At 43.9% G+C, this 562,333-nt stretch overlaps 3 protein-coding genes, 2 long non-coding RNA genes, 4 other non-coding genes and 2 pseudogenes across 11 annotated transcripts; 6 read left to right on the forward strand and 5 right to left on the reverse strand.

Moving 5' to 3' along the window:
- The first annotated feature begins 76,487 nt into the window (after positions 1–76,487).
- LOC148164485 (small nucleolar RNA U3) lies at positions 76,488–76,700 on the forward strand. The gene has a single exon (XR_015768143.1). It is a non-coding gene; the product is annotated as a small nucleolar RNA U3 (small nucleolar RNA).
- Positions 76,701–100,181: 23,481 nt separating this feature from the next.
- LOC148164486 (ATP synthase peripheral stalk subunit F6, mitochondrial pseudogene) lies at positions 100,182–100,661 on the forward strand (annotated as a pseudogene).
- A 16,886-nt stretch (positions 100,662–117,547) lies between these two features.
- Positions 117,548–117,710, forward strand: LOC114204216 (U1 spliceosomal RNA). The gene has a single exon (XR_003608140.2). It is a non-coding gene; the product is annotated as a U1 spliceosomal RNA (small nuclear RNA).
- A 12,249-nt stretch (positions 117,711–129,959) lies between these two features.
- Positions 129,960–130,172, reverse strand: LOC148164487 (small nucleolar RNA U3). The gene has a single exon (XR_015768148.1). It is a non-coding gene; the product is annotated as a small nucleolar RNA U3 (small nucleolar RNA).
- A 52,975-nt stretch (positions 130,173–183,147) lies between these two features.
- Positions 183,148–187,271, reverse strand: LOC148164488 (putative NBPF family member NBPF5). Its single transcript, XM_088022916.1, has 4 exons — positions 187,094–187,271; positions 185,085–185,181; positions 184,230–184,444; positions 183,148–183,203 (listed from the first exon to the last, which is right to left on the reverse strand). Exons 1-4 carry the CDS (start codon positions 187,269–187,271, stop codon positions 183,148–183,150), a joined length of 546 nt encoding a protein of 181 aa, XP_087879042.1.
- A 31,251-nt stretch (positions 187,272–218,522) lies between these two features.
- On the reverse strand, positions 218,523–218,684 carry LOC114208123 (U1 spliceosomal RNA). Its single transcript, XR_003608974.2, has one exon. It is a non-coding gene; the product is annotated as a U1 spliceosomal RNA (small nuclear RNA).
- Positions 218,685–232,226: 13,542 nt separating this feature from the next.
- On the reverse strand, positions 232,227–445,571 carry PDE4DIP (phosphodiesterase 4D interacting protein). 3 transcript variants are annotated; one of them, XM_028101957.2, is made up of 39 exons: positions 311,786–313,321; positions 304,730–304,861; positions 303,650–303,769; positions 303,144–303,236; positions 302,791–303,003; positions 301,774–301,932; positions 300,768–300,881; positions 300,446–300,583; positions 299,374–299,553; positions 297,886–298,080; positions 294,907–295,071; positions 294,665–294,746; positions 291,039–291,130; positions 286,538–286,654; positions 286,018–286,155; positions 285,070–285,182; positions 283,796–283,923; positions 273,052–273,140; positions 267,129–267,361; positions 263,383–263,818; positions 262,354–262,546; positions 261,353–261,469; positions 260,222–260,732; positions 258,123–258,358; positions 257,049–257,100; positions 255,739–255,962; positions 254,930–255,082; positions 249,373–249,624; positions 248,231–248,362; positions 247,409–247,528; positions 245,563–245,752; positions 244,574–244,698; positions 241,158–241,382; positions 238,302–238,418; positions 237,506–237,732; positions 236,209–236,352; positions 235,033–235,171; positions 234,688–234,734; positions 232,227–232,342 (listed from the first exon to the last, which is right to left on the reverse strand). In XM_028101957.2, the coding sequence occupies exons 1-39, from the start codon at positions 312,908–312,910 to the stop codon at positions 232,301–232,303; spliced, it is 7,308 nt and encodes a 2,435-aa protein (XP_027957758.2). In that variant the 5' UTR covers positions 312,911–313,321; the 3' UTR covers positions 232,227–232,300. The 3 variants fall into 3 exon arrangements, with proteins under 3 accessions (XP_027957758.2, XP_087878439.1, XP_027957761.1); XM_088022313.1 differs by lacking the exons at positions 232,227–232,342; positions 234,688–234,734; positions 235,033–235,171; ... (18 more) ...; positions 273,052–273,140; positions 311,786–313,321 and adding exons at positions 333,102–333,219; positions 337,243–337,418; positions 337,605–337,728; ... (3 more) ...; positions 391,870–391,925; positions 445,339–445,571 and having other exon boundaries at positions 283,348–283,923; XM_028101960.1 differs by lacking the exons at positions 232,227–232,342; positions 234,688–234,734; positions 235,033–235,171; ... (34 more) ...; positions 304,730–304,861; positions 311,786–313,321 and adding exons at positions 337,239–337,418; positions 337,605–337,728; positions 340,282–340,358; positions 369,652–369,762; positions 369,995–370,033.
- Positions 345,692–346,171, forward strand: LOC114207907 (golgin subfamily A member 7 pseudogene; annotated as a pseudogene).
- Positions 445,572–462,735: 17,164 nt separating the features above from the next.
- Positions 462,736–484,915, forward strand: SEC22B (SEC22 homolog B, vesicle trafficking protein). Its single transcript, XM_028102017.2, has 5 exons — positions 462,736–462,954; positions 472,245–472,354; positions 475,284–475,444; positions 477,358–477,504; positions 482,977–484,915. The coding sequence occupies exons 1-5, from the start codon at positions 462,880–462,882 to the stop codon at positions 483,129–483,131; spliced, it is 648 nt and encodes a 215-aa protein (XP_027957818.1). The 5' UTR covers positions 462,736–462,879; the 3' UTR covers positions 483,132–484,915.
- Positions 484,916–489,884: 4,969 nt separating this feature from the next.
- Positions 489,885–514,537, forward strand: LOC114208046 (uncharacterized). The gene is made up of 8 exons (XR_015767956.1): positions 489,885–494,180; positions 499,439–499,564; positions 500,336–500,468; positions 508,648–508,821; positions 510,884–511,878; positions 512,150–512,266; positions 513,099–513,542; positions 514,094–514,537. It is a non-coding gene; the product is annotated as an uncharacterized LOC114208046 (long non-coding RNA).
- Positions 501,905–515,314, reverse strand: LOC114208045 (uncharacterized). The gene is made up of 4 exons (XR_003608966.2): positions 515,061–515,314; positions 506,022–506,220; positions 504,926–505,178; positions 501,905–504,390 (listed from the first exon to the last, which is right to left on the reverse strand). It is a non-coding gene; the product is annotated as an uncharacterized LOC114208045 (long non-coding RNA).
- Between the last annotated feature and the right edge of the window lie 47,019 nt (positions 515,315–562,333).

The following is a 562,333-nucleotide window of genomic DNA, read 5'->3' on the forward strand; positions in this document are numbered from 1 at the left end:
TCCTACAGGTGGGTAGTTTTAAGTCTAGTAAAACTTTAGCTCACATGTATTGAGTACTGACTATATGCTAAATGATTTGCTATGCATTGGGGATACAAATAGAAATATTATGAACGTGCACTGGTGCGATACAATGATTTATAATTATAAATATATATTTGGTTTTTCAGGCCCAGAGTTCCTAAAACCCTTGGAATTTCCTAAGTGTCTTTTGTTATGTTAATGAGATAGCTTTTGCACCTAAGAAGGGAGGGGCTGGCTGCCAGGGGAACCAACATTGTGATTCAAGGGTTGGGATGTTCAGTCCCACCCTCTAATCTCAGGAGAGGGGAGAGAGTGGAAGTCGAATCAATCACCATTGGCCAGAGAGTTAACTAATCAGGCCTATGTAATGAAGCCTCCATAAAAACCCAAAGGACAGGCTTGGAGTTCTTTTGGTTGGTGAACACGTGGAGCTGGGGAGAGTGGTGTGCTCATTGACAGCATGGAAGCTCCATGCCCCTTCCCATATACCTCACCCTATGCAGCTCATCAGTCTGGCTGTTCATGCATATCCTCTAATATCTTTGGCAATAAACAAGTTATTTATTTTAAAGATTTTATTTGACAGAGAGAGACACAGTGAGAGAGGGAAGACAAGCAGGGGGAGTGGGGAGAGTGGGAGAGGGAGAAGCAGACTTCCAGCAGAGCAGGGAGCCCGATGCGGGGCTCGATCCCAGGACCCTGGGATCATGACCTGAGCTGAAGGCAGGCGCTTAACAACTGAGCCACCCAGGTGCCCCTAAACCGGTCATTTAGTAAGTAAAATGTTTCTGAGCTCTGTGAGCTGCTATAGCAAATCATTTGAGCACAAGGAGGGTGTTGTTGGAACCTCCAGTTTGTAGTCCACCCAGGTTGGTCAAGTTTAACAACTTGGGCTTGTGACTGGCATCTGAAGTGGAGGAGGGAAGGGTGTCACACAGGACTGAGCCCTTCACATGGGGAATATGATGCTGTCTCCCAGTAGACACTGCCAGAATTGAGTTCAATGATAGGACACCACCCAGCTGGTGTCCTGGAGAATTGCTTAGGGGTGTTTTAGGGGGAAACCCCCCAACACAGACACTGGTTATTGGTCTCAGAATTGGGGTACAAATATATGGCTCCTGGTGTTAATAGATTCGGCCTGCTTATAACAGGTGACTCATCAGAATAAGTCAAAGGGGAACGTTTCGTGTTTAAACAGAGTTTTATTCCTAGATCTACTGATAGAGTGAAAAGGTTAAAAATATTTGATTTTAAGACTTTTGTCCTAAAGCACCTTAGTTCGAGAAGCACAGGTATAAATCTCTGAAAAGGGTAGTTTATTTCGTCTGATGTTATGTAGCATCAGGATAGTCTTTAATTGATGGCTTTTTTTTTAAAGATGTTATTTATTTGACAGAGAGAGACACAGCAAGAAAGGGAACACAAGCAGGGGGAGTGGGGTGAGTGGGAGAGGGAGAAGCAGGCTTCCCACGGAGCAGGGAGCCCGATGCGGGGCTCAGTCCCAGGACCCCAGGATCATGACCTGAGCCGAAGGCAGATGCTTAACGACTGAGCCACTCAGGCGCCCCCTTGATGGCTGTTTCTTTCTGTTTGACTAGAGACCAAGGTTTGCTGATGCTTCTGAATATCTAAAATGATTTCCATTTGGTATTTGGCTTGCTTATGTACAGAAATACATTATTTAATTGGGTTGAGAAAGACCAGACCATGGTGGTTCAAAAACCCTGGGGATGTGGCTTATGTTTGTTAGCACCCAGCTATCTCGGGTTCTTATACGCCAAGCTCACTGTCAACCTTCGACATAGAAGTCAGCAGGAAAATATTTACATGAGTGTCAAGACCATTGTCTTTTTTTTCTTCAAATTTTTTATTGTCATGTTAATCACCATACATTACATCATTAGCTTTTGATGTAGTGTTCCATGATTGTTTGTGCGTAACACCCAGTGCTCCACGCAGAACGTGCCCTCTTTAATACCCATCACCAGGTTAACCCATCCCCCCACACCCCTCCCCTCTAGAACCCTCAGTTTGTTTTTCAAAGTCCATCGTCTCTCATGGATCGTCTCCCCCTCCAATTTACCCCCCTTCATTCTTCCCCTCCTGCTATCCTCTTTTTTTTCTTAACATATATTGCATTATTTGTTTCAGAGGTACAGATCTGTGATTCAACAGTCTTGCACAATTCATAGCGCTCACCATGGCACATACCTTCCCCAATGTCTATCACCCAGCCACCCCATCCCTCCCACCCCATCCCCACTCCAGCAACCCTCAGTTTGTTTCCTGAGATTAAGAATTCCTCATATCAGTGAGGTCATATGATACATGTCTTTCTCTGACTTGACTTATTTCACTCAGCATAATACCCTCCAGTTCCATCCACGTCGTTGCAAATGACAAGATCTCATTCCTTTTGATGGCTGCATAATATTCCATTGTATGTCTTCTTTATCCATTCATCTGTCGACGGACATCTTGGCTCTTTCCACAGTTTGGCTATTGTGGACATTGCTGCTATAAACATTGGGGTGCACGTACCCCTTCGGATCCCTACATTTGTATCTTTGTGGTAAATACCCAGTAGTGCAATTGCTGGATCGTAGGGTAGCTCTATTTTCAACTGTTTGAGGAACCTCCATACTCTTATCCAGTGTGGCTGCACCAGCTTGCATTCCCACCAACAGGGTAGGAGGCTTCTCCTTTCTCCACATCCCCGCCAACATCTGTCGTATCCTGACTTGTTAATTTTAGCCATTCTGACTGGTGTGAGGTGGTATCTCATTGAGGTTTTGATTTGGATTTCCCTGATGCTGAGCGATGTGGAGCACTTTTTCATGTGTCTGTTGACCATTTGGATGTCTTCTTTGGATAAATGGTAAAGACCATTGTCTTAACATCTATGCCTGGTGCAGGGAAATCACGCATGTAATGGATCAGAAGACCTGTGCCAATTTAAAATTCTTTAGAAATGCCATTCTAATAAGCATTCTAACTACTGTGGATGATAAATTAATGTAAACATGGTCTTCCTTCTTTTTATTTACTTCCTTAAATCTCAGTGGGAGATTTTAGAATTGGTCCCTGTTGCTATCACATCAGGTACACAGATTTCTTTTATGTGTGGGGTGGAGGTGGGGATCTGATGCAGGGGCATTTAAGCCCTGTTTGACTAATGCAGATTTCCAAATTTGTGTTTACCAAAACTAAGACAAACTGCACTCCAGGAAGAAAGTTTTCAAGCAAATGGTTTCAGGACTAATCATTGGTTGCATCAGTACCACAGGACAACTCTGTGATCAAGGAAGTCTGGAGTCTTATCCAGTTCTCGAGGCTCCCAAAATATTGAAAAATAAAGGAACCTTGATTCAATATTATAAAAATTGGAATATATTTTAAATATTTGCATTGAACAATGCTTTTTTTTCAAAGCAACGTGCAATGACTATACATGACCTTCCTTGATGATGCATCTAGCAATTACTGGCTGGACATTTGTGAATGTGAGGCTGATACCATGAGAAGCAGAAGCACAGAGAGAGAGCTGGGTGCTTGAGTCCCTAATTGAATCACTGAGTCACACCTCCCCAGAAATCTGGTAGATGCCATGCTGCCGACTCTATATAGTTGAGCCAAACGATTCCTTTATTTTCTAAGTCAGGGCAAGCTGGGTGTTGGCTTGCAGCTGAAATTCTCCTCACTGATACAGACCTGGTCCACCTACTGCCCCTACCTTTCCTACTCAGCTCACACACAATACTAACACTATCTTTATTTAATTGAGAAATTAATTATAGCTGGAGGTCTGTTGTATAGTATGTGGTTGTTTTGTTCTCTGTAACTGTAAACACATTTGACAAGTCCTCTTACTGACTTGACTAAAGGGATGGATTGCTGATATGACATAATTCTAGCTATTAACTGTCAATCCTTTCATCTTTAAATAGGCTGTCTTCTCTCTTCTTTACATTGATTTGACAATTTATACAGCTTGAAATGTTTCCACATGCATTATTTCACCTGATCATAAAGCCTTGCTTAGGGCGTATAGAAGAGGCATTTCCTGCTTTTTCAGAGAAGGAAGCTGAGACAAGAACCTGCCCTGGGCCAGTGTGTGAATAAGGTCCCAGGCTTCCCAGGAAGGCTGTATGCCCTCTATGGTTCCTCATTGGTTGACCAATCCAATTAGTATCCATGCATAAGTAAAAGAACACAGGGACTCAGGCCAATCTCCAGAAGGACATTTATGAGGCTGCGCAACAGAAATCCAGAGGCAAATGGGATCTGGGCATGGACATCAGGAGCTTTTATCTGCATTTCTCTGGGCTCCCTTCCCTTCTGGGTATAGGCTTCATCCTCGACTGGACAGTGGCATGGCTATAGCTTCTTAGGCATCACACACAGACACAACAATGTCTGAAAAAAGAGGGACCGTTTCTTCCCCCTTTTCTTGGGGGTTTAGGGATTATTTTATATATATTATTTTATATTATTTATTATTTATATTGTGGTATTATTGTAGTGTATTTTTAAAAAATTTTTATGTTAATCACCATATATTACATCATTAGTTTTTAATGTAGTGTTCCATGATTCATTGTTTGTGTATAACACCCAGTGCTCCATACAGAACGTGCCCTCTTTAATACTCATCACCAGGCTGACCCATCGCCCCACTCCCTCCCCTCTAGAACCCTCAGTTTGTTTTTCAGAGTCCATCATCTCCCATGGTTCATCTCCCCCTACGATTTCCCACCCTTCATTCTTCCCCTCCTGCTTTTTTTTCCTTAACATATATTGTATTATTTGTTTCAGAGGTACAGATCTGTGATTCAACAGTCTTGAACAATTCACAGTGCTCACGATAGCACATACCCTCCCCAATGTCTATCACCCAGCCACCCCATCCCTCCCACCCCCCACCACTCCAGCAACCCTCAGTTTGTTTCCTGAGATTAAGAATTCCTCATATCAGTGAGGTCATATGATACATGTCTTTCTCTGATTGACTTATTTCACTCAGCATAACACCCTCCAGTTCCATCCATGTGGTTGCAAATGGCAAGATCTCATTCTTTTGATGGCTGCATAATATTCCATTGTGTATATATACCACTTGTCCTTTATCCATTCATCTGTCAACGGACATCTTGTCTCTTTCCACAGTTTGGCTATTGTGGACATTGCTGCTATAAACATTGGGGTGCATGTACCCCTTCGGATCCCTACATTAGTATCTTTGGGGTAAATACCCAATAGTGCAATTGCTGGATCGTATGGTAGCTCTATTTTCAACTGTTTGAGGAAACTCCATACTGTTTTCCAGAGTGGTTGCACCAGCTTGCATTCCCACCAACAGTGTAGGAGGGATCCCCCTTGTCTGCATCCTCACCAACATCTGTCGTTTCCTGACTTGTTAATTTTAGCCATTCTGACTGGTGTGAGGTGGTATCTCATTGAGGTTTTGTTTTGGATTTCCCTGATGCCGAGCGATGTTGAGCACTTTTTCATGTGTCTGTTGGCCATTTGGATGTCTTCTTTGGAAAAATGTCTGCTCATATCTTCTGCCCATTTTTTGACTGGATTATTTGTTCTTTGGGTGTTGAGTTTGATAAGTTCTTTATAGATTTTGGATACTAGCCCTTTATCTGATACGTCATTTGCAAATATCTTCTCCCATACCGTCGGTTGTCTTTTAGTTTTGTTGACTGTTTCTTTTGCTGTGCAAAAGCTTTTTATCTGGATGAAATCCCAATAGTCCTTTTTTGCCCTTGCTTCCCTTGCCTTTGGCGATGTTTCTAGGAAGAATTTGCTGCGGCTGAGGTCGAAGAGGTTGCTGCCTGTGTTCTCCTTTAGGATTTTGATGGACTCCTGTCTCACATTGAGGTCTTTCAACCATTTGGAGTCTATTTTTGCATGTGGTGTAAGGAAATGGTCCAGTTTCATTCTTCTGCATGTGGCTGTCCAATTCTCCCAACACCATTTGTTGAAGAGACTGTCTTTTTTTCCATTGGACATTCTTTCCTGCTTTGTCAAAGATTAGTAGACCATGTAATTGAGGGTCCATTTCTGGGCTCTCTATTCTGCTCCGTTGATCTATGTGTCTGTTTTTGTGCCAGTACCATACTGTCTTGATGATGACAGCTTTGTAATAGAGCTGGAAGTCCGGAATTGTGATGCTGCCAGCTTTGCTTTTCTTTTTCAACATTCCTCTGACTATTCGGGCTCTCTTCTGGTTCCATACAAATTTTAGGATTATTTGTTCCACTTCTTTGAACAAAGTGGATGGTGTTTTGATGGGGATTGCACTGAATATGTAGATTGCTCTAGGTAGCATTGACACCTTCCCAATATTTGTCCTTCTACTCCATGAGCATGGAACGTTTTTCCATTTCCGTCTTCCTCAATTTCTTTCATGAGTCTTTTATAGTTTTCTGAGTACAGATCCTTTGCCTCTTTGGTTAGATTTATTCCTAGGTATCTTATGGTTTGGGTGCAGTTTTAAATGGGATCGACTCCTTCATTTCTCTCTCTTCAGTCTTGTTGTTGGTGTATAGGAATGCTACTGATTTCTGTACATTGATCTTATATCCTGCCACTTTACTGAATCCTGAATGAGTTCTAGCAGTTTTGGGGTGGAGTCTTTTGGATTTTCCACATAAAGTATCATATCATCTACAACGAGTGAGAGTTTGACTTCTTCTTGGCCGATTTGGATGCCTTTGATTTCTTCTTGTTGTCTGATTGCGGTGGCTAGGACTTCTAATACTATGTTGAATAGCACTGGTGAGAGTGGACATCCCTGCCGCATTCCTGACCTTAGGGGCAAAGTTCTCAGCCTTTCCCCATTGAGAATGATATTCGCTGTAGGTTTTTCATAGATGGCTTCTAGGATATTGAGGTAGGTACCCTCTATCCCTATACTCTGAAGCCTTTTGATCAAGAAAGGATGCTGTACTTTGTCAAATGCCTTTTCTGCATCTATTGAGAGGATCATATGGTTCCTGTTCTTTCTTTTGTTAATGTATTGTAGCACGTTGATTGATTTGCGGATGTTGAACCAACCTTGCAGCCCAGGGATATATCCCACTTGATCGTGGTGAATGATCCTTTTAATGTAGTGTTGGATCCTACTGGCTAGTATTTTGGTGAGAATTTTTGCGTCCATGTTCATCAAGGATATTAGTCTAATTCTCCTTTTTGATGGGGTCTTTTTCTGGTTTGGGGATCAAGGTAATGGTGGCCTCATAAAACGAGTTTGGAAGTTTTCCTTCCATTTCTATTTTTTGGAACAGTTTCAGGAGAATAAATATTAATTTCTCATTAAATGTTTGGTAGAATTCCCCTGGGAAGCCACCTGGCCCTGGGCTTTGGTTTGTTGGGAGATTTCTGATGACTGCTTCAATTTCCTTAGTGGTTATAGGTCTCTTCAAGTTTTCTACTCCTTCCTGGTTCCATTTTGGTAGTTGATACATCTCTAGAAATGCATCCATTTCTTCCAGGTTATCTAATTTGCTGGTACAGAGTTGCTCATAATATGTTCTTATAATTGTATTTCTTTGGCGTTAGTTGTGATCGCTCCTCTTTCGTTCATGATTTTGTTGATTTGGGTCATTTCTCTTTTCTTTTGGATAAGTCTGGCCAGGGGTTTATCAATCTTGTTCATTCTTTCAAAGAACCAGCTCCTAGTTCCGTTGATGTGTTCTACTGTTCTTTTGATCTCTATTTCATTGATTTCGGCTCTGATCTTTATTATTTCTCTTCTCCTGTTGGGTTTAGGCTTTATTTGCTGTTTTTTTCTCTAGCTCCTTTAGGTGTAGGGTTAGGTTGTGTATTTGAGACCTTTTTGTTTCTTGAGAAAGGCTTGTATTGCTCTATACTTTCCTCTCAGGACTGCCTTAGCTGCATCCCAAAGATTTTGAAAAGTTGTATTTTCATTTTCTTTTGTTTCCATGAATTTTTTTAATTCTTCTTTAATTTCCTGGTTGACCCATTCATTCTTTAGTAGGATGCTCTTTAGCCTCCATGTATTTCAATTCTTTCCGACTTTCCTCGTGTGATGGAGTTCTAGTTTCAAAGCACTGTGGTCTGAAAATATGCAGGGAATAATCCCAATCTTTTGGTACTGGTGGAGACCTGATTTGTGACCTAGGATGTGATCAAGCCTGGAGAATGTTCCATGGGCACTAGAGAAGAATGTGTATTCCGTTGCTTTGGGATGGAATGTTCTGAATATGTCTGTGAAGTCCATTTGGTCCAGTGTGTCATTTAAAGTCTTTATTTCCTTGTTCATCTTTTGCTTAGATGATCTGTCCATTTCAGTCAGGGGGGTGTTAACGTCCCCCACTATTATTGTATTGTTGTCAATGTGTTTCTTTGCTTTTGTTATTAATTGCCTTATATAATTGGCTGCTCCATGTTAGTGGCATAGATATTTACAACTGTTAGATCTTCTTGTTGGATAGACCCTTTAAGTAGGATACAGTGTCTTTCCTTGTCTCTTATTACAGTCTTTGGTTTAAAATCTAATTTCTCTGATATAAAGATTGCCACCCCAGCTTTCGTTTGGTGTCCATTAGCATGGTAAATGTTTTTCCACTCCCTTTCAATTTGGGGGTGTCTTTGGGTCTAAAATGAGTCTCTTGCAGACAGCGTATCGACAAGTCTTGTTTTTTAATCTAATCTGATAGCCTGTGTCTTTTGATTGGAGCATTTACCCATTTACATTCAGGGTAACTACTGAAAGTTATGAACTTAGTGCCACTATATTGCCTGTAAGTTGACTGTTAGCTGTATATTGTCTATGATCCTTTCTGGTCCATGCTGGTTTTAGGTGCTCTCTTTGCTTAGAGGACCCCTTTCAATATTTCTTGTAGGGTTGGTTTTGTGTTTGCAAATTCCTTTAGTTTTTGTTTGTCCTGGAAGCTTTTTATCTCTCCTTCTATTTTCAATGACAGACTAGATGGATATAGTATCCTTGGCTGCATATTTTTCTTGTTTAGTGCTCTGAATATATCATGCCAGTCCTTTGTGGCCTGCCACGTCTCTGTGGATAGGTCTGTTGCCAATTTAATGTTTCTTCATTACAGGTTATATACCTATACCTATACTTCTTCTCCCGAGCTGCTCTCAGGATTTTCTCTTTGTCTCTGAGACTCATAAATTTTACTATTACATGTCGGGGTGTTGACCTATTTTTATTGATTTTGAGAGGGGTTCTCTGTGCCTCTCGGATTTTGATGCCTGTTTCCTTCCCCACATTAGGGAAGTTCTCTGGTATAATTTGCTCCAACATACCTTCTGCCCCTCTCTCTCTTTCTTCTTCTTCTGGGATCCCAATTATTCTAATGTTGTTTCGTCTTATTGTATCGCTTATATCTCGAATCTGCCCTCGTGATCCAGTAGTTGTTTATCTCTCTTTTTCTCAGCTTCTTTATTTTCCATCATTTGGTCTTCTATATCGCTGATTCTCTCTTCTGCCTCATTTATCCTAGCAGTTAGTGCCCCCATTTTTGATTGCACCTCCTTAATAGCCTTTTTGATTTCGACTTGGTTAGATTGTAGTTCTTTCATTTCTCCAGAAAGGGTTTCTCTAATACCTTCCATGCTTTTTTCAAGCCCAGCTAGTATCTTAAAAATCATGATTGTGAACTCTAGGTCCAACATCTTACTAATGTCTGTACTGAGTAGGTCCCTGGCAGACGGTACTACCTCTTTTGTTGTTGTTGTTGTTGTTGATTTTTTTCCATCTTGTCATTTTGTCCAGAGGAGAACAGATGATTGAGAGAACAAATTGCTAACAGGGTAACAATGTCCCCAGAAAGTATACTCAAAACAAATCAGAGAAGACCTGAAACCAGGGGAAAAGAAAGGCGAAGAAAGAAAAAAGAAACAGTGAAAAAAAAAAACGAAAAAGATAAAAACAAAAAGAGAACAAAACAAAACACAATATGATCAAATATGATCAGGCTGGTGCATAGATCAGTGCCACACACTAGATTTTGGGTGTATTTTGTTCCATTAGAAGAATGTGCCTTCCAAAATTTTAAAGAAAGAAGGACTTAAATATGTACAAAGGTTGATATGATGAAGGGATGGAATATGACTGTAATGAAAATATAAAAAAAATTTTAAAAGGAATTGATAAGAAGCTGTTTGAAAAAAGAAGAGGATTTAAAAAAAGAAAGAAAAAAGGGGGAGAGAATGTGATCAGGCAGGAGCCTAGAACAAAGGCATACAGTAGATATTTAGGGTATATTTTGATCTGTTAGAAGAAACTGTATCTCAAAATTTTAAGGAGAGAACATATATATATGCCAAAAATAAGGGTAACTACTATGAATGGATAGATTATGACTCTAGAAATTAAAAAGAATTTTTTTTAAAAAGGGATTGATAAGATGTTGGTTGGAAAAGGGAAAAAGTAAAATTAAAAAAAAAAGACAGTTAAAAAAATTAACACTGAAAGACTACAGAATCATGGTAAGAAAACCATGAATTCTATGTGCAGTATTCCCCTAGTGCTGGAGTTCTGCCATTCTCATTGATCGGTAAACTTGGTCTTGGCTGGCTGTTTTTGCTGATCTTCTGGGGGAGGGACCTGTTGCCATGGTTCCCAAATGTCTTTGTCTGAGGCGGAATCGCCCCACCCTTTTCTGATCAGGGCTAAGTAATCTGCTCGGGTTTACTCTCGGGGAGCTTTTGTTTCTTGCATGCTTTCCGTACAGCTTTGTTGGATGAGAGTGAAAATGGCAGCCTCCCAATCTCTGCCCCGGAGGAGCTGAGAACTCGGGGCCGCTCCTCAGTGCGCCCCCAGAGAAAAGCAGTCAGTCACTCCCGTCTCCCTGGTCTCCGGCCGCGCTCCGTGCTCACCCAGCCTGTGACGGAGCGTTTCTATCTCTGGCACCCGACCCCGTGTGGAGTTTCCAAACCCAGCAGATCCCTGCGGTGCACTCCCGCGCCGCTCCTCCCCGGGGAGGAAGGAGAGTCTCCCCAGATCTGCCGCTCGTTGGGTCCCTGCTGGAGGAGCAGTGGCCCGACTGTGCAGCGGATCACGGTTTATGGGAACCCCCAGCTGAGAGCCAACGCCTTGGCTCCGTCTTTGCAGCCGGCTTCCTCGCTCCAATACCTGGGAGCTCTGCCACACTCGGGCACGCCCGGTCTTTCTGTGACCCGAGGATCCCGAGACCACTCTGTCCCGTGAGGGTTCCACCTCCCGCTTAGCCACTGGAGTGACGTCACTCAGCGGAGCTGACTTCTAAATGTTTCGATTTTGTGCTCTGCAGCAGAAGCGGCCGACGGAGGCCCCCTCCCCCGCCCTCTATCCTCCCGAATATCGCCTTGGATTCACTTCTCCGCACGTCCCACCTTCCAGAAAGTGGTTGCTTTTCTGTTCAGAGTTGTTGCCATTCTTTTCTTCGATCTCCTGTTGAGTCTGTAGGTGTTCAGAATGGTTTGATCACTATCCAGCTGAATCACTGAGACCAGATGAAATCCAGGTTTCCTACTCCTCCGCCATCTTGCGCCACCCTATTGTACTGTATTTATTGTATTTCCTACAAATACCCCCAGCAAACATTCCCATTTTGTCCTGCACTGGGTCCATGCCCACCCCTCAACCAGCCGTTGGAAGCAGAAGGTGTGTCCATGATCTGCTTACAACAATCAGCAGACCACAACTGAATGTTAGATAGTAAGTGTCAGTACTACCACTGCATTGGTTTAAAATAAAACGATTTAGGAGCCCCTGGGTGTCTCAGTCGGTCAAGTGGCCAGCTGTTGATTTCCACTCAGGTCATGATTTCAGGGTGGTGAGATGGAGCCCCATTTTGGGTTCTGCACTCAGTGCAGTGTCTGCTTGAGATTCTTTCCCTCTGCCCTCCCCCACTCTGTATGCGCGCTCTCTCTCAAATAAATGAATAAATAAAATCTTTAAAAAAAAACAGTAAAATGGTTTGAATATATAGTAGTTCAAGAGAATTGGCCTGGCGTCTGGTGGGTTGTTCCCATCATGGTTCCCCAGTTGCTCATGCCTCCCTGTATCCATGCACGTGGGTAGTCCCGTCCCACACCAACTCAGAGCTTGGCTACAGGACTCGTTTCGATCAATGAGAAAACAGTGAATGCTACCTAAGGGGCTTGGCTTCTGGTTGCTCTTGGGACATGTGGCAGACTAAACTTTGTCCTCCCCAAATTCATAGGCTGAAGCCCTGAGCCCCAGTGTGACTCTATTTGGGGATGGGGCCTTTAAGAAGGTACTTAAGGTTAAATGGGGTTATAGGGGTAGGGTCCTGATCCAATAGGGCTGGTGTGTTAAGAAGAAGAGGAGATGCCAGAGCGAGTACATTCTCTATGTGCAGGAGGACACAGTAAGAAGGCAGCTGTCTGCAAGCCAGGACTCGTGGTCTCACCAGAAAGCAACCTTGCCAGAACCTTGATCTTGGACTTCTAGCCTTCAGAACATGAGAGAATGTTTCTGTTATTGAAGTCACACAGTTTGTGGTATTTTGTTATAGCAAACGGAGGGGACTAATTCAGGAACCCCCTAACAGTCATGACGGGAATAAGCCAGGGCTAGTCTTCTGGACAAAGAAAGACACAAAAGCTAGTGACTTTCATTGCCTAAACCTGTAGCCAGCAAATCTGCAGGCATGTGAGTTAGGCCACTGACCACCAATTGACCACAGATGCATGAATGAGTCCAGCAGGTGTAACCAATATAAGAGCTATGTAGCTGAGTCCAACCCAAACTGCTGACCCAAAGAATGAAGAGCCAAACAGGTGGATGTTTTAAGCTACTGAGTTTTGGGAAGGTTTTGTTACACAGCAATAGATAAGTGATCCACATGGGAAATACAGAGTTTTCAGTCACACGCTTTTTTTGCTCCACGGGAGGACTTGATTACACATGCTCCTGCTAGTCTGATTTGGAATACAATTTATTTATCCACCTTACAGGTTAGAGCCTATTTGCAGGGATCAGGCAAAGCAAATGAGCAAGGCAGACTGGATACAAAAATAATCACAAAGCTTGAGTTTTTTTTTCATCTTTGGATAAAGACACAGATACAGAAATACTCTCATACCATAAGAAAACAGGGTAGGTGGGATGCTTAATGACAAGTGCATGCACAGTCTCAGTGACAGGAACACTCTAGGGAATGGTGGGGACTGGGGAATTGGAGTAGGCATACCCTACTAAAAGGGATGGTTACTTTTCAGCTCTGGCCTTGTTGCCATGTGGGCATGTGGGCTCAGTGTTTTGTTACTAGAACTTCCAAGTTTTCAGAAGAAACCAGAAGTATGGATTTTTATATAAACTCTAATTTTAAAACATTGAATTAACGGTAAAACACTGTACAAGCGAAATAAAGCTCACGTTAGCCTGGACTGCCTCTTTAGACTGGTCTACACACACTAGCTAACACAAAAGTTAGAAATCAGTAAAATACAGCAATGTCATGAAACTCGTTTGACAAAACTTTTACTTTCCCATTGACTGGGACTTGCATGTGTGCAGCAGACACGTGCAAATGGAACAGTCGGCAGAAAAGGTGGTCCTGAATCCAAAATATAATAGAAGATGAAACAATGAAAAAGTTACAGTCTGTGATTGCAGGTCTTTCTGCCTCCAAGCTCAGAGAAAACAAAAACAACCAAAAACCTAACATGGGGAAACCGAGAACAGAAACTATTTCAAATTCAGAAGACAAATAAATGAGGGTTTGAGCCCCTGCATTTCAAAATAATTCTCCGCCAGATGGTGAATTTTTTGACATAAGGGGCCTGACTTTATCTTTGTTATCCTTGGAAGCTGGAAGCACCTAATCCAGGTTAGGTTAACAAACGACTATTCCTAATGGGTTTATAGGTGATTAACATAAGGGATGAGTATCAGCAAGTGGGCTCGTGTGCCTCATGAGCATGTAGTTAGTAGACCTGGCTTTTTTCTTGTCTGCTCTTCTGTTTTGAAAAGGTAGTTACCTAACTTCTGTTTCTTCATTCCTCATGTGTAAAATGAGGATAATAAAAAATACCTACCTCATGGTGTTACCAAGATAAAATGAAAAGCTGCTTGTAAGCTGCACAGCACAGCCTGAAATACAACATGGGTTCCCTGGATGTTGTTACCGAGCTTGATGGCCTAGTTAGCTTTAAACAGTGGATTACCAGGTGAGTTGATAGGAAGAAACGTAGCATATTTAACTCCTCAGGGACACAACTTTTGAATAAAGCAGTATGAATTTGGACTAGATTAAGTAAAAACGTTCTTTATATGGATTCTGGAGAATCAGCTCAGGTCACATCTTGGGCAGAGGCCTAAGGAATCTGGAAGGAAACCCAATGCTGTTTCCAAAGCATTTTCTACAGCAGAGGCCCAGATGCTGCCCTGGGGAATGATTCTTTGCTATAGAATTGGCCATTTTCAGCATCACACACTGATGTTGTAATGAGGGGGATAAAGCATGTGAGTCCACAGCGGCTGTTTATGGAGTACTCGGTATATTCTAGTTGTTCTTGAACGAGCAAAGAGAAATTGCATTCCCTACGCCGGTAGAAGCTTGTGGCTTTTCATTTTCTGCCTCTTTTTGGCTATTGTTGCTTTCCTTTTCACTTTGCCCTAATAAGGAATGTTCTCTCTAGAGCAAAATAGACGCCAATCTTAAGCATTTCTGAAGGAAGAGCTATTGTAGTTGGAAACTACTAAATAATTTTCAGAGTATTATTTTGCCATTATTACTAGGCTTTTACTATTATATCCCTGATGTTAGCTGGGACCTCCTAGTCCTCTGAGATGTGGGCAAGGTCAGTGCTGGCCCCAATCGCATACTCTGCAAAAGGAAAAAAACCCTCCTGTTGCCCAGCAGCTGGAGAGAGTGGTGAATGGGTGGGTCAGCGGTGGGGGTTGGGGGTGTTTATCCGGTGCCTTTGACGCCTAGCTAGCAGTTTTTGTGAATGTGGGCTGTTCTGCTCCATGTTGATCCAGACGGAAAAAAACAAACTTCTTTACCAGTTCCATAAACTGATCCTATTCACATACAGCATATGTGAATACAGCAAACTACTTTTGTTTTTAAATTTTTTTTTTTAAACTAGAGAGTGGGAAGAATGCGGAAGCCCTCTGCATCATAGAATAATTAAAAATAACTTCCAGGGGCCTAGACAGACGGTCATTGCTCTTGGAATACCCACTGACCACGCCACTGGTCACTGGGGGGTTCCCCAGACACTCTCAGTATTTCTTGCCCCGTCCTCAGATTTGTCCTGGAATTCCCCAGCCCTGGAACACCTGCCTTCTCTGCACAGCTCCCCCCACCCCCCGAGACCCCGCAGCTGACCCATCCGGAGCCAGCCGGCAAACAGGCACCCCTTTTTCCTAGGCACGCCTCCCTCGAACGGCAGCTGAGATTCCGAGAGTAGTCTTTTCCTTGGGTTACATTTTCCCGGAGGGCGGCGGACCCTCTGGCTGACGCGTGTTGCTCCTGGAAAGCCAGGGAGCCCCGCGAGCTGTCCGGACTGCCCTGGCTGGACAGACACGTCACCCGGCCACCCCGCGTCCTCGCCGTCCACCGAGAGCGGGGCCACCTGCGCAGCTCACGCGTGTCTAGCAGCCCCGTCAAAACTTAAAAGCGAAAAGGCCAACGTAAGTACTGACACGATGTTTTAACCCCATACGTCCAAAATATTACCACTTCCACATGTCATCAGTATAAACAGAATTTAAGGAGACAGCTTACCGTTGATTGGTCTTGGGAATCCAGAGAGTGTCTCCGCCGCGGCGCACCTGCTCTGGGTCCGCGGGCCTCAGGACTGCACCGGGAGGTTCGGGGGCGGGCGCCAGGCCGCGGTGCCGGGAGTGGGGGCGAGGCCTGAGGCACCCTGCCAGGCCACCGCCAGCTCGGGGTTTCCAGAGCCTTCCGCTCTCGCGTCAGGGACTCTGAAGGCACAGTGCCTCACACCTCGACCGCCGGCCAGCCAGCCCGGACGGCAGTGCCGTCGCGCAGGTGCAGAGAGTCACTTGGGCAGGCTGTGTCACGTGTCCAGAAATGGGCTGAGCTCATTGGCTCATCCGCGCTCCATCCGGGGATCTGGGGCGGAGCTTGTGGGCACGCGACGTCAGGAGTTGTCGCGGGAAGTTGCGGACGGGAGCACCGGGAGGGCTGGGAGACCCCGATACGGAGGCCAGTAGCCTGGGTAGGTGGCAGGGTAAGTAAGCAAAGGGACTTCCTTCTGAGGCCCAGCGTGGGCAGCCGGGAGATGAGGAGGTACTAACCCTGCCTGTGGAACCTCGACTTTACAGAGGTTCAACTGAGCTCGGGCACTACAGGGCCCACATGGTCTCCAGGCCACACGCTCTGTCACGTCTGAGTCCTTGGAAAGGCTCCCAGGGTGGGAAGGGTGGGTAGAGCCGCTTCCCAGGGACAGGGGCGGGGGGAGGAGCCTCAGATTCCCTGAGCGAGCATGGGGTCAGCCGGTGGGCGACGCCTCTCAGTGACCTCCCCCAGGACTGCGGGTGGGGGACTAGGCCACAGATGAAACTTGGGGTCCCCCGCGGCTCCAGCGAGCATTTGTAGCCTACCGTCAGGTTTACTTTTGAGCTTTGTTTTGGTTACCCATCCTCCTCTTTCAGACGTTTGTTTTATCTGCCCATTATTAAAGTTGCTATGAGGTCCTTCTGTGCCTCGTGAGGAGGGTGGGAGGATCCAAGACGGAGTCTGGGGCGGGTGGTGGGCGAGCCGTGAGGGCGGTACACGAAGGCACAGGTGCTGTGGGCGTTGTGGTGGGGGCGCCGGGTGGTCCTGGTGAACCCCGTGACCCTGGTGACCCCAGCGACCCCGAAGGCCTGGGCAATCCCGGAAGTCCCGGCACTGAGGGAGAGGCGGGCGCCGCTTCTGCCGGCGTGCCCCCGATGGAGCAGGCCCCCCGCGCGCCAGGGCCTGATGGAGCTGCGGCACCGGCGGCTGGAGGTCCTGGGGGCCAACCGCTCTAGATCGCCCTCACCGTACCTTTCCCGTCGCCCGTGGAGGCGGAGATTGCCCACTGGTTCCTGACTTCACATGCTGAACTCCGAGGGCCAGTTCGGCAGGAGCTCGATGTGAACGTCACCGTCCTGACTGTCCGATTGACTGCTGAGGACCCTGGCCAACTCCAAATGTCCATCACCTCCTGTCTTGACCAGGTTTCCCGGGTGATTCGGACCATGCAGCGCGTTGTGCCTCCCTTTTTTGCTAAGCCGCAGCAGGATAAAGGGGGCTAAACCCAACTGCCTGTCCCGTTCTAGGCACCTCGCTAGGGCACTGATGCCTGCAGTGGTTGCCACTTCATGACTAGGGCCTAATCTCTTGCCTGTACTGGCCCGTGGGTGCTTGGGATTCATGTGTTTTGTTTGGTAGTTAAATGTTTAATAAATACAGAAAATAAAACAAAAAAAAAAAGTTGCTATGACCAGTCTGCCAAGAACAGTTCTTAATTCAAATAATTTTTCTTTTTTTAATTTAATTTCTTTTTTTTAAGATTTTATTTATTTATTTGACAGAGACAGCGAGAGCAGGAACACAAGCAGGGGGAGTGGGAGAGGGAGAAGCAGGCCTCCCGTGGAGCAGGGAGCCCGATGCGGGGCTCGATCCCAGGGCCCCGGGACCATGACCTGAGCCGAAGGCAGACGCTTAACCGACTGAGCCACCCAGGCGCCCCTCAAATAATTTTTCTTTTAAGGTGTGTGCGTTTTCATTGTTCTTGTACGTATTCTTTTCAGTTCTTGACTCCACCGTGTCTTTCGTGTGTGAATGCTTCCAGATGAAATTCTGTGTTTTCCAAAATCACAGTTGTCTTCTGTATAAAATCCTGCTTCATTTGCAAGATTTTCACGTTTCCTTCAAAACCAATTTGTCTTATCCTTTTAGATGCTGCCAACATCTGCCTCTTAAGGAAGCAACTGGCTGAGAAAGACTTGGTGCAGTAGACAAGGGCAGGCGCTGAAAGTAAGTGGGCTGGGTTCCTTGAAAGGGGCTAATATTCTCCCAGTTGCTTGTAGGCGAATGTCTTTATGTTACGCTAACTCTCCCCGACACAACCTTGTAACTGGGGACTGGGTTAATGTATACTCAGCTAACAAGATCCTCTTGTATTCAGTTTGAAGTCTATTGCTGTAGAGAATCCCTGAATTTGCCACTGGAGGATCATCTTCCTACCCTTTAGCTCTTTGATTAGTGGTGTACATATGTGTGAAGGGGACAGTTGTCACTGAAATTACAGACAGCTGAATGGCGATTTGAATTGCATGAGCATTAAGGTCTTCCTTGAGAGCGATATGCAAAACCCGTGGTTAGAATGATTTTATTCACGCATCAGGAAGTATAGATAAATCCCCTAGACATCAACACAGCAGGGGACACTCTGAGAACCTAATTCTAATGAATATACATTTTGGCTTTTCTACTACGAGGGAAGTAGGGCAGAGGATTTATTTAGATCTTCGTAATTAATAGCCTAGTATATTAGTCAGGGCCATTACAGGGCTCTTCTGTTTCTCCAGAGAAAAAGAACTCGTAGGAGATACAGATGTATATATGTATGTATACATATGGTCACATATCTGTGTGCACAAAGAGTCACTGTAGGAATTCACTCATGTGATTAAAAAGTCCCACAATCTGCCATCAGCAAGGTGGAGAACCAGGGAAGCGGTGCAGTTCGGTCCAAGTCTGAAGGCCTGAGAACCAGGAGCACCAATGTCCAAAGGCAGGAGAAGATGGATGTCTCACTTCAAGTAGACAGACTGAATTTACCCTTCTTCTGCCTTTTTGTTCTATTCTGCCTCTCAGTAGAGTGGATGATGCCTGCCTGCACTGGCTAAGGCATCTTCTTTACTCGGCCTACTGATTCCCATGCTAATCTCTTCATGCGTACACAGACGGGCAAACGCGATTTTATAATCATGAAGAGGGAGGTAGAAATTGTTGCATTTTCTACTCCAGGATAAAAACACCTTCTCATGGTAAGCCAGGCATAAAAGCACATCATGGCAGGGGCATTGGGATTGTTCGTGTTCTGGGTGGAGTTGCACCTAGAGGCTTTTCAGATGCGATCAGAGCCTTGTCTGTAATGAAATGAGACATTTCTCTCGACTTAGTTCATTATCTTTGGGCAGCCTTTGACTATTGGGAAGGTCACTCCACTCATGTGTCAAGATATGCCTGTAGGGAATACAGGGAGGAGACTGGGCCCGTCTCAATCCCAGTGGCCCTGGAGAGGGGTTTGTGCAGGTAGTTGAGGTGTTTCCAACAGGAAGTCTCCAAAGGATTGATGTGGCAAAAGTGGTTGGCTAAGGAGATCCCGCTGAGCTCTCTGCTGACCACTAAGAGAACGTGCTGAGTGATATCAGATAGAACCCTCTGAAGCCATCATTTGTAGGTGGGTTTGTATGTCAGACACAGGGTTGGACCAGCACTTTCATCAGATTAAACTAATACTCTGTGGGAGTGTGATGTGCCCATGGTTGTTGCCAGCGTCCCTCGCTGTGTCTCCTGTGTGTCAGCTGGCGGGGTGGTGGCACCCCTGTGTGTGTCTGCGCTTACTGTCGCTGGTGCTGTCCGCTGTGCTGTACACGGGACTTGTGTGCACAAACGCAGGCCCACGAGAAATGTCATCTTTTAAAATTTTCTTTAAACAATTAAATGAGTCTGAGGCAATGTTCTGGTGGGCTCGAGGGAAATCCGATCACAGTTTGGGACCCCTTTACTCTTCTTTTGGGGCACAAAACTTGTGGAGGTTTAGGTGAAATCAGAGGCAACCCTTTCTCTTTGGTCCGTGGGCTCATTTGCTGATACTCTCATTCCACGTACATTTTTGAACCAACTTGTCAGTTTCCAAAAAAAAAAAAAAATCTGGGATTTTGATGAGACTGGATAGAATCTCTAACCCATACATCAGTTTGGGAAAATTGGTATCAGTCCAAATACAAATTTGGACTGATATTAGTCCAAAAACAAAACCAGAAAGGCACAGGTTTCCAACAGCTCCTGTTGTGTGTTCTTTCACAAACTGTAACCACCAAGGAGTGTGCTTTCACAAGTGATTTTGTGTGAACATTTCCCACTGTGTCCCCGCAGGCCTCCCGGTTGACCGGTGAATGCTAGTTTCCAGGCTGTGATCCCTGTCTGGGTTGTAAGCTCCTCAAGAGCAGGAGCCAGGCCTGTCTTATTCACTGCCGCATCCCCAGAGCCCACAACACTGCCTCGTGCATAGCAGGTGTTTAGTGAATACCTGCTGGATGAATGAGTCCACGGGAAAAGCCCCAGGGCTGACTCAATCAGGAATTCTGGGGTTTTAGGAATAACCTGGATACAGGTCCTTCTGGAATGGCTGGTAGCCAACTTCAGTGGAGAAAACATGTCTGAGACCCAATTACCCTTTTCAGTGGAAAGAGGCCAGAGGGCTGACAAAATACCGGAAACAAATCCTATAAAGAATTATCAGTAAACTTGCTGCATGTAGTACTTTTGTATAAGTTATTACCGAAAGTAGAAGAATAAGATCTCTTTTTAAAAATGAATTTTAGGGGTGCCTGGGTGGCTTAGTGCATTAAGCATCTGCCTTCGGCTCAGGTCATGATTCCAGGGTCCTGAGATCAAGCCCCACATTGGACTCTCTGCTCAGTGGGGAGCCTGCTTCTCCCTCTCCCTCTCCGTCTGCTGCTCCCCCTGCTTGTGCTTGCTCTCTCTCTGTCAAATAAATAAAATCATTAAAAAAAAAAGAAAAGACAGTTACTTTAAAAAAAATAAAAATGCATTTTATTACAATATAACATGCATCCATAGATGTCTATGAATGATACTTGTAGAGTTTCGTGAACCTTCCCAAAGCACTTGAAAACGCCTCTCCCATGCCCCCCTCCCCCCGTTACTACCTCAAATGGCAACCACTCTCAGAAGTTCTATCATTAGCGTTCTTTTGGATTGTTTTGAGCTTTATGTAAATGTAATCAAGGAGGATGCTTTCTTTTGTGCCCGACTCCTTTTACTCATCATTATGTTTTTGGGAGGCGGTCATGTTCTGTGTGGTTGTCGTGGGTGCTGCACTGTGAGAAGAAACTGTGATGTATCCATTGTGGTGTTGATGGGCAGCCGGCATGCCTATTCTGATGAGCACTGCCATGAACTTGCTTATGTGTCTGTGGTGCACCTGTGCACACACTTCTGTCGAGTGGATTCCACTGAGGAGTGCACTTGCTGATTGTTTTAGGTCACAGTGCCCAGGAACAGAGCCTGAGAGGGGGTTGCTGTGCAGGTGATTTATGGAAAGATTGTTCTGGAGGAGCCTGTGAGGGAGTGAGGGAGGAGCAGGGCCAGGGGAAGGAGCCAAGCCAACCTGCAGATTTGATTGGAGTCCACCTCAGTCTGACTCCATGGGGAGCTCTGGAGGATGAATGGCGCTTCCAAGTCACCCCTAGAGGACTTTTATAACTTGTGATCAGCCAGGCATTGGTTGTGGACCTTCCCCAAGGGGTGGTCATCACATTGTGGGCATTTGCAGACGAGATGGCTCCCATCAAAAAGTCATTCTCTGGAAAAGGTGTGAGCCTTCATCAGTCAACAGACGGAGAAGGTGGGAGATGGGTATCCTGGCCTATAAAGTGATCTGCATGAGTCACCAGTTGCAGCCCCTATCCCAGGTCGAGGGGCGGTGTATGATCAGCTTTGGTGGGCAGTGCCCGTATATACATCCTTTAGCATCTTATGAGTGTTTCAGTCCCAAATCCTCACCAACCCTAGGCGTCATCTGACTTTTCTGTCTTAGCCATTTGAATAGAACTACAGTAGTATCTCATTATAATTTTAATTTGCATTTTCCTGAGGACTAAGGAGGCTGAGCCCTTTTCTTACGTTTAGTGCCATGTGGATATTCTCTTTCAAGAAGTGTCTCAAGACTTTGGCCAATTTTTCTGTTGGGTTGTCTCCGTTTTCCTACCGTGTGAATTCTTTCTTCTGGCTAGCAGTTCTCGTCAGATATTTTTAGAACTATTTTCTCCAGCACAGTGGTTTGGCTTTTTACTCCATAACGTGCCCTGTGCTAAACAGAAGTTCTTACTTTTAATAAAGCCTGGTATACCATGTTTGCCCTCCGTGGTTTGTGCTATTGTGTGTCCTATTCAAGAAATCTTTGGCCCGAGGCTGTGAAAATATTCTCTTATGTTGTCATCCAGAAACTTTGTTTTAATTTCCACCTTTAACAGATCTATAAGTCATTTGGAATTGAGTTTTGTCTATAATATGAGGCATTGTTGCTTTTGTCATGAATCATGGAACTATGTATGTGTGGTCTGTTTCTCATTTTTAATGTAGTTTTATGGGCTCTTTTTGTCTACTCCAGTATTTCCTCCCTGGGGGTAATTTTACCACCCCTCCAGGACAATTTCTGGAGGCATTTTTTTGTTGCCGTGACTGTGTGTGTGTGTGTGTGTGTGTGTGTGTGTGTGTGTGTGTGTGTGTGTGTGTACTACAGGCATCTAATGGGTAGATACCAGTGATGGAGCGGAACACCGTGCAGGACAGGGGCAGCCGCATGAGAGTGTCCCCCGGCTCCAGTGTCACCTCTCCCGAGGTGGGGAGACCTGCACTGTCCCCACATTGGTGCCACAGTGTTGCCGTGACTCTGTGTGTGTGTGTGTGCCGTGACTCTGTGTGTGTGTGTGTGTGTGTGTGTGTGTGTGTGTGTGTGTACTACAGGCATCTAATGGGTAGATACCAGTGATGGAGCGGAACACCGTGCAGGACAGGGGCAGCCGCATGAGAGTGTCCCCCGGCTCCAGTGTCACCTCTTCCGAGGTGGGGAGACCTGCACTGTCCCCACATTGGTGCCACAGTGTTGCCGTGACTCTGTGTGTGTGTGTGTGCCGTGACTCTGTGTGTGTGTGTGTGTGTGTGTGTGTGTGTGTGTGTGTGTGTACTACAGGCATCTAATGGGTAGATACCAGTGATGGAGCGGAACACCGTGCAGGACAGGGGCAGCCGCATGAGAGTGTCCCCCAGCTCTAGTGTCACCTCTCCCGAGGTGGGGAGACCTGCACTGTCCCCACATTGGTGCCACAGTGTCTGAACTTCTTAGCTTCACCATGTTGCTACTCTTGGTCCTGTGAACCTACCATTTTCTGCATCTTTCCAAGTGTACCATGGCCCTTCTTTTGCTTTTGTTTTTCTACGTACATTTTTGAACCAGCTTGACAGTTTCCAAAAAAAAAAAAATCTGGGATTTTGATGAGATTGGATAGAATCTCTAACCCATACATCAGTTTTGGAAAATTGATATCAGTCCTAAAACAAGTCTTATAGTCCATGAATATGATATATCCTTCTGTGTATCTAGCTCTTTTAAATGTTTTGTATTTTTCTTGATAGGTGTCTTGCAAAGCTTTTGTTAGATTTATTCCTAAACATTTCATATTCCTACTGATATTGTGAATATTATAAATTCTTTCCATTTTAACTTCTAGTTACTCATCACTGGTATACAAAATGCAGTTGCTTTTGTATATTGGCATGCACATGGCAATGATGCTGGATTCTCTTAGTGGTTCTATTAGCTTGTGTATTTATTGATTTTTTTTTACTTTCTACATATTAGTATTAAACACGAGAGATTTATTTTTTCCTTTCTAATTGTTTTATTGTATTTATTTATTGCTGTTTGTCTTGGTTAGGACCTCCAGTACACTTTTGAATAGTGACTGTCATTGGCTTGTTTCCAGTCTTGGCAGAAAATTTTCTGTGTTTTGCCATTAATTTATCCCTGGTAACTTTTCTTGCTTTAAAGTCTGCAATGTCTGAAATTAGTATAGCTACTCTTGCTTTCTTTTGATTAGTATTAGCATGGTATATTTTTCTCCATGCATTTACTTTTAATTTTAATCTTAATTTTAAATGTCTTTATTTTAAGTGTCTTTGTTTTTATTTTATTTTATTTATTTATTTTAAAGATTTCATTTATTTATTTGACAGAGAGAGAGACAGCGAGAGAGGGAACACAAGCAGGGGGAGTGGGAGAGGGAGAAGCAGGCTTCCTGCCGAGCAGGGAGCCCAATGCGGGGCTTGATCCTAGGACCTTGGGATCATGACCTGAGCCGAAGGCAGACGCTTAACGACTGAGCCATCTAGGCGCCCCAACTGTCTTTATTTTTAAAGTGGAGTTCTTTAGACAACATAGAGTTGAGTCTTGTTTTTTGATCCACTCTGACATTCTGCCTCTTAATTGGTGTATTCAGGCCATTGGTGTTCGAATTTGTTGTTGATATAGTTGGATTAATACCGATTGTATTTGTTACTGTTTTGTTTATTACTTATGTTTTTGTTCCCATTTTTTTCTTTCACTATTTTTCGGCCTTTTTTGGTTTTACCTGAGCATTTTATATGGTTCCATTCTCTCTCCTTTCTTAAAATATTAGTTACACTTTCTTTTTTACTTTTGTCAGTGGTTGTACAAGAATTTGCAATGTACATTTACTACTAATTCAAGTCCACTTTCCAGTAACAGTAGATACTTCATGGATAGTGCAAATACCCTATAATGACAAAATAATCTCTTCTTCCTGTCCCCTGTATCATTCATTTCACTCATGCAGAACAGCACATAAGTATGTCTTGTGGAATGCATGATATATACATGAGTATACATAATTGAGGACATGTTGCTATTATTTTGAACAAACTGTTATCTGGTAGATCAATTAAAAATTAGAAAAATAAAAATTTTTATTTTACTTTCACTTATTCCTTCTTCATTGCTCTTCCTCCCTTTCTGCACATCCCAGTTTCTGACCTACATCATTTTCCTTCTCTCTAAAGAACTTATTTTCACATTTCTTGAAGGCAGGTCTACTGGCAACAAGTTCCCTCAACTTTGTTTGCTTTAGAGAGTCTTTATTTCTCCTTCCCTTCTGAAGGGTAATTTCACAGAGTGCAGAATTCTAGATTGGTGGGTTTTTTTTCTCTCAACATTTGAAATATTTCACTCCATTCTCTTCTTGTTTACACAGTCTTGGAGGCGAAGTTGGATGTAATTTCTTTTTTTTTAAATCATGTTTTTAAAGACTTTATTTATTTATTTGAGAGAGAAAGAGAGGGAAGGGGCAGAGGAGAGGGACAAGCAGACTCCCTGCTGAGCAGGGAGCCTAATATGGGGCTCCATCCAGGACCCCGAGATCACAACTTCAGCCGAAGGCAGATGCTTAGCCGACTGAACCACCCAAGCGCCATCCTTTGGCTTCTTTTAGGATTTTTTCTGTTATCTTTTATTTTCTGTACTTTGAAAATGACATGCCTACATATAGTTTTTTTGGCATTGTATACTGCTCAGTGGTTTCTGAGCTGCTTGGATATGTGGTCTTGTGTCTGCCACAAATTTGGGGGAAATTCTCAGTCATTGCTGTTTCAAATATTTCTTCTGTTCCTTTCTTTCTTCTTCTGGAATTCCCATTACAAGTATATTACACTTTTTTTTTTAAAGATTTTATTTATTTATTTGACAGAGAAAGAGACAGCGAGAGCAGGAACACAAGCAGGGGGAGTGGGAGAGGGAGAAGCAGGCTCCCTGCTGAGCAGGGAGCCCGATGCGGGACTCGATCCCAGGACCCTGGGATCATGACCTGAGCCGAAGGCAGACGCTTAACGACTGAGCCACCCAGGCGCCCACAAGTATATTACACTTTTAAAGTTGTCCTTCAGTCCTTGATATTCTGTTCTTTTTTTTTTTTTTTCAGTCTTCCTTTTCTTTGCTTTTCAGATTTGGAGGCTTCTATTTGAGATGTCCTCAAGCTCAGAGATTCTTTCCTTAGCTGTGTCCACTCTACTAATAAGCCCATCAAAAGCATTCTTCATTTCTGTTCCAGTGTTTTTTATCTCTAGCATCTCTTTGTGGTTCTTTCTTAGGATTTCCATCTCTGCTCATGTTGTCCATCTTTCCTTGCATGCTGTCTCCTTTATCGCCTAGCACCCTTACCATGCTAATCAGACTTACTTCAATTCCCAGTCTGATGATTCCAACATCTCTGTCATGTCTGGTTCTATGCTTGCTTTGTCTCTTCACATTGTGATTTTGGCTTTTAGTAGGCCAAGTAATCTTTTTCTTGATAGCAGGACAAAAAAGGAAAAAGGGGAAAGGAATTGCTGTAAATAGGCCTGTAGTAACATGGTGGTGGAGGTGTAGGGAGAAGGGAAGTGTTCCACATTCCTCTGATTGGGCCCTAGTCTCTCTGTGAGCCTGTGCATCTGAGCTGTGAGCTTCACAAGAGTTTTGGCCTTTTTTCTTCCCTCTTGGGCTAGAATGGGCTGGAGGTGGGTGCTTTCCTTCCCCGGGTCAGTGAGGCTCTGATAAAACCCGAGCAGGGTAGGCTCTGGTGAACTGATCTCCTCTGAGGGCAGACCGTGTTGAAGAACAGAGAGCTCTGAGCTCTAAGGTATTTCAGAATGCTGCCTTCCCCTCCTCCTGCCCGAAACAGGAATGCATTGTTTTGTCCAATATTTATTGTGAATGTCTGGTTGTGCTGGAGGTAAAAAACGTGCAGAGCCTACCATGGCTGGGTATCCCTATTGCTGGGCCTTCCCGGGGTTTTGGCCACACCAAACTTCCAGCAATTCCTTACTTACAGTTGAGGTTTCCCGACTCCAGGGCTGGTTCCCACAGAGCCCATGAGTCTTTGCTCTGGAAACCTTGACTCTGTAGTCACCAGTCTGTCTGCATTCTTGGAGGCAGCAGTTTGCCCCCGTGTCCTCCCCTGTCTTTCAGATCCAAGAAGAGTTGTTAATGTTTCAGTCTGGTCCACTTTGTACTGCTTGTTAGAATGGAGTGGTGACTTCCAAGCTCTTTAAACATTGAATCAGAAATCATAGATTCCCCAGATCTTTTCTAAGTCATGAATATTGTTGAATTTTAGCAAATATACATCGAGACAAGTATATAATGTTTTCCCCTTTAATTCTACTAATGGGGTCGAGTAGTGAAGAATTAACCTGACCCAAAGAGAGGTTTGCCCTCGGTTTTGGGGAGGTGATCTTGCACAACAGGAATATCCTTGTTTGCTGGGGGCTTTGGCCACTGGACAGTCCAGCGGTGTGATTTATGATGGGACCTTTAGGACACCTCATGTCAGTTTTGAACTGGGGGAACCTGCGGGCACGTGCGAGACTAGATGTCAGCCAAGTAAGCAGTGTGTGTTCAAGCCCCAGTTAGGACTCTGGACATGAAAGCTGGGGTGAGCTTCCCAGATTGGCTATACCCTGAAGCGTTGTTGTACATGGAAGCTTAAAGGGCCTAACAGTATTTGGGACTCCATGGGGAGAAGATCAGAAACTTTGCATTTAGACCCTCTCAGGCTCCACTTGATGTGTCCTTCCTTTTGGTTAGTTCTGATTTGTCTTCTTTTGCTATAATAAAACTGTAATTGTGAATGCAGCACTTTCCAGAGTTGCGTTGAGTCATTCCAGTGAATTACTGATTTAAGGTGTTTGTGGGAACTCCTGAATTTGTAGCCTGCAGGGCATAAGTGAGGCCCAGGGTGTGTTGGACATGCAGCTGTTGTCTGAGTGAGGGCAGCCCGTGGAAGACTGTCCCTAATGTGTGAAATTTGGCCCACCTCTGAGTAGTTGGCACCAGAAGTCATGGCAGGATGAATTATGTAGATTTGTTTTCAATGTTAAACCAACTTTGCCTTTCTAGAATAAATTCAACTTGGCCACAATGCATTATTTTTATTATCCTCTTTATGTTACTGAAAAGATTTATTAATACGTGATAAGTGTTGTACATCTATGTTCATAAGAGGGATTGGCCTGAATTTTCCTTTCCTATAATGTCCGTGTTAGGTTTTGTTATTGAGGTTTTTCTGGCCTTATACGAAAGTGTTAGGAAGTATTCTTTTCCTGTTTTCTAGAAGAGCTTGTGTAAGATTGACACTTTCTGCCTTAACCATTTGGAACATTTTTACCAATAAAACTTTCTGGACCTAATGTGTTCTTTAAGAGACGTGGGCTACTCATAATTCTATTTCTTATTCTGTCCATTTTGGAAAGTTTTGGCTTTTAAGAAAATTATCAATTTCATGTAAATTTCCATACTTGCAGGGTAAAGTTATTCATAATATTCTCTGATTAATTTTTTAGAGTCTGCAGGTTCTCTAAAGACATCATCTCTTATATTATTGATATTGGTAATTTATTTCTTCTTTATGTTTTTTTAGATCGATTTTTGTGGGAATTTACCAATTTTATTAGTCTTCTCAAGATACTAAACTTTGGCTTTGTTCGTTTCCCCTTTTTTTACATTATACATTTGTTTTCTGTTTGATTATGTTCTGCTTTTTCCTTTATATTCCTTTCCTTCTTGGAATTTTCTGGTTTTTCAAATATAATTTCTTGAGATTGATGATCAGACCATTGATGTTTTAGTGTTTTTCTTTCTTCCAGGTACATTTAAGACCATATATTTTATTTTAAACATGGCTTAGCTGCGTGCCACACATTTTCATTTTGATGTACGTACATGTAAAATGTCTCCTATATATTTGAAAAATATGCAGATTCTGCAGTTGCTGGCTGCAGTGTTCATGCAAATTAGGTCAAGTTTGTTAATCACATTGCCAGAAGTGTCTGTATCCTCTTTGGCATTTTGTCTGCTTGTTCTATTATTTCCTGAGAGAGGTGTGTTAAAATCTATCAAAGCAATTGTAGATTTTTTTGTTTCCTCTTTTATTTCTATCAATTTATGCTGTACATATTTTGAATATATGTTAATTAGGTGTATGCACATTTCACATTGTCACATCTTTGCGATAGATTCCTTTACCACCATAAGAGATCCCTGTATATTTCTAGTAATGCTTCTTTCTTTAAAATGACTTTGTACAGTATTAGTATAGTGTGCTGCCATTCTTTTGATTGGCGTGCGTGGATCTTTTCCTGTGCTTTGATGTCCAGCTTGCCGGCATCCATATGCAGAAAGCCGGTCTCTTTTACAGCATAGACTGAAAAAACCCAATCAGGCATTGTTCTCTTTAACTGCAGTATTTAGTCCATTCATATTTTATATAAGTACTAATAATATATTTGAGTTTATATTTACAGTTTTACATTTTGTTTTCTCTGTTGTGTGTTCACTTTTAATGTTCTATTTTTTCCTCTCTTGCTTTCTTTTATATTAATGAACATGTTTTTGTTATTTTATATTCTCCCTTTTTAGCTTATTATGCACTCTGTTGCTATTTTCATGGTCTGACTAGATATTCTAACCTGTATCCTTGAGTCATTACAGTGTATCTGCTCAACTTAATGAGCACTTTCACAGCTTCCCCGATGATTTAATTACCGTACAATACTTTGCCTGTTTGGCCTCTCTCACCTTCTGTGTTACTTGTATGGTTTATATCTAAATATATTTTAGATGCCACAGAGCAGGATGATGATGGTGATGATATGCAGGTTATCTAAATAACTCTTGAGATTGACACATGTAGTCACACATTTATTTTTGTTCTCACTTCTTCCTGAATCTGCACGTCTGTATGGGATCACTTTGATCTCCCTGTAGATACCTTTGCTGATTTGCATTTATTTGGAAAAGTCTTTATTTGGTCCTCACCTTCAAATACAGTTTCACTGGGCATAGGATGCTTGGTTGGATCTTGTTTTTTTAGCCCCTTTGAAGGTGCCATTCCTTATTCTGCTGGACTCCGCTGTCTCCGATGTCAGCTGTTACTGTCCCCGTTTGCTGCCGTGAAGGTAAGGCCTCTTAGCTCCTGGCAGCCTTGCTCTTTGTTTTGAGAATCTTGGCTTTCTTTTAATTTACCCTGGCTTGTCAATCTTGTTGTTACTTCTATGAAATAAGGTGGTTTATTTTGTCTGGTTGCTTTTAAGCTTTTCTCTTTGTCCTCGATTTCCTCCCTTCTTCCCTCCTTTTCTTTCTTTCTGTCTTGTAGGCTCCGTGCCCAGCGTGGAGCCCAGTGCGGGACTTGAACTCACGATCCTGAGATTATGACCTGAGCCGAGATCAAGAGTCAGACACTTAACCAACTGAGCCGCCCAGGCGCCCCTGTCCTAGATTTTCAGTGCTTTCATTAAGATGTCCCTGGCTGTGGCTTTTAAAAAATTTGCATTCTTAGGGTTCATAAAATTTTTGACAGATGACTCTGTATTTTGTATCAGTTTTGGAATATTCTTCCATTAATTCTTAAAATTGGGGTTTGTCTCTGATTGCCTACTTCATCCCGCTGAGACTCTAGGGAGATGTACGCTTAATCTTCCAATCACGTGTGTGATTTCGGCTTGTGTCCCTGTTCTCACGTCAGTCTGGGCATGGTCCCCATCCCAGCCACTTACTTACTCTCCGTTCTCACCCGTGATGGGTCTGTAGCCAGACTCATCTATCTATTCAAAAATGTAACTTCAGGTACTGCCTTTTTGAGTTCCAGAATGCCCATTTGCAAGCACTTTCTAGGTTCTAATTCTCCACTAAAATTCTTTGTTATTTTCCCGAATGCATTGTAGTTGTTTCCAAATCCATGCATTATGACTGCAATGTATAGATCACTGGTGGCTCTGTTTCCATTGTTCGTGTTTTCTCTGTGTCTTACACATAGTATGAATGCTGTTTTTAAAAAGTTTCTGATTGAATACTGGAGTAGAGCCTCTGTATGTTATTACAACCTCCAGAAAGGAATGTCACGTTTATTTTAGCTTGCAGTGGACAGTTGTGTCAGGGAGGGGCACCTCACGCCAGCCGGAATTTCTCTTACCATTCCAGGACCCCTGTTTGCCCCTTTCCGGGACTAGTCTGCGCTCATCTCAGCTGCACAGGGTGGCTGGAAGGGTGCTGTTTCTCTGGCATCGAGGACACTTTCTGCTTGTCTTCTTAGGCATTTGCGATCCCCACTTAGCAGTCAGCAGATGTCTCCGGGGAGCGTCAGAACGAAAGGTTGAACTGTCCGCGCTCCCTTTGTCTCCACCTGCATCCCACATGTAACACCAGCCTGTCTCTGGCTCTGTGCGCTCTGCCCAGCCCCCACTTCCTGCTGGCTTTCTGTCTGTGTTCTCAGCCCCCTGTCCACACTGCTGGCCTACTAGCGAGAACCTCAAGGTGAGAACATTGTAGAATATTGGCCTTCTCTACCTGTGTTTTACTTTTCTCTGGGACCTTGGGTCTTCCATCCTTGGTAGTTCTCTATCTTGAAAAACTAAGCTATTTATGTAAAATTCAGCTTTTCTTTGTGTGTGTTTTATATAGTTTTTCTGTAAAAGATTTTTCTTGCTGCAGATTAGTCATTTATACCTTTAACCAGATGATAAAATTTATCATCTTAGTCACTTGGTTGCCTCTTATAAAATAATATCCTATGTATCAGTCAAAACTTTTTTTTTTTTATAGTAAGAAGCAGAAACTGACCCTGGTTAACTTAAGGAAATCAAAACAAAAACTTTCCTCTGGGATAGGCACTTCCATCACCTTCGACGTGGACCTGAAGGTCTGAGGTTCCGGAAGGTCAAATAGCAGATCACACAGATGGTACATTGCAGAGCGGGCATTCAGACGGACGCTCTGGCTCTGAAATACTCTGAAACACCACTGTGTACTGCCATCCCCCAGTAATTACGTAGATTCCTGTGCAGTTGTTAAAATAATACAGAGAAATCCTTCCCTTCCTTCAGCTTCCCCCAGTGGTAACATCTTGAAAGGCTATGTAGTGCAACATAAGCCAAAGATACTGACATTAATACAGTCAACCAGCTTTATTCTTACTTAACTCAACTGTGTGTGTGCATGTCATCCTATGTGATTTTATCCCATGTGTCGATTCCTGTGACCCCCCAGCACAGTCGAGATAGAAAGCTTCCCACCCAAGGACCCCTCATGCTACTCCGTTAGAACCCAGACTGCACTCCCCCCAACCAGACCCTGGCAACCACTAACCTGTTTTCTGTCTCTATAATCTCTATAATCTTGTCGTTTCAAGAATGTTCTATAAATGGAATCATACAGTATGTGAACTTTTGAGATTGACTTGTATGATTCAGCATAATTCCCTTGAATCTCCTGCAAGAGTTTGCATGCACTAATAGCTTATTCCTTTATATTGTTTAGTGGTGTTGCACATGAATTAAAGTTTAAGGTTAAATTAGAGGTGGGGCGCCCGGGTGGCTTAGTCGGTTAAGCGTCCAAGTCTTGATTTCAGCTCACGTCATGATCTCAGGGTCGTGGGATGGAGCCCTGTGTTGGGCTCCATGCTGGGTGCAGAGTCTGCTTAAGATTGTCTCTCTCGCTCTCCCTCTGCTCCTCCTCTCCCTCTCTCTTTCTCTCTCTCTCCCTCTCTTAAAAAAGGAAAAGATATCCTATGTGAATTGCTTCCCACAGTGACTGCCACATAGCAGGACACCCCGTATTTGAAGCTGGTGCTATTTCTCTGTGCAGAAACATGATGTAATGTTTAAAACAGAGTACAGTTCCACAAGCCACGTTAGAAGTTTAAGTGATCCAAGCACACTTACACTGTCCTATGTGTTCAGGTGTGAACAGTGTTGGGAGGCCAGATTGAGGCACCGTTCTCATCCCCCAGAATTTAGCAATACTGGCCTAAGTTGGCCTCAGAAACAGAACACCACAGCCCGCTGAGGACGCTGGCAGGAGACTGGCTCAGCTGGCGCCTGATTGAATCTATTAACGTATCTAAGGAGAGTTTGTGCAATTCAAAGTTTTGCTCTGTCAGGGAAGCAGAGCTAAGCAGGAATCCTACTGGCAAACACTGGAAGTTTCCTTCAGAGCCTCTGTGAGGGGTAAGGAGAACTTAGCCTTTGGAGCCACTTCTGCCCAGAGTGACAAAGCCTGTCATGTAAGGCTGATGCATCTTCTGAGCCTGATGACATTAACTCTTCAGTACCCCTAGCTTTTCCAGGATCCCCAGGGTACTGCTGATTATTTCTGACGCCCCCGTGGGTCTGTCTGCTGGGAGATAATGCAGAAGTCATGGGGACTGTATGCCTTCTCTTCTCGGTCAGAGTTACTTTCCATTGTAAAATCCAACAAGTGATATTCTGAATATGATTTAGCGTCTGTGGTGAGAGAAAGCTTGGTCATGCAGAGGTGAAATTTTCCAATTACCGTGATAATTACAGGGCGTTTTGATGCCCTTTATTGAATACTTACTAGGTGCTGGGCTCCCTATGAAACCTTTTGTGTGCATTAGCTTGTGCTGATCCTTACTTCAACCCCACAAGTTCTGATTACCCAGATTTGGGAATCCAGGGAGCATTTAGAGAGGTTGTGTCTCCCCTTCATCCGCAGCTAGCAAGTGGCAGAGCTGGGATTTGAACTCCGGGTGATTTGACTTCAATCTGGGTTCTTACCCACAAAATTACAGAGCTGAATTACCATAGCTAAAACGTTGGCATTCGGGTCTTGCTCTTCCACTGTAAAAGCTTGGCTTATCTGAGTCTGTCCCTGGGAGAGGGATCAGCTCTCAAGGAGCTGGCCGAATCAGTCTTTGATCTATAAACCAAGGGCCACAGCCTGAACCAGAGGGAACTTGCAGGCTGAAGGGGACAGCAGGAATCATGATAGTAATAACAGTGAGAAGAGTGAGAATAAAGCTACCGATGCTTAGGGAGTGAGTATTGGGCCAGCTCTGCACTCTGTGCTTTATGTGTGTTGTCACCAGTCTTTAAAACAAGCCTTTGAGAGGGGCACCTGGGTGGCTCCGTCGGTTGAGTGTCCAGCTCTTGATTTCGACTCAGGTCATGATCTCAGGGTTGTGAGATGGAGCCCCTCATCAGGCTACAGCTCAGCGGGAATCTGCTTGAGATTCTCTCTCCCTCTCCATCTGCTCTGACCCTAAAATACATAAATCTTAAAACAAGCCTTAGAGATAATTAAGATCATCAGCTGCATTTCACAGAGGAGGAAACTGAGGCACACAGGGTTTAGGTAGCTCCCCCGAGGTCACACAGCAGTAACAGAGCTGGGTTCAAACTGGACTGCCTGCGCCCAGAGCACACGCACTTCCCGCTTACGTGCAGCCAGGACAGAACTGAGGCAGCTCGGCCTGCCCCGGGTTGGGGGCCCATCTAGGCATCCTGCAAGGCAGGCGCCTGCAACCTCTCTGGCAGTGGGTGGAGATGAGGCGCCTGGAGGTGGCCTAGAGGGCTTCCAGCTGTCTTTTCCCAGGTGGGAAGGAATCATTTAATCAGGTCATCACAAACTCCGGTTCTGCAGGAGAGGGATCTAGTGGGAGCAGGTTCCACGGGCTTACATACTCAGCGGGGAAGCTGGAGAACCAGGCTGGATAAGGGGCACCGTCCTGTGCAGAGCTGGGGTCTGGGGCACAGGAACCCCCATCAGGCCCCTCGGCTGTGTGCACCTGGTATGAATCAGGGCAACTTTCTCCCATCTCGTGTCATTCTGGTTAACAGAATAAAATATCTGGAGAGAGAGCTCACTGAGACTGTCCCAGCAGGCGTTCCAGTCCCCCCACCTACACCCCACTAAGCAGTGGCAAGGCACCTTGACTTAATGCCTGCAGAGGTAATTGCCCCAGACCTCAGAGAAGGGGACTCGGGCGTGGGGAGCCTCGTCTCCTGGTTGTGCGTGGCCTGCAGCCCCCACAGTGGAGGAAACACCAGAGGCAAAGAGCTGGGGAGGTGGCTGCAGGAAAGCGGAAACAGCCTGCCATGTTGCTGCCGGTTCCTCTGTGGAAGTTCGCAGTCTCCGTAGTGAACCTCGCAGGCCCTAGGAGAACTCAAGTTTCCAAAAATAATGTGGAAACAATGAAAGCATTTTACTAAACTTTGGGTGTATTAATTTGACTTTCTTTCAAGTAAAAAAAAAAAAATCCAGAATCATCGTTCATTTCCTCTTCCGTTATTTTTACTTTCCATGACCGTTTGTTCTCAAACGGGGTAAGATCCATCCAAGACGTCAATGAAGTGAGAGGGTCCTTGCTGGGTGTGTCTAATCAGACAGCGTCCCTTAAAATTGCCTTATCACCCAAGATTTTACCCTAAAAATTGGGATGTCTCTGGAAGTTTAAGAAGGAAAGGTTTATCAAAAAGAAAGGCAAAAGGAGATGAAATGCTTCAAAGATACTTCAAAAGGAAAGAGCTTCAGATGAGAAGTATCCAAATGATTCCTTTGAGCATGAAGAAAAGGCTATTTGTGGGGAGCGGTCTGCAGGAGGCACTTGGCCCCTGCCTCTGCTGTGTTGAGGCAAAGTGTAGTACCTAAGGAGAGATGAGGTCATTGTGCATATTTATACCCACCAAAGGCAAGACCAGATATTTTACTGGGAGCAGCTGCTTTTAATTTTTATAAAGGCTTTGAAATCATAAAAAATGGGATGCTTTGCCTCAACGTGAAATGTTGTAGCGAAATTTGTAGGGAAAGTGTTCCCAAAGTAAAGTTCCCAAAGAGGATGAGCTGGGCTGGCCTCTGTCCACCACCCTCCACGCCCCTCCCACCCCTGACCCCCGCCGGGAATTCCAGCAGGATTGGCTGGGGAGGTGGGAGGTGGCAGCAACTGTACTTGTGAGGCATAAGACTTCAATGAGTCTTGTAAAAAGAACTTTTAGTACATCGGTTTCCAGAAAAACAAAACAAAACAAAACAGTCCTGTGTAGTATTTTATTAAAAATGAATTGTCGGGGAAGGGAGCAAGATGGTGGAGGAGTAGGAGACCTGGATTTCATCTGGTCTTAGGAATTCAGCTGGATAGGGACCAAACCATTCTGAACACCTACGAACTCAACAGAAGATCGAAGAAGAGAGTAGCAACAACTCTCTGAACAGAGAGGCAACCGCTTACTGGAAGGTAGGACGTGCGGAGAAATGAATCCGAGGCGATATTCGGGAGGATAGACGGCGGGAGAGGGGGCCCCCATCGGCCGCTTCTGGCAAGTGCTAGAGCCGCGGAGCACAAAATCGGAACTTTTAGAAGTCGGCTCCGCTGAGGGACGTCGCTCCAGTGGCTAAGCGGGAGGTGGAACCCTTGCAGGACAGCGTGCTCTCAGGACCCTCGGGGTCCCAGGAAGACTGGGGGTGCCTGAGTGTGGCAGAGCTCCCAGGTATCGGAGCAGGGAAGCCAGCTGCAGAGACGGAGCCGAGGCGTGGGCTCTCAGCTCGGGGTTGCCATAAACTGTGATCGGCGACACAGTCGGGCCACTGCTCCTCCATCAGGGACCCAACAAGTGAGAGATCCCGGGAGACTCCCCTTCCTCCCCCGGGAGGAGCGGCGTGGGAGCGCATCTCAGGGATCTGCTGGGTTTGGAGACTCCACACGGGTCGGGTGCCAGAGATAGAAATGCTCGGTCACAGGCCGGGTGAGCACGGAGTGCTGCCGGAGACCAGGGAGATGGGAGTGACAGCTTTTCTCTGGGGGCGCACTGAGGGGCAGGGCCCCGAGTTCTCGGCTCCTCCTGGGAGGAGATTGGGAGGCCACCATTTTCACTCTCGTCCACCAAATCTGTACCGAGAGCTTGCAGGGAACAAAAGCTCCCCAAGAGCAAACCCGAGCAGCTTGCTTAGCCCAGACCAGGAAAGGGCGGGGCAATTCCGCTTCCGCAAAGACATTTGGGAACCACAGCAACAGGCCCCTCCCCCAGAAGATCAGCATGAACAGCCAGGAAGCCAAGACCAAGTTTACTGATCAAGAACGGGAGAACTCCAGCGCTAGGGGACTACTGCACATAGAATTCATGGCTTTTTTACCATGATTCGTTAGTCTTTCAAAGTTAATTTTTTTAAACTGTCTTTTTCTTTTAATTTTTCTTTTTCCCTTTTTCAACCAACATCTTATAAATCCCCTTTTAAAAATAAATTTTATTTTTCATTTTTAGAGTCATATTCTATCCCTTCATAGTAGTTACCTTTATTTTTGGCATATATATATAAGTTGTTCTCTCTTTAAAATTTTGAAATACAGTTTCTTCTAACAGATCAAAATATACCCTAAATCTCTAGTGTAGGGCTTTGTTCTAGTCTCCTGCCTGATCACATTCTCTCCCCCCCTTTTTTTTCTTTCTTTTTTTTTAATCCTCTTCTTTCTTTTTTCAAACACCTTATCAATTCCTTTTTAAAAATTTTTTATAATTTTCATCTTTACAGTCATATTCCATCCCTTCATCATATCAGTGCTTATTTTGTACATATTTAAGTCTTTCTTTCTTTAAAATTTTAGGAGGCACTTTCTTCTAAAGACCAAAATATACCCAAAATCTAGTGTGTGGCACTGATCTATGCACTAGCCTGATCATATTTGATCATATTCTGTTTTGTTTTGTTTTCTTCTGTTTTTGTTTGTTTTTATCTTTTTTTTTCTCTTTCTTTTTTTTATTTCTTTCCCTTTCTTTTCCCCTGGTTTCAGGTCTTTTCTGATTTGTTTAGAGTATATTTTCTGGGGATGTTGTTACCCTGTTAGCATTTTGTTCTCTCATTCATCTGTTCTCCTCTGGACAAAATGACAAGACGGAAAAAATCATCTCAACAAAAAGAACAAGAGGTAGTACCATCTGCCAGGGACCTACTCAATACGGACATTAGTACGATGTCGGACCTAAAATTCAGAATCATGATTTTCAAAATACTAGTTGGGCTTGAAAAAAGCATGGAAGGTATTAGAGAAACCCTTTATGGAGAAATAAAAGAACTCCAATCTAACCAAGTCGAAATCAAAAAGGCTATTAATGAGGTGCAATCAAAAATGGGGGCACTAACTGCTAGGATAAATGAGGCAGAAGAGAGAATCAGCGATATAGAAGACCAAAGGATGGAAAATGAAGAGGCTGAGAAAAAGAGAGATAAACAACTACTGGATCACGAGGGCAGAATTCGAGAGATAAGCAATACCATAAGATGAAACAACATTAGAATAATTGGGATCCCAGAAGAAGAAGAAAGAGAGAGAGGGGCAGAAGGTATATTGGAGCAAATTATACCAGAGAACTTCCCTAATGTGGGGAAGGAAACAGGCATCAAAATCCGAGAGGCACAGAGAACCCCTCTCAAAATCAGTAAAAATAGGTCCACACCCCGACATCTAATAGTAAAACTTACGAGTCTCAGAGACAAAAAGAAAATCCTGAAAGCAGCTTGGGAGAAAAAATATGTAACCTATAATGGTAGAAATATTAGATTGGCAACAGACCTATCCACAGAGACCTGGCAGGCCAGAAAGGAATGGCATGATATATTTAGAGAACTAAAGGAGAACAATATGCAGCCAAGAGTACTATATCCAGCTAGGCTGTCGTTGAAAATTGAAGGAGAGATAAAAAGCTTCCAGGACAAACAAAAACTAAAGGAATTTGCAAACACGGAACCAGCCCTCCAAGAAATATTGAAAGGGGTCCTCTAAGCAAAGAGAGAGCCTAAAAGCAGCACAGACCATAAAGGAACACAGACAGTATACAGTAACAGTCACCTTATAGGCAATACAATGGCACTAAATTTCTATCTTTCAATAGTTACCCTGAATGTAAATGGGCTAAATGCCCCAATCAAAAGACACGAGCTATCAGATTGGATTAAAAAACAAGACCCATCCATATGTTGATTGCAAGAGACTTATTTTAGACCCAAAGACACCCCCAGATTGAAAGTGAGGGGGTGGAAAACCATTTACCATGCTAATGGACACCAAAAGAAAGCTGGGGTGGCAATCCTTATGTCAGACAAATTAGATTTTAAAACAAAGACTGTAATAAGAGATGAGGAAGGACACTATATCCTACTTAAAGGGTCTATCCAACAAGAAGATCTAACAATTGTAAATATCTATGCCCCTAACGTGGGAGCAGCCAATTATCTAAGGCAATTAATAACAAAAGCAAAGAAACACATTGACAACAATACAATAACAGTGGGAGACATTAACACCCCCCTAACTGAAATGGACAGATCATCTAAGCAAAAGATCAACAATGACACACTGGATCAAATGGACTTCACAGACATATTCAGAACATTCCATCCCAAAGCAATGGAATACACATTCTTCTCTAGTGCCCATGGAACATTCTCCAGAATAGATCACATCCTAGGTCACAAATCAGGTCTCCACGAGTACCAAAAGATTGGAATTATTCCCTGCATATTTTCAGACCACAGTGCTTTGAAACTAGAACTGAATCCCAAGAGGAAAGTCAGAAAGAACTCAAATACATGGAGGCTAAAGAGCATCCTACTAAAGAATGAATGGGTCAACCAGGAAATTAAAGAAGAATTAAAAAAATTCATGGAAACCAATGAAAATGAAAACACAACTGTTCAAAATCTTTCGGATGCAGCAAGGCAGTCCTAGGAGGAAAGTATATAGCAATACAAGCGTTTCTCATGAAACCAGAAAGGTCTTCAATTCACAACCTAACCCTACACCTAAGGGAGCTAGAGAAAAAACAGCAAATAAAGCCTAAACTCAGCAGGAGAAGAGAAATAATAAAGATCAGAGCAGAAATCAATGAACTAGAAACCAAAAGAACAGTAGAACAGATCAATGAACCTAGGAGCTGTTCTTTGAAAGAATTAATAAGATTGATAAACCCCTGGCCAGACTGATCCAAAAGAAAAGAGAAATGACCCAAATCAACAAAATCATGAACGAAAGAGGAGAGATCACAACTAACACCAAAGAAATACAAACAATTATAGGAACGTATTATGAGCAACTCTATGCCAGCAAATTAGATAACCTGGAAGAAATGGGTGCATTGCTAGAGATGTATCAACTACCAAAATTGGACCAGGAAGGAATAGAAAACTTGAACAGACCTATAACCACTAAGGAAATTGAAGCAGTCATCAAAAATCTCCGAACAAACAAAAGCCCAGGGCCAGGTGGCTTCCCAAGTGAATTCTACCAAACATTTCAAGAAGAAGTAATACCTGTTCTCCTGAAACTGTTCCAAAAAATAGAAATGGAAGGAAAACTTCCAAACTCATTTTATGAGGCCACCATTACCTTGATCCCAAAACCAAAGACCCCATCAAAAAGGAGAATTAGAGACCAATATCCTTGATGAACATGGATGCAAAAATTCTCACCAAAATACTAGCCAATAGGATCCAACAGTACATTAAAAGAATCATTCACCACGACCAAGTGGGATTTATCCCTGGGCTGCAAGGTTGGTTCAACATCCGCAAATCAATGAACGTGATACAATACATTAACAAAAGAAAGAACAGGAGTCATATGATTCTCTCAATAGATGCAGAAAAAGCACTTGACAAAGTATAGCATCCTTTCTTGATCAAAAGTCTTCAGAGTATAGGGAGAGAGGGTACAAACCTCAATATCATAAAAGCCATCTATGAAAAACCTACAGCGAATATCATTCTCAATGGGAAAAAATGAGAGCTCCCCGCTAAGGTCAGGAATGCAGCAGGGATGTCCACTCTCACCACTGCTATTCAACATGGTATTAGAAGTCCTAGCCACAGCAATCAGACAACAAAAGGAAATCAAAGGCACCTAAATCGGCAGAGAGGAAGTCAAACTCTCACTCTTTGCAGATGATATGATACTGTATGTGGAAACCCAAAAGACTCTACCCCAAAACTGCTAGAACTCGTACAGGTATTCAGTCAAGTGGCAGCATATAAAATCAATGCACAGATATCAGTGGCATTCCTATACACCAACAACAAGACTGAAGAGAGAGAAATGAAGGAGTCAACCCAATTTACAATTGCACCCAAAACCATAAGATACCTAGGAATAAATCTAACCAAAGAGGCAAAGGATCTGTACTCAGAGAACTATAAAATACTCATGAAAGAAATTGAAGAAGACACAAAGAAATGGAAAAACATTCCATGCTCATGGATTGGGAGAACCAACATTGTGAAGATGTCAACGCTACCTAGAGCAATGTACACATTCAAGGCAATCCCCATCAAAATACCATCGACTTTTTTCAAAGAAATGGAACAAATAATCCTAAAATTTGTATGGAACCAGAAGAGACCCCGAATAGACAGAGGAAAGTTGAAAAAGAAAAGCAAAGCTGGCGGCATCACAATTCTGGACTTCCAGCTCTATTACAAAGCTGTCATCATCAAGACAGTATGGTACTGGCACAAAAACAGACACATAGATCAGTTGAACAGAATAGAGAGTGCAGAAATGGACCCTCAACTCTATGGTCAACTTATCTTTGACAAAGCAGGAAAGAATGTCCAATGGAAAAAAGACGATCTCTTCAACAAATGGTGTTGGGAAAATTGGACAGTCTCATGCAGAAGAATGAAACTGGACCATTTCCTTACGCCACACACAAAAATAAACTTCAAATGGTTGAAAGACCTTAATGTGAGACAGCAGTCCATCAAAGTCCTAAAGGAGAACCCAGGCAGCAACCTCTTCGACCTCAGCCGCCGCAAATTCTTCCTAGAAACATCGCCAAAGGCAAGGGAAGCAAGGGTAAAAAGGACTATTGGGATTTCATCAAGATAAAAAGCTTTTGCACAGCAAAAGAAACAGTCATCAAAACCAAAGACAACCGACAGAATGAGAGAAGATATTTACAAATGACATATCAGATAAAGGGCTCGTATCCAAAATCTATAAAGAACTTATCAAACTCAACACCCAAAGAACAAATAACCCAATCAAGAAATGGGCAGAAGACATCCAAATGGCCGACAGACACATGGAAAAGTGCTCAACATCGCTGGGCATCAGGGAAATCCAAATCAAACCTCAGTGATCTACACCTCACACCCGTTAGAATGGCTAAAATTAAGTCAGGAAACGACAGATGTTGGCGGGGATGTGGAGAAAGGGGAACCCTCTTACACTGTTGGTGGGAATGCAAGCTGGTGCAACCACTCTGGAAAACAGTATGGAGGTTCCTCAAAAAGTTGAAAATAGAGCTTCCATAAGATCCGGCAATTGCACTACTGGGTATTTACCCCAAAGATACAAATGTAGTGATCCGAAGGGGTACGTGCACCCCAATGTTTATAGCGGCAATGTCCACAATAGCCAAACTGTGGAAAGAGCCCAGATGTCCATCGACAGAGGAATGGATAAAGGAGAAGTGGTATATATACACAATGGAATACTATGCAGCCATCAAAAGAATGAGATCTTGTCATTTGCAACGACATGGATGGAACTGGAGGGGGTTATGCTGAGTGGAATAAGTCAATCAGAGAAAGACATGTATCATATGACCTCCCTGATATGAGGAATTCTTAATCTCAGGAAACAAACTGAGGGTTGCTGGACTGGTGGGGGGTGGGAGGGATTGGGTGGCTCGGTGATAGACATTGGGGAGGGTATGTGCTAGGGTGAGTGCTGTGAATTGTGCAAGGCTGTTGAATCACAGATCTGTACCTCTGAAACATAATGCAATATATGTTAAGAAAAAATAAAAGGTAGTAGGAGGGGAAGAAGAAGGGAGGAAATCAGAGGGGGAGAAAAACCAGGAGAGACGATGGAGTTTGAAAAACAAACTGAGTTCTAGAGGGGAGGGGAGTGGGGGAGCTGGGTTAGCCTGGTGATGGGTTTTAAAGAGGGCATGTTCTGCGTAGAGCACTTGGTGTAATGCACAAACAAATAATCGTGGAACACTATATCAAAAACTAATGATGTAATGTATGGTGATTAACATAACAATAAAAAAATTTAAAGGAAAATAAATGAATTGTTCTGTGGTTGGGTAAGGGAACCCGTGTCACCCCCGTGTAGATTTGTATTCATCAGTACCGTAAGGTCTCTTAGAAACCCTGCACGAAAGACACTCGTTTCACTTTCTGAAACCCAGTGTTTTTTGAACTTGTTGGAAACACATTTCCTTTATTCCAAGGATTGTACGTTTTGGAGATGCTCTTTTCCTGGGTTTTGAATCACCAGTTGGGCCCCCCATCTAGAGAACGGAGTGCTGATGTCTATGGCAGAAGACTTTCCAAATCAGAATTTTCTTCTCTAAGTTGCCGTCTTCTTAAGTGGAGAGACTTCACCGCTTTGTGGAAAGGAAGTGTTTCCCCAATACACCAAGTCTTTTGAAGACAGAGGGTTGGCGAGCTCACTGGGTCTCAAGCAGGATGGTATAATGTGGCAGAACACAGGCCACTGCACCTCCCTTGTTTCAGTCTTGACAATACCATCAAAGTGAGTGCATTTGGCAGGACTTTTTAGGCAAAACAAACAAATAGAATCCAGCTCAAACAGGATTAGGCCAAGACAAGGGGCCATAATCGTCCACAGGCCTGGCCAGCCCAGGCTTCAGGCCGCTTTTCTGTCTCTACCATGATGCTAGTTTCACTTCTGGGATGCCTCCTACTTGGGGGATCTCTCCAAGTCATAGTAAAGGTGCTGCTAACAGCTCCAGGCTCACATCCTACCAGCCCAGCACCCGTACCAGAAGAAGAGCATAAATCTAGCAAACCGTTAGAGGATGATGTTCATATGTAACTGGATTTAGTGATGCGTCAACCTCTGAACTAATTTCTGTGACTGGATGTGGGACAGGGGACGTGTTCCTGGAAACGTGGTATGGGTCAGTTCTGAGATTGGCAAATAGGCAGGATCTTAAAATGAGGGCACAGCCGGAAGGAGGGGAACACTTGCTTGGCTGTGGGCAGAGACCTCTATTACATTAACACTGAAAAATGGAGGATGAACATGGGTCCAGGTGGCAAGAGAAGCAGGGATCAAGATTAAGTTCTCCCTACTGCTATGCATTTGGGGTGTCCCTGGGCCGGTGCTTCATAAGTCTTTGTGAAATATATTAGATGCAAAAATGATCGTAGGAACAGCTGATGGCAAACTGTATTGTCTCTAGCAAGGTGCACAGACGTTGACCACCTTCCACCTCACTGGTTTGGAAGTCAGAGGCTTTGACACCTGGGCTCCTTGGAGAGGCAAGGGGGGCGGTGCTAGAGTCTGGACAGAGTAGGTACAGTTCCCACAGGATCTGCCACAGTCCAACACTGGAACCCCAGACTGATCCAACCTTTGCCTTTGGAATGCTGTGGCCCTACTGGGCTTGGAGGGGCCCCTGTGTCTCCATGGTTCCCACGGGCCATGCAGAGCCCTGACAAGGAGATGGCAGCATTTGCAGGAGCCTCTCGCCAAGGCTCACTGTGGTTCCGGGCAGATAACTGCCGTCCTGACAAGCCTGCCTTGCCCTCGAGCCTTTCCACAGCCAGGGCGTTGGCTGCTGCAGTGACCTGACTTGCTGTGGACACAAAGCATTTTTTTAAGTGACCTATGGACAAGCAGGCTTTGGGTCTCCCAGACTCTGCTTTTCACCTGCAGGTTGCTCTACCCGTAGGTTCTTTTCCATCACTGCACTTCCACCTAAATGTGTAGACCTGGATCCCTAGCTGGAAGAACCTGCTTTCCTGCTTCTGCTCTTCCCAGTCTGTGTTTGGCTAAAGGAATGACGAGATGTGGCTCAGGACGGAAGGAGGCCAGGCCCCCAGGTCAGTGACAAGTGGGCCCAAACCATAGCTTTGTTTGATGCCAACTGCTTGTCTTTGAGACAGACAGACTTAATTTTTTTTCTATTTGTTTTTGGTCTTGGCAAACCTTTTATTGTAGAATAGTTTTGATTTACAGACTGCTAAGATAGGACAAAGAACTCTCATCTACCCCAAACCCAGTTTCCCCTATTATTAGCACCCTACATCAGTGTGATACATTTGTTACAGTTAATGAGTCAGTACTGATACATTATTATTTTTTTAAAGATTTTTATTTATTTATTTGAGAGAGAGAGAATGAGAGAGAAAGCGCATGAGATGGGGGGAGGGTCAGAGGGAGAAGCAGACTCCCTGCCGAGCAGGGAGCCCTATGCGGGACTCCAGGATCATGACCTGAGCCGAAGGCAGTCGCTTAACCAACTGAGCCACCCAGGTGTGCACTATTGATACATTATTAAAGTCCATACTTTATTCAGACTTTACTAGTTTTTTCCTCAGGTCCTTTTTCTGGTCCAGGATCCCACCCAGGACACCACATCACATTGTATTCATCATGTTTCCTTAAGCTCCTCTGGGCTGTGACAGTTTCTCAGACTTTCCTTGTTTTTGATGACCATGCAGCTGGGGAGAACTAGCCAGGGCTTTTGTAGAATGTTCCTTTGCTGGGATTTGTCTCATGTCTTTCTCTCTCATGATTATACTTTCATTTCTGAATCCTGATTTCTTTTCGAATTGGCTGATGTTCAGGGAGCATTGCTATGAGCCAGCACATAGCAAATCCAGCCTTTCACCTGGATTATCTCACGTAATCCTCTCAAAACCTCACACCAGGTAGACACCATTGTTAAACCCATTTTACAGATGTGGAAAGTGAAGCATAGCAAGGACCAGTTACTTAGCCAAGATTGGCAGCCGATGGACATGCAGCTGGGTGCCGAGTTTTCCTAGAACCCCTGCTATGATGGAGAATTGACCTTAACACCCTAAAACTGCTCTCTAGACCTGCAAGGTGTATGAGCTCTAGGTTGAATTATGCCAGCTTCTGAGGTTCATACAAGGTGGTTTCCTCCAGGTGTGGAGGTGTGCTTGGTGGCCTGAGAACCTACAGCAAGGGGAAGGCCATCCTAGGCAAGGGGGCCAAAAGCTTTGTTGGCAAGATGGTGCCCATCCCGTGGACTGGGAATGGTGCCAAGCTGGTGGGTCCCAGCTCCAGGTGGAACGACGAGATGGGCCATTAAGGAGTGAGGGATTCCTGTTGGGGGTGTGGTGGGCTGGAGGTGGTGGTGGGCTGGAGGTGGTGGTGGGCTGGAGGTGGTGGTGCAGAAGGGCCGGAGGACAGCCTGAAGCCGTTTCATTCAAAGAGCCTCAGTACAGGCCAACCCCGTCTGGTCTCCTTGCCCGCCATCTGTACTTGGCCTTGTCATGCGGTGGGGCTCTTTGAGCTCCTTTCTTCTCCATCGGCTGGCTTCCTTGGGGTCCCAACAACAGGAGACAGCACACCTGAAGGAGAAGGGGACACAGTCCTTTGCACTCCTGTCCCAACTCACACCACCATGGCACCGTCTTCTCCCTTCCATGCCCCAGAACTGGCCTCCTGCTGCCCCTGCAGAGGCTCCAGCACCAGCTGGGCACGGCCCCTCCCCCACCCTCCCAGCTTCTAGGTTCTGATGGCGAACAAGGAACATTTACCAGTTTACTGTCGCCCCGAATCTAGTCGTCTGTGGACCACCTTTAGATTTTTTCCAAATCCTGTACCACAGGTCAATTACTTGTTAATTTCATTCAATCTAACCATTCTAAATTTCAACATATTTATTTTAAAAGAACATTTTATATCATTACCTTCAGTGGAAAATCTTGCCGTAATTCATTTTAAACAACGTATGAGAATTAAATGAGTGTTTGTCCTCAGGATACCTAGAACCCCTCTTCTTCCATGGATGGTGGGTGGCAGGCTTGGGGACACCCCTGGGGTATTCAGTCAAATAGTGCTTATTGTGTGCTTGTGGGTGCAGATGCTTTTGTAATTGCTCTGAGGGGTTTTACAAAGGTGGCCTGGTCCCAGAGCAGCATTAAATCAGCCTCCGTCCCCATCTCCTCTCCACCCACAATGACCACACACAGGTTTGGCATCCTTTGAAATGCCCCAGGCAGGTGGCTTCTTTCTCTAATGAGCGAGACTGGTATGAAGAACCGGGAACCCCCAGTGAGAGTAGAGAGCTGAACTTGAATTACTCACATCACACATTAGTTGAAAACCCCCCAGAAGTTTAAAAGGACATTATTTATTGTAATTTATGGAAATATATTAGAGAATTTCCTGATGTAACTGGAAAGGTCTCAATTATATTCAAAGGAGAATATTTAATGACATGTTAGAAGGTGCTATATTGGAAGCTATTTGTTAAAGTGCTCCCAATTTTGACAAACATTTGTAGAAGTGATTTTATTTTTTCTCTTGAGGGAACAGAAGTAATATATGGATAAAAACTTTGAGTAATATTCACAAATGACATTGGGAAAATAATTCAGCATCTGACGTGTTTTGCTTGCCTAATAAATCAGGCATCACTAGCTTATGTATATAATCATCAGAGCTCATTTTTATTAAACCAATAATGTTAAGTCAGGAATTTTTTTTTTAAGATTTTAAGTTAAACAGACGGTAAAAGACTCTTCCTTGTGCTGATTCATCTAATAAGAAACTCAGGGTAAATTCATCTAATTTCATAAGATCAAGGCAAATAGAATAACTGCTCTGTGTATGTACACGTCTAAGCCTGTTTATTATATACATATATGCAGAGTGTATCACATTAGGTGCATTCAGAACAGTGTGCAGCCGTCACCACCTCCATCTCCAGAATTTTTCATCATCCCAAACAGAAGTTGTGTCCCATTAAACAGCAACTCCCTTTCCCTCCCTCGCCCAGCCCTGGAAACCCTCCTGCTCCTTTCTGTGTGGAGCTGACTGCTGCCTACACCTCCTGTAAGAGGGACCATGCATACAGTGTCTTTCTGTGTCTCACCTACTCCACTTAGCTTGTCCTCAAGGGCCATCCCTGTTGTAGCATGTTCGCAATTTCATTCCTTTAGAGGGCTAAATGATAGTCCAGTGTATGCATAGCCCTTATTTTGCTTATCCCTTCATCTGTGGATGGACATTGGGTTGTTTCTACTGTCAGGCCATCGTCACTCAAGCAGCCATGCACCGTGGTGTGCAGGTGTCTGCCTGAGCCCCTGCTTTTCCCTCTTTGGGCTACACACCTAGGAGTCGACTTCCTGGATCATGTGGTAATGCTGTGTTTAACTGTTTAAGGAATGCTTTTGCCATATTTTCGTGCCAAATGAATTACCTGGGAATTGAATCTGCCTATCTGTTGTGAGAGTGTCCCTTACTTATTTCATTAAATAGCAGTGTTCTTTCCTCCTTCACTTACTCATTTTCATGGAGTGCCTCCTGATCGTCATCAGGCTTCTAGACAGGGCCCATAGCAGAGAGCAAGATGCAGCCCTTGTTCTCCTGGAACATGCATTCTAATGTGCAAACACGAAGCAGGCAAAGAAGAAGTAGATGATATCAGAGAGTGAGAAGGCCCTGCGAGGAAAAGCAGACCAGGAAGGGGGCTGGAGAGTGCACAGAGTTCCTGTGACCGCTGTGGGGTTTTGGGGAGGGCCCCTGTGGGGATGACATTTGAGCAGAAACCAGCAGTCATGCTGGGTGAAGCTGCAGGAAAAGGTGACGGAGCAGTGAGTGTGGATGCTTGGAAGTGATCCTGGGAGGGTGTCCAAGAAGCATTAGGAAGGCCACTGTGGTGGCAGCCACGTGGGGACAAGATGGGCTGGGGCACAGAGGGCCTTGTCAACCACGTTGAGAACTTTGGGTATCATCTTAAGAATGATGGGAAGCTCTCAACAGGTTTTGCGTTGGGAATGACAAGATCTGGCTCATGTTTTGAGAGGGTCTTTCTGCTTGTGGAGGGGGTTGGGGGATGGCCACAAGAGTGACCAAGAGTGGAAAGAAGGAGACTGACTTACTATGTGTGCCTGTGTACCAGTGACAGGGCGTTTCTTCCAGGCTTCTAGCGAATTCCTGAAGCACATGTTGGAAATGGGACTTTGATTTGACATTGAGGTTGCTTTCAAAGAAATTACACTCTTTCCATGTCTGTGTCAGAAGGGTTGTTTGGACTGTTCACCTTGCATTTTCAATTGCTTGTCAGGATCATTGCCCAGTGTATTCTCGAGATTATGCACAAATGACCAGATAAAGAGCAAATGGCATCAATGGCTTCTTTATCATCTCAACAGCTGATGTCTGCTTCTTGCCCAAAGACACCGAAGACAGAAGGCTAGGTCGGGATGCTCCTTCCTAAGCTATGACCCAGGAAAAACAGCCTGTGAAATGAATGCTTGCCTTTTTTTTTTTTTTTTTAATAATGCTTTCCTTCTGTGAGCTTCTCTTGTGCTGTCTGGAGAACACTGAATGTGAACAAGGAATTCAATAAGAAATCTGAAAGTCTCACCATGCAGAACTCTATGGCACGGCAACCAAACCCAACTTTTGGGTTTAACATGAAGATTACCTTGGGTTGTAATACAAAAGAAAAAACTTAGGCTTTGAAATACTTTGTTTATTTAGCAAGGTTTTATAAACTTAGGCTTCAGATGTTCTTTACTACAATTTATTGCTGAAGGAGGGGGAGGAAAAAAAGGAGGAAAAAGATTAATTGGTTCATTTTGAGTATATGTTTCTTTTGACAAGTGAAGAGTTATTGCCAAATTTGATATAAAATAAGTTGTTATGACCTGCCATTTATCATTTGGATTTATTTGAGTAACTTACTTCTCCAAATTCAATAATGCTAGGAAGCAGAATTAAGCTAGGTGACTCCATGAAGTGCCCTTTAACCCCATTGGGGGATGTCGACGAGAGACTCCACACTTGGAGGTCAGTGATGATGATCTTGTGCATTTTCTTGCCTTCTTCACATTGAGGAAGCTATATAACCACGGGGATATTATTTTTTTTTACATATTAAATCCCATTCTGTATCATATGGAAAACCCAAAAAGATATTTTAAAAACCCAAACAAGATAAAGAGACAGCAAGGGGCCAGAAAGTATTGAAAGATAGAAAGCAAATAGAATCAGACATTCAGAGAAATAAGACTAGAGCCGGCACAGAGGGAGGCAGCTGAGAAGGTAAGAAATGAGCTGAAGGTCCTGGAGATGCAGGGGGGGGGTGGTTCCTGGGATTGACTGAGGGTCTTAATTAGTTAATAAATTAGGTGGGGTGACCCTTCCCCTTCTCCGTGTGTTAGGTGGGAGTGCGCATTCCCTGAGGCCAGGGCAGTTGGTGAGGGCTCAAGGCCAGGGAGCTCCAGGCCTGGGGAGGGCCAGGGAGCCCCACACCCTGGCAGTAAGATCTTCAGCCTGCCACGCATCAATGAATGGGATAGACAACAATCCAGGGATTGACAGAAAGATAAGCAGATAATTGACACATTAGCACACACTCAGGGGAATGAACTCTAGGCACGTGTGGCTCCAAGGCACCAGGTAGAAAAGCTAAAACTAACAAAACAGGGGTCACACGGCAGAGGAGAACCCAGAATGAACCTGACTAGACTCACGGAGGGGTTCCCAGAGATGCAGCGTCTCTGATGTGAACGCCAACCAGAGCTGCACAAGTTACCAGTGAAGCTCTGAAATTGGAAGCTCCGTTGTGGGCAGCAGAGCCTGGGGGGATTCCAGCACGCAGCAGAGGTGTGGGACCAGGAGAGGAGGGGCCAGGGGTCCGCAAGTGTGGCCTCCAGCCAGAGAATTCTGGCAGCCCAGACCGGGGCCCAAGTCGAGGACAAGATGGAAATAGACGAATCCGTGGAAATCCCCGAGGTGAGAGCCCTGCCTGGACGACGCACCGCCCCCCTCCCCACCCCAGGATGTGCGCTGGACCTTTAGAAAACCAAGGAGGCGCAGAATGCCTGAAAGCCTGGACACAAAAATGATGTTTCCTGCTAAGGAGCAAAAATCAGACTGGCCTTCATCCTCTCACTTCCAGAGTGCTGTGCGGAGAGACCTGAGTAGCAGCCTCCCGGCTCCCGGCAAAGCAGACCACATGTGGAATCTTCAGCACGGGGGCAGTAGCATGGGGTGCGGGTGGAACGAAGGCATTTCAGATACGCAAGGATGAAGGTTTGCCTTCCAGAGATACTCAGAGGATCGCCTGGGTATGTCCTCGAGCAACACATAGAATAAATCCAAAATGAGCCTATGTTTGCAACACAGATAATGATAGAAACATGTCAAGTGGGAAAGTGAAATGTCTTCATTGTCCCCTTCTTCTAGGACACAGTCACTAGAAAGGGTATATTCTTCCACATACTTCCTGTGTATGCGCCAACAGTTCACTCATAGGTGTTATGTTCATGAACATGTAGCTTTACAAAAAGGCTGCGTTCCACATAATATTGGCAAAATTGTTTCCGTAACTTGACATTTTGCTGTGGAAATCTGTCCTGCTTTACCTGCGAAGTTCCCTTGTTCTTTGTAAAGATTGCTTGGCTTCTGTGCATTGGAGGGCCCTAGTTTATTTGAACAGTCCCCTTAGCAAGTGTTTAGATTGCCTTTACATTTCACTATGAAAGGAGTATTGCCACGGATATCCCTTGGACTTTGAGTCCAAGTCAGAGTATTTGCTGGACCACAGGGAGTGGGCAGCTAACTCTGCTGGACCTTGGTGCCCTCCGCCCAGCACCCTCCTCACCATTTGTCCTGTAGGTGAGGGAGCCCTGCATTTGCCCTTGGGGCAGGGAGGTGGGAGGGGAGGGGTGCTGCTACTGAAGCTGACCAGGGCTGTGATGTTTGTCCTGCAGGTGGGGCTGCCTTCTGGTGCTCTTGCCACTCGTGCCCACAGGGAAGCATCCTAATTATAGAACAAAAAGAAATTAAACTGCTCGCAGAAGCGGACTGCGGCGTTTTTAATGTTTATGACGAGACAGCCCAGATCTACGTTGCCTTACCTTCCAGACTGTAAAACTCAGATAACTTTGTGATCCACTATTCTTCAGAAGAAAAAAGCAAAGATTCTATTTGACCATCTTTTTTGAAATCTTTAGAATTTCATCCTTTGAAAATAAGTCTTTGAGAATTTCCAACAATGTGCATCCAGTCAGTGTATTTCAGGAGAGAAGAAATAATTTAGGTTTCAACTTTTAGTTTTTTTTTTTTCCCATCTCTTCCTTCCAAAAAAAAGAGGGGGGGGGAAGGAGGCGGGATCGCTCTTGATCCAAAAAGAACAAATGGAGAACTATATGATGATTTTGCAGAATTAATGAGCATTTCAGATGGCATTGGCCCCTATGGTCCTGTGCACACTGGTGCTTAATCTCCAGGGCTAAAGCCCAGTGATGATGGGAGTGAGGGGTATTCAGTCTGTTGGGCAAGGGAGGGAGGGTCACTCCTGGCCTTCTGGCTGTGTCTCCTCCAGTGTGCGGGGTGACAGATCCCGGTTGGTAGTGAATCAGAGTGCCTCTCTCCCCAGGCAGAAACTGGGGTGGCGTTGGGGAGTAAAGTGGGTAGGTTTGCACAGTCAGGCTCCTGAGCTGGGGACGGCTCCAACATGCTTGGTGGGAGTGGCCAACCCAGAGCAAAGGCGATCAGCACAAGGCACAGACAAGGCACAGCAGACCCGCTATGGCCCAGATTGCCCTCCCTTTCAGCTCAAAGCAAAGCACTAGGCCCTGTAGCAGGTTCCGTCTTCAGAGCACTGGTAAGCTGGGACTTGCTCTGGAAGGGGAGCGAACACCGGCAGGGAGGGATCAGCAGATGACGCTCTGCCTTCAGAGATTTTTATTTCATGCATCCTTTTAGAGGTGAAGTGCACTCACACGTTCCTCTCAGCACAGAGGGTTCGGGGATGCAGCAACCTTAATGGTCACTCAGGGGTAATGAAACCCAGACGGAGAGCAAGCCCCTGTCTGGTTGCCATCCTTTGGGGGTCTCTAAGTGGGCTGTCTCAACTTCTTCCTACGGAGGCTCCCCTGGTCTACAAGTACAGATGTGCGGTTGATTGGTGGTCCAGTGTACATCAGCCAGAGCTTTGCTTTGTCGGCATTATTAAAAGTTAATTTGTTTCTTTGTGTAAATGCTTATTCTACTGAAAGGGAGCTTCTTGGTTGTTACTATAGTCTTAACACAAGCAGAGGAAGCACTCTCAATACCTTGAAAACGTGATGCTTGATACTTCTGCTTGATACTAAACCTGTCAGAAAATCAGAGGGATTTTAAAGGGTGGGTGTTCCCAGAACTGACAGTGGCTGCAAGGTGCTGAGCAGGCCCTGTGTGTGTGTGTCCAGGGTGGTACTGTGTCTCATTTCAGACCCCCTTTCAGCCCAAGGTCATAGATGGCAAAGGTGGACTGATCTCAGAGTATCACCTAGAATGTGAGGTGCAGGAGGCAGGGTTGGCCCCATCTGAGGACCCTGGGCTGGTGTCCGGGAGTGGACAGCTTGAGGTCATGTCTGAGTTTGGCCAGAGGTCAGGAGTAAAGAAGTGTTTTAGGAGCCTAGATTTCAAGACCAAGGACAGCAAACTCCAGGTCTGGGAGGCAGGAGGTCAGCAAAGCAGGAAGGAAGGGGGTGTAGCCAGGTGATCCTGGCCAAGATCCTGGAGGCAGCCTGGTGACAAGGCCGGAGGAATGAAAGGGTAGGGTGATGCCACACCAGCCCTCACTGCTCCTGGGCCATGTGGCATGGGGCATCCCTCCCGGCTTCCCACGGTTTCCTTATTTACTGCTCCAGCATTGGCTGGAGTCCGAGCTCAGTGCTGAGGAGTCAGGCAGCCTTGACAAGGGTTCACAGCCAGGCCCGAGTTGGAACCCAGGCGCCCCGACTCCGGACAGGACTCCCATCCCAGCCGCCAGACCCCGAGGGGCCCAGGCTCCCAGCCTTGGCCGTGCTGCTCTACCCCTAAGCCTGGCACCCAGGCAGGTTCTCGTGTTCTCCTGCTCCGAGTTCCCAGTCCCAGGTAAGGCCTTTCCCGACTTCTGAATCTCCACCTTCAGTCACACCAGATCCTTCCCCTTCTGCCTCCAAAGTGTTCCCCGGCCTCAGCCTCCGTCCGTGCAGTGTCTGGCGGCTCCTGGGGCGATCTCGCTCATAGGAGCTGCTCTCTGCCTGCCTTCCCTGTCCTTCCTCTGCCCTACTTTCCCCTCTGCTGCTTGCTCTAACCCAGTCTCTCCATTGGCCAGATTTTCCAAAGCACTGACAAGCTAAATGCTCCTCTAAGAAGCAGCAGTGACGTCCCCTTTGCCCCAACTCTCCAATGTAGCCTTGCTTCCTGTCCTTGTTCCGGCTCTTGTTGGGGAGGCTGCTGGAGCCCCCAGAGGAGGAATCCCAGGCTGGGTCAGAGCTCCCTGGAGCCAGGCCATGGTTGACTGGTAATGCCTGCCAGGGACACAGACATGGCGAGTGGGGGTTGGGCCAGTCTATCCTTGTCTCTCTCGGACTACTTGTGGTCACTTGAATGTGCTGTGTGCTGTTGTGTGAGTTTTGCAAATGTTCCTTTCATTTCGTGGGATGCTCTTCCCTTATTGGATCGCCTTGCAAACTCTTACTTGCCCTTCGAGACTCTGTTCTGCAAAGTCACTGCTTTGAGACTTCAACTGACCCCACTAAATGTTTTATCCCGGTTGCTGCCATAAGCCTTTGTATATCTATCTCTTGGCCCTCCCTTCCTGTCTTATGACTGTCCCCCACCCCTCCCCGTAGTTTCTGTGAGTCTCAGAGAGCAGAGGAGGTTTTAGAAATTGCATATCCCCAGTACCTGGCACATAATCAATTTTCAAAAATGAGTGTTGAATTTTAGAAATCTATGTCATTTATATCTCCTTTAAAATCAGCACAGGTTGGCACAGTTACACAGAGTTCATAGCTCATTGTATAATTGCATCTTTTACCCGGCTCAACTCTTAGGAAAGACTAAGGGGAAAGAAATTAAAATAAAAGGAGAGCAGGAATTTGACTAAGGAGAAGTGAACTTCCAGGTAGGTTCTGCCCTTCCCTTGGCTTCAGCTCATCTGCGATTAGCAAGCACCTGCTGTGTGCCCACCCTGTGATGGTGGCTTCTGTTCTTCCGTGACACAGTGTCTTGGGCGACGAGCACTGATGCCTTGTCCTGGTCTCAGGGTTCCGGGGGTGTGGTGCTGTGGGAACGGGAGTGGGCTGGACCCCAGGTGACATGGGCATGAGCACCAGGCACCCCTAAACAGGTGGAGCTTGCTCATGCACAGAGTGAAGGAGGCGATGCAGGCACAGCTAATCCAGACTGGGCACTCACTGTTTTCACCCCTTTTGTCGCACACTTTCTATGGATTAGCCCATTTAATCCTCAGGACGGCTCCACCAGGGAGGCCTATTACTCTCCCCATTTTATGGATGCAGACTGAGGCTCAGGTTGGTGGAACTGCTCTGTCTTCTTTCTGAAATGCAGCATGTAGAATGGTTTTGGCAACCACGTGGAGGTCACTGTCATTCATTCATTCGGCAAGTCGTTACCAGTCAGCTTTCTTTGCTTGGGGGTCAGGTGCACAGGTCTCAGAGTCCAAGGGGGACAGGCGCTCAGGAAGTGGCCTCAGCCCTGGGCAGTTACTCCTATCTGTGCTCTCACACCTCCTCACAACCCCTCTATGTGTTTGCTCCAGGATTTTCCCCATTCTGCCTTAACACACACTTAATGCTGTGCACATCTGTCCTCATCATAGGGGAGAAAGTTCTTTGAAAACAAGGACTATATGCTTTTCATCTGTGTCTGGCATGATGCAGAATAGACCACATGTAGTTTCAGAATCAGATGACAAATTTAACTCTATCACTGCAGGTGTGATTTTGAGGGCATTTGGGGGAATACTGTCTTCTTCAGGAAGTAAATCAGTATCACATACATTTATTGAGCACCGGCCGTGGGCCGGACCCTGGGGTATACAAGGAGGTGAATATCACATCATCCCCACCCCTCAGAAGGTCACAGCTAGAAAGGAAAGCAAGTGCTTCTTTCTAGTCTGTGTTGAAGGATCTCTGTTTCTGAGGTGTTGGATGAATATGCATACCAGGCATCCAGGCAAAAGCTTCTACCGATTTTTCACGTAGTAAAGACCAAGTACCAATAGCTGGATCCTGGTCAGTAGATTTTGTAGCTGCTAAGGGGAGACTGTCTGGGGGAAGTTGCCGTGCGTGGGTAGGTGATGTGGGAGAGAAGGAAAGAGCTCGGATTATGATGGGTGGGGAGGATCCTGGATGACCAGACCCTGATCTTGCTTCAAGTGCTCAGGAGAATTTGCCGTGGTGCGGGGCTGCTGGGTGGGGCTGCATACCATGCTGACCAAAGTGAAGTGTGATTTTGAGTCCAGACCACAGGTGAAGCCTGTCTGTGCGACATTGGGTACGTGACTTAATCTCTCTGTGCCACAACATCCTCATCTGTAAAATGGGATTGGATCATGCTCCTACCTTCGGGGCTTAAGGAGATGCTCATGTGTGTGAATCCGTGGCTGGTGGTGGCTCAGTGGCTGACCCGTATCCAGACAGCTGTCCTTACTGATAGGCTACGGTGTCACTAGTGCCTGGCAGCCCATCATTCCCATAGCCGGCTGATCCTCAGTTACCTGGGGAACTTGGACAAGGTACTGATCGTCCACTCTGCAGCCGTGGTGGAAGTAGATCTCTGTATGCTAACATGGCGCGATTTCTGGAGTGTGTAACTGGATGAGGAAGCAAAGTGCCGTTGAGTGTGTAGGGGTTTCTACTTGTGCAGAATAGTGGCCAGATACAGGTACATGCTTGTTCATACATGTTCACACTGTTTCCGGAAGGATCCACATGGAACTGTCACAAAGGAGCCCACAGGAATAGGGGACTGGGATTGGGTTGGAGGGGCGGCTTTAATGACTTTACATTATAACTGAAGAGCTCATCTAAATACAGTCTCCTGGATCCTGTTTCCAGAATTCTGACCCTATCGTTTTCAAGTGGAATCTGGGAATGTGTTTTTTTACAAAGTTCCTTCCCTAAGTGGAGTGTATGACCCACTGGCCTCTGGAGCCCCTGCTTTAGGGGTAAGGGTTGCCGGATAGTGGTTTGGAATCAGCAGCTGCTCTTGCAGGTAGCAGTTTGCAGTCTTGTGTTTGTAGAAAGGAAACTGAGGCTGCTGCTTTAACAAACCTGACATCATTCCCAAGCCCCTTCTCCCTTCTCTGTCTGCCTCAGAGGCTGAAAAGGGAATGTGCACTTTCTCAGAATCCTAAGCATTTAGAAGAGGCCATATATAAGAAACACAAGTGTTTTGGGCAATTGCTGCAAAACTTTGGCTTTTGGGAGAGAAAGGACTTATTTAGATACTTCCCTTTCCTTTTCTTTCTGGCCTTGACCATCTACATGATGGCTGGAGTTGTGGCAGCCATTTTTTACTCATGAAGGAAGGCAAAGGAAATTGCAGAGACCCCAGCCCTGATATCCTTAGACCTGTGGAATGATGTCAGCAGTCACCTTTGTAGACTTCTTGTCGCGCAGGTAAAATTAGCCTTTACTGAAGTTGAGTAGGTTTTCTGCTATTTCTAGCAGATAGGGGCCTAAGATGTGGGCACTGAATTAGGGAAGCAGTAGATTTGGGTCCTCGCCCTGGTTATTTTGGATTTGCTGAGTGGCCTCAGGCAGGTTTTTTCCTCTCAACCTCTAAAGTGTGGCGGTGGGGACTTGAAGACACCACCCGTCCTTCATGACTTAGGCTGTTTGTAAAATAACTCAGGGGTGATGCTGCCCTTCTTCATCTGAGAAGCACCTTCTAGATCCATTAGGTTCACTTGGTGGCAAACAAGAGAAAGCTGCTTTGCCAGGTTAGGCAGGAAGATAGTTTATTTGAAGAATAGCAGGGACTACACTGAATTAATCGAGCCACCGTTGGAGGACTGACCTGGGGAAGGACAGACTCAGCACAGATGCGACGGTCCAGGGCAGGGGTTCAGGACCGAGGGCCAGCTGTCTGTGTTGTAAATACACTGGAAGAGAGCCGCCCCCATTTGTCCATGTGTGGCCAGTAGCTGCCTTCACGAGGGCAGAGTTCTGACGGGCACACCCTGCGAAGCTGGAAACAGCTAATCATTTGACCCTTTACTGACAAAGGTTTGCTACCCCTGACCTAGGGGGTTGAACCCACCCCTGAGTCTCAACAGGAAATGCAAAGGAGGAAGGAAGATCAGGCCCCACTCCAGTGCCCCCTCTGCATGCGGGGCCTGGGGGGGTCCACCCTGGGGCTCCCGCACGGCGCCCCCTCAGTCCCTGCCCCTTCTTACATCTGCTGCTGCTTTGTTGTCATAAGCCGACTGCTACCTGAGGAGACATGGTGTGTCCTTCTGTTTGTTCCCTGCCGCCCACTTGGAAGTGGCAAGGGCACCCGCCTGGCCCCTTCCCCCCTGTGCACCCTCAGCCCCTGGAATGGGTCTGGCATGGAGCAGGTGTCAGTGAGTACAGTGAATATTTGTTGAACAAATAACTAAGTTCTAGCTGTTCTTTAGCTACACTGCCCCATTTCCCACGACCAGGAGAGAGTCTGTCTGGTCTCATTCGGATCATGTTTGGTTTGCAAACCATCACTTTGGTTTACAAAGATGAGCACATCAGGAGAGAGACAAGTCCCCCGAGGAAGCTAAGTTGCTGTTATAAAGGAGGGAGCAGTAGGTGATGGATGCGGAGAGTCTGTAAAACGACAAAGATTGACGATAGAGGAACTTGGTCTTTGGGAATTGCTTGCACATGGCTGCCCTGTGACAATTTCTTATTGTGTTCTTAGGTAACCGGCCGTGAGGTGGTGTCTTCCTTCCTTCTAAGGGCAGGGAGGCTGGGTACCTACCTAACACTTCTTGGTCTCCCATGGTGGGGAGAACGCTCCGTGCCTAGCACACTGCCTAGCAGAGATGAGGGGCTAAGCCAATAGTTTGGGCAGAGATGAGGGGCTCAGTCAATAGTTTGGGCTTGGTGCATTTTAATAGTGACAGGATTGTGCATGCATTTATGTGTCAGCCTTTTGAGCTGAGAAGGCAGAGTTCTGGGGAAAACAACAGGTTGGAACCTCATTATAATCCAAGACATGTCTAGCTGGTGTATGACTCCATCTGCAATGACTGTTTTTATAAAAGTATTCCATACTGGAGGCTCCATTCTTTTTGAATGTACAGATTAATCAATACCATGACTATTTCCAGAAAGCTCCTTGCTGAATTTTGTAATGGTGTGTGTGGGCTTCACGGCTACAAAACATGATCTTCTCGGTGAAAGAAGATGAATAGCTTCAGAGAGAAAGGTATTTCTCCCTTCCTGCCCCTGGAAAACATGACCAGATGATGAAGAAAAATGACTCATGACCTGTCTCTACCTCCTGCGAAATGTTCCACTCCTTGAGCATTTTATTCAGCCAGAGTCAGCCTGGCACAGTGCATTAACACCACAAGCTTCTTGTGATGTTTTCTGGCTGATCATACTTTCCTCCTAAGTTCTCTGTAGAACTAAAGCAGTAACAAGGAAAACAGGGCATTTCTTTGCTCCTAAAAATGCTCTCACTGTCTGATTTCTTGAACTGGGCAGAATCTTCTTAGTTTACATGATGATCTCCAGGGAAAGGGTGGGATGGGGCATCTTAAAGCTCATGATTTAGACAGCCGGACTCAGAAAATTGGGTCGAGACCACGGGCCCAGCAATAGGCCGGAAGTCAGGAAACCTGGCTGCTCATCAGCCACAGGGCCTTGGGCACCAGCATCCTGTCGGTTTTCTGTCAGCGGAGCAGGGGTAGCATGGTTCCTTGTGTGTTGGGGAGCTGCGTCCCTGGCCTCTACCCACTGGCCAGTATCAACCCCCGGTTGTGACTCCAGGCATCTGCCGATGTCCCTGGAGCCGGAAGGCAGCGTTGGCCCAGCCGCTGACCTTGCAGTCGAGATGGTGTGGTGATAGGTGTAGAGGAGGGAGTTCAGGGTCTGTCATGCCCTCCATGTCCTGCAGCTCCTACTTATTTCCAGGGCCCCTTCGTCTCCACCTGAGAAGCCATCCTGTGTTCCTTCTGAGAGAGGCCACAGACGGAACATGTCCTTACCCAGCTTTGTGATGTCTACGTTTTCACTGACGAGTGACACACGGACAGAAGTGCACACATTGGAAGTTCACAGCGCGGTGAATTTTCACAGGGCAAACAACCCCTGTGAATGTAACTAGCACCCCAATCAAGCAGCAGGTTTGGAACAGGAGCAGCACCCCTCCACACCCCAAATTCACCACTGTCCTGACTTCAAACATCACAGATTGGTTTTGCCTGCTTTGTTGAACTTCATAACACGGACTCATAAAGAAGAATATGATGTTTTTGCACCTGGCTCCTTTCCCTCTACGGTACTTGTGTCAAGTTCACTCGTGTTATTGTGTGTACTTCTAGCTTGTTTGTTTTCATCAGCTAGCATTCCGTCACCTGAAAATACAGCAACTTATTGATTGATTCCATTGGCCGGGGGCTTTTGGGCAGCCTCCAGCTTGGGGATCATAAGTTGCGCTGTGAACATTTTATCCGTGTCTTTTGGCGAATGTGTGTAATTATTTCTGTTGGGTATGTACCCAAGACTGGAGTTAATGGCAGTATAAAAGCACATGACTAAACAAACAATCGTCTTACTGTTTAGTGTGGTGAGTGAGGGTGTCTGAGGCAGGATGCTTCACCGGTGGTGGTTATGGAGAATGTTGTCTTTGAGAAAGCCAAAAGGGCGAGCAGGAGACAACTATTCGTACACAGGAGCAATGCCAAGCAGAGGAGACAACCTGTGCAAAGGCCCTGAGGCAGGGCTGAGCCCACTGTTTTCCAGGAAGTGAAGGAAATTGACTGAACGTGTCTGGGAGAAGTACGTATGAGGGCCAGGTGATGCGGGGCTGTGAAGTGGGCAGGAGGGGCTTGGGAAGGGCAGTGGGGGATCATTGCAGGGTTTGAAACAAGGGAGGGAGCATAATGTGGCAAGTGTTTTAGGTTTGTTCCTCTTTCTGCAATGTCAAGACTATACTGGAGGGACTGGCGTGGAGGTAAAGGGACCATTTGGAGAATGTCTGAGAGGCTGGCAGTGATGGCAGCCCAGATGAGGGTGATGGAAAGGCAGTGTATGCATTAGAAGTACAAATACAGCAGTCATAAGAAAGCACTGTTATTACTATAGCAACTAGTACTTGTTGGTTCCCCACTGTGTGCGAGGCAATGTGCTAGCTGTCTCATCTGTGTTTAATACCTGATACAACCCCATGAGGTAGGTACCCGCTATCATCCACATCTTATGGCTCAGAAGACAGAAGCTTATAGAAATTACTGCTGCATCTGTCATTGATACAAGTGTTACTGAATCTGAGAGAGTCGGCCTTGCCAGCCTGTATCACTGACACGGTGGGATCTGGACTCATGGGGTCATGAGAGGCCCCATCCTGTCGCTTACCAGCGTCACGGTGCACGCGCCCATGGTCTCCCAGCTGCTTTTCCCCAGTGGGGCTGGGATTGGAGGTGAATTTGTTCTCAGGTCATATACAGTCTTTGTAAATGCAGAAGCAGTGCTCAAATTTGCATCATTACTAGAGAAGATAAACCACCAGTCCCAACAGACTCAGTGCAGTTTTCTTCTGGAGAAACAGGCTCCAGAACAGGAACGGGTGTTTCATCCAGAGACTCTTGTACCCGGAGAATCCCAGAGGGAGCACAACCAGGAGTTCCTTTTTCCTGAAACTAGATGGAACATCGCAGCTTGGGTTTGAGGTCTGCTCTGCCCCCCCAACCCCCGTCCATTATAGCCTCCGGTATATTCTGAGGCTTCATTAGTCATGGGGTACCGGCGGTGCCCAGATGCACCGTGCCCTTCCCACCTTCCTAGGGCGTTTGGGAAGTGAAGTGGCCACTCCTCATTCCTGCCTTCTCTGCAGACCTTGCCTTGACCAAAGCCACCCCTGATGTCTCCCCCACCCCGTCTCCTCCCTGCTTCTCCTCGTCTCCCTTTGTGCTCTGCCCGTGGATAATCGCCAGCATTTAGGAAGTGCTTACTCTGTGAAAACACTGTTTTAAGAGCACTGAAAGCGCTGCTTCATTGGGCCCTCCCTCACAAGACGAGTTGTCATCACGCTCCATTGCCAGACGAGGAGACTGAGGTCCAGAGAGCTTTCAGAAATTGGCCGAGGCCGTCACGCTGGCGAGAGGTGCCCTGGGACTGAGCCCACATCTGTCCACCCTGCTGCTGCCTGCCTGTGAGTTCATCTGCCTTCTCCGTGAGGTTGGGCCCCTTCATTCCTGACCCTCGTTAGTGTGGTGCTGGGCGTGTCGTGGGCCCCCGGTATACACTTGCTGACTTGAGCTGAGAGCTGGAGAATGTTTGGTTGCCATGGGATGTTTGAGCTCTACTGGAAATGACCCCATGGAATCCCATGACCATGACCTGATGTGGTGGCTGCGCACAGAGCTTAGAAAATTCTGCTTCTGACAATGACAGCAGTACGTCATGGCTGAGCGTTTTTTTTGTGCCAAACACTGCAGAGCGCTTTAGGGTCGTGTCCCCTACTCCTCATCCCAGTCCTCTGTGCAGCCGTCCCGCTCACCACAGCTCAGAAAGCTACAGTGAAGGGCATCGCCGGGTTGTGGAGGCTGTACCCCCCTGGCCTGTCAGCATTGCCATCGCGGTCTGCACCATCGAATGCCTGGGGAAAGGTCGCCCCCCGCGGCAGCGGCTGAGGATGGACCACAGATGATCCAGTCGTATGTGATCACTACCTTTCACTTCCCTTGTTCCATCATCAAAAAGGCAAGTGGCACTCTGGCCATTTGGTGTCACAAGTTCTGTTATCTTTCATTATTCTGTGTTTGAGTCCCAAATAAGAAGGAGGAAAGGAGCTGGAGGAAGCAGGGAAATGTGCTGAGTGGTCTCAGATCTCCAGATGTCCTCCTGGTTAGGGGGCTCACCAGGCTGGCTAGGGAGGAGGCAGGTGCGGTGGTTTGGGGAGGTGAGGTCTACCGGCCAGGATCTGCGGGCATGTCCTTGCATTAGAGTGGGGACGTTTCTAGGTCAGATCCCATGTGTATCCAAGGACTGGGGGTTTGTAGAGGTGGCATTGTCTGGGTCTGTGTGTGGGAGACACCTGTGTGGTCGTGAGTGTGACGGGAAGTACTCACTCCGTGGGCCTGGAACGTTGGTCTGGACCCAGCTGAGGGTCAAGGGAGTGGCCCCAAAACTCCACTTCCTCGCTGTCACAGGGGACTGGGAGCTGGAAGCACATGGACCACCAACAGGTCCCATGTAGGAACGGATTGTGAGAGCTCGCTCCATGCCCCTCCGCAAGCTAGCCACTTTGTAATGAGGAGCAGTACCCGGATGAAGCAGCTGGGAAGGGGCAGTGGCCTCTGAGCCCGACCTTGGAGCCAGCCTTGCGTGGCCTCTGTCTGTTGCCTGTGTCTGTTCTCCGGAGCATCCAGGGTGTGCCGTCACCTGCTGTTCTGGGCTGATGTGAATCTACAAAGCACTGCTGTATCACCCCTGACTGGAAGGAGCCCCAGACCTGAGGCCAGCCAGGCCCTGGGCTGCACGTGGAGATTTACCCGTTCAATGCTGGCATGGCCTTCTTTGTCCATTGGCCACTCCCCCGCCCCCCTGCCCCCCTGCACCTGCTTTGCTGCCTCACCACTGTGAAGTAGAGGCAGTTTGGTCCTGGAATGGACCTTTGACAGCTGTGGACTGCAAGAGTTTGGTGTCAGACTCCACATTGTTCAGTAGGAACCTTGGGTGAATTACTCATCCTCTTTGAGCTCCAAGGCTTGTCTCTGCTGATTCGTGAGGAAGCTAGCATTGCTGAACTGGGGATGAAGAACATGATCATGATGGTGACTCTAGTAAGTGACATTTAGTTTAGACTCACTATGTGCCAGGCACTCTGTTAAGCACCTTTTATATATTTGTGTATATATACATACACGTAACCTGAACAGACTTTCAGAATCACCCAGGAATTGATATCCTAATTTTCTAGATAAAGAATCAGTGCTAAGAGGGGTTCAATACCTTGCTTCTGTCACTAAATACTAGAAAGAAGCTATAATGAGTTAAGTGGTAATCCTCCGGAAGGTATGGCCACCAGGAACCTGGGAATGTGACCTTAGGTGGGTTTTTGCAGATGTCATTGAGTTAAGGGTCTTGAGATGAGATCATCCTGAACTATCCAGGTGGGCCCTGAATCCAGTGACCCCTGTCCTAATGACAGAAGAGAAGGCAGAGAGACACACAGAGATGAGGGCCACATGCAGGTGGAGACAGGATGGGAGTGATGCAGCCACCAGCCCGGGGGCCTGGAGCCACCAGAAGCTGGGGGAGAGCAAGAAGACATTCTCCCTTGGAGTCTGCATCCCTGTTGACATCTTGATTTCAGCCTCCAGAACTGGGAGAGAATACAATTCTATTGTTTCATACCACCCTGTCTATGGTCCTTTGTTGCAACAGCCTCAGGAGACTAAGACAGAGGCACAGCCAGGACTGAATCTCAGACCATCTTCTTTTGGGAGGTGATGTACATCTGTCAGACATGTAGCTCATGCTCAGTTATGTCTCAGTCTCTGTGCGTGAGTCTTGCTAGTTGTCTAGGGAGACTTCTCCCCTTGATGTGCTCTCTGATGCTCTGGAAGACTGGGAACTCTTCCACAATGAGATGAATCCTATTCGTTGTCCATTGCACACCTGAGGTCACAGCTGTCGGCACACGAGGAGACCCTGTGTGCAGAAGTGGGACATGGAGCGTTGCCGCCAGGAGACCTGTTTCTGTCTCCACCTTGACCAACCCAGAGACTTAGGTTTGGAGGTTTCATCTGGGTTTTTGGTCAAGCATGGCCGAGAAAAGTGTTTGTTGGAGTCAGCCAGACCTGGCTGCTGCTTCTGGCAAGTTCTGAGATGCTCCTTGGTGTTAGGGAGTGGGCCTTGAGGTTGTGCAGGTAAAGCACTGAGCACAGAGCCCAGAATAGGAGAAACAAAAGTATTTAATAATATAGTATATATTCACATATTTGTGTGCATATAAAAATATATGGGTATTCATAACATATAAATAAATATGTAAAGCAGAAGAGTATTGGAAACATTGATTTTAAAACTTTTTTTAATTTTTTATTGTTATGTTAATCACCATACATTACATCATTAGCTTTTGATGTAGTGTTCCATGATTCATTGTTTTAAAAACTGTTTTTAATCACAAAAGTTACACTGTTAATAATGAAGATTTAAATTTTTGAAATAAGATATACAACTAGGAGAAGGGTACATATAAAACTAGTTAGAAATAAACACAGTGAATATTTAGTGTATAGTTTTTGCATATTTTCTCTTTCCTGTATTTTTCCTTAAAATGTGGATCTTATTGAACATAATGTTTTGAACCCTTCTTAAACAATGTACTGTGAATGTTTTCCCCCGTGGTTAAACATTTGTCTTCAAAGTGGTGTTTAATGGCTCATTATGTTCTGTGTGGGAGTTTCTGTGGGGCTCCGATGGACTGACTGATGCCTACCGATGTGGGGAGAGAGAGAAGGCTTTTTGATGGCAGACTGTGCAGAAACTGTCTAGCGGAGATGGTGAGAGGTAGGGTGGGCGAGCTCCCAGCGGCTCCCCCAGGATGCACAGCTGCCAAAGCGTTGCTCCTGTTCACGTTCCCATATTCCCCTGGCATGGTGTCAGACTGCCCTCGGCTCACGGCTTTTCCGGCAAGGTACTGTCGAAGTACACATTTTGCTGACCTGACTGTGGGGAAGTTATATCTTATTACTTCATTTGCATTTTCCATGTTGCTCAGAAATGTGAGCATAGTTCTCCCGCTTCCCCTCTGTCACCTGCTGGTGTTCCTATTGGCCTGGGTGCATTTTTCTCATTAATTTTTAGTTCTAATGTTTTTTAGATTTTATTTATTAGAGAGAGAGAGAGAGATAGAGCAAAAGTGGGGAGGAGAGGGAGAAGCAGGCTCCCCGCAGAGCAGGGAGCCCAACATGGGACTCGATCCCAGGACCCCAGGATCATGACCCAAGCTGAAGGCAGATGCCCAATCGACCGAGCCACCCAGGCGCCCAAGTTTTAGTTCTTTGTGTAGTCTAGATGCTATTTTTTGTTCACTGTGTTGCATTCCAAAGACTTTTTTTTTAGACTACAACTTGTCTTTCATGTGGCTTATGGTGTCTTATGTCAAAGATTTTGAAGTTAACCTAGTCCCACTTACCCATCTTTTCTCTTATGGCTTGTGCTTTGGGTGTCTTGTTTATGAAGTGCATACCTGCTCCCGCTCTGTAGAGTCCCCTGTATTATATAGAGCACTGTGCTGGTAGGCCACAGTACCTAGCGACTCTGTGACTTGGGTGAGACCTCTCTCTGGACCCCACTTTCTCCTTTATAAAATGGGGATAATAGTGTTGGCTTCATTGTTTTTCAGATTTAGTGTAATCTCCTTGAAAGAGTGCCCAGTGCCTGAAAATCACCCAGGAAACATGAGGTGATCATTGTTGTCCCAGAAATTTTGCTTTTCCTTTTAACATTCACGTGTTAAGTCCATGTGGAATTTAGTTCTGGTGCAGGATGGACATCCGTATGGCTGGCTTGCTGTCCCTGCACCAGTAATTGACCAATCCATCTTTTCACCCTGAGATAGTAACACTACTTCTGTCCCGTAGCAGCTTCCCAGATGGTCGTCTCTGTGCTCTCCTGTTCCAAGGTCTACTTTTCTATCCTTAGGACAATAATGTGTCTTAAGTTAGTGTGGTCTTAACTGATGAGGACAGAGTTCAGTACCTCCTTTACATTCTTCCCCAAAATTGTCATGGCCATGTCGTTTATTTATCCATGTGGATTTCAGGAACAGCTTATTAAGCTTCACGAGGACCCTAAGACTAACATGCGACCACAGGACCTTTTCTCCCAGACACACCACACGGCTCCTATTAGAACATTTCCTGGGCATTTCTGTTTGTGTAATAAGTTCTTGATTTTGAAGATGTTCAGTTTAGTAAACCTTCCTGTGTATCTACCCCAGCAGCTGCGTGTTTCTGGTGCAGACACTGAGGCTGTGCTCTGAGGCCAGCGTGGTTGACCCTTTCAGACCGTTCCTGAAGTTCACCTTCGCCAAGGAATTTTAAAGCTTTGGCTTCTCAGAGGTGATCTCCAGTTTTGGAGCATGTTGGGGACTTCCTTCCAGGCCAGGCCATATGTGGCTTTGCCAACAATCCCTGGTTATCAGCGGGGTTCTTTTTCGGCCTAGTCTCAGGTTGACCACTGGGCCTTTGTCTTGCTCAGCCACGTTTCTGACATTTTTCTTCTTCCCATCTTTTCACATCCATCTTTTCTGATGTTATTTCAGCTCCTTTAAGCAGCATATGGGTGGATGAATCCTATCTCAAAATCTGTCTTTTAACTGTAGTATTTTATCCGTTTGCATTTACTGTGATGACTGATGAATTCAGACCTAGTTCCAACAACAGTATTTTGTACTCTCTATTTATTGCAGTTTTCTTTGACATTTTTTTCCCTTCTTTTCAGTCTCCTAGCACAGACTGAGTAACTGATCAAAGTTCCTTTATTCCCTTTACTTTTGCTGCTGGTATGGAAGTCCCCCATTCAAGTGCAGTTCTTTTCATGGCCGACCGTAAGCTTTGACGTGCACACTTGCTTTAGTGAACTCTGGACCTCAGGACTGTGCCTGCTACCCCCCCGCCCCCAACAGCGTGAAGACATTGAAACCTTGCAGTTTGACCACTTACTCTATTTTCCAACATGCTGTTTTCAGTATTTTACTTTGGCCTTATCTTTAAACCTCCCTAAATTAGTAATCCTGGTTATTTTTATTACAAGAACTAGTTCTCCATATGTTTACTGGTATTTTGATCCCTGCCTCTTGATTCTCTGCCTTTGCTACTCATTTCTTATTGGTCAACAGCTTCTTTCCAAAAGTCTTTAATGCTGTGAGTGGTAACATTTCTTTCAATCTTTATTTGTCTGAAAATGTTTTAATTTTGTCTTTACTTTTGAACAGTAGTTTATTGTAATGTAGAATTTTAGATTTTCTTTCCTCATTGGTCCGTAAAGATATCGTTCCATTCCCGTGGGCTTTTATTATGGCTGAGGAGAAGTTGCTCTCTGCTCTGATTATTGTTTCTTTGTAGAGAATCACTTGCTCCTCGGCTGCTATTACACTTTTCTCTTTTTCTTGGGCAATATTCATTTTACTGTGTTGCATCTGGTAATGGGTACATTTCACCTGTTTTCTGTGTTGAGTTTGTGTACATCCCGGTGGGTGTAGACTTGGGTTAGAATTTCTAGCAAGGCTTCCTTTCTTCATTCACAGCCAAGCTACACTAAGCTCTCTTGCTGTTTCCCTGGCCTAGCAGAAGTGAAATTGCTGGAGCAAGGTGTCTGAGGAAGTTCAAGACACATTGTCACATTGCCCTCCAATTAAAATACTACTCTCACCAGGAGTTCATAAACACAATTTCCCAGTTTTCTTGTTAACCTGGACAAGTGGTTTTCAACTGGGGGCAATTTTGCTGCCCAGGAGACATTTTGCAATGTCTGGAGACATTTTTGGTTATCTCAACTGGGGATGGGGTACTACTAGAATCTAGTATGTAGAAAAAAAAAAAGAAAAAAGAAAAATAGGGATGCCTGGGTGGCTCAGTCGGTCAAGCATCTGCTTTTGGCTCAGGTCATGATCCCTGGGTCCTGAGGTCAAGCCCCCCATCAGGCTCCCTGCTCAGTGGGAAGCCTGCTGTACCTTCTGCCTGCCACCCCCCCGGCTTGTGAACTCGTGCTCTCTGTCTGGCAAGTAAATAAATAAAATAATTTAAAAAATTAAAAAGTTAAAAATAGAGCTACCTATTAAGCTTCAATGTATTTATTTAAAAAAAAGGTATTTATCCAAAGGATACAAACATAGTGTTTTGAGGGGCACCTGCACCCCATTGTTTATAGGAACAATGTCCACAACAAACTATGGATGGAGTTCCGATGTCCATCGACAGATGAATGCATAAAGAAAATGTGGCATGTATACATACAACGGAATATTACTCAGCCACCAAAAAAATGAAATCTTGCCATTAGCGACGACATGGTTGGAACTAGAGGGTATTAATCTAAGTGAAATAAGTCAGCCAGAAAAAGACAAAATGCCATATGATTTCACTGATAGATGGAATTTAAGAAACAAAACAGAGGAATATAGGGAAAGGCAAGGAAAAATAAAAGAAGAGGAAAACAAGAGAGGGAGACAAAGCATAAGAGACTCAACTATAGAATACAAACTGAGGGTTGCTGGAGGGGAGGTGGGTAGGGGATGGCGTAAACTGGGTGATGGGCATTAAGGAGGGCATTCAATGTAATGAACCCTGGATGTTATATGCAACTGACAAATCACGGAATTCTTCTGGAAATTATTTTATTTCTTTATTTGAGAAAGACAGCATGAGAGAGTGAGAATACAAGCAAGTGAGAGGGGTAGAGGGAGAGGCAGGACCAGACTCTGTGCGGAGCAGGGAGCTGGATATGAGATTTGATCCCAGGATGACCTGAGCCCAAGGCAGACTGACTGAGCCACCCAGGTGCCCTGAATCACTGAATTCTACCTCGAAACTAATAATACAGTATAAGGTAACTAAATGGAATTTAAATACAAAATTTTAAAAGAAAAATATATATATTGCCTTGTTTTGTATGTTTGATTGGGATATAGAATGTAAACTGATTTTCTTTCCAGTGGATATAAATTGGTCTTTTTTGGTGGTTGCGGGGGGCAAGTCTGTAGCTTCAGAGGAGTTTTCTTCATTTCTTTAAAATCTATTAGTTCTGGGGCACCTGGGTGGCTCAGTTGGTTAAGCAACTGCCTTCGGCTCAGGTCATGATCCTGGAGTCCCGGGATCGAGTCCTGCATCGGGCTCCCTGCTCAGCAGGAGTCTGCTTCTCCCTCTGACCCTCCTCCCTCTCGTGCTCTCTCTCTCTCATTCTCTCTCTGTCAAATAAATAAATAAAATCTTAAAATAAAATCTTTAAAAAAATAAAATAAAATCTATTATTTCTATGAGGATAGGTCTTAGTGTTGACTCCTCTGGTTCCGTCTCCCGCAGGCATCCAGGAATTTCTCTCTGATCCTATCTCAGTATCTTCTGTTCATTATCTGGTCTCTTGGCTGCTTTCTTTTCAGTATTCAATGTCCACTATAATTTTGCACCAGTGTTGCCCTTATGCATCTTGTGGATCAGCCTCTTTTCCCGAGAATTTTTCTTCAGTTTTTTCCCAGTTTTTACAATTCTCGTTTCCCATTTCTTGTTTCTTGCCCACTGCTCTTTAGAGTCATATGTTTAAGGGAACTTGTACCTTTTCACGGCTACAAATGCTTGTTCGTACATTTCATTCAGGTCAGGATGTCATTTTACAGTTTTCCTATGTTTTGTGATTGATTTCAGGGGGGTTCTTTACTGAGCTGAAATGTTTGACTCTCTATTTCTGCTTGTTTTGTTTTCTTCTGTCACCTTGGAACACCGGTCTGCTCTATCATTTTCCCTTTAACACACCTGGGTTTGCTGGAATGAGAAACAAAAGTTCCACATAAGAACGAATGAGTGCTCTGAGTAGCTTCGTGGATGCCTGAGGTCTGGATCCCTCTCTTTGGTGTAATTATTCCAAGAGATGTAAATATCTGGGGATGGGGCCATTTGTCTTCTGCTCCTGGGATCCTGTTTTCTTCCAGTAGGTCCTTTCATTTCTACCAGTGGCTTCATTGTCTTTACCACAAGCCTCCAAAGGACACTACCTTCATCCAGGTCTGGCCCTCCCCCGAGGGCCGCCTCTGTCCTCCACACCATGCAGCCCCTTCCTTTGGATCCAAGTAGCTGAAGCTGGAGTCAGCAGGTCTCAGGCACCCTCTGAGCTCTTCCCACTCTCTTTCTGCCATCATTCACCTGTGTTCCCCGCTGAGAAGCCCTCCCTGAAGTCCTCTCCTCTAAGTGCCTGCCTGGTCTGTGCTGACTCCCCTGCTGTCTCTGGCTCCCAGACCCGGCTAAGTACTAACCATCTGGAGTCCACACTTCTCTCTGGCCCCTGGCTGTTTGGGGACAGGGTTATGAGCTGTGTTACTGACTCTCTAGGTTAATCCCTAACCCTTCAAAGTCATGTGTTGAGAGATTCAGCTGCCATTATCCTCAGTGGACTTGTACTCTTTATCACTCTTTTCTAGATGCAGACTGTCAGTAGCACACACACGTAGACAGAATTGTAGAACAGAACATCCCCGTCCTCACCAGCCAGGTTCAACAGTTATCAACTTAGGGCTGAACTTGTTTTAATACAATCCCATCCACTTACTTTGTCCTGTATTATTTAAAGCAAATCGCAGACACCATATTTCATTTGCAGTTGTATCTGTATGTTTCCCTAAATGAGAACCCTTTTAAGGTATTATCATCATAACCTTGTAAATATTCATAAATTAATTTAAAATATGTAATATAAAATACATAGTGTTCAAATTTCCCATTGTTGTTTTTAAGTTGTTTTCTCTGTATCAGGATCCAAATAAAATGCACACGCTCCCATGAGTAGGACCTGCCTTCAAGCCTCCTAGCAATGTGTAGATTTCTCCTCAGGTTCTCCCTTTCTTTACATCGAATGCCCTCCTCCCTCCTTCCCTCCCCCTCCCTCTGGCTCTCACTCTCTGCTTCTCCCTCTCCAGCTCTTGTTCTCTCCTTTTTTGTTACTCATTTTTGAAAATACTTAGGTGTTTGTTCGGGAGCATGCCCACAGAATGCATTATAGCCAGATATACTTTAACACAGTCCATCATACTTCCTCTCAGTTCGTGGAGGAATCTCCACTGTTCGTGGAGAACAGTGCTATTACAAAGAAAATGCAAGCCACACATGGAATTTAAGATTTTCTGGCAGGAACGTTGAAAAGTAAAAAGTATAAGCGCAAAACAATCAAAAATAATTTTGCATCTTGCCGCTTAATACTTCACATTAAGGGAAACCGAATTCTGCCAGAGTAATAAAGATGCGATTAATAGAAAAAGAGTCTGTATTTCTTCAGGTTTTAAGTTTACATTTAAGTGCGCTGTAAATGAAATATAATTAAAATGCACTTCTAAGGAAAGAGGTCCTGCTAACTGCATTCCAAATATTATCGGAACGACTGCTGTGTCGGACCTGGCAGATATAGAAACTGATCAGTTTCAGGTTTGACATGTTGGCAAGACTTCCTCTCAAGTGCTGTGTGCTCTTCCATCTGGAAGCACCTCAGGTCGCCTTATGTTCAAGGCCCATCCATCCATTGATTCTGTGGAGCAAAATGATGATACTTCATCATCATGGTTTGGATCCTAGAAGCCTTGTATGAACACCTGCAGGAAGAGAAATTTCCCCCCAATACTATACACCTGGCGGTACAGTTTGTAAGGAAACCCTGGTCCCCTAGCATCTCTAACGGGAACCTGTAAGTTCCTTTCTTTTCCTCTTCATTTTCTTATTTTTACTGTGTTAATATGAAAGCAAGGCTTCAATCATATCGAAGTGTTTCAAACCACTGTATTATGGACTTATGAGTGCTCCATTTATCCTCTCTTTTAGCAGTGAAAGTGATTTCGGGTTGGCTTCCATATCCTTTTGATAAGACCCTCATAATTTTGAGAACTTTCCTAATATCAGTATGATGAGGTGTTTGTGTCTCATGTAGAAGTTTTGCTGCGTCTGGCCTGGTCTCAGTCATTTCTCTAAGAATCTATGGTTTTGTTTCCTGGGAAGGCATAATCCCAGATCAAAATGTGTCTCCTTGGGCTTCTCATTGCAATTGGTTTATTTTTAGGCCTTTCCAGTGGACAGAGCGGGGAAATGGCTTATTTGTATTCATATATATTCATACATTCACATACACTCACAACCACTGCCAATTCCAGACTGTCATGATCTTCCTCTTTGTGTCTTCTTTATTTTTTTTCTCTATCCATTAAAAAGTATAGGGCAAGAGGCAGAGTATTACACTAAGTGAATAAAATATTAATTTTTCAAAATGTTTTGTCCTGACTCTCTCAATATTCTTCTGGCTGTATACCTATGTTATGAGACGTCTTATGCCTTACTGGGACAGCATTTGTGGCTTTTCAATAAACTGATATTGATATCCCTATGTCCCAGACTCCTCCACTATGTGTGAACTGTTTTCTTTGTTGTTTTTGTAATGTCACTAAACACCACATTTTATGTCACTTAGGGATTCATTCGCCTCTCACAAGAGATCTTTTGAAATTGTCAAATGAATAATTTATGCATTAGTAAGATGCATAATATATATAGTGACCACTAAGTTTGGACAGATTGTAACCTCGATGCTATGTTGTTGTGTTTATTTGGTTCACCCTCGTATTTAACAGAAGAGAGATAAAGAGCCATTTTATGACAATCAACCAAAGTAGAAGGCAACGTACTGAATGGGAGAAGATATTTGCAAATGACATATCCAATGAATGGTTAGTATCCAACATATATAAAGAGCTTATACAACTCAACACCAAAAGCCACAAATAATCCAATTTAAAAAGAGGCAGAAGAAATGAACAGACATTACTCCAAAGAAGACATCCAGATGGCCAACAGACACATGAAAAGATGCTCGACAACACTCATCATCAGGAAAAAGCAAATCGAAACAATAAGATAGGGCACCTGAGTGGCTCGGTCCATTACACGTCTGCCTTTGGCTCGGGTGGTGACCTTGGGGTCCTGGGATCGAGTCCCACATCGGGCTACGTGCTCGGGGGGAGCCTGCTACTCCCTCTCCCCCTCCCCCCACTTGTGCTCTCTCTCCTTCATTCTCAAATAGGTAAAATCTGGAAAAAAAAAAAGAACCAATGAGATATCACCTCACACCTGTCAGAATGGCTAAAATCAAAAATACAAGAAACAACAAGTGTGGGCCAGGATGTGGAGGAAAAGGAACCCTCTTACAGTATTGGTGGGAATACAAACTGGTGTAGCCATTGTGGACAACAGTATGGAGGTTCCTCAAAAAGGAACGATTATGATCCATTAATCCTACCACTGGATATTTATTCCAAAAATACAGAAACAGTCATTTGCAGGAATACATGCGCCCTTTGTATAGCAGCATAGACAAATTATGGAAAGAGCCCAGATGTCCATCAACAGATGAATGATAAAGACAATGTAATACACACACACACACACACACACACACACACACACACACACACACACACACACACACCATGGAATATTATTCAGCCATAAAAAAGAATGAAATCTTGCCATTTGCAAGGATACAGATGGAGCCGGCATGTATTATGCTAAGTAAAATAAGGCAGTCAGAGAAGGATAAATACCCCATGATCTCACTCCTGTGTGGAATTTAAGAAACAAAACATGTAAGCAAAGGAAATAGAAAAGGGAGAGAGACAAACCACGAAAAAGACCCTTAACTATAGAGAACAAACTGATGGTTGCCCGAGGGGAGGGACGGTTGGGGGATGGGTGAGGTGATGGGGATTAAGAAGTGCACTTGTGGTAATGAGCACTGGGCAATGTATGGAAATGTTCAATCACCATGTTATATACTGGAAACTCATGGAACACTGTATGTTAACTATACTGGAAATATATTTTTTAAAAATTTGAAACAATTTTAAAAGGATGGAACATGGCTTGCTCGATTTCTTTGAGTTGACCTCATGCCATTGACCTGGGGTTGTATTCCTGGAAGCAAACATGGGCAGTTCGAGGTCATGGGTCATTGATGGATGAAGTACAGTGGTGTTCAGTGACATAGAAGCTGAGGTTGAGGAGAGAGAAACAGGCAGGCAGGGGAAGTGGTGCCTGAAGCACCTCTTCACTTCTTCAGCACAGGTTCCCCTCTAGATCTTAGGAGCCAGAGACTTAGGAGGTCGCTGTAGCACTGATAAAGGCAATTGTCCACCTTTAATATTTGTGGGTCCTGCACCTGGGCTCCCAAGAAAGCGATGCTTTCACATTTACCAAGGTCAAAATGAATCCACAAATCTCAATGCATGGGCTCTATTTCACCCCAAGCGCACATTGTACATCTGCTTTATGAAAGAAAAGAACCCAAAGGAGCATTCTGGAAAAGATAAGAAAAAGGAAGACACTTCCCTGGTTCCCATAACATTAAAGCCATACAGCCCTACATGTACTAGAAATTTAAGACCGGGAAATGCAGTGTCTTTCTACAATGTCTTTTGTATAAAAATTTGTAACTTTTTATGTAAAAAAAATATATTTTGGTATATAACTCTATATCAAATTTCCTTTGTCAGGACACTCTCTCCTGTGTAAAGATTGCCTGTCCCATGCAGCTGTACTAATTGGGGCTCAGGTAAAACTCTCACCCTTTTTTTTTTTTTTTTGAGTTCGAGAGCCATGTGGTATGCAGAGATTACTTAAAAAGAAAATAATTGAAAAGAAATAAAATTAAAATAAAAAAATTTTTTAAATGTATAGGTGTATCAGGAAATTTTTTACTCTCTACTCTCTCACATTGATTTATTTACATTGTGTTGCACCATTAAGAGCACCTTAATTACTATAGCTTTACGGTGATTTAAAATTTAGTAAATTTCTCCAATTTAATTCTTCAAGGTTGTCTTGGCTATTCTAGGTATGTTGATCACCATATATATTTGAGAATTAGGTTGTAAATTTGCCCCCAAAGTGCAAATGCAGTATGATTCAGAATAATGCTGATTTGATGTTCCAACAATTTTGAGTGGTCTAGTCCATACATGTGGATACATTTTTTTCTAATTATTTAGATTTCCTTTAATTTATTTCAGCAAGAGTTTTCAGGGATCTTTGTTACATGTGTTCTCATACATTAAATGAAGGTGGATGTGAATCTCCACTCTGTTTATTGAATTTCATTTCCTTTTTCTAAAAATTTCATTTTCTAAATGCTCACTGCTAGTATATGGAGAAATATAGTAGATTATTACATGAATGTTACTGAGGTATAATTTAGGTACAGTAGACTGCATCCCTTTAAAGTGTACAATTAAGGCTGTACTTTCAGAGATCGTTTCTTTTTTCTTTCTTTTAATTTAATTTTATTTTGTTATGTTAATCACTATACATTACATCACTGGTTTTTGATGGAGTATTCCATGATTCATTGTTTGCGTATAACAGCCAGTGCTCCCTTCAATGCTGCCCTCTTTAATACCCACCACCAGGCTAACCCATTCCCCCACCCCCTCCCCTCTAGAACCCTCAGTTTGTTTCTCAGAGTCCATCATCTCTCATGGTTCGCCTCCCCCTCCAATTTCCTCCCCTTCATTTTTCCCTTCCTACTAGCTTCTCTCTCTCTTTTTATTTTTTTATTTTTTATTGTTGTGTTAATCACCATATTACATCATTAGATTTTAATTTTTATTGTTATGTTAATCACCGTACATCAATAGTTTTTGATGTAGTGTTCCATGACTCATTGTTTCTGCATAACACCCAGTGCTCCATGCAGAATGTGCCCTCTTTAATACCCATCACCAGGCTAACCCATCCCCCCACCCTCCTCCCCTCTAGAACCCTCAGTTTGTTTTTCAGAGTCCATGGTCTCTCATGGTTCCTCTCCCCCTCTTATTTCCTCCTCTTCAGTTTTCCCTTCCTACTAGCTTCTCTGTCTCTTTTTCTTTAAACATATAATGTATTAGTTGTTTCAGAGGTACAGGTCTGTGATTCATCAGTCTTACACAATTCACAGCGCTCACCATAGCACATACCCTCCCCAATGCCCATCACCCAGGCACCCCATCCCTCCCACCCCCACCACTCCAGCAACCCTCAGTTTGTTTCCTGAGATTAAGAATTCCTCCTATCAGTGAGGTCATAGGATACGTGTCTTTCTCTGATTGACTTAATTTCACTTAGCATAATACCCTCCAGTTCATTTCTACAGTTTGTTACTAGAGAAGTTTCTCTGAACGTGTAGAGGACCTGAAACCTCAAGGAGGAGGCATATTGTTCTCTCCTGAGATGAACCTGGTTTTAGGTGTTGTTTCCACAGCTGCCCATTGCCACTGATGATCGTTCTTCTCCTCCTTTGGAGGAGTAAGAGAGAGAGGACGCAGTGTGAGTGCTTTCTCAACAAATAAAAATTAAAAAAGATAAACTGTACAACTAAATGCATTTTCACAGATGTACATACAATTGAAACTACTGCTCCATTCAGGACACAGGGCATTTCCTCTACCTCACAGCTTCCCTTGGGTGGTTCCATTGAAGTCTCTCACTGCCTTCACCCTCAGTCCCAGGCAACCACGGGTATCAAAGTCGGCTTGCATTTTTAACCACGTTATGGAAATGGAACTCTTTTATGCCTACATTCCTTCCTGCAGCCTAGGGATTCTTATATCTATCCATATTATTAATGGATCGCCAGTTCAGAATTTTTCATTGTTAAGGAGTATTCCTCCGTATGGATATATTTGGTCTGTACATTCACCTATTCATGGCCATCTATGCAGTTTCCTGGGTTTGGCCATGGGGAATAAAGCTATGATGAATATTCATGTGCAGTTTGCTGTGTGGCCATATTGTGTAAATCCTTAGGAGAGGAATGGCCGTTCACGTGATTGGTAAATGTTTACCTGTGGTTCAGTTTTTCTCGGTGGTTGGACCATTTTTCATTCCCACAAGTGTATGAAACGTCTAGTTACTTTACATCCTCACCACATATGTTTTCGGTCTTCGTAATTTTAGCCACGGGGATGGATGTGTAATGGTAACTCACTGTAGTATTAATTTATCTTCCCAATGGCTGAGTGTGCCGTCGAAAACTGACCTCTGTGCTTCAGAGCCAAAATATAAGACGAAGACAGAGTTTGGAATATTGAGGAACAATAGCTTTATTGCTTTTCGGGGCACAGGGGTCTAGAACAGGCCAAGGCCCTCAAAAAGTGTAAGTCCCTTCCCCCTGGAGGAAGGGGCAGGGGGGTGGTATATTTTCACAGAAATTGTGTGTCTGCTGCCAGCCTCCTTCATCATGTCTTTAGGGTGGTACCAGGATCCTGAAACAAAAGGCTTAGAAGAGAGGAGCAGAGGTTTGCAGAAGAGAAGGAAAAGGTTACTTAGTTTAAGATGGAGCCTTGCGGAGACATTCATGAAGCCCTTTTGATTTATGTTCAACTTCATGCTTTTCAATGGTTTCAAGTGGAGCATCTTTTCAAGTGCTTTTTGGCCTTTTGTGTATCTTCTTTTGTGAAGCATTTCTTCTTCAAGTCTTTTGACCAGTTTTCCTACTGCATTGTCTTATCAGACACAATACGTGTCAGAATATTACACTGAAAACTACAGAGCATTACTTCCAGAAATTAAAGAACTAAATACATGGGGAGATAAAATTTGTGGTGGATTGGAAGACTCATTATGGTTTAGAGGTCAATTCTTCCCAAATTGATCAACAAATCTAATACAATGCCAATCAACCTTCCAGCAGACATTTTAGTAAGTATTTCTAAGCTGATCCAAATGTTTATATGGAAATGGAAATGATCTTAAATTATCAAAGCAATGTTAAGAAGAAGGAGAAAGCGAAAGACTTACATTGTCTATTCCAGAATTACTGTATAAATCTTTTGTGCAATTTAAAAGTGATTTGTCCGATTATTATTCAGTATAAGAGTTTCTGCACATTCTCACTGCAGCTTGGAAGTTGTTTTACCCCTTTTTCACTGTAGCTACTTGATCGAAACTTTAGCCAATAGTTCCACAGTTTTTAAGTGGAGAGACAATACTGAAGCTAGAAAGTATTTCACTTAACAGAGAGAAAGACTAATCCCTGATCATTAGGGCAAGGATGACCCTACAAGTCTTAGTGAACTCGCCTCTATTTTCCAGTTGGCCAAGACAAAGTGGGGAGCTACCCATACCAGCAGTTTCCTCTGCAGACCTTCATAGTGTTGACTGCTTTGGGTTAACATGGAACCTAGGTGTTGGCTGTGTCCTGAGAGGCTGAAATTGAGTTGAGGCCCAGGGTCCCTGGGTCAGGACAGGTCATCCAGCTGTTGGAAAACACAGAGGGAGACCAGGCCATCCCCAGGCAGCACTGGCCACTTCCTCCAAGGAATCCACCACCACTACACTTTTCATGACTTCTGGTAACTAGACTGAGAGCCCCACGACAATTGGGATAATGTTTTACTCATCTCTGTACTCATGACTCCTAGGACCAAACCAAGCACTGAGGAAGCTCTCGGAGACGTTCCTTCACGGATCTGATAAAGGGGGTGGCAAATCTCTAATCTCAACTACATTCCTGTCCCAAATACCTGCACGAACGCTCTCTGCTTTCTTCCAGGAGGCAACAAATACCCTTCCTTAAAGTGGAGCCTGCCCTACACTCTCAATGCCCCATGACACTCCCCTGTGGTGAGCTCTGATGAAGAGGGACTGTCCTCTTGGATTCCTCTCAATGGTTCTGTTATTAGGAAGAGATGTCTTCGGCCTAGCTCCCTCCCCCCTCCATCCTCTGCACTGCCACCATATGCCAGGTTAGGAGAGCTACAACAGTTTTGAAAAAGATTTTATATATTTATTTGAGAGAGAGAGAGTGAGGGAGAAAGCAAGAGTGAGAGAGAGACAGAAAGAGAACAGCTGGGGAAGGGACAGGGAGAAGCAGACTCCACTGCTGAGCAGGGAGCCACCCCCCTCAATGGGGCTTGGTCCCTGGAGCGTGGGATCATGACCTGAGCTGAAGGCAGACTCTCGATGAACTGAGCCACCCAGGTGTGCTGAGCTACAAGATTTTGTTTGCATTCTTCCTCTCACTGCTTTGACCTCCTTAGTGAAATCTTATTGATGTCAGAATTCCAAGTTCTTAACAGAGACTAAGGAAAATGAAACACTCAACACACAGTCAAGACAAATGTGTGTAAAGTCTTTGACAACCATAAATTCAGAAGAATATAATTGGTATCACTGCCTCAGAGGCAAGGGTCTCCTACCCTGGCCCTTCCTGACCTTAGGGTAGAACTCTTGCAGTAAGAATGGACAAGTCCAACCTTTATCCATACATCACTGATCCCTCTAAGCCCACACTGACTTGGAGAACATCCACCATGAGGGCAGCTCTGAGGTCAAAGCTAGGGGTCTGGGGCAGAGGCTCATGGTCACATCGTCCTCCTCTTTTTTTTTTTAAGATTTTCTTTATTTATTTAAGAGAGAGGACATAGCGAGAGAGGGAACACGAGCAGGGGGAGCGGGAGAGGGAGAAGCAGGCTTCCTGCCGAGCAGAGAGCCCCATGCGGGGCTCGATCCCAGGACCCTGAGATCATGACCTGAGCTAAAGGCAGACGCTTAAGGATATAGCCACCAAGGTGCCACTCCTCCCCCTCCTCCTCTTGGAACTGGTGCTTCCCTGAAGTACAAACCAACCCAGATCCATTCTGTGGGGCTCCTCGGCAGGTGCACAGGTTCACCGTGGACGAAGTTACTCTCCTCGTTCTCCTTGCTCAGCTCAGGCTGCTCCTTGCAGAGTTGGATGCCGCTGTATGCATTCCTCAGTTTCCCCTGATTTTTCTGGACCCAACTTGTCCTTCTTCTTACCTCCTTTGGGCAACCACCTGCTCCACCATTGCCTTGTCCTTCTTTGCGTTATTCTCATCCTCCAAACCTGCTGATTTTCTGTCTCCCAAATGCTCCCTCTGTTCTCTGTTTTCAGTGTGGGCTCAGCTCAGGCTCCTGCAAGAGACACACAGTGAAGGGACCAAGTCAGGTCTCAGCTGCAGTCCCCAGGGCTGCTTCAAAGGCACCGCAGACCCTTGTGCACTCACAGAATCATAGCAGGAAGGGACCGTGGAGAATTTGATTAACAACCTTATCTTATATGTGAGGAAGCTGAGTGCAGAGAGATGAAGAGATTTTCCCAAACTCCTTCATCACTTGATGGCAGCACGGCCCCCACACAGGACTTGGTTGTGAGCTTTCCTTTCAAGGCTCCTAACATACCCTCTGGGAAGGCACATCCGAATTTCAGGGGACACTGAAATTAGAAGTTCAACTTAAAAATAAATAAATACTTTTCAGGAGACTTTGGATCAAATGTAGATATTTCCACTGTTAAAAATACCAGAAAGTCCTTCCTGGGGACAAATCTTTCTCCCAGGTATATAATTCTCTTACTTCTTTCCTTTACAAATCATTGGCTAAGATACTAGGATTACAGAAAGGGTATGCAAGGAAGGAGAAGTTCCTCTGTTACCTGTCCTGGTCTCCCAGCTTAAGTAAGAATTAAGTTTCACTGAGTCATTGAATACGCATGGAGAACGGATATTGAAATGGAGACCCTTAAAGAAATACAAAGTATTAAGGCAGACAGTTTTTATGCATTCTAGACAAGGAGAAAATACATTTCTCAGGGATTTTGGGGAGTTTTAATTTAGAGAGTGTCTAGACCAAATTTAGAACCTCTGCTTTAAAGGCCCTGGTGAGAAGGATGTCTTTTTACTTCTTAGTACAGGGGGTGCCTTTTTCATATGGGAGATTGGATTCCTGCTTTCAGGGAGACAGAGGAAGGTTTGAGTGCCCTTGCACCGGTTTCTTTTCGGGTAGCTTCAATTCAAGATAATCAGTATTGTCGACATCAGAGAGTCGGGGACCTGGGTTGGCGAAGGAACTGAGAAAAAGAGACAACAGTGGTGCCTGGGTGGCTCAGTTGGTTAAGCGACAGCCTTCCGCTCAGGTCATGATCCTGGATTCCAGGGAGAGTCCCGCATCGGGCTCCCTGCTCAGCAGGGAGTCTGCTTCTCCCTCTGGCCCTCCCCCCTCTCATGCTCTCTCTCTCTCTATCTCATTCTCTCTCTCAAATAAATAAATAAAATCTTTTAAGAAAAGAAAAAGAGACGACAGTATAGCGAGGCACAGGGGACCCCGAGCAAACAGCCCGAGATCCTGAGGTTTATTTTCCATAATCTAATATACCTTCTACAGTGATATAGATCTATAATGATTTACAGCAGGGGCTTAGTAAGGCGCACCTTCCACGTACACAGGATTTGTCAAGTGAAGTAATGGCAGTGGAGAAGGAATAAAGAAATCTGCAACTGGCTGTGATCAATTAATTGTAAACACCATTGTACTCGGACCTTAACACAGGATAAGAGAACAAAAAAGGGAATGCACAGTGTGTTGTTTATCGCTGGCTTCCTATCTACAAAACATCTTCTGCTGTGTACTTTAGAACAGACCACACACATCCCAAGGGCATTTCACTCTGATCCTTTCGGATTATTTTTAACCCTGCAATCTCGAGTTTTCTCAGAGATCTCGGAGTCTGAAGGAACATGCACCAGTGGTGGTTGTGGCATTCTGTTTCGCCCAAATATGCCATTGTGGTACATTTTGTGCAATTTGACCTTGGCGCCTATGGGTACCATGGTTTCTCTCAGCCTTGCTCATTACTCAGTGCCTATTTCAAAGAGAAAGCTAAACATATTATTCTTAGATATACCAAGGTGGCTCACTCGGTCAGCGTCTGACTTTTGATTTCAGTTCAGGTCATGATCTCAGGGTCATGCGATTGAGCCCCAGTTTTGTCTTCATGCTCAGTGCAGAGTCAGCTTGGGATTCTTTCTTCCTGTCCGTCTGCCCATCACCCCTGTTCTAAATAAATAAATAATATTTAAAAAAGAAATACAAAATAAATACCATGACCTTATGTGAAACTAATACAATGCCGTATGTTAAGTGCACCAGATTAGTTTAAAAATTATTTTAAAGCGCACCTGGGTGGCTCAGTTGTTTAAGTGTCAGTCTTTGGCTCAGGTCAGAATCCCAGGGTCCTGGGATAAGCCCGTATGTCCAGCTCCCTGCTCATTGGTGAGTCTGCTTCTCTCTGTTCCTCTTCCACTCCCCCACCACCGCTCCTGATCTCTCAAGTACTCTGTCTCAAATAAGTAAATTAAAAAATTTAAAAAATCAATGCAATGGTCCTCTCTGGAATCAACCCACTTATAAGCATGCTTTCTTTTTGCTGCACCCCTGTCCCCCCTTTCTCCTTATTACCTATCTGACCTACATCTTTCCCGCAGTGATGGAGATGGATCAGATGCACTGCTTAACCTGGTGATGGGGCCAAAGAGAAGTGCACACATGGTTAGAATGGGCTGCCTTGAGAGTCAGCCGTAACGTAGCTACAGGCAGTTAGAAACAAGCCTAAAGTACCATTAGGAATAAGCACTGCAACATTTAGCGGTACAGATTTTAGGTGTGGTATTCATATCAACTTCCTTGTACAAATGTGTTTAGACTCAAGCATGAGACTATGGGATCAGACAAAATGAAAGAAAACTCTGTCACGTGTGAAGATAGTAAGTTACCAAAGTTACTCTGAGTTGTATAATTAGTTTGTCCCTTAGCCCCTCATTTCCACCTGCAGAACCTAGAAGACGTGCAACAGAGTCTCCACTTGCCATCAAAGTCAATCTGAGGACACAATAATTTAAACTGTTAACCCAAACTTTCCATTTTTTCTTAACCTGTGTTGAATACCAGGCATTTCGATTGCCCATTCCCATTTTCAGGGAGACTGCAGTGAGGACAGAGAGTAATGTGTTGGATCCAGGTAATAGTCTGTTTCTTGGTCTGCTTCTGTGCTCAGCATGTCAACTTTTGTCTGCCAGTGGACCTCTAACCACACAGGGGAAACCCAACAAATATTAAAAGTGTAGGTTCTTTAGGTTGATGTACATTTAGGATTCTGTAGTGCTCAGAATGGCTCTTGAACTGCAAGGACCAAGGTAGATGCCCCCTCCTTACCTTAGGGGGAGTAATTCTGATTCCTGAGGCATGCACCTCTTTGTTTTCTATTTATTATTATTTTTTTAGAGTTCGGCTAGGCTCCATCACTAACGTGGGACTCTATGCATGACCCTAAGATGAAAGATGTACGCTCTACTGACCGAGGCAGCATGTGTCCCTCCAGCACCTTTGATGCAGGCACATACCATGATTTTCATGTTGAAAAAATAGTGCAAACTCTGGGACATGCCTTCAATCCGTTCCACTCCTTCTGGGCATGTTTCCTGAGTTCCGGCTGTGTGCGAATTCTCTTTCCCACCCACCCATAGAAGGACATATATATGGAAAATGTGCCCACCCATAGAAGACCCTCTAGGATCCCAACCCAGATCCGCTGGGATCCCTGTGGTCTTTTCTGTGTTATTCTCTCCTGCTCTCAGTGTGTTTCTGCTTCTAAAGACACCTGTGAGCAGGACTGCCCTGGGGCTCCTGGAGCTCCTTTGTACCCAGTCCCAGAAACCAGGGAGTACATGCTGTATATGACCACAGCCCCATTTATCTCCCCTCCCCAAAGGCACTCAGCCTTTCACTAACAGGTGCAGCACGGTGAAATCTCCATTCCTGGCCCAGGGGTGACTATCTCTGAAACACAAGTGTCCCTCAGGCTGTCCTGCACCTGTCAGGACAAAGCTCCCCCACAGCTGTTGCTGGAAATCACACCTTACACAACAATGAACTCAAAATGGTAACAGATCTATGTATAAGAGCCAAAACTATTGTGCAAGAGGAATACATGGGAGAAAATGGTCAGGAATTCACAGTAATCAAAGAGTTCTAAGTCACTACGGCAAGAGCACGATACGTAAGAGAAACCTGAAGATGAAGAACTTTTTTGCTACAAACTTTGTCACTGAGAAAAGGAACAGAGGAGCCACTGATTAGGAGAAAATATTTGTGGATTAAATACCCAATGAGGACTACCATTCACCAGAGACAAGAGGACTTTGAACTCTCTCAATGGGCAGAAGCAACACACTTGTTTAAGGCAGTATAAGAGTTGAATACACATGTACCAAAGGAGACACATAAAAAGGTAATCAATGTTATTAGTAATATGTTATTAGTCCTCAAAGAAATGCAAGGAAAACCAGGTACCATTTTACACCAACTAGTGCACTTATTTTCCAAAGACGATACCAAGTGTTGCTGAGGATGTGGAGAAACTGGACCCTCCTATATTGCTGGTGGCAACGTAAAATATAAGAGCCCTGTGGAACCCACCTTGAGAGTTCCTAAGAGTTCAGCACAAGCTTGCCATAGGACCCAGCCATTCCACAACTAGGAATCTATCTGAGAGAAGTAAAAACATATGTCCGCTCAAGTCTCGGTCAGAAATGTTCCGGGCAGCGTTATTCACAATGGGCAAAAACTGACAGCAACACAAAGGGCCATCGGCTGGTGAATGGACAAACCAAATGTGGCCTATCTGTACCATGGCATCTATTGGGCAACAAAAGGCACAGAAATCTGATCCAAGCTACAGCATGGAGGAACCTCAAAAGGATGCTAAGTGAAAGAAGCCAGTCACCAAGAACTACAGACTGTCTCCTTCGGCTTATGTAAAATGTGCAGAAAGGAGCAATGCACAGAGACAGAAAGCAGATCAGTGCTGCTTGGGGCTGGAGGAGGGAGTGGAGACTGTCTGCAGAGGGGCTGGAGGGAGTGTGGGAAGGTGAACAAGACTCTGAAACATACTAGGGCACTAGCTGAACAGCTCTGTCTTTGTTTACAATGGGTGAAACTTATTGTATGTCAGTTTCACCTAAAAAAAGAAAGAAGGCGACCGTTACACATCAGTGGGACCTGGGGCCCCCAGGCAAACACTGCCTGGTGAGGGGCCACATCCTGGGGTCCCAGCAGGTGGTGGCTCAGAGCCTGGTTTCTGACCTCCCAGCTGGAGTCAGGGATTCAGTGCCTGTGCCTTCAGCCTCAGGCCCCGGCAGTTCCCCTGGAATCCACCAGGCAGCAGACTACTTAAGGGAACAGACCTTCAGGTTGCCCAAGGACACCAGGGGGAAGCAGGCAAAGACAGGGGCAGCAGCTGGCTGGAGATACCTAGAGGAAGTCAGGGCTGCAGGACCCATGGAAGCCGCTGGCAAGATCTGGATGGATCTTAAGTAGGTTTGGTCCCCTGGGTGGGCTCTAAGCACTAACCTTTAGGTTAACATCCAAAGGTTCCCTTTGATGCTCCCTCCTGCACTGGCACTGAGGCTCCCCCCTGCCCCACCGCTCAGCATAGGGAAAAGAGCCTGTGCTGCTATTCACCTTCTTCTGAGTCTAAATGGAACACTTTGGGCTGGGTTTAGGGGAATCTGCCCTTTTCTGGCCCTCTATGTAGGGCTAGCTCCTGGGGACTGAACCATCCTTGCGGGGGCCTAGAAGAAACACTCTGGTCCTTCACATTGGGGCTGGGCTTGCAAAGAAGGGTTCCTGTTAACCCATATTTCCCTGGCCTTGGCTGAACATCCTGGTCCAAGATCAGGGGCTGCAGTGACCTAAAATAGGGAACTTCCTATATGTTACTGCCCCTCTCTGGCAAAATCCAAAGAAGGCCCATGGTAGTGGTGGGGGGAGGGGAGGGCATAGAAACCTACACTCTGTCAAAACATCCTCTACAGTGAAGATTTAAAAAAAAATGTTAGAGGACAGATCTCATATTACATAGTCGGAGGTGCAGTAAGAGATCTGCGTGGTTAGAGTGGGAGCTACACTAGTAGTCAGCCTAACATAATTTATAGAGTCGCCCAATCCCTGTGATGCCATGTGAAACTGATGTCACATGGGGAATCAGTTATGAATCAATTTTGAAAAAACCTGAAGGTGAGCGGAAAACTTACTCTCCTAGTTCTCTTTGCTCAGCTCAGGCTGCTCTTTCCAGAGTTAGATGCTGCTGTATGCATTCCTCAATTTCCCCTGATTTTTCTGGACTCAACTTCTCCTTTTTCTTACTTCCTTTGGCAACCACCTGCTCCACCATTGCCTTGTCCTTCCTTGGGTTATGTTCATCCTCCAAACCTGCTGATTTTATGTCTCCCAAATGCTCCCTCTGTTCTCTGTTTTCAGTGTGGGCTCAGCTCAGACTCCTGCAAGGGACACACATTGAATGGACCAAGTCAGGTTTCAGCTGAAGTCCCCAGGGCTGCTTCAAAGGCACTGCAGACCCTCGTACACTCACAGAAACTGAGCAGGAAGGGACGGTGATAATTTGATTAACAACCTTATCTTACACATGAAGAAGCTGAGGCCCAGAGAGACAAAGAGATTTTCCCAAACTCCTTCATCAGTTGATGGCAGCACTGCCGCCACACAGGCCTTGGCTCTGAGCTTCCCTGTTGAGGCTCCTAACATATCCTCCGGGAACCCGAATCTGAATGTCAGGGGACAGTGGTCAATCCATATTCCCACTGTTCAAACAACAATGTCCAGAAGGACTTTTCCTGGGAATACTCTTTTGTCACAATTATACAGTCATACTTGTATACTCAGTTGGTTTACACTCCTGGTTGAACTTCAGTCCACTCTCAAGATGGGAGAGCAGACAGGCCCTGGGGTGGCAGCTGCACCGGGGTTAGGGGTGTTTTTTCTTTTTATGTTTCATAGATTATGGGTCACAGCCAGGGTGGTTTCCAACTGAAGATGTTTCCAATCATCTAAGGGACTCAGCCTAATGGTTGATAGGGGGAGTTTTTGGCCCTAAGTAAGTTCTTCCTGGAACTGTCAAGGCCATTTTCCCCACTGGGGGATGGAAACCGCAATGTAAATATATTATAAGGAAGCCATAGGTTATTGTAGGACACACGCTGTTAAGGAGAGCACAAGCTCTGCACCTGCTGGTCTGGATCTGACAGTCCAGCAGGTGGGAAACCACGAAAGCACTGTGTACCACCCTCCTTGCCTCCAGCTCAGATCTAGCTGCCTACTCTACCAATTTAACACCTGGGACAACCCATGCAGGAACAATTCCTTTTGACCCATTTTGAAATGGGAAATGGAGCCACAGGAAATTCAAGATACTTAGTCCAAGTCTCATTTTCCCACTCAGGTTTGCAGCTACAGCTTGGGAGACCAGAGGGCTCTCTTTTCTTGTTCTCTGTTTTAGGGATTTCCAGGGACAAAGAACAATCCCAGCCTCCGATGCCCTGAACTGCTCTGGCACTCCCAGCCTGGCTGTTTTGTTCCCATGTGTGAAATAAATAATCTTACATGCAGAATATCAACCTCAGACAAGATTGCTTTGAGACCTTGATGAAATGGGACAAAACAAGGCTATTCGCAATACTGTTAAGACCTACATCCAAAAATCGACCTCCCTCCCTAAGGAAACGCATATGACTTCTTTACCACAATCAAAGAATTGTCCGTGCTGCCAGTGTTCAATATAGAACAAACCCTGCCTATTTCCATCCTTCCCCATATCTCCCAACTAAAGCCCAAATCCTATAAGAGATCCTCTCACTGAAACCTTGGCGTGTATTCTTTCTGGCTGTGAGGAATAAAAAAGCCAATCAGTTTAATCTGGCTTAAAGGAATTCACACCAAATTTCCAGGAATGAACAGGTGTAAAAACCCACTCTTAGGAAGAAAGGTCATATTGTCTATGAGATACCTAGGCTCTAGAAATCCAGAACTTGTTTTTATCCTAAAAAAAGAAAGAAAGAAAGAAAAAAGACTCTTTCTACCAACCCCCTAATAACTAAAAGGAACTTTAGGTGTTCAGGCAGGATCTTCCCACCTCTGATTTAAACTAGCGATTGCTGGGGCACCTGGGAGGCTCAGCCGGTTGAGCGTCTGCTTTGGCTGAGATCATGATTCCAGGGTTCGGGAATCGAGCCCCACATCGGGCTCCCTGCTCAGCGAGGAGTCTCCTTCTCCCTGTGCCTCCCACCATGCTCTCCTGCTCGCTCTCTCACTCTCTCTCAAATAATTAAATAAAATTGTTTAAAAAAATAAAAATAAACTTGATATTGCTCTTGATCTTGGGATTGTGAGTTCGAGCCTCACATTGCATGTAGAGATTCCTTAAAAATAAAATCCCTGAAACATTTAAAACATATGGGGCACCTGGGTGGCTCAGTTGGTGAAGCTTTCAACTCTTGGTTTTGGCTCAGGTCATGATCTCAGGGTCCTGAAATTGAACCCCAGGCTCAGTGCAGAGACCTCTTCAGATTCTCTCCCTTTGCCTCCCCCTCTGCCCCTCCACACCGTTTATAGGCTTGCAGGGGCATGCTCTCTCTCTCCTAAATAAATAAATAAATAAATAAATAAATAAATAAATAAATAAAACTTTTAAAGCTTTAAAAACAAAAATAAAATAGATACTGAGGATAAGTCAGGGAAGAAGCTAGCTAAGAAAGAATGTTTCGCACAGTATAGCTTAGTAAGGCCTCGGATCAGTTATAACCCAGTATTCCCAGCTGGGCTGGAAGCTCCAACCTTCAGTTCACAGGGGAGCGAGCTCTCTGATTACCCAGCCAGAGGCAAGCGCGGGTCCTCTCTGGGGGCTCTCTAGCCCTAAGCTGCCACTCTGGACTCTTCGGCCTTGTCTAACTGCATCGGCTCGGAACACATTGAGCCCAAAAATCATGTCACGGTATCCACAACGATGTGGTGTCATTGAATCGGAATCTTGTGTTGCCGACAAAATGACAGGACTCTCGCATGCCACATTCAGAAGGAAATGCTACTTTTCTTGTCATGGAACATGTCATCACCCCCCCACACACACACACAAACACTTAAATGTTAGCTGTTGGGAATGTATTTCTTTGGAATCTGTGGCAAAGGCCGAGCTCCCAGTTTTGGTGCCCGGCGGTCTCCGCCAAACGCATCCAGGACTTGGCCGGCTCTGTCGGGTCTCCTTCCACATCGGTGCCTGGCCCTGCCCTCCCTCGCCCTTCCCATGACCCTGTGGGGCGCTGGTCCCCACGCCTTCCCGCTGCTGAGCGGGACACTCACCTAACATCTCTTGCTCCACTTGAAATCCTGTTCCGCACATCTGGCCTTACCAGACACACCTTTTGGGTGTAGCTTCTGCTTTTGTTCTCTTACAGTTTTGGCTCTGATTTCCAGTACAGATCCTTCGCACGATTCTGCGAATCTATTTATTGTTGTTCTTAGTCCTACGATGATAGTTTTCATTTCCAAGAGATATTTTGCTACACTGCTCTCCCAACGAGGCCTGAGAACCCATAGGAGGCCTAAACCCAGGGAGTGTGGACGTCACTTCCTGTCCGGTCACAGGCTGGCCATTGCCCAGGAGGTGGGGTGGGTGGGGAAACACGTGGCGGGGCATGGATCAGAGGGCCCGTGACAAAGAAGGGAGCCACGCAACAGGTGTGTCTTCTATAGAAAAAGCAGGGACAGTGGCTCCTGTTTAGGCATCTGTTGCTCACGGGCTCTGGGCCCTACTGCTCTAGGACTGGCTCCTGATTTGATCACAAGTCCTATGTAGATGGACTGGAGGAGTGTGTGTGTGTGTGTGTGTGTGTGTGTGTGTGTGTGCGCGCGCGCGCGCGTGCACGTGCGCATCTTGGAGACCCTGAATGTGCAATGTAAAGCCTACAAGGCTCCAGGGCAGCCCAGGCTAGATTTCTGCATATGCTACCTTGAGTAATCAAAAATGCCCATGTTTTTTCAAGGTAAGATGGCTCTGCTCCGCTTCATATTTTCTTGTTCAGTCCTCTCCACTTGTCATGAAAGGTATGTTAGCAACATATTTGGTATAAAGGCTGCTGAATATTTAGCCCACCAAGGTCCTAAATCTTACCTAGTATGAAGTGTTCCTCACATTTTTGAGGGTAACATTGGGAGGCACGAGCAAACCAATGGCCAGTATGAGTCCTCAGCACTGTTTGCAAGAATTTTTTTTATTTTTTAAGATTTTATTTATTTGACAGAGAGAGACACACTGAGAGGGGGAACACAAGCAGAGGGTGTGGGAGACGGACAAGCAGGTGTTCTGCTGAGCAGGGAGCCCGATGCGGGGCTCGATCCCAGGACCCCAGTATCACGACCTGAGCGGAAAGCAGAGGCTTAACGATTGAGCCACCCAGGGGCCCCCTGACATTCATTTTGAGGAGGAAGTCTAAAATGCAGTGAGAAGAAAGGAGGGTGATTTTTTTCCCTCCATTTCCAAGCCCCAAAGCAGGTCTAATTTAGATTTAATGTCAGGGATGAACTTGAAAAGTTCGTTCTAATCAAGAGGAGACTCAAGAATCCGTCTCTAGGTATGGAATTCAATCCTCGGCCAAAATACTATTCAAAACTAAAAGTGAGAAAAAAGAGTGGGGAAGGAAGAAATAAAACTATGGTTGACCTTGTACAACACAGGTTGGAACAGCACGCGTACACTTATATGTGCATTATTTGATAAACACAGTATACTACTCCAAATATATGTTCTCTTCCGAATGATTTTCTTCATAACATTTTCATTTCTCTAGCTTACTTTATTAGAAGTATACAGTGTAGAATAAATATAACTTGCAAAACATGGGTTAGTGGACTTTATGTTATCAGTCAGGCTTCTAGTCTACAAGTGGCTATTAGTAGTTAAGTTTTGGGGGAGTCAAAAGTTATAACACAGGTTTTTGATCTTGAGAGTCACCATCCTTACCCCACATTGGTCAAGGGTCAACCTGTATCTCTATTTACAGAGGACATGCTCCTAAAGATAGAAAAACCTCAAATCATCCACACACAAAAATATTAGAGTCCATAGACTCATTCTGTAAAGTTGCAGGGTACCATATATACAAAATCAGTTGTGTTTCTATGCACTAGTAATGAACAATCTGAGAAGGAAATTTAGAAAGCAATTCCATTTACAATGGCACACAAAACAGTAAAAGTGTCAGGTGTAAATTCATTCAAGGAGAGCAAGACTTGTTCACTGAAAAGCATAAGAAGCATTGCTTCTGCAAGAGATAAAAGACCAAATGGGGGAAAAAAAGAACAACTGTATGCATGCATTGGAAGATTTAATGTAGTTCATATCTCAATACTACGCAAATAGATCTATAAATTCAATACAATTCTATCAAAAATTTTTCTTCTGCATTTTCTAAATTCTGTCAATCCCTTGTAGTACATTTGCTTTCAGACATTGTAGTTTTCATCTCTTAAAAATAGAGAGGGTCTTGTTTATATTTTCTATTTATCGGTTTAACATTTACAACTGATGGAAAACTTATACTAAAAGCTTTCATATCCTTCTCTGGCGGTTCTCACATGTGTCAGCTCTGGGTTATTTTCAGATGACTGATCTGGCTCCTTATTAGGAGTTATTTCACCTGCAAGAGCTCCAGGTCCTGCTCCCTCTACTGCTTTCAAATGATTGCCCCCTAACTTGGTGGCCTTTCCTCCCATGGAGGCCCTGAGCAGGACCTCACTGCATGCCACACCAGTGACCCTGCACAACTCTGGTTAGGTGACTTTCCTCAGACCAGCTGGTTTGTCCCACATCACCTTTCCCTTTTATTCCCCAGGAATCCCAATTTGGCTGGTAAAATACCTGGCGCTTTCTATTTTTTAGGTTAACCAGGCAGTGTGTCTCTTTGCCCGTTCCAGCTCCTAGAGGCCCCTCCTCCATGCTCAGCCCCAGCCCCAGTCCCAGCAGGCAGAGTCCTCCTCACACAGCCTCCATCTGACCTCTTTCTCTGCCTCTTTGTGTTTTAGGACCCCCTTGTCATTGCAGGGCGCCGCCTGGATAATCCAGGATCATCTCCCCATCTCAAGGTCCTTAACATAAGCACCTGTGTAGGGTCCCTTTTGCTGCAGGGTGGAACATGTGCACAGGTTCCTGGCATTAGCCTGGGCAGCTCCTAGGGAGGGCGCGTTATTCTACCCAGCAGCACACTATTGATCTCAGGTGACAACTAAAGTTGGACGCCCCCTCTCCACCCTCCAATCTTTTCTAATTTAAACATTCCGGGAAAAGTAAACCACTACCTCAAGGCGCAATCAAGACAAGGCAAATCAGAACCCTAGGGCGCTCCATCCATGACCATACAAGTACCCGAATCTCTTCAAAGTAGTTAGTCTGTTTAGTTTTCCAGACCTGGCTGTATTCCCTCCAAAGGCCGACCTTGACTGTAGAAATCCCCTCCAGGGGGAAGCGCCCAGCGGTGGAGGGAGGGAAGGCGGTGGCAGAGTGGGGAGCCTGGGACGACACTAAACCCCTGCTGAGAACTCTGAGCCTGGTCCAAGCAAGTAGAAGGGGTGGTCTCCTTTGGCCCTGCCCTCAACTGCAGGATCCTTGGGCGCCTCCCCGCGCGGCCACGAGGGGGCGCGCCGTCCCTGTCCTAGGAGCCCGCCTGGGGAAGAAGCGGGCCCCAGAACGTGTTCAGCGTGTGGGCTGTTGCGGGCAGGTGTCAGCCCGAGGACCCAGGGGTTGCGGAGTTTTGGTCCTCCCATCCCCCCCGCAGTGTCCAGGCCTGGGGGAGGCGGTGGGGACTGGTTTGAGCTGCACAGGTGCGGCCATGGCACTCCGTGTCCTCCAACCCGGTTCTGAAGAGAGAGAGCTAGAGAGAGCAAGAGTCAGAGATGTATCTGCGCTTCGCGGGCTGGTGGAAAGTCCTCCCTCATGTTTCTCTCTGGATGGCACAGCCTTCCCTGTGCTGGGAGGTGGGGGAGGGTTGTGTAGGGTTTGGGGGGGCCAGAGCTGCAGGGAGAGGAAGGAGGAGTGGTAACCAAATCAGGAGATGGAGGAGACTGGGCAGGTGAGGAAGGAAGCCAGGGCAGGGGGAGGGAGAAGGCGGGAAGGGGAGAGGGGGAAGGGGGCAGGGGTGGCTGGAGGAGGAGAAGGAGGAACACCAGCACTGAAATCTAAGTTGGGAGGGGAGCTGGGGGCAGGGATACAGGGTGGGGGTGGGGACTGAGGTGAAGCCCTTGAAGTCACGGACGGGGCGTGTCTGATGCAAACCAGGTAACGTTGCTGTGCGGTTCTGCCCCTTAGAATTCGCAGCACTGAGGAGGTAGCAGCGCTGTTACTTCCATTGTATTCAGAAGCGTCGTGTGGAGGGTGAGGGTGCTTGCGACAGGAGTGGGTGCCGAGGGTGTTGGGGTGCGCCTAGGCGAGTGAGCGTGTGTGTCTGGTGGAAGGCGGGTGAGACTGGTGTGGGGTGGAGGCGGAGCGATTCACACTTACCCAGCAGGGGAGATGGGGATCAAGCAGGTGGTTTTCCCCCCGCGAGGCCCCTCCATCGCACCGCGGACGTGCTGACCCCAGGGATTTCCCCGAGTGTGGACAACTCCTCTGCATTATTTGTGGCAGTGGCAGTGGGGGGCTGCTTTTGCTTTTTCACCTGTTGTTGGTTGTTTAAGAATAGCCTTTGTTTTCTTATTCATTTTTCTGTTTGTTTGTTTTGTCTTTTCCCTGCCTTTGGCTGATGGCATTGGCTGAAGAAGAAGCTCACTCAGGCGACACCAGGACGCTGAATAAAACACCTCTGCTTTTAAGGGCTGCTTTCTTGAGAATCTGGGTTTGGCTCTTTCTCAATCAAAAGCATGCAGGACAGTTTCTGTCCACTGGTCATATATCCCACCTTGGCTGTCGGGTTTCTTTTTCTGTTTTTCGCAGAGCAATGTCTCTGCTTATATTTCAGTGGGTGGTTTGCAGTCCCTGATCCAGCAAAGGTGCTTTCTTTTCATTCCCTGAGGAACATGGGTCAGCGTCCCTTCTCCTTCTTCCCTCCCCTCCCCACCTATCCCCCCAGGCACCCTGCAAAGCCTCACCCAATCCCTAGACTCCATATCCTTGATTAGGCCACTTGGTAGCCTACCTAGTTTAGCCTTGCTCCAGAGGACCCTTCCGAGACTAGAGACGGTCCAGCTTGATGTAGTTTATTTATTGTAAGTTTATTTGTTGAAGTAATCCCTACACCCAAAGTAGTGATAGGGGTCATGAAGCCAGATGGAGACTCCCCTGCTCTCCTGACTGAGCCAGCCAGGTGCCCCCTGACAGGCTTTTAAAGAGGCACCTCTGTCTACTCACAAAGAACCCGCTGGGTTTGGCACCACAGACCTTTCCCAAACAGCAGGTTAGCTCTAGGACAAAGGTCCTTGTGGCTTCTGCAGCTCTCGGGCTCAAGCAAAACTGTCCCTACTGATATACCTGCATTGTTTTGTCAATCCGAGCTTGAAGGGGTTTCTGGCTTCAGCTTTCACCAGAGCTGGTGTTTTTTTTTCTCTACTCCCTAAAGGCCTCTATTCAGAATCTACAACTGACGGTTTTCCAACTTTTTCTTTTTTAATTTTTTATTCTTACGTTAATCACCATATATTACATCATTAGTTTTTGATGTAGTGTTCCAGGATTCCTTTTTTTGTGCATAACACCCAGTGCTCCACACACAGTGTGCCCTCTTTAATACCCATCACCAGGCTAACCCATCCCCCTACGCTTCTCCCCTCTAGAACCCTCAGTTTGTTTTTCAGAGTCCATCGTCTCTCATGGTTCATCTCCCGCTCTGACTTACTCCCCTTCATTCTTCCCCTCCTGCTATCTTCTTCTTTTTCTTTTTTCTTAACCTATGTTGCATTATTTATTTCAGAAGTACAGATCTGTGATTCAACAGTCTTGCACAATTCACAGAGCTCACCATAGCACATACCCTACCCAATGTCTATCACCCAGCCACCCCACCCCTCCCACCCCCCACCACTCCAGCAACCCTCAGTTTGTTTCCTGAGATTAAGAATTCCTCATATCAGTGAGGTCATATGAAACTTCTGTTACACTCAAGATACACGGCATTTCCACTACCTCACAACTTCCCTTGTGCCCCTTTGCGGTCCATCACTGCCTCCAGCCTCACACCCAGGGAACCAACGATACTGGAGATCATTGCAGTTTTAACAACTTCATATAACTGGAAATACATATATATACTCTTTTATATCTGCTTTCTACCATACAGTGCAGTGCAATGATTTTAAAATTCATCCATATTCCAGGGCACCTGCGTGGCTCTGTCAGTTAAGCGTCTGCCTTCAGCTCAGGTCTTAATCTCAGCATCTTGGGATCAAGCCCCGTGTGGGGTTCTCTGCTCCCCACGGAGCCTGCTTCCCCCCCTCTGTCTGCCACCCCCCCACTTGTGCTCTCTCGCTCTATCAAATAAGGAAATAAAATCTTGAAAAAAATAAATTCATCCATATTCCTACATGCACCAATACTTCATGACATTTTTATTGCTGGGCAGGATTTCAAGTGTTTCGTCTCTGTTTATACATTCATCTGTCACTGGACTTTTGTGTCACTTCCAGTTTGGGGCAGTCATAATTGGGGCATAATAATAAAGCTATTACACACATTCATATGCTGATAATTCTGTAGACATATTGTGTAAATACCTAGGAATGGAATGACTATCCATAGGATTTGTATTTGTTTAATCTTATAAGTAACTGGAAGTCAGCTTTTCAAAGTGGTTGTACTATTTTTCATTCCCACAGCTATATGAGACATCCAGGTGTTTTGTGTGAGATTTCAGACTTTCTGACTTTAGCCATACCAACAGATATGCCATGATACCTCATTGCAGTACTGACTTTTTACCCTCATGACCAATGCATTGTGCATCTTTTCATGTGCTAATGAACCATTCCCATATCTTGTTTCCTGAAGTTTCTATTCAAATCTTTTGACCAATTATTGTATTGTGTTCATTATCTTATCAGACTATATGATATCTAATTCTAGAGAATGGTCCTTTGTAGGAGATAAACATACTTCTATACTGTGGCTTCCCTTTATGTCCTCTTAAGGTTGTCTTTCTTCGAGAGTTACATATAGAAAGATAAAGATAGATCAATTCATTTTCATATCCAAAGAAATAATTCATTGCCACTTTAAGCTTGCAAAAACATACGGTTGAACTTTTTGGAAAATATAAAATCATTTATTGAATTTCCGGGTATGAAATTTTTTGTTTTTATAATTTAAACTGTTTCAATGGGCATGTTGAGATATAATTTACAAGCAAGAAAGTTTATATAATTTAAGTCTAAAGTTTAGTCCGTTTGAACATATATATGCATCACCCACACAGTGGATATATCTATCACCCCAGAAAGTTTCCTTGTGCTCTGGCCAATTCCTCCCTCACATTCCCACCTCAGGAAACCACCGATTGGCTTTCTGTTACAATAGAATTATTTCCAATTCCTAAGGTTTTATATTTTGAAATCATATGCTATGGACATTATTTTGCTTGGATGTTTTTTTTGCTCAAAAATTATCTGAGCAAAAAATAAAATCTTTACCAATTTTGTTATGTATGTGAAGAGATTACTCTGCTAAACCAAGGAGTATTCCTTGAACTGGATATGCCACAACTTCTTTTGGTCATTTACCTGTGAATGGATTAGAATGGCAATTAAAAATAGAGTTTCTATCAATAGATTTTTATGAATATATCACTCTTTTTTTTCATTTGAGTGGAATGGTGGTGGCCTATGCCAGGGGGTTTGGTAGAGAGGTTTAATATTTTGAAGCAGGTCGCAGCTGTTGGGGTGCTTGGGTTGCTGAGTCGGTTAAGTGTCTGATTTTGGCTCAGGTCATGATCTCCTTGGTGATGAGATGAAGCCCCAAATAGGGCTCCATGCTCAGTGGGGAGTCCGGTTGAGATTCTGTCCCTCTGCCTCTCCCTCTGCCCCTCACCCCACTCACTTTCACTCCCTCTCACACAAAGAAATCAACCTTGAAAAGAAAAAAAAGATTTCCAAACTATTTCCTAGAGGAGTTGTAGAATTTAACATTCCTATCAGCAGTGTATGAGAATTTCAGCTCCTACACATCTTTGCCAATACTTGGAATGGAAATTCTTTTCATTTTTGCCATTTTAATTGGCAGATAGTGGTTTAAGTTTACATTTTTCTAATGACTAATGATGTAGATCTTGTCATGTTCTTACATGCCTTCCATATATGTTCTCGGCTGAACTGTCTACAAATCTTTTACCCAAATTATTTTCTTATTTTCTTACTTGAAAGAGAGAGAGAGAGCAAGAGCGGGGGTGTGGGGTGGGGTGGGGAGGGCAGAGAGAGGAGAAACACACTCCCCTGTCAGTGGGGAGACTGACAGAGGGGGGCAGGGCTAGATCCCAGGTCCCTGAGATAAAGACCTGAGCCAAAGGCAGCTGCTTCACCAACTGAGCCACCCAAGTACTTTTCTTTTACCCATTTTTAAATTGGATTGTTTGCCTTCTTACTATTGTCTTTGGAGAGTTCTTTCAGTATTCTATTAGGAGACCTTCATTAGATATGTAATTTATCAATATTTTCTCCCTATGTGTGACTTGACTTTTCATCCTCTCACCAATGTCTTGTGAAGAACAAAAGTTTTAAATTTTAACTAAGTCCAATGTATCCATTTGTTCTTTCATCAATCACAATTTTGGTGTCATATCTAAGAGATCATTGTCCCAGGGCTCCTGGGTGGCTCATTCTGTTGAGTGTCTGCCCTCGACTCAGTTCAGGATCCCAGAGTCCTGGGATCTAGCCCACCATCGGGCTCCTTGCTCAGCGGGGAGCCTGCCTCTCCCTCTCCCTCTGCAGCTCCCCTGCTTGTGCTCTCTCTCTGTCAAATAAATAAATAAAATCTTAAAAAAAAAAGAAATCATTGTCCAACTTAAGGTTATAAAGATTTTTTTAACGATTTATTTACTAGGGAGCCGGGGGAGGCTTGGTTCATTATGCATCTGCCTTTAGCTGAGGTCATGATCCCAGGGTTCTGGGATTGAGCCCACCGGCAGGATCCCTGCTCAGCAGGGAGTATGCTTCTCCCTCTCCCTCTGCCTGCCCTTCTGCTTGTGTTCTCTCTATCTCCAATAAACAAATAAAATCTTTGTTTAAAAAGATTCTATTTATTTAATTTTAGAGAGAGTGACAGAAAGAGAGCAAGTGCGGGACAGAGGGAGAGAGGGAGAGAAATTGAAGCAGACTCTCCACTGAGTGCACAGCCAACTCTGGGCTTGATCCCACAACCCATGAGATCAGGACCTGAGTCAAAATCAGGAGTCAGATGAGCCACCAACTGTGTCACGCAGGGGCTCCTAAAGATTTTTTTTCTATGTTTTCTTGTAAAAGTTTTAACATTTTAACGTTTCTACTTAGGCCCTTACTCTCTCCTAGGCTAATTTTGGGGTGGTGTGAGTTATGGATCCAATTTTATGTATTTACTTATTTTCATATGCACACGCATATGTCATATCCATATCCATGTGTTGAAAAGATTATACTTTACCACTTGCTGAAAGGTTATACTTTTTTTTAAAGATTTATTTCTTTATTTTGGGGTGGAGAGGCAGAGAGAGAGAGAGAATCCCAAGCAGAGTCCCTGATGAGGATGGAGCCAGAAGGTGGCTCGATCCCAGGACCCTGAGATCATGACCTGAGCTAAAATCAAGAGTCAGACATTTCACCAACTGATCTGATGTTCTGATCACAGAACACAAAAGTGTTAAATAATATTTACCATAGTCACAAATAAAAGGCACTTCGATGATTATCTATAAAATATCTGACTCCTGTGCTAAAGTTCTTTTTCCTGAGAGCTGGCACTGGGTCTGCCTGCTCACCCCATGTCCCCCGTGCCTCCGAGAGACTGCCAGGTGAAACATTCAGTAAATACTTGTGAAGCAGATAGATAAAAGTTACCAGCAATAACGAGCTTTTACTGATCTCCAGTCCCAACCATCTTTCCATTCAAACCCAATCCCGGTTCTGGGCCGAAGCAATAGAAGCACAGCCTTCAGAAAAGCATTCCAAGATGCCAATAGCAGCTTCACCACATGTCCCATATGCTTTCGTGGATCATTTAATTATCTCTTTGAGCATATTTATCTCGTGTATGATAGAGAATGTAGAATATAACTTCGAGAAGGCAGCATGGACCGCTGGAATGTTAGACGGGAAATGGGGTATCATGCAGCAGACAGGGGTCCCGTCCCTGGGCACCAGCTGCAGAGCTAAAGAACACCTTCATCAGAGTCATTGTGTGCCTCTTGGAATGCCCTGGGGATAAGGCCCACGAATCTGCATTTCTGACAAAAGCTCCAAGGAGATTCTCACGTATGGAAAAAGCCCGTTTTAAACAAAGGGCCGAGGAGGCAGACTCTGAAAGACCCAGTGCTCACACCCTTCAACCAAAGTGGCTTTCAATGGAGAATGGGGACATTTCTGGGAAGGGCTCCTACTTGATCTGTGTCCTGCTTCCGTGATTTTGGTTTTTAGGCCCTCCGTTTGCCTGTAGGTTTCCTCCTCTGCTCTAATTGCTGGGGAATGTCAGCCCTCATGGGGGTCATTTCTTTATGAAGACCTCTGTCATTTATTCTCCTCCTGGACAAGGGACAGCAGAGATCAGGTCTGGGGTTCCACAGTTCTAGCATTCCTCCTAAGCCACCTGGCTGAGCTGAAAGCATCATGACAGATCGAAATGAGGTCAGGGAAGAGGATCCCAGAGGAGTGAGATGCTGAGGGCAGGCCCTCTTCGGAGAGAGAACCACTACAAGGTCACTATCAGACCTGTTCAGGTGGGGGACGACTTACTGACCAATTCCGTGAGCAGAGAACCCACCCTCGTCATTCCAAACTCCTGAGCCAAAGGACTGCAAGATAACACATGTTGGTTGCTTTAAACCACTGCTTTTCTAATTGTTAATATGCATCAATAGAGAACTAGTTCAGATGCTTATCTCTACTTTCCCGGGTTTTTAATGTTTAGAAACATGTATGCTAATCTCTATCAAGGAAAAAAATTTGAGAATGCACTGGGAGGGCGGGTAGGCGGGTGGGGGCAGAGCCACGGCCAGAAGTAGAATAGTGGAGGCAGTGGAAGCTCTGGCAGCTCAGGACTGAGAGCAAATCAGAATTACCCTGATGCTTCAGAGGCTCTTCAGTTTCTCCTCTCTCATTCGGTCTGCAGTCTCAGTTCATTTGAGGAGCGACACTGGTGTTACCGCGGTGGCATTTAATAAAGAACTTGGTCCTGTACAGAAACTCATCGTGGACAAGATTAGAGAACACAGAACTAAACTATGGGCATCTGGAGGACCCGTTGATACTGGCCCAGAGCACCAGCAAGACCTAGGGAGGGAGCTTCTGAAGCTTAAATACACATATGTTAAAACAGACATGAATACGTTCCCAGACTTCACATTTGAAAATCCTAAATTTGAAGTCATCGAGAAGCCCCAGTCCTGGAAAACCCATGTAAAATTTATTTGGAAATTTCACCTAGATTAGTTGTACAACTGGATCAGAATAAACAGTTCTCAACTGTCAAATGTTCTTTTGAATTCTGATTCCAAATAAATTATTTGGTGATGTTGGATGTAGAAAAAAAAAACACAAAAATCCAATAACCACGGTAAACATCTGTTCGTCACCTTCACGTGATGTTCCCTAGCCCTTGTCACATGAAGGACACTGTGAAGGGCATTTCCTATCTACAATAGGTTCTTTCTAACACCCTCTTCCTGAGACCATGAGGTGTGTTCTTTCTGGCCGCAAGGAATAAAAACCCCAACTTGCTTCATGGGAGGTGTGTTCCTTTTGATTTAGCTTAAGGGAATTACTGTCAGCTAAGGTTATGCTAGGTCTCAGGGTTCGATTTTTCACTCGTGTGTGGTGGCAGATTTCCCAAAAATGACGTAGGTTTTCAAGGTAAGATTGCTCCCTGTACTTCATCTTTTCTTATCCCTGCTGTCTTCCTAACTATGGGAAATTGTATAAAACAAAATAGTGATATAAAACAATATACACAATATACACAAAACAATAGTGTATAAAACAAAAGATAGACAGGATTTGGGATTTAATAAGAGCTGTTGGGGCACCTGGGTGCCTCAGTCGGTTAAGCATCTTCCCTCAGCTCAGGTTATGATCCCAGAGTCCTGGGATCCAGCCCCACATTGGGTTCCCTGCTCGGTAGGAAGCCTGCTTCTTCCCCACCCTCTGCTGCTCCCCCTGCTTGTTTTCTCTCTCTGTGTCTCTGTCAAATAAGTAAGTAAAATCTTAAAAAAGATAATGAGAGCTGTTATAATCCTGAACTTCTGGGGAATTGATGACAAGGACCCCAGGGTAGCAGGGAACAATGGCTTTGGGCTTTTGGAGTTGCAAATGGGCATGTGCCAAAGAACAATACATGGTTTTGGGAGATACCTTAGCAACAATTTTGGCCATAATGGCCACAAAATCCATCATCCACCAGTCACTCTGTACACAGGTTATCCAGGTTTAATTTTGGCCAATGGCAACTATTTCAAGAAAGACCAGATAATTGCATAAGAGCACATCCAACAAATATGGGGATGATGTAAAAGGTTGCATTGCCAAATCAGGCCCCACTAATCATAAGTCTTACCCAGGATCAGGTTTTACTCACATTTTCAAAGAGAAATTGTGAGGTACCAGCAAAGCAACTGAGACCACTAACACTAACTGCAAGAACCGATTTCCCACATGAGGACATGCTCTGACCCAGGCAAAACATACATGGTCTCTAAATGTTGTGTGAGGTTACCACACAAAGTGGAACTCTTTGGGTTGATTTCCCATGGCTATGCTTACATAGCTGATGTGACTTTTTCTTGCGAATAAGGCCATATTAATCCACCGATTCTTAGTTTGTTTCCCTAAATAGTTCTATACACAGCAAATCACCCTCCTGAAAGCATGTCAGGGACGGGCCTTCCCAACATTCACCACCATTTGGGTGTTCACCAACAGATTCCTCACGAGATGTTTACAAGGAAAATTGACCAGGACACTTTCTTCCCTCCCTCCTTCCCCCTTTCTTTTTTGTCTTTCTTTCTCTCTTTTTCTTTCTTTCTCTCTCTCTCTTTCTTTCTTTACGTTCTTTCTTGCTTTCTTTCTTTCTTTCCTTCCTTCCTTCTTCCTTCCTTCCTTCCCTCCTTCCTTCCTTCCTTTCCTTCCTTCCTTTCCTTCCTTCCTTCCTTTCTTCTTTCTTTCTTTCTTATTTCCAGGCAGATCCACTGAAGGGAAATGACCAAATGAAAGAACACAGTTTCCCTTCTTTTCCACACATTGTTTAGGTGGAGTTTGTAAATCAGCAAGAATCCAATAATTTCCCTAGGAAAATATATGCAGGGAAGGACAAGTTCCTCCATTACCGTTCAAGGTCTTCCAGCTTACCTAAGAATTAAGTTTACCTGAGATATTGAATATGCATGAAGAACTGATATTGAAATTCAGACCTTTAAAGAAATAGAAAGTATTAAGGCAGACATTTTTTATACATTTTAGACAAGGAGACAATACATTTCCGAGGGACGTTTGGGAGCTCTAATTTGGAGTGAGTTCTATGCAGAATTCAGACCCTCTGCTTTAAAGGCCTTGGTGAGAAGGATGTCTTTTTACTTCTTAGTACAGGGGGTGCCTTTTTCATAGGGGAGATGGGTTTCCTGCTTTCAGGGAGACAGAGGAGGGTTTGAGGTCCTTGCACAGTTGCTATTCAAAGAGCTACAATTCAAAATAATCAATATGCCATTGTGGTACATATTGGGCAATCTGACCTTGGCCCCTATGGGTACCATGGTTTCTCTTAGCCTTGCTCATTACTCAGTACCTCTTTCAGAGAGAAAGCTAAACATATTATTCTTAGAAATACCAAGGGGCATCCAGGTGGCTACGTCGGATAAGCATCTGACTCTTGATTTTGGCCCAGGTCATGATCTCAGGGTCGTGGGAACCCCACGTTTGGGCTCTATGCTCAATGCAGAATCTCCTTGGGATTCTTTCTCCCTCTCCCTCTGCCCATAATCCCTGCTCTAAATAAATAAATAAATACATACATACATACATACATACATAAAATCTTTAAAAAAAACAAATAAAAAATAAATACCATGATCTTACCTGAAACTAATGTAACGCTGTATGTTAAGTATTCCAGAAATTTTTTAAAATTATTTTAAGGGTCACCTGGGTGGCTCAATTGGTTAAGTGTCAGTCTTTGGCTCAGGTCAGGATCCCAGGGTCCTGGGATAAGCCCCATGTCCAGCTCCCTGCTCAGGGGTGAGTCGGCTTCTCTCTCTCTCTCCCCCTCCCTCCACCACTCTGCTCTCCCAATCGCTCTCTCTCAAAGAAGTAAATAAAATAGTTTTTAAAAAGCAATATAATGGTCCTCTCTGGAATCAATGCACTGATAATTATGCTTTCTTTTTGCTGACTCCCAGTCCCCCCATTTCTCTTTATTACCTGTCTGACCTACGTCCTTCCCCCAGTGATAGAGCCCTCTCAGGTGCACTGCTTAACCTGGAGGTGGGGCCAAAGAGAAGTGCACACATGGCTAGAATGGGCTGCCTTCAGAGTCAGTCATAACGAAACTACAGGCAGTTAGAAACGAGCCTAAAGTACCATTAGGAATAAGCACTGTGATATTTAGTGGTATGGATTTTAGGTTTGCTATTGATATCAACTTCTTGTACAAATATGGTTAGAATCAAACATGACAGCAGGGCATCAGACAAAATGAAAGAAAACTGTGTCAAGTGTGAAGGTACTAAGTTACCAAAGTTACTCTCAGTTGTAAATTGCTTTGTCCCTCAGCCCCTCATTTCCACCTGCAGAACCTAGAAGACGTTCAACAGAGTCTCCACTTGCCATCAGATTCAATCTGGGGACACAATAATTTAAACTGTTAACCCAAACTTTCCATTTTTTCCTAATGTGTGTTGAATACCAGGTATTTCGATTGCCCATTCTCATTTTCAGTGAGGCCGCAGTGAGGACAGAGACTAATGTGGTGCATCCAGGTACTATTCTGTGTTTTGGTCTACTCTGTACTCCGTGTATCAACTTTTGTCTGCCAGTGGACCTCTGGCCAAACACGGGAAACCCAACAAATACTAAAAGTATAGAATCTCTGGGTTGATCTGAGGAAATATCAAGCAACTTTTAGGATTCTCTAAGGCGCAGAATGGCTCTTGACCTGCAAGTACTACTAAGGGAGCTGCCCCATCCTTTCCTTAGGGGGAGTAATTCCAGATTCCTGACGCATGCACCTGTATATTTTTTATTTATTATTATTATTTTTTTTTAATTTCAGCTAGGCTCCATGACCAACGTGGAGCTCTAACGCAGGACCTTGAGATGAAGAGTTGCACGCTCTACCAACTGAGGCAGCATGGGTCGCCCGAGCACCTTTGATGCAGGCACACACCATGATTTTCATGTTGGAAAAAATAGGGCAAACTCTGGGAAATGTCTTCAATCTGCTCCACTCCTTCTGGGTATGTTTCCTGAGTTCCAATTGTGTGGGAGTCCTCTTTCCCACCCACCCACAGAAGACCCTCTCGGATCCCAACCCAGATCCCCTGGGATCCCTGGGGTCCTTTCTGTGTTAGCCTCTCCTGCTCTCAGTGTGTTTGTGCTTCTAAAGACACCTGTGAGCAGGACTGCCCTGGGGTTCCAGGAGCTACTTTTTACCCCTTCCCAGAGAACGGGGAGTACAAGCCATATATGACTCCAGCCCCATGTATCTCCCCTCCCCAAAGGCACTCAGCCTTTCACTAACAGGTGCAGCAGGGTCAAATCTCCATTCCTGGCCCAGGGGAGACTAACTCTGAAACAAAGGTGTCCCCCAGGCTCTCCTGTACCTGTCAGGACAAAGCTACCCCACTGCCGTTGCAGGAAATCACACCTTACACAGCAATGAACTCAAAATGGTCACAGATCTAAGTATAAGAGCCAAAACTATTGTGCAAGAGGACTACATGGGAGAAAATGGTCAGGAATTCACAGTAAGCAAAGAGTTCTAAGTCACTGCGGCAAGAGCATGATACGTAAGAGAAAATTGAAGATGAAGAAGTTTTTTGCATCAGACTTTGCCACTGAGAAAAGGAACAGAGAAGCCACTGATTAGGAGGAAATATTTGTGGATTAAATACCCAGTGAGGACTCACATTCACGAGAGACAAGAGGACTTTGAACTCACTCAATGGGGCCGAAGCAACACACTCGTTTAAGCCAGTATAAGAGTTGAATACACATGTACCAAAGGAGACACATAAAAAGGTAATCAATGTTATTAGTAATATGTTATTAGTGCTCAAGGAAATGCAAGGACAACCACGTACCATTTTACATCAACTAATGCGCTTCTGTTCCAAAGACGATACCAAGTGTTGCTGAGGATGTGGAGAAACTGGACCCTCCTATATTGCTGGTGGCAACGTAAAATATAAGAGCCCCTGCGGAAGCCACTTTGAGAGTTCTTAAGAGTTCAGCACAAGCTTGCCATAGGATCCAGCCATTCGACAACTAGGAATCTATCTGAGAGAAGTAAAAGCATATGTCTGCTCAAGTCTCGGTCAGAAATGTTCCGGGCAGGGTTATTCACAATAGGGAACACCTGACAGCAACACAAAGGGCCATCGGCTGGTGAATGGACAAACCCAATGAGGCCTATCTGTACCATGGCATCTATTGGGCAACAAAAGGCACAGAAATCTGATCCAAGCTACAGCATGGAGGAACCTCAAAAGGATGCTCAGTGAAAGAAGCCAGTCACCAAGAACTACAAACATTCTCATTCGGCTTATGTAACATGAGCAGAAAGGAGCAATGCACAGAGACAGAAAGCAGATCAGTGCTGCTTGGGGCTGGAGGAGGGAGCGGAGACTATCTGCAGAGGGGCTGGAGGGAGTGTGGGAAGGTGAAGGAAGCCTCTGAAACACATTAGGGCACTAGCTGAACAACTCTGTCATTGTTGACAAGGGGTGAAATTTATTGTATGTCATTTTCACCTAAAAAAAAGAAAGAAGGTGACCTTCGCACATCAGTGGGTCCTGGGACCCCCAGGCAAACACAACCTGGTGAGGGGCCACATCCTGGAGTCTCAGCAGGTGGTGGCTCAGAGCCTGGTTTCTGACCTCCCAGCTGGAGTCAGGGATTCAGTGCATGTGCCTTCAGCCTCAGGCCCCGGCAGTTCCCCTGGAATCCACCAGGTGGCAGACGACTTAAGGGAACAGACCTTCAGTTAGCCCAAGGACACCAGGGGGAAGCAGGCAAAGACAGAGGCAGCAGCTGGCTGGAGATACCTAGAGGAAGTCAGGGCTGCAGGACCCATGGAAGCCGCTGGCAAGATCTGGATGGATCTTAAGTAGGTTTGGTCCCCTGGGTGGGCTCTAGCCACTAACCTTTAGGTTAACATCCAAAGGTTCCCTTTGATGCTCCCTCCTGCACTGGCACTGAGGCTCCGCCCAGTCCCCCCGCTCAGCATAGGGAAAAGAGCCTGTGCTGCTATTCACCTTCTTCTGAGTCTAAATGGAACACTTTGGGCTGGGTTTAGGGGAATCTGCCCTTTTCTGGCCCTCTATGTAGGGCCAGCTCCTGGGTGCTGAACCATTCCTGCGGGGGCCTAGAAGAGGCACTCTGGTCCTTCACATTGGAGCTGGGCTTGCAAAGAAGGGTTCCTGCTAATCCATATTTCCCTGGCCCTGGCTGAGCATCCTGGTCCAAGATCAGGGGCTGCAGTGACCTAAAATAGGGAACCTCCTATATGTCACTGCTCCTCTCTGGGAAAGTCCAAAGAAGGCCCATGGTAGTGGTGGGGGGAGGGGAGGGCATAGAAACCTACACTCTGTCAAAACATCGTCCACAGTGAAGATTTTAAAAAAATGTTAGAGGACAGATCTCATATTATGTAGTCGGTGGTGCAGTAACAGCTCTGCGTGGTGACAGAGGGTAGCTACACTAGTAGTCAGCCTAACATAATTTATAGAGTCGTCCAATCCCTGTGTTGCCACGTGAAACTGATGCCACACGGGAATCCGTTATGAATCAATGTTTAAAAGACCTGAAGGTGAGGGGAAAACTTACTCTCCTAGTTCTCCTTGCTCAGCTCAGGCTGCTCCTTGCAGAGTTGGATGCTGCTGTATGCATTCCTCAGGTTCCCCTGAGTTTTCTGGACTCAACTTGTCCTTATTCTTACCTCCTTTGGCAATCACCTGCTCCACCATTGCCTTGTCCTTCCTTGGGTTATGCTCATCCTCCAAATCTGATTTTCTGTCTCCCAAATGTTCCCTCTGTTCTCTGTTTCCAGTGTGGGCTCAGATCAGGCTCCTGAAAAGGACACACAGTGAAGGGACCAAGTCAGGTCTCAGCTGCAGTCCCTAGGGCTGCTTAAAAGGCACCGCAGACCCTCATGCACTCACAGAAACTGAGCAGGAAGGGACCGTGGAGGATTTGAATAACAACCTTATCTTACACATGAGGAAAGTGAGGCCCAGAGAGAAGAAGAGATTTTCCCAAACTCCTTCAACAGTTGATGGCAGTACGGCCGCCACACAGGCCTTGGCTGCGAGCTTCCCTGTCGAGGATCCTAACATATCCTCCGGGAACCCACATCTGAATGTCAGGGGACAGTGGTCAATCCGTATTCCCACTGTTCAAACAACAATGTCCAGAAGGACTTTTCCTGGGAATACTCTTGTTCACAATTGTACAGTCCCACTTGTATACTCAGTTGGTTTACACTCCTGGTTGAACTTCAGTCCACTCTCAAGATGGGAGAGCAGACAGGCCCCGGGGTGGCAGCTGCACTGGGGTTAGGGGTGTCTTTTCTTTTTATGTCTCATAGATTATGGGTCACAGCCAGGGTGGTCTCCAACTGAAGATGTTTCCAATCATCTAAGGGACTCAGCCTACTGGTTGATAGGGGGAGATTTTGGCCCTAACAAAGGTCTTCCTGGAACTGTCAAGGCCATCTTTCCCCACTGGGGGATGGAAACCGCAATGTAAATATATTGTAAGGAAGCCATACGTTATTGTAGGACACACGCTGGAAAGGAGAGCACATGCTCTGCACCTGCTGGTCTGGATCTAACAGTCCAGCAGGTGGGAAACCACGAAAGCACTGTGTACCACCCTCCTTGCCTCCAGCTCAGATCTAGCTGCCTACTCTACCAATTTAACACCTGGGACAACCCATGCAGGAACAATTCCTTTTGACCCATTTTGAAATGGGAAATGGAGCCACAGGAAATTCAAGATACTTAGTCCAAGTCTCAGTTTCCCACTCAGGTTTGCAGCTACAGCTTGGGAGACCTGAGGGCTCTCTTTCCTTGTTCTCTGTTTTAGGGATTTCCAGGGACAAAGAACAATCCCAGCCTCCGATGCCCTGAACTGCTCTGGCACTCCCAGCCTGAGTGTTTTGTTTCCATGATTGAAATAAATAATCTTACATGTAGAATATCAACCTCAGACAAGATTGCTTTGAGACCTTGATGAAATGAGACAAAACAAGGCTACTCACAATACTGTTCAGACCGACATCCAAACATCGACCTCCCTCCCTAAGGAAACGCCTATGACTTCTTTACCACAATCACAGAATTGTCAGTGCTGCCAGTGTTCAATGTAGAACAAACCCTGCCTCTTCCCATCCTTTCCCACATCTCACAACTAAAGCCCGTATCCTATAAGCGATCCTCTCACTGAGACCTTGGCGTGTGTTCTTTTTGGCTGTGAGGAATAAAAAAGCCAATTCCTTTAAACTGGCTTAGAGGAATTGACACCAACTTTCCAGGAACGAACAGGTGTAAAAACCCATTCTCAGGAAGAAAGGTCATATTGTCTATGAGATACCTAGACTCTGGAACTCCAGAACTTATTTTATCCTAAAAAAAGAAAGAAAAAGAAGAGACTCTTTCTAACAACCCCCTTAGTAACTAACATGAACTTTAGGTGTTCAGACAGGATCTTCCCACCTCTGATTTAAACTAGCGATTGCTGGGGCACCTGGGAGGCTCAGCCGGTTGAGCGTCTGCTTTGGCTGACATCATGATTCCAGGGTTCGGGAATCGAGCCCCACATCGGGCTCCCTGCTCAGCGAGGAGTCTCCTTCTCCCTGTGCCTCCCACCATGCTCTCCTGCTCGCTCTCTCACTCTCTCTCAAATAATTAAATAAAATATTTTAAAAAATAAACAAAAATAAACTAGATATTGCTCTTGATCTCGGGATTGTGAGTTCGAGCCTCACATTGCATGTAGAGATTCCTTAAAAATAAAATCCCTGAAACATTTAAAACATATGGGGCACCTGGGTGGCTCAGTTGGTGAAGCCTTCAACTCTTGGTTTTGGCTCAGGTCATGATCTCAGGGTCCTGAAATTGAACCCCAGGCTCAGTGCAGAGTCCTCTTCAGATTCTCTCCCTTTGCCTCCCCCTCTACCCCTCCACACCGTTTATAGGCTTGCAGGGGCGTGCTCTCTCTCTCCTAAATAAATAAATAAATAAATAAATAAATAAATAAATAAATAAAACTTTTAAAGCTTAAAAAACAAAAATAAAATAGATACTGAGGATAAGTCAGGGAAGAAGCTAGCTAAGAAAGAATGTTTTGCACAGTATAGCTTAGTAAGGCCTCGGATCACTTATAACCCAGTATTCCCAGCTGGGCTGGAAGCTCCAACCTTCAGTTCACAGGGGAGCGAGCTCTCTGATTACCCAGCCAGAGGCAAGCACGGGTCCTCTCTGGGGGCTCTCTAGCCCCAAGCTTCCACTCTGGACTCTTCCGCCTTGTCTAACTACATCGGCTCGGAACACATTGAGCCCGAAAATCATGTCACGGTATCCACAACGATGTGGTGTCATTGAATCGGAATCTTGTGTTGCCGACAAAATGACAGGACTCTCGCATGCCACATTCAGAAGGAAATGCTACATTTCTTGTCATGGAACATGTCATCACCCCTCCCCCCCCACACACAAACACTTAAATGTTAGCTGTTGGGAATGTATTTCTTTGGAATCTGTGGCAAAGGCCGAGCTCCCAGTTTTGGTGCCCGGCGGTCTCCGCCAAACGCATCCAGGACTTGGCCGGCTCTGTCGGGTCTCCTTCCACATCGGTGCCTGGCCCTGCCCTCCCTCGTTCTTCCCACGACCCTGTGGGGCGCTGGTCCCTACACCTTCCCGCTGCTGAGCAGGACACTCGCTTAACATCTCTTGCTCCGCTCGAAATCCTGTTCTGCACATCTGGCCTTACCAGAAACACCTTTTGAGTCTAGATTCTCCATTCGTTCTCTTACAGTTTGAGCTCTGATTTCCAGTACAGATCGTTCACATGATTCTTAGAATCTGTTTATTGTTGTTCTTAGTCCTAAGATGATAGTTTTCATTTTCTTTCTTTTTTTTTTAATTTTATTTATTTATTTGCGAGAGAGAATGAGAGAGAGAGAGAGAGAGAGAGAGAGAGCACGCACATGAGGGGGGAGGGGCAGAGGGAGAATCAGACTCCCCGCTGAGAAGGGAGCCGGATGCGGGACTCGATCCCGGGACTCCAGGATCATGACCTGAGCCGAAGGCATTTGCTTAACCAACTGAGCCACCCAGGCGCCCGATAGTTTTCATTTTCAAGAGCTATTTTGCTACACTGCTCTCCCAAGGAGGAGGCCTGAAACCCACAGGAAGCCTAAACCCAGGGGGCGTGGACGTCACTTCCTTTCAGGTCACAGGCAGGCCATTGGCCAGGAGGGTGGGGTGGGTGGGGAAAGACGTGGCGGGGCGTGGATCAGAGGGCACGGGACAAGGAAGGGCGCCGCGCAACAGGCCTGTCTTCTGTAGAAAAAGCAGGGACAGCGGCTCCTGTTTAGGCATCTGTTGCTCACGGGCTCTGGGCCCTACTACTCGAGGACTGGCTCCTGATTTGATCACAAGTTCTACGGAGATGGACTGGAGGAGTGTGTGTGTGTGTGTGTGTGTGTGTGAGCGCGTGCACGTGTGTGTTCTAGAAACCCTGAATGTGCAGTGTAAAGCCTACAAGGCTCCAGGGCAGCTCAGGCTAGATTTCTGCATATGCTACCATGAGTATTCAAAAATGGCCATGTTTTTTCAAGGTAAGATGGCTCTGTTGCACTTCATATTTTCTTGTTCAGTCCTCTCCACATGTTATCAAAGGTACGGTAGGAACATGTTTGGTATAAAGGCTGCTGAATATTTAGCCCACCAAGGTCCTAAGGCTTACCTAGTATGAAGTCTTGCTCACATTTTTGAGGGTAATATTGAGAGGCACGAGCAAAGCAATGGCCAGTCTGAGTCCTCAGCACTATTTGCAAGAACTTTTTTTATTTTTTAAGATTTTATTTTTTTATTTGACAGAGAGAGACACGATGAGAGAGGGAACACAAACAGAGGGTGTGGGAGAGGGAGTAGCAGGCTTTCTGCTGACGCGGGGCTCCATCCCAGGACCCCAGTATCACGACCTGAGCGGAAAGCAGAAGCTTAACGACTGAGCCACCCAGGTGCCCCCTGACATTCATTTTGAGGAGGAAGTCTAAAATGCAGTGAGAAGAAAGGAGGGTGATTTTTCCCTCCATTTCCAAGCCCCAAAGCAGGTCTAATTTAGATTTAATGTCAGGGATGAACTTGAAAAGTTCGTTCTAATCAAGAGGAGACTCAAGAATCCCTCTCTAGGCATGGAATTCGATCCTCGGCCAAAATACTATTCAAAACTGAAAGTGAGAAAAAAGAGTGGGGGAAGGAAGAAATAAAACTAGGGTTGACCTTGTACAACACAGGTTGGAACAGCACATGTACACTTCTACGTGCATTTTTCTATAAACACAGTATACTACTCTAAATATATGTTCTCTTCCGAATGATTTTCTTAATAACATTTTCATTTATCTAGCTTACTTTATTAGAAGTATACAGTGTAGAATACATATAACTTGCAAAATATGGGTTAGTCATCTTTATCTTATCAGTCAGGCTTCCAGTCAACAAGTGGCTATTAGTAGTTAAGTTTTCGGGAGTCAAAAGTTATACACAGGTTTTTTTTTTTTTTTTTTTGGCATTTTGTGATCAAATTTATTTTTTGTTTCAATTTCATTTACTTTGTTTTACTGTAATTTACACAAGAGACTGCCAAGTAAACTAGGTATTTTACATTCACCACGCATTCCCTCAAATCTCCACAGTTGTTAGGAAAACATTAGAATCCGTGCGCTGGGCATGGATTTCCATGTGCGCCCAAACTCCCAACGAAGCTACAGATGCCAGTGAGAGTTTAGTCCATTAAAAGGAGAGAGTGAGACTCTTTATTTCACAAAATTAGCAATAATCTTCCTTGCAGCAAACATTTTGCAGACAATGATTATGCTTTGACAACACCTGTCTTATAACACTGCCCAGAGAGTAAACATCAGTCTTGATCCTGAGTACACGGAGGACATATTCGACGTGGGGTTCGGAGCCAAGGCTAAGAGGGCATCGCGGTGCGGCAGTGATCCTCAACACCTTCGTCCGACTCACTGCCACCACCTCAGTGGGGACATGGCGTGTGGGAAAACGAGGAGCAGGGTGGGCAGGACTGTCAGCAAGTCAGATTACAAACGTGATAGGACTACAGGAGCCAGCGTGTTGCAGGAAGGACGAGATTAAAGGAGATAGTTTGTGACCGGAAGGCTCCAACAATATCATTCTGGTCAAGCTTCCAGGACTGACAGGAGAAAACCTGGATTTGGACAGAGAGAGCTGATAAAAATCTTACCTAGCTATGGTGCCTTTCTTAAAGAAGGAGGAGGAGGAGGACAAGGTGGCAGCAGCTGCTAACAGCACGTTCCTGATGCTCACTCATGACAGGTTCCAGTGGTGTCCTCCCCATGGGCGGTGGAGCACTGGCCTCTCAGCAGGGCCTCCCAGGCAAGGAGATCAGCCTGTGCTGCCTCTGAAATTCCACTATCTCAAAGGCAGCTTCTCCCCCTTGGGGTGTATTTCAATATGAAAAGCACAAAACAAAAACAAAACCATCACCACTATCTGTATTCTAGCCTGTCAGCTGTGAGGAATCTAGATCATTTGCATAGTTTCCAAGCTCTAATTTCAGAAAACAGTCATTTCAGAAACAAGACTCCATGGAAGTGCTCGACTTCCGGAAAGTTTCCTACAGCCTACGATGCTATTCATTTCTTCATCAATTTCTTTGTTTGCCTAAGAGTAGCCTGAAAATTGTATAGTGCTTATTATAAATCACAAACCATCATCTCCATTTTTGCTAGGTTTGATGTAGAAAAATATTGAAATTTAAAATACAAAAATCCAATAAAAACCAGAATTTTTTTTAAAGGATTTTTTCCCTCAGGGCAAACAGGTAAAAATTGGCTGGTAACTATACTCCTTACTAATAGACAGTGTCCAATTTGAATTTAAGATAATAACCATCCAGAAATAAATCATTATAAATACATTCAGAGTTCACATTCCAGATTCACTGGAATACCAAAAGATTTTGAATAAATTTTTCTGTGGGAGTCTGTTGCTTATGGGACTAAAATAAAAATTTGTAAGATTTAAAAGAACAGGAAGATTTAAAAGAACAGAAAAGTTATAAAAGGCTAAATATATTGGTCCACAATTTGACATTTATGAAACATACCAGCTAGTATTACATTGCAGTCAATTTGTCCATCAATGGTATTACTCTGATAATTATTAAAATCTGTTCCAGGTATATATATTGAAAATATTTTCTTTTGCATTCTTGAAGATAGGTACAGTACTTTGGAGAAATTGTACTAAACCTTTCAGTATGTTTGTATGTACATATATACACAAGTGTGTGTATCTTGATCTGTAGCTCTACATGCGTTTTATATGCAGCCACAGACACACACACACACACACACACACACACACACACACACACACACGTGGTTGGGAACCTGTGGGTATGTCATCACAAGTACACATCTGGGAAACGTCAGCACTGCCAGATACTGGTCAGATCCTTCTTCACTCATCACTGGCTGCACTTGTTCCCCTCACTTGACCTTGATTACGTAAACAGTTTGATATTGTCTCTGACCCTACACGGGACTCATCTAGACATCAGCAGCCGACGTGCCTCGGACGGAACCCTTCTTACGCATTGTTTCTAGTTCTTTCTGAGTTTCATCCTCCATTCTCCTAATGTCTTCCATTGTCAGATCATTCCACTTGTCAATCCAACAAAAAAGCTGGCGATGAACTTTGTAAATATCCTTTTCTCTTGCTTCTGAATGAAGTTTTCTACTTTGCTTTGCAGTCCCCACCACTTGAATTTGATGGTCACCAGCTTGTAGGCACACATCTGAGGACAGTCAGAGTTGTTTGCCAGCTCCTTCTTCCAGTTGGGTCCCAAAGGCCCTCTCTTGGTCTTGACTGACTGGAATAATGCTGGGTCTTCATCAGCTTTGTAGTCTGCTGGTTCAACTTGACTTCGATCTGCAATATCTATGCGGACAATTTCAACAGTTTTCCATGCGTTCGGATCTAAACCGTGTACATTTTCTAATGTTCCCAAGTCTGGTTTGTGCCATGTTTCAATTTTAATGAAGAAATCATCTTTCATATATACACTCGTTACAACTGAGGCATAATGGTTTGTTCTACAGTAGGGGTATGCGTTCCAGGCTTCCTCGTGAAACAGCAAGGAGCCCTCCGGAGCAATCATCCTGACGAATGCAGGAACTTTGCTCCTGAACAGAACATGGCAAAACCACACGGAATTCCTTAATCAGCACCATCTTCCCGGAATCCCCTCACAGCTACCGCCACTATCACCACCACCGCCGCTGCTACCGCCCCTCACGGCGCCTCTATACACAGGTTTTTGATCTTGAGAGTCACCATCCTTACTCCGCATTGGTCAAGGGTCAACCTGTATCTCTATTTACAGAGGACATGCTCCTAAAGATAGAAAAACCTCAAATCATCCACACACAAAAATATTAGAGTCCATAGACTCATTCCGTAAAGTTGCAGGGTACCATATATACAAAATCAGTTGTGTTTCTATGCACTAGCAATGAACAATCTGAGAAGGAAATTTAGAAAGCAATTCTATTTACAATGGCACACAACACAGTAAAAGTGTCAGGTGTAAATTCATTCAAGGAGAGCAAGACTTGTTCACTGAAAAGCATAAGAAGCAATGGTTCTGCGAGAGATGAAAGACCAAATGGGGGGAAAAAAACAACTGTATGCATGCATTGGAAGATTTAATATAATTCATATGGCAATACTATGCAAATAGATCTACAGAGTCAATACAATTCTATCAAAAATTTTTCTTCTGCATTTTCTAAATTCTGTCAATACCTTGTAGTATATTTCCTTTCAGACGTTGTAGTTTTCATCTCTTAAAGATAGAGAGGGTGTTGTTTATATTTTCTATTTCTCGGTTTAACATTTACAACTGATGGAAAACTTATACTAAAAGCTTTCATATCCTTCTCTGGCGGTTCTCACATGTGTCAGCTCTGGATTATTTTCCGATGACGGATCTGGCTCCTGATTAGGGGTCATTTTGCCTGGGAGAGCTCCAGGTCCTGTTCCCTCTACTGCTTTCAAATGATTGCCCCCTGACTTGCTGGCCTTTCCTCCCATGGAGGCCCTGAGCAGGACCTCACTGCAAGCCACACCAGGGACCCTGCACAGCTCTGGTTAGGTGACTTTCCTCAGACCAGCTGGTTGTCCCACATCACCTTTCCCTTTTATTCCCCAGGAATCCCAATTTGGCTGGTAAAATACCTGGCGCTTTCTATTTTTTAGGTTAAGCAGGCAGTGTGTCTCTTTGCCTGTTCCAGCTCCTAGAGGCCCCTCCTCCATGCTCAGCCCCAGCCCCAGCCCCAGCAGGCAGAGTCCTCCTCACACAGCCTCCTTCTGACCTCTTCTCTGCCTCTTTGTGTTTTAAGACCCCCTTGTCATTGCAGGGCGCCGCCTGGATAATCCAGGATCATCTCCCCATCTCAAGGTCCTTAACATAAGCACCTGTGCAGGGTCCCTTTTGCTGCAGGATGGAACATGTGCACAGGTTCCTGGCATTAGCCTGGGCAGCTCCTAGGGAGGGGGCATTATTCTACCCAGCAGCACACTATTGATCTCAGGTGACAACTAAAGTTGGACGCCCCCTCTCCACCCTCCAATCTTTTCTAATTTAAACATTCCGGGAAAAGTAAACCACTACCTCAAGGCGCAAGCAAGACAAGGCAAATCAGAACCCTAGGCCGCTCCATCCATGACCATACAATTGCCCAAATCTCTTCAAAGTAGTCTGTTTAGTTTTCCAGACCTGGCTATTTTCCCTCCAAAGGCCGACCTGACTGCAGAAATCCCCTCCAGGGGGAAGCGCCCAGCGGTGGAGGGAGGGCAGGCGGTGGCAGAGTGGGGAGCCTGGGACCCCACTAACCCCCTGCTGAGAACTCTGAGCCTGGTTTAAGGGAGCAGAAGCAGTGGTCCCCTTTGGCCCTGCCCTCAACAGCGGGATCCTTGGGCGTCTCCCCGCGAAGCCACGAGGGGGCGCGCCGTCCCTGTCCTAGGAGCCCTCCTGGGGAAGAAGCAGGCCCTGGGATGTGTTCAGCGTGTGGAGTGTTGTGGGCTGGTGTCAGCCCGAGGGCCCAGGGGTTGCGGACTTTTGGTCCTCCCCTCCCCCCCGCAGTGTCCAGGCCTGGGGGAGGCTGTGGGGACTGGTTTGAACTGTACAGGTGCAGCCATGGCACTCGGTGTCCTCCAACCAGGGTCCGAAGGGAAAGAGAGAGAGAGCTAGAGAGAGCAAGAGAGAGTTGTATCTGCTCTTCGCGGGCTGTTGGAAAGTCCTCCCTCATGTTTCTCTCTGGCTGGCACAGCCTTCCCTGGGCTGGGTGGGGGGGGTTGTGTAGGGTTTGGGGGGCCATAGCTGCAGGGAGAGGAAAGAGTGGTAACCAATTCAGGAGACAGAGGAGACTGGGCAGGTGAGGAAGGAAGCCAGGGCACGGGAAGGGAGAAGGGGAAGGGGGACTGGAGGAGGAGAAGGAGGAACACCAGTACTGAAATCCAAGTTGGGAGGGGAGCTGGGGGGCAGGGAGATGGGGTGGGGTTGGGGACTGAGGCGAAGCCCTTGACTTCACGGACGGGGCTTGTCTGATGCAAACCAGGCAACATGGCGGTGGGGTTGTGCAACTTAGAATTCGTGGGGCTGAGGAGGTAGCAGCGCTGTTGCGTCCATCCTATTCGGAAGCGTCGTGTGGAGGGTGAGGATGCTTGCTACAGGAGTGGGTGCCGAGGGTGTTGGGGTGCGCCTAGGCGAGTGAGCCTGTGTGTCCGGTGGAAGGGGGGTGAGACTGGTGTGGGGCGGAGGCAGAGGGAGTCACACTTACCCGGCAGGGGAGACGCCGGGATCAAGCAGGTGGTTTTCCCAGGGGAGGCCCTTCCATCATACCAGGGACATGCTGACCCCCGCGATTTCCCCGAGTATGGACAACTCCTCTGCATTATTTGTGGCAGTGGCAGTGGGGGGCTGCTTTTGCTCTTTCACCTGTTGTTGGTTGTTTAAGAATAGCCTTTGTTTTCTTATTCATTTTTCTGTTTGTTTGTTTTGTCTTTTCCATGACTTTGGCTGATGACATGGGCTGAAGAGGAAGCTCACTCAGGGGACACCAGGACCCTGAAGAAAACACCTCTGCTTTTAAGGGCTGCTTTCTTGAGAATCTGGGTTTGGCTGTTTCTCAATCAAAAGCATGCAGGACAGTTTCTGTCCACTGGTCATACATCCCACCTTGGCTGTCGGGGTTTTTTCTGTTTTTCGCAGAGCAATTTCTCTGCTTATATTTCAGTATGTGGTTTGCAGTCCCTGATCCAGCAAAGGTGCTTTCTTTTCATTCCCCAGGGAACAGGGGTTTGCATCCCTTCTCCTTCCTCCCTCCCCTCCCCACCTATCCCTCCAGGCACCCTGCAAAGCCTCACCCAATCCCCAGACTCCGTATCCTTGATTAGGCCACTTGGTAGCCTACCTAGTATAGCCTTGCTCCAGAGGACCCTTCCGAGACTAGAGAGGGTCCGGCTTGATGTACTGTTTATTTATTGTAAGTTTATTTGTTGAAGTAATCCCTACACCCAAAGTAGGGATAGGGCTCATGAAGCCAGATGGAGACTCCCCTGCTCTCCTGACTGAGCCAGCCAGATGCCCCCTGACAGGCTTTTAAAGAGGCACCTCTGTCTACTCACAAAGAACCCGCTGGGTTTGGCACCACAGACCTTTCCCAAACAGCAGGTTAGCTCTAGGACAAAGGGCCGTGGGCCTTCTGCAGCTCTTGGGCTCAAGCCAAAACTGTCCCTACTGATGTACCTGCATTGCTTTGTCAAACTGAGCTTGAAGGGGTTTCTGGCTTCAGGCTTTCACCAGAGCTGGTGTTTTTTTCTCTACTCCCTAAAGGCCTCTATTCAGAATCTACAACTGAGGGTCTTCCAACTTTGATTTTCACTTAGGGGAGCCACACCAACTGGGACTCAGCAACGGGTTACTCTTCTGCCAGAAACAATTAAACAAAAGAGCAACAGCGTCACACAAGATGCGCGAAGTGGAGATTTCCAAGATCCTGGGCATCAGGCAAAGGGGACAGCCATCCCGGACACAGGGCAACACAATGGTGAGCAGAGCCCTAGAGCTGCTCAGAGGTACTGGCTCTAGAGAGTTTCCAAGCAAGGCACTGGGGGGAGGGGAACTTGAATAGGAGCCCCATGGAGCTCCTGGAATTGAGGACACTGATCTGAGAGAACCCAGGACTGAGTCTCAGGGAGGACAGAGCTGCAGGAAGTCACCTAGCCAGAGCTGTGGAGGGGCCCTGGGGAGGCATGGACAGCAAGTCAGGGGGTAATCCTTTGCACAGGGCCTGGTGCTCACACGGTGCTGGGAATAGTGCCTGTGTCCAACAGATAGACTAAGCAAAAGTAACCCTCTTAATTTGTGACGAATAGGGTGGAAGACAGGGGGAGGGCTTGCTACAGTACCTGGAACTCATGGTGAGTCCTCCACGGAGCCCTGCTCTGGGCCACTGAACTATGCATTGAAGCAACAGCAGAAATGTTTCCAAGTAACTTCAGTGCATCCCTGAACAAAGCTCAATATTATAGAAAACACAAAAATATCCAGCAAACAGCAAGGTAACATTCACAGTGTCTGGCGTTCCATCCAACAGTTTGAGGTATGCAGACAAAGGGGGGAAATGAGCCCTCCTGAAGAGATGGATCACTCATCTGAAAATGACCCAGAGCTGACAGCAAGATGGGAATCACCAGAGCACAAGAAAGCATTTGTTCTAACTGCATCCCATTGGTGAAAACATTCAGCAGATACATGGAAAATGTTAAAAAAAAAAAAAAAAGGACCCAATCTCACATGAAGAGATGAAAACCACAATGTCTGAAAGGAAATGTACTGCAAGGGGCTGATGGTGATTAGGGAAGGCAGAAGAAAAACGTTCAATAGGAATCCAAAAGAATCTGCAGATCCTGCTGTTGCCTTCTGAACCACCTTAACCATTCCAATCCATGAACACAGGATGTCTTTCCACTTGTTGAGGTCTTCCTTAATCTCTTGCAGCAATATTGTGTAGTTTTCAGTGTACAGGTTTTGTGCCTCCTTGACTCAATTATTCTTCGATACCATTCGGGTGGGTGCTGTTGTCCATGGAATCGTTTTCTTAATTGACTTTCCCGGTGTCCATTCCTAGGTTATAGAAACACCTGATTTGTCTGCCTTGTACGCTGCAACTCTGCTGAAATAGGTTATGGACTCTAATAGTCGTGGTTTCTGTGTGTGTGTATTTGGTATTTTTCTGTATACAGGAGTATGTCATTTGCAAATCCAGATACAAATTGTCCCTTGAAGAACCTGGGGGTTAGGGGTACAGAGTCCCACAATTGAAAATCTTTGTATAACATTTGAGTCCCAGAAAACATAGCTACTAATAGCCTACTGAAGTCTTACAGATAACAAAAACGGTTGATTAATACATATTTTGTGGGTTACTTGAATTATGTACTTTATTCTTTTGATACAGTGAGTTAGAGTGAAAATATCATTGAGAAAATCATAAGGAAGAGAAAATGTATTTCTACATTTGTACTAGACTGTATTTGTAAAAAAAAAAAAAATAATCAACCCATGAGTGGACCGACATTGTTCACTAAAATTCAAAGCCATGTTGTTCCCCAGTCAACTATAGTTTTATTGCTTCGTTTTCAAATGTTTTCCCCTCACCTTCAGGTTTTTAAACAATTGAGTCATAACTGATTCCCCATGTGAGATCAGTTTCACATGGCAACACAGGGATTGGACGACTCTATAAATTATGTTAGGCTGATTACTAGTGTAGCTACCCTCTTTCACCTCGCAGAGCTGTTACTGCACCACCGACTACATAATATGAGATCTGTCCTCTAACATTGTTTTTAAATCTTCACTGTGGATGATGTTTTGACAGAGTATAGGTTTCTATGCCCTCCCCTCCCCCCACCACTACCATGGGCCGCCTTTGGACTTTCCAGAGAGGAGCAGTGACATGTAGGAAGTCCCTATTTTAGGCCACTGCAGCCCCTGATCTTGGACCAGGATGCTCAGCCAGGGCCAGGGAAATATGGATTAGCAGGAACCCTTCTTTGCAAGCCCAGCTCCAATGTGAAGGACCAGAGTGCCTCTTCTAGCCTCCTGCAGGGATGGTTCAGCACCCAGGAGCTGGCCCTACATAGAGGGCCAGAAAAGGGCAGATTCCCCTAAACGCAGCCCAAGTGTTCCATTTCGACTCAGAAGAAGGTGAATAGCAGCACAGGTTCTTTTCCCTATGCTGAGCTTCCACGGGGGGAGCCTCAGTGCCACTGCAGGAGGGAGCATCAAAGGGAACCTTTGGATGTTAACCTAAAGCTTAGTGCTTAGAGCCCACCCAGGGGACCAAACCTACTTAAGATCCATCCAGATCTTGCCAGCAGCTTCCATGGGTCCTGCAGCCTTCACTTCCTTTAGGAATCTCCAGCCAGCTGGTGCCCTATCTTTGCTTGCTTCCCCCTGGTGTCCTTGGGCCACCTGAAGGTCTGTTCCCTTAAGTAGTCTGCCGCCTGGTGGATTCCAGGGGAACTGCCAGGGCCTGAGGCTGAAGGCACAGTCACTGAACCCCTGACTCCACCTGGGAGGTCAGAAACCAGGCTCTGAGCCACCACCTGCTGGGACTCCAGGATGTGGCCCCTCACCAGGCAGTGTTTGCCTGGGGACCCCAGGACCCACTGATGTGCGAGGGTCGCCTTCTTTCTTTTTTTTTTAGGTGAAATTGACATACAATAAATTTCACCCATTGTCAACAATGACAGAGTTGTTCAGCTAGTGCCCTAGTTTGTTTCAGAGGCTTCCTTCACCTTCCCACACTCCCTCCAGCCCCTCTGCAGACAGTCTCCGCTCCCTCCTCCAGCCCCAAGCAGCACTGATTTGCTTTCTGTCTCTGTGCATTGCTCCTTTCTGCACATTTTACATAAGCCGAATGAGACAGTCTGTAGTTCTTGGTGACTGGCTTCTTTCACTTAGCATCCTTTTGAGGTTCCTCCATGCTGTAGCTTGGATCAGATTTCTGTGCCTTTTGTTGCGGAATAGATGCCATGGTACACATAGGAAACATTTGGTTTGTCCATTCACCAGCCGATGGCCCTTTGTGTTGCTGTCAGTTTTTGCCCATTGTGAATAACGCTGCCCGGAACATTTCTGACCGAGACTTGAGCGGACATATGTTTTTATTCTCTCAGATAGATTCCTAGTTGTGGAATGGCTGGGTCCTATGGCAAGCTTGTGCTGAACTCTTAAGAACTCTCAAAGTGGCTTCTGCAGGAGCTGTTATATTTTACGTTGCGACCAGCAATATAGGAGGGTCCAGTTTCTGCTCATCCTCAGCAACACTTGGTATCGTCTTTGGGACGTAAGCACACTAGTTGGTGTAAAATGGTACCTGGTTTTCCTTGCATTTCTTTGAGAAATAATAACATATTACTAATAACATTGATTACCTTTTTATGTGTCTCCTTTGGTACATGTGTATTCGACTCTTATACTGGCTTAAACGAGTGTGTTGCTTCTGCCCATTGAGTGAGTTCAAAGTCCTCTTGTCTCTCGTGAACGTGAGTCCCCATTGGGTATTTAATCCACAAATATTTTCTCCTAATCAGTGGCTTCTCTGTTCCTTTTCTCAGTGGCAATGTTTGATGCAAAAAACTTCTTCATCTTCAATTTTCTCTTACGTATCGTGCTCTTGCCGTAGTGACTTAGAACTCTTTGCTTACTGTGAATTCCTGACCATTTTCTCCCATGTAGTCCTCTTGCACAATAGTTTTGGCTCTTATACTTAGATCTGTGACCAGTTTGAGTTCATTGCTGTGTAAGTTGTGATTTCCAGCAACAGCTGTGGGGGAGCTTTGTCCTGACAGGTTTAGGAGAGCCTAGGGGACACTTGTGTTTCAGAGTTAGTCTCCCCTGGGCCAGGAATGGAGATTTCACCCTGCTGCACCTGTTAGTGAAAGGCTGAGTGCCTTTGGGGAGGGGAGATACATGGGGGCTGTGGTCATATACGGCATGTACTCCCCGTTCTCTGGGAGTGGGTACAAAGGAGCTCCAGGAGCCCCAGGGCAGTCCTGCTCACAGGTGCCTTTAGAGGCAGAAACACACTGAGAGCAGGAGAGCATAACACAGAAAAGACCCCAGGGATCCCAGCGGATCTGGGTTGGGATCCTAGAGGGTCTTCTATGGACGGGCACATTTTCCATGTATATGCCCTTCTATGGGTGGGTGGGAAAGAGGACTCGCACACAGTCGGAACTCAGGAAACATGCCCAGAAGGAGTGGAGCGGATTGAAGGCATGTCCCACAGTTTGCAGTATTTTTCCAACATGAAAATCATGGTATTTGCCTGCATCAAAGGTGCTGGGGGGACGCATTCTGCCTCGGTCAGTAGAGCGTGCAACTTTCATCTCAGGGTCATGCATTAGAGTCCCACGTAGGTGATGGAGCCTAGCTGAAATTTAAAAAAAATAATAATAAATAGAAAACGAAGAGATGCATGCTTCAGGAATCAGAATTACTCCCCCTAAGGTAAGGAGGGGGCATCTACCTTGGTCCTTGCAGTTCAAGAGCCATTCTGAGCACTACAGAATCCTAAATGTAGATTAACCTAGAGAACCTACACTTTTAATATTTGTTGGGTTTCCCCTGTGTGGTTAGAGGTCCACTGGCAGACAAAAGTTGACATGCTGAGCACAGAAGCGGACCAAGAAACAGACTATTACCTGGATGCACCACATTATTCTCCGTCCTCACTGCAGTCTCCCTGGAAATGGGAATGGGCAATCGAAATGCCTGGTATTCAACACAGGTTAAGAAAAAATGGAAAGTTTGGGTTAACAGTTTAAATTATTGTGTCCTCAGATTGACTTTGATGGCAAGTGGAGACTCTGTTGCACGTCTTCTAGGTTCTGCAGGTGGAAATGAGGGGCTAAGGGACAAACTAATTATACAACTCAGAATAACTTTGGTAACTTAGTATCTTCACACTTGACACAGTTTTCTTTCATTTTGTCTGATCCCATAGTCTCATGCTTGAGTCTAAACACATTTGTACAAGGAAGGTGATATCAATACCACACCTAAAATCTGTACCGCTAAATGTTGTAGTGCTTATTCCTAATGGTACTTTAGGCTTGTTTCTAACTGCCTGTAGCTACGTTTTGGCTGACTCTCAAGGCAGCCCATTCTAACCATGTGTGCACTTCTCTTTGGCCCCACCACCAGGTGAAGCAGTGCATCTGAGCTGTCTCCATCGCTGGGGGAAGGATGTAGGTCAGATAGGTAATAAAGAGAAAGGGGGACTGGGGTGCAGCAAAAAGAAAGCATGCTTATGTGTGGGTTGATTCCAGAGAGGACCATTGCATTGCTTTTTAAAATTTTTTAATTTACTTATTTGAGAGAGAGTACTTGAGATATCAGGAGCGGTGGTGGGGTAGTGGAAGAGGAACAGAGAGAAGCTGACTCACCACTGAGCAGGGAGCTGGACATACGGGCTTATCCCAGGACCCTGGGATTCTGACCTGAGCCAAAGACTGACACTTAAACAACTGAGCCACCCAGGTGCGCTTTAAAATAATTTTTAAACTAATCTGGTCCACTTAACATAGGCATTGTATTAGTTTCACATAAGGTCATGGGATTTATTTTGTATTTCTTTTTTAAATATTATTTATTTATTTAGAGCAGGGGTGATGGGCAGACGGAGAGGAAGAAAGAATCCCAAGCTGACTGCACTGAGCATGAAGACTAAACTGGGGCTCAATCGCATGACCCTGAGATCATGACCTGAGCTGAAATCAAGAGTCAGACGCTGAACCGAGAGAGCCACCTTGGTATTTCTAAGAATGATATGTTTACCTTTCTCTCTGAAATAGGCACTGAGTAATGAGCAAGGCGGAGAGAAACCATAGTACCCATAGGCGCCAAGGTCAGATTGCCCAAAATGTACCACAATGGCATATTTGGGGAAACAGAATGCCACAACGACCACTGGTGCATGTTCATTCAGACTCCAAGATCTCTGAGAAAACTCGAGATTGCAGGGTTAAAAATAACCTGAAAGGATCAGAGTGAAATGCCCTTGGGATGTGTGTGGTCTGATCTAAAGTACACAGCAGAAGATGTTTTGTAGATAGGAAGCCAGCTGTAAACAGCACACTGTGCATTCCCTTTTTTGTTTTCTTATCCTGTGTTAAAGACCGAGTACAATGCTGTTTACAATTAATTGATCACAGCCAGTTGCAGATTTCTTTATTCCTTCTCCACTGCCATTGCTTCACTTGACTAACCCTGTGTACGTGGAAGATGCGCCTTACTAAGCCCCTGCTGTAAATCGTTATAGTACTATATCACTGTAGAAGGTATATTAGATTATGGAAAATAAACCTCAGGACCTCGGGCTGTTTGCTTGGGGTCCCCTGTGCCTCGCTATACTGTCGTCTCTTTTTCTTTTTTTAAAAGATTTTATTTATTTATTTGAGAGAGAGAATGAGATAGAGAGAGAGTGAGCATGAGGGGGGGAGGGTCAGAGGGAGAAGCAGACTCCCTGCTGAGCAGGGAGCCCAATGCGGGACTCGATCCCTGGAATCCAGGATCATGACCTGAGCGGAAGGCAGCCGCTTAACCAACTGAGCCACCCAGGCGCCGCGGTAGTCTCTTTTTCTCAGTTCCTTCGCCACCCCAGGTCCCCGACTCTCTGAGGTCGACAATATTGATTATTTTGAATTGAAGCTACCCAAAAAGAAACTGGTACCAGGACACTCAAACCCTCCTCTGTCTCCCTGAAAGCAGGAAACCAATCTCCCATATGAAAAAGGCACCCCCTGTACTAAGAAGTAAAAAGACATCCTTCTCACCAGGGTTTCTAAATTCGGTCTAGACACTCTCTAAATTAAAACTCCCCCAAATCCCTGAGAAATGTATTTTCTCCTTGTCTAAAATGCATAAAAACTGTCTGCCTTAATACTTTATATTTCTTTAAGGGTCTCCATTTCAATATCCGTTCTCCATGCGTATTCAATGTCTCAGTGAAACTTAATTCTTACTTAAGCTGGGAGACCAGGACAGGTAACAGAGGAACTTCTCCTTCCCTGCGTACCTTTTTTGTGATCCTAATATCTTAGCCAATGATTTGTAAAGGAAAGAAGTAACAGAATTATATACCTGGGAAAAAGATTTGTCCCCAGGAAGGAATTTCTGGTATTTTTAACAGTGGAAATATCTACATTTGATCCAAAGTCTCCTAAAAAGTATTTATTTTTAAGTTGAACTTCTAATTTAAGTGTCCCCTGAAATTCAGATGTGCCTTCCCAGAGGGTACGTTAGGAGACTCCACAGGGAAGCTCGCAGCCAAGTCCTGTGTGGGGGCCGTGCTGCCATCAAGTGCTGAAGGAGTTTGGGAAAATCTCTTCATCTCTCTGCGCTCAGCTTCCTCATATGTAAGATAAGGTTGTTATTCAAATTCTCCAAGGTCCCTTCCTGCTCAGTTTCTGTGAGTGCACAAGGGTCTGCGGTGCCTTTGAAGCAGCCCTGGGGACTGCAGCTGAGACCTGACTTGGTCCCTTCACTGTGTGTCTCTCGCAGGAGCCTGAGCTGAGCCCACACTGAAAACAGAGAACAGAGGGAGCATTTGGGAGACAGAAAATCAGCAGGTTTGGAGGATGAGAATAACGCAAAGAAGGACAAGGCAATGGTGGAGCAGGTGGTTGCCCAAAGGAGGTAAGAAGAAGGACAAGTTGGGTCCAGAAAAATCAGGGGAAACTGAGGAATGCATACAGCGGCATCCAACTCTGCAAGGAGCAGCCTGAGCTGAGCAAGGAGAACGAGGAGAGTAACTTCGTCCACGGTGAACCTGTGCACCTCCCGAGGAGCCCCACAGAATGGATCGGGGTTGGTTTGTACTGCAGGGAAGCACCAGTTCCAAGAGGAGGAGGAGGAGGAGGGGCACCTGGGTGGCTACATCTTTAAGCGTCTGCCTTCAGCTCAGGTCATAATCTAAGGGTCCTGGGATCGAGCCCCGCATGGGGCTCTCTGCTCGGCGGGAAGCCTGCTTCTCCCTCTCCCGCTCCCCCTGCTTGTGTTCCCTCTCTCGCTATGTCTCTCTCTGTCAAATAAATAAAGAAAATCTTAAAAAAAAAAAAGAGGTGGACGATGTGACCATGAGGTTCTGCCCCAGACCCCTAGCTTTGACCTTGGAGCTCCCTCACGGTCGATGTTCTCCAAGTAAGTGTGGGCTTAGAGGGATCAGTTATGTTTGGATAAAGGTTGGACTTGTCCATTCTTACCACAAAGAGTTCTACCCTAAGGTCAGGAAGGGCCAGGTTAGGAGACCCTTGCCTCTGAGGCAGTGATACCAATTATATTCTTCTGAATTTATGGTTGTCAAAGACTTTACACACCTTTGTCTTGACCGTGTGTTGAGTGTTTCATTTTCCTTAGTCTCTGTTATGAACTTGGAATTCTGACATCAATAAGATTTCACAGAGGAGGTCAAAGCAGTGAGAGGAAGAATGCAAACAAAATCTTGTAGCTCAGCGCCCCTGGGTGGCTCAGTTCATCGAGAGCCTGCCTTCAGCTCAGGTCATGATCCCAGGCTCCAGGGATCAAGCCCCATTGAGGGGGGTGGCTCCCTGCTCAGCAGTGGAGTCTGCTTCCCCCTGTCCCTTCCCCAGCTGTTCTCTATCTTTCTCTCTGTCTCTCTCTCACTCTTGCTTTCTCCCTCACGCTGTCTCTCAAATAAATATATAAAATCATTTGAAAAACTGGTGTAGCTCTCCTAACCTGGGGTATGGTGGCAGTGCAGAGGATGGAGGGGGGAGGGGGCTAGGCCGAAGACATCTCTTCCTACTGAGAGAACCATTGAGAGGAATCCAAGAGGACAGTCCCTCTTCACCAGAGCTCACCACAGGGGAGTGTCATGGGGCATTGAGAGTGTAGGGCAGGCTCCTCTGGAAGGAAGGGTATTTGTTGCCTCCTGGAAGAAAGCAGAGAGCATTCGTGCATGTATTTGGGACAGGAATGTAGTTGAGATTAGAAATTTGCCACCCCCTTTATCAGATCCATGAAGGAATGTCTCTGAGAGCTTCCTCAGTGCTTGGTTTGGTCCTAGGAGTCATGAGTACAGAGATGAGTAAAACATTATCCCAATTGTCGTGGGTCTCTCAGTCTAGTTACCAGAAGTCATGAAAAGTGTAGTGGTGGTGGATTCCTTGGAGGAAGTGGCCAGTGCTGCCTGGGGATGGCCTGGTCTCCCTCCGTGTTTTCCAACAGCTGGATGACCTGTCCTGACCCAGGGACCCTGGGCCTCAACTCAATTTCAGCCTCTCAGGACACAGCCAACACCTAGGTTCCATGTAAACCCAAAGCAGTCAACACTATGAAGGTCTGCAGAGGAAACTGCTGGTATCAGTAGCTCCCCACTTTGTCTTGGCCAACTGGAAAATAGAGGCGAGTTCATTAAGTCTTGTAGGGTCATCCTTGCCCTAATGATCAGGGATTAGTCTTTCTCTCTGTTAAGTGAAATACTTTCTAGCTTCAGTATTGTCTCTCCACTTAAAAACTTTGGAACTATTGGCTAAAGTATAGATCAAGTAGCTACAGTGAAAAAGGGGTAAAGCAACTTCCAAGCTGCAGTGAGAATGTGCAGAAACTCTTATACTGAATAATAATCGGACAAATCACTTTTAAATTGCACAAAAGGTTTATACAGTAATTCTGGAATAGACAATGTAAGTCTGTCGCTTTCTCCTTCTTCTTAACATTGCTTTGATAATTTAAGATCATTTCCATTTCCATATAAACATTTGGATCAGCTTAGAAATACTTACTAAAATGTCTGCTAGAAGGTTGATTGGCATTGTATTAGATCTTTTGATCAATTTGGGAAGAATTGTCCTCTAACCATAATGAGTCTTCCAATCCACCACAAATTTTATCTCCCCATGTATTTAGTTCTTTAATTTCTGGAAGTAGTGCTCTGCAGTTTTCAGTGTAATGTTCTGACACATATTGTGTCTGATAAGACAATGCAATAGGAAAACTGGTCAAAAGACTTGAAGAAGAAATGCTTCACAAAAGAAGATACACAAATGGCCAAAAAGCACTTGAAAAGATGCTCCACTTGAAACCATTGAAAAGCATGAAGTTGAACATAAATCAAAAGGGATTCACTAATGTCTCTGCAAGGCTCCATCTTAAACTAAGTAACCTTTTCCTTGTCTTCTGCAAACCTCTGCTCCTCCCTTCTAAGCCTTTTGTTTCAGGAGCCTGGTACCACCCTAAAGACAGGATGAGGGAGGCTGGCAGCATGCACACAATTTCTGTCAAAATAAAACACCCCCCCGCCCCTTCCTTCAGGGGGAGGGGACTTACAGTTTTTGAGGGCCTTGGCCTGTTCTAGCCCCCTGTGCCCCGAAAAGCAATAAAGCTATTGTTCCTCAATATTCCAAACTCTGTCTTCGTCTTATATTTTGGCTCTGAAGCACAGAGGTCAGTTTTCGACGGTACACTCAGCCATTGGGAAGATAAATTAATACTACAGTGAGTTACCATTACACAACCATCCCCGTGGCTAAAATTACGAAGACCGAAAACATATGTGGTGAGGATGTAAAGTAACTAGACGTTTCATACACTTGTGGGAATGAAAAATGGTCCAACCACCGAGAAAAGCTGAACCACAGATAAACATTTACCAATCACGTGAACGGCCATTCCTCTCCTAAGGATTTACACAATATGGCCACACAGCAAACTGCACATGAATATTCATCATAGCTTTATTCCCCATGGCCAAACCCAGGAAACTGCATAGATGGCCATAAATAGGTGAATGTACAGACCAAATATATCCATACAGAGGAATACTCCTTAGCAATGAAAAATTCTGAACTGGTGATCCATTAGTAATATGGATAGATATAAGAATCCTTAGGCTGCACGGAGGAATGTAGGCATAAAAGAGTTCCATTTCCATAACGTGGTTAAAAATCAAGCCGTCTTTGATGCCAGTGGTTGCCTGGGGCTGAGGGTGAAGGCAGTGAGAGACTTCAATGGATCCACCCAAGGGAAGCTGTGAGGTAGAAGAAATGCCCTGTGTCCTGAATGGAGCAGTAGTTTCAATTGTATGTACATCTGTGAAAATGCATTTAGTTGTACAGTTTATCTTTTTTAATTTTTATTTGTTGAGAAAGCACTCACACTGCGTCCTCTCTCTCTTACCGTCCAAAGGAGGAGAAGAACGATCATCAGTGGCAATGGGCAGCTGTGGAAACAACACCTAAAATCACGTTCATGCTCAGGAGAGAACAATGTGCCTCCTCCTTGAGGTTTCAGGTCCTCTACACGTTCAGAGAAAATTCTCTAGTAACAAACTGTAGAAATGAACTGGAGGGTATTATGCTAAGTGAAATTAAGTCAATCAGAGAAAGACATGTATCCTATGACCTCACTGATAGGAGGAATTCTTAATCTTAGGAAACAAATTGAGGGTTGCTGGAGTGGTGGGGGTGGGAGGGATGGGGTGCCTGGGTGATGGGCATTGGGGAGGGTATGTGCTATGGTGAGCGCTGTGAATTGTGTAAGACTGATGAATCACAGACCTGTACCTCTGAAACAAATAATATATTATATGTTTAAAAAAAGAGAGAGAGAGAGAAGCTAGTAGGAAGGGAAAAATGAAGGGGAGGAAATCGGAGGGGGAGATAAGCCATGAGAGAAGATGGACTCTGAGAAACCAACTGAGGGTTCTAGAGGGGAGGGGTGGGGGGATGGGTTACCTGGTGATGGGTATTAAAGAGGGCACATTCTGCATGGAGCACTGGGTGTTATGCACAAACAATGAATCATGGAACTCTACATGAAAAACTAATGATGTAATGTATGTTGATTAACATAACAATAAAAAATTTTAAAAAATAATAAAAAAGAGAGAGAGAAGCTAGTAGGAAGGGAAAAATGAAGGGGAGGAAATCAGAGGGGGAGACGAACCATGAGAGACGATGGACTCTGAGAAACAGACAGAGGGTTCTAGAGGGGAGGGGGTGGGGGGATGGGTTAGCCTGGTGGTGGGTATTAAAGAGGGCAGCATTGAAGGGAGCACTGGCTGTTATAGGCAAACAATGAATCATGGAACACTACATCAAAAACTATTGATGTAATGTATGGTGATTAACATAACATAATAAAATAAAATTAAAAGAAAGAAAGAAAGAAATGATCTCTGAAAGTACAGCCTTAATTGTACACTTTAAAGGGATGCCGTCTACTGTACCTAAATTATACCTCAGCAACATTCATGTAATAATCTACTATATTTCTCTATACTAGCAGTGAGCATTTAGAAAATGAAATTTTTAAAAAAAGGAAATGAAATTCAATAAACAGAGTGGAGATTCATGTCCACCTTCATTAAATGTATGAGAACACATGTAACAAAGATGCCTGAAAACTCTTGCTGAAATAAATTAAAGGATACTAAATAATTAGGAAAAAATATATCACATTCATGGACTAGACCACTCAAATTTGTTGGAACATCAAATCAGCATTATTCTGATTCATACTGGAGAAGGCAATTTGGGGGCAAATTCACAAGCTAATTCTCAAATGTATTTGGAAATCAACATACCTAAATAGCCAAGACAACCTTGAAGAATTAAATTGGAGAAATTTACTAAATTTTAAACCTCACCGTAAAGCTACAGTAATTAAGGTGCTCTTAATGGTGTAAGTAACACAATGTAAATATATCAATGTGAGAGAGCAGAGAGTAATAAAATTTCCTGATACGCATATACATTTTTAAAATTTTTCTTTTAATTTTACTTCTTTTCAATTATTTTCTTTTTAAGTAATCTCTGCATCCCACATGGCGCTCAAACTCAAAAAAAAAAAAATAAAAGGTTGTGAGTTTTACCTGAGCACTGATTAGTACAGCTGCATGGGACAGGGAATCTTTACCAGGAGAGAGTGTCATGACAAAGGAAATTTTGATAAAGGGTTATATACCAAAATATATTTTTTACATAAAAAGTGACAAATTTTTATACAAAAGACATTGTAGAAAGTCACTGCATTTCCCGGTCTTAAATTTCTAGTACATGTAGGGCTGTATGGCTTTAATGTTATGGGAACCAGGGAAGTGTCTTCCTTTTTCTTATCTTTTCCAGAATGCTCCTTTTGGGTTCTTTTCTTTCATAAAGCAGATGTCCAATGTGTGCTTGGGGTGAAATAGAGCCCATGCATTGAGGTTTTGTGGATTCATTTTGACCTTGGTAAATGTGAAAGCATTGCTTCCTTGGGAGCCCAGGGGCAGGACCCACAAACATTAAAGGTGGACAATTGCCTTTATCAGTGCTACAGCGACCTCCTAAGTCTCTGGCTCCTAAGATCTAGGGGGGAACCTGTGCTGAAGAAGTGAAGAGGTGCTTCAGGGCACCACTTCCCCTGCCTGCCTGTTTCTCTCTCCTCAACCTCAGCTTCTATGCCACTGAACACCACTGCACACATCTACTGTGGACATCATCCATCATTGACCCATGACCTCGAACTGCCCATGTTTGCTTCCAGGAATACAACCACAGGTCAATGGCATGAGGTCAACTCAAAGAAATCTAGCAAGCCATGGTCCACCTTTTTAAAATTGTTCCAAATTTTTAAAAAATATTTTTCCAGTATAGTTAACATACAGTTCCATGAGTTTCCAGTATATAACATGGTGATTGAACATTTCCATACATTGCCCAGTGCTCATTACCACAAGTACACTTCTTAATCCCCATCACCTCACCCATCCCCCAAGCCCCCCTACCCTCGGCAACCATCAGTTAGTTCTCTATAGTTAAGGGTCTCTTTCCTGGTTTGTCTCTCTCCCTTTTCTATTTCCTTTGCTTACATGTTTTGTTTCTTAAATTCCACATAGGAGTGAGATCATGGGGTATTTATCTTTCTCTCACTGACTTATTTCACTTAGCAGAATACACTCTGGCTCCATCTGTGTCCTTGCTAATGGCAAGATTTCATTCTTTTTTTTGGCTGAATAATATTCCATGGTATAAATAGATAGATAGATAGATAGATAGATAGATGATAGATAGATATAGATATGTGTGTGTATATATATATATATACACACACACACACACTACATTGTCTTTATCATTCATCTGTTGATGGACGTCTGGGCTCTTTCCATAATTTGGCTATGCTGCTGTACAAAGGGCCCATGTATTCCTGCAAATTAGTGTTTCTGTATTTTGGGGATAAATATCCAGTGGTAGGATTAATGGATCTTAATCGTTCCTTTTTGAGGACCCTCCATACTGTTTTCCACAATGGCTACACCAGTTTGTATTCCCACCAATACTGTAAGAGGGTTCCTTTTCCTCCACATCCTTGCCCACACTTGTTGTTTCTTGTGTTTTTGATTTTAGCCATTCTGACAGGTGTGAGGTCATAGCTCGTTGGTTCTTTTTTTCTATTTCCTGATTTTACCTATTTATTTGAGAATGAAGGGGAGAGAGCACAAGTGGGGGGAGGCGGAGAGGGAGAAGCAGGCTCCCCACTGAGCAGGTAGCCCGATGTGGGACTAGATCCCAGGACCCCAAGGTCACCACCCGAGCCAAAGGCAGACGGGTAACGGACCGAGCCACCCTGGTGCCCTATCCAATTGTTTCGATTTGCTTTTTCCTGATGATGAGTGTTGTCAAGCATCTCTTCATGTGTCTGTTGGCCATCTGGATGTCTTCTTTGGAGTAATGTCTGTTCATTTCTTCTGCCTCTTTTTAAATTGGATTATTTGTGGCTTTTGGTGTTGAGTTGTATAAGCTCTTTATATATGTTGGATACTAACCATTCATTGGATATGTCATTTGCAAATATCTTCTCCCATTCAGTACGTTCCCTTCTACTTTGGTTGATTGTCATAAAATGGCTCTTTATCTCTCTTCTGTTAAATATGAGGGTGAACCAAATAAACACAATATGGCATCGAGGTTACAATCTTTCCAAACTTAGTGGTCACTATATATATTATGCATCTTACTAATGCATAAATTAATCCTTTGACAATTTCAAAAGATCTCTTGTGAGAGGTGAATGAATCCGTAAGTGACATGTAATGTGGTGTTCAGTGACATTACAAAAACAACAAAGAAAACAGTTCACACATAGTGGAGGAGTCTGGGACATAGGGATGTCAATATCAGTTTAATGAAAAGCCACAAATGGTGTCCCAGTAAGGCATAAGACGTCTCATAACATAGGTGTACAGCCAGAAGAATATTGAGAGTCAGGACAAAACATTTTGAAAAATTAGTATTTTATTCACTTAGTTTAATACTCTGCCTCTTGCCCTATACTTTTTACGGATAGAGAAAAAAAAAAAATAAAGAAGACCCAAAGAGGAACATCATGACAGTCTGGAATTGGCAGTGTATGTGAGTGTATGTGAATGTATGAATATATATGAATACAAATAAGCCATTTTCCAGCTCTGTCCACTGGAAATGCCTAAAAATAAACCAATTGCAATGAGTGCCCGAGGAGACACATTTTGATCTGGGAGTATGGTTTCCCAGGAAACAAAACCACAGATTCTTAGAGAAATGACCGAGACCAGGCCAGACGCAACAAATCTTCTATATGAGACACAAACACCTCATCATACTGATATTAGGAAAGTTCTCAAAACTATGAGGGTCTTATCAAAAGGATATGAAAGCCAACCTGAAATCACTTTCACTGCTAAAAGAGAGGATAAATGGAGCACTCATAAGTCCATAATACAGTGGTTTGAAACACTTCGATATGACTGAAGCCTTGCTTTCATATTAACACAGTAATAAAAGAAAATGAAGAGGAAAAGAACGGAACTTACAGGTTCCCGTTAGAGATGCTAGGGGACCAGAGTTTTCCTTACAAAATGTACCGCCAGGTATATAGTATTGGGGGGAAATTTCTTTTCCTGCAGGTGTTCATACAAGGCTTCTAGGATCCAAACCATGATGATGAAGGATCATCATTTTGCTCCACAGAATCAATGGATGGATGGGCCTTGAACATAAGGGGACCTGAGGTGCTTCCTGATGGAAGCGCACACAGCACTTGAGAGGAAGTCTTGCCAACAATTCAAACCTGAAACTGATCAGTTTCTACGTCTGCCAGGTCCGACAGAGCAGTCGTTCCGATAATATTTGGAATGCAGTTAGCAGGACCTCTTTCCTTAGAAATGCATTTTAATTATATTTCATTTACAGCTCCCTTAAATGTAAACTTAAAACCTGAAGAAATACAGACGATTTTTCTATTAATCGCATCTTTATTACTCTGGCAGAATTCGGTTTCCCTTAATGTGAAGCATTAAGCGGCAAGATGCAAGATTATTTTGGATTGTTGTGCGCTTATACTTTTTACTTTTCAACGTTCCTGCCAGAAAATGTTAAATTCCATGTGTGGCTTGCCTTTTCTTTGTAATAGCACTGTTCTCCACGAACAGTGGAGATTCCACCACGAAGTAAGAGGAAGTATGATGGACTGTGTTAAAGTATATCTGGCTATAATGCATTCCGTGGCCATGCTCCCGCACAAACACCTCAGTATTTTCAAAAATGATTAACAAAAAAGGAGAGAACAAGAGCTGGAGAGGGCGAAGCAGAGAGTGAGAGCCAGAGGGAGGGGGAGGGAACGAGGGAGGAGGAAGGAAAGGGAGAAACTGAGGAGAAATCTACACATTGCTAGGAGGCTTGAAGAGAGGTCCTACTGATGGGAGTGTGTGCATTTTATTTGGATCCTGATACAGAGAAAACAACTTAAAAACAACAATGGGAAATTTGAACACTATGTATTTTATATTACATATTTTAAATTAATTTATGAATATTTACAAGGTTATGATGATAATACTTTAAAAGGGTTCTCATTTAGGGAAACATACAGATACAACTGCAAATGAAATATGGTGTCTGCGATTTGCTTTAAATAATAAAGGACAGGGGCGCCTGGGTGGCTCAGATGGTTAAGCGTCTGCCTTCGGCTCAGGTCATGATCCCAGAGTCATGGGATCGAGCCCCACATTGGGTTCCTGGCTCAGCGAGGAGCCTGCGTCTCCCTCTGCCTCTCTCCCTGCTCATGCTTTCTCTCTCTCTCTATCTCTGTGTCTCAAATGAATAAATAAAATCTTAGAAAAAAAAAAAGAAAGAAACCCCAACCTTTAAAAAAATAATAATACAGGACAAAGTAAGTGGATGGGATTGTATTAAAACAAGGTCAGCCCTAAGTTGATAACTGTTGAACCTGGCTGATGAGGACGGGGATGTTCTGTTCTACAATTCTGTGTACGTGTGTGTGCTACTGACAGTCTGCATCTAGAAAAGAGAGATAAAGAGTACCAGTCCACTGAGAATAATGGCAGCTGAATCTCTCAACACATGACTTTAAAGGGTTAGGGATTAACCTAGAGAGTCAGTAACACAGCTCATAACCCTGTCCCCGAACAGCCAGGGGCCAGAGAGAAGTGTGGACTCCAGATGGTTAGTACTTAGCCGGGTCTGGGAGCCAGAGACAGCAGGGCAGTCAGCACAGACCAGGCAGGCACTTAGAGGAGAGGACTTCAGGGAGGGCTTCTCAGCGGGGAACACAGGTGAATGATGGCAGAAAGAGAGTGGGAAGAGCTCAGAGGGTGCCTGAGACCTGCTGACTCCAGCTTCGGCTACTTGGATCCGAAGGAAGGGGCTGCATGGTGTGCAGGACAGAGGTGGCCCTCGGGGGAGGGCCAGACCTGGATGAAAGTAGTGTCCTTTGGAGGCTTGTGGTAAAGACAATGAAGCCACTGGTAGAAATGAAAGGACATACTGGAAGCAAACAGGATCCCGGAGCAGAAGACAAATGGCCCCATCCCCAGCTATTTACATCTATTAGAACAATTACACCAAAGAGAGGGATCCAGACCTCAGGAATCCACAAAGCTACTCAGAGCACTCATTCCTTCCTACATGGAACTTTTGTTTCTCATTCCAGCAAACCCAGGTGTGTTAAAGGGAAAATGATAGAGCAGACCGGTGTTCCAAGGTGACAGAAGAAAACAAACAAGCAGAAATAGAGAGTCAAACATTTCAGCTCAGTAAAGATCCCCCCTGAAATCAATCACAAAACATAGGAAAACTAAAATGGTTAAAATGACACCCCGACCTGAATGAAATGTGCGAACAAGCATTTGTAGCCGTGAAAAGGTAAAAGTTCCCTTAAACACACGACTCCAAAGAGAAGTGGGCAAGAAACAAGAAATGGGAAACGAGAATTGTCAAAACTGGGAAAAAATTGAAGAAAATTTCTCGGGAAAGAGGCTGATCCACAAGATTCATAAGGGCAACATTGGTGCAAAATTAGAGTGGACTTTGAATACTGAAAAGAAAGCAGCCAAGAGAACAGAAAATGAACAGAAGATAGTGAGACAGGATCAGAGAGAAAGTCCTGGATGCCTGCGGGAGACGGAAACAAAGGAGTCAACAATAAGACCTATCCTCATAGAACTAATAGATATTATTTATTTTATTGTTTTTTAAAGATATTTTTTAAGATTTTATTGATTTATTTGACAGAGAGAGAATGAGAGAGAGAGAGCATGAGAGGGACGAGGGTCAGAGGGAGAAGCAGACTCCCTACTGAGCAGGGAGCCCGATGCGGGACTCGAACCCGGGACTCCAGGATCATGACCTGAGCTGAAGGCAGTTGCTTAACCAACTGAGCCACCCAGGCACCCCAGAACTAATAGATTTTAAAGAAAAAGAAGAAATCTCCTCTGAAGCTACAGACTTGCCCCCCGCCAACCACCAAAAAACCCCAATTTATATCCACTGGAAAGAAAAACAGTTTACATTCTATATCCCAATCAAACATACAAAACAAGGCAATATATATATTTTTCTTTTAAAATTTTGTATTTAAATTCCATTTAATTACCATATACTGTATTATTAGTTTCAGAGGTAGAATTCAGTGATTCAGGGCACCTGGGTGGCTCAGTCAGTCTGCCTTGGGCTCAGGTCATCCTGGGATCAAGGCTCATATCCGGCTCCCTGCTCCACAAAGAGTCTGCTTCTCCCTCTCCCTCTACCCCCTCACCTGCTTGTGTTCTCACTCTCTCATGCTCTCTTTCTCAAATAAAGAAATAATTTACAAAAGAATTCCGTGATTTGTCAGTTGCACATAACACCCAGGGTTCATGACATCGAATGCCCTCCTTAATGCCCATCACCCAGTTTACGCCATCCCCTACCCACCTCCCCTCCTGCAACCCTCAGTTTCTATTCTATAGTTGAGTCTCTTATGCTTTGTCTCCCTCTCTTGTTTTCCTCTTTTATTTTTCCTTGTCTTTCCCTATATTCCTCTGTTTTGTTTCTTAAATTCCATCTATGAGTGAAATCATATGGTATTTTGTCTTTTTCTGGCTGACTTATTTCACTTAGTATAATACCCTCTAGTTCCAACCACGTCGTCGCAAATGGCAAAATTTCATTTTTTGGTGGCTGAGTAATATTCCATTGTACGTATATACGCCACATATTGTTTATCCATTCACCTGTCGATGGACATCGCAACTCTATCCATAGTTTGTTGTGGACATTGTTCCTATGAACATTGGGGTGCAGGTGCCCCTTCAAAACACCATGTTTGGAAGAAAAGGTGAGTATGGCAGAGGGGGAGACGAACCATGAGAGATGATGGACTCTGAAAAAGAAACTGAGGGTTCTAGAGGGGAGGGGGGTAGGGGGATGGGTTAGCCTGGTGATGGGTATTGAGGAGGGCACGTTCTGCATGGAGCACTGGGTGTTGTGAATAAACAATGAATCATGGAACACTGCATCAAAAACTAATGATGTAATATAAGGTGATTAACATAACAATAAAAAATTTAAAAAAAACACCATGTTTGTATCCTTTGGATAAATACCTTTTTTTTTAAATAAATAAATTGCAGCTTAATAGGTAGCTCTATTTTTAACTTTTTAATTTTTTAAAATATTTTATTTATTTACTTGCCAGACAGAGAGCACGGGTGCACAAGCAGAGGGGATGGCAGGCGCAAGGTACAGCAGGCTTCCTGCTGAGCAGGGAACCTGATGGGGGGCTTCACCTCGGGACCCAAGGATCATGACCTGAGCAAAAAGCAGATGCTTGACCAACTGAGCCACCCAGGCATTCCTATGTTTCACTGCTGGAGGAAACGTCAAAGTGTTTCCCAGAGTGGCTGCCCCAGTTTGCATTCCCACCAACAGTGTGAGAGGGTTCCCCTCTCTCCCTCTTCTTGCCAACATCTGTTGTTTCCTGAGTTGGCCATTTTAGCCATTCTGACTGCTGTGAGGTGGTATCTCACTGTGGTTTTGACTTGAATTTCCCTGAGAAAGCACTCTATTTTTAAAGCTCAGTCAAAACTCATTGTGCCAGTACTTTCTAATCAGCTAGATGTCCATGTACACAGGCAGGAGAAACAGTGTCCGATACGCAACCCCCAAGGAGTCCTGATTCCATCCCTAGGAGACCTTCGAAGGTGAACTTCACTTGACGAGAGATGACTGAGGAAATTTCGACTTTCAAACAGCTGATCACTGTTGAAGCTACTTAACTGTGGATCTAAAACCAAAATCTGGGGGTGGAGCGTGTGGGAAAAATAGGATGTAAATGGCATCTGTTTGGCTGGTTTCCACCCAGTGAAAACAAGAGCATAAGAAGAGGCAGGTGAAGACAGAAGGAAAGAGAAAATAGAATAATGTCAACGGTTTGAGGTTAAGAGATCACTTAAAACTTAGAGACTGAATGTGAAAAGTTTCAGAAGCTAATAAGGAACCAGACATGTCCAAAACCTTTGGGTGCAGGGCTCAGCCCTACCTACACAACCTTCCTAAACCCCAGACTCACATATAGACACACATAGGTGCACACACAGGAAAGAAACCCCGTACCACAGAGAGACAAACACAGCCAAAATTAGTTCCCCGTAGGGTACGTTTAGCCCAAAAGAGACAGAGACTCAGCATTAAATATGACGAAGAGAACCAAGAATATTTCCATTACTGTGTATCCAGATCCACCAAATCACCACGATAGGAACAGATTAGAGCATCCAATGTAAAAAAATCATGAGTCCATGGGATTGTCAAAACAAAAACTTTAATGATAATGAACAGGGAGGGAATGTTCTTTTCCACATCACATTGCCAGCAAATACGCGTTGTATAGGAACGGCACAGTTAGAATTCTTCCAATGTACAAACACACACAGGGTTAGGACACACCGTCAGGATCCTTAAAGGATGGCGACGTTTTAGAGAAAGACTGTAGAGAAGAGGGTCTGCATACATTCTCAGAGTATCACTTACCAAATCACTAATTTTATAAAGAAAATCAGGTGTCTCGCTCTGCACAGATCTGATAGGCCCTTCCCTAGCAAAGTAAGCAGTGCTGCTATCACAAGAATGGTGGTGGGCCCACGGGACACTCGTGCTCTCGGGGTAGGCTGAGCTAGGACACACACAGCAGGAACTATGCAGTGTCCTGGCCAAAGGGTTAGGCTGAATTTAATCAGGAGGACATGATCAGACAACTTCAGGATGTAGGCCATTAAGCTGGACTTTTGGCCTGTCCCCTACAAACAAGGGAATGTCACCATCACCACAGACAGCCACCTAAAGGTGAGGAGATGTTTTGCGTTCAAAAGGACTAAATAAATACAGTCACACGTTCTTTTTACTCCTTTGAAACCCAAAATATCTCTTCTCCTTTTGGTTGTTTCTTATTTGTGGTGACATTGACTGTTTGAAGACACAGGCCGGTCATCTTGTTCAGTGGTCTACATTCTGAACTTGTCTGATAACTACCTCGTGCTCAAATTCAAGCTAAAGCTCTCCAGCAAGAACACTGCATCGTTCACGCTGGCTCCTCATAGCGCAGCCCATCTGGTGGCCCAGAGTGTCCAGTCTGACATGTGGTCTTTTTCCATGGTGCTCCTGACTCTGATTCTCTGTAGGATGAAATTTAGAGCAGCGAGACTTATGGTCTCTCAAAACTGTGTGTGATCTACTCAGGCATTGGTCTCCTTCGCTATCGATCGCAACTGCAGCTGAAGGGCTAGAATTTCTCTCCTCAAAGCGGTCTTTTGTAGCCAACGTCATACAGAATGGCTTGTGATCGTGCTGTTGATTCTCAGCAAAGGATCCCTCCTGTGCTCTGTCTGGCCTTTAACTTGATGTGCTGCTCTAGATTTACTTCATCAAGTGGAAAATATGGGGTTTTATGATGGGGTTTTATAATGGGGTTCCATTCAAGTGAAGAATCTCTTTTCTTCATTTCTGAAGTACTTGGTATCTGAGAGAGGAAGAGAGAGAGAACTCAACTGTGAGTCTTGCTCAGATCCTGCTGATAGCTGAGCCTGGAGGGGTGGCTACATGGTGACAGAGGCCAGGTGCAACTTGAACCCTTGTCCAGAGAAGAAGCTGAAGGGGGAGCCGCAGGTAGGCTGAGCGGGAGAGTGAGAGCCACAGGTCAGAAGCAATACCTCACCAAACTGACAGGCAGCCTGTGTTGCAGGATCCAGGGACCCCTGTGCTCCCCCAGCGGGAGCCTGGTGATATCACAGCTCAAGGCTGCTGTGAGCTTTTGCCAGATCCCAAGTACCTCTCCCTCAGCAGCCACTTCACTCTTGAGCCCCCTTCATCAGAAGCCAAGTGATGGCTTTCTCACGCCTCCCAGGGAGGGATGCACCTAGCACCCACACATACGTTCAAACACAGAGTGCTGTAGGAAGGAGGGGACCCTTGGCAGACAAACACACCCCCTTCTCACCCTTGTCCCGGTCTCCTGAGAAGAAGTCCAGGCTACGGAATGAGTCCCAGACTGTGAGAGCCAATAGGGGCCTCTGAATATCTCCAAGTTCCTTTCTGCCATGTGCAGATGAGGAGCCGTGGTCCAAGGACTAAGGACCCCCTAAAGCCATGTGACCTGTGACTGAAACCCCTGGACTGGAACTCAGGCTCAGGCCCTGTGCAAACATGTGGGTGAAGGGAGAGCAAAGCCTCTGATCTGGAGTCGTGGGCCGGCAGGAGACACTGTTGGTCACTTGGCTGGACAGGAACAAGGCCAGAGGGGCTGAGGGAAGAACCCAAGAATGAGAAACTCAAGGGCGAATCCACAAAAAGAGAGCAGGGGTGTAACCATGGCCCTAGTCATTTTCACTCAGCGACACCCACATCCTCGGAAGGTAATCTCAGCAGGATAGACCTCAGGGCATTTCTAGGAATATGCTCGTTACCTAGACTCGCAAACGCGGAAGTGAAAATGAGAAAGCATTAGTTTCAGCTCTCTAGGGCCTCATCCCTTCTTTTCCAAACTTTTCCGAAGGAAAGAGCCTCTCAGTGTTCACTAGTGTAAAGAAGGGCCTGCAAATGGATTAATAGGGGAGTGAGACCTAAGCTTCTTTACTGAGATGGTGGAAAAGGACAAATTTGGAATAAAATATTGTCTTTCAGTCTGCACTGAACCTGTCAGGGGCTGTGCAATCCACTCAGTGACCAGGGAACTGTCGTTTGCATTGTCGTAGGAGGAAAGAAAGCACTCAATTCCTTCACCTTTGATCAGGGAAGGGATTAGGTTTTGGACAGTGGCTTTTTATGCAATATGTAATTCTCCTGTATCCTATATTATAGGGGCTGAGGAGAAACCTGACTCCAGCGGGTCCAGTGTGGCACTCCCAGCTGTGACTTGGGTTCTCATTTAGACTTTGTAAGGGGGGCTCTTTCTCCTCAGCTTTAACACTTCTTATTCACATGGAGAAGTTGAGGGTTATTTGTCCTCCTAGGTCAGATTTCCCGATAGACCCCCGAGGAGAATCCTTGTGCAAGGCACTCATTAAGACAATGCTCCTGGGAGAACAGGGCCTTGGAGTTGGGGAAGCAGGGAAGGAAGGCAGAGGCCAAGGAATTATGCGATTTCCCGCAAAGTCCCACTTGCGCGGCGACCTGTGTCAATGATGCCGCTCGGCTGAGGACGGCCAGCTGCAACCAGGTGATGGAGATGGAAGGGCCTTCGGGCCACTGGTTTCTGATGAAGGGGGCTCAAAGGCGAGGAGGCAGCCCCGTGGGAAACAGAGGTGGCACTAGCTGTGAGAGTGTCCAATCGAGGAAGAGAACAGTGTGTGTGTTTGGGGGTGGGTGGAGGTAGAATCAGAAGGAGAGCAATAGGAATCCATGCCCCAGAGCTACAAATGTGTGATTACCTCTGTGCCCTAGCGTGAAGGCCACGGAATATGCATGCGAGCCTCCACTTGCGAAACTGCACTTTTCTCTTGATAATCTTCCGTTTCATGGCACCGAGGGCTTTCATTGGGCTAAAGACTTGACACGCACACTGGCTGTCCTTCGATCCCTCTGTAGTATCACCGTCCGGCATGGGAGGGTTCTTCATGCAGATGGAAGCTTCCAAACCCAGTTCTGAAAAGAAAAGCACATTAACAGGATGCGCTGTTATTCATGATCTTTCTGAGCCTCCACCTGCACTGATGCCAAAGAAGGACGGTGGGCAGAATGAGAAAGGCCATCCGACAGGACAGAAGAAAGGAGAAGCCAGTGGACAGACTTTGATTATTTCCTGTTTTCTTCTTCTCTCTCACACTAGTCTGTAAGGATAAGAGTGCCACGAGGCCAACGTGCTCACAATCGACAAAAGTGAAATCGAGCGAAACAGAATTGGTAAAGAGAAGTAGTTCCGGGGAAGAGAAGACAAAGGCAAGGAAATCATGCTGGAACGAGGCTGTACAATTGGAGGGAAGAGATTATAGAGACCATCCAAAGACCAAGTTGAAAGGAAGCCTTTGGGGAGCAACCAGGGAAGAGAAAGCTGGGGAATTTACACAGCACGCCCCAACGTGTGGTACATTTCCTATAGGAACACCGGGTATAATATATGTCATGTATGTGACTAAAGATATAAAGGTGTGTGTCTGTATGTACGTATGTATCTAATGGAGAAAATGATTAAATAGGGGTTGGGGGACATGGAACATGACATTCTAACCCCCTTCCTGGTCAGCTGAAAGTGGAAAAAATACACAAATTCAAGAAGAATGAGAAAAGCAGTGGTGAGAAACAGGTGACCTGTTCAACACCATGGATGGATTTCAGGGGGAGCAGGTGGGAACAAAAGAGAGTAAAACCACCTGCCACAGAGAGATAGTTTGTATTCACCCCCATTTCATGGGTTGAAACCTATGTGATGTGATTGTAATGGGATGGTGTTGTGGGGTGAGACTTTGGGAGACAGATCATCCCATAAACGGGACTCATGCCCTACAAAAAGGCCCCACAGAGCTCTCTGTCCCCTCCGCCCTGTGAGGACAGAGCAAGAAGGTGGCCACCTCTGAACCAGGAAGGCAGTGTCAACAGCACCGAATATGCACCTAGGGGGATTGTGGATCTACCGCGCCTGCAGAACTGCGAGCTATTGATTTCTGCTGTTGACAACTCAGCCTGTCTGTGGCATTTCTGTTATAATCGCCGGAAAGGACAAAGAACCTCGCATGGAGCCTGGTTTCCTGCTCAGGCCTCTGTGGAAGGTGAGTCACCGAGAGAGGGACTGAGCCAGCAAGGTGAGTCGGGACCCGGACCGTGGGCGACAAGGAGAAGTGACAGAGAGGCTCAAGGGGGAAGACGGTAAGTAGGTCCCGTTCAAAGGCCCTTGTTGGGGCTCTGCATCCCCGAAAACTCACTGAGCTCTTTCTCAGGGGCCTCTCCCTGGTGCCACCGAGCTGCTGCTTATGTCTCCGCCACGTGGGAACGGCGCCTCCCCATTTCTCAGGTAGTTCGGCGCCTGACAGAGGAGTCCCGGGCCACCCCAGGCTCCAGGAAGGGACACTGAGTGTGGGAGGGTAAGGAAGACACGACCCAGGGGAGGGTGGAAAAGCTCAGACGTCAGGAAATCCGAGCAGAGGCGGATTCTGATGAGCAGGAAGCTGGGAACGAGGCCCCAGAGATGAGGGGAGATGACGAACTAGACGGAGGATCAGAGGAGAGAGTGACGTGTGCACTTTATGTAAGAAAGTGGCCCCTTATTTGTTTAGAAAAGGGAAAAAACAGAAATAAGCCGGAGACCAGTATTTCTATTGTGAATGTGAGCGCCAAATAGGGAAGATGGGCTTGGAGATGCTGACGGAGAGAAAACCGGGCACAGGAGCCTTCCTGAGAAAGCCAGGGGAGATGGGGTCCGTGGAAGTGGGGCCAGTAGGAACCGCTCCAGCCCCATGAATCATGCCCTGACACCATTTTCCAAGTGTGCAAGCACCACAGAGACCCCAAAATTAGACATGACAAATTCACAGATGTTATCAAGCAATTGTTGTTGAATCAGCCCCCCTAGAAACGATGTGGTTTGATGCTCCCAGCATTGATGGAACGGAGATACCATCTGCACAGGTTCTGATGAGGGGACCGAGGGGACAATACGTAAGAAGATGACTAAGTTCAACAGCCAGGAAGTCGCAAGCCCAGGCCCTGGGACACAGCTGCCACTAAACACAGGCTCTTGCTCACCTCGCTGTATTGGAGCATCGTGGGGTTTGACCTCACCCCACTGCGGCCTCCAGCCATGAGCCGGTGATGACCAATGCGGGGACCAGAACGGCCTACTCCTGTCCCCACTCACCTTGGAAGGGCGGCCATTGGTTCCCAGGACCCAACTCGGCGTCCAGGCTCCCGAGGGTGCAGGAGAGGCCGAGCCTGGCTCTGTTGTCACCACAATCCAACTGCTGGTCCAACTGCAGTGGCAGAATATTGGCCACCTGGGTGCTTGGCTGTGTCCGTGCTCCTGAAGTCTGCACCTCTGCCCTTTGGAAAGTCCAGTTTCCGCTTGATGGCCCTTGGTGACAGGGAGCCTGCATCGGAGCTGAAGCAAGAAGAGATCTCAATGGGCTCAATCCCCGGGCTCCTTAGCTGAGCACTCCCAGACCACCCATGTCTGATGTCCCCGTCTGCCTTTAAGACCACACTGTGAGCAAGCACAAAGGCACACATGATATGTATGAAGGAGATGTCACCATTATGCCCCAGCCTGGGGATGCTGGGATGGCAGGTTCCAAGCCGGCAAAGTCCCTGAGGTGAAAATACCCCCTTGACGCCACCGGGCCTTTGGATGGGCACATGAGTTCATGCCTATCATTCAGTTAGTAGTAACCTTGGTCCTACAGCCTAGGGAGAAGATCCTAGAGAGGCCTCAGGGCATGTGGAGAAGGAGTTGTCGGTTGTTTCCCCCTCAAGAAAACGAACAGGGAAACAAGTTCGACCTCCAGGCTTCAGGTACCACGAGAGAAGGGAGTTGCGAAGGGTACCTCTAGATGCTTTAGGTACCACTAGAGACGGGACCACGGACCAAGTTATGGGAACATTTCACAGCTCTGGAGCCTTTTGAGGTTTCTTATCTGCAATATCTGATTGCTTTCCCCCCACCCACACATCTGTATGCGATATATTCTATTGCCATTGGAGGAGGGGCTAAGAGCTCTGAGTAACGTAGCAGCGGTCTGAGTCCCTTTGGAAACTTCCAGGCCAGAAGTACTACAGGATCAGACTTGTGGGTCTTCAGGGAGGGCATACAGCACCCAGTCCTCGCATCACACACCCCTCAGTGAGGTGTGGACCGCACTCCGTAATCAAACCCGCTCAGATTGCTACTGTGAAGGGAGTCCGTGTTCTCAGAAAGGGGGCTAACCAGAGACGTGCCACAGCCTCTCGCCAGAGCAGGTCAGCCTCAGCGGGGCCTGGCGGCTCCCTGCCATGATTCCTGGTCCCTTGTGTGCATCTCATTCTCCCTAGTCTTTTCATCTGTCACTACAAACGATTCCATGAGTCTGTGACTGTTTAGCCTCCCTGGCAACGCCCTGTATCTCCTCTCACCGTGCGTTCTCCCACCTCCTTCTATCTGCTCTTTCCTGCCTGCGCTAGCAACGCCCCCAAGTCCTGTCCTCCCAAACGCCCACCGTGCTGGGGAACGCTCAGTCTCCTCTCTGCTGCACATACTCTCCACTCCTCACCCTGCCTCTGGGGTCGCTTGGTCCTCTGGTCCCTCTCTGTCCTCCAGAATCACTTCTCCCCACCCCACACCAGATGCCTCCCCAGCTCCCAGGGCTTCTGCCCCAAGCACGTCTCTCAGATGGGTAGGCCTTCCATCATTCCTCGAGGCACACTGTCACCAGTCATTGTTAAGCACAATTTAGGACATGTCATATGACTTTATGATACTTCCTACTGGGGGAAAGGCTAAATCATCTGCAATTAGCAAATCTGGTTGGAGAAGGAGTTGTCAAAACCAGGTTCCCCATTCTCAAATGTTATCTTGAATGAAGGTCTAAGTGTGCTTAAAGTTATGACTCCTAATTTCCTCACGTTCTTTTATGGCTCTTTTCTCAACTACCAGGGTTCATTTAATCTACTCCAACAATGTGCTTTGCACATGCAGAAGAAAGGGAAAATATTTTATCAAACTCTGAAGGACCGTCCACTATTTTTAGTTTGGCTAGTGGGGAAAAGCCCTGGATGAAAGCTAAGGTTGGCACTTCCATGAGATTGGCCTGTTTCTACAAGGGTTCTCCCTGTGCAGGCAGGATGGGCCTGAGTAGCCCTCCTGCGGCCCTGTTGCTGGAATCACAGCCTATGCACACTGATCACACGCTGCCGTCAGAACCCCTACCCTGGACGGGCCGTGTATAATATAGACGCTGCATTCACTCATCTCAGCCCATCCACGTGGCTGAACGTTGCCCCCATGGTCCAGGGTGAATGGAAGGCCGTATCACACACACCTGCCTTCTGAGACATGTGTCTGAACCTTTCTCATCCCACTGCCCATGGGAACCCACACTTGGCCGTCAGCATCTCTGAGGGAATGTGCAGCCTTACAAGGGTGACAGGCAGCCAAGTGAGGAGCCTCCATGGGACCACTGGTGAAAACAGAAAAGCCTGGGGACCTCTCAGCCCTGATTGCTTTGGGATGGAGAGCCTCTTTGAGACCTTGATCTCGCAGAGGGGCTGGACGAGCCGCTGGTTCTGCTTACACCACAGAGTGACACACAGGGTAGGGGTTGGCAGATGCATGGCTGAGTCACAGGGGTCTTTGGGGCAGTCTTGCAACATTTTTGTTTACATTCACAACTGTTTCAAATAATTTGGTACAAAAGCAGAGATGAAAGTGTGAGCTCCATCCCCACCTACACCCTGACAGGACTGAGTTGAGATCAATGGACAGCCTGATCTGGTGAGTCTGATGTCCCACTACCCACTGGCCAGAAGTCTTGAGCAAGTGACGTGACCTTGCTGAGGCTCAGCACCCTCAGCTGTCACAGGAGATGCCACATGGACTCGAGAGTGTCCCTGTGAGGACCCGATGCTTCCAGAGAAATAGAGGTGCTGCTGAGTGGGCACGGGAAGGGGCATGGTAGAGCACAAGAGTAAATAACTCTGTGTTTCATTTCTGCTTCCTGAATTGCTGTAACCCCTAGGAAGCCTTGGCTTCCTTACCCCTCGGAGAGGGATAGGAAACAGGGGAGAAAGTGGTCCTAGTGTGGAAAGGCTGTTACTGACCAAATAAGGTGAGGGACAAATCGTTTCACGGCCAATTTCACTATACAACATTGACACGGCAAGGAACATCTTATACTCCTTGCTGCTCCTTCAAAGTGATTTGATGAGCAAAGAAAGACTCCTAAAGATGCCAATGCTTCTCCCAGAAGGGAAGGCCGAAAAATACCCTGAGTGGGAAGAAAGGGAAATTGGGTTTTAGCCTGCACTCCTGTGAGAGTGTGGCCCCAAGGGGGTCTTGCTCAGCAGGCAGCATTTTCTGAAGAATCTGGAGAGGGGAACAACTCTGCTTTGCTCCTGAATGAGGCCACGCCCACGTCAGGTGCACGGGCCATTGATCATTGATAGGACATTATGCCACTGAGCAGACACTTGACTGAAAACATATCCACATGGGGGAAAAGTCACTGACCCTGCAGGAAGGGTAAAAAGCACGCCATCCGTGGAGGATGGAAAACCGGGGCTAGGGCTCTGGCTTCACTGAAACCATGGTGTACAGACAGGATTCGAGGCTGAGGATTTTCGATCTATATGCTCCAGAGGAACGTAGGCACCCCAGGAGCAAAAACATTAAAATCAGCAACAAATGCTGATTTCCGATGCTACAAATATGGAGCTGACTGGAAACCTGTGTGGAGAGCCAGAGACTTTGCAGGAAGCACACAGGAAATATAACTGGCAACAGAATTTCATGGGTAGCACAGAATTCTTCTTGCAAGAAATAAAAAGAGGTCTGTGACCCAGATGTCTCCAGGTGAGATAGTGGTGGCTGAGTTTTTGCCCTTTTCCCTCCATTTCTCCTCTCCAACCTGACTTGGTACCAACAGCCTGCACTTGTGAGGGGGCCAGGTGACAGAGGGTAGTCTGAGACAGAAGGAAAGGAAATTTGTCTGATTCAAAACACACTTTTTTTTTTTTTTTGAAGTAGGCTCCACAACCAGTGTGGAGCTTAAACTGGGGCTTGAACTCACAACCCTGAGATGAAGATCTGAGTGGACATCAAGAGCTGGATGCATAACCAACTGAAACACCCAGGTGTCCCAGTGTTTTCAAAATTAACTCCAAGGGCAAAGTTCAAACCAGTTTGAGTCTACAGGGCCTGTTGCCACGGGTGCATGTCTCAGCCTATTTAGGTGGTTGGATACAGAGAAGACAGGCTTCCTTGGAGCCCCCGCCCCAGGAACCTTGTGCCCCTCACGTGGGAGTACTTACCATCTACATCCAGACCCAAGAAAGTTTCCAGAGTATCAAATATGGATGAGGCACTTGTATACGGCCTCCAGGTGTCTGGCAGGTCATGGCCAACTGAAGAAGTCAAACAACATTCGTCCAGTGAGTCCTGTGGGACTTCATTCTCTTCTGCTACTGGCAGCTCCCTGGGGAACCTGGTGTTACAGGGAGGACAGGAGATGCAACGAGAAGGTTGAGTCAACACGGAGTCCCAGCTGGTTTTGGTGGCAGGGAGGAGGGACTGGTCACAGGAAACCAATGGGAAGTCCCCATCAAGGGAGATGAACCATTCTGCCTCTATCTGGGGCCAGAGTGTGGCTGCACTGGGGATAGATCACGGAGGCGGGGAGGGAGCGAGAGCAGGAGGTGCTCAGAGCATGGACAGAATGGGAGCTTAAGGGAAGGAGCCTGAACCAGCCCTGTGCACAACAGTCACAACACATAGCACACTCAGAAAACAATAAAACCGGCATCAACACTTTTGCATACATTTTGTTGAAATTTACAGAAATCACCAAGACAACCCCAGATTGGCAGCATTGTAGATTCCTAGAAAGCTCGTATGTCCAAGGCCTACTTGTCTAAATACTGAGACATGAATTTTCGTTTTCCTAAACACTTCCCTTGCCATGAGTTCCTGCCAACATCATAATGCGAAACCAGCAGCGACAGATGGGCATTTTGGATGGATCCAATACAAAGTGTCCCTGTGACTGCTTAGGATACCTGCATCAATGGACAAGAGGTTCCTGCTTTTAGGGGGGATTAAGAAAGGGGCCTCTAGAAGTACCACAGTGAAACAGAGAACACTGCTAACGGAAGATTTTGTGGGTGGCTGAATGGGTAAAATAGGTACGTTTAGCACTTTCTAGATTTGCCTAGATCTGAGATCACGAGATGTCACCATTGAATTAAAGCCCATGATTCTTCAGAGTTACCTGGGGCATATCCGGTCTTGGTCTTCCTCCAAAAGATCATTATGATTTTCTACAAACAAATACAGACCGGTCCAGTCACATAAACAGAACATTTGTACGTTAAAATTAAGTATCCAATACAACTAGTGCATGGGCATAATTACCCTTAGTGGGGCAGCAGGATACTCTGAGAGATATCCTCCTGGAGGCCTCAGATAGTACCTTGGGATTGTGCCTTGGTTTGCTTTCCTATACCATTGGGCATGAGCTCCCTAATGTGATAGGGGCACATCTCAAGTGTCTGTGTACAGAGTGAAACATCTGTTTTACCACAGATTCTGGGGAACAGCTTACATGCATTCTAAAACCTTACTGCAACAATCTCTCATTCCCTTATAGTATAGTATGAGATGCTCTAGGTGTGAGGGTTTAAGGGAATTTAGACACAAAGACCAGGCTGATGGATGGAATCTGCAAACCCTCACAGCAAAAGGAATCTATTGTGTACAGTCCTTTGTGCTACACAGACATATGAGCCATGCATGGGGAGGGGCGATGCCCAGGCTCAGCTTTGCTTCGAGGAAAACATACAAGGAGGCTGATGGTAGAAGCGTTGACGTGCAATACTCCGACGATGACTCAGTGTAGACAGACAACACAGAGGATACAGACACTGGGGATCGGTGCAGTGAAAGCAGGGAAATGACAAATCCAAAGATACAGGTAAGGCTGACAACATCTTTGGACAGGCACAAAAATTCAAGGGATGTTTTTCGGGTCTACAAAGGAGAGCAGTGCAGATAAGGAGAGGCATTTAAAGGAAATCAGGAACAAAGACAGACACCTCTGCATATGCAGCTCAAGTGAGAGTGAGTTCGTCACATCTGCCTTGACTCCAATGTCCTAACTTCTGTCAGGAGCCGTAGGCATGGCCGGAGATGAGGAACAAACGGTAGGTCCCTGACTCACCTGATGTCTATGGTGAAAAGTCTATCCTGGGGCCTGACTCAGATCCCTATGTCTAGCGGGCTTCTACACAGCGATGACACATCTCAACGGAACCAGAGGTTGGATACCAAAAATAGTGGGGCAACTTGAGAGGCCAGTTGGAGGTTTATCACATTGACAGTGGAGGACTCACGAGCGGCTTCCAGAGGAGAACAGATGTCCAGATTTTGGAAAGAGTGAATGTCAGCCCTCCTAGAATTCCCGTGGGGGTCAGACAGGCCAGGAAATGCTGAGGAAATCATATAGCATTCATCCATTGAGTGCCATGGGTTGTCCTGCTCTTCCACCACTGGCAGCTCCCTGCTGAACCTGGTAGGGTGGGGAGATCTGAACATTAAGACAAGAAAGGTGGACCTCCCACCATCCTAACCGTTTTGATGGGCAGCTGGGAATTACACTCATAAGAAAGGGGCACACCAATTTTTGACAGCAACAACTCTGCTCCTGTTTCAGGCGGCAGTGTGGTGCTGTGGGGGCAGTAGATATAGAGAACGGAACGTGCTCAGGGCAGTGGCCACAGAACTAAGCTTCTGAGCAACAACCTGAACTAGTGTGGAAAGGAAGTCATGACTCACAGCCTGCATGGATAATCCTAAAGGTGACTTCAACACATTTACGTAAATGTTGTCGATACTACCTTCACTGACCAAGTGAACGCGGGTGTTAAAAGGCATCTTCAAAATGGAGACATCTTGTGTCTTCAGTGTCTCTTTCTCTAACTACTGTGACAGGAGGTGTTCTTTTCCTATAATATATCCTCAATGTGGTAACACCAAATAGTTAGAGGCAGATATGCCTCTCACTCTGGTTTTACCAAAAAGAGAAGAGGGGAATGCGGAGAATCCCTGTGAAGGATTAGTTCACAAAGTTCAACTGACTGCAGGTTATTGAAATGGAGGGGTCAATAAAAGGAACGTAACCGTGTTACACGGTGAAGACATACATCAAAGTTAAAAGAGATACTTTGTAATTGAAGAATGGATGCAATAGATATGTTCGGCCATTTCTGTTTTTTCCTCGAGATGCAATCCTTCAGTTTAACCACTGAAATAACAACCCATGATTCATCAGAGTTACCTGGGGCATGCCTGGTCCTGGTCTTCTTCCTCCTCATGGTGGAATTGATTTTCTGTAATTATATAGAGACAGGGCTGGTCATGAATGAGATCCTTCTCGGTACGTTAATAATCCAGGGTCTCATGTTACCCACACACTCAGATACGTTCAATGTGAGAACAGGTTCAGTCAGAAGAATATGTCAGGGTGCCTCCGATATTGTCATGTGATAACTGGCTTGATTTCCCGGCCTGAGCCATTTGGAAAAATTTATTCTATCTAGGAGATTAACATCACAGTCTCCCCTGTCGTCTGTGCAAGCACTTGAACTTCTCTCTTTGACACAGATTCTGGGGAGCCAGCCTCCCTGCATTCTAAAAGGATCGCTGCAGCATTCACCCTTCTCTCGTCAGATAGCCTGGTTGTTGAAGGCTCCGTGGAATTTGTACACTGAGACTGAACAGATGGAATGCAACTACAGACACTGAAATTCAAGTGAGTCTTTGGTGCTACTCAGAACATTGGCCTGATTCATGTGGTGGGAGAATGCCAAGGCACAGCTCTGCTTCTGGAAACACACAATCAAGCTATCAGTAGAGACACTTAGGGTGGGTTTTCAGACAACTGTTTAGGAAGACAAGCCAACCTAAAGGAGACAGAGAATGGGGCTAAGAATAGCAAAACCAGTTAACCCTGGACAAGAATGCCAAGTGACTGCGGCAGGCACAGATTCTTAACGGACCCACCTCCGAGATGAAACATAGAGCTTATTAGAGGTGAAAAGAGACATTTCATCCAAATTAGGTCTGACAGACAGGTTTTATGGTCGTGTTGCTGAGGTGAGTTGAGCTTGTCGTGCCTGCCTTGGCCCAACAACGAAGTGACAGAGAAATCAAGGTAACATGGGCATGCCCTGGGACTAAGAAGAGAGCAAATGTGCCTCGCCCACCTGATGTCTGTGCTTAAAACTCAATCCTAGAGCCCAGTGCAGATCAGTTTGTCTCTACAGGGCCTGCCCACAGGGATGACCTCTCTCGGCACAGCAGAGGTCTGGGGTACAAAGAACAGGAGATCTTTGTGGGTGTCCAGGTGGAGCTTGATCACCTGGTCAATGGAGTACTCACTGGTCACTTCCAGAGAGGAACAGACTTCCAGTTCCTCGGGTAGGAAGATGTTGGTGCTCCTGTAAGGCCAGTAGGAGTCAGACAGGTCGGGAAGAACTGAGTATGTCAAGTAGTGTTCATCCTGAGAGTCCCTTGAGACGTCCTGCTGTACCACCTCTACCAGCTGTCTGCTGAACCTGCAGGGTAGGGACAAGTGAAGATTAACCTAAGAGGGATCTGAAGTCATAAGTCCTGTCAGGCTTTGATGCAAGGCGGAAGGGAGTGGTCAAGAAAGCAAAGAGGGGAAGGACCCATTAAGAAGAGAAACGATTCTTGTTTTCGTGGGACACGTTGTGTTTCACACAGGGGCAGCTGTTCGAAAGGAAAATAAGTGCTCGTGCATGGGCCATATAGCAAGCTTCTGGCGAAAGAGACTGAATTATCTCTGTGCCGTCCACTTATGACTCATACCACATGAGTCCCACAATGGTGGCCTTTCCCCTTCCATGCAAATGGCATTGAGTTCTGCATGTAGTGGCCAAGCACGGGCAGCTCTGGGGGCAGTGGACTGTCACAGAAATCTCATGCCAGGAAGCCCTCTTTCTCTCAACCTTGTGGCATCATAGAACATGTTTGTCTACTTGCTATGATATTTTAATATTATGAACACTTGTCCACACGAAATCTAAAGACAGAGAGCAGATGTGTATGGCTCTCTAAAGCACACAAGAATGAGCAAGCACCGTGGTCCCTGTGACATATTCGTTCACCCGGGTCAGCGGACTGTGGCTTACTCAACTCGAGAAGTCATTAAGAAATGGGAAGCAATCCCAGTACAACGGTGAAGACAGAGAACATTGTGAAACTGGTAATTTGTCTTTGAACGCATGGATAATACCGTGCTCGTCAGCACTTTCTGCTTCTCCCCGGGTGCCACTTTTGAATCCCCAGCCCCCGAGTGTCCAGAATTACCTGGGGGCAGCCGGCTCTTGTCTTCCCAGACCCTCCTGATCAGTTCGGTCTTCTGCAAATAATGAAGAGAAAGAATTACGTTAAGCACATTCGCCTTCACAGATGCCCACTCCTATATCCTGCATAGCACAGGACAGACATATAAGCACAGCAATACCAGGCAACTGTGAGTGTAAACATCCAGGAGCGCTTAGGTAAGGCCTCGCGGGCAAAAATTGGGATGGTACTCTTGAGTCATTAAACCAATATCCCTGATAAAACAAGCCATCCTCATAGCATCCTAAATCTTGAGTCTAGGCAAACAAACCGATTCTGTTTCTCAGAGATCCTGGGGGAACTCCCTGGCTGGTTCCTAGACAGTTGCTGCAATATTGAGGCTTTTTCCATCTGAAATTCCAACAGGTGAATGGTTTAGAGGAATCAGCCATGTAGATTAAACCAATGAATGGATTCTACACGCCATCAAATCAGAACAATCTTGAAAGCTACAAAGAAACAGGGGACACTCATGGGGTAGGGAAGTTTCAGGACCCTGCATTGCTCCAGAGAAACATACACTGTCCCAAAGCAGTGGTCCAGTTCGGGTTCTCAGCTGACTTGAGATAAGACAAATGAAGACATAGACGAAGTGAAGAGCGTGAACCAGGGGAGTGCCATCTCCAGAGATATAGAAAAGGCTGCCAACAGCCTTGGCAGGCATCCAAATTCAGGGGCATGTTTCAAGAATGGAAATTAGAGCCTTGCAAGAGAGGACACGAGCTGAATTCATAATTAGGAGGTCTGGCAGTGACCTCGTGGGCCTGGGCTGGAGAGGTGTATGAGTCTGGCAGGGTGTGAGGAACAAGGAATATGGACACCACCTGGGGGACCACGTGGAGTTATAGCCCCTTTGGAATGGGAGCATTCATAGGCCATATCCAGAGTAGACCCAATTTCAGGTTCATCAAACAGGAATTTGCCATCACGGTAAGACTGGCCACTGTCACGCCTTTCTTGCACATTTGAAGGAGCCAAAACACATTCATCCACTGTGTCCTGTAGGAATTCCTTCTTTTCAACATCCTGGGGCTCCATGCTATGCCGGGGGAGACAACAATGATAGAAGATCAAACCAGGAGGATCAGACACCATGGCTTCCTAGCTGGGGTTGATGGGTGTGATAGCGAGTGGTCCCAGAAAGCAATGTGCCTGTCCCCTTGGAGGGAAAACACTATCCCCCTATATAAGGAGCAGAGTGTGGCCTCCGATATGAGGAGCAGTGGGAGACAGAGCAGGAGATATTCTGTGCACTGGCCTCATAACCAGGTGACGGAGGAGGTGACTAAAACATCCCTGTCATACTCATGTCATAATTATGACTCCCAGCACACAGAGTTTATCAAAACAAGTGGCTTCAACCCTTCTGCATACGTTGCATTGACTTGTACATGCAGTGTCTAAGGGACTAAATATCCTGAGGCCTTACTGCCTCTCAGACATTCTGACTCCAAGGAATATTTTCTCAATATTTTGATGGGACATGCATTTATTCTTCAATTTCCTCTCTTGCTATCCAAAATCCTCCAACATGATGATGTCAAACAGACACAAAATTAATACACATCTCACTTTGGTTTTAACCACACAGGAGAAAACAGCTGATTACCGGAATCCCTGGGTTTGCTCAATTCATGTGTGTCCACTCTCTGTAGGTTATTCAACATGAAAGGGAGTAAGAAAGTGACACCTACACAACTACCACATGAAAATAGATGACATGGTTAAAGGGCATATTCTGCTATTGACTGAATGGATGGACTAGTTCTAGGCAGCACTTTCTCTCTATCCCTGGATGTGAGCCAGCGAGGTGAGTCGGGACCCGGACCGTGGGCGACAAGGAGAAGTGACAGAGAGGCTCAAGGGGGAAGACGGTAAGTAGGTCCCGTTCAAAGGCCCTTGTTGGGCTGTGCATCCCCGAACACTCACTAAGCTCTTTCTCGGGGGCCTCTCCCTAGTGCCACCGAGCTGCTGCTTATGTCTCCGCCACGTGGGAACGGCGCCTCCCCAATTCTCCGGTAGTTCGGCGCCTGACAGAGGAGTCCCGGGCCCCCAGGCTCCAGGAAGGGACACTGAGTGCGGGAGGGTAAGGAAGACACGACCCAGGGGAGGGTGGAAAAGCTCAGACGTCAGGAAATCCGAGCAGAGGCGGATTCTGATGAGCAGGAAGCTGGGAACGAGGCCCCAGGGATGAGGGGAGATGACGAACTAGACGGAGGATCAGAGGAGAGAGTGACGTGTGCACTTTGTGTAGGAAAGTGGCCCCTTATTTGTTTAGAAAAGGGAAAAAACAGAAATAAGCCGGAGACCAGTATTTCTATTGTGAATGTGAGCGCCAAACAGAGAAGATGGGCTTGGAGATGCTGACGGAGAGAAAACCGGGCACAGGAGCTTTCCTGAGAAAGCCAGGAGAGATGGGGTCCGGGGAAGTGGGGCCAGTAGGAACCGCTCCACCCCCATGAATCATGCCCTGACACCATTTTCCAAGTGTGCAAGCACCACAGAGACCCCAAAATTAGACATGACAAATTCATAGATGTTATCAAGCAATTGTTGTTGAATCAGCCCCCCTAGCAACGATGTGGTTTCATGCTCCCAGCATTGATGGAACGGAGATACCATCTGCACAGGTTCCGATGAGGGGACCGAGGGGATAATACGTAAGAAGATGACTAAGTTAAACAGCCAGGAAGTCGCAAGCCCAGGCCCTGGGACACAGCTGCCACTAAACACAGGCTCTTGCTCACCTCGCTGTATTGGAGCATCGTGGGGTTCGACCTCACCCCACTGCGGCCTCCAGCCATGAGCCGGTGATGACCAATGCGGGGACCAGAACGGCCTACTCCTGTCCCCACTCACCTTGGAAGGGCGGCCATTGGTTCCCAGGACCCAACTCGGCGTCCAGGCTCCCGAGGGTGCAGGAGAGGCCGAGCCTGGCTCTGTTGTCACCACAATCCAACTGCTGGTCCAACTGCAGTGGCAGAATATTGGCCACCTGGGTGCTTGGCTGTGTCCGTGCTCCTGAAGTCTGCACCTCTGCCCTTTGGAAAGTCCAGTTTCCGCTTGATGGCCCTTGGTGACAGGGAGCCTGCATCGGAGCTGAAGCAAGAAGAGATCTCAATGGGCTCAATCCCCGGGCTCCTTAGCTGAGCACTCCCAGACCACCCATGTCTGATGTCCCCGTCTGCCTTTAAGACCACACTGTGAGCAAGCACAAAGGCACACATGATATGTATGAAGGAGATGTCACCATTATGCCCCAGCCTGGGGATGCTGGGATGGCAGGTTCCAAGCCGGCAAAGTCCCTGAGGTGAAAATACCCCCTTGACGCCACCGGGCCTTTGGATGGGCACATGAGTTCATGCCTATCATTCAGTTAGTAGTAACCTTGGTCCTACAGCCTAGGGAGAAGATCCTAGAGAGGCCTCAGGGCATGTGGAGAAGGAGTTGTCGGTTGTTTCCCCCTCAAGAAAACGAACAGGGAAACAAGTTCGACCTCCAGGCTTCAGGTACCACGAGAGAAGGGAGTTGCGAAGGGTACCTCTAGATGCTTTAGGTACCACTAGAGACGGGACCACGGACCAAGTTATGGGAACATTTCACAGCTCTGGAGCCTTTTGTGGTTTCTTATCTGCAATATCTGATTGCTTTCCCCCCACCCACACATCTGTATGCGATATATTCTATTGCCATTGGAGGAGGGGCTAACAGCTCTGAGTAACGTAGCAGCGGTCTGAGTCCCTTTGGAAACTTCCAGGCCAGAAGTACTATAGGATCAGACTTGTGGGTCTTCAGGGAGGGCATACAGCACCCAGTCCTCGCATCACACACCCCTCAGTGAGGTGTGGACCGCACTCCGTAATCAAACCCGCTCAGATTGCGACTATGAAGGGAGTCCGTGTTCTCAGAGAGGGGGCTAACCAGAGACGTGCCACAGCCTCTCGCCAGAGCAGGTCAGCCTCAGCGGGGCCTGGCGGCTCCCTGCCAAGATTCCTGGTCCCTTGTGTGCATCTCATTCTCCCTAGTCTTTTCATCTGTCACTACAAACGATTCCATGAGTCTGTGACTGTTTAGCCTCCCTGGCAACGCCCTGTATCTCCTCTCACCGTGCGTTCTCCCACCTCCTTCTATCTGCTCTTTCCTGCCTGCGCTAGCAACGCCCCCAAGTCCTGTCCTCCCAAACGCCCACCGTGCTGGGGAACGTTCAGTCCCCTCTCTGCTGCACACACTCTCCACTCCTCACCCTGCCTCTGGGGTCGCTTGGTCCTCTGGTCCCTCTCTGTCCTCCAGAATCACTTCTCCCCACGCCACACCAGGTGCCTCCCCAGCTCCCAGGGCTTCTGCCCCAAGCACGTCTCTCAGATGGGTAGGCCTTCCATCATTCCTCGAGGCACACTGTCACCAGTCATTGTTAAGCACAATTTAGGACATGTCATATGACTTTATGATACTTCCTACTGGGGGAAAGGCTAAATCATCTGCAATTAGCAAATCTGGTTGGAGAAGGAGTTGTCAAAACCAGGTTCCCCATTCTCAAATGTTATCTTGAATGAAGGTCTAAGTGTGCTTAAAGTTATGACTCCTAATTTCCTCACGTTCTTTTATGGCTCTTTTCTCAACTACCAGGGTTCGTTTAATCTACTCAAACAATGTGCTTTGCACATGCAGAAGAAAAGGGAAAATATTTTATCAAACTCTGAAGGACCGTCCACTATTTTTAGTTTGGCTAGTGGGGAAAAGCCCTGGATGAAAGCTAAGGTTGGCACTTCCATGAGATTGGCCTGTTTCTACAAGGGTTCTCCCTGTGCAGGCAGGATGGGCCTGAGTAGCCCTCCTGCGGCCCTGTTGCTGGAATCACAGCCTATGCACACTGATCACACGCTGCCGTCAGAAACCCTACCCTGGACGCGCCGTGTATAATATAGACGCTGCATTCACTCATCTCAGCCCATCCACGTGGCTGAACGTTGCCCCCATGGTCCAGGGTGAATGGAAGGCCGTATCACACACACCTGCCTTCTGAGACATGTGTCTGAACCTTTCTCATCCCACTGCCCATGGGAACCCACACTTGGCCGTCAGCATCTCTGAGGGAATGTGCAGCCTTACAAGGGTGACAGGCAGCCAAGTGAGGAGCCTCCATGGGACCCCTGGTGAAAACAGAAAAGCCTGGGGACCTCTCAGCCCTGATTGCTTTGGGATGGAGAGCCTCTTTGAGACCTTGATCTCGCAGAGGGGCTGGACGAGCCGCTGGTTCTGCTTACACCACAGAGTGACACACAGGGTAGGGGTTGGCAGATGCATGGCTGAGTCACAGGGGTCTTTGGGACAGTCTTGCAACATTTTTGTTTACATTCACAACTGTTTCAAATAATTTGGTACAAAAGCAGAGATGAAAGTGTGAGCTCCATCCCCACCTACACCCTGACAGGACTGAGTTGAGATCAATGGACAGCCTGATCTGGTGAGTCTGATGTCCCACTACCCACTGGCCAGAAGTCTTGGGCAAGTGACGTGACCTTGCTGAGGCTCAGCACCCTCAGCTGTCACAGGAGATGCCACATGGACTCGAGAGTGTCCCTGTGAGGACCCGATGCTTCCAGAGAAATAGAGGTGCTGCTGAGTGGGCACGGGAAGGGGCATGGTAGAGCACAAGAGTAAATAACTCTGTGTTTCATTTCTGCTTCCTGAATTGCTGTAACCCCTAGGAAGCCTTGGCTTCCTTACCCCTCGGGGAGGGATAGGAAACAGGGGAGAAAGTGGTCCTAGTGTGGAAAGGCTGTTACTGACCAAATAAGGTGAGGGACAAATCGTTTCATGGCCAATTTCACTATACAACATTGACACGGCAAGGAACATCTTATACTCCTTGCTGCTCCTTCAAAGTGATTTGATGAGCAAAGAAAGACTCCTAACGATGCCAATGCTTCTCCCAGAAGGGAAGGCCGAAAAATACCCTGAGTGGGAAGAAAGGGAAATTGGGTTTTAGCCTGCACTCCTGTGAGAGTGTGGCCCCAAGGGGGTCTTGCTCAGCAGGCAGCATTTTCTGAAGAATCTGGAGAGGGGAACAACTCTGCTTTGCTCCTGAATGAGGCCACGCCCATGTCAGGTGCACGGGCCATTGATCATTGATAGGACATTATGCCACTGAGCAGACACTTGACTGAAAACATATCCACATGGGGGAAAAGTCACTGACGCTGCAGGAAGGGTAAAAAGCACGCCATCCGTGGAGGATGGAAAACCGGGGCTAGGGCTCTGGCTTCACTGAAACCATGGTGCACAGACAGGATTCGAGGCTGAGGATTTTCGATCTAAATGCTCCAGAGGAACGTAGGCACCCCAGGAGCAAAAACTTTAAAATCAGCAACAAATGCTGATTTCCGATGCTACAAATATGGAGCTGACTGGAAACCTGTGTGGAGAGCCAGAGACTTTGCAGGAAGCACACAGGAAATATAACTGGGAACAGAATTTCATGGGTAGCACAGAATTCTTCTTGCAAGAAATAAAAAGAGGTCTGTGACCCAGATGTCTCCAGGTGAGATAGTGGTGGCTGAGTTTTTGCCCTTTTCCCTCCATTTCTCCTCTCCAACCTGACTTGGTACCAACAGCCTGCACTTGTGAGGGGGCCAGGTGACAGAGGGTAGTCTGAGACAGAAGGAAAGGAAATTTGTCTGATTCAAAACACACTTTTTTTTTTTTTTTTGAAGTAGGCTCCACAACCAGTGTGGAGCTTAACCTGGGGCTTGAACTCACAACCCTGAGATGAAGATCTGAGTGGACATCAAGAGCTGGATGCATAACCAACTGAAACACCCAGGTGTCCCAGTGTTTTCAAAATTAACTCCAAGGGCAAAGTTCAAACCAGTTTGAGTCTACAGGGCCTGTTGCCACGGGTGCATGTCTCAGCCTATTTAGGTGGTTGGATACAGAGAAGACAGGCTTCCTTGGAGCCCCCGCCCCAGGAACCTTGTGCCCCTCACGTGGGAGTACTTACCATCTACATCCAGACCCAAGAAAGTTTCCAGAGTATCAAATATGGATGAGGCACTTGTATACGGCCTCCAGGTGTCTGGCAGGTCATGGCCAACTGAAGAAGTCAAACAACATTCGTCCAGTGAGTCCTGTGGGACTTCATTCTCTTCTGCTACTGGCAGCTCCCTGGGGAACCTGGTGTTACAGGGAGGACAGGAGATGCAACGAGAAGGTTGAGTCAACACGGAGTCCCAGCTGGTTTTGGTGGCAGGGAGGAGGGATTGGTCACAGGAAACCAATGGGAAGTCCCCATCAAGGGAGATGAACCATTCTGCCTCTATCTGGGGCCAGAGTGTGGCTGCACTGGGGATAGATCACGGAGGCGGGGAGGGAGCGAGAGCAGGAGGTGCTCAGAGCATGGACAGAATGGGAGCTTAAGGGAAGGAGCCTGAACCAGCCCTGTGCACAACAGTCACAACACATAGCACACTCAGAAAACAATAAAACCGGCATCAACACTTTTGCATACATTTTGTTGAAATTTACAGAAATCACCAAGACAACCCCAGATTGGCAGCATTGTAGATTCCTAGAAAGCTCGTATGTCCAAGGCCTACTTGTCTAAATACTGAGACATGAATTTTCGTTTTCCTAAACACTTCCCTTGCCATGAGTTCCTGCCAACATCATAATGCGAAACCAGCAGCGACAGATGGGCATTTTGGATGGATCCAATACAAAGTGTCCCTGTGACTGCTTAGGATACCTGCATCAATGGACAAGAGGTTCCTGCTTTTGGGGGGGATTAAGAAAGGGGCCTCTAGAAGTACCACAGTGAAACAGAGAACACTGCTAACGGAAGATTTTGTGGGTGGCTGAATGGGTAAAATAGGTACGTTTAGCACTTTCTAGATTTGCCTAGATCTGAGATCACGAGATGTCACCATTGAATTAAAGCCCATGATTCTTCAGAGTTACCTGGGGCATATCCGGTCTTGGTCTTCCTCCAAAAGATCATTATGATTTTCTACAAACAAATACAGACCGGTCCAGTCACATAAACAGAACATTTGTACGTTAAAATTAAGTATCCAATACAACTAGTGCATGGGCATAATTACCCTTAGTGGGGCAGCAGGATACTCTGAGAGAAATCCTCCTGGAGGCCTCAGGTAGTACCTTGGGATTGTGCCTTGGTTTGCTTTCCTATACCATTGGGCATGAGCTCCCTAATGTGATAGGGCCACATCTCAAGTGTCTGTGTACAGAGTGAAACATCTGTTTTACCACAGATTCTGGGGAACAGCTTACATGCATTCTAAAACCTTACTGGAACAACCTCTCATTCCCTTATAGTATAGTATGAGATGCTCTAGGTGTGAGGGTTTAAGGGAATTTAGACACAAAGACCAGGCTGATGGATGGAATCTGCAAACCCTCACAGCAAAAGGAATCTATTGTGTACAGTCCTTTGTGCTACACAGACATATGAGCCATGCATGGGGAGGGGCGATGCCCAGGCTCAGCTTTGCTTCGAGGAAAACATACAAGGAGGCTGATGGTAGAAGCGTTGACGTGCAATACTCCGACGATGACTCAGTGTAGACAGACAACACAGAGGATACAGACACTGGGGATCGGTGCAGTGAAAGCAGGGAAATGACAAATCCAAAGATACAGGTAAGGCTGACAACATCTTTGGACAGGCACAAAAATTCAAGGGATGTTTTTCGGGTCTACAAAGGAGAGCAGTGCAGATAAGGAGAGGCATTTAAAGGAAATCAGGAACAAAGACAGACACCTCTGCATATGCAGCTCAAGTGAGAGTGAGTTCGTCACATCTGCCTTGACTCCAATGTCCTAACTTCTGTCAGGAGCCGTAGGCATGGCCGGAGATGAGGAACAAACGGTAGGTCCCTGACTCAACTGATGTCTATGGTGAAAAGTCTATCCTGGGGCCTGACTCAGATCCCTATGTCTAGCGGGCTTCTACACAGCGATGACACATCTCAGCGGAACCAGAGGTTGGATACCAAAAATAGCGGGGCAACTTGGGAGGCCAGTTGGAGCTTTATCACATGGACAGTGGAGGACTCACGAGCTGCTTCCAGAGGAGAACAGATGTCCAGATCTTGGAAAGAGTGAATGTCAGCCCTCCTAGAATTCCCGTGGGGGTCAGACAGGCCAGGAAATGCTGAGGAAATCATATAGCATTCATCCATTGAGTGCCATGGGTTGTCCTGCTCTTCCACCACTGGCAGCTCCCTGCTGAACCTGGTAGGGTGGGGAGATCTGAACATTAAGACAAGAAAGGTGGACCTCCCACCATCCTAACCGTTTTGATGGGCAGCTGGGAATTACACTCATAAGAAAGGGGCACACCAATTTTTGACAGCAACAACTCTGCTCCTGTTTCAGGCGGCAGTGTGGTGCTGTGGGGGCAGTAGATATAGAGAACGGAACGTGCTCAGGGCAGTGGCCACAGAACTAAGCTTCTGAGCAACAACCTGAACTAGTGTGGAAAGGAAGTCATGACTCACAGCCTGCATGGATAATCCTAAAGGTGACTTCAACACATTTACGTAAATGTTGTCGATACTACCTTCACTGACCAAGTGAACGCGGGTGTTAAAAGGCATCTTCAAAATGGAGACATCTTGTGTCTTCAGTGTCTCTTTCTCTAACTACTGTGACAGGAGGTGTTCTTTTCCTATAATATATCCTCAATGTGGTAACACCAAATAGTTAGAGGCAGATATGCCTCTCACTCTGGTTTTACCAAAAAGAGAAGAGGGGAATGCGGAGAATCCCTGTGAAGGATTAGTTCACAAAGTTCAACTGACTGCAGGTTATTGAAATGGAGGGGTCAATAAAAGGAACGTAACCGTGTTACACGGTGAAGACATACATCAAAGTTAAAAGAGATACTTTGTAATTGAAGAATGGATGCAATAGATATGTTCGGCCATTTCTGTTTTTTCCTCGAGATGCAATCCTTCAGTTTAACCACTGAAATAACAACCCATGATTCATCAGAGTTACCTGGGGCATGCCTGGTCCTGGTCTTCTTCCTCCTCATGGTGGAATTGATTTTCTGTAATTATATAGAGACAGGGCTGGTCATGAATGAGATCCTTCTCGGTACGTTAATAATCCAGGGTCTCATGTTACCCACACACTCAGATACGTTCAATGTGAGAACAGGTTCAGTCAGAAGAATATGTCAGGGTGCCTCCGATATTGTCATGTGATAACTGGCTTGATTTCCCGGCCTGAGCCATTTGGAAAAATTTATTCTATCTAGGAGATTAACATCACAGTCTCCCCTGTCGTCTGTGCAAGCACTTGAACTTCTCTCTTTGACACAGATTCTGGGGAGCCAGCCTCCCTGCATTCTAAAAGGATCGCTGCAGCATTCACCCTTCTCTCGTCAGATAGCCTGGTTGTTGAAGGCTCCGTGGAATTTGTACACTGAGACTGAACAGATGGAATGCAACTACAGACACTGAAATTCAAGTGAGTCTTTGGTGCTACTCAGAACATTGGCCTGATTCATGTGGTGGGAGAATGCCAAGGCACAGCTCTGCTTCTGGAAACACACAATCAAGCTATCAGTAGAGACACTTAGGGTGGGTTTTCAGACAACTGTTTAGGAAGACAAGCCAACCTAAAGGAGACAGAGAATGGGGCTAAGAATAGCAAAACCAGTTAACCCTGGACAAGAATGCCAAGTGACTGCGGCAGGCACAGATTCTTAACGGACCCACCTCCGAGATGAAACATAGAGCTTATTAGAGGTGAAAAGAGACATTTCATCCAAATTAGGTCTGACAGACAGGTTTTATGGTCGTGTTGCTGAGGTGAGTTGAGCTTGTCGTGCCTGCCTTGGCCCAACAACGAAGTGACAGAGAAATCAAGGTAACATGGGCATGCCCTGGGACTAAGAAGAGAGCAAATGTGCCTCGCCCACCTGATGTCTGTGCTTAAAACTCAATCCTAGAGCCCAGTGCAGATCAGTTTGTCTCTACAGGGCCTGCCCACAGGGATGACCTCTCTCGGCACAGCAGAGGTCTGGGGTACAAAGAACAGGAGATCTTTGTGGGTGTCCAGGTGGAGCTTGATCACCTGGTCAATGGAGTACTCACTGGTCACTTCCAGAGAGGAACAGACTTCCAGTTCCTCGGGTAGGAAGATGTTGGTGCTCCTGTAAGGCCAGTAGGAGTCAGACAGGTCGGGAAGAACTGAGTATGTCAAGTAGTGTTCATCCTGAGAGTCCCTTGAGACGTCCTGCTGTACCACCTCTACCAGCTGTCTGCTGAACCTGCAGGGTAGGGACAAGTGAAGATTAACCTAAGAGGGATCTGAAGTCATAAGTCCTGTCAGGCTTTGATGCAAGGCGGAAGGGAGTGGTCAAGAAAGCAAAGAGGGGAAGGACCCATTAAGAAGAGAAACGATTCTTGTTTTCGTGGGACACGTTGTGTTTCACACAGGGGCAGCTGTTCGAAAGGAAAATAAGTGCTCGTGCATGGGCCATATAGCAAGCTTCTGGCGAAAGAGACTGAATTATCTCTGTGCCGTCCACTTATGACTCATACCACATGAGTCCCACAATGGTGGCCTTTCCCCTTCCATGCAAATGGCATTGAGTTCTGCATGTAGTGGCCAAGCACGGGCAGCTCTGGGGGCAGTGGACTGTCACAGAAATCTCATGCCAGGAAGCCCTCTTTCTCTCAACCTTGTGGCATCATAGAACATGTTTGTCTACTTGCTATGATATTTTAATATTATGAACACTTGTCCACACGAAATCTAAAGACAGAGAGCAGATGTGTATGGCTCTCTAAAGCACACAAGAATGAGCAAGCACCGTGGTCCCTGTGACATATTCGTTCACCCGGGTCAGCGGACTGTGGCTTACTCAACTCGAGAAGTCATTAAGAAATGGGAAGCAATCCCAGTACAACGGTGAAGACAGAGAACATTGTGAAACTGGTAATTTGTCTTTGAACGCATGGATAATACCGTGCTCGTCAGCACTTTCTGCTTCTCCCCGGGTGCCACTTTTGAATCCCCAGCCCCCGAGTGTCCAGAATTACCTGGGGGCAGCCGGCTCTTGTCTTCCCAGACCCTCCTGATCAGTTCGGTCTTCTGCAAATAATGAAGAGAAAGAATTACGTTAAGCACATTCGCCTTCACAGATGCCCACTCCTATATCCTGCATAGCACAGGACAGACATATAAGCACAGCAATACCAGGCAACTGTGAGTGTAAACATCCAGGAGCGCTTAGGTAAGGCCTCGCGGGCAAAAATTGGGATGGTACTCTTGAGTCATTAAACCAATATCCCTGATAAAACAAGCCATCCTCATAGCATCCTAAATCTTGAGTCTAGGCAAACAAACCGATTCTGTTTCTCAGAGATCCTGGGGGAACTCCCTGGCTGGTTCCTAGACAGTTGCTGCAATATTGAGGCTTTTTCCATCTGAAATTCCAACAGGTGAATGGTTTAGAGGAATCAGCCATGTAGATTAAACCAATGAATGGATTCTACACGCCATCAAATCAGAACAATCTTGAAAGCTACAAAGAAACAGGGGACACTCATGGGGTAGGGAAGTTTCAGGACCCTGCATTGCTCCAGAGAAACATACACTGTCCCAAAGCAGTGGTCCAGTTCGGGTTCTCAGCTGACTTGAGATAAGACAAATGAAGACATAGACGAAGTGAAGAGCGTGAACCAGGGGAGTGCCATCTCCAGAGATATAGAAAAGGCTGCCAACAGCCTTGGCAGGCATCCAAATTCAGGGGCATGTTTCAAGAATGGAAATTAGAGCCTTGCAAGAGAGGACACGAGCTGAATTCATAATTAGGAGGTCTGGCAGTGACCTCGTGGGCCTGGGCTGGAGAGGTGTATGAGTCTGGCAGGGTGTGAGGAACAAGGAATATGGACACCACCTGGGGGACCACGTGGAGTTATAGCCCCTTTGGAATGGGAGCATTCATAGGCCATATCCAGAGTAGACCCAATTTCAGGTTCATCAAACAGGAATTTGCCATCACGGTAAGACTGGCCACTGTCACGCCTTTCTTGCACATTTGAAGGAGCCAAAACACATTCATCCACTGTGTCCTGTAGGAATTCCTTCTTTTCAACATCCTGGGGCTCCATGCTATGCCGGGGGAGACAACAATGATAGAAGATCAAACCAGGAGGATCAGACACCATGGCTTCCTAGCTGGGGTTGATGGGTGTGATAGCGAGTGGTCCCAGAAAGCAATGTGCCTGTCCCCTTGGAGGGAAAACACTATCCCCCTATATAAGGAGCAGAGTGTGGCCTCCGATATGAGGAGCAGTGGGAGACAGAGCAGGAGATATTCTGTGCACTGGCCTCATAACCAGGTGACGGAGGAGGTGACTAAAACATCCCTGTCATACTCATGTCATAATTATGACTCCCAGCACACAGAGTTTATCAAAACAAGTGGCTTCAACCCTTCTGCATACGTTGCATTGACTTGTACATGCAGTGTCTAAGGGACTAAATATCCTGAGGCCTTACTGCCTCTCAGACATTCTGACTCCAAGGAATATTTTCTCAATATTTTGATGGGACATGCATTTATTCTTCAATTTCCTCTCTTGCTATCCAAAATCCTCCAACATGATGATGTCAAACAGACACAAAATTAATACACATCTCACTTTGGTTTTAACCACACAGGAGAAAACAGCTGATTACCGGAATCCCTGGGTTTGCTCAATTCATGTGTGTCCACTCTCTGTAGGTTATTCAACATGAAAGGGAGTAAGAAAGTGACACCTACACAACTACCACATGAAAATAGATGACATGGTTAAAGGGCATATTCTGCTATTGACTGAATGGATGGACTAGTTCTAGGCAGCACTTTCTCTCTATCCCTGGATGTGAGCCAGCGAGGTGAGTCGGGACCCGGACCGTGGGCGACAAGGAGAAGTGACAGAGAGGCTCAAGGGGGAAGACGGTAAGTAGGTCCCGTTCAAAGGCCCTTGTTGGGCTGTGCATCCCCGAACACTCACTAAGCTCTTTCTCGGGGGCCTCTCCCTAGTGCCACCGAGCTGCTGCTTATGTCTCCGCCACGTGGGAACGGCGCCTCCCCAATTCTCCGGTAGTTCGGCGCCTGACAGAGGAGTCCCGGGCCCCCAGGCTCCAGGAAGGGACACTGAGTGCGGGAGGGTAAGGAAGACACGACCCAGGGGAGGGTGGAAAAGCTCAGACGTCAGGAAATCCGAGCAGAGGCGGATTCTGATGAGCAGGAAGCTGGGAACGAGGCCCCAGGGATGAGGGGAGATGACGAACTAGACGGAGGATCAGAGGAGAGAGTGACGTGTGCACTTTGTGTAGGAAAGTGGCCCCTTATTTGTTTAGAAAAGGGAAAAAACAGAAATAAGCCGGAGACCAGTATTTCTATTGTGAATGTGAGCGCCAAACAGAGAAGATGGGCTTGGAGATGCTGACGGAGAGAAAACCGGGCACAGGAGCTTTCCTGAGAAAGCCAGGGGAGATGGGGTCCGGGGAAGTGGGGCCAGTAGGAACCGCTCCACCCCCATGAATCATGCCCTGACACCATTTTCCAAGTGTGCAAGCACCACAGAGACCCCAAAATTAGACATGACAAATTCATAGATGTTATCAAGCAATTGTTGTTGAATCAGCCCCCCTAGCAACGATGTGGTTTCATGCTCCCAGCATTGATGGAACGGAGATACCATCTGCACAGGTTCCGATGAGGGGACCGAGGGGATAATACGTAAGAAGATGACTAAGTTAAACAGCCAGGAAGTCGCAAGCCCAGGCCCTGGGACACAGCTGCCACTAAACACAGGCTCTTGCTCACCTCGCTGTATTGGAGCATCGTGGGGTTCGACCTCACCCCACTGCGGCCTCCAGCCATGAGCCGGTGATGACCAATGCGGGGACCAGAACGGCCTACTCCTGTCCCCACTCACCTTGGAAGGGCGGCCATTGGTTCCCAGGACCCAACTCGGCGTCCAGGCTCCCGAGGGTGCAGGAGAGGCCGAGCCTGGCTCTGTTGTCACCACAATCCAACTGCTGGTCCAACTGCAGTGGCAGAATATTGGCCACCTGGGTGCTTGGCTGTGTCCGTGCTCCTGAAGTCTGCACCTCTGCCCTTTGGAAAGTCCAGTTTCCACTTGATGGCCCTTGGTGACAGGGAGCCTGCATCGGAGCTGAAGCAAGAAGAGATCTCAATGGGCTCAATCCCCGGGCTCCTTAGCTGAGCACTCCCAGACCACCCATGTCTGATGTCCCCGTCTGCCTTTAAGACCACACTGTGAGCAAGCACAAAGGCACACATGATATGTATGAAGGAGATGTCACCATTATGCCCCAGCCTGGGGATGCTGGGATGGCAGGTTCCAAGCCGGCAAAGTCCCTGAGGTGAAAATACCCCCTTGACGCCACCGGGCCTTTGGATGGGCACATGAGTTCATGCCTATCATTCAGTTAGTAGTAACCTTGGTCCTACAGCCTAGGGAGAAGATCCTAGAGAGGCCTCAGGGCATGTGGAGAAGGAGTTGTCGGTTGTTTCCCCCTCAAGAAAACGAACAGGGAAACAAGTTCGACCTCCAGGCTTCAGGTACCACGAGAGAAGGGAGTTGCGAAGGGTACCTCTAGATGCTTTAGGTACCACTAGAGACGGGACCACGGACCAAGTTATGGGAACATTTCACAGCTCTGGAGCCTTTTGAGGTTTCTTATCTGCAATATCTGATTGCTTTCCCCCCACCCACACATCTGTATGCGATATATTCTATTGCCATTGGAGGAGGGGCTAAGAGCTCTGAGTAACGTAGCAGCGGTCTGAGTCCCTTTGGAAACTTCCAGGCCAGAAGTACTACAGGATCAGACTTGTGGGTCTTCAGGGAGGGCATACAGCACCCAGTCCTCGCATCACACACCCCTCAGTGAGGTGTGGACCGCACTCCGTAATCAAACCCGCTCAGATTGCTACTGTGAAGGGAGTCCGTGTTCTCAGAAAGGGGGCTAACCAGAGACGTGCCACAGCCTCTCGCCAGAGCAGGTCAGCCTCAGCGGGGCCTGGCGGCTCCCTGCCAAGATTCCTGGTCCCTTGTGTGCATCTCATTCTCCCTAGTCTTTTCATCTGTCACTACAAACGATTCCATGAGTCTGTGACTGTTTAGCCTCCCTGGCAACGCCCTGTATCTCCTCTCACCGTGCGTTCTCCCACCTCCTTCTATCTGCTCTTTCCTGCCTGCGCTAGCAACGCCCCCAAGTCCTGTCCTCCCAAACGCCCACCGTGCTGGGGAGCGCTCAGTCCCCTCTCTGCTGCACACACTCTCCACTCCTCACCCTGCCTCTGGGGTCGCTTGGTCCTCTGGTCCCTCTCTGTCCTCCAGAATCACTTCTCCCCACGCCACTCCAGGTGCCTCCCCAGCTCCCAGGGCTTCTGCCCCAAGCACGTCTCTCAGATGGGTAGGCCTTCCATCATTCCTCGAGGCACACTGTCACCAGTCATTGTTAAGCACAATTTAGGACATGTCATATGACTTTATGATACTTCCTACTGGGGGAAAGGCTAAATCATCTGCAATTAGCAAATCTGGTTGGAGAAGGAGTTGTCAAAACCAGGTTCCCCATTCTCAAATGATATCTTGAATGAAGGTCTAAGTGTGCTTAAAGTTATGACTCCTACTTTCCTCACGTTCTTTTATGGCTCTTTTCTCAACTACCAGGGTTCATTTAATCTACTCAAACAATGTGCTTTGCACATGCAGAAGAAAGGGAAAATATTTTATCAAACTCTGAAGGACCGTCCACTATTTTTAGTTTGGCTAGTGGGGAAAAGCCCTGGATGAAAGCTAAGGTTGGCACTTCCATGAGATTGGCCTGTTTCTACAAGGGTTCTCCCTGTGCAGGCAGGATGGGCCTGAGTAGCCCTCCTGCGGCCCTGTTGCTGGAATCACAGCCTATGCACACTGATCACACGCTGCCGTCACAACCCCTACCCTGGACGGGCCGTGTATAATATAGACGCTGCATTCACTCATCTCAGCCCATCCACGTGGCTGAACGTTGCCCCCATGGTCCAGGGTGAATGGAAGGCCGTATCACACACACCTGCCTTCTGAGACATGTGTCTGAACCTTTCTCATCCCACTGCCCATGGGAACCCACACTTGGCCGTCAGCATCTCTGAGGGAATGTGCAGCCTTACAAGGGTGACAGGCAGCCAAGTGAGGAGCCTCCATGGGACCCCTGGTGAAAACAGAAAAGCCTGGGGACCTCTCAGCCCTGATTGCTTTGGGATGGAGAGCCTCTTTGAGACCTTGATCTCGCAGAGGGGCTGGACGAGCCGCTGGTTCTGCTTACACCACAGAGTGACACACAGGGTAGGGGTTGGCAGATGCATGGCTGAGTCACAGGGGTCTTTGGGACAGTCTTGCAACATTTTTGTTTACATTCACAACTGTTTCAAATAATTTGGTACAAAAGCAGAGATGAAAGTGTGAGCTCCATCCCCACCTACTCCCTGACAGGACTGAGTTGAGATCAATGGACAGTCTGATCTGGTGAGTCTGATGTCCCACTACCCACTGGCCAGAGGTCTTGGGCAAGTGACGTGACCTTGCTGAGGCTCAGCACCCTCAGCTGTCACAGGAGATGCCACATGGACTTGAGAGTGTCCCTGTGAGGACCCGATGCTTCCAGAGAAATAAAGCTGCTGCTGAGTGGGCACGGGAAGGGGCATGGTAGAGCACAAGAGTAAATAACTGTGTGATTCATTTCTGCTTCCTGAATTGCTGTAACCCCTAGGAAGCCTTGGCTTCCTTGCCCCTCGGGGAGGGATGAGAGAAACAGGGGAGAAAGTGGTCCTAGTGTGGAAAGACTGTTACTGACCAAATAAGATGAGGGACAAATCATTTCATGGCCAATTTCACTATACAACATTGACACGGTAAGGAATATCTTACACTCCTTGCTGCTCCTTCAAAGTGATTTGATGAGCAAAGAAACACTCCTAACGATGCCAATGCTTCTCCCAGAAGGGAAGGCCGAAAAATACCCTGAGTGGGAAGAAAGGGAAATTGGGTTTTAGCCTGCACTCCTGTGAGAGTGTGGCCCCAAGGGGGTCTTGCTCAGCAGGCAGCATTTTCTGAAGAATCTGGAGAGGGGAACAACTCTGCTTTGCTCCTGAATGAGGCCACACCCACGTCAGGTGCACGGGCCATTGATCATTGATAGGACATTATGCCACTGAGCAGACACTTGACTGAAAACATATCCACATGGAGGAAAAGTCACTGACGCTACAGGAAGGGTAAAATGCACGCCATCCGTGGAGGATGGAAAACCGGGGCTAGAGCTCTGGCTTCACTGAAACCATGGTGTACAGGCAGGATTCGAGGCTGAGGATTTTCTATCTAAATGCTCCAGAGGAACGTAGGCACCCCAGGAGCAAAAACTTTAAAATCAGCAACAAATGCTGATTTCCGATGTTACAAATATGGAGCTAACTGGAAACCAGTGTGGAGAGCCAGAGACTTTGCAGGAAGCACACAGGAAATATAACTGGCAACAGAATTTCATGGGTAGCACAAGATTCTTCTTGAAAGAAATAAAAAGAGGTCTGTGACCCAGATGTCTCCAGGTGAGATAGTGGTGGCGGAGTTTTTGCCCTTTTCCCTCCATTTCTCCTCTCCAACCTGACTTGGTACCAACAGCCTGCACTTGTGAGGGGGGCAGGTGACAGAAGGTAGTCTGAGACAGAAGGAAAGGAAATTTGTCTGATTCAAAAGACGCTTTTTTTTTTTTTTTGAAGTAGGCTCCACAACCAGTGTGGAGCTTAACCTGGGGCTGGAACTCACAACCCTGAGATGAAGATCTGAGTGGACATCAAGAGCTGGATGCATAACCAACTGAAACACCCAGGTGTCCCAGTGTTTTCAAAATTAACTCCAAGGGCAAAGTTCAAACCAGTTTGAGTCTACAGGGCCTGTTGCCACGGGTGCATGTCTCAGCCTATTTAGGTGGTTGGATACAGAGAAGACAGGCTTCCTTGGAGCCCCCGCCCCAGGAACCTTGTGCCCCTCACGTGGGAGTACTTACCATCTACATCCAGACCCAAGAAAGTTTCCAGAGTATCAAATATGGATGAGGCACTTGTATACGGCCTCCAGGTGTCTGGCAGGTCATGGCCAACTGAAGAAGTCAAACAACATTCGTCCAGTGAGTCCTGTGGGACTTCATTCTCTTCTGCTACTGGCAGCTCCCTGGGGAACCTGGTGTAACAGGGAGGACTGGAGATGCAACGAGAAGGTTGAGTCAACACGGAGTCCCAGCTGGTTTTGGTGGCAGGGAGGAGGGACTGGTCACAGGAAACCAATGGGAAGTCCCCATCAAGGGAGATGAACCATTCTGCCTCTATCTGGGGCCAGAGTGTGGCTGCACTGGGAATAGATCACGGAGGCGGGGAGGGAGCGAGAGCAGGAGGTGCTCAGAGCATGGACAGAATGGGAGCTTAAGGGAAGGAGCCTGAACCAGCCCTGTGCACAACAGTCACAACACATAGCACACTCAGAAAACAATAAAACCGGCATCAACACTTTTGCATACATTTTGTTGAAATTTACAGAAATCACCAAGACAACCCCAGACTGGCAGCATTGTAGATTCCTAGAAAGCTCGTATGTCCAAGGCCTACTTGTCTAAATACCGAGACATGAATTTTCGTTTTCCTAAACACTTCCCTTGCCATGAATTCCTGCCAACATCATAATGCGAAACCAGCAGCGACAGATGGGCATTTTGGATGGATCCAATACAAAGTGTCCCTGTGACTGCTTAGGATACTGCATCAATGGACAAGAGGTTCCTACATCTGGGGGGGATTAAGAAAGGGGCCTCTAGAAGTACCACAGTGAAACAGAGAACATTGCTAACTGAAGATTTTGTGGGTGGCTGAATGGGTAAAATAGGTACGTTTAGCACTTTCTAGATTTGCCTAGATCTGAGATCACGAGATGTCACCATTGAATTAAAGCCCATGATTCTTCAGAGTTACCTGGGGCATATCCGGTCTTGGTCTTCCTCCAAAAGATCATTATGATTTTCTACAAACAAATAAAGACAGGTCCAGTCACATTAAACAGAACATTTGTACATTAAAATTAAGTATCCAATACAACTAGTGCATGGGCATAATTACCCTTAGTGGGGCAGCAGGATACTCTGAGAGAAATCCTCCTGGAGGCCTCAGGTAGTACCTTGGGATTGTGCCTTGGTTTGCTTTCCTATACCATTGAGCATGAACTCCCTAATGTGATAGGGCCACATCTCAAGTGTCTGTGTACAGAGTGAAACATCTGTTTTACCACAGATTCTGGGGAACAGCTTACATGCATTCTAAAACCTTACTGCAACAATCTCTCATTCCCTTATAGTATGAGATGCTCTAGGTGTGAGGGTTTAAGGGAATTTAGACACAAAGACCAGGCTGATGGATGGAATCTGCAAACCCTCACAGCAAAAGGAATCTATTGTGTACAGTCCTTTGTGCTACACAGACATATGAGCCATGCATGGGGAGGGGCGATGCCCAGGCTCAGCTTTGCTTCGAGGAAAACATACAAGGAGGCTGATGGTAGAAGCGTTGATGTGCAATACTCCGACGATGACTCAGTGTAGACAGACAACACAGAGGATACAGACACTGGGGATCGGTGCAGTGAAAGCAGGGAAATGACAAATCCAAAGATACAGGTAAGGCTGACAACATCTTTGGACAGGCACAAAAATTCAAGGGATGTTTTTCGGGTCTACAAAGGAGAGCAGTGCAGATAAGGAGAGGCATTTAAAGGAAATCAGGAACAAAGACAGACACCTCTGCATATGCAGCTCAAGTGAGAGTGAGTTCGTCACATCTGCCTTGACTCCAATGTCCTAACTTCTATCAGGAGCCGTAAGCATGGCCGGAGATGAGGAACAAACGGTAGGTCCCTGACTCACCTGATGTCTATGGTGAAAAGTCTATCCTGGGGCCTGACTCAGATCCCTATGTCTAGCGGGCTTCTACACAGCGATGACACATCTCAGCGGAACCAGAGGTTGGATACCAAAAATAGCGGGGCAACTTGGGAGACCAGTTGGAGCTTTATCACATTGACAGTGGAGGACTCACGAGCTGCTTCCAGAGGAGAACAGATGTCCAGATTTTGGGAAGAGTGAATGTCAGCCCTCCTAGAATTCCCGTGGGGGTCAGACAGGCCAGGAAATGCTGAGGAAATCATATAGCATTCATCCAGTGAGACCAATGGGTTGTCCTGCTCTTCCACCACTGGCAGCTCCCTGCTGAACCTGGTAGGGTGGGGAGATCTGAACATTAAGACAAGAAAGGTGGACCTCCCACCATCCTAACGGTTTTGATGGGCAGCTGGGAATTACACTCATAACAAAGGGGCACACCAATTTTTGACAGCAACAACTCTGCTCCTGTTTCAGGCGGCAGTGTGGTGCTGTGGGGGCAGTAGATATAGAGAACGGAAGGTGCTCAGGGCAGTGGCCACAGAACTAAGCTTCTGAGCAACAACCTGAACTATTGTGGAAAGGAAGTCATGACTCACAGCCTGCATGGATAATCCTAAAGGTGACTTCAACACATTTACGTAAATGTTGTTGATACTACCTTCACTGACCAAGGGAACACGGGTGTTAAAAGGCATCTTCAAAATGGAGACATCTTGTGTCTTCAGTGTCTCTTTCTCTAACTACTGTGACAGGAGGTGTTCTTTTCCTATAATATATCCTCAATGTGGTAACACCAAAGAGTTAGAGGCAGATACGCCTCTCACTCTGGTTTTACCAAAAAGAGAAGAGGGGAATGCGGAGAATCCCTGTGAAGGATTAGTTCACAAAGTTCAACTGACTGCAGGTTATTGAAATGGAGGGGTCAATAAAAGGAACGTAACCGTGTTACACGGTGAAGACATACATCAAAGTTAAAAGAGATACTTTGTAATTGGAGAATGGATGCAATAGATATGTTCGGCCATTTCTATTTTTTCCTTGAAATGCAATCCTTCAGTTTAACCACTGAAATAACAACCCATGATTCATCAGAGTTACCTGGGGCATGCCTGGTCCTGGTCTTCTTCCTCCTCATGGTGGAATTGATTTTCTGTAATTATACAGAGACAGGGCTGGTCATGAATGAGATCCTTCTCGGTAGGTTAATAATCCAGTGTCTCATGTTACCCACACACTCAGATACGTTCAATGTGAGAACAGGTTCAGTCAGAAGAATATGTCAGGGTGCCTCTGATATTGTCATGTGATAACTGGCTTGATTTCCCGGCCTGAGCCATTTGGAAAAATTTATTCTATCTAGGAGATTAACATCACAGTCTCCCCTGTCGTCTGTGCAAGCACTTGAACTTCTCTCTTTGACACAGATTCTGGGGAGCCAGCCTCCCTGCATTCTAAAAGGATCGCTGCAGCATTCACCCTTCTCTCGTCAGATAGCCTGGTTGTTGAAGGCTCAGTGGAATTTGTACACTGAGACTGAACAGATGGAATGCAACTACAGACACTCAAATTCAAGTGAGTCTTTGGTGCTACTCAGAACATTGGCCTAATTCATGTGGTGGGAGAATGCCAAGGCACAGCTCTGCTTCTGGAAACACACAATCAAGCTATGAGTAGAGACACTTAGGGTGGGTTTTCAGAGAACTGTTTAGGAAGACAAGCCAACCTAAAGGAGACAGAGAATGGGGCTAAGAACAGCAAAACCAGTTAACCCTGGACAAGAATGCCAAGTGACTGCGGCAGGCACAGATTCTTAACGGACCCACCTCCGAGATGAAACATAGAGCTTATTAGAGGTGAAAAGAGACATTTCATCCAAATTAGGTCTGACAGACAGGTTTTATGGTCGTGTTGCTGAGGTGAGTTGAGCTTGTCGTCCCTGCCTTGGCCCAACGACGAAGTGACAGAGAAATCAAGGTAACATGGGCATGCCCTGGGACTAAGAAGAGAGCAAATGTGCCTCGCCCACCTGATGTCTGTGCTTAAAACTCAATCCTAGAGCCCAGTTCAGATCAGTTTGTCTCTACAGGGCCTGCCCACAGGGATGACCTCTCTCGGCACAGCAGAGGTCTGGGGTACAAAGAACAGGAGATCTTTGTGGGTGTCCAGGTGGAGCTTAATCACCTGGACAATGGAGTACTCACTGGTCACTTCCAGAGAGGAACAGACTTCCAGTTCCTCGGGTAGGAAGATGGCGGCGCTCCTGTAAGGCCAGTAGGAGTCAGACAGGTCGGGAAGAACTGAATATGTCAAGTAGTGTTCATCCTGAGAGTCCCTTGAGACGTCCTGCTGTACCACCTCTACAAGCTTTCTGCTGAGCCTGCAGGGTAGAGACAAGTGAAGATTAACCTAAGAGGGATCTGAAGTCATATGTCCTGTCAGGCTTTGATGCAAGGTGGAAAGGAGTGGTCAAGAAAGCAAAGAGGGGAAGGACCCATTAAAAAGGGAAACGATTCTTGTTTTTGTGGGACACGTCATGTTTCACACAGGGGCAGCTGTTCGAAAGGAAAATAAGTGCTCGTGCACGGGCCAAATAGCAAGCTTCTGACGAAAGAGACTGAATTATCTCTGTGCCGTCCACTTATGACTCATAACACACAGAGTCCCACAATGGTGGCCTTCCCCCTTCCATGCAAATGGCGTTGAGTTCTGCATGTAGTGGCCAAGCACGGGCAGCTCTGGGGGCAGTGGACTGTCACAGAAATCTCATGCCATGAAGCCCTCTTTCTCTCATCTTGTGGCATCATAGAACATGTTTGTCTACTTGCTATGATATTTTAATGTTATGAACACATGTCAACATGCGAAATCTAAAGACAGAGAGCAGATGTGCATGGCTCTCTAAAGCACACAAGAATGAGCAAGCACCGTGGTCCCTGTGACATATTCGTTCACCCGGGTCAGCGGACTGTGGGTTACTCAACTCGAGAAGTCACTAAGAAATGGGAAGCAATCCCAGTATAACGGTGAAGACAGAGAACATTGTGAAACTGGTAATTTGTCCTTGACCGCATGGATAATACCGTGCTCGTCAGCACTTTCTGCTTAACCCCGGGTGCCACTTTTGAATCCCCAGCCCCCGAGTGTCCAGAATTACCTGGGGGCAGCCGGCTCTTGTCTTCCCAGACCCTCCTGATCGGTTCAGTCTTCTGCAAATAATGAAGAGAAAGAATTACGTTAAGCACATTCCCCTTCACAGATGCCCACTCCTATATCCTGCATAGCACAGGACAGAAATATAAGCACAGCAATACCAGGCAACTGTGAGTGTAAACATCCAGGAGCGCTTAGGTAAGGCCTCGTAGGCAAAAATTGGGATGGTACTCTTGAGTCATTAAACCAATATCCCTGATAAAACAAGCCATCCTCATAGCATCCTAAATCTTGAATCTAGGCAAACAAACCGATTCTGTTTCTCAGAGATCCTGGGGGAACTCCCTGGCTGCTTCCTAGACAGTTGCTGCAATATTGAGGCTTTTTCCATCTGAAATTCCAACAGGTGAATGGTTTAGAGGAATCAGCCATGCAGATTAAACCAATGAATTGATTCTACACGCCATCAAATCAGAACAATCTTGAAAGCTACAAAGAAACAGGGGCCATTCATGGGGTAGGGAAGTTTCAGGACCCTGCATTGCTCCAGAGAAACATACACTGTCCCATAGCAGTGGTCCAGTTCGGGTTCTCAGCTGACTTGAGATGAGATAAGACAAATGAAGACATAGACGAAGTGAAGAGCGTGAACCAGGGGAGTGCCATCTCCAGAGATATAGAAAAGGCTGCCAACAGGCTTGGCAGGCATCCAAATTCAGGGGCATGTTTCAAGAATGGAAATTAGAGCCTTGCAAGAGAGGACACGAGCTGAATTCATAATTAGGAGGTCTGGCAGTGACCTCGTGGGCCTGGGCTGGAGAGGTGTATGAGTCTGGCAGGGTGTGAGGAACAAGGAATATGGACACCACCTGGGGGACCACGTGGAGTTATATCCCCTTTGGAATGGGAGCATTCATAGGCCATATCCAGAGTAGACCCAAATTCAGGTTCATCAAACAGGAATTTGCCATCACGGTAAGACTGGCCGCTGTCACGCCTTTCTTGCACAGTTGAAGGAGCCAAAACACATTCATCCACTGTGTCCTGTAGGAATTCCTTCTTTTCAACATCCTGGGGCTCCATGCTATGCCGGGGGAGACAACAATGATAGAAGATCAAACCAGGAGGATCAGGCACCATGGCTTCCTAGCTGGTGTTGATGGGTGTGATAGCGAGTGGTCCCAGAAAGCAATGTGGCTGTCCCCTTGGAGGGAAAAACTATCCCCCTATATAAGGAGCAGAGTGTGGCCTCCGATATGAGGAGCAGTGGGAGACAGAGCAGGAGATATTCTGTGCACTGGCCTCATAACCAGGTGATGAAGGAGGAGACTAAAACATCCCTGTCATACTTATGTCATAATTATGACTCCCAGCACACAGAGGTTATCAAAACAAGTGGCTTCAACCCCTCTGCATACGTTGCATTGACTTGTACATGCAGTGTCCAAGGGACTAAATATCCTGAGGCCTTACTGCCTCTCAGACATTCTGACTCCAAGGAATATTTTCTCAATATTTTGATCGGACATGCATTTATTCTTCAATTTCCTCTCTTGCTATCCGAAATCCTCCAACATGATGATGTCAAACAGACACAAAGTTAATATGCATCTCACTTTGGTTTTAACCACACAGGAGACAACAGCTGATTACCGGAATCCCTGGCTTTGGTCAATTCATGTGTGTCCACTCTCTGTAGGTTATTCAACATGAAAGGGAGTAAGAAAGTGACACCTACACAACTACCACATGAAAATAGATGACATGGTTAAAGGGCATATTCTGCTATTGACTGAATGGATGGAATACTTCTAGGCAGCACTTTCTCTCTATCCCCGATGTGAGGTCTCCAGAGGTCACCAGGAAAATTCGTAGTCCACAGTCTTCACACTTACCTGGGGCACATTGGCTGTTGTCCATTTCCTTCCCTTCGATCATCTTGACTTTCTGAAAATCAGTTCCAAGACAGCAGGTGACACTAAGGAAATCACACTTCCCATATTACCAACACAGTGACCACCCACACTGCAAGGACATTAAGATTCTCAGGGCAAGACCCTAGTGTTCTGGCAGGGATATTCCAGGATGGCCAAGGTTAAGTCTTACAAGCAGTGCACAGGACTGCTCCCTGACCTGCTGCAGAAATTCACTTTCTTCTCCCCCACAAATTATCCCAATATCCTCCTCTGATGGGAGTCTGTAAAAAGAGTTCCGAATATATTTTCCCCAGAGGTCCTGCGGAGGAGTCCAAGCACTTTCTTGAAGTGTTGCTGCAAAATGGGGTTATTCCATGACATACCATGGCTCTTGATGCTTCCCAGGGAATTATTCTTGAAACTAGACTAATGAATCAACTGTAGAAAACCTCAAATCAAAAAGAATCTTTGAAAAAAGAAAAAGAAGAAGATAGCAGGAGAGGAAGAATGAAGGGGAGTAAGTCAGAGGGGGAGACGAACCAGGAGAGATGATGGACTCTGAAAAACAAACTGAGGTTTCTGGAGGGGAGGAGGGTGGGGGGATGGGTTAGCCTGGTGATGGGTATTAAAGAGGGCACATTCTGCATGGAGCACTGGGTGTTATGAACAAACAATGAATCATGTAACAGTACACCAAAACAAATTATGTAATATATGGTGATTAACATAACAATAAAAAATTTTTAAAAAAAGAATCTTTGGTGTTCTACCGACACAAAAGCCATTTGGGTCTGAGTGATGCCAGAGCCCAGCTTGGCTTCATAGGAACATACAGGCAAGGTAATGACACAGTTGTTTTCAGATGACCACTTGACTAAGTTGAACCCACATAGAGAAGATTGTGCCTGGGCCTGAGAGCAGTGAAACCAGGGAAAGCACCTTTCCTGATATGCAGGTATGTGAGCCAACAACATTGGACAGGTCTAGGCCCTCGAGAGATATTGATCCTAAAAAGAAAATGTCATTGCATGGAACAAAAGACAGTTGATCCACGTAGGGTATCTGACAAGACTTTGTGGATGTCCTACTGAGGTGGGTAGAGCTTGTCACCCATGACGTAGGTTCAATGGCCTGACACGGGGGCCGGGTTGACAGAGGCATGGCCGCTGCCTAGGATGGTTGAAGGCTCCCTGACCCACCTGATGTCTGTGTCTCCACATCCATTTGTCCTGATTTAAAGCAAAGTGTGTCTGTAACGCCCGTGTATAGAGATGACCTTCCTCGGTGTAGACAAGGTGTGCAGAACAAACAACATGGACACTACCTGGGGGACCACGTGACGTTTCATCCCCTTGGGTGTGGGAGCATTCACAGGCTAAATCCAGAGCAGAGCCAAATTCCTGTTCATCTAATGGGAATTCGCCAGCACTGTAGGACTGGTCATTGTCACACTCTTCTTGCAGAGTTGAAGGAGTCAAAACACACTCATCCACTGTGTCCTGTAGGACTTCCTTCTTTTCAACTTGCTGCTGCTCCATGCTGTGCCGGGTAGGACAGGAATGACAGGAGATCAAACCAGGAGGATCAGACACTGTGGCTTCCTAGCTGGTTGGATGGGAGTTATATGGAGTGGTCACAGGAGGCACAGGGCACCGGCTGGAGAGGGAACAAGCACACCAACCTACAAGAGGCAGAGTGTGGCTGCCCGGGGCTGGGAGAGCAGCAGCTGATCCTCAGAGCACTGGCCACAGAAGCACTGACTAGGAATGAGACTCCACCCTCCCAGCAGGATGCGGTCACAACAAGAAGCACAGTGGAGACCAGACCAGGGGCAACCACCACGGGCCTGAGTCAGGATGATTTTTACATAGATTGCTCAATTACTTACAGCTCTGGAGTACCTGCAGACTGCAGAAATGCGTGCCTTCTAGGCACTTTGTCATTAATAGTGTCACATGACACCCCAAGTTTTTGGAGTTTGGTTAGGTACTTCTCTTGGTTTTAATTTTGCTAGTTGTCTGTTGACCAATTCCTTGGTTAGTTACCTTCCTACCAAGGACCTTAGAGAACTGTGTAGGAAGTAGATATACATCTCCTCCCAGTGTCCATTTACAGGAAAGAATGGGTATTTTTGTCCCCACGGGGAATCCTAAGGCTGGTGAATTCATCTCGGTCTTACAACACCACAGAGACAACAGGCAACCAAGCCAAAACAGCCATCCTTTGGGGACCATCTGCAGTTTTGCTTAACCTTGCATCTGACATCTGTCACTCTCTTGACCTCACTTACTTTACTTTCTGAGACCCTGTCCATTTTGACCCACACATTATTGGTTCCAGAATTTTCATTGTCACCTGGGAGTGAGGGTTCCTTGTTCTTCTTCATCCTCCTCATCCTCATAATTTTCTGCAAATAAATTCAGAAATGTCCCATCAGCTATTTCCCACATCACCACTATAAACACAGCGGCTTCTATGTCCCTGGAGACCTAAGGGTCTATGAATGACTAGGTATTCTACTGAGTTTAGGGCACTGTCTTTAAGAACTGCTGTGGCATGGATTTCTGATGCGTCAGGCAGTGTGTCTCTGATTCTGAGGATCAGCATCACTGAACCTGGGCAACACGTTCTACCGGCTCTTGTTGTCCATATCAGGGAATGCTTGTCAGCTTCATTTCTGCACCGTGTCTTGCAGAGTGCCACAGGTCCCACCACAGCCACAGACTCTCCGTGGGTTCACAGCTCTCACATAGAGCCACCTCCTTGCCCTCAGGACAGGACAACCACTCTGTCCCACATCCCTCCACCAGGGACTTCATGGGGCCTCACGTGGGCTTCAGTGTTATCAAGGGGACATCCGTCTACGAAAAGCGGTCCCGTCTAAACAGCACTCCCACCTCCAAGTCCTACTGCATCAAGGACCTTATCCAACTCCACACAGTCAGGAGCATTATTTTTTCCTGACATGCATTCATGAATTTTCCCTATCTGATCACTACAGTATCAGCAGGTTATTTGATATACTTTCCAGATGAGGAGACAGATATGGAGAAAGTAAAACTCACTTTCTCACCCACAATTAATACAGACCACGCTGACTCTGGGAACCTCCCACTTAGTGCAGGGATCCTTGCACACCAACAAGCATCCTCCTGTCACATTTTGCTCTCTGGCTCAAAGACTGGTGGAGGCTGCCTCCTGCTCCAAAGGCTGCATTCCCTCAGGGAGGAAGCAGACACGTGGAGCACTATTACCTCCACACTGTGCATTTCTGCTCTCTGTTACCACCTTCCACTCCGGGTTCTCTCATGGCCCCACTTGCGATGGGGAACCCAGGAGGGCTGCTGCACATGGCGTGAGGCCAGGCAGGGAGTCTCTTGTGAGCCCAGGGCCTTGGCGCAGCTCCGGGCATCAGGGCCGGTGGCTGCCTTACCTGGGCTGAGCTTTCGGGCAAGGCACTTGGCCAGCCTGTGCCCCTCAGCCAGTTGCTCTTGGAAGCCCTGCCCTTGGGAATGCTCAGGGTCATCATGGGTGAGGAGGTCCTCGAGGAGCTTATTGAGCAGTTGGGAAACGTCTTTCCCTTTCCGTAACTTCTGATACAAACGGGTCAGCTCTTTATCCTGGTCTTTAATGAGGGTATGACATAGCCTAAGTCAGGGCAGAGAGAAAATTTTAAAATGCAAAGAGTTGAACAACAGACAATAAGATCTTTCGTGATGATTTCTGGCAGAATTTCCCCAAAGGAGCCGTGAACCCCGCACATCCCTTACACCTTTTCCTTCTGTAAACAGAGCCAGGGGTTCTCCTAAGCACACGCCAGAGAGATGTCCCTTCAGCTGCTAACTTTGGGGACACCCGTTTCCCTGGAAAACTACACACAGTGCAGCGTGCAGTGAAAGGACACAGCGCCAGACGCAGAAGCGTGTCCAGTAGAGCTGGTGTGAACTGGTGAGCTCAGGAGAATGGCAGGCTCAAGCTGTGGTCAGCCAGGTCATGACTCTGTGAAAGGTAAGTGAGGTGGTGATCTCGCAACACTGTGAATATGCTAAAAGCCACGAATTGTTCCCTTGAATTTGGGGACTTTGATATTTTTTTCCAAAGAGAGAGCGAGTCTTTGAGTCATTGGAGTCCATCATTTACCAATCACTGTTGTCTTAGTTGTTTTAGAAATATTTGGGTCACGTGCCTGCCATGATGTTTCTGCCCTTTCCTGGCCCAGACTTGTTGCTGCCCCAAGTCAGAGATGCCCACAGCGTCCCTGCAGCCTCCCACATGGAGCCTTCCTTACCTGAGCTTCTCAGCCACCGTGTCTGCCTGCTTCCCCTTCTCAAACTGCACCTTCTCTCCCAGCACGGATTCGATGAGGTCGGTGGACTCTTCACACTCTGAGAAACAGAGACGCCTGCCTCAGGGGAACGCTGGACATGCTGCTGTGCTCGCTGCCTTCAAGGGACGAGGCAGGGTCCATCCTAGGACAACTGGAACCCCGGCCACCTGGCTCTGCGCTGGGAGCTCCACATCGCATTCCTCAGCCTCCCAACTACAGGGCAGTCGATTACTCCCTGTTTCAGAGCCCAGGAAAGAACAGCCCCAAGGCACAGAGAGGAACTGGACACGGTGATGAACTGGTATTTGGTAGAGTCAGAATTCGGGTTCCCCTGATCATGGTCACTCTAGCAAGCCTTGGAGACTCCTAAGTGAAACACTAAGCAGGGACATGACGTAAGGCCCCCAGGGCTACTGGACTGATGGGTCCCCTGAGCTGGGATTTCTATACTGAGCAAGTATCTCAAAGGTAAAAATTCATCCGGTTACACTTGTGGAAACCACAATGCATAAAACCAGAAGCACCGGAGAGGAATATGGCCCAATCCTAATACAGTTTGTGTTATGAGAAGCAGTAGAATGATGAACAGAGTTACACAGTTCCAGGTTCTGCTCTTAGAGCGTTACAAGAAATTACTCAGTATTCATTCTGACTCAGAGAAGTAGGTCCCACAACACTAACAGGTTAACAAGGAGGAAACTGAGGCACAGGACATTGGGCACCATGGATTTAGCCCAGGCTGACTGACCTACAACCCATGCTTTTCTCCCCTGTGCTGTGTTACCGCCACCCCACGCCCTCAGGTGATATCTGTTTGCATCATCTTCACAACTGGTTTCCCACACTTATGTGATGATTTTCAGGAAAGTTGTAAACAAAACTGCTTGTCCTTCCCTGAAAGTTCATCATCTCTTCCCTTTCGTAAAAAGCATGCTTCAGTTTTTTTTTTCTCTGCGTCATTCGTTTTTAATTACACCTCCCCTTGTTCTATTGAAAGCAAATTGTGAGAAAATGACAAAAATGCGGGCTGAGAGTTGTCAGGATTCCTTCCTATCGCTCGGCTGTGCACGTGCCCCGTTCTCATGACTCCTTCTGCCAGCGCAGGCCCCTCCTAATGAACGGGCAGCTGAGCTCCCCATTTCAGGCTGACTGTGGGGGAAGGCCTGCCCCACACCCTGGCTTGGCTGGTTCCCGGGGCTGTGGTCTCCCCCACTCACCCTCCTTCTCCCTTGGCCACATGTCTCCTGGCCCAGGCCTGGACCTGCTGGCCATCCTGCATGTCTGAAGGTCCCCAGCTCAGGGAGAGACCGTGATGTTCCCTGAAACACCCTCACCCTTGCCACTGGGTATCAAATGGCCTCCGTGGACTCAGGAAGCAGAGGCTCTGCACCGGTTCCCTCTCACAAGGGGAGTCACTGCGTGGATGGCATCACTCACAGATACCACAGTTTTAGGGGGAAAGGAGACCTTCTTTCCACTTTCCACTTACCACTTCCATCTCCTTGAAAGCAGGTAATGTCACCTGCTACCCTCCCTCTCGCCCCCGGGTGTGCCATCAGGATGTTTCCCCAGTGTAACTAACTTGGTGCTTTACCAATGGGACCTCAGAGAAGCGGGACCTGAGAGAGTTCCTTAGTCCCTGACACTTAGGCCTGCAGTCATGCAGGATCTGATACAGCACAGAGACCATCCTGAGAGGACCAGGCATTTCTGTGTCTGCACCAGGAAGCAGGAACTGGGATGTTAACTCTAACCCCACCTGACATGTCACTGTTAACCTCTTTGTCTTCAGTTTTCCCATCCTCAGCAAACTGAGGATAAAATACCCACTTCTACATTTCCCGGATTGTGGTCAGAATGAAATTTATGTGACATTGGAAGAGAGAAGACAGCATCTGGAGAGGTTTTTAGTTTCTCAGAAGGAATACAGACAGACATGTCTTTGGTGGCCATGATCTTGTAGGACTTACTGTATTTCTGCAGCTGCTTGGCCAGGGAGTAGGCAGTACATTCGGATATAAGGAATTTCTCCTTGAGGTCTCGGAAGTCCTGCTTGCTTTTTTCCAGCTGGGATTGAAGCTCCTGGTTGATTTCCAGGAGGCTGATTTCTGCCCCTGGATCAGACAGAGGGCCAAGAGGTGCTGCCATGGTGACGTGTGGCCGAGGAGGTAGAGCTGGGGACTGAGGAGAAGAAACCCAAACACAGGATGGTTAAAAACCAGTGAAATCAAGTAGGTTTCATCAGGACTGAGGGGTGAGGATACAGGAAGTCTTTACTTACTGTTGGGAACAATTTGAACAACACCCCACAGCACCTGAGATTCAGGAACCACAAAACCAAGGTTCAAGATGCCACAGCTGAGAGCTGAAGGCACTGCCCCTAGCTCACACTCCAAACGGAATGACAGAGGGAGCACTCAGAATGCCAGGTAACGGTCTGCACTTGAAATAACAGAGTTGGAACGTCCGAGATGACATGGAACCTGGGGAGCTGCTGCCTTCCAGTTGCCAAGGCCGTGCTGATACACAAGACTGCCCGGTCCCCCCGAAGGTCCCCACTGATGGGAACCACCCCTCACTGGCCACTCTCAGTTGCTGTCTACCCTTGTGCTGATACCACAGTTCCCATCTCTTTCTAAAAAATTATCTCAGCATAGTTCTGATTGTTCATTCTTGTGTGTGTATAAATCACCAAGGCAGAAATAGTTTCCCAAGTAGTTTACTGTTTTGTTCATCTTCATTTATTTGAGAGAGAGAATGGGGGGTGGGTAGAGGGAGAGAGTGGGACAAGGCGCTCAATCTGACCATCCGTGAGATCATGACCCTAGCCTAAACCAAGAGTCAGATGCTCAACCAACTGAACTGCTCAGGCACCCCTCCCAACGGGTTTTCTTAGGGCTGTCATGAACTCATCCCACTTGCCTTTAAGGGCAAACAGATCTTAAGGCTTTTATAATAAGGGATAGATTCCAATGTCTTAGACTGTCATGATGTTCTTCCCTGTGTCTTTTAGTGTTTTATTTTTTCCTCTGTGCGTTCAAAACACAAGAGAAGCATGCTAGCACTTTCGTTATCTTTGTTTCCTTTGTATTTGACAAGCTTTTAAATTTATTTGGATCTTCCTCCATTTACAATATGTAGTAAAGGAAACTTTCTTTACAGCAAAACACACACACACACACCCCAAAACACAGGGGAAAAACCAAAGTTAATTTATGCAATTGATTATGAAACTGTTTTCTATTCTAACTCTCTCAGTATTCTTCTTCCTGCATCTATGTGTTATGTAGTCTTCTTTTCCCCTTATGTTCACATATATTTTCAATTTTCTTAGCTATATACCTAGGAGTGGAATTGCCAGATCATATGTAACCCTATATTTAACTTTTTGAGAAACTACCAAACTCTTTTTCAAAGGAAAGCAACTACACCATTTGACATTCCCACCAGGAAGGTGTAAGAATTCCATTTCTCTACAATCTTCCCAACGCATACATTATCTTTTTTTTTTTTTAAGTCATACTAGTGGGGGGAAGAGGGATCACACTGTGCTTTAGATTTGTATTTTCCTAATGACTAATGTTATTGAGCACCTTTTCAAGTATTTGTTGTTAGATTGGTCTTATCCTTTAGAGAGAGTCGACTCAAACTCTTCTTCCCATTTTTTTAATTGGCTGTCTTTTACTGATTAGTTGTAAGCGTTTTTTTTTTTTAATTTATTCTAGATAGCAGACCTCCATCAGATATACAATTTGCAAATTTCTCCCATTCCATGCATTGTCTTTTCACTTCCTTGATAGTGTCCTCTGAAACAAAAAGCTTGTAATATTGATGAAATCCAGCTTATCTATTTATTCTCGGAGTTGCTTGTCCATTAAAGAAACTGGCTTCTAGCCCCAAATCGTGAAGATTTCTAACTACATATTCCTTAAAACATGGCTTTTGAATGAGAACTTTCCTGGGTTGTAGTGGGGGTGGACATTATTTAATAATGGCTCTTGTGTGTTGATTGCTATTTCTCTCAATTGATATTCATGTGCCTGTTTTCTCTCCTATGGAGCATGCCATGACCTATACCAGAGATTTTGGAAATGATATCTATCAATATTCCAGCTTTGATTCAGGGGAGAGTCCTGCTTATAGAGTTGAGCTGGTCTGAACCTCACCCACAGTTTCACAAATTGCTCAGGGCTTTTAGAGGTAAGTAGTTGATTATCTTTCTGAGGAACACTTGTCCAGGAGTCCAGATCTTTCTAGGTCTAGAATGGACTTTCTCAGACCCCTCCAGACCAAGAAGACTGCAGGAGTTGGACCTAGTCAAGACTTTCATCTCCAGTCTTAATGTGCCTGTTTTCTCTCCTATGGAGCATGCCATGACCTATACCAGAGATTTTGGAAATGATATCTATCAATATTCCAGCTTTGATTCAGGGGAGAGTCCTGCTTATAGAGTTGAGCTGGTCTGAACCTCACCCACAGTTTCACAAATTGCTCAGGGCTTTTAGAGGTAAGTAGTTGATTATCTTTCTGAGGAACACTTGTCCAGGAGTCCAGATCTTTCTAGGTCTAGAATGGACTTTCTCAGACCCCTCCAGACCAAGAAGACTGCAGGAGTTGGACCTAGTCAAGACTTTCATCTCCAGTCTTAATGGAAAGTAGACATGCTTCAGGGTATTGGGAAAGTTGTTCAATACAAATTCGTTCCTCTCCAATTTTCTATTATATATATGATTTCTCTCTAGAAAAGGTGAAATTTTAGAACAACTTGTCTATTCCTTGCCAATTGTCTGTCTGTGCTTTTAAAGATGTATAAAGGAGAATTCAAGGTCAATACATTCTTAGCAAAAAGTACAGTTCATGTAAACTTCCGGGTGATCGTAAAGAATCCAATGAACTATCTTATTATTAAGATGCTATCATTTTCCTGATGAGAAAAGAAAAAAAAAAAGAACAAGAACTCAAGAAGATTACAAACCTCCCCAAGGCCACGTATCTAGTGAAGAGAGGAGGGTGCATTAGAAACCATTTCTGGGGGCACCATCCAACTCTTGATCTCAGTTCAGGTCTTCATCTTAGGGTTGCGAATTGGAGCCCTGTGTCGGGGTCCACTAAAAAAAAAAGAAAAGAAAAAGAAAGAAACCAATCTCGCAGATATCCTATTGGGTTTTCATATGCTTATTAATCATTTGGATATCTTCTTTTGGGATGGGCTTTTTAAAATATTTCTGCTCATTAATACACTAGGTTGTTTCTCATTTTCTTTGTGATTTATAAGAGTTCTTGACATATTTTGGATGAGTGTTTAGTCACATACATACATTGAAAATAATCATTTCTGGGCTGTAGATGGCCTTTGCATTTTAAAGAATGGATGCCAGGATCATGACGTGAGCTGAAAGCAGACGCTTAACCGACTGAGCCACCCAGGCGTCCCTTCATATACATTTTAAAATTGGTTTGTCATTTTCTTCACAAATATCTACAGCAATATTTACCGAAATAATGTTACTTTGTTATCCTAACAGAACTGAGTCTTGCAATCAATGAACCTGCTACCTATTTCTCTGTTTACTAGTCTTCTTCAATTTCTCACAGCAGTAGTTTTTAGGGGTCTTGGGTCTGCTTCATTTTTATATATTCATAAGCATTTAATAATTTAGGATGCTAATCTCTATTGCGTTTTACTGAATTTCATTTTCTCACTACTAATTGTCCCTGCAGAGAGGTACAATAGATTGTGAAATCAACTTACTTAAGGTATAATTTGGGTACAATAGACTGCATGGCTTTAAAGCATACAGTTATTTTTTTAAAATAATTTTTTATTGTTATGTTAATCACCATATATTATATCATTAGTTTTTGATGTAGTGTTCCATGATTCACTGTTTGTGCATAACACCCAGTGCTCCACGCAGAATGTGTCCTCTTTAATACCCATCACCAGGCTAACCCATCCCCCCACCCTCTCCCCTCTAGAACCCTCAGTTTGTTTTTCAGAGTCCATCCTCTCTAATGGTTCGTCTCCCCCTCCAACTTACTCCCCTTCATTCTTCCCCTCCTGCTATCTTCTTTTTTTTTCTTAACATATATTGCATTAATTTTTTCAGAAGTATAGATCCGTGATTCATCAGTCTTGTACAATTCACAGTGCTCACCATAGCACATACCCTCCCCAATGTCTATCACCCAGCCATCCAATGCCTCCCACCCCCCACCACTCCAGCAACCCTCAGTTTTTTTCCTGAGATTAAGAATTCCTCATATCAGTGAGGTCATATGAAACTTCTGTTACAGTCAAGATACAGGGCATTTCCACTACCTCACAACTTCCCTTGTGCCCCTTTGCGGTCCATCACTGCCTCCAGCCTCACACCCAGGGAACCAACGATACTAGAGATCATTGCAGTTTTAACAACTTCATATAACTGGAAATACATATATATATCCTCTTTTATATCTGCTTTCTATCATACAGTGCAGTGCAATGATTTTAAAATTTATCCATATTCCAGGGCACCTGCATGGCTCTGTCAGTTAAGTGTCTGCCTTCAGCTCAGGTCTTAATCTCAGCGTCTTGGGATCAAGCCCCGTGTGGGGTTCTCTGCTCCCACGGAGCCTGCTTCCCCCACTCTGTCTGCCACCCCCCCACTTGTGCTCTCTCGCTCTATCAAATAAAGAAATAAAATCTTGAAAAAAATAAATTCATCCATATTCCTACATGCACCAATACTTCATGACATTTTTATTGCTGGGCAGGATTTCAAGTGTTTCGTCTCTGTTTATACATTCATCTGTCACTGGACTTTTGTGTCACTTCCAGTTTGGGGCAGTCATAATTGGGGCATAATAATAAAGCTATTACACACATTCATATGCTGATAATTCTGTAGACATATTGTGTAAATACCTAGGAATGGAATGACTATCCATAGGATTTGTATTTGTTTAATCTTATAAGTAACTGGAAGTCAGCTTTTCAAAGTGGTTGTACTATTTTTCATTCCCACAGCTATATGAGACATCCAGGTGTTTTGTGTGAGATTTCAGACTTTCTGACTTTAGCCATACCAACAGATATGCCATGATACCTCATTGCGGTACTGACTTTTTTCCCTCATGACCAATGCATTGTGCATCTTTTCATGTGCTAATGAACCATTCCCATATCTTGTTTCCTGAAGTTTCTATTCAAATCTTTTGACCAATTATTGTATTGTGTTCATTATCTTATCAGACTATATGATATCTAATTCTAGAGAATGGTCCTTTGTAGGACATAAACATTTATGTTCTCTTAAGGTTGTCTTTCTTCGAGAGTTACATATAGAAAGATAAAGATAGATCAATTCATTTTCATATCCAAAGAAATAATTCATTGCCTACTTTAAGCTTGCAAAAACATACGGTTGAACTTTTTGGAAAATATAAAATCATTTATTGAATTTCAGGGTATGAAATTTTTTGTTTTTGTAATTTAAACTGTTTCAATGGGCATATTGAGATATAATTTCCAAGCAAGAAAGTGTATATAATTAAAGTCTAAAGTTTAGTCCGTTTGAACATATATATGCATCACCCACACAGTGGATATATCTATCACCCCAGAAAGTTTACTTGTGCTCCGGCCAAGTCCTCCCTCACATTCCCACCTCAGGAAAACACTGATTGGCTTTCAGTTACAATAGAATTATTTCCATTTCCTAAGGTGTTATATTTTGAAATCATATGCTATGGACATTATTTTGCTTTGATGTTTTTTTTGCTCAGAAAAATTATCTGAGCAAAAAATAAAATCTTTACCAATTTTGTTATGTATGTGAAGAGATTACTCTGCTAAACCAAGTAGTATTCCTTGAACTGGATATGCCACAACTTCTTTTGGTCATTTACCTGTGAATGGATTAGAATGGCAATTAAAAATAGAGTTTCTATCAATAGATTTTTATGAATATATCACTCTTTTTTTTCATTTGAGTGGAATGGTGGTGGCCTATGCCAGGCGGTTTGGTAGAGCGGTTTAATATTTTGAAGCAGGTCGCAGCTGTTGGGGTGCTTGGGTTGCTGAGTCGGTGAAGTGTCTAACATTGATTTTGGCTCAGGTCATGATCTCCTTGGTGATGAGATGAAGCCCCAAATAGGGCTCCATGCTCAGTGGGGAGTCCGGTGGAGATTCTGTCCCTCTGCCTCTCCCTCTGCCCCTCACCCCACTCACTTTCACTCCTTCTCACACAAAGAAATCAACCTTGAAAAGAAAAAAAAAAGATTTCCAAACTATTTCCTAGAGGAGTTGTAGAATTTAACATTCCTATCAGCAGTGTATGAGAATTTCAGCTCCTACACATCTTTGCCAATACTTGGAATGGAAATTCTTTTCATTTTTGCCATTTTAATTGGCAGATAGTGTTTTAAGTTTGCATTTTGCTAATGACTAATGATGTAGATCTTGTCATGTTCTTACATGCTTTCCATATATGTTCTCGGCTGAACTGTCTACAAATCTTTTACCCAAATTATTTTCTTATTTTCTTATTTGAAAGAGAGAGAGAGAGCAAGAGCGGGGGTGTGGGGTGGGGTGGGGAGGGCAGAGAGAGGAGAAACACACTCCCCTGTCAGTGGGAAGACTGACAGAGGGGGGCAGGGCTAGATCCCAGGTCCTTGAGATAATGACCAGAGCCAAAGGCAGCTGCTTCACCAACTGAGCCACCCAGGTACTTTTCTTTTACCCATTTTTAAATTGGATTGTTTGCCTTCTTACTATTGTCTTTGGAGAGTTCTTTCAGTGTTCTATTAGGAGACCTTCATTAGATATGTAATTTATCAATATTTTCTCCCTATGTGTGACTTGACTTTTCATCCTCTCACCAATGTCTTGTGAAGAACAAAAGTTTTAAATTTTAACTAAGTCCAATGTATCCATTTGTTCTTTCATCAATCACAATTTTGGTGTCATATCTAAGAGATCATTGTCCCAGGGCTCCTGGGTGGCTCATTCTGTTGAGTGTCTGCCCTCGACTCAGTTCAGGATCCCAGAGTCCTGGGATCTAGCCCACCATCGGGCTCCTTGCTCAGCGGGGACCCTGCCTCTCCCTCTCCCTCTGCAGCTCCCTTGCTTGTGCTCTCTGTCAAATAAATAAATAAAATCTTAAAAAAAAAAAGAAATCATTGTCCAACTTAAGGTTATAAAGATTTTTTTAACGATTTATTTACTAGGGAGCCGGGGAGGCTTGGTTCATTATGCATCTGCCTTCAGCTGAGGTCATGATCCCAGGGTTCTGGGATTGAGCCCACTGGCAGGGTCCCTGCTCAGCAGGGAGTATGCTTCTCCCTCTCCCTCTGCCTGCCCTTCTGCTTGTGTTCTCTCTATCTCCAATAAACAAATAAAATCTTTGTTTAAAAAGATTCTATTTATTTAATTTTAGAGAGAGTGACAGAAAGAGAGCAAGTGCGGGACAGAGGGAGAGAGGGAGAGAAATTGAAGCAGACTCCCCACTGAGTGCACAGCCAACTCTGGGCTTGATCCCACAACCCATGAGCTCAGGACCTGAGTCAAAATCAGGAGTCAGATGAGCCACCAACTGTGTCACCCAGGGGCTCCTAAAAATTTTTCTACTATGTTTTCTTGTAAAAGTTTTAACATTTTAACGTTTCTACTTAGGCCCTTACTCTCTTTTAGGCTAATTTCGGGGTGGTGTGAGTTATGGACCCAATTTTATGTATTTACTTATTTTCATATGCACACGCATATGTCATCCATATCCATGTGTTGAAAAGATTATACTTTACCACTTGCTGAAAGATTATACTTTTTTTTAAAGATTTATTTCTTTATTTTGGGGTGGAGAGGCAGAGAGAGAGAGAGAGAATCCCAAGAAGAGTCCCTGATGAGGATGGAGCCAGAAGGTGGCTCGATCCCAGGACCCTGAGATCATGACCTGAGCTAAAATCAGGAGTCAGACATTTCACCAACTGAGCCACCGAGGTGCTCCAAAAGTTTATACTAGGTCATTTATATGTTTAAATGAATTTTAAAATCAACTGGTCACTTCCTATCAAAGATACAGGCTGAGATTTTGAGAGAGATGGAATTGAATCTATTGATCAAATGGGGAAAATTGAAGTTTGTACAGTATTGAATCTTATAATCCACGAATAAGGAATTTCTCTTCATTTTCTCTGGTTTCATTCATTTCTCTGTGAAATATTTTGTGATTTTCAGTCAGATCTATCCCTCAGTATTTCATGCTTCATGCTATTATAAATGATATCACTTTTCACATTTCAGTTAGGGATTGCGATCACATAAAGCACAGTTGAGTTTTATATATTGGTGTTATATCTTGATACAAACAAATGCATTTCAGATTCAAGCTAGATCTGGCAGTGACCATATCTTTGGAGATTTAGGTATTTGCCAGGTGAGAAGGACATTTCTCAGCAGCCGAAGAAAAAGGAATAACCCAACCCGTATCAAGTCCTGTGGCTGGGCAGATTGTACAGGGTCTAATGGACCAATGCATGTGAAATGTTGTGTATGTTCAGTAATAAACTTTCCTTGAGAGTCACCATTCAGTTGGTAAGGCTCCCAGTTTAGCTTGTGTTTAGCTGCAATACCACAGTTGCAAAATTTAGAGGCCAATGTTCTCTCTTATTATGTAATTTAGTCTTCAATCATCTATTCCCAGCATGATGTACTGCCAGAAGATTTAGATCGCTGTGCAACGAAATATCCATCGAATACCATGAATTGTGCCCCAGTCTGATCCGTCTTATTTCTATGTGATCTATTATAAAGTGACACCGACAGCATTTAAACAATTAATAGTGGCAGACTGAGGGAGTTTGGTTGTCTGACTCAGTTGCCTTAGGAGACAATGGCTCCGACTCCAAATCGGAAGTAGGTGTCCACTCCCATCAGTCTGTAAGCCTCGGGTCCTGATTCTGCAACAGAATCTGTAGTCCTTTGTGTCAGCTTCATACCCCCAACAGAGAGGAAATGATCTTTGGTTTAAGTAAAGATTGGTGTGTTAGCATATTTATGTTAACTCTTTAGGCACTGAACTTAACATCCTGTCAGGTAAAGCTCGCTCATCTGTGTGACTCACAAGGTCACATTCCCAGTGGCTCAGGTGACATGTCTCAAAGAAACCAAAGCATCCATTCAGTATTAGGTGTCTCTCCTAAAGTTCACTCTTGATGGGCTAAAATGTGGCTCACAAACAGCTTGAAATGTGTTTGATATATGTTTGTCTAATGGTTTTCTAAAGTCCAATTACCCAAATGACTTTCAGGACGGTTTGTTTTTTTTGTTTTTGTGAATGCTCTGCCTTTTTGACAGGACCCACGAGTCAATATACACATAGATTTATTCCAATTTGTTTATAATGAACCAATCATTGTGTACATGACATATAATTCTATACATTCCTTCTTTTACCTGTTTACATTCAGATGTTGAGATGATGGGATGTTACTTGCCTCTTCCACTGACATCCTGAATTATAATTCTGCTCTCTGTTCAAAAAAAAAAAAAGCTGCTTTACCTTGTTATTCATGAAAGTCATCATAGGATGTGTTTAAATCTGCATTTGCGGGGGGCATCATTCCTTTTGAAAGATTTTATTTATTTTTGAGTGAATAAGGGTGAGCTGGGAGAACAGAGAGGAGGGAAAGGTAGAAAGAATCTAAGTAGACCCTGTGCTGAGCATGGAGCCGAATATGGGTCTTGACCCCACTACCATGACATCATGACCTGAGCTAAAACCAAGAGTCAGACCCTTAAGTGCCTGAGCCACTCAGGCACCCTTGGTGTTTCAAAGAATAGAAAAGTCATTTTTGGTTCAAGCAAGTAGTGGGTAATGTGAAAGAATGATTGCAGATCACGGACTAAATATTTAGTGTCCAATGAATCCAAAATTTTGCTAGACATGTTTTCCCAAGATTGTGTAAAGTTACTATAAGCCAGCTCGCCGGCAACTTCCATAGCCCCAAACCTTTTTCTCCAAGACCTAGGACATACTGTCACAAACTCAACCCAGCCCCTTCTTGAGCCACCTTTCAAGTGATCAGTTTTCTTGCATGACCCAACAGGCAGAGCAACTTTCCAGCTTCTTATGGGCATTAAGGGCCTCCCTTTTCTGTTACCAATGGAAGTAAGTGGTTTGCTTCGTTATTTGGCATCTAGAGCCATGATTAGGGTCAAGTTTGTCTCCCCAGAAGTCATTAGGTGCTGTTAAATGCAGTAACTTTCCTCCCACTACAATACGCTTGACCCCACTCATGTATTATATTCCCTAAAACTTCACTTTCTGAGTAGATCTTTATGCTTTTTATTCAAGGCCCACCCAGGCAGCATTAAGAGTATTATTTAAATCATGTGGCTTCAGATGCAAGGGTCCCCTACCCTGGCCCTTCCTGACCTTAGGGCACAACTATCTGCAGTAAGAATGGACAATTCCAACCCTTATCCAAACATCACTGATCCCTCTCAGTACACACTTTCTTGGAGGACACCTACAGTGTGGGTAGCTCCAAGTCGGAGCTAGGTGTCTGGGGCAGAGCCTCATGGTCACATCCTCCTCCTCTTGGAACCGGTGCTTCCCAGCAGTATAAACCACGACAATCCATCCTCTGGGGCTCCTCGGCAGGTGCACAGGTTCACCGTGGACGAAGTTACTCTTCCAACGTCTTTGCTCAGCTCAGGCTGCTCCTTGCAGAGTTGGATGCTGCTGTATACATTCCTCAGTTTCCCCGGATTTTTCTGAAATCAACTTGTCCTTATTCTTACCTCCTTTGGCAACCACCTGCTCCACCATTGTCTTGTCCTTCCTAGGGTTATTCTCATCTTCCAAACCTGCTGATTTTCTATCTTCCATCTGCTCCCTCCGTTCTCTGTTTTCAGTGTGGGCTCAGCTCAGGATCCTGCAGGAGACACACAGGGAAGGGACCAAGTCAGGTCTCAGCTGCAGTCCCCAGGGCTGCTTAACAGGCACCTCAGACCCTCCTGCACTCACAGAAACTGAGCAGGAAGGCACTTTGGAGAATTTGAATAACAACCTTATCATACAGGAGTGGAAGCTGAGGCCCAGAGACATTAAGAGATTTTCCCAAACACCTTCAACACTTCATGGCAACGGAGCCCCCACACAGGCCTTGGCTGCAAGCTTCCCTGTGGAGGCTCCGGAACACACCCTCGAGAACCCCACATTTGAATTTCAGGGAACACTAGAATTAAAAGTTCAGCTTAAAAATAAAAAAATAATTTTCAGGGGACTTTGGATCAAATGTTGGTATTTCCACTGTTAAAAACAAGGCCTTTCTGGGGTGCCTGGGTGACTCAGTCATAAAAGCGTCTGCCTTTGGCTCAGGTCATGATCCCCAGGGTCCTGGGATCGAGCCCCGGATCGGGCTCCTGCTTGGTGGGAAGCCTGCATCTCCCTCTCCCACTCCCCCTGCTTGTGTTCCCTCTCTCTCTGTGTCTCTCTTGGTCAAATAAATAAATAAAATCTAAAAAAAAAAACAAAAACACAAAAAAACAAGGACTTCTGGGGACAAATCTTTTCTCCCAATTATATAATTCTGTTACTTATATTAACTTTTCCATCACTGGCTCAGGGATTAGGATCACAGAACACAAAAGTGTTAAATAATACTTATCATAGTCACAAATAAAAGGCACTTAGGTGATTATCTGTAAAATACCTGACACTTGTGCCAAAGTTCTTTTTCCTGAGAGCTGGCACTGGGTCTGCCTGCTCACCCCATGTCCCCCGTGCCTCCGAGAGCCTGCCAGGTGAAACATTCAGTAAATACTTGTCAAGCAGATAGATAAAATTTACCAGCGGAGGCGGAGCAAGATGGCGGAGGAGTAGGAGACCTAGATTTCGTCTGGTCTCAGGAATTCAGCTGAATAGGGATCAAACCATTCTGAACACCTACGAACTCAACAGGAGATCGAACAGGAGAGTAGCAACAACTCTCTGAACAGAGAAGCGACCACTTACTGGAAGGTAGGGCGTGCGGAGAAGTGAATCCGAGGCGATATTCGGGAGGATAGACGGCGGGGGAGGGGGCCTCCGCCGGCCGCTTCTGGCAAGTGCTAGAGCCACGGAGCACAAAATCGGACCTTTTAGAAGTTGGCTCGGCGGAGGGACGTCGCTGCAGTGGCTAAGCGGGGGGTGGAATCCTCCTGGGACAGTGTGGTCTCAGGACCCTTGGGGTCACAGAGAGACCGGGGGTGCCTGAGTGCGCCAGAGCTCCCAGGTATCAGAGCAGGGAAGCCGGCTGCAGATACGGAGCAGAGGCGCGGGCTCTCAGCTCGGGGTTGCCATAAACTGTGATCTGCGGCCCAGTCGGGGCACGGCTCCCCCAGCAGGGACCCAACAAGCAGCAGATCCGGGGAGACTCCCCTTCCTTCCCGGGGAGGAGCGGTGCAGGAACGCACTGCAGGGATCTGCTGGGTTTGGAGACTCCGTGCGGGGTCGGGTGCCAGAGATAGCAACGCTCGATCACAGGCCGGGTGAGCACGGAGTGCGGCCGGAGACCGGGGACACGGAAGTGACTGCTTTTCTCTGGGGGCACACTGAGGAACGGGGCCCCGAGTTCTCAGCTCCTCCGAGTGGAGATTGGGAGGCCACCATTTCTGCCCTGGTCCTCCAAAGCTGTACCGAGAGCTTGCAGGGAACAAAAGCTCCTGAGAGCAAACCGGAGCAGCTTCCTTAGCCCGGACCGACAAGGGCGGGGCAATTCTGCCTCCGGCAAAGACATTTGGAAACCACAGCAACAGGCCCCTCCCCCAGAAGATCAGCACAAACAGCCAGCAAGCCAAGACCAAGTTGATCGATCAAGGAGAATAGGAGAACTCCAGCGCTAGGGGAATACTGCACATAGATTCATGGTTTTTTTTTTTTTTACCATGATTCATTATTTCATCAAAGTTAATTTTTGTTGACTGTTTTTTTTATTTTTATTTTTCCCTTTTTCAACCAACATCTTATAAATCCCTTTTTTAAAAAAAAAACAAAACATTTTTTATTTTTCATTTTTAGAGTCATATTTTATCCCTTCATAGTAGTTACCCTTATTTTTGGCATATATATATGTTGTTCTCTCTTTAAAATTTTGAGGTACAGTTTCTTCTAACAGATCAAAATATACCCTAAATCACTAGTGTATGGCTTTGTTCTAGTCTCCTGCCTGATCACATTCTCTCCCTTTTTCCTTTTTTTTTTTCTTAAATCTTCTTTCTTTTTTCAAACAACTTATCTTACCAAGTCCTTTTATAAGATCTTTTATAATTTTCATCTTTACAGTCATCTTCCATCCCTTCATTGTATCAACCCTTATTTTGTACATATATGTCTTTCTTCCTTTAAAATTTTAGGAGGCACTTTTTTCTAACAGACCAAAATACGCCCAAAATCTAGTGTGTGGCACTGATCTATGCACTAGCCTGATCATATTTGATCATATTCTGCCTTTTTTGTATTGTTTTGTTTTTGTTTTTATCTTTTTTTTTTTCTTTTTCTCTTTCTTTTTTCTTTCTTTCCCTTTCTTTTCCCCTGGTTTCAGGTCTTTTCTGATTTGTATACAGTATATTTGCTGGGGACGTTGTAAACCTGTTAGCATTTTGTTCTCTCATTCATCTATTCTCCTCTGGACAAAATGACAAGACGAAAGAAATCACCTCAGCAAAAAGAACAAGAGGTAGTACCGTCAGCCAGGGACCTACTCAATACGGACATTAGTACGATGTCAGACCTAGAGTTCAGAATCATGACTTTAAAGATACTAGCTGGGCTTGAAAAAAGTGTGGAAGTTATTAGAGAAACCCTTTCTGGAGAAATAAAAGAACTAAAATCTAACAAAGTCGAAATCAAAAAGGCTATTGATGAGGTGCAATCAAAAATGGGGGCACTAAATGCTAGGATAAATGAGGCAGAAGAGAGAATCAGCGATATAGAAGACCAAATGATGGAAAATAAAGAGGCTGAGAAAAAGAGAGAGAAACAACTACAGGATCACGAGGGCAGAATTCGAGAGATAAGTGATATGATAAGACGAAACAACATTAGAATAATTGGGATCCCAGAAGAAGAAGAGAGAGAGAGAGGGGTAGAAGGTATATTGGAGCAAATTATAGCAGAGAACTTCCCTAATGTGAGGAAGGAAACAGGCATTAAAATCCAGGAGGCACAGAGAACCCCTCTCAAAATCAATAATAATAGGTCAACACCCCGACATCTAATAGTAAAACTTACGAGTCTCAGAGACAAAGAGAAAATCCTGAAAGCAGCTCGGGAGAAGAGATATGTAACCTACAATGGTAGAAACATTAGATTGGCAACAGACCTATCCACAGAGACCTGGCAGGCCAGAAAGGACTGGCAAGATATCTTCAGAGCACTAAATGAGAAAAATATGCAGCCAAGAATACTATATCCAGCTAGGCTATCATTGAAAATAGAAGGAGAGATAAAAAGCTTCCAGAACAAACAAAAACTAAAGGAATTAGCAAACACGAAACCAGCCCTCCAAGAAATATTGACAGGGGTCCTCTAAGCAAAGAGAGAACCTAAAAGCAGCAAAGAGCAGAAACGAACACAGACAACAGACAGTTAACAGTCACCTTACAGGTAATACAATGGCACTAAATTCATACCTTTCAATAGTTACCCTGAATGTAAATGGGCTCAATGCCCCAATCAAAAGACACAGGCGATCAGATTGGATTAAAAAACAAGACCCATCAATATGCTGTCTGCAAGAGACTCATTTTAGACCCAAAGACACCCCCAGATTGAAAGTGAGGGGGTGGAAAACCATTTACCATGCTAATGGACACCAAAAGAAAGCTGGGGTGGCAATCCTTATATCAGACAAACTAGATTTTAAAACAAAGACTGTAATAAGAGATGAGGAAGGACACTATATCCTACTTAAAGGGTCTATCCAACAAGAAGATCTAACAATTGTAAATATCTATGCCCCGAACATGGGAGCAGCCAATTATATAAGGCAATTAATAACAAAAGCAAAGAAACACATTGACAACAATACAATAATAGTGGGGGACTTTAACACCCCCCTGACTGAAATGGAGAAATCATCTAAGCAAAAGATCAACAAGGAAATAAAGACTTTAAATGACACACTGGACCAAATGGACTTCACAGACATATTCAGAACATTCCATCCCAAAGCAAAGGAATACACATTCTTCTCTAGTGCCCATGGAACATTCTCTAGAATTGATCACATCCTAGGTCACAAATCAGGTCTCAATCGGTACCAAAAGATTGGGATCATTCCCTGCATATTTTCAGACCACAATGCTTTGAAACTAGAACTCAATCACAAGAGGAAAGTCGGAAAGAACTCAAATACATGGAGGCTAAAGAGCATCCTACTAAAGAATGAATGGGTCAACCAAGAAATTAAAGAAGAATTAAAAAAATTCATGGAAACCAATGAAAATGAAAACACAACTGTTCAAAATCTTTGGGATACAGCAAAGGCAGTCCTAAGAGGAAAGTATATAGCAATTCAAGCCTTTCTCAAGAAACAAGAAAGGTCTCAAATACACAACCTAACCCTACACCTAAAGGAGCTGGAGAAAGAACAGCAAATAAAACCTAAACCCAGCAGGAGAAGAGAAATCATAAAGATCAGAGCAGAAATCAATGAACTAGAAACCAAAAGAACAGTAGAACAGATCAACGAAACTAGGAGCTGGTTCTTTGAAAGAATTAACAAGATTGATAAACCCCTGGCCAGACTTATCAAAAAGAAAAGAGAAATGACCCAAATCAACAAAATCATGAATGAAAGAGGAGAGATCACAACCAACACCAAAGAAATACAAACAATTATAAGAACATATTATGAGCAACTCTATGCCAGCAAATTAGATAACCTGGAAGAAATGGGTGCATTCCTAGAGATGTATCAACTACCAAAATTGAACCAGGAAGAAATAGAAAACCTGAACAGACCTATAACCACTAAAGAAATTGAAACAGTCATCAAAAATCTCCCAAGAAACAAAAGCCCAGGGCCAGATGGCTTCCCAGGGGAATTCTATCAGACATTTCAAGAAGAATTAATACCTATTCTCCTGAAACTGTTCCAAAAAATAGAAATGGAAGGGAAACTTCCAAACTCATTTTATGAGGCCAGCATTACCTTGATCCCAAAACCAGACAAAGACCCCATCAAAAAAGAGAATTACAGACCAATATCCTTGATGAACATGGATGTAAAAATTCTCACCAAAATACTAGCCAATAGGATCCAACAGTACATTAAAAGGATTATTCACCATGACCAAGTGGGATTTATTCCTGGGCTGCAAGGCTGGTTCAACATCCACAAATCAATCAACGTGATACAATATATTAACAAAAGAAAGAGCAAGAATCATATGATCCTCTCAATAGATGCAGAAAAAGCATTTGACAAAGTACAACATCCTTTCTTGATCAAAACTCTTCAGAGTATAGGTATAGAGGGTACATACCTCAATATCATAAAAGCCATCTATGAAAAACCTACAGCGAATATCATTCTCAATGGGGAAAGGCTGAGAGCTTTTCCCCTAAGGTCAGGAACGCGGCAGGGATGTCCACTCTCACCACTGCTATTCAACATAGTATTAGAAGTCCTAGCCACAGCAATCAGACAACAAAAAGAAATCAAAGGCATCCAAATCGGCAAAGAGGAAGTCAAACTCTCACTCTTTGCAGATGATATGATACTGTATGTGGAAAACCCAAAAGACTCCACCCCAAAACTGCTAGAACTCATACAGGAATTCAGTAAAGTAGCAGGATATAAAATCAATGCACAGAAATCAGTGGCATTCCTATACACCAACAACAAGACAGAAGAGAGACAAATCAAGGAGTTGATCCCATTTACAATTGCACCCAAAACCATTAGATACCTAGGAATAAATCTAACCAAAGAGGCAAAGGATCTGTACTCAGAAAACTATAAAATACTCATGAAAGAAATTGAGGAAGACACAAAGAAATGGAAAAACGTTCCATGCTCATGGATTGGGAGAATCAACATTGTGAAGATGTCAATGCTACCTAGAGCAATCTACACATTCAATGCAATCCCCATCAAAATACCATCCACCTTTTTCAAAAAAATGGAACAAATAATCCTAAAATTTGTATGGAACCAGAAGAGACCCAGAATAGCCAGAGGAATACTGAAAAAGAAAAGCAAAGCTGGTGTCATCACAATTCCGGACTTCCAGCTCTATTACAAAGCTGTCATCATCAAGACAGTATGGTACTGGCACAAAAACAGACCCATAGATCAGTGGAACAGAATCGAGAGCCCAGAAATGGACCCTCAACTCTATGGTCAACTTATCTTTGACAAAGCAGGAAAGAATGTCCAATGGCAAAAATAACAGTCTCTTCAACAAATGGTGTTGGGAAAATTGGACAGCCACATGCAGAAGAATGAAACTGGACCATTTCCTTACACCACACACAAAAATAGACTCCAAATGGTTGAAAGACCTAAATGTGAGACAGGAGTCCATCAAAATCCTAAAGGAGAACACAGGTAGCAACCTTTTCGACCTTAGCCGCAGCAACTTCTTCCTAGAAACATCACCAAAGGCAAGGGAAGCAAGGGTAAAAATGAACTATTGGGATTTCATCAAGATAAAAAGCTTTTGCACAGCAAAAGAAACAGTCCACAAAACCAAGAGACAACCGACAGAATGGGAGAAAATATTTGCAAATGACATATCAGATAAAGGGCTAGTATCCAAAATCTATAAAGAACTTATCAAACTCAACACCCAAAGAACAAATAATCCAATCAAGAAATGGGCAGAAGACATGAACAGACATTTCTCCAAAGAAGACATCCAAATGGCCAACAGGCACATGAAAAAGTGCTCAACATCGCTCGGCATCAGGGAAATCCAAATCAAAACCTCAATGAGATACCACCTCACACCCGTCAGAATGGCTAAAATTAACAAGTCAGGGAACGACAGATGTTGGCGGGGATGTGGAGAAAGGGGAACCCTCCTACACTGTTGGTGGGAATGCAAGCTGGTGCAACCCCTCTGGAAAACAGTATGGAGGTTCCTCAAACAGTTGAAATTAGAGCTACCGTTCGATCCAGCAATTGCACTACTGGGTATTTACCCCAAAGGTACAAATGTAGGGACCCGAAGGGGTACGTGTACCCCAATGTTTATAGCAGCAATGTCCACCATAGCCAAACTGTGGAAAGAGCCAAGATGCCCATCCACAGATGAATGGATAAAGAAGATGTGGTATATATACACAATGGAATATTATGCAGCCATCAAAAGGAATGAGATCTTGCCATTTGCAACGACGTGGATGGAACTGGAGGGTGTTATGCTGAGTGAAATAAGTCAATCAGAGAAAGACATGTATCACATGACCTCACTGATATGAGGAATTCTTAATCTCAGGAAAGAAACTGAGTGTTACTGGAGTGGTTGGGGGTGGGAGGGATGGGGTGGCTGGGTGCTAGACATTGGGGAGGGTATGTGCTATGGTGAGCGCTGTGAATTGTGCAAGACTGTTGAATCACAGATCTGTACTTCTGAAACAAATAATGCAACATATTTTAAGAAAAAAGAAAAAGAAGAAGATAACAGGAGAGGAAGAAAAGGGGAGTATGTCAGAGGGGGAGACGAACCATGAGAGATGATGGACTCTGAAAAACAAACTGAGGGTTCTAGAGGGGAGGGGGGTAGGGGGATGGGTTAGCCTGGTGATGGGTATTGAGGAGGGCACGTTCTGCATGGAGCACTGGGTGTTATGAACAAACAATGAATCATGGAACACTGCACCAAAAACTAATGGTGTAATATATGGTGATTAACATAACAATAAAAAATTAAAAAAAAAATTTACCAGCAATAACGAGCTTTTAGTGATCTCCAGTCCCAACCATCTTTCCATTCAAACCCAATCCCCGTTCTGGGCCGAAGCAATAGAAGCACAGCCTTCAGAAAAGCAGTCCAAGATGCCAATAGCAGCTTCACCACATGTCCCATATGCTTTCGTGGATCATTTAATTATCTCTTTGAGCATATTTATCTCATGTATGATAGAGAATGTAGAAGATAACTTCGAGAAGGCAGCATGGACCACTGGAATGTTAGATGGGAAATGGGGTATCATGCAGCAGACAGGGGTCCGTGCCTGGGCACCAGCTGCAGAGCTAAAGAACACCTCCATCAGAGTCACTGTGTGCCTCTTAAAATGCCCTGGGGATAAAGCCCACGAATCTGCATTTCTGACAAAAGCTCCAAGGAGGTTCTCACGTATGGAAAAAGCCCATTTTAAACAAAGAGCTGAGGATGGAGACTCTGAAAGACCCAGTGCTCACACCCTTCACCCAAAGTGGCTTTCAATGGAGAATGGGGACATTTCTGGGAGGGGCTCCTCCTTGATGTGTGTCCTGCTTCCGTGATTTGGGTTATTAAGCCCTCCGTTTGCCTGTAGGTTTCCTCCTCTGCTCTAATTGCTGGGGAATGTCAGTCCTCATGGGGGTCATTTCTTTATGAAGACCTCTGTCATTTATTCTCCTCCTGGACAAGGGACAGCAGAGATCAGGTCTGGGGTTCCACAGTTCTAGCATTCCTCCTAAGCCACCTGGCTGAGCTGAAAGCATCATGACAGATCGAAATGAGGTCAGGGAAGAGGATCCCAGAGGAGTGAGATGCTGAGGGCAGGCCCTCTTCGGAGAGAGAACCACTACAAGGTCACTATCAGACCTGTTCAGGTGGGGGAAGACTTACTGACCAATTCCGTGAGCAGAGAACCCACCCTCGTCATTCCAAACTCCTGAGCCAAAGGACTGCAAGATAACACATGTTGGTTGCTTTAAACCACTGCTTTTCTAATTGTTAATATGCATCAATAGAGAACTAGTTCAGATGCTTATCTCTACTTCCCCGGGTTTTTAATGTTTAGAAACACGTATGCTAATCTCTATCAAGGAAAAAAATTCCAGAATGCACTGGGAGGGCGGGTAGTGGGGTGGCGGCGGAGCCACGGCTGGAAGTAGAATAGTGGAGGCAGTGGAAGCTCTGGCAGCTCAGGACTGAGAGCAAGTCAGAATTACCCTGATGCTTCAGAGGCTTTTGAGGTTTTCCTCTCTCATTCGGTCTGCAGTCTCAGTTCATTTGAGGAGCAACACTGGTGTTATCGCGGTGACTTTTTTTTAATTTTTTATTGTTATGTTAATCACCATACATTACATCATTAGGTTTCTTTTTAATAATTTTTATTGTTATGTTAATCACCATACATTACATCATTAGTTTTTGATGTAGTGTTCCATAATTCATTGTTTGTGCATAACACCCAGTGCTCCACGCAGAACGTGCCCTCTTTAATACCCATCAGCAGGCTAACCCATCCCCCCACCCCCCTCCCCTGTAGAACCCTCAGTTTGTTTTTCAGAGTACATCCTCTCTCATGGTTCTTATCCCCTTCTGACTTACTCCCCTTCATTCTTCCCTTCCTGCTATCTTCTTCTTTTTCTTTTTTCTTAACATATGTTGCATTATTTGTTTCAGAAGTACAGATCTGTGATTCAACAGTCTTGCACAATTCACAGCACTCACCGTAGCACATACCCTCCCCAATGTCTAGCACCCAGCCACCCCATCCCTCCCACCCCCCACCACTCCAGCAACCCTCAGTTTGTTTCCTGAGATTAAGAATTCCTCATATCAGTGAGGTCATATGATACATGTCTTTCTCTGATTGACTTATTTCACTCAGCATAACACCCTCCAGTTCCATCCACGTCGTTGCAAATGGCAAGATCTCATTCCTTTTGATGGCTGCATAATATTCCATTGTGTATATATACCACATCTTCTTTATCCATTCATCTGTCGATGGACAGCTTGGCTCTTTCCACAGTTTGGCTGTTGTGAACATTGCTGCTATAAACATCGGGGTGCACATACCCCTTCGGATCCCTACATTTGTATCTTTGTGGTAAATACCCAGTAGTGCAATTGCTGGATCGTATGGTAGCTCTATTTTCAACTGTTTGAGGAACCTCCATACTGTTTTCCAGAGGGGTTGCACCAGCTTGCATTCACTGCTGTGGCATTTAATAAAGAACTTGGTCCTGTACAGAAACTCATCGTGGACAAGATTAGAGAATACCGAACTAAGCTACGGGCATCTGGAAGACCCGTTGATACTGGCCCAGAGCACCAGCAAGACCTAGGGAGGGAGCTTTTGAAGCTTAAGCAAACATATGGTAAAGCAGACATGAATAGGTTCCCGGACTTCACATTTGAAAATCCTAAATTTGAAGTCATCGAGAAGCCCCAGTCCTGGAAAACCCATGTAAAATTTATTTGGTAATTTCACCTAGATTAGTTGTACAACTGGATCAGAATAAACATTCTCAACTGTCAAATGTTCTTTTGAATTCTGATTCCAAATAAATTATTTGGTGATGTTGGATGTAGAAGAAAAAAACACAAAAATCCAATAACCACAGTAAACATATGTTCCTCACCTTCACGTGATGTTCCCTAGCCCTTGTCACATGAAGGACACTGTGAAGGGCATTTCCTATCTACAATAGGTTCTTTCTAACACCCTCTTCCTGAGAACATGGGGTGTGTTCTTTCTGGCCGCAAGGAATAAAAACCCCAACTTGCTTCATGGGAGGTGTGTTCCTGTTGATTTAGCTTAAGGGAATTGCCGTCGGCTAAGGTTATGCTAGGTCTCAGGGAACAATTTTTCACTCGTGTGTGGTGGCAGATTTCTCAAAAATGACGTAGTTTTTCAAGGTAAGATTGCCCCCTGTACTTCATCTTTTCTTATCCCTGCTGTCTTTCTAACTATGGGAAATTGTATAAAACAAATAGTGATATAAAACAATATACACAATATACACAAAACAATACTGTATAAAACAAAAACAATATAGACGGGGTTTGGGATTTAATAAGAGCTGTTGGGGCACCTGGGTGCCTCAGTCGGTTAAGCATCTTCCCCCAGCTCAGGTCATGATCCCAGAGTCCTGGGATCCAGCCCCACATTGGGTTCCCTGCTCGGTAGGAAGCCTGCTTCTTCCCCACCCTCTGCTGCTCCCCCTGCTTGTGTTCTCTCTCTCTGTCTCTGTCAAATAAGTAAGTAAAATCTTAAAAAAGATAATGAAAGCTGTTATAATCCTGAACTTCTGGGGAATTGATGACAAGGACCCCAGGGTAGCAGGGAAAAATGGCTTTGGGCTTTTGAAGTTGCAAATGGGCATGTGCAAAAGAACAATACATGTTTTGGAAGATACCTTAGCAACAATTTTGGCCATAATGGCCACAGAATCCATCATCCACCAGTCACTCTGTACACAGGTTATCCTGGTTTAATTTTGGCCAATGGCAACTATTTCAAGAAAGACCAGAGAATTGCATAAGAGCACATCCAACAAATATGGGGATGATGTAAAAGGTTGCATTGCCAAATCAGGCGCCACTAATCATAAGTCTTACCCAGGATCAACTTTTACTCACATTTTCAAAGGGAAATTGTGAGGTACCAGCAAAGCAACTGAGACCACTAACACTAACTGCAAGAACCGACTTCCCACATGAGGACATGCTCTGACCCAGGCGAAACATACATGGTCTCTAAATGATGTGTGAGGTTACCACACAAAGTGGAACTCTTTGGGGTGATTTCCCATGGCTATGCTTACATAGCGGATGTGACCGTTTCTAGCGAATAAGGCCATATTAATCCACAGATTCTTAGTTTGTTTCCCTAAATAGTTCTATACACACCAAATCACCCTCCTGAAAGCATGCCAGGGACGGGCCTTCCCAACATTCACCACCATTTGGGTGTTCACCAACAGATTCCTCATGAGATGTTTACAAGGAAAATTGACCAGGACACTTTCTTCCCTCCCTCCTTCTTTCTTTCTTTTTCTTTCTTTCTTTCTTTTTCTTTCTTTCTTTCTTTCTTTCTTTCTTTCTTTCTTTCTTTCTTTCTTTCTTTCTTTCTTTCTTTCTTTCTTTCTTTCTTTCTTTCTTCCTTCCTTCCTTCCTTCCTTCCTTCCTTCCTTCCTTCCTTCCTTCCTTCCTTCCTTCCTTCCTTCTTTCTTCTTTCTTTCTTTCTTTCTTTCTTTCTTTCTTTCTTTCTTTCTTTCTTTCTTTCTTTCTTTCTTTTTCTTTCTTTCTTTCTTTCTTTCTTTCTTTCTTCCTTCCTCCTTCCTTCCTTCCTTCCTTCTTCCTTCCTTCCTTCCTTCCTTCCTTCCTTCCTTCCTTCCTTCCTTCTTTCTTTCTTTCTTTCTTCTTCTTTCTTTCTTTCTTTCTTTCTTTCTTTCTTTCTTTCTTCTTTCTTTCTTTCTTTCCTTTCTTTCCTTTCTTTCTTTCTTTCCTTCCTTCCTTCCTTCCTTCCTTCCTTCCTTCCTTCTTTCTTTCTTTCTTTCTTTCTTTCTTTCTTTCTTTTTCTTCTTTCTTTTTCTTTCTTTCTTTCTTTCTTTCTTTCTTTCTTTTTCTTTCTTTCTTGTCTTTCTTTCTTTCTTCCTTCCTTCCTTCCTTCCTTCCTTCCTTCCTTTTTCTTTCTTTCTTTCTTTCTTTCTTTCTTTCTTTCTTTCTTTCTTTCTTTCTTCCTTCCTTCCTTCCTTCCTTCCTTCCTTCCTTCCTTCCTTCCTTCCTTCCTTCCTTCCTTCTTTCTTTCTTTCTTTCTTTCTTTCTTTCTTTCTTTCTTTCTTTCTTTCTTTCTTTCTTTCTTTCTTTCTTTCTTTCTTTCTTTCTTTCTTTCTTTCTTTCTTTTTCTTTCTCTTTCTTTCTTTCTTTCTTTCTTTCTTTCTTCTTTCTTTCTTTCTTTCTTTCTTTCTTTTTTTCTTCCTCTCTCCTTTCTTTCTTTCTTCTTTCTAGGCCAGATCCACTGAAAGGAAATGACCAAATGCAAGGAACACTGTTTCCCTTCTTTTCCCCACATTGTTTAGGTGGAGCTTGTAAATCAGCAAAAGTCCAATAATTACCCTACGAAAATATATGCAGGGAAGGAAAAGTTCCTCCATTACCCTTCAAGGACTTCCAGCTTAACTAAGAATTAAGTTTACCTGAGATATTGAATATGCATGAAGAACTGATGTTGAAATTCAGACCTTAAAGAAATAGAAAGTATTAAGGCAGACAGTTTTTATACATTTTAGACAAGGAGACAATACATTTCCGAGGGATGTTTGGGAGCTCTAATTTGGAGTGAGTTCTATGCAGAATTCAGAACCTCTGCTTTAAAGACCCTGGTGAGAAGAATGTCTTTTTACTTCTTAGTACAGGGGGTGCCTTTTTCATAGGGGAGATGGGTTTCCTGCTTTCAGGGAGACAGAGGAGGGTTTGAGTGTCCTTGCACCAGTTGCTATTCAAATAGCTACAATTCAAAATAATCAATATGCCATTGTGGCACATTTTGGGCAATCTGACCTTGGCCCCTATGGTTTCCATGTTTTCTCTTAGCCTTGCTCATTAGTACCTCTTTCAGAGAGAAAGCTAAACATATTACTCTTAGAAATACCAAGGGGCATCCAGGTGGCTACGTCGGATAAGCATCTGACTCTTGATTTTGGCTCAGGTCATGATCTCAGGGTCGTGGGAACCCCACGTTTGGTCTCTATGCTCAATGCAGAGTCTCCTTGGGATTCTTTCTCCCTCTCCCTCTGCCCCTAATCCCTGCGCTAAATAAATAAGTAAGTAAGTATATAAATAAATAAATAAATAAAATCTTTTAAAAAAAATAAAAAATAAATACCACGATCTTACCTGAAACTAATGTAATGCTGAATGTTAAGTATACCAGAAATTTTTTAAAATTATTTTAAGGGTCACCTGGGTGGCTCAGTTGTTTAAGTGTCAGTCTTTGGCTCAGGTCAGGATCCCAGGGTCCTGGGATAAGCCCCATGTCCAACTCCCTGCTCAGGGGTGAGTCTGCTTCTCTCTCTCTCTCCCCCTCCCTCCACCACTCTGCTCTCTCAATTGCTCTCTCTCAAAGAAGTAAATAAAATATTTTTTAAAGAGCAATATAATGGTCCTCTCTGGAATCAATGCACTGATAATTATGCTTTCTTTTTGCTGACTCCCAGTCCCCCCATTTCTCTTTATTACCTGTCTGACCTACGTCCTTCCCCCAGTGATAGAGCCCTCTCAGGTGCACTGCTTAACCTGGAGGTGGGGCCAAAGAGAAGTGCACACATGGCTAGAATGGGCTGCCTTCAGAGTCAGTCATAACGAAACTACAGGCAGTTAGAAACGAGCCTAAAGTACCATTAGGAATAAGCACTGTGATATTTAGTGGTATGGATTTTAGGTTTGCTATTGATATCAACTTCCTTGTACAAATATGGTTAGAATCAAACATGACAGCAGGGCATCAGACAAAATGAAAGAAAACTGTGTCAAGTGTGAAGGTACTAAGTTACCAAAGTTACTCTCAGTTGTAAATTGCTTTGTCCCTCAGCCCCTCATTTCCACCTGCAGAACCTAGAAGACGTTCAACAGAGTCTCCACTTGCCATCAGATTCAATCTGGGGACACAATAATTTAAACTGTTAACCCAAACTTTCCATTCTTCCTAATCTGTGTTGAATACCAGGTATTTCGATTGCCCATTCTCATTTTCAGTGAGGCCGCAGTGAGGACAGAGACTAATGTGGTGCATCCAGGTACTATTCTGTGTTTTGGTCTACTCTGTACTCCGTGTGTCAAATTTGTCTGCCAGTGGACCTCTGACCATACACGGGAAACCCAACAAATACTAAAAGTGTAGAGTCTCTGGGTTGATCTGAGGAAATATCAAGCAACTTTTAGGATTCTCTAAGGCGCAGAATGGCTCTTGATCTGCAAGAACTAAGGGAGCTGCCCCATCCTTTCCTTAGGGGGAGTAATTCCAGATTCCTGACGCATGCACCTGTGTATTTTTTATTTATTATTATTATTTTTTTAATTTCAGCTAGGCTCCATGACCAACGTGGAGCTCTAACGCATGACCTTGAGATGAAGAGTTGCACGCTCTACCAACTGAGGCAGCATGGGTCCCCCGAGCACCTTTGATGCAGGCACACACCATGATTTTCATGTTGGAAAAAAATAGGGCAAACTCTGGGAAATGTCTTCAATCTGCTCCACTCCTTCTGGGTATGTTCCTGAGTTCCAATTGTGTGGGAGTCCTCTTTCCCACCCACCCACAGAAGACCCTCTCGGATCCCAACCCAGATCCCCTGGGATCCCTGGGGTCCTTTCTGTGTTAGCCTCTCCTGCTCTCAGTGTGTTTGTGCTTCTAAAGACACCTGTGAGCAGGACTGCCCTGGGGCTCCAGGAGCTACTTTTTACCCAGTCCCAGAGAATGGGGAGTACATGCTGTATATGACCCCAGCCCCATGTATCTCCCCTCCCCAAAGGCACTCAGCCTTTCACTAACAGGTGCAGCAGGGTCAAATCTCCATTCCTGGCCCAGGGGAGACTAACTCTGAAACAAAGGTGTCCCCCAGGCTCTCCTGTACCTGTCAGGACAAAGCTCCCCGACAGCTGTTACTGGAAATCACACCTTACACAGCAATGGACTCAAAATGGTCACAGATCTAAGTATAAGAGCCAAAACTACAGTTGAAGAGGCATACATGGGAGAAAATGGTCAGGAATTCGCATTAAGCAAAGAGTTCTAAGTCACTACGGCAAGAGCACGATACGTAAGAGAAAATTGAAGATGAAGAACTTTTTTGCATCAAACTTTGCCACTGAGAAAAGGAATAGAGAAGCCACTGATTAGGAGAAAATATTTGTGGATTAAATACCCAATGAGGACTCACATTCAGGAGAGACAAGAAGACTTTGAACTCATTCAATGGGCAGAAGCAACACACTTTTTAAAGCCAGTATAAGACTGGAAAACACGTTACCAAAGAAGACACAGAAGTGGTTCATAAGCACATAAAAAGGTAATCGATGTTATTCGTCCTCAGGGAAATGCAAGGAAAACCAGGTACCATTTTACACCAACTAGTGCGCTTATGTTCCAAAGACGATACCAAGTGTTGCTGAGGATGTGGAGAAACTGGACCCTCCTATATTGCTGGTGGGAACGAAAAATGTAAGAGCCCCTGCGGAAGCCACTTTGAGAGTTCTTAAGAGTTCAGCACAAGCTTGCCATAGGACCCAGCCATTCCACAACTAGGAATCTATCTGAGAGAAGTAAAAACATATGTCCACTCACGTTCGGTCAGAACTGTTCCAGGCAGCGTTATTCACAATAGGAAAAACCTGACAGCAACACAAAGGGCATCGGCTGGTGAATGGACAAACCACATGTGGCCTATCTGTACCATGGCATCTATTCGGCAACAAAAGGCACAGAAATCTGATGCAAGCTACAGCATGGAAGAACCTCAAAAGGATGCTGAGTGAAAGAAGCCAGTCACCAAGAACTACATACTGTCTCATTCGGCTTATGTAAAATGTGCAGAAAGGAGCAATGCACAGAGACAGAAAGCAGATCAGTGCTGCTTGGAGCTGGAGGAGGGCGCGGAGACTGTCTGCAGAGGGGCTGGAGGGAGTGTGGGAAGGTGAAGGAAGCCTCTGAAACACACTAGGGCACTAGCTGAACAACTCTGTCATTGTTGACAATGGGTGAACTTTATTGTATGTCAGTTTCACCTAAAAAAAAGAAAGAAGGCGACAGTTGCACAGCTTGTTTTCTGACCTCCCAGCTGGAGTCAGGGATTCAGTGCATGTGCCTTCAGCCTCCGCCCCCCCACAGTTCCCCTGGAATCCACCAGGCGGCAGACTACTTAAAGGAAGAGGCCTTCAGGTGGCCCAAGGAGACCAGGGGGAAGCAGGCAAAGACAAGGGCACCAGCTGGCTGGAGATTTGGGGAGGAAGTGAGGGCTACAGGACCCATGAAAGCTGCTGGCAAGATCTGGATGGATCTTAAGTAGGTTTGGTCCCCTGGGTGGGCTCTAGCCACCAACCTTAAGGGTAACAGCCAAAGGTTCCCTTTGATGCTCCTTCTTGCACTGGCACTGAGGCTCCCCTCCCCCGCTCAGCATAGGGAAAAGAGCCTGTGCTGCTATTCACCTTCTTCTGAGTCTAAATGGAACACTTTGGGCTGGGTTTAGGGGAATCTGCCCTTTTCTGGCCGTCTCTATGTCGGCCAGCTCCTGGGTGCTGAACCATCCCTGCAGGGGCCTAGAAGGAGCACTCTGGTCCTTCACATTGGAACTGGGCTTACAAAGAAGGGTTCCTGCTAATCCATATTTCCCTGGCCCTGGCTGAGCATCATGGCCCAAGATCAGGGGCTGCAGTGACCTAAAATAGGGAACCTCCTATATGTCACTGCTCCTCTCTGGCAAAGTCCAAAGAAGGCCCATGGTAGTGGTGGGGGAAGGGGAGGGCATAGAATCCTACACTCTGTCAAAACAGCAGAATGATGTTTTAAATCAGTGAAGATTTAAAAAAAATGTTAGAGGACAGATCTCATATTATGTAGTCGGTGGTGCAGTAACAGCTCTGCGTGGTGACAGAGGGTAGCTACACTTGTAGTCAGCCTAACATAATTTATAGAGTCGTCCAATCCCTGTGTTGCCACGTGAAACTGATCTCACATGGGGAATCAGTTATGAATCAATTTTTTAAAAACCTGAAGGTGAGGGGAAAACATTTGAAAAGGAAGCAATAAAACTATAGTTGACTGGGGAACAATATGGGTTTGAATTGTACTGAACAATGTGGGTCCACTCATGGGTTGATTTTTTTTTTTTACAAATACAGTCTACTACAAATGTAGAAAATACATTTTCTCTTCCTTATGATTTTCTCAATGACATTTTCACTCTAACTCACTGTATCGAAAGAATAAAGTATACAATACAAATAATATACAAAATGTGTGTTAACCAACTGTTTTTGTTATCTCTAAGGCTTCAGTAGGGTATTAGTAGTTATGTTTTCAGGGAGTCAAAAGTTATACACAGATTTTCACTTGTGGGAATCTATACCCCTAACTCCCAGGTTGTTTAAGGGACAATTTGTATCTGTATTTCCAGATGACATGCTCCTGTATACAGAAAAATCCACATCCACAGACACACACACACGAACTACTAGAGTCCATAACCTAAGTCGGCAGAGGTGCAGGGTACAAGACAGACAAAATCGGTGTTTCTATACCCTAGCAATGAACAATCAGAAAACGAAATTAAGAAAACAATTCCATGTACAACAGCACCCACCAGAATAGTATCTAGGAATAACTGAATCAAGGAGGCACAAAACCTGTACGCTGAAAACTACACAATATTGCTGCAAGAGATTAAGGAAGACCTCAACAAGTGGAAAGACATCCTGTGTTCACGGATTGGAAGGGTTAAGGTGGTTCAGAAGGCAACACCAGGATCTGCAGATTCCATAGGATTCCTATTGAACGTTTCTCTTCTGCCTTCCCTAATCACCATCAGCCCCTTGCAGTACATTTCCTTTCAGACATTGTGGTTTTTCTCTCTTCATGTGAGATTGGATCTTTCTTTTTTAACATTTTCCATGTATCTGCTGAATGTTTTGAACTGATGAACTGATGGGATGCAGTTAGAACAAACACTTTCTTGTCCTCTGCTGATTCACACCTTGGTGTCAGCTGTGGGTCATTTTCAGATGAGTGATCCATCTCTTCAGGAGGGCTCATTTCCCCTCCTTGTCTGCATACCTCAAACTGTTGGATGGAACGCCAGACACTGTGAATGTTACCTTGCTGGTTGCTGGATATTTTTGTGTTTTCTATAATATTGAGCTTTGTTCAGGGATGCATGGAAGTTACTTGGAAACATTTCTGATGTTGCTTTAAGGATTAGTTCAGTGGCCCAGAGCAGTGCTCCGTGGAGGACTAACCATGAGTTCTGAGTACTGTGGCAAGACCTCCCCCTATTCCTGCACCCTATGCCTCGGGAATTAGGAGGGTTCCTTTGGCTCAGTCTGTTGGGCACAGGCTCTATTCCCTGTGCTGTGTGAACAGCAGTCTCTGTGCAAAGGACTGCCCCCTGACTTGCTGTCCATGCCTCCCCAGGGCCCCTCCACAGCTCTGTCCTCCCCAGAATTCAGTCCTGGGGTCTCTCAGATCAGTGTCCTCAGTTCCAGGAGTGCACGGGGCTCCTATCCAGGTTCCTCTCCCCCCAGTGCCTTGCTTAGAAAGTTTCTGGAGCCAGTACCTCTGAGCAGCTCTAGGGCTCTGCTCACCTATGTGTTGCCATGTGTCTGCTATGGCTGTCCCCTTTGCCTGATGCCCAGGATCTTGGAAATCTCCATTTCGTGCATCTTGTGCGGCACTCTTGCTGTTTTGTTTAATTGTTTCAGGCAGAAGAGTAAACCAGTTGCTGAGTCCCAATTGGTGTGGCTCCCCTAAGTGAAAATCAAAGTTGGAAAACGGTCAGTTGTAGATTCTGAATAGAGGCCTTTAGGGAGTAGAGAAAAAACACCAGCTCTGGTGAAAGCCTGAAGCCAGAAACCCCTTCAAGCTCGGATTGACAAAGCAATGCAGGTACAGCAGTAGGATAGTTTTTGCTTGAGCCCGAGAGCTGCAGAAGGCCCACGGCCCCTTGTCCAAGAGCTAACCTGCTGTTTGGGAAAGGTCTGTGGTGCCAAACCCATCGGATCCTTTGCTAGTAGACAGAGGTGCCTCTTTAAATATCTGTCAGGGGGTGCCTGGCTGGCTCAGTGGGGAGTTCATGGGAGTCTCCATCTGGTTTCCTGAGCCTGATCCCTACTTTGGGTATAGAGATTACTTCAACAAATAAACTTGCAATAAATATCAGTACATCAAGCTGGACCGTCTCTAGTCTCAGAAGGGTCCTCTGGAGCAAGGCTGAACTAGGTAGGCTACCAAGTGGCCTAATCAAGGATATGGAGTCTGGGGATTGGGTGAGGCTTTGCAGGGTGCCTGGGGGGGATAGGTGGGGAGGGGAGGGAGGAAGGAGAAGGGACGCTGACCTGTGTTCCGTGGGGAGTGAAAGAAAGAACTTTGCCGGATCGTGGACTGCAATCCACGTATCGAAGTAGAAGCAGAGATACTGAAGGGCACTGGGCCTTGGGGAGCAGTTGGCGCACCGCTCCACGAAAAACGCCAGAAAAACCCCACAGCCAAGGCAGGATGTACGACCTGCGGACAGAAACTGTCCTGTGCGTTTTAGATGAGAAACAGCGAAATGTAGCTTTGCACGTAAGCCGCCCTGAAAAGCGGCGGTATTTTCTTCAGTGTCCTGGTGTCGCCTGTCGCTGGGGTGAACTTGGAAGTCGCCCGAAGACAAGGAAAAAGAAGAAAAAAAAGGAGAAAGCAAACAAAATCTTTTATTGGCCGCCACCAGGGGAGAGCGGGAACGCAGTCCCCACTACCACAAATTATGCAATCGAGTTGTCCACACTCGGGGAAATCGCGGGGGTCAGCACGTCCGCGGTGCGATGGACTGGCCTCGCGTGGGAAAACCACCTGCTTGATCCTGGCGTCTCCCCTGCCGGGTAAGTGTGACTCGCTCCGCCTCCGCCCCACACCAGTCTCACCCGCCTTCCACCGGACACACAGGCTCACTCGCCTAGGCGCACCCCAACACCCTCGGCACCCACTCCTGTCGCAAGCATCCTCACCCTCCACACGACGCTTCCGAATAGGATGGAAGCAACAGCGCTGCTACCTCCTCAGCCCCGCGAATTCTAACACGCAGAACCGCACCGCCACGTTGCCTGGTTTGCATCAGACACGCCCCGTCCGTGACGTCAAGGGCTTCGCCTCAGTCCCCACCCCCACCCCGTCTCCCTGCCCCCCAGCTCCCCTCCCACCTTGGATTTCAGTGCTGGTGTTCCTCCTTCTCCTCCTCCAGACCCCCCTTCCCCATCTCCCCTTACCCCCTTCTCCCTCCCCCTGCCCTGGCTTTCTTCCTCACCTGCCCAGTCTCCTCCATCTCCTGATTTGGTTACCACTCCTCCTTCCTCTCCCTGCAGCTCTGGCCCCCCAAACCCTACACAACCCCCCGCCACCCAGCACAGGGAAGGCTGTGCCAGCCAGAGAGAAACATGAGGGAGGACTTTCCACCAGCCCGCGAAGCGCAGATACATCTCTGTCTCTTGCTCTCTCTAGCTCTCTCTTTCTCCTCAGAATCTGGTTGGAGGACACGGAGTGCCATGGCTGCACCTGTGCAGTTCAAACCAGTCCCCACCGCCTCCCCCAGGCCTGGACACTCCGGGAGAGAGGGGAGGACCAAAAGTCCGCAACCCCTGGGCCCTCGGGCTGACACCAGCCCACAACAGCCCACACGCTGAACACGTCCTGGGGCCTGCTTCTTCCCCAGGCGGGCTCCTAGGACAGGGACGGCACGCCCCCTCGTGGCCGCGCGGGGAGGCGCCCAAGGATCCCGCTGTTGAGGGCAGGGCCAAAGGAGACCACCGCTTCTGCTCCCTTAGACCAGGCTCAGAGTTCTCAGCAGGGGGTTAGTGGGGTCCCAGGCTCCCCACTCTGCCACCGCCTTACCTCCCTCCACCGCTGGGGGTTTCCCCCCTGGATGGGATTTCTGCAGTCAAGGTCGGCCTTTGGAGGAAAAACAGCCAGGTCTGGAAACCTAAACAGAACTACACTGAAGAGACTAGAACTTGGGCAATTGTATGGTTATGGATGGAGCGCCCTAGGGTTCTAATTTGCCTTTGTCTTGATTGCGCCTGGATGTAGTGGTTTAGTTTTACCCGACTGTTGAAATTAGAAAAGATTGGGGGGCGGAGAGGGGGCATCCAACTTTTGTTGTCATCTGAGATCATAGTGTGCTGGTGGGCAGAATAATGCCTCCTCCCTAGGATGTGCCCATGCTAATGCCAATGATGAGGAAGCAGAAAGCTAGCTAAGGGACAAAGCACAAGCTGACACCCTGCAAACACACCCCCCACACATACACACTGCTGGGTGGGATAAGTGTGCCAGTTCCAGGAAGTTCCCAACTGTCTTAATGTTAATGTCCTACTAAAGGGAAAAACAACCTTAACTTGACAATGGCAAAGGCCTCCAGTATCTTGTAGTTGTCTTTAGCATATTAAAATTCTTTTGAAAACCTCCCTTTTTCCCTACCCCCAACTTCCAAGTATATAATGAGGCAGGGTGCACAACCCTGGGGCAGCCTCTCTTTCTGCCCATGGATTCTGTCCCTGGGCTTTAATAAAACCACCATTTTGCACCAAAGACATCTCAAGAATTCTTTCTTCATCATCGGGTCCGGACCTCACCCCACGAAACCTCACCTATATCCTAAACTACATCATGTGGTGCCCAAACGTGGGGCTTCGAGTCTTTTCCTCTGCACTCTGAGCTTCTCTGCAAACTGGGTGAGTACTTCCTCTCCTCTTCCTTTACTTTCATTCCAGGGGCTCTTGGAGGATTACGGTCTTACTGGAACACTTTGCTGTCCATTGCTTAGGCTGCAGTCCTCTCACCCGTGGCTACTCTATGGGGAGGAGAAAGCCTGCCTTTTGGCTGGAAGTTAATACCCTGGCGGGAATGGTAATGAGACCGAGAAACTTTTTTTTTTTTTAAGATTTTATTTATTTATCAGAGAGAGAGAGAGAGACAGAGGCAGGCAGAGGGAGAAGTAGGCTCCTTGCTCAGCAAGGAGCCCGATGTGGGACTCGATCCCAGGACCCTGTGATCATGACCTGAGCCGAAGGCAGACGCTTAACCGACTGAGCCACCCAGGCGTCCCGAGACCGAGAAACTTTTTGCCCTCTCTTTATTCCTGTCCTTATACAAAGTTGTCTTGGGCACAGGATAGCAACCTAAGTCACCAGGACGGCTGCCAATCTTAAGGCTCCCGTGTGAGGTTTACTCCTCATTGGTCTAATGTGACCCCCCCTCCCCCCCCCGCTTGGCGCCGGCCAAAACTAGTATCCGGTTGAACTAAAACCCACCCGGGGACCATTTCCCAAGAAGGAGGCTGTAAAGACTACCTGTGTTGCAATGCCGCTTAGAACCATGACGGATTTCTGTCTTCACTGTTTTCCGTCTGTGTCCTCTACTAACTACTTATGCTACAAAATTGGGTAATTTCCCTTTGTAAAACTTCTCGTGTTCTCCATGGGTTAAAAACAGTGGGTTCTTCAAGGCAAGGTAAAATAAGGTGTGAACAGGACCTTCTAGGCATGGTATTTCGGTCCATAGCTGGCACCCATCGAGTCCAGAATACGATGGGGAAGGGGGGAGGGCAGGCCTCCCTCCTACGGGGGTCTTTAAAGGTGATAGCGATCATAGCGAATTTGTTTTGGGGGACGCCTTGGGTCGCTTTGACACCAGGAACCTCTGACATATCCTATGTGTGGGACACCACCCGGGAGTTCAGGGTGGGGGGTGGATTTTCTTCAGTAATGGACCTTCTCCAGGCCTGGGAGCTTCTTCAGTCCCCAAGGATTCTCCCTTGAGATGCCTTTTCACCCAATGGAAACAATTCGGTTTGCAAAATTTAGGAAAGAACTGAGCTCCTCCAACACTGCCTGGCCTCAGTGGGATCTATCATTTAGATCTCTTGGGCAGGAAACGGGGCAAATTGACCTGAGCTAACTTCATTGCGTGTACCTAGGTCTCCATCGCCCTACCCCAGGGCCCTGACCTAAGGACCTCTTGCAGAATGTGTTTACCCGACTGTGTAGGCTAGTAAACCCCCTCCTGACATACTGGATGATAATTATCTAAATAGGCCTCCTCCAGTAAGCCCGGGTTGCTGGAGGAAACACAGGCCCTCCCAGACAAATGGGACTCGCACTCTCTCTCTCTCTGTCCCTCCTCCTCATAGAGTTGGGGGCTTCTCCCTCACTCATTTCCCGGGTCAATGGCTGTGACTGGAGCCAACTGTGATGAGTCTACCTGGAGGCAGGGACGTTAAGGAATCTTCCCAAGCAGCTGCTGAAACTCCCTTTGTGTCGGGGAAATTTCCCTGTCTTCTCTGGCCCAGCGTGGACTGCCTATCCTCCCCTGTGGGCGGGAAAACATGGCATCTGCTCCTCCAGAGCTGATGCGCTCTAGAACGGGAACGCTTGCTCGGCCTTCTGGCAGCGCTTCTCCGCTTCTGCCTCCCCCTCCCCCACCTCCTGTTTCTGCGCCGCCACCGTGGCTGCAGTCGCAGAACCGGCTTCTAGACCATCCTCCGTGCCTCAGGCACCAGGGCTCCTTCTCCCCTCGCCGTCAACGAGGGAAGAAGAGCGCCCCCTGGACCTACCACACCCGCTCCAGATTTCCCCACCAGTGTCTCGCGTAAAAATTGGCAATGGGGAGGATCCAGGTGGAACATAATTCAGTATTGAAAGTGATTTAAGTTTGTTGGTTTGATTAAGTCAGACACGTCTTTAAAGGTATCAGCCTGAAATGTGAAACTTTTATTCTCTTGAGGTTTGCTGAAGGGCAAAAAAGCTCCTGTTACCTCTGTTGCAATTACTTAGCAAAAAGATGACTTAAAGTGATGGTTCATCTTGTCTGTCTCCAAGTTCTCATAGGAACTTGTTAAAAAAGGTTTCGAAGTCTTTGGGAAACTTGATGGTAAATGGGATCGAATTCATTGGACATCTAGGTCTTTTCTCGGTGAGATAAAAATACCAAAGCCTTGATTACTGAATGTAGGTTTGTACTTTTGACTTCTTATTGCAAAAAACGAGGGACATTTGAATCTGTTGGTAAACATGCTTTGTGCTGAACTGGTTCACAAATTTGCCCTCTAAAGAGTTTTGGTGTAACAGTTCACAATTGGTTACTACCTAGTCTTCATTAGAGTAAGCTTTCTAAGAGTGCGAAATTCTGCTAAATGTAACTAAGACTGATGGAAATAAGGGAAACAACTCTATGTAGAAACATAGGAGATGTGTAAAAAAGGTATAAGGAATGGGAATGCATTTTTGTTGAAGGTCAAAGAAGGTAATTTTGTCCTAAATAAGATGGTTGTTTGGGGAGAAAGGGCTTGGGACAAAATTTAATTGCAAAAGAAAGTTGTAGAAGGTTTGTGAAGGGAAATCTTTGGAAAGGAATTTTAGGTGTGGTCAGGACAGACGAAGGTTGAAATAAAAGGATTTTATTTTATTTTATTTTAAAGATTTTATTTATCCATTTAGAACAGAGAGAGACACAGCGAGAGAGGGAACACAAGCAGGGGGAGTGGGAGAGGGAGAAGCAGGCTTCCCGCGGAGCAGGGAGCCCGACGTGGGGCTCCATCCCAGGACCCCGGGATCATGACCAAGCAGAAGACACGCCTAATGACTGAGCCACCCAGGCACCCTGAAATAAAAGGATTTTAAAAGTACAGTGGTATAAGATTGAATTTCTCTCTCTTTTCAAAAGACAAAATTTTCTTGAATTATTGGTCTGCTCTTAATAAGAAATTGTAAACAAACTTTTTTTCTTTTTTGTCTGCCCAGAAAACCAGGTTATGTTTTGTCGTTATCAGGTTTTTGATTACTTGGTTAAAACTTCTCAATGGGCGGCTGGGTGGCTCAGTCAGTGTCTGCCTTTGTCTCAGGTCATGATCCTGGAGTCCCAGATTGGAGTCCCCCTTGGGGCTCTGCGCTCAGCCAGGAGTCTGCTTCTCCCTCTGACCTTCCGCCACTTTCCTGCTTTCTCTCTCTCTCAAATAAATAAAATCTTAAAAAAAAACAAACAAAACTCCTCAATATAAAGGAGCTAAGTCTTGCTAGCAACTATATAACCCTACATATTTGCCTTTGGGATCTCTTATTGTCACCTTGGTTAAATAAAAAAATTAAGTTTTGTAATATGTAATCCTATTCAGGCATGTGCTTTAAAATGTTGAGGTTTTTTTAACAAACTTCCCAAGATTTAAATTGTAAATAAAGTCACTTTGACTCATTAGGCCTTTTTATTTGGTATGTTAAGTTACTCTGGAAGCTCTGTTAAGCCTTAGGTTACATTTGGGTAAGTGCTATGATTATTCTAGAGATGATATGCAGTTCCTAAAGTTTTAATATGTTCTGGTATAAGACCATCACTTAATAATTTGATTATTGAAGTCTTACGTGTCACAGAACTAACCAGATTACCTTGCCAGCCATATTGTAACCTCTCATCAGAGCTTTAACCATGTCCATTTTTGAGTCTTTTGTCACTTACAGATATTGTTCTTATTCTCTTGTATAATATTTCATCCTCAAGGAGATTCATATAAAGAACTTTTAGGACAAATACAGGTATTCAGTATCTTTAAGAGCAAAAAATTGAAATGTAAGAATTTCCAGAACTAATTAAAGCTGCATTCAAACTAAACAAGAATAGTAACATGGGACTAAGTAAATTGGGAAAAACGATTATAGGTTTGTTTTGTAACTCTTGGTTGAAACATTGCTGGTTCTTTAATATTTGCTTTTCCAGACTAAGGCAGTTTTCTCTTAAGACGTTAGTGATATGCAGAAATAATAAGACAAACCAAAGCATTTAACTTTTTTCTCTACGTGAACCCTCCAAAATGCAAAAGGTCTCTCAGTAACTATTCTTTCTTCCATGGCAATCATAGTCATTTGCATAAGTTCAATAAGAATCTGTTCTCCTTATAACAGGACACCATTGGAAACACTGGTTATTTTACCAAGGCTTTGACTGGAATGTCATATTTGAGAGAGACATGCAGAGACTCAGCTGTGATCAAACAGCTTTAAAGAACTAAGGTTGACTTTATGAAACATGGAGCTGTAAAGCCCCTTGGAAATGTTGGCCTGATACCTTGCTTACAGAGTTTTGGCGGAGTTTTGGCGGCCTCACTAGGTAAGTAAATGTCACTTCCTGGCAGGTGCAGGAACCTCCAGATACTTTGGGAAGCTCATGAAGAGGAATTTGCCCAAATCTATAGGTATTGCAGGCAATTCTGATGGCAAGTACTTGGCTTGGCTTCTGGCCTGGAGAGGCTACTAAAAGTTCAACCTAGAGATTCCTTATAAAAAAAGTTCCAGCAAAGCAGATTCTAAAAGATCAGTATGATCTATCACTATTCTTGCTGAGCTTCTGTAAATAATTTGGCCAAGTTTGTTAAAATTGGACTTGTTTAGTAAAATTAATTAGTCTTGATTTGGCTTTCTCTGGAAATGAGGGTTATCTTAGAGAGAAAAATTATGTTTCAATAACCCACCTTTATGAATATTAAATCTTAGTGTTGATTATCCTTAAATGTTGTTTGCCTAAGCTAGACAACTTGATAAGCTTTAGAGAAATTGACACAATAGTTCATGAATAGGCAATCTTCTTGCTTGTTATTCTGTGGGGGTAAATAATAACAGGACTCTATGGGATTATCATTAAACACCTGAAAAAAAATGGATTTGATTCTCCAACAATTGTATAATGCATCTAGCACCTTGACCAATTCTGTGTGGCTGGGAGGACAAAATCGCTCCTTAAAAGCCAGAGTGTACCCCACTCCATGGGGTTAACTGTGGTCTTGTGGAGATAATGGATGGCCCCACTTTCTTTATGATTGAATTAGATGGTACACTTGGGGATGCCCTTATCTCTTGAGACAAGTCTTCTCAGTGTTTCCTTATAATTAGGATATTGTTAAGGCTGGACCTCAAACAAAAGGGCCTTCTTGATGGTTTTATTACTTAGTCACATTTATCCTAGAAGCCACCTCTATTGAGGTACAATTGCAAACAAAGGCTTTAGCCAAGCTTACAACAGCCCTTCTGGTAAAAGGAGCCTCAGAGCTCACTATGGGACAGTCCCTGACCGTAATGACTTCACATCAGGCCCAGAGTGTCTTAGAGACCAAAAGCCACCAATGGTTGATGGGAAGCTGACTTATTAAATACCAGGCTATGCTTATCAATATGCCTGGAATTATACTTACAACCTGTCAAACTTTAAACCCAGCTACCCTTATGCCTGAGCCTGACCATTGAACTTCTATAAGCATAACTGTTCAGAGGTTACTGATCTTGTTCATTCTAGTTGACCAGATTTAAGATGCCCCTATTAAAAATGCAGATGACAGTTGGTTTACCAAGGGGACTAGTTTCATGGAAAAGGGAATAAGAAAAGCTGGGTTTGCCATAGTCAGTCTAACTTAAGACTGTTGAGGCCAAAGCCCTGTCAGCAAATACATCTGCCCCAACAGCAGTTAATAATGCCCACCGACGCTTTGCAGTTGCCAAAAGCCTTAAAAATCATTATTTTACTGACTCCAAAATATGCCTTCCTAGTCCCATATGCCCATGGAGCAATTTGAAGAAAAGGGGATTATTATCAAGCAATAACTCCCCAATCAAATGTGGGCCTAAAATTACTACACAGATTCACAGGATGGCCCTCCAAAACCGAATAGCCCTTGAAATCCCGACTGCAGTTCAAGGAGGCCCAAAACTAGATGGCTGGCTCCTAATGGACCCAATGGTTCTCTGTGTCCATAGCTTCCCCCAGGCTGGTTAGCCCCCTGTTCTCTGGGTTTTACCTGGATACACAGACACATTCTTAAAACCATTACCAACCCAGCCAACCTTCCAAATTTAAAACAATGGTGGACATGTTCTACGTCTCATTGGCATGACCAACTGACATCCATCTCTGTTCCCTCTCTGAGACTGGAGGATGTTGTTTGGCACATGGAAGCTGCTAATAAGTACCCGGTCAAAGCCCTAAATGACACTCAAAGTAGCATTTCTCTATTAAATACTGAGGTGACACAAATGTGTGATGCAGTTTTCAACATAGAATGGCATTAGATGTTTTAGCTGCTGCACAAGGTAGAACTTGTGCTATCATAGAAACAGAATGCCGTGCATACACTCCAGATGACCACAGAAATATGTCTCGGTTTCTAACTGACATGAATCCTCAAATTGACACTTTAAATGATCTGTCTTTCCTTTAGTGATTGCTTTAAACTTGGGTCTTTGATTCAGACTTCTTTTTCTCATTATAATATTAGTTGTCATTTCCAGAGTCTCCCTGCCTGGTGCCAAGACACTTTCATTGACGTAACTTCCTGCTGACAGATGATCTTTCCTACTCGCGGAGGTTCACATATGTCATCCGGATTGGATTCAGCTGCCCCCCCTTTCGTAACTCCCCTTTATGTTCCCCAACTGACCAATATTGACCCCTAGGTAAGGACATCTCTATGCCCCTATTCAGCAGGAAGAAGCTACAGAAGATGAGACCTTCCACCTTCAACAACCTTAAAGATTTAAGGGTCACAATTGTTCAGGGGTGAAATGATGAGGGAGCAGAAGGCTAGCTGAGGATAAAGCACAAGCTGACACCCTGAACCCCCACCCCCCAGTCCTGGGTGGGATACTTGTGACATTCCACCAGGAAGCTCCCAATTGTCTTAATGTTAATGCCTTGCTAAAGGGAAAGACAACCTTAACTTGACAATGGCTAGGCCTCCCCTTTTCCTGTGAGTCCTCTCTAGCATTTGAAAGTTCTTTTTTTTTTTTAAGATTTTATTTTTTTATTTGAGAGAGAGAGAGCATGAGCAGAGGGAGGGGCAGGGGCAGAGGGAGAGGGAGAAGCAGACTCCCCGTTGAGCAGGGAGCCTGATGGGGCGCTTGATCCCAGGACCCCAAGATCATGACCAGAGCTGAAGGCAGACGCTGAACCGACCGAGCCACCCAGGTGCCCCTGTAGTTCTTTTGAGAACCTTTTCCCCTACCCCAACTCCCAAGCATATAATGAGTTTCCACTCACAACCCGGGGGCAGCAGCTCTTTCTGCCCACAGGTCCTGTCCTGTGCCGTAATAAAACCACCATTTTGCACCAGAGACATCTCAAGAATTCTTTCTTCATCGTTGGTTCTGGACCTCACCCCACCAAACCTCACCTGTATTCCAAAACCCCATCACAAGTCACCTGTGCACATGTTCCATCCTGCAGCAAAAGGGACCCTGCAGAGGTGCTTATGTTAAGGACCTTGAGATGGGGAGATGATCCTGGATTATCCAGGCGGCGCCCTGCAATGACAAGGGGGTCCTAAAACCCAAAGAGGCAGAGAAGGAGGTCGGAAGGAGGCTGTGTGAGGAGGACTCTGCCTCCTGGGGCTGGGGCTGGGGCTGAGCATGGAGGAGGGGCCTCTAGGAGCTGGAACAGGCAAAGAGACACACTGCCTGGTTAACCTGAAAAATAGAAACCGCCAGGTATTTTACCAGCCAAAATGGGATTCGTGGGAACACTAATGCTCTTTTAATATTATGCTTGGGAGTACAGTGTTGCCTTTGTGTAAATCTGACATCCAAAAGAGGGAGTTGTACATCTGTTTTATTCCCTGTAATAAAGGTGATTTCTGGGAATTGTTTAAAAAAAAAAATGGGATTCGTGGGGAATAAAAGGGAAAGGTGATGTGGGACAAACCAGCTGTGGCAAAACCGTAGGCGAGTCTGGAGAACAGGGGGAGGTAAGCTCTTCTTTTTGGAGAAAAGGGGTCAGTTGGGAAGGCTGTTATAAAAGTCCATCGGGGTGAACTGTGAGTTGGAAGTGTGCTGGCGTCTCCCTGGGGGACAAGGCTAGCGTTTCTTACTCTGGCTGGGTTAGTGGAGGCCTATCCATGTGCAATGTCAAGTCCCTGTAAGGTCAGATCAGTCTCTTCCCCTGGGGGCTGCAATGCCCTAGGAGGTAAGGAGGGTGAAAGAGCTCCCTTGCTGAAACCTCAGGACTGCACTTTAGTGAGGTTTCCCTTGACTTATTTCCACCCTCTCCTAGAGCCCCCAGAAGGGAAGGCAGCCCTGTGGACATTTGATTTGAGTCCAGTGAGAGCCCTGTTGGGACTTTGCACCGTCGGAACTGTAAGATAAAACATGTGTGTTCTTTTAAGGTGCCATGTTTAGGCGACTTGGTACCACAGGAATAGCAAACTGATGTAATCGTCTAGCTCATTCACCTCAGCGGTAATGAGATCTGGGGGATGCGATAAATTCTGTACAAATTCTGCAGGCTGTCTGTCCTAGGTCGACAGGTCAAGGGCCGGTTTTATTCGTGTTCACGTGCTACGTTTAGGTACCTGCTGATGGGATGTGGGCCTGGAGCGAATGGCCAAGGAAGAATTCTTGAGGCGTCTTCGGTACAAACAGGTTTTATGAAAGTTCAGGGACAGGAACCCCGGGCAGGAAAAGCTGCCCTGAGATTGTGAGGAGTGACTGATGATGTACTTTACATTGGGGGTAGAGGGTAGAGATAAAGAAGTCTCCAAAGGATTTTTAGGTGTTAAAGGAGACTTCCAGGATCCTGGAGGTCTGGCTATTTTCTAGCTAAGGTGCTTTTTCCTCTGGCGAAGCATTACCCTTAAGGCGGTTGTGAGCTCCTGGAGGAATGTCTTGCTCCGCCTGTCTCAGGTATGTATCCATGGACTGCAGGTTGTAAGGACATTTACTTTTACCGACATTTCTTTTGCTTTGTTCTCATCACTTGCCATCTTTTCTCTTTCCATTCTTTTCCCTGGGATTCACAGTCTGTTCCCTGCAGGGGCTCAGCAAGGTTCTTATAGGAATTGGTGGTCACACAGAAAGATTTTTAATTTTTAGGAGTGGGCTCTGTTACTTGCACGGGGAGGGGTAGGACACAACTTACAAAAAGGTGAATATTGGACAATCCTCCCATCAAAGGTACGAAGGAGCTCATTTTTGTTGCAATGAGTTCTCTTAAGGCACAGCGCTACTTTTCAACCTTTCACAAAGGGTGAAATAAAGAATGGGCTTTAGGGCCTTTCCTGGAAAGAGAGCTGTGCCTGGATCCTGAGCAGAGTGAGGTTTATATGACACCATGTGCTATTGCTTTCCTAAATGTTATGTACCGAAAATGAATTTTGTAGCAGCAGTACCTGAGTTGGCCACTGATTACTGACTATCCCGTCAGTGTGCACCAGCCCTGGTGGCACAGGGATGGAGGACAAATTGCTGGGATGCTGGAATCACCACAGGGCAACATGGTCCTGCCCTTGGTTTGTCTTTTTTTTTTTTTTTTTAAGATTTTATTTATTTATTTGACGGAGAGAGGGAGGCAGGCAGAGAGAGAGGAAGAAGCAGGCTCCCCGCTGCGCAGGACCCTGGCATAATTTCTGAGCCAAAGGCAGATGCTTACCCAACTGAGCCACCCAGGCACCCTGCTTTCCTTATCTTAATAGCTAACTGACTTTCATCCATTCTGCTGATTGGGCCAGCGAGTTCCTCTATATCGACGGCCAAAGGCCTTCATGGAAACACTTGAACAGCAGAGCGTGAGAGCAGATGCGCGGTCACCTCCATCGACTATAAAAGTAGGGGCAGCCCTACCTTGGGTGCGAGTCTTTTCTTGGGTCTTTTTGTTACTGGTGGTGGTGGTGATGGTTGTGAGGATCGTTTCTGAGGGTTTTGTTTGTTGTTATTGTCTGTGGTTTTAACTCTGTCTAGGAAATAATTGTGGAGTGATAGCTTTATAGTAATTCTTGGAAGGCAAAAGGACATAACTAAGGACTCTTCCCAAGGAATATTTGCAGGTCTCTATGCCACCATTTATGGAAGGACTTATACACTTTTCAACTGAGGGGTATCAGTGAAAATAAAACAACTAGGGGCACCTGGGTGGCTCAGTCATTAAGTGTCTGCCTTCTGCTCAGGTGATGGTCCCAGGGTCCTGGGACTGAGCCCCACACTGGTCTCCCTGCTCAGTGGGAAGTCTGCTTCTCCTTCTCCCTCTGCTTGCCGCTCCCCCTGCTTGTGCTCTCTCTCTGTCAGATAAATAAATAAAATCTTTAAAGAAAACTATTTATACTTTTGGGTCAGTGTTAGAGAAAAACAGTTTTCAGCTGTGGTCTGCAGCCCACCCGCATCAGAATCACCTGGGGTATTTATGTAAGAAATGCACATTGTGGGGCCCCACACCAACGAAATCTCTTGGCATTTGGGACCAAGGAAGTGGCTTCTCTGATCTCCACAGCTGATTCTAAGGCTCTCCAAATCTAAGAACCACTCTCTTCTATTTTCAGATTGGGGATTTTTACAAAATGAAGAAGGCAAGACTTCCTCTTTTAAACTTAGACTCCAAGTCTTAGACTATGACCTTCTTAGGGACAGTGTGCCTTTCCTACTCTTACACACTCAGCCTAGAGACTGGTGCCGAAATCAGAAACAGAGCAGGTGAGGAAAAATGATTTTTTTCTTTATACACATTTTCCTTTCAAAGCCACCAAAAAGACCGTGTTTCATTTCCTCTAACAGACCCTGTCCACCAGTTATGTTGCCCTCAACATATCACTATAGCAACATATATAAATATCTATGGTACATTTATACACACGTACATGCCTTCTAAAGCACTGTCAGGACACAGACTAGGCTTTCCCACAACGGGGGGCTTCTCAGGTGCCACTTCAAAATGATCACTGGTTTGTCTTACACATGACTTTCACTGGGCTTGGCCTGGCCACGAGTCCCAGTTCCCCAGAGAGGAGTTAGGGTGATGCAAGGCGACAGCATATTCAGAGCGAGGTGGCCACACTTTGGAGATCCTAAAAGAAGGGAACTAGGAGGTGCTAGGCTAAGCAGATGGTGCGTGGGAAGCCAGCGCTTTGGCCATGTGCATTCAAAGCACTCAGGAGCCGCGGTGTAGACTGACACCCAGCCTGACGGCGACCCGGCTGAGCTGGCCCCGGGGAAGCGTGGATCTGGGAGTCGTGCTGGCTGAGCCCCACTGGCCCTCAGGGCACCGCTGTCACTCGTGGGCTTTGGAACGGGCCGAAGAGCTCCCGTGTGGGGACCAGGTGTCCCATCTGTAGGCAGCAGGGCCCTGTGTCCCCTGAGCTGACCATCTGAGGACGGGCGCTGGAGCGAGAAGTGGCCGTTGCCAGTCCCCAGGCCAGTGCGGCACTAAGAAGCAGTGTCACGAGCTCCTCTACAGACTGTGCGTGTTTGCTCAGTGCGGGGCTGAGCAGCCCCTGGCGGATGGTGTCCCTTAGCCATAGGAGAGGCTGTCTGCTCTCCGCCCTCCTCCACCGGCCCGGCCTCTTGACTCCTCCTGGACCCTCCAGCAGGTGTGGAGGAGTGGGATCCAGGTCTCCTCAGTAGATTGGCATCTGCACCAAAGGGGGGCAGGCCCATCCTTCCTGCTGTTGGCAAGACCTCTGGCGGCTCCTCTTCTTGCGTGGCTCCTGGAAGGCAAGGGTCACAAGACTGGGGTGTACGGCAGAGCCCTTAGGGACTTCACCTGGAGACAAAAAGAACAAGGTGAGAGTCCAGGATCAGGGCCTGCTGGTGGCTGCCTGAGCTGCAGTGAGCACTGGGCGGTGGCAGAGCCGGGAGCTCAGAGAGAGCCTGACAGAAGGATGCGCCCAGGGCAAGGGGCGCCGTCCCGAGGTGCCACCAGGTGAGAGGGAAAGTTCCCCACCACCTCGGGCGGGTGATGGCCCTGCTCAGAGCCACTGCACACCAGGTGCCCAGATCCCACATTCCCTCTTCACGGGCCAGTTCACTCCCCAGTTCACTTGGAGCAAAATGATGGCTTTTGTGACCTCCCAGGAGCCAATGTGCTTAGTATGAAACATGCCCATGTAGAAACAGCCTGTGGATGGAATATTATGCAGCCATCAAAAGGAATGAGCTCTTGCCATTTGCAACGACGTGGATGGAACTGGAGGGTGTTATGCTGAGTGAAATAAGTCAATCAGAGAAAGACATGTATCATATGATCTCACTGATATGAGGAATTCTTAATCTCAGGAAACAAACTGAGGGTTGCTGGAGTGGTCGGGGGTGGGAGGGATGGGGTGGCTGGGTGATGGACACTGGGTAGGGTATGTGCTATGGTGAGTGCTGTGAATTGTGCAAGACTGTTGAATCACAGATCTGTACTTCTGAAACAAATAATGCAACATATGTTAAGAAAAAAGAAAAAGAAGAAGATAGCAGGAGGGGAAGAATGAAGGGGAGTAAATCGGAGGGGGAGACGAACCATGAGAGACGATGGACTCTGAAAAACAAACTGAGGGTTCTAGAGGGGAGGAGGGTTGGGGGATGGGTTAGCCTGGTGATGGGTATTAAAGAGGGCACATTCTGCGTGGAGCACTGGGTGTTATGCACAAACCATGAATCATGGAACACTACATCAAAAACTAATGATGTAATGTATGGTGGTTAACATAATAATAAAAAAAAAAAAACAGCCTGTGGTAGGAAGGAGAGAATGTTGTGCAGGGAAGTCCCCTGTTAAGTTCATGTCCCACTTACTTAATGAGGAGAGGGAGGGGCCCCATCAGCAGGGAGCTCAGAACTGCCCCCCCCCACGTCTAGTGCCCCCTCTTACAGATGAGGGCCGGCGGGCTCACCGACACTGAGGGGGCCAGCCACAGGGCCAGTTAGTGACAAGCCTGGGATTAGAACCCAGGCCTCGGGCCCTTTCCATTGGCCTCTGGAAAGTGCAGAGGAAACTTCCGAACAAGGGGAAGCCAGTGGGTGTGTGGGACTATTGGGTTACCTTTGCTGGGACAGGAATAAGGCTTTACAGAGGCCATCTTGTATGTGTTCTTCTAAACAGGCTCAGGAAAGAAAGGAATCATCAGAGAAGAACAAAAGGGAATTCGCCCCCCAAAAAAGGAGGGTGAAGTCATGAAGTCATTTTCATACTGTGGGATCAACATTCTCTCAGGTTCCATCAGGAACATTCCTAGGAATTGGCCCAATTGCTTACGGCAGAGCTTTAAAGTCCAAGTGAAGGGTTTAGTTTCTTTCTTTCTTCCTTTTTAAGTAATCTCCATGCTGAGTATGGAGCCCAACACTGGGCTTGAAGCCACAACCATGAGATCAAGACCTGAGCCACGATCAAGTCAGATGCTCAACTGCCTGAGCCACCCTGGTGCCTTACCTAAAGGTTTAGTTTCTGATTTACAAGCCATTTGCCACACTTCAGCTTACTTGCTAGGGAATGGGTTAGTATTTGAAGTAAACGTACAGAATAGCTGCTATATACATAAAATGTTTCCCTTCAAGTTTCATTTTTATTTATTATCAAATTCTCTTTTAGTTCAAGAAGACCCAATGGTTTTCTTTGGAAAAAGAAAGATCAAAACTGAATTGCTGTTCTCTGCCGCTAGAGTGTGCAGTGGAATCAACCGATTCGATCGCATCTGGGGTTTATTTTTTCATGAAGTGAAAAGAGCTACAGGAAACACTAGAGCTGGTCCCAGAGCCCTTTCCTGGAAGCTAATTCAGAGGTGGACTCCCCATGTCCTCTGATCTTGGGAATCAACTCACTTGCTTTCCTCGGACTCCTGACTTGGCCTAAAGGAGGGAAGAAGTGGGGTGAGGAGAGAAGAGGGTGACAATGTGACAAGGAGAGGAGATGGCAGGGGACAGACTGGGGTGGGAGAGGTGATGGGGCACGAAGCTACAAGGACACTTAGTGAGGACCTGAGTCCTAGGAGTGGACCAGAAATCCTCTCCGGGAAGGTCAGAGTGGGTCCGGGATCGTCGCAGACTCTGAAGGTAGGTGGGGATGGATATGGGATGGGTTGGGCCTGGGTTCTGTGGCTCTGGCGGGTGCAATGGTCTCCTTACCTCCAAATTAGTCCTTGCCTTCTTCAAAACATCATGTGTCCTGGTCACTGAAACAACAAAACAGCACAACAGGCAGAAGTGACCAGCTGGGCCCATACTTGCCTGGTGTGTTCTAAAGGGTATCCTTCTGGTCGCCCAGCTCAGGGTCTTCTGCTGCCGCCACCCAGTGCCCCTTCCTCTGCATCTACAATTACTCATGGCACAGGACGTTTGGTGACATTACATCGGTCTGCATCACCCCCCCCCAGTCTTTCTGGTCACGGTCCATCTGTAGCACAAGTGGGGAGTCTGGAAGTCCCCCCACCCCCAATTTCCTCTCCCATCCCCTGGCTCGGGGACACCCACACTGGCTGAAGATGAACTGCTCCATGCTCTCCTTCTGCTGGTTGGCAGTCTTCAGACGCTCCACTGTGCTCTGAAGGAGACTCTCCTGTTTGGACAGTTTGGTTCTCAGTTCCAGAAGTTCCCTTTTCATGAACTGTCCCTGGGGAAGGGAAACGGGCTCTCTGTCAATGGTCAGAAGGCCTAAAGCACCCCATGCTTTGCTGCTCTTGAAAATCAAAAGTGGGATTCTATAATCTTCTCAACTATTTCTGGACTGGAGTCCCTCCATGAAAGCCTCTAAAACCCTCCAGCTGAGGCCCGCTTAGAATGAGGCCATTAGGTTGGAACCCTGAGAACCTGGGAGCCTCCATGCAGATGGACACAGGCCTCCACCCCTGCTGCTGAGGAGAACTGCCCCAGGACCCCCAGCGGTGGTACAAGAGCTCACATTTAGCGCTGACACCAGTTCTAGTGCCCTGGCACCTCGGAGAAGGCTTGCTGGTTGGGAATGTTGTGCCTGGGGAGACAGTCTGCGATTTTGTAGATCTTTGGACCAACTTCAAGATGGCAAAACACCCTCTCCCTCAGAACTGGCATAGTTTGGGCCCATAAGGTGTCCGTGACTTTAATCTGGCCTTAGAATCCTGGGGAGGGCGGTGGGGGGATAAATTGAGAAACCTTCCTGGCCAGGCTCCCACTACCCAGAGTCCAGGCCTCAAGGCTGAGGGCACCTGGCGGGTGGGGAGGCTGACTCTCCCAGGCCTGGCCCAGAGATGTGGAGGGGCGCTTTGTATTGGAATGACGCAGTGGGTGGCTCAAGGAGGCTGGTCATATTCTGTGGGGGTGGCATGGGGAAAGGAGTTTTCGACATTTGCACAGGTCCCTAAATTTTTCAGCTCAGCTAAGTTCCAAAAGTGAAAGAACCTGAACATTCCTGGTCACCGGGGTTCTCATGCCTCTACCCTCTCCCTGTTCTGTCCTTCCCTCTTTGCTGGGGGGGTGGGGGGGGTGGAGAAGGGATGTCCCCCGAGCTGCACTGCCAGCCACCACCACGGATGACAGGTCTTCCCCCGGGGACGCTCCCCTAAGGCCCCTCAGTCCCAACTCAGCTGTCTAGCTCCTGACCTTTAGGACTTGTGGAACTAAGGAGGCAGAATGGCATTTAGGGCAAAAGCGGTGAAGGAGGCCACCACTCACCGTGCTGCCAGACAGGGCAGGGCCGGGGGAGCTGGGCAGGGCCGCTCGCCAGAACATGGTGAGGAGGGAGGCCGACTCCTCCAGCGTGTGCTGCAGGGCCTGGGCGCTGCTCCCAAGTTCATGGATGCCTTCGCTGCCGGGCACCTGGGCGAGAGGGGATATAGCCCTGGGCACCACCGAGGCTGAGAGATCACTCTCTCCCGCCCCCCCCCCCCCCCCGAGCACAGGGCTCAGGTTTCCTTCGTGAGTGAGGCACAGTCACGGGCCTGCTTGACCCTGTGAAACCCTTTTTTAACCTGGAAGCCGGATCTCCACCTCAGCAGTGACCTCCAACTTGCAAGAATCACTAGATTCCGGCTTCTGTCATACTCTCTGTAAGCTTCTAGTCCTGCTCCGTGCTCTCGGGTCTAAGGTCCCTGATTTTTGCCCTGGCACCCCCGTGCACATCTCTAAATCATACCTTCTGCTTCAGCTGGGCTGAACTATTTGTAGCTCCAAGGACTGAAATGCCATTCCCTTTACCTGGAATGCTACCCTCCATCACCTCGAGAACCTGCGTATCCCCCTAGTGGTTCCTCTAGGCCCCTGTGACTTTCCTTGCCTGGCACAATGACCCCTTCTGTGTTCGTGCCCTCACAACTCAGAGGATGGCTTCTGATCCTGAGCCCAGGGCCCCTGTTGTCCTTATTTACTTGGATGTGTGGCCTTCTCTCTGGGTTGGGGGCTCTGGGGGACAGGGCTGTCCCTGCATGTCCATGCGTCTCCAGTGGCTCGGAGAACACAGCAGCTGGTACCTGTCCTCTGAACAGGGAAGTACTCTGAGAAGGCACACTGCCCGTTTCCCTCCCCTGCTCAGTCTGAGCAGAGAAATCCCACGGCTGCCAGGCCTCTCACCCCTTCTACAACATGTGGCCCATTTGGATGCAAATCTTGAATTTCCAGCCACCTGATTAAGTGGTTTTACTCTGCCCACAGATGACCATGTGCCAGGGTGACTGGACCAGATAATAAGCGAACAAAGGGTGCTCAGTAGAGCACCACACATAAGCCAATACTCAGCAAATGTTCTACAGATGAGGATGACAATGCTCCTCAAGCTCTTCTGTGTTTCTGAGAGGAAAAATCAGTCAGAGCGGAGTTTATAGTGAAAATAGGGGATGGAGAAGAAAGGCCTGGCTGGGCATAAGCAGAAGATGTAGCCTCAGCTGTGGGAGATGTGCAGTGGGAGAAGGAGCTCAGATCAGAAGGAGAAAGGGCACGAGGAAAAAGGAACACCTAAGATCTATAACGTGATTACCTCTGTGCCCTGAGTTTCAAGGCCTGGGAAGGTGCAGGCTGATCTCACAAGAGCTGCTATCTTTTTGACCAGCAGTTTGCCCTCCCCTATCTGCTGTCGTAGGGCACTATAGTCATCAATGTGGCCAATGACATGGCGGCCATGTTTACTGGCAAAAGAACCATCAGTAGCTTCGCCCTCCAGCTTGGGAGGATTCTTCATTACTGCCGAAGCATCCAAATCCAGCTCTGAAAAACAAAACCAGAACAACATAGAATCCACAGTGATAAGCATATCCTCAGTCCAGTCCATTCTAAAATAGACATCAATTACTGAAAGAGGCCAGGAACAGGAAAGGCACTCTGGGAAAGTACAAGCGAGGTATGAAGTCCATAGATTTCTGGGTTCTACATTTTTATAATCTTTCTTACATCAACTCATAATGATAAAATGGCCAGGAGGCAAATTTTATCCTTATTGACAAATGAAATATCCAGGACAAATATGATTTTAACAGAAAGTTTTTAATTTCCGGTTGAGAAGACACAGACAAATTAAGCTGGACACAGAGAGCACTTTCAAGGAGGGAGAGAGCACCGTACAATGAAGTACAACAGAGCAATAGGAAAAACCACAAGAGGAAGAATAATGGCAAGAAAGGTGGCCACAGAAGGTGGAATGAGTAGGGCTGAAGACCTTGGGACTCGGGGGGAAAAAAATCTCTACAATCAGATAATGTGTCCATTAGTAACCAAAAGTTACTTGCATTGGTAATTTTATATCATCAGTCCCTGAATCCTTCAGTTGCCATAGTTACCATTTGTCTTATTGAAGATGGCGGTCTCTGAGCCAGGAGCAGCGGGAGAAGGGCCAGGGAACACGAGGACTGGAGAATTCATGCCAACATCTCGTACTGGAGGGGAAGCAATGGAGTCTAGGGCGTAAAGACAAAAACAATTTTCAGGAACCCTGGAAGAACCCTGGAACGCACTGCTCACCAAACCCATGCACAGCCTAGTCTTCACCAGCAGAGATCTAAGGCAGTGTGGTTTGTCTCTTACATCATCGTCACTTCCAGACCATGATTGTAAGCAACAGCAAACACATCCCTTAGTTTGGAACAAGAACATGTTCCTTTAATGTGTTCCATGAGAAGCAACTTCTGGTCTGAAGAATTGTTAGGTGCATTTTTCTAACCTGCATTTTGAATATAATTATGTGTGCAATTTCTAATACACTGCCTTGTAACTAAGTATAAATATGCACACCTATGATGTGGAGAACAAAGGCAAAAGGAGATGTAGATAACGTTAAATGTCCTTACACCCTGCAGCCCAGGGACAAATACTTGAGGCGGGCAGAGTAAGACGTTACTTCAGGAGCTCCCAACTGTCTTAATGACCTACTAGAGGGAAAAACAGTCTTAGCTTGACAATAGCCAGGCCTCCAGTATCCCCTGAGTCTTCTTTAGCATATTAAAGTCCTTTTGGAAACTTCCCTTTGCCTCTGCCTCCCCCAACTCCAAAGTATATAACCGACGGCTCCTCACAACCCCAGCGCAGCTCTTCTGCCCATGGGTCCTGTCCCCGTGCTGTAATAAAAACACCTTTTTGCACCAAAAATGTCTTAAGAATTCTTTCTTGGCCATCAGCTCTGAGCCCCAATATTTCCACATCCCATATGCATAGTATATGTGTCAAAAATACTGAATCAAAGGATGAATGGACTTGTGGGCAATTAAACTAGCGTTCCAATCACGGTTCTGATGAGTTAGCGCTAGAAAAAATGCAGTAGGATGAGAAGGTGTGGCGGGCGAGAGACACCCTCCTGGAGACCAGGCAGCAATCCTACAGCGGAGGAATTGGAAAAGAGAGGAGACAGGGACAATCCTGCTCAGGAGGTGGCTTAGAACCAGCTCTCTAGCTCAGGCGTCTTGGGCGGATGAGCAGCAGGAGCAGTGGTGGAGTTGCTGGGGCTGAGTCCTGGCTGGGGTCGTGGGGGCGCCGGGTAGGAGGGCAGAGTGAGGGGTCATAACAACACTACAACCATCACGGCAGCCCGGGTGGAGCCCGGCAGTTCCTACGGGCCACAGTCCACGTGACACCTTCTTATCTAATGGCCATAACACAGGATCTTGGAAGCATCACCTTCATTTGACAAGTGAGGTCATTATCTCATCAGTGAAAGTCTCGCAGGCCCGGGGCGGGGGGGGGGGGGGGGGGGGGCGGAGCTAAGGATTAACATGCCCCAGGAAAAGCAGGCAGGAATGTGTTTGAAAGCTCAGCTTTAGATAATCCTGAGCAGAAATGGCTCCTGTTGAAATACAATTGAAAATAGGGCCCTGGAGGTGAGAGGAGTTGGTGAATTAAAAAAAGAAGAGAAAAGGGGCGCCTGGGTGGCTCAGTCGTTAAGCATCTGCCTTCAGCTCAGGTCATGGTCCCAGGGTCCTGGGATCGAGCCCCGCATGGGGCTCTCTGCTCAGCGGGAAGCCTGCTTCTCCCTCTCCCGCTCCCCCTGCTTGTGTTCCCTCTCTCACTATGTCTCTCTCTCTGTCAAATAAATAAAGAAAATCTTAAAAAAAAAAAAAGAAGAAGAAGAAGAGAAAGAAGACGAAGTTGATCTGAGTGTGTCAAGATTGGGGGTGGCAGTATTAACATTCAGATAGAAGCTAGGCAAAGGGGGCTGGATGAAGGACTTTGAGAAGAGAGGGAGAGAGCAGGCAAGCAGGAGAGGGGATGACAGCCTCCAGGACAGGAACGGCTTCCACTCAGCTGAGTTCCCCTCCCACCAGGGAATGGGGATCTGGAAGGCCAGCGACACCGAGACAGAGCATAATGAGGAGGAAGGACGGGGGCTGGAAACCGAAACATCTGGTTCGAATTCTGGGTGGGGTCTCAGCTGTCGCAAACCTTGGTGTGCGAGTTAACGTCTCAATGCCGAAGTTTTCCCACGTTGAAATACGGAGAGTAAACCCTCCCTTACCTCTCGGATGAAAGACTTTGAAAAATTGTTTGAAAACGCATGGTAAATTTTATTTTTTATTTTTTTTAAGATTTTATTTATTTGAGAGCGAGAGAATGAGAGAGAGAGAGAGAGAGCATGAGAGGGAAGAGGGTCAGAGGGAGAAGCAGACTCCCTGCTGAGCAGGCAGCCCGATGCTGGACTCGATCCCAGGACTCCGGGATCATGACCTGAGCCGAAGGCCGTCGCCCAACCGACTGAGCCACCCAGGCGCCCTGAAAACGCATGGTAAATTCTAAAGCACTCCACAAATACAAGGAAGAGATACTAACATACACAGCTGTTAACTGCGGAGCAATCCTTATCGTGTCAGGCACTTGTAAATTATTCCCCTTAATGCTCCAAATGGCCTTACAACATATATATGATTATTATCCTCATCCTGAAGATGAGAAAAGTAAGGCTTAAGTACCCGAGGACTTCAAACACCTTGCCCAAGGCAAGCAACTTGCAGGCACAAACTCAGAGTCTGGAGCCCTAGCGAGCTGGGACCCTCAACCCCGCCCCCTCGCCCCAGGCTGGACACTGAAACGCCTGCGATTTCACCCGGACCCTAAGGAGTGTGGGAGAGGGAAGCCGGTCCCTTCCACCACAGACGTCCTGGCCCCCGCCCCCCTGGCTACGGCTGTCCCGGTCCCCTTGTCATTCCCACCATGGAAGAGCGGTTGCTTGTTTCCAGGGTCCTCCTGGTTGGCGGAGGAGGGGCTGAGGCTGGCGTTGCCCCCCCCACCGTCCAACTGCTGCTCCAGCTGCTGTCGCAGACCGTTGTTCACCTGGATGCTTCGCTCCAGCTGCCCTCGCAAAGCTCGGATCTCTGCCACCAGCTGGCTCAAGTCACTGCTCGAAGGGACCTGGTGCCCGGCATCCCGGGTGGAAGCTGAAAGAAGAGAGAGGAGGGGTCTGGTCTGGTGGCTGGGATCCAAGCTTTCCAAGCATTTGTCAGAACACTCCTCTGGGACACTCCTTTTGGCTCGGGATCCCGCTGTCCTCTCAGGGTCCCAGGCAACACATCTGGGACGGAGCTGCCCCTTTGCCCGCGTGGGGCCTGGCACGCAGAGTGAGACAGACTGCACACGGGAATTTCCCTGAGGCTCATGTGACCCACCTGCATCTGGAGAGCCTTGGATGAGCAGGTGGGGTCAAGGCCTATTATTAATCCACTTCCACAGGAACCCTAGTGCTACAGGTCAGAGAGTGGGGTCTTCCGAGATAGGGGGTCAGCACCGCGCTACAGAAGGGCAGGAGATGAGGGAGAAGGAGAGTTGATGCCTCCATGCTCAGGAGTCACCTCGGAGAGGAGAGGAGGCACCAGGCCTTTGACAGCATGTAGGAATGGGAGTCTCTGCTAGAGGCTGGGGGTCACAACTCAAACTGAACTGTTCTACTTCGCCATGTTTTGTTTTGTTTTTTACCTCCATTTGCCACACACAGTCTGTTTCTTCATACCGGGGATGAAGACAGCTAAGCAATATTTTACAAGACCACATATCTTATCTGAAACCTTGAAGCCAAATATATTTCAAAAAATAGAATTTGTTTTGGTGTGTAGGAAGGCAATAGGATCCATATACCATCTATCATGTAGTGCATGCATAGGGTTGCATCTGAGCCACAGGCCTTTAGTCAAACACATTCATATATATTTTTTGAAGATTTTATATATTTGACAGAGAGAGACACAGAGAGAGAGGGAACACAAGCAGGGGGAGTGGGAGAGGGAGAAGCAGGCTTCCTGCAGAACATGGAGCCCAATGCGGGGCTCGATCCCAGGATCCCGGGATCATGACCTGAGCCGAAGGCAGACACTTAACGACTGAGCCACCCACATTCATATTTCTGTGATGAGCCGGGTGAACATTATCACTGAGTGGGGAAGTGAAGACTGTGAATACCCTTTCGGTCAGTTCAGATAGGTTTTGTGACCAAATGAGTATCTGAAAGAGATATCACAGAATTCATGGTTCTCACAGGATTACAGAATTAAGGATAAGAGACTATGGGGCTTTAGTGGTAGTAGCTTTGAAATGACCCCTAAAACACCTATAAGAAGGGAGAAAGGCATGAAAGAAGATGTAGGCAGGATGAAGTGGTTTCTAGATACTAACCCCAAAGCTCCATGAAGCTCTTTCCTATCTTTCTTTCCCTACATCCAAATTCTCACAAAGTTTTGCTTATTTTTAAAAATTGTTGTCCATCTATCCATTCCTCTTTCTCTTCCCAATAGCACTTTATATCAGACTCTCCTCACGTAAATGCCCTATAACTGCCCCCATTCAGTGGGTTTCCCTGATTCGAATGTCTCCTGACTCCAGTGTGTCCCACCAGTCCTACCATCTGAGAGTTCTGTTCCCATCAAGTACCTATTTTGCTTGGAAAAACACTCATTTTCCATGGCCTGCTATGTAGAATGTAAACTTTCATCGTACTTCGTTGGTCCTCTACATACCGGCAGCTGTCTCATCAACTGACCTGACTTCTCACACTCCCTGATACAAAGCTCTCCCACAGGCAGGTTGGACCCGATGCTCCCATGAGCGCACATAAACTATTCTCTCAGGCTGCGGTGCGCCTGATACTTCTTCAAGTTCTGGTTCACCTTCTCATCAGCAAATTAGGAAATCCAATCAGGTTTTATGAAAATGCAAATTTGGCTGAATGTTGAAAATTCCATATTGCTTAAGGAATTTTTAAACATAAAATAAAAAAAATTAGAACTGCAAGGCTGAGAGAGCCAACATCCCATCCAAAGCAAGAGCTGTTTCTATGGGATCCTTGACAAGTCATCCCTTTCTGTTTAAAGAGGGCTTGGATGGGAAGCTTATTCCTTCACAAACTAGCCATTCCATCACTCGAAGGCTCTAGGGGTAAGGAAGACATAAATTATGTAAGTCCAAATTCCACTGCCCTTCATCCTTTGACTCTTGTTCAGCCCTCTAAAAGGACACCAAACACATCAGCTCTTTTTCACCTGATAGTTCTTCAAATATTTAAAGCCAGTTCTCTTCTCCTTGTGACCTTTTCCAGGCCTAAAATTGGTTAGTTTCTCTGACAGCTCAGGATTTCTGGTCTCCCAGCATGGTGGTCCCTGTCTTCACTATGTTCCCTGGTTTGCCAATGTCCCTTTTACAAGATGGTGCCCCACAATCTAACAGTATTTCCGACATGGTCACTTCATATGGACACCACTCTTACCCTACTGCGGTCTCAGGTTGAATTGGCTTTTGTAGCAACCTTTGCCTACAAGTTCCTTGTCCCAGTGGGTTTCTAACTAACTCCCCATCCTCAAACTCACGAATGGCTAGAGAGCCAGGCCTTCCCATCCTGTACCTCTACCACTGATAATTTTAATCAAGCTCAAGGTTTTTTGGTTTTTTTTTTTTTTATCTTTTCTAAATTTATCATATTGACATCAGTCCTCTGTTCTAGCCTGGTTGGAGTTATTAACTTGATGTTTAGAATACGCTCTCCCATTTGTACGGCAATGGGGAAATAGAAGAAGATTCTCCAACATTAGATCAGTATTTTAGCAGGTGGCAAAAGTCCTCAAATAAAATGGTTTAAAATTTAAATCCAGGCTTGAAATTTAGATTCTAATAGAGGTATTTCTGTAAATGTTTTGCATCTTTTAATTTTCTCCCTGGGGAATGGGTCAGGGTGGGAGCAGGTTGCCCACTGTACTGGCTGCATGGGTGGTCAATCTGTATTATTCACAATATTCAAGACCTTCTCACTTGATGGTGCCATCAAGACAGTTCTTTGAATTAAAAAAAAAAAAATCACTGTATAAGCTGGACTTCTATCAGCTTTTCCCTGGCCATCTAGGTAGGCAGAGTTGGACTCTTGTGGCCTACTTTTAAGGATGTCTCAGCTGGATCTTGCTCATGTCACCAACCCCTGGGCTTTGCGCATGAGAGAACCCCTCTGTTCTTATTGGCAGCCCCAGACCTGGCTGGGAGTTTCCGAGGCAGAACTCTTTCCAGAGCTCTACAACTCCCAGGGTAAAGACCTCACCAGGATCCTAAGCAAGGGCAGGGAGCTCATGGGGGAGGGGGGACGGGAGACACATACCTTTCAGCCCCTTCTTGGAATTGCCATAAAGCGCCTCGTAGATCTGTAGCTCCGACCGGAGGGACTGGAAGAGCTGCTGTTTATCTTCACACTGTTGCTGCAGGAGGGCCAGCTTACGCTGCAGCCTGCAGGGGGGAAGCAAGGGCCTGCTGAGTGGCCAGCGCCCCTCGGCCGCTCCAGGGCACCTGCTGTCAGCCTGCCTTTGCATCATGGTGTTTTAGCCCGACATGTCAACCCAGGGGCCATGAAGACCTTTCCTTTTATTTTACAGATGTAGAAACAAGCTCTGAGAGGTGAAGTAACTTTGCTTGAAGTCATGCCATTAGCTACGTTAGCTGGGAGCAGACACACAGCTCCGTATTCTTACTGCCCCTACAGTGTTCTTTTCACGGTGACCGGCAGTCACAGGGTTTATGTCGGGGATGTGCTTGACGGTTGGTGAGGATGCTTCCTCCATTACGGTGAGACTAATATCCTTAAACTAACTGGAAGGATGAGAACATTTTTTCTCCAGGATCTGATATGCTGAAAACCTTTTTTTTCTTTTTTTAAGATTTATTGATTGATTGATTTGAGAGAGACGGAGAGTGTGTGCGTACAAGTGGTAGGAGGGGCAGAGGAGAGAGAAGAAGAGGGAAAGAAGCCCAGGCAGATTCCAAGCTGAGCGCCAAGCCCAACACGGGGCTCGTTCTTAGGACTTGGAGATCACGATCTGAGCCAAAATCAAGAGCCAGACACTTAACCAACTGAGCCACCCAGGTGCCCCTGATAACGCTGAAGCCTTCTAAAATAGGGTTTTACTCTCCCAACTTTGGAGTGAAAAAGGCATTCCCAGAGAAGTCATTCCTTCTGCTCAAAGTCATCCATAAATCAGGAATAGCAGAGGGGAAACTGAGGGTCCCAAAAGGCACCAATACCTGACTTGCCAATATCCCTTCTTCTAAATCTGAAAACAGGGCCACCTTCCTTCTTATTGGGCTCCCTCTTACCTGGAGTCTTTCTCCTGGAGGGACAGGCGCTCCTCCTGGAAATGCAAGATCTCCTGCTGCTTCTCCTTCAAGTCTTCCAGAAGCTGCTGCTGTTCCCCCTTTTGGTGCTCCAGCTCCATCTCCAACTCTTGAAGCCGGGCTCGAGAGGACAGCAGAGCCTCCCTCAGGCATTCTGTCTCCTGGGAGCGCTCTGGTGAGTGGAACACAGGAGGATTTATACTGTGGGGCCAGAGGTCAGCAGGAAGAGGAGCCCAAGCTCATCGATCCTGACACACAGAACTAAGGCAACATGAAGGCCAGCTAATTCTGCAGCTGCTTGGGGAGGCAGAGGGTGTCAGTTCACCACATCCACACGCCCTGGGGAATGTGGAGCCTCCATCTTTGCAATGCCCTTGATCTTCTGATTTCATAAGGTCTACAAGGTCTACCCTGCTTTTAGAGAAAATGCTGTGGTCTTTCTTTCTTCCCTTCCTTCTTTCTTCCCTTCTTCCTTCCTCCCTTCCTTTCTAAGATTTTATTTATTTATTTGAGAGACAGAGCAGGAGCAGTGGGGAGGAGGCAGAGGGAGAGGGAGAAGCAGACTCCCTGCTGAGCAGGGAACCTGACATGGGGGCTCGATCCCAGGACCCCGGGACCATGACCTGAACCAAAGGCAGATGCTTAACCGACGAGCCACCCAGGCGCCCAAAACGCTGTGGTTTCTAATGCTCACTATTTTCTAAGTTCATACACCCTCTGTGTGATAATCCATTCTTGAATTTTGCCAAAGACCAACATCAAGATTTCTTGTCTACGGTTTTTAGAATATATTATACTCGTCAATTTGAAAATGGGGACATCTGTTCTTTTCTGGGCTTGTGGCATCCCAATGATCTGCACGGTTTCTCAGAGACTATGGACAGGGACTCTGAGAATCGGGCTGCAGGTGCTGTCAGTCGTCCGAGGGGAGGCCCCGGGCCTGGCCGACTGCGCCTATTCACATCTTAGTGTCTTCTCCCCTGGGAGGTCTGTGCTAGTCTGTCCCGGCATGCAATGGGGGTTTAGCAGCTGTGCCTTCTCTCTTATCTGTGACCTCTCATTACTTCCCCATCAGTGACCTTTTCCCCTCACATCTTCCTGCTCTGGAGAGGCAAATTTAGAAATATCACTTGATGTCTCTCTTCCTGTTCCACAAGCATTCTTTCATTCTGGGCTTAATCCTTTAGGAAACTATTAGTCTTTTATGGCTAGTCAATAAATATTTGCAGATAAATATAATTTGTTATTGATCATATATTGATTTGATCAAGTCAACTGACACTAAGGTCAGCTGCTCCCAGGTCCCAGAGGAAATGATACCCCCTCCCCCCTTGGATGCCCATCAAATAGTGCTGGGAACGCTCTGGAGGACATTTGGCTGGTGCCTCCAGACACACAGTCCTGAGGATCCCTAAGCAGAGAGGAGCCCAGAGTGGGTAAGGGAGGGAAGGTAGTGGGAGACGGGGATGGCAGCTCAGTACTGGGGGAGACACACGAGGCTGTGGTAAAGTCTGGACAAGTAGAACAGACACCTAACTGGTATCCAGTTTCATAACTAATGACTGAATATCTGAACGTCTATGGGTTGCACAGAGGTGGTGGATTTCCTAGAGCTATCTTTGTCCCTAGAGCCTTGGAGCATGAGGGCCCATGGTTGGGACTTCTCAGGAAGTAGCCCCTTCTAGACTGAGAACAGCCATGGGACTTTGGGTTGGCAGATCTGGTTGGCTGTTATATCCACCTTCTTCTCTTGACTTCAAGGGGTGATTGGTGTGGCCAGGAGGAAAGGGACCCGGAATGAGCACAGTGTGTGGCTTTTACCACCCACCTCTGGAAACATGACTCAGCTGAGCCTGAAGGCTCCGGTTTTCTTCCTTAAGGACTCTGTTCTCGTTGTAGAGCTGAGGTGTGGGTTCCAGGCCAGGACTGTAGAAATTAGAGGTGGATCCTGTCCCAGGAAGTGCGGGCAGACACGTTACACATTTGGGTAACAGATGCTTTCAAGAAGCCACCTGTCCTGTACCTGCAGAAATACTGTTCCAACCCAGCAGGAGTGCCTGGGGGTACTCGAGGCCTGACCCCCAAGCCTGGTGGGCCGAGTGCCTGGTTTCTGTGGGCCTCCTACCCGTGGGTTCTGTGCGGGCCCCACCACGTGCCCTAGCTGCAACGGTTCTGGGGGCTCTTGCCCCGCAATAGCAGCAGGTGTGCTGCGGGCAGGACAAGGGCGTGTACGGGGAACGGCCTCCAAGCGACAGCAGCCTGAGAGGACAGTGTCGGGAGAAAGGCCACCTCGGCGAGTGGCTGGGGGAGGGCGCCCGCTGACCTGGCTCTACCACCTGCCGATCCCACGACAAGGCACGGAGAGGTCAGCAGGCACTTATATGAGTGGATTAAGGATGGGATGAGAAGTCAGACACTCTGCGGACACACCTTGTTAGTTCTGCCAGGAGTAAAGTTCTCTCTTCGCTCCAGTCTATCTACAAAGTGAGGATTAGAGGACCTGCCCCACCCGCCTTGCCAGGCTGTGTGGAAGGAGCAAGTAGAGGAAAGCCTAGCAGGTGCTTTGAAAAACGTGCCGCTCAGCCTAAGGGCCCTCCCTTCAGAAGTTCCCCAGTCGTGACAGAAGTGGCGGGCTCTGGGCCTCTCCTACCGTTCCCACGGGCTGCACAGCTGAGCCGGTGTTCGAGCTGCTCCCGGAGGCGGTCATTGATGCAGATGGACTCCTCCAGACGCTGGCGCAGGTTCCGGATCTCACCAAGATGTTCTTCTAGCAGGTCAGCCCCTGCAGCCATCCCGCCAGGACACGAAGGAGGTAGGAGATAGGGAATCCTGGTCACCAGTGGGGCCGAGGTGGGGATGGGGCTCGGCCAGTGGCTCCTCAGCAGGATCCCTGAACACCCCCATCCTTCCACCAACTGCATTCTCTCACGTGGGCACTCAGGAACACAGTGACTTCACTTAAAGAGTAAACTGGCTCTCAAACCCAGGACAGCCCAGTGCGAAGCATGCCCCCATGGCCTCCTCCTACACACAGTAAGTGTGACGGAGTTTTAAAATTTATTTATTTATTTGTGAGAGAGAGAGAGAGAGAGAGCGAGCGCATGAGCGGGGGTGAGGGGAGGGGCGGAGGGAGAGGGAGAAGCAGGCTCCCCGCTGAGCAGGGAGCCCGATGGGGGACTTAATCCCAGGACCCTGAGATCATGACCTGAGCCGAAGGCAGATGCTTAACCGACTGAGCCACCCAGGCGCCCCAAAGTGTGACGGAGTTTTAAATAAAAGTGTGCAGTGACCAGTGTAACTGGTGAGTGTGAGGGAGTTCCACATGGTTTAGAAAAATAACTGAAGCATCTGGAAAGGTGTGGTGACCTGAGTGTGACTTTCTCTCCTGAGTGTGTTAGGGAAGACCTCACTCTACCCTGATACCGTTCCTCTGACTGATTCTTGACTGAACATTCTTTAACGAGGCATCAAGCACTTCCTCCAGCCTCAGAGAGGAGGCATGAGGAAAAAGTCCATGAATATAAACTTCTCCTATGTGGTTAATGACATGAACGTGAGAGCACAATCGGGTCCCTGACTTTCCCAGTCCCCTGAACGGCAGTGAGGCCCTGGGCAGGGAGGCCAAATGGGGGCACTTAGAAAGGTCCAGCACGGATAGGACCCTTTCCTTTTACCCCCACTGTGTGAGCTGGGGACTAGAGAAATGAAAAATGCCCCTGTCCAGGTAGGAGAGGGGTAGACTCTAAATGAGATTGCATTTCACAGGCTGACCTGCCCGGCTTTGTGTTTCACCTGTGGGTTTGGAGTTAAGCTGACACACAGAGGATCCTGAGGACCGGTCGCCTGATACACTCCCTTTCTGAGGCCTCATCACATCCCACTGGCTGCTGCTGCCCAGGTAGCTGGGCTCCAGGCTTCTGCCCAGTTCTGTGCTGCCCCTCAGAGGAGAGTGGGGCTGGGCGGCGTTGAGATAGTGGGAAGAACTGGCTTCTAAATGGTTGCTTGGCAATGCAGGTGGGGAAGCAGGATGGCCGGTGCTGACACCTGGGCAGAAAGAAACCGGAGTGAGGAAGAGAGGATTAGAAGGGAAGGACCAGCCAAGAAGTGTGGGATTGTTAAGAATGGACACTAAAGGGGACATGTGCGATGTCGGAGATCCCAGGCCATTGCAGAATACCAATTAGATGAAGACCATAACCTATAGGCTGTAGCTTTCACCCCATGTATTTGCTGGCATGAGACACCAAGAGGCAGAGGATGGATAAAGTAGCTGAAAGTCACTGGTGTACACAAAGGAAAAGTCCAGTGGCCCCACTCCTGCCTTCTACTATAATTCCTTCTGATAGAGTCCAGGAAAGTTCCAGAAAGAGAACTCAGTCCTCGTTTCAGGGGATATAGCACATTCCTATTCACAGATGTGCTCAGTGCTAGCATCCATGGAGGGATGTAGGACCTTTCATTTAACTTAGGCTGACACTTTCATAGATCTTAGGAAATCACGGGCCTTCCCCTGAGCCAGATCATCTCTGCTTCTATGTAAAAAGAAGTTCAGCCCGTGGGAGACACAGAGAGAGGTGGGCAGGACTGTAGTTTAGTATATTCATATTCAGAAGACTGCTTTCTTTCAGGGATTATCAGCATGGGCAGCAGAGTAAACAGGTAGCTCGACCTAAGCACAGAGGAAGAGGTCATCATTCCCTCCAACCAAGCCAAACTCCTCTGAGGGGATAATGCAATTGGCACTTGTCAATTTTTATCTCCATTTGTAACTGGTTCTCAAATCTGGCTATATACTAGAATCACCTTGGAAAATGTAAGCAAACATATACTGATGCCTGGACCTCCGAGAGATTTTGCCTTAACTGGGGGTATAGCTTGGGCACTGGATGTTTTAAAATCATCCCAGGTGATTCAAATAGGCAGCAAAATTTGAGAAATACTGTCATGGGTCTCTCCTTCCCCAATTTGCAAAATACTAAATGTTCATTAGGATCATTGGGAGTTAAAGAGGGGGATGAAAAATGTCAGCATCTGAATTTTTTTTTAAGTAGGCTCCATGCCCAGCGTGGAGCCCAAGGTGAGGCTTGAACTCCCGACCCTGAGATCAAGACCTGAGCTGCGATCAAGAATCGGATGCCTAACCACCTGAGCTACCCACGGGCCCCTCAGCATCTAAATTTTAGTTGGGATTCAGTAAAGATGTTATTTCCTACCTCTTTCACACCCCCTTCCTCCCCAGCCCAACACAAGGCAAAGGGGGAAATCCGGGGCTGTCGATAGCTTACTTTTTAACCAAAGTCGTAGAAGGTTCCAAGTCTATCAGTAACAACGATCAGTATTCTCATGTTCCCAGTTTGCCCTGGCCACACAACAGAGAGCACATGCCCTGAACCATGCAAAGACACCAGACAGACTCTAGCACAAGGAGATCTTTGCCCCACAGTTACCTAAGAAGCCGCCATGCACCACTGTCCACGTGGAAGCTTGGTTCAAAGCAAACAAGGAACGCCGGTAAGCTGTATTTCCTCAGAGAGGACTGTGCTTCAGGACGGACGGACAAGACAGGGCTATAATCTTGTTCACCAAAGCTGGGACCATCCAAACTCTGGTCAGTGGCTCAGACTAGATAGGACTTCAACCCATATCATACCCAGACCCTTTTTCATGCACAGATATCTCCTTCTGTCTTTCCTTTTGGACAAAGGCATCACAGATATGGAAAGGTAAAGGAAAAGTAAGATAGAGCACACTCTTGCCATTTTGATATGGGACAAATTTGTTCTCCATCAACTGTTGGTTCCAGAATTGCTCAAATAATAAGTTCTAGGTCAGAGACATCAGTACCTTCTACTGATTTCTAAAGAGAAAGAGAAAAGATTGTTACGAGGGGCTTCCAGAATTTGTTGAGCTTAGCTCGGAGCAGGATGGTAACAAAACCATCCTAGACAGAGAAAGTATCATGGAAAACACAGGCCTGGGAGCAGAAGACCCGGATTAAGCCCATCTCTCCCTCTTACTAGTAACCTTCAACAAGTAGCTCCACTTCCCTGGGACTTAGTTCCCTGCTCAGGCTCTACCTATCACACAAGTGGCGTGAGGCTCAGGTGAGACCAGGTTCGTGCTGTTGGGTAAGCCTAGATAGCTACACCTGCGTAAAGCTCTGATACGCAAGAGGCAGTCTTCTAGACTTCACTGCCTGCAAAAATGGAAGATGTACAAACTGTCCTAAAAAGGGTCTCATCTAACTGGTTCTGGGAATCAAACTAGGACAGAGTAGACTAGACAGTGTATTCATTTTCAGGGGTGACAAAAGAAATAAGCTGGGGTAAATGACAACGGGGGCTTCAGGTATGTGAACTCTTGGCTGTGGTCCTAGGTCACTGGACATTGTGCCTGGTGACCCTTACCATCAGTCTTTGGCTTGCCTGAGTAGTTTTTTTTTTTTTTTCCAAAGGCACAGAATGTGGTTTTAAGGTAACATCAAACTGATTTCTAGGTTTGTTTTTTTTTTTTAAGCATTACTAGAGAGCAAATTCCTCATGTGAGGGTTTTATTTTTTTCTAAGCTATAATTGATCACACACACAGTTTTTATGATGAGGCATCCAGCTCCGACATATATTCCAAAAAGATGACTGTACATAGTCCGTCACTGACACGATCAGTGATCTCTGGGAAGTCAGAGGACTGAATTTACAATCAGGTAGCACAGCCCGTACTTCCGGTTCCAGCCATCCCCGTGTCACCTGTCCAGGGGTAAGAGTGACCCTTGCGCTGTAGGAAGAGAGGCTTAGTCACCTGAATCCTCAACCTGATGAGGTCAGGGTCTGAACTGGATAAAGAGCGTTTTTTCACAGCAGGAGAATATCACAGGGATGGAAAGGATTCCCGGAAAAGTGGCCACTTTGTCTCGCATAGGCAAGGCCCAGAAGCTCTCACCTGTAGCCTGCCCTGCCCACAAACACGTCACCGGCGTGTCAGGCCTTCAGCATACTTGGTGGCAACCCACACTGTCAGCAGTGGGAAAGGAGCAGGTCTAGGGCCTGAGGAACCGATGAGACACACACACACCAGAAAGACAACAGTAAATATATTTCCAAAAAAAGCAAGCAGGGCCATCCGTCAATCATCCCCTGGCGGTGTGCACACCCCATGTCATTTTTAAAACTCTGCCACCAAGCCGAAGCCATGCAGAGCCACACAGGGTGGGGCTGCCATGCCCAAGCACACACGTGCAGCAGGAAGTGCTCACTTTCTCCCAACTGTTTCTGCAGCATCTGCAGCTCCTGCTGAGCCTCTGCCAAGGAGACCATGGGTGTCTCACAGCAGCCAAGGAGGGGAGGGCCAGTGGGGCTGAAAGGCAGGAAGCTGGGTGGAGCTGAGGGCATTGGCGCCTGGGGAAGGCTAACCAGCGTGGGTATGGAGGGAAAATGAAGGCCTAGAAACACAGAGTTGGGAAGAAAGGGGACACGTCATTAGAAAGAAAGTGAGAGAAAGGAATGGGGAAAAGATGGAGAAGATGAAACTATTTCTTGTCCAGATGTCTCCCTGGGGGGTGGCTATTATTCAGCGTGGTGGGGCTGACAAGGCGAAGGGCAAGCATTGTTACCGAGTGTTAGCTGACCCCTCCGCCTTCTCCCTTGCCAGGGATATCCGGCATACATATTCTAAGGCATGGTGGCATAACTGTACCCCAGGCAGCTATCCCAGGCACGGATAGGTCAGGACGGCTGTGCCTCGATGCTCCCAAGCCCCCCTGGGCATGAGTCGGTCCTTGCCCCTCTGACAAGACTCCCTACACCTAGAACCCCTCTGAGAGCATGCGGGCTCACCCTGAGGAGGGCAGGAGTGGCTAGGACTGCGGGGAAATGTGCATTCCTCACGCATGTAATTCAAGAATCTCATGGAAACAAACCTCAGAATTGCAAATCCATGGGTTCATTCACCAAATGAAAAATAAAGGTCTTGGTGAAGTGACTCAGACACAGTAGCTTGCATGCCTGTCTGGGCGTTCAAATCACTTAGGAAAAATTCTTAATACATGCAGATTCTTCAGGCCCTGATCTACTAAGTCACAAACTTTGGGAGGAGGGCTTGGAAATTTGCATTTAAAATAAATCTTCACAGATGACCATGATGCAGGCCATCTACGGACAGGTCTTTAGGGACCCTGGGATGTTCTGATGTTTGAATCTGTCTCCTCTTTCCTAAAAACAGTTATATGGCAGGTAGCCTATGGAGGGAGCAGAAACCAAGACCGGCCTGCGGAGAATGCCTCCCGTAAAAGACAATGAATACATTCTAATCACATCCCTCACCCCGGGATGCTGACACGCTCACAGAACAGCGCTGCAAGGACCCCCACGTTGCCAAGCAACATAGGCCAGGCATCCTTCAGGGAAGTGTTCTGATTTTAAAACCCCTGGCCTTCTGCTCTGTTTGACCCCAAAGCATTTACAGATATGTCTATAGTGCTAGGCAAATAGCTTTTCCCCATGACTTCCTGGGCCAGCAGCTGCCTACTGTGGCCCAGAAACTTTAAACCCCAGCTCAGAGTCAGACACACCCCCTTCTTAAGATGTTGGTTGACTTGTTCTCTGGAGAGACGGGGGCAGCAGAAGGAAAGCACTTTGCTTTCTGCAGGCACCGTACCACCAACCACACTGAAGGCAGCCAGCCAGTGGTGGCAGGAGGTAGGAGGCGAGGACAAAGTTTGCCTTTGCCCTGCCATCACTGGTGCGGGGCTCTAACTGAACAGCACACTCCCTGGCGATTAGGTTGGGGCAGGCAAATGAAATGTACCCCTCCAATTGGCTGCAGGATACGCACTATGTACATATCAAGGGCTGCCCAGCTATTCATAAATCCACGAATGATCATATGTAATTGCATTACAACAACGTGAACAGCATCTTGTAGAACACTAAAGCATCCTGAGCTGCTGCAGAGGCTCACCACGCAGATAAAATGGGTAATGCCTACAGGCGAGCAGTAGGAGTGACTTTCTTTTTGTTCTGTGGCTACTATAATCCTGGGAGAAACATTTTGCCTCTTTGCTCCCCGGAGTGAAATGAAAGAAACAAAGGAAAATGTTTACTTTAAAATGATTCACCAACTCCTGGTCAAAATTGGTATGCAGATCAAAGTCTGTTGCAGATCTCTGATTTGTCTAAAATATTTAAAACAAAGAAAATGCAGACACAACTGGTGAACTAGGATGGCCTTTTGATTTCGTCTAGGGGTTGATGCATAGAAGCCCCTGACAGGGGAAACATTCGTCCCTGAAGAAAAGTCATACAGGCTGCTGAGAGAGAGGAGACAGAGCTCCTGCCATGTTGGCTGTCGCATACCTGGATGGGCCTGGCTGGCCTCCTGGGGGGGGTTCTGGGGAGCTGGCAAGCTGATGGGGTTGCTGCTGGGTTCGGCCTTAACCCCCCGAGGTGCACTGGTTGCTGATGGCTTAGGAGACAGGACAGCGGAATGACTCGAATGATGGATGGAATCTACAAAACCCATGAATGAAAGAAAATGTTGGGTGGTCAACAAAGAACTGGAATCTGGCCTTATATTTAGCCAGGGGTACCAAGGCAGAGCCGTGCTTTCTGGGAAAGCACCAAGCACAAGCACTGTGAGCAGTGTTCATTTCTTTGCTTGCAGAGAGCTTCTTGAGTGAGGCAAACTACCTTTGAGGTGAGAGTGGGGCCCAGACCCGGAAACCGTGAAAATGGCGTTTCCAAAAATACCAGGCGGGACCAACAGCATCTGCGACCACTGACAGATACTCAGGGGTTACTGGCTCAGGACACGCAGTGAGCAGGACCACTGCAGGAGGGAGAAGATGTCCCGTTTTAAGAAGGAGGTCAGTCAGACAGTCTGTGCTCATGAGGCAGCAGGGAAGAAAAGTCTGCTAGGATCTTCTCACTCTTCCCACCGTGGCTCCCCTTGGGTCTACCAGCATGCACATCCAGTGGAGACCCAGTGACACCTTGCAGAGTCAGGAGCAGAGCAAAGATCCTGAGCCACTGGGGCCTGTGCTTGGTGCTGGGTCCCACAGCCACGTTCAAGCCTGATATACACCAAGATGGATCTACAAGGTCTGGCTATGGACGTCTCCTCTCCACCTAGAGAAAAGTGGTACCGCTCAGACAGTGGGGGCTACCTGAGTGACCAGGCAGAGCCTTCTTCTCTTCATAGTGTGTGTACTCGCTGGCTACATCCATGTCAGAGCAGGCTTCCAGCTCATCAGACAGGAAGGAGGAGCTGCTGGGAGAGCGCTGGGAGTCCGACAAGGCATGGCTGCTGGAGGGCGTGAGGGACCGGGCATCCAGCTTGGCCTGCAGGACTTCAATCACTTTCTCCTTCTCCTGCAGCTCCCTGCTGAGCCTAGTGGGGTGAAGGGGGACAACAGGTGAAGCCAAGGTCACCGGACCAACTGGTCCTGACTGAGGTACACGGGAAAAGCCACAGAAGTCAAGGGAAACATTCCTGCAAAGGATGATCAAAACAATCTATCGCTGATTAGGGGCAGAGGGTAGGTGGGGTGCAGAGGGAGGAGGAGGTGCAGTCGCCACCCAGGGCACTGGCCACGGGCGATGCTGGGAACTAGTGGAGACTCAGCCAGCCCTCTGAGGCACAGCTGCTCCAAGTGTGGCCCCAGCAGAGCTGCAGTCCAAGAACTGTTGGTTACCAGTCTCCAAGAAGATAAGTACAGTAACTGAAGGTAAGCAGTGAGAAACATACAGCAGCTTGGCATTGCCACTGACAACCAAGAGCAGGATGTGTGGAATCATCTGGTTGACTGAGGGTACAGCCCATGTATGTGTCTGTGATGGATTGGAAATGGAAACAAAACCAAAACACTTTGCTCATCACCACAGTATTCTGAGAAGCACTATGTGGTCTAAAGCACACTTCCAACACAGAGGGGTCTGAACTAGGGGCTACAGTGGATTCTGAGCCCATATTTTACCGCACGTGATAAGATTAGATGCAGTGACTCATTGAAAACTGGTTCCTGAGACGCTGTGTAGCCCCCCAGGCATCTGCAACATCCAGGCCTTTCCCCTCCTAGGAACTGTACTGTGGTTCTTTGATTCTTCCCGCCCCCCAGCCCCCCAAGGAAATTGGACGATTATTAAACTAGCTGCCAACTCAACTCAGGGTAAGCCAACTTAGTAGCACAAAGGAAGAAAGCAGAGGAGAAACTTGGGGGTGCCAAGGACCCCTGGAACCTGGTTAGTTTACTGTTGGGTCAGACTGACTCTAGGTTACCAAGCCTGGAGAATAAATACGCAAATAGAAATCAACAGAATTACAGCAAAAGAGAGTAAAGAATTAGGCTAAGGTGTTTTACGAATAAATGAATTCATTATAATCCGCATTTCCCTGCCCTCATTTGTAAAGTTACAGTCACCCTGGACCCCTTGGGCCTTGTTCCTGATTCCTTTACCAGATGCTATTTCAAATTACCTGAGAGCCAGCGGTTCAATTCCAGCTTGATCTTTCTCACTTTTATGATCCTCTGTAAGCCAAAATCAGAAAGAAATGGTAAGAAATTAAACCAGTCCCACTTCCCACATTATAAACGCAAGAGCCTCTGTGGGTACAGAACGGTAACTCCTCTGTGTATGTCCAGGACATGTAGGAGAATTACTTGGGAAGGCTGCAGATTGTATCCTCAGAGGGGAGACCTGTAGGCTCTCTTGAGCTCACCAGCAGACCTCCCCTGACTGGGTGATCAGCATCATGACTTCCTCTGCCCTAAATCAATGCAAAGAAGTTTAAAAGGCACTTGCCTAGCTTCTCTCTGGAACATTCCAGCTTCCAAGCCTGCCACAGACTGACTCCCAGGTGCATGCTCTGTGTCCCATCACAGCATTCATGCAGAACCCACTCTTGCTCTGAGGAAATGACAAACGCCCTGTCCCACCTCTGCACCTGCCACCAGCATGTGGGATGGTTGGCCCCCAAGACTGAGCCTGCCTTCGGGTACTCTCAGGAAATGTTTTCTAAGTAAAGAGCTCCAATAATAACCAATATTCCTGGCCCTTGCACTATGACATTCAATGTCCAAATCATGTCCAAAGGAAGGGTGCTTTACCCATACTGGGATTATATTCATGTATGACACCACGCAATAAACAAAGAGACAGACACTGAAAGGCTAAGCCATTGCCCAAAGCAAGCTAATGGTGGCATCTAGGCCACCGCTTGGGTCTTGCAATTCTCAGGTCAGGCTCTTTTCACTATGATAAGGTCCTCCGATCTCTTCTCCCTTTCTCCCCCTTAGCACTGGATGGACACAGCCTGCTTCCCTAAAGGTCACTTGCCACAAGTGCTCCAGTTTCTGCCACTGCAATCATGACCTCCCCAACCCTGTGTTCCTCCTCAATGCTCCCCAGTCCTGATCCTGTAATGGCCCCAGGAAATGAAGTGGAAGCAGGACCCTGGGTTAAAAGGCCGTGCTGGAGCTGTGGTGGCCACCTGGGCCTGGGGCTGTGGGAGTGACCGAGTGTGTGCCAAAGCTCTGTGGGGCCAACTTACTGGTGCTGAGTTTGCTGGTAAGCCTCTCTGTCAGCTGGCTTCCCTGGGCAAGCTGCTCCCGGAAGCTCTGCCCCAGGTAGTAGTCAATGTCATTACTCCTAAGAAGGTCCTCAAAAGATTTTACTGTATCTTTTGCATGCTGGGTGAGAAGATAACAGATACCTCTCCCTTCTCGTATCTTCTGGCGTAGGTATGACAGCTCTCGGGCCTGATCCTGAATCAGGGAATCATATTTCCTAATACAGGAAACAAGAGGAAAAAGTAAGAATGAAAACGAGTGAATGTTAAATTATGGGCCTTCGGTAGAGATTTTCGTGAGAACATCTCTAAGGAGCTCCCCCAGGCTGAATTCTGGTACAGAGACCAAAGAAGGTATTTAAGAGTAAATCCCACTCTAATACATGACATCAATTTAGTGTGTCATTGCTCTTACACTGTTTTGTATATGTTAGTCAGACATCCAGGAGAATCCTAAGTCCTGTGGAGGTAAATACAGTGCCAAATTTTACATTCCTCACAGGACTAGGAGAGTGTAGATTCACAGTTGATACTCAAGAAACACTAAATGTATTTACTGAGTACTCAATAAACACAATAAATAAAAATAAATTCAGTGATTAGAATCAATCCTGGGACACCTGGCTGGCTCAGTTGGAAGAGCACGCGACTCTTGATATCAGGGTCAGGAGTTCAAGCCCCACGTTGGGTGGAGAGATTACGTAAAATAAATAAATACATGAACTTGGGCGGGGGGGGGGGGAAGAATCACTTAATCCTAAGTCTAGATAGGCTCTTAAATGCCTTCTATTTGGAAGACCATCTATATTACGGCAGACTGTATTTTGCCAAGATGACCGCTAAGCAAGTTCCTGTGCCACACGATGTTTCGCAATGTGCCTTTGCCCCTTCTCTCATTAGCAGGTAGAAGCTATTCTCCACCTCCTTAAATGTGGGCAAGCTCTGTGACCACTGTGACCGAGATAATGATGGAAGTGACACTGTGCGAAGAACGGGAGTAGCTCTTAACTGTCCTGGCAACATCTACTTCCTGTCTGTTGGAAGCCAGCTGTCGTGTAGAAGTAGAACTACCCTGAGACCACCATCCCATGAGAGGCCCATCCCAGGAAGAAAGACCCTGGAAGACAAGAAGCCACGGGGGAAAGAGAGAAGCCAAGGAGCACCACATCTCCAGACGCGTGAAGGAAGAAGCTATGTCCAGCGCCAGCCACCATCGGATGGCAGTTCCAGGAGAGACCCCACCCCCCAAGCGAGAGCCATCCTGCCGGGCCCCCTCAATCCACGTAAATTATTGTTTGAGGCCACTAAGGTTTTGGATGGTTTAATACTCAGTAGAGATAACAAGGACAGAGACCCAGATAGAAGTCTACCCAGTGTTTTTCAACACAAAGTATCAGTAACAGTAACAGTTATGTAAGTAGTACTGAGAGCTGAATGTATGTTAGACAATTATAAGCACTTGTACTAATTCACTTAAATCCAATAAACCACCCACTGAGATAGGTTCTCTTACCCTCCTCGTTTAATAGGTAAGGAAAGAGGCCCAGAGAGTCTAAGTAAGTTGTATGGCTAGAAAGTGCCAGAGCTAGGATTCAGACCCAGGCAGTCTGGCTCCAGTCTTCCTGCTACACCACATATCCGGTCGCTTTACTAATAGACTCCTGAGAGGAAATCCCAGAGACTGGTGTCTCCTAGCAGGGCCTACTGACCTTTCTTTGGATCTAGGCCTAGCATTTATTTATTTTTTTTAAAGATTTATTTATTTATTTTGAGAGAGTGAGAATGAGAGAGAGAGAGAGAGAGAGAGTACAGGAAGGGGGGGGTCAGAGGGAGAAGCAGGCTCCCCGCTGAGCAGGGAGCCCGATGCGGGACTGGATCCTGGGACTCCAGGATCATGACCTGAGCCGAAGGCAGTCACTTAACCAACTGAGCCACCCAGGCGCCCCTAGGCCTAGCATTTAAGTAGGTGCTCTTCTGATCGCCCCAATGGGTTCTCTCTTCTACCTGCCTGGGCTAGCTCACCTCCAACACAAACTTAGACGTCACCAACCAAATAAGGGTCCAAAGAGTGCCCCCCTTACCCAGGCCATGAGGCTGATCTCAGCTCCTCTGCCAGCTTCCCTTCCACTCCAGTTTTCAGGAGCTGGGCCTCCAGCTGGGACACTCTCTGGATCAGACTCTCCAGATCCTTTTTAGCCTGAAGCCCCGGGGGGTAGAAAGCTCCAGTGCCATCAGACAGCCACCCCTCATCCTCGTCAGTGACACTATGAGGTGAAGATCCCTGGAGGGTGCCAATGGCCTTCAGCTTTCGCGGTCTCTCCAGACTAGATGAATAGTCACTTGTAACCGAGAGGGACCGGACCCGGCTCTTGAGGTTTTGAATGATCTTGTTGGCATTCTGCAGCTGGGCCTTCAGGTCTCTGATGTCCTTTTGTAGGACAGAGATGTCTTCCGACTTTCCAGATGCCTGGAACTCCTCCTGCTTCCCTCGAGGGCTCTCCAAGGGCTTCGTTCCCGGGGGGCTGGCCGCTGGTGAGCCCAGGCGCCCCTCCACCAGGGCTGTTTCCCTGAGGCTGTCGTGCTCCTCACACTCTGAGAAAAGACAAAGACATCTTCCTGAATAAAGCTACACCTCTCCTGCTGCTGTAGCTGGAGGTAGCTTTGGTGCTGGGGATAGGAATTACTAGAGCAGAAGTTGAGGTGGTTACTTTATTCAGGCCCGTGCTTTATTAGCGTTCAAACATGGTATTTCTTATCCCCTCAACAGCCCTGCAGGTCAGGTACAGTCACCTTCTACTGCACTAAGTGTTTTCTCTTTTCTCCATTTCAGTTTGGTGGGTGTCCCTACAGTCAAAGTCCTTCTATGACGGAAAAACAGGTTTTTTAGCTTAGGGTTTGCATATCTGCAAAAGCTCATCTGGTCTCTTCATTAAAAAGTCAGCCTTAGATGATCATCTGTTGGATAAAACTTTTCTTCTTTTAATTAACAGCAGTATGTTGAAAACTAATTAGAGACGTTCCAACTCATACTCAGCCTCGTGTTGGACAAGAGTTCTCTGCCAAGCTTCCCGTGCCTCACTGGTCCTGGGTCCCCTTCAGTCTACAATAACCCCTCAGCCCTACTCCTCTTCAGGTGTGGGACTGGCCAGCAGCTGCTGGATATGAAGGCCGACTCCAGGGAGGCCAGGTGAGCCCTGCCCTTGTGTTCCTACCGGGACTGGTGCTCTCCTCCCGCTCAGCCTCATTCTCACTTCGGCCGCAGGTCTCATAGCCCAGATCCTGGAGGTCCACTTGCACCTGCTTGCTGTCCTGCTTCACCAAGGATTCACCTGCTCAGGAAGAGACAGAGGGTGTCACAGAGGCTCTGAAGGTCCCACATACCCCCTCAACCTCAGTGGCACATGCCTTAGCCCTCAGGGGGCAGGGAGGTCAAAGGCAGAGTGGGATGGATGCTTCTTTGGACTCAAGTGGGAGAAGAGACCACCCACTCCAGACAGGACTTCTTCCACCAGGATGAGCCCATGTCTGCCACTGATGATCTCACTACAACAACTGAGGTTTTGTGGGGACCAGACATCTTTAGGTTGGGTATTATATATATTATCATCCCTAGAAGCCCCAGTGAAACTAGCAAGGGCTTTATCCACAGAGGCTCAGTAAACACGTGAATGGAGCTGAACTAATTTAGAGTCCTAAAACATCGAGATCCATACTGTTCTATAAGATAGCTACTAGCCAAATGTGACTACTTCATTTTAAATTAATTAAAATTAGATAAAACTCCCAAGTTGAACTAGCCACATTTCACGTGCTTCATAAGCATTTCCATCACCGCAGGAAGTTCTATTCAAAAGCATGGATTCTAAACCAATGGTGAGGATGTATTTTTGAAGAATAGGATTTGGTGCCAAGAGGAAGAGAGAAACCATCAGTATATGTTGAGAGACGTAAAGCATTTTGCTGACTATACCAGAAATCAGCAAACCTAGATGTTAGCCCATTTCCTCCCTATATGCTCACTGCAAACTTGCTTTGTTCTTTATTCTTCTCTGCCAGGTGCAAACACTGAAGTTAAATATCCATTTCCACAGTTCTAGGACCCTGGTCAGGATTAAATTTGTTTTGAGGCTGGGGAAGAAAAGGGAAGTCTGCAAAGCATGTAGCTTCTCAGTGAGAAGACAGACGCCCTGGTGATGGTGAACCTAAGACTTACTAAGCATGACTCTGTATTTCTCCAGCTGGTTGGCCTGGGCAAAGACCGTGGCTTCTGATATCAGCAGCTTCTCCTGGAGATCCTGATAGCGTTGTCTGCATTGAGCCAGCTGAGAGCGCAGGTGCTTGGTGGATTCCAGAAGGCTGAATTCTGACTGAGGCCCAGGGTCTCGGGCCTGGGACCGGTTATCCAGCTGTGAAAAGAGCCAGCACAGGGACCAGGCAGTCATGGCCCCTTCCCTTTCTGAACCCTGTGGACTTTATTCATGGGTTTGTTACAGCATTCCTCACGCCATTTGGTAGTGGCTTGCTTTCCAGCTCTGAGCTCCTGCAGAGCTAGGATAATGTTTTATTCATCTCTGTATCTACAGCACATGGTACAGTGCCAGTAGAGTCCACTGAGAAGCTCTCAGTAAACACTGGTTCAGGGGTTGAAAAGAGGGGGGGTAGAAACCTCTCCTCATCTCTCCCTGTGCTCCTGCCCCACCCTTGTTCCCCACCCCCGAATCCTCTATAGTCTCCATTTACTCAATACTCAGCAGAGCCCCTCCCCTTACAAGGATCCCGATAGCCCTTCCTGTGGCTCAGGAACAGACACCTGGGATGAGCTGTGACGAAAATGGCAGTGATAAGGAGAGATGTCATAACACATCACTTGTCTGGGCTGCCTTAACCCCCAGGCATCCCTATAAGCATCCCATTGAAATGATCTGTTTTGTGCCATCTTTCCCCACCGTACCGAGTACTTATGGGGCAGAGACCAGGGCTTGCTGCCTTCTGCCCAATGCCTGGTGCGTTATCTGGAAAATTAAGCGCTGAAGAAATATTTATGAAAAATTAATTACCCAAGTAATATTTATGAGATAATGCTGTAAAAACTTTTCTAAAGGCTGAACGTGTGAGGACCATTATTACCACTACTTGGGGGGCAAAGGTGCCCTTGTCTCAGTCCCTTCTGACCCACGGGGGCAGAACTGTTACCTCCAGCCCTTCTCCACAGGTCTTTCATTCCATCTAATCCCACACTTACTTGGTGGCCATCCACGGTGAGGGGAGTCCCAAGGTCAAGGCTCTGGGGTCTGGGGCAGGGCCTTATGGTCACGTGCTCCTCTTCTTGGTGTTGGGGCTTCTCAGGAGAACCGACCAGCTCTGTGTTCATTCTGTCGATCTCCCGGGCCAGGGGCGCAAGGAGCTCTGGACTAAGCTTACTATTCCCGTCCTTGCTGCTCAGCACCAGCTGTTCTTTGAGGAGGTTGATGATGTTGTGAGCATTCTTCAGTTTTCCCTGGAGCTTTCTGAACTCAGCCTGAAGGCTATTCTCATTCAGACCCCCTCTGGCTACCACAGTTTCCACTGTCACCTCGCCCTTCTCCTTGTCTTCCTCAATCTCCCATCCATCAGACATTGCTTCTCCCATCTGCTCTTTCAGCTCTGCATTCTCAAGGCAAAGGCTCAGCATGGTGTTCCTGCAGGAAACACACACACACACACACACAATGAGGGGCTGGCTCCTCTCTCGGCCTCAATTCCTGTAGCTCCCATCTCGGTCCAGCAGAGACTCAGAGACACCCCAAAACATGAAGCAACTTCAGAGACCAACAAGGGCTCCCTTATTTTATAGACAAGGAAACCAAAACTCAGGAAGAGAGACTTGCCCGCACTACCACAGCTACTTGGTGGCAACACAATCCCTAAAAATCTTGGACTCAACACACCTTGTCAAGTTGTCTTTGGTCATTCAGCCTCATTTTTTTTTTTTTTAAGATTTTATTTATTTGAGTTAGAGAGAGAGAGAGCAAGAGAGCACAAGTAGCGGCAGGCAGAGGGAGAGGGAGAAGCAGGCTCCCCGCTGAGCAGGGAGCCCAACACGGGACTCAATCCCAGAACCCTGAGATCATGACCCGAGTCAAAGGCAGAAGCTCAACCGACTGAGCCACCCAGATGCCCCCTCAGCCTCATGTTCTAATTTTCAGTGGCCTCTGGAATAAACAAGGGTACTTACAGTGTTAAGAAAAAAAAATAAGGAAGACCTTGCCTGGGACAAATTTATTATGGGTTCTACAATTCTATTAATTATCATTGGTCAGTTTTCAACCCCTGGATGAGAAATTGGGACCTAGGAAAATAAGAAATAAATAATACCAATCAGAACTACAATCAAATGTACTTCTGTAATTATTTGCTTTATGTCTAGCTCTTGTGATAGATCATCTTTATGAGGTCAGGGACTCTCTGCCCTGTTCACCCTGTATCCCCAGGGCCTTCACAGTGCCTACCACGAAAAACATTCATATTTGTATAAGAAATAAAATGGATAAACAACTAATTTTCACCAAGACATCCTAGACTCCATCCTTTCTTCCCACCAAACCCTTCACCAGGGTTGGATGGAAGTGATTAAAAAAAAAACAAAAAAACATGGCTTTAACAAGGCAATTCATTTAAATAGACAGTTCACTTAACCTCTTTGAGCCTCCGTCTCCTTTTATATAAAATAAGGATAACCCGTACCTAGTGGAGTCACTGGATGCTTAAATGAAATTGCATATATGGCCGGTCAGCTCAGGGTCTGCGGCAGAGGATCATTTTATTCTGCTATACCAGCTGCAGACCTGAAAAGTACTAACATCAGAATCCTATGAGGTGCTTGTTAAAAAAAAAAAACAAAAAAACTTTAGAGCTAAGGCCTATGGATCTACATTTTACTTAAGTTCTGCAGCTGATCCTTAAGCATGCTAAATTGAGAACTGCTGACTAGAAGAGGCAAAGGAGACTAGTAATTCACACCTGGAAGGATTAGCAGGTGGGTATCTCCCTAGATTGGGTGTCTTAGAATCCTGAATTGGCTGGCTCAGTCAGCAGACCATGCGACTCTTGATCTTGAGGTTGTGAGTTCAAGCCCCACGCTGGGCATAGAGCTTGTTTAAAAACAACAACAACTTATGCTTTCACTTAAGTAGAATTTCACTTCAGTAGAAAGAAATATCATGGGAGTGCCTGGGTGACTCAGTCGGTTAAGATCTGACTCTTGATTTCAGCTCAGGTCATGAGCTCAGGGTTGTGAGATTGAGCCCCACATCAGGCTCCGTGCCAGGCATGGAGCCTGCTTAAGATTCTCTCTCCCTCTCCTTCTACCCCTCCCCCTCCTTGCATGCATGCTCTCGCTCACTCTTTCTCTTAAAAAAAAGAAAAAAGAAATATGATAATTCAGAGTAAAAAAAAAAACCCAGCATGAAGGATGATCACAAGAATATTTCCAAGATTGTTCGACAAAGTATACAGCATAGAAGAAAAGGCTTAGATATTAAAAATTGGGAGGCAGGGGTCTAGCCATAGACTAATATGCAACTTTGAGCAAGTTGCTAGAACTTTTTGGACTGGACTTTCCTTGACTGTGAAATAAGGATTAGGCTACATGCCAAGGTCCTTTTCAGCGCTAATATTATTCTATGACTTGGGGACGTTTAAGTGGCACCTAATAGGCAGGGAAACAATAGGGCATGAGTTAGAAATTGTACACTTGCATTGCTGTGTTCTAAACAACAGGCCCACAATGATTATGACCCTCAGGGATGAATGAATGAATGAACAGATTAGCCCTACATCATCAGCATGTTCTCCAAGCATCTTTTGAAAAAATGCCATTAAAAACAGAGTGGCCAGGGACGCCAGGGTGGCTCAGTTGGTTAAGCATCTGCCTTCGGGGGCGCCTGGGTGGCTCAGTCGTTAAGCATCTGCCTTCGGCTCAGGTCATGATCCCAGGGTCCTGGGATTGAGTCCCACATCGGGCTCCCTGCTCAGCGGGAGGCCTGCTTGTGTTCCTGCTCTCACTGTCTCTCTCTGTCAAATGAATAAATAAAATCTTTAAAAAAAAAAAAAAGCATCTGCCTTCGGCTAAGGTTATGATCCCAGGGTCCTGGAATCGAGCCCTGTGTCAGGCTCCCTGCTCAGCAGGCAGTCTACTTCTCCCTCTCCTCCCCGCCTGTGTTCCCTCACTATCTCTGTCTCTCTCTCAAATAAATGAATAATAAAAAAAAAAAAAACAGGGAAGTCTGGGTGGCTCAGTTGTTGAGCGTCTGCCTTCAGCTCAGGTCATGATCCCAGGGTCCTGGGATCGAGCCCCGCATTGGGCTCCCTACTCCGCGGGAAGCCTGCTTCTCCCTCTCCCACTCCCCCTGCTTGTGTTCCCTCTCACGCTGTGTCTCTCTCTGTCAAATAAACAAACAAAATCTTTAAACAAACAAACACAGAGTGGCCAATCTAACCAATGAATCAGCTATATGCCACTTTTGTAAAGTTAACAAAACAGCAGAGATGATGAAAATTGCTATTCCATGATTTAGGGATTCATGCTGTTAAGAGAGAGCTGAGGGGAGATGAAGGGGCCCCTGTATAAATCCTCCTCTCTCATGGACTATTCTGGTTCCACATGCAGCAGTGAAGCATCATGGGCAGTAGGACCTTCCTCAATATGTTCCAGTCAGTGCAAAAGAGCAATACCTTGGCATACAGCTGGGAGATTTTCACTCGTGACTATGTGGCTAATAATGGGCACTATTAGACCGAATTAAGACCAGATTTAAATCGTTTGAATGATCACCATTATCCAGTATTACTGAGTTGTCTCTAAAGAATTTGAACCATTAACGCATGGAGTTTGGCAGGTGGACTAAGAAGCCCTACAGCAGCACAAATGCCTTGACTGCAGTGGGGTGAACTCCTTGGCTCCAGTGGCCTCTCGATGGGCAGGCTCTCCTCCTCTGGGCAGTGTCCTACCTGATGTGGGCAACAGAGGAGAATCCTGCTTCCTCAATTTGAGCCTTTAGCTCCTTCAGTTCCCCCTCAGCTCTCCTCTTCTCCTCTAAGTGCTGGTGGATCTCAGCCCTCAGGTGGAGCATTTCCTCCTGAAGACCTCTGTGACTGTCCCCTCCTGTTGAGGAAGGAGGGGGAAGACATGCATTCTGGGTCTCCACGGCTGCCAGGCTCTTCTCCAAGGCCACCTTGATGAGCTGAAAGAAAATCATAATTTAAAGAAGTTAGGTCATGAAAGAGGATCCTAGAGGAACATCAGATTGCAAAGGCAGCCTTTTTTTTTTTTTAAGATTTATTTATTTCACAGAGAGCGACACAGAGAGAGAGGGCACACAAGCAGGGGAACAGCAGAGGGAGAGGGAGAAGCAGGCTTCCTGCCGAGCAGGGAGCCCGATGCGGGGCTGATCCCAGGACCCCAGGATCACGACCTGAGCCGAAGGCAGATGTTTAACAACGGAGCCACCTGGGCACCCTGCAAAAACAGCCTTTAATGGGAACAAAAAAGGCAGCCCTAAAATGAGCTCACCCTAAGGACTTCTCAGCCATAAGGGCCCTGGAGACTGGCCTGGGTGGGGAGGACACAAGAGAGCAGGGGTGATTGCCGCCATGGGCAGGAAGAGCAGCATCCAGATGTGGGTGAGAAAAACACACAAGCACATCATAAATAAAAACCCAATGCAAACACATGATGTTTACACAGGACTGGAGAGTGTGGATGCTGTGATTCTTCTCTTCCTGGGGGACAGAGTCCCCTGAGAGGCTTCTTACAAGACAGGAAACTTCCTTGACGCCACAACATCGGAGTCCTTGACTACAAAGATCTCGGTTTGAGACACCAGCTCTCAAAGCATAAGACCAAGCCTGCACCTCAGGCCCTAAAAAGGAAGACTAAAATGGAAGGCACTCAGCTACAGGTAAAACAGCAGCTTAATTTCACCGGCAGCAGGAGAATCCCGCCCTGTAACTACGGAGAAGTTAAGTGAGACCACCTGCCCACTTGTTGGCTATCACCCTCGTGCTGATGCTGCCAGGCCAACTCTCTCTACAAATCTCAGCACCTGAGAGGAAAAAAAGGTGGAAATAACTTCCCAACACCTTTCTATGTTTTGTGGATACTCCTGAAGTTACTCTTCCGTGCATCAACTCAAGCAGATCACGTAGCTTTTCCTCAAAGGAGAGTTTTTTAAAGACTTTATTGTTCATCTTGGGTTCCTCTCCAGGTTCCCCCACACTTATAAAAGTTTAGAAACCAAAACCTGGGTCTGAGAACCCACTCAGTGTATGACTAAGTATTTTAGTGCAAGCATTTCTTGTCCATCCGTCCAATATTTATCTTAATACATCCCAATGCCACGTTGCTTCTTTCTCCTCTCCGTTAACTGCACTTTGGGGTTCTACTTAGCTTCGGGTCCATTTTGATCCCCCAGCTTCCCACCTCTCTCCCACAGCTATTTCTGGCTCATGCGGTTTCTTCTATCTGTATTAATACTGTGACTTGGGGGCGCCTGGGTGGCTCAGTCATTAAGCATCTGCCTTCAGCTTGGGTCGTGATCCCAGGGTCCTGGGATCGGGCCCCGCATCGGGCTCCCTGCTCTGCGGGAAGCCTGCTCCTCCCTCTCCCATTCCCGCTGCTTATGTTCCCTCTCTCGCTGTGTCTCTCTCTGTCAAATAAATAAATAAAATCTTAAAAAAAAATAGTGTGACTTGTACTTGTCACTGGTAAATTCATTCTGGCTATCCAGAATCATTTCTCAATGATCCAAGTCCTCAAAATATTTTATGTGCATCTCCACAAATCAAGTAGTAGCCACTCAGTTGGGGATGATTTGTAGAATTAATTATATGCTTTATACCTTCATTCAGGTCACAAATATATTGAACAGAACAGGGCCCTGAGCAGCTTCAATGGATCAATGATCGAGAGAGCTGCTTGGCCTGGCACAAAGCCACAAACTTCTGCTTGTAACTGAGCATGGTGAGACCTAGGCTGTATGGGTAGAGTCGATTCACGGCATGGGTGCACCATATGTATGTGCCATGGCGTTTAGTAGAACAGCAGTTGAGGTTGCAAAGAGATAATGAAGAAAGATGCATAGACACAGTTGCTCATTTCCCAGGCATTCCTAGGGTTCCGAGCCTGACATTTGTCTCCCTGGCTCTGCTGCCGGGCTCAGTTAGACTGGCCTATCTCCGCGTGTGCCATCAAGCACTTGGGACAAGATAAAGAAAGGGGGACTGGATAAGACCACTTTTGAAAATTTTGGACCTCAACCCTTCATTTCAACCATGTGATGTTACCTTTCTGTATAAACCCTTTCCAACTAATTTAACTAAAATAAACATTGCCGGGGTGCCTGGGTAGATCAGTCAGGTTAAGTGTCTGTCTTCAGCTCAGGTCATGATCTCAGGGTCCTGGGATCGAGCCCCACATCGGGCTCCCTGCTCAGTGGGGAGTCTGCTTCCCCCTCTGCCCCTGCTTGTGCTCTCTCTCTCTCAAATAAATAAATGAACCCTTTAAAAAAAATAAATAAACATTGCCATCAGCTTTGAATATGGGCACTTTATTCTTCTCTAAAACCTAAGTGTTCCTTCTGTTTAAAAATAACATCTCACTTCGGGGCACCTGGGTGGCTCACTCGGTCAAGCGTCTGCCTTTGGCTCAGGTCATGATCCTGAGGTCCTGGGATTGAGCCCCATATCGGGCTCCCAGCTCAGCAGGGAAGTCTGCTTATCCCTCTCCCCCTCCCCCACCCCCGTGCTCATGCTCTCTCTCTCAAATAAATAAAATCTAAAAAAAAAAAAAAACTCACTTTAATGATGCCTATCTTTTTTTTTTTTTTTTTAAGTAGGCTCCACACCCAGCAAGGAGCCAACATAGGGCCTGAACTCATGACCCCGAGATCAAGACCTGAGCTGAGATCAAGAGCTGGATGCCCAACTAACTGAGCCACCCAGGTGCCCCCGCTATACCTATTTTTAAACTGCCTTCTGAATGTATGTTATCTTCCATTGATTTAAATATACCTAGTTTCTTTAAAAAGAAAAAATTAAGAACCACAGAATGTCAATACCAGAAAGGGCCTGAAGGTACACCTGGTCTAATTTCCCCCTTTAAAATTAGAAAATAGAGCTATGATTTGTTTCCAGGCTAATTTGGGTTCTGTGTCAAAGGGAGCTTACTTTAGGCTAACTTATCTTTAAAGTTGAAATGTAAATGCATGAAAAATGACTCAGAATCTAGCTTTTTAATCAGTTTTTCTTTCTCATCTATAGAAAGGTGATATTTCTATATTTTCCCCAAATAAAACCCCAGGGCTTTCAGTATGTGTGGTGGTAGTATGAATCCTTTAGGTCTGTTGTTAATTATATCTCTTACAGGTTCCTCCCCACTGGTCATTTCCTAATTAATCTGTTCTATTGCTTCCATGGTATAATTAAACTTTTTGTGTGTGTGCTGGGTTTCCTTTTACCCTACAGAAATCTATGTGCACATCTGATCTCTTGTTTGAATCAAGTTGTTTTGTTTTTACCCTATGACATATGTCTCACAATGTAAATCAGTTCTCACATGCGTGAAGGGCATTCATGATTTTTTCTCAAGTTCTTCACACTAAGTCTACTGACTTTTTTCTCTTTCATTGCATTGGAATCTTGATTCTTGATTAACTTTTTTTCCACTGCACAAGTTCAGATGAAGAAAGGCAATGCTTGATTCATTTCACAGGCATTTCCTAGTTATTTATTACAGACCTTACATTTGCTCGAGAATGGGATTTTGTGGAAGATACCTGGGGAAAATTACCAACATAGCCAGACTTGAGACTTCCTGATGTGAGTGAGTCTAAAAATAAGGATGCAGCAACTTGCTTTGGCTAAAAGATAGCTCTTGCCTTAGAAGGAACACAAAGTGGGATTTGTTTGTTAGGGGAAGTCTGTGTATGCCTGAGGTAGGAAGGTAGCCTGGTGTTGAGTAAAGTTTACCTTCCAAGGACACAGCAAGGAGGAACTCAGAGCCTAATTCCCCGGAAACCAGCAAACAGAGTTTTGAGAATCTGGACACAAAACAGTTATGGCAAAACAAGCTTTATTTATTTGGCAGCAGGAGAGTCACACCCTCAAACTCCAGAAAAGTTGAAGTGAATTTACAATGATTTCATACACCATGGTTCCTCCTACCCAAAACTGGAGACTGATTTTCAAGGAAAGGTGATGGAAAGAAAATGATGCTTTCCCAAGATAGTCTTCATCCAGCAGGTATATAAATTTGTCTATCATGAGTCAAGCCCTAATCCAAAGGTTAACTAATAATTTATTAAGTAATTCTGCCACATAATAGGGCAGCCATTGCAAGGGAAATACACATGCCCCAATGTAAAGGTTTATTCCAGGGTTGAAATGACCTTCTCAGTATGTGGTCTGGTCATTTGCTCCATGCTATGCTATAGGAAGGAATCTGGCTGTCTTCACATCTGTGTCTCTGGTTCACTTTTTCTGAAGCTAATCCTGTCCACAGCAGCAATAACCACCAGTGACCAGTTGACTTCCCAATCTAACTCTTAGAGTGGACATTTGTTTATCTTGCAGATCCCTCTCTTCTCCCCAAAGCTCCTCAGTGACATTAAGGAGTGCAAGGCAGAGGGATCTGTCTGGAGAGGCAGCAGTATACATAATTAAAGTCACAAGCATTGGTTAGAAGGAGTTAGAAGAAGCTGTTCAAGCAAAAGGAGAAGTGGAACTCATGCAAGAATTTAAGGGAGAAGTAAGGGTCAGGTATGGCTAGAGTAACAAAAAGTGGATCTTGGTAGAAGGTAAAGAAATGGTGTTGAGGACATGAGGTAGCCCAGACAACTAACTGCTCATGTCCTCAAGAGCCAAAGACTATGCCAAGTCCAGTGAGATTTGAGGAATGCTCATGTAGTTCTTTTTGTTGGTCTCCTCTTTTTCTTGTACAGGAGATAAAGAGGCAGACCTAGAAAGCCTCATTTTCCCAGCAGTTTTTCTAATAGCTCCAAGGAAGCTACCACTGGAAAAGCCCAGCTACTTCTGCAGAAGGATGGATACCAATGATCCACTTTCTCCTTAATAACTCAGAGACTCACATGTAGGAGATGTGATTGCTAAGTGTCACTATGCAAGGAGGAGACACATAGGAGGGCCAGTGAGTGCAATGGGATCACTGTCAGTGACTTAATCTCTGAGGTCCAGGATATTCAACTCTTGAGCTTTCGAACATGCTGGTTACACCTTCACTGACGGCTGGTGGGAACAGTGTTTCAGCCTTGGTACCAAGTTCTGAGGTTTGATGGGGGCTTGCTCTTGAAGTGTCACCTGCTGGTCACTGATGTGTCCCAACCTGGGTGGTCTGTCAGGTTGCCCAACAGACTTCTCTTTTGTGTAACGAGCTTTCACCAAGACAGATCCCTGCTTTGGAAGCATTCCAATCCTCTTGGAGGTTCTCAGAAAGCACTCTCCTGAAGCAGGTCTTAGGCCTGCCACCTCCCCAAGCAGCCCTCCGATGACTCCCTGTCTTCTGTGGTGTGTTTCAGATACAAAAACCCAAAAGGGGAACTGTCCATGTTCTTGTAAGTAAACCTTCTTCTGAAGCTATAGCTATAGATGGCACAGAGGGGCAAAGGTGGGAAGGAGGGGTAAGACAGAGAAAGAGTAAAAAAAAAAAAAAGTGGATTGGAGAGAAAAGTGGAATGAGGGTAGGGGTTGGCTGGCAAGGTGGCTGGGAAGCTCAGGGAGGGCGGAAGGAAGACTGGGAAGTGGTTTTTATAAAAAGATAGCTTCTTCCTCTAGGCTCACAAGGGCTGCAGGAGACCACCAGACCCCAAAGGGCTCTGAGCCCTCCACCCTGGGAACCCAGAACCTGACTTGGACTTACTTGCTGGTGGCTATTGTGGGCAGCCTCCTCCTCGATGCTGTCCGTGAACTCGGTGCTAGCATCTTCAGTATCGTCCCCTGCAGCTGCACCTGGAAGTGGGTCCAGAAGAGAAAGGTGATTCCCTTCACAGGTGACTTTCAGACAGCAGCTAAAATTACACTTTTTGCCACCTGCCTCTGATTTCTTCCTTTCCCCATTGGCATGGCCCCCTAGCCAGCAGGGCTGAAGGCAGAACCAGGGTGCCTAATCTGTAGAAAAGCCTTATATCACTGATGCTTTCTTACAAATATTTAAGCTTACGCCTTAAAACATTCGTTGGCTTTGACTGCACAGACCTGCACCTAAGGAGCTGGCTGTTAGATAGAGTGCTTATCCCTCTCACCTATTTCCAGAAAGCCTGAACCATTTCTTGTCCTGCCAGTCCAGTTATGTAACAACTTTCTCTTTTGAAACATGAGCCCAACATGACTAACCTTTTCCCCACCCTCGAGTACTGAGAGGGTCCCTGATTTCCTGGGGATAAAGGGAGACCTGCTTTCCTCATACTTCTCCATCTCTGGGATCATAGGGTGAGTGTATCTCGAGGAACACCCCTCTAGGGGCTCTGTGTTCTACAGAAGCTCAGGACTAGCCAAGGCTCAAGGCACAGAATGGTTTGGGTGTTTCCTAATTCCTTCCTTTAACCTCCCCATCTCTCTCAAACTCTTGCTCAATGCCAACATCTTTTGCCTGAAGAGTGTCTTATAATTCTTTGTCCACGTGAGTTTTAACACATTCTTTCATTCCTTAAAGATGGACACAGTCATCCGAGGGCACAAACATCTATGTCTTGCACTAAGGGAGGACAAATAGCTGCAGTTTGTGGTCTGGGCAAAGGTCTGAAACAGTGTTGACCAATAGAACTTTCTGCAATTCCATGTATGTGCTGCCCAATACAGCAGACACATGTGGCTACTGAGCACTCGAAATGGGCTAGGATGATTGAGGAACTAAATTTTTTATTTAATTTAAATTAATTTAAATTTAAATTCAACTAGCCACACATGGCTCATGGCTGCCATATTGGACCGAACAAAACTAGGGCATTTCTTCCTCTCCACATCTGTTACAATAAAAGACTGTCCATCCAATTTTAGGTTAAGACCCGTGGCCCACATTACTGATTTCTTCTGAAAATGGAGGAACTTATGATGGTTAATTCATTTTAACACCAAAGAAAATCTACCATGACACTCCCCGGGTCTACAGAACAGGTCTTATAGAACCTGCCCAAGTTAGAGAAGCTTGAGATCTAGTTCTGACCCTGGCCTCAGCAACCAACCTATTAAAACTCCTCTTCTGACCACTGAGTAACTTGTGCCTGAAAGAAATTTATGGTTTGTCCAAGGTTACACAGCTAGTCCCGACAAGAGCTGTGCCAAGGAGTCAAGTCTCTGGACTTTCAGACAGAGGCAACTTCTGGTGACAAATCAGATCTTTATCTTTGTTTCTTCCTCCAAGACCAAAGAAACTGCTCCTGAGTTCAGATATCCATGGATGAATAATGAGCATCCACCATCCTCTCTGCAGATAACGTGAACAGGGGCAGATCACACCTTCATTCCATCTCTTGGTATCTGCAAGTTCATGCTAGAGTATTTGCAATGACCCAGGCCAATCTTATTAAAGTATTAAAAGGTAGTAAGCATGTTGCCCTAACAACTTAATCTTACGACTCATTCCATGGATGTTGTATTAACTTTGGACGAAGTTCCTATGCCCTGTTCAATAAGGTCCTACCTACAAGGAGGTACCTCCACTACTCAGCATTCTTAGAAATTCCCTGGCAGACTGTGTACAATAGGGATTTCCAATACTTTTTCAAACCAGCCCCAGAACCATTTCATTCACAATACTGGTTGCAGAGAGATGGATAAACATACTCCCTAAGCTTTGACAACTCACTGAAATCTAGGATGCTAATTCACTTGTGGACATCCATATCTTACTATGCTTATTTTGGAAAATCTTTCCCTGTACAACAGTAGAGATCAGAATCTTTCATTTTTTCCTCGCAAAGAAAATGAATGTCCCACACAATGACAGATTAAGAAAACATAGTTTTCACATTGTTTCTCCCCTGAGCTTTGAGCTAGAGAATGATCCTGTGGTTGAAGAAAGCTCAGCTGGGTGAGCTGAACTCATCTCCATTATTATTCTTGGTGGCTTGTGTGACCATGCTGCCCCACATCTCCTGAGGATTCCTGTGCTAGGTTCCAGGAGTAAGGTAAGGGAGGATTGGAAAAAGTGCCTGTCACTGGTCTTGAAGGCTTTCATCTCACACGTACTGCCCTCCACTTACCTTCGTTTGCCTTTCTGATACCATGTCTGCATTTTTAGATAATGTTCTCTCTTTAAGTGACTCAGGGACACAATACCATGTGTTAAATGGAGGGTAAATGGAAACAAATTGGGAGTTAAATGGAAACAAAGTAAGAATGCCCATTTCATCCCAATATTCTACTACATAGGAGTTTTGCTTTCCTTGTTTATTTTTAGTGAGCTTAGTCTGCTGCAGTTCCTTCAGGGGAGCTTCAACAGGTGCTCAGCCTTTTACCAATGTGAATTAGAATGCTGAAGGCTGGGGTGGGGGGCAGTGGCTAGAATAAAGTTGAAAAAATTTTATAGAAAATACTGGCATGAATAAGTTATCCCACATAAAGCCCTGTAAGTTGACACTAGAGACCTTTCTGTTACCATTGTTTTTTTAATCAATGACAATAAAATAATTTCTCTTTGCTGAGGGAATACCCTTTTCTAAGCTTTTACAAGGCAACAAAACACTATCTTCCAAACTAACTTGTAATGTTCCAAATCTCTAATTTAAAGGTACTATACTAAAAAAAATAGGTACTATACTTTATATTGGTGAATCTACTGCTTATTATTTTAGATACTCTGAAAAGTAAGAGTCTGTCACTTCAAACTTAATTTTCTTCTCCAGGTTTTATCTCCAGGTTAAGTTTCACATGTTAGCCTAGAAATTTTATTAAAAAAATTTTATTTGAGGCTTTGATGGTGGTTTCCAAATTGTGGTTCTTGCAAATTTCTAGGCTCAGAGCCATATATAATATAGGTGGTGCCCCAAACTCCCTTTTAGATTTAGAAAATTATTTTCCACCAGCTATCTAACTTGATAAACTACACAGAAATAAAAGCCTCTAAAATACTGTAAATCCTTCCATGAAAACTTAAGTGTTATGCACATGTATTCTTTTAGTCATTGAAACAAAAATGGGATAGTTTTTGTGGAGATTTTTAAAATTGAGGATGGCATAATTATTAAGAACATGGACCCTGGAGCCCAACTGTTTAGGTTTGGTTTCTCCTTCTGTCATTAGTTATGTGACTTTAGGCAAGCCACCTTTGTGTAATTGTTTCCTCACTTACTAAGTAGGGTTAACAGTGATTTCCACTCCATACGTTTGTTCCCTAGTGAACTTCAAAGGATTCGCTGCGTTTAAAGTGCTTAGAATGGCGCTTGGCACGCAGTGTATACTCAATAAATACTGCCTTTAAGCAATATTATTATTGTTGTTGGTAAACTGATACGGTCTATGGGCTGAAAAAAGTTGGCCACAGAACCTAAGTGCAATCTGCTGAGAGGAATTTTATATTATAACTGGATGATCTTGATTGCATCTATCTGCACTTCCCTACTTCTGAGTATCTGTTTCCCCCAACAGGAGGCTTGAAATAGTACTTTTTGGTCTCTCTGCTTCACAGGACAGTTGAAAAAAACAGTTGTCAGTAAAGTAGGATGAATTCTTTTGAACAGGGGTTTTACAAATAGGATTCATCACTATTATATTACAACTGCCTTAAAACTCCATCATGGATGAATAAGCCTTAGAAGAAAAGTCATATAGTGTTAATTCTTCAGTCATGAACCCAAACTGGGTTACAAGACCCTTTTCCCTGAATGCCACTCTCCAGTCATTATTGTTTCCCCTTTAAGCTATTTATATTCAACCAACAGAAAAGGAGTGATATTTCCCACAGAGTTACTCAGAACACAGCAGGAGTCCTATTTGACTCATTTTGAAAGGGGATTCAAAGAATGAAAACTGTACAACATGAGTAAGCGTGTGGTGCCAAAAGCCCCCCGCTGGTCTTCCCCTCAGCACCAGGCTCTCGTACCAGATCCTCTGGGCCATCTCACTTTCACTCTTAGGCACCTGCCATGTGCTGATTATTACGAGAACTCTCACATGGTCGTGTCATGAACCAACTAAACTATCCCTGACTTAAATATTATGATGCTGTATGACAGAATCAAACAAAAAGCTCTCCTGTCAAACTCTGCATCCATTCCCTTCTGGACCATAAAAGAACTTTAAGATTTCATATAGCTCTCCGTAAGCTTCTGCTGAGAAATAAAACTCTTCCACTGGACACAAGGAAAGAAAACTGCTGTCTGCAGTCGAGCCCCTTTAGGCTGTATTTTTGTCCTTAGACTGCAACATCTCTTAGGCAGCTTTTCTAGCTTGTACTTTATTCAGAAAGCAATTTTCCAGGGACTTAAAGTTCTATAATGTCAAGGAGTTCTTCCTGTTTGTGGCCTCTTTTTTTTTCCCCTCAAAGAACACAAGCAGCAGGCCTTTCTTACCAGGAACATTTACGGGAGGAGAACCACCCACCAGAACAACTGGCTCCTCAAATCTCCATCCTGTTTGCTACTGCTCTCCCTCAACAAGGAGAACAAGAAAGAGTTATTAAGGTAAAAGAGTTCCATTCACATTTCTGGGGGAAGTGTGATGCTGTTTCTTTAGTCTCACTTCCTTGAGAGAAGAACAATCCAGGTTTCTTCCTCTTCCCTCCTCTAGTTAAATAAATTACAAAAGCATTCACTCAGGGGCACCTGGGTGGCTCAGTCGGTTAAGCGCCTGCCTTCCACTCAGGTCATGATCCCAGGGTCCTGGGATCAAGTCCCTCATTGGGCTCCCGGCTCAGCAGGGAGTCTGCTTGTCCCTCTAGCTCTGCCTGCAGCTCCCCCTACTGGTGCTCTCTCTCTGAAATAAACAAAAAAATCTTTAAATTAAAAAAAAAAAAAAAGCATTCACTCATTCCAGAGCCTTAACTTTGACCTGGATTTTTAGTACAATGATCAATAGACTGATTCTCCTATAAAGAAACAAAGAAAAAGACATGAGCTTTCTCTACTTCTCTTCTCATCAGTCTTTTCAAGAATGAAACCAAGTGGTTACTGTATGGCCTTTGATACTTTTATTGGATCAGTAACAATTTTTTGTGTCTCAACTAAAGCAGCTGAAATTCTAACACTTAGGTATTAAAAAGCACACTCTCCATTTCAGCACAAATGTTCACACAGTTTAACACAGCACAGTGCCATGAAGAAATGAATTTCCAGAGGAAAATATACAGCTTATTTTAGTGGGAAAATAGTCCTATAAATAATCTAATGCCAAGTTACTGGATCATTTAACATGTCACTTCCTTCATTTAAATTGTTATGAAATTGCTTTACTTTTTCTCGACAGCCCTAGGATCAAAATTTTAAGTGATAGAAGTAAAATTGCTTTTATTATCAAACTCAATACTTCATGGAAACAGAAATTCATGACTTATAGAAAATACTTGTACACACACATGCCTCAAATTTTACAGATTGAGATGCTGGTATTTTAGAGCAATGATTTTGATAATTGCAAAAGGAAGCACTATATACTCATGTTATATACTAAAAGCAAAGCTACATGCATGTGCTAGACAATTTTGAGTTTTTAAAGGGAACAAGGAAGCCGATTTAGTTCATCTACTTAACACCCCTATTCTTCATATTATTTTCTATTGAACATTTTCTTGCTGAACTTCCTATTTTATCCTTTCAGTTTTAGCAAAAGGAAAACAAATGCAAAAAGAATTAGTACATCACTTTGTAAGTTTAATCATTCTTTTTTGAAATCTGGTAAAATTCGTACTGTCAGCTTTACATGTTGTGTTTTCCTTCCACTTCTCATCCTCTACTGGAAACAAATTACAATGCAAATTTTTTATTTGGGAAACGCATCCTGGCTCATAGAAAGAAGTTGAGGACTTACCTTTTGTCAATACTCAAGACTACTTAAAAGCAACATGCCTGTCTTTTAATTATAATAAAGTTGTTTAACAAAGTTATTACTCTAAATGTCTAGTGAGAAGGTGTCTTAAATCCATATTCCAAAATGTAAAATGTTGTAAGACTCAAAAACTATTAACCTACAGAAACCACTCTGATGTATTGTCCCATTGACTCATTCCTTCTATTTTTTTATTACCAGGTTGCTTCATATAAGCTTCGTATTCCTAGCTACTCTTTCTACAGTACTGATGGTTCTTCATGACCAAAGGGAGAAGAAAAGCGCTCTAAATTTTAACCTTAAAAAAAAAGAGAGAGAAAATATTCTACATGCTTGGATCTCACAGGATGTTAGTTTCTGAAAAAGAAAGCTAATTTCATTTATTCTACCTCTAATACCATTTTACAAGGCAAGATGGAAAGTGGACTGTCAGGGCATGGGTTACTACTATTTCTTCCTAGCTTCATGGGACGATTGTCACATTTCCCTGCAGACCTGTGGAATTACTACGGAGGCCTAGTTGAACAGGCAACTTGAGTTTTTCAGGGACATCAAATGTGGAGATCCTATGACTTTTTCATATAAAAAGACCATGAGGGGCACCTGGGCAGCTGGGTTGGTTGGGTGTCTGCCTTTAGCTCAGGTCATGATCCCATAGTCCTGGAATCAAGCCCCAAGTCGAGTTAGGCTTCCTGTTCAGTGGGGAGTCTGCTTCTCCCTCTCTCTCTCTCCCCATGGCTTGTGCTCTCTCTCTCTCAAATAAAAATAAAATCTTAAAAAAAAAAAAAAAAGACCATGAAACCAGAAAACAACTTGATCCTAACAAACAGGAACTAGAGTTTGCTAATACCAGGTGCTCAAGGAAAGCAAAGGAACTGAAGTATTGTCCTTTTACGGTTTACAGTCTAAACGGAAGTGACTATAGGTAGGTCAACTTTTATCCTTCAAAGAAAAGAGCAATGTTTGGTATAGTCTGATCTGCTTCTCCTTTCCCTAATTAGAGAACCCTAGATCAAACTGGAAGAGAGACAGAACATCAATTTTCTTGAATTGCTTTGCATCTGTGAACCAAACTTCCCAGCACCAGATACCAAATTAGCATAAATTAGCATAAAAGTGAAAGGTCTTTTATGTATATCTGTGCCAGAGGTCACTTAGGTATAAACTGTGCAAGTAGAATATACTAAAGAACCCTCCAGGAAACTTTTTGTGGCTAGGATCTACTATCCTGTATAGGTCACAATTTTCTTAATCTTTATAGATCTCTTACTGTATGTAATGACATTGACACATCTTTTTAAAATATGAGTAAGGAAGTAGAGGTACCAAAAATACTGCTCTTGTCCACAGTGAATGAAGAGAAGTGGGTGTGGGAGAGGGGTGGGTGAGATTCAGGATAAGCGCATACCTATCAAAGCAAAAGGCTGACAACATTAAAATAGCCCAGTCATCCTTTTCAAAAAAAAATGGTCACTTGGCTAAATGGCTAAGAAGAAAACACCAGAAAAACACTGACTTTTACTAGGCACTAATAATCGTCAGACTTCTGCAAAAGAAAAGAGTTTAAGGGAAAGATCTATCAAAAGGACTTCCATTTCACTCATTAAATACATCTTCTTAAGGAGTGCCTGGGTGGCTCAGTCGTTAAGTGTCTGCCTTCGGCTCAGGTCATGATCCCAGGGTCCTGGGATCGAGTCCCTCATCGGGCTCCCTGCTCTGCGGGAAGCCTGCTTCTCCCTCTCCTGCTCCCCCTGCTTGTGTTCCCTCTCTCGCTGTCTCTCTGTCAAATAAATAAATACATCTTCTTAGAGGTCCTTTTCAGCTCTAAGAACTATAGACTTCATCTCCCCTGACTTCCAACCATTACTTCGGGTATTTGCTATCATTCAAAAAAGAAATGGATGTAAAAACAAATCTATCAATATGGATTTTTCTCATTTTAAGTTCTACGCTTCTAATTAATCATGGCCTGGCTTTAATTCATTCAAGATTTTTTTTTTTTTTAATTCAAGCACAAGGTTCTACAAGCCCATGATGCTTTCTCTAAAATTATTCTAAGGCTGAAAAATGCCCGGCAAAGGTAGAATAATCCAGTAAAAGAAAGGGTCTATGCTCCTGAAGAGAGAATGGAATCATACTGTATCGTGGTAAATAAAATTCTATGAATGATGTGGCCAGTCATAGCATCATCTGTCTGTGGGTTACAGAACAAAATTCATCAGTCGAGTTCTCTAATGAGATGCCAAATTATCACACAAAATTGTTACACTAGCAAGCTCTCTCCAGATAGCACTGTTTGCAAGCATCATTCCAGATTTTAGTCACATCCATAGTATCAGGATCAACCTCTTAGTTTATTCTTTGCCACAAAAATCACTTAATTATCTAAAATGTTTCCCAAGGACCAATATGAAGGGTGATTAACTGTAGCACAAGTTGGTCTGTCTCTTCAGGATCCAAATCAGGAACAGAATTCACTTACTTTCTCCCCACTAATCTATTTTGATCATTGTTCTTCAATAGGAAGTTGGGTTTCTCATTATTCATCCAGCTACCTTAATATTTCTAACACTTAGTAACATGTCAAGGTACCAAAGAGAAATTCCTACTCTTGGAGGATGATAGAAGCAGGAGTAGTAATTAGAAATTACTGTAATCACTATAAGCCTTTAGAACCTAAGAATCACCCATGGTTGATTCTTAACAGGACACTTAGAAAGCTTCCTTGGTCTGTTAGCAAAATTAAGGGAAAACACCTCCTAAATGCCCTGTAATCATATGACAGACTAGTCTTTGCTGGGTTGACATTTCTGTAAGTTCAATTACCCCTTCTTTCCTTCCAGAAAATTACAAAAATCTTTGTGCAGGGAAGGGTCTCTAAAGATTGGAAGACTAAGAAAGTAGATGGTTCTGCTTATACTTCCCAGCCCCTTCCTTAAATGACTCCCCACCCCAAAGGCCATGAAAATTGGAAAGCATTTCATTAAGAGGAAGGCTTACGGCTATCAATCTTTTGCAAAATACTTCATCAGAAAAATCCCAGGGTGTTTCTCCAGTAGAACATTTTCTTCCCTGTCCACTTCGGTTTGACCGATGCTCTTATCTGTTGTTACAGGCATGGCTAAGGTTACAGAAGCTGGACAGAATTTAGAATGTAAGGCAACCCATGTCAACACATGAACGTGAAAGAAATTAAAGTATCATGTGAATAATGGGGGGAAAACAGAAAACTCTTTGTGCTCCCCCTCGTTGAGAAAGAGTACTCAGTCACCTTTATGATGCTGGAAAGCCTCAATCCCTGTTCACCAAAGTCCATGTTTAAAACCTGCCATCTTAGCTTCTAATGTAGGAAATTTATAACCAGCAGAAATATGAAACCTCATGGTGTTGAACCCGCAAAGCTCCAAAGTAATCCTGATTACTTGTTATACTCTTGACATTGAAGCTAGCAGAAATACAATCTCCAGGGCCCCTTTCCTTAAGCCTGTCGCGTTGCCATAAGAAAGCACGAAGACAATGACCCAAACCTACAAACCCAGGTCTACAACCTTTCTTTCTAAACTATTCGAACACTTCGAAGCCTATTATTTTAATGGAGTAATGTTTAAGCACTAAAACATGAAAAACATAGGACTCTATCTCATGCCACTACCAAATGAAAAACCAGAAGCAATACTTTCCTCTGGCTGCAATAAGCAATTTGGTGAAATGCTGAATTTAAAGGGGGAACATTACATTTGAAATTTTCTTTTTACATAAAGAATCATGATTCTGAAAGACAACCCCTGTTCACCAAATTCCAAGTTTAAAACCTGAAATGAGTTTTTATTGAAATCGTGTTGACTACATAATACTCTTGTGGTTTAAAGGAAAAATATTAATGGAATTTATAATTTCATTAGATTCCACCTAATCTAATTTCACTATCACTATTATTCAATTATCAACTCTGAAACGCTATCAGAGGAGAAGGTTTACTGTAAACACTTAGTAACTGTCTTTGCCTCCTCTCTTCGACTTGACCCTTCCAATACTTGTAGTCTGCTATGGCAAGACATGGCTTTGATTACCTTCTGATAAGGATTATACCACTTTTGCAACGTCATTCTTATAGACATTTAATCTCTTTCATCTTGAGACGTTTATTTGATTAAAAAAAAATTCTCTCAAAGAGGAGTTGGCTGATGGCAAAAATAACACACATGCATGCATTTACGACATGATATGGAACATATGAAATGGATGGTGAGAGTGGGGGAGGGATAAACTTTATTGGCCCACGGGGAGAGATGGGGGAACAAGGACGGGCCTGGGAAAAGTGAATATGGGTGGGAAAACTGAAATGGAATGCTTTAAAAAGGTGCACATACACTTTGTAACCTCCACCGTTCAACTCAGAGATAGATATGTACAGTGCCATACAGATAGACTAAAGTGAGTTTCACTTTGTAGTTGATGCTACTGGTAACAGTTCTACCGTTAGCAAGTCACCATTTAATTCTGCCAGAGTCAGACAAGGCTCTCGGGTTAGTGCAAACAAGGTTTTCCATCCTGGGCTGCAGGCTGACCCGCCAGTGCTCAGAAGGCATGCTTGTGACGAACTCGCACACTTTCCAGTTCCCCACCTCCAATGGCGGCCAGGGTCTCCAGCCTGCTTAAACGCTCCAGACTTCTTCCAAGAACTTCTTCTAGCCGACCGCGTATCACCTGGGCCCCTTCTAATTCCACCTGCAGAGTTCGGTCTCTCTCTGAGCTGAGTAAACATGCCACATGGAAGGAAAACGGATTAGCCATCAACTGTAATGAGTCTACGCATACTTCCAAAGAGCCATGATACTTTCTAAAGGATGCTCTCTAGCACACAGTAAGTGGACACAGTTTTTGTTTGGGCACTGTTATCCTTCGCTGCGGGCAGATTAGCAAGGCCTGCTCCTTTCTTTAAAGCTTGCCTCTTTATGCTAGATTGTGAGCCAATGTCACATAAAATTATAGTTCCTAAGACTTATCTCATACCCCTATAGCCAACATAAGAGAAATTTTACTTTTTGATGAGTATTAGTTTCGAAAAACCAAAACCCAGGAAAAACTAAATGCAAACTGAAGCAATACTGAGCCAAGGAGGGTCGCTATTGAAGATCTGTGTTCTCTCATTTGGTAACCAGACTGGACAGAGCTCTGAGAAGGAATCCAGTTCAGAGAGACCAAAGATCCAGAGATTCTTTAAAAAGTAATACAATCAACTGATCCTATTGTATCTTTCCTCTGCCTTCATTTTCCTAAAGTAGAAAGAAAAACAAGGCTTAAACTGAACAATCAACTAGAAGAAAATGAATAGTAAAAAAATAAAAATTAGGAAAGAGAAAAAGGGACAAGGGCAGAGGCAGAATGAGAAAAAAAAAATAAAGGGAATATAAAATGAACAAGAATGATACACGTGACCCAAAAATCAAGAATACAAGCAAATATATTCACCATGATGGCTATCAGTGATCCTGGGTTGATATTAGCCATCATGGCAAATAAATTTTCTTCAATGATACTCGCTGAGTATCAATACCCTTTATATCCTCACTCTTGGAACAGAACAGCCCCTACCAGGACATGGAGCAGAGGAAGGAAAGGAAAACACTGAGTGTTTAGTATACACAAGGCATTATTTTAGACACCTGACAAGTCTTCTCATTTGATCACTGTGTAGCTATATGAGATAGGTGCTATTCCTGACTTAAGACTCAAACACTAGGCTCTGAGAGATCCACACACAACAAATGACAAACAAACAAATGACAAACTGAGTAGTCCTAATAATTGTCTCTGTTTTTTCCCTCCCTGCTTTGAGATCATAAGCATCCGCACCTAAAGAGGAATAGAAGGACAAACACTGCCGTTACTCCCCTACCTCTCTGGATGGGCGTGGAACTTCACCAGACTGCTATAGAGCTGTCTCTCTGCTTGCAAAGCCTCATTGAGCCGACTCCGTTCATCTACCAGCCCTTCGAGCATCAGCAGCAACTGAGGAAAGAGCAGAAGCAATACACAAACGGACATGAGACATGAAGCACAGCAGACCCTGAGATAGCAGCCAAAGGAATGTACTCGCATGCACTATGACCAAAAAAACTCACTATTTTACTACTTGCTTAAACTTTCTATTATATTTTACAGTTTTCAAATCAATGTCACATTACCTTTAATCTTTAAAACTCTATAGGGCAGAAGTCAAACATGGAAGCAAGAAGAAAGAGGAGAGACAGGCCAGAATCACAGGAAAGAGCTAAAAGAAGGGAGTGGAAGGGAAAGAGAGGAAGGGCCAGGAGACATACAGCAGGACTTACTGGTACTCTTCATTCACTCAGTAAAGATTTACTGAGCACATTCTATGTGCCAGGCTCTGTTCTAGGGCTAAACTTACTACCTAGTGGGTGGAGGAGACACCATCAATCGCAGACCTGTATCACAGTGAGCTTTATAGTAAGTGATGTAAAGAACATGAGCCATGATGTATGCAACCAGCAGAGAGGTCTGTTTAAGTGAACTGCTTGAGTTAAAAGCCAGGACTGGAGTGAAACGAGGAGTTAGTGAGAGAGAGGATAACAAACAGGGAGTACAGGCAAGAAGGTGTTTTTTAAAAGTCTGGCACTGAAGAGAGGTCAGCTATGGGGTAGTGGCTCGAAAGGAAGTACCAATGTTAGGGGCATCTCTTGCTGCTGCTGACCAAGGCAAGGCAACTTAAGAGCAGATTCTCTATGAAGTTCCATCAACAGACCCTTTCAGAGATCACTGAGATTGACAGCTTTTCCATTGTTTGTGTCATAGTAAAAATAAGGTTTATATTCCAAAGACTTACTTGTTGCCTTCGATTTCCTAAAGTTTCTTGACCCTGTGATTCTACTGAAGCAACTTTTTCCCGAAGAAGTAAGACTTCTTGCGTCAGGCGTTCCATAGCTGGTATGTCTTCAGGATCAACCAGTTGCATCTGTAGGTCCTGAAAGTCAAGGAAAAAAACTAGTAATAGGAATGCGGGGCGCCTGACTGGCTCAGTCAGTGGGGCTTGCAACTCTCGATCTCGGGGCTGTCCAGTGCTATTTAGCAGAGGGGCAAAGAAGCAGATGTCCCTGAAATAGTCTGCTCTACTTTCAAGTGGAATATTGATAAGCCATATGAAATAATACATTCTTTGTGAAATCTCAGCAACTCTAATACAAGTCAGAAAGAATATGGTGATATTAAGGGGCTCAAACTGACAGTGCATCAAGGAAATAAGGACTGGCCAAGGGACTCAGGGTATCCAAATGTCCTTTGAAGATGCCCTACAGGTATTCTGAGCTGTAATCATTTCCAAAAATCTTGAAAAAGCTGTGAAAGACCTTTATGAGGTCTTCTTTAATCTGTATGTTCCTGGTCAGGGACTCCATGTCGGCAGCCTGCACCTGTAGCTCTTCCTCTTGCACGGCCACCATGGACTGTAGCGCAGAAAGTTCCATCTGTGGAGAGAAGAGATCCTGAAGTCGGTGCGCAGAGGACGCAATATCTGTCACACTCCCATTTTAACACTGAGGCCGAGGTTCTTCCATATTGTATCACCATGAGCCAGTAATGCAAGTGCCAACTAGAAGATGAATAACAGTGCTCTAGTGGGTCAGATCAATTAACCACGTGGTGTGGTACCAAAGGGTGTTTTATGGGAAGCTGTAATGGTAGCTTTCAGGATGTCCTCCAGTTTAATTGGCACTGTAAAACATTTCAAATTTGTTTAATTAATGAGTTTATTATGCTGCTTAAAAAAATGGGTCACCATGAGCAGAGGAGTGAATCCTCCCAACAATCCTAGAGGATCACTATTCTTCCATTCCTCAGTTTACAGAGGAGGTGACTGAGGCAGAGAGAAATTAAGGAAACTGTTCAAAGTCACAGAGCTAGGAAGGGGGAGATCCAGAATGTGAACTCAAGGAAGCAGACTCAGAACACGGAGGTTATAATGCCTTTCCTGCAGATTCTAACACATCCATATATTCTTTATGGTAATGGCAAGTTATTTGTAAGTACACGTAGTAAGGAGGGTTTTTTTTTTTTTTTTAGATTTTTATTTATTTGTCAGAGAGACAGAGAGGGAGAGAGAGCACAAGCAGGGGAAGAAGCAGGCAGAGGGAGAAGCAGCCTCCCCACTGAGCAGGGAGCCCGATGCGGGACTCCATCCCAGGACCCTGGGATCATGACCTGAGCCGAAGGCAGACGCTAAACCGACTGAGCCACCCGGCGCCCCATGTAAGGAACTATTTGGAGATAATTAAAGGAAACAGGTGTGACCAAAAAGACAGATGATACACACCTAGTTTAAGGTAGAGCCAAGCTTCCTAAAGAAAGCAGCACCTGTTTCTTTAAGAAAGTATAAAATGTAAGTTATGAGTAGTAAAAATTTTACTTCAAATTCCATCAATGATGATAGTTCACTATGTGGGCTGGTGATGATTTATAACTACACAAAGTTATTTGATGTTCTGGGCTCCTTTGGCATGTTAGGAAGAAATGCCTCTCCTGCCATTTTCTTCCATGTTGAAGGACCTCAGTTTAACTCCTGACCCTTCCCCACCCTTTTAGTCAGCCCCAGGCAGGTAAAGGGACTTATCTTAATGGTACGTTGGGGAAGAATAAACCAGGCATGCTTGACTTAGCTCCATCTTTCTTCTTTTTGGGAGGTACCTGCCTGCAGGAAGCCTGTTTTCGCCACTGCTTCTCCAAGAGCGGACTCTTCCTCACCATGTAGAGTGGTCTGCCAAGGCCCAATGTCGTCTGTGACCAGGTAGATAAGTCTACCTAATTCTGGGGAATTGGCTAGCATGCCCCTAGGTTCTTGCATTAAGTTCTCTACCTAAGCCTTTATCAGTAATGCAGCCGACAAAATGCCAAACCATCTGCCACTACTTTAGTTTTCTCTCTCCGTTTGTTCCGATCTTGGGTAAGGGAAAAGGAGTGCTACTTAGGAGGCCCTCTTCAGAGACCTCTGTCATTATATAGCCAGGTATTTGCTCCATATTAGAAAAATTCAAACACGAGGAAGAAAACATTATGGCAGCAAGATAAATGTCTGCAGTCAGGCAGACATGGGTTTTGGGTTTTAAATCTTGGTATAATCTCCCTACAAGGCATTTAAACTGAGCTTCAGTTACCTCAATTATAAAACGGAAATAATACCTACTTTTTAGGGCTATGTGAGAGGAGACAAAATGTATTTAAAAGTGCCTGGCAGGCAATCAGTGAATGTTAACTATTACTACCACTATTACTATGATTTCAAGACAGTAGGGAGAATGCTTAAAAATTCAGGAAAATCGACATGCCTTTTGGTACATAACTAGTATCAAAGGGAATGTAATTAATGAATATATATGGCACTGAACTGAGAGGTTGGTAACTGATTAAGGGCACAAAAGTAAGCAATATAGCTAAATATCACTTACTCAAAATAACCATTCATAGCCCTAATTTGATGATCCCCCAAACAATACAGAACCAAAAAGTAACATTACTCTTGAATTAAGTATATATGAGAAAAACAGAAACAGCTTATGGAAACCAAAATCTCCAACATGAGTAATCAGATAATGGCTAGAGTGGAACCCCAAAAAAGGAGGGGAGCTAGGGGATTTTTAAAACTGGTATTTTTAAAATGCCATACAATTTCATATCCTCAAAACTTGAGTCATAGAATAGGAGGCTGGTTCTAAGAAGAAACAGAGTAATGAGAAATTAAGAGGTACAATAAGATAATTTTACCACAAATATGAATACAGGTTTTATATTCTAGATCTAACTCTGGCAAAGAGGTGGACCAAATCTGAGAAGCCAAGAGGCTTGGGAGGTTGGGAGGATTCACTCATCTGCTCATGGTGACCCATTTTTTTAAGCAGCATAATAAACTCATTAATTAAACAAATTTGAAATGTTTTACAGTGCCAATTAAACTGGAGGACATCCTTAAAGCTACCATTACAGCTTCCCATAAAACACCCTTTGGTGCCACACCATGTGGTTAATTGATCTGACCCACTAGAGCACTGTTATTCATCTTCTAGTTGGCACTTGCATAGACTAGCCAGGTAAACTTAATGTACTGCTGACCCTCTAAAACAGATGCCCTGGTCACATAGAGCCTTTTAGTTTTAGTTGGTAACTGTTCTGTGGCCCTAATACTTCTTCCACATCACAGCTGAACATAACAATCAGCTGTAAAGGGAGGGAGAAGGAGAAGGGATTCTGTAAGGCCGAGAGGCCTCGTCTAAGAAACTTCATGAAAACTCTACTGCTAGAAATACAGCCTAATGGAAAAATGATCTGCTCCAAGTAATGACTTCTTAGCAAGTATTTTGAGTCACAAAAGACCTGAATTTAATTCTTAGCTTTGGTATGTCTTAGTTCTATGGCAATTCCCCACCTCCATGGTTTGGTTTGGTTTGATTTGGTTTTTTGAGAGAGCCTGCTAAGCAGGTGGGCGGGGGAGGAGCAGAGGGAGAGAAAGAATCTTCAATCTCATGCCCCTGAGATCATGACTGGGCTGAAATCAAGAGTCAGATGCTTATCTGACTAAGCCACCCAGGCGCCCCTTCCTACCTCCATGTTAAAATAAATAAATAAGTAAATCTGCATTTCACCTTCTTCATCTATAAAATAGGTCCAATACCACTTAGTTTGAAGAGCTGTAAGCCTTAGTGTTAATTTAAGTACCCAGTAGAGTACATTGCATATAGCAAGTACTCAATGAATTTATTGATCATCCCCCAAATTCTTCTGTTCCATATTTCTAAAGCTAATTTCATGGATCTAACATCATAATTCTAAGCAGCAATTATATAGTATCTCATTTTTTCACAGATCCTTTATAATGATTCCAGTTAGCAATGGGCAGAGAAAGCAGCCTTTGTCTTTTCAGAACTTAAAAGTTTAATGGTCTCCATTTATAAAAATAAGAGCATCTTTTGAGAAAAGGTGTACATAAAGCAATTTCTATGTTTCTCCAGAAAGAAAAAAAAGCCTTCCTTTGCATTTGGACCTAGCTTTATACTTGGACAACTGTACTCTTTTAAAAATAAACTATTTTGGCATCTCGGCTCTTTCCATAGTTTGGCTATTGTGGACATTGTTGCTATGAACATTGGGCTGCATGTGGCCCTTCTTTTCACTACATCTGTGTCTTTGGGGTAAATACCCAGTAGTGCAATTGCTGGGTCATAGGGTAGCTCTATTTTTAATTTTTTGAGGAAACTCCACACTGTTTTCCAAAAGTGGCTGTACCAACTTGCATTCCCACCACAGTGTTAAGAGCCGAGATGCCCCTCAACAGACGAATGGATAAAGAAGAAGTGGTCCATATATACAATGGAATATTACTCAGCCATCAGAAAGGATGAATACCCAACTTTTACGTCAACGTGGATAGGACTGGAGGAGATTATGCTAAGTGAAATAAGTCAAGCAGAGAAAGTCAATTATCATACGGTTTCACTTATTTGTAGAACATAAGGAATGGCATGGAAGACATTAGGAGAAGGAAGGGAAAAATGAAGGGGGGGAAATCGGAGAGGGAGACGAACCATGAGAAGACTATGGACTCTGAGAAACAAACTGAGGGTGTTAGAGGGGAGTGGGTGGGGGGATGGGTTAGCCCAGTGATGGGTATTAAAGAGGGCACGTACTGCATGGAGCACTGGGTGTTATACACAAACAATGAATCATGGAACACTACATCAAAAACTAATGATGTAATGTATGGTGACTAACATAATAAAATTAAATTAAAAAAAGAAAAGAAAGATAAACTATTTTGGAAGAAAATAATAGGAATTTTGAAATTAGGCTCACTAGAACACTCACCCGACTTTCTCTTTCTTTTTTAGCCATGAGCTCAAGTTCCTCTTTGGCATTACTCAGTTCCTTTTCCAGCCCTGCAACTGTGTCCAAATCTCCTAAAAATGACCACATAGCACTCGTTTTAATCACTATAACATCATATGACCTCGGCCACTTTGTTTCTGAGGAATTTAGTCTGAATACACAATCTCACAATGACAACAAAAATATATGCACAGATTGTTCTTTGCAGCATTATTTGTAATAGCAAAATACTGCAATCAATCTACATGCCTATAAAAAGAAGAGTGAATAAACTACAGTATATCCATGCAATGAGGTACTATATACAACTCCAAAAAAGAATGAGAAAACTCTTTATGAACTGATACAGAATAATTTCTAAGAAATGTTGTTAAGTAAAACAAGTTGGGTACAAAAGAATAAATCTAGTGGAGTCTGTTTTACATTAGGAAAGGGGGAAATAAGAACACACACATACACATCACATATAGACATAGGATTGCTCTCTTACTTTGCAAAAAGAAACATAGGAAGGATAACCCAGAAATGAAATTGGTTGCCTTCGAGGGAGGGGTGAAAACCAGAGAGAAATGTCAGAGAAGTTGATGGGTCTCCTGAGCATACGTTTTTATATATTTGAGTTTTGAACGTTAATATTTATTTTCAATGTGTAAAGTTAGCTCAATAATAATGGGGAAGGAAAAGCCTAAAACTGAATATTAACATAAATAAATGAGCCTATATAATAAATAGATAATATAAGCACCCAGAAAATTAAAAAATTAATCCAAATAATTTTTTGAACTCACTATTCCAACTGTATACCCTCAGTGGGAAATAGTCTAAGGATTAAAAAAATAAAAGAAATCTTAAATATTATTTAATAGACTTATTGTTGGTAGTGATATTCATGTAGCAATTCTAAACTACTTTAGTGTATTGTGCGAATGGGTAAAACATATTCATGTTAGAGGTAAGCAGGTTTCTCAAGGTCAAAAAAAGGCAGATACAGGGCGCCTGGGTGGCTCAGTTGGTTAAGCGACTGCCTTCGGCTCAGGTCATGATCTTGGAGTCCCGGGATCGAGTCCCACATCGGGCTCCCCGCTCTGCGGGGAGTCTGCTTCTCCCTCTGACCCTCTTCCCTCTCGTGCTCTCTATCTCTCATTCTCTCTCTCTCAAATAAATAAATAAAATCTTAAAAAAAAAAAAGGCAGATACAAATACAAGATAAGGCAAAGAACCTGTGGTGTTAAATTAGAATTAGAGAAATCAGTATCAAATACACACACACACACACACACACACACACCCTTAGCTCTGAGAAATCAGTATCAAATACACACACACACATACACACACACACACACAGCTCTGTTCACCTAAAAGGCCCTAGAAGCAAATGACATACCTGTGACTATGAACCCATCTCATGCCCAGATATGAGTACCTAAGTGCTATTACCCACTTCAAGGAACCAGAGCTCCTTGAAGTAATGGGCAGTTCCAGGGCTGAGGCAGGGAAAGGGAAAGGTGATCACAGAACATCTTATTGCGCAGGAAAGTGTGGAAATGCTGAAAAACTGATGGTGACGTATCAAAAGGACAGAGGAGCAGCTTGAAGGGGCTCCAACTGGCCAAATCAGGGGTAGTCTGGGCATCAAATGGAATAATGACAGAAACAGATAATAAAATTATTATTTTTTTTAAAAAGAATCCATTAGAACACATTGATATAAAAAAAATGGAGTGGGGGAGAATAGGGAAAGGGCAGCTCCTTATGAAAGAACAGGTGCTAATACACAAGGAAGAAATTTTAGAAATAGAAATCACTTTTTTAAACTACCAACGTAATTGCTGCTTCGGGCAAGGCTGAGAGGATGCTAGAAGCCCTGGGTGAGTGGCTGTGGGAAGACGGTCAACCTCTCAGGGTGCTGGGCGGCAGGTCACCAACACAAAGGGAGAAATGCAGAGATCTGGCAGATACAATCTTAACTAAGGAAAAATACAAACTGCTATCATGTGCTCCTGACGTGGTGCACTGAGAAAGACCTCACCCTTGTAGTATTCTTGCCGAAAATGTTTAACTTGAACTGAACCATGAGAAAACAATCAGAGCCAGACTGAAGGCCATTCGCTGGCCCAGAGTTTTCAAAAATGCCAACGTCAAAAAAGACCAAAAAAGTCTAGAAAACTGTTCTAGACTAAAGGAGACTAACGAGACATGACAACTAAATGCATGCATGGTCCCGGAGGGGGAGACCCAACCACCAGGAACGTTCCTGGGACAATGGGAACTCTAGATATGAACTGTACATTAGGTACCAGGACTATACCAAGGTTAAATTTCCTGAATGTGATCATTATACTGTAGTTATGTACAAGAATGCCCTTGCTTTTAGGAAATACAAAATGAAGTATTTAGAAATGAAGTGTCATGATATCTAAGTAATTTTTAAAAGGCTTAGAAAAAACATTCCATCCGTGTGTGTGCACGTGAAGAAATAGTGCAAATGTGGCAATATGTTAATAGGTGGTGAATCTTAATAAAAGTTTGTATGTGTATTCACTGTAGGATTTTTGCCACTTTTCTAGAAGTTTGAAATTTGCAAAATAAAAAATTGGAGGTACTTTTTGAAAAAAGGTAGATAGGGAGTAAATTAAACAAATCAAGCATTCTTTACTCTTTGACTGACAAAGTTTTCCTGCAAAAAAATAGCTACTTGCATGACTTACCTATGGAATTCCATTAATACCTTACACTATAACACAGACACAAACTTTCTACATTCTTCTCCTTTCTTTTTTTTAAAAGTAGCTCCATGCCCAGGCCAGCATGGAGCCCAACATGGGGCTTGAACTCACGACTCTGAGATCAAGACCTGAGCTGAGATGAAGAGTTGGATGCTTATCTGACTGAGCCACCCAGGCGCCCCCTTACATTCTTTAATATCATTAAAAAAATCATGAGTTAATTCTCCAAGTCCACAACCTTTCTTATAGCATTACAATTACCACTATTTCTACAACTCACTGGGTAAATCTCTTCCTTGAAGCTACCCTAGATCCCAACCTTTTGCTCTGTGAAAGTCAGAGACTCTAATCCCCAGCACTCATTTAAGTTTTTCTCCTACTCTTCAATGAATTCATTTGTTTTTAGGGAGTTCAAGGCCTACAATCATCTCTTAGATGGCTGTGATCTTGGCAAATAACTTAATGTATACTGCCTCCCCCTCCCAACACTGTAATTCAGGTTATGTCAAGTTACTGTGAGTAGCCTCAGCCTGCTTGTAACATACCCAGGAGAAGGTGTCAGCCCCATTGTCCTGTTGTGTAGGTTGGGAAACACACCTCCTCCATTTCTGAACCCATGAAAAGCTATCTGGAAAGAATGATCAGGAGGCAGTTTCCCTGAGCCAAACTGTACCCAGAACCATAGTCTCAATTCAACACAATAAGGATAGTTCTTTCTAGAAAAGACAGGTCTTCAGCCTTTCAGGGGCAATCTAATTTTTTCCCCCTTATTTTTTTCCATTAAGGTAGGAAAAGAGAGTCTTGGCCAAACCTATTAACAGAGTTACAGAAAGAAAAGACAGAAGATTCCTTAGTGAAATTAAATTTGATACTTACCTAATGAGGACCTGGGTATACTGGTATCCCCTTTGGCAGTCAACGAAATGCTATCATCTTTGGAGGGTATATGCACTGAACCCTAAAAATTGGAAGAGTCAGGGGATTTAGAAAGGTTACAGGAACCATGATCATAATGACAAGGACTTCACACAATTTGGTATTAAAATGATCACTCATGCCTCAGACACAAAAAGAAAAGGCAGTTGCCATGAACATCTATACAAGCATGTAATTCTTACTTGGTCAGTCTGCTCTCTAAGATGGGGGCTGCTGGAGGTAACTTCAGTGAGTTGGTTAGAGATGAGTGCTTGGGACATGAAGTCTTTCCCTCCTAAATACTGGCGCAGGGCCTGTAATTCTGAATTTCTTTCCATCAGGGCTTGTACCATCTTCTCTGCAGTGGCCTAGTAAGGAAATCACACATACCATTAGAAAGATACTCTAGAAAACAAAATTTGTGTTCTGAAGTTATTCGTTAAAAGTCAACTGTTTATGAAAAGCCAGTGGGGCCCCCCAAAATAGTTTCCTTGCTTTCAGTTTACAGGGAAAAACAGCTGATGAGTGGAAAGAAAGTCTCTCAGAGAAAGAACACTGGAAAAACTGAATATAACACATCTGTTACAGATCAAACAACCTGAAACTGGCTCTGCCAGAACTTGATCAGGCAGAGGTATTAAGATTCTGGTTTGAAGTGGGATAGCAGATGTCCTTTACCCTGGGATACATGTGCCTTTGGGCTGGATGTTCTTTACCCAAACATTTGTTTGGTTTGCGCCCTTTACATCTTTGCCTGCTGATACCTTATCGGATTGGCCTCCTCTGTATATCCTATCTAAAACAGCCATCTTTTCTCTACTCCCAGTTCTCTTTGTCCTGCTAAGTGTTTACAATGCACTTACCATTATCTGATATATGTGCATTGTCTATCAACTGGATGTAAGTTTCCTAAGGGCAGGTTCTATGATGTTTTCTTCAGCGCTGAATCACAAGCACCCAGAACAGTGTCTGGCACATAGTAGGCACTCAATGCATATTTATTGAATGAATCAATTACACGGAAATTTTTATCAGACCATACAATCATGAGAATCTGAACCTCAAAACCACCAAACCCAGTTTATTTAATTTCAAATCCCAGTTTTCTAAGACAGATGATGGCACAATTAAGAAAAGATCTAGAACATTGTTTGTAACCATTACCACATAGGAAGTCTGCATTTAATCAGAAAATGTGGAAACAATAAACTCAGACTAAAATTACTGGGGATAAAAGATGATGAATCTGTACTGTATTAGCTGTATCAGCATCAACTGGGGACAATTACTACTGTTTTAATGAGAAACTGAGCTCTTGTCATAATTTCTAAGGTAAATAAAAGAATAACCTTACATTTTTAGTAAGTAAATTTTGGGATCTTCAAGGATTTGGACATAACCATCTTAGAGGTTAACACTACATTATTAGTTTGCCTGAATAAAAATCTGCAGAAGTTACTATGGGAAAAAACATAATAAATAACATACAAGATCTCTTCTGTATATGTATATATGATCTATCTGGCTTGGTATTCTTTTTCTAGCAGTGTTGTTTTTAGCAATGGTTCTCCAACGTGGCTTGTGGACCGGCAGCATCACCATCACCTGAAAGCTTGTAAGAAATGCAAATTCTCGACTCCTATCTATACCTCCTAATTTCTGTCCCCAGGAGGAAGCCTGGGAATCTGTGTTTCTAAAGAGCAATCCAGGGGGAATTTCTCCTGCATATAAAATTTAAAAAGCAGATCTAGAATACAACCACTACTCTTTTTCTTGAGTTAAATCAATTTTTTGTAGTTTAGTCATCTGCTAGCTTCTACTTCTTTACTATCAGGAGTGTATAATATTTCTTTCTGAGGTGAAATAAACTAATTCAAGTTACAAAGGGGTTAAAAAGAACACTCATATAAAGACTTCTTTTAGCCTCCTGCCAAAGACTTAAATAATTCAGTGATTTTGTTAGGTCTTCTCTAGAAGCAATTTCTGCAGCTCATGGCAGAATGTTTCTAAGGAAATGTATATTCACTTCAGTGGGCCTAAGGATTAGAAAAGAGGATTATAACCATCCCATGATATAAGGAAGCATTAGAGAATATTATGGTCAAATAACAAAGGCAAATGAAAAGAATCTAGTCTACCCTGAAACTGGCTGGGGGGGGGGGATTGTGGGTGACTGGTCCCTGAAATGCAGCACACATCTCTAGGCTTGAAGAGAAAGATACCTGGGAATGAGCATAAATTAAAAATTGACTTTTGAGGGGCACCTGAGTGGCTCAGTCAGTTAAGTGTCTGTCTTTGGCTCAGGTCATGATCCTGGGGTAGTAGGATAGAGCTCCCAGCTCAGCAGGAAGTCTGCTTCTCCCTTTCCCTTTGCCCCTCCCCCAGCTCCTGCTCTCTCTCTAATAGATAAAATCTTAAAAAAAAGTAAAATCTCTTAAAAAAAATTGACTTTTGAAATACCTGTGTACCAGTATTGTAAGATTAATATATCCCATGTTACTATAAATTATTTATTCTCATCATGGCCTTTGAAAAAAACACAATCTTTTTCCCCTTAAGATAATTCAGATTTTAGGGGCGCCTGGGTGGCTCAGTTGGTTAAGCGACTGCCTTCAGCTCAGGTCATGATCCTAGAGTCCCGGGATCGAGTCCCACATCGGGCTCTCTGTTCAGCAGGGAGTCTGCTTCTCCCTCTGACCCCTCCCCCTCTCATGCTTGCTTGCTCTCTCTCATTCTCTCTCTCAAATAAATAAAATCTTAAAAAAACAAGATAATTCAGATTTTATAAGAATTAAGAAAAAATATGTCAAGTGTAAGTTTTCCCATAACTTGGCTAAAAATAGAAAATATCACGAGTCTTAAGAATTTAGAATCAAAATCAAAACACTCCAGAACCCTGTATTCCCTTCTGTCAAAATTATCAGAATATTAAAGAAAGAAAATGTACAGAATGAAGTTAATGGGTACGTGTGTTGTCTGGGCACCCTTCTCAATGCAAAGTGCCTAAAAATCTTGCATGCTCTGATGACAGATGTAAAACCGTAGTCTAGGTAACAGACTAAAGAACCCCTAACAGAATGGACTGCAAAATGACACACACATACACACTACAATGTTCAAACGCTCCCTATTCCCAGACTATAAATGCACTACACTCTTCTGGTCTCTGCATTAGTCCTTACTTGGCTCTCCTGCTCCCTGGTGCTCAGAGACTGAAGCAGGCCTTGAATCTCGATTTCATGTTCCACTGCTTGCTTGTTTCGATCGCTCAGCAGTTCCTGCAGCATCCTTTCCTTTCGCTGTAGGCGCCGGCACAGGTCCTCTGCTATCTCACTCTGTCCCGGTCCGAGCTTACAGAGCAACGTGGCACTAAGATCCTAACACAGAAGGGACACTGTAAGTTCTGGGGGTAAAGAATTCCCTCTACTACGTATCAAGGGGTTTATAAGAATCTGGGTTTTTTTCTTTAAATTTTTTTATTGTTATGTTAATCACTATACATTACATCATTAGTTTGTGATGTAGTGTTCCATGATTCATTGTTTGTGCATAACACCCAGTGCTCCACACAGAACGTGCCCTCTTTAAGAATCTGTTATAGAGGGGCGCCTGGGTGGCTCAGTCATTAAGTATCTGCCTTTGGCTCAGGTCATGGTCCCAGGGTCCTGGGATTGAGCCCTGCCCGCATCGGGCTCCCTGCTCCACGGGAAGCCTGTTTCTCCCTTGCCGCACTCCCCCTTGTTTGTTTCCCTCTCTGGTTGTGGCTCTGTCAAATAAATAAATAAAATCTTAAAAAAAAAAAAAGAATCTGTTATAGAAGAAAGAGCTATGAGATTCTGGAGAACAAGTATCATGTTTTATTCACTTTTGTTTCCCCAGATCTCGCACAGGCCGGGTACACAGAAGGCTGTAAGTACATGCTCAACGAATGAGCACTTAACAATACAGAAAAATACTTATAATGGCAACTTACATATTGTTTTCTGAAGTAGGCCCTTTCCTTATTTGCTCAGGGTACATAATAATCAATATTAGATGAGATGAATGGACATGCAGTCCATGTATTTATTTTCTCCCCAGTATAACTTTTGTAGGGGAAACACAAAATAATAAGCTCTAAAAGAATAATGAGCACTATATTTCTCAGCATGGTGATGAAGTTCCTACTTCTATACTGAGAGGTTGTAGATGGTGGTTAAAACTGTGGAACCACACTGCCTGGGCGGCTTACTGACTCTGTCACTTATTAACTATGTTACTTTGGACAAGTTATTTCATTTCAGAAGTCTGTTCCCTTGTCTGTAAATGAAGGATAATAATATATACCTCATAGACTTGTCAGGATTCAGTGAGTTAACATTCATCAAGCAATTATAACAGTGCCTAACAAGCATAAGCACCATCACTAAATAAAGGTTAGCTATCACATTATAGGTGGATGTTTTAGTTCTCATTAATTCTCACATGATTTAATTGAGAAAGATAATTGTCACCTTGAGTTTAGAGGTAGAGGAAAAAAAGTCCCAGTGAAAGCCAATGACTCACCCAGGCACAGGATGGAATTTAAGACTTGGGTCACTGGCCCCCCAGACCTAAAGAGTCCCAATCCAAGACTGAGATTATATAATCACTAAACCAACTGCCACTAAACCAATTAGCTAAAGTCTTGCCTCCACTTCTTTGTTCCTGTCATGCAGAGATGTCTGTAACTGCTGAATGATACTTTCTTGTTCCTTCTGCCAATGGCTAAATTTGGTTTCCCTTTCTTCTTTCAGCCATTGGAGGTTTTGACAGGTGGCAGATAACTGCTCTACTTCCAGGCCTTTGGCCCTCAGGAGACTCTCCATACTCTACAGTAACAGAGAAAGCAATGCAAGTCAAAGGACCACCCCACACTCCCCAGGATAAATAAGAAACTTGATCCACCTTCAAATTATCTCCTAAAGTATCAATTTTTTGCAAAAGGAGAAAACTTAGTAACTAATCTAACAATGCCATACTAATCTTTTCTTTGGTTTTAGAAACTCTCATCTAATTTGTTTAGAGAAATAAAAATGAAGCATTTTTGAGGAGGCAGGCTGTACTACACAGGAAGTGAAGGACTTCTTTAAGAAGTGGAAGATGCCTAAATATATATAAGCTCTAAAATACATATCCAAAAACAGCCCACAGTAAATATTAATAATCAAGTGTTCTGTGGCTATACAAGGATATGCATGTAATATTAATGAGAAAACAACAGTATAACAGTCGTATCCTGGCAATGCTTATGTAAAAGTATACAGATATTGACAAGGATTAGAAACAAATCAGGTGCGCCTGGGTGGCTCAGTCATTAAGCGTCTGCCTTCAGCTCAGGTCATGATCCCAGGGTCCCGGGATCGAGCCCCACATCGGACTCCCTGCTCAGCGGGAAGCCTGCTTCTCCCTCTCCCTCTGCTTGCTGCTCCCCCTACTTGTGCTCTCTCTCTGTGAAATAAATAAAGAAAATCTTTAAAAAAAAATCAGAAAGGATAGCTAGAAATCCATATTCACTACTTCCCCCTACAAAGTCCACAGCAGAAGTACTAACATTTCTCACTTCCTAATCTACAATGATGATAACTATTTTTGTTATTTTCATATTTCTTTTTCTTATAAAGCAAATACCTTGGTTTTCAGAAAATGAAAGAAAGGGTTGATGCTTCAGGCTTAGCATCCAAGTGGGAGAGAGCTATCAACCATGGCAGACTGTGCTCTTACCTGCATGGTAGCTTCATTAGAGGAGAGAATACCACGCAATCTCTCTAAGTCATGATCTCGTTCTCGCACGGCGAGATGAAGTTGACGCAGTTCTTTTTCCTTCTCTTCCAGAGTGGAGAACTTTTCATCTATAGCCCGCTGCAAGGAAAGTAAGGATCCTAAAGCTCCTTAGGATTCACTATTGTGATCACACTTATTCAATAAAAATATAAAGGAAGGGAAGACCAACTCCAAAAGGTAGCATATTAAGTAGACACATATTTCCAAGTACCTATGTGAACAGAACAATCCATAGTGCTGTAAACAAAACTAAGTTGCGTACCTCTAGAGCAACATCTCGATCTTGTATTCTCTGCCGAAGTTTCTCAAGCAACATTTCATCTGCTTCAAGGGTTTTGTCTGACTTATCTCGATATTGCAGGAGCTCCCGAAATTCCTAATGAGACCAAAAGATATTTCCCTTTATTTGTTTATCCAATATGCATCGAATTCCTACACTTTGCTAAACAATTTGTTATTCATGATAAAAAAACAAAATGTTATCACTCTCAAGGAAAACACAGGTTAACAGAGATAACAGAAGACATACAAATTGTTATTGTACACATGTGTATACGTGTGTGTGTGTGTGTACACATTATATATACATGGGTGTGTATGTCTGCATAGCTAGCTAGCTACTAGTGGAATACAGGATGCACTGTCTAAATCTCCCTGAAGGTGTCACTAAAGATCTCACAAAAGAGGTTACATTTGCTCTGAGTCTTACAGTACTGGGAGTTTCCCAAGTGAAGAGCACGTGGGGGTATTTCTATCAGAGAGAAAATGTATGCACAATACATGCACACTATGAAAAAACTATGCTCATCAGAATGTAAGAGATTCAATAGGACTGAAACTTAGAGCAGGAGACTGATCACAGTCTTCTTCAGTGTTCCAAATTCTCCCTCCGACGTTCATTTTATCATGTAAGTAACTGGAAATTTCTATACAGATGTCTTCACCTACTAGACTGAGAACAGTGGTCATATCTTCTGTCTTCCCAGCACTAGCATAGTATCTGGTTCACAGAGGTGTTTAATAACTACTTGCTAAATATTTATTGCTTAAGTCTTTCAGGTCTGTATTTATTATTTCCTACACTTGCTGGTTAGCATTGTGGTTCATGAATTGTACTTTCTACTTATTTTGAATCCTCCTGGTTCCCACCTCTCAATGTTCTACATGTAACGGGTACTCAACACAGGTGGACTAATCTGAGATTACATGAACAGAACTTTCAGAGCTCTGTGAGCCCAGTTTCAGTTAAAATCATTATGTAGACTCACCTGAAGCAGCTGCTCTTTGTGACTCAGACTGTGGTTTAGGTGCTGAATGTGTTGATCATGGGTTCTAATCTCGTTGTGTCTTTCAGTCTCCAGGGTACGAAGCTGTTGGCTTTTACTCTGCAATTCTCCTTGGAGCTGCTGCAAGGCTTTTCGTAATTCCTGAATTAAACAGATTCCCTTTTTCAAACAATCTAAAATTTTCACCTGGTTAGTAGTGAGGCCTTAAAACTTTCAAGGCATACAGAATAAAATATAAAGTAGCAGGAAAGTGCCATTCTTACAATTCCTTTGGAAATATTATACATGAACCAAACAGGATATGGGAAATTGTGGGAACTGTGAATGGCAGTAAGATGTAAATTTCATATTATATAGTTCAATACTTACTCTCTAGTTTAAAAATGATAGCTCTATATAACTACTAAGAACTCTGTCCCACTGTAACCCTGGATAAGCTCAAGGACAGAATATGTCTATCATCCTTTCACATCTTAAAAAAAAAAAATGACAGCATATGCTCTAATGTAACAAGATAAAGGAACCACCTAAGAATTTTTTTTTAAAGATGTGGCTAATTGTGCATGCCATTCCTTTGAGTTGGGTTATTGGTTCCCACTATTCTGTCTTGCTAATCTTTACCCACCCTTCAAGAAGAACCCCAGATAGCTCCTCCTCCATGAAGCTTTCCCTGCCTCCCTTCCTCAACCCCTCCTATATATTCCAATAGGACCCAAACATACTTCCTTTACCTCATTTCAGTATTTACACTAAAATTCTGTTTATGTGACTGTCTCATACTAAACTACAAGTAACTTAAGAGAAGAGAGCCTGTGAGACTGACTCCTGTATTTCCAGAACACAGCCCAGTCTCTGGCACATGATATGAGGGCAATAAATGTCAAACTGAATTACTCTGATTAAGCAAGTGACTCAAGGATTCAACACAAACTGTCCTGATAAAAAGTTATTATCAGGGCAAAGTCAGCATCTCTGGCCACAGAACAACTGCCAATTTACCTGGTTATGTTTCCAAGATGCCTCTTTCTGCTGTTCTCTTTCTTGGGCAGCAGCCTCTACAAATTGCACACATCGTTTGGCATCAGCCAGTTGGCGTTCTTTTTGACGTACTACCCTCTGGAGTTTCTGTATTTCAAGCTGGCTGTAGAACAAAGCACTCTGAAGATCAAGCAGAGCCACCTGCTGCTGAGCTGGGGACGTACCCTCTGAGTTCTGAAAAAAGAGGAAAAACCACAATCACAAGGTGGGCAAGCACCAAGCAGCTGAGAAGACCAACAAAAGCAAAACTGTGACTGAACGTGGCACTTCCTCAACTGGAGTCTCGCCTCCTGTCCTATGCGACCCTCACATACATGAAGTTGTCCAAGCTGGCTTTGGTGCAGCATTTCTCGAAGCTTTGCCATTGTGTCATTTTGACCTTCAATCACCTGGTACAACTCCTCGGTCTGAAAATGAGACGGGGAGTACCGAACATATTAGTAAACTAAAAATAAATTCCGTTCTCACCTGTACAGATTTTAGAAATACCAATTTAAAGATTTTTTATTTATTTGACAGAGAGAGACACAGCAAGAGAGGGAACACAAGCAGGGGGAGTGGGAGAGGGAGAAGCAGACTTCCCGCAGAGCAGGGACCCCGATGCGGGGCTCGATCCCAGGACTCTGGGATCATGACCTGAGCCGAAGGCAGACGCTTAACTGACTGAGCCACCCAGGCGCCCCTAGAAATACCAATTTAGATTACACTACGATTTCTCTAGGCTAACATCTGTTAGTCTGACGATCTGTTTCTACAAAATATAGAATACGTGTCTAAAACAAATCATTTCCTCACAGGTCCCTGACTACCAAATATTTACCTCATTTTCCCTGCTCTTCAGAGTTTCCTTGAGGCTTTGAATTGTACCGTCTTGCTTTTGAGATGACTCCTGAGCAGACTTGAGTTCACAGCTCATTTCATTCAGTTTCTCTTGAAGAATCTGAATTCGGCAAAGAAAAACAGGTCAATTTCTTTTAACCTCTAAATCAACTAGAAAGTCCTTCCTCAAATCTAGGTTTAAAGGATTTCCTAGAGAATATTACCGTGTTAATTTTTCCCCACATGTAGTAACCATTAAAGCCCTAAATCACTCATTAAGACAAAGTAGCAGGAAATATGAAATACTTCATTCAATATTCAACTGCTTCAATTCTCATGTACTGTGCTTTCTCTGTAATGGGCAGCTGTACTGGGCACTTGTCCACATGAATCACTGTGGATTCTATTTTTTTTTTTTTGAGAAAGAGAGAGTGCATGCGCACGTGCACACTTGCAGACTTGGGGTGGGAGTAGGGGCAGGGAGAGAATCTTAAGCAGGCTACTGCCCTGCACAGAGCCAATTGCGGGCCTCGATCTCACCACTCTGAGATCATGACCTGAGCTGAAATCAAGAGCCAGACGCTTAACTTACTGAGCCACCCAGGTGCCCCTCACTGTGGATCCTTTATACAAAGACCAAGGAGTTCTGTTATCTCGGACAGGACGGAACACTACAAGAGTACATCAGGCCAGAAGCTCAACATTCAAATTGTGGGCACTGATAAAATTTTCTTCTAAGCAAATGTTAGACACCTTGGGCTCTAAAGGGGTAAGAAGTTAAGCTAAAATCAAAAGCATAAACCTCCTATCTTGGTGCCTTATAGAGTTAAAGACTACATTCAAGTTTTAATTACAGATCTAAAAGGCACCAGAAATTCTGATCTGTGCACAGCAGGCTAAAATCTTGATGAGAGATAAAGAAAGGAAAGAACTACATTTTTAATCAAAAATATTCCTTAGAGCAACAGGAATACACAGTATCCATCTCCCAAGTCCTACGCAGAGAGGTTAAGAGCCTCAGCTAGAGCCAGTCACAACCTCAGGAAGCCCTGTGATCTCCAAGGGCCTGGACTGATCATACCTTGTTGGTGGCCTCCATTTGCTGGATTTTTTCCTGGAGTTCTGCCAAGTGGGAATCAGATACAGACTGCTGAGTTATAATGGTCTCATCTGAATTCAGCTTTTGTTGTTTGAGTAACTCTTCAGTCACAGGCTTGGAAGAAGCAGCAAGAGAAGTAAGTTGAGTTAAATGTAGCCAACAATAAATTTTATCTTCAAATGTCTCTGGCATCTTTTGGCAGAGACTTAGAAAACCAAAATTGTTACACCGATTATCAGTACAAATTCCTGAAGACAGTTCTGTTCCTTATTGAGTACTGATTTACTTCCCCCCTTATGATACCCCCCTGCTCCCCTTCCTATCTTTCCCTGTGAACTCACACAAACACTATATATTCAGTTAAAGCAAATAATTCATAGTTTAAACAGAATTGAAGATTGAAAAAAGGAAATGCTTAAGATGACCAAATATGCATTTTATCCTATTTCTAATCAGGGAATTCAATCATCAAACCTCTACCAGCCCTTAGAGCTAGAAAAGGTACATTTCGACTATGCCCGTTCACATAACTGGAAAAATGGGCAGATTTTGAATATGGACTATACAGTATATTTTATCAATACCGTACTTCCTCAATTTGGTAATTATACTGTAGTTATGTAAGAGATGTTCTTGTCTTTAGGAAACATATGCTTATTTAGTATATAGACTCATAATATCTGCAACTAATTCTTAGATGGTTCAGGAATAAAGAAAATAATGTGTCTATACAGACAGTGGGAGTGAAACAGCAAATGTAACAAAATATCAGTAATTGGTGAATCTGGATAAATGCTAGCAATCTGTGAATCTGGGAGTTCCTTGTATTTGTCTCATGACTTTTCTATAGATTAAAAATGATTTTGAAATAAAAAGTAAAAAAAATTAAAAATAAATTTCAAAATCCATAATGGTCTGGGAAGGAGGTATGTTTATAGGAATATCAAGTCACCAAAAAGATTCAGGAGGAAAAAAAACACATATTGTTTATATAATGTAACAATAAATCAGGCTAAGATAAACCTACCGAACTGGACCTAACATTCATTATGAGCTAAGGGTACTAAAATAAAACTGTAGGAATTCACTGTGGCATTAAAATCCATCTCCTTTCTCCCTGACCCTTCCTACTCACCCCCCACACCCATTCCAATTAGGAAAAATATAAATCCATTAGGAAGGGAAAAAGGCAACTGCTGTTCATTTTCCCTTTCCCTCACACTTTCAAACTCTGACTACCACCTTCTAGGCAGTGGGATTAGAGCTTCCCTTAATGCCTTCCTGCCAACAACTGACTGAAAGTATAAAGCTTTCAGAAAAAAAAGTTTTTTATTCTTCCAATGCTATTTATCAATTTTTTAAAACATCTGTTAAGTATCATAATATGCAAAGCACTGTGGGAGTTGGGAGTGAGGAGCCATATAATAAAGGAATAAGGAAATACACAAAATACCAGATAGTGACACACCCTATGTTGTAAAACAGAAAAGCATTATAGAGTGGCAAAGTTACTGTAAGTTGGTTGACCAGTTACTTTGAACTGGTTAAATGGAGACCTGCAGGACAGAAAGCCAATCCTGTAGAACAATCTAGGCAGAAGGAACAGCTAATGAAAAAGGCTTACAGTGGCTATGAGCCCAGGACAGAAAGGTCTATGTGGTTAGAGTAGCACTTTCCAACAGAAATATAATGTGAGCCATGTATGCAAATTTAAAATTTTGTAGTACCTTCACTGACTAAAGTAAAAAACAGATGAACTCAATTTCAATAAAATACTGTATCTGAGCCAATATATTATATCCAAAGAATTATCATAGATAAAAATTATCAACCAAGTATTTTACTTTCCTTCATACTCAGTCTCTGAAATTCGGGGTGTACTTTATACACACAGCATATCTCAATTCAGGCCAGCCGCATTTCAAGTGTTCAACAGCCACATAAGCCTGGGGGCTACCTTGCTGTCTAGCACAGGGCTAAGGCCTACTGAGCACCGACAAGAGGAAGCCAGGGGCCAGGTCATTCAGAGCTTCTACAGCAGGGTTAAAGAAGCTGGAGTGCATTCTCATTGAAATGAGAATGGACTGCAGTGTTTTTAAAAAAGAAAAGTAATGCAATTGTATTTATATTTTTAAAAGATCACTATAGCTGTGGTGATTGGACTGGGGAGGCCAGTAGGAGCAGGGAGACCACACAGGAGACTGCTTCAGTACTGTAGGTGAAAGAGAACAGTGGCTGGGATGATAGTGGTAGGAATGGAGGGGGAGAGAAATAGATCTATTTGGACATGTTCTGAAAGGGGAGTCAACAGGGCTGGAGAGGGAGAAAGAGAAAAGAAGCAAAGATGACTCCTAGAAAAACTGAGATATTTGTTGCTGTGGGTATAACAGGCAGCCTTGCCCTGAAGCACTGTGAATTATGTCACGCCATGGGAGAAGTAACTGTATGAACAGATATTCACAACAATTCTAACTGATAAAGAAATAATTTTATCATTTATTTAATGATAAAACATTCTCTACAAAACTCGGCTTCTCAGTTCCTCACTGTAAAACACCTTTCCAGTGAAATCTATTATAAATATGTTTCAAATTTAAACCATAACAAGCAGAATTCAAGAAAATAGCTTCAAGTTTAAAATGGCAGGGAAGGTGGTCCTATTTATTCACTTTATTTAAAAGACTTTATTTGAGAGAGAGAGAGAGGGAGAGAGAGCGGGAGCACAGAGGTAGGGTGGGAAGGAGAAGCAGACTCCCCACTGGCAGAGAGCCTGATTGTGGGGCTTGATCCCAGGACCCTGAGATCATGACCTGAGCCAAAGGCAGACACCCAATGGACTGAGCCACCCAGATGCCCCTATTCGCTTTATTTTTTTTTTTAAGATTTTATTTATTTAATTGACAGAGAGAGAGAGACAGCGAGAGAGGGAACACAAGCAGGGGGGGTGGGAGAGGGAGAAGCAGGCTTCCCACAGAGCAGGGAGCCCGATGCGGGGCTCGATCCCAGGACCCCGGGATCATGACCTGAGCCGAAGGCAGTCGCTTAACCAACTGAGCCACCCAGGCGCCCCAACCCCTATTCACTTTAAACCAAAGAATCTCAGAACTGTGAAGGAAACTTTATAAACTATCTGGTCTAATCCCATCGTACATTGGAAGAAACGGAGACTTAGAGAAGATAAGCAATGTCTGAAGCTACACAGGAAATCAGGAAAAGGGTCCAGTTAAACCAGATGCACTGAAGCTGCGAATTTATCTTTCAATCTCTATAAACCCACTGGCTACCATATTGCCTGGAATGTTGTAGGGACTAAAAGTTTCTGTTTAATAAGAGAAGAACAAAAAAAAACACAAATAAAAACAGGCCTGTCTCCTAATGCCCAGTCCAATGCTCTAATCCTTCGGTGGCTCTTTAGAAATAAGACCAGATCGATAGATATTTAACAAAGACATTTCAACAGCAACTTTAAACCCAAAGAATGCCACAGAACAGTACATGACGAATGTGATTTAATCTGAACCCATCTTGGCATTAATAATCGCAGGAAATCTCTAAATCTGTAAATGTAATGTACTGACCTAAAGGCTGGAAGATGTCTGTTTCGTTTTTATTTATAACACTTTATTATTGAACATCTCAGAAAAATGTCCTTTCAGACAGCGGTGTGTCTGCCAAAAGACCACTTAGCAAAGTCCCCTGAGTTAATGGCTCAGAATGAATTCTTGAGAAATATCAAGTACATAAACCAATATCTCCTAAGACAATTTTATAAAACCTGAAATCAGTAATACTCAATTTGGCTGAATCAGTGTTAATTGCCAGACTACAGGTTACTAAAATCATGTTAACCATACTAATGTAATTTTAAATTAAACTGTCTTTGACTCATTTAGGACAAAAGCTTCCCAGCATCAGAAAAGAGAATTGCTTCCAGGCCTGATGTTGCATAAAATAAGACCTTTAGCCTAAAAAGGCAGTTATTTAGATCTGTGTTAACAGCATTTTTCTTGGCACCTCCTAGTCCTCACAATAGCCAAGTCTTAGATCTGGAACTGCTGTGGTTTTCTATCCTATTGTTAATAATGGGAGATACAAAAGGGCTATCAACTAGCATAAAATTAAAGGCCTAATCTTTGAGCAGCATCTAATGCCTACACCTTCCAAAGGGCCTGATCTAGGTTATGTAGCTAAACTGTGAGAGGGATAAATACTCCATAGCCACACAGGGGCAGACCCTGGTGTTGCAAGGTTTAGAGCAAAGATCTCTTGCTCTGTGAATTTAGATAGAAAAGGAAATTGCACATGAGCCAGAGCTGAATTGATGTTTACTAAGTGACCACACCCCTCCTATCATCTCTTCTAGTTCAGGGCCACACAATAAAGGAAATTACCAACTAGCATAAGGCTTCAATCTCTTTCTGTAGATATTTAAACTACCTTGGGTTTTCAAGCGTAAATTCTGTGGAAAGCAAATAAGTCAATTTGCATAATGCCAGAAAATTAGTAAGCAGGAGTACTGCACTGTTGCTATTTTTCTTTAATATAGAAGGAGCGCCTGGGTGGCTCAGTCGTTAAGCATCTGCCTTCGGCTCAGGTCATGATCCCAGGGTCCTGGGATGGAGCCCCGAATCAAGCACCGCATCGGGCTCCCTGCTCAGCTGGGAGCCTGCTTCTCGCTCTCCCTCTGCTGCTCCCCCTGCTTGTGCTCTCTCTCTGTGAAATAAATAAAATTTTAAAAAAAGAAAGAAGAGAAAGAAAAAAGCAATCAGAAGGAACTCTGATGATGACATTTAATAGTGTATAGAATAGGTACGTGGAGGATTAAACAAAGGAATCAAAATGACCTTACAGAACAATCTTGCTCTTTAGGATGGGAGCTGTTCTTTGTATTTGTAGTAGAATTTAACTAAAGAAAAAATTTTTTCTTTCATGGTTTTTTCTTTCTACAACCTAAAAACATAAGTACCAAACTAATTTACATTGATTTCTACTCTTTCCACATTTATTCAGAGAAACAGACAAAAACCAGTCTGCCTTTGTCCCAGTTAGCTCTGTTCGGACATAAACCACAACAGGCCCTAAGGAGCTTAAAAGTCAACCAGATTTTAACAACAGATCAGAGACCCCTAATACAGATTTTATTTACAAACACCCTGAGCCCAATTTAATCTATATCCCCCCACATCCTTAATTACTGGAGAAAGTGGCACAGCAATTAAATGCCATTATTCTTTAAGCTGAATGTTTTCTCCCTCCTCTCAATGTTTTATTACTCTACAAACAGTAAAAAGAATGTAAGCCAAGTGACAGCAGAAAGATTACACACTACAATTTAAAGGTCTATTTTTTCCAGTGTCCAAATGTAATGAAGCAAAGGAACCTGATCTAAAGGTACAGTTACTATAGTTTAAATGTGCTCATTAGGATGACAATTTTCTTCACTGACTCCCTAAAGAATCTCCTTGAAATCTTTAGGTTACAGAAAGAAGATTCTTTATTTAAAATATTATTTAATTCAATGTACATCAGGAAATGTGATTTCATATACAGAATAATAAAAAGGTTCTGGCTGAGAATGGTTAAGAATCTTTGACTCGCCTAAGTTATTTAAACCATGAGCTTTCCTCTAAACGGAAAGGCTGCATGAGACAGTCTTTAAAATCCTTCCCAATCATAAAATTTGTTGAGTCCAAGCACCAAATGATAGTATTTTTAATTAAGTGTGGAGAAACAAACTCTTGTTTTGCCTGTAATTTCCTAATTTTCCTTACCTTTCTACAATATTGGCCATATTTGAGGGGGAAAGGGGTTTATCTGCCATCTACCCTGTCCAGATTATCTGTAGATCCTAATATGAAAACACCATGTTTAATTTGTGACATCTATGTCTGGTTGCAGAAATACTGTTAAAACCCAAATTCAACTGTGAAGTTCCACTGAAAGAAAAGGAAGCAAAAGAAAAGAAGTATGGAGAATTAGGCATTCTAAACATTTTATACAAATGAAAACACAATTTAAAACTTTTTGTTATTTATCCTTTTTCATAATACCTCATATATGTTTCTGACAGTTTTATGTAAATTTAAAAATATTTCTCCCATTTTTCTGCTAAGTTCTAATAATCTGTATCAAGTAGAATATGCCAGATGTTTCACAAAGTTAAGTGAACTTAGCATTCACTGTTGCTGCAGAAACAAAATAGCACCTGTCAGGTCCCCATATATAGCTGAATTTAAAAGGTTGGTATGAAATCAACTGGGCAGAAATGAATAGCTCAAATTAAGATCAAGTGCCATCTTCTAGTCACTAAGAAATTCAAGAGTATAATGGAGGAAACCTTTCAAGAGGATGTCAAACATCCTCTTAACAGAGCTCTGTAGGCAAACTGGCTGTGAACAGTTTTTGCCTTAGTGTTTTAAATGACACTTGAATTCCCAGTTTCTTTTATGAGCAAGTCATTAGTCCTCAAATGACTTATTTATTATAAATATTGCCCAAAAAGTACAACACTTTGGTGGATTAATAGGTTTTCCCCAAATCTTTATCCTATGCCCTAATCAGTTGGAGACACACCTCTGGGATGAAACACTTGATGCTCTAGGGAGAACTAACTAGAGAACTCCCTCATGGACTGGGAGAAAACATCTATAAATCTAAAAATGAAAACAAAGCAAAAAAAGAAGGAGGTGGGAGACAGAAAAAGAGGCAAGAGGAAAGAGTTCTAGGGCCAGATATAAGATTAAATGTTTTTTTATAGGGTAAAAGTCAATTAAAAAGTCTTCTTGCCTAAAATTTCTGTGATTTTGATAATTAACAGAAGGCCAATGGATAATGTTACAAGGAGGACTGTGAAAAGCCAGTTAGTTGAGTGTGAATCACATTTACTAAAATGAGACACAAGCAAAGATGCCGCAAAAATGGGCTCAGTGATTAGTTCTCTCAAGTGTAGAATATTAACCTTCACCTAGGCAGAAATCATGTGAAGCCTGAGGCCAGCTAACTATAATCAGAAAGGCACTATGTAGCCATTTTGTATACCTGGACCCGAAGTGGCAAATAATCTTCACAGAGATCATCCCACAGCTCCTGGAGGTCTGAAAGCTCCAAGGGATAACTCACAGGTGTCTTGTAAAGGGGTTTCAAAGGCCGGTTATGGAAACCGGAACTAACTCCATCTGTCATGATATGGCCAGGCCTGGCTCCAGGTGGGCTGGATTTCACTGGAATAGGAAGCTTGCTCCCTCGGGGACTCTGGATAGGCTTATAATCGAGACCTTTAATCATGTTAAGAGCTAGCTCCAGCTTGTGGTTACATATATGCTGTGGAGCCTGTTCATCTGAACAACAGTCACACTTTGCAAGTTCCTTTGCACTTCTCTCTGTTTCCTCATCCTTTTGTTGTGGAGGACTAGCCTGGACACTTGCATCCAAAGATTCCACAGAGGATCCTGGTGTCCCTTCCTCCATGCTTTCTCCATCTGGGGGTACCTTTGTACTTGGTAAATCCGATGGCCCAACCTCAGACAATGCTGGTTCTTCAGTGCAAATGCTGGTGGACCACCTAGAAGAAGGACCACACGAGATACTTCTGGCCACCTTTCGAGGCACCTTACAAATGGCTTCATAGTCAGAATCAGCGACCCGCAAGGCTGCACAACCACGGCATCTCCTGGGTCGGTTTCCAGGACCTTCCGAACCATGGCAGCTGTGTAGCTCCTGAATCTGATCCTCGTTTTCTACCCAACACTCAAACCCTGAATAGGCAAAGTCTTCCTGGAGCAGTGCAGAGTATCTTACATCGGGTAAGCCGGAAATGTCAACCGTCCCAATCCCCGCCTTGGTTTCCGTGCTGGAGTCATCGTTATTCTTACGATACATGCTAGCAATGCAGAACTTGAGGCGGTCCTTCTCCAGCAGCAGTTTTTGCAAACGCTCAATAGAAAGAGCTTCGATCCGGGCAATAACGGTGTCGAATCTATAGATACGATCAAGCATGAAAGCACACTTGCTGCAAGCAAATTCGGCTTTGCCATCGCGGGCGACATCCTTGCCCAGGACGTGCGAAAGCAGAACCTGGAGGTTGAGCTTAGATGCCGTGTGGAAGATCCAGCGCCGCTGGTTTCCACACAGCTCCCGGGCACAGATCCTGCAAATCTCCTTCATCTTCTCTCCTAGCGATTGCCGAGCTTCCCTGAGGCGGCTGCTGCTTGGTGTTCAATCACTGACGCTTCGCTGCGCTCCGTCTCCCGCCTCGGTGGCCTCCGGCCGGCATGGCACAGTCCGGTGGGGTCCCCACTCTGCAGGGGCGCACCTCCGCCACCCGCGCGCTGGCTCTGGGTACCAGAGTGGGCAGCCCCGCCCCTCGGGAAGGGGGCGGGCGTAGAAACGCCTTAGGGGGATGCTGAGTGACAGCAGCGCAGGCCACGCTCGAAACCTGCCCTGTCCCCTCCAGCTGTCTCTCCCGCCTGCCGCCGCGCCCCCAACGTCCTCCCTTCTAGCAGGCTGGGTTCGCGGTACACTAGCAGCAGCCCGCTGCTGACGCAAAAACTCGGAGATCGAGGATCAGATTTCAAGATGGCGCCAGCGCCTCGGCGCCTGCGGCCAGCGGCGGGTTCCTCTGGGAGCTGTAGTCCGGGAGGCCGCTCCCCGCTCTGCGCATGCGCGGTGGCGAGAGTGTTCCCCTCACCCCAAATCGGGTCGCAGCTCCTCGCGGTGGAACCGAGACCTGGCTCCTTGTGGGTACCGGTGGACAGCAGGACGCGCGCTGGCCACTACCAGGCTCCTTTCATCTGCTAAGATTTCACCCAGCGAACGCACCAGTTCCCTAGTGGATCGTCCCTCCCGCCCTAACGGGATGACCCGAGGATCTGCGTGGGGAGGAGAAAGTTGAATCCCCTCCCCCTCTCTCCACGGCTAGTGCCACGTACTCTGGATAGAACAGCCTGGCAGCGCCACTAGGTACCGCTGCGCGTCGCCTCCCTCCCGCCAGCAGCCCCACCTCTTCTCCCTACCCAGTCGGGTGCCGGGATTAAAAGGCCCTGGGGCTGCAGCGGCGGGCGGGGAAACAGGGTTGGTAAACCAGAGGTGGTAGTTAGGACGGATTTTAAGAGGGTACATTCAACCTCTCCCTCGACAATTGGGAGTATCTAGAGAAGAGGACAAGTGTTTCTCTTCCTCGCAGTGCTGGGGGTGGGCGGTGGATTTAGCACTGCTGGACGATTTGCCCTTTTTTAGAAAAGAAAAGAGGACACAAAGTCACCTGAGAAAGAGTCCGGCAAATACCACGTGAGCGCAGCTGGTTAACCAAGATTTTTAAAACAGGGGAAAATGGGTTTTTTCAAGAATGTAGACACCTGAGAGCAGATTACCATCATCAAATTCTCTTTCAGGTTCAGGTGGACTGCAGTCCCTGTTTTGGGGGTGGGGAGGGTACGCAAAGTTTAGAACAAAAGACATAGCTTCTTTGAGCAAGAGTGCAGAGTGCCAGGGAGTACTGAGGTCTGCAGAATTAGGGCTGGACATTTCACTGACTACAGTTAAGTACCCTGTCTTATTCAACAATATACAGTTGTCACCCCATCCTTGGGTATAGAACTTAGAATGCACACAAACTGGGGGGAAGCTGGAGCTCTGAGTAGGAGGAATCCAGGTGTCAACTTCCATTTATAATAGAGAATTCCCTTCTTGGCTTGAGAGGCATGCAGACACCAGACAGGAAGTAAAACAGCCCCCCCCCGGCAATCACCTGGAGTCCCCCCAGAACAGGACATTTCCCAGTTACAAAAATGCTAAATTTCACTGGCTTGCCGTTGGGAGAGGTTAAGGCCAGCAACAGTCTGAAGTATTTCTCAACGTCATCTCTAGGACAGAGCCCATACTCCTAAGCAGGAAGACATTAAAATGCCTTCAATAAGAACCCAGAAAAAAACACCAAACTTCCTATGGAGAATTAAAAGAAATGATTTAGAAGTGTTTTAACAGTGCTTGGCTCATTGGATAATAGCTTATACTGTTATTTCAATATTATAATGGAATATTTTAAGATGATTTTAAAACTTTGTGGGGCTCTGCGCCCTTAAGATTGTATTGTTCTCTTATTTAATCACCAAAACAAAATCTTAGTAGCTCCATCTTGAGAGAAGAACAGTCCTTTGTATCTTTGGGTTTGGGAGGTTACAGAACTTTGCATATGTTATTTCACCTAAATATGCATGTTCTGGCCCTAAAACCAAGAATGTAAAATAGACTTCCAAGTAAAACTCACTACAGCTGCATTTTTGCCTGCCTCTAGGTATATGAACTTCAAAGTCAAAAGAAAGTAAACAATAATCTTTGAAATCTGTAGTGATCTATAGAGAGGTAAAGAGTTTCTGGACTCACCTACCAACAGACAGCGTCAGGACTATACCCTGCTGTACCCTGTCTGATGTGTAGTTCTAAAGAGCTGAAAGAACTCAAAAGGTCCATAGAAGTGCAAATTAAGTCCTCTTCCTCAATTGTCAATGCAAGCCGCATTTTCTTACTGGGGAAAAGGCTAATGAAATAAAGTAATTAATGAAACAAAGTGTTTTTCAGGAGCAAGTTAAATAATACTTTTTAGTATTCTCTATTCCTTAATAAGATTTTGCATCTGATTAATAGTTTCTAAACTTTAATGACAGTATATAGGTAGCTTGGTGTAGAAGTGCAAATGAGTATAAATGGAGAAAAAGTAGTTTTATCATTGAAGAATAGGTTCGCTAGATATAAGTAAAGATCAACATACAGAGAGAGCTATACATATCTAGGCTTCCAACAACAGATAGGAATAAATCACTCAACAATCACAGAACATTTGGAAATAGCACTCTACTCACTCCTAGAAAATATATTTTAAAAACATTATTTTGAAGTGTATAGTAAACTATTATAGTACTAGAACTGGTCCTAATATGATTATTTGGTATTACAGAATTTCATCCCAACTAAATTTCATCCCATCTAAAAGATCACTGGTGTATAGATAACAAAACTTGAACATAAAAATTAAAAAATAAAACTTACAGGGGCACCTGGATGGCTCAGTCGGTTAAGTATCTGACTTTGGCTCAGGTCATGATCTCAGGGTCCTGAGATAGAGCTGCACTGGGTTCCCTGCTCAGCGGGGAGTCTGCTCCCCCTCCCCTCTGCCCCTTCCCCTGCTCTTGCACACACTCTTTCTCTCCCTAAAATAAATGAATAAAACTTAAAAAAAAAAACTTAGAAAAATCAGGTGATAATAAATTCAGAACTTCATGGTCCTTATCAATATCACCTTGGTTAATATTTTGCATTTAGTTAATACTGGCTACCTATGGGGAGGGAAATAAAACTGGGGGTTGAATAGGAACATTTACTTTTTTTATATATATACTATGTGTCATTTGAATTTTTGGAAATAAATGTGTATTCATGTATTTAAATTTTTTTTAATTAGAAAATATTCAATAGTAAAAACTAAGACTTGTGCCAATTTAACACACTAATATCAGAGTCTAAGTGGTAACACTTAAACCTAAAATGAGAATTTTTTAATATATATGGTAACTACATGTATTATATATGTGGACAACTTATATAAACAAAGATTCAAAGGGGATATACAAGTTATTAAATAGTGATTATGTCTGAAGAGTGGAATTATGGATACTTGTTTTCTTCTTCCTTCATTTGTATTCTATAATTTTCTGTATTAAGCATGAATTGCTTTTGTGATAAGACAAAAAACTGTTATTAAGAAATAGGTAAGATAAACACATTTTGATATATTTATACAATACTAGTTGGCAATAAAAAAAAAATCTGATACCCACAACATGAATGAATCTCAAAAGCATGTTAAGTGAAACAAGCCGTATACAAGGCAGTACATTCTGTGTGATTCCTTTTAAGTCTACCAATGAGAAAAATTGAATCCACAGTGGTAGAAGTGCAGAAAGTGGTTATGAGGGATGACATAGGGTAAGAACTGGTTGCAGAGGAGCACAAAGGAATTTTCTGGGGTGATGAAAATGTTCTATATATTGTTTTCAGTGATGGTTACATGGATGTGTACAATTCTCCAAGTTCATTGAACTGAATGCTTAGATCTGTAGATTTTATATATGTTAGAATAGTTCAATAAAAAATAAAAAGGAAATAAATATAAAATATGTATTACCCATAAACTTTTAATCTGAGAGTTTTTTTTGTAGTTAGGAATTAACCCCCACTTTATCATAAGAATAGCTTTGAAAATTGGGAAGATAAAATATGGCCTAGAAAAAATTCTAATAAAAGCCCAACTGCAAATTCAAAACTTTATAAATACTATCCATAGGGGCTTTGAAAAACATTTTATATGCATATGCACACCACACATACATGATTGAAGCAAGGCATGCCGATAAGGTAAGACTTGGCGCTTCTGATGGGCGCCTGGGTGGCTCAGTTGGTTGGGCGACTGCCTTCGGCTCAGGTCATGATGGAGTCCCGGGATCGAGTCCCGCATCGGGCTCCCTGCTCAGCGGGGAGTCTGCTTCTCCCTCTGACCCTCTTCCCTCTCGTGCTCTCTATCTCTCATTCTCTCTCTCTCTCAAATAAATAAATAAAATCTTAAAAAAAAAAAGACTTGGCACTTCTGAGATGATTTAGAATAGGATAATTACTTCTAACACTTATCAAAGTTACATTTTAAGGGAAAATTGGACTGAGAACAGGTTTCATAGTATGATAAGCTGTTACGAATTAAATTGTTAATTTTATATATCAGCAGCTTGACCTCAAAATGTGTTGATAAATGCATTCACAGCACTTATTAGCTATATGTACTAGTTAAATCATTTATATCTGGCCTTTAATTTCCTAGTCTACAAAGTAAACTTGTTGAATTTAAACAGTAGATTTTAAATTTTGGCAGGCATCAGAATCCCCTGGAGGGCTTGATAAAACAGATTGCGGGGACCTACCTCCTAGAGTTTCTGATTCAGTTCGCCTTGGGGGGAGCCCAAGAATTTGGATTCCTAACAAATTCCTGGATCTTGCTGATGCTGCTGTCTGGGAATCACACTTTGGAAAATCACTGAATTAGAGCTATCCTAAACTGTATTCAGAAAAATCTCAGTCAAAAGATTAGAAGTTCTGCAGAGTAATAAAAAACCCCATCAATGAAGAACTACTTACAGATTGTCGAATTTAGAGAACTATATTCTCATTTGAATCAAAATTCCTAAGTAGTATTATGGTAAAGATCTTTTGCACTATCTCTATTTTGACCTCTAGATTTTGGGGCCTGGGAAGTATCTCTTAGAACCATAGCCACTTTTGTAACCACTATGTTGTAGAACTTCTAAGACCTAATTCTGGGGTGGTGAGTTATTTCCAAGTGAATTAGACGGAAAATTCCCATGTCCCAAACAGTTGTGTTAGGTTTCACTGCCCTAGTTATGACATTGGAAATAGTTGTTCTAATTACTAAAAACTATGCCTCCCCCCCCAAAAAAAAGTGATTTTGGCAGATAAGCTAAAGCAGATAAGGAAATGTAAGAATATTAAAGTAAGGCCAGTTAAGCTTTATGGAAACACAAGCATGTGCATGACTCCCCTGTGACGGTTGGAAATATTTAAGAAGCCAGAAGCAATCATGCTTTGCATTAATTAATAACACAGCATTTTGAAAGACTTGTTTTAAAACCAGGAGATTACCAGTTCAACTACAGATTGCAATATGGTCATCAGCAGAATCCATCTTAAAATAGTGAAGAGTCTTTCAAGTAATTAAATACCTATAGCTAAAATAAAAATAAAAAATAAAAATAAACACCTATAGCTGTTTAAGTGAATATTATTTTTTTATTTTTGAGATTTTATTTATTTGAGAGAGAGAGAATGAGAGAGAGCACATGAGAGGGGTTAGGGTCAGAGGGAGAGGCAGACTCCCTGCCGAGCAGGGAGCCTGATGAGGGACTTGATCCAGGGACTCCAGGATCATGACCTGAGTCAAAGGCAGTCGCTTAACCAGCTGAGCCCCCCTGGTACCCATTTTTTTAAATTTTTTTAAAGATTTATTTCAGAGAGAGGGAGACAAGCTGATTCCCCACTGAACGGGGAATCCCATGCTGGGCTCCATCCCAGGACCCGAGATCATGACCTGAGCCGAAATCCAGAATCTGAAACTCAACCGACTGAGCCACCCAAGTGAAAGGCACCCGAAGTGAATTTTAAAGTACATGTTAAGTAAACCAACCAATGAGCAAGAATTTGCACAAACTCAGTATGTCTTTTCTCTGTCTTTAGTGAGCTTTCAGTTTAGTTGAAGGGGAGAAAATGTGCATGCCAAAATTAGTGCAACTGACTGGCAAATGAAATGGTACTGATGAATTCAATAAGAGTGCAGAAAAAACTGAAATTAGTATGGGCTGAAATAGTTGAGGGGGACGAGAGTGGCACTTGAGATGGGTCTTAGGATGAAATAGTTGAGGGGGACGAGAGTGGCACTTGCGATGGGTCTTAGGATGTTGGAAACAAAGAAAGGGACTTCAGAAAAAGAAAAGGGCATCAATAGTCTTAGAAGTGGGTTGGATACATTGCTAGCCTATATAAAGGGAGATGTTGGGGATTTTGAGGGGCATCTGAATGGCCTGGCTCATCCTACTTTATACAACTTATCCTCTATAATTGTTCATTCAGAGAACACTTATGAAGAGCCAACTGTAAGCCAGACACTATGCTATGGTGCTGTGGAAGCTCTGGCAACTAGAATTTATGTTCAGCAAAGGCGAAAGAATTTGGACTTAATGTTATGGACTTGAACAAAGAATGGCATGGTGAAAACTTCATCTTAGGAAGATTAGCCAGACAACAGGATGGACTGGAATTTCTGGGAGAGATTTTGGGACGGTTATAGGAAGACCTGCTAAAAAGCCATTGCAGTTATTCATATGTGGGGTAATAAAAAAAAAAAAGTCTGTGGGAATGCAAGCTGGTGCAGCCACTCTGGAAAACAGTATGGAGATTCCCCAAAAAGTTGAAAATAGAGCTACCCAACACCCAGCAATTGCACTATTGGGTATTTACCCCAAAGATACAAATGTAATGATTTGAAAGGGTGTCTGCACCCCAATGTTCATAGCAGCAATGTCCACAATAACCAAACTATGGAAAGAGCCCAGATGTCCATTGATAGATGAATGGATAAACAAAACGGGACACACACACACACACACACACACACACACACACACACACACACACAATGGAATTATTTCGCAGCCATCAAAAAATGAACTGTTGTCATTTGCAATGACATGGATGGAACTAGTGGGTATTATGCTAAGTAAAATAAGTCAATCAGAGAAAGACCATTATCCATATGATCTCACTGATATGTGGAATTTAAGAAACAAAGCAAAGGATCATAGGGGAAGAGAGGAAAACATGAAACAAGATGAAACCAGAGAGGGAGACAAACCATAAAAGACTCTTAATCTTAGGAAACAAACTGAGGGTTACTGGAGGGGTGGGGAGTGGAGGGATGGGGTAACTGGGTGAGGGACATTGGGGAGGCTATGTGTTGTAATGAGCACTGGGTATTACATAAGACTGATGAATCACAGACCTGTACCCTTGAATATGTTAACTAATTGAATTTAAGTAAAAAACAGTCTGATGTAGAAATGGAAAGAAAGTGGTAAATATGAGAATCATTTTGAGGGAATGAAGAGCAGGACTTGATGACACAAACATAGGATGAAGGAAAAAAGGATTAAAGATGAAAATTAGGTTTTTGGTCTCAAAGACTGGTAGAAAACATGGTCCAAATGAACAGAAGTGTGAGAGTTGAGTCCATTTGCAAAAAGATAGCGAAAAATTTGATTAGGAACATGCTGAGTTTAGGTGACTGAAAAAACTAAGCGGGGGCGGGGGGCGGAACTAAGTGGTGCTCTTCTGCAATCAAAGCCCAGGTGAGATGGGGACAGAGTTTCAAGAATGAGAGGGACAATTAAGGTCAAAAGCTAGGGAGAGATTAGTAGGCGAGATAAGGTCAAGCATATCATTTTCTGTAACTGTAACTTGTAAACTTGTGACTTGCAAACTTCAGAGTTATTACCTTTAGTTCCTCAGAATCCTTCCCTATCAGGTTAAACACCAAATTTGGGATTCTTTTTCTGAACATCTCTAGCATGTTCAGAAATGTTGCTTTAGGGCGCCTGGGTGGCTCAGTTGGTTAAGCGACTGCCTTCGGTTCAGGTCATGATCCTGGAGTCCTGGGATCGAGTCCCACATCGGGCTCCCTGCTCAGCAGGGAGTCTGCTTCTCCCTCTGACCCTCTTCCCTCTCATGCTCTCTCTCTCTCTCATTCTCTCTCTCTCAAATAAATAAATAAAATTTTTAATAAAAAAGGTATTAAAAAAAAAGAAATGTTGCTTTACATTTTCACTACATATTCTATTTCCGATTCTTGAAACCTAAAACCTGAACCATGTCACTAGGTTTAGAAGCTTACCCCTCTAATCATCCTCCATACTATTTCCAGAACATTCATAGTAAAGATCCGTCGTTGTCCACTATAAGATGAAGTCCAAAACCCTCGGCTTGGCATTTCAATATCTCTACAGAAAATTCCTAATCTACTTTTCAGCTGCATCTCATACTCCCTCCCTAATCATATGGTGTGGTGACAGGACATAAACTGCTTTATTATCTGTATGACCCACCTCCCTCTTTTCTAATCTGATGGTCAGGCCCTTAGCATTATCTTAACTTGGGAATTTTTGCAGAGCAAAGAGCAGAGGCTTAAGTCAAATGCATTTCCTGACTTTAATAAAATTCTAAACCAAGTGAGAAGATTAAGCCAGGTGTCCCAGTGGGGAAGAGGAGAAAGAGGTCTTTGAGGTTAACAGAAAAGGAGGGGGTGAGATTTCACTCTGATCAGAAAGAGACTGGTTGGGCCGGGGGTGGGGTGAGGGGGGGTGGGGTGCGTGCCTGGGTGGCTCAGTCGTTAAGCGTCTGCCTTTGGCTCAGGTCATGATCCCAGGGTTCTGGGATCGAGTCCTTCCTCGGGCTCCCTGCTTAGTGGGAAGACTGCTTCTTCTTCTCCCACTCGCCCTGCTTGTGTTCCCTCTCTCACTGTGTCTCTCTCTGTCAAATCAATAAATAAAATCTTAAAAAAAAGGAAGAAAGAAAGAGACTGGGGATCAGAGAGTAACAGGGATCCACCTCCATTCCATATTAGTGCCCCAGAGAAGCAGTAGGACCTGAGGGGGAAATGCAATGGGTGACTTGGAGAGGCTGGACTCTATATCAAGGGGTTCTGGCTCCATAAAAGACTAACATAACAAGCTGTCAGAGTTGGCAGAACCATGCTTTTTGGGGAAGGGGTACTTCAGGGGTGGACCATTGGTAAGAGTAATCCCTTGATTCTTTGGCACCTGATAAAAACCATCACTTTCACATAACAGAGAGTAGGGAGCGATGTATGTACCAAATGGATGAAATTGAACTTCCTGCTAGCCTGATTAGGATAGGGACTCAGGGTAACATTCAATTGATTTAAAGAAAGTAAAGAAATGTGGTATTTCCTGCTTAACTGAATTTGTTTTGTTTTGTTTTTTAAAGATCTTATTTATTTATTTGACACAGAGAGACACAGCGAGAGAGGGAACACAAGCAGGGAGAGTGGGAGAGGGAGAAGCAGGCCTCCCGCGGAGCAGGGAGCCCGATGCGGGGCTCGATCCCAGGACCCTGGGATCATGACCTGAGCTGAAGGCGGACACTTAACGAATGAGCCACCCAGATGCCCCTTAACTGAATTTGTGAACAAAGGGTCATACCCACTGCGAACCTTCTGTAGGTGTTCACTGAGGCTCAGTCCTAGACCCTTTCACCTCACTATTTTTATTTTCTTTCAATATCATCTCATCCTTTCCCATCTTTATACCGGTAACTTTCCATTTATATCTTTATCCCAGAATTTCCTCTGAGTTCAAATCTGAAATAGCCAACTACCTATTTGTATCTGCATATGATATGTCAGAGACATCTCAAAATTACGCTCTTCCCCTTACCTATAATACCCCCCACACTCGTCCCTCCTAACTGTCTACTAGAGGTCAGCAAACTATGAACTGTGGGCTAAATTTGTCCCCCACCTGTTTTTTTAAATAAAGTTTTATTGGAACATACATGCCAACTCATTTATGTATTGTGTATGGCTATTTTTGTGCTACAATGGCAGAAACCTAATGACCTGCAAGGTCTAAATTATTTACCATCTGGCCTTTTACAGAAAATTTGGCTAATCCCTGCTCTTTGTTTTCTTCAAAGTACTTATTACAATTTGCAATTAGCTATTTGTTTGATTACTTGGTTATTTATCTATCTCCCTTATTAGATACAAGCTCCTTAAGGGGAAGAGCTCTTGCCTTTCTTCTTTTCAGTATTTTTAAAACATTTATTATTGAAATATAGTTGACATGTAATATTATATTAGTTCCAGGTGTATAACGTAGTGATTCAACAATTCTGTACATTATTCAATGTTCACAATAAGTATAGTCACCATCTGTCACATACAATTGTCCCTATGCCATACTTTTCATCTCTGTGACTTACTTATTTTATAACTGGAAATTTGTATGTCATAATCCCCTTCACCTATTTTGCCATCCCCTCACCTCCCTTATTTGGCAACCACCGGTTTGTTCTCTGTACTTCTGAGTCCGTTTCTGTTTTTTTTGTTTTGTTTTTGAGATTCCACATATATATATATGAAATCATACAGTATTTATATATATAAAATGTATACATATAAAATGCTCTAGGTCTATCCATGTTGTTGTATGGCAAGATTTCACTCTTATTATGGCTGAGTAATATTCCATTGTATATATATACTGCATCCTCTTTATCCATCCATCTGTTGATGGACACACAGGTTGCTTCCATATCTGGGCTAGTGTAAATAATGCTGTAATAAACAAAGAGGTGATTCATCTTTTCAAATCAGTGTTTTTGCTTTCTTTGGGTAAATACCAAGTAATGGAATTACTGGGTTGTATGGTAATTCTAGTTTTAATTTTTCAAGGAACCTCCATACTGTTTTCCACGGTGGCTGCACCAGCTTGCATTCCTACCAACGGTGCACAAGGGTTCCTTTATCCCCACATTCTTGCTCACCAACCCTTGTTATTTCTTGTGTTTTTGATTTTAGACATTCTGACAAGTGTGAGGTGATATCTGCCTGTGCTTTTGATTTGCATTTCCCTGATGATCAGTGATATAGAGCATCTTTTCATGTGTCTGTTGGCCATCTGTCTGTCTTCTTTGGAAAAATCTCTATTCAGGTCTTCTGTCTATTTTTTAATTGGATTATTTCGGGGTTTTGGTGTTGAGTTGTATAAGGTCCTCATATATTTTAGATATTAATATTAACTCTTTATTAAATATATTATTTGCAAATATCTTCTCCCATTCAGTAGGTTGACGTTTTATTTTGTTGATGGTTTCTTTTGTTGTGCAAAAGCTTTTTATTTTGGTATAGTCCCCATAGTTTTATTTTGCTTTTGTTTCTCCTTGCCTAAGGAGACATATCTAGGAAAATGTTTCAAGACCGATGTCAAAGAAATAACTGCCTATGTTTTCTTCTAGGATTTTTATGGTTTCAGGTCTCAGTCTTTAATCCATTTTGTGTTTATTTTTGTGTATGGCGTAATAAAGTGGTTCAGTTTCATTCTTTTGCATGTAGCTGTCCAATTTTCCAAGCATCATTTAGTGAAGAGACTATCTTATCCCCACTGTATATTCTTGCCTACTTTGTCATAGATTATCTGGACTCTCTATTCTGTTCCAGTGACCTAGGTGTCTATTTTTGTGCCAGTACCATACTGTTTTGATCACTCTACCTTTGTAACATATCTTGACATCTGGAATTGTGATACTTCCAGCTTTGTTTTTTCTTTTTCAAGTCCGCTTTGGCTATTCAGGGTCTTTTGTGATTCCATACAAATTTTAGGATTATTTGTTCTAGTTCTGTGAAAAAAACATTGTTGGTATTTTGATAGACACTGCATTAAATGTGTAGATTGCTTTGGGTAGTATGGATATCTTAACAATATTGGTTTTCCAATCCATGAGCATGGAATATCTTTTCATTTGTGTCATCTTCAATTTCCTTCATCAATGTCTTATAGTTCTTGGAATACAGGCACCCCCTTGGTTAAATTTATTTCTTGGTATTTTATTACTTTTGGTGCCATTATAAATAGGATTGTTTTCTTAACTTCTCTTTCTGCTACTTCATTATTAGTGTATAGAAATGCAACCGATTTCTGTATATTAATTTTTTATCCTGTGACTTTGCTTAATTCACTATCAGTTCTAATAGTTTTTTAAAGGTGGACTCTTTAGGGTTTCCTATATATATTATTATGTCACCTGCAAATAGTGAAAGTTTTACTTCTTCCTTATCAATCTGGCTGCCTTTTATTTATTTTTTCTTGTCTGATTGCTATGGCTAGGACTTCCAATACTACATTGAATAGAAGTGGTGAGAGTGGACATGTTGAGGTATGTTCCCTCTAAACCTACTTTGTTGAGAGTTTTTATCATGAATGGATGTACTTTGTCAAATGTTTTTTTCCTCTATTAAGATGATCATATGGTTTTTAATCCTTTTTCTTGTTAATGAGAGGTATCACGATTGACTTGCAAATATTAAACTACTCTTGCATCCTAGAATAAATCCCATTTGATGGTGGTGAATGATTTTTTCAATGTATTGTTGGATTCAGGTTGCTAATATTTTGTCAAGGATTTCTGCATCTATGTTCATTAGAGATATTGGCCTATAGTTTTCCTTTTTTTGTAGTGTTTTTATCTGGTTTTGGTATCAGGGTAATGCTGGCCTCGCAGAATGAATGGAAGCTTTCCTTCCTTTTTTATTTTTTGAGGTAGTTTGAGGATAGGTGTTAACTCTTCTTTAGTGTTCAGTAGAGTTCACCTGTGAAGCCGTCTGGTCCTGTACTTCTGTTTGTTGGGAGTTGTTTTTGTTTTTGTTTTTGTTTTTTTATTGCTGATTCAATTTCATTGCTAGTAATTAGTCTGTTCAAATTTTCTATTTCTTCCTGATTCAGTTCTTGAAGGTTATATGTTTCTAGGAATTTATCCATTTTTTATAGGTTGTCCAATTTGTTGGCATAAATTTTTCATAATATTTTCTTATAATCCTTTGTATTTCTGTGGTATCAGTTGTTACTTCTCTTCTTCTTTTCTGATTTTATTTATTTGAGTCCTCTGTCTCTCTCTTCCTCTCCCTCCCCTAACTCGTGCTCTTGCTCTCTGTCTCCTCTTTTTCTTTTCTTTCTTTCTTTTTTTTAATAAGTCTGTCTAACTGTTTATCAATTTTGTGTACCTTTTCAAAGAACCAGCTCCTGGTTTCATTGATCTGTTCTACTGTTTCTTTTGAGGTACTTTGGACAGTATGTTTCTAGATATCAATAAATAATCATTGAGTGACTAAATGAATAAGTCAATGCCTTTCCTTTTCATCTCTTATTAAAATCTTATTCATTTCTTACAGATCACAATCTTCCCTGCCTACCCCAGCTCATGACCTTTTGTTCTTTCTCTACTGCTTTATATTTTGTTTCCATCAGCGGCTTCCTTACCTTCCAATTAGACTATCATCTCTAGAAGGCAGAGACTAAACCTTATGCATCTTTGTGTTCTTTTTTTCCTTCATGTTAACAGTACTTTGTGCACTGGCTCAATAAATACTTTTCATGAAGCCGTAATGAAATCCCTTATTTTTCCACCTCCTTTGCTGCTCTAAAGGGTCAGGACTACAATTGCCTTAGATGATAAGGCCTTTTTCTAAGACATGTTACCAATGAAGGTTTTATCTGGGAGACAGTGAGGGTGAATGGGGGTTTATAAATGAGTCTGCACTTCAACATTCATCAGCTTAATGAAAAGGATACTGAAGAGCTGCTTTTTTTTTTTTAATATTTTATTTATTTATTTGACAGAGAGACGGTGAGAGAGGGAACGCAAGCAGGGGGAGTGGGAGAGGGAGAAGCAGGCTTCCTGCTGAGCAGGGAGCCCGATGTGGGGCTCGATCCCAGGACCCTGGGATCATGACCTGAGCCGAAGGCAGATGCTTAATGACTGAGCCACCCAGGCGCGCCTGAAGAGCTGCTTTGAAAAACATCTCCTTATATGAAGTTGGCTGGAGCTGCCCCAGCTACTAATCCCTGCAAGGTCTTCAGTCTCTGCCTGGAGCATTTGGAGTGTGTTCTTGCCTTAACCTCCACGTCAAAGCTCTCCATGGTAACACTGGAATGTTTGCTATTTTAAGAAATATGCCTCACTGCATGCAGTGCTGTTTACATTAGGTTCCAAACAAGGCATAAATGCAATAGTTTGAGTGTTTGCTGATTAGTGTGAGTGGGAATGTCCTGATTGCTTAATGGATGTCTCACCCTAATTCTGTTGTCCTGTTTCATTTTTTAAGGCAACCATACTGAAATTACATGTTAATAAATATTATACTTAGGGAAAACTGGACAATAGAAAAATGAAATAAAACAAGAATTCTTCCAGACTTTCCTTTGCAAGTAAGTACATCATTTCCCCTTGCGTTCACACCCTCTAGGTCTGGTTTCATTTAAAAGGCTCTTTGAAATGAAGCTTCTACTCTCCTGAAGAAGGGAATAATGTCAATAACTGGAACTATCACCAGCTTTTCAGAGTGCAGGTCTTTCATCTGCAACTTTGTGAATATACTCACGAAGGAAGAGAAAAATGCTTTGTAAAACTTCACTTTTATTAGATTTTCTTTTTACTAAAAGATGTGGACATGTTGCTTCAGCATGGCAGCTTTATCAGAAAGCTCCTGAGTGCTCTGATCACAACCACATGCTCTCGATCTGAATGGACATGGGGGATTGGAAGCAAACATGGAGTGATGTCGATCGGTGGCATGTCAAGTTTATGGCTTTCCTTGTTGCTGTTCTATGGAGTTAATTATATGATAGAAGGTCATAAGTATTGTGTAAGTATGGCTAAAATGAATGTACAATATTTTGGTGGAATGGAAAAGGAAAACAGCTTGAGCGATAGTAAAATCAATTAAATCAAATAATCTTGATCAAAACTGTCTCTTATTTGAGGGATGGAAGGCTCTGAAGTGAAACTTCCTATACTCAAGAGATTATACCCAGTCCAGACTTTCAGACTGAGATCACATGAGAAGTACTGATCTATGGGAAATGGGATAAGAGGAGTGTTTTCACTTGGACGAGTAAGGTCTGTGAATTCTCCTTCTTCTAAAGCCCAACTGTGGTATTCTCTCAGCTGTGAGGGGTCAGGGGAGGTGGAGGAAGTGAGTCAGTCTCCAGAACTCTAGGGATGGCTTTGCTGGAGATGAGGGAATTCTTAAGTCTCTCCAGAGCAGGCCCAGAGCTTAGAAAATGAACCTGTGCCGGATGCCTGGGTGGCTCAGTTGGTTAAGCGACTGCCTTCGGCTCAGGTCATGATCCTGGAGTCCCGGGATCGAGTCCCGCATCGGGCTCCCTGCTCGGTGGAGAGCCTGCTTCTCCCTCTCCCTCTGCCTGCCTCTCTGCCTGCTTGTGCTCTCTCTCTCTCTATCTCTGTCAAATAAATAAAATCTTTAAAAAAAAAAAGAAAAGAAAATGAACCTGTGCCTTCCACATTGTGGGGGTGTGGCTTCTGTGGTTAGAGATGTCATGGCAGACAAAGGTTGAGGATACAGTGGGAGTAAGATGCTGCTACTGTTGGCAGACAAGGATGACGCCCACAGCGAAAACTTCAAATGTCACAGAGAGCAAGAGTTGTCACACATTACTGTAGACAGAGGGGGGAGACAAAGTACTTTATAATTGGTTTTATAATGTTCTTTGCCTCTAATTCAAGAATGGACTAGATGAATAGTTAACTATTTATATATTAACTAGTTAATAGTTGTGTCAAACCATGATTTGCTATCTCATGAGATGACATCGATTATCTGCTCAGTCAGTCCTCAGTCTAAACAACCCCCAGGATTGCCTTTCTAAAATGCAAATCATATGCTTTTATTCCCCTTTGCTTAACTTTTTTTTTAATTATCTGTTTTTTATAACATGAAGTCCTTAGCTTGACACTTATGGGATGTCCCTGTTATGTATTCTATCATTTTCTAACACTTAGCATATATTTGGTAATACCAATTTCTCCCAATTCCTTAACTATGTTCCATATCACTTTATATACTGTTCCTCCTATAATACACTTCTGTTTTCTGCCTGGGGTCCTCAGCCTTTAAGGCCCAGGTCAAGAGTAACTTCCAGGTGAGGTTTCTTTGACTTTCAAAGGTAGAGTTAATCCCTGTCATCTGTGGGTTCCTTTTGCACTACACATAAATTTCTATCTCTTCATTTATCGTCCTGTATTTTAGTTCTTTGTTTACATGCCAATCTCTTATTGGACTATAAACCCTTTAGAAGCTAAAACCCCCAGACCAGTCGTTCTTACTGAGCAACTATACCATCTCCTAAAGTGCACTTTCCAAATTCATGGGGTGTTTCTTGTTTTTATTGTCATCACAATGATGACTGGAGCAATGGGTGCTACATAACTAGCAATGGGCAGGGCAAAGCATTGTTCCAAATTCTGAGTGACATCTATCTATCTATCTATCTATCTATCTATCTATCTATCTATCTATCTATCTAATTCCAGTTTATATGAAATGCATTAAATAAGCAAATTCATTAAGGCAAATTCATTAATTCATTTTAACAGAGGTTATCAGGACCTGGGAAAGGGAAGAATGAGGAATTATTGTTCATGGGTAGTTTCACTGAAAAATTCTGGAAATTTTGGTTCATTGATCTTCTGAGAGCTGGTTTTGAACTTTGTCAATAGATCTCATTTGGTCAGTGACACACGTGTACATTTGTGATACTAGCTCTTCAGAACAGCAGTGGTGAATATGGGTGTGAACCCAAATAAATCTATGTTCAAATTCTGCCTTAATAACTTGGGTTACGTCACTTAATCTAAATACTGGTTCCCTACTTGCCATGGGAGGTTTATACTACTTAGTTCAAAGGTTGTAATGAGAGTTGAAAAAAACTGCATGTTCAGTCCTCCACACAGTGCTTGGAGCAGGATCAGGACTCAGAAAAAATGGGTCCTTCCTCTTTCCCCTTCCTCTTTCCCTTCACTGGCTAGCAGCATGACACTGTTTCATGGACACTCAATAAAAGCTGGGTCTCCAGGGACACCTGGGTGGCTCAGTCAGTTCAGCATCTGCCTTCAGCTCAGGTCATGATCTCAGGGTCCTGGGATCAAGTCCCATGTTAAGCCCCACATCATGCTCCATGCTCCATGCTCAGCCTCTCCCTCTCCCATGGCCCCTCCCCCACTCTTGCACACGTGCACTTTCCCCCTCTCTTTCTCTCTCTCAAATAAATAAATAAAATCTTAAAAAATATATATTTTCACTGTAGGGGTCCCTGGATGACTCAGACGGTTGAGCGTCTGACTCTTGATTTCAGATCAGGTCATGATCTCAGGGTTGTGAGGTTAAGCCCTGTGACCTGCTTGGGCTAGATATGGAGCCTGCTTAAGATTCTCTCTCTTTCTCTCTCTCTCCCTCTCTGCCTCTTCCTCCCACCCCCGCTTGCACACTTGCACATGCACACACACACGCCTATACATTTTCTCTCTCTTAAAAAAATTCTTTTTTCACTTGCAATAAAATTATGTTGCTTTCCATTACCAACATGTTACCATTATGATTGTAGTAGGAACAGTATTAGTATTATTAGTAACTCTGTAGGATTAAAATGTGAAGTTTTGTTTTGTGCTTTCATTACTGAGTGACTTTTTTTTTTTTTTCATTACTGAGTGACTTTTAAATGTTCCATGGGGCACTGGTGAGGTAATATAACTTTATATAATCACCTGAACCTAGAACTGAGTTCTGCTATATATATAAACACAATGTTAATATACAGTGAGTTTTCCATGAATTGCTATGAAAATGAAGAAAGGGTTGATTTTTGTTTTGTTTGGAAATTTACCAAGAGTTTTTCACCTTGGCGTTGTCACCCTCATTTACTAATGCCATTCCCCTTGCCGTTTTTGAATTGCCAATATAACATGACTGTATCAGGCTACATTTGAAGCTATGACATTCACTTGATTTGCCATACAGATATAAGCACCTGACTATGTCTGCTAATATAATTGTGCCCATTAATTTATATATTAAAATAAACATTAGTTTATAATAAATTATTCTTGTTATGTCTCATGTGTTACTATACCTCACAGGGTTGTTTTGAAGCTTATATTAATTTGAGTTAATATATATGGTTGGTAGAGTAGCACCTGGTGCACAGAAAATGCTACAATATGTGCTGAAGTTACTACTATTGAAAAGTTGTTGAGTATTCATTGATAAATAGTTTTAAATTGCGCTTAGAATATGTATCTAAGAAATCCTATGAATCCATTTCTAGGTTTTATATTATAGTAATGTGAACCATTTGAGTGTAACTAAATGTTCCCAAGATGTTATAGAAAGTGCTTCAATATTTCTTTTTGTCTAGGAGGTTAAAGTGAGATATAATTCTCATTTCACCAGTTTGCCCTGTACCATTCACACTCTGTTGTGGTCCTCCTGGGGAGCAATCACAGAAATTGACAACTTTGAGTTGAGTCTTTGCCTATAAAACAGTCTTTCTAAAAAGAGACAAACAAAAAAGCACACTCTTAAATACAGAGACCAAAGTTGCCCGAGGGTAGGTGGGTGGGGGGATGGGTGAAACTGACAAAGGGGAATAAGAGTGCACTCATCTTGATGAGCACTGAGAAATGTATAGAATTGTTGAATCATTTTGTACACCTGAAACTAATATAACACTGTATGGTGATCACGCTTGAATAAAAGTCCCTTCAGAAACTTTACAGGTATTTCAAGATGTATCTTGTAAAAAGCCTATGAACTTTATTTTCCCCTCCTATCTGCCTAATTCCATGTTTATACATCATTTCCTGAATTTGTCAACCAGAGCTTTCTAACCAAAGTGAAGCCATAGTCCAAGAAGTTTACAAGTACAGCTGAGATAGTGATTTCTTCTGCCCTCATCGCAGCCCAGGCACCCAGACTGACCACCTCCAAGTAAGAAGCTCCATCCACTTACCACTGTACCTCACAAATATTATCATTTTCTATTGTGCCATGACACAGGGAAGATGGGAAGCTCTGCTTTAGGCTAATTCTTCTCCCTGTTCCTTTTATCCTGACTCCAACCTCTCTATATGTGAACCAATAAGTTAAACCTCACAGCCTGCTTGATCACTGGTCTAAGACCTGTAAGAATATCCAGTAATTGTTTATGCTGCTTGGGCACAGATGTATTCTAGGGTTCTTTTATGAAATACCTTTCTAGAAAATTAAAAGTTGAACAGAAGAGGGGAGTTTCCCCTGAGGTAACTCCCAAGAGCAACAATATAGACTAATACAATTATTTTTACCACGGTAAGAGTTCTTCAATATTAAAACCACAGTATGCACACCTGAAACTAATATAACACTGTTGGTTAGTGACACTGGAATTAAAATAATAAATAAATAAAAACAAAATTAACTGAGAAAGAACCCACATTAAACATCCTGTATAGTTATAAATCACTCAGGGTGGTGGGCAAAATTCTAATGGCCCCAATGCTTCCCAGCCCCTGATAGCCGCCGCATCTTTGAGTAATCCCTACCTCTAGAGTGTGGACAAGAACTGCAACTTGTTTCTAAGGAATAGAACATGGCAAAGATGATGGAATATCGCTACCCAGGTATGCTACGTTATGTGGCAAGTGAATGGATATTGCACGTACAGTTAAGGTCCCTACTCAGTTGATCTTCAGTTAACCAAAAGGGTTATAACTGTGGGCCTGACCTAATCAGGTGAGCCTCTTAAAAGAGTGTATAGAGGTAGAGAAGCCACGGACCCCCTCTTTCTCTCCACTGCTGGCTGTGAAGAAGCAAGCTGCCACAACCCCTACAGCCACCCAGAAATAAATTCTTCCAACAACCTGAGGGACTTAGAAGCCGATCCTTCCTTAAGTGAACCTTTGGATGAGAAAGCAGCCTGCTCACACCTTGATTTCAGACTTGTGAGACCCTGGGAAGAGACCCAGCAAAGCCATGCCTGGACTCCTGGCCCACAGAAACTGTGGGACGATGAACGTGTATGTTGTGTTAAGCCACTAAATCCGTAGTCATTTGTTACACAGCAATAGATGACGAACACCAAGGCAAACAGCTCAGGAAGCACTGCTCACACCTCACCTGCACGTCCATGCTGGTTGGGCCCTCCAACAGATGGAGCAGTTGTTGTTTCTCTCGAGACAGCTGTTCTACAAGCTTCGCCTGGGCAGTCAGGCTCTGATTCAGTTCTTCAATTCTTCTGGAGCAAAGAAAAAGTCAGAACAACACTTATGGTCCTGATACTATTATTGCCTTTATTTTTCAGGCCACTCCAAAGACAGCATGATCGAGTCCAGTCAGTTTTTACCTTTTTGGGTCATTGAACTCTGGTATTTTTTCTCAGACGGCCATGTATTCTCTGCCCTAGTGCCCTACTATGTACACAAAATGACTTTCTGCTTCCATTTTCACCAGGTTCACAGACTTCCTGAAGCTGACCCACGGATCTATAGATCATAGGTATGTAACTCTTGGAATAAGGGCCCAGAAGTTGTGTTTCTAGTTGTTACTGTTCCACTCAAGAAACAATTCCTGGGTAGCCATTATGTAAACTCAACACACCCCACCAAATGCCTGGGAATATAAAGTTAGAAAACACACAATCTCTGCTCTGTAGAAACTTTTTTTTTTTTAAGATTTCTTTATTTATTATTTTAGAAAGAGAGCAGGAGAGAGGGGCAGAGGAAGAGGGAGAGAAGGGGTTTCAAGCAGACTCCCAGCTGAGCGCAGAGCCTGATGCGGGGCTCGATCCCACAACCCTGAGATCTCACAACCTGAGCCAAATCAAGAGACAGACGCTTAACCAACTGAGCCACCCAGACAACCCTTTGCTCGTAGAAGCTTAAATTCTTTTGCTGTGTGTGTGTCAGGGGTTTGGGGAGTGGGGAGACTCAGCGACAAAGGAAACAAAAAAACAAAAAACAACAAGTAACAGGAATAGAATGTAGGGAGTGCTACCACGACAGAGGTGTCTACTATAGAGTACACTGAGTGCTGCCATGGAACTGTAGGAAAAAAGACAGAGTCATTGAGCTTGGAGCAGTCTGTGGGACGTTTAGGAGAAGAGATTTGGAAAACTGGACTATTTTCCAGGTATAGGGAGGAGCTTGAACCAAGGAACAAAGGCATAAAGATAAAAGATATTTTGGGGGAAGAGTCACTGGAACAAAGGATGGGGGGAAGAGGTGAGGGCTAGAGAAGAGGCTGGAAATTCAGCCTTGGCTTTAGGTTATCAGACTGTGCACACCGTGCTAAAGTGTACAAACCACAGGTTCCCATCAACAGCTATTCCTCATCTGCTATGTGCAAGGTATATCTTGCTGTTTCTCTTACGTCTTTAGAGTACTAGAGATACCTGTCCTTGGAAAACATGCTGGTACTAAATGAAGTGTTTCCAATTGTCATTATTATTCCTATGTAGGTGTGTAAGACAGTGATAGTAGCTTGGGAGGGAAATAGTTGGGAGAAAGGTGTGGGGTACCAGAAAGTCAAGTAGGAAGCACAAGGCATTTGCTTATAATTTATAAATTAATTTACAAATTATAAATTAATTAAGATTTGTGGATGAGAAAGAACTTTAAAAACTTAAAAACATCATGCAACTGCAAGCTGTAATGGTAATTATGATGATGAGGGGCGCCTGGGTGGCTCAGTCGGTTAAGCATCCAACTCTTGATTTGGCTCAGGTTGCGAGATCTCGGGGTTGTGAGACTGAGCCCGCCCCTCATCAGGCTCTGGGCTCAGCTGGGAGTCTGCTTGAAACTCCGTCTCTTTCCCTCTTCCTCTGCTCCAAGTCAGGGTCCACGCTGGGTGTGGAGCCTGCTTAGGATTCTGCTCCTCCCTCCTGCCCCTCTGCTTGTGCTCTCTCTCTCTCTCAAAAAAAAAATAGTAATTATGATGATGAATGTGGATTCCATATCAAATTCCTCATGGTATCTATGCTAGAACATTTCTTTTTTCTCAAGCCTCCAACTTTACTTATCCCTTTGACCCTGAGTCTCTACAGATGATCTATTCTCCTACTTTACAAAGTTGGTAAGGCCATTTGATATAAACTCCCTAGCTTTTTTTTTTTTAAGATTTTATTTATTTTTTGACAGAGAGAGAGACAGCGAGAGAGGGAACACAAGCAGGGGGAGTGGGAGAGGGAGGAGCAGGCTTCCTGCCGATGTGGGGCTTGATCCCAGGACCCTGGGATCATGACCTGAGGAGAAGGTAGACGCTTAACGACTGAGCCACCCAGATGCCCCTAAACTCCCTAATTTATTGGTCACGTGTGCATATGTTTTCTTTTGTTTGTTCAACAAGTGTTTATTGGGATATGGACATGAGACAAGGGTCTCAGGGAATCTAACAGGGAAAACCTGAAAACAAATACAATGCCACACTGAGAACTGTACAACAGTGGATGTGTATATAAAACATGGCAACAATACACAGACTTAATTCTGCTGTCATAAAAGCATTCACAGAAGTGACGATTGATGCCTGAGTGCGTTTTGAAGTATGAATAGGAGTTCACCAGGAAGGAAAAACACAGCAGATGTTTTCCACAGAAGGAAGAGCGTGAGCAAAATTTGGGAGACCCGACATAGCATCATTTGCTTCTGGAGGCGATGTGTGGATTCAAGGTTTAGATTCCGGCAATGCCTGCGGCCACATTACACAACTCCCTAAATGCCAGTTTCTTCATTTATAAAGTATAGTAATCCCTACCTCTGGGGTTGTTAGGAGAATTAAACAACATTATAGTACTCAGCTCAGTTGTATAGTAAGAGTGAAACAAACTTTAGTCATCATTACTATTACTAGTCATGCATCAGTGAAGTGTGAAGGGGTCATGGTGGGGATGAGTCTGGGAGAAATCAGGGGTCAGATCATAAAAGGCTTTGATGGCCATCGTAAGGAAAATGGACCTTACCTCCTGAAGGTGTCGTAGAGCATTTTATTTTATTTTTATTTTTTTAAAAAGATTTATTTATTTGAGAGAGAGAATAAGTGGGGCGAGGGGCAGAGGGACAGAATCTTCAAGTGGACTCCCTGCTGAGTACAGAGCCTGACATGGGGCTCAATCTCATGACCCATGAGATCATGACCTGGGCCAAAACCAAGAGTTGGACGCTTAACCAACTGAGCCACGCAGGCGCCCCTGGAGAGCATCTTAATGACTCTGCCATGTCAGTGATCAGATCTGTGTCTCAAAAAGATCACATTACTCATTGTGAGTACTTTGTGTGTTTTTCACCTATCCAGTTAAAAACTACTAAAGGCTTTTTATGCCACCATAGTACCATGCATCTAAGAGCCTAAATTATGTGCCAGTTTGATACTGATGAATTTTCCACTTCAAAACTTCTCTGAATTGTTAGATTGCAATAAAATAGAGAGGGCAGGTCCTGGAAGTAAAGAAATAACTAGGAAGTTGTTGCATTAACCTAGACAGGGGTGACCTCAACAATTGTCCAATTACCGTTAGAAGAAAATTCAAGCTCCTTACGGCATACAAAGCCAGCACAATCAGACCTTATTCCCAGTATAGCCTGCCTCCCTCTAGTCTTTCCCAGACCCTCTGCTCTAGTTATGTAGAACTATTTGCTCGTCTTGAAATATGCCTTTCCCTCTGTCTCCCTTGCATAGTTTCTCCATCAGCACAGAATTTCTCCCTTTCCCACCTACTTCCTACACTATTTCTTCAAACTCCTATTCATCCTTCAAAACCCAGCTCAGATTTCAACTCCCCCAGGAAACTTTCAATGGCACCTTGCTCTTTTAGACTGGAATAGATGACAATCCTCTATGTTCCAGAGGGCATCCCATGTTACTTCTATCAGAAAACTTATTGAAATCACGTAACATGTTTCTTACCAAGAAGACATGGGTCTTTCATCTTTGTAATCTTTGTGTTTAGGCCAGTGTCTGGCATGTAGCAGATGCTCAATAAACATGAATAAGTGAATCCATGTCTCTTGTTTGCCACCATTCGACCATTGTTCTACTTATACCTACTTGGGCTCCTTACGGCTCAGAAGTGAGTTCTGTTAATGGATACCATTGAAGACTTAACCCTAAAAAGAAAATCCTTGGTTATGGGAGCTATAAAGTCTTGGAAATTGTGAAGGTCTACTCTAGGGCCTTAAAAGGGAACAGCACAGCTGGTATATGCTTTTGTAGCCTCGAGAACAGGCAAAAGACAAGTGACAAACAGAGCACAGGAGGCACCTACTTGTCCCGCTGGGCCAGGGTCTCAGTGTATTGGTCAGGATTGACCCAGTCCGTTGGTACCTCGTCCCTGTCCTTGGTGACTCCCTTCAGTTTCTCTGAGAGCTCCAGGTTACACTCTTTCTCTGCTTCCACCAGAGCTGCCATGCGCGCAGCCTCATTCTTTGCTAGCCTGGATTCCTGCAAAAAGAACAACAACTGAGAGACGGTGAAGTCCCCGCCTAGGTTAGGAGCCCAAGACTGGAGATACTTGGATGAGTTGGGGAAGGAAAGTAGGGAGAGAAAAGGTGAATGCCAGGAGGCAGAGCAGTAGGGAAATAGATGGAAGGGGGCCCAGGCCCATGGATCTCTGGAAGTCCTGCTCACCTCCTGCAGAAGCTGGATCTTATTCTCCAGGAGCTCGTAAACATGCTCCGTCTCCTGCTGTCTCTCCTCAAACTGGCGCCGGAGCTCAGCTTCATTATGGCTGTTGAGATTCTCCACATCAGCCCTGAAACCACAGAGCATTCGCCAGTCAGAGCCAGCCATATAATTTAGCAAATGGACCCGTTAAGGTTGTTTCAATAATTCAGAGTCACAGTGATGAGAAAAAAAAAAAAAAATGAAGCATTTTTCCCTCTGCAATTATTTGTGGAACTGCTTTTTCCAAACTTTTCAGGTAATCTTTCAGGAACTCTATTTTTTTTTTTTTGTTGCTTGTCAATCAGAATATACTTGACTTCCTAGAGGAGGCTTCATTATTGCTATCGCTTTAAGAGGAAATTAATTTGGGAGGTGGGCAGTCATCAAATGGTTCAGAATTCAACATCCATGTTCATCTGTCCCTGGTCTCTTCCGTTTAGACTGTTCCCCCAGAGTGCTTTGCTAATTCCCTGTCTTTCTTGTTATTTGACTTTAAAGTGTTCCTTCCATTTAGGGTGCTGGGACAGAATATCCATTTGGACAGCCACAGAAATGCTCTCTTCCTTTATAGCTAGTAACCCACAGACTATCCTGAATCTGGGCTATCTATCCAGTTTTCCCATGGCCCCATGCAGAGAACAGAAATTTAATCTATGAAGCTCGGGGTTCTGGCCCAGCTTTGCTTCTCTGATGTCCTTAGGAATGAGTGTCCAGGCACTAGCATGAAGCGGGTAAGGTGTCACAAGCTTATTTATAGCTAACAACAGCTGCCCTTGATGTCTGAGGATTAACAATTTGGAGGCAGTATCAGGTGCTGAATGATCTTAATTCCGGTTTGGTTTTATTCCTGTTTTAAGCCATTTGTTGAGAATCATGGACCATCTTCTTGTTCTCAAGGCAGAGAACAATATTATGCCTTCATAGATTCATGATAAATCAGAGCTGCTCTATCCAAGCCCAGTCGCACTTTAATATTTGACCCAGAAGTCTGTGTCTATGAACACCAAAGGGGGCTTTCCCAAAGATTCTAGGATTCTTCCGTTGATAATGGACACTACTCAGCACCATCTCAGAGGCTACATTTTCTTGAGTTCCCATATCATTATACAGATTGGGGGTGGGTGTAGAGGGTCTTGGTTGTACAAGGGACACAACTCAAGAAAATAACTCAAGACCTGTAAATAGGCAGACCTCAGGAATCATCAACTTTGACTTCATATTCCTTGACAAATGCAACAGACAACAGCTAACTACAATATCTTGAGAATGGAAGTTATACATTTTCTGAGTAACTCGGCAGGGAATGCCTGATTTAATAGGCTACAGCTGTTGTAAAGTCATAAGGGCGTTGAACTTGATGCCAGAGATGTAGGCTCTGCCACTCATTTGAGAAGACTTTAATGTACCTTAGTTTTCTCATTTCTAAAAATAGGATAATGCCACCCAATTAAAAGTTGAACGGACATAAAACATGTTTTAAAAGCATTACATGAATCTCAAAATTTATTTCTCAATTGTAAGTTTTCCTAAAGTCTATTAGCTCATTTAATGACTTATTAAGTCTTTAGTAATATCAGCATCATGTGTACAATTGAGTCTGGTTTTGAGTATTCTGATCTTGTTGGACTGCCATCCTAAATATCAAGAAATACTGTAGAGACAGAAGGAATGCCAGATCAGATTAAATGTATACAGATCCCAGAACAGAATCTAAACATTATTTTTAATAGCAATTTTAACAATACTTGTCATTGAAAACGAAGGGGTTTTTAATGATAAAAACTATAAATTATAAAAGTAACCATTTTAACAATACAGAATTACATAAAGAAAAAAAGAAACAAGGCTTCTCCCCAACAAAAACTCTAATCTCATTTCCCTGATACAAGTAATATTGAAGAGTTTGGTAAATAGCCCTCTAGTTTTTTTTTTTTTTTAAATGCATAATCAAGCAAACACATGTAGACACAGAGGGGACTGTTTGTCTTTACACAAAGGGGCTTATACCATAAATATCACCCAGCACTTTTCCCCCTTGCTTAGTCTATCAGGGACTTCCCACCAAAATAATAATATAGAGCTAACTCATTCTTTTAAATGATTGCATAGTATTCCACAGTATGTTTATATCAAAATGTCTTCAACCATTGCCCTCTTGATGGATAGCTATTTCTAGTTTTTTGCCATTATAAATAATGATGCAGTAAACATCCTTCTGCATTTATTTTTGAGGGATAGATTCCTCCTAGAGAGTATTTGGTCAAAGGTAGTATGTATTTTTCACTTTGGTAGGTAGTGCCACATACCAAAAATATTGCCATAATTCAAACTCTCACCAGCAGTATATGAGAGTGCCCACTTTCCCCCAAATCTATGTCAACCCTTAATGTTATTAGCCAATTGTTGAATAGGAAGTTTATAATCTTAGGCCCAGTGAATTTCCAATCCACCTCAATGTCTGTCAGATTTAGTAATAGAGCCAAAGGGAAAGAAAGCACATTGTTTCAGTTTCTCAATTGGCCACAGCATTCACAGGCCAGAGTTAAGGTGAAGGAATTTGGTTCCAAATCTACTGTTCTCAGATTAATAAACCAGGCTCTGGAAAGAACGAAGAGCTCAACTGGTTCAAACTACAACTCACCATGTTTTATCTAGATGCTGTTTCTTGTCCTGGAGTTCTCGTTTCAGACTCTCTACTTCAACCTTCAGCTCGATGTTCTGAAAAGCACACAAGCGTTAATCGCCATTAATTGCCACAGACCCTCTATCCTGGAACCAGGTTCCTACTTAAGTCTTGCCTTGGTCCACAGCTTCTCATCTTATCCCAGACCTCTTCATGACCCATGACATAAATGAGATTCACATGGATCAGTAACCCAGTCAAGGATGAATGGACTATATAGCTTTGGGATGTCCCTGAAGCTACTTATCTGTTCTCCCAAGCCATTCATTCTTGCCCCTGGATGATGAACACCACCAAAGTCTGTTTGTTCTCTAAGGCATCAGAGGATAGCGTGTATATTAAAATAACTTTTTCTTACTCATGTAAGTCTGCTTCTGAAAGCCAAATTACTGTATATAGAATCATATCTTACATATAACTGGGGACTTAATTATTTAAAGAAATCTTGTTGCAAACGTTTTTGAAAACAATATGCTGCCTTTATCGTTAAATTGAATTTTCATAAATTGCATTTGCTTAAAGTGATAGGGGATTCTTATGGTAAATCTATGAAGGAGACAATTTTTGTCGAGATGAAACAGCAACAAATTACGACTTGACAAACACAAAAAGGAAATGAAAACATCCCAGGAGAAGTAAAGTATGAACAGAGATTTGGTGAAATGTTGTCCACAGAATGTCCAGTACAGCTTGAATGGCCTCGTGTATGGTGAAGAGTGGGAAATCAGCACAGAAAATGTTCACAACTAGTTTGTGAAAGCTATGCTAAGATGACTGAATAGTAGCCAGTAGAGAACAAGAACTCATCAGGGAGCTTTAGGCAAAATATTGCCATGATCAGGTCTGTGTTGGGGAAGGAGTTCACAGTAGATGTAAAAAAGATGAATGAGTCAGGAGGCCACTGCTCAGAATAGAGACAGGGACTGTCTGGGGTCAAAGAGGTACAGCGAGCAAGACTCAAAAGGCATTTCCAAGGGGGAATCTGTGGGGCTTGCTGATCTGTAAGAGAGAGAGAGGAGCAAAGACAATGCTGAGATTTCTAGCATGTGGGTGGTAATGCATACTATTAACTAAAATAGGGAAGAGAAAAAGAGGAGCAGGTTTGTAGGGGAACCTAACGAGGAGTCTAAAAATACTAGTCAGGGATTTGCTTTATTAAGGCTTAGAGCTGAGTACACATAGATGAGTTGGTCCCTTCCCTGAATACACAGTATGAAACAGGAAGAATTTCATCAGTACTATGTTATGGACTTACCATGTGCACCTCAGTCTTCCCACAGGTATGTTACGGTTGCTTTTTTTTTTTTTTTAATGAAGATAATAATGTCTACTCCACAGGGGGCTTTGTGCAGATTCAGTGGGATAAGGGACATAATACCCCTAGAAAACTTAGAACTCTGCCTTGCACACAGCTGCTCAACAACCTATGTTCACTGGCTAATGAATGCCAGTCAAGAGAGCTCCGCCCCACCAGGAAAAATATTTAAATCTAAAGGAAATAAAAATGGAATGTTAACCACACTGGAATTAAAAGAGAGAAAAAGAAAAAAGAAAAAAATGGAGGATGCAAATTCTGTGGGCTCTCTCCTAGATAAGAAAATGAAGTCAGTACTTGAATTAACTTGGCAAAAGTTTCCAGGTCCCTCATTTTAAAGGTAAGGAAATTGAAACTCGAAGACTTCCTCTAAGATAAAAACAATAATTGAATGCAGCATTCCATTTGTGCTCCAGCATTTCAGCCAGAGACCAGCCCAGGAAGCACTGCCAATTTTTGCTTGATTTAGTAGAATGTGGTAAATTATAGAATTAGGGAAGGTATTAGGCAGTTAAGTATAGCGGTCAAGAACATAGGCCCTGAAGGTGAGAAGAGGAGTTGGCAAGCCACCTGCCCTCTCTAAAAGCGTCAACCTCCTCCTCTATCAAAGGAGGATCATAATGGCACCTCTCTTATTAGGGTGTTAAGAAGACTGAATGAAATAATGCTCAAAACGTATATTGCGCAATCCATGACATGCAGTAAGCATTCAGCCAATGTTAGCTGTTATTAACTATAAAAACAAAAATGTACCCTCTCTGACTAGGACTGCTGAACTTCTCAACCAATCACATGTTAAGCTAATGTCACGTCATGGAAAGGAAAGAAAATTACTACACCAAAGGCAGGCTATCCCAGACACCTGCACACAAATACATGCCCAATTTGAACAGTCTGCAGGTGAGCTATATCCTTCTAAGATAAGTAGAAAAGACAAAAGAAAAGCAGGGAAAGAAAAGAAGAAGTAGGAAAGATGAAAAATAGAATTAATTCTCCAGGCTTTGGCATTTGGTCCACTCAATCAAACAGACAATAAAGTTTATGAGGCTCACACAGAACTGCTAAAACAGTCTCATTTCCACAAGATTAGATCCAAATCTTATGATCAGTTATTCCAGTGGATCAAAGTACTTTCACGGGTGTTAGAAAATCTACCACATGGAAATGCGAGTACATAACCAATTGACAGCACTGTAGTCTAACCCTTCTGTAACCTCTTTCTGCAGAAAAATCTCTGCATGGTTTATCACATTTATTCATTATCCATTAGCAAATATTCATATGTAAATTGTCCAATTCTAAGTACAGCTGGAGTGGATCCCAAATTAACTCCATCTGCTTATCACCAAGTCTTGTCAGCTCTTGGTCAAGATATCTGAGGAAATTTCTGTACTCAAGAAAGGGGCAGCTGGGCTGGCAAGGAAGAGAGCCTTTTTACATGTCCCCAGAGGAGTATTCACCTATCTAATTGAAGAAAAAGTTTCACTGATGAAGCTAAAATTAAATGACTGGAAATACAATAAACCTTCATTATGTTAATAACTTGAGCTTGAGAACTTGGCTAATGATGAGTTTATAGATTAACTGTGTTTCATCAGACTTTCTCTGTGTCGCAACTTGTCTTGTTTCCGGAAAAATCACGCCAGTGATAACCAATTACCTAACTCCTCCAAGGTTTCAATTTTAACTCTACAAATCGATCCACTGCTCATAACTTCATATTCATGCAAGTGTGTGTGTGTGTGTGTGTGTGTGTGTGTGTGTGTGTGTTTTAATTACTCTTCAAGCACCTTGAGGAGAGGAACTATGTCTTATTTTGTATCTCTCATAATTTGCTTCTGGGGTAAGTGCAGGCACTTAAAAGAACAAAAAGCTTGACAGCATACAGTCATTGATAAAATAAACAAGCAAAGTATGTGTTAGAGATTAAAGGTTGCTGGAACCAAAGTTCTTCCCATTGAAGTTCTTGACCTCAGGAAGTTCTCAGTGTAGTAAGATGTGAATTGGGATCAGTGAGTGAGGGAAATGGATATCAGGTCTTTGCAAGACAGTAGGTTATAAGCCAGAGAGGAGCACAGCCTTCCATAGAAGAGTCCTTATTTGACACAAAAAATAAATATGGCCAGATCTCACTTTAAATCAATTCTGTAAACTAAAATAATTCAAGAAGAAATAGGTTAGCAGGAAGAAGAGTCTCAAAATCTGTGAGCAGACCCTCTTATAATTTGTGATTATTCAAAGTGAAAACTAACTCTAAGTGGGTGAGTTATTTTAAAATCTTTTCTTTTTAGAATTGTATCCCTTCTAAGGAAAAGTATAGTTCGTAAATATTTTTTGCATACAGAGTAAATTTGTTTTCCGGACCTCTCTGATACCCCTGGGGCAAAGCCGTAGCTCTGTAAAACAGTGTGAAGTATTGACTATTTTCATAAGGAGTTCAATGTGTCCTGACCAAGGGACAAATGACCGGTCCCTACAAATCCCTAGAAACGCATTTTAGTAGCTTCCCAGTGAATTATTTGTAGATGAAGCTGCTTTCCATTCACCCAGGTTTTATTGTTTATTTATTTAAAAAAATTTTTTTAAAGATTTTATTTATTTGAGACAGAGGAAGAGAGCATGAGCAGGGGGAGAAGCAGACTCCCCGCTGAGCAGAGAGCCTGACATGGGACTCGATCCCAGGACCCTGAGATCATGACTGAGCTACCCAGGCACCCTCCATTCACCCAGTTTTAAAGGAAAAATAGAACTCTAGTGAGTCTAAATATTTGGTTCTGTCATTAACTAACTGTGTGACCTTGGACAAGTCATCCCCAAAGCTTTCTGGTTTTTATACAATTAATTTAAATCAGAGCCTCTCCCTCCTGCCCCATAAGAATTATAATCAAACCCCATTGCTCATCTCAGTTGATGTGAGACACCTAGCCAGAATGTGTTCAAATGCAAAACGTCAAGTCCTTGGACCATAGGGTAGAGGAAAGACTTTATTCAGTCCCTGTCTTTCTACTGTCATCCACTAGCACAGTGAAGCCCTAGATTAGACACACAGGTTGCCCCAACATGTGACAAGTGTCCTTCATTGTCAGGGAAAGGACAATAAGGCAGTGTCTTCAACTTCAATAACCAGAAGATTACAAGCCAAGGGCACTCTTCTGTCAGAGACCGCCTTAGTGTCCAGTCCCCCAGAGAGATGGAAAAAACCAAGCGGAAAAGTTTCAGCTTAGGGCGCCTGGGTGGCTCAGATGGTTAAGCGTCTGCCTTCGGCTCAGGTCATGATCCCAGGGTCCTGGGATCGAGTCCCGCATCGGGCTCCCTGCTCCTTAGGGGCCTGCTTCTCCCTCTGCTTCTCTCTCTCTCTCTCTGTCTGTCATGAATAAATAAATACAATCTTTAAAAAAAAAAAAAGTTTCAGCTTATACAATACAAAATACAAGGATCCACAACCAAATAACAAAACCCCTCCATTCAGGTCACTCTTTCAAGCCCTACCCGTGTCAGTCCTTACCAGAGGCCTGAAAACAATACCATTTCCTTCCTAGCCCAGTTTACCTTGGTTAGACAAACACAGACTGAATCCACACTGAGGCCGTGGATGGGTTCTCAGGTGATCGGGTATTTGGCCAGATGCAGCCAGCGTTCGTGTATGTGTGTGTGAAAGAGAGACAGAGACAGAAAGGGTGCTCATTGGGAAGACGACAGGGTAGCTGACTTGTGAGATTTGTATTTTCAGCCAATTCTAGTACTCTAATAGGTACTAGAAAGAGCAAGGTAGTCACAACCATGGTCCTCAGGGAATTTGCAGCCTATAAGGGCAATTAACCAGATTATAATAAAGTGTGATAAGCAGAGGAGACCTACGGGCACGGGGCTGGCTCAGTCGGTGGAGCGTGCAACACTTGATCTCAGGGTTGTGAGTTTGATCCCCATGTTGGTATAGAGCTTACTTAAAAATGAAATCTTTAAAAAAAAAAGAAAAGCATATTAAGTGACGCCGTGGGTGGTACGACTGCAGCTGGAGGGCAGAGGAGGCGGCGCGTGAGTCCTGTCCTCGCCATGAGGCTGCAGCAAGCGCCGGTGTCCGGGAAGGTATTCATTCAGCGAGACTACAGCAGTGGCACACGGTGCCAGTTCCAGACCAAGTTCCCCGCGGAGCTGGAGAACCGGATTGATAGACAGCAGTTTGAAGAAACAGTTCGAACTCTAAATAACCTTTATGCAGAAGCAGAGAAGCTTGGGGGCCAATCCCATCTTGAAGCCTGTTTGGCTTGTTTAACAGCATACACCGTCTTCTTATGCATGGAAACTCATTATGAGAAGGTTCTAAAGAATGTGTCCAAATACATTCAAGAGCAGAATGAGAAGATACATGCTCCCCAAGGCCTCCTCCTGACAGATCCCATTGAGAGAGGACTTTGAGTTATTGAAATCACCATTTATGAAGACAGAGGCATGAGCAGTGGAAGATAAACCATAGAATTAAAGATCCCACCTCCAGCTGGGACCCTCATCTATCCACTGGCCGATCGCAGAGTGTCCTCTCCAGAGCATCATTCCTTTGTATCTGCTGCCAGAGCCACGGTGCCATTTACTCCAGGGACTAACTTTCTAAAATTCCACACCTGGAGTGACCTCTAATCGCTCAGCATCCACTTTGTGTCTGCAAATTGTGTAGGACTCTGTAATCTTTTGATTCGTTTCTTAGAAAACACAATGACGCATTTCACTTTTTTTATTCAAAGCCATTAATAAAATAGGCCGTTGATTAGCCCAACATGAAGTTTCTTTCTTATCTGCCACCAGGATCAGTGGTTCTCTTCATTCCTTGGGCCAGCTTCCCAGGTGGCTCTCGACTTCCACGTCACATCTCAGCCAGTGTTCAGTCTTATTTCCCCGAAATTCATAAAATGCTTTCCTCCAGGATTTTGGTGAAAGGTAGCCTGTGTCTGTGGTTTTGCTAATGCATCTCCCAGATTTCAAGGAACTACCAGTTTTGCCATGACTAAAATCTTAAAGATCTGTTTCTGTTCAGTTTCTCAAACTGAAACTCATTGGAAAAATAATGTACAGTGTTATTTGTTTTATGATAGCAATTATTCCTAATTAAAGCAGTATTCAATGCAATTTCCAGTTATTTTTCTTTGGAGAATCTTGTTATTATTGCATTACCGCGAATGTTGGGAAGATGTAGTATGTGTTGCGTGTTCCTTACAAAAATAAGTAAGCACAATAAAGTGGATGCTAAACCATCAAACATAAATGTCCCTGCTGTGTCCCTGAATGTGTAATAAGCAAGTATAATACATATTTTAATTATAATTTTGTTATAAATATAACTTATGAGAAAAAAAATTGATAGGAATAATACTGTAGATTGCTAATTTTTAACTGTCCCTACTGGCAGTTCAAATCTTATGATTCATAGACTTTGCTCATATACAGTATTCAGTGCACAGAAATCTTATGATTGGTTCAAGTACAGTAAGTTCAGGGATTTCCAACTAAAACTTTCCAGTCTGAGTCAGTGTTTCTAGTTCTTTTGGCTGTATGTTCTTAGTATCCGGGTTTCTTATGCCCTTCCTTCATCTTTGGGGTTTGAGAGCACTGTTTTGGGGAGAAAGTTCAGAAATATATTAGGAAAGAATGAAACCGTTAAAAGTTTTACTTTCAGAGATACTGTAGGTGCTAATACTGGATTTAATCTTTCAGATTTAGCTTATTCAGTAAATCCCATTGGTCTGTGTAATATTTTAAGCGTATAAAATTCGTTTGTTACTTTAGAGCCTGTAATAGTGTGTCTGTCTGCAATAACTTTGCTGAAATAAGAACACATTAGTAAAATTTTTCTTAAGAAAAAAAACTAAACACAGAGGAGACCTAGCATCAGATAGCTGAACGGGAATGCACGCAGGTGGGAGGTATAAATGGCAGCAGATACACAATTCCTGTTAACCCCTAGCTTTAGCCTCCAAAGAAATTACTCCTAGACTCAACTCATGTACGTCATAACTTGGGTTGCCCTTCCTCTCAGATCCCTCATTCTAATCTTTCAGGGAGGAGGCCTATAAATCAGAAACTACAGAGCTGCCAAGGGAAAATAAAGGAGGTGGTACTCAGGGCAGAGTATGTCGAGGCCGCTGGTAGGCAATAGGCTCAAGTGATGGAATGTAGAAAGGGCCCGCAGCGACCCCCTGGCCAAATATAGACAGGCCCCTCAGACGACCTACCTCAACAGAGCCAGAGGCCCTCACTGACCGTGAGCTACGTACAGCCAAGCACAGTTCCCAAAAAAGGGAAGATTCCATAGGTTGCCATGCCTCCTTACCTTCCCCCTTTAAAAACAGCCCCGACCACTGCCTTCTTGCAGAGAGTCTCTCCTCTGCTGTCCTGCCCATGGCTCCCTTGCGGTGGAGTCAATAAACTTCTATCTCCTCTGTTCTGCCTCAGCTGAATCCTTTCCCCATCTGTGCCGCCAGCTTCCACCCAATCATTGCCCTACATCTGGAGGCTCCCGTCCGATCAAGAGACACCCATTTAGACACCACAGTGTAGAATTTAGAACTAAACTGTCCTGGGTTCAAATACAAACTCTCTCACATTCTATTAGGTTGAATCACATGGAAGTGCAAATATTCAACCATTTTTTACAGTTTCACGTAGTTTCACATAGTTCATCCTCTGCATTCTAGAGGTAAAACACGTAAGCTAAGTTTTAGTTGCTTCGGGTGCTAACAGCACTACCTTTCAGGGATATTGAGAAATTAAAGGAAAAGATGTAAGTGAAAATACTTGACATATGGTGGGTGTTCGATAAACATTAGTTTCCCGAAGGGAGTAAGATGCATGAATTGGGAAGGAGAGAGAGCTCTTTCTGGCTAACCCTGAGTTTAGGAACCCAAGAAAAGACAGATGAAAATGAGGTGTCTTGGGGCGCCTGGGTGGCTTAGTTGGTTAAGCATCTGACTCTTGATCTCAGCTCAGGTCTTGATCTCAGGGTGGTGAGTTCAACCCTGCATTGGGCTCCCTGCTGAGAATGGAGACTACTTAAAAAAAAAAAAGTGTCGGGGCGCCTGGGTGGCTCAGGCATTAAGCGTCTGCCTTCGGCTCAGGACATGATCCCAGCGTCCTGGGATCGAGCCCCGCATCGGGCTCCCCGCTCAGCGGGAAGCCTGCTTCTCCCTCTCCCGCTCCTCCTGCTTGTGTTCCCTCTCTCTCTGTGAAATAAATAAATAAAATCTTTAAAAAAAATAAAAAATAAAAAAATAAAAAAAAGTGTCTTTGGATTTTGATGGTGGGGGAGCCTGTGGGGGTGAAGGGGGAGTATATGAGAAACCACTGTACCTTCTGCTCATTTTTGCTGTGCACCTAAAACTGCACTAAAAGACAAAAGTCTATTTAAAAATATCGGGGGGGGGCGCGCCTGGGTGGCTCAGTTGGTTAAGCGACTGCCTTCGGCTCAGGTCATGATCCTGGAGTCCCGGGATCGAGTCCCACATCGGGCTCCCTGCTCAGCAGGGAGTCTGCTTCTCCCTCTGACCCTCTTCCCTCTCATTCTCTCTCTCAAATAAATAAATAAAATCTTTAAAAAAATAAATAAATAAAAATATGGGGGAAAATAGGAGAGGTGTCTCGGGCTTGTTTTATTTAGACTCTGAGCTCAGAGGTCCCAATATACACACTGCCTTGGCGTTCACACTGATCTGTAACTTAAACCTTTCTCAGCCACCCTTTAAAAATCTTGGTGGAGTCCCAGAAGCCTCAGTTGATCTGACCCAACTGAGCTGGCAAGTGAGAAAACATTCACAAATACCAATGATCTCAGTGATTATCTCCCCCTCCCAGCACATTCCTTAGCAGGACGAATCTCTCTCACTTGGCTGGAGCCTCTCTGTTCACAAATAGGCCTGGCTGGGCTTAATTTAGCAAAGTGCAGTCCTCTTGTGAAAGCCAGGGGTGAGGCTAGAGCCCCTGCGATCCCCAGGACACCTTGTGTAGAGACAGGAACGCAGCCCCACCAAAGCGACTGAAAGGATTATTTAAAATGATCTGTTTCCCTCAGCTATTCAGGAACAGGAGTCCAGGGGAGCCATCCTGTGCATTCTTTGACTTCTCTTTAGGCAGCAGGTACAGAATTGGGATAAGTAAAAATTTACCCTAGAGTAAAAAGTTTAAAAACTATACTAATTTTTCTATAGATACATTGGTGCACAGGACACCAATGGCTTACTAAGTATTTTAAAGTTATCCATGGCTTCTAACATGATCTGACATTCATGTCCAAATTCAGCTCTCAATTCTGGATTGACACTTGCTTTGATGTATTCTCCAAAAAGGATAAAGCCACTCATTGGTGTTCTGCAAAGTGCGGGATGGAGTCCATTTCTCACCCTGAAGCTTGCATACAAACTGGAATCGAAATTCTAACACCAGGCAGTCACTCCTCCGAAACCTCGCTGTGTCCTGAAGCCAGGTGCTCTGATCAGGCAACTCTTCTGAAATTATACCTCTGCTTGGGACCAGGGACAGTGCTTAGACTGTAGACCCCAAGCTGTGTGGTGCAGGATGGCAACCATGAGCCACATGGAGCTACTGTACCCTTAAGATGTGACTAGTCCAAACTGAGATGTGCTGTAAGGATTTCAAAGGCGTAATACACACTGGGTTGCAAAAACTAGCCACAACGAAAGCATATATAAAATCTCAATAATTTTTAAATATTGACTTCATGTTGAAATGATAATATTTTAAATATATCATTAATATTCATGTCATGCGTTTCTTTTTACTTTTTTTTGTAATGTGGCCACTAGAAAACTATAAAGTACGTTTATGGCTCCTATTACATTTCTTTTTTTTTTTTTAAGATTTTATTTATTTGTCAGAGAGAGGGAGAGAGAGAGCACAAGCAGGGGGAGCAGGAGGCTTCCCGCTGAGCAAGGAGCCCAATGCAGGGCTCGATCCCAGGACCTCAGCCAAAGGCAGACGCTTAACTGACTAAGCCACCCAGGCATCCCTCCTATTACATTTCTGTTGGACAGTGCTGCTCTGTAAGATGTTAGGTAAAAGATGTACTGGTTTCAAGTACATTGCATGAAGACATGCTCTGACCTGCATCACAGTTAGTTCTGCGGCATAAGAGCACCTTTCAGAGTTTTTATGGGTTATGGCATTCATCAACCAACAAAATACAGAAGTGACTCCAGCTAACTACAAGTGGAGCAAAACTATCTAGGGGGGTTGATAAGAGTAACTGAACAAAAATCAGATCACAGGGGCGCCTGGGTGGCTCAGTTGGTTGTGTTTACTTTTGGCTCGGGTCATGATCCAAGGCTCCTGGAATCTAGCCCTGAGTTGGGCTCCCTGCTCAGTGGGGAGCCTGATTCTCCCCCCCCACCCTCCCCTCTCTGTCCCCCCTTGTGCTCTCTCTCACTATCTCTCTCTCAAATGAATAAATAAAACCTTAAAAAAAAAAAAAAAGCCAGATCACAGTACTACCCAAACTACGTTCAGACAGTAAACAGCAAATGTCAGGAAGGCAGGGCCCCCTCTGTCTCCTCACAATTGTGTCCTCATCACTAGCACAGTGTCCATACACAGAGGATGATTATATATTCATCAAATGAAAAGATGTTGTTCAAAACAGAAATACAACCCACTCAAACAATTCTCACTGTCAAGAATTTCCTTGTCTTACACTTTCTCAGTTCGCTGGCTTTCCACTTCTGCCAACCCTCGGAGAGACTGCTCAGTTCTAGGACGTTCACCTGGAACACGAGCCTCTGGACCTCTCAAGGGGAGGAAATAGCAAAGGTGGTCCCCCTTCCACCTTTTCTGTACAGACGGGCCTCACCCGCAACTTCTGGGTGTTTGCAATTGATCAACAAACTTACTAAGTTTCTATGATTGGGCTCAGCACTGTTGAAGATTATGTTGAAGTTACAGAGGAAGTTTGAGATCAATCCAACCCACAGAGTGTTTCTAATCTAGAAGGAGATAAGAAATGCATACATGGAAAGATGATCACCAGCTGGGGATTAAATAACAGGTGCCAAATAATGCATCTGAACTGTAATTTCAGGAAGAGCAGAGAGAGTGAAAGATGATTTCAGGCAATAAGGATGAGGAAAGGCCCACCCGAGCAGATGTAATCTGAGTTGGACTCTGAAACCCAAGCAGGGTTTGGATAGGCAGAGAAAAAAGATACAGGTGGTCCAGGTGTGAACAAGGATGTGTCGGCAGGAATGAGCACACACGAAAGGGAGTGACTCACTCCAAGAACACGTTTGCAAATACACAGTGTGAGAATAAAGCTTGCTTCCTGCTTCATTAAGAATATTGAAACAACTGGAAGAAAACTGACAGTCTCCTACCACCACATCAATCCATCCACCAGCATCTGTGCTCACACACTCTTTCCACTTGTGACCTCGGATCGACTGTCCATGCTCCTGTCTAAAGCCAAACCTCCTACCTACGCACTAGGTCTCATTCTCCCTACTGCTCAAAAACAACATCCAGAAAGTCTCCCTTCTCTCCTCTACCAATATTTCAGTTTCTACTGGAAAATTCTGTTGGTATACAAATGTGCTGTTATCCCTCTATCTTTTAGAAAAATCTTCTATGGACCCCCATACTGTTACTAGTTACTGTCCCGTTTCTTTGCTCTCCTTTGCAACAAAACTCCTCAACATACTGGGTCACACTCACTGCCTCGACTCCTCCTCCTTGTTGTTAAACTAATGCAATCAGGCTTTTGCCTCCACTAGTCCACCAAAATGATGACTCTAATCAAGATCTCTAAGGGCATTTCTGTTGTTAAATCCAAACGTCAATTCTTACTCATCATATTACTTGACTACCATTGGCATTTCAAAAGGTTGATCCCTCCCCCCGCCCCCATTACACACTTCCTTCACTTGGCCTCCACAGCTCCAGACTCTTGGTTTTCCTCTCGCTTCACTGGTTGCATCCTCTCTCTCCTTTGCTGGTTCTCCCACCTTTCGCCCAACTGTTAACATTAGAATGACCCACGGCTTAGCCTTTGGTCTGTTTGTCCTCCCCCTTGGTAGGTCAAACTCCCTTGGTGATCTCATCCAGGCTCATGGCTTTAAATACCAACTCTGCTGATACCTTCAATATTTATATCTCCAGCACAACCCTTTTCCAACTGCTTACTTGATATTGCCACTGGCAATGTTCAACAACTATCTCAAACACAAAATGTCCCAAATTAACTCCCACTCTCCACCCTCAAACCTATTCTATACAGAGCCTTCCCTCTCTCAATTATAGCAGCTCCACCCTTCCATCTACTTAAGCCAAAGCCCTGGGGTCTTCCTTGATTCCTTTCCTTCTCTCATTGGCTCCTTTCACAGCCAATCCATCAGCAATTTCGTTGGTGTTCCCTTCACTGCTTATCCCCACAACTGCTATTATCTTAGTCTGATCACCACCAGCTCCTATGTTAATTACCGCAATGGCTTCCTAATCACCTGTGCTGGCCTGTATTCTGCTCCTTCCACAGCCTATTCTCATTACCATAGCCACAACGATCTTTTCAAAAGTCAGATAGGACTGTCATTCATCAAATTATTCCCCTGCTTAAAATCCTTTAATGGCTTCCCTTGCCACTTGGAGTAAAAACTAAAGTCTCTAAGATGATCTACAAGAGCCATTCTGATCTATACCAGCCCCTTTACCTCTGAGGCCTTACCTCCAAACATTCTCACCCTTTCTCGTGTTGCTTTGGCCACAATGGTTTTCCAGCACTTTGTGTGCCTGGAGTGTTCTTCCCCATTACCTGTTTGGCTAACTTCCTCATTTCCTTCAAGTCATTGCTTAAAAATCATTTCCAATGGCATAGCTACTTTGGAAAACAGTTTGGCAGTATCCTAGAAGTTGAAATAGATGCTTCTTGCGTGACCTAACAATTCCACTATGGGGTATTTACCCAGGAGAGATAAAACAAAGACTTGGACATGAAAATTCATAGCGGCTTAATTTATAATAGCCAATCACTGGACACAACCCATGCGTTCATCAACAGGTAAATGGAAAAACAAATTGCATTATATTCATATGATGGAATACTACTCAGCAATAAAAAGTGATGAATACTGACATAACAACATGGATAAACCTCAAAATCATGGTAAGCGAAAGAAGTCCAATACCAGAACATACACTGTATTATTCCATTTATATCAAATTCTAAAATAGCAAAAGTAAGCTATAGACAGAAAACAAATCCGTGGTTTCCTGCAGCTAATGGTGTGAGAGAATTGGCACCAGTGTGACATAAAAGCAAATTTTCTGGGTGATGGAAATGTTTTACATCTTGATTGTGTCATGGTTGTGGTATGGTTATATACATTTGTTCAAATTCACCAAACTATACACCTGATACAACTGATTAAACAAAAAGATCAAAGGAAAATAGAAATGATAAAGAAAGTGGCAATGCAAACAGCCAAGTGCAAAGGGTAAGCAAGGAGCTCAGCACAGAGACCACCAATCTGGGATGCCTTCATTGCCTCAGGTCAGCCTTGGGGACTATAAGTGTTGTGAGGGTAAAACCCACTAACATGTTTACTTCCCTTTCGATTTCCTCTCTGCAAAATAAGTGGGAAGATTGGACAGACTCTAACATGGTTCCCCATGATCCTTGTCTCCTGGTGTTCATGCCTTTGTATAATCCCTTCCTCTCAAGTACGGGCAGGATGCGTAACTTGCTTCTAATCAATAGAACATAGCAAAGGCGGGGCGCCTGGGTGGCTCAGTCGGTTAAGCGTCTGCCTTCAGCTCAGGTCATGATCTCAGGGTCCTGGGATCGAGCCCCACATCGGGTTCCCTGCTCAGTGGGGAGTCTGCTTCTCCCTCACCCTCTTCCTGCTGCTCCCCCTGCTTATGCTCACTCTCTCTGTCAAATAAATAAACAAACAAACAAACAAACAAATAAATAAATAAAAAGAACATGGCAAAGGTGACAGAATGTCACTCCTGTGACTATGTTAAGTTTTAAGACTCCGTTTTGCTAGCAGAATTGCTCTAGAGCCTGCTGATTTGATGAGATAAGTGACCATATGGGGCAAGCTCACATGGCAAAGAACAGAGGTGGCTTCAAGGAACTGTGGGCAGCCTCTAGCTAATACCTAGCAAGAAGCCAGGACCCTTTGTCCTAGCACCACAAGGAAATAAATTCTGCCAACAATCCACATGAGTTCAGAAGCTGATTTTTCCCTAGTCGAGCCTTCAGATGAGAACTTGGCCTGGCCAATATCTTGGTTGTAGCCTAGTGAAACTCTGAGCATAGAACTCAGTGAAGTCCTGCTCACACATAAATGGTAAGATAATAAATATATATGTGTTTTTAAAATCACTTTCTAAAAATGGCCTTCCCTGACCACTTTTTTTTTTAAGATTTTATTTATTTGAGAGAGAGAGAGAGCACAAGCAGGGTGGTAAGGGAGGGGCAGAGGGAGAAGCAGACTCCCCACTGAGCAGGGAGGTAGATGCAGGGCTCGATCCCAGGACCCTGGGATCACGACCTGAGCCAAAGGCAAACGCTTAACTGACTGAGCCACCCAGGCGCCCCCCGACCACTTTTTAATACTGCAACCTTCCCTCTACTCTTACACTTTTTGACCCCCTTACCCTGCTCTATCTTTTTCTTTTTTTCCCCAAGAGGGCTTATTACTTTCCAATATTGTACATATTTTATTTATTTATAATATTTACTGTTCTTTGTCTGTTTCCTCATGCCAGAATACAAATTCCATGAGGATAGGAATGCTAGTCTGTTCTGCTCATTGATATATATTCCAACCACCTCCAGTAGCATCTGCAACATAGTATGTGTTCAATAAATAGTTTTAAACGAGTGAGGCCTAATGCTTAGATTTCAACTAGGATCAATCTATTCTAATTGTCAGCAGAAACAGAGCACAACTAATCACCATCTGTCACAAACTGAGACATACCAAATCTACTGTTAGGTCACCTCTGAGTCTGTTCTTCCCCAAATTAAAAAATCCAATTCCATTGCCTTTTTCTCATAAGCCTCATTTTTCTGGTTTCCTCTGAACTCGTGGGGTCCCATACCAGACTCCGCACAAGCCTGATAGGACAGTGTACAGGGCTAAGGACAGTCTGGTTCCTATTACATTCTACATGGCAATTTGCACCTGTTTCACAAGGAAAAATGAGGTCAATGCCGCCTTTCAGTGTAGATACATCAATGAGACAATGCCACCTCTTCCTTTCACCACCTTGGTGAAAGCCACTATGAAAAGAGATGGCATTTTACTAGAGCTCCTTCTTTTCTCATTGGTCAGTCCTTAATACAATGTAGAGTGATTCACTAAGAGGCATCATTTGCATTTGAAAGAATGACTAACTTTAAATTCTAAAGAATGTGCCAAGGCCTTGCTTACTAACTGAGGAATCGGGCCATGGAGCTGCTGGGCTACCAGGTACACGCCCTGAGGCTATTCGATGCACAGCGGTCCTGTGAAAACTGGGGACAAGACACCAACTTCCTAGAGGTATAATATGGTTGAGATTGAAATATGTGTAAAATGCAGAGAATGGTGCCCGGCATGTAGTAAACACTAAATGGACATCCTCCTTCCCTGGGTTTAAATGGGAAGCATTTAGCATTTAGTTTCCCTGTGTCTGTGTGAATTTTGGGGAAAGTGGAGAGAGGATATGGGACAAAGAAGGACAGAAAGGGCCTAAGCGTGGGGAAAACACTGACACCAGAGACAGGACCAGACCCGGGTCTAGAAACTCTACCTAGAAATAGACAGAGGAGGAGTCCTCAGGCTGTTTTTCCTCATGACCACTTATTTCCCTCCAGCTTATATCAAGACCCCTAGGCACTGGGGACATACTCTGGCACTTTGAAGAAGTAGGGGAAACAGAGAAAAGAGGGGCGAGAGAAAGTAGGAAGCTAGCAGTTGAAGGTAGAGAAAGCCTCAAGTGGAGTTCCAGTTGAATCGCTAACTGTAGTGATTCACACCATGCCCCCTATGTGGCCCCTGCATACCCAACCTTTCTACAGCTAGAGGAACCCCTCTGCTCTCACCCCAGTTACTACTGTCACGACTCTGCCTGGGTCCTCTGAGGCTTGAACAGGTTTGGCAGCCAAGTTGGGCTTCTCCACAATCCCACAGCCTGGAAGGGATCAGAGAGAAAGAAGAAGACTTCGAACGAAAACTGTTCCCCACCTGTAAGAGATCTGCCTCCCTGAGCTCCTGAGGTACACTGTCTTCATTTGATTTCTATATGGGAAGACCCTAGGCTCCAGCTCTGGACACAGAAGTTCCTGACTTTGGAGTGGAGTGCCAGCAACACACCTTCTCATCGACTTGAGTTGTGCAGGTGGGCAGTACAAGACTGTTTATATTGAGCATATACTCAGCTTGACTAGAGAGAATCTGGACAGGGAGGCCCACTGCCGTAACTCTGAGAGGGGCAGCCTCAGAAAGAAGCTCTGAAACCTGTCAAGAAAGGTGCCCTAGAAGGATCTGCTTCCTTCTGGCCCTCAGTTAGGACCTAGACTCTCCTTATGCAGCTCCAGGCCATGGCTCCCCTGCAGGCAGCCTCCTTCCATTTCCCCAGGGCCTTGGAGGTGGGCTTCTCCCTGCCTCAAGCCTCCGTGCAGGCTTTCTAGAGCGCCGTGTGCCGAGACAGGTGGCTTCCTGCCCTTCATGGCAGCGGGGCCTGGCAGGAGATCGGGAGATGAAAAGCTGGCTTTACAAGGCAGCCAGGGCCTTGTGTTTGCTCCCAACCTCTTTCAAGCCAAGTTTCCAAATAACAGGGGTGGTAACTGCCCAGTGCAGCCCAAAGTCCATTCTAAAGATCCTTGGCAAAAAGCCACCTGACTATTACTAGCTTTCCACAGAACGGCATGTACCAAGTTGGAGCACTGTCTTTTGGTGTGTGGGTAGATTAGCTGCTATTTAACATGATAGGGCAGGTTACTTTCCAGGCTGCACCAGCCCCCACGATGCGCCTTCTCCATGTATAACAGATCCTTATTTCTCTGTGAGGTTGAACTTGCTTACATGAGACGGCAAAGGCCAAGAGCAGGAAGCAGAGCAAAAAAAAGTTCACAATGACTTTTGGAAACATAAATGACATAAATGAAACTCCTGGGGAAGGGGTATGTAGGCTGAGGAAATAAATATTTTCTTTTGGAAGCACACACAGATTACAGAATCACTTATCTGTGAATTGCTCTAGCTCCTGCTGTGTAACATTCTATTTTAGCCCAGTAGTGCAAAGGGGAAGAAAGTCTAAACTCGTGACAAGTATATAAATCCCTTGAACTTTTTTTGAAGACCAAGGAAGTCACTGTAAATACATGGACAGGGAGCAAGGCCTCCTGGATTCTAGCCTCAACTTGACCATTAGCTTGTTCTATGACCTTAGGCAAGTGACTTGACTGTTCTGGGCCTCAGTTTTCTTTCTCGAAAATAAATTAGGGAAAGCTAAGTGAATTATTATTTTTGCAACTTTTCTGTGAATCTACAATTATTTTAAAATAAAATCTTTCTGAAAAAGTAAACATGTTACCATGTGATCCAGTAATTCTGCCACTGGGTATATACCCAAAGAAAATGAAAACACTAATTCAAAAATTCAGAAAGATATATGCATTCCTATGTTTATTGGAAGCAGCCCAAGTATCCATCTATAGATGAATAGATAAAAAGATGCAGTACACACACACACTGAAATATTACTCAGCCATAAAAAAGAATGAAATCTTGCCATTTGCAACAACATGGATGGATCTAAAGGATATAATGCTACGTGAAATAAGTCAATCAGAGAAAGACAAATGCCATATGACTTCACTCATATGTGGAATTTAAGAAACAAAACAAAAAAAGGAAAAAAAAGAGATCAAAACAAACTCCTAAATACAGAGGACAGGGGCGCCTGGGTGGCTCAGTCATTAGGTGTCTGCCTTCGGCTCAGGTCATGGTCCCGGGGTCCTGGGATCGAGCCCCGCATCGAGCCCCTCATTGGGCTCCCTGCTCGGCGGGGAGTCTGCCTCTCCTTCTGCCTCTGCTGCTCCCCCTGCTCATGCTCGCGCTCTCTCTCTCAAATAAATAAATAAAAATCTTAAAAAAAAAAAATACAGAGGACTAATGTGGTTGCCAGAGGGGAGGTGGGTGGGGGGGATGGGTGAAATAGACAAAGGGGATTAAGAGTAGATTTATCATCATGAGCACTGAGAAATGCATAGATCCATCATTATATTGTACACCTAAAAGTAATATAACGCTGTATGGTAGTTACACTTGAATAAAAAAATTATTGTTAGAATTACATTGAATTGGGCGCCTGGGTGGCTCAGTCGTTAAGCGTCTGCCTTCGGCTCAGGTCATGATCCCAGGGTCCTGGGATCGAGCCCCACATCGGGCTCCCTGCTCCGCGGGAAGCCTGCTTCTCCCTCTCCCTCTGCCTCTCCCCCTGCTTGTGTTCCCTCTCTCGCTGTGTCGCTCTCTATCAAATAAATAAAATCTTAAAAAAAAAAAAAAAGAATTACATTGAATTTACAGACAAATCTATCTGGGGAGATATATCATAGTATCCAAAAATTTTTGATTAATCATACTACTTTTAGTTTCTAAGTACAGAATAATCAATTTTTGCTGTTAAAAATTATTATCAACAAAATGTTTTGTGATTGTTTATGCTGACAGTTCTCCAATTTTTCTGAAATTTCTTACATACAGCGTCTTATCCATAGTAGCAACTGAAAAACTGCCCTGAGGGGCCACAGGGGAGGGAATGAAAAAAAAGAAAAAGAAAAAAAGAAAAACTGCTCTTTATCATGTTACGTGCTAATAAAGCTTTCTCTATTATACTATATATTAGCTATTTATTCATTTTGTTTTTATTGAAAAAATGATTTAATTTTATAACGTATAAAAGAGATGGAGATTTTTTGGTTCTCCAACAAATAAAATAATAATTGGAAAAAAAAAACAGTAAAGGGGTTATATAAATTATCTCCAAGATCTTCTCTAGCTCCAAACTGTGATTCTGTGTTCTTGTTTATCTCCATTCAGGTGAAAATAAGTCTCTTTCCAGCTATCCAAAGATATTTGTGCCCACTCTTCCTACCTCAGACGAGATGTTGATTAGCCCCAGCTCAAACCTATTTTTTTGCTTTCAACATATCCCGTAGTCTAGGCAAAAACTGAATTCTCCAAAAGCACATTAAAAACAAACTGAGGGTTGCTGGAGTGGGGCGGGGAGGGATGGGGTGGCTGGGTGATGGGCATTGGGGAGGGTATGTGCTATGGTGAGCGCTGTGAATTGTGCAAGACTGATGAATCACAGACCTGTGCCTCTGAAACAAATTAATACATTATATGCTAATAAAAAATAAATAAATAAAAAGGAAAAAAAACACTCCATCCATATCCACTTTGTTCTTGTAAACAAGCAAATTCATCAAGCAGGGAAAAGCTGTTCCTGGCAGCCCATGCTCTCAGAATCTCAGTTTTCCCTAGCAACTGGGCTAATTATAACTCCGGCTACCTGGTAACAGCACTCGATTTCCCTGACATTGGCTGGCAGTTTTAAAGCCGTCTCAGCTCTGCTGGCCCCTCCTTTACTGAGAAGGCTTCGGGGGAGCTGCGAGACCAGGAGACGAATGCTAGGTGAGAGGCCGCTCAGAACTCCAGAACTTCAGCGCTGGGAGGGATGTTAGTGACCATCCCGGTCCAGCCCTCTGATTTTACACATAAGTAACCAGAGGCCCAGAAAAAGTGACTTGTCTTAGCCAGGAACCTAGCAGTCTTCTTGATGTCTTCCTCTTAATCTTTCCATCCCAACTATCACCCAGTCCTACAGATATTTTACCTACATATTTCACAGATCAGTTCCCTCCCCTCTATGCCTATTCCTGTGGCCCTCATCATCTCCTGTCTGGCCTGTCCTGATGACTTCCTGCCTTATCTTCCATCCTCCCCACCCACCAGAAGGATCTAGCGTGTTCCCTGCTGCTTAAAGCCCATCAGTGGCTCCTTATCATCCTCAGGATAAAGTCTACAGTTTTTAAAAATGGCACAAAGATTTAAGTCCCACAGACTCTTCAGCACCATTTTGTGTCTGGCACTTAAATTTAGCAACACAAAACCACTTATAATTCTCCACGCCTTCCATGTGGTTTCTTGCCTTTGGCATTTGCTTCTGGCAAAAGCCCTTTCTTTCCACCTCACCACCCACTGACTAACTAATGATTACTCTCCTTTTGAAGACAAAGCTCAGGCATCATCTCCTCAAAGAATCCTTTGTAAATTTTCCTTCCATCTATTCTATTCAGTTGGGTTAGAGATGCCTCATTTGAGTTTGCTTATACTCTGTACACATCTCTTTTACTGCTTTTTACCACACCCTATCACTTGTGCTTTACTCATCTCCGAAGCCCCAACTTCCAGCACAGTACTCAGAATACAGTAGGCACCCAATGAATGTTGATGAATGAGCAAATGGATAAATCCAAAGCTCCCCATGATCTATCCCTTTCTTATCTTTCCAATCTCGTCTTACTGCTGCTACAAGCCCCTGAGACCATGTTCTAGCCCTACAGAATGACTCCGAGCATGGCAAACACAAAATGCTTTTTCATGACTTTGTGCCCTTGTATGGTATATGCTGTTTCTTCTAAGATCCTCTCCCCATTCCTTGTTGTGTCCTTTTAAGATTCAGTTCAAACTTCACTAACTTGCAAAGCCCTTCCTGGTGGATTTTTGTCATTCTCCTTAGGACTTTAGAACAATCTCACATGCCTCTATGGTAGCCTTTTTTTTTTTTAAGATTTTATTTATTTATTTATTTATTTATTTATTTATTTGAGAGAGAGAGAGAGCACACAAGGAGGAGTGGAGGGGGAAGGAGCAGAGGGAGAGGGAAAAGCAGACTCGCCACTGAGAAGGGAGCCCGATGTCGGGCTCCATCCCAGGACCCCGGGATCATGACCAGAGCCAAAGACAGATGCTTAGCCAGCTGAGCCACCTGGGTGCCCCTATGGTAGCCTTTATTATGCCATTTTTATTTATTTGATATCTTTCTCCACCAGCATCTGGCACAGTTTCTGGCATATAGTAGATAGTCAATAGATGTTTGAATGAATGAATGAATGAATGCATGTGTGCAAACCTGAGTAATTGAATGGCCACGGTGATAAGGCAAACAAGGGAAACATTTGAGATAGGAATTTAGAATGCCTATTCTTTCAACTATATCATGCTATTTCTATCAGTGTGTAAACTTAGATGTACATAACCAATAGGAAGAGGAAATTGCTTTATAATAAGCTTATGTAGAAATATAAATTTTGTAGACATAGTTAAGGAGATGATTAGAAATGGATTAGAATTAAATTAGACTCCAGAATTTAGTTTTAGATTTATTTTCTGGTGATTGGAAGAAAAGGTCTTAAATATTCAAAGAAAAAAATTTTCTTTTTCCCAACAGGCAAGTATTAGGACTTCTAATGAAAAGCTCTTAAAAATGAGAAAATTGGGGGCACCTGGGTGGCTCAGTTGGTTGGGCGTCAGACTCTTGGTTTCGGTTCAGGTCCTCATGTCAAGGTCTTGACATCAAGCCCCTTGTTGGGCTCCACACTGAGCACAGAGTCTGCTTGGGATTCTTTCCCTCTTCCTCTCCCTTCCCTCTCTCACACATGCACTCTCTCTCTCTCAAATACATAAGTAAAATTTTAAAAATGAGAAACGTGGGGCGCCTGGGTGGCTCAGTCCCTAAGCGTCTGCCTTCAGCTCAGGTCATGATCCCGGGGTCCTGGGATGGAGCCCCGCATCGGGCTCCCTGCTCCGCGGGAAGCCTGCTTCTCCCTCTCCCACTCCCCCTGCTTGTGTTCCCGCTCCCGCTATCTCTCTGTGAAATAAATAAATAAAATCTTTAAAAAAAAAAAAATAAAAATGAGAAACGTTGTGTTAAGCAAAAACAGAAAATAAGTTGCTTTTGGTCAAAGCTTCCACAATATTTTAAAGTAACTGTAACAGTTATGGGAAAGTTGCTTAAAATTTTTTTTATTGTAGTAAAATATAAAAAACATAAAATTTACCATTTTAACCATTTTTAAGCATACAGTTCAGTGATATTAAATACATTCATATTGTTGTGCAACCATCCATCTCCAGAACCTTTTCCGCAACTGACTGTACCCACTAAACAATAACTCCCCAGGACGCCTGAGTGCCTCAGTCTGTGAATGGAGCCCCGCAGGGCTCCCTGCTGAGCAGGGAGCCCGCTTGTCCCTCTGCCTGCCACTCCCCCTACTTGTGCTCTCTTTCCCTGACAAATAAATAAATAAAATCTTTTAAAAAAATAAACACACAAACAAACAAACAAAAAGTTCCCCTTCCACACCCTCCCCCTGCCCCTGGCCACCACCATTCTACTCTTTGTCTCTATGAATTAGACTATTCTAGGTACCTCATTTAAGTGGAACCATATAAAAGTTGTTCTTTGGTGACTGGTTTATTTTACTTCACATAATGTCCTCAAAGTTCATCCATGATATAATAGGTGTCAGAAGTTCCTTCCTTTTTCAGGCTGAACAACATTCCATTGCGTGTGTGTACCACATTTTATCCATCTATCGATGGATAATTCAGGCTGCTTCTACCCTTTGGCTACGGTGAATAATGTTGCTATGAACATGGGTGTACAAATATGTTTGGGTCCCTGCTTTCTCTTCTTTCAGGTATATTCTTTCAGGTATATACCTAGAAGTGGACATGCTGGATCATATAATAATTCTATGTTTAATTTTTTTCGAGAATCATCATGCCATTTTCCACAGCCAGCTGGCCAACATGTTATTTTCCAGTTTTTTATTTCTTTGTTTTGTTTTTATAGCAGTCACCCTAATAGCTGTGAAGATTAAACACTTTTTAAACCAAGAACACAAATACCAGTTACAACTATTTAATGACAGAGTCTCCCTCCTTTCTTCCTACTTCTACTCCCAAAAAGAAGAGGAAATGGACAAGCATGCCTTACAGACCTCAGAAAGCTGAGAACGAGGAATCACACACACAGCGTGCGCAGACACAGGCTACATTCACACCAGGCTTCCAGAGAACTCTTTAAAAATAGTTTGGCCAAAGTTGTCCTGATTTCTCTTCTCTCTACTTATATATTTCTCCCTTCCCTACTATGCACATTTCTTAGACTTCACATAAGTAAAACATAGAGGGAGATAAAAACCTTAGCAGCTAACTAAACAAGGGTTTAAAGGTTTACTAAACTGTAAAAAGAAAACAAGAGTCAACTCTGTTAAATATAAGAAGAAAACCATTCACTGTGTCACAGCAACTGCACCATCCCTTTAGGCAATAACCCGAGAAGGTGCAACCGAGCTCTAGTAGGTGTCTCCAGGTATGCAGGATAGTAACAATCCTTTATGTTGATTTAACACCTAACACATTAAAACAGGTTTGCATATGGGAAGGAGGGCAGGGCAGGAATTTGCACCTCTATTTTAGGAAACAGAGGCTCAAAGAAGTTATGGACTTGGCCAAGGACAGACACGTAGCAAGGAATATTCAGAATTCAGGTCTTCTGATTGAATCCCAAAGTTGTCTACCTACATTTTGCCATCCCTCAAAGATAGTAGTCTTTCTCTAATAGCTTTCCGTTGCTTCAAGTCAAAGTTCCTAAATTGTATAGCCCAATGGAGTTCCTATATTCAACTAAAAAAAAAAGATAGTTCTTAAAAGCAAAAAAATAAGGGGGGCCTGGGTGGTGCAGTCAGTTAGGCATCCAACTCTTGGTTTGGGCTCAGGTTGTGATTCGGGGTGGTGAGGTCGAGCCCCACATCAGACTCCAATATTTTCTTTAAAAAACAAAACAGAAATTTAACAGACCCAACCTTTCCTATTCATTCTCTTTGAAGGAATATTTGTACTTGAGGGTGACAGTAAATTTGCTGCAATATGGACACTTGGATTATATTATGTTATTTACGGGCAAACTAAAATGGAGAATTAAGACAAATAGGACAAATGGTCCCAAATCCACTATTGAGGAAAAAAAACTGACTTAAAATAAAAAATGATTGGACTTATCCAATAATTGGACTTATCCGGGCAATTTTGTCATCTCTCAATTTGTCACAATAATGGCAAATATTTCTTGAGGGCTTACTGTATGATAGGCATTGTGCTGATTTCAACTAATTGGCTCATTTAATCCTCCCTCAGATCCTATAAGATAGGTGCTATTACAACACCCACTTCAGCTCAGAGACATTATAGTATTTTCCCAAATTAACACAGGTAGCAAGTAGTAGAACCAAGATTCCTTCTCAGGTCTGTTGGGTTTAGCTCTTAACTATTATGCCCAGTGATCACAGAATAGTAGAAATGATGAAAATTTAGGAGGCAAGTAAACTCAATAGGCTGTTTATCATGATTTTTAAAACCTGCAACAGAAGTACGCTATGTATAAACTTCAAAGTTAAAAAATAAATAAATAAACTTCCAAGTTTGCTCAGGAGAAATATCATCCAATCTCAAAGATGAGAAAGCACAGCTCAGAGAAGTCAGGAGGTTTAAGAGGCCGATATATAATGAAATACAACTCTTTCAACTCCTATCTAAATAAAGGCCAAAATGACTTTAACCTTCTAGTATCAATAATGTCATACTTTGGGCGCCTGGGTGGCTCAGTTGGTTAAGCGACTGCCTTAGGCTCAGGAGTCCCGCATCGGGCTCCCTGCTCAGCAGGGAGTCTGCTTCTCCCTCTGACCCTCCCCCCTCTCATGCTCTCTCTCTCTCTCTCTCATTCTTTCTCTCAAATAAATAAATAAAATCTTTAAAAAAAAATAATAATGTCATACTTAAACAGTGACTCTACCTGGTCCAGGAGGACGACATTCAGTTTTTCCTGATGGTTTTGTTATTGGATCTGGCCCTGTCAGATTTTAAATTACATTCTTAAAAGGGAGCCTTAAATTTTTTTAAGGCAACCTTGTTGGGGCCGGGGCGGGGGGGCGGGGGGTGGGTGCAAGGGGGCGCCTGGGTGGCTCGGTTGGTTAAGTGTTCAACTCTTGGTTTCCATTCAGGTCATGATCTCTCTCTCTCTCTCTCAAATAAAATAAATAAATATTTAAAAAAATAAAGCAACTTTGGGTAATACTAACTTCACACAAGTTTAACAAGTAGTCATCATGGGGCAAAAATACAGTTGATAGTGGTTTTATGTGCTCTTTGGGGACTGGATGTTTACCACACAGCAGTGGATTTCATAAATTCCAGGGTTGGGCATATTTCCAGTGGCAGCGCACTCAGTGATCATGAGAAGATGCAGGATTAGATAATCAACAACAACCAGGAAGTCAGCCAAGTTGCCACCCAGAAATTATTTACCAGAGCAGCTGCAGCCCAGAAATGCTCACAAGCCAGTCTCCCTAGGAGTGGGCCATACTCAGCTGTGGAACACTTACAGCATTTTCTCACTTAACCTTGTTCCAGAATCAGGAGCTATATGTATTACAGTGGTTTCTCCCTTCCCTGCTTCAGATCTTCAGAACAGTCTTCCCACAAAAGCTGAACCTACAATTAATATTTGCTACCAACAGGGGGCAGTGGTACCTGAATATGCCCCAGTTCCCTTGTGCAGAAGGTAAGCAGCCTCTTCCTGTCCTGTTTCTTTTTAAATTGCTTACAGAAGTTGAAGTTCAAAAAGATAAACACTCAACAGAAACGCCTCCAGTCTCACAGAACCAATTTTTATGTATAATTTAATACTACTTTATTAATCCATAGCTAGCATGAGTTTTAAGGTTATTTCTAAATTCTCTGAACAGCTCTAAAGAGAGAAACCCTTAACTCCTTTAATTTACTTGCTTTGAAGTTGATTCTTCTGGGTTTTTATGTAATTCTCTAACTCTTACACCTTCTCATACAATTAAACATCCTTATAGCTGCCATTACAACTAAGGACTATATGTATTTTAGTCTCTCCCTCACTCAACTACCTAACTGAGGACTTGCCACTTGGTGGGAGAAAGACTGAACCCTCTCTCCAGTCCGTTTCTCCTAAACTTTCCTATATTTCCCTTGCCTACAGTCATGGCGAAATGCTTGATTGTCTCTAAGACAGTAATATTCCATTCTTTAGTGCAAATATCTTAACAAAAATCTGCTGTAGCAAAAATACATAGAATGATAAAATAATTACTATTCACAAGAGACTTAGGTATGTTTCACAAACATTGGTTTTATTTAAAAGAATCATGCATCCAGCACCCAAATTAGTGTGGATTCTGACTTAGCTGGGTGTGATTTAATGGTTTTTACTATATTTAAAGAAGCGTCCTTCCAACGCTAAAGAAAAATCAAGCTAAGTGTGGTCACAGAACAGGGCTCTAAATTCCCATCTGAACCACCTGACTTACCATGTGATGCACTGCATGTCATCCCTAGGTGTCTCTTCACCCACACTGCTACTCATTCATTGTCCTAACCTTGTGGAACGCGAGGCATGTTCATGGGAATGCCTGCAGGTGAGATTAAAAGAGCCTCTTTCCCATTTTAAAATCTCATAGTAACTATTATTACTGGTAAACCTATAACTACTACCCCCTCATATACATAGGAAGCTATGAAGTTTACAAAGTGCTGTGATCAAAGTCTTCTCGTTTCATCTTTAGGGCTGCTATTTATTCACACGCTCAACAATCTTCAGTGCCTATGGAGTTGTGCAGTATTCTTCATGCCAATTCTACAGGGGCTGACATAGACTCAGAAAGGTTAAGTAACTTGCCTAGGTCCCCTGGTTGTCCAGGGCTCCCTGGCTGGGGTGGTTTTCTGATCCCTTGTCCTTCCATCAAAATGGAACTGCCCTTGTTTCTCTATCAAGCCCTCATCACTGCATAGTGTGATAAACTAATTTCAACCATGATATTAATGATTGATAATGGCTTTATGTGTTTTTCTTCCCAAATAAGAAGAGCATTTTAAACCTTCAGTGCTTCCCAAATAATCACAGCCAAATGGGATGAGTAATATGACAGATGGATTGAACAAAGATTTGGTAAGAAGGGAAAGGAGGGGACACAGTAGTTTGCGATTCCTTAAATCACAGAATGCCAGTGGGTGCCCGATGACTCTGGACTTAAGGCCAGGAAGAGATAGCACTTAGTGGCAATACTGGGCTAATAAAAGGGTTAGCAACCTTGGCATATGACAATGTCCTGTGACTCTCCCCACCCTGCCCCTCTAGAATCTTTTTTTATTTTTTAAAGAATCTTCTTAATCACACTTCTCTAGGAGTGTAATGGTGCCCTCCCACACCCCACCCAAAATGTTCCCTGAGGACAGTCTTGTTAGCCAGTGCAGAGCAGAGGGGGAGACCAAATGATTCAAGCAGTCAGTTGATTCAAGCTAAAAAAAAAAAAAAAAATTCCTTTCCCTTAAATAATCCAAGACATTGCCCCTTCCTTCTGCCTTGCTTTGGAGACAGCTAATGAAAAATGCTCCTCCCTCTGCACACGGCAGAAATTCATTCACTATTTCTACCCCGAGGCAAAGACTGCCATTCACCCTCCCCGCCTCTCCATCTCTCTGCATTACCAATCGCCACTTGATAATATCTTCCTTGACCTTGACCCCTGGCAACTCCATTCAGGCATGTTCACTCTATAGCCACGTAAGAAATTGAAGGTCAGTCTGGACCAATTTCAGGAAGATTCAGGTTAAAACATGGAAATCCAAGAAAGACAGAAAACAGGGCTAAATCCCCCAGATGTAGCTGCCCACATTAGTTGAATTTACCAAATAACTGTTTGGGTTTCAAAGACACCGGTTATTCCTCTGATCCAACATATTATCTGGCAGCCTGCAAAAGCTTCCCAACCTTCTTCTCGACAGGACAGGACACACATAGACAATGATAATATATTGTATAGTCTTCTGGTGTAAACAGCTAGAGATTTAGAAGCTCAGAAAAAATCAGAGGCGACCAGCTCCAGGTCACTCAGGCCACTTTAGAGCTTGTCCAGACACTAAGAAGGCTGAGGAAGCCAACATTGTGGTAACCAATTAGGAAGCTTCATCCAAAAGCCTTGTGTCCTCTTACCAACCAAGGTGCTGTCTCGTCTCACCCTCCCCTCAGCCAGCCCCCTCCCTCTTCCTTCCCCACCCCAATCACTCACCCATCAACCCAGACCCGCCTCCCTCTCAGAGAAGCGTCCGCCCCCTCCCACCCCTGAGGCCAACAGCACCCTTTTCTTATTCTTAGGTGAACTAGTCCTAAGCCTGAAAACCCCTAAGATTCGATCTTTTAAATGTTATCTGCATTATCATCTTCAAGGACAAACACAAATTTCTCAGGGAACAGAACTGCGCTTAGCCCCTGCTTCTTCCTCCATAGGCTCATTCTCTGCCGCCACCGAGCCAGAGCTAGAAGGGGCCCTTCTCTAGCTGAACATATGTCCTGGAAACAACCTGCTTCAGAGTCACCTTGGCAGCTTTTAAAAAATGCAAACTTCCAGTGAGCACGTTGGCTGACTCAGTCATAAGAGCAAGCGCTTCCTGGGGTCCTGAGTTCCAGCCCCATGTTGGGTGTAGAAATGACTAAAAAAAAAAATAAACTTTAAAAAAATGCAAATTTTAAGACCCCCTTCCCTTGCATTACTAAGTCAGAATCCCCCGGGGGTAAGGCAGGGAATCTACATTGTAAACCAGCTCCCAAAGGTGAACCTTCTGAACAGTTCCACGGCAGAGCAAATTCTGATTTAATCCAGCTCTGTCTCTTTACACATAAGGAAAGTACAAAACAGTCACAAAAGAGGTGAAATGAGCTGGTCCAAGGTCACCCCCGCATTCAGGTGGCCAGACCTGGCGTGGAACCCGCCTCCCTCCCTAGTTAGCACCGCCAGAGGTAGGAAGAGCCTGGATATCGGTGGGTGGGCCAGTAGCCCCCTGCCCAGGGCTGGAGCGCACGGCTCCTGCACTCACTCGCTTGTAGATGTCATCCCGGCTGGCCTCATACTTCTGCTGCATGCGCTCCTCCAGGAAGTAGATGCGCAGCTTGAGGCTGAAGTTCTCCTTCTTCAGGTCATTGAGATGCTGGGACAGAGTGCGATATCCATTAGACATGGTGGGCAACCCATGGGGAGCAGCATGCCCAGTCGCCCCCTCACCCTAGGAACATAGTGCAGCTGCACCGCGGCATGAAGCGAGCCGCTGGGACACTGCTGAGGCTATGGCGACATGACCCCAGTGGCTGGCGCTCTCTCGGGGACCTGGGACTGGGCTCACTGCTCTGGGTGCTGGAGCGCAGCGCACTTTCCTTTTTTACCTCTGGGAGATATTTGCGGAATTCCTGACAGAGGAACATGCTGTGTGAACTCAGACACAAGTGGTGTAACCCGACTCCAAGCCGGACCGGGCTGTCACCCTCCCCAAGCCTCGCAGGCCCAACTAGAGGCAGTTAACAGTTTCTTGGAAAAGAGAGAAAACTGACCCCCCAGAAGCTTCCAGGAAATGGGGAATGGGAATACTTAAAGGTGCTGGTGGGCTTGCACAAAAGAGAAGAAAATGAAGGGCTGTGTGTGTAAGTGGGCACTTAAGTCTCTGGTGGCCCATCTGCACAATAAAACACAAAGGGGAGGGGGCGCCTGGCTGGCTCAGTCGGTAGAGCTTGCCACTCTTGGTCTCAGGATCCCGAGTTCCAGCCCCACACTGGGGATAGAGTTTACTTAAAAAAAAAAAAATAAGCAAACAAACAAAAAACAAACCAAAGGAGTGTGGCCAGGAGCAAGAAATAGGTTGCTATAGGAAAGAGCACATGTCAAATATCCCCTTTCTGTCAGGTGCAGATCTTAAAGACCTATTAACAGGAGGGGAAGGCTCTCCAATTTCCTTTGATGATCCAGAATTCACCTCTAATCAGTTTCTTCCCAGTTTTGCTCCCTGGACTTTTCAAGTCCAGAAGCAGTTAAATAAATAGTCTTTACCACCATGTGCCTCCCACCCCCATACACACCAGAGCCACCCCCAAAGAAAGAGTAAATCTAGTTCCGTGGAAATCTTTGCGAGCTATTACCAGCTAGACAAGCTCACAGAGAGGCAGGGTCAAAGGCTCCTTCCTCCAAGGGATGAGGGAAAGAGAGGGCTGAGGGGGAAAGGGGAGGAGAGGAGGCGTCAGTCTGGAGCCCAGAGATTTCAGCCAGTCACTGGTTCTTACTCTGGCACCTGCCAAGTGGAGCCAGGCACTCATCACCAGATCCCGCTCGCAAAGCAATTTAAGATCCTTGAATGACAGCTGCAACATTAGCAGGAAGTATTATTTATACCACATCACACGGGACACTGAAGGTGACTAGGAGACCATCCCACAACACAGATATGAAACACAGGTTCCTAGTTCCAGTAATACCGGGTTGAAAAGCATTAATATTAACATCAAAGTAAAAGGAAACTAGACCTTTATACTTAAATCAAGTACTCACTTCTTCCCTAACCTACCTGTTCTTCAATCTTCTATCTTAATTCTTCATAATAAGTCTAACCAACATCTTCTGGGTATCCACCGGGTAGTATGTTGGGCATGACAAATACAAAGATGAAGATAGTCCCAACTCTCAAAGAGCTGGTGGCTATACAGATGGAGGGATGTGTTTTCCACTAGAATCCTCCAAGCTTGTGTTACTCAAACTTTTTACATTTTATACTGCAGTCCGGTACACACACACACCTACACAGACAGACATAACTGAAAAGTTTCACAAAGTAATGTTACCATCACTATGTGTCATGTACTCTGGTGTTTTTCTATTCTATTTTTCTTCCTGGGAGTGACCCGCTGAATTGATTTCATGACCCACTAAGACGTTTCATACTGAAGTTCGAAAAACACTGCATGTATGGGAACCCAGGAGAAAGAGTGATTCATTCTTACTGGAAAGATGAGAAAAAAGCTTCACTGAGACTTGCACTGCCCTTAAAGATAGAAAAAGTTTGAGTGAATAAAGTGGCCTCAGGAGGTCATCATTAGAACTGAGCATTCTCTCAAATAGATTTGGATTATATGTGGGCAACACATTTCTTACCATCAACTGTAACTTAAGACAAAATATTCCTCATTTCTAAAAAAATATACACATTCAAAATTTATTTAGCTCTTTTCATTAAATCTGTGCTCTTGGAATTAAAGAGTGTCATTTAGTCTTAGAGAGAGCAAGGAAGAGGGAAGTCTAAATAAAAACTCAGAAGATCCTTTTCTGGTCTGAAAATAGCTTGTATTTGTTACTAAATAGCTGTAAGACCTTGGAAATGCATTTCTCCAGAGGCCCAAGTGTCCTCATTTATAAAATGAAGTGGTTGGAAAGTAGGTGATTTTCAAGGCCCTTTTCTGGTCTAAGCTCCTAGAGGAAATAACCTACTTATTATCTACTTATTACCTACCTACTACCATTTTGCACAAGGGGAACCAGGCTGCCAGATTCCAGATTTGTGTTTAATCATGATTTCAATGTCTACTTAGATTCTTTTAGCACAAAAGATAGCTTAATAAAAGTTCATGGAATGTAAAATTGCATATGAATGCAGGGATTCTTACCCAACCTAGGTATTTCTTTCTGTACATAAATGCCCGATTCGTCTTATGCCCAGTGATACCTTGCTTTTCTATCTCTCTGGCCCTTTTTCTGTTTTTTTTTGTTTGTTTGTTTTTGTTTTTTTGCCAGCTCCTTAAGGTGAGTGCTTAAACAATGGTCAGTTCTTCCCCCTTCTGATGTTTTTCTCTCCATACTTTGCCCCTCGAGATTTTATCCACTTTTAGGGCTATCACTGTGGCCTCCCAAACAACCCCAAACCTTCACCTGAGCCCTCTCCCCCAAGAGCTAGCCTGACATACCCAGCTTTTTGCTAGATAGCTCAACTTGAATGTTCCATTCTCAAGGCAAACCTCATAGCAAAGACTTTTGCCACAGTCTATCATGTCTGCCAGACTTCACTCCAGACATCTGTCCTCCATATTATAGGCAGAGTAATACTTTCAAAACTCAAATCTTATCCTGACATCTCCCTTAGTTAAAATCCTTCACAGGCATCTCACCACTCTCAGAATAAGGAAAACACTATCACATCCCCTCAAGAAACACCCCGTCTTTTTTCAAGCCCTAGTTCCGTTCCCACCCAAACAAAGCCTTCTCTGCTACCCCAGGCCAGAAAGATGTCTCCCTCTTTTGAACTCCTCAGGCAAATATCAACATTCTGCAAGTGTTCATCGAGTGCCTCATGACATGGCTTATCTGTTGTCTGGAGGAGTTATTTACACCTCTTAGAGCTATTTAACTTTTCCTGTGTTTATGTCTCTCCAACTAGTCTGTGAGCTGCCCAATGAAAGGGTCAATGACTCACACATCTTTCTCTCCTCCTTCAGCTCCCACAACAGCCAGGAAGCCCTCCCCAGTGACAGGCATCCCCCTGTGGAGTCACAGCCGGCTTACAATCACCTCCCCCACACTGGAGTGTTCTGAGGGCCGACAAGGCATATTTGGTGTCTTGGCACACTCACTGCATAGTACTGAGGAAGCGATCCCTAAATATTTGTGGAATCAGTGAGTAGGTAAGTATTCCATATATATTTCACTTTTTGCTGATCTGACTTGTTAGATAGGGGCTAGCTTGCTTATATTATTCTCACAATTTTCCAATAATATAGAAAAGTTTGTTTTAATAGCTCCAAAGAGACTACATTTGCTAGGATGGTTACTGCAGGAAAATTTCTAAGTTTATATGCCTATCTAGCCCTTTCTCTTGACTCTGATATGTATCTAACTTCCTAGTAGAAATGTCCACTTGAATATAGACTTGAATACTTGTGGCATCTGAAACTGAACTCTTGAGCTTTCCCAGCACACATGTTCCTTCCCCAGTGGATCCAGTTTCAATTGGTAACAACTCAGTATTTGCAGTTGTTTGGGCCAAAACCTTCTGAGTTATTCTTTTCTCTTCTTTCTCCTACACATCATCTCATCTGTCTGTAAATCTCATTATTTCTACTTTCTTTTTTTTTTAAGATTTTATTTATTTACTTGAGAGAGACAGAAAGAGAGAGAGAGAACACATGAGAGCGGGGAGGGTCAGAAGCGGACTCCCCGCCGAGCAGGGAGCCCAATGCGGGATTTGATCCTGGGACTCCAAGATCATGACCTGAGCTGAAGGCAGTCACAACCAACTGAGCTACCCAGGTGCCCTTTATTTCTACTTTCTATAGAGAGAGAATCCATCCACTACCTCTGCACTGGTATCTTGGCCACTCTAGCCCGAGATGCTATGATTGAATGCTCCCCTAAATTACTGGACTAGCCCCGATAACTGGTCTCCCTGCTCCCACCCTTGCTCCCCTATAGTGTATTCTTAGCGCGGAAGCCAGAGGGACCCTTTAAAATACGTCAGATTACTCCTCTGCCGGAAACCCCCACTGGTTTTCCATCAAGTTTAGAGTGAAATGCTAAGTCATTTCATTAGCCCATTAAGGCCCAAGGCCCTAATCTAGAACCCAGCTCCTCGTCTTGTCTTTTCTATTTTTCCTACTACTTTCTCCCTGCACACTTTGCTCCAGCCACACGCTTCCCTTTGCTCCCCCTCAAAAATAGCCAGCACCTTCCCTCCTCGGGGTTTTAGGGCTTGTTGATCCTTCTGTATGGTATGCTCCTTCTCTAGATATCTGCAGATTCTCTTCCTCACCTTCATTAGTTAGGTCTTTGATCAGATGTCACTTTCCACCTTATTTAAAAGTGTAACTCTCCCTAGACCTCACCCCAGTAATCCCTTCATTGTTTTTTTTTAATCCATACACTTTCATTATTTAAAATATTATATTTCCTTATTTATTTTGTTTCTTATCTGTCTCTGCCCACTAGCATGTGAACCCCATATGAAAGGCAGGATTTTTTCCTATTTTGTTCACTGCTATATCACTAATACCAAGAATGGAGCTTGGGATACAATAGGTGCTCAATAAATATTTGTTGAACAAAAGAAATGATGAATAAGGGCACCTGGGTGGCTCAGTTGGTTGTGTCCAACTCTCGATTTTGGCTCAGGTCCTGATCTCAGAGATGTGGGATTGAGCTTTGCGCTCAGTGTGGAGTATGCTTGCCCTTCTCCCTCCCTCTGCTGGTGCTCTCTCCCTCTCTAAAATAAATAAATAAAATCTTTAAAAAAAGAATTGATCAATAATTAACCCGCTGACTTTGACCTCTCTGGATTTAACTCTTTTTCTTTTTTAAAGGTTTTATTTATTTATTTGAGTGAGAGAGAGAGAGGGTGCTCCCAACCCCCCCATCCCCCCTACCCCCACAACCTGGGCTCACTCTCACCATCCTGAGATCATGACCTGAGCTGAAACCAAGATGCTTAACCTACTGAACCACCCCGGGGTCCCTCTGGATTTAATTCTAATAGAACTCAATCTGTATACAAGATTACACAGGTGTTTCAGGATGAGGAATTTATCTAAAGGCATCCTTCCTTATAAAATGTTATTTTTTTTAAAGATTTATTTGTTTATTTATTTAACAGAGATAGAGAGCACAAGTAGGCAGAGCAGAGGCAGAGGGAGAGGGAGAAGGAGGCTCCCTCCCCACTGAGCAGGGAGCCTGACTCGAGGGCTCCATTCCCAGTACCCTGAGATCATGACCTGAGCTGAAGGCAGATGCTTAACTGCCTGAGCCACCCAGGTACCCCTAAAATGTTATTTTTATAATTAAAATAAACTTTTCTAACTAACTTCAACATACAAGACAGAATCTGAACTTTTTTTTATTTTTTTTTAAAGATTTTATTTATTTATTCATGAGAGACAGAGGGAGAGAGAGAGAGAGAGAGAGAAGCAGAGGGAGAAGCAGGCTCCCAAAGAGCAGGGAGCCCGATGCGGGACTCGATCCCAGGACCCTGGGATCATGACCTGAGCTGAAGGCAGACGCTTAACCATCTGAGCCACCCAGGCGCCCCAGAATCTGAACTTTGAATAAGGGTTCTGAGCAAATGGGGAATGACACATTACTGCCAAAGGACAAGATGAACTGTACAAATAGTAAAACTATAGAAAATAGTAAAGAGAGACTATCAGAGAAGGTTCCACAGAGAACTGGCGTTTTAGCTCTCCTGAAAGGATGAATCGGGTTTGGCTAGGCTCCGGGGAGAACACAGGGCAATCCAGGCAGGTAGAACAGAAGCAAAAGTACAGAAGGCCAACTGGATTAAACAAGAGCCCATAATGTCACATAATGGGGAGACAGAGGATGGGAAGTACACAACCATTTTTGAAAGAGCTTTTTTTTTTTTTAAGATTTTATATATTTATTTGACAGAGAGCACAAGCAGGGGGAGTGGCAGGCAGAGGGAGAAGAAGCAGGCTCTCCACTGAGCAGGGAGCCTGATGTGGGGCCCGACGTGGGGCTTCACCCGGGGCTCGATCCCAGCATTCTGGGATCGTGACCCAAGCCGAAGGCAGACACGTAACCAACTGACACATCCAGGCACCCCCGTTTAAGTCAGGGTGAGGAGCCTGAATTTGTTCCTCCAGGCAGATCCTGGCTCTCAATTTGCACAGGTGAAGAAAAGGGCAACGGAGGAGGGCCAGGAGCTGCTTACTAGGAAGACTGGTTGGTTGGTTTGTTCTTTCTGTTTTGTTTTACTTGTTCGCATCTTGTAGCCTTAACAAACAAAAGTGCACATACCTGGGCTGCGCGCTAGACCTACTCTATCCAGCCTCTTGTGGGCAGGTCCCAGGTCTGTATGTTTTGTTTTTTTTTTAAACTTTTTTTTTTTTTTTTTTTTTAGTCATGAGAGACAGAGGAGGAGAGAGAGAAAGAGAGAAGCAGAGGGAGAAGCAGGCTCCCAAGGAGCAGGGAGCCCAATGCGGGACTCGATCCCAGAACCCTGGGATCATGACCTGAGCCGAAGGCAGACGCTTAACCATCTGAGCCACCCAGGCGCCCCAGGTCTGTATGTTTTTATAAACTCTGCATTGCTGGGAAAATAAAGAGACACTGCAAGTTCTTGAGCAACCGACAGCACGTCTGTCTTTGTTCTCCCTTTGTTACACAGAACATCAAAAATCTTCACTCTTCTCTCAAAATACTTTTTTCCAAACATTAATGGCTCTCCCCTGTTCTTTTTTTAATCTCTTCTTCCCATCGTTTCTTAATGTGTTAGTTCACACTGGAAATAAGACTTTGATAAGGACTCAATCAATGCTAACAATAGTAGGAGGATTACAAGCCAGTTGTTGTATGTCATGCCACTTTAACATAACCAACTGGCAAGTCGGCCTTTAAAAACAACTCAGCTTCACATTTGCTTAATCATACTCAGACCCCCCAGATTGCTCTCATAATGGAAATGGTTGAAAACATATTAATGTCTCACCGATCTGTCTCCTAAAAATAAAGGTCCACTCCACTAAAAAATCATCTTCATTGACATTCTTTTCAAATATAATACTTCTGCAGCTTAAACTCTGTTAACTTGATATCTATGATAATTCATACCTACATTTCATGAAAATAAAATTATTCTTAAGTAACTTAATATGGTAAACAGAGGAGCAGGAGTAGTGTTTTCAGTAATCCTGGACACTTTATCCATTTGTAAACAGGCACTAAATATTATCACTATTACTCATATTTATCCAGGTGGGATAGCATGACGTTATGGAAAGAGCAATAGCTTTTGAACTAAAGAGATCCAGGTTCAAATCCCAGCTCTGCTATTTCCTAATTGTGTAACTTTGGGAAAGATACTTAATAGTATATTAAGCCAGGAGACTGGGGTCTGGGTAGGCTGCTAAGAGGGTTGCAATTATATTTGTTTTTTAATCTGAGACAAACAAAGTGAAAATAGTGTTTGTTAAAATTTAGATATGAGGGGGGGCGCACCTGGGTGGCTCAGTCAGTTAAGCTTCCAACTTTTGGTTTCGACTCAGGTCATGATCTCATGGTGGTGAGATGGGGCTCTGCACTCAGCGGGGAGTCTGCTCCTTCCCCCACTCTCTCTGCCCCTTCCCCCACTCACGCTCTCCCTTTCTCTCTCTAAAATAAGTAAATGAATCTTAAAAAAAATTTTAGATATTAGGTACATGGACAAGTATTTTATTGTCCTTTGTACATTCCTGTTGTTTGTGAAATAGGTTATAATTTTTAAAAACTATTTCAAAAGGAATGAAACTAGGAAGTACAGGGAGGCAGCTTTGAATTAGACAGGAGGATAAATTCTCTAGTAGAGTTGGATGTAATGAACTCATTGCCACACTACACTCCAGCCATACATTCATTCATCAAATATTTACTGACCACTGACATTATGAGGGACAGTATATTTCCTGTCACAAAAAGGACACAACTGAAACTAAAGGACCATTTACAGGGATTTTGTTTAAAAGTCTTCACACATCTGCTAGGAGTGAGCTCTAGAGGACTTTAAGGATCCTTACTTATCCTGAAATTCCAGGTATGAAGCATATTTTCTCACAGAAACAATACTACCAAAGGTAGCACTAGTGAGAAAGCTATAACTTTTTGAAGAAATCTCAGAACATGCCACTAGCTCTCTGATAGTAGAGCCGTAAAAGGTGGTGGGAGTCGACCTGTTCTGACAGGGCTCTGGCTGCCTTCACAGGAAGGTGAGGGAGGAGAGTAATGAGCATGAAGGGCATCGTATTTCCAAGACAAAAGCAGCAACGATGACTGGGACCCAAGGATGATCCCCAATAGATGATTTAACCTACAACTTTTCTGTCATATTTTCCAAGACAGCCCTATGGGAGGGGCATACAAATAACTGGAGACTATTTCCTATTTTATAACATCCAGTGAAATCCAATCCAGAAGCCTGACTTGTTTTGGGTTGGAGGATAGGGGTAGACAGGAAGAGATGGGGCAGGGAGAAGGTGAAGGATGGGTTTTTTCACATATAAATATTTTATTTGTAAGACATCTCTGTGCCTGGGCATTCCTATGCTTTTCAGATAAAATCTAAGCTGAAGAAATACACAAGTTTTAATTCCTGGCTGTTTTGAATGACTTAGACTGAATTACAAAATTAATTGGATGTAATTATGCTGTCTTCACAACGACAATCACCTGCATAGAATCTAACAATGTACAAAGGACTTCAATGTATATTATTTCATTTTATCTTGTGAAGAAGTAAGCAGATTAGATACTCTTATCTCCATTACTCTCCAGGACAGTGAAACATCAAGAAGTTAGCTGCCTTGCTCGTTGAGAAAGTAGAGAAGCACAGACTAATGCTTCCAACAGTCTGACCCCTATTGTATACTGACCAGGGTCTTAGTCATGACATTAGATAACCCCTGTGACTTTGAGAGTCCCGGTGACTGATAAAGTACTTCCACTTCTACCTCACATCCCTGCATTTTTTAAAAAAGTATCTCTCACTGTAAATAATCTTCCTCGTGACCCTGGAGGATCTGACCACCTGAACTTATATAAAACATAGTTTTCCCCATTTTCAAGATGAACCTCAAAAGGTTAAACAGTTACCATATGACCCAGCAATTCTACTCGTCATTATATATACCAGAAAATTGAAAGCATGTGTCCACACAAAGTCTTGCATATGAATGTTAATAAAAGCGTTATTAGTAAGAGCCAAAAAAATAGAAACATCTCAAATCTCCATCAACTCATGAATGGATATAGAGTTGAGTATAACCATACAAGGGAATATTTTTCAGCCATAAAAAGGAATGATATAGTGATACCTCGTACAACATGAATGAACCTTGAAAACATTATACTAATGTGAAAGAAGCCAGGCACAAAAAGTCACACGTTGTATGATTCTTTATATGAAATGTTTGAGAAAGGCAAATACACAGAGACAGAGTGTGGATGAATGGTTTCCAGGGCTTGGAGAGAGACGGAACGGGGAGTGACTGCTAAGAGGTATGAGGTTTTTTTTGTGGGGGGAGATGAAAATGTTGTTTAACTAGGTAATGGTAATTTTTTTTTTTAAAGATTTTATTTATTTATTTGACAGAGAGACACAGCGAAAGCAGGAACACAAGCAGGGGGAGTGGGAGAGGGAGAAGCAGGCTTCCCACTGAGCAGGGAGCCCGATGTGGGACTCGATCCCAGGACACCGGGATCATGACCTGAGCCGAAGGCAGACGCTTAACGACTGAGCCACCCAGGCGCCCGGTAATGGTAATTGTTGCTCAACTCAGTGAATATACTAAAATCGTGGAATTGTACACTTTAAAGGATGAATTTCATTGAGTGCAAATTAAATTTCAATAAAGCTGTTACTTAAAAAAGAAGAAGAAAGAAACCCAAGCTGAGAGAGGTAATTTGCTCAGTCCTTTGCCTTTTGCAAAGGATTTTTTTAAAGATTTATTTATTTATTTATTTGAGAGAGAGAGAGAGCCAGAGCATGAGTGGGAGGAGGGGCAGAGGGAGAAGTAGACTCCCCGCTGAGCAGGGAGCTCAGATTCTCCGAGAGTCTCCATGGCAGACACTTAACCGACTGAGATACCCAGGCGCCATACAAAGGATTTTTAATGATCGAGATTCAAAGTTCAATTCACTTCAACTCAGTTAAAAGCAAATGGTTTAGAACTGACCATTTCTAAATGTTATGTATATTAATCCCTCTTAGATTATGGGGCCCTAACATGAAGGCTTGAGGAAGTATCCTCTCTAGCGCTCACTATCAAAAACTCATGGATTCCCATGTCTTATCAAGTTAAAGTTTTGTTATTACCCTTAGATAAAACAGAAAACATATAATCCACTCTGTATTTTGACACAGGAAAAACATACTCCTTAGGCTATCCTGAAGAACATGCATAACTTTTGCACACCATTTTAACAAGGAAAATGCCAATCAAAGTCAATCAACCTAGTTTTCCACTCATCAGCTTTCACTTTCACTTCCACATGGGGTTTCTGCCCAGTCTACCAGAAGTTAACTATTGATGCCTGCCTCAGAGAGCAGACTGCAAATGCTACAAAGACCTGGCTTTTTTTTCTTTTTTCTTTTGGGTTCCACAAAAACCAAATCTTTCTTCTCAAACCCTGTTTCTAAAATTTCAACCTAATTCCTGAAGTTTGCAAAGTCTTTTAAATGCTAAAATATTAATAATATCATTCCATTTTCTCCCCTAAAACTCAGAAGCATACTGAGACCCATTATCTAAACAGCCTTTTTTTTTTTTAAGATTTATTTATTTATTTGACAGAGAGACACAGCGAGAGAGGGAACACAAGCAGTGGGAGTGGGAGAGGGAGAAGCAGGCTTCCCGCCGAGCAGGGAGCCCGATGTGGGGCTCGATCCCAGGACCTGGAATCATGACCTGAGCCGAAGGCAGACGCTTAACGATTGAGGCACCCAGGCGCCCCTAAACAGGCTTTTCTTGGTATAACTGACCGAATGGCAAGAGAGCTAACAACAGAGTTACTACATCAGGCTGATAAATAAACCGTATCTTTGGCAAGAGCATCATGTGGATAAAGGACAGGGATTCAGACGATGTTCCTGCTGTCTTCCCCCACCATAGATACACATCCACACCACCCCCGATCCTAGAATAACAAGTGTCATGGTCACCATCACATTAGAGCACTGTGAACTACATAAAACCAAAATAAAACGAATAACAACTCCCCTGGACACCAAAAATAAATGGGCCAGCCAGAAATAGTGCTGTCAGAGACACTGAAATGAGCTCCATGGCAGAAAGGACACTTGAAATGCACTGACGCTGGGAGATCCCAAGGACTCCTGGGCTCCAGACTCACTTCTCCATCCATTTGGCCCAACCAACACCAGCAGGCCTTGGTGTTTTGTTCACAACTGGTTCAACCCAGACAGATTATTTGCTGAGCTTCTACGATTCAGGGGGTGACATATCAATTTATGGCCTCAATTATTTTTCTAGTTTTTCAATAATCCTTTCTCCAACCTTCTCTAGGAAAGAAGGTGATTTCAAAGGCACAAGTAAGACTTTCTCTAGGCATGAGAGCTAAGAGTTCACAGTGATACCATGAATGATCATGGCTACAACAAGAAGGCTTTGACCCTAAGAAGGGATGGGTGGGGGCGCCTGGGTGGCTCAGTTGGTTAGGCGACTGCCTTCAGCTCAGGTCATGATCCTGGAGTCCCGGGATCAAGTCCCGCATCGGGCTCCCTGCTCAGCAGGGAGTCTGCTTCTCCCTCTGACCCTCCCCCTCTCATGTGCTCTCTCTCTTTCTCATTCTCTCTCTCAAGTAAATAAATAAAAATCTTTAAAAAATAAAAAAAATAAAAAAATAAAAGGGATGGGTGGGGGGAGACACAGCCAACTTGAACCTCAATCAACACCCTAGTGCTCCAGCCATGACAAGAAGCCTATTTGTGAACTCACTATGCTCTCCGCTGCCTCCGGGACTTTTCATGGGTGGCAGCATTAGCCTGGAATGTCATTGCTCTTCACCTCCCACTCAGCTCTGACTTGACTATCTCCAACTTGCCCTTGGGACTTGACTTAGATATTACCTAGTAAAGGAAGCCTTTCTGACCCAAAGCCTGGGTGAGGGCCCCTCCCAAGTGCTTCCACAGCATATTGGGGACGCCCTCTTATTATTAGAATTATCTGTTTGACTGTCTTGCCAGTTAGAGTCAGAATTTTTCAAGAACAGGAAGGATCTCCTTATTTTTTTTCCCCCAAAATGAAAATCTTCTTACTGGTTTTTGTTGCTGTTTTAATAATCATAGAAGTACTACACCTGCTTACTCTAGTTGCTCCCTTTCTCAAAGGATGGCATCACCTAGAAGTTGCCCAAGCAAGAAAGCCTGGCCTCATCCACTCATCCAAAACATAACAAAAAAGAAAGAGATTTCCCACTCTGTACCAGGTACTACACTAATCACTATATCTACTAGTGAATGAGACAAACCCTGTCCCTGCTATCATGGAGCTCAGATTCTAAAGAAAAGACAGACCTTGAACAAAGAACTCATATTGTTAAAGGGAAAAGTACAGGGCGCCTGGGTGGCTCAGTTGGTTAAGCGACTGCCTTCAGCTCAGGTCATGATCCTGGAGTCCCGGGATCGAGTCCCACATCGGGCTCCCTGCTCGGCGGGGAGTCTGCTTCTCCCTCTGACCCTCCCCCCTCTCATGTACTCTCTCTCTCTCTCTCTCTCATTCTCACTCTCTCAAAATAAATAATAAATAAATCTTTAAAAAAAAAAAGGGAAAAGTACAAGGCACTTGGAAGTTTACAAGAGTGGCAGCCTAGCTGAGATAGAAATGGAGAGATGCATTGGTGGGAGGTCATCTTCGGGCTTCTTCTCCCTTCCTGGCTCTGCATCCAATCAACAGTGTAGCCCTGTCCCTTCTGCTTCTGAACTCTCCTTCTCTCTTTCATCTGTCCCTCTCTCCCACTCCTACACTGTCAGCACCACCAGGCATTGCCCAGAATCCTGCCACAGCCTCCTGACTGCCCTCTCTGCCTTAGACTTCCCTCCTCCAACCCAGAGTCTGTGCAGAAGCCAAAGGGAATTTTCTAAAAGGAAAATCTGATCATGTCACCTCCCTGTTCACAAACTTTTGGCAGTTCCCCACTGAGCTCCGTTAACATTTAAAAGCCTTTACACAATTTGCAAGGCCCTGCCTCCTGGCTTCTCTCAGTCTTTCCCCAGTCTTTAAAATTATTTATTATCTGTCAGAGAGAGAGAGAGAGAGAGAGAGACAGAGATTGCGCACAAGCAGGGGGAGCAGCAGACAGAGGGAGAAGCAGACTCCCCACTGAGCAGGGAGCCTGATAAGGGACAGATCCAAGGACCCTGGAATCATGACCTGAGCCAAAGGCAGATGCTTAACTGACTAAGCCACCCCCCCCTTTTTTTTAATTATTTATTTGTCAGAGAGAGTGTCTTCCTCCATTCTTGATCTGCATTCCTTACACCCACTTACTAAGGTATATTAACTTAGTGAGGTTTTTGCTCAGCTGAATCAGGGCACCTGGCTGGCTCAGTCAGTAGAACATGTGTCTCTTGACCTCAGTGTGAGTTAAAGCCCCACATTGGGTGTAGAGATTAATTAAAAATAAAATCTTTAAAAAACAAAAGAAAGGGCACCAGGGTCCCTCTCCCTCTGCCTGCCACTCCCTCTGATTGTGCTCTGTCCAATAAATAAATAATTCTTAAAAAAGAAAAGGAGGGGCACCTGGGTGGCTTAGTTGATAAAGCCTCCAACTCTTGATTTCGGCTCAGGTCATGATCTCAGGGTCATGAGATGGAGCCCTGCACGGGGCTCCATGCTGGGCATGGAGACTGCTTAAGATTCTCTCTCTCCCTTTCCCTCCCATCCTCCCCCCTCCAGTTCAAGGGCTTGGGCATTGGCGCGCTCTCGCTTTCTCAAATAAATAAATAAATAATGAAAAAGAAAAAATATTCTGTGCTTATGATCGCTCAAATTTTAGATTTGCCCCTGCATTTACTTGTTCATCTAACAACTTTTTGAATGTCTCAGGATGCCAGTGAAAACAAAATCAATATGCCTGGGGCACTGTGGTTTGGTGAGCATAGATGTCGTTTTTTCTTTTCTTTTCTTTTCTTTTTGATGAGAGCGCACTTCCGGGAGCATTCCTTTCCCAAGGCCATAAGGACAGAGAAACACTGCAGAGACTCTGGGAATGGCCGGACTTGAAGGCAGCAGTGACGAGGCCCAGATTCACCTCATCTAGAATAGGAACCCCAGACTGTGATAACTCAGATCTCCATAAAGGTAGAAAAAAAACCCTTTTAGGGCTTTTTTCCCCCCTCCCTCCCCACAGACTTCAAGATCCAAGGGGAAAAATTTGCCAGCATGGGTGGGGCCTCAACAGGCTGAATCACTGTGGTTGGTTTGAGACTGCCGGAGAAAGCTGGCTACAAACTATCATTAGGCAAACATTGTAGCTGGTTTTGCTAAACTTCTCGTGTTAAAGACGACATTACTGGAAAATGGGTAAACAGGAGAGGGCAGTGGAGGCCCTCTCTAGAACTTACAGCCACAGACCTCCACCCCTTAGGGATTTTGTGTAAGATCTGCCATTTTGATTCTATCTATAAAACCAAACTGTAAATGTTCCATCAATGTAACCTCTCCTCTGAATGGTCCTTTCATTTCCCAAGAACCCTGAGAATCACTGGAGGCGTCCTGGCTGCCACTTTGTGCCTGCACAGCTTTACACAAGTTATCTGAGGCTTGGTCTCCTCACAGGCCTAATGGATATAACAATACCTATCTCATCAGTTAGGAAAATGAACTGAAAAACAGCTAAAATAAAATATGTTAAGCATCTAAAAAGGTGCCTAGTATATAATAAACACTGGATAAATATTATTGATTATTAGCTACTATTATGATCTTAATAAGTCCAGTCAGATATTAGAAAAGGTCTTTTACTTTACATTTATAATTTTATCATCCCAGTTTAGGTGAAAAATTGTCTTCTTTTAAACTCTTCATTAAAAACAAGCATACTTGCACGCCTGGGTGGCTCAGTTGGTTAAACGACTGCCTTCGGCTCAGGTCATGATCCTGGAGTCTCGGGATCGAGTCCCACATCGGGCTCCCTGCTCGGCGGGGAGTCTGCTTCTCCCTCTGACACTCTTCCCTCTCGTGCTCTCTCTCTCTCATTCTCTCTCTCTCAAATAAATAAATAAAATCTTTAAAAAAAAAAACAAGCATACTTTTCTTGACTTTTCAGTTTCCTATCCTAACCAATCAATTAATACATCAATATCCTTCTTAGAACTATGCAATTTACTGTGAATACACCCAGTGACTACTGAGTGGAGGCTGGGGGAAGCACAAATTCACTAGAATTGGCTGGAGGAAAATAAGGCAGGGGAAATCCAAATCTAAATCTCACAAGTTTAGTTTAGGTGATGAGCATTTACTGAGCACTTACTACATACTGGCATTACACTAAATGCTAGAAAGTAGAAAAGCATGAACAAGAGGTGTTTTCTGCCCTTGAGGAGCTTGTAGTCAGGGTCATATTTTGAGATCGGAGAATCAGGGAAGGCACCCTTCCCCCCCCCAAAAAAAGGAAATGGTACTTGAGCTGAAACTTGAGGGATGAGTAGGCTGGCAGGTAGGGAATAGGAGAGAAAGGGTATTCTAGGCAGAGAGGACCACCAGAACAAAAACTCAGAAGGATGAAACAGCTCCAACTTGTGAGCAGGTCAGAATTAATGGAGCAAAAAGCATGTGATGGAAACTATTGGGAAACAAAGATTTACAGTCTACTTAGAGAAGACAGGGCCACACTCTGCTCAGCTAAGTAGGAGGCATTAATTGTTCCAGCCCCGACACCACCATACTTTTACCAGGGGAGCCCCCCAGCCTAGAAAGGACTTTCTTTTAGGTCACAAAAATAAGGAGTTTTTTAGGCCCACATTAGGGGACATTGGATTAGTTCCTTTGCTCCTCTTTGTGCCTTTATTTCCTCACTTGTAAATTGGGATGGTAGTTCTGTTTCTTCACAGGGTCATCGTTGGCATTACATGAGATAGTCATGCACACACTTGGAGCAGCCCCTGGCACATAGAAGGTGCCTGGCGTTTGCTGGCTTGTTTCATCCGCGTACTGCTCTGGTCTCACTCATCCCAGATATGCCAGGGGCGGGGCGGGGCGGGGGGGGGACTACGACCCATGAGAAAGCACATGGCAACGAGTCTGTGAAAATCATTCTGGGGCGCCCAGGTGGCTCAGTTGTTAAGCGTCTGCCTTCGGCTCAGGTCATGATCCCAGGGTCCTGGGATCGAGCCCCACATCGGGCTCCCCGCTCAGCAGGAAGCCTGCTTCTCCCTCTCCCACTCCCCCTGCTTGTGTTCCCTCTCTCGCTGTGTCTCTCTCTGTCAAATAAATAGACAAATAAATAAAAAGAAAGAAAGAAAGAAAAATAAAATCATTCTGACCCAACAGCCTGTCAGGGTTTATGATCATGGTGCATAAAGTCTATGACACAGTTTCTATGAGCCCTGACAACCACCTTTCTGACAAAGAAGTGTGTGGTCGCCTCATTGTTATTTATTTATTACTTGACACACAGCGGGGAGAGATGTGAAATACCCCTTGCTGGCCTTTTCTCTGTGTCCTCTCTAGGTTACTGAGAGTGGTTCCCGGCCCTGAGAAGTGAGGACCATGCCGCCATCTTAGACCAGGCCGCAGAGAGGAAGGACTTGGAAGGCTGCACCTGAGAAGTCAGTGGACCTCTGCTTGGGGCCCAGCTCAGTTCATTTCCCTCTGCCCAGCTCCCCCCCGCCCCGCCCCCTCTGGCCACTCGTTCCATCAGCGGAGGTGACTCCCTCACTTCTCTGTTACAAATCACCTCTGGACCAAAAGGAACACATCCGCAGACTCTCAAGAGAGCACCCTGCACCACGTTGAGGAGCACTGCGGCTTTGCTTGCCCGTTCTGCACAGCAGCAGATGCAAAAGGTGAAAAAAAAGAGGAGGGATTGTTAGCACCTCTCTTCCCACCACCAGCACCATACAGCTGTTCAGAGCTTTAGTCTTCAAAACCACTTAATACTCCTGCAAGCTCTCTGTCTTAAAAACAAATAAACAAACAAAAAAAACCCACAACAGTATCCATGACAACTCTGAGCAAAAAAAAAAAAAACAAAAAAAAACCCAACCCCAAAAATAGCACCCTTTTTTGAACGTGGAATTTCATTATTTTATGTCAAAGGTATCAATCCCAAGAATGAAAGGAAGCCACATATCTGAGGGCCTATTTACAGTCCTCAGTCCACACAGTCTGTGGGCAACCCCCAGGGGGCACCAAAGAGCTATTTCTTTTTTTTGCACACGGGGATGTAAGAAATCCCAGTAGACAGGTTCTATTGTACAGACTTCCTGGGATCAATCCAGGGCACAGGGAGGTGGGGACTTGTATATTATCAGTAATTTGGCTCTTGGCCAAATCTAAGGATAAACGTATCAAGACAGAGTACTTCAAGGGTTCAATCAGAAGTTTCAAGCAACAATCAGATTCTTTTTGAGAAGCAAATGGTTGTGGCCGAGGCCACCTTATACTGCAGACAGTATCCAGGTATCTAGAGTGGTTCAAGCCAGGCACTGAGAAAATAAAGACAGCTGACTGGACTAGGTCTCCTGGGCCCACTATGGTCCAGTTACAGATTTTCAGGGTGCCATTTAAATTTCTTTATGTGGGCACCTGGGTGGCTTAGGCTGGTTAAGGGTCCAACTCTTTTTTTTTTTTAGTATTTTATTTATTTATTTATTTGTCAGAGAGAGAGAGAGAGCATGCACACAAGCAGGGGGACCGGCAGGCAGAGGGAGAAGCAGGCAAGGAGCCTGTTGCAGGACTCGATCCTGGGACCTTGGGATCACAACAAAACTTCCTAATTTATTCAAGAAGTAAACCAGGGGTAAAAATGGAAAGACACAATCATTGGTAACAGGCAATTGTCCTTGAACCAGAGTGCTCAGCGCATATATTTATTGGGACACATATACTCTTTAATATACTCTTAAAAGAGACATCATTATGGCAAGAATGCCCACAAACTAAGCCATGGGTCATATTTTTCTGAGACATCACTATCCCTTGGTGCTCCTTCTAATCAGGATAACACGATTTTCCATCCACATGACTTACCTTCTCAAAGTCTCGAAGAGCCTGGGTCTGCCCCTGAGGGGCTTTTTCAAATGCTCTCAAGGAAGGCGTCTGTCCAAAGAGGGTCTTTTCACCACTTCTCCAGATCTGTGATTGCACTGGAGGGCCTCGATCTTTAGTGTCACTAAGAAAAGCTGCGAGTAAAACAGAACGACAAAAACATTTTATATAACAGTAGCACTATGATCATTCTAACTGGCACATTCCAGCAGAATTTGGTTTCTACAAAATACAAACTATTCTGGGCCACATGGAAACAGTTCACATAAAGTAGCCTGTGGTTGATCATATTAATAATGGTCCCCAGTGGGGCGCCTGGGTGGCTCAGATGGTTAAGCAACTGCCTTCGGCTCAGGTCATGATCCCAGGGCCCTGGGATCGAGCCCCACATCAGGCTCCCTGCTGAGGGAGCCTGTTTCTCCCTCTGCCTGCCACTCCCCCTGCTTGTGCGCACGCTCTCTCTGTCAAATAAATAAAATCTTTTTTTTAAAGGTTTTATTTATTTATTTGACAGAGAGAGAGAATGAGAGATAGAGAGCACAAGAGGGAAGAGGGTCAGAGGGAGAAGCAGACTCCCCGCTGAGCAGGGAGCCCAATGTGGGACTCGATCCCGGGACTCCAGGATCAAGACCTGAGCCGAAGGCAGTTGCTTAACCAACTGAGCCACCCAGGCGCCCAAATAAATAAAATCTTAAAAAAAAAAAATAGTGGTCCCCAGTGAAACGCACTGGTTTATGTCTGTGCCCCTTTGTGATACGATGCTCCTGCTACTTCATCAAGAAGTGGAGTCTCTTTCTCTAGCCTTTGGAGACATCAGATTGAGGTGGGCTTAGGGTTGTAGAGACAAATAGAAGATGTAGAAAAATACATCTTTTCTTGGTTGACAGAAGGAATCAATGACACTTTCTTACTGAGCATTTTTTTTTTTTTAAGTCTGAAAGAATGACAGCCATTACAATCCACTGAGCTCCACAGACAGCATCAGTATAAGTAAGAGCAAAAGGGGCTCTGGGTCACTCTGTGCCTCACTGAGGAAAAATTAACTCGACATACGCTTATGAACAAAGGAGCTAAGAGGCAAAATGTCATCCTATGCTTTTTCCATCCTTTCTTTTTCTCTTTCCTTCCTTCCTTCCTTGTACATTCTGGTCTCCTTTGTCAAAATCAATTGACCATATATGCACGGGCACCAAAAGCAAAGGCACCAAGAACAAAAATAAACAAGTGGGGCTACATCAAACTAAAAAGCTTCTGCTCACAAAGCAAAGCATTAAGAATGAAAAGGCAAGTCATGGGATGGGAGCAAATATCCCTCCCTCCCTCCTTTCTTTTCTTTCTGCAAACTTGCCAGAATGAGCACAAGAAGAAGTCTCCAGATACTGCAATCAACTCAGACTTTTGTCTCTGCTAAGAAAAGAAAGAAGAGGAGGAAGACAAAAAGGATCAGGAAGATGATGGTAAGGGGAAAAATGCAGAAGATAAAATATGATGAAGAAGAAAATAGTCGGGCACCTGGGTGGCTCAGTCGTTGGGCGTCTGCCTTGGGCTCAGGTCATGATCCCGGGGTCCTGGGATCCAGCCCCGCATCGGGCTCCCTGCTCAGCGGGAAGCCTGCTTCTCCCTCTCCCACTCCCCCTGCTTGTGTTCCCTCTCTCGCTATCTCTGTCTCTGTCAAATAAATAAATAAATAAAATCTTTAAAAAAAAAAGAAAATAGTCATGAGAAATAGGATGATTCCAATGTAGCATTTATTTTTCTTGTCTAAAAGTATTTAACTCCCCATTACACCACTGGTTTTAAAGAAAAAAACGTTGAAATGTAAGGCCATGTGATTTGTTTTTAAACTGCACACTGTACACGGTCTTCATTTGTGTAAAATTAACACAGTATCAGGTGTGTCTTTTGATAGCCCTGTCCTTAATGGTATTTCCAAAAGCCACGAACCTTGCCTGGTAGAAGATAGGGGTTTAAATTAGAACAGAAATTTAAAGCAGGTTTTATTGGTGCACAGCACAAATTCGTTATGGATAGAGGTGGTATTTTTTCCATATTCAGTTGTCTTTCATTCAGCTTGTACAAAAGAATTGTTGTTCTGTTAATTGTATGCTACTCTGTGATTGCAAATTAATAATAATTATAGTAATGTTGCACCTGTTCTGTTGATATTCTGATTACTTCTAAGTAAACGTAAATGCTTTACTAAAGAGAAATTGGAAAGAATTATTTCTCCCACATTTAGGTGAAATTAAATAGGCTATTGAATGGAAGGCGATTTGATGAAACAGAACAATACATTATAGTTAGATTAGTGAGATGTGATAGAAGGAGACGAGACTTTGAAGCTTGGATATGAATCCTGACCACTTGCAAATTGTGGGAATTTAGGCAAATCTCTCTTTTTAAAAGATTTTATTTATTTATTTGAGAGAGAGACAGAGATAGTGAGAGAGCACAAGTAGGGAGGAGAGGGAGAAAGAAGCAGACTCCCCGCTGAGCAGGGGATGGGGGGGGTCTCAATCCCAGGACCCCGGGATCATGACCTGAGCTGAAGGCAGAGGCTTTAACGGACTGCGCCACCCAGGCGCCCCCAAGGCAAATATCTTAATTTGGCTGAGCCTCATTGCCTCAGTAAAAATGGGAATAACAATACTTACCTCACAGATCTTCTATATGAATTAAAGGAAATAAAAAATGAAAGTACTCAACCTAATATCTTGCCTGTAGTAGGTATCATACCTACCCTTCCATTTTTGCCCTAGCCCTTTGATCTTTACCTCAGAATGGAGGATCTTGATGTTCAAAGTAAGTATGGCAGACCCTTGGAATTTGTAGACTTAACATACACAGTTACAAATGCTAATTTTAAGTGACTCTGAAATCCCTAACACATTCAAATTAAAACCTTTTTCCATGTTGTGCACATGAACCATCTGTGCTTCAAGGCTGGTATGAAAAAGGCAAATCACTTAGCAAAGTAAGTAGAACCCTTACGTGATTAAAAGTTTTTGTGAAAAATGCTCCCCAAAAGAGAACTATCTTCACTTTGGTTTCATAATTCAGGTAGCTCCCAGGCTAATGTTAGTTCAGTAATGATATGATATTATTATAAATACATTAATAATAATAATAATATTTACTGGGTGCTTATTCCTCGATAAACTCTGTACTAAGAGCTTCTCTCACTTAATCTCACTTATGAGGCTGACACTACTATTGTACCCATTTTAATGGTATATGAGTAGAGATTTCGTTTGGCAAAATCTATCTTAATCTTTTTACAAGTGCCTTAAACCTTGCAATTACAGAATCGTTAAAAGCACGAAGAGTTCACATAAGTATTTCAATTATGATTTACTGCACTGTGCTGGGAAGGTGGGAAATTATATGCTACAGTGGTATGTGCAGGTCTGGAAATTAGAGAATATTGCCATAATGACTTTAAAGGGGCCATAATTTATGGCAATTATAATCAGCAAGCACTCAAGAATTTATCAAGGTAAGGCCCACGGCCTCCTTACCTGCTGCATGACTTGTTCTAGGTACCATCTCCCCTTCATCCTCTGCAAAATAATCTCTGTGGAAAGAAAATATATTGTTAATTAATGAGATACCACCCCACATGGTCCCCCCATCTCTGGGTCAGTAAGACACCTATGTTCTGTTTTCTTTTATTTCTCCACAAGTATCCATTAAGCTCCTACTATATATCAAGGGCAGTGTTAAGTGTTGGAGATACAAAGACAAATGCCACAGGAAGGGTTCCCATCCTCAATAAGTACCTGTAAAGATAGCCACTGAACAAACAATTCCATCATGAGGGAACAGCAAAGACCCCACGTCGGGGAGGAAGTCAATCTGTTAGAAGAACAGAGAAAACCAGTGTTGCCACCCGACCATGCAGGACCTTGTGTGATGGGGTAAGGAGATTGAGTTTTATGTGAAGGGCAGTGGGAAACCACGGAAGGATTTTAAATGAGGGAGTGAATGGTAAATGACCAGATTTAGATTTTAAATAGACGATTCTGGCTGCTGAATGAGGCAGTGTGGAGGGAATACAAATGGATGGGAAAAGCAAGAAGAAGTTGTGATGGTTTTGACTAAGAGAAAGTCAGTGGAGATGGAGATAAGCAAAAAAAGCTCAAGATACGTGTAGGAAGTAGAGCTGACTCAGAAAACTTGGAAACTTGGAAACCAGGGGCGCCTGGGTGGCTCAGTTGGTTAGGCAACTGCCTTCGGCTGAGGTCATCATCCTGGAGTCCCGGATCAGGCTCCCTGCTCAGTAGGAAGTCTGCTTCTCCCTCTGACCCTCCCCCCTCTCGTGCTCTCTCTCTCTCTATCTCATTCTCTCTCAAATAAATAAATAAAATCTTTAAAAAAAAAAAAAGAAAACTTGGAAACCAGATAAAGTCTATTAAAGGTAATGTTAAAAATACCACGGCTCGGTAGCAAGAGGTATGTTTGTCTAGCACAGTGAAAGTCACCATCCGTAGCAAAGAAGGGAAAAATTTTTTCAAAACGTACTCAACAAATACTTGTCAAGCACCTACTATGTTTTTAGGCACTGTTTTAAGCACCATGAATATAGCAGTGAATAAAACAGATGGAAATGCCTGCACTTGTGGAACTTACAGAAAGGGGAAACAAATAAGTAAACTGTGTAGAGTAATTGTGGACAAGTACTATAAAACATTGAAGTAGGGAATGGGGAGAGGGAGTGCTGGAGGTACAGGGAAGAGGAAGGGGTTGCAGTTTTCAGTAGGCAATGTTTCTCTGAGAAGCAAGAGAGTAGGCATTGGGGAAAGAGTCTTCTAAGCAGAGAACATCAAATACAAAGGCTCACAGGAGGGAGCATGCCAGAGTGTTTGGGAGCAGAAAGGAGGCCAGTATGGCTGGGCAGAGAGAGTGAGCACATAGTGAGGAAGTAGTAGGAGGTAAGGTCAAGGAAGTAATGGGAAGGCTGTGCAGGGGTCAGAGCGTATAAGGCCTTTCAGGCCGTTGAGAAGAATTTAGCCACTAGAATCTTGTGAGTCAAAAAGAGAGCTGAACTGAGTGATGAATGCTTTAAAAGGGCTGGCTACTGTTTTGACAATGGACTGGGTGGGGAAGGCAGAAACAGAGCCGATTGCAATAATCCTACAGAGAGATCCTTTCAACATTTAGTTTATTCCTTAGACTCTTGGGTACACCCAGTTAGTCATTCCAAAAAGAACTCTGTAGCCAGAGATTTAGAGGGCTTCTCTTTTTAAAAGCCAGAACACATTCACAGGCAGGCGGAAGAGAGACTCGCATTTGTTTAGAAACTGTTGTTCTTCCTTCTGGGCCTCAGGGCTGGATGCTGGCATGAATCTTCACTTTGTTAAGTTCCAGATGGACATCAAAGTACCAGACAAGTCACATTGGACTACACACACCACCTGGTGGCTTTTTATTATTCAAAAGCAGATCACCAGCTTGTGGTTCTTCCAGGTCATCTGCCTCTTTCCCTTCTCTACTTCCCATTAAAAATGTTCCCTGAGAGTAGAACAATTAAAGAGATGATGGTACCGCTTACGAATCCCCCTCCATTGAGCTAAAGTAGGGGAAGGATGTTGAAGCCATCAGCCAGAGCAATGTGTTGAAAGATTTGTGGGGAGAAAACTTACACTTAGCCGCTGCTATTCAGCCACTGAATGGATTCTTTTTTACTCAGCCTGCAGACTTAGGTAAGTAACTGTGCATCTGCCATCAGCAACATGGTCACTCCCTAGGCCAAATTCAGCCTAGCCAGCATGTTTTCATTTGGTCGGCACAAGGATGACCTACTTCTAACTTCTCTTAGAAAATGAATGGGGTTGGGCGCCTGGGTGGCTCAGCTGGTTAAGCGACTGCCTTCGGCCCAGGTCATGATCCTGGAGTCCCGGGATCGAGTCCCGTATCGGGCTCCCTGCTCGCGGGGAGTCTGCTTCTCCCTCTGACCCTCCCCCCTCTCGTGCTCTCTATCTCTTACTCTCTCTCTCTCAAACAAATAAATATAATCTTTAAAAAAAAAAAAAGAAAGAAAGTGAATGGGTCTAGCAACAGTGGGCCTGCCTTCCCACCTAACGGGATAGCCTGCTCCCTTTCAACAGAACAAACGCAGGATCTCCAGTTTGTCACAGTCCTTATCTTACCTTCGTAGCCCCAGCTCGCACACTCACTTGTGATACCTGCCTGGCTCCATGTAGGTCTCTGAGACTGTCACCATGGTATAGATCAAGTGCAGACAGAATTTCATTTCTGCTTTAACGCATAGTCTTGAGAATGGATAAGGAATATGTGGTATATATACACAATGGAATATCAGGCAACCATAAAAGGATGAGATCATGCCATTTGAGACGACAGAGATGGACCTAGAGGATATTCTGTTAAGTGAAATAAGACAGACTGAGAAAGACAAATACCATGCGATTTCACTCCTACGTGCAATTAAAAAAAAAAAACCCAAATGAATAGAGAAACAAAATGCAGAATCAGACCTATAAATACAGAGAAAAAACTGATGGTTGTCAGGGGGGAGGAGTTGGGAAAAATGGGTGAAAAGGAGTGGCCGACACAGGCTTCCCGCTATAGAATGAATAGGTCAGGAGGAGAAAAGGTCCAGCACAGGGAATATAGTCAATGATATTATAATAGTGATGTCTGGTGACAGAGAGTAGCTACACTTGTGATGAACATAGAATAATGACAGTACCTAAACTTGTGGAATCACTGTTGTATACCTGAAACTAATGTAACATTGTGTGTCAACCACACTCAGGTAAAAGGAAAAAAACTCAGTCTTGAGTAACCTGATTGCTTCAGCATGCAGTTCACGAATCTATGATGATAAACTACTAAAAGTGATTTATAAATCACTTTTACCTCTTGGGCTTCAGTTTCCTCAAATATTTGTAAAAGAAATACACAGATTTTTCTAAGGTTCCTCGCAGTAATTATGCAATTCTATTCCAAGAGACGCTTAACTATAAAACTCATTTTAACAATTTCCAAGGATCTGGGGAACTTTCCAGACATGATCTCAATCAATCCTCTTTGCTCTGAAGATTCCACATTATAGATCAGGAGCAGGTTACAACAACGCAGAGCATACAGGCCCCATGAGATACTTGATCTTCTCCAGTCCACCCACACTCACTCTGAGCTAGCTGTCTGCCCATTGTGAATCAGTAAGTGGAAGGATAGAGAGGTCACTTTGGATGGGTACTGAGTTAATGGACATACTTACAGTCTCAGGAGATTTTTAAAAATCACTTTAACTCTATTAACAGCTCAAGTTCCCTCCCTTATTGCCCAAGAGTGGGGCTCATCATCTGTTCCAAAAGGTTGGGAAGGAATCTGATGCTCCCCCAGGGAAGGGGCTCATAGTGAAGAAACACAGGGTATATATGTCCAGGGGATCGCAATTTGTGACAACATCTGATAAACCAAAGTGCAAAGAGTATTGACGTATACTAGAGACAGACTCCAAGCTAGCTAGGCCCTACACACACGCGCACACGGCTTTGTGAAGCAGTAATATAGGATGGTAAATTCTAAATTTTGCCAAGCCACTCTCTTGCTTAATTTGAAGAACCAAGCATTTTCCAAGTACAACCCACCCACAAGCTGTTCGCCCATTTATTGCTGCATGGTATGTTGCCCATGCTCTCTTGATTTGCTGATAAATAGCTAAGAAGATATTGGACTCAAACAACACATCAACATTTAATATCCCATATTACTAGCTTTTCCTACAGTTTTCCAGGGTGATTAGGTTGAGACTAATCAGAAAATAATTGACTTTCCCAAAGCCATCTGCTACACTCTGCTACTCTGTTGCTGTCAAACTGTGCTCTGATGATTTTTTTTTCCAGTAATTTCCTAACTATAGCAGTTTCAATTATGTCAGGAATATCCAAGCACTCAATTTTGCTTTGCTCGAAAATGGCCACACTGACATGGCTCCTTTCCAAAATGTAAGCAGCAGAGGGGTGTCACTTGTCTATTCTCTCCTAACACTGTGGGGACGGGGTAGAAACGTGGGTCCTCCTTTCTTACCAAAGGGCAACACTACGATGGAGCCTTCAGAGAGAGAGTTTCTATAGTGCAGCCATTGGCCCTCCTTTGCAAACTGCACATTTGGTATTATTGCCTTGTATTTTGGTCTGTTTAATTTGTGGACTGAGAAGAGCAATGGATCATGTTATCCGACTATATTATTCACGAGCAATGGCAAAATGGCAACCACACAACTTTACATTACAAAGCAGGTTGTGAGACAAATCTTTAAACAGTATGAGATGGTGGTATCCCAGGACCAAAGTCACCCCCCAAACCATGTCTGAGGAGCTGATGTCTGCCTAGTCCCCAGTACTTTCTTTTCCTTGGTTTCACTTATTAAAATTTTTAACCACGGGGTATTTCTTCCCTGATGAGAGTGCAAACTCCCAAAGGGACGGTTATTTTCAGGTCCTCTCCCCAGGGCAGTCACGTCCACTTAGGTTGTTGGAGTGCCACACAGTTTAGGCCCCTCCTTCATCACTTACCACCACTCTTGCTTAAGATCTGTAAGCCTGTGGACAAAGGCCATCTCTTGGAGGCATTTTTCTATCTTTCAGACTTATTTTTATAGAGTTTTTTGGGTCATAAACAAAAACTCAGAAGGGTAAAAAACAATCTGCTATAGCAGTACTTAGAGCAAAAACCTGGGCCATGATTGACGTTCTTAGGTTTTTTTCCATTCCTTTTCATAAACATTTATTGAGAAGTGGCTTATATGGCAAGCCCTGGAAACATAAAGATGAAAAAGAAATATACTCCATCATCAAGGTGCTCAGAGTCTACTGGGGAAGGCAGATGGCATTCAAAGAGATAATTACAAGAATAATGAGATTTAAAACAGAGATTTTTTTTTAAGATTTTATTTATTTATTTATTTGACAGAGAAAGAGAGAGACACAGCGAGAGAGGGAACACAAGCAGGGGGAGTGGGAGAGGGAGAAGCAGGCTTCCCGCCAAGCAGGGAGCCCGATGCGGGGCTCCATCCAAGGACCCTGAGATCATGACCTGAGCTGAAGGCAGACGCTTAACGACTGAGCCACCCAGGCGCCCCTAAAACAGAGATTTCAGAACATAAATGAGATAGCAATTAATTTTGTCTGCCTGAGTAAGCATAAACTGCCCCCAGGACCCACCCCCCACCCCAGGCAATGCTTTTACCTTTCCCTCTCCTCAAACCTTCCTTCCCCAAGCTCTAACCCTCAGGTAGGAGTATTAAGGGAAGTCAAGGGTGCAAACTGGTTCTTCATTTGCATTTCCCTGCTCAAACACATTAGCTTTGTGTAACTACTTAGAACCCCCAAAGATGATTTAAAATGTAAGCAAAGAAGGATCAGGACTAAGATTTGTACCATAGTAAAAATGCCTCTAGATAGGGACTAGAAGAGAATCTGCACAAGAGATAAGGATGGAGGTTTAGGATGGTAGAAAATACATGTGAATATCCACCTTTTTTCTTTTTTTACTATTTTATACTAAAAGGTTAAATTTTTTTTTTTGACTAGGCTCCAACACCTAGCATGGAGCCCAATTCAGGGCTTGAACTCATGACCCCAAGATCAAGACCTAAGCTGAGATCAAGAGTTGGACACTTAACCGACTGAGCCACCCAAGCACCCCTAACAGTTTAATTCTTATTTTTTAAAAAAGAGAATGTATTTTGATCCGATTTACACTGCCCTTCTAATGAAGCCCTCAAAAAAAGATAAACAGTGTAAGAGATTAGGTTCAGTCTGACCTCCTCAAACAGTGGAGATTATGTGGTGTGACAAGAAGGTTGTTGAGGTTTGCTCAGCACTAGACACTGAACGAAACACACATTCCATTCTAATTCCTATATTCTTTTTTTTTTTAAAGATTTCATTTATTTATTTGAGAAAGAGAGAGAGATAGCGAGAGAAAGCACGAGCAGGGGGTCGGTGGGGGGAGAGGGAAAAGCAGGCTCCCTGCTGAGCAGGAGCCCGATGCAGGGCTCGATCCCAGGACCCTGGGATCATGACCTGAGCTGAAGGCAGATGCTTAACTGACTGAGCCACCCAGGCACCCCTAATTCCTATATTCTTAAAGCGCATTTGACATAAGTAACTAAAGTCTGGTCCAAAGAAATCTTTCTGATGTTCAGAGTCAATTTTTTATATTTTTTATTTGTATCCCCATTGAACACACTTGCAAATAGAAAAGGGTTGGAAGGAGAAGAACTGTGGCCTACTTTCTCTAATGTGTGTTCTGGCTTTGAGAACTTTTAAATGGTAGGGTTTCACAAGCAGTGGCAGCTTAGGAACAGAGACGTCTACAGGTGACCGTCTCTGGCCTGCCTGTGCCTGACTTCACAGTTCAACATGTTCTCTTCCAGTGGAATTCCCCTCAGCACAATCTTGCATTAAATGTCCATCATTACTCTGTATGATCACCACCACCCACCACCAATGCCGTCACCACAATTCATTAAATGCCCAATGCTTTCCAGGCAACATCTCATTCAGTCCTCACAAAATCCTGTCCAGCAGGTCCTGTATCACAGATGAGGAAACAAGGGGTCTAGGAGGATGAAGTGACTTGCCCAAGATCATACAGCTAGCTGGTGTCAAGCCTGAACTTGAAAATGGCACTTGACTACAAACCTTTACCTTTTTCCAGTATGTCTTATTTCTACCTATGCCTTTACCGGAAGCTTCCTCTGTACCTGGCTTGACTGCAGGGAAGTGACCCCTGAGAATCTGAGCGGAGAGGGAGGGTGGACAGTGATGCTGTGTCGAGATTGGATTTAGACTCAAATCCAGACACAAACTTGTTTTTTGAGATGCCAATTCATCCCGGCTGGGCACAGCTCACACTTGAGTATTTGAATACTGGTGTAATAGATGCCATGTGACAAATGAATTAAAATCCTAAAAGGGAAGTGGCTAGTATGAGTTTTTTTATAGGTCCTATCCTGAAAAGTGAGTCGTCCATCATTTTATGCTTCCTTATCTTTACCCAAATCTCTCTAAATGTTCATGCCGTCCCTGAACCTCTTCTGTGCTAACCCTTGCCACCGTCCCTAACAGACAAAGGGAAGAAACTAAAAGGCAGAAGACGTGATGGGACAGACAATCAAAACAGGACAGGCCCATAGTGAACAAGCTCTGAGACTTCTCAGATCTTTTTTTCTCTTGCCAACAGAGAAAATGAGTGTATCGTCATGTTCCAAATGTTACCAAAGCCCACCCCCTCTCAGCACCAGAACTGCAAAAACATATTTGAATGCAAATAAGGTAGAAGGCACAGATGCAGAGCATAAATACAGAGAGATGATAATTTTTTCTCATCTCAAGACCTATCATTATAACCTCTGCAAGCTAGGATGCTTATTTGGCAAAGCCCCCTCAGAACAGAGACAGCATCACTCCCGAGTCTCCCTCTGCATGCCGCCTAAGTGTGGGCTGACTTGGCACTGATACAGCAACATCCACTTTTCTCCAGTACAGGCTGCAATTACACCCTTCACTCAACAGACTCTATTCACTGTGAGTGACCACGGCCAAATGGAACTCTGGCAGACAGTTTTCCGAAGGGCTACTAAGTCCTCAACAGCTACAGAGAAGCTACAAGCATCACTGTGCATCTGCGACAACTGATCCATGTTTTATCACCTTCTTTGCTCTTGTACTAAGTCTTCGGCCTAAAAGGAATGAACATTATATTTCTTGCTCGTATCCATCAAGGTTCAGAGAAACAAACCACTTAATGCCACAAAAAGGTAAAGGAAGTTCAAGTAATTCTTTTTCTCACTTTGCCCCATGAGGTTATCGGACGCCCAAATATCTAATAAATTCTCTTCCCTACGCCCTGAATCAGCTAAGACACTGATAATTACTCTTTCAAAAGAGACGTGAAAAATAATCTGCTTCAAATTCAGTCACATCACCGGGGGATGGTATGTGGTCTCCCCATCCACTTCTCAAACTTAGCTTGTGCTTTTGACTTTTGGTCCTGGCAATGCATTCTGTAGTCCTCAATCTTATTAACAACCACTATTCACAAGGCACTGTCGTATGCCAAGGCAGTTGGCACAGTCCATCTAGGAGCCCTAGACCAAGCATCAAGAGATAGATATTTTTTTCCTGTTTCTACTTACCCTTTTATTCACATAATCTTTTACTATTTCCTTTCTTTATTGCATCTATTTTTAATGATTTAAAAAGAATGACATGTTCCTTCTAGAAAATTTTGGAAAGGAGAAAAATGTATACAGAAAAGTAATAAAAAAGCGCTACCACTTAAAGGCAACATTGACAAACATTTTTTCTTGAAGATTTTATTTACTTATTTGAGAGAGAGAGAGAAAGTGCACGAGCAGGGGGACAAGCAGGCAGAGGGAGAAGCAGACTCCCTGCTGAGCAAGGAGCCCAATGTGGGACTGTAGCCCAGACCCCTGGGACCATGACCTGAGCCAAAGGCAGATGCTTAACCGACTGAGCCACTCAGGCATCCCTCGACAAAGATTTTTTTTTAAAAGATTTTATTTTATTTTATTTGACAGAGAGAGAGATAGTGAGAGCAGGAACACAAGCAGGGGGAGTGGGAGAGGGAGAAGCAGGCTTCCCGCCGAGCAGGGAGCCCGATGCGGGGCTCGATCCTAGGATCCTGGGATCATGACCTAAGCCGAAGGCAGACGCTTAACGACTGAGCCAGCCAGGCGCCCCCCTCGACAAAGATTTTTAATGTATTTCCTTTCAGTTCTTCAGTTCATATGCTTGTGAGAATTCCACAAAATAGAAATAACATTGCATGTGCAACTTTGTATCTTGATTTTATTTATATTATTGAAATCAAAGGTTTTGAAGAATGCATTTTTAGGGGAACAGTCAGGGGAGGGGAGCGGAGGAGGCACATAAGAGGAGGAGGAGGAGAATTTCTTAATGTTATAGATCTGCTAGAAATAAAAAGAATGAATCTAGAGTCTTCTTTTTCAGTATGGTTCTATAATGTACTAAAAAAAGCTTATGAAGGGAACCCTTGTGCACTGCTGGTGGGAATATAAATTGGTGTAGCCACTATGGAAGAGAGTATGGAGGTTCCTTACAAAATTAAAAATAGAGCTACTGGGGCACCTGGGTGGCTCAGTCAGGTAAACATCCGCTCTTGATCTCACCTTAGGTCTTGATCTCAGGGTCATGAGTTCAGGCCCTATGTTGAGCTCCATGCTGGAGCTCTACTTTTTTTAAGCTCTACTTAAAAAAAAAAAAAAATAGAGCCATCATATGATCTAGGATTCCCACTTCTGGGTAATTACCTGAAGACGATTTGAAGAGATATATGCACCCCTGTGTTCACTGCAGCATTATTTACAATAGCCAAGATATGGAAGCAAATTAAGTATTCATCAATAGAAGAATGAATAAAGAAGATGTGGCATATATATACAATGGATATCACTCAGCTATAAAAAAGAACAAAATCTTGCCATTCATGACAACATGGGTGGACCTAGAGGGTATTATGCTAAGGGAAATAAGTCAGACAGAGAAAGACAAATATTGTATGACTTCATTTTAAGATGGAATCAAAAAAATAAAGTAAACACACAAAACAGAAACAGACGCATATACACAGAAAATAAACTGTTGGTTACCAGAGGTAGGGAGGGGTTGAAGGTATCAGTGAAATAGATGAAGAGATTTAGGAAGTACAAAATTCCAGTTATAAAATAAGTAAGTCAGGGGGATGTAAGTTACAGCATAAGAAATAGAGTCAATAATACAATAATAATTCTGTATGGTGACAGATGGTAACTAGACTTACGATGGGGATCATTTCATAATGTATAAAAAATATTGAATTAGTATGATGTACGCCTGAAACTAACATGATGTTGTATGTCAATTTCACTTCAACCAAAGAAAATAAATTAAAAAAAAATAAAACAAAGATTATAGACTCCTAGAGGATAATAAAACTGACCGAGGGTGACCAAGGTTTGGGGAATGTTAAGGCAGTAAGAGACTCTGAAGCAGTGCTGAGAGCAATTGAAAAGGCTGCCCCTGAGAGGTCCAGGCTCAGCAGGGAGAGGGACAAAAAGCAGGTGGTGTGGAAGAGAGAGGAACTGCAGTAAGCCATAAGGTGAACTGAATATTCAGAAACAATGAGGAGATGGGGGTATTTGACCTTGTGGTCAGGAAACAAACTCAGAGTTAAGGATCCTAAGGGTGGAGACTTTGGAAGGAGGATGAGCTGCAAAGCTGGCTTGCTGAGGGTGTATGGAAGTGGATTGGAAGAAAGGAAGTGTGAGGTCCAGGCAGAATAGTAATATACACTCCTGTCTAGTGACCTTTCTAGAACATCAGCCACTTGCAGGCAGGGTTTTTATATCATTCACTATCATTTAGCTAGCATTTAAAAAGTCTAGATCATAACAGGAATTTGATGCATATAACTTAAACAACAAATAAATGCAATTTGATTATATAGTTTCATCAAGCTTTGGTAACCTGCTGTATCCATTCCATAATAGGGAGACACCTACCAAACAGATGTTCATATCAGCCTTGTGGGGAATGCTCTTTAGAAAGTTCTAAAGTGAGAATCTTCTAAGTGCTAGAAACAATGTTAGATGCTGAAGATTCAGAGACAAACAACAAAAAGTCCTTTCTTCCAATAAGCTTAGAGAATGGAAAACTTCACATAAACAGACTAGTTAGCTGCAAGCAATGACAGATAGCATGCTCTGACTACAGAAAACACCCAGAATTAGGTTCCAAAAATAATTCCAAAAGGAGGTAATACTAAAACTAATCTTTGAAGGGTAAAGCTATCCTAGTAACGGCAAGGCTATAGGTGTGTAGGTGGGAACAGCTGGTACAGGAAGGCCCACATAATAATTTTAGCTCAGGAAGAGTAAAATGACACTCTACAACCAGCTCCTTAGGTAGTCTGGCAGTAAGGCTGTTCCCATGGTGCCAATAAACTGGAAATCTCTAAGTAATACACAGAAGAAGCATTGTCAGACCAACTCAGTTCCAAACTTTATATGTTGTCACTTGATACACATTAATGTAAATTTCTTCCTGCTGTAAAAACATACTGACTGAGGTTTAAGGCAGCATATAAACAATGTTGCCCATAATCCCATCACCTAATATAGCATCTATTTTATTTTTTCCTCTCCTTGCGATAGACATCCTAATATGTATGCATAATTTTTTAAAAATTGCCTTAATGATTTGATATTTCTTTTTTTGAGGGGGGAGGGCACCGGGAGAAGGAGAGAAAATTTTTTCTTAAAGATTTATTTATTTATTTTAGAGAGAGAGCATGTGCGTGGCGGGGAGGGGCAGAGGGAGAGGGAGAAATCTTCAAGCAGACTCCCCACTGAGCACGGAGCCTAATGTGGGGCTCAACCTCAGGACCCTGAGATCATGACCTGAGCTGAAATCAAGAGTCGGACGCTTAACCGACAGAGCCACCCAGGCACCCCTGTATGTGTAATTTTGATGTAATTTATATCCACTTTTACTTTCTTATTAAAATTTTATTAAAATTTTCTGTTTATTACCATTTCAGGTAATACTCCAAGATGGTAACAGATATTAAGAGCAAGAGTGAAGCATTTTACTCTGGAGAGGAGTAGAAGTTGGGATGTTGCTACTGATTCACCTAGGATACATCACTTTATGTCACTTTATGACATTTCCCCTTCTACAATATAGGGACTCGGGTCTTGAAAAAGATGGTTAAATTGAACCAAAATATCCTCTGTATTTCTATGAGTTATAGGACTCTAAACAGTAAGCAATTTGTGGCGTATATTCAACAACTAAAAATGTTTGATACAGTTAACCTACTTCTGAACATCTATCATTCAAAAATAATCCTACGAAGATGTTTTATGTACCCAGATGTTTATCACGTATTATTTATAACAGTTAAAAACTGGAACCCTAAAGACCTCAGTATACGGGAATGACAGAGTAAAGTAGTATATTTCCACATATTCTACATCATGAATAACAATATTCCACATTATGACATGTAAAATAAATACATTCTTCCACTGTGTTAAATGCTAGAAATTATTCGATTTTCTTTGTCAGTCAATGCTTTCTATATGTCAGTAGTTACTGCTTCTTCATACCCCTTCCACCTTGGTCATGATGAAAAGATACCAGTGGCTACTGTCCCTAGATGGCATTGGAGAAGCCAAGGAGAAAGAAGTTTCTGGAGAGTGGAAAAGCAGAAAAGGACTGGGGACAATGAGACACATTAAGGGAAAATGTATTAGAAACTATTAAAGTGCCATGAAAATACAACTTATAGTTGTGATGATGATGATGATGATGATGATGATGAATAGTCTATGAATAATAAAGTGCTTCAACATGAGAAAAAAAAATTCAGATCAAGTTTGTCTTGCTGACCACAGAACTCAGAAGATTTTCTAAGACTGAGGAAAACAAGTCCTCAGTATATTTGAATGTTTTAAAATAGAATTGGGTAGAGCCACCTTGGGTCATCATGAGATCTCTTTTATTCTGGACTTTCTTCTAACTTTAAACGCTATTTGGATTTTTGCCAGAGACAACTTGTGGAATGTTCCGAGCTTATTTTGGAGTTTTATTTATAAAATAGGGTCAATTTCAACAGGAGTAGTGTCCCAGGGCATCCGCTGAATGGATGGAGGCTCCACACAGTTTTGTATAAATTATCCCTAAACCATCTAGAATGGAGGGCGCACTATGATGAGAGGCACCCAGTTTATCCTTTCAGAAACAAAATGACCCCTTCCCAGTCTTCTCAATGTATTTGAAATCCCCCCTTAGCATGTAAGCTGAAAGAAGCACGGGGCAGGGGTATCCAGTCTGATCTAGCACACCGGAAATAAGCAAGCAGGGATGAAGGCACTGATCGAGATAAATTCCACAAGCCAAAATCCAAGTATAGGCCTAATTTTTTTTTAAGATTTTATTTATTTATTTGACAAAGACACAGCGAGGGACACAAGCAGGGGGAGTGGGAGAAGGAGAAGCACGCCTCCCGCTGAGCAGGGATCCTAAAGCGGGACTCGATCCCAGGAGCCTGGGATCATGACCCAAACCAAAGGCTTAATGACTGAGCCACACAGGCGCCCCGGTATAGGCCTATTTAAAAGCAGATCAGAGTTTCGAAGGCAGAAATTTTTCCTTCCCCAAATGCAGGAAATTAATTGCTAGAAGTGCTGAATGTTTAAAAGGGAAATTCAAAGACCAAAGATGTTTCAGTAATAGAATTATGAGAAAGAGCATTTTCCTAATAAAAAAAAGTGCTGTACGGGGCGCCTGGGTGACTCAGTTGGTTAAGCGACTGCCTTCGGCTCAGGTCATGATCCTGGAGTCCCGGGATCGAGTCCCGCATCGGGCTCCCTGCTCAGCAGGGAGTCTGCTTCTCCCTCTGACCCTCCCCCCCTCATGCTTTCTCTCTAACTCATTCTCTCTCTCAAATAAATAAATAAAATCTTAAAAAAAAAGAAGTGCTGTGTGCAAAGCAGCAGCATCAGCACACTGGGCAAAGGTACTGGACTCAACCAGACCTTCATGCCCTGGGGCCTAACTGACCTCTCTGGCCTCAGCTGCCCCATCTACAAAATGGAGAGAAATGCGATTTCTGGTTGTAACTATGCATTAGTAAATGGGACTTTCTGCCAACTTACCATGAATTCAAAGAGAAATAAATGTCTCTGCTTCCTCTACAGTTAAGAAGGCGTGAATGTAGTGTTAAGCTAAGAGTTAATACGGAGCAGAATAAATGCAAATAAGCTATCAATGGGGATCATTTAAGTGCAATATAACCATGGTAAATGGGCTTCTTGTCTTACTAGAAGGCTGAACTCACTTTATGTGGGGGAGAAGAAACAAAATCAAATTTTTTGAATTTTGAGACTGAACCACTATTTTTCTTGGCTGTTACTTCCCTTCTCCAAGTTTGCATAGCCACAGCAGGCAAATACAATCAACACTTGCATTGTGTTAAATTAAATTTCAAGGTTACATAAAACAACACAAAACAGACTATTAAATTCCTTTCCTAACCCTCAATCTTATAGGTAGCCCTGAAATAGTTCAAGTTCACTTTTCCTTGAGTTATTTGTTTAGGGAAGTTGACTAAGGTTCACGTATGATTTGCCTGACTTTTACTCAGCTTTTCCACATGCTACAAACAAGAGCATTTCTGCCCCCAAAGGAGAAGAGACTTAGTAATGACTTTTCCAGCATTTCATAGTGTGGTAGGCTGGATAATGGCCCTCCAAAGAAGTCCACATTCCTATTCTCCAGAACCTGTCAGTGTGCCACTTTAGATGGCAAAAGAGACTTTCAGATGAGATTAAGGATTTTGAGATAGCGGGATTATCCCAGATTATCCAGTTGGGCCCAAAGTAATTACAAGGGTTCTTGTAAGACATACCATGGGAGAGTCAGAATTAGGAGAGGAGAGGAGACAAGGGAGCAGAGACTGGATTGTTGCCATTGCTGGAAAGGGGCCATGAATCAAGCAATGTGGACAGCCTCTAAAGCTGGAAAAGGCAAGGACTAGATTCTTCCCTAGAGCCTCCAGGAGGAACATACTCCTGCAGACATCTTCCCTTTAGCCTAGAAGACCAATTTCCAGACTTCTGACTCCCAGAAATGCAAGATAATATATTTGTGTTGTTTTCAGCCACTAAATTCGTGGCAATTTGTTTCAGCAGCAAAAAGAAACTAATACAATCTAAGGAATCTGAAATACACACTCTTCAGTGAGTTGCTAGTCCAGATAAGGAATTTGAAACACACACTCTTCTTTAGTGAGTTGCTAGTTCCAATAAGTGAGTGCTAAAAATTCAGAGCTGTAGAAGCTGTTTGCCTGACAGATATGAGACTTACAAGATGAGCAAAATTATCCTCATCATCGGGTTCCTCATCATCTCCATGAGCTTATTCCTTTGATAACTCTTACCTTATTCATGGATATGAACTTGATTAGTGACCAAACCAGCTTTTTTATAAGGCCGGTGTATTCATAGGAAATTTGCTATTCCAGAACCAACAATGTTCTCCCCATATGATTTAACCAAAGAGTCTGGCAACAGTCGGGCAACATCCCTGGGAAAAAAAACCCCTGTTGACCTCTAGCAGGGCAGATGATGCACAGATAGCAGTAGGGGATATTTTACTTTGAGAACTCAAATACTCAGCACCCTGTCCTTCGTGGATAGACTGAGCAAGATAAAGGGTATAGAGAGGCTCATGTGAAGAACCTGTCAGAGAGGAAGCTTTCCAAGAGCTGCCAAGAATGAAACTTGGGAAGAGAATCACAGTCTTAAACTTATTCATAAGCTTGAGTAGTCAGGATAAGGAGCCAGCTCCAGAACCAACTCAGAAACTGAATCACCAGCAAAACTCAACTCCAGGCTGTATTTCTTTCTCAGCTGTGTGTGTTCCCTGGGCAGGTTATTTAATGTCTCTGAAGTTCAATTTTTTTTTTGTCTTAAAAATGATGACTATAATAACATTTCCCTCATACCTCATAGGGTCGTGGGGATTAGGTGAAATGAAGTCTGTGAAGGGATTAGCACACAAGTTAATAGAGGCAAGCCTAATAAACAGTGGCTTTATAGTTAATTTTTATTCTTTGGATTTCTCAGGTTGTGCTTCTCCCCTGTGCTCTCATGCGTATTTGTGCCTCAGTCTCTATTAAAATTATAGACAATGAGAAAGTACAATGCTTGAAGGCAGAAACCCAGTCTCATTCATTGTTTCACCCTTAGCATTTAGCACAGTGCTTTGCCTGTACTGGGCTCTCACATTTAAAATAAATGGTTATGAACTGATCTTAGCTGTGAGTTAGGAAACATCTGAGACATCAGTTACGATATAAGATTACAGGATTTTTCCATCTATGATCCACCAGGTGGTGAAATAAACTAGCATTTTTTTCTTTTTTAAAGAAAAGGAGTAGGGTGGAAAACATCAGAGTACAAAACACACAGTAAGGTTAAGTATTGTTACATGAAACTCTTGTTTCAGTTATGTATGGGAGTATACCTGGTTGTAATATAAATTCATTTCTTACTGTAAGGGCAAAACACCCCCAAAACCAAAAAATAACAACAACAACAACAAAAAACACCCATGAACATTCTGACTCTTCCACCTCACCAACATTTGGTATTTTCTATCTTTTCCATTTCGGCTCTTCCAATATGTATACAGTGTATGGCACTGTGGTTCTAATTTGCATTTCCCTGATGACTAGTGATGTGGAGCACTTTTTCACTGTATCTCAGCCCATCGTCTATCCTCTTTATAACTACTTTAGAAAACTATTTGGCAGTATCTACTGAAGCTGATCATGCATTTCCGATTACTCAGAAATTCTACATCTATGCATTTACCCAACAGTAATATGTACATATGTTCACCAAAAGACATGCCCAAGAATGTTGATAGATAGCAACCTATTCATAATAGCTCCAAACCAGAAATTGCCCAAATGCTCATTAACAATAGAATGGATAAATAAATTTGATATAGTTACACACAGTAGAATCCCATACAGAAGGCAAGAATGAATGACCTACACACAACAATGTGGAAGAATCCCACAAGCATCAGATGGAACGAAAGAAGCCAGATATAAAAGAGTACACAGTGGATAATTTCATTGACATAAGGATCAAAACCAGGCAAAACTGATCTATGGTGTAAGAAGTTAGGATAATGGTTATTCTTGGGTCACAAGGGCTTCAGGGGTGCTGGTTATGTCCTCTTTCTTGATCTGAATGCCTATTAACATGGATATACTCAGATTGTGACATTAATCGAACTATAAACATATTATTTGTGGTTTTCTAAATTATTTCTGAATTTATCTGAAATCTAAATATACATTTAAATATAAAGTTCAGAAAAACTAATATCTTTTTTTTTTAAGTGTGAACAACACTGATTGATAGAGAGCAAGAATCCCTCATTACCATCAAGTGATCATCTAGCCTTTGCTTGAACAATTTCAGGGTCAGGAATCTATTTACTACCCAGGTAGGTCACTTGTTAGAAACCTTTTCCCTTACGCGAAGCCATAACTTGCCTCCTCACAATGTGCTCTGTCCTAAGAGATTCCAAATCCATCGATTCTCACTACCACCAACAGCTCTTCAAATATTTGCAGGAAGCCACCATATCCACCCCGACCCCAGCCCTGTCTTCACTTCCCCAGACTAAAGAACCCCAGGTCCTTTGGTAACCCCTCAAGGTATGGTCTTCAATCCCCTGTGTCTCTTGATTGCATTAGTGATGCCCACAACAGAGCACTACCCTCTAGGAAAGGCCTAAGAAGAGCAGAAAAGAGCAAAAAGTAGAATCATTATTTGTAAATCTAGATAGCACAGGTCTACCAACACACCCAAAGCTTCAATTTCTTTAACACTGACATGACATAGATCCCTCCTGTTGGACAATCAGGTGAAGTCTCCCAAATCTTTTTCACAAGTCCTATTAAGCCCCCAATATCCCTTCTGTGTCTGTACAGTCAGTCTGCTTTCTCTTAGGAGTCAACACACACATTTGACCTCACTCCAATCGCCAAAGCTAAATCCTGGAGATGGAGCAATATCTACCATGGAAACACCTCTGGAATCCAGCCTCTCTATCCACCCTCACCCCGACAAACAAAAATGAAGTCTTTGTCCCAACACATTATCTTTTATCCCTGGGTAGGTCTGTTTTAAAGTACCTTGAGGGGAAGGACTAGGCGGAAGGAGAAAACACAATTCCATTGGGCACCTCCAAAATCTGACCTAAAAGCTTGCTGTCACCCTGGTCTCAACAAAGCCTGGGCAATGAAGGGCACCCTGGTCTCTTCCTTCCTTCTCCCCTCCTCCGAGGTCACTCCAACTGGAGACTCTGGAGATGAGCAATGCTGGGCTCTGCTCACTCAGCGCTTTGCCTTTTGTGTGACTGGTAGTGGATGAGGTTGAGAAGGAAAACGTGGCAGGGTGAGAAGGAGGAATTCTGAAATAAAGGTATCTCTAAAGAATGACCTACGCCAATCCCTCTCATCTGTGGAACAGGGAAAAGACAGAGAACCATTTCTACAAAAACTTCCAGGTAAGCCCAGCTGGGTATTTTTAATACCAAGACTGGGTGGAAGGGAGATCCATTAAGCAAGGAAAACGCCAGGGAACAGCACATGTGCAGAAGGCTCAAGAGAAGTGGGAATTAGAGAGGCATTTAAAAAGAGAGAGAGAGAGACGGTATCAAAGGCCCCTAGGTGAGGGGCGACTTCTCCTTAGGGGCGCGGGGGAGGGGGGCGGCGTACCACATCCGGAATGCGGGGAGAAAGCAGCGGCTCACCTACCTCGTCCACGTCTGCTCCATTTTCCAGGCGCTTCCCCCTCACTCTCAGGGCGCTCCTCACCCGGGAGTGGAAGCAGCCTGGGAAAACGAGACCCCTTGCCCACGGATCTCCAGCGCCAAGAGCGGCAGCTTTTCCCTCCCCAGCTCCTTCTTTCTGTGTTGGCGAAGAGAGAGCTCGGCCCCCTGCTTTTTGAGAAAACCGATTTGACGTGGCCGAACCTCCGGCGAGCGGTGCGACGGGCACAAGGGAGGGACTGTTCTCAGTAGGAAGCGGGACGTGGAGCGGAGCGGCGCCCGGAGCCGTTCGGGGAACTGGGGCCGGAGGCAGCCCGGCGGGGCGCGCACCCGCTCCCGGGCTGAACCACGACTGGCTGGCACGAGTTGCTCGGCACCAGCTGAGCTGTCACCCGCGAGCGGAGGCGGGGCTCCCGGCAGCCAGTGTGCTGGGGCCCAGCCAGCCCAGGTGACACGCCTCCCCGCCGGACTGATGTGGGCGCAAGGGCAGAGGGCTCAGAGCGCTCAGAGCGCGCCCTACCAAGCCCCTCCGTTCCTCCCCCGTCCCACTGAGGGGCGCTGTAAGAGAAACCCAACTAACCGTCGGGAGAATTTGGAGAGAAGGTCCTCTCGTGTGCCTGCATCACCCCACCCACAGGTAAACCCGGAACCGGAGCCGGGGCCTAGGAGGGTTTTCGGTGCAGTCCTGGCTGAATGCAGATGAACACCCCAGATGGTCATTGGACGTGACGTTATTTTCCCAGAGATCGGACATGTCAGTCTCACCATTAAACGGGGGACAGGAACCTTCTTCGAAACCTTGCAGCCTTGTTCGCTGCCTCCATCTCGGTCAGGCCCTGATTTTATACTCTTCTACATCTTCCGCCTTCAGTTTCCCAAGCACAGAGGCAACTATGCTTCATGTAGCTTCGAAGGGGGCAGAGGGTTCCTGAACTTCCCAGAACTCTGGAAAAACTTCAAGACAGTAGCCGACAGGACTAGAATCTCCTCCTTAATTATTCTAAGATCATGGAAAAGGGCCCTTTGGTGACGGCACTGCCTGAGACTCTGTACCATCTGTTTATGGGATGAGGTTTAAACAAGTCAGACATGCTATAATTAAAGTGCTTACAGCCCCAAGCTCCTTTTTAGCTCTTAAATAAAACCTTTTTAGTAAGTGACATGATCACCGTTATTATTAGCGTTACCAATGACTTTTTTATTTTTATTTATTTTTTTAAGATTTTATTTATTTATTCATGAAAGACAGAGAGAGAGAGAGGCAGAGGGAGAAGCAGGCTCCCAAGGAGCAGGGAGCCCGACACGGGACTCTATCCCAGGGCCCTGGGATCACGACCTGAGCCGAAGGCAGACGCTTAACCATCTGAGCCACCCAGGCGCCCTTATTTATTTTTTTAAAAGATTTTATTTATTTATTTGAGAGAGAGAGAGAATGAAAGAGAGGGAAAGCACATGAGATGGGGGGAGGGTCAGAGGGAGAAACAGACTCCCTGCCCAGCAGGGAGCCCGATGCGGGACTCGATCTAGGGACTCGATCCAGGGACTCCATCCAGGGACTCCATCCAGGGACTCCGGGATCATGACCTGAGCCGAAGGCAGTCGCTTAACCAACTGAGCCACCCAGGCGCCCGACCAATGACCTTTTTTAATTTGCAGAAAGCTTTATAGTGGGCAGAAAGCCCACATGTGGCAATGTTTGATTTGGTTATACTTATTTCAGAGATGATAGAATTGAGACCCCAAAAAGCTAAAAGTCTCTGCTAAGGCTCTGATACAGGTTGTCTTCTCCATGGTGTGACCCCAGACATTTACTCTCTAAATTTCTGAAAATAACGCCAACAAGATGTCTCTACAGTGAACTGATTTCTTTTAGGTATCCTAGGAGTTTAACTCAGGAAGGGCCCCAGCATGCCTGAGAATTGGTGAAACTGTGGGGAGCCGGTATTCTTGGAGCTGTCATCCTGCCTACTATGTTTTGGATAAATTTCTCTAATTATCAGCACAGAATAGGGGTGGGGAGGGCAAGATAATAATAAAACATCTGAGGGTTTATTGGAACCATCTAATAGGCCCTTAATCTAGAATCCCCAAACCGTAGCATTTAGCTTGGACCTAAGGCCACACTGCTCCTGAGCTTAGAATGTTTCCAGGAAACATTTTAAGGCCCAGTTTGACCCGAGACAAGGCTTACAGGCTACCTGTCCTGAAAAGAATCTCCTGCTGCAAAAAAACAAGCAAAAAAGGGTGAGGAGAGTCAGTTTTCCATCCTCCATACCAAAGTTGGTGCTATATTTAGTTCTGTCTCAAATCAAATTATGGGCTACTGAGTTTGGAGAGGAACTGTATTTACAGCAAGACATATGCTGCATTCAAGAAGTGATAGCATTAGCTGGATGAACTATGGGGTCTCAGAAGTGAGGCTAGAAAACATGCCAGTTTATTTTTAAATCATGTTTTTACAAAGTTCACAGTACATTCATTGTAAACAGTTGAAAAATACAAAAAGAAGTATATAAAAAGTAAACTACCCATAATACCCAGAGATAATCAATGTTAAATGTTTGTTGAAATTTTTCAGTTCTCTTTTTAAAATGTATCTTTTAACCCAAAACACTGACTCTCTCTTACACACCCAAGAGTATATTCTTAAAAAGAGAGATTTCACTGTTGTTTTCTGGATTACATTTATTGTCAAAAGAACAAAGTTTTTGGTTAGATTGTCAAAAAAAAAATACTCACCCATATATCCACTCTGCCAACACAACTTTAAATTTCTCTACATTCCATCTAGTCATTATCTACACATATTACATATCTATTTCTATAGCTATAATAACAGCCTAGACATAAGTTATGCCCTCCTTTTCTTACTTATTACATATCTGTCCATGTTGTTAGAGTGTTTATATATTTATTATTTTAATGATTGTATAATACTATATAATATCAATCAATAGTTAATAATATTTTGTTACTGCATAGTTACACTGTTTCTAATATTAGACTCATAAATAATGCCTCCATTATTTTATTCTTTTGAATTGTTTCCCTAGGATAACTTCCTAGGGCATAGGAATGTGAGGATAAAAGCATTTTCCAGGGATGCCTGGCTGACTCAGTCAGTCGAGCATGTAACTCTTGATCTTGGGGTTGTATGTTCAAGCCCAGCACTGGGTGTAGAAATTACTCAAAAAAATAAAGCCTTTTGGGGCGCCTGGGTGGCTCAGTTGGTTGAACATGTGACTCTTGGTTTTGGCTTGGGTCATGATCTCAGGGTCGTAGGATAGAGCCTCCTCCCCCCTCCACACACACCCCCCTCGCTGTGCTGGGGGGGTTCTGCTTAGGATTCTCTCCCTCTCCCTCTATCCTTCCCCCTGCTCTCTCTTCTCTCTCTCTAAAATAAATACATCTTTTTTAAAAAAAGTAAAATCTTTAAAAAGAAAGGACTTTCTAATTTTATCATCTTGCACAGCCTGAATAACACTAGGATTTATCATTTTAACTGTTCTCTTTAATAGGTAAGAAATTATTTAATAGTTATAAGATATGTATAGCTATGTATCTGTGCCTATCTATATAGTATATAAATAAGCATTATCTCATTTTACTTTATATTTCTTAGAATACTAACTAGTAAAATCCTATTTCATAGGTCTTTTTTTTTTTTTTTAAAGTAGGCTCCATGCCCAGCATGGAGCCCAATGCAGGCCTTGAACTCATGACACTGAGATCAAGACCTGAGCTGAGATCAAGAGTCAGACACTTAACTGACTGAGCCCGCCTGGAGCCCCTTTCATAGGCTTTCTTGCAAACCATTATCTCTAGTAGCTAGTCATCCTAAAATCCCGTTGTGTTGTCACTGTATTAGTCATCTTTTTGTTGCAACAATGCTGTTTAACAAAGAACTCCTAAACCTCAATATTGTACCACAAACATCCATTCCTTACTCAAGGATCTGGGCTTCAGGTATGGATTGGGTGAGCAAGACTATTCCAAGTAGCTCTCATTTCAGGACCCACACTGAAGAAGCAGTGGCTACCTGGGGAATATTTTCATGGTAGATTGCCAGAGTGTAGGAGAGTTGGCACAGACTCTTAAAGTCTGCACTCAGAACTGGCACATTGCCCTTTCTGCGGTATTTCATTCCCCAAAGTAATTTACACGGCCAAGTCCAAAGTCAGTGGTGCAAAAAAGTACACTCTGCCCACAGACTACAGGAAGGGTGAGTAGGTGTAGAACAACAATGCAATTTACAATCTACCAGTCCCTGTATGCTGTGCTTTCTGGCTTTTTGTTAAACTTTTCTGCTGGTTGATGCATGGTAACTTTATCCTTCCCTACCCATTTAAAGTTAGGTGTGGCTTTTGGTCAATGAAATGTAACTTGTTTTGGCCACTGAAATGTGAAAGGAAGTCTCATGTGTCCACTTCTAGGTAGAATGTAGAAGTTTTTAAGAGTCAGTACACAATCAGTGACTGGCAGTTTCCACTGTTGTATTGATCTTTGAAGATCAATATGTGCCAAGATGAAGCTTCCATCCACTTGGGTCTCTGAAGTGACTCAGATGATCAAAGTGTTCCTACTGGCCCAAATTGAACATGTGGAATGACCAAGAAATACAATTTTGTTGTATTAAGTTACTGAGTTTTGGAAATTAGTTACTACTGCACCATAGCCTTGCCTATCTTGACACATTTCTTTTTTTTTTTAAAGATTTATTTATTTATTTATTTATTTGTCAGAGAGAGAGAGAGAGAGACAGAACACAAGCAGAGGTAGCAGCAGGCAGAGGGAGAAGCAGGCTCCCCGCTGAGCAAGGAGCCCGATGCGGGGTTCGATCCCAGGACCCTGGGATCATGACCTGAGCCGAAGGCAGCCGCTTAACTGACTGAGCCACCCAGGCGTCCCTCTTGACACATTTCTTACTCCCATTTTCAGTAAGAGAAGACTATAGATCCCATGATTCATGCAAACAGTTACACATCTTCCTCCTTGTGTTATCTCTACCAGATTTCTGATTTAGGACTCAAAGAATCTGGGTAACTAATGTCAGTAAATTAAAGCAGTTGTAAATTCAATCACTTATGTTATTCTTAAGTACATTGCTCTTGAACTGGTCAATGGATTGTGCTTCAGAAATGTCTACATTGATGAGAAAAGACAAAAAATAGGAAGGTGTTTCTTTTTTTTAATATACTCAGCTCAGAATACTCCAATGGTACTTTTACCTTCCATTCATTTTTTTTTTAATTCCTTTCACCTTTCTTCTCCCAAGCTTGATGCTGGGTAAAAAGGACTATTGATTTTGATGTAAATTACTGCATGAACTATAAGGCAACAATAAAAATAAAACATGTCTAACATACTTTTGTTAGATTCTTTTCTTTTTTTTTTTTAAAGATTTTATTTATTTACTTGAGACAGAATGAGAGAGAGAGCACATGAGAGGGGGGAGGGTGAGAGGGAGAAGCAGACTCTCTGCCGAGCAGGGAGCCCAATGCGGGACTCGATCCAGGGACTCCAGGATCATGACCTGAGCTGAAGGCAGTCGCTTAACCAACTGAGCCACCCAGGCGCCCTGTTAGATTCTTTTCTAAGAGTGCTGTGGGTACTGACTTTTTTCATCCTCCCCAAAACCTGGTGAGCTGGGCTCTAGTTATCTCTGTTTTGTAAATGACTAACATGGAGCACAGGGAGGTGAAGTATATTGCCTAAGTTCACAAAGCTAAGAGGTAAAACAGCTTAGCTCCAAAATGTCACACCTAACCACTCACTACACACACTGCTTCCCTAATTCTGACACCCAGCATTCCCTGAGACTTAGATAACAGGACACTCTCTGTGACTCTTTCATTCCACTGATCACTGTAGTTGATCAGTCAGTGGATGTCCCCTCTCTCCCTCACCACACCACGTCCATCTCTCTAACCTTGGGTTTGTTGTTTTTTTTTTTTAATGTCCTTTCTAGACAGAGAGGAGTCATTCCACAATCGAGGATGAGAGTGTCCGTGGCTCTTAAAGATGGCCATGAATTCTTTCCTTCTTCCATTGAGAGATGGGATCTAATTTTCCTCCCTTTTAATCTGGGTCTGCCTTAGAGACCTACTTGACTGATAGAATGCAGCAGTAAGAGATGTTCTGGGACTGTCAAGAAGCATTGCACCTTCCATGCAAGACCCTTTGGACACTTGCTTTTGAAGTCCAGAGCTACCAGATAAGAAACTCCCATGCTAGAGAAACTATAGCCAGGGTGCAGGGGAGCAAGAACACCTGGCTCCTGGAGTCCCAAACAGACCAGGTTCAGCTACCAACCTGACAAACTCCAAATGCAGAGAGATGAGCCGTGGTGAAACAAGAAAGAGATTCATTTCAATGAGGTCAATCCTAGGAAGACAGAGAACTAATATTCAAACACCGTCTGCACGATGCTGGAAATACTTCCAGGTGTATATAAGGAAAATGTGGGACAAAGGTGGGTGGGTACATGCAAATGGACCATAAAAGCCAGGTCGATCATTGTTTTGGGGTCAGTTACAGCAGTCTCACTGGTTCAGGGCAGTCCATAAGCTTGAGGGGGTAGTTACAATGTCCATCAGGGGATGCTTGCGGCAGGATCTTTTTTATTTTTTTTAAGATTTTATTTATTTATTTATTTGTCAGAGAGAGAGCACAAGCAGGGGAAGTGGCAGGCAGAGGTTGAAAGGTCAGGCTTCCCCACTGAGCAGGGAGCCCAATGCAGGACTCGATCCCAGGGTCCTGGGATCATGACCTGAGCCAAAGGCAGATGTTTTACCGACTGAGCCACCCAGGCGTTCTGCCTGCAGGGTTATTTACCCGAGTTAAGAGGTAAGCTGGGGATGCCTGGGGGGCTGGACCTAACTGGGCAGCGCCAGCTGTGGCTATATGGAGTAGATCTGCCCTGCTGAGTCATGCTAGGATTACTCACCCCCAAATTATGAGATATAAAAGCATGTTTTCTGTGTGCTAAGCCGTAAGTTTTGGAGTAGTTCACTAAATAGCAGTAGTTAACCAAGCCAATTTGGTACCTGTAAATGGGGTGTTGCTTTAACAAAAACCTAAATGACTTTGAGACCTGGATGCAGCCGAACCTCGAAAGGCCTCAAGAGACTGTCAGTGAAAGCTGGAAGGGCACTGAGGGGACTATTAGAGAGACTGCGGACAGTGAAGAAAATATGATTAGGGACTGACAAAAAATAACCTGTGTTATGTCGTGGCAGAAATTTAGCCAAACCATTACCTGTGGGAATGTGGAAAATAGGAACTATCCCTAGTGAATGGGTGGGTCTGGCCAAGGACATTTTTAGACAGAATTTCAAAAGTGCTAACTGGTTTTTTTAAACCACACATGACAAGGTATGGATGGGAAAAGGTGGGTTAGGAAAAGAAAAAAAAAAAAAAAGAACTGTGCAGTTTTTAAGCAGAATTTGGGGGAAACAGTCAGGACTTGCTAGGTTCAAAAATTAAACTGCTGCTCATCCCAGTCTCTTCAGATAGCAGAAGCTTTCAAAGTAAGAAGTAGTTTCAGGACAAAAATCAAATCCAACATGTGACTGTTAGACCCATGGTTAATACCTCAAAATATTTAAGGTGGTGCCTCATATACCATTTCGGTTAAACCAAAAGGCCCATCAGAATCTCCCGGGTGTGCCTCTCTGCTAGACAAAGAAGCTTCTAAGAATCTGAGGGGCCCATTGTCTCAAGGCAGCCCAAGGTAGAGAAGACCTTGTTTCGGAATGAAATGTGGGCATAGCTTTTGTCTAGAGGAGTTGATTGTAATTAGTACAAAAGACACCATCGATGTTCTTAAGCAAATTGTACCAGCATGGACTGAAAGGGATTAAGACAGGACAGAATGAAAAAGATGCTTTTGGACCCTCAACCTGCCAATGAGAGCAAACAAGCTGAGAAAGTTACCCAACTACGAACAAGGACCATTTCTTATGGAAAAAATGACTCAAAGAATTGAAACCAAAAGCCCAGAAGGCAGGCCAAGAGGTCTTCAGATCCAGAGGAACCGAACTCAAGGAGCTATACCCCAGGAGCCTCATCTTCACCTGAACTTGATTTACATGGTAAGATTCTGGATTTCTGAGCTGATACAGTAAATGTTATGATACTTTTGGGCGCTGTGGGAGGGAAGGAGTTATGCATGTGGTAACATCTGTGGCCAAAAGGTGCAGGACTGTGGTGGATTAAGGATAGTCGAAAATTCTTTGCTGCTTCTCCCATTACGAGGTGGGGTCTAATTCTCCTCCCCTTGAATCTGGGATGGTTTTAGTGAATGGCTTGACCAGGAGAATGCAGTGCTAGGCCATTAATTCTGAGGCTGGGCAATAAGAAGTCTCACAGCTTCCACCTGGACCTCTTGAGATCCTGAGCCGCCATGAAAGAAGTCTGACTCCCCTGAGGTGGGGCCCAGAGACCACACATGCAACATCACCCAGCAGCTCCCATGAAGCTGCAACAGGCATTACTCACATTCTATGCCTGAGGTGAGTGACATTGTTCTGGGACCTCCAGAGCAGCCTTCAGCCGAATACCACCAAGTGACCCAGTCCATGCCACATGGTACAGATACATTGCTCAGCGGAGACTTGTTCAAATTCCCAACCCACAAAATCACAAGATATAATAAAATGGTTGTTGTTTTAAGCCACGAAGTTCTGAAGTACCTTGTTATGCAGAAATTGACAACTGGAGCAATGCCTTAAAGTGTGCACAAAAATTTTGATACATTATTCATTCATTCATTCATTCATTCAAAAAACACTGAGAACCACTGTGTGTCAGGCACTATTCTATATACGAGGGACACAGCAGTAGAACAAACATACAAGTAAACAGAAAAGACCCTGTTTTCATGGTGTTTACAATCTACTGGTATAAACAGACAATAAACAAAGAATTATCTACAATATGCCAGATGGCGGTAAGAAAACATCCCAGCAGGGCAACGTTCTTTTATAAATGAGTAAGTGGGGCCTCAGAGAGACTGACAGGCCAGTAAGAAGCAGGTTACCAGGTATAATAAAACTAGAATTTCATGTGGTGAAAAACTGTCCAACTGAGTTCTCAAATTCAAATCCCATATCTATATTATAAGTGAAACAGAGCAACCTAAATGGGCAGAACTGAGGCTCCAATGGATGTGCCTCGTTTCCCAGACCATGCAGGTAACCTGGAGAGAAAAGGTTGCATGTGTGTGAGTTGAAAGATCTGCCCTTCAGTCACTGTGGGGGCCAGGGCGTGTGTGACTCTAGGACTGTACACAGTAGGCAAAGCCGCAGCTCCACCTCAGAGCATCAGGGATCGGAACCAGGAGCAGTTTATGACAGAATGGGAAACAACCCTTGGGATAAGCAGAAATACTTGTGTACAGTAGGGGGACTTTGAGGAAGACTTCATTACCTGAAGGAACAGGTGGGAGTTCAGAGGTAGCTAACACTCGTGGGACTTAATTTATTCCCACAAGCTGACAAAACTCTGGGGCAATTTGGTTACTTTAGTTCTTTCGATTCAACATTATTAATTCAGCAAACATGTACAGAGCATATGCTAGGCATTGTGCTATGTGTTTAAAATCTAGTGTGGGAAGTTAGGCAGGCACTCATCAAACAATAATACAAATCATGTTGTGCAAAGTGCTACAGGAATGGTACAAAGAGGAACTTAAAGGAGGGAATGATTAATTAAATCTGACTAGAGAAGGTTTCATAAGAGAGGTAGCGTCTGAGTAGAGTCCTGAAGGATGCTAGTAATTCAAAACTTTATCATACATTAGGATTGCAAAATACAGTGCTTTTACTTAAAAATTTAAATTTTCACTGGTAGGGCCACCTGGGTGGCTCAGTCAGTTAAGCGTCTGCCTTCAGCTCAGGTCATGATCTCAGGGTCCTGGGATCGAGTCCTGCATCCGGCTCCCTGCTCAGTGAGGAGTCTGCTTCTCCTGCTCCCTCTGCCCCTCCCCCGCCTCTAGCTTGCTCACTCTCTCTCTCTCAATAAATGAATAAAATTTTCAAAAAGTAAATTTTCATTGGTAGGAGAAGAAATGTTCCCAGTCTCCCCTGACTGACTACTTGGGGTCCCCTTCATCTGGAAGAGCCTTGCAGCATCGCCGATGTCACTGACAGGCATCACAACAGAGTAGCTTAAATTCCTGGCTCTAGAATCAGGGAGATTTGAAAATCTCCCCTCCCCCATCAATTTCCAGCCCTGTGATTTTGACAAGTTAAACCCTGTGCTTTACCTTCCTCGTTGGTAAAATATGGTTAATGATAGTAACTACCTAGTAGGGTAGTTGTGAGAACAAAGTGAGATAATATATGAAAAGGGTTTAATTCATTGCCCAGCACATTTTAAGCATTCAATAAATCATAGCTATTTTTTATTAATGTTTGCATACCAGGCGGGATTCCAACACCCCATAGAAGTTGTGAATTTTAATTTCAGTTCTGCTCCAAATTGTACTCTAGGGCTAGGCCAGTGACCCAGATTTTCCATTTCTCAGTTCTCTGATTTATCATATAAGACCAAAGCACTGACAAGGAAGCTGGATAAGCTGCTTCCCTCACTTCCTGGCTGGAGTTCTAGGTGGGAAAAAAAGTGGATATTTCTTCCATCATGTATTCCTCCCTTTGTCTCCCAACCTTCTCCCCCTGTCTTGAGGACTGTGTGTGTGTGTGTGTGTGTGTGTGTGTGTGTGTGTGCGTGTGTTTATTCCGATCCATCTCCATCACTAGCTAGCCTTGTCTGTCAGCTGTAACAAAAACCACAAAGAAAGAAATTATGACCAAGCCTTCAGACAGCTGGTGGTAATTTACCCCTACAATCCCCCTCATTCTTTCAACACCCACTATTTATGTGTATCTGATGCTGGGGGAGGGGGAATCCTGAAAGAAATGTGGTATGCAAATTTCTAGGAAAGGGCTGGAACAGTGAGGAGAGACTTGTGTGAATTGCATGGATAACTCTCCTTGCTTTGAACATAGATGTTGGGCCTTAAAAATTAGAGCAATTGATGTGAGGGTTAATAAAGAAATTTCTGGAACCAGAAACAATACTAGAATAAATTGACAAATAGCTTCCAAGGCATTCATGACAACTGCACCATCACTAAAACGTGAGTCATTTTCCAGCAAAGGGACAAGCACTTCCAGTTTTGAGGCCAGGGAGCATGGATCAGGCAATCCAGGCCTCTTGAAAGACCCAGAGAGATGATAACTAAGCGCAGCGCATGATCTTGGTTTAGAGCTCGGGTTAGATTCTGAATTAGAAAACATATTGCTTAGGAGAAGGCAGCCATATATGGTCTCCGCTTTTGTTGTTTCTTGTATCATGTCACCTACTAGCTTGTCCTCAGATCGACCAAGATGGATTTCTCTGTATTTAAAATTCTGGCAGACACTGAGAATCCCTGGCATTCTGTTCCCTCTACAGACTGGACCTAAGGACATATAGATATTATACATAAAGTTTAAAAAATTCAGTGTTACGCTTCATATATATATATATACATGTATAATATATATTTTCATTTATATGTAAGTATATGTATATATATTTATTTAGAACGTAAATCAGGTTTTAAAACTTGCCATCTTGAAAAAATGTAAAAATTTTATTTATTTATTTTTAAAGATTTTATTTATTTGTCAGAGAGAGAGCACAAGCAGTGGGAGTGGCAGGCAGAGGGAGAAGCAGGGTCCCCACTGACCAAGGAGCCCGATGCAGAACTCAATCCCAGGACCCTCTGATCATGACCTGAGCCAAAGGCAGACGCTTAACCAACTGAGCCACCCAGGCATCCCCAAAACATAAAAGTTTTATACATATGGAAAAGCGGCAAAAATAGTACAATGAAGTCCTGTAAATTCTTCAGTTGATTCACCAGTCACTAACATTTTGCCACATTTGTTTCCCTCTCCACACACACACACACACACACACACACACACACACACACACACACAAATTATTGATGAATCTTTTGAAAGTAAGATGCAGACTCTTCACCCCTACATTTCACTATGCATCTCCTAAGAATAACTAAAACTATTAACTTATTGTGATTATGTAAAAGAATATATCACCTCTCCCAGGTCCACTTCTGTCACTATTAAACAGAATCTGAAGTATTTGCACTGAATTACTTAACTAATATCAGGAGCTCTCCCTGGTAGATTTTTGGCTCAAATCTGCACAACTAATGAGAGTCATCAAAGTAATCACTCCCAGGACAAAGGTAAATATACAAGAAAGATAAATTCCCTCTCCTACACTTAGAATCACTGGAGGCCAATTTCTTGTCAGTTTAGAACAGCTGTTTTGTCCTGTCTTCCAGCTGGCAAGGATTCATGCATACTGACATGCAGCTCAGAAAGCCTCACACAATCAAAAACAAATTTTAATGAGAAAGATTCCACATGTGCATATTCACTTTTGTCTTAATTTCTATGTTAGCATATAGGAAGCCAAAATACTGAGCTGTGGAACTCAGTATCAAACATCTGGCAATCCTAGACAAAAAAATTAGCCTACTTCAACAGTCTTTCACCCTCGCAAAGTTCCATACTTGCATATTTCAACCACCATGATTCATTTTAATTAAAATAACTTTTTATTAGATGAAAGTATGCCCATTTTAGGCGAAGTCTGTGATACAACAGCATTTAGTTGACTCTAAATCGGAAGTTGTGATGTACAGAGAAGAATTATTGCATCCTATATTTGTTCGCCTTGGTATGTTCTCAGGAGATGGAGAGGAAAATCAGACCCAGAAGATCCTGGTGCTGATGGACTGGTTCAAGCTTTTTTTTTTTTTTAAGATTTATTTTTTATTTTATTTTAGAGAGAGAGAGAGAGCACTAGAGAGGGGAGGGGCAGAGGGAGAGGGAGGGAATCTCAAACAGACTCCCTGCTGAGCACAGAGCCCAGCAGCAGGGCTTGATCCCAGGACCCTGAGACTGTGACCTGAGCTGAAATCAAGAGTCAGATGCTTAAGGAACTGAGTCACCCAGGTGCTCCATCAAACTTTTGATTCAACTGTGAAGGTGTTCAAGACTGGACCTCAGGTAAAGGGAGAAGTGCACCACTTTACCTGTGGTACAAAATCTGAGGGATGCCAAAGATTCAGTAATCAAGATAACTATATCTCAATGCAATATTTTTCAAAACAAAATTATTGAAAAAAATCCACAATGAACAAAATACCAAAATTTTAAATAAAAGCAGGATCTGCCTCTGCGTTTGCAAGATCTTGGGAGTGAGTGCCTTTCTTGCCCTCTGGCCAGGGCCCTGGTTGTTCATCCCCGATGGTGTGACAAGAACCAAATCTTTAGATGCGTCCACTGGTGTCCTCTAGTGCTGTGTTCTGCTGACCTTGTTGGCAACAGCGCTGTGTGCATCATGAACCGCCACATATCAAGTGGCACCTTTAAGACACCACAAGGCAAAAGTGACTATCCAGCCTCCTCCCAACCTCCTTCCCAAATAGTTGCAAGGCTCAAAGGCAAGTTCCTGTGATTTATAGGGCATTGGGGGTGGGAAGGGGAGATGGGGAGAGAGGGTAAAAAGAACAACTTATCTTATGAATTGCTGCTAAAGCAATTACACCAGAATGCAAATTTTCAAGAACCTGCCCTTTTAAGAAAACCCTGAGCCCCAACTCTCAGTTTGAGGCACCTACCCATTCAACTCAAAGATGAAATCCACTTCACCTTTTGCCTTCCCATCACTTGGACTATAGTTGGCTCTGGAAATCAAAGTAGCCATTCTATATCCTCCACTCAGGTTCTACTATATTCAAGCTGCTTAGGGAATTTCATCAGACTGGAGCCTCTTCTTTGGCAAGAGCTACCTACCCACAACACCATGAACTTGATCTTGGCTAGTGCAGACCATCTAGAGCTGCCCCTTGCTGGCAGAACCTATCTTACAGAATTGTGCTCACAGATATGTGTTGGCCCTTGGATGGGTCATCCACGCTCCAGGTACTCATAGTCACCAACACGACCCCATATGGTCTTACACCTGACCTGCTTCACTCATTTATGTTACCACCAGGTTGTCTGCAAGCACCAGGCATTTGCATATCCCTTCAGGACATGCCTGGTTCCTAGTGGTGAGGCACCCGAGGCCTGCCTTCTGCCTCTGTATCTAAATCTGTCTCACAGGACCAGTCCGCCTCTAATCTTGAGTCCTTTGTGCCACCTTTTTTTTAATCTACTCTCTGGACAGGACAGGGGAATCACAGCTCAGAACCTCAGCCTGAAGAGCTGACCCATTTGCCAGGCTCTTGACAATCCCTTCACCTGAGGCCAGACTCAGCTTCCCGTTTTCTCTTACTGAAGTATAACGCAGGGCCCAGTCCAATTGAAAGCAGGGCCCCAGATGTCTACCTCAGTTTCTGACATCTTATTTTCAAGGATTGGGCCCTTTCCAGTCTTCCCTGACATCCAATTTCTGCCTGGAAGACGAGAACAGACCAAGTCCTGAGAAGGTGGGGTAAAGGGAAAGGAAATCCTGGGGGCCAGCTGAGGTAGAAGGGAGGTAAGATACACAAAAGTCTTAAAAGACACAAAAGGCTTTTAAGGTTTCCCTGAAATAAGAGAGGAAAAAAAGTTGCAGCCATTGAAGAACTCGAGTTGAAGGCTGAGAAAAACTAGCCTCTGTGTCAAACTAGAAGAGTAAAAAGAGGGTATAAAATTTAGAGATGCACCAAAGTTCAGTATTGCCATGGTGCCAAAATCTGCCAGTTGGCTTTTCTTTTAGGAAACCCAATAGCTGAATGCTAACTTCATGTAGTTTCTGAACTTGTTCTTATGTGAGTACCATAATATCTGATGAACATACCATGTCCATGATACAAATAGAGTGTGCCACTTAGATTTGTGTTAATATCTGAACACCCACCTTCAAATACAGGCAAGTTTTCTAGATATAATTTGGAGTGAAAAATCTCCTTATATCTTTTACATGTGAAAATTCCGTCAATCCTTCAAAGTATAAAAGTTTAAGTATTACTTCAAGAGTGAAATGATGCAATAATGAAAAATAATTGGGGCGCCTGGGTGGCTCAGTCGTTAAGCGTCTGCCTTCAGCTCAGGTCATGATCCCAGGGTCCTGGGATCGAGTCCCCCATCGGGCTCCCTGCTCAGCCGGGAGCCTGCTTCTTCCTCTCCTGCTCCCCCCTGCTTGTGTTCCCTCTCTAGCTGTCTCTCTCTGTGTCAAATAAATAAACAAATAAATCTTTTTAAAAAATGAAAAATAATTATGGAGGCTCTTAATTTAAAAATCCATAGTTATTAATTATATTAATAACATAAGTAATGTTATTAATAGTTATTTTAAAGGCATATATGCCCCCAGTTTCTGGCTCTGTTAAGCTCTGACTAGTATGAGGGCAGCTTTGCTGATTTATATGAGAAACATACTCTAGGGGCGCCTGAGTGTCTCAGTCATTAAGCGTCTGCCTTCGGCTCAGGTCATGATCCCAGGGTCCTGGGATGGAGCCCCGCATCTGGCTCCCTGCTCCGCGGGAAGCCTGCTTCTCCCTCTCACACTCCCCCTGCTTGTGTTCCCTCTCTCACTGTGTCTCTCTCTGTCAAATAAATAAATAAAATCTGAAAAAAAAAAAGAAACATACTCTAATTTGGTGGCAAGTACTGCTACATGGTAGTACATAGAAGAGACAACGAATACACCAACTAAGATCTTTTCTTGGGCCAACTTTGATAAACAAATAGTGGGTAGGAACCATCACTATAAACTACATATACAAGGTGGCTTCCCGGGGCACCTGGGTGGCTCAGTCGGTTAAGTGTCTGCCTTTGGCTCAGGTCATGATCTCAGGGTCCTAGGATGGAGCCTCACATCAGGCTCCCTGCTTGGTGGGGAGCCTGCTTCTCTCTCTGCCTCCCTCCCTCCCCTCCCCCCGCCCAGCTCATGCTCTCTCTCTCTCACTCGCTCTTCCTCTCAAATAAATAAAATCTTTAAAAATTAAAAAATAAAAATAAATTTAAAAAATACAAAGTGGTCTCCCAATAGGTTATCTAAGGCAGAGCTTTCCAACCAGTATACCTCTTGTGCTGCAAACAAGTTACATTGTCCAGACATTGACCTCCTCAACCCTTAAGTCATCCAAGAAGATAGCCAGAACCAGTCATTGCCAGCAATGTCTTCCAGGGATGCTTGGAGGGCTGACTGAGCAAGTAGAGTCTGATGTTTTTTGTTCTGTGGATACAGACAGAAATAGCTTGGCATAGTCTTTGGCCTAATCTCTGGTTCCACTCGTCCTTTCTTTTTTTGTGCTTGATTTGTAATGGCCTCCTTCCGAAAGGAAGGAAGGAAAGGAATAAATCCTGGTGTTCCTCTAATTTCCAGGAATTTCTGTAATGGATGCACACTATGGTAGGCAGTCTCTAAGGTAGCCCCCAATGATCCCTGGTAATCACACTCTTGGTATTGGAAAGAGATTTACTATAAGGGATTGGCTCATGCAATTATGGAGGCTGGGAAGTCCCATTATCTGCTGTGTAGAAGCCAGAGACCCAGGAAAACTGATGTTGTTCTCAGAACCAGGGGGCCCATGGTATAAATCCCAGCTGAGATTAGAAGACTAATGTCCCTACTCCTGCACGCAGGCAGGGGGAGCAAATTCTCCCTACCTCCGTCTTTTTGTTCTATTTAGGCCCTCAAGGGATTGGATGGTGCCCATCTTCAGTGGAGAAGGCAATCTGCCTTACTCAGTCTGCCAATTTCAACTGCTAATCTCTTCTGGAAATACCCTCACCGACTCACCCAGAAATAATGTTTCACCAAATATTTGGGCACCCTGTGATCCAGTCAAATTGACACATACAATTCACCATCACAGCCACTAAGTTTTGGGGTAATTTGCTATGCAGCAATAGACAACGGATACACAGACTCCTAAACTTACCCTTAATCCAAGGTGATGCTGTAAAGTTAGAGACCCAGCCCTCCCATTCACAAAGAAGCTATTATTCTCTTTAAAGAAAGACAAAGAATTTGGAGCACTTATTTAAGGCTGCACAGTAGGACCTAGATTTATGGTGAAAATTAAGGGAGCAATAAATAGTACTTTTATAAGACCATTCTGTATAATATAGTGCCTAAGCATTTTCTTTCCAGAATGTGCTTTCAATTACTACCAAGAACATCTTTTTTCTTTTAGAAGATAGATGCAATTCATGAAAACATTTCTTTTCTATTTAATTTTATTAATTAATTAATTAATTTATTTGAGATAGACAGTGAGAGCATGCGACGTGGGGGGGGGGAGGGGCGGGGAGATCAGAGGGAGAGGCAGACTTCCCGCTGAGCAGGGAGCCCTATGCAGGGGCTGGATCCCAAGACCTGAGCTGAGGGCAGACACATAACCGACTGAGCCACCTAGGCGCCCCCAGGAAAATCTTTCTTGTTGAGAATATAATAAAGCTGTACACTGAGTTGCAATATTTACTTAGAGATTCCAAAGTCGAGATTTATATAGCAAGGAGGCAAAAAGATGTTATAGATTTGAATATTATGGAGACAAGAAGGATGCTAAAATATGGTACTGTTTCTGTTTGTACACTAAGGTCACTTGTTCATGTTGACTGCTCACTTTCTGTGAGCTGATGTACAGTTGAATGTGAGTGTGAGATGAGCACACACAGAGTGGATAAAATCCCCCCATTCTGTGAATTCATGTGCCTATTATTCTGGGCCGGGAGCCCAGCTTGCTTTAAGTCTTTGTTATTTGATCAGTGTCCCAGATTCTCCTTTGAAATGTACAATTCACCCATTTTTATTAATCTGAATAGGGAACTATCTGATGCTTTTTTGATAGATTCACGTCCAGGTATGCTCCTTTTTGTTTTAAACAGGTCATTCATTTCTCCGTGCTTTCAGGACTTATACCATATGAATTAGAAAGTAAATCCTCACAAGGTCAAATTTTAATAATGGAGCTTATTATTTTAAAACAGATGACATTTTACACTTGTTATGCTAACTTGGAGACCAGACCATTTTTGCCAAAGCTCTAGCAAAGGCTTTTTGTTATTGTTTTGGTTTGTTTTTAAGGAAAAGAAAATCTAGGGTCATTGATGGTGAGCACTGTGAATTGTGCAAGACTGTTGAATCACAGACCTGTACCTCTGAAACAAATAATACATTATATGTTAAAAAAAAGAAGAAGAAGAAGATAGCAGGAGGGGTAGAATTAAGGGGGGAAATCGGAGGGGGAGACAAACCCTGAGAGACGGTGGACTCTGAAAAACAAACTGAGGGTTCTAGAGGGGAGGGGGGTGGGAGGATGGGTTAGCCTGGTGATGGGTATTAAAGAGGGCACGTTCTGCATGGAGCACTGGGTGTTATACGCAAACAATGAATCATGGAACACTGCATCAAAAACTAATAATGTAATGTATGGTGATTAACATAACATAATAATAAAACAAAACAAAACAAAACAAAAAAACTAATGATGTAATGTATGGTGACTAACATAACATAATAAAATTAAATTAAAAAAAAAGAAAAGAAACATTTTTAAAGCAAGATGGGCAAAAATAATTACTGCAATGCACATGAAACATAAATTTAGCACCTGCCAATTAAGCAGCACTTCTACCATTTCCTAATTGTATCATGGTGCCACATTATTTAACCTTTCTATAAAAAATGGGGATAATAATAATATCTTTCTCACAGAACTGTATTGAGGACTAAATGAGATTATGTTTGGTAAATTGCTTAAGAGGTACACGGGGGTGGCTCAGTCAGTAAAGTGTCTGCCTTCAGCTCAGGTCATGATCCCAGGGTCCTGAGATCAAGTCCTGCATCGGGCTCCCTGCTCAGCGGGGAGCCTGCTTTTCCTTCTGCCTGCCACTCCCCCTGCTTGTGTTCCCTCTCTCTCTCTGGAAAAAAAATAAGTAAAATCTTAAATAAATAAATAAATAAACAAATTGCTTAAGATACGGCTTGGTATGTAGCAAGTGCTCAATAAAAATTATTTTTTTAATAAAAATTACTAATGACATAAATTATACAGGCAATAATCATAACAATGATACTACTGCTGTCATGAATGTCAGTGATCCAAATCTAACTTAAAGAATTCTGTTTGGAACTCCTGTGAGATCCAGGACAAATCCCCTTTATTTATGAGGCCCTCCATCTGGTCATCATATGCAACCCTCTGTGAAGGTATTTTTTATATTATCCAGAGTCCTCTCTGTTGGAGAGACCTCCATCCCTGTCCCCCATAATGAGTGGGGAAAAAACTTCAACTAAGATTAAGCAAAAAACTTCAACCAGAGGTTTCAAATACAGCTTAACACAGAGACTCCAACAGTGAAGTCGTCTTTCTCCATCTCAATCATTTTCTGTTCTGATTTTATTTTCAGCATCTGCAGGGTAGTGAATTATCTTCCAGGAGACCCTACATTCTCTCTGAGGCTCACATGCATTAGAAGAGAGGCTGCCTCTTTCAGGAGGCCCCTGAAGAATCCTGTTTGAGTCAAGTGCCTATCCCTGAACTAATTCCTGACGCCATGGGGGAAAATTAATCTTTTTTTTTTTCATTAACATGAAAAAAAATCTTTTGTTTAAATAGACTTAATTTTCTTAGAGCAATTTTAGGTTTAAATTATTCTTTTTAAAAAGGCCCATGATACATCCTTTTTAAAAAAAAATTTTTAAGGGGCGCCTGGGTGGCTCAGCCGTTAGCTGTCTGCCTTCGGCTTGGGTCATGGTCCCGGGGTCCTGGGATCGAGCCCCACATTGGGCTCCCGGCTCAGCGGGAAGCCTGCTTCTCCCTCTCCCACTCCCCCTGCTTGTGTTCCCTCTCTTGCTGTCTCTCTCTCTGTCAAATAAATAAATAAAATTAAAAAAAAATTTTTTTTTAAATCCATTTATTTGACAGAGAGAGAGCACAAGCAGGGGGAGCAGCAGTGGGAGAGGGAAAAGCAGGCTTCCCGTGGAGCAGGGAGTCTGACTCAGGGCTCGAACCCAGGACCCTGAGATCATGATCCGAGCCGAAGGCAGAGACGCTTAACCGACTGAGCCACCCAGGCGCCTTGTGATACCTCTTTTTTAAACTTCATTCCCCTCATCCAATACATCATCCAATTCTGTTGGCTCTACCTCCAAAGCATATTTTGACTCCATTCACTTCTTACCAGCTTGCCTGTTACCACCACAATATGAATCACCATTATCTCGTATCTGGTCTACTTCCTGCAACAGTCTTCAAAGCAGCCTCCTTTGCTTCCACTCTTGGCCTCCTAAAGTCTGTTCTACAAGTGCAGGGTGATATTTTTAAACATTTTCCAGATCACATTATGCTTACGCTTCAAACCCTTCATCGGTTTCCCAATGTCCTTAGAATAAAATCAACTTCTTCCCATGGCCTACAAGATCTCAGTCCAACTCTTCCCCCCATCCCCTGCCACTCTCGCTTTGTTCAGCATGCTTCCGCTGCCCCGGTCTTCCTTCTGTTCCTCCAACACCCCCAGGTATTCGGACCTTAGGGGTTTGCAACTGCAGTTCTCTTACCACCTGCTCGATCCCTCGCCAATCAATGATTCTTTTTTATTTTCCTTATAAACCTTATGAACACGAGAAATCACTTTATTGTGGGCGCCTGGGTGGCTCAGTCGTTAAGCGTCTGCCTTCGGCTCAGGTCATGATCCCAGGTCCTGGGATCGAGTCCCACATCGGGCTCCCTGCTCCGCGGGAAGCCTGCTTCTCCCTCTCTCACTCCCCCTGCTTGTGTTCCCTCTCTCGCTGTGTCTCTGTCAAATAAATAAATAAAACCTTTAAAAAAAAACCACTTTATTGTATATGTATGTACTCGTTTGCTGTACCATTCCCACAACTTCATTAAACTTAAGCTTGTGAGGGTGGAACCTTTATCCGATAAGCTTGTTCTTTGTTCTATTCCAGCACCCAGAATTATTCCTGGCATTCCATACATACTTTTTGAGAAGACGAATGAGCCAACTTTAGCTAAATTAATTTTTTAAAGATTTTTATGTATTTATTTGACAGAGAGAGAGAGAGAGAGCCAGAGAGCACAAGCAGGGGGAGCATCAGAGGGAGAGAAGCAGGCTCCCTGCTATGCAGGGAGCCCGATGCGGGGCTCTATCCCAGGACCCTGGGATCACGACCTGAGCCGAAGGCAGACGCTTAACCAACTGAGCCACCCAGGCGCCCCTGTTTTTTGTTTCTGTTTTTTTTTTTTTCCTTTATAAAGGATTACTGGAAGGGAAGACCCACAGAATCAAAGAAAGGGTTGAAGAATCAAAAGAAAAGGCTCAGAAAGGGCAGAAGAAACAATAAGGACCCAGGGAATACATGGTTCCAACCATTTTTCCACTTTTTTTTTTTTTTAAGATTTTACTTATTTATTTGCTAGAGAGAGAGAAAGAGCACAAGCAGGGGGAGCTGCAGGCAGAGGGAGAGGGACAAGCAAGCTTCCTGCCGAGCAAGGAGCCTGATGTGGGACTCAATCCCAGGACCCTGGGATCATGACCTGAACCGAAGGCAGAAGCTTAACCAACTGAGCCACCCAGGGGTCCCCCATTTTTCCACTTTATGTGGCTCCACTGAATACATGATTTTATGAAGAAAGTCAGATTGTCCTAGTGTGGGTCTCGTCAGCATCATATAGTTAGGAGACCTTAATTGACGTTCCCTTTAATAAACAATGGGAAAAAAGGTAATTCTTTTCTTTTAAGATTTTATTTATTTATTTGACACAGAGAGAGAGATAATGAGAGACAGGACACGCAGGGAGAGCGGCAGGCAGGCAGAGGGAGAGGGAGAAGTAGGCTCTCTGCTGAGCAAGGAGCCAGATGTGGGGCTCGATCCCAGTACCCTGGGATCATGACCTGAGCCGAAGGCAGCCGCTTAACTGACTGAGCCACCCAGGCGCCCAAAAAAGGTAATTCTTTAAAAGAAATGTAAGATGAACCATGAGAGACGATGGACTCTGAAAAACAAACTGAGGGTTCTAGAGGGGAGGAGGGTAGGGGGATGGGTTAGCCTGGTGATGGGTATTAAAGAGGGCACATTCTGCGTGGAGCACTGGGTGTAATACGCAAACAATGAATCATGGAACACTGCAACCCAAAAACTAATGATGTAACGTATGGTGATTAACATAACACAATAATAGTAATAAAAAAAAATAAATAAAAAAATAAAGTGCCATGCAAAAAAAAGAAAAAGAAAGAAAAGAAATGCAGGGTTATTGTCCAAAAAGGGGAGAAATGAATGCTCCCACAGCCAAAAAAAGGCATTAACAAATCTCTGCAAAAATCCCTGACCTTGTCATCTACAAGACATCTACTTTATTCTAATATTAACTGATGCATACACAAGAAATGTATATAGATTTTAATATTACCCTACATCAAATAAAAGAGTAAGATACATCTATCAAAAATCATACAGCACATTCAGAAGATTTGCTCCTAAATGTTTTCTCTCTCCTATGACTCAGAAAAATTTAAAGGTCAGAGATGGTTCTACAAGATACCTCCTTTTGGATGTCCCAAACTGGAGTAATTCATTTCCCTGATCCCTGCTTCTCCTACCATATTATCTATCTCAGTTAATGATATTCTTCCTCCCTCCATGACTGATTTAGAAATTTAAGAGTACTCTTGTTTCCTCCCTCTTGTTCAGCAAGTCCTATCAATTCTACTTTAGAAATTCTCAAAAGTATCCCTTCTTTCCCTTCTCCGCTACCACTGCCCATGTTGAAGCCCTCATTGCTTCTGACCCTGAGTAGCTTCTTAGTGATCCCCTGCCTCTTCACTCAGCCCACCTAACCCCATCTCCCATACAGTTGTCACACTTACGGTTCTAAAGCGAAGATCTAAATATGACAGTTCTCTGCTTTAAAAGTTTCTATAGTACCACACTGCCACCACCCCCCTCCCACCACCGCACATCTTGGTGTGACAGAACACAAAAGTCTCTCAGAATTGTTCATAAATGCAGTAGTTCTTTTTTTTTTCTAGAGAGAGAGAGAGAGAGAGAGAGAGAGAGTGTGTGCATGCGCCTGCTAGCTGGGGGGAGGGGCAGAGGGAGAGGAAGAGAGAATCTTAAGCAGGCTTCAAGCCCAGTGTGGAGCCCAATGTGGGGCTCCATCTCACAACCCTGAGATCCTGACCTTAGCTGAAATCAGGAGTCGGATGCTTAACCATCTGAGCCACCCAGGTGCCTCTAAATGCAATAGTTTTTTGAATCCAGGGTTCTTTAACCCTGCTGTACATAGGAAAAATCAGTGTTTTTAAGGAATACTGATACTAGGGTCTCAATCTAAAAGAATCTTATTTAACTGGTCTGGAGTAGAGCTTGTACATCCATTTTTATTTTTGTTATTTTTTAAGTTTTATTTATTTATTTGACAGAGAGAGACACAACGAAAGAGGGAACACAAGCAGAGGGAGTGGGAGAGGGAGAAGCAGGCTTCCCGCGGAGCAGGGAGCCCGATGCGGGGCTCGATCCCAGAACCCTGGGATCAGGACCTGAGCCGAAGGCTGACGCTTAACGACTGAGCCACTCAGGCGCCCCATTTTTAAAACTTCCTCCCCAACCGCAGGTAATTCTAATGTGTAGTTAGGGTTGAAAACTACTAATTTGAAAGATGACTAGAGAGATACTTCTACTTCCAGACAGGATGAAGTGACAGGGTCTGTATTTATTTCCCCTCACTCTTGACAGAAATAACTAAAAAATCAGACAAAATATATTAAACAATGATTTTCAGGCACTGGCTATCCGGCAACATAGACAGTGATCCCAGAGACAAGAGAAACAAAATGAGCCCTTGCTTATTGCCCGAAGAGAGTTTACAGGTAGCAGTGGTAATCATTTACACAAAAACAGTAACAGTAATAGGGGATAGGAACATAATTATATACTTAAAATTAATTTTCCATTTTGGAAAGGTTTAGGGCTTCTTCTTTACGTTCTATCTTTCTTCACGCCAACAAATAGGCAAATAAAAAGTTTATATCTTCACTTTTCTTTAAGGTCATATTGGTATAACTAGAATTGGTTCTTTAAAATTTAGGTATCGTTTCTATTAAGCTGGAGATTTAATATTTAATCACAGAATAACACCTGTAAGAATCTTATAGCACAAAAAAAAGTACAGAGAATTTTTTTAAAGGACAAATTTCAGGGCACTTTCAAATTCTAAAGTGTAATAAAGCTCTCTTGAGTATCCTTCAAAGTTAAAAGACTCTCCTTTCAGATTAATGAAAACATTAGGATTTGTAAAGCACAATGGGCACTGGAGATACAACCCGTGGTAGCTGCATTTGGTAAGGGATAAATGGAGTCTCCACACTCTAGGGAAGGGGGCCACATTGTAGGGAAGGGGGTCAAAAAGACACTTTAAACTCATGTCCATTTGACCACTCAGGTCAAATGATGCTGATCCAATTTAGAAAAGTATTATTATCTCATTGCTAATCTTCCCAAGGCTTAGTCCTCCAATTGTTCATGCCGCTACTTCTTTTCTTACCATCACCAGTTCTAGGAGCCAACCTTCTGGAAGAATGTGGTACTACAGACTGAAATCCAGAACAGTGGGTGGTGCTCTAGTTGTTTGCCACAATGTATAACAAGGAAACCAACTAATCTAGAAATGGATTAACTCTGCCTTTAGCACAGTATCGGGATGTGTTTATTAAAAAACTTTTTGTGCGGGCACCTGGGTGGCTCAGTCGTTAAGCATCTGCCTTCGACTCAGGTCATGATCCCAGGGTCCTGGGATGGAGCCCCACATCGGGCTCCCTGCTCAGCGGGAAGCCCACTTCTCCCTCTCCCACTCCCCCTGCTTGTGTTCCCTCTCTTGCTGTGTCTCTGTCAAATAAATAAATAAAATATTTTTTAAAATAAATTAATAAAATAAAAAATCTTTTTTGCTTTAGAAATGCCAAAACCACCTACTTTGACTCTTGTGGATGTATTTTAATTTCAAAATGGAAATATAATAAGCTAACAAACAAAAATCTATTTGCTCTATAACAATTAATATGTTAATGTTTTTATAAGAGTAATTCCTTTCAGATGTTTCGATTAACATTTGAGTGACATAAAAAACGCTTCAGCATTTGTGTGTGTGAGTAAAGTGATAGAAGCTTATTAAATGACGATACAGAAAAAGCTCTCGCGTGAAAGGGGTCCCTACAGGGTGGCCTGTAGGCAACAAATTTCAGCATTCTTGAATACTAATATTTCATACAACTTAAGATAAAGCCATTGAGTTTAGCATTTTAAAGAAAAAAATTAAAATAAAAAAGGAGAATGGTAACTCACTGAGAAGCTATGTACCTAGTAACACTCATTATACAAGAAGCAAAAGACATGAATCAAAGAGAAATAAATTCAAAATTTATATTAATGAATTTCAATATACCTCTCTCAGTAATTGATTAAAAAAGTAGACACATGATATAGAAAACTTGAACAACATAATGAATCAACTCGATCTAACTGATCTTTATAAAACACACCCCTCAGCAACAGCAGGATACATATTCTTTTCCAGTGCACAAGGAACACTGACCAAGCCAAATCATAATCCGGGCCATAAAACAATTCTCAACAAATTTAAAAGAATTCAAATCATCAAGACCACAATAGAATTAAATTAGAAATCAACAGCAGAAAGAAGTCTGAAAAATCCTCAAATGTCTTAAAACTAAATACACTCTTCTATATTACCCACAGAGCAAAGAAGAAACTAAAAGTGAAATGAGAAAATATTTTAAACTGAATGAAGATAAATTCATGAGATATCAAAATTTGTGGGATAGAGTTAATGCTGTACTTGGAATGAAATTTTTGGCACTAAAACACTTGTATTAGAAAAGAAAGTTCTTGGGATGCCTGGGTGGCTCAGTTGGTTAAGCAACTGCCTTCGGCTCAGGTCATGGTCCTGGAGTCCCAGGATCGAGTCCCGCATCAGGGTCCTTGCTGAGCAGGGAGTCTGCCTCTCCCTCTGACCCTCCCCCTCTCATGCTCTCTCTCTCTCTGATTCTCTCTCTCAAATAAATAAAATCTTAAAAAAAAATAAATTCAAAATCATTTAAAAAAAAAGAAAAGAAAGTTCTTAAATCAATGATCTAAGCATCCACTTTAAGAAACTGGAAAAGGAGGAGCAAATGAAATTCAAGGTAAGCACGAGAAAGGAAACAATAAGAATCAAGGGTAAAGCAAATAAATTGAAAAGAGAAAAACAAGAGAGAAAATTAATAAAGCCAAAGCTGGTTTTCTGAAAAGGTAAATAAAACTGATAAAATTCTAGTCAAGTTTATCAAAACAAAAAGGGAAGAGACAAACACAATAATACACAAATAAACACAAATAAACATGAGAAAGATGATATCACTACAGACTCTATAAGTATCAAAGGACCAATAAGAAAATTGTATTTCTGGGTGGCTGGGTGGCTCAGTCGGTTAAGTGTCTGCCTTCTGCTCAGGTCATGATCCCAAGGTCCTGGGAACAAGCCCCCTTGACGTCGGGGTCCCTGTTCAGCAGGGAGTCCGCTTCTCCCTCTTCCTCTGCCCCTCCCCCTCCACTTATGCTCTGTCTTTTGATTTCTCTCTCAAATAAATAAATAAGATCTTAAAAAAAACACATAAAATCATATTTCAATTTTCAAAACTGAAAAGTTTATGGCAATAAAGTTGACAACTTAGATAAAATGAACAAATTTCAGGGTACCTTGGTGGCTCAGATGGTTAAGCATCCAACTCTTGGTTTCAGCTCACGTCATGCTCTCAGGGTCCTGGGACTGAGCCCCTACTTGGGCTCCATGCTCAGCAGGGAGTCTGCTTCCTCCCTCTCTCTCCCTTTGCCCCTCACCTCACTCATACTCTCTCTCTCTAAAACAAATAAATAAAAAAAATCTTTTTTTAAAAAATGAACAAATTTCTTGGACTACATGAATTAACAAAACTTTCCCCAGAAAAAACAGATAAACCAAATAGTCCTGTATTTATTAAGGAAATTGAATTTGGGGATGCCTGGGTGGCTCAGTTGGTTAAGCATCTACCTTCAGCTCAGGTCATGATCCCACGGTCCTGGGATCAAGCCCCACATTGGTCTCCTTGCTCAGCAGGAAGCCTGCTTCTCCCTCCGCCTGCCACTCCCCCTGCTTGTGCTCTCTCTCTCTGACAAATAAATAAAAAGGAAATTGAATTTGTAGTTAAAAACCTTCGCACACAGAAAAACTAGGCTTAAAATTCTTTACTAGTGAATATAATCAAACATTTAAGGAAGAAATAATGAAATTTCCACTCAAACTCTCTCCCAATATTGAAGGGATGGGAATACTTCCCAACTCATTTTTGGATGCCAACACTATTCTTATACAAAATTCAGACAAAGGTATTATAAATGAAGAATACAAACCAATACCCCTCATGAACACAGATGCAAAAATTCTTAACAAAATTGTGGCAGATCTAATCCAACAATATATAGAAAGTATAACATATCATTACTAAGTGAGTTTGATCCCAGGCACCCAATGTTGATTTTAACATTCTTAAATCAATCAATGTAATTCACCAAATTAACAATATAAAAAAAGAAAAATGATACAGTAATCTCAATAGATGTATAATTAGACATCCATTCCTAATGAAAACTCTCAGAAAACTAAGAATAGAAGGGAACTTCCTCAGCCTGATAAAAGGTACCTATGAAAAACCTGCAGGTAACATCACACATAATGATAAAAGACTGAATGCCTTCCTCCTAAGATCAGGAACAAGGCAAAGATGTTTGCTCTCACTATTTCAATTTAACTTTGTACTGGAGGCTCTAGCTAGTGTGATAAAGCAAAAACAAACAAACAAACACAAATAAATGACAGACAGACATTGAGATTGGAAAGAGGAGTAAGATTTCATCTCTCTTTTTGGGGGGATGACATCATCATGTAGAAAATTCTATGGAATCTATAAAAAAATCTATTAGAACTAGACAGTGAATTTAGCAAAGCTGAAGGATACAAAATCAATATACAAAGATCAATATAAAGTAGCAATGAACAATCAGAAATGGAAATTTTTAAGATGTTAGCATTTATAATAGAATTAAAGATATGAAGAATTTAGGCATTAGTGTCTCTAAGATACATAAATAGTGTACACTAAAAACATGAAACACTGGTGAGAGAAATTAAAGACATTATTGTTCTTATTATTTTGGATTGGATAATTCTTCATTGCAGGAACTGTTCTGTGCATTGTAGAATGTTTACCAGCATTCCTTACCTCCATCTGCTAGATGCCCATATCACCCCTGCTCTGAGTTATGATAAACAAAAATGTGTCCAGATACTGTGAGACACAGTTGAGAACCACTAACCTAATAAATGGAGATATGCACTATGTTTATGGATCAGGAGACTCAAATTGTTAAAATATCAATTCTCTTCAAATTAATCTATAGGCTCAATGTGATCCCACTCAAACCAGCAGCAGGATTTTTGTCTATATTGACGAGTGGATTCTAAAATGTACATGAGAATACGAAGGACCTAGAATAGCCAAAAATGATTTTAAATAAGAAGAACAAAATTGGAGGACTTACATGATCTTAAAACTTAAAAAGAACTGCGGTGATCAAGACAGTGTGGAGTGGGATGCGCCTCAGTGGGAGTGGTTGGGTGGCAGGAGGAGCTATACAGGATGGGGAGCTGCCAATTAAGCTGATCAAGGTAACAACCTCCCGGAAGCACTGAGACTTGGTGGGAGAGCCCATGGGGGAAAAGCCAGTGGGGAGCCTGGCGGAGATTGGTGAAGTTCTGGGCAAGAAGCTGGAGGAAAGGGGCTTTGACAAGGACTATGTGGTCCTTGGTCAGTTTCTGATGCTAAAGAAAGATGAAGATCTCTTCTGGGAATGGCTGAAGGACACATGTGGTGCCAACGCCAAGCAATCCCGGGACTGCTTCGGGGGCCTTTGAGAGTGCTGCAAGGCCTTCTTGTGAGGCTCTCTGGATGGGCCCCCAAACCCAGCCCCAGCACTGAGTCTCCAGAGTTTGCAGCGCATGGGGACTCCTCCCCTGTCCTCTACAAAGGAAGAGATTGCCGTTGTCATATTCACCTATGTACTCCAAGGTTTTTGGGAGTTCTCTCCCCTCACCATTTCAATTTTGTTTTGCTCTTTTTTTTTTTTTTTTTGAATTCTCACTCTTGCATGCATCTCCCTTCTCCTACTCCTGCCAGTTTCAAGTCCACAATTGTCAGCTTTTCCAGGTGGATTCCTGGCCCTTTCCTCACTCCCACTTCCATCTCTGGTCTGTCTTACGCTATTTGGCTCCTTTTTTGGCAGAACAGGCAGTATCCTTGTAAAGTGTTTTTAAATCAATAAAGTCAGTGGCTCTCAAAAAAAAAAAAAAGACAGTATGGTATTGGTCTTAAAAAAGACAAATAGATCAATGGAACAGAATAGAAAATTCTGACATAGACCCACATATATTTGATCAGTAGATTTCAATGAAAATGCCAAGGCAATTAAATGGAGAAAGAACAGAATTCTCAACAAATAGTGCTTGAACAAGTGGATAACCATATGCATAAAATGAACCTTGATCAATACCTTGTACCACATACAAAAGTTAACTCAAAATGAATCACAGACCAAACATAAAATGTAAAACTATAACATTTCAAGAAGAACACATAGGAGAATATTTTTGTGACCTTGGGTTAAAAGCAAAATCCATAAAAGAAAAATTTGGTAGTCTGTACTTACTTTGGCAAAATTTAAATTTTTCTGGTCTTCAAAAGACACTTATTAAAATGGAAAGACAAGATATAGATTGAGAGAACATGTTTGCAAAGTACCACTATAATAAAGACTTATATTTCAAATACATAAGGAACTCCCAAATTTAACCATAAAAAAGCAAATAACTCAATAAAAAATGGGCAAAAGATTTCAACAGACACTTCACCAAAAATATACAGCTGGTAATTAAGCACATAAAAAGATATTCAACATCAGTATTCATGAGGGCAACACAAATCAAAATCATAAGATACCATTTTGCACACACTAGAATGGCTCTAATAAAAAAGACAATAGTAAGTGCTGACAAGAATGGGGAGAAACGGGGGCGCCTGGGTGCCTCAGTCAGTTAAGCGTCTGCCTTCAGCTCAGGTCATGATCCCAGGGTCCTGGGATCGAGCCTCATGTCAGGCTCCCTGCTCAGCGGGGAGTCTGTTTCTCCCTCTCCCTCTGCCTCAGCCCCCTGCTTGTGCTCTCTCTCTCTCTCTCAAATAAATAAATAAATAATCTTTAAAAAAAAAAAGAAGAAAAGAAATTTACCTAAGAGAAATGAAGGCCTATGTCCACACGAAGACTTGTACATGAATGTTCATAGCAGTGTTATTTGTCATAGCCCAAAACTGAAACAAGGTAGCTGGTGAATTAATAAACAAACTGTGGCATATCCATACAAGGGAATACTACTCAGCAACAAAAGAAAATGAACTATTGATACGACATCATGGATAAATCTCAGAATAATTATACTGAGGGCGCCTGGGTGGCTCAGTCGGTTAAGCGACTGCCTTCGGCTCAGGTCATGATCCTGGAGTCCCGGGATCGAGTCCCGCATCGGGCTCCCTGCTCAGCAAGGAGCCTGCTTCTCCCTCTAACCCTCCCCCCTCTCATGTACTCTCTCTCTCTCTCTCATTCTCACTCTCTCAAAATAAATAAATAAATCTTTTAAAAAAAAGAAAAATTAAAAAAAAAAGAATAATTATACTAAGTGAAAGAAGCCAGACAAAAACAAAGAGTACCTACCATATCATTCCATTTATATAAATTTCTAGAAAATGCAAACTAACATATAGTGACAGAAAGCAGATCGGTGGTTGATTGCCTGTGTGTTAGTGGGGGCAAGAAGAGCCAGGAGGGAGGATTATAAAAGGGAAGAAGGAAACTTTTTGGGATGATGAGCATGTGATAATTTCACAGATACAGACATATGTCAAAACTTTTCAAATGTACACTATAAATTTGCCCAGTTTGTTTTATGTCAACTATATCTCAATAAAGCAGTAACAAAATAATACTTACAAAAAGAGATGGCTAAAGAGACATACGGGTTGACGTCTGATGTTAGAAATGTAACCTTCTCTGACATCACCCCCCCCCAGTTTTCTGCTGGCTCCAGACTATCCAACTAGAACATGCAGTCAGCTAGGGTTCAAAAATGCACCCTGAGGCAGATTGCCATCAGCTGGCAACTCACTTAATTCCTCCTTTTAAACAATTGCATACTTGAAAGAGGCTCACTTTTGAATTAAATCCTCATTGAAAAGTTCTATCACAGCATGGGTCTCATTTCAAGAAAGCATTTTCCCAGGGCCATACATTTGTTTTATTTCTCTGCTAAAATTTGCCTCCCTTCCAACCCTGGCTTCATTATTTTGTTAGGCCAGACAGAATTCACCTCTTATGTATGTGTGAAGCCCTCTCTGGTCCTCTGCTTCTTAGCATCACATTCAGTAGCCATTAATCACCTGGCTCATATTGCCAGCATGTAGGGGCTATAACAAGCCCCACCCCACTTCCCTGCCCTATCATGAATTTTACCTAAAGGAAAGTGAGCTTTGATGTCTGAAATGTAAACTTTACAGTGAAGACAAACTGGTTCAGAGAAAAGATGTGCCAACACTTGAAATGGACACAAGGATTCCCAGGCCAAACAGATTATTACCTAATTGAAAATAATAGCATGTCAGAAATAGAAAAAAAGAAGTACATAGGAAGAGAGGTTGATCATTAATGACACTCACCCTCCAGGAAAAAAGAACCCACTTGTATCCCCTGTTGACTCTCTTTATTTTTTTTTTAAGATTTTTTTTTTTTAATTTACTCATTTGACACAGATACAGAGAGAAAGCATGAGCTGGGGAGAGGGGTAGAGGGAGAGGGAGTAGCAGGCTCCCCGCCGAGCCAGGAGCCCAATGTGGGGCTCGATCCCAGGACCCCAGGATCACGACCTGAGCCGAAGGCAGATGCTCAACCATCTGAGCCACCCAGGCGCCTCTGTTAACTCTGTTTAAAGCTTTAAATTTTTTAAAAATCTGGAATGCACTGATTATTTTCCCTTGCTCCAAATTCATTTTACAAAAAACCTTTTGCTTATAATTTGTTTTTGTATGCCGAGAGACCTAAGCAACAGAAGAGGGTCTAGTTCCCTGAGATGTGAGAATCTTCATTTTAATTTTTGATAATAAATCCTCATTATAATAATTTGCCTTTCTGGGTTTATACAGTAGTCTTGTGGATTTAATACCAGCCTGAGAAACAGACCCGACAAGGTAAAGACCAGATTCTAACATATTTTCCAAGATAAGATATTTTCCAAGATAACTTTGTATGACCTCTTGGAACACAGTCTGCTTTCCCTGAAGTCTGCTTTCCTTTCATTTATTTGTTTGTTTATTTATCCTTTCCACAGTTCATCTTTCTGCTACAGCACTTCATACTATAGTTAGATGCGCATAGTTTACAAACCATAGATTCTGACCTACTTGAGGGTAGTTAAGTACTGGACTCCACCACTGTTGCTCAATAAATAACAGAATTAAATTGAATCCCGATCATGTGCAAAGGTGTTTTCTTCCATTTTTTAGTTGATTTGATAGTTGGAAAATTGGACACCAAAAACACCCCTACCGAAGTATAAGCCTCTAATACTCATAAACCTCTAATACTATAGATAAGACAGGTATGGTTTTGGAAAGTAAAGTAGCGCCCTGCTAGATCAGTTGGTAGAGCATGCACTCTTGATCTAAAGCACCACTTTAAGCAGTCATGGAGCCTACTTAAAAACAAACAAATGGATGCAGGGTGGAGTCGACTCAGGGCTCAATCTCAGGACCCTGAGATCTTGACCTGAGCCAAAATCTTGAGTCCAATGCTTAAACCAACTGAGCCACCCAGGTGCCCCAGTTTTTTTTTTTTTTTTAAGATTTTATTTATTTATTTGAGAGAGAGAGAGCTTGAGCATGAGCATGGGGGAGGGGAAGAGGGAGAGAGACAAGCAGACTTCCCGCTGAGCAGGGAGCCTAACATGGGCCTCCAACCCAGGACCCTGGGATCAGGACCTGAGCAGAAGGCAGACACTTAACCAACTGAGCCACCCAGGCACCCCCCTTTTTTTAAAGTTTTTATTTTAATTCTGGTTAGTTAACAGACAATGTTATATTAGTTTTACGTGTTGCCTCAACTCCTTAAAAGCAATAATTTTGTTATGGGTTTCTTAATAGAAATGTGATTCCTTTAAGCACTGTTAACTGAATGTCTTTGACTCCGTTTTCTCACAGTGGACAGTGTGATGAATAAATACAATTAAGTGTGAACAAACTAGTTTCCTAGTTTACAAATAAAGCACAGTCTTAAACACAGAGAACAGTTTTCATTAATATTTAGTTCTGTAATTAATCCTCAAAAGATTGTGATTTTATACATAGGAAACTGAGGCCTAGAGAAATGAAGTTACTTTTTTCATATCCCAGTTTGTTAATGGCAGCTTAGAGATTGAAGACACTATTGCCTTGTAGTATGAGTTATGAGTAGTGGGTTCTCATAAAAGAGTAAGCTAAAAATGCTAAGCCAAGAAATGCTTATTTCAAAAAAGGCAGTAGCACAATCTGTCTCTTCTCCGAAAAATCATATGCATGGCAGATTTTTGTCCTACTGATGCTACATGAAGAAAATAATGTAGGCCTAATCTGTCCAGTCTTCCATCTCAACGCAAAGGAAGGGGCTGAGTTTAAATAGAGCTTGTCCTGCACGGCCTCATCCGGCCAACAGGCATGGCTCCAGCTCTGCAGGGGAAGAGACCTAGCCTAGAAAGAAAGAACCATCACCAACCCCCACCCTGCTGTCTGTATCTTAGATAAATAAAAACTATATTATAAAAAAAGGGGGGTGTTAGAGAAAGCAGCGGGTACTCCTTCAATTGAACACCCGCGCGCATTTCCTGATCCTCTCTCTTCTTTTGCTATCCCTAATGCTTCCACCCAGGCATGGCCTTCTGCATCATGTGTTCATCTCTCCTTTGACTCGACCCAACAGGCATGGCCTCAGCCTCCTCTGCACCAACAAAGCGGGTGTCTACACACATCAGGCAAAGACCTCGGAAGCGAGACGCGTTTCCCAAGCCTTAGTCCGGTACGATCCAGAGCCACACCTTTATTTCTAGGCAACTCCCCCACTGGCTCTTCCCCTCTCTCCCCGGCCACCAGCCGCTTCAGCCCCCGCAAACCCTCTCCCCGGGGCCCTCCAACCCTCTCCAAGCTGAGGTCCCTCGTCGCCAAACCCTCCCAGGCGCCGGGATCTCCAGCCGCCCTAGGTCCCAGCCCCGGGCGCCGTGCTCCTGGCCAGCGCCCCGCGCGCCGCCAATCCCGGCGCAGACCGCGGGCTCCTGGGCTCCCGGGCTCCCGGGCTCCCGCAGGGCTCCTGCGGTGCTCTCACCTCATCCAGGGTGCGGCCGCCGCCGCTGCCTCTTCCTCCTCGGCCGCCGCTGCCCAGCTCCCGGCCGGCTCGGGCTGCCGTCGCTCCCGGCCGGGAGACTGCGGCGAGGGCTGTGGGGCTCGCGGCGCGTCCCCGGAGCAGTAAGGCGCGTGGTGCGCCCGGCGGGACGCGCGGCAGCAGCAGCTGCAGTCGCCGCGGCGGTGGCAGCAGGACGCGCTGTCGGTTCTCTTCATGGGTTTCCTGGGCCCGGCCGCGCCAGTCCCGGTTACCGTCCCTGCTTGGGTTTCCTACGGTCTTCCTGCACGGCCAGGGAGCATCCTCCGGGCATGGATGGTGGCGGAAACCTGGAAGGACCAGGCCTCCTCCGCGGCTGCCTCTGTCACCTGCTCCGCCCAGATTGCTTCTGTCCCTGGCGCACAAACACCCGCCGCTGCCTCTTCACCCTCTCATCAGTCCATTCTCTCTCCACCCGCTACCTCAACCTGGAAACCTTTTCATTCCCGGAGGGCACTCTTTTTTGTCTTCCTATCCGCTCCATTGTCACCGTCCTCAATTTCCAACCTTAAAAGTTTCTCCTTTTCTCACTCCTTCTCCCCATATTTTCCTGGGTTGTGTCTTCCTCCTCCCTCCAACTCAGCCAGCCTCTTCTATTTTACATTATTCTTTGCTCAGAATCACTACTTCTCCGGGCCGTTGGCTAACCCCGTTTCTCCCTCTTTCTCTCTTAAAATCTTCCCCTCCCTCTCAATTTTCCCTTTACTTGTTAAACAACAAAAGAAAACAAAACAAAAACCTTTCTCCTAAATAACCTCAGTTTTCCTTTCCGTTGAGACTTTCTGATTTCCATTTTTCATGAAAAACTCATAGTAGGGCGCCTGGGTGGCTCAGTTGGTTAAGCGACTGCCTTCGGCTCAGGTCATGATCCTGGAGTCCCGGGATCGAGTCCCACATCGGGCTCCCTGCTCAGCAGGGAGTCTGCTTCTCCCTCTGACCCTCTTCCCTCTCGTGCTCTCTATCTCTCATTCTCTCTCTCAAATAAATAAATAAAATCTTTAAAAAAAAAAGAAAAGAAAAACTCATAGTAAAGTATATATAGCTTGGTATCCGTAAAGGGAATGAATTCATGGTTAAAAAACAGTTCATAGGTCAAATAAATCCTCCACTTAATGTTCGTTCTGAAAAGCCTTTTCTTATATTCCACAGTGTCCTTTAAGAACAGAAGCTAGTCAGGATCCAGCAAAGCAGAACGCTTCTTGCTACACTACATAAACAAGACTTGCAATGGGGGTTCATCTTTGTAGTAGGCACTATGGGCACCAAAGTTTATGGACAAAAGTCAATATGGAGGGCGCCTGGGTGGCTCAGTTGGTTAAGCGACTGCCTTCGGCTCAGGTCCTGATCCTGGAGTCCTGGGATCGAGTCCCGCATCGGGCTCCCTGCTCAGCAGGGAGTCTGCTTCTCCCTCTGACCCTCTTCCCTCTCGTGCTCTCTATCTCTCATTCTCTCTCTCTCAAATAAATAAATGAAATCTTAAAAAAAAAAGTCAATATGGACTAATGATGGATTCAGTGTAAACAAAGAAACTTACCTTAACACCTTTTCCTCCCAAGTCTGCTGTTCAGGCCTCTGCTTTTTTTTTTTTTTTTTTTTAACCCAACACTATTATCCACCCAGTTGCCCAAGCCCCAAACTTGGGAGTGGTCAGAGACTTAATCTCTCTCACCCATTCACCTCATCCAGTCTTTAATTCTACTTCTTTACTGTTTATCTTAAGTGCTCCCTCTTATCATGATTCCAAATGTCTCCAGAAAATGACACTATCAGGTATCTCATTCTCTCTTTCAAACCTTAATCTGTATCTTTACCTCTGTTTCCCCCCCCAATATATTTTACCTGGGCAATTTACCCTACCACTCCCATCTCTTCTAGAATTCTTAATTATCTCTTAATTATCTTTCGTTGTCTTTATATCTTTGGCCTCACCTTCTCCTTTAGGTCCACCCCCCCTTTTTTTAAAGATTTTATTTATTTATTAGAGAGAGAAAGAGAGCAAGAGTGAGAGCGAGAGAGCATGAGCAGTGGGGAGGGGCTGGAGGGAGAGGGAGAAGCAGGCTCTCCACTGAGGAGGGAGCCAGATGCGGGGCTCAATCCCAGGACCCTGGGATCATGACCTGAGCCTAAGGCAGGCACTTAACCAACTGAGCCACCCCGGCACCCGCTGGTCTACCCCCACTCTTATAAACATGCTCAAGTCTCCTCATCTCGAAAATAAGGTCCTCCCACCTCTAACTACCATATTTCTGGCTTCCCTTCATTAACCAACTTGCTTGAACACACTGTATGCATTTGATAGCTATACTTCCTGACTTCCATTCATTTTTTTTAAAGATTTTATTTATTTATTTGAGAGAGAGAGAGAGAGTGCGAGAGAGCACAAGCATGGGGAAGGTCAGAGAGAGAGAGGGAGAAGCAGGCTTCCCCACTGAGCCGGCAGCCCAAGGCGGGGGTGGGGGGGAACAGGGCTCCATCCCAAGACCCTGGGATCAGGACCTGAGCCTAAGGCAGATGCTTAACTGACCAAGCCACCCAGGTGCTCCTCCATTCATTCTTTACCACATCATTCTCTGCAGTCAGGCTTCCTATCCTATTACTTAGCTGAAGCTGGTGTCTTCGCAGTCTGACTTTGGCTTTGCCCACAGACCGATAGGAGATTCGATCTAATATACAAAATAAAAGGAATGAGGTTCCTTAATTTATTTTTTTTAAGATTTTATTTATTTATTTGACAAAGACAGAGAGAGCACACAAGCAGGGGGAGTGGGAGAGGGAGAAGCAGGCTCCCCAATAAGCAGGGAGCCTGACACGGGACTTGATCCCAAGGACGTTGGGATCATGACCTGAGCCGAAGGCAGACGCTTAACCAACTGAGCCACCTTAAATTAAGGTTCCTTAATTTAAAGAGAATATGCCATCTTCATTGGTTCAGGCAAATAAATAGGTCAGTGAAATTACTGCAAACTCAAGAGGTAAGAAGTGCTGAAGCTTCCAGTTCCATCTAGGATGAAAGAGCATACATCAGACTAACTTCCCCTTTGGGTGCAGGGTAGGATAGGATAGAATATATAAGTGTTTATAAATATAGAAAAACATCAAAACAACTCTTTGAAGAAAAGGAAGAGTAACCAAAGCAGTCAGGACTTGAATCTATGATCCTGAAAGAGGAGAAGAACAAGTGGGCTCCATATTCACCCTGAAATTTTTCTCCTGAGGGAATTTTCCAATCAAGTGCTAAAAAATAAAGTCCAAGTAAAAGCTGGCAGTATTACTGGGCAGAAGAGTCAAAGGTCAAAGTTCAGAGCTGCTAAAGTGGCTGGGACTTGAGGGAGAACTCCCAGAGGAAGAAGAATGGCAGAGATGTAGTTCAATAATCTAGTGCAAGGACACCTGAGTGGCTCAGTTGGTTAAGCGTCTGCCTGTGGCTCAGGTCATGATCCCAGGGTCCTGGAATCAAGCCCCGCATTGGGCTCCCTTTGTCTGCCTCTCCCCCTGCTTGTGCTCTCTCTCTGTCTCTGACAAATAAATAAAGAAAATCTTTACAAAAAATCTAGTGCAAATTCTCCTCAGGGTAGTGTCCAGTTGTAAAGCCCAACATGCACAAAGCAAGATTAAACACATACACACACCAGAAAACAGCAGTTTAGAGGCTAATGAGCTAAGTAGAGATTTCAGCACCTAATGATGAAGGATAGTTGGAAGGCAGACAGGCAGGGACAAGGGGCCCCCACCCTAAGAGGAAATCACCCTTAAAGGATTTTACACCACCCTGGAAGGAGCCCTCCACCCTTTCCCATGTGATAGATAGATGACAAAAACCTGACTGGATGGCAGGCGCATGGAGGGTTAATCATATTAAAACAGCCCACCAGATGTTTATAGCAGCAATATCCACAATGGCCAAACTGTGGAAAGAGCCAAGATGTCTATCCACAGATGAATGGATAAAGAAGATGTGGTATATATATACAATGGAATATTATGCAGCCATCAAAAGGAATGAAATCTTGCCATTTGCAATGACATGGATGGAACTGGAGAGTGTTATGCTGAGCGAAATAAGTCAATCAGAGAAAGACATGTATCATATGACCTCACTGATAGGAGGAATTCTTAATCTCAGAAAACAAACTGAGGGTTGCTGTTTGGCAGCAGACGCTTAACCACTTGCTGGAGTGGGGGGGTGGGAGGGATGGGGCGGCTGGGTGATAGACATTGGGGAGGGTATGTGCTATGGTGAGCGCTGTGAATTGTGCAAGACTGCTGAGTCACAGATCTGTACCTCTGAAACAAATAATACATTATATGTTTAAAAAAAAAAGAAAAGAAGAAGAAGATAGCAGGAGGAGAAGAATGAAGGAGGGGGGGAATCCGAGGGGGAGATGAACCATGAGAGACGATGGACTCTGAAAAACAAACTGAGGGTTCTAGAGGGGAGGGGGCTGGGAGGATGGGTTAGCCTGGTAATGGGTATTAAAGAGGGCACGTTCTGCATGGAGCACTGGGTGTTATACACAAACAATGAATCATGGAATACTACATCCAAAACTAATGATGTAATGTATGGTGATTAACATAACATAATAAAAATAAATAAATAAAACAGCCCACCAACAAGCCCATAAAAACACCTGTATTTAGAAACTCCAGTGGCAAGCCTCTCGTTGTTGGGAGCTTTGTACTATTATTTTGCTATCCCTCAATAAACCTTCCTTTCCTGCCCACCACTCTGTCCAGTCTACTACTTCATTCTTTGAAACTGCATGACCAAGAACTGCGGGCACCAACACAGAGAAAAAAATCCTGTAACACTAATACAACTTGGACTTCAAACCTCTCCAAGGTAAAGAGACATCCAGGGCTTTCAGTTGAGACTCAAGAATGTTGCACTTTTATTTATTTTTTTAATTATTTTTTTAAATATTTTATGTATTTATTTGAGAGAGAGAATGAGATAGAGCATGAGGGGGGGAGGGTCAGAAGGAGAAGCAGACTCCCTGCTCAGCAGGGAGCCCGATGCGGGACTCGATCCCTGGAATCCAGGATCATGACCTGAGCCGAAGGCAGTCGCTTAACCAACTGAGCCACCCAGGCACCCAAAAATGTTGCATTTTTAGAGTAAGGGCAATACTTAAGTACTGAAATAAGAATAGATCTAACAAAGCTTAAAGCCAAGTCTTTACAGAATCAAAGTGATCCATTGGTATTCTTTATGCCTACCAGAACAAAACTTAACTCTATGGAGGTAGATAACATCATTCGCAACCTCTACAGTTTTTTCCTCCACAATGTCAAAGATCTTATATAAAATTAAGAGGCATGCTAAATCCAAATCCAAATGACTAAACATGAGGAGAAAAGTTGTTTTTTTAAAGATTTTATTTATTTATTTGAGAGAGGGTGAGAGAGCACGTGGGAGCACGAGCAGAGGGGAGAGGGTGAGGGAGAAGCAGACTCCCCACTGAGCAGGGAGCCTGATGCAGCACTTGATCCCAGGACTCTGAGATCACAACCCGAGCCAAAGGCAGACGCCCAACTGACTGAGCCACCCAGGGGCCCCTAGATGGACATTCTAAATATAAAAATACAATAACTGGAAGTAAGACCCACTGGTGTGTTCAACAGCAGTTTGAATGCAGCAGAAATCGGCATCCATGAAGTGGAAGATAGGTCAATAAAAATTTCCAAAATGAAGGACAGAAAAAGTGTGTGGGGGGAAGAGCAGAGCATAGTAGGCATTTGGAATACAGTCAAAAGGTATAATATATGTGTAATTGTAGTCCTTCAGAGAGACGAGACAGAGAATGGGCTAGAAGCAATACTTGAGGAGATAAAGACCAAGAACTTTCTAAAACTGATGAAAGACACTGACTTGTCAGGTTCCAGAAGGTTAGCAAACAGCAAGTAGAATAAATCACCAATATATCTCAGAAATAATAGAAGCAGTTGCAATTTAGAAATTTGATGAAGTCAATTCTGCCATTGAAATGAAGGGGAAAATATTGACCAGGAGGCAGTTCTCATAGACCTAATCAACTCCATAGCTTTCATACAGTGGCGGGAGTCATTGTGCAGGGGCTGAAAAGAAACACACACAAGAAAGGATGGAAATTATGTCACTAAACAGAGTTTATACTCAAATCAGCCCTTGCGTGCCAGAAAAAGAAGGAGTTGAAAGGGGGAAATGAAAATGAATAGGTTTGATTTGTTGGTGGAAAATCAATAAGCTCATTAAACCGTAGTTAGTAACTAAACTGAGACTGCCAACCTGTAAATTTCTAAATTTTGTATAACAAGGCAGGAAGATCTCAAGTGTCCTACTCCAAAAGAGGAAATGATTTCTAAAGGGGATTTCCACCTCCACCCACCACATATTAAACACAGTACCATAAACAACTGAAACTACACTAATAAGTCACAGGTTCAGAGAACTGGCATAAAATGATTGGTAAGCCAGGGAGGCTTAAACTGAAAAGGTTTTCTCTTCTTTCTCTACCCAACATTGAATTTCTGCTATGATGTTTAGAAACAGCTATGTGGTTCTGAGTTATCCCAAGAATTAAACTGGGTTCTGATATAATTTTGTTTGGGTAGCTCTATGGCCTTGGAATTGACTTAAAAAAATTTTTTGGCTTTGTTAATATTAAGTGTCCTATTACATTTTGTGTTGTTTGAAAGTGAGAGACATCAGAAATTTTGACTGAATCAATCCAACCTAATGATACTACAGAAAATATCTAGTAAAAACAGCTGAAGCTATAACCGATGAAAGAATCCTGATGCTACCCAGGCACCTGATTAAGAATTCTGCTGGCCGGGCACCTGGGTGGCTCAGTTGGTTAAGCGACTGCCTTCGGCTCAGGTCATGATCCCAGGGTCTGGGATGGAGTCCCACATCAGGCTCCTCCTGCTCTGCTGGGAGCCTGCTTCTCCCTCTGCCTCTGCCTGCCACTCCCCCTGCTTATGCTCACTCTCTCTCTCTCTGTCCAATAAATAAATAAAATCTTAAAAAAAAAGAATTCTGCTGGCTGACAAAATATGGAAGCAACCCAAGTGTCCATCGATAGATGAATGGATAAAGAAGATGTGGTATATATATACACACACACCATGGAACATTACTCAGCCATAAAAAAGAATGACATCTTGCCTTTTACAACAACATGGATGGATAGCATATAATGTTAAGTGATATAAGTCAGTTAGAGAAAGGCAAATACCATATAATTTCACTCATATATGGAATTTAAGAAACAAAACAAACACAGGGCCCCTGGGTGGCTCAGTCGGTTGAGCATACGACTGTTGGTTTTGGCTCAGGTCATGATCTCATGGGTCATGGGATAAAGCCCCATTTCGGGCTCATGCTCAGCAGGGAGTCTGCTTGAGAGTCTCTCCCTCTGCCCCTCCCCCCACTCGTGAGCTCACTCTCTCTCAAATAAATAAATCTTTAAAAATATCTTAAAAAAAGAAAAAGAAACAAAACAAACAGAAAAAAAGAGACATAGAAAAATGTCAGACTTAAATATAAAACAGCCTTAAATATAGAGAACAGACTGATGGTTGGCAGAGGGGAGGTGGGTGGGGGATATGAAATAGGTGAAAGGGACTAAGAGTACCCTTATCATGATGAGCACTGAGTAATGTGTACAATTGTTGAATCACTATATTGTACAACTGAAACAAATATAACACTGTATGTTAAGTATACTGGAATTAAATAAATTAAGAAATAATAAAGCAAATTAAAATAAATAAAAATTAAAAAAGAGAATTCTGGGGGTACCTGGCTGACTCAGTCGGAAGAGTATGGAACTCTTGATCTCAGGGTCATGAGTTCAAGCCCCATGTTGGGTGTAGAGATTACTTAAATACATAAATAAACTTTAAAAAATTAAAAAAGAATTCTGTTGGCTGAGACTGAGTAGAATAAAAAATGTCAGAGTAACATTTTTACATTATAATTTCTGTGAGCTTTAAAGATTCTGGATTTTCTATGGGGTCTAATTTATAAATGGGAGGGATTTAATCTCTTAATTTTTGTCCTGGAAACTTGGTAATGAAAAAAGGTTAATATCCAAATTTGAAGTATCTTCTGATATTGTATAATTTTAGTGTGTTTCTCTTGACATTTTATTTCATTACATGATTTTTAGTGTACTATGTGAGATAACAACAGGTTAATAATTTAACTTGGTAAATAGAATAGGAAATAGTAGTTCTTAGGCCTTCAGACTCAGACTGGAGCTATACCACCAGCTTTTCTGGATTTCTAGCTTGCAGATGGCCATTCTAATAGGTTTATGATGGTATCTTATTTTCATTATATTTTGCAATTATCTAATGTTGGACTCTGCACTGGGCATGGAGCCTGCTTAAGATTCTCTCTCTCCCTCTCCCTCTGCCCATAGCCCCTCTCTAAAAAAACAAAACAAACAAACAAAACCCAGCTGGGATTGTGATATGGATTGTAATGAACATGGAATTATTGTTATTTTAACAGTAATTTGGGAATTATTGTTATTTTAACCCCATTAAATCTTTCAATCCATGAACATGGGATGTCTTTCCACTTATTTAGGTTTTCTTTAATTTCTTTCAACAATGTTTTATAGTTCTCAGTCTATAAATCTTACACTCCTTTTGTTAGAATTGCCTAAATATTTCATTTATTTTTCTGCTGTTGTAAATGGAATTGTGTTCCTAATTTTATTTTTGGATTGTTCATTTTTAGTGCATAGAAATACAATTGATTTTTGCATATTGATCTTATATCCTACAACTTTGATAAATTCACTTATTCTATTTTTTGTGGATTCTTTAGAATTTTTTTTTCAAAAGATTTATTTATTTGTTTTAGAGAGAGAGAGAGAGAGCAACAGGGAGGAGCAAAGGGAGAGGGAGAGAGAGAGTCTTAAGCAGACTCCATGCTCAATGTGGAGCCGGACATGGGGTTCAATCCTAGCACCCTGAGATCACAATCTGAGCCAAAACCAAGAGTAGGCCACTTAACCAACTGTGCCACCCAGGCGCCCCTAGAATTTTCTATATACAAGATCAAGTCATCAGCAAATAGATTTAGTGTTACTTCTTTCTTTCCGATTTCAGTGCCTGTATTTCTATTTCTTGCCTGATTGCCCTGGCTTGAACTTCAAGTATAAGGTTGAGTAGAAGTGGTGAGAGTGAACATCTTTGTACTGTTTCCAATCTTAGAGGAAAAGCTTTCAGTGTTTCACTTTTAAGTACAATGTTAGTTGTGAGTTTTTCATAGATGTCATTTATCAGGTTGAGGAAGTTCTCTTCTATTCCTAGTTACCTGATGGTTTTTTTTTTTTTTAAGATTTTATTTATTTATTTGACAGAGAGAGACACAGCTAGAGAGGGAACACAGGCCGGGGGAGTGGGAGAGAGAGAAGCAGGCTTCCTGCTGAGCAGGGAGCCTGATGTGGGGCTCCATCCCAGGACCCTGGGATCATGACCTGAGCCCAAGGCAGACGCTTAACAACTGAGCCACCCAGGCATCCCAGTTGCCTGACTGTTTTTAACAGGAAAAAATGTTAGATATTCTTGAATGCTTTTTCTGCATTCATTGAGATAATCATATGAGTTTTGTCTTTTATTCTATTAATATGGTATATTACATATATTGATTTTCATAGGGTGAAGCAATCTTTCATTCTTCAGATAAATTCCACTTGGTCATGATTTATAATCCTTTTAATGTGTTGCTGGGAAAAGTTCACTACTATAAGGTATATTGGTCTGTAGCTTTCATTTCTTGTGAAGTCCTTATTTGGCTTTGGTGTCAGAGTAATATTTGTCTCATAGAATGAGTTGGGAGCAGTTCTCTTCTACATTTTTTGGAAGCGTTTGCAAAGCATTAGTGTTCTTTTTTTTTTAAGATTTTATATATTTATTTGTCAGAGAGAGAAAGAGCACACAAGCAGGGGGAGTGGCAGGCAGAGGGAGATCAGGCTCCCTGCTGACTGAGCCACCCAGGCATCCCAGCATTAGTGTTCTTTAAACATTTTCTGGAATTCACAAATTAGGCTCTCCAGACCTGGACTTCTCCTTGTGGGAGATATTATCATTATCATTATTATTACCATTGTTATTAATTCATTCTCTTGTTATAGGTCTAGTCAGGTTTTCTATTTTTTCTTGAATCAATTCAGGTAGCTTGTGTCTTTCTCAGAATTTGTCCATTTCTTTTTTTTTTTAAGATTTTTATTTATTTATTTGACAGACAGCAAGAGAGGAAACACAAGTGGGGAGAGTGGGAGAGAGGGAGAAGCAGGCTTCCTGCTGAGCAGGGAGCCAGATGCGGGGCTTCATCCCAGGACCCTGGGATCACTACCTGAGCCAAAGCAGACACTTAACGACTGAGCCACCCAGGGGCCCCAGAATTTATTCACTTCTTCTAGTTTATCTAATTTGTTGTCATATAATTATTAATTGTATTTCCTCATAATCCCTTTTATTTCTATGGATTAGTAGTAATATCCCCTTATTCATTTGTAATTTGTTAAATAAAAGTTTGTCTCCACACCAGCATCCTCCCCCCAAAACCCCAAAACCTCCATAAAATTCCATTTGAGACAAATTTCAATTACAAAGTTACAACAGTTACAAAGATCAACTTAAAAAAAAAACAAACAAAACATAAAATGCTTCTGTTGCAATTTGTGGTAAATGGTATTTGTATCCAGGCTATAATATAAACTATCTTCTTGAACTTTTTCCTTCTTCCAAAGAGTGGTTTAAAATTATACAAATTTTAGGGACATGTGGGTGGCTCAGTCGTTAAGCATCTGCCCTCTGCCTTCAGCTCAGGTCATGATCCCAGGGTCCTGGGGTCAGTCTGTGCAGGCTCCTTGCTCAGCAGGGAGCCTGCTTCTCCCTCTGCCTGCCGCTCCCCCTGCTTATGCTCTCTCTCTCTCTCTTTCTCTGACAAATAAATAAAATCTTTAAAAAAATAAAGTTATACAAATTTTATAAAAGCATCTGATAGCACCTAATACATAATGTTTGTTTACCAGAGTCTTAAAGCATTTTAGAGGTTTAATTAGGGCTTTTTATATTACTGGTATTTTCAGGTTTTCTCAGCAGCATTTTCCATCTTTTTTCATAGAGCATATTGAAGAAAAGCAAGTAGTAATGTAAAACTTGTTCAAAACCCAAACACATTCAGTAATTTAAGCTGAGGTTTTGCCATCTGTGGCAACAAAAATGATGGATGCCAACATAAATACACAACCTATTCCCAGAGTAATATAAAAATCTAAAGATTTTACTTTTGCAGCAATACTTTGCCATAAACAGAAGTAGAACACAGTCACAATGAGGACACTAATAAGAAAGGCAGTGTATCATACAAAATTTACAAAAGTCACATCCTCCACAAAAGCATATTGTGATGCAACCTCTCCCCAGCTAAAGGCTGGTAGAAAGCCAACAGCTAGAAGTCTATGAGATCATCACGGCCACTTAACTGGAAGGAAACAAAGGTGCTAAGATCATCGTAGGGCCTTGTAGGGTCAAGGTCCCTCTTGGTGTAGGGCCATATCCAAAGATAGGTGAGTATTTTTGAGAAAATTCTGGTCTCAGTGCAGGTATATCCTGGTTTGTTCTCTGCCATGTGCCTGCTGCCTCCTTGGGGAAGGTCTGCTGTTTCCTAGCTCGGTGGGTAAGTCTGCCTCATTCTGCGGTAGAATTTTTTTTTTTTTTAAGATTTTATTTATTTAATTGACACAGAGAGAGAGACAGAGAGAGAGGGAACACAAGCGGGGGAGTGCGAGAGGGAGAAGCAGGCTTCCCACCGAGCAGGGAGCCCGATGCGGAGCCCGATGCGGGGCCCGATGCGGGGCACGATGCGGGGCCCGATGCGGGGCACGATGCGGGGCTCGATCCCAGGACCCTGGGACCATGACCTGAGCCGAAGGCAGTTGCTTAACCAACTGAGCCACCCAGGCGCCCCTCTGGAGTAGAATGTTAGCAAGACCTTTGTGTCATTAAAGATCTAAATCCGTGTTCCCCATTTAGTTTGACCAGTAATAAAAGTAGTAGTATTATTTCTCTACTTCCTAGTTTGATCTCAGTTTAGAAGAGGAAGAAAGGATTGTTGTTTTGATCTCCTGAAGCCCCAGTTCAAAGCTGCCATAATAGTGCTGCATAAATAGTGAATAAAAAAGGGACAATGCTTCTGGGATTTGGTTCTCATTCACCTAAGGGCTCTGAGGTAGGCACATTGAAATTTGGGTTTGACTGTCAGATTTCCAGAACCAGAGGATCATACTCCCAAACAAAGTGGGGAGAAAAGGTCCCACATCAGATAGTAACAGAATGAGAGGGTGGGCTAAGGAGCAGGGAAAGGACAATCACAAGGGACTGATTAACAAAAATTGTGTCTTTGGAGGACAGGGAATTCATCACAAGAAAGGATTAACAGCAATTTGTTGTGCCCCATTTCATTACATTTAATGTCGCATTGGATTCAGTTTTCAGGCACTGAAATGAGGCACTGAAATGAGGTAGGGCTGAATGAGTCAGGCTAATAATTTCTTTCTTTTTTTTTTGAACAAGGAAGGATAACAAAGACCCGTAATAACTGAAATATCTGACCCTTATGATTGTAAAGAAAAATCACTCAGTGAGAAAGTTGTTCACTAATTTCTGGAACACCAGTGTGAGTAGAAAAGATAGGGTCCAGGAAAGAAGGAGCCGGAGGAATATGAGGGGGAAGCCAAGCAACGGTGGCAGTAGTTGAGACAACAGCAGCTAAAATCAGGAACTTGTAATGGCTGTTGGGAAACCTCAATCCACTCGGACTCCACAGAAGGGGAGTAGGGCTGCAGTTCTGAGGGACAATTTAGGTGGACACTCACGGTTAAAAAAAAAAAATCACCACCCAAGGCTTTTATCATTCTAGATTGGGGTGAGAAGCAATTGGGGTAGACCTGGGTTGGGGCTAACGGGAGAGAGACTGAGCCAGGTAGAATGTAACCTCTACCAACAAACTTCATGTTTCTTTTGTTCACTTTTGTATAAACCAGCACCTGCTATTCCTAGCCCATAGTGATTGAACAGTAAATATTTTTTAAATGATTTTATTTATTTATTTATTTGAGAGAAAAGAGCACAAGCAGGCAGAGGGGCAGAGGGAGAGGGAGAAGCAGGCTCCTCACTGAGCAGGGGGCCCAATGGGGGACTCAATCCCAGCACGCTGGGGGGGGGCGGATCATGATCTGAGCCGAAGGCAGACACTTAACCAACTGAGCCACCCAGGTGCCCCAACAATAAATATTTTTAAATAACTAATTGGATAAATGAAGGGAATGGTTGACAGATATGTCTTCCCTTAGTAGAGTACCAACCCTGAATTGTGCTATATATAACCAATGCAGTGTTGTCCCAATCTATGAGCATGCCATTCATTTGGTCATTTATTCAATAAATATTAATTGAGCATTTGCTAGGTTCCAGATATGGGACACTAGACTCTGGGGAATAACACATGACTACTTTTTCTGACCTGAAAGGATTTGATTTAGAGGCTGGTAGGGGAAGGAAGAAATCTGTTAAAAATTTTTTTAAATTGGATAACATATTTTAGATGCTATCAAAACTACCCTACCTATCCTCATTCCGCTCCTCCCCTCTCCCCCCCCAATCCCAACCCCACCAGTCTCAAACTCCAAGGGATGGACCACCTGGGCCTGCTGTCTGCCTGGCTTTCCTGACAAAGTAGGGAAACCACAGAGACGTGATGAAAAGTCATTTCATGAGGTAGCTTCTAGAAGGCAGGGGCTAACTTTGCTAAGGCTTCATATTTGAAGCAGGCTATCTAACGTAATCTTATTTAAATAGAGGCCTTCACATTTACTTACAATGCACACTTTGTTCTTTTCTCCACCTTCCTCCCCCCAGATCTTTACTTTCAATGTCTGGACCGTCTGTGGGAATGACACAGCTAAGGTCCGTGAACGAATTCAAGGATAAAAAGACAAATTCCTGCCTCCACAGAGCTCGCACTGTAAGGTTTAGTCAGGGATGATAACTCAAAACAACCACCAGCACAGACGCGGGCAGGAACGCTTTCCAGGCCCGCCGGAGATCGCAGAGCAGCCAAAGGGCGGGCGCCAGGGTGCGGGCCAGGGTGGAAGGTGGGACCGTTCTGGAGTCTCTGGAGGTAGCCAATGGCCACCTGGGAGGCGGAGCTTTCGAACTGACTGGCATGGAAACTGACCAATCAGGACCTAATCTGGATGACCTGCCGAGGGAGCGCTATAAGAATTCTGGTGCTGCGGCGTAGGAGATGAGGGCGGGAGCCCAGGGCCGCAGCTGTTTACAAATCTGTAGGGAAGCGTTTCGATCCTTATTTTTATTTTTTTTAAGATTTTATTTATTTATTTGACAGAGAGAGACACAGAGAGAGCCACAAGCAGGGGGAGTGGGAGAGGGAGAAGCAGGCGTCCCGCGGAGCAGGGAGCCCGATGCTGGGCTCGACTCCAGGACTCTGGGATCATGACCTGAGCCGAACGCAGACGCTTAACAACTGAGCCACCCAGGCGCCCAGCATTTCAATTTTTTAAAATCACCAGTTCGGCCGTACTAGTGCATATGACTGCATATCAGGCCAGATATAGTGGCTTTCTATTCTTTTGTCTGCCAAGAGCCTCACCTCCTGAGAAATGCCTTTTTAATTTATGCAGTCATTCAATTCAAACAGGAGCTGGTATTTACTGGCAGACCTCTTCTAAGCACCATAGTCTGTGGGTAGACCCGGGGCAAAGGTTGCTAAGACTGTTTTTTTTTTTTACTCATCTGCCTTACCTAACTTGTATCTGGCATCTAATTAGGCACTCAATAATTGTTTAAGAATAAATGGATTAAAGCCCCTAGCTATTGCTTCCTTTGATGTCGTTTGTAAAATCTCTGCAACCTTCTGACCCTTTAGGGGAAAATCTCATCCTGTATCTGCAGCTTGATTTAAGTTTAGATATGTGCATTACTTGGTTTCTTCAATAAGTTTTAAGAATTTGCTGGCAACTCCTATGATATTCAAGGCTTCTGTTTACTTTTTTTCCTTTTAGTACAATGTTTACAGGCTCCAAGATTCTTGTACTTTTACCATTTCACAGTGTCATCAGGTTTCAGGAAGACAAAGAATAAGCTTTATAAATTTTAAAGTTCTAAACCAATGTTTCTTGATACCCCTTTTCCATTCGTTGTGAAACAGTTGACTACCTTCCATGTACTGATCATAGTGTTCACCATTATTACACAGTCCTTTATTGCTCAAAGGATCAAAGGGCAGGAGCTCAAAGGTAATGCCTGTGTGGAAATGGCATGATGCTGATCAAGTTAGCAGCAAAAGTCACTCAGATTCCAGAGTTCCTGAGGTCTAAGTGTTGGGCAGTCTCATACAGAGACAAACTCTGGCCTTCTGAAAGCTCATCAGTGAGCTAGGAAGACCACTGTCCTCTCTCTGGAATTATAATTTTAGTGTGTCTAAGAAGAAAAAGTAAAAGGTGGAAGTATGAGTGTTGTTTCAAGAACAGGTTGCCCCAGGATGATTCTGTGTTCCTCTGTTAGTTAATTATTTTTGTTTTTTTGTTTTTCTAAGTAACAGAAACTAAGCAATAAAAAAGGACAGGGAATTTAGTATAAAGAAACAATGGTGACTTATAGACTCCATGAGCAGGAATGGTTATGGGCCTTGGGAAAAGCCTAAAGCGGGGAACAAGAAAGAAGCTGGGACTCTTGCTCCAAATCTGCTTCCCTCTGCATGCCTGCTATATTCTTCACTTTCTGCTTCTCTCCTCCATATTGTACCCTTTGATAAAATATTTGATTTATGAATTCCTCATTATTGGAATTATTCCAGCAGAGGCTGAATTACTTTCTTTTGAGATTATGGCAGAAGGCATGTCCTTGTTGAGTGGAAGGGAAGTTAGATTAAGTTATATATATGGGCTATTTAAATGTAAGATACTGTGATTTTACCAGTTTAGGCTCCCATATACACAAGGATTGCTTTCCATTTCACTTTCTCACTGTCTCTGTTAATAGTAACATTGATTTCTTTGTCTTATCTATATCCCAGTCCTTCATCTTTTGTGTGGAGTCAATCAATAGGTCTTATTGGATATACCTCCCAAAGCCTCTTAAGAAATAATACTAGTTTTTTCCTAATAGTTGTGGAGCTGTAGAAAAGGTAATGAAAGCATGAGCTCTTTAACCTATGGATAAATATTAAGATAGAGTTGCATCACAATTAAAAGCAGAGGCTTTGGAGTTCAACCTCAGCTCAGATCTTGTTCCCAAATTTATTAGCTCTGTCACCTTGGAAAAATTACTCTTTGAGGCTTTTTCTCCAACTGCAAAGGGGAACCTAATATTAAACAACCTTACTGGGTTGTTTGGTTAAATAACTAGTATCCATAAAGCACTTTCTATTTCTATTAATGCAAATGCCAATCATAAATGCTTAATAAAGAATAGTTACTAATATAAGTAATAATAAATACAACACTTGTATAACTTCTTCTTTTTTTTTTTTTTTTTGGTTTACAAAACACGTTAACCTACATTTTCTCACCTAATGTTCACAAAAGTCCTGAGAGGAGGATAATATCCCCGTTTTAGAAATAGGGACACCAAAGTAAAGGGAGATGGTAACACTTCCTCAAGTAGGATTATGTCGAGGTCTTTTGAATAGGGAGTGAATGCCCAGTTACTGGAAGTTCTAGCAAGGCTACCCTGCTACCTATGATAAGGGATGTAACAGAGATCCCAGCTTTTGGAAGGGTACCTTATTTGGTGATTTCTGAGGTCTGTACTTGGTCATTTTTTCACACATACAATAGATACTTGTTTTTTTTACTGGAAACTGTTCAAGGGTCTGGGATTGCAGCATAAACAAAGAAGCAAAAACCAACCAAACCAAAAAACCTCAAGCAGACAAAAATCCCTGGCTAGAAATATACGAATATAGAAAGTATTATGTATAAAATATATAATATATAAAATATGAAAATATATAGCTTGATTTTTGTTTTTTTCACATACTCTGCATCTATGTACCCATTAATGCCCACCACCCCTCCCAGCCCTCTCCTCACACTTACAGAATTGGGAACTAGAAAATTGTTTTCAGTTTGAATGCCACACCCCTCAAGGCTCAAGGTTTATTCGAAGCTCCCAATCCAAAAAAGTGGGCGGGACCTTGGAAATTTCCGAAGGTGGAAGGAGAGACCGCGGAACTAGTGTTCCGGTAGCTGTGGTTCTCGGTGGGAACCCAATTCTGAGGACCGGTAGTGGAAGGCTCCAAAGCTAGTTTCCGGCCACCTCAGCGGGAAGCGCAGACGCAAGCAGCTGGCTCTTTCGGGAACTAAGATTAGAGTTGTAACTGTTGTCGCGGCGGAGGAAGTCAGGGGGACTTCTGCGGCCATCCCGGCCAGTGTTGGGTCCCTGTAGCCTGTGAAGATGGTGTTGCTTACGATGATCGCCCGTGTGGCGGACGGGCTCCCGCTGGCCGCCTCGATGCAGGAGGACGAACAGGTGAGCTCCTAGATCCCCGCGACCCCAAGTCCCTGTCTGAGCTCTGCTGTCAGTACCGGATTTCGTCTTAGAACCCAGGGGACCCTTGCGACCTCCCATGCACTCTCGACCCCTCTGAATTGCTTTTTCATCCTTTGGCAGTGGAGGGACGACTTGTGAAAAGAAATCTTTCCTGACGGAGGAGGTATATTTTTGTCTTACCTGTTTCTCTGTAGAAAGACGCCCCGGCGTAGGGATAGTTTCGGCCGATTGTGACCACCCAGTGTTGTGTAACTCTTAAGAGACTTTTGTTAAAATTCGGGATTTCTAATTTTCTGCTGCTATTAAGGCTGACTAACAGGTCCTGGGAAAAATCAGCTCCCAAGTTCTTCAGCTTCGTCTACTGTGGCACTTGATCCTTGACCTATCTTGATGACATCTTTTGAAAGTGGGTGAGATAATATTGCCACATATAGACACCTGTTTGAAGTTCACTACAGTACTTTCTTTCAAGGTTATGCCCAGTTCCCACCTCCTCCAATAAGCCTGACTAAATTTCTACTGTTGAAATTATAGCTCCTGTGTTATATTCTTGTAACGCCTTCTACTTTTATTTTACTATTTTTCTTCGTCTTTCAATAATTTGAATTTCCTAGGAGGCAGTAGGCAGATCTTAAACATCTTTGTGTTTCTTATAGCTTTTACAACAGCAGTTTTATGCTAGCATAGGTGCTCAAAAGTGTATTGAATTGATGAAAACAACAACAACAGCCCCAAGTATCTTGAAAAGAAGCTGCTTTGTGCCTTAGAATCACAAGGGAAATTTCTGGTGTGAGACAGGTTTCTGGAGCAAGCTTGGGTGGTCTCTGAAGAAGGGAGGCTGAGAATGAAAATTATGTAACTTATTTAAAGTGAACAATTTTCTTTTACTTTCTTATACACCCATAAAAAAAAAAAAAAAACACAACAAAACTCAAGGCCTAAAAAAAAAGATGAGCTCTAGAAAAAATTCTTTTGCACGTATCTCTTCTTAGGCTTTTCATTCATATATTCTTGAAAAAAAAAAAAACCCTTATTAAACACATCAATTGTGTCAAGCATGGTGATAATACAAGAGGTTAGAGGACACAGTCCCTACTTTCACGGGGCTTACAGTTTAGTGGGAAAGCCAGAAAACTAAGGAGCAGTTATAATATAGCACAACTACTATGGAAAAGGAAGAAGGCTCTGTGGTTGCTTTACTTACAGAAAGGTAAAGGTAAAAGGCTCTTTTACTCTTTTACCTTACAGAAAAGGTATCTAAGTTAGTTTTGGGAGACCAGGAAAAGTCCTTCCCAGAAGAAATGACATCTAAGCTGACAGTATTATCTAGTAATAAGGAAAGGTTCTATTTGGTTATATGCCTTTTAGGTTTGACTTGGAAATATGTTTATTTTCACACTTAGGAGAATAGTGATACAGATCATGAAGTTGCAAGTCATGCTCAGTGACATATTTTCTACTCATTGCACAAAACAAAGTCCAATCATTGATATAAACTATGAAAAATATAGTGTGCCCTTAATTTTCAATTGTGAAATACTTTTCTCCCAGTTTAAGAATTTTCTAGGACCACTCTACAGAAGGAGTGAAATTATTAAAATAAATGCCAGAACATGACTTGACAAGGGACATAGTGTGGAAGAATTCTCCTTGAAGGATATATACGTAGTTTGGGAAATGGTTTTCCCCGGGGAGAAGTCTGGTCAGTTTATTGCATTGGATTTCAACGTGGGCAAAGAATACAAAGTGAATTTGAAAGTCTACTTAATATTAGTAGTTCCTTACTCTCTGCCTTGATACTTTATTGAAAAAATAGTTGAGATATTATTGGGTATTTCTTTTTTTTAAATTTTTTAAATTTTTAATTTTTTAAAAAGATTTTATTTATTTATTTGTCAGAGAGAGAGAGAGTGCACAAGCAGGGGGAGCGGCAGGCAGAGGGAGAAGCAGGCTCCCCAATGAGCAGGGAGCCCGATGTGGGACTCCATCCCAGGACCCTGGGATCATGACCTGAGCCGAAGGCAGACGCTCAACCGACTGAGCCACCCAGGCGCCCTCTTTTTTTTTTTTTTTTTTAAAGATTTTATTTATCAGGGAGCGTGTGTGGGTGCACTTGCAAGTGGGGGGAGGGGCAGAAGGAATGAATTCCAAGCCAACTCCACATGGGGCTCGGGACTCCATCCCACAACTCCGAGATCACCACCCCAGCCAAACTCAAGAGTCGGTTGCTCAAATGACTGAGTCATCCAGGCACCCCTGTTGTGTGTTTCTTAACCAACTGAGCCACCCAGGCGCCCATATTGTGTGTTTCTTAATTTGATTCTGAGTTAGGTGTTGGACTACCAAGATGGGTTACTTTGTTTAATTGACAAGGAAAAAGATTTTCCACAAAGATATTTTTTGTGATGGCAATTCCATAGTTATTTTCTTTAGGAATTCGGACTTTGAGGGCACCTGGGTGGCTCAGTCGGTTAAGCATCTGCCTTCGGCTCAGGTTGTGGTCCTGGGTCCTGGGTTCGAGTCCTTCATTGGGCTCCCTGCTCCGTGGGGAGCCTGCTTCTTCCTCTGCCTCTGCCTCTCTCTCTCTGTCTCTCATGAATAAATAAAATCTTAAAAAAAAAAAAAGATATTTGGACTTCGAATAGTAGAGTCCTAAACTTTTAATATCTGTAAAAATATGAATCCTAGATTCATTTTTGTTGTAATAGTATACAGAATATTTATAGAATACCTACTACATGCCAAGCATTGTGCTAAAGCCTGTCAGGTATATGATTTCATTCAATCTTCATACCAATCATATTAGGATAGTTAGTATTATTATTCCCATTTATAGATAGGAATCTCCCAACTTAGAGATGATAGGTTTTTTGTATGAGTCATGTAGCTAATAAGTAGCATAATGGAATTTTTCATCAGTTTCTTAACATCTGCACTGTTGATATTTCAGGTCAGATAATTCTTTGTTGTGGGAAACAGTCTTGTGCATTGTAGGATGTCTACTGATATCCCTGGCCTCTACATCTTCGATGGCAGTAGCACTGCCATCACCACCACCCTCCAGGAGTGTAATACTCCTGGACATTGCCAGGTGTGATTGGCAGAATCACCCCTGATTAAGAACCACTCATTTATCTGTCTGACTCTAGACCAGAGCCTTAGTGCCAAACTGGTACACTTTACTGCCTTGTTCTTAAAAAAAAAAAAAAAAAATACATTTTTAATAATGTATTTACTTCTTAGGTGTCCAGAAATAACTTTTTAAGAAATGGCTGTTTCAACCAAATAGGTTTTATAGTTAAGTACCTTAATTGTTCAGTCCAAATAATTCAATGTACTTTTTCAATTATTTACACTGATCATAGATATCATATGTTAGGTGGTTACTAGGTGCTAGTCCTGTACAAACTGCTTTATTACTGGAGATGAACAGTTATTCAGATAATACAGTACAGATTAAAATTTAAAAAATGATTTAGGCAGAGTATCTCATGCACTGTTTCCTCTTTTTATTTATTTATGTTTTTTTTAAAAGATTTTATTTATTCATTCGAGACACAGAGATACAGAGAGAGAGAGAGAGAGCATGAGCATGGGGAGAGGCAGAGGGAGAAGCAGGCTCCCCGCTGAGCCAGGAGCCGGACATGGGGCTTGATCTCAGGACCCTGGGATCATGGCCCGAGCCGAAGGCAGTTGCTTAACCATCTGAGCCACCCAGGCGCCCCACATGCACTGTTTCCTCTGTGCTCAACTAGAAGTGGTGGTAGAGAGATGAACTTTTCTCTTCAAACCTAGATTCTGATATTCTATTTCCTTTCTGGTACCTTTCTGGTATGTTTCTCCTTTTTTGGATGTTAGCAATTTCTTCATCTACCTTTCTGTTCTACCTCAAAATGAAGGGTGTTCTCTTTTCTTCCATTTTGCCCCCAGCTCTGTGGACTTGAAGAAGGTGTTTGATCTAACCAAGTATTCAGCAGGGAGCATCAGAAAAGCAGATGGTCTCTTGTACATTTAAACTGCCACACTCCCCCTATAATTGAGGGTTCATTAGTCATCTTACTGTAATTGTTTTTAGAGGAAAATGGTTGGTTCTTGGTGCTTCTGGCCTTTGACCAGCTGAGTTCAACAGGAATTTAAAAATGATAAGAGTTTAGCTAAACATTCTTGTAAAGACAAAAGGTGGCATTGGATATAATTAATTGTTCAGCAGTCCTAGGTGATAGCAATAAAAAGTATTATAGTTGTGCAGTAAATTTCTACCCTGTACCTTTCATATTATATATGGAACCAAATCCTAAATATGATATTGGATGACCTCAAATTAGTTTCGGCATTTGTCTGGACATTCACATCCAATTCATTATTGGATTGCTAACACATCTTTCCGTTATACTGTATACAAGATTCCTCAAGTTTGTTCTAGATGAAGTGGAAAACAGAATGAGGACATCTAATCTGTTTTAGGTAGTCTAGTGACCGTGGGCCCTTTGTGACTTTAATCTTAAAAGCAAACTGAGGGTCTGTCTGTACAGCAGTGAATATATTGTTTTGTGAGATCTAGATCAGAGCTGCCACACAGTTTCTTGATCATTTCCTGTGAATTAGATTTAATATCAAATAGATCACCCAGAAGGTGGATCTGCTATCACCAAAGCAATTTTAATTGTAGAGGTGGTATAGCATGCTTAGGAACGGGGACCCCAGAACTAGATTGCTTGGGTTCAAATTCTTGCCCCTCCCCTTATTGGCCCCTAGTCCTTGGGCAAGTTTTACTTCTCATGCAGAAAGTGGGCATAAGAATTCTAATCACCTCATAGGGTAGTTTTAAAGATTATTTAAGTTAAATTATGTGAAGTGTTTAGAACAGTGGTTGGCAGAAAGTGAGTGCTTTCATTTAATTTTATTAATTTGCCTATTTCTGAAAAATCTTTTCTGGTCTCATTTTGCCTTTCTGAAAGTTCACATTAGAACTGTACATATTTGTGGGTACAAATATGCAATAAACAGGAATGGGTAAATGAATAATTTCCCCATTACAAAACTAGTCTGTGCTTATTGTAGAAAATTCAGTAAATATGTATAAACAAAAGAACCAAAATGTTAATGGTGATTATTGCCAAAATCCCTACTTAAATTATATCCATTTTAATGTATAACCTTAATCTTTGTGTGTGTGTGTGTGTATAAAATTAAATAATGGGTAATACTGTAAGACTGTTACCTATCTTTTTTCACTTAGTATGTAGTGAATATCTTCTCATATCTTTAAATATTATACAACATTTTAATGGCTGTGTAGTATTCCAGTATATAAATATATACCATTTATATATATATATGTGTAGTATTCCAGTATATATAAATATACCATATGTTATTTAACCAATTTTCTATCCTATTACTGAACATTTTTTATTTTTATGTGCATTTGTAGTTATTTTTTTTTTAAGATTTTATTTATTTATTTATTTGACAGAGAGAGACACAGTGAGAGAGGGAACACGAGCAGGGGGAGTGGGAGAGGGAGAAGCAGGCTCCCTGCTGAGCAGGAAGCCCGACGCGGGGCTCGATCCCAGGACCCCGGGATCGTGACCTGAGCCAAAGGCAGACGCTTAACGACTGAGCCACCCAGGCACCCCTGTAGTTATTTTTTTAACATATGATGTGTATGTATATTTTCAAAGATACAGAATTGTTGGATAAAACAATATGTAAGATTTTATAATTTCTAGTACACATTACAAAAATGACTATCAGAAAGATTGTGTCAGCATTGTGTTCTCAGCGATGGTGATGCTAATGGAACCAGCACTATGAAATGTTGGTTGGCGTGCCATAATCTCTGTGTAATCTCAGTGTGGTGCATTGACAGTCACTGCTTTGTTTGTTATAAACCCCTGAAACTGTAGCATGCTTTTGGACATATTTTCTTGTAGTCGATACAGTTATTAGTCTCTTCCTCTTAGGTTGCAGTGATGTTTACAGTACTTCTTATAAAGTCAAAGGATTTGTACCAGTCTTTGACAAATTTTTTTTGCCATTTTTCTCTTCAACTAGTTCCTTTAAGGTGCTCACCTGCCTTTAGCTGTCAAAACAGTTTTACTTAACATCTGTGTTTGTGGTTATTTTTTTTTATTATTTATTTATTTGACAAAGAGAGAGAGTACAAGCAGGGAGAGCAGGAGATGGAGAAGCAGGCTCCCCACTGAGCAGGGAGCCCGACGTGGGGCTTGATCCCAGGACTTGGGGATCATGACCTGAACCAAAGGCAGACACTTAACTGACTGAGCCACCCAGATGCTCCCAGTTGTGGTTATTTTTATTTTTTATTTAATTTATTTTTTTTTAAGATTTTTTTAAGAAATTTTCTTTTTTTTTAAGATTTTATTTATTTATTTGAGAGAGAAAGGATGAGACAGAGAGAAAGCATGAGAGGGGGAGGGTCAGAGGGAGAAGCAAACTCCCTGCTGAGCAGGGAGCCTGATGTGGGACTCGATCCCAGGACCCTGGGATCATGACCTGAGCAGAAGGCAGTCGCTTAACCAACTGAGCCACCCAGGCACCCTATTTTTTAAAAGATTTTATTTATTTATTTGAGAGAGAGAGAATGAGAGATAGCACGAGAGGGAAGAGGGTCAGAGGGAGAAGCAGACTCCCTGCTGAGCAGGGAGCCCGATGTGGGACTCGATCCCGGAACTCCGGGATCATGACCTGAGCCAAAGGCAGTCGCTTAACCAACTGAGCCACCCAGGCGCCCAGTGGTTATTTTTAAAATATCAATTTCTGAGTTCCACCTCTGAGATACTGATTTAATTGGTTTGGCGTAGGGGGAGATAGAGCTTGATTAGTTTTTGTACAGCACCCAGGTGATTTTAGTGTAAAGTCAAGGTTGAAAAATCATTGATCAATGTTGATATTATCTCTTGGCATGTTAGTAATATTTCCAATTTTATTTGCATCCCTTTGTGTCTAATGTTGTGGGGTTAGATTTCTTCCAAATGCCACATATATAATGGCATTGGTGAAGCAAACTAATTGGCAAGTACTGTTCAAATTTAGGAATGTAGGATATTGTGCACTAGTTCAAAGCATGTGATAGTATTCACTCTCCTTTACTAGCTGACCAGTCATGAAAAAAAAATATATGCAATACAGGTTAATATAATAATACTAATATATATTATAATGTTAATTATTGCAAAGTATTGTTAATATATAAGTATACACATACATATATACATATATATGTTAATATAGAACTATTTCTCAAGTGAAGAGTATCATAACAAATCATTGCCATAGGGGCAGTACTAAACAAGATAAATCTACAAATTGATACTTCTGGTGGTGTCTCCCTAACTCTCCTGGTTCACTTCATGCTTATTTACCTCCTTATTCATACTGAAATTTCCAGTTCATCATTTTATTTTATTTTATTTTATTTTAGATTTTATTTATTTATTTGAGAGAGAGCACGCACGAGAGAGCACGGGGTCGGGGTGGGGAGAGCACGAGTAGGGTGAGAGGCAGACTCCCCGCTGAGCAGGGAGCTGGATGCAGGGCTCCATCCCAGGACCCTGAGATCATGACTTGAGCTGAAAGCAGATGCTTAACCCACTGAGTCACCTAGATGCCCCTAGTTCATCATTTTAAATACAGTTTAGAATCCAATACTTGTACGTTTGTTTATCTGCCACTTTCATAATTTTATCATTGCTCCTTGTTTTTACTCTTAGCTGAGTGGTTCACTATCTAGAACTTTTAGGTTTCGCTTTGTATTTTCTAAAAGTTAGGCCTCAGATCCAGTCCACAGATCTTTTGAGGGAGAACCTCAAATAAATGAGTTTTTAATGTAAACGTTTAGTTATTAAACATCTGTCAAGGAGATGCTGTGTTCTAGTGTTGAATTCAAAATAAATAATCCAGGGGCGCCCGGGTGGCTCTGTCGTTAAGCCTCTGCCTTCGGCTCAGGTCATGATCGAGCCCCACGTTGGGCTCCCTGCTCAGCAGGAAGCCTGCTTCTCCCTCTCCCACTCCCACTGCTTGTGTTCCCACTCTCACTGTCTCTCTGTCTGTCAAATAAATAGATAAAAATCTTTAAAAAAATAAATAATCCAAAATAAAATAATTCCTTTCTATCAAATGGCAAAAGTGCTGCCGCCCCCACCCCTGTGTGCTGTATGTGGATGCATAAATAATGTATATTTGCTTTCCATTCCATTCTTTCCCATTTGGATCTAATTGGTGATTCTTGTTCTCCTTTTGAGATGACACTGCTGTTTTCCTCAGTAGTCTCTTTTCCTTTTTTTTCTTTTTTAAATCATTAACTATTTAGAAACTGTTCAAGAAAATATTGCCTGTAATTCTATTTTTTTTTAGGTTTTTTTTTTTTTTAAGATTTTATTTATTTGAGAGAGAGATTGAGAGCACAAGATGGGGGAGGGTCAGAGGGAGAAGCAGACTCCCCACTAAGCAGGGAGCCCGATGCGGGACTCGATCCTGAGACTCCAGGATCATGACCTGAGCCGAAGGCAGTTGCTTAACCAACTGAGCCACTCAGGCACCCTGCCTGTAATTCTGTCATCTGAATATTGTTATTTTCATTTTGTATGCATATGTACCTTGCTATCCAAACACAGAAACTAAATAGATTTATTCAGTAAAGAATATTTGACTTTTTAATCTCGGTCCTTAACTCTTGCTCATTTTTACCCATTTGCATTATAGTGTTCCTAGTAATTTGCAGTTATGGGTTTAGTTTTTTTAGTTTTTAGTTTAGTTTTTATTTACATTTAGTTTTGCTTAATGTTTGCTTAAATGTTAAATGTTGTTAACACTTTGTGGAAGATTTTGCTTGATATTCCAGGATAAAAATGAGATTCATCAGTCTGTTGTTCCCAGGATTTTCCCCTGATTATAGAACATGTTGTGCAGTTATGTGCCAGTAAGTGTGCAAGTGAAATGAGTTAGGAGGAGACCACTGACCTAATGGTGGAAAGAACACTGGATTAAAAGTTAAGAGTGCCTTAGTGGCAGTCAAGAAGTATGATTTGCTTCTTAGCAAATAATGTGATTTTCTTGAACAACTAGGGGTTTGGTCTTCCTTTTTGCTCTAAAAGTAGACCATTTTTCTTTTGTTAAAATGAATCTTACTAATCTTTAATGAAAAACCATATTTACATCGTGTCCTCATAGTATGATGCTGCTTATTAATTGTTGTGGCATTTTTCGTGTGTAGAAAATTCTTAAATGAAGGTGTGTTTTTTCAGTCTGGCCGGGATCTTCAACAGTACCAGAGTCAGGCTAAGCAACTCTTTCGCAAGTTGAATGAACAGTCCCCTACTAGATGTACTTTGGAAGCTGGTGCCATGACTTTCCAGTGAGTATAATCCTATTTCTTTGTGGTCATTTAAGTATGAGATACAGTAGATATAAGTAACATCTGATAAGAATGGTAACAATTTTTTAAAAAGTAAAGAAAAATTTAAAAATATAGCCTCTTCATGGAAGCAACTCCCTGGCTCCAGTTCTGCAAAACAGAAATCTTCGTTTGTTTATTCAGTTTGCATACAATAAATTAACCTGTTATCCCGTGTCTAATAAATGCTGTACCCATCATGCAATAATAGATAAATTTTTGCTTTAGGAGCTTCTTACAGCCAGATGTATGTAGATTAGTCCTCTTGCTCAAACATTTACTGACAACAACACAACCTTGAACAACTCACGTACTTCTCTAGGCCTCCGTTACCTCTATAAAATAGGGAAAATGGTCATAGTTTTGTGAGGGTAATTTAAGAGCATCTCAATCAGTGGTTATAGACAATGCATATAGCCGAGAGAGGGATCAAAAGGACTTTATTGGGTTTCAAATTGTCTACAAATAATTGGTATTAAATGTTTAATACATGTCAAGTTTGAGGGTGATAAAAACAGGAAGGATTAAAAAAAAAGAGGACAAGAAGATCAAAGGAAAATAAAATAGGATTAGTTAAATAATCCTTGCTATTTTAGGAACTCAAAGGCTAAGATAATATACACCTGGGAGGGACCTGCTGTGTTTAACTTGAAAGGGGGAAAAAAAGATCTCCACCCATCAGAAACAAACAATTATACAAACCCAAAATCAAAACAAACCCTGGTTTATTGGTTAAGAAAGTAGTGGGTATTAAGTTTTATTTTTTTTAAATTTTTAAAAAATTTTAAATTTTATTTATTTTATTTTTTATTTTTTTATTGTTTGGTGGGCAGCAAAGCAAGGTTTATTGAGTGATAGTAAAAGTTCATTGAATGATAGAGTATGAAGCTCCCAAAGAGGGAGGGGACCCCAAAGGTTTGCCTGGATATTAAGTTTTATAGGTATTAATTGGTGTAGTATATGAAATATCTTCTATAAATCCAATTTTCAACATCAAAAAAATAAATACAGGCACCTAATTATATATAGTATCTTTATCTCTACCATGGATTGGGAACAAAAAACCTAGGCAAGTTCTAATGGAATTGAAAAGAAATTTTTTTCTTCTGTATGGTTCCTTTAAGAACTTTATAATCTCTTCTCGTCCACTTTTTCCATCTAAGAGCTATTTATTAAAGATTATTCTTTGCCAGACCATATGTTAAGTTCTGCCTTTAATGTCCATAGCTTTTATGAGCTTATTTTCTTAGCAGAGAGAAATATATATGCAGACAACTAAACTATGATACCTTAGGGCAAGAAGGGTTGTAATTCAGTTATAAATGAAAGGCTTTGGGACTAGAGAAAAGGAAGCAATAAATTCCCATTTGTAGGGAGTAAGTTTGAGGAAAGGGGATAGAGAGGAAGAATACAGAGAAACTTCATGGAAAAAATTATAGTAGAATCGAGCATAGGAAAATGAACAAGGTTTCTCCAGGTACATAAAAGAGTATTACAATTAGAAATATATATGTATATGTAAGCAGAAATCCGGGTGGATGTAAAAGAACCTGTTTGGAGAATAGCATGATGGAATATGGCCTACACCTGTTTTGGAGCCATAAGTATTATATCAGAGAGTATGATTTTATTTTATTTTATTTTATTTATTTTATTTTTTTAAAGATTTTATTTATTTGACAGAGACACAGCGAGAGAGGGAACACAAACAAGGGGAGTGGGAGAGGGAAGAGCAGGCTTCCCGCTGAGCAGAGAGCCTGCTGTGGGACTTGATCCCAGGACCCTGGGACCATGACTTGAGCCAAAGGCTGACGCTTAACAACTGAGCCACCCAAGCGCCCCTGAGTATGATTTTATTTTATAGGTATTCGGGAACCCTGAGAGTTTTTAAGCAGGGTAATATGGTCATATTTACTTTTTAGGAATAAAACTGGTAGTTTAGAAGATGGTCTAGATTGAAGGCAAGGAGAGCAGTTGATTCAGATGCCCAAGCAAGAGAGGACAACAGTATCATCATCATCATCATCATTATCATCATTTTAAGGGGCCTGAGAGATCATATGATATACTGTAAACTGCTCTGTGAAGTCCTAGGATGCATTAGGAGCCACATAGTAAGGGTAGGGATAGGGGTATATATAATACTTTGTGCCCTTATACTCCTACTTAAACTAATGGCCTTCTGAATTTATTTGATGGTACATATTGGTCTTCTGAATATAATTATCGCTGAAATAAAGAGTACTGTGGCTAAAAAGAAATCACTGAGTAACCTAACCTCTTTCTAAGACATCTCAGACATGTAGTCATATAGCTCCTTCCAGAGTGCCAGGAAGCCAAGAGGAAGTTAGTTCTGTTGTTGGATAGTTTCTGATACTGGATAGTTGATATAATAGAGTTCTGTCCTGGGAATTAGGGGATATTATTTGTCCTAAGGTCATTATCTGTGTCCAGTAAACATTGTGGCATTAACTTCCAACTAAGTATCCACAGAAATTTCCATTCCACTGTTCTTCTTATAACTGGAAGGAGTTTAAATATGTGTATACTCGTTTCCATACATAATCAAAAGGTAGATGGAGTCACAACTCTGAGGTTTCAAGAAAAAGTCCTAGATATTAAGATATTTTAGCTGAATTATATAATAAACAATTATAATAAAGATGTTTAAATATTCCTTTTGGAATATAATTCTAATAATGGGATGGTGTTTGCTTTCTGATTCTAAGGATTTGTGGTTTGAAATTGATTTGCTGATTTAGCTAGCCTCAAAGGACTTAGGCTAGAATATTTTCAAAAGTTTGTAAGGCACTGAGAGTCTGCTTCAGGTTGTTGGGTGTATTGTTATTCTACAGACAACTTTTTCTTTTTTTTTTTTTTGTCTCTCCAGCTACATTATTGAGCAGGGAGTTTGTTATTTGGTTTTGTGTGAAGCTGCCTTCCCTAAGAAATTGGCTTTTGCCTACCTAGAAGATTTGCACTCAGAGTTTGATGAACAGCATGGGAAGAAGGTGCCCACTGTGTCTAGGCCCTATTCCTTTATTGAGTTTGGTAAGTTTTTGCTCTTCATCTCTGTATCAAGAGAGCAAACAATATGGAGAAGCTGTTTGTTACATTGATAATAATATTGACACATTTTTATCTGATGTTTACTTACTGAGGTTTTCAATTCTGTCTTTTCCATTCCATCTCTTTTTGTCTTTCTGAATGAATGAGACTTCTTCTCATAAGTAATTTCCCTGGTCTTTTGATCTTTTTCTTAGAACTTGTTGCCTTTTGCCCTTTTTTGTGATTTGGTTTGACTCGTCATCAGAACTGTGCCCAAAGATCTACTTGACTGGTATATAGTAGCCGAGTTCTCCCCACTCCCAGTAAGGTTCATTTTCTGTAGATCAGAATTTGGAAATCAGAAAGAAGGTATTTGTTTCTTTCAGATCCTCTAATTAAAAAAAAAAAATACTGGAAGAGATAAGATACTGGGGAGAGATAACGTTTATTACATGCGGAAATAGTGAGTATGAATGTCCATGTACAATAATTAGAGAAAGCTTCATCACCAGTAAAGTATCTGATGGCAGTAAATCAAAGGAAATGTCTTGAGTACCCTACTTAGAGGAAGTGAGAATAAGTATGATTAGATTACATTACTGATATTTTTAGTTAAAAAAGAAATTGGTTTTAGTGTTTCTGAATTTCTGAAGTGTTTCCAGTTTGCTAGATAAATGGTCATCTTACTCTTAAAAATAAAGAAAATTTAGCAAAACACTCCAGTGTTTCATAACTACAAACTCTCTTAAGTGCTAAGTTTTATAATGTCTGGTTTTTCAAATTTTGCTTTTGAAGACAATATAGGTCTAGTAAACCCAAGAAAAGAAGAATACTGTATCAAGATCACACAGGAAATATTTGGTACACTCAGATTAGCTTAAAGGATTATATACAAAGATGAATGGGTTATAGGTGAACCACAAAGTACAGTAACCTGAGATCAGTAACACAGTAATTGTTTTCATCCCTAGGCCTGAAGGGATAAGAGAAAGGAGCAGTTTCTGAAACTGCAAAGGAGAAAATTTATAGAGAAGGCCAACTTGAGAGGAGCAGTAACTTCTGGTTGGAGGGATACTGCTAGGCCAGGGTGGCTTCTCAGGGAGAGGTTGGGAATAAATACCCTAACGCCACTGTCTGCTCTCATGCCTTACCCGTGGGGTTCCCTCATTGGCTGAACCTAACTGGAAGCTCCAGGGCAAGGGGCTCACGATGTAGTCCATGCGGGTCAGCTTCCCAAGGCAAAAAGCGTGGTGCAGAAAGGTAGAGAGGAGGTCTAAAGAGGCAAATGAGAGGTGTCCACCACATATAACTTAAGATTTTTGCCAAAAGTTGAAAATATAATTTTTAATAATAAGTCATTCTTTTTACAGTTTTGAGAAATACAGACATGGGCTAACCATGAATAAGACTGCAGTTTTATAGTGGGATTTTGCTTTACCTGAAGTTTAAGAACAGAGTGAAATTAGGAATGTATGTTAAAATATTTTAAGACAATGTTTTTACCCCTTTTGATGCTAGAATAACTCTTGCCGTGTTAACCTGTAGTGATGCTAGATTGTTGCCAGGATTCTTTTCCGGGAATGTAAAGAATTAAGTAGTGAAACCGTAAGGATCCTTGGAACATGTTTTGAAAATCTCTACTTTCAGGAAAGGCTTACTACAGTGGGTCTTAATTTCTCTAAGGACCCTGAGAGCAGAGACTTCTCATTTGAAGGTATGCAGAGGACATTTCTCTTGAATGGTCATCTATCTACATTTTACAAATGAAGAAATCAAAACTCAAATTTTGATGCTCACTCAAGAGCTTGCTTAGCCATGGACAATTGCTGATCCAGGACTAAACTTGAGAACTTCCTATTCTTTACAGTACTTTGATGGACAAAGTTGTTCATGGTCATTTTTCTTCATTATTCTAGACACCTACATTCAGAAAACCAAGAAGCTCTACATTGACAGCCGTGCTCGGAGAAACCTAGGCTCCATCAATACTGAATTACAAGATGTGCAGAGGATCATGGTGGCCAATATCGAAGAAGTGTTACAACGGGGAGAAGCACTCTCAGGTATGTAAAGCATTAAGAGTCCTATATAGGCAAGGATAGCTTATTTTGGGATACATTTTTTTTTGCTGTCAGATTCTGTCTAGCGCTGTTAAGAATTCACCTCTTAGAGATAGATTACATGACAAAACTTTCAATATGTTTTTTTTCCTAGCATGATTAGTTTTTGTTGAGTTGGAACGGTGTGAAGGTCTCATTCCATGTCAGAAGCATTTACTGCTTCCAAGATATTTACAACATTAAGTAAATATTTACAGAAACACATAAGGGAAATGAAAAGAAGAATGAGAGGAAATCGTCAAAGATTTATTGCAGTGGTTTCCTGACTAGCCACTTTGGGAGACTTTATTGCTGCCAGATCAAATGTCATAAAATGCCATTTTTATCAAGGCATTCCTCTGCTGAAAAACTCTCAAAATCCGTGACTATGAGATAAGATCTAGTCTGGTCTCAACTTCCTTTTCATTCTTACTGCGTGCTTGTAATGTGTAAGGCATCGTGTTCTCTGTAATGGAAGATAAGGAGATTGCAAACTTCTTTCATGCTCTCTAGTTCACAAACGTTCTGCCTCAGCCAGGTCAGCTCCCTCACCATCTCGGAACTGTTCTTTAAGATCCAGATAAGAACTACCTCTTCCAAGAAGCCTTCCCTGATTCTAATAGCCCACATCACATTAATCACTTTTGTCTTTTAAACTCTTAAGACACTTAGCTATGTAATGGTTTTTTAAGCACATAATGGGTGTGTGTGCATGTATGTGTACTTACCTAATTTGCCTTAAAGTACATATATTTACCTAATGTTTAGATGTTACCTAAGTGTTTAACATACTCTTTAAATGTAGTATTTATGTATTTCATATCTATTTCGTATACTTGCTTTATTTCTCTCACAGTAACGATCACAGATAGATGCCTTAATGAGTATTTCATGAACTCAACCTTGTGACGTTATTCATGAGTAAATGGATTTTCCTTTATTATGAACTGCAGATTTTAACCTTTATGTTAGTAGTCAGCAGTTGTTCCAGCAAATAGCTTCACACTCTTTAAACATCAAATTTTGGATGAGTGAGTCTATAAATTTTCATCATAACAGCCTTACTGTTTCTACTTGGGGTAAAATAGACCAGAACAAGAATTTTTCTTAAATCTAAAATGTATATCTGGTCAGTTTATCAAAAGTGTTAAAGGATTCTCTTCTATAGCTGTGCTGATTGGAAAAGAAGACAGTTGACCTTTGAACAGTGTGGGAGTCAGGGGCTCCACATACAACTTTTGACTTCCCAAAAACTTAACTACTAATAGCCAACTGTTGATTGGAAGCCCTACCCTTAACGTAAACAGTTAATTAACATGTTATTTTGTATGTTACACATCTTATATACTGTATTCTTGCAGTAAAGTAAGTTAGAGAAAAGAAAATGTTATTAAAATCATAAGGAAGAGAAACTAAATCTGCGGTATTCTGTAAAAAAAAAAATGTGTATAAGCGGAATGCGCACAGTTCAAACCGATGTTGTTTAAGAGTCACCTGTACTTTTCTAATCTTAATAACTTCATCTAATTGGGAAGATAAGAAACAAGGTCATTGTCACAGAGTACTTTATAGATAGTATAAGGGAACAGACATCAATTGAACACTTTGTGTTAGGCAATATGGTAGGGGGACTTTATTTTTTTATTTTCTTAAAAGAGTTTATTTATCAGAGACAGAGAGAGAGCACAAGTGGAGGGGAGTGGCAGGGAGAGCAGGCAGAGGGAGGAGCAGGCTCCCCGCTGAGCAAGGAGCCGGATGCGGGACTCCATCCCAGGACCCTGGGGTCATGACCTGAGCTGAAGGCAGACGCTTAACCGACTGAGCCACCCAGGCATTCCATGGGACTTTATTTTTCTTAAGATTTTATTTATTTATTTGAGAGAGAAAGAGAGCGTGAGCTGGGGGAGGGGCAGATGGAGAGGGAGAGAGAGACTCTCAAGCAAACTCCACGCTGAGCACAGGTCCTGACGTGAGGCTCCATCCCACAACCCTGAGATCATGACCTGAGCCAAAATGAAGAGTCAGATGCTTAACCCACTGAGCTACCCCAGCACCCCAGGGGGACTTTATATATATCTTACTTATTCTTTAGAGTAAATCCCTTGTGAATTGGGTGGTATCAAACCAGTTTTACAGATAAAGAAGCAGACTCAGAAAAGTTAGGTAGCTTGCTTTTAGTCACACTGCTAGTGCCTGGCAGAATTTAATTGGTCTCTGCAGGTCCTTGTCCATCTTCAGTGTGTGATAGTTTTAAATGGATATATAAACAATGAGAGCTGTAAAATGTAGCAGGAAATAGATAATGTGAAGTGAACAGGGAAGATTTCTTGAATTTTGATAGATCAGGAAGAAGTGAAGAGTGGTTTTTTTTTTTTTTAGATTTTATTTATTTGAGAGAGAGAGAATAAGAGACAGAGAGCACAAGAGGGAAGAGGGTCAGAGGGAGAAGCAGACTCCCTGCTGAGCAGGGAGCCCGATGTGGGACTCGATCCCAGGACTCCAGGATCATGACCTGAGCCGAAGGCAGTCGCTTAACCAACTGAGCCACCCAGGCGCCCTGAAGAGTGGTATTTTAAGAAGGAGGAAGAAAAAGCGTATCTGAACAGAGCATATCTGAAGGATAGTGAAAAGATCAGCCTACCTCAAAAAATGTTTTCTTCCTCTTTAAGCTTCAATAAGAAGCCATCTTTTATGCCTTCTTTCTCTTTCTAATTTTTTTAAAGATTTATTTGTTTAATAAGAGGGAGGGAGAGGGCACGTGACGGGGAGGGGCAGAGGGAGAGAGGGAAAGGGAGTCTCTGGTGGACTCTGTGCTGAGTGCAGAGCCTGCTGCGGGGCTTGATCCCAGGACCCTGAGATCAGGACCTGAGCCGAGACCAAGAGTTGGTCACCCAACCAGCTGTGCCACCCAGGTGCCCCTCTAATTTTTTTTTTTTTTAAGATTTTATTTATTTATTTGACAGAGAGAGACATAGCGAGAGAGGGAACACAAGCAGTGGGGATTGGGAGAGGGAGAAGCAGGCTTCCTGATAAGCAGGGAGCCTGATGTGGGACTCGATCCCAGGACCCTGGGATCATGACCTGAGCCAAAGGCAGACGCTTAATGACTGAGCCACCCAGGCGCCCCCTCTAATTTTTTTTTAAAGATTTATTTATTTTAGAGAGAGTGAGCAGGGAGGAGGGGCAGAGGGAGAGGGAAAGAGAGAGAGAGAGTCTTTTTTTTTTTCTTTAAAGATTTTATTTATTTATCTGACAGAGAGAGACACAGCGAGAGAGGGAACACAAGCAGGGGGAGTGGGAGAGGGAGAAGCAGGCTTCCCGCAGAGCAGGGAGCCCGATGCGGGGCTCGATGCCAGAACACTGGGATCATGACCTGAGCTGAAGGCAGACGCTTGACGACTGAGCCACCCAGGCGCCCCGGGAGAGAGAGTCTTAAGCAGACTCCCCACTGAGCATGGAGCCCAACGTGGGGCTTGATGTCATGACCGCAAGATCACGACCTGAGTTGAACCAAGAGTTGGACCCCTAACCGCCTGTACCACCCAGGCACCCCTCTCTAATTTTTAGTTTTAGAGCTAGCCTGCCTTGCATTTAAGACCTAAGAGTAGTTCCCATGGGTTCTTTCAGCAATATGAAATTGCGCCCGTTTTTACTGCCTAAAATAGCTGTTTCTTTTAAGCCATGGGTTTTGTTGTTTCATTCAGAGGTCACCCTACAAGACTGTAAGTTCCCCAAATAGAGGGGTCGTGTGTGGTGTGATCATCATTGTATCTTTTGGCACTTTGCATGGTGCCTATAACAAATATTTGCTCAGTGACTTCTCCCAGTAGTGGCTTTGTCTTTACGATATCATGTGTTTCCAAATGTTCCTATGTAAAGGAATTCTCTTAACTATTGCTTATTTCGTATGACCTAATATTTGTTCTGCTGCCCAGTTATTCTCAGCAGATTTAGATTTCATTTAGCAATTTTTTTTTTTTTTTAATCACTGACTATTACCAGACTCTGTTCTGGGCACTGGGGATATAGCAATAGACATAGTAGTTAAAAAGCTCTATCCAATGGACTGTCCATTTTAGTAGACTGGCTGGAAAGATTCGTCACAGCATTGTCATGGTTATTTCTCATCTCCTAACTTTTCTTATGTGACTAAGTGTTTTTCTTACAGGACAAATTGCTAATTTAGAAGCGGTTATCATTCTTTTGCCATTAAGTAATACCACATTTCTCAATCAACTCAGTCTCTATTAAGCAACTCCAAATATTCCAAAAGTATTCCCTAAGGAAGAACAAATTCATATTGCAAAACAGTGTTTTTCAAAAATTTAAAGAAGTAAAATGATCAAAATTCATTTATGTCACACTGAGAATTTGTTTTTATTATTAAAGTATGTCATGTGTTTTAGTCTGGTAAAGCTTGTGTCTCTCTGGTTGCTTCTCTAAGTGCTCAGTTAACAGTTATAGAAGGCAGCGACATTACAAATGTCCTTTTAGAAAAAAAACTTTGCAAAAGATTCTAAAAAGCTTAATTTAGTAAGTATTGGTGGTTTTCCAGCACCTGTGATTATATTTTAGTTACAAGACAACTTTCCTGTGTCTGTTGAAATATAATTTCTGGTAGCATCATAATGGTTTTTACCATGTGGAGAATCTTTTTTTTTTAAAGATTTTATTTATTTATTTGAGAGAGAGAATGAGAGAGAGAGAAAGGTCAGAGGGAGAAGCGATGTGGGACTCGATCCCGGGACTCCAGGATCATGACCTGAGCTGAAGGCAGTCGCTTAACCAACTGAACCACCCAGGCGCCCACCATGTGGAGAATCTTGGGAATTCGGTAGCAGTCACCATTAAGATACAGCTCAATACTCAGTTTCTGACTCATTGAATTTTCTGGTTACCTGAGTCTTACCTTGCATGGATAATCATTTTTCAAGATATGAGAGAATATGATTTAGACCATTAAAAGATGATGACGATGATTATTATCACCTAACATTTCTCAAAGGCTTATCATATGCAAGGATTGTGTTCTCATGTACCTATAATCCTGTGGTTCAGTTAGTGTTATTATCCTCATTTTATAGATGATGAAACCGGGTCTTAGTAGAGACTAAGTGAATTGACCAATGTCACATGGCTGGTGCAGCTGAGACTCAAACCAAAGACTCTGAGACCAGAGCCAGCACTCTTAACCAGCTCACGGTACAGCCTCAAGAATTTGAACATAAGTTAGTCTGGTAACTTTAAAATGCAGTGTAGATCCATCAGGATCATGGGTTCATCAGTGTATGCACCCTAACCCTTAAAATAAAAATGATAATTTAAGCTTCGTGGTTGTTTGGTATGGTCCCACTCATTTGCGTTATTGTTATGCTTAATGTTTTAGACAGAATACTTCGGGACTAATTACTGTTTTCCTTTTTTCCTCTTTGACAGCATTGGATTCAAAGGCTAACAATCTGTCCAGTCTGTCCAAGAAATACCGCCAGGACGCGAAGTACTTGAACATGCGTTCCACTTATGCCAAACTTGCAGCAGTCGCTGTATTTTTCATCATGTTAATAGTGTATGTGCGATTCTGGTGGCTGTGAAGTAGTGAATCCAGTCACTGGCGAGGGTGAACCTAGAGCCTGGCAGGTGTATGTTTTCAGGAAACTGAGCTCACAGAGATGTGTATTAGAATTCCAAGTGGAACTTCTGCTTCTAAAGACCTTGCAAGGAAAGACATGTCCTGAAAATGAAATGTTACACCTCATTTGATGAAGCTTACCCCTTTGTAGAAAGTCTCTTTTGGGGGCAGAGGCTTTCTGTGGGTACTGAGGTGTATATGTTAGGGAACAGTAGATTGTTTAATTTTGTTTTTTCCCTCCCAGTGTTTTTACATTTTTAAAACAGCACTGAGTGGGGCATTTTCTTTCTCTAATGGAGCCATCAATGAGATCTGGCTTAGCCAACCTGTGCTAGCAACAGTCTGAAATTCCTTCAGAGAAGGCAGCCCGTTGGGAAGTTTTTTTGACTCTAATCAACATTCCTTTTGTTGGTGACATTTGTGATTTTCAGTTTTTGATGGCCTTGTAAACAAGACTCCACTATGTGAAGGTTAATTGCTGTGCTGCAAAGATGTTGTCTGTTGGCCCCTGTAGGAAGTTAACCTTTGTTGTTTTCCTTTTATGATATTTTGCTTATTGCACAACTGCTTTAGGGTTAAATGGATTATATTAAGATGCCTTGAAATTATATTATAGCACTCCTTGATAAAGAAGCTAAAGTGTTTTCTGTCATTTACTCCTTAAAAGACTTAAATTTAGTTTGGGACATTCTTAATTTTATCTTTCAGCATCCGGTTTGTATTAATAGAACAGTAAGTATAGCATACAGATAGCCAGAGTCCCCTGACTTAATGGGAAGAAAGGCCCAGCCCATCACTACAGCTTTGTCCTGCCCCTTCTTACTTTCTCCGCTGTAGTTTTCCCCACTCTCTTTTCCTCCTGCTGACATTTTAAAACTTTATCTGCGCCTAGTAGTTTCATATCCATAAGCATCCTCTCAGGATATTCTCAAATTTCAAGATGGAAAATGTTTAGCCGTGTAGTTAGATTTAAATTTTTACAGAGCACCTACTCAAACTACTAAATACATTTATCTGAGAAAGTCTCTGAGAACACCTCGTACCTGCTTCAGTTTATGTAAATTCTCTGAGAATGTTCTAGAGATAGATAACTCATTTAAGTGGCTTCTATTAACAAAAGTACCTGTGATTTTTCCTTTTTTTGCTCAGGGATGATGGGGATTTCCTTTTACCTTCTGAGGTAAAATTTTTTAAATGGGGAGAATAGACCTCTTAAATATTATCACAAGGGTCTACAATATAAACTAGAATTTACACATACTGCAAATATTTCTTTAAGTCCTACAGGAAAATGAGCCAGCTTCTTACTTCTTAACATCTTTGGAGAGAACATTAACTAGTAAACAATTTTATAACTAAGGGATCATCATAGCTTCTGTCCTGATCCTGATAGAGAAAAAAGATCCTATTTCCTAATAACAAAGCAAGGAGAAGTGGCTTATTTTGTTCCTGATAAATTACAGAACTAAAAGAAATTTTTTTCTTTCTATTTTGGACCTAAGTCTGCCAATTGGAGTATGTGCATGAAATATGAAGTTACTTTTTATAGAAAATAAGTGCTTTTAAGTCCCTAAAAGGCTTGTCCCTAGAGTAGTGATGTTGGTAATAAAAGCCTGAAAGTCTGAAAACCTTAGTGGTACCATAACGTTTGGTTCTTCTATAGGAGTGGAGAGTGGCAGCTCGTTGTTGAGAGTTGCATGCAGCAACCAAGTGGCCAGCAATGAAATAAATATTTCTAGAATGTTCCCTTCAGTGTGAAGTTTTATTATCTAGTTATTTTATGTGCAAAGAGTTTTCTGGGTACATTTCTACCAAACTCATTGGGTTAATTAAAAAATGAGAACGGGGGCAGAATGATGAAGAAAGGAATGAGAAAGTGGTTTAATGTTACGACGGTAGAAAAATGAGAGAACAAGCCTGTCATGATGTGGCTCCCACTTCTGTTCTTTATTGGAGGTAGTGGGAGGATCCGACCATATGAAAAGTATCCGCAACCAACCAGGCATCTAAAATAGAATGTGATAAATACTGTCTAGTGTTATTGGGGGCACATTAAGAAAGGACGCCTAATTTACTTTGGGAAGGAATGTGGTAAGAGAAGGAGAATGAGGTATTCCGGACAGAGTCAGTTGTTTGTGCAATATCATGAGTAAAATAGTGAGACCCGTGTTGGGGATAGTGATTAGCTTGGTTCACCTTAACTCACTGGTTAAGTTTGGGCAGTTGAGACTTAAAGAACCCGACTGGTAAATTGTAATAAAAAGACTTGTCTACCATGCTAAGGAGTTTAGACCACACTAATATCCGTGGCAAGAGATGGTATCAGATTTACGGTTTCAAATGATCATTCTGGCCAAAGTATAAAAGATGTATTAGGGATAAGCCTGAAAGTAAGGAGATAAAACTGAGGAGCCATCAAAGGTAGACTGAGGCATAGGAGGCAGGTTTCCAGCGATTTTCAAGAAAAGAGTTACTATCCCAGGTACCAAATAAATTTAATTTTGACATAATGTTGTCTTTGGAGCTTGTATCTCACATTCATCTGTTGAAGTAAGTTACTGTTTACACTGTATGAATGAAGAAACTTCACAAAAGATACTTCTCTTGAGGCATAGAAGAGTTAGTGATTTGCCCCAAATTGCAGAGCTAGAAAATGATGGAGCTGAGATTTGAACCTAAGCAGTTTGACTCCAGAGTCTGTGCTTTTCTACACTACACTAGACCACTGAGAGATCAAAATAAGTATCAAAAATGTACTTTGAATTTTATAGTTAAGGAACTTCATCGTGCAGGCAGAGATCATTGAGGGGAGTGGGGCAGAAGTCAGGTTGCAGTGGGTTGAGGATTGTGTGAACCACTAGGAACTAAAGGCGTGGAACTAATTTTACAAAGTAGCTTTTCTGGTTGTCATGACACTGAACTTCATAACATGCTTTTATTAGGAAATCTCACAAATGTTAAAGTGTGATAATATTTGGCACATTGTACATACATCTGTTCATTTAAATGTCTAGTGGTTATTAAGCTTTTTGGAAGACCTTGAAAATTTGATGAAAGATATGTGCCTTTACTCCCAGAAAAATGTTCAGTGTACATACACGCATGCATGTATGCGCTGGGTATTCAGGAACTCCACAAGGCCGCCTCATGATGGTTGTATAGGTGTTACTACTATAATTGCACATTAACTGACTGGACCAAATAGCTAGTACTGGAAAGGTCCCCAAAGAAAGGTTTATAGGATGCGTGACCTAGTTTGAAATAGAATGGGCAAATTGAGTCTGACGTCCTATTCTTTTTATTTTTTAGTAGGCTCCACACCCATCGTGGGGCTTGAACTCAGGACCCTGAGACTGAGACATGCTCCACCAGCTAAGCCAGCCAGGCGCCCCTACGTCCTATTCTTACTACAGACATGGTTGGCCCAACAGTATAAAACTATCTCAGGCAATTTAATCACTCAGTTCTAGTTAAGTTTATTTCAAGTGCTGAACCTGAACCCACATTTTAGATGAGATTTTATTACTCTCTTTAAAAAATTTACTTCTCTGTCATTTCTCCCTTTGTACCTTTTTAATATTTTTGGCTCTTGAGTTCTTGTTTGCTCTTTTTCATCCTTGTTTTTTATACATCCTATTTTAGATGGTCCTTTACTCTTTCACTTGATCTCAATGTTAATTCAACATTTTTCTACGTCTGATTCACTTTAAAGTTCAGCGAAATGATTTTCAAAACACAACCCTCCTTTTTTTCCATGTCCTTTACCTTTTCTCTGCCTCTGCATTGTTTCCCCTCACTTCTTTATCCTTTTCCATTTTATTTCATTTCCCTAGGTGCTGTTTTTGCTTAGGAGTTAATGTAATGCTACGACTTTGCTTCTGTAATCGAGAACTTCAGAGTCAACTTATATTCACTCTTATTTTTAGATCTTAGTTTATTTTACCTTTTAGTGATTTTATGATACACAGTATTCTCTTATCAGTTAATACAGCTATGCCTCTGCTTTAAGATACCCCTTTATAAAAAAACCTCAAACATTTCAAGAATTCAAGAACAAGCTCCTCTAGTTTGTCTCCTATATTTAGGGCTTCAACTATCATTGTATTACTGTTAACTCCAAAATATACCTGTCTGTCCTCAAACTTGAGGTCCAGGCCCCAACTCTTTTGCTGCTTATTGGGTGTCTATATTTGAATAGCCCATAAATTCTTCAGTGCATCTAAAACATTACTTCCATCCTGGTACTCTCGAAGTAAAACCTGGGGTGCCTGGGTGGCTCAGTTGGTTAAGCGACTGCCTTCGGCTCAGGTCATGATCCTGGAGTCCCGGGATCGAGTCCCACATCGGGCTCCCTGCTTGGCGGGGAGTCTGCTTCTCCCTCTGACCCTCCTCCCTCTCGAGCTCTCTATCTCTCATTCTCTCTCTCTCAAATAAATAAATAAAATCTTTAAAGAAAAAAAAAGGTAAAACCTGACCTCTGCTTCCTACCGTAGTTCTAATTTTTAGACCTCACCTGCCACCCCTACAAGTCATGAATTTCATTTGTCTCTTCTGTTTTCTCCTTTCACCTCTCCACTGTTAACCAAAATCTATTTCTCATAACCGCCGAAATATTTCTCATCTATGACTTTCTTTCCTTTTGGCCTTAGATTCAAACTCTCATTAGCTTTAACTTGGGCTCTTGCAGTAGACTCCTTACTACTTTCCTTATACACGTCCCTCTTTAACTCAGTACTACCATGTTAATACCAGAAATTTTCTTTAAAGAGCTCATCGTACCCCTGTTTCCTTTGGTAAGATCACCAGTTTGCTTTCATAGTCTGGCCCCACTGTATCATTCCAGCCTCTTTTGCCACTCCCCATCACCTCTTGTTTCAGTCCCAGTGAATTTATCTAGCTTTCTCTAAACAGTGAAGCACTTTATCTTTGCCTTGGCTCATTCATGCCTTCTCCCCAGACTTTTTGTGTGTGTGTGTGTCTATGTACCTTACCCCTATCCTTTTCACTTTCAGTCTACTACAGTTCTACTCATCTTTCAAAGACCCGGCTCTATAGTCTCCTTGGTAAATCCTTCCTAACATTCTCATGTCCTCCCTCCCACCAACCTGGGAGAAGCTATGGATTCATCCTCTCATAGCAACTTGTTCATATTTCTAGTGTAGAACGTACAAACTTAAAATACAGTGTGTTCTTGTCTCCGCTGTATACTTTGTGAGGTCCCTGAGGTAGATACCAGTTGTTATTCATGTGTATTTAAATCCTTGACACTTGATGCAATGGCAGAGATGGAGGTACTAGGCAAATATTTGCAGAATGAATAAACTGACCTAAAAAAATTATGCACAAGTTTCTGGAAATGGGCTGCTCTGTTAAGTCATGGATATACATATATTTTGAATGAAAGGAGAAAGCCAAAGTAGGATAAAGAGGTATGGGCTTAATAAGGGATGGAAAGAGGAGCTCCTGGGTGGCTCAGTCAGTTAAGCATCCAACTCAGTTTCGGCTCAGGTCACGATCTCAGTGTTGTGAGATCAAGCCCCGCAACGAGCCCCGCATCGGCCTTGGCGATGGGTATGGAGCCTACTTGAGATTCTCTCCCTCTCCGTCTGCCCCACCCCCCCGCCAACCCTTAAATAAGGGATGGGAAGGGGAAAAGGCAAATGAAAAAGAACAAAATGAACAACAGGAAGATTCTAGCAATATATGGTGAACACATTGGAGAAAAGGAGGAGAGAGAATTCGGCAAATGAAATTGATTCTTTAGGGCAGAAACAATTGGAAGGTAAGGTGAAGAGGGAGAAGAAATAAAGATGTAGAGACAAATTTGACTTGAAGAGGAAGTACAAAAATCAAATAGACTGGCAAATCTCAGTCTGGAAATGTTTTCAGTTGGCCACAGGCATCATGCTTGTATGTTGTGTGGATAATAATTAAGCGAGATTTTTCATGTCACTTAACCCCTTGCCAAATTGTCATCTGAAAAAGTGACTCCAGATAAATACCTTGACCACCATGCCATATAAAGTAAGACGTATTTTACCATGTAGAGTTAAACTGGTTTGGGGTGCCTGGGTCGCTCGGTCAGTTAAGAGTCCAACTCTTGATTTCGGCTCAGGTCATGATCTTGGTTGTGAGATTGAGCCCCGTGTGGGCCTCCGCGCTCAGTGTGAAGTCTGCGATTCTCTCCCTCTGCCCCTCCCCCCACTTGCGTGCGCTCTCTAAATGAATGAATAAATAAATAAATAAATAAATAAATAAATAAATAAATAAAAATCTTAAAAATAACCTTAAAAAAAGAAACTGGTTTAAGACTTAGTTGTGACCAACTGATGGCAGTTTTCAAACTTCTCCCAATGATTCCCTTGCAAGCAGTGTGGGTAGGCAGTGAGGTTTGTTGGGCGGGGCATACAGACGCAGATAGCAAGACCTATAAAAGTAAGGACTGAAGAGCATATTTATTTGTATGCCTGTTGTTTGGCCATTTACATTAATATGGAAAGCATGTTATTTGCACACTTAGAACTTTAGAATAAAAGTACTTTGACTCTCAAGCTGGTTTTTTAAATTTTCATCTTTTTTTTTCATCTTTACTTTTTCTTTCATCTTTCTCAAAACTCAGTTTTCCCCCATAGCAGAGGTGGGACTTAACATTATAAAAAATACATATATATATATATATATGTATTTTTTAAAGATTTTATTTTATTTGAGACAGCACAAGAGGGGGTAGGGTGAGAGGGAGAAGCAGACTCCCTGCTGAGCAGGGAGCCCGACGTGGGGCTCCATCCCAGGACTCTGGGATCATGACCTGAGCTGAAGGCAGTCACTTAACCGAGCCACCCAGGCGCCCCTATAAAAAAAATTTAAAAAAAAGGCTGCTTGCTAAAGATTCTTATTAAAAAAAAAAAGAAAAACCAAAAAAATGCTAAGGACTTTTGAGCAAAAGTTTAAGACCTTGATGGATTTATGTAGATACGTTTGTTTTTGTTGTGGCTACAGTAACAGTGTAGCCTCGCTAGAATTATATACAGAACAGTATATTTATTTTCATCAGTTAGGTAAACACTGTAGTGTAAAACGGACATTACCGAAGAAGGATAGAGATTTATATGAAACCACAACAGAGACAAACTCTGCTATCACATACAGCAGTGGAGGGGGGAGAAGGTTAGAAAATACTGAACCAAGAGCCGGGAGACTTGGTTTCTAAACCCAGCTTGCCAGTCTGTAGCTGTAAGACTTCAGGTTACTTAGGCACCCTGTGCCTCAGTTTGCCATGGTTGGAAAATGGGAATGATACCTGCTTCACCTACTTCACATGGACTATTTGAGGATAAAAGGAGGCAAAAACGCAGTAATTGTCATGCAGATTTTATGAACCATGAAATGACCTATAAGTACCTCACTGTATCACTATTATCATTACTATTCTAACTGTTCAAGGGAAGCACTGGTGTTCCTCTGGAAACTAACGACCTTGTTCTGTAATAATTTTAGTACTGACAGGGCAGTTTCCTGCCTGGTCTGGTTGTGTCGTAGTATTTAGGAAGAACCCTTATCAGGGTCCGTTTCTCGGGCCATGATTTCATGTTCCCAGAAGAGGGCAGCAAAACTCCAATCTGAAGACTTCCTCCAAGTGTCTACCCTAGAATTTCCTTGAGAGGAAAACAACTATACTGTAAAGAGAAGAGCCTTTAAAAGATGATGGTCTTTACGTGACAGACGAGGCAAATCTCATTGCTATAAATAAATGCCACAACAAAAATGGACTCATTTTAAATAATTTTTTTGCTTTTCTCTGTCCTCTGAGGAAAATAATTTGGGCTATTTCTTTAATCTCAGTTTAATGATTTGACGTGTACAACCAAAAACCTTTAGCCGTGTTTTTCCATTTAACCCCAGATTTTTAGATCTCACATAATAGCACCAGGTCTTAAAAATTTTTTATTTTTTTAAAATGTTTTATTTATTTATTCATGAGAGTCAGAGAGAGAGAGAGAGAGAGAGAGAGAGAGAGGCAGAGGCAGAGGGAGAAGCAGGCTCCCCGCCTAGCAGGGAGCCCGATGCGGGACTCGAGCCCAGGATCCCGGGATCGTGACCTGAGCCGAAGGCAGACGCCGAACCATCTGAGCCACCCAGGCGCCCAAAACAGGAAGAGAGTGAGTTGTTCAGGCCTGATTTTTTCCCTTTAAGATGCCTGGCTGAGTCCAAAGAATGACTCCCAACAGTGTCTAAATATGTCTGTCATAACGTGCATCTGTGTCATTAGGAGCAAATGTCATCTGTATCTAATATTTCTCATTCTTTCATTTTTGAAATTTGTTTAAAAATATCCTTGTGCTTTTATACTTTGTAAGAACATCAGCAGCTAACATTTGAGCTTTTCTTTTTAAAATATTTTTTAGAGAGAGAGTGTGAGCGAGGGGAGGGACAGAGGGGGAGGGAGAGAGAGAATCTCAAGCAGGCTCCATGCTCAGCGCAGAGCCCGACGTGGGACTCGATCCTAGGACCCTGAGATCATGACCGGAGCCAAAATCAAGAGTCGGATGCTTAACGGACTGAGCCACCTAGGCACCCATGAACTGTTCTTAAATAGCATGTACAGGGCTTTCACATGTTTTCATGTATGTTGATCGCCACTGTCCCCATCACCGATAAATTTTCTCATCTGTGATTAGAACAGCTGTTCTTTGCTTGAAGAGAAAAGTGCAGGCGGAGGCCCCTTGTGGCAAGAGTGTCCTGAGGTGGGTATTTTCTCTCCCCTAATAGGTGGTTCGAGGGCCAATTTTGAATCTGATCCTTTTTCTGTGTGCTTTACTAGAATTAGAGATGGGGTAGAAAGGCTTTCAGGTATAGTTTTTCAATCCCTTCTGCTTTTGTCAGCTCATTTCTAGCTCTGCTCTTTTGGAAAAAAAAAAAACTACTGTTTCCCACTCCACTCCCTCTACCACCACCCTCGAGTCAGAGTCCTCGTCCCATCCCAGCTAAACCTCTTCCTGTTCTTAAGAATTGCACCACATTCTTGGCTTAATGCAGACCAACACCCCCACACTGGCACCAGGGAGTGTACAGACCTTCTTTATTGGTTGAAAGTTCTCGTCTGGTGAGCGTGGAGTAAGTCACCCACTTCCTGACTTCCCGCCCTGGATGAATTTGCCTCTGGAAAAGAAAATATTCCTTGGATTTTTGTTTGCTTGCTTATAAATGCCCTGGACTGAGGAAGATTTTACCAAGTAGGTAAAGTGTGGAAGGGCATTAGAGGGAGAGAGAATAGTCTGCACACTTTGCTGTTTCTAATTCTTCCTCCTCCCTCTCTCCAACACAGACTAATCAGGCATTGACTTCCACTGTACGGAAGGGGCTTTCATTAAGGACAGGAATGCCCCCCATTGCTAAATCTGGTGGATATAGCAGTCTTTATCTTCCCTGCCACTGAGCGGAAACTGACACCATTAATCTCCTTGGTAGACTCACTGTCTTCCTGTGGTTTCCACGCACTATTATTTTTTTTCCCTACCTTCCTCGTGGATCTTAGGCGTCCTTTGCAAGCTCTTCTTTCTCTACCGACTCCTTAGGTGTTGGTTTTCATCAGGACCCTGTCCTATGTCAGCCTGTCTTCCCTCTACACATTCTCTGAGAAATCACCTCTCTTCCCTGGCTTTATGAGATTTATATGCCAGTGACTCCCAAATGCCCACCTCCCCTGAACTTCAGACTAATATAACAACTACCTTCTAGAACCTCTCTGATTGGATGTTCCTAAAGCCATATTAATGAACTCACTTCCTATTCCTCTTCTGATAACTCCTTTTCCTAATATATGCCACAACATCCACCCAGTTGCTCTAGCCAGAAACCCTGAGATTCATCTTTGATTTCTCTTTTGCTCACTCTCTCCATTCAATCAATAACCAAGTCTAGTAAAATCTACTTCTTTGAATCTACCCACTTATTCTCATCCTTACCTGTCCTAAGCAATCACCTCTGGACTTTTGCAAGTCTTTGCTAGTTTCCCACCTCTAGTTTTTCTCCCCTTGGATGATTTTCCTCCAGCTAACAGAAAGGTTTTTTTTTTTTTTGATGCACTTCTGGTAAATTCACCTCCTCCATTTAAAATCATTTAGCTGCTTCCCACTATCCTTAGGCTAGAGTCCAAACGTCTTAGCATGGCTCATAAGCTCCCCACTATCAGCAGCCTGCCTACCTGTCATCAGCCTGCACTCCACTCATGCTGGATTCCCATGGTACAAACACACACCTGGCCTTCTCTTGCTTCTAGGCCTTCACAAATGCTTGTTCCTCTGCCTGGACCTCAAACATGTCTAATCTAAATTCTACCCCTAAATTGTCATTTATCTTATTCCTGAGTCAGAACTGAATCTGGATACTTAATTTTTAATTAATTCTTGAACTAGAACCCCAGTGCACCTTCTCTCACCTATAGATTTCTTAGTTCTTTGAAAAATACCTCTGAGGGTATGTTCAAATGAAAATATACTTGAGCTAATTAACCCAGATCAGGATTGACTTTCACCATAGCCGAATATGAGCTGGAACATATTTTTTAAATTACTGGAATGTTTTCTGGATTGTTATTCATCATGACATTCTATCTTTGGAATTTTTTTCTTCATTTCCCACTGGCTTCTGCCACTCTTCTTTCTCACCTCTCAGCCCTTCCCTTCACCTCGGGTTGCCCTGCGCTCGCCCTTCGATGGACCCAGTTTGCACGCAGTGGGATAGCTGCCGTGAAGCTGCGGTTAAATAGAACTGCTCAGACTGCAACAGAAAAGCACTGAATCGAAAGCAAAGGGGAGGAAGCACAAACCGATACCCACCACAAAGCTGCTGAGTGCCCAGCGTGACCCAAGCTGCACCCTCTGATGAGGAGCCTTGTGGAGGAGTAAGAAGCCACAGAGTTTAATAGATCATCAGCACCGCCTGTCTTCCACTTCCCCTGAGCCAGCCTTCCTGAGTCACCCACGAATGTCCCCAGGTCTGGCCTAAGAAGGTGGGTGATGACAGCAAAGCCACCAGAGACGCAGAGGCTGGGGGAAAGTCCCTGAAATGAATGACTGGGGATCATCGGTCTTGGATACTCCCCCTGGTCCAGCTCTGTGAATGGTTGTAAGCAGTTCTCTGCGTGGCATGATCCCCAGATGAAGGCCCCCGTGTTCCCTAAAAGTCCTTTGGCTACCTGCCTGAGAAGCTGTTTCTCGTGGTGGCTGAAACTTTTTTTTTATTTTATAAGCAAAGATCAAGTCCCTACGAGATACAATTCGAGAACTTGAAATTCACATTAATGTACACATGAGCATTTTCAGGTTCTTCCCTGACTTCAGTAGTGGGAGCAGGAGAAAGGAACGCAATGGCACACCAAAGATATGTTCCACCTACTTTCTGATTTCGCCCCTGGCCTCCCCTGCCTTTTCCCGCCCTTTGTTGTCAAAGGAGATACTAATTCTTCAGCAGCCTGAATTATGGGGAAGGGGGTGGAAAGTGTGGGGAAATGGGTAGTAGCTGTGTTTAGATTTGAAACGCTGGTAAGGTGGGGAACTCCATGGGATGCTAGAGTCTTGCAGGGGCTCATTACCTCTGGATCTGGGGAGGTGGGAGCCAGGCCCCGCTTTTGCCCCAGGGCACTGAGAAGAGGCGCAGCCATCTCGGTCGGGAGGAAAGGCCGCTTTGCTCCGCTGAAAGTGGGCACTGTGTCTTCTTCATAAAGGGCCAGACTCACACTTCACATAGCAGAACAGGAAATATGGTTAGTGCAGCTGGGAGGGGAGAGAGAACTCACTGTGTACCAAGGCTGTGAACTCACTCGTGGCCGCCCTTCACCACATTTTCCTCTCCTGTAAGTGACCAGGACTGAGTCCGGGGAGCACTGGGGAGCAGGTGAATCATGCCTCCGGGCCAACACCCTTCCCTCCTGCCAGCTCACCTCTCTGAAGATGCTCCACTTTTGGGTTCTCTTTCATCCCAGAAAATCTTCCAAGATCTAGATCATTAATGAAGTTCCAGTGGAGGAATGATAGGTACTTTGACAGGAGGTGAGGGAAACAGCTCTTCTCTTACGAGGCCAGAGCTACATGTGGCAAAAATGTGGCCCCTGTTTTAGCAGCCCTAACAGCAGTGAGTCGGAATGGATCCTAATAAAGGAAAAAAGGAATGGAGTTTGTAGTCAGATGGTTTTGTTTTAAAACTACCCTTGCCTCCCTCCCTCCTTCCTTCCTTTCCTTTCTTCCCCCCTTTCAGAGAGGAAAGAGGGGGGAAGTAGCCAGAGAATGGGAAGGTCCTCGAAGCTCAGAGGGATGCTACCGGCTTCCCAAGCCAGGCTGCCTGCCCAGAGCGTGCCCGCTGTCTTGAGGGGTCAAGGACATTCCTCTTGTTAAACCCTCGAGTTGTGTTTAATAACCAGGCATGATCCAAGCTGTAGAGAGCGGGCTGACTCCCCAGGTGCCATCTGTCAGCTGGTGACCTGCCCTGCTACGTTCCATTGCTTAAACAGGGAAAACGAACAAAATGAGAGCAAAGAAGGGGGAGACATGGCGAGAGTGAGCTGCTTTTGAAAACGCTTACTTAGGAAGAAGAGGCAGAAGTTGGCTGGAGGGCACATGAAATAAAGAATGAATTTCATTTTTTTAGACCGGGAGAGGTTTGGGTATGTTTACATACTTGAGGAGCGATCTCACTTCATTACTAAGTTTTGATTCTCTCCTCTGGGGGGACAAAAAGGAGAGGTTTCAGTGAAGTTTAAAATTAAATGAAAATCAAATGCACGGGGGGTGGCCTTTACACTGCAAAGCCCTTTACACAGGCTAATCATTGTAAATATCATCATCTCGCATCTGTGCAGATGAGTAAGCGCTGGTCACAGCTGTTCTGTCTCGGGCTCTTCTTCCCCATATCACGGGCTGCGAGGAGGACATGGGCTCTTGACTAGGCAGGGCCAAGACCTACCAGGGACAGGCTAATCGTGGTGTGACCCGGATCTCGCCATGCTGTGAACTTTGGGGAGATGGTGTGTGCCTGCTATCCGTATGCGTCTTACTAGGTACAACGAGTTGCCACTGTATTTTCTACCCTGCCCCGGATTCTGTCGAAAAAGCTGTACTTTAGGGAAAACATTTTTAGAAATTAAAGATGCCCTTCTGGAGATGCAAGAGATGTACAAACAGGATGCTCAATGTGGACTTCCGCTTAGACTAAGAAGCAGTTTCCTAAAAGTTACCTCATGTTAACCCACAGCTTTGTCAAGAAGGGTCCGCACTTCATCTGTGCAGATGAGTTAGCTGGATTCCCGTGGTGCACGGGAACTCTACACGGCATGATGCACACAGCGAATCAGTGAAGTCTTTATTCTCTTAATTATTCGCTTTGCAGTTTTCGCTTTGAACCATCCTACCTCCATTCTGATAGCGATAGCGTAAAGATACCCTGCAAATTCCACTCCCACATTTCCTCTCCTTTCCCCCCGCGGCTTTCCAACCTTCAGACGATTTATGTCTTCATTTCTGGCTGCGTCTCTTGCCTATTCCTTAGCATCCCTCCCCCATCCCTTATTCTGTTCTCTTCCCCTGGGCCCTCTCTGGCTCCAGCTTTTATCACTAGCAACCCTGGAGGTCAATCCCACAGCATGTTCCTTCATGCATTACACGGACTCATTTTTTTGAGGGCACTGAACAGAACGGCGTGGTGTCATTTTCCAAGAGCAAGCAGCCACTTTTTAGAAATAGCTGTAATGAGATAAAATGTATACGCTGTAAAGCTCACACCTTCAAAGTATGCCGTTCAGTGGGTTTTAGTCTGTCGTGTTGTGCATCCATCACCTTAATTAGTGTTAGAACCTTTTCATTATCCCAAAAAGAAACCAGTACCAGTTAGCACTCACTCACCATTTCCACTCCCGCACACCGCGCCCCACTTGCTCTCCCTAATTCTAGGCAACCACTAATCTACTTTCCGTTTCTATGGATTTGCCCACACTAAACATTTTATATAGATGAGATCACACAATAGGTGGTCTTTTGTGACTGGCTGCTTTCACCTAGCAAAATGTTTTTGAGGTTCCACCATAATGTAGCATGTTTCTGTACTTCATTGCTTTTTATTACCAAAGAGTATTCCACCGTATGGCTATATCACATTTTGTTTATCCATTCATTGGCTGGTGTACATTTGGGTTGTTTCCTTTTTTTTTTTCATTATGCAAATAAAGCTGCTATGAACATTCACGTATGAGTTTTTGTGTGGACATATGTTTTCATTTCTCTTCCGTAGATATCGAGGATTGGAATTGCTAGGTCATATGGTAACTCTATTTTTAGCATTTAGAGGGACTGCCAAACCATTTTCCAAAGTGGCTACACCATTTTACTTTCCCATCAGCGGTGTATGAGGATTTCAATTTCTCCACATCCTCACCAAAAATTGTTATTGTCTGCCTTTTTTTATTTAGCCATTCTAGTGGGTGAAATTGCATTTCCCTAATGACTTTCTGTGTGCTTATTAGCCATTTGTATATTTTCTTTGGAAAAATGTCTCTTGTAACTGCCCATTTTTAAATCGGGTTGTCTTTTTATTATCGAATTTAAGAGTTTTAAATATTCTAAATACAAGTCCCTTATCAGATTTATGATTTGCAAATATTTTCTCTCATTCTCTGGGCTGTCCTTTCAGATTTCCTCATGGCGTCCTCTGAACACAATAGCTTTTAATTTTGATGATGTTCAACACATTAATCTTTTCTATGGGTGTTTTCTCTAAGAAATCATTGCCCAGTCCAAGGTCACAAAGACTTACTCTGAAGATTTCTTTTAAAAATCTTATAGTTTTGGGGTGTCTGGCTGGCTCAGTCAGTTTAAGTGTCTGCCTTTGGCTCAGGTCATGATCCCAGGGTCCTAGGATTGAGTCCCGTGCAGGGCTCCTTGCTCAGCGGGAGTCTGCTTCTCCCTCTGCCTCTGCCCCTCGCCTCTGCTTATGCACACACTCTCTCTCTCAAATAAATAAATAATCTTAAAAAAATAAAAGTCTTATAGTTTTAGCCTCTACATTTAGGTCTATGATCCATTTTGAGTTAATTTTTGTGTATGTTATTTGTTAGAGGTCCAGAGTAGTTTGTTCGCATGTGGATATTCAGTTGTCCCAGCACCATTTGTTGAAAAGGCTGTTCTTTACCTATTGAATTTTCTTGGCCTCTTTGTCAAAAATCAACTGACTGTAATTGTTAGGGTTTACTTGTGGATTCTTACATCGTTCCATCGATCCCAGTGTTACCCTTATGTCAGTACAACACTGTCTTGATTACTGTAGTCTTTCAGCATGAGTCTACCATCTTTGTCCATTTCCAAGATCATCTGGCTATTCTGAGTATCTTGTATTTCCGTATGAAATTTAGGATCAGCAGAAATTGACAAACTGGTCCTGAAATCCGTAAGAATGCCTCTGCCCTTAATAAATAATGAAAACAATTTCTTCCATACTTAGAATGAGACGGAGCAAGGACACTTCGGAGTGGTAGAAAGCAAGGGGATCCTTTGACAGGGGAACCAAACAGATGGGGGGAGGGGAATAAAAGAGTCACAGAGTTTGTGAACTTCCCACCCTGGTGAGAGGAATGTTTGTTGGGGCGGGGGGGGGGGGGGGGGGGAGGGGGGGAGGCAGTTTGATCTAGCACCAGGGGACATTGTGAAAGATAATTGAAATTGTTAAGTCCATTGATCTCCCCAGAAGAAAAAAAAGGGGGGTCTCTAAGTCAGCAGTATTGTTAGTTTGTTGATTCTTACAGAAGAAGATTCTCATCTAACTAAGGGAAGCCGCAGGCCCTTTCTCAGGGCTGTAAGACCCTGAGGAAAAAAATGAAGAAATCCCTCCTGGTCTTTTCTTACCTCTGTCTGTGGCCAGCACTAAACTTTGTCTTTGTTACCCTTCCCCTTTATAAGTTCCCCAAAAGGAGAGGGAGAAAAAGAAGAAAACCCTAGTGGGAGAGAGGGTGAGAGATGCTGGGGATAGGAGAGGAATCCCAGAGCTTTTAAAGAATTTTTATTTATTTATTTGACACAGAGAGAGAGACAGACACAGCGAGAGAGGGAACACAAGCAGGGGGAGTGGGAGAGGGAGAAGCAGGCTTCCCGCGGAGCAGGGAACCTGATGCGAGGCTCGATCCCAGGACCCTGGGATCATGACCTGAGCCGAAGGCAGACGCTTAACCCACTGAGCCACCCAGGCGCCCGGAACCCCCCGGAGCTTTTAAAATGAAGGATCTTTCAGGTCTTGCTGGCGGAACCTACTAAGGAAGAGACGATACAGAGCAAGAGGAGTAAGGATGATCCCCCTCTTTGACTCAGTGATCCAACTCCAGCCGTTCGTCCTAAGGAAAGAAGACATGCAAAGAGTGTGAGTGGCAATGCTAATAAGATTATCTGTAATAGTGCCCGTTGGAACAACCTCGATCTCCACGATAAATGCTGTATGACACCATGGCACGTCAGACAGTAGGTTATCACACTGGCCCCGCCACAACATACACGCTGAGTCGCCTCCCCCCTCACTGCGTCCTCTACTTCCCCCCGGGGCCCCATCACGTCGTCTCTCACCTGAGTTATTGCAAAGGCTGCTCAGCCTGTCTTTCTGCTTTTGCCTTGCTCCCCATCCCCTGGTCTACTCTCAACGCTGTAGTCAGAGGGACCCTTTCGGAAACGGAAACGTGTCGATCCTCTACTCAAAAGCTTCCACGGCTGCCTTCTGGTTCAGGAGCAAAGATGATGTTTTTGTTGGTCCCAGGCCCTGGCTCACCTGGCCCCCATTACTCTCTGACTTCATCTGATACTACTTGACCTCGTGCGTACTCCACTCTGGCCCCAAGGCTTCCTAACTGTTTTTGAACGTACCAGGCCTTCTCCTGCCTCAGTGACTTTGAACTCGCCCTTCACTCGTCTCCCAGATACCCATTTGGCTTGTTCCTTCAGCACCTTCAGATCTGCTCAGATGCAGACTTTTCTTCTCCGACCATCCCATTTAAAACTGCTCTCTCTCCCAACCCCCAGCTCCCAGCGTTTCCTATTCCCCTGCCTTGTTTGAGTCTCCCCCCATCCCCACCCCGCCGCCCTTGCACTTGTCACCTGACCTGACTTATTGATTTGGGTTATTGCCTGCGTCCCCCTGTAGAAGCTGTGCTCTCCGAGAGCGGGGACCCATATATGTTGATCGCGGCTGTAGCCTTGGCTGGCGTCTGGATTGTGCCTGGAGTGGAGAAGCTCTTTAATAAATACTTGTTGCGTGAATGAATATGTCCACAAAGGTAATACTTACGAAAATGAGGTTGTGATTTCGAAAGTGGGAACGTATAGTATAAACTGTGACGTGCGCCGTGAGCACGGCGTCTGGAGGCTGCAGAATTGGAGAGATCTGGATTCGAATCCTGACTGCACCACTTCTGAGTCGTGTGACCTTGGTCAAGTGTGCTTAACCTCTCGGTTTCATCCTCTGTGAAACAGGTATAATGATGCCTCCCTCGTAGTATTGTGAAAATTCAACAACAAAAATGTGGTGAACACCTGCCACATAGTAGGTGCTCTGGGAACATTAAATCCCTCTCTTCTCCTAAGGAAGCATATATATCCAGTGAATGAGACCTGAGTGGTAAGTGTGCACAAGTGGAAATAGTTAAATAGAGTGCTTAAGAATATTTATAAACATGGGACGCTGGGGTGGCTCAGTCAGTTAAATGTCTGCCTTTGGCTCAGGTCATGATCCCAGAGTCCTGGGATCCAGTCCTGCATGGGGCTCCTTGCTCACTGGGGAGCCTGCTTCTCCCTCTGTCTCTGCTGCTCCCCCTGCTTGTGCTCTCTCTCTCTCTCTCTGACAAATAAATAAAAATGTTAAAAGAATATTTTATAAGCATTTTCTTTATTTTTGTTTCCTCCCTATGCATGGGTAAATGTCAAGAGTGGTGGGTGGGAGTGTTTCCTCCATTTATCTCCCGGGTTCTGGCTTCACCTCTGACACCTACAAGATATGTGATATTAGGCAAGTCCTAACCTCTCTGGGCCTGATTCCTTATCTATAAGACGAAGCGGTTGAATTTAGTAACTTTTAGTCTCTCGATGCTGCAAATTCCATAGTTCAACTAGGCAGCCCGTTCCACCTGGCTCTGTCCTACTTCAGTCCAGCCTTGCTCCAAAGCGATGGCCAGATGTTTCTAATCTTAGGCATAAAAGACTCCATTCTTCGGCTTTCAGAGACCAAAAGAAACTGGAAAGTTTAGGAAAGGTTCTAAGCAGATGAGATTTCCCTCTCTCCGACTTCTAAACGGCTGCATCTATACTATTAAAAAAAAAAAAAAAAACCCGAAACAAAGCAAGAAAAGCAAAGCAGAGCAAACACACACCTTTGGGTTTGAATCAACTATGTGAAGCTTTAAGCCATGAAGGAAAGTGCTCGCGTGGTTTTTGTTTTTTGGTTTTTCTTTTTTTTTTAAGCAACAACCAAAACGGAGACGTCAGCAGTTCTCAACTTGTAACTGTAACCTTGTCCCCGCGTGGCCGTGAGCCCAGGGAGAGGGCATGGCTGGCGGCTCCCTGCTCTGGAAGGGCCAGCGGTTTGCTTTTCTTCGGGTTGCCCCCCTGAGGCGGAGGAGAGGAGGATGTTTGGGTTTGCAGCCCTGGCCTCACTTCCCTGAACCTGAGGTGTGTGTGGGGGGGGGGGGTGGTCAGCTGCCCTGGCTTTCTTCCAACAACGAGCCACAGCGGATTCAAATACCCCATCAGCTGCAAGGCTCTGGCTTTACCCAGCTGAAAACTGACCCTTCTCATCTGGGAAGGGTCAGTTTAAAAATGACAGAACTGCCCAAAGTCAACAGAGGGAACAACCAGAACAGAAATTTCTCTGCAATGTTTCCTTGTAATTACTGGCCCGGCCCGCCAGAGCTCTGGCCCGAGTCCCCATCCACCATCGCTGGGGCCCCCATGCGGCCTCAACCAAGGAGCCCCCAGCCGACCTGGGCAGCGCCTCCTGGGGCTCCTGCCCTGCTCCGCCGCTTGCTCCAGACAGCAGGGGCAGCCCAGGCTGCAGCGGGTTTTGGGAAGAGTCAACAAGAAGACCCTGTAGAGCTCATTTATTAGGATCCCTAAGAGACAGGGAACCTCAGCTCAAATGATGTGTCCAGATTCCGAGTGTAAGTGTGGGGCAGAGCTTGTCTCCTTATTCTTCACCAGGGCCTCTCTCCAGATTCATGCACCCAAAATAGCGAGGCTAACTTTAAAGTTCTCTTTCTCCTCCTTTTCTTTCCAACCAAATCCTACTTTGTTGAATTTCAGGGCTGTGTAGAAAAGCATTTTTTGAACTTAGACTTGAGGACAATGACTACATCTTGCACGATGTTTAACAGTACCTTGTGTATACCTCAGAGTTCGTGTTACCTGTGAGGTCAGCAGTGAGCGGAGGGGGTAGGTTATGGGCTTAGTTTCCATGCCTGCAAAATGGGAATGATCATAGCATCTGCTTCATCATGTTGTCATGAGGATCTCATGAGATGATACGTGTAATGCACAATGAAAAACCCAACACATGTTAGAAATTGTTAATATCCTAGAAGGCATTTTTAAAAAGATTTTATTTATTTGAGAGAGAGCAAGAGAGATCTAGCACAAGCAGAGGGGAGCGGCAGAGGGAGAAGCAGGCTCCCCACCGAGCAGGGAGCCCGATGTGGGGCTCAATCCCAGGACCCTGGGACGATGACCTGAGGCAAAAGCAGACGCTTAACCAACTGAGCCACCCAGGTGATCCTATCCTAGAAGGCATTTATTATTCCATTTTACAGATGAGAAAATTGAGGCTCAGAGAAGCTGAGGGACTGTAGTCATACCATTGGTTAGTAAGAGAGCCAGGATCCAGCTCAGTGTCCTGGCTCCACATCCAGGGCACTTGCCACTCGCTGTTGATGGTGTAGACAGTCGAAGGTGGTTCTGGGCCATGTGTCAGACATGTCTGTCCCTAGCATCATGGGATGACATGTTCTTATTAAGCCCTCACATGACTGAGGTGCTGGGAAATGGATGCTTCAGAGGTGATGGAGGCTTCCATGTGCATCCTTTTTATCAAGCAGTCTTTGCACAAACACTAGCCAAGGAACTGAAGCCCAGATTAATCCCTGGCCCAAGCTGGGCTCAGAAGCTAGGTCAGAAGACCTTGAATATTCTCAGCTTTCCTTTCTGTTTGCAGTGCTTCCATGATGCTCTAAGAATACTCTGCTCACTCTGATATGACAGCCCTCTTCACACTCTTATGTGGTATACTATTTTGGGGTATCCATCTGATACCCCTGTTGGAACTGTGCCCAAGGGGGTGCCAAAGATGATATACTGAGGTGTGGGAAGAAAATATGTGAACATTTGTTTTTATTATTCTTTAAGATACTAAGAAAATTAAGGTTTACCTATATTTAAAAGTACAGTAGGGCTTATATAATTTATAATAAACGTGCAGTTGTGGGGAATGTGTGTTTGATTTTTTTTTTTTTTGATTGAGTGGCATGATGAAAGGAGTTTAGAGCAACTGTTCTAGAGAGTAAGCTTCTAGAGGGCAAGAAATATACCTAGTTCTGATCTGATTTGTATCTCACACTCATCCTCATTATTTAGCATTAAATGACCATTCCCCAAATAAATGAATTTGGCATCTATATGAACTTGTCTTTCTTTGTTTCTTCTGCTCCTTTTGTCATCCATCTAATACTATGTCTTGTTCAATACTTTGCCAAGACATGAGCAAGTAATAAAGCCATGTTTGAGAAGTAAAGAGTACAAATTGCCATGAGAAGATTGGGAAGTGCAAGACTGATAGTCCCCCCAAAAAGTTAATGGACTATTACTCAGCCATAAAAAGAATGCAATCTTGCCATTTGCAACAACATGGATGAAACTAGAGAGTATAATGCTAAGTGAAATAAGTCAGTCAGAGAAAGACAAATACCATATGATTTCACTCATATGTGGAATTTGAGAAACAAAACAAATGAACAAAGGAAAAAAAAAAGAGACCAACCATAAAACAGACTCTCTTGGGGCACCTGGGTGGCTCAGTTGGTTAAGTCTCTGACTCTTTTCAGCTCAGGTCATGATTTCAGGGTCGTGAGATCCAGCTCCGTGTTGGGCTCTGTGCTGGGCGTGGAGCCTGCTTTGATTGTCTCTCTCTCCATCTCCCTCTGCCCCTCCCCACTCTCTCTAAAACAAAACAAAACAAAAACAGACTCTTAACTATAGAGAACAATCAGATAGTTACCAGTGGGGAGGTGGGGGGGAGTGGGTGAAATAGGTGAAGGTGATTAAGATCACACACTTATCATGATGAGCACTAATATATTGAACAGTTGAATCACTATCTTGTACGCCTGAAACTCATATAACACTATGTTAACTGCACTGGAATTAAAATTAAAAAAAAAAGTTAAAGGAGGATAGAAAGGCATGTAGTAGGCAAGAGTAAAACCTCATGGCAGAACTCATATGCAGCAAGTCAGGCATGGAGGACCAGCACTGCTGGCTGAGAAATCAAGCGTGATCTGAACATCTGAGTTTTTACAACATGAGCACTGTCCTCCCTCTTCCTCTTAAAGTTGCAGGAAGCAACACGATGCAATGAGCACGGGTCTTAGAGAGAGAAGTACCAGCTCTATTACTCTCCTGGCTTGGTGATCTTGGGTGAAGCCTCTAACTACCTGCTTTCCCCCCACCCCCAGGGAAATCATTCTTGACTTACAAATGAGGTTGGACTAGATGATTTTGGAGGTCCCTTCATGCTTTGAAGCAGCCCTGAATATAGATGAAGTTGGTAGTTTTCAGTGCTGGAGGTTCTAGCAGCAGGGATGGGCATCTGGACTCGGAGTGTCCCCTGTCCCAGCGGCATTACCCATGCAGTGTCTTCATGCCGTTGTTCTGCAACATTAACTCAAGAAGTCGTTTCTGGCTCGCCTCAACACCTGGGTGTCCAGTCCTCCTGCAGCACCTGTGAACTACCCAATATCCCTTCATAAGTTCACCTTCTGCTTAAACTAATCAGAGTTTGTTTCTGTTGCTTGCAACCCAAACCCCTGACCAATGCGTCCTTTATCTTTCTAAAACAGGCACTTGGTTGAAAAAGTTTGAAAGTTGAAAACATTTAAGACAGAAACAACAACAACATCTCCTTCCCTTTCTCGGCCTCATACTGTACCACTTTCCTTCTCGAGAGGTAGCCACAGTTGCTAGTTTCCTTTTTTTTTTTTTAAGATTTTATTTATTTATTTGAGAGAGAGAGAGAATGAGAGATAAAAAGCACGAGAGGGAAGAGGATCAGAGGGAGAAGCAGACTCCCTGTTGAGCAGGGAGCCCAATGCGGGACTCAATCCCGGGACTCCAGGATCATGACCTGAGCCGAAGGCAGTCGCTTAACCAACTGAGCCACCCAGGCGCCCCTCACAGTTGCTAGTTTCTTACATATTCCTCCAGAGATATTCCTTGTGTATGTAAACCTATCCATGTCCTTAAGAAAAAATACTTTATGGGGCACCTGGGTGGCTCAGTCAGTTAAGCGTCTGCCTTCAGTTCAGGTCATGATCCCAGGGTCCTGGGATTGAGTCCCGTGATGGGCTCCCTGCTCGGCAGGGAGCCTGCTTCTCCCTCTCCTCCTCACTCATGCTCTCTCTGGCTCTCTCTCTCTCAAACAAATAAAATCTTTAAAAAAAATACTTTCTAAAAACCACCATGCACTCACACGCAGCAGCCAAGGAGCGGCGAGGATGCAGGAGCCAGACCCTCCCGCAGGCCCCCCAGCACCCCAAAGGCTCCCAAGGCCCAGGAAGAAGCGCACGGTGTACCTCAAGGAGCAGCTGCAGGAGCTGAGGAAATATTTCACGATGAACCATTACCCGAGCTATGAGGAATGCCTCACCCTGGCAGCCAGACTCGACCTGGATGAACATCAAGTGCAGGTAATCAAAACAAGGGAAGTCTGAGAAACTGCCCAAGCTGAATGGAGCCGAAGGAGATGCGGAATGTGGTGTCCCGGACAGGATCCTGGAACAGAAAAAGGACATTCGGGAGAAACTAAGGAAAATTGAATAAACTAAGGGCTTTAGTTAATAAGAGTGTATCGATATTGGTTTACTCATTGTAATAAATGCACCTGCTCAGGTAAGATGTGAATGGGGAAAAAGAAAAAAAAAGAAAAGAAGAAGAAGAAGAAGAAGAAGAAGAAGAAGAAGAAGAAGAAGAAGAAGAAGAAGAAGAAGAAGAAGAAGAAGAAGAAGAAGAAGAAGAAGAAGAAGAAGAAGAAGAAGAAGAAGAAGAAGAAGAAGAAGAAGAAGAAGAAGAAGAAGAAGAAGAAGAAGAAGAAGAAGAAGAAGAAGAAGAAGAAGAAGAAGAAGAAGAAGAAGAAGAAGAAGAAGAAGAAAGAAGAAGAAGAAGAAGAAAGAAGAAGAAGAAAGAAGAAAGAAGAAGAAGAAGAAGAAAGAAGAAGAAAGAAGAAGAAGAAAAGAAGAAGAAGAAGAAGAAGGAAGAAGAAGAAGGAGAAGAAGGAGAAGAAGGAGAAGAAGGAGAAGGAGGAGGAGGAGGAGGAGGAGGAGGAGGAGGAGAAGGAGAAGGAGAAGAAAGAAAGAAGAAAGAAGAAAGAAGAAGAAGAAGAAGAAGAAAACCACCATGCAGACCGGTGGGATCATTCTATGCACATAGTTCCTTATTCTGCTTTTAAACTCAGTGTATGTTGGAGACATTTCCATAAATAAAAAGGTGTCTCATTCTTTTGAATGGCTGCTTAGTATTCCACTGAATGAAGATTCTATAATCTATGTAGCCAGTCTTCTACTTTGAACATTTGGATTGTTTATGGTTTTTATGACTATGAATAAGGCTGTAATGAATATCCTTGTAAATATGCCTTTGATATGTCTTAATGCCCAGTGCAAGCATATTCATAGAACAAATTTCTGGTAGTGAAGTTGCTGGGCCAGAGGGTATAACTTTTAAACTTTGGACAAATAGTACCCAACTGTACTACAAAGACGCTGCACCAACTTTTAATCCTACTAAAAATGTCTTAGTTTCCCTGTTTTCCATATCCTCACTTCCTCAATGTGTATTATGAGATTTTTATAATGTTGCCATTCTGGTAGGTGAAAAATGGTTTCTCGTTTTGAGATTTTATTTATTTGACAGAGAGAACGTGAAGGAGCACAGCAGGGGGAGCAGCAGGGGGGAGGGAGAAGCAGGCTCTCTGCTGAGCAGGGAGCCCGATGCGGGGCTCGATCCCAGGACCCTGGGATCATGACCTGAGCCGAAGGCAGATGCTTAACTGACTGAGCCACCCAGGCGCCCCCTGGTTTCTCCTTTTAATGTTAATTCATTAAACCATGAGTGGGGTGGAGCCTTTTTCATATACTTAAAAGCTATTTGTCAATACCTGTGTATTCTATATATTTACTTTGTCTGTTGTTCTCAATTGGATTTCGATCTGTTTTTAATTCTTTTGTAAGAACTCCAGGTATTACGAAAACTGTGACTTTTTCATATTTGTTGAAAATATTTTTTTTCCTGATTTGTTTTTGGTCTTCTGACATTATTTCATTTGATTTTGTTTGGGGCCTTGCAGAAATCTTTAATTTTCACAGAGTCAAATGTGTCCATATTTTTGTGTATAGCTTCTGAATTTGCTTAGAATGGCTTTTGGTGGGAAGCTTTGCATGATCTCAACCCTGAAGATGCTAATTTAGAAAAACAACATTTGAGACTTCTGGTTAAAGAGAACAGATTAGACACACATTGTGCTCCATTCCCTCCTAGAACGGAACCCAAAGTTGAAGTTTGATGGAGTAATATATTCACATGGTTCTAAAACCAAAAAAGTGTAAAAAGGCACAGAGCAAAAAAATTTCCCTCATCCATGTCTCCCATTGGCCTGGGTCCCACTGTCTTCCTGTCCATTGTAAGCTTTGTTACTAATTTGTTATGTGTGTGTCTTCAGAATTTCTTTTCAAAGGTTTTATTTATGGGGCGCCTGGGTGGCTTAGTCGTTAAGCGTCTGTCTTCGGCTCAGGTCATGGTCCCAGCGTCCTGGGATCGAGCCCCGCATCGGGCTCCCTGCTCCGCGGGAAGCCTGCTTCTTCCTCTCCCGCTCCCCCTGCTTGTGTTCCCTCTCTCGCTGTGTCTCTCTCTGTCAAATAAATAAATAAAATCTTAAAAAAATAAAGATTTTATTTATTTGACAGAGAGCAAGAGAGAGCGAGAGACAGCACAAACAGGGGGAGTGGGAGAGGGAGAAGCAGGCTTCCCGCGGAGCAAGGAGCCCAATGTGGGGCTCAATGTTAACACCCAGGACTTGTCCTGGGACCCTGGGATCATGAGCTGAGCTGAAGGCAGCTGCTTAACCAACTGAGCCACCCAAGTGCCCCAGTCTCCAGAATTTTTCTTTTCTTTTGTTTTTTTATATTTTATTTACTTATTTGACAGAGAGAACACAAGCAGGGGGAGAGCAGAGGGAGAAGGAGACACAGGCTTCCCACCGAGCAGGGAGCCCAATGTGGCACTCGATCCCAGCACCTGGAATCATGACCTGAGCCGAAGGCAGATGCCTAACCGACTGAGCCACCCAGGCGCCCCTTTCCAGAATTTCTTTATGCATATGTAAGTAAACAAGAATTTAAATAAATGGTGTTTTTTTTTTTAAGTCTAAACCTACAAGGACAAAGAGAATATGAAAAGGATGGCAGCAGGCTAATTTTAGAAGATGGAATGTAGATGAATGCGTCGTAACTGAACCAAGAGACCCAAGTAAGGTGAACTCTAAGCCAGCGGATGAGAAAGCTAATGTCACTTGCTTTACACTTCAGAATCCTCCACGTGCTCAGCAATTTGTGGCACTAGGTACTTTGGTATTTTGTGAATAAAGCTGTGGCTAAAAGGAGTAAGATGAGTTGAAAGTCAGTTCAAGAAGCAAAGAGGTCCCCAGGCCCGCCCCCCCTTCCCCTTGCATCTGTCAAGTGGACTGCCCCTTCCCCACAGTGGCCAAAAAATGGAGCTTTTTCCATTCTTTGGGACAGTAAGAGCGAGGACCAGGCACAGTTGTGAGAAGGATAATATACTGAAGAAAAAAAGAAATTACTTACAGACCCCCTGCCTTCTTCCTTTACATAGATTGTAACCCTAACAACCAGCCTGGAGATTTTCTGAGAACACGACACCCTGGAGAGAAATTCCCTAAAGATCATTTGGAAGTGGCAGCATCTCTGAGAGAAAAAGAAAGCAAAAAATTATCAATATCCCCAGAGATGTAAGACAGGATAGTGTATTTTTTAAAGTGTTTTTATATTTATATGTATTTTTATATGCCATTTTAAATTTAATTTTATTTGCTTAAATTTAATTTTGAAAAATTTTTTATTTAAATTCAATTTAGTTAATATGTAGTGTATTATTAGTTTCAGGGCTAGAATTTAGTGATTCATCAGTTGCATATAACACCCAGGGCTCATTCCATCAAGTGCCCTCCTTAATGTCCATTGCCCCATCCACCTCCCCGCCAGCAACCCTCAGTTTGTTTCCTAGAGTTAAGAGTTTCTTATGGTTTGTCTCCCTCTCTGTTTTTATCATTTTATTTTTCCTTCCCTTCCCTCTGTTCCTCTGTTTTGTTTCTTAAATTCCACATATGGTGGAATTTGTCTTTCTCTGACTGACCTATTTCACTTAGCATGATACCCTCTGGTTCCATCCACGTCATTGGAAATGGCAAGATTTTCTTCTTTTTGACGGCCGAGTAATATTCCAGTGTGTGTGTGTGTGTGTGTGTGTGTGTGTGTGTGTGTGTGTGTGTGTGTGTGTGTATCACATCTTCTTTATCCAAAGGATACAAGAATAGTGATCCAAAGGGGCACCTGCACTCCAATGTTTATAGCAGCAACGTCCACAATAGCCAAACTATGGAAAGAGCCCAGATGTCCATTGACAGATGAATGGATTAAATGTTATTTTTTAAAAGGAACTGAGAACAAAAAAAGATCTCAGAAATTTAAATATGATCCCAGAAAAAAAAAAAAAACCTCGCTAGAAGAGGTGGAAACTAGAAAGTACAGCAAAAAGATAAGACATGGAAAATAGAAGATATACGAGCAAAAGCAGTTTATTTGGGAGATGATTCAGGAAACACCTATAGGGTGTGGGGAAGTGAAACAAGGAAGCTACTATATCTAGCAAGTTACTATGAATAACTGGAACTTGATTCTTTGGGGAGACTCTGGGAGACCAGTGTGGAAATCATGGCTCAAAGTTATCCCCACTCAGGGCTGAGCGAGCTGAGGTATTTATTCTGCTAACTCTCATTGCTCATTGGTTAAGAGCTGCTCCCTAGGAGGAGGGTGTTAGTTACCCCCAACTCTTCATGAGCAAACCTTTGGTGTCCAGAAGAAGCCCTCAGGCAAAGAGACATTTGTACTGGTAATTTTTTAAAAAGATTTTGTTTGGGGGCACCTAGGTGGCTCAGTCGTTAAGCGTCTGCCTTCGGCTCGGGTCATGGTCCCCGGGGTCCTGGGATCGAGCCCCGCATCGGACCCTCTGCTCGGCGGGAGGCCTGCTTCTCCCTCTCCCACTCCCCCTGCTTGTGTTCCTGCTCTCGCAAACTCTCTCTCTGTCAAATAAATGAATAAAATCTTTTAAAAAAAAGATTTTGTTTATTTATTTATTTGTTTGACAGAGAGAGAGAGAGTACAAGTCGGGGAGCAGCAGGTAGAGGGAGAGGGAAAAGCATGGTCTCTGCTGAGCAGAAAGCCCAGACACGGGGCTCAATCCCAGGACGCTGGGATCATGACCTGAGCTGAAGGAGGATGCTCAACGGATTGAGCCACCCAGGCGTCCCTGTACTGGTAATTTATTTATTTATTTATTTTTTATTTTTAAAGATTTTATTTATTTCTTTGAGAGTGAGAGAGAGAGAATGAGAGACAGAGAGCACAAGAGGAAAGAGGGTCAGAGGGAGAAGCAAACCCCCCGCCGAGCCGGGAGCCTGACGTGGGACTCGATCCCGGGACTCGGGGATCATGACCTGAGCCGAAGGCAGGCGCTTAACCAACTGAGCCACCCAGGCGCCCCTGTACTGGTAATTTAGACTTCGCGGATGGGGCAAGCACCAGGAGAATATGGGCGGGACACTCATGGCATGTTCTGTCTTCCCTGCTTTCTTTCTTAGGAAACGACTGGAGGGTGCACTCCATCAAAACAATGGAGTGAATCCAGAAAGAGGAAGAGGTGGAATTCAGGAACCAGAATATTTGACCTAAGAGATGAAGGGAGTCCCCAGGATGTGGCGACAGGGTGGAGTGGGGAACTGCCCGGTTATTAACATAGAACTATTCGATTCTTTCAACTATGTGCATGTTTATTTTCAATATAAATTAAAATCAGTAATTTGTCTTTTTTCTTCTGCTGCCTGAGAAAGGGAGGAGGGAGGATAGAGAATGTAGATCCTTCCTAGCTGATAAGAAGCTGGGAAGGTAAAGCGAAACTCTTTTGTTCCTTGGGTCCGTCAATCCAGCAGGGCCATTCTCTTTCCATCTCCCTTTGAGGCAGGAAGAAAAATTCTGAGCAACTGGGAAATTAAGACTTAAAATATTGAAAAGAGCTGTTGGTGCCAAACTGACCTAAAATCTGGGGCTGCCCTAGGAGGGTTCTGACCCAAGGAAGCGATCCAAGGTAAATGCAAAGAAAGGATTCTGTCAAATTAAAAACCAAAACCCGGATTACATTAAGGGGACCATGAATCGCACTAAAGTGTTATTGGAATAAATTCTTAATTGTGTCTGGATATGAATTTCTTGGTGTTTTACTTTAAATGCCTATTGCCTTAAAATCCAGATTTTAAAAATATGACTATTTTAATATATACTTTTAATTTTAAAAACACCATGGAAATGTACAGAGTTCTTGGCTAATCCTATCTCTGATTGAAATTGCACTGTTTTAGGTCCGTGGCCCCATCAAGACACCAGAGTCGACCACTTTCTGATCGCAGGCAAGACAGCTGCGGGAATGTGGCCTCCTGAAAACTGACTGAGGCCTCCTTTCTCTTCCTGTCTCGGAGGTCTGTCCACCGGATCCCTCTCCTCGGCCGAGAAAAATGCTCAAAAATGTCCCCATCTAAAAGAAAAATAAACAAAGCCATTCTCCTTCTAGCTATCACCCCCATTTTCTCTTCCCCGTCATCATAATGCTTCTGAAAAGAACACATGCTAACTTCCTCCTCTTCCTTTACTTCCTCCCCACACGCTGCTTCTTGACCCCGGGCGAGCTAGCTTTCCCCCTGACCGGCACAGAGGTCTCCGAGGACTTGGCTGTCAGATCCTTCCGTCCTGTTTAGACCTCATCCCCCTCTCTGAACTCCCCTTCCCCACCTCGGCCCTGTCACGCTTCTTTCCTGGTGTTCCTACTCCCCCCCCCCCCGACCCTCTCTCCAACTGCCCTCTCCCCCGGGACCCCCTCAGCAGGACAGGCATCCCCAGAGATGCCCTGACTCCCCTACACGCCCCCCGGCATCTGCCCAGGTCCCCAGCCTCACCTGTGGCCTGTCCTGCTTGCTCACCCCACTCCCATGACACTCAGGATCCACTGGGTTCCTCTAAGACACCCAGCTCTTGTGGCCTTCGGGCCCATCCCTCTACCTGGGCCCCTCTTCCCCGCCCCACACCCCCACCCTCCATCCGGCTGTTTCCAACTTGACCTTCAGGTCTCAGCCCGCTGTCAGTTCCTCAGAGTGCAGCGCCTCCCTTCCCATCCCCACCAAACTAAATCCATTTCCCCACTCTTCTCTCTCAGAAATCATTTTTTTTTCCCCTAAACTAAATCATTTATTTAGTTGCTAACGATAGGCTTCAGGGGGTGTGTTTCTTTCCTTAAGTATCTACCTTTCAATCCAGGACGGAAGGTGCGCGAGGATGGGAGCCACGTCAGCTCTGTTTCCCACTGTGTCCTTAGCGGCAAGGCAGCCCCGGGGACAGCAGATGGGGAGTGTCTGTGGTGAGCGGGAGTGAAGTGCTTTCGTCATGCCCGGTACCACAGCAAGCCCTTCACACGTAACACCTCGCTTTTATTCTCACGGGCAACCCTCTGAGTAGGTACTCTAACCGGGTCCATCTTGGGCCAAGGAAACTGCAACTTAGAGAGACCGAGTAATAATGCCCGAGATCTTACAGAAACAAGGGCAGTCAGAGCTGGAATTTGAAAATACGTTTCGCCGAGTCTGTGTGGGACTTCCTGAGGACCACAGTGCGGTGCTTCCTGGCTGACAGATCGTCTACACTCACCTTCCTGGACTTCCCGCACACCGTTCCCTCTTGTCTGCGTCTCTGCGGCTTTCCCAGGTAGGGAGAGGGTACTGGGCAGGGAGCTGGCTTGGAGGGGCTGGGAGGTCCTTGGCCACCCTCCTTTTCTAGTACCTGTTTCTGGGAAGTACTCAGAAAACCCGCGAGGTAGGCAAACCATGATGACGGTCAACGCTCTCATAACTCTCCTGCCCTTTCTATATGTTCTTTCCGTTTCCTGCCTCCCCCCGCCCCCGCCATGGCTTTGGGTTGCTCCCCAGGGTGATGCCCCACTCAGGCCTTCCACCCTGCCCACATATGCCCTGGGCAACTTTCAGTCCCTTTCCCTGACAAAAATGTACCTGTCTCAGAAAATGATCACAATAGAACAGTAAGTGGAAAAAAATAGAGATGAAATATTGGGTAAATAGTTGTTATGGGTTGAGCTGTGTTCAACCCACCTCAACTGATATGTTGGAGTCCTAACCCCAGACCCCAGAATGCAACCTCATTTAGAAATCGGGTCACTGTAAATGTAATCATACAAGTGAAGATGAGGTCATGGTGGAGTCGGGTGGGTCCCTAATCCAATACAACTGTTGTCCTTATAGAAATACTGTCATGTGGAGAGCCAGGCATGCGTGCAGACAGAAGAGCGGGTGAAGGTGAAGGCAGAGATGGCCCCGATGCCGCAGAAGCCAAGGAATAGCAATGATGGCCAGGAAAACCACCCGAAGCTAGGGGAGGGGCCTGGAACACATTCTCCCTCACAGCCCTCGGGAGAACCAATCCAGCAGACACCTTGATCTCAGACTTGCAGCTGCCAGAACTGGAGAGAATCGATTTCCGTTGTTTAAGCCCTCAGTTTGTGGTACATTATTGTGTTGTGGCAGCCCTAGCAAACTAATGAAAGTAGTATCATCCCAATTTTGTAAAACAAAACAAACCCCAGATATGTCATGGATTATTCTCTCTCTCGCTCTCACGTGCGTGCACTCACTCACACACACACACACACACACACACACGGTGAAGAAACTATATAAAGAAGTGAACAGTGGCTCTATGGGGAGGGTGGGTGTTGGGTAATTTTGCTTTGTGCCTTTCTCTGCACCTTTGGGTTTTTCCTCAGTTCCCTTACATCCCTACAATATTATATATTATTACATACACACATCTCTGGGCTTCAGTTTCCTTATCTGTAATTTGAGAATAGCCATACCAGGGGCGCCTGGGTGGCTCAGTTGTTAAGCGTCTGCCTTCGGCTCGCGTCGTGATCCCGGGGTCCTGGGATTGAGCCCTGCATCGGGCTCCCTGCTCAGCGGGAAGCCTGCTTCTCCCTCTCCCACTCCCCTTGCTTGTGTTCCTGCTCTCACTCTCTCTCTCTGTCAAATAAATAAATGAGATCTTAAAAAGAGAGAGAGAGAGAGAGAGAGAGAATAGCCATACCAGTCACCCAGCATTGTCGTGAGGCATAAGGTGCCCGACGTGCCCAGCTGCTGGTCAGTTGGTGTCCGTAGAGGAGGGAGAGCAGCTCCAAAGAAGTAAAGCGGGGGCGTAATGGCGGTGTTCTCCTACCTCTCATTAGGGGAGGGCTCCGTTCTTACGAGAAGGCTTCGCCATGGCTGCTAAGCAGGGCACGTGGACGCGGCTTGGCACTGGTCTCTGTATGTGGCCGGGGTGGATGTGGAGAGTGAGTTGGCACAGGAGAGCTGGCTGGACACCTTGGATTTGGGAGGGTCAGCGAAGGAAAGCAAGAGAGGTTGGAAGGTTGATTGGGGAAAGATTTGTTAAATGAGGACAGCTTAATCTGTTTGGGGTAACATTTCTTAGTTTGGGGTGGGGAAGGTCTGATGGGGCAACTGAAAAGGAAAGAGGAACCATGAGAAAGTAGAAAACACAGCCAGGAAGCCAAACAATTCCCTCCAGTAGGAATAAAGAATGCCCTGCCTCCTCATTTCTCCAATGAAAACCCTCCGGGAATGGAGTGGGTAATGTAACTTACTTACTATAACTTTCCACGGCCCATGGGAACATGTTCTTTCCCGAGGAGCGGTGTTCCCCAAACATCCCTCTTTCTGGCCATATCTGTGATAAGGTGTCCTTTTCTGGAGACTGTCTAGGCAGGTGTTCCCAAAACATTTAGCCTTGCCTCTGACTTGTCTCAACAGGAGGGTTGTCTTGAATCTTGAATCTGGCCATTTGTGACTTCAAATTAATCCTTCATCTCCAAAAATTCTGGGCTGCTTTGCTGCTTTGTGGTTGGCTATGCCTTCTCTATTCCCATTTTAAACCTCAGCAACTTGGGGAAGAATTCTTTCCCCACAAACAATATTCACAATCCATTCCTTTATGGGAGGTCACGGATGGCTTTTGGCTCTCTCCCCTTGCCCAAATCTATACGTTTCCTTTCATTTTATATCTGCTAGTTATGTAGCAACATTTAATATAATATTAGGTAGTGAAACGAAGAGAACACAAGAATTTTATGTAAATTATGATTCTGGCTATGTAAAAACAAACAGAAAATACATATACACACATATAAAAAAAACAAGGAAGAAAAAAACCCCAAGTAATTAATAAATTAATAATGGTTATGTTACGAGTACCAGGATTTTGGATTTTTTTCTTATTCTCTATTTCCCTAAACATTTTCATGAAATGGAAAAATACTTTTATAATTAAGAAAGAGACTTACTAAAATAAGGTAAGAGGCAGAATGAGTAACAAAGTATGATAAAATAAATAAAACAAGTAATCTCGTTGTAGATAAGATTTCCTGGAAGTAAATATACATAGCTCTTAGCCCAACGTGTGTTAACTGATAGAGAAATATGACCACAGAACACTCATGGAAGACGTTTAGCCACGTCACCCTTGTCTACTCGGAGAATGACTGAAAGGAAGAACAGCATGAGACTTCAAACCTGTTGGGCCTTTGAGGAGACCTGGGGGAGGGGCTAGGAGTCCAGGCACATTAGAGGTTTGGGAGCTGTAGGGAGACTGTAGACTTTACAAAACGTGGGGGTTTCCGGGAAGTGCTTCAAGCATGACATAGCGAGGCTCTGATACTGTTTATTTTTAGAAGTCCTGTTGAGAGGAGTATCTTTCACCTCTCACTAGATTAACTATGCTCCTTGGAACCATGGACATCTTTCTGCTGCAGCAGCAATAGGATCAAAGCACGTGTTTAGAAAGAGAAGTGAAAAACACCAGATGTGAGCAAAACCACAAGGGGAATTTCAGACAGGCTGCATGCACCGGATTACCCAATTTGGAATGTGGCCCAGGTCCCAGAACAGGCAGACCCTCTAAGGATCAGGCTGGAGAGACAGAGGTTATTGATCCTGATTTAAGCCAAATGCCGTTAACTTGACCTGTGACCTCGCTCAAGCCAATGACTTCCTCCAAACCACTTTCACCGTCTGTAAACTGGAAGGAGTTGCTCATTTCCTCTCAGGAATAGCTAATGGAAACCATGCTAACAACTAGAGGTAAGAACGAGGCATGATCTTGAAGACTGATGGTAAATGACATAGGAGTACGTAAATACCACACCATATACACACTTAGAGTGTGTAGATACAAATATTTTGTGGGAAGGATACGTGTAAAAAAAAAAACTCCACGGGATTAAAGATTGTGTCACACCAGTTCACAGACTAAATAACTGGAGGGGGTGTGACAGGATATACATTTTTTCCCTCACCCATAGCTCTTTAGGTCCGGTGGGTCATGTTTGCTCTTATTATGGCCCCAAACCTTTAGTATGGACCTAAAATTTCTCTGCATTCCTCCATTTTGTCTCGGTTTTCTCATCCAAATGTTTCCCACATTGTTGCTCCATTCAAGAATATTTCCTGTCTGTCTTGTTCATCTACGTAGTTCACTCCTCCTACTGGGCTTTAAACCAGCCTTACTCACCCCCCACAAACGCCATTAATTTATTCCTATCCCTGCCAACTTTGAGTCAATCTCTAAGTTGACCCCCCAGCCAGAAACCTATGAAGCATCACTAAGTCCTCTGTTCTCCCCCTCTTGGGCTTCTTGCATAACCAGATGCTCTCTTAACCAGGGGAGGGGCCCCACTAAAGATTAAAAAGCATGCTGGATTAAAAAGCAGATGAAGGGGCGCCTGGGTGGCTCAGTTGGTTAAGCGACTGCCTTCGGCTCAGGTCATGATCCTGGAGTCCTGGGATCGAGTCCCACATCGGGCTCCCTGCTCAGCAGGGAGTCTGCTTCTCCCTCTGACCCTCTTCCCTCTCGTGCTATCTCTCATTCTCTCTCTCTCAAATAAATAAAAAAAAATAAAAATCTTTAAAAAAAAAAAAAAAAAGCAGATGAAGTTGTCAGCCATGGCAGTCATAGTGTAGAACAGGGAATCACCTTGGAATCACTGAGCATGGCCGTCTTCAGGAGTCATGGGCATAGTGAAACCACCCGCCCCCCCACCCCCCACTGACCCTTTGGTGAGAAGTTGTCCCTGGAGAGGAGGAGGGACACGGTAGTGGGTCCAAGAGGCAGACACTGGAATTCATCCTAGTGCTCATGTACTCGGGAAGTGGCTGCATATGGGAAAAAGAACAAATAACCTGACTAGCGAGGGTTCTGATATTTTGGGCCATTGGAAGCTGATGGGGCACTGCTGAGCCGAGTGTTGTGTGGGGGAGTCACTTTTGCTAAAGTGCCAAAGCGAATGGACTCTACTTTGGCCCGCATGGAGCAGCAGAGAGAGGACCCAGCCACCACGGCCCCTCCCTGGACAACTTTGTCACCAGCTCTAGCGTCATTCCTTCCCATGAGTCTCCTTGCCTCCCATCACTACCAAGTTTGATTGTGTGATCCCTGTTATTGTTCTTATCACTCGCAACTTCAAATCAGCCTCTTTTTCATCCCTCCACCATATCGTTTTCTGGGATGTTTTTACTACATGATCACAGGGGTCCCTAAAGTTGATTCGATTCCAGAGAAATGTTTGAGCCCCTACTCCATAAGCCTAGATCCTAGGGAACACAAAGATGAGTAAAACACGGTTACTGCTCTCAAGGAGCTGATATCACATGATTTGGGTGGCTTTGCTAACTAACATTTAATCCAGTGATGGCCTGGGTTCCCGTAATTATCTTCCATATTGGCCTGCCTTGTCCCGTTCATTTATTTATCCATTTTTTTTTAAGATTTTTATCTATTTATTTGACAGAGAAAGACACAGCGAGAGAGGGAACAGAAGCAAGGGGAGTGGGGGAGGGAGGAGCAGGCTCCCCGCGGAGCAGGGAGCCCGATGCGGGGCTCAATCCCAGGACCCTGGGACCATGACCTGGGCCGAAGGCAGACGCTTAACGGACTGAGCCACCCAGGTGCCCCGCATTCATTTATTTAACACATATTTATCGAGCACCGACCATGCCCTAGGCACTGGGCTAGCCTTAGGATGCAACAATAAATAAAACAAACGTCATTCTTATCTTTGAGAGCATAACTACAATGTAAAAGGACCAGAGGCTCAATGATATACATGTCTGACTACAAAAGGAATAGGTAAAACTTCATGTTCCTGTCTCTCCTACCAGAGACTGGGGTGCATGCCACCGTAATCCCTCTCCCAGCCATGATACAGTGAACTTACAGGTGAGGCACGTTAGGTTCTTATTTGAGTCAGACTCCAGGGGCACCTCAGGGGAACAGGAGGCAGAGGGACCAATCTCCACGACAATAATGAGTAGCTGGTTACCCCACGCCCTTGGCTCCTTCCTCTCCAATATTCTCATCGCCTCTCTTCTCAGCAAGCAAGTACCTCTCATACCGCTTCCTGAGTCTATATGGGTTAGAATCTTTCAAATATGTAAAGTGAAATATCTTTGCTTTGTGGATGAACAGTCTTCAGTAATTGTAGGTAAAGTCAATTATGTAAACATTAAGTTTCCAAGGAAGGGTAAGTGGAGGGCCTCCAAGGAAATGTTTTTCTTATTGGAAGAGGCATGTAAGATGGAGGCAAGTATCAGATTTCTCCTGATGGCAATAAAACTACTTCTTAGAATGTCAGGAGGGCTAGCTAATGTAACGGTGACCAAATAAGGGATGTAGTGAATCTCCTCAGGGCCTCTGACTCCTCAGAATGAGACCCCAAGAAATGACTCACTGTAACAAACTTGGCCAACTATTGATTAACTGTGCTTACAGAAGAGTATAATATTAGAATAAAAAGGAGCATTATAGACTGTATTGGATTACCAGTACAAGCGTAAAGTTTGGAATCAGATGGTCCTAGGTGTTCAAATTTCAGCTCAGGTTCCTCTTTGCCACCTGAGCCTAGGGCAATTTATTTAGCTTTTAGCTTCCCGGTCCCTTTATTTTCTCATTTTCATAACACAGATAAAAATTCCTATTGAGTAGAGTTTTTTTTTTTTTTTAAAGGACTAAATAAAGTGACATAATCGAATAATCAAAGGCCCTTGGCACAGAGTGGGCACTCTGTAAATGCTCCTTTCTTCTTTTCATTTTACAGATTAAAAACCAAAGGCTGAAGCGCTGACCTAAGTTGCCTGAGGGCCCACGATTGACCAGTGCCATACCTGGACGAAAGCCCCTGGCTTCCTGACTTCTCACCTAGCTGTCTTTCGATTGTTTTCATAGTGGGAGTTGAGCAAAGATAATTGAAAACACATTTATCTCTGGTTTCCTAAAGCTGGAGGGGGATGAAATTTTTAAAAAGAAGGCGGGGTGAGAGATGTAAAAAGCCGATTTACTTCGCTGAGTTTACATTGCTTGAGCACACACCCCACGTGGTGAAGGGAAGTGGCAGAGCATAGCCAACGTGGGGTTAAAGATTGTGTTACATTAATCCACAAAGTAAATAATCCACATATCCTCAAGGGAGGGGTGTGTGTGACAGAGTGTCTTTTTTCCCCTCACCCACATAACGCTTTGCGTCTCCTTCAGGCCACCTTAGATCTAGACTAGTTTTCAGAAGGTCCTATGTAAACCTTTTCTTCAGGGTTCTGAGCTTGCTAATGTGTGGATTTGGCAAAGAAGTGCAAATTATAGTAGTTATGCATGAAAAATCATTGGTAACCTGCAAATTATGTCAGTGTGGGATTGGCACTCCACGTGCTTGAACAGAAAGAGCCTTGGGCCAAGGATAGGACGCCTGGGTCCCCTGGCACTACCACTAACTAGTTAGGGGGACCCAGAGGAGGAAGCTAACTTCTCTGGGCATCCGGCTGTCACCTGTAAAATGCCATCAAGTACCGAAAGCAAAACAATGACCACATTTCATTTTCCTTTGTCCTTACAAGAATGCCAGGAGGTAGCTAGTATTCTATCCATATCAGAGGTGAACAAAGAGAGGCGTAGAGGTATTGCGATTTGCCCAGTTATCATTCAGCTAGTGAGTGGCAGAATCCGATAGAGTTGGGAGATTGAACCCAGAACGTGCTCTTAACCTCCAAGACAGACTACCCGTATGGGGAAGGGGAAATGGGTATTAAAAGCTCACGGCACTTTCATGAAGTTGAAACAAATATTTATTACAATCATTTACAGGGGACATAATCCCTGCTGCAGTGCCTGTATTCAAGCCATTTTCAGCTCATTGACTTTCTTATTCATTGCTTCTCATCTGATCTGAGAGCATCAAACCACACTTATCCTCTTTCACCTCATTTGTTTTGGTGTCAGGTCTCCTTCCACACTGGCTGCACTGAGGGGGAAGCCAGCACCCCTTCTTGCCAAGTGGGGGAGTGTAAGTGTCAGAAGCCACCCTCACACACTCACAAGCATGTACACAAAGACCCACACACATAAACACACACACAGGCACGCACACGTACAGAGTCATGTTAGTGTGTTATCCACATGTTATTGTGTTATCCTGGTTTCAGAAACGGACAGTTTAAGACTCCGTCATTACGATGTCAGTGCATACACCGGGAATAGATAATTTCCCAGAGTTGAGGTTTGGAGTGAGAAAATGCTGGGATAAAGTGATAGAAAGTGGAGACACGTGTACTAAGGAGAATCTCCGGGGACTCAAACCCATTGGTTTCAGTGCCAACCCTGGATTCTGCAATAAGCTTATAAATTTCTCCCGGACATTCAGGCCCTTGGAAGACCTTACCCTTGGTGGGCGGTAAGTTTGACACAATGTCAGTGTCTCTTACACAAACTGATTGTGAGCTTTCACTCAGGTAGCTGTGTATTGTGCTCCAGGCAGTGGTGGTCATCAGACTGCAAACTTGGGAGGCTCAGGGTCACTTCTATGGAATTCACCCTTCAGAGGTTTGGCATTACATGCACTTAGATATTTCGTGATGACAAGGCTTCATTCTGGCCACTGCTTTTTGTTTGGTTTGCTCAGGAGACAGGTACAAATGAATTTATTTATTTATTTCATATGCACTTATTGAACACCGTGGTGATACTATTTCATTTTTGCATTAACCCTTCATGGTTACAGAGCACATTCACGATCAGGATCACACTCAGACTTCCCAAGAATCCTTTGGGATAAAAATATTACCTACCTCATGATGTTTGTGAGGGTTAAATGCAACCGACTGCAAAAAGCACTTAGCACCGGGGGCTGGCACAGAGTAAACGTTATTAAATGTTACTATTAGCATCCCTACAGACACGGTTAAGTAGTACTGGCCCATGTTACTGATGAGGAACCACAGCTCAGGAAAGCTAAGGCACTTGCTCAGATTAAGTAGGTAGAGTTAAGTGGTAGAATTCAGTTAAAAATTGAAATCTCCAAGCTCTAAGGCCATTTTAGGAAATTATCGGTTGAGATTGCAGTCATGGAAGGAAGAAAGCAGAGCCTCAAAGAGCTTACATGACAGGTTTTATGGTTGGTGAGTAGGCAGAAGTGTTTAGGGAGAAAACACTGCTTAAGGGGGAGGGGGAGGCCCAAGTCACAGACCACAAGCAGCTGTACGATTCATTTTTGCTTCCACAAATGCTGTCTTCTCTCAGGGCCCTCATCACATGCATGGTCCTCCTTCCCACTGCCCTTCCCCCTCTTCTCAACCCTTCACCTGAACAATGCTCACGTGTCCAAGCTCGACCCAAACATCTCTTCAAGGAGGCTTTCTTGAGCCTGGTCTGGGTTTGTACCTACTGATACAGGCCCCCACAGGCCCCCCCCCACCTTCTTTTAGGAATACTTGTCTAATATCTAGAATGTAAGCAACGAGAAGTCATCAACTTTATCTTCTGATGTATCCTCAGCATCTTTATGGTGTCTGGCCTGTTTGTTAAGTGCAGACCAGGTGCTGGCCAACATTAAGATGCAGAAGAAGAAGACTAAGAAAAAAGTGGGAAAACATGAACATGAGCTTAAAATGCTTTTCCATCCTCGCCACAGAATCAGGCTGAGGGGTGTTCTTGGGAGGAGCCAGGAAATGTAGAGCAGACAACTGGAGGGAATTAAGAAGAAAGACTCCAACACACAAGAAAGGCATGGAGCCGCAAATCACTGTGAAGAGTAACCCACGCAGGTGTTCATGCCGTGGAGCCCAGTGCTAGGCCGAGCCTTCCCCTGACCGAGGACAGGGGGCTGACAAGGGGTTTCTCCCAAACCGCCTCCGATCCTGCCTCTAGAGAGAGCTCAGGAATCCCCGCTCTTCACCGACGCCTCACCAGGGAGCAGTCTAGGGAGGGCAGTGATAAACCTGCAGCGCGCAACAGGGAGGGAAGGAGGGCTTGCACCGGGTGGATACATTTCCGACTTGGTCGTGTTGACAGCGAAAAGCGGCGGCGGCGGCGGGACTTTCGGCAGGAAGTGTCCCGCTCTGGGGGCGTCTGATCACGCCGGCAGGTAGAGTCCGCCCGGCAGCCCGGGCCCTGGGCGCCCTCGGCCGCCGCGTTTGGACGAGCTCCCGCGCCTCCTCCAGGGCGAGGGCAGCGCCGGAGGGAGGACGCGGGGCCGCAGCTTCAGCAAGGGCCATGTTGTTTACGTTCCCACCCCGCAGCCCTGGGAAGCCCCGAGTTCCCACACTCATGGAGGCGGGAAGGTCGCTGCGGACACCTCATCTGTCTGGGTCGCTGACGAACTGCAGATAGGCAGCAGCTGCCGCCTCCATGTTGGGGTCACCTCGCCCGGCCGCCCACCCCGGAACCAGGCGGGAGGAGAGCCCTGCGCGCCGCCCGCCCGGGGCCTGCGGGGCCGGCTGTTGCGGGGGAGCACCCAGCCCCCCGCCCGCCAGACTCGCTGGGGCAGAGCCGCTGGACACGACCGAGGAGAGAAGAGGGCGCGGACGTGCCTGCCCACAGCACCGAGCAGCCGGGAGCCATTGCCCCCCTGCCGTGTGTCGAGCGCTGCCTAGCTTTACAGGGCTCTGCGGCTGCGTCTGTTTTCTCGCGTCGCTCTGACCACCACCCGTGAAGAACGCGGAGCAGGTGTTTTTGTGTCCATTTTGCAGATGAGTAAACAGCCTCAGGATGTTCGACAGACTTGCCAAGTTCTCACAGCTAGTCAGTGGTAAAGGCCGTTTTCCCACCTCCTGTGCAGTGGTCTTTCTGTTACTCCACGCGAACACGAGCAGCCAGGCGGACAAGTTCCAATTTTTATCCCTGGAAGAGAGCTCTTCCTCCCAGGTTTAACCCGTCTTCCGCTCAGGCCGGGGTGCCGTGAGAAACGCTTCGGTCTTGGGAGTTCTGAACCTTGATTCCTCTTCCTTGCCAGCCACGTGCCTTAGGAGCTGTGTGATTTTGAACTTGATTTCCCTGAATCCTCGCTTCCACACGCATAAAATGGCGATGAAGTTGTCTAAGTTGTAGAGCTGAGAATAACAGTAAACACCAACTGACTGTTTTCTGTACCCTAGGCTCAGTTCTAAGCACCTTATGTGCGTTGGCTTATTGAATTCTCAAACGACCCTATGTTATTTCACATATGCGATGTTATTTCATTTTATAGATAAGGACTCAATGGCAGAGAAGTAAAGAAACCTACCCTGGGTCACACTGCAAACAAATAGCGGAGCCAGGATTCCAACCCAGGCTGTCCGGTGCCAGAGCCAAGTGCTTAATCTCCACGTTAGACTGACCATGCCAGTTGTATTTACCATCTATGGTAGGTACACAATCAATAGCTGTTACTAGGAATTAGGGCAGAATTGGCTTGATTTATAAGCAAAGCATAGTGCTAACTACCTGAACGAATTAGGTAAATCAAAAGGCCTCTCCACTTAAAAATATCTTCAGTTTAGTCTGCCACTAAAGTCCCACCAGTCTTCAGTCTAGTCCCACCACTAGAGTCTCCCTTTATGGCAGGAAGACACCTCAGGGAAGTTTTGGCGATGTCGGGAGACATTTTTGGTTGTCATAACTGTGGGACTGCTGCTGGCATCTCATGGGTAAGGCGAGGGATGCGGCTGAACATCCTACAATGCACAGGACGGTCCCTACAACAAAGAATGGTCTGTTCCAAAATGTCAATATGCTGAGCTTTAGAAACTGCTTTATTATTGACTAAAGTAGTCTTGAAGGACCCTGTTAATACACGCATTTGTCACATAGAATAGCAAAATAATGCTCTGTTTAACATCTATTGATACGATGACAGAGTCCAGAATATGCAGTCATTTGTTATTACCTGTTATCGTTACTGTTGTTATTGCCAAGCAAAGCAGATGTGCCCTAGAAATAGGCTGATTTGGGCCTTGTGGTAGAGTTAGAAAATTGAAGTTTTTTTTCTGTCAAGCGATGTCACCAACCCCCAAATGCTGACGTTTCTTCCAATATGTTGAAGTAGGTCATAAATAAGTTCACAACAATGCCATTTCCTTTCGGCATGCAACTCTATTAATTCCTGCTATCTCTTGGTTCAGTCAGCTCTTGTCTTGGTTCCCCCCCCCCATTATGTAAGCACCAAAAAGATTGTTTTTTAAACTTTGGAACTTTTGGAAAATTTTTTTGGAAACTCCTTTAGCTACTGACGTCTTCAAAATGGTAACAGTTTACTTTACCAATCAGAACTTTGACCAAAAGAAGAGTCTCGGTACCTTATGCATGTATGAAGTATCTGTGATGCTTGGCAGCACATCTAACTCTCTTACTTTGCTGGAGAACACGGTGCCTCACATCATTATGACTCGCTCCTTTCCATATCTTCGTACATTAACTTCAAAGACTCAGTGAATAATCCTGGGAGGGGTTATTTCAGTTAGTTTACGCTAGGTTATGATGCAGTACAAATGATCCCAATATCCTAACAACAAAAAAGATTTATTTCTTGTTCATATTGCCTATACATCATAAATTGACTACTGCCCTGTTTCATCTTTTTCATTCATGATTTAGGCTAAAGGAGCAGGCCCTATTTGGGACATGGTCATGTCACAGCAGGGGGAAAATGTAATGGTGGAACCATATGATGACTTTTACAGCTTCCACTCACAATTGCTTACAACTACTCAGAACCGGCATATGTCATATATTCTTACATTCTACTGGCCAGCGCAAGTCAGCTGCCAAGCCGGATGTCAAAGGGGCAGAGATGTATTTTCCTCCCATAGGCTCCATAGGCAGGGTTAAGTGAATATTTTCAACAATAATATCGTCTACCACAGGAGTCTCTCTTTGCCACCAAAGTTACGAACTTTTTCAGAGGTCAAGGTCTTGGCCTCGAATCACTGCCTTTTCAAGAGGTTTTTATTCAATAAGTGGGGGAAGAGTATAAGGCAAAAGAGTTGAGGCAAAATATCAGATTATAATGACTGATTTGATGAGGATCAGAGGTAGATGGTAAATCTTAAGGAAAGATAGTAGTCAAAAATGACTTCTAGGATTCCAGCTTGGGTGACTGATGAATAATAGTGCCAACAATTGAGAATAGAGGAGAGAAGGTTAATCTATTTTTTAAATTTTATTATTATGTTCAGTTAGCCAACATATAGTTCATCATTAGTTTTTAAAGTTTTTTTAATTTAATTTTACTATGTTAATCACCATACATTACATCATTATTTTTTAATGTAGTATTCCATGATTCATCGTTTGCGTATAACACCCAGTGTTCCATTCCGTACGTGCCCTCTTTAATACCCATCACCAGGCTAACCCATCCCCCCACCCCCTCCCCTCTAGAACTCTGTCTGTTTCTGAGTCCATCGTCTCTCATGGTTCGTCTCCCCTTCCGATTTCCCCACCTTCATTTTCCCCTTCCTGCTATCTTCTTCTTCTTCTTCTTCTTTTTTTTTTAACATATAATGTATTATTTGTTTTAGAGGTACAGGTCTGTGATTCAACAGTCTTACACAATTCACAGCGCTCACCATAGCACATACCCTCCCCGATGTCTATCACCCAGCCCCCCCATCCCTCCCACCCCCCACCACTCCAGCAACCCTCAGTTTGTTTCCTGAGATTAAGAATTCCTCATATCAGTGAGATCATATGATACATCATTAGTTTTTGATGTAGTGTTCAACGATTCATTAGTTGCTTCTAACACCCAGTGCTCATCACAGCACGTGCCCTCCTTATTACCCATCACCCGGTTTATTTTTTTTAAAGATTTTATGTATTTATTTGATAGAGAGCAAGAGAGCACAAGCAAGGGGAGCAGCAGAAGGAGAGGGAGAAACAGGCTCCCCACTGAGCAGGGAGCCCGATGCGGGGCTTGATCCCAGGATCCTGGGATCATGACCTGAGCCAAAGGTAGATGCTTAACCCACTGAGCCACACAGGTGCCCCTGGAGAGAAGGTTTAGAAGGAGAAAAGCCCAGTTTTGGTTTTGACCCAATGAACATGAGGTGTATTTGGAACAACCATGTAGAAATCTATAGTAGACAGATAAATATGTGGAAGTGGTTCCTGAGAGAGTACTGAGCTACCAACAAAGATCTAAGATTGAGCAGTATATAAGTATTAATAAATAATAGCTATTATGATTATGTTTATTGAGCACTTACTATGTCAGGTACCATGCAAAGCAACTTACATACATTTTCTTATTTAATTCTCATAACAGTCCTACAAGCTATTTGGTGTTATTTATCCTCATTATGTAGGTAAGGATATTAAATCTAAAGAAGCTAACAAAACCCCCAAAACTTCACTCAAGTCTCACAGCTAGGAAAAAAGGACCCAGATGCTTTGTCTTCACAACCTACATTTCAACCAGTCATGCTTAGCTGAAACAATGATGGCAAAGGAGAACGTCCAGGCACTATGAAAGGGAAGAGAAGGGCAGTGGGTCAAGGGCAGGACCCTGAGGAATATGAATATTTAAGGATCAGAAAGAAGAAGAGCCCTTGAAGAAGGCAGAGAAGAAGCAGGTAGGAGGAGATCAGAAGATTACAAGGCCTCAGAAACCAAATGTGTAGAGTGACACCAAACAGAGTTTCTTTTTTTTTTTTTTTAAAGATTTTATTTATTTATTCATGAGAGACAACACAGAGAGAGAGAGAGATAGAGAGGCAGAGGGAGAAGCAGGCTCCCAAGGAGCAGGGAGCCCGATGCGGGACTCGATCCCAGGACCCTGGGATCATGACCTGAGCCGAAGGCAGACGCTTAACCATCTGAGCCACCCAGGCGCCCCCAAACAGAGTTTCTGACAGTCAGGGACAGCTGGATACTTGAAGAGCTGGACTAGGAAAGGTCCACTGATGTTGACAATTAGGCCTAGTCCCTGACAATATGTCTAACCTCACAAAAATATCTGTTACCAGCTGTATTCCCCACTTGGAATGCCAGGAATGAAAAATGAACCACTGTTGGCTAGTCACATGCTGACTTTGGAAACACCAACCTGTTGCTGGCTCACTCTTTTTGAACTCTGCCGCCAGAGACTGCCTTGACTTTTTGACCTGTTTGGGTAGTTCTTTGTTTCTGGGTCTTGGTGACCTGAATTTTACACTCTGTACCTTCGTGTACTTGTCTGAGGTTCTGGACTATTTTCTCGGCTTAGAAAACCCAACCTTACACGACTTCCCTAATCTTGGTTACTATGTACTCCCATCTTGATGGAGTGAGGTTGAACACAGTCCCTCAATTCGTAAGTCTGTGTCTCCTACTAATTTTCTGCACTGTGGCTTCCAGAGAGGAAAGGAGGACTTGTGGTCTCAGATGGTGTCCACTGTATCTGCTCTGTAGATGTGGCAAATTACTGACAATGGGGCTGCTGGCTTTGAGATCATAGGTTGCTGGTCAGACTTTGCCAAACCTTGCAATGCCTGTTGTCAGAGCAGATTTTTTTTTTTTTTTTTTGGTCGGCAGCAAAGCAAAGTTTGTTGAGTGATAGTTCAAAGCTCCCAAAGAGGGACGGGATCTGAAGGGTTGCCTCTCAGAGCAGACTTTCTGTCTTCAGGTGAGCCTCCCAGCTGCCATGCTTTTTAATCCAGCCCCAGCTGTTTATGGAGATATAAGATTTATATGTGGCCACAAGAGGACACTTATTAAATGAGATTTCTCATTTCTGCTTGGAAAGCAGGATGCTGGACAACTGTCCAACTGCGGCTATGAGAAAGTCCCAGTGGTGTTCATAGAGTGGCTCTTGCCCTTGAATGTTCATGGAGTAAGCCAACTACAACATTAGAGTGGGTAAGTTTCCAAAACTGCCTCATTCTCAGAGACTTGAACTGAATGAACTGCTCTGAGGTGAGGGCACCAGAATCCTCTAGCATCTTTGCTCTTTGTGGTCAGTTGGAGGTTGCACATATCCATCACCCTTCTGTGACCACCCCCCCCCAGCAAGTGTTATCAGATTTATTAAACAAAAATATGGGATACCCAGTTAAATTTGAATTTCAGATAAACAACAAATACATTTTTAGTATAAGTATAACCACACAACATTTGGGGCATACTTATACTAAGAAATGATTCACTGTTTATTGGAAATTCAAATTTAACTAGGTGTCCTGTATTTTACCTGGCAACCCCATGGGCACCACAACATCCATAACCTGAGACGCAATAGGAATTCATAGGCTTGGGATCCAATGGACCTCCACTTCTCTCAAGAGGGCACTGGGGCGCTTTGTGAAAAAAGAAAAGCAGGAAATAGGTCTCTGCTAGGACTACTGGGGTCCTGAAACTGTCTGGTCCTCTCATGCTCCTGGGCCAGCTCTTGGGTCCATGAAATTAGACATTCTGAGTGCCTATAACCTTGTTTGCCTTTTATCAGCTACATTTGGAAGATGGCTTTCTAGAAGTGTCCAGACAGTTTGGAGAGATCATGATGCTCCTTGACCTGACCAAATGATCAGTATCCCGCATGCCTTTCTGGGGGAGGTTTTTGCATTTCCTGGACAATGTCCTAATATATCCTCAAACACCTCCACACCAACCCTGCCCAACTGTGCCTCATATAATCCTGTAGTCCAGCAATCCTGTGTTACCTAAAGCATCAGCACCTCCAAAACAGTCTCCAGACTATTCCAGTTTGGTGTAGCCAGGTGTCTATGATTCTGGAGTAAGAGATCCCCTGGTTACTTGAGGACATCTAGACATTCCAAAACATTCTTGATAGCATTTTGTTCTTTTCTGTGCAACTCACCTAGTAATGACCTCCTAAAGAGAGAGAAGGAAGTTGGCCTGATGTGCTGAGCTTGACACTATTTTTTGGATAACTCAAGGATAACTCAACACCCTTTACCTCTGCTGCATTACAGCACCAGCAGGCACTTACTATGTGCCAGATATTCATCTAAGGATTTTACTTACATTAACAAATTTAATGCACAAATAAACAAATGAAATAATAACCCTACGGAGGCCTGTGCTGTTATTTTTTGCTGTTTTAGAGTTGAGGAAACTGAGACAGAGAGAGAATAATTCTTCTAAGGTCACACAGGTAAAAATGTGGCTCAGAAGTAGAAGCCAAGATTTGAATGTGGGCAATCTAGATCCAGAGTCTGTCCTCCTAACCGGTGTAGCAACTCTAGCCAGCCACCTCTAGTTCAACCTTACCCTGTTGGGACCAGTGCTGCCAACACGATGGAGGGGGCCATCCTGCTGATGAGGAGCGGTAGCCTGTCCTCTGTTATCCTCATTTGGGAAGGAGAATGGCTTGCTGTTAAGATGTCTTCAAGGCCTCGAGGGCCTAATGCATGATAGTTTGCATAGAACTCAGTCCACAGTATCCTGGAACAGCCAGTACAAACCTAGAAGCTCAGCTCATGCTATGCAGGGTGGCTTGCCTTATCTTAGGAGCCTTGGGGGCTCCATCAAGCAACACATACAGCAACAGAACCACAGAGCAGATGGTCTACGTTGTAAGCCTGGGTATAAGGGAGCAGCAGAGGGACTCAACCCTGGAAGATTCTGGCTTGAGTATTTCAGTCATCCAGTCCAAACTGTCTTTCGGACATCTACATATGGTCCTAATCCACATCCAGGGCCTCTTGGGAGCAACTCACAGAGGTGTAAGATACTAGGGAGGCCTCTATAAGAGTAAGGTGGTGCACAATCCACAGGAAGGCCTGAATACAGCATTAGCTTGGCCATTTACCCGTTCTGCTACTAAAACACAACCTGTGGCCCTGTCCGATGTGTGTTCTGGTACGCTACCAATGATGACACCTGGAGAGAAGCTGGGCTTCCCAAAGAGCAGCTGTTGTTGTCACTGCTGCAGACTTTGCTTTCAGAATTTCTTGCTTCCCTCCTTCCAGAAGCGCATTTCTGTGCAACAATAGTTTTCATCCTTATCCTTTTCTTGTGCCCTTTTTCCCTCACTAGTGAGAACCTGGGAAGGGGTGTACCGACTCGAAGGAAGCTCAATGAGCATACGAGGTTCTGGCTGGCAGCAGACTTCAAGACAAGGTTCGCCTATAGGATGCCATCCAGTTTTCCCCTAGCATATTCATTCATCCTATCTACCGAATGTGAAAGCTAGAGGACTGCTAATAGTAAGAACGCCAGCAACAACACTATCCCTTATTGAGCACTCGCTCTGGGCCACGTACTGTGCTAAATGCTTTGCATATATTTTCTGACTTAATCCTCACAATAACGCAATAAGGAGGATAATGTTTTACCTTCAATCTATAACTGAGACAATTGGCCTTACCAAATGGGAAAGTGGTAGAGCCAAATTTCCAATCCCAGTTAACTGAAAGCCTGGGCATTCAGCCGCTCTGCTGTCATTGTCATATGTCAGCATCAGCTGATTTCCCCCATGCCCAGTCTCCCAGCTTCTTCAATTCTTTTCTCTTCTCCTAATTCTCCAGCCACTACCCCAGGGACAAGGGGGGATAAACATGAATTGTATTCCCAAGAGGGAGTAGACTCATTATGACACCATGACTGAGCTCACCAGCTGGACCATGGGAGGAAGTGAGGGCATGAGGAATTGTTTTAATTTAGTCCTTGGAAGCAGAGACCCTATCTGGAGTAATAAGGTGTTTGTTATAACTACTTTCCTGTTTTGTTCACTGTTGGATCCCAAACACCTAGAACCATGCCTAGCTTATAGTAGGTGCCCGACAAGATTTAGCAAGGGAATCCAGGAAGTTGGGGTTGCCTGATGAAGAACACAGGAGTCTTAGTAAATCTAGGTGGCAGAAAAGTGGCTTTTAGTTGAGCCAGATGACAGGATCTTTGTAACACTGGTGCACCATTTCTGAGCTACTCTTTGCAGGTTTGCTTTCTTCTTTCCTGTTCCAACTAACAAATTCTGTTTACTACTCATGTATTTTTTCTACTGCGTAATTGCTGCTTATTCATAAGTCTGCTTTCTTATCATATGGTTCTCCTTCCTCATAGATTTGGTTTGTATGACCCTCCATTGCCCTTACTCCATTGTATGACATCCTTTCAACTTCAATTTCCATGGCTAACTGCCCTCATTATTTCCATATTTCCCAATTCAAATCCTAGAAGAAGAGAATCTAATACACCCAATTCATCTTTTCCACGTGAGCCCTGATTTTTGGAGGGGCAGCCCTAATGTCAGGGGCCAATCCCTGGTCCAATCAGGAGCCATCCCTGGGTAAAGAACAACCTAGCTCTACTTCTCAGAGCAGGGGGCTGTGGGTGGGGCAGTTTCATCTTGAAGAGGAAGTTGGGTGTGGCAGGCACTTTGTTGACATATCCAGTATAGGAGTGCTCCTGGGAGCCCATCTCTCATCTCTGAAAAGTGACTTTGTAAGTTAGGACTTTTCATCAGGCACTCCCAGAAAAGCCCAGCTAAATGCAGCTGGTGACTTGCTGAGTTTGGAGTGCTTGTCCTGCTACCTCCTTGCACTCTTCCTTCTGGAACTACCTTGGTTTGTCAGCTTATTACCTGTTTGGAGTTGGCTTGTTTCTGGACTCTTTCTTCTACTTAGGTGAGTTGGCTTCCAACTAGACTGCTTGACTCTTGGATATGGTGAGTGGATTCAACTTTGGTTCTGGATCATGCTTTTAGCTTGGATGTAAATTGCCTCACTGCTTCTTCCCTTGCTCCCTTCCTTCTACCCAAACCCACTGTGCTTGAAGTTGTCATTTACCTGAGGGTGCCTTCCCTTCCCAGCCCACCCACATATTCCTGAGGGAATGACATTAAGAAATAGTTGGTGGCTTCAGTGAGAGCAATTTTAGAGGAATGGCTGGGGCAGAAACCAGACAGAGCAAGTTGAGGAAGTGGAAATAGTGAGTATATGACTACTCTTCTGAGAAGGTTAGATGATAAGGAGGGGAAGAAAACAGGTGTCAAGAGGTTTTTTTTTTAATTATTATTATTTAAGAATTTGCTTCTGGTTATATAATACATGCTTTTGTAAAACATCTTGAAAAATTAAAATTATAAAGAATAAATTTATAATCTCCCATAATTTAACTACCTACATAATTATGATAGTTATTCATTTTTGAGCACCTCCTAAATTGAGGAATTCTGTTAGTCACTTTGGGAATAGTGTTTCTATTTACTGTGTAATACAAAGTCCCAGCTGGACCAGGATTAAGACAAATATGTCTGTGATGCCGAGTAAGACAATATCATTTCCCCTCAGGCAATGATTGGTATCCATTGATTTACAAGAGGGCTGAGAAGTTTGCTGAGGGAAAAACTCAAATCCTTCAATAGGGTTTTAGTCATGCATGGACATGTCCAGGGGAAGTTGCAGAGGTAGGCAGATTACTGGCAGGTATAGTGGGGCCCCCAGGGAGAGCACGGCCTGTTGAGGCAGGAGTCTGCAATGATAAGGCTGGGCTTAGTCCTGGAAGGTCATGGCCAGTCTGGCTGTCATGGGGTAGGGCCTAATTCAGCTTCCCTGTATGTGTCTTCCCAGAAGAAAACAAAGAAGGGCCTCTGTGTAATAGAAAGAGTCATTTAGTGAAGCTCCGTAATGCCCTAGGGCCTATCACCCTGTGGGTAACTGGGTGTAGCATCTCCAGGAAGAGAGCTTTTCCTTTTTCACTTTGAAAGAAGATGTTGACAGGCATCACAGGGGCTATCCAGCCCTAAGTTTCCCACAACACTAGCATCACGGGGCCAATTGTGGTGGCAGAAAAGTTTTTGTCAGTAAGGTAACAGTACCTGACCTCTGTTAGCGCAAGAACACTTTACGTTGAACGTTAATTATGCTGAAAAAAATGGACTCTTCTTACTTCCTGTTTTTCAAAGCATCATTGACTAGGGCAACAATGCAGGGCTCTGAATGAGGCACTGCTGTGGGCTTCTAGCTCACCGCGGTGCTGCCAGAGCCAGCATCATGGTGTCCAGCTAAGCTAGCTGTGACAATAAATGATTGGAGAACACAGGTAACATCTGCACACTAATGACTCACTCAATGTCTTTGCACAAACAACACCTTCTCAATGAGACCACTCTGTATAAAACTGAACACCCCCTACTCCTGCTGTCCCACCCCCTAGTACCACCCACCCCGATCTTCTCTCCATAGCACTCATCACCATTTCACATACCATAATTTTTCTTATTTCTTCTTCTCCTCCTCCTCCTTTTTCTTCTTCTTCTTCTTCCTTCTTTCTTCTTCTTCTTCTTCTTCTTCTTCTTCCTCTTCCTCCTCCTCCTCCTCCTCCTCCTCCTTCTTCTTCTTCTTCTTCTTCTTCTTTTTTTTGAAAGAGAGAGAGTGAGCATGGGGGAGGGGCAGAGTGAGAGAGAGAATCTCAAGCAGACTCTGCGCTAAGCACAGAACCCTACGAGGGCCTCAATCTCAGGACCCTGAAATCATGCTCTGAGCTGAAATCAAGGGTTGGTGCTTAACCAACTGAGCCACCCAGGCGCCCCTCCCTCTTCTTCTTTTAAAACAAATTGTCCCCTTTCCTACTTTAGGATGTAAACTCCATGAAAGTAGTATCCATGTGTTTATTGCTGTGTCCCCCAGAGCCTAGATCAGTGACTGGCACAGAATATTTAATAAAATATTCATTGAACTGGTCCATTATGTGGGTTTCCCAAAAATATTTAGGGGAGGGTGAGAACTATTTTAAGATTTTTAATCAGCATCTGGATTTATAGCCTGGGAGAACTTGGGATATTTGCTTACATTTATAAAAACCTTGTAATGTGTATACCATAATAAGCCTATTTTACAGATGAAGAACAAATTAGAGCAAAAGCAACTTGCCCAGACCCCATAGATAATGAGGGCAAGGGCCTTATTATTAACTGGGATAACAAGTAAGAAGACCATACAGGAGGTCCTCCTATAGCTGAAGCAAGAGTTAACGAAAGCCTTCATCGATATGGTAGAGAAAGGATCAGAAAACAAAGGATGGAAAGGAAAGAAACTGTGCAGATTGGTAAGAAGCATGGGAGAGAGTATTTAATACACTACCAGAAGGAGCCCATAAAAATCAGATGAGGACAGGAAAATTCTTCGAAGAGGGAAGTAACTTCAATTTCTTTCAGAAAGAGAAGATTGTCTAGTTGAAAAACAAGAAAGAAACAGACCAGGTAAAGTCAAGTCCTTGCAGCTTTGAGCAAATCCATGACAAAATTATCTTTTTTTTTAAAAAGATTTTATTTATTCACTTGAGACCAAGAGATATATATATAGAGAGAGAGCATGATCAAGTGGAGAGGCAGAGGGAGAGGGAGAAGCAGAAGCAGGCTCCCTGCTGAGCCAGGAGACCGATGCGGGACTCAATCCCAAGACCCTGGGATCACGACCGGAGCTGAAGGCAGACGCCTAACCATCTGAGCCACCCAGGTGCCCCGACAAAATTATCTTAATGCGGATTTCATATTTGGATTTTAACTGCAAACAGATGAGAGTAAGATGACTTATGGCAAAAAGGGTAAAAGTTGAGTCATGACACAGAGAAGACTGTGGCAATCGTGTCCAAGGAATGAGTCAGGAAGCAGTGCAAAGCCTTGGGGAGAAGGGATGCTCAATGTTAGGACTCAGGGTTGTTAATCAGGAGGTTCCTGGGCAATATAAGAGACCCTTGAAACAGGCTTTGGTTTAGGGAGAAGGAGTTGTAGGACACAGGTAAAGAAGGTCTGGCCACTTCCACCATCCCTTTCACCCCTGGCCCATCAGCTGGCATTGCAAGCTATGCTGTGATCTTCCCAGGGACTTTGGAAGGGGAACCAGGGTCAGATGACTGGATCAGAAGGGCCAGCCAGGATGGTCAGTCACACATGGTGAGAGGCAGGTAAGGAACCTGAAGATTAATGAATACAAGAAGCCTTAGGAGGATAGGTCCATCCCAAGTCACTGGATACTGGTTATGGGGGTGGCAGCCTATTTGTTCATTCAAGCAGTATTTACTGAGTGTTCTTTATGTGCAGGGCACTATGCCAGGCAATGGACTAGGTGCTGGGAATTGAGGAATAAATAAACTATTTCCTGATTTCTCCCCTCTCTTTTGGAGAAAGAACTGGAATAATACCTGGTTCTCATTGGCACAAGGATTGGGCAGGGCTGCATCTGCAAGAGGCAGACATCCGCTTGGGCAGAGGGGTCGGATTGGGGACAGGATGGCCTGGCCGATACAATACTTACATTGTACCAGGAATTTGTGTTTATTTTCTATGATTGGCTTGGTACTATTTACTTATATTTGATAAGCAATCAACTACTTTATGTTTTCTTATAAGTAATTTCTAGATATACAGTTATGGCATTGGATGCAGGAGAGGGCTTTTGATTTCCAGTCCTAAAAGCAACAATGTGCCTAAATTGCTGGCCTTGACAATCCCCTAAAACAAGGGCATTTCAAATCATCAGCAGAAGCAGCAAAGCGGGGGAGAGGGCATGATCCATCTCTCCTGTATTATAAGGCTAAACTATGAATCACAGTAGGGAAGCCACAGTAGAATGTAAGGATTTTAAATCACTGCAAGAGTAGAGGTCAGTGTGTAGATGTCTGGAGAGATGATCTCGCCCATAACCCTTTAAGACCCAACACTTGGTAACGACTTAACTCCTAAGGGCAAGCTGGCAATAAACTTCCCAAGTTGGGGTGCAGGCCCCATTTCACTCAGCCTGCAAGTAGGCCTACCACAACAGCCCTGTTTTCCCAGGTAAGAGTATTCCTTTCGGTTACTAGAACGGAAATGAAGAAACAGAACTGGTGTCATCAACAATCCTAGGCCCTTTACTTATTTAATAGAATGGAGCTGAATACTCATTTTTTTGCCTTTGTGGAATGTGTTTTCCCTAGTAACAGTGTTGGGCACAAACAGAAGATTTCTGTAATAGTCTCTCTAACTCTGATGTATTCAGAATTAGAGAGTTTTATGTATTCAGAGTTAGAGAGACTGAATACTGTTCAGTATTCAGAGTTTATAGTTGACTTCCATGTAGCACCTAGCCCAGCATCTTTACTATAACTGGAACTCAAATTATATTAATTGAAGAAAATGTTAACACCAGTAGAAAAAGGGGACAAGAGTAGGAGAATAAGCAAGAGGAAGGGCCCAAATGAAAGTTCACTTTTAAACTGGTTTTAATTTTGGCTCTGTGATTATAGGTGTGGGTTCTAGCTGAAAAGATATGTCTCTGCTTTGACGTCAACAATGAAGATTCCAGGAGACGGAAGATTTTAGGAGTTGCTTTTAAAAGTTTCTAGATCTGTGATCTGTATTAATTCAACCTCAATCCTATCCCCCATTCAAAATGTAGGTCAGTCATTGCTATAAAGAATTTTAAAGCAGAATCCATCAGTGTAATTCAATCTTAACATTTATTATTTGCTTACTTTATGCCAGGCACTTTTCTAATCATTTTACACGTCCTAACCCATTCAATATATACCTCTTAAAACTCTAAGAGGTAGATGTCATTGTTATTTCCATTTTACAGATGAGGAATTGAGGCAGAGAGTAAGTAACGTGTCCAAGATCTCACAGCTAGTTCCTGCCCAGAATTCATGCCCAGACAGTCTGACTCTGAAGGCTACTCTTGCAGCCACCAGGCTATATTGGCTCTGCAGAGTTAGTCATCCCACTACTACGCATCTCCAAGTGACTGGTTTGTTAAAACAACTCTTAGATGGTTAAATGTTTGGTACCCTTGTTGTGGATGATTACCTATCATGCATTGAAAGTTGTTAACTTTGTTTCTAAAAATGACAAGCAGTTTAGTTGGAAAAATCTTTTTCTGCCCTCTTTTCCACAAGACATGGTCACTTGGGTAGTAACCTTTTCAGAAACAATATAAGCGTAGAGTTACTTTTGTGAGGACAAATGGTGCAGGACCATTCTCACATAAGCTGGGTCAGCCTTGCACTACCTTGTTCTCAACACGTATCAGTTGCCAGATGAGAAGGCAACCTATACACCAATGAAAAAAAGAAATTTTATTTCTGTGCACTAAAATCTTCTTATATGACAATTGGTATCCTTCATTTTTCTTTTTTTTTTAAAGATTTTTAAAAAAGATTTTATTTATTTATTTGACAGAGAGAGAGAGAGAGAGAGAGGGAAAGAGAGGGAGGAAGAGAGTACAAGCAGGGGGAGCTGCAGAGGGAGAGGGAGAAGCAGGCTCCCTGCTGAGCAGGGAGCCCGATGTGGGGCTCAATCCCAGGACCCTGAGATCATGACCTGAGCCTCAATCCCAGGACCCTGAGATCATGACCTGAGCTGAAGGCAGTTGCTTAACTGACTGAGCCACGCAGGCGCCCCTCTTTCATTTTCCTTATCTGCCATTTTTCTCATCAGTCACAATTCCTTCTCATGTCTTCCAAGTTTGATGTAACACTAGCCTTTACACATTTGATACCCTTAGGAAAAACTGGGAAAAAGAAGTGGATGGGAAAACATTCAGGCATTATTTAATAATTTATGCTATTTTAACATTGCAGTAACTCTTATCATGCCTTTTTCTCCAGCTTCTGGGTCTATGATCAGGAGGAGAAACTCATTTCCAGAGACAACGTTTCTTCTTCTCATTACTATTTCTTGCATAGGGTAATAAACATTTTTTTTTGTATACATCTTGCTTTGGAGGTAAGGAAAGGGACAGCAAGTTCAGCCTGTATATATTGGGAATTTTCCTAAAGAACGTTATTTTGACTTTCTTCATGACATAAATTGTACTCTGTTTAAATTTTAGATAGTATATTTTGGTTCGAAATTTGCTATGAATTTTGGAACTTTCTGTTGTGTCACGGTGACCCGGCCAGAAGACTTTTTGATTCTTAAAGATTATTAATCTTATCTCCCCAAATATATTTCATATGCAGCTCAACAAATGAAAATTAGATGCTCTTAATGGGTTTAGGGGTAAATGAGCCAATGAGAATAAGCCCCCTTTAATTTACATTTATTTATTTATCTATTTATTTTTATTATGTTATGTTAGTCACCATATAGTCCATCATTAGTTTTTGATGTAGTGCTCCATGATTCATTATTTGCGTGTAACACCCAGTGCTCATTACAACATGTGCCCTCCTTAATAACCATCACTGGGCTAACCCTATCCCCCCACCCCCCTCCCCTCTGAAGCCCTCAGATTGTTTCCCAGAGTCTCTCATGTTTTGTCTCACCCTCTGATTTCCCTCCCTTCAGTTTTCCCTTCCTTCCCATAATGTCCTCCATGCTGTTCCTTATGTTCCACATATGAGTGAAACCATATGATACATGTCTTTCTCTGATTGACTTATTTCACTTAGCATAATCCCCTCTAGTTCCATCCACGTCGATGCAAATGGTGGGTGTTCATCCTTTCTGATGGCTGAGTAATATTCCATTGTATATACGGACCACATCTTCTTTATCCATTCATCTGTTGAAGGGCATCTTGGGCTCTTTCCACAGTTTGGCTATTGCGGACCTTGCTGCTATGAACATTGGGGTGCATATGGCCCTTCTTTTCACTACATCTGTGTCTGTGGGGTAAATACCCAGTAGTGCAATTGCTGGGTCATAGGGTAGTTCTACTTTTAACCTTTTGAGGAACCTCCACACTGTTTTCCAGAGTGGCTACACCAGCTTGCATTCCCACCAACAGTGTAGGAGGGTTTCCCTTTCTCCATAACCTCTCCAACATTTGTTCTTTCTTGCCTTGTTAATTTTTGCCATTCTAAGTGGTGTAAGGTGGTATCTCAATGTGGTTTTGATTTGAATTTCCCTGATGGAATAAGCCCCTTTTTAAATGACAGCTTCAGAGAGATGGACCAGTCAGGGATGGGCGGGCTGAGGGGGGCAGAAAGGAGCACTTCAGAAGGCTGAGGCTAGAGGTGGGATTGCTACACTACACATCTTGTTTGTTTAGATGAGATCCTGAGACCTCAATCCACCTTGTTAGCTTATTCTCTAAGAACAAGCCAAGCAACTGAAAACAGAGTCCACACTTAGCTAAGTCAAAGCCCCCGGGGTTACAGGCGTCACAGGCTTCACCCGCCCATCTGAGCATGAGAGTGTCTGTGAGAGAAGAAGGGAAGGGTGGTGCCACCACTTTGTGTCCACCAAACTCATAAACACACCTCTTTTCCTCTTCTAAAGGCTTGTTATAAAGGAGGTGCACCTCAGCTGAAGCATCTGTGTCTTCATATTACTGTGGCTGGTTTTACAAGCCGCTCTATAAAATGATGCCCCGGCACAGATTTATCAGCTATGTTTTACAGTAGAAGGAAACTCAGGGACATTGCTTATTATGAGAATATGGTCAAAGTGAGAGGTTGTTTTTTCTGTTTATGAATAGATAGTGTATTAAGAAATTGGATAATTTATGTATTTCAGCCTAATACTAGATAGTACATTATTTCTTAGGAATAAGCTAGTAAGATATTAAACTTTAAAATTAAAAAACAAAATCACTAATAAATTAAATTTAAAGAATTATATTCCAATATCAAAGGTGGAGAATTCCAAAGATCAAGGTAGGGAAAAAATTAAGGAAATTTGTTTTTTAATTAAAAAAAAAATCTCTGGGTAAATGATAGTAAAATTATATCAGGAAAAAATATTTTATAAGAGAGTTGAAGGCTATAGTCTCATCAAGATAAAGATCAAAGAATATGAAGACTAAAAGAAGCCTTTGTGCTTTGTTGTTGTTGTTGTTTGTTTTTTCGTCAATAGAAATTGACTCTGTTGCTAGGATCCTGAATTTTAAATTATGGAAATCAGTATTACACTGATGAATCAGAAAAGTCAGAGCATATTCTACTAAGTCAAAGAGATACAAAAATTATGGAAGGGACATGGAGAGTCTGATAGAGTTCTGTGTATTCTGCTGGGCTAATAAATAGAGAACTAACTAATTTAAGGTAGATAAAACCACTGGGTTACCCTCAAGCTTCTAATGTTTTCAAAATGTATTTATCTTATCCCTTAAAGGCTTACAGTAATAATAATTTAAGTCCTGATTCTTTTCCTTAAAAAAGGAATATACATTTGAGGACACAATTCTGTCCCTCTACAATAGGAAGAACCTACACTTGTACCGTGTGAACAATTTAACCAGAATCATCGCCCGCTGTTCAGAGAGTGGTTTATATAACCTTTGGCTCACCTCGTGCTTCATGGTGCACCAAGTTCTCAACACTCACCTCTATAAACTGGAGACAGATTTGTTATTTGTATTGCCAAATATTGACTGCAAACTTTAAAAAAAGGAACCTCCCTTATAGCATTACAGAATATTAGAGCAAAAGAGAACTGAAAGATGATCTTGAGTAAGCCACCATTTTATAGATGAGGAAACTGACGCACACAGTGACTTGCTGATGTCTCATTGAGCCTGACCCGGAGCTCAGGTCCCTTGACTCTCAGACCCGCACTGCAGCACCAACACCATGTAGCCTCTCTTGCATTGCTTGGTGAATGAGTGCGTTTGGCACTGGGAAGATAAAAATGAAAGAGACATAGTACTTGACATCAAGGAGCTCAAATTTAATAGGAGAAAAAAGCGTTATATTGCACTCTATACAATACTGCACTTTGTTGCTGGAGTGACCTTTCTAAAAATATGAATTGGAACATTTTGTTTGTCCCTGCAGTTGCTCCTCTTTGCCTATAAGGAAAATCCTCTTCCTTGTTCTCCAGCCTCCTGTCTAAGTGCATCTATGCTGATGCCCAAGATCAACCACAGAGGACCAATTGCTTTTCCCTAAACAGCATGTGCTGTTTTGTCCTGCCAGTGACTGACTCAAAGATGCCACGCTGTCCTCTGCCTGCAAAGCCCTCCTCTCCTTATCCTCTAGGAGGGTTGTCTCCTTTATTTATTATTACTATTATTATTGGCAGCAAAGCAAACTTTATTGAGTGATAGTTTATTGAGCGATAGTACAAAGCTCCCAAAAAGGGAGGGGACCTGAGAGTGTTGGCTGGGTTGTCTCCTCTATGACATATTTCCTTAGGCTACTCTCCTCCAATCTCTAATCTCACAATTAGAATTGCCATTCCTGTCTTTGGTTATTGTCCCCTGTGTGCTGCCTATACTTCTCCTATAGCAGCACCTGTACTATTTGTAACATTGACTTCTTAAAAATAATGTACTTGCTATTTACACTTATGTCTTTCTCTACTAGTTGAAGGCAAGCTCTTTGATGGTGTGACCATCTTCTTTGTGCTTTTATAACATAGCCCAGCATCTGGCTCATAAAAACTCCACTGAAGGAACTGTCCATAGAGGGCCTACAAAGTACTATGGCAGTGCAATGGAAGGTGCAGCAGCCCATGCTTGGAGGAGTTGTCCCAGGAGAGAAAGCACAGGTGCCAAGTCTTAGATGGTCCGGTACCCCATCAAGGCAGAGGGCAGGGGTTGGTTCATACCTGGTGGCAAGAATAGAACGCACAAAGGTACAGAGGCCTGAGAAATGGTGGAAAAGGTGGCACATTTGATACATGGTGATTTGTTCATTGTTAAACTAGAATAGTCTACAAAGTCAAGGCCTCTGTGTGAAAGTCCTGGTAATCCATTTAAAGAAAGGAATTTTTATTGTATTACAAGGAGCTAGAGAAGGAAGATCCATGAACGTCAGTATCCCAGAGTATGAATGATTGGATTTGCTTGTCAAGAGAAAGGGCAATGCAGCCGCTGAGTGGAGGTTGCTCTAGAAAGGGTGGGACTGGCATCTTTGAGTCCAGGTACAACATTGTTGATCTGGGGGTTTGGAGAACTGAGAATGGTCCTGGTGAGAAGTGAGAGGGCCTGAAGCAAGGCAGTCAAGATGGAGACAAAGAGAATGATTGGGCAAGCACAGCAGTGTTGGAAGAGTGAGTGGTGACTGGTTGAAGATGAAGAATGAGGGAAAGGGGAGAGTCAAGGATGCTTTCAAGCACTTATCTTGAATGTTTAAACGGATGGCAGTGTTCTGATATGGAATGCAGGAAGAAGACGTTTTTGGAAAATAACATTAAGTTGAGTTCATGACATTTGTGAGATACTTGCATGAAGATGTTGAGAAAGCAGTTGGAATTATGAGTCTTATACTCAGGAAGTCATGAGTATATCTAGTCGATAACTGAGTCCAAAGGAGAGGATGAGATCATCTGGAGATCACGAGAGGGAAGAGGGTCTAGGATGAGGTCCTTAGGAAGAGAGGAGAGGGAGAAGGAGATTTTAAGGACTAAGCTGGGATAGACCAAGAAGTAGGAACAAATCCAGTGTGGAGTCATGGAAGCTGTAGGCAAAGAGAGTTTATTCACAGGGAAGAAAGAATTAATGGTGTCAAAACCAAAGAAAGGTTGAGGATAATGAGGATTGAAAAAGAGTCCTTGAAGAGCTGTAATATAAGGCTGTACACATACTCGGTGGTGGCTGGAGGAAGTCCAGCATAAGCTGCATCAAAATTGGGCCAGTGAATCAGAGACAAAAGTCTCCTTCTATTTCCTAGTCTCATCCAGTTCATAAGCCTGAAGTTGACTTAATATAGGATTTATGCTAAATAGCTTCATCTATTTTGGGTTAGTGGAATTGAGGTGGTTGAGCCATCTCTACCAAGAACTTGATAAAGAATTGAAGAGCTTTTACATTTTCTTCTTCATATGTATGAGTTGGGGGTAGATTAAGGAGGTAGCTGATGAAAAAAATAAAAGGAAAACATGAAAAAGAAGAGGAAATAAGTATGTGCCAAACAGCAGTCCCAGAGCTCTTCATTCACCTACCTCCGCATACTCTAGGGTCTATTTATAGGAAAACTATAAGCTAGCATGGCCAATATAGGTTTCAGTGGGCTAGCAAGTAATGCAATCACCATATAATTTGTTCCAAATTCCTCAAAACTGTTTTACTAAGAGTTTTAGTATGTGTGGGGACTTGAAGGGTGGTCTGCAGGTAGTGTTGAAATTGAGAGTACAGAAATCAAAAGGAAGCGCTTAGACATTTTCAGAGCAAAGAAAGAATGCTGTGACATACAAGCAGATCATCAGTGGACTCATGTCACCAAGCAGGGTTTAGATGAGTTTGGGTGTTGTGGAATTCACGCAGGGAATCACATGGGGCGTGCATGACTTGTGCACTAGTGATGTGCAGGAAGACCAGGTATCAGACCACAATAGTTGGGAAATGTTTAAGAAACACCCCCCCAAAACAAAACAGAACAAAACAACCCCCCCTCCCCACAACCCACAGATAGGATGAGAAGCACTGCTTTAGGTCACGACCCATTTGTAAGACTTCTTATACTTAGCTTGGGACAAGCCAGTTGACAGCTAGAGCACACAACAAAAAATTTAGATATAAAGTCCGAGGAAATTAGAAGTCATTGTAGAAGACGTGAATTAGTGCTAGAAAAGTCCAAAGTTACATTCTAAAGACCTTCTAGATTGAATGTAGGCTAGTTTATTTTTTAAATTGCTTTGTTCATTATAATATCCCCAAGGTCTGTAACAGTCCCTGGCACATGATGGGCACTAAATAAGTGTCTGTTGAATGTTGAATTAGTTGTTCTTACTACAATGTACAGAATAAATTGACGAAAAGAAAGGTTAGCATTAGGGCACCTGGGTGGCTCAGTTGGTTAAGCGACTGCCTTCGGCTCAGGTCATGATCCTGGAGTCCTGGGATCGAGTCCCACATCGGGTTCCCTGCTCAGCAGGGAGTCTGCTTCTCCCTCTGACCCTCCCCCGTCTTGTGCTCTCTCTCTCTCTCTCTCTCTCTCTCATTCTCTCTCTCGCAAATAAATAAATAAAATCTTAAAAAAAAAGAAAGGCTAGGATTAGAAAATGTGACTAGGAGAATTTAAAGACGGTCTAAATATAGGTTGATGGGACTAATCAGCCTACTGGACACAGGAATAAAGAAAACATGAATCTAAGAAATATTGAGAGGATACTCCAGTTTTTCCCATCTCAGTAGGCAGCCTGGCTATCCACTAGGCCCAATTCAAAAATCTAGGGTTATCCTTGACTCTTCCCTTGGTCTTTGTCCCCAGTATTCTGTCACTATCTGAGTCTTAAATATCTCTTTATTCTGACTTCTCTTATTCACACTGCTTTAGTCCAAATTGTGGCACTTTTCCCAAGACGTTTGCAATAGCTTTCTAAATAGTCACCCTGCCCCAGGCTCTTCCCCATTCACCCTTTCTTTCAAAATTGAAAATCTGGTGTTTTTACATTTTTGTTTAATACCCTTGAATGGCTCCTGATTTACCTTTTAAGCATATGCAACGCTTCAGCTCCATGGTAGAGAAGCACCTTACAAGGCCCTATATCATCTGGCACCTGTGTCAAACTGCAGCCTTTTCTTCTGCTCCTTGAACCTGAGCAACACTAAACTACTTGTAACTCCTGCCCCGAGGGTGTGTCATGCTAGTTTGTGCCTCTGTGCCTTTGCTTCTGCCATTCCTTTTGCCTGGGATGCTCTCCACCCCTACACCCTGCCTGCTGCCCCATCTGTGACAGTTTTCTTTTACTGTTGTAACAAACTTAGTGGCTTAAAAATGACACAAACTTATTATCTTACTCTTTTGGAAATCAGAAGTCTGAAATGAGTCTTCTGAGGCTAAAACCAAGGTGTTGGCAGAGCTGTATACGTTCTGGAGGTTCTAGGAAAGAATCTGTTCTTTGCTTTCTCTAGCTTCTCAAGGTTTCCCATATTTTTTGGTTGATGGCCATGTCAGTCCAACCTCTGCTCCCGTTGTCGCATCTCCTCTGCCTCAGACACTCCTGTTTCCCTTTTATGTAAAGACGCTTATAATTACTGTGATTTTACCTGGATAATCTGTAATCTTTCCATCTTCCCTGAAAATTTTAAAAATATTTTATTTGTTTGAGAGAGAGCAGGAAAGAGAGAGTACAAGCAGAGGGGAGGGGCAGAAGGAGAGGGAGAAGCAGACCCCTCACTGAGCAGGGAGCCCGACTTGGGGCTGGATCCCAGGACCCCAGGGTCAAGACCTGAGCCAAAGGCAGACGCTTGACTGACTGAGCCACCTAGGCGCCCCTCACCTCCCTGAATTTAATTACATCTGCAAAGTCCCTGTCACTAAGTTAGGTAACATAGTAATAGGTTTAGGATGCAGGCATCTTTGGAGAGTCATTATTCTGCCTACCATACCATAAACCTCGAGTTCATCTCTTAAAGCTTAGCTCAGATATCACTTTCTTTTCTGAAGCATCCTCTGCTAATCCTTCCACTCAGAGCCAGTCACTGTCTATTTTGTGTCCTATACATGCTACCTTCACTGCATGGGTTGGCTTGTATTGCATATATTAATTTTTTGAACATGTCTATCTCTCTACTATACTTTGAGCTCTTGAGGGAGCAGCTTATTTATCTTTGTATCGCCAGCACCTAGCACAGTGCATGACATATAGTAAATATGAGCCATGTTTATTTAAAAAAATAAATGAATGTGCAGGGGCGCCTGGGTGGCTCAGTTGTTTAAGCATCTGCCTTCGGCTCAGGTCATGATCCCAGGGTCCTAGGATCGAGCCCTGCATCGGGCTCCCTGCTGCGCAGGAAACCTGCTTCTCCCTCTGCATGCTGCTCTGCCTGATTGTGCTCTCTTTCTCTCTGTGTGCATTAAATAAATAAATAAAATCTTTTTTAAAAAGCAAATGTGCTAGGCATTGTGATGATCTACCCCTAATTCCCCTCAAGTCGCATGGACTTCCTAACCCTCTTGATCATGCCATTCCTTTCCCATCCTCATCTATCTGCAGTGCTCTTCTTTCAACTTTTCTGTTTTATGAATCCTTATTCATTCTTCAAGGCACAAATTAAAAAAAAATTTTCCTCTGTGATGTTTTTGTGATCTCTTCAAGACAGAATTAATCACCTCCTCATTGTATTTCACATCTCACATTGTGTTTCGCTTGGAGATACACACACACACACACACACACACACACACACACATCTGTTCCTCCACAAGAGTATGCAAGGACCATATCTTGTTTATACCAGTGCTAGGCACATAACAAGGGATCAAATGTTTATTAACTTAAATTGAACATGTGAACAAATGAACATGGAGGGGATGGGCATGGAAGGCAATAGAAATGAACCAAAGATAAAGGATGCCCTTGAGTAAAGGAAAGGAGGGAGGGGGAGACTGAGAAGACACTTGTAAAGCATGTTCAGAAGACTCAAGGAAGCAGAGTGTGAAGACCAGAGTCAGAATGACTGACCTCTAATTAAAGAGGAGAGTGTGAGCAACAGTACCAAATGCCACTAAGATGCTGACCTGGGAAATCAATGAGAAAGGTTGTTGGATTTGACCTTTAAGAGATCCTAAGGGCTTAGGAAGCACAGCTTTGAGAGTGCTCAGTCAGGGCCCTGGATCTGCTCCTGTTTTTAGGTCAGGAGAGGAAGGCTTTCCAGAAGATAGATGACTTGAGGAAAAGGAAAATCAGACTTTTTATCCAATCACCCTGATGAATGCCTGAGGACATAAACCTATAGCACAGTTCCAGGTCACGTTGAAAGGCTTGGTTCTTTCGTCTGATACAGAGGGATCAAAGTACTGGGAGATGTGGGTGGTTCTCAAGGAATACAGGGACCAACTCGACATGTTCCCCTACGATAACCAGAGATTTTCATCAATGGGGCACATTCAGCTTGGCAGTCTAAGGACACTTTAGAATTAAAGGCAAATGTCTGGTCTGGCTACAGACTGAGAGAAATTTCCCTTCGATGGAACTTTTCTGGATATTGGGATTTCTCTGTATGAGGCATTCTCTGACCCAGTGGACCAATATTCTCCTGCCTCCGCCTGCCTTGAACCATGTTCTCCTGTTTTCCACCAAAACTGCCCTTTCCAACCAATGTCCTATTTGGCTAAACTTTATGGCCAGCTGTCTGTCCTGACCCGTGCTAAGCTTAATCTAGACACACTCTTATGCCTGCCATCTTCCTGGGTTTTCTTCCCAAATTGAGTTCATCTAGCATTTAGTTCTGTGATCTGCTTCTGTCGTATCCTAAAGCAAACTACTCTGGTCTGACAGGTCATGCATTCTCAACAGGAGTAAGAATGGTTTTTAGGGGACGAAAAACAACTTAACTTTTTAATGTATAAAGCACAGATAGAAACACAGAACATTGATAAAACAATATGTCTGTGGTATTAGAATGTCATGTGGGAGAGCAATTAAAAAATGTCTGAAAAATCTCCTTAGGAGGGCAGTCATGAAAAAAACAGGTTCAAAAACACCATGTTAGGTAATGAACCTGAAATTCCAGCTACAAGAGGAACAAGAAGTGTGGATAGTGAGGAAAGAGAGACAGTCAAGTTTGGTTACCTGACTGAGTAGATCTTGGGGAAGATTCCAACCTAGGAAACAAATTTTGAGCACTTATTATGTGCCCTGAGCTATGTGAAACCCTTTCACATTTGTTAGCCGAAAGCTTCTCCTTATTTGAGTCTCAATGTACCTGTTTCTTGCAGGAACAACAGCAACATTTTCCATTGAGACAGCAGCCCACCTACCTCCTCTCTGCTTCAGCACCTTTTATGCTAATCACACACTTGGAGGTAACTCCTCATTCACATTTTGCAACATCAGAAAATGAAAAACAGTCCAGCTTGTGTTTGTAGAAGCTCCTTTCATGGCAGCCTTTCAATGGGTTGGGCAATTTAAAAGATGCAATTGTAATCATGACTAACTCATTAAGATGCTTGAGGGAAATCTGAACATCCTTAACCTACTTTTGAAAAGAGAGGCAAGGAAAATACAGGATTGGGAATAATCCAAGGAAAACAATTTCAAGTCTTTGAACAATAGACAGACTCTAAAACGGCCTTAGCTGGGCTTGAGGTAGGCTAGGACATGAAACAAAATGTTGCTCAAAGGAAGCGCAGCAATCATTTGTGTCTACTTGCTCTCCTAGAGTATGACCTTTATTTGGTTGATTGTTTTGACTTTTAAAATACTCTTCTTTGTTCTCTTATAGCATTCATTAAGAATTTATCACCAAGTCTTTGCATTTTATCTTAGTCAGATTGTCTATGCTGTGTATTCATCTCCTGCACTTGACTCCTAAGCTCTCCTCTCCTGCTTTCCTTCTCCTGTCATGAATGCTGAAGCAGAGATGACACTGCCAGGGTGGAAAGCTGACGGGGGAAGATGGATGAGCCACAGTGTCCACTTAGAATCTAGCGCCAACTCTTGGCAGCTTATCCGTGGTAAATCTTGTTTTCAGCTTCTTGTTGACTTTATCACCCACTTTGTGTGCTTAGCTCTCTGATGGATGTTATCATCAGCTCTGTTTATTCACAATGCCAAGAGCACCAGTTGAACAGGGAAATATTCAGGAAAACCTACTCTTTAAGTGTCAAGTTGACCAGAAAAAAAGAAACATCATTGTTTTATTGAATTTGGCATTGTTTTATAAATAAACAATCATTTATATTTTGTCAAACTAGTTGTGCCTGTAGGTCTTATTCCTCCTTTTTGGTCATACTTTGTGCTCCAGAAAGAAAAGAAGAAGGGAAGATTTTTTTTTCAACTTTTATTTTTTTAAAATTTTTTATTGTTATGTTAATCACCATACATTACATCATTAGTTTTGGATGTAGTGTTCCATGATTCATGGTTTGTGCATAACACCCAGTGCTCCATGCAGAACGTGCCCTCCCTAATACCCATCACCAGGCTAACACATCCCCCCACCCCCCTCCCCTCCAGAACCCTCAGTTTGTTTTTCAGAGTCCATCGTCTCTCATGGTTGGTCTCCCCCCCCCGATTCCCCTCCTTCATTCTTCCCCTCCTGCTATCTTCTCCTTCTTTTTTTTTCTTAACATATATTGCATTATTTGTTTCAGAGGTACAGATCTGTGATTCAGCAGTCTTGCACAATTCACAGCACTCGCCATAGCACATACCCTCCCCAATGTCTATCACCCAGCCACCCCATCCCTCCCACCCCCCCACCACTCCAGCAACCCTCAGTTTGTTTCCTGAGATAAAGAATTCCTCATATCAGCGAGGTCATATGATACATGTCTTTCTCTGATTGACTTATTTCACTCAGCATAACACCCTCCAGTTCCATCCACGTCGTTGCAAATGGCAAGATCTCATTCCTTTTGATGGCTGCATAATATTCCATTGTGTATATATACCACATCTTCTTTATCCATTCATCTGTCGATGGACATCTTGGCTCTTTCCACAGTTTGGCTATTGTGGACATTGCTGCTATGAACATCGGGGTGCACGTACCCCTTCGGATCCCTACATTTGTATCTTTGTGGTAAATACCCAGTAGTGCAATTGCTGGATTGTATGGTAGCTCTATTTTCAACTGTTTGAGGAACCTCCATACTGTTTTCCAGAGTAGTTGCACCAACTTGCATTCCCACCAACAGTGTAGGAGGGTTCCAGAAGTGAAGATTTTTAAAACACTGCTTCGAGTGGGAGTCTGAACCACAGGTAAATGTGACTTTAGGGGATAGGGAAGCAGTGGTGCTTGCTTAGGTGCTCGCAACTGAAAGGGACCACTGACTACAAGGAGAATTGAGACAAGGGACACTGGTGGGTAATTAGACAGGTTTTCCAGATCTGGGTCATTTTCACATCATAGCCTCAATATATTTTTTAAGTTTTATAAATTCTTAGAACATCAAACATAACCATTTGAACAATTCCTTCAATATAGTAGGTATTTGTAGGCTGCCTTGGAAATCAGGACACCCCAAACTTAATCCCTGCTATGACATTGGCAGACTCTATAACTTACAGTGTTTTCATTTCTCCAAGATGGCATAAATAATGGAAAACATAGAGACTTTGGAATTATTATAATATGGATTCATCTGCTTCTACCACTTATTCATCCTATCCCTACCACTTATTAGCTTGTTGACCTTGGATAAATTGTTTAACTTACTTGAGCCTTAGTATCTTTATTTGCATGGCTTAAGAGAAATTTTTTTCCGAGAGTAGTTGACACACAATGTTACATCTTTATTTGTTAAGTGGAGATAAAGCATCTACCTTGAAGGAAGGTTGTGAGGATCTAATGGGATCATGTATGCAAAACACCTAGCACATACAAATCACTGAAAAATGGCTACTCTCATAGGGATATCTGCACTCAGATACGGGAAAAGGCTAGGTGACAAAAGTCCTGAGGGTTCTGAGCTCATTAGCTGCTAGATGCTTCCTTAACATGATGGTATCATTAGGGAATGAGGAGAATGCAAGCTGGTCACATAGAAATCCAGGCCTGTTTTATTTCTGGTCACCACAGCAATCAGAATGTACAGCAGTAAGGCAGAAAGAGAGGGAGAAAGAGAGAGAGATAGGGAGGAAGTGAGAGGGAGAGCAAGAGCAAGAGAAGCATGGAAAGGATCTGTTCTTCCCAAAGGCAGAGAATCTCCAGCATTCCTTTAGCAGTAGGACAGGAATAAAAGTTAAATAGTTGCCTGCTGGTGGTATGCTCACCAAGCCAAGCAACCAAAGTTTTTCCTGCTCAGTCTCCACAGATGTTGATCCTTAGCTCTGGATAAGTCCCTTGGAGAGAATTTTGCTGAAAGCAAGAAAGGCAGCTGCATAACTGCCTAGTCCATGGAGCTGACAAACTGGTGTGTGCGTCATCAAGAGAGTGTTATGCGAAATAAAAGCCTGTGGTTCAACCTCTCAGTCAGAGAGTCAGGTGGCTGTGAGGTAGCATGTTTGACTCTTGCTCATTAACAAAATTTGTCTTTATGTCTTCCTCCTCTTTGCCTGCCTACCCCGTTGCTAGGTTCCATTGGGTAGGCAGTGGGTGCCTACCTAAATCACTACTTATTTATTGAGTGTGTCCTATGTACCCAACCTTCATTCAACACATCTATATTGAATGTCTTGTATGAGCATAACAAAAATAATAAATAGACCACACACTCGAGAAGGTCCCAGTATCACAATCATATGTTCAACTAATTGTTAAATGGTGTGTATAATATGTAGAAACCAATGGTAGAGGGACTCAGGGAAAGGCATAACAAATCTGAAGAAGGCTTCACAGAGGAGATGACATTTGAGCTAGGATTCCACAGATCAAGGGGAAGATGGGGTGGAGGAGAGAAGGGAGGAAGGGCATGCCAGGCAAAGGAAAGTGCGTGTGTAGTGCTGAAGAGCACATGAGGCCACAGCGTGTCTGGGGACTGGACTATAGTCTGATGTTCTTGGAACATAGACTGTGCAACACTGGGGCAGGGAGAGGAGGTAAATGTGGCCAGAATGCCAGGAGTTTTCTGTGTCAGCCTATGGAGTTTGGTGCTAACTACAGGGAATGGGAGCCACTGGTGGGTTTTAAGTACAGAATGATAGGATTATATTTATATTTTGGTTAGTCCTGTGGGCTGCGGGGTAGTGAATATACAAAGGAAGGTGAGACTGAAAGCTGGGAGACCAGTTGAGAAAATCATTAATTTCATCAAATGCCGAAAATGGTCAAAGAAGATGAGGACTGAGAAGGAGTTCATTGCATTCAGCAGTTGAAGGTCTTTGGTGACACCTAAAAGTAATTTCACTAGAATAATTTAAGCAGAAGCTAAGTTGCCAAGGCAGTGGTTCTCAAACTGTTGTCTCCAGACCAAAGGCATCAGCATCACCTGGGAACTTGCTAGAAATGCAAACTACCCAGCCCAGCCTCGTCCCATACCCCACCACAAAACTCTGGGAGTGGAGTACCCCCTGGGTGATTCTGATGCGTGCCAAAGTTTGAGAACTACTGGCCTGAAAAAGTCTTTCTCCATCTCTTCTTTAAGCAGTCCTTACCAGGAACCAGTTCTTCCAAAACTGAGCTGATGCCCTAAACACTTGTCAATTATCATGGTCTCCCAGCTCTCTGAGTAAGTTGTCCCCTGTCAGTTGTATGCTCTTCCAATTCTCTCTCTGTTATGTTTACATAATAGTCTCTACCTGGCAATATTGAACTCATTGTTCAAGGCCTAACAAGGCCACCTCCCTATGAAGTCTTTCTAATTTCCTCCAGGCAGCCCTTCTATGGATATTTTTGCACATATTCCTATTATGGCATTTATTTTATTGTGTTGTGTTGTTTGGTTTACTGTCTTCCCCACTAGCTAGAATCTCCTCAGGAGCAGGGACTGCCTTGTTCATCTCTGTTTCCCCATTGTTTTCGCCTAGTAGATGCTCAATAAATGTAGAAACAGAAAGTTGTAAGGGGTTGAGGAAGTAAGAGCAGCAAGGGAGAAACTACTCTTTTAAGAGGTTTTTGAGTGAAAGGAAAGAGAAATTTGTTTGAGCCTACAATAGAAAGTCATTGTGTGTGTGCACACATGTGTGAATTAAGGCTGGAAAAAAATTGTTGGCTGAGAAGATTAAGCCTATAGAGGGGAAGAAATGAATGACTGAGAGTAGGGGCAGGTGGATAATGAATAGCAAGATGGCCTTGGAAAAGTCAGAAGGGGATGAAATCAATGGCCAATGCAGAAGGATTAGCATTGGAATTAATGGAGAGACTTTTCTCTGAGATATAAGGGCAGGAAGGAAAGGTGGGAACATGAGTTAAGCTGTGAGGTTAAAGGAGAGAGGTTGGGGAGCTCTTTGTTGGTCTGCCAGTATAGAAACGGGGAAGGCTAGGGACAGTTTTACAGGGGAGGGGATATTTGAGCTAGGAGATGTCTTTATTGAAGTGGGAAGTGAGGCCTTTTGCTGGGGAGGACACAGGGAACAGAAAGAGGGAAAGAGGCCCAAGGAGAGTGGTAAAGGCCTGCACATGCCTTAGAGGTAGGGGTGGGGTAGTGAGGCTAGAAAGCAGCAGTGGGGGTGGGGGGTATTCTTTGGTGCTGATCCATTATAGCTGCTGCAGGGCCCACCGTTCACTCCGCTGTCTTTGGCAATGGGAGCAGTATGGGTGGACTGTCTTCGGGCGCTGTCTCTGCAATACAGTGGATGACTCTGGATACAGATCCCAATACCAACACAGAAAGCATTCTAGCTCTACCTATCATCAATGCTGGAATATAATGCAGACAATAACAATATTACATAGGACAACTATGGAAAAGATAAGGAAAAAAGTAAGTAAAAGTAAGGGAAAGATTTATGATATATGAATTAGCTGAGAAAGCAGGATACAAACTATATGTATGTCATGGTTACAACTCTTTGAAAGGTGCATATGAAGGAACACCTGAATAAAATATACCAAAGTGTTATTAGCAATGGTATCATAGGGGATTTTCCTTTAATTTTTAAATGTATATATTTTTATTATTTTTATATTATATTTTTATATATAAATATACATATTTATTTTATTTATTGTATATATTTAAATAAAATATGGAAATAAATAGAACTGGTTATTTCCTACTTCCTTTGCCTTTTATTAGGTATGTTTAGAAGAGAGTATTTCAAAATAAAAAGTTGTAGTGTGGACCCAACCTATAGAATTGTTTGAGCTTCTCTCATCTGAGTGGCCGAGACAGGGACATGAAATCCTTGGGTTGTTCCCGGGCCTGAGGCTGGCAAGCAAGAGATTGGGCATCACACTGTAGGGGGGCACAAAGGAGGTGTGTGATCAAGCCCTTGTTTCAATAAACTTGGGAAACCAGGCTTACAATAACTGGTTAGTGGACAACTTATCCCATGTGCTCAGGCGAGCCATCCAAACAATGGGTGGAGTTGACTCTCTGAGACAGGGACATGTGGGCAGGCATACATACTTTGCAGAAGTCACTTGTGTGCCACTGGAGGTGATCAGATGGACTTGGGCTGTGCCACTGCTTAACAACTGTGTGCTCTTGGGCAACTTCTCAGGCTTCACTTTCTGCCTGTGACGTGGGAATCATCATACCTACTGATAAGCTGGTTGGAGCATCACAAACAATAAAGCAGGTGAAGTGCTTAATATAGTGCCTAACAGACAGCGCTCCATTAATGTTTCCTACCATTATCATTATTAATGTGATGAATGTTATTATTATCTATATATATTTATGATAGAGGGAACTGATTTGCACTGGGGGCACTTTTAATTCTTTGGAGGGAATTCAGGGAGGTGTCCTCAGGGTGCTTCTCTCTCACCTCTAGAGCAATGCTATGGGTTCACTCCAGGCCTTTAGGAGGGAAGAGGGAAATAAGCAAGGAGGAACTCCATGTTGGTTCTTCTTTTGCTTATATTTGTACTACTTCCCCCCTTCTAAACAGGTGCGTAATACTCCAGAGCATGCTTTCACCTTCCTCTCCCACTCTTCTGTTCTGTTTTTCTTCTTTTCAACTCTTCTTCCCTTTTCTCCTCAAAACCCCAAGTAGCAGATGAGTAAGGAACAACACTACTTTTTTTTTTGCATGTTCTGAGTTGGCTTTTTGAAACTTGAAGGCTGTCTCCTAGTTGCAGCACTTGGAGTTTACATAAGTCAGTCTGTGTTCCTGCTATTCGTTCCTCCCCTTAGGAAGGATCTACGCCCCCAACCGCTGCCTTTAGTAAATACTTTTAAGTGATAGTCATCTGTAGATAGGCAAGTCTTCCAGACCATAAAAGTTCAATTAAGGAAGGCTCTTTTGAGGTAACTATATCTTGCAAAAGAAACCAACAGAGGTGTGAACTGTCCACAGGGCCCTTCTAGGCAATGAGGTGTATTTTCCTGGACTCAGATGTAGATTTTAATGTGGGAACCATTCTCTGTCTTGCTAGCATCTGTTCTTCTTTTCTTGCTTAGATGTTTAATAAGTGGGATAAAAGGGAAAAAGTCAAAGTTTTGTAAGAAAAATGCTTAGACCCGTGGTCTGAGCAAGAGAGCAGAGCAGTCATATTACATTATTCTTAACAAAAATCAGAATGATTAAAAACAAAAACAAGTTAGTATCCAGATAGGGCACAACCAGCACTCACCGTCTGAATTCCAATTTTACATTTCTTCCCATATTCATGAGTAATAATGATGTACTTTCAGCTTTGTTGAAAACCCTATTTGTATATTTTACAAGGTCATTACCCTCAGCAACAGATACCTGCTCTGAGCCCAGCAATTACCACCTCTGTCTCTGCACACATTAGCACACATATACACCACTGATTTGTACTTTCCTATAAAATTACTCTTTCCCTTTTTAATTAGAATGTTTTCAGAAGCAAACCCTATCGTTAAGGCCATGTACGCTTCTATTATAAATACCTGTTGCCAGCCATTAATTATCTCCTGATGAATTACTTTAGAAGATTTTTTTTAATGCTTACTTTTAAAAGTGAGATTTCTTTTCCTAACTTGTGATGCCCCTCTCTTCATACTTAACCACTTTGAATTCCACATAATAAGAAAATGTTCCCTTTTCTTCTGCTTCAGGGGACTTAGATATGATCTCTCCTCAGATAGTATGAAGATTTTTTTTTCATACTTTAAGGTGGAAACTTTCTGTATGCCTGGACCTCACTGCTCAAGAATTTCTTGGCTAACTGTGAGGGAAGAATATAAGAATGTTGGGTAGAAACACCTGAATAGTCTCTGAGAACAAAACACCTTAACATTGCATAAATATCTACAGTTGCATAACCATTTTAGTGACTGGAGCACTGCAAGTCATCCAGTAATATTGTGGTTTGATAATTACACAGTTGTGGATTTATGCTGCTTTTGAACTGGCGAGATGTCCTGGTGCATACAAGCCAATCCTTTTTTGTGTCATTATATATAAAATGTATATATCCATTTAGTAATCGAAGCATAAAATACCTAGAAATTTTTAAGTTAGGTAGCGCTAAAGTGAGCATTCCTGTACTAGCTTTCCTGCTTACCTCATGGATGGCAGAGAATTTTGGATTCCTAGTTAAGATACCATTCATCGGGGGCGCCTGGGTGGCTCAGTCGTTAAGCGTCTGCCTTCGGCTCAGGTCATGATCCCAGGGTCCTGGGATAAAGCCCCGCATCGGGCTCCCTGCTTGGCGGGAAGCCTGCTTCTCTCTCTCCCACTCCCCCTGCTTATGTTCCCTCTCTCACTGTGTCTCTCTCTGTCAAATAAATAAAATCTTAAAAAAAAAAAGATACCATTCATTGTGTAGTACATGCACATGAGGAACAGTTCATTATACAAGGACAATCTTAAATTTTCCTCTTCTTGACATCAATTAAATTGAAATAGTCACATTCCTAAAAGGACAACAATATGTCAAGAAGCCCAAATTATAATTTCTTATATTATTAATACCTTTAATCAGAGCAGAGACAGTTAAAGAAGTCTGATTGGCTCCTAATTCTCAGAACTAGTTTGAATCTTAAGACGAGCTCCTGCCTTCTGGAACTTGTCCTCTGTTTGACCGAACCTGGTGGACCTCTCAGAATGTGGGTCTTTATTGTGCACTTACTCCATCTTCTATGCAAGACAAACAACCAACTACTGTGGGGTTTACAAACATGAATGAGAGACGGTTCCTGTGTTCACACTGTTTACAGTCCAGTTTGTATAGGCTACCTCAGTTCATTCATATCTTGTAGGCTGGGGAGAGGATGAAATGAAAGCAGCCTTAGAATTAATCACAATGCTCTCTACTTTCCCACAGCCCCATGCTTTATCTCTGTTGTAGCTACGTTATTCGTATGTTGGCCTTCCTGAATGCACTGTAATCTCCAGAGAACAGGGGCTGGGTCTGATACACGTCTGTATCACCACAGAGTCAAGGATGTGCTTTGCAGAGGGTAGGCTCTCCAAAAATGTGTTTAAATCAAAGAATGTATTCACTTGCTTGGGCTTCCTAATTACAATGAGTCAGCTTGTTTTGTACCAATATGGTGGACTTCACCAATATGGTGAAGCTGGTGGACCTCTGTCCAGAGGTGCCCACACTAAAGATTGTCTTGGATGTGCTTCATTACTGTTGCAGGAAGAGACAGTAGAATAAGAAGTCAGAAGCAGCAGGAGTTTTGTCTCAGCTCTCATTAATTACTTACTTGATCTTGGGCAAGGCACTTAAACTCTATCTTAGTTTCTTCATCTGTGAAATGGGGGATAATAATGACTGGCTTGGCTGTTTCCCATGACTGCTTTGTGTATCAAATGAGATAATATACTTAAAAGTGTACTGAAAAGCCTAAAGCACTGCACAGGTATATTATTTTGCAAAGAAATCTTCCTTTTAATTCTTGCTTCCACAAACACATTATCACTCACCTCCAGGTTCCTGGGTTATATGGTGAGATGTGTGGAGTAGCTCAACCTAGGCTTGATACATACACCAGAATCTCTTCTTCAGCATCTACAGCATTTAACTGATTCAGCCTAGGATTCTCCAAAAGACCTAGACAATTATGCATCTCTCTCTAATTCATACAGATATATATGCCCCTCATTCAGCATTTATTCAAAAACATCTTTTATGAGCACTTATGTGTACTACTGTGCGAGGAGCTGGAGCAAAATGGACAACATAGGATCTCTGTCTTTGAGGGATTTGGTAGCCTATGGGATCTGAGAGAATAGACTTGAGAACAAATAAGTACCTAATTCTATATTTGTTTTGGGAGATGATTTTACCTGAGTTTTAATTAGTAAAGACATCTCTGTATATTTTTAGTTTTGACTAAAATGAAAACTAGTGCTGACCCTTATTCATGTTTTTCTACTGCTCATGGTCTGTTGATTTTAATTGGGCCCCAGAGACTGAGGTTCTTTTGTTCATTTATTTCAGATGAAAGCTTGTAGGATCCCATTTTTCTTTGATTCAGTGAAGTTACGAAACTTTAAGAAATAGCAATAGCTAATTAGTTATGGGATCACCTGAATATTTTCCTGCTAATTTTTCATATAAAGTAGGATTTGCTTTGATTAGAGGCACTGTCCTGGGGAAGACCATTCCCCAGTCCAGTTGAGTAATTGACTGCAGAGTACATTTGGGGCTGACATCTTCAGGCAGATTCTGGCATTTCATGTCCTTGGCTGCTACTCAAGTTTTGAGACACTACCACATGACCCCCTGGCTCCTGACAGGGATTAGGGAACTAGTCACCTAACTGCACACAGTAGAATTTCAGCTTAGCTTTGGGGAGAGCTCAACAGGAGAAAGTATATTTCAGTGCAATTCCACCCTACTAATCAGGGTCCTAAAGTGATCAACAGCTGTGGGGCTGCTCTACCCGATGGCAGCTTTCCTCCTTTCAGCTACATTGATCTCTTGCCAGTTTTATCTACTCTACCAAACCTCCTTTACCTTCTCTGGTATTTCCTGTATCTGAGAATAGCCCATGATGCTCCAAGATACTGAGGTCATTGCTGATTCCTTGACCTACATTTCCTCCCTCATCTAAGCAATCACTAGCCTTAGGAGCCAATGTCCATCTTTTCTGCATCCCCACAGCTCCTGCCCAAGTTCCTATCTTGCCACTTTAGGGGACAGGCTCAGGTGTTTATTGTTTGCCTGCCTCTACACTTGTTCCCTATGTCTAAAAAAGCCTTAGACCTCTAAACATGAGAAATCTCTTCTTTACGTGATTAATCTTTTGGTTCTTCAAAAGAACCAGCCAGCTGTTGACGTCTTCCCGGAAGCCTTCCCTGACCGCTCCTCGGCTGGGACAGGACTCATAGTCCATCAGCTGTGAAGCCACAACATTCTACCTGTCATACTGGATTTTCATTGTTGGTTACTGGTCTGTCTTTATTCCTCAGCTAGTCACATAGGATTTGGCCCATGGTAATATTCACCGAAATGTCACGTGATGGGTCAGACTGACTTGCTCGCCTCTCTCAGTCCTTGCCAAATTCAGTTTTTCCCTTGATTTTCAGCTCCTGTTTTGTTTTGTTTTGACTACTTTATATGCATAGCTTCCTTCAAAACATGTCTTTAAAAACACCTCTTCGGCCATAAACTTCTCCTACTTTAGTTCATGGCGTCTAATCTTTATCCTCTTGTCCTTGTGGGAGTGTATGCAATAAGTTTAAAACTATAACAAATCCAGCAAAAGTTATATGTGAACATAATAACTGTTTTTCTTAAAATGGTCACCTTGGGAAACTGCACACCTATTTTAATTAGTCATAGCCCCAGTCATTTCTGGAGCCACTCTTTGGGGATGAGTACCTTCACATTTTTCTGAATATATTTTAATAGTGACAAAGCTAGTCTTTGCAGGTGATGTTTAAAATTCGTATAGAGCCAAGTTACCATGAACTATCTTTAGTGAGTTAAGAGAATGCTCTAACTGGTAACTCTATGGGTCAACAACTAAAAAGTAATGTTATTATCTTTCTCTGAACATATTTGCACAAGGGAAATTCCAAAGCTATTTTGACTAATTATGTTATTTTTGAAAAGAGTTTCTAGCATCCCAAGGTGACTGCTTTCAATAATAGTACTTGCTTATTTATTGTAAAGTGCTTATTCAAATCCAGTTTGGAACTTCATAAGCCTATAGTCATACGACTTGTACTTGTGTAGTGTTGTTTTACATTCTAGTTCAATATCTATTATGTGATAGACACTGGGACTCAATAAGGCCATGGTCTTTGCCCATTAGGACCTACTAATTAGTTGAGAAGACAGAAATACCAACAGTCCTGTGTAAAAAGAGATATTTTAATAAGATAAGGAAGCAGGACAGTGGAAAGACTGTGATGGGGAGGAATTTGTTACAGCGTCAGCAAAGCCTTCTCAGGACTGAAGGATTAATGATGATTAGAAAGTTCACTAAGAGAAGGAGGGAAGGGGATGACAAGAGTCCTTCCAAACTAAGGAAACAGAAGGTACAGAGACTGAAACAAGAAGATATGTCTGGGGGAATCTCAAGTCGTTCAATTCTGTTATTGTGTAAAGTTCACAATGGGGGTGGAGAGGATGACAGATGGGGCCCAATGAAGTAAAGGCCTTGTGTTTACTGCTTCTAAAAGTTCAGACTTTATCCTGTAAGAGGCAGGGAGAGGTTCTTTGGGTGGGATTTTCCTTCCCAGTAGGATTGTAAACTCTCACATCCAATTAGTCACATAGGTTTGCACCCCCCCCCCCCCCCCGCCCAAGATTGTCTCAGATCCATCTCTTCCTTTCCATTCTGACATTTACCTCATTAGTTCAGGCCTTCATCTCCCCACGCCTGGAGTATTTCACAAACTCCTGACTGGTCCTTGGGTTCCAGTTCACCTTTTGCTCCTGACAATCAATTTTACACAGGATTATCAGAGCAACTTTCCTTTCCATCAAGTCTCACTCCGGTTCAAAAGCCTTCAGTGGTTTTCTATGATCTGAGAGATAACTACTCCTCCCCCTTCTCAGCTTGTCCTTCAAGATCTTACCAATCTAGTCCCAACCCCCCCTTCCCTCCTTGACTCCTGTCACTGCAAACAGTGCCAGAACTCATCTACTTATTCCCTTATCTGTATCTTTGCTTTTATGGTGGCTGTCCCTTGGAATGTTACAACCACACAAAACTTTTTGCTTGTTCTGTTTTCGGCTGTTTTCTTTTACAAAGAGTAAGCCCACACGTATCCATGCTTGATCATATCCCCCACTCTCCTCCCTGGAAGTAACCACTATTCTGGTTATATTCTATTACTATATATTGTACAGTATGCATCCATAAATAATACATAGTATTGTTTTGAAAAATTTAAACATACATAAATGATACACTTTATATCTCCTTTTGCACTGAGCCTTTCACTGTCATTTTATTCTTGAGCTATCCCTATTGAATATATGAATGTAGTCTCTTTAATTGCTGTATTCCATTTCATTTTATAAATATACCATCCATTATTCATGGGTCGGGGATTTAGGTTGTTTCCAATTGTTGGCTTTTACAGGGATTCGGGGTGTCATATATGTCAGTTGTTGGCTTTTACAAACAATGTTGCAATGAGTATCTTTAGCAAAACCTTCCCTGAATCCTGCAGGATTCTCCTCAAAAGTAGCTTGTCCATCCTGCGTCTTTAGTATCATCCCATTGTGCTGAGCACACTGATACGCAAAGGCAGTTAAAGAAATATCTGCTAAACGAATGAATGAATGAATGAATGAATGAATGAATGGTGTAGCACAGCCCAGCTGATGGCCATGTTCCTTTTCAATGGGCTTTGGTGCCTGAGCCCCCATTTCCTTCTTTGACAGCGCTGGTCCTTCTCTACCGCATTCCTCCAGCGGGCCCCGGAGTGTGTCTTAAGTGTGGGTGTGGGGGGGGTG

This window comes from Eumetopias jubatus, unplaced genomic scaffold, assembly GCF_037043125.1.
Source record: "Eumetopias jubatus isolate StellerSeaLion01/CBP00866 unplaced genomic scaffold, mEumJub1_p1.0 scaffold_4, whole genome shotgun sequence".
Taxonomy (NCBI): domain Eukaryota; kingdom Metazoa; phylum Chordata; class Mammalia; order Carnivora; family Otariidae; genus Eumetopias; species Eumetopias jubatus.

Coding starts and splice junctions, on each gene's coding strand:
- LOC148164488 (XM_088022916.1), bottom strand. CDS start 187,271: ATGGCAGCACCTCTTGGCCCTCTGTCTGATCCAGGGGCAGAAATCAGC. Junction 185,182..187,093: donor CAAGCAGCTGCAGAAATACA/GTAAGTCCTACA, acceptor TCTGTTTCTCAG/AGTGTGAAGAGTCCACCGAC. Junction 183,204..184,229: donor TGCCCGAAAGCTCAGCCCAG/GTAAGGCAGCCA, acceptor ATTTATTTGCAG/AAAATTATGAGGATGAGGAG.
- PDE4DIP (XM_028101957.2), bottom strand. CDS start 312,910: ATGAAGGAGATTTGCAGGATCTGTGCCCGGGAGCTGTGTGGAAACCAG. Junction 300,584..300,767: donor ATCGAGATGTTGCTCTAGAG/GTACGCAACTTA, acceptor CTTTCCTTGCAG/CGGGCTATAGATGAAAAGTT. Junction 262,547..263,382: donor TCACCGTGGATGGCCACCAA/GTAAGTGTGGGA, acceptor CTCTTTTCACAG/CTGGATAACCGGTCCCAGGC.
- SEC22B (XM_028102017.2), top strand. CDS start 462,880: ATGGTGTTGCTTACGATGATCGCCCGTGTGGCGGACGGGCTCCCGCTG. Junction 462,955..472,244: donor CGATGCAGGAGGACGAACAG/GTGAGCTCCTAG, acceptor GTGTTTTTTCAG/TCTGGCCGGGATCTTCAACA. Junction 475,445..477,357: donor CTATTCCTTTATTGAGTTTG/GTAAGTTTTTGC, acceptor TCATTATTCTAG/ACACCTACATTCAGAAAACC.